The 576,716-nt window shown below is 37.2% G+C and overlaps 2 protein-coding genes and 3 long non-coding RNA genes across 17 annotated transcripts; 2 read left to right on the top strand and 3 right to left on the bottom strand.

Annotated features, from left to right (window-relative positions):
* Positions 1-15,033: 15,033 nt before the first annotated feature.
* Positions 15,034-301,073, top strand: MECOM (MDS1 and EVI1 complex locus). Of its 11 annotated transcripts, none has more exons than XM_082393888.1 (16): positions 15,034-15,743; positions 241,280-241,414; positions 253,283-253,385; positions 257,011-257,227; positions 262,401-262,548; positions 263,855-264,011; positions 268,352-269,708; positions 272,109-272,196; positions 277,782-277,808; positions 283,898-284,064; positions 285,144-285,221; positions 288,699-288,868; positions 290,801-290,945; positions 294,347-294,583; positions 295,422-295,605; positions 299,510-301,073. In XM_082393888.1, the coding sequence occupies exons 1-16, from the start codon at positions 15,453-15,455 to the stop codon at positions 299,642-299,644; spliced, it is 3,639 nt and encodes a 1,212-aa protein (XP_082250014.1). In that variant the 5' UTR covers positions 15,034-15,452; the 3' UTR covers positions 299,645-301,073. The 11 variants fall into 11 exon arrangements, with proteins under 11 accessions (XP_082250014.1, XP_082250010.1, XP_082250009.1 ...); XM_082393884.1 differs by having other exon boundaries at positions 15,406-15,743; positions 269,324-269,708; XM_082393883.1 differs by having other exon boundaries at positions 15,406-15,743; positions 263,858-264,011.
* LOC309629819 lies at positions 127,991-133,986 on the bottom strand. 2 transcript variants are annotated; one of them, XR_014245239.1, is made up of 3 exons: positions 133,846-133,986; positions 131,561-131,645; positions 127,991-129,358 (listed from the first exon to the last, which is right to left on the bottom strand). It is a non-coding gene; the product is annotated as an uncharacterized lncRNA (long non-coding RNA). The 2 variants fall into 2 exon arrangements; XR_014245240.1 differs by having other exon boundaries at positions 127,991-131,645.
* Positions 196,006-237,443, bottom strand: LOC309629797. Its single transcript, XR_014245219.1, has 3 exons — positions 237,370-237,443; positions 233,180-233,246; positions 196,006-221,665 (listed from the first exon to the last, which is right to left on the bottom strand). It is a non-coding gene; the product is annotated as an uncharacterized lncRNA (long non-coding RNA).
* Positions 301,074-443,061: 141,988 nt separating the features above from the next.
* Positions 443,062-459,380, top strand: LOC309629814. Its single transcript, XR_014245234.1, has 3 exons — positions 443,062-448,116; positions 448,477-458,665; positions 458,999-459,380. It is a non-coding gene; the product is annotated as an uncharacterized lncRNA (long non-coding RNA).
* On the bottom strand, positions 456,458-536,595 carry LOC309629771 (uncharacterized protein). 2 transcript variants are annotated; one of them, XM_082394286.1, is made up of 7 exons: positions 534,868-536,595; positions 527,225-531,121; positions 472,223-478,125; positions 463,574-463,702; positions 460,072-460,112; positions 459,678-459,806; positions 456,458-456,539 (listed from the first exon to the last, which is right to left on the bottom strand). In XM_082394286.1, the coding sequence occupies exons 3-5, from the start codon at positions 472,425-472,427 to the stop codon at positions 460,081-460,083; spliced, it is 366 nt and encodes a 121-aa protein (XP_082250412.1). In that variant the 5' UTR covers positions 472,428-478,125; positions 527,225-531,121; positions 534,868-536,595; the 3' UTR covers positions 456,458-456,539; positions 459,678-459,806; positions 460,072-460,080. The 2 variants fall into 2 exon arrangements, with proteins under 2 accessions (XP_082250412.1, XP_082250411.1); XM_082394285.1 differs by having other exon boundaries at positions 459,678-460,112.
* Between the last annotated feature and the right edge of the window lie 40,121 nt (positions 536,596-576,716).

A 576,716-nucleotide genomic window follows, 5' to 3' on the forward strand; every position in this document is an offset into this window, starting at 1 on the left:
GCATTCACAGTTTCCTCTAAAGTATACAAAAGATGCTCAAATGAATTATTTCTTCTGATTTTTACTGTAATTTTGTGTCACAAGTATTTTAAAAACCAGTGTTGTCTAATAGAAATATAAATGAGAACCACATATTAATTAAAAAATATCTGGTAGCTCCATTAAAACAGGTAAAAAGAAACAGGGAGACTTAATCTTACTAGTATATCTTACTTAACCTATTGTATCCCAAATTGTATCATTTCAGTATGTAATCAATATACAAAAACCATCAACTAGATATTTTACAATTTTTGTACCAAGTTTTAAAAACCTGGTGTATAATTTTAACTTACAGCTCCTATTGATTTGGAGTAGCCACATTTCAAATGCTCAGTTGCCACATGTGTCTAGTGGCTACCATATTGAGCAAATGTCAGATACGGATAAATAAACTGAGGTTCAACTAGATTGAGAGACTTTCCCAAGGCCACATAACTAGTTAGGTGGACTTGAATCCCATGTGGTCTTCTGGTTTAAACAGGAATTGGCTTGGGGCTGTGGTTTACAGTTTATCTGAATTTACTTGTGATATTGTGGGTTGAGGCTATATACTAGGAAGCTGGAGATGTTATGAAGAATGATTCTATCATATGAACAAGGCTTCTTTATTGCTAGATCTAGAAATGCCATAAAGTTTGTACTTTAAAAAATAAGCTCCAAGTGAAATTTGGATGCACAGTCTGGTTTGGGATAGCTGCCCTTGTCTCTGAACTCCTTGAAGGCTCATTTCTGTATTTATCTATTCCTATATTTATTCATTCTTTTAAGTATTTATTGACCATTTACCATAGTGCCATAGTGTCTGGTGCTGCAGACGCATCGGTGAACAAAGCAGACAGGGTCCCTACCCTCGTGAAGCTTACATTCTACAACCTACAAACTACAGCTGGTTCATAGCAGGTGTTGCAATAAACGCTGGAGAATCAAATTTAGTTGGCAATATTTGATATTGGTTTACCAATCTTCCTTCCAGGAGGACTCAGTAAAAATCTTGAGGAAAGGATAAATATATGGTTTACCCATATAGGGATTTTTTGTTTGTCTATTTTTACTCTTCTTCTAACAAATGTATTTGAAGAGGCTGCAATGTGAGGACACGGTACAAATGCTGAATTGATTCCATTTGGTTAAATTCATCTATTAGGATTTTGAGCATTTGGAGTGTGTGTGTGTGTGTGTGTGTGTGTGTGTATGTGTATGTGTGTGTGTGTGTGTACAGAAGCATGTGTAGATTCAGCATGCATTTTCCCTTCCTTCAGTGGGACGCTTTTACTGTATCCTTAAACAGACTGCAGGCACAATTTGTGTGATGCCTTTTGCACATATCTGTTAGACTTTCTCAAATTAGACAAAGAAAAAGATACCACTCACTACTTCTAGCACAACTGGTTTGCTTTGTCTGACATTTTTGAGTCATCAACTACACATTAAATTATTATCATGACCTAGAAACTTTGGTGGGGGGATTTCTACAGTAAATTAGGCACCATGCTCCCTGCTCTCATCACCTTATAGTACGGAAGAATTTTGGTGGAGGTGTGCTTTCATAAACTTTCCTACTTGGGCTCATTTGAATTTGGGGTGGGCAAATTGCCTGATCCTTTTATGACTCACCACATATTTACACAAGTTTTTTGTTTGTTTGTTTTTTGTATGTGTTTTGACTTGATGTAAATAATGCTGTTTTGGAAAGAATTTATAATGCACCCCTTTTCCACCTAGAAGAAAGAAAGTCTGCTCAGCTGGTTTTTCTTTAGCCAGGTATTTTCGTTTGACCCTTTTAAGCTGGCTAAACTTTGAAGGAAAATGCAGATATACCCTACTGTTCGAAATGGTGTAGAGATTTAGGAGGGTTAATTTAAAAATTCATAAATCCTTTGCACTATTCAAATTAATGACCTGTAACCTTTTTTTGCCAGGTGACTTCTTTTGACTTAACTATGTCCAAATAAATGTGTTTATTTAGGAAAGCTCAATGCTACCAAAAACTGACATGCTAAGCATCTCCTATGGTTCATAATATGTATGAGAGATGTGGACCACCCTCTGTTTTCTCATTATGCCAAATAATGGAAAGTGGAAATCACTCTAATCCTTTCTTCTGTGTCTGCTGTACCTCTGCGAATATGATAAACTCAATCCAATTAAAAGTCATTACCTCTCCAAGGCTCAACCACAGTCTATAACCTTTTGTTTCACAATTCTCTCAATTATCTGTCTTTATCACAGGTAGAATTTTTAGCCATCTTCCACTTCAGTTTTCTCTTAAAAAAGAGGAAATCACTTTTAGTGTTTATTATTTTAGTTCTTGTTTTCTATACCATTCACTTGACTCTATTCATTGCAGCTTTGTATTATACAAGTTAATTCTTCCTGGGCATTTGTCTTATCTCCCTGACTAGATTATAAGTTCTTTGAAATCAGCAATTTCACTTTATTCTTTTTTTGTGACCCTCCCCCCCCCCCCCATGGTGCTTTGCATATAAAAGTCTTGTTGACTAAATAATTAATGGTCTGTGGCATGTGTTGGATCATAGTTGCTAAGATTTAATAGTGGTGATGAGTATTAAAAAGTTGAGTGAAGTAGATAGAGTAATACAACAGGGAGACCAACAAAAACAACAGAAATAAAAACAGCACGAGGCTTGTTAAGTTATTGCATAATTATTTCGTATGCTTTAGGAATCTCTCCTGCCCCCAGAGGATTTTCTTAACGTTATATACTTTCGATAGAATTATAATATTTCCAATTTTTCCTCTCAAGCAGTCATAGTTTATATACGTTTACATGGACTGATGAACAATATATTTGAATCAACAAGCATCTTACATGTTTAGATGAGTACACTGATAATTTTCTAGCTTCTTTAGCTCTGAGATTCTACAATGCTATGAAAAATGGATATTTCAATCAATTATTTCATCAGTTAAGCAACATGATGCCAAAAGATTTTAACTTAACTATATTTAACAGCTCAACTATTAACTTAGCTATACTTAACAGCTATAACCTATTTAAAAAGCAGTTTGTTAGAGAAGATTTATTGGAATGAATCCATAAAATGATCAGCAAAAGCATAAAACAAAATCACTGAGATTTTGCTTATTCTGGAGAATAATACCTGGATCGAAGTAAGAGTCATTTTAGATAATGTTGATATAAGTAGGCAACACAATATTTTATGTATATACTACGAAATATGAAGTTACAAATACTAGGTTTTGGGTATTCCTCTTTCGCAAAGCACCTTGATGAATAGATTCTTTTTTGAGATTTTTTTCCACCACATAAATACAGCTCTCAAATTTATTTTGCTACTTTTGCTTTTAGTTAAGTTTCTTTGACCATCATAGGCATATGTGGATATTATTTGGGAAAGGACCATCATCTATTGAGTAGTGTGGGACACCAGAAAATAGCAGTGCTGCCGTTTTCTCTGACAACTGTTGCTTTAAATTGGAGACTCCAGGGTGATCTGGCTGGTCTTCCCTCTGAATACAGCACTGTTCTGAGGTCAAGCAGAACTACCTCTGGTCTGTTTAGCACAACTTTCCATTCAAACTGGAAGGTAAATGCTGTGGTTGGGCCATTTATAGGCTGGTGGGAGTTTCACTGGCATCCCAGCAGTCCCACCTGGTTCACAGGAGAACTTTTAGTCTTTTTTGCAGTGAAGTAGACCACGCAGAAATACATTTTTACTAGTTATGTGACAGGGAAACCATCCACTTCTCCATGTAGTTTTCTTCTTGGCTTATTTTGTAATAGAAATGTGGGCAATGCTGTTTTAGAACCTGTTCGTTTCATCATTTTTAGTTATTTAGAAGCCATGAGAGTAAATCATCCCCCTTTTTTTTAAGTTGATGCAACTAAAGAAATTTTTAAAAAATTTTTATTTACTTATTTATTTTTGGGCTGCATTGGGTCTCAGTTGCAGCACACGGAATCTTCGTTGAGGCATGCGGGATTTCTGGTTGTGGTGTGCGGGCTTCTCTCTAGTTGTGACGTGTGGATTTTCTCTCTCGAGTTGTGGCGCCCGGGCTCCAGGGCACGTGGGCTCTGTAGTTTGCGGCACACGGGCTCCCTAGTTGAGGCGCGCGAGTTTAGTTGCCCCACGGCATGTGGGATCTTAGTTCCCCAACCAGGGATCAAACCCGCGTCCCTTGTATTGGAAGGCGGATTCTTTACCACTGTACCACTGGGGAAGTCCCAATCATCCCTTATTTGATCCTTATGTTACTGTGAAGAACGTGGTGATTCTAAGAAATAAATGTGAATGACAACTGCATTTCCACCAAGAATTGAAAGAAGAGATTTATTCTTGTTTTTTTTCCATTTTTTATTGAGGTAAAATTGACATATAACATTATATTAGTTTCAGGTGTACTAATTTGATATTTGTATATATTGCAAAGTAATTGCTACAGTAAGTCTAGTTAACATTGTCACCATACATAATTACAAATTCTTTTTGTAATGAGAACTTTTAAGATCTACTCTCTTAGCAACTTTCAAATATGCAATACAGTATTATTCACTATAGTCACCATGCTGTACATTACGTCACCATGACTTATTTATTTTTTAACTGGAAGTTTGCACCTTTTGACCCCCTTTACCCATTTCACCTAATTCTGTAGATTGGCATGCCCAATTGCAGTTACTTATGTTCAACTCTTAACAGCCATCACTCTTCCTAACCTCATTTTAGATCTTATTTTATTGCATAGTCATATACCTGTTACCATCTCTGTCTTCGCTACTCAACTCTAAGTTTCTTGAGGGCAGAAGGTTGATTTTATTCAACTCTATACCTAGCCATAGCAACTTTCACAGGTCCAGGCACAGCATGGTACCAAATCAATGTTTTGGGGTGGGTAAATGACTAAGTCTGAGAAGTAGCATCTTGGGCAAAGAGTATCATCCCAACACTTCAATCATCTCATTCCTCTCCTAATGCTAGAAAAGAATTGAAATCTGGGCACTTTTGTAGTCTATCTACCCACAAAATTTCAACTGGAATGTGTGATTGAAGCAGTCACACAAAACTGGTGAAGTCTGGGACATCTGTTTAATACTTACCTTTGATAGTATGGAGCCCACCAAAGATTTTGACAGCCAAATGTATATTTATTCCACAGAGGAAACATTATCAACCAGTGCAAAAGTTTACTGGCACTAGCTGGTGATATAATGGGTAGTTTAAATCCTGCTAACTGCAAATAATTTTTCAACAGTGTTTATGATTGTGGTAGAGTTTAGTGAGGCAAAAGTACAGATAACATAAATATTTCGACAAAAGCCGATTGTACTGGAGCCATGAGTAAATTAGACCCAGTTTGTAAATAAATTTAGTTTTTGCCAGCAAACATTTATAATCCTCTCTTGCTGCAAACGATAGTAATTTATATAGAAGAGGTCCTGAATGCCTTTCTTTAAAAGTCAGTTCTCATTAGGAGGCAGTGCCTGGTGCCCATCAAGTGTCTTAGACTGTGTGACTCAATTAGACTTGAAGGATACTGTACAGACCACCTAATGCTACTAGTTATTGTACATGTTGATAATGACAATTTCCAGAGACCATACATAGTTTGGTAGTCTATGAAGTTGTCATATTATATCATTCCCTTAAATACCTAGCTTGTGTTACCACTTAGCAATGTTGAAATTACCCCTTCTCAAATCATAAGTGCTATTTAGTGTATGTGTACACATATACATGCTACATCTGTTCATATTCTTCCTGAAAACATTTTTTATCAAAGTGTATAATGTTTTCTCAAATTATAAAAAACCCTTTCTTTATGTTTTTCAGTGACACTCCATCCATCCCCATGGTTTTGAATGATTTTACGTTTAATATGATGTAACATTGGGAAACTCCATATGGGGGCCTTTAGAGTTTGAAATAGGGGCAGAAAATTGCACTCCTTGGAACCATCTAAATTTATTTTACACGGAAGATACTGTATTTGCAATGGGGCGAGAGTCCAAGCTGAAATCAGCCAAATCAAGGAATTTCCCCACAGAATCACTTTAAGATCATAAGTTGTTGTTCTTGTTACCAAGCCTTGTGAGAACAAGGACCATTGTTCATTTTCAAATAAAACCTAATTTTGAGACTAACACAATTTCATTCTTTCGGGCACTCTCTGCTCCTTATCAAACTCAGAGTGTGGTTAGGTTAGCGTTCTATGGCTTGTTCACATTCCTTTTTATCGACAAGCCATTGCTACAACTCCCTCTTCTGCCAGACATGCATAATTATTTTCTTTTCTTTATGTAGGACTCCTGGCTATAAGAAAGCTCTTCTGTTTTGTAGCAACAGGGAAGGGTCTGCATCAAGTTAGCTGTGACAATGAACTTGAACTTATATTTACACTGTTTATTCAGTTCTCCTGCACACCTATCTTTGTTTATTATATGGTAGGAAGTGGAGGGCAATCTCATTTACTTTTTGATCTTCATCTTTGAGGGTTGTTCTGAATATTTTTACCTAGTTTACGTTAGAATTCAGTCTCCTTGTTACAAAATACACTCCCTGCTCCTTCCTTTAACTTGTAGCTCCTGAGTTTTGGTCTCTCCTTTGGAGGCAGGAAGGATCTCTGCCAAAAGCCACCAAGCCACACTTAGGTAATTATAATAAACAAGTTGGGGCTCTCATTTCACATGCAGAGCTGGATGAAGCAGCTCTGTGGTCAAAGGGATCCCAGTGGCTCCTCTGTTAGCAATGGCACATTAATGCACCCTCATGCTCTCCTCCCCACCTTTAAACACTTTTTTTTTTTAAAGGAAGCAAATCAGGTCACTCTGTAGCATGTGAAGGGCTGCAGCTTTCTTCTGAAACCACCATCAACAACATAAACAAATTAGAGGTAGTAAACCACACATTCTGCCCACACGTAAACCACAGTCCTCACCAGAGGGCAGTCTACTTAATGTGAGAATAACAGCCCAGTTTTATAAGCCTCTACTGGGAATAAATTCCAGTTTCACTGGTTAGAACAAAGTTGGGCAGCCAGAGTACAGTCTCTCCTAGGTTACATGTTGGGAGAGACCAAACCAATTCTCAAAGTGTCTTTCCAGGAAATATATTTTATAAGCTTCTGGTACACCAAACTTTGACCATCCTTTGGTTTTCATTATGTAGAACTGAGATTGCTTGAGTGGAATGGACCTGGGGCTGAACTTGTCCAATGTGCTTATTTTATGGATAAGGAAACAGGGACCCCAAAAAGCTATGAGTCTCAAGCTCTGACTCTCAAGGTTACCCCGGGCAGTGGAGACTTATTGCAGAATCCGGACCTCCACGTCAGGGCTTGTGCCACTCCTGCTTTTCCTGAGTGCAAACGGCATAGTTTACAATCCCCCAACTTGACCCATATGGGAGTTATAAAATATTCCCTATACCTTCCTGATGCTGATATGCTTCCTTTCCTGACAATGGTTAGTCCTCAACTAATGTGTCCAGCCCTAAACTAATGTGTTCCGTCATCAGTAAATTCCTGCCTGTGATAGTCTTTTCTTAAATACCTGTTTAAACAGTAATTTAGATAAGAGTGTCCCATTTGTGTGCAACAGGAAATGCCTGCCTTCTTTTAGATACGCTGGCAAATAATTACTGTAGATATGGCTTGAATACTGAAAGGCTGTACTCTGGTCATTTCAGACTGCCTGAGAGTAACCACCCAGTCTGCTGCAACATAATTTCAGGGCATTTCTATTTTACTCTAAATGAATCTGAAGGAAAATCACTTTGGGGATATAAAAAGCTTATGAGAAAAGCCATCAGGTCAAAGGTTGCCAAAAGTCTCTTAAAAATTTGTCTTGCTAAAAGAGAGTGGAGGCACATAGTTATAATGTAAAAGAAACAGTATGTGATATGTGATAAGTCTGTTCTTACCTGGTCATTCCAGTGGGTATTGGTGATCGGGTCTCCCTTAACGACAGAATAAGCCAAACATTAACCAGGTCATGTTTTTCCTTGGAGTAGCGCTCACGGAGCTTTAATGTCTTTATTTTAGCTGTTTTAGATTCTGTAAGTAGATACCAAAGGGCTTTACTGGTACCTCAACTATGAATTTTCTGGCAATTTCTTTCCATAACCAGTTTTAAAAAGCTTAATTCCATCTCTGATGAGGAACTTTTGGAAGTGGCCAAACCCATTTCGTAAGAGCTTAGAAGCTACCAGTTTAATTCACAAACCATACTTCTTTAGTGAAATGTCTGTGAAATTCCTAGGAGAGTGGAGAAACTCTTAACTAAATTTAAAACCCCAGGACAAGCAAGGGATATGCCACAATCCCAAGAGAAACATAAATGTTTGTTCACTGATTTGGTCCTTTACTTTCAACTCTTGTGGTATTTTTTGCCATCTTCCTTGCTTGCCTCCCAACACTCTTTCATAATTTTAGGGTCTTTTTGACAGCCCATAAACAGAATATTTTTAGGAAACCCTGGGGGAAAAAGTTCCATAAGGAAGAAATGAAATACTCTGGTACAAGGAAGTAGCAAATACTAGAGGTGCAAGGAAGCTTAGAAGGTCACTGAAAAAATTCCATGTGCCAAACCATGTTGATACGTTATTTCACAAAAATAATGGCCTCCTGAGACATGGATTCTACAGGTGCAATCCAGTGTCAGCAGATTCCATGAGGTCTACTTTCTTCTCACCCCTCTCTGCTGGAGGCAGCTCAGTCTGAAGACCATGTCCATCAGCAGCTTCCATTCTATCAGATGCCTCTATTCTCTCAGCTTGTGCCTCTGGACCCTTTCTACGGTCCTTCAAAGCTAGTTTAAGTCAGTTTTCTGGAAATTCGTTTTTCTTACTTTTACTAGTTTCCTTTCTTCCTTTCGTTGGGATCTTAAATTTCATTATCTGGGGCCATTCTCACACACTATTCTGCTGGCCAGTTCAGAGCCTCCTTCTTTGCCCTGTTTGTGCATCGGGCATGACTTGGGCTCCACCCTTTCCCCAAGCCCAGCGCGCGTTGATTGGTTGCGTTGCTGGCGCAGAAGAGCTGGCTCCTCTGCTCTCTCGGCAGCAGGCCTCGGTCAACGCTCTGGAATTCTCCTAACAAGGGAAGAAGAGCATGTCCGGTTTGAATTTTGGAAGGAAACTGATGTCTTCCCCCTCCCCGCCCCGCCCCGCCCCGCCCCGCCGCGCCCTGCCCTACCGTTAGCAGGCACCAGCTCTTGGATTCGCGTTCATGCGCTCACGTCCTACCAGGAGGTCCCCGGTGGGGCTTGAGGTTTGGCAGCGCCTGCTCTGCTCTAGGAGCTGGGCACGCATCCGCAGCTCTCAGCCACGTGTAATCCTTCCTGTCTGCTCTCAAGTTGGGCACAAAGTCCTGGCGCTCGGGCCCACCCTCTTCTTTAGTAGCAATTAACCTTTACTACAGAGCTTCCTTTGAAGTTTGCTCATGTTTTTATTACAAAACTGCAATGAGGAACATAATGGGGGGAAATGTCTAAATTTCTGAGTTACCTAATCTGTTCAATTCCCTTGCTGGTCTCCTCCTGGCAGTTGTTTCATGTAGTTTTGATCTCAACCAGTCTGCCTGAGATTTCAAACCATGTTTCTGTCTCAGCCTATTTTTAAGATTAGTGAGCACACAAGCACACTACAAATGCACATGGATGTGTCTATTATATGCGTATGTGTGTACAGCTGAGTATATAGAACAGATTTCTTGTTTAATGTCTAAGGAAATTTGTCTTAGAGTCAAACTACATATATATGCTTTTCATGTTAATATTAAACTCTATTCAGTTGCTAAATATTTTCTATCATGTGAAGAAGAGTAGAGAGGAAAATTATTTATGTTAGTATCACTAATGATAATGCTGAGTGATAAGTATTATATGACGGGTACGGAATGCTATTAATGGTGAAACTCAGGATTTTGAATGGCATCTGCCCAGAAGATTTGCAGTTAAACTAGGCAGAGGGGCCAAGTTAAACAAATGGTGAGTTATGTAAAACCCACAAAAAGAGAAGGCATTTTAGGCCAGCCTTGCAAATAAGAACCAAAGAATTATGAGTGAAATGGCATTTTTTTTCCTAGCCTGCCGTTCACAGGAGCTCAAATAAATGAAATCATTTTTCTCTGCTTTTCACTCAGCAGTAAATCATTGGTAATCCAAGGTTGGTAGAAAAGCAACTATGAAGCTCAAAGAAAATACAAGAGAATCTTTTTTTTTTCCTTAGGATGGGTAAGGACTTTCTAAGAAAAATGTAAAAATCACAAAGGAAAAATAGACTTCATTCCATACAAGTTAAAAATTTTGTACAACAAAAACCCCATTAAAAAAAAACAAATGATAAATGATCTACTGGGGATAGTAGCAAAAACTATATCAAAGGGCTCATTTCTTTATGATTAATAAGACAGACCAATAAAAGCCCAATTAAAGCTGCATAGAAACAATGAATAACTTGCAAAAGGAGAAATAGGAATAACAAAAATATTTAGTCTTAGTAATCATTGAGATGTGAATTAAAGCAACAATAGATATACAGTCTTTTCCATTGTATTAATAAAACTTAAAAACAAGACATAATAATAAATGCCAGTATGGTTGCTAGAAGTATAAATCTGTATATACCTCTGATAAGCAATCTGTCAATACTCACTAAGCTTTCTTACAGGAATCTAACCTAGGGAAATTAAAATAGATGAAAATAAATATTTATGTGAAAGAACGTTCATTTCAGTGGTATTTATGGTATCAGAAAATTAGAAGCAACATAAATAAATACTATGCAAATAGTTCACTTATTATGGATTTATATTATGGAATATTATGCAGCAATTAAATATAATTTAATATTTTTAAAACCATAAGGAAGAGTTCATATATCAAGTGAAAAGGTGAAAAAATAAACTATTCACATGGTAGGGCCACAATTTTGAGAAAACAAACTTTAAAACATATCTTTAAAGAAAGAAAGCAAGTTGCCTAAGAGTTAAACGGAGTGGATTTAAACACTTGGGTTCTAGTCTCAGCTGACTTTGTATATACCAATTAGCGTCCTTGAGTATCAGGTTACACATTTGCAAAATGGAAGGTTATTCTTCTCACCATAGGTTTCTCATTGGATTGTGAGAAAACATAGATACATCTGTAGAAGTTATTATTATCAGTATTATTTCTGCAATTTCCTCTTTGCAGATTCTGATATGTTTTCAAAATGCATCTCTTCAAGTGGAAACCTTATGGTAGTTATTCAGAGTCATAGAAATAAATATAATCTAATACAAGTGTGGCCACTTTCTTGGCTTCCAGGGATATCAGAACACCTAAAAGTTGAATTGAAGAGTTTGATTTCCAAGAGCATTTCCCAAGTCATTTGCCTCAAACTGAACAATAAGCTTGTCCTTCTGTCCTCATTCAGTTAATGACACACCTAAAGGATGCAAGAAGCAATTCCAGTAGCAGGTGGTTCAGATCCAAGAAGTTACAAGGGTTATTTATCTTTATGGGAGCACTGATGTATATAGCACTTCTTACCTGCTACTTACCTGTTGTAAATGTGCCCAATCTGTCAATATGGTATCTGAGCAATGCTTTAATTAACTGTAGTTATAGCTCAGGGAAAAGATCTACCAATTTTTCCTCAATAACAGAGATTTAATGGAGATACGATAATTGAGGTAGTTTGTCATTTAGATGAAATGTTTTAGCAGCTTTTTGGATAGTTCTTGAGTAATGTACATGGAGACAGTAGTTTACTTTGGTTTATGCAAATATTCAATGCAGTATGATAAACTGCATTTGCTGTTGAAAATTTCATAATGCTAGATTACATTGAAATATTGTTGCATGTTTTGATACGTAAAACTCAGCAGTTTTATATTTCCATTTTTTGTTACCACAGCCCTTTTTATATTTAATTCAGATGATACTAGATTAACAGTGGCTTGAAAACAAATTGCCTGAGTTTGCGTATACATTTAACGCCTGCATGTGGATGAATAGGACCGTAAGTCTTTCTCCTGGATTTGCTTGACCTATATAAGTTGTTCTTTAGGTTTAATTGGATTTTTTTTGCTATTGTAAGCAGAATCGCATTCAGGTTTTAAATTCAAATTCTTCTGTGCAGCAGCCTGGGCACACGTGTATTTTGTCACGACAGGAATTAAAATCCAAACTCACTAGTTTAGAAATTATGCATTGGGAAAGTTTGTGGGTAACTCAAAGGCATGGGGTCAGCTATGTCAGGGGGAGGGCCCAGATGGCTTTGTCTCTATCCTTTTTTAAGATTTGAGATCACTCTGATGGAACTGACAGTATGACTAATTTAACCCTTTGAGGCAATAGGGGAGATTTTACTGACCTTTAATGGATAATTACTGGAGGAAATAGTTCTATTCATTTGGAAGCATTTTTGTTTCCTGCTGCTTAAATGGATAAGTCTATAGATTACACAATGTCTTCCAATTTTTAGCACTTCTCAAAAAAACCAAAATCTTCACATTGAGTGATAAATCCCTTTAAGAATCTGTAAAGTAACTCTGCATTTGCAGTAGTTAAATGTTACAACTCTAGAGAGGTTTTTTATATGTTTTTAGCTATATCAAGAGTGCCAGTGAGCTTTTGGCTCTTAGGTTGAAATGAAAAGTCTCCCTGAAGAATAAAATTAGACAGACTTTATCAAAGGTGTTTGGACCCTGAAGTATATTTCTCTGATAGTATTTCTTTGGGGCATTATTGAAATAGTTTCTTTTGACGTTGGGCTTGGAAAAAAGTTTGTAATCTATAGTGTTCCATTTCTATGAGTTTAAAGATGCTTTTCAGGATCAAAATAATTTCCTATATTTGGTAGAAAAATATTGGTTTGGTTTAGTAGTTCAATAAAATTATATGTTAGGTTAATTATCTATGTAACAAGTATTTTTTGAGCACCTTTATGAGGATCACTTGGAGAATTCCTAAGAAGTGTGAGTTTTGAGTTTTCCCTTTAAGGGTCTATTTCCTAGTTTGGAATAAAAGAATTATTCATATTAAACTCTAGGTAGCAATAGGCAGAATTATTTGATCATCAGATTGAGGGAGGAAATTATGTGAGAATTCAAAGAAGGGAGATACTTATGCTAAATGGGATGGCAAGGAGATAAGTTGGGAGTTGACATAGAGAATGACTAAAAGTTGGATGGGCAAAGGGACTGAGATAGGGTAGCCTGGCAGGAAGAACCACTGAGCTCAGAAGTCAGGGATAAGCTTATTCTGGCCTGGGGGCTCCTACTGAGGAGTGTTGAGATTAAGAGAGAAAGAAGATTGCTTTCAAAATGAAAGAGATTCTATTCCAAGCCTAAGAACTCTAGGTTTTACTTGTGGACATTAGGAATTATTAAAGGCTATTGCACAGGAAAGTTGATATGCCAGGAAAATAAATTCAGCAGCATTGTACAGGCTCAGTGTTGAGGGATACCGGAAAGAGGTTTGCGGTCTGAAGATCCAGTTAGAGGACTGTTAGAAAATTCAGGAATGAAAACATGGATTGAAAGAATGGGATGAAGGTACAAATCTTGCAAGAAGAATGGACAGCATTTAATGACTGAATAGACTGAGGATGAAGGAGAGAAAATATCTATGTTATTTTAGAACCTTGAACATGGATAATTGGGGGAAATATTATTTTTAATGGAAATGGGGAAGTGGGCAGGAGACTCGATTTGAGAGTAGATGATAATGTGCAAGCTTTTGTATATGCTGAACTTGAATGTTAATGAGCTTGTTATGTTGAGATCAAATGTCTCATAGGAATAAGTTTGGGTCCTGATTTGGTTCTGTGCTTGGTTTAAATGGCATTATCTCATTGTTTGAATCAAGAACCAAGCACCTCATTAGAAAGATACTTTTGCATGTACAATCACTTTGCACTTCACAAAACTTTAAGAGAAGTCAGTACTTGATGGACAATTGTTAATAGGTTTTATAGTTAATTAATTTTCATAGAGAATCAGAGAAGGAATTGGGGATAGAACTCAAGTTTTCTACCCTCTAGCTCAATAAACTACCTTGGAAGATTTTAATAATTCATAGAACTGTAGGGTTGGTAGGATCTTAAGGGTCATCTAGTTCATCAACCTAACGCTACAGTTTCTCCATATCATCATTAATTCATGGCTATCTAGGCTATATTAGAGCCCCTGTGCTGGGGAACTTAAGGTAATCCATTTACCTTTGGATGGGTCTGATTGAAATCTGTCTTCTTGTAATTTTAGCCCATTTTTCTTGGTTCCCCCCCCTTGAAGGTCTACAAATTGAACAAATTAGGTATGGCTCTCAGTCCATAATCCTAGTGGAAACATGTTTATTTGCTTTAAGATAACTGAAATCTCCTTCAACTGGTGGGAAATTCAAGCTCAGTCATTATTCTTTATGCTTCCTCCCACCCCCAAGTTGCATAAAGATCTTAAGGCTGATACAGTGTGATCATTTACTACAGGTGTGGTGCTGTGCTGCTCTGGGGATTCCTTAGAACTCCAGTGTTGAGTGTCCAGACTCCTAGTTACTCTACCCTGCTCTTCCCTCGAAGATGGTCTTGCCACCTCCCCCAGGGCACTGCTCTGTGCAGAGGCCCTCTGATCTCTACCACTTCGCAGCCTGGAGGAAATTCACTCTCCTTTTGGTGCATCCCAAGACACTGTCTTCTCTTTTTTTCCTCTGGAAAACTCACCTAATTTCTTCAATGATTTTAGCTTTTACAAATGTCCAGAGGAATTACTAGCATCAAGTAACTTTAACTCTCTGTGCTGTGTAAGTTACTGAGGCAAGGAAATACCAAGGGCTTGACGATATGTTTGAAATGAGAAAGGAAAAGTAAAGAACAAACATAAATTAATATTCCAATAAATAATCCTGCCATATAAATTTAAGCCTTGTTGCACATGGAAGCCTTTGGAATCTTTCATGACTCTCCTACAATTTAGTCCAAGATATCATTGCATGATATAACTTTCCAAGACATTGTGTAACGCTATTAGCTCCCAATTTGGGATGGTTTGCAGGATTGTAGGTACACATATGTTTACTTCTTATCTCTACTTTATTCATAATAATATTTAAATTGCTGATTGTTTCCCAACTGGATAATAGGTTGAGCTGGTCCATGAGAGAACTGGCAGTTAAAGATTAGCTCATTTGATTTATGGATTCAACACAGATAAACCAAAGAGGCAATAACCCCTCCCCCCTCCTTCATCTGTGAATAACAGATTTTAATGCAGGCATATTTTAACACTGGTCTTTCCTATTTTGTCTTTAAAAAGCAACAGCTTTATAAGGTGAAGATTGAGATGTGGAATTCTGTCTCTTCTATATTAGTAGGAATTTATGAACTTTTTATTTACTCACAGGTAATGAGTGTGTGTATGGCAGCTACCCTGAAATTCCTTTGGAGGAAATGCCAGATGCAGATGGAGTGGCCAGCACTCTCTCCGTCAATATTCAAGAGCCATGCTCTCCAGCTACATCCAGCGAAGCATTCACTCCGAAGGAGGGCTCTCCTTACAAAGCCCCCATCTACATCCCTGATGATATCCCCATTCCTGCTGAGTTTGAACTTCGAGAGTCAAATATGCCTGGAGCAGGCCTTGGAATATGGACCAAAAGGAAAATTGAAGCAGGTGAAAAGTTTGGGCCTTATGTAGGAGAACAGAGGTCAAACCTGAAAGACCCCAGTTATGGATGGGAGGTAAGAATATATTTTGAGTTAACACATTTATATATATTAAGATGGTAAAGAAGAGATTACTTTTTTAAATGTCCATAAAATAAGCAAATTCCATTTGTTGCAAAATGTCCTCAAATAGATTTTTAAGGATGAACCTCCCTTACAGTTTCACTGCTTGATAGAGACAAAGTATTGCTTAAAGATATGGCATGATAGAAAGGAACTCAACTGGTTCCTTGAATGATCAAAGGATAGTATCTTGAAAACATACTAAAGGATAGAAAAATAGTTTTTTAATTAGCATTTGGAAACATTGAATGTGGCCGTCCCTACGGTATGTGGCATAAGCAAACAGAAGTCGTCATATGACATGTTCATTGTATTTTATCTTTTCTTTTTTGGGAAGGGGGCTTGGAAGATTGGAGGAAACATTTGTCTTCTCCATTTTGTGGCTTTGAGTTAATTTGGTTTTACTTTCATTCTACGTGTTTATTTTGCTCTGTGTTCTAATATATTTTACCCCTCTTATGATAACCCTGCTTTGATTCTACATGCTTCCAGAATGTGTGTACTGTGCTGAATCCTGTGATGATTATATTCAAATTGATTTAATGAGTAATTCATGTATAAAAATGGCAGCAAAAAACAATATGAAAATCAGTTGCTAGTTTCAGTCATTCTTTTTATAGAACCCATCTGTAAATATGTAAGAGTGGGAAGTTATGGTCTGATTACAAAATCTAAATAAATTTTGTTTCAATAAGGACAGGTAACTATGTCATTCTTTTGAGTTTATAATTTTTGTACAAATTCAGTATATATATATATATATATTTCCCATTTATTTTTATACCTTAAAAACTTTTGTGGTTAAATCACAGCATCATAGTTCCTGGAATATCTGACCTATATCTGAAAAACTTGTAGGAAATTTCTACATGGGCAAGAAAGTGTTTTTTGGAGATGTGATTGACCTTTGGTTTCACAGTATTTCAGTTAGATGGAAATTGGATAGATTTATTTTGGTATGTTCTCTTAATATTTATGATCATTAATAGAATATCTGGTTAGCTTTTTAAATAGAAATAAATATGCAGTGCCTTCAGGACTTAATTTCAATTTTTTGTCCCTTTGCTTTATATGTGTCCCCTTATGAAATCTGCTCAAAATGGCATAATAAAAACAATTCTTGTTCAAATTCTGAAATGCTAAAAGTTAAGATCTGGATTTCACATAATTACAAATGAGAAATCCTTCCTTAGTTTTGTTCTTAGCCACAGCTCTGGTAAAGTTGTGGTTTAGCTACATTGCCTCTAGACATGTACATTGATAAGAGATTGTTAACAAATCACTGTAGCATTAACTGATATGTGAGTTGAATACGTTTTAAACCAAATGCGTACAAACTTTACGTCATTATTGTTCACCTTAAAATAATGGCTATAAACATTCTACTAATAAGTAACTCATTAAACTTTTATTACAAAATCTCTAGAGTTAAACAACAAGTGCAGTACTGTTCGAGATTATCCAGAAGGCTTGGAATAAACCAAGACTTAATAATGAAATCATTTTGCAATTCCAGGGTTGGTAAATGCAAGTCTGTGCCTTATTAAACAGTATACCTGTGGATTCGGGGATGAACCTGGGGATAGTTCTATATTTAGAGGAAATTTAAAAATAATTAACTTTTTTCTCCTTGGAGTAAAATGTCTTCAATATATACATGGGCAAATACTTACCTTGAGGAATGTAAAGTAATTCTTTTCATTATGTCAAAACTGAGTTGTTTTATTGCTTGGAATTCAAGATAACTTTACAAATAGTTCATGACTCTTTGGCTAAAGATCACCCATTTCCTCTCTCTCCTTCAAGAATTCAGTTGATGGTCAATTCGGTGGTTTTCTTCGCCATTTTAATGGTCTCTCGCTTTTGAGAGTGTAGACTATCTGCTCTAGATGTATTGTGAACAAAACCAGAGAAAGAGCTTTTTTTGGGGTGTGATTTTGGCAAACTTGTTATCCACGGAGGAACAGTTGAGTTCTTGACTTTAGTATTTTGTTTTCTAAAAAAAATCTTACCATGGTTAATACCTAATCCAATCATGATCAACAAAGGCACTTGCACAACGGCATCTGACCTACTCGCGTGTGCTCTTTTAAATTGTTCTCGTGTCATATTTGCCCTCAACTGTAGCTGATTTCCCTCCTGTTTGGTTGGACAAATAGTTGTGATTAACTAGTGTGGCTTCTTTTTTGATACTCCTTCATTTTAAAAAATGATGAATTGAAGGAGAAAATAACCTCTTAGGCCAAAGAAAATAAACATGAACAGAGGAAACCCAGATTCAGCAGTTACTGAGTACCTACTATGCATCAGATTCTGTACTAAATGTTTCCTTGAGAGAAACCCAGCCTATCATAACTGAAGAAGTCATTCCTATCTCTAGTACTATGCTTGCTCTCTTCTCCCTACAAAGTTCCCCTCCTTGCGCATTTCCTGTTTAGTAAATTGCATTACCATCTGTTCAGTTGCTCAAGCCAAAAAAATGGATCATCTTTGACTGTACTCTCTCCCACACCAACCATGTCTGATTTATAGTTCCTATATTCTATCAAGCCTCCATTCTTGGCACATACTGGTCTCCCTACCTGGGAATCTCCTTTTCCTTCGCATCTTTAGCAAGTTTCTATTCATTCCTCAAGTTCTCTTCTTCCATGACATCATCCCTGACCTTTCTAGTCACTATTTAGTACTGCTTACATTTTGTCTCACCATAGCATCAGGTAAAGCCATACTAAAAAACTTAAAGCATTGTGCAGCATCCAGACTGTTTGCCTAGTTTCCCTAATAGAGCAACATTTCCGTGAGAGCTGGCATAGTTGTATCCACTAAGTGCAATGTCTTGATTGTGTCCTATCTGTGCTGCCTGTGGTGTTGTCTAATGCTAAGTATATTACCTGAAATAATCATACTGGATTAGTCGGCTCAGGCTGCTATAACAATATGCTACAGACTGGGGGGCTTAAACAACAGGAAATTTATTTTCCCACAATTCTGGAGGCTAGAAGTGTGAACTAAAAGTATCAGCTGATTCTTTTCCTGGTTTGCAGATGTTGCCTTCTTGCTGTGTCTTCACATGGCTATTCCTAGGTGCATGCACATACACACACACCTACACAGAGAGAGAGAGAGAGAGAGAGAGAAGGCAGTGGTGGTGAGCACACTCTGGTGTCCTTTCTTCTTATAAGAACACTAATCCTATTGGATCAGAACCCCACCCTTATGACCTCTTTGAACCTTAATTACCTCCTAAAGGCCCTATCTCCAAATTTAGTCACACTGGGGTCTAGGGTTCCAACATAAGGATTTGGGGGTGGCTTAAACATTCAGTCTATAACACAGACATTTAACAAATAATTGTTCAATAACAGAATGAGTGAAAGAATAAAAGAATAAATGAAAGAAAGAATGAATGGATATAGGATTATGTTACTCTGAAAGAGATGACAAGAAGTGAGGACTTAGGTAGGCCCATGAAAAAGCTAGAATCTGGATTTTAGACATGTGGAATGAAGTCTTAACTCTGCCACTACTGTGTGATTCTAGGGAAACTACTCCAAATCAATTGATTCTTGCATTTTTATTTGACTAATGGGCTAATAATAACTGCCACACATCATTAGCTGTTATGTAATTAAAATTAAGTAAAGAGATATGGTAGTTTCTTCAAAGAAAGTTTTTAAAAGAGAAAGCTCAAAGATAGTATTGCAGTTAGGGCCCACCTTTCTGAACCCCATTTAAATAATTTTTTAAGTTAATTATATTTCCCCAAAGGGGTACTTCTGGGGAATCATTTAAGTTTGTATTTTTGAGAACTAGGATATTTTTGAAAAAATGTTTTATAGACCAAAATATACAGTTAGGTAAACTTAAGCCATAAGCATAAAAAACATCATTTGTGTGATTTCTCCAAACCAGTATTGACTTAATAAAGAAAAACTTTAAAAATATTATTAGAGTTTGGTAGTGATTTCTACCTTGCAAAGCATATGACTTGTCTCTAACAAAGAGATTTTCAAAGACTAGGGAGTGCTTGATTGTCTCTAGGACCTAAAAGTAATTAGTGATAGAACACTTTTTCTTATGTTTAGAACTTTAGAGTTACTGATTAGTGAAGAATAATTTTAAAAATTCTCTTGGTTCAAGTTGAGGTTTTCTTGTATGTTTCCTTCTAAGATGACCATTATCTGATAACATAAGAATTGCTTGGCAGAACAGAAGGGAGCAGGCTTCTGGAGGGAGACTTCCGAGGCTCAAATCCTCTTTAGGGTTCGTGTACTAGTTGAATGATTTGGGAAAAGTTACTAAATTCGCTGTCCCTCAGTTTATTTGCATGTTACATGGTGATAATAATTGTACCTACCCAATTAGAATTGTTGTGAAGATAAAATGTGACATCGTGTGTTAAAAGCCTACCAAAGAGCATTCCATCTGGTAGAAGTGCTTAATAAAGGTGAAGAGCAACAAAAGCTTGACTAAAACACAGATCTAGCCCAGGGTCATTAGATAGGGCAAAAGCCAATTATATGTTATTTACTGATTTTTCTGTAAACTATTGCTCTTTCTCCCACTTCTTGTTTTCTAGAAGTTCAGTTACCTCCAGGATGATCTAATTATGTGACTCTGAGTTTATTGAAAAGGAGGCACTGATTGCTTCCTAATTAAGAATTAAAACAAGGATTCAGGAGAGATGAATAAATTTCTTTTTAAGCCAAAGAGTAATTTGGGTGGCACATTTTTTAATAGTCTGAAAATGGGTCATTGGAAAAAGAGAGTGAAGTTTTGTTTCTTTGGAACATTGCCATTTAGCACATTTTCTTTGCCTATATTTGTTGTCATTGGCCATCATAAAACTCTGCGAGTAGATGTAAGTCAGTGCACCTGTTAGGTGCCAAATCTTCTGTTCTGTCTCACCCAGAATTGCTCCAGATTACTTTGATCAGTTAAAATACCAGATATGAACTCAGCTTTTCTTTTTCTCCCCTCAAGCATACACATATTCAGACTTAGAAAAATAATGACATGAGTGGACAGTAAATTTCTCTTATGTTGGGTTAAATAGATGGGAAGGAATAGTGGAAAGAGATTTTACAGGAGTCAGACATTCATTAAATAATTTTGATGCAGTGCTTTGACAATACATTATATTCTAGCAACATAGTCCTGAAATGTGATATTACAATGAATGTGTGCCTCGTTATATCATTTTAAAAGAAATAGTTCTCACATTTGTAAGTTTGATTTTCAGTCCTGTGGTAATGCCTTACCCATTGAAACGTGAAATCTATGTGTTAACTGAAACATGAGCATACATTAAAACAACAACAACAACAACAACAACATCAAACTTTCAAGATACCTAACAACTGAGTTCAGAGTCAGGAGGTTGACAATCAAATAATGTATGTTTGGTAACAAAGAAAAATGGGGTAATTTTAGAGATATGTACCAGGTATCTTTGAATGGCAATATTTCTCACTTATTTCTCTCTAGGTCTCCTTGGGTCCAAAATGAATCTTCTCTGGTTTGGCATTGATTTCAGAGAAAATGTTTATTCATTAATGAGAAAGTATGTTCACATAACAAGTTGTATATCCTTAGAGGTAGATAACTAAGAAGTGAAGACCTTTGTCTTAATAATTCTGAAATGAATTGATTCCAAGAGAATTATTATGCCACCAAATATCCAAAAGGGTGTCTTTAATAGGTAGTTAGGAAAGAAAAATGTAATCTAATAATAAATGTATAGTACCATAAAACCTTGTATTACAAAGTATTTATTAAGTGTTTGCAATATTATTTAAAAGGTGGCAAATATAGTTTGGATATTAAATTTTACTATGTGGGGAATTAAGACTCCACGCTTCCACTGCAGGGGATGTGGGTTCGATCCCTGCCTGGGAAACTGAGATCCCACATGCCTCGTGGCCAAAAAAAAACAAAACATAAAATAGAAGCAATATTGTAACAAATTCAATAAAGACTTTAAAAATGGTCCACATCCAAGGGAACTTACCTTAACATAATAAAGGCCATATGTGACAAACCCACAGCCAACATCGTTCTCAATGGTGAAAAACTGAAATCATTTCCTCTAAGATCAGGAACAAGACAAGGTTGTTCACTCTCACCACTATTATTCAACATAGTTTTGGAAGTTTTAGCCACAGCAATCAGAGAAGAAAAAGAAATAAAAGGTATCCAAATCGGAAAAGAAGAAGTAAAACTGTCACTGTTTGCAGATGACATGATACTATACATAGAGAATCCTAAAGATGCTACCAGAAAACAACTAGAGCTAATCAGTGAATTTGCTAAAGTAGCAGGATACAAAATTAATGCACAGAAATCTCTTGCATTCCTATACACTAATGATGAAAAATCTGAAAGAGAAATTAAGGAAATACTCCCATTTACCATTGCAACAAAAAGAATAAAATACCTAGGAATAAACTTACCTAGGAGACAAAAGATCTGTATGCAGAAAACTATAAGACACTGATGAAAGAAATTAAAGATGATACAAACAGATGGAGAAATATACCATGTTCTTGGATTGGAAGAATCAACATTGTGAAAATGACTATACCACCCAAAGCAATCTACAGATTCAATGCAATCCCTATCAAACTACCAAGGGCATTTTTCACAGAACTAGAACAAAATATTTCACAATTTGTATGGAAACACAAAAGACCCCAAATAGCCAAAGCAATCTTGAGAAAGAAAAATGGAGCTGGAGGAATCAGGCTCCTGGACGTCAGACTATACTACAAAGCTACAGTACTCAAAGCAGTATGGTACTGACAGAAAAACAGAAATATAGATCAATGGAACAGGATAGAAAGTCCAGAGATAAACCTATGCACATATGGTCACCTTATTTTTGATAAAGGAGGCAAGAGTATACAATGGAGAAAAGAGAGCCTCTTCAGTAAGTGGTGCTGGGAAAACTGGACAGCTACATGTAAAATAATGAAATTAGAACACTCCCTAACACCATACACAAAAATAAACTCAAAATGGATTAAAGACCTAAATGTAAGGCCAGACACTATCAAACTCTTAGAGAAAAACATAGGCACAACACTCTATGACAAAAATCACAGCAAGATCCTTTTTGATCCACCTCCTAGAGAAATGGAAATAAAACCAAAAATCAACAAATGGGACCTAATGAAACATAAAATCTTTTGCACAGCAAAGGAAACCATAAACAGGATGAAAAGACAACCCTCAGAATGGGAAAAAATATTTGCAAATGAAGCAACTGACAAAGGATTAATCTCCAAAATATATAAGCAGCTCATGAAGCTCAATATCAAAAAAGCAAACAACCCAATCCAAAAATGGGCAGAAGACCTAAATAGACCCTTCTCCAAAGAAGATATACAGATTGCCAACAAACACATGAAAGGATGCTCAACATCACTAATCATTAGAGAAAGGCAAACCAAAACTACAGTGAGGTTTCACCTCACACCTGTCAGAATGGCCATCATCAAAATATCTACAAACAATAAATGCTGGAGAGAGGGTATGGAGAAAAGGGAGCCCTCTTGCACTGTTGGTGGGAATGTAAATTGATGCAGTCACTATCGAAAACAGTATGGAGGTTCCTTAAAAAACTAAAAATAGAACTACCATATGACCCAGCAATCCCACTACTGGGCATATACCCTGAGAAATCCATAATTCAAAAAGAGTCATGTACCACAATGTTCATTGCAGCACTCTTTACAATAGCCAGGACATGGAAGCAACCTAAGTGTCCATCGACAGATGAATGGATAAAGAAAGATGTGGCACATATATACAATGGAATATTACTCAGCCATAAAAAGAAATGAAATTGAGTTATTTGTAGTGAGGTGGATGGACCTAGAGTCTGTCATACAGAGTGAAGTAAGTCAGAAAGAGAAAAACAAATACCATATGCTAACACATATATGTGGAATATATTAAAAAAAAATGGTTCTCAAAAACCTAGGGGCAGGACAGGAATAAAGACACAGCTGTAGAGAATGGACTTGAGGACACGGGGAGGGAGAAGGGTAAGCTGGGATGAAGTGAGAGAGTGGCATGGACGTATATACACTACCAAATGTAAAATAGATAGCTAGTGGGAAGCAGTCACATAGCACAGGGAGATCAGCTCTGTGCTTTGTGACCACCTAGAGGTGTGGGATAGGGAGGCTGGGAGGGAGACGCAAGAGGGCGGAGATATGGGGATATATGTATATGTATAGCTGATTCACTTTGTTATAAAGCAGAAACTAACACACCATTGCAAAGCAGTTATGCTCCAATAAAGATGTTAAAAAAAAAAATGGTCCACATCCTAAATAAATAAATAAATAAATAATAAAAGTGAGAAAATGCTAAGAGAAAAAGTGAGGCTTAGTTAATAGGACCTTGAATATGATTGTCACTGAGGCCCAAGAAGACATTATGGATTCTCTTAGAATATAATGAAATAAAGAAAAGAATGTGCAATTAATTTTATTCATCGTGTCCTTCCAGAATACATAGCAGAAACCATATCTCAGGTTGTTAAAAGAGAATAACAGTTTACTCTCCTGAGGCACCATGAACTACCCCTAGTTTTGACCTGGGCTCAAGAGGGATCTCTTTTTTTGTGTGTGTGAAAATGTCAGAATCCCATTACCCCCACCCACATATGCTCTGCCATCTTATACTTTCTTTCATGAAAGGTATTGATGAAGTTCAGCATGTCTACTCATCTTATGGCTGCTTTGACACCTCTAGTATTTCTGAAGTGTAGCTGAAGATGTATGCAAGTCTGATATGAAACATTTTTAAAAGTTCTCCAAATATCAAGAGTTTTTTGTTTTACTCTGCCTTTCTTGGTGATCAATTAGAATTTGCATGTGACTCACTCATTTTTCAAAAGCATTGTGGGCGATTTTCTTTCAGTTGGAAGTGTATCCCACAAAATGGACCAAAATGAGTTTCTTCCTTATTTATTCACCCACACATCTGCATGATTATTGCTTCCCTCTTTAGTTGCTAAATCAGTAGTAAAACTCATGGGTTTAAAACATGAAATGTTCAGGAAAGATCCTCTTTCAAGAGATTTGACAGTTGACTGTAGGATTTGATCAATCCAGGGGCAGAGATTCTTTATAATGCCTTGTTATTCTAGAACACTTAAAAGTTGGGACCACTGCATCAGGATATTCTGTTCTCTAAGCTTTTTCCTTGAGGATAAGTTAGGAAGCAGTGGGAAGTAGTAAGGAGTAGCTGATTCAAATCTATCTTAGAAAGACAAAGAGTTGGTTCAGTTTCTTTGCTCCCTAGTTTGTCTAGTGTAGCAATATGGAGAGAATTTGTTCAAGTAATGTTAAGGAGGTAGTATGGAGAATTGGGGACACAGAGGATTTGTACATTGTTTCATTTGAGCAATAAATAAAAATTTTATTAATGTAACTGTTTTACATCAATAGAATCATACAATAATTTTGATGTACTTCTTTTTTACATAATTCTGTCCAGAAATTTAAAAATGAATTAGCATTGCATCTAATTACTGAAAATTTAGTAAAGAAATACTATCCTCATTTTTGCTTTGGTACATCTTTTGGCCTTTTATGATATAGCTGAAGCTAAAGTTAAGTCAAATATTGTATGCTTTTTAAGAATATTTTCTACATGATAATTAGTAGGATTGTCAAGCTAAAAAATTCACAAAGAGCAAGACGTGGCCTGCTATCATTATGACAAAGAATGATATAAAAGGACTTCGTGTGTGTTTCGAGCAAATAGATACCAACAGCTACCTGTTAGGTTGTCATTTCTTTCAAGTCAATATTTGGTATAACAAGATTTTAGTATGGCAAAGATTTTTGACAGCACTTTTGTTATAAAGGAACTTTTGCTTGTACTGATAGAAGATGAACAAACATTACAGAGAAATAGCTCGTTTCACTGAGCAGCTCCACACCATCGTGTGGAAAAATGTGACCGAAGGAGAAAGTCTCAGAGAAATATTCATGGCCAGGAACAAGACACGCAGGTTCAAGAACAATTAAAAGTTTATTCTAGGATAGTTGGTCATGCCATCTGCTCCCAATCTCTACTACTTCCAGATCCAAACCCTGTCACACTATTAAACATTATCCCATCAGTTTTCAGACCAGACTTTTATTCCACCAGTTAAATGCTGCTCGAGACACAGAAAATAAGTTATATTTCTCCAGCTAATCCTAGGAAGTCAGTTGTAGAATGTCATCTGATACAAAAACAATGTCTCCAGAACTCAAAGTGTACAACCTTACACACACACACACAAATACATGTGTTTTCTTAAGTTTTTTAAAATGTATCATTTTGGAATCTTCATTTTGGATTTGGATTTCAGATCTGAGTGTTGTTTTGGATGTTTGGCCCCAAGGCTTTCTCTATGAAACCCATATAAAGTTGGGTGCCTTATGGTTCTGCCTTGGCAGTCACTGTTAAAAAAAGGCACTGTAACCCCGTCCCTCCTCTCCCCCAAAACAACAAAAAACGAAACAAATCGTTTTCAGAAACACCAAATTTATAAAGATTTAATTTAATTTAATTTAAATTTATAAAATTTATAAACATCAAATTTATAAACATCAAATTTATAAATGGATGTTATATAAACACCCATTTATAAAGTCCTTTCTCCCTATATATCCCTGTCATTCACTCTCTTACTCTTTCAATATCTCACATATCCAGCAGGTGCTGCTCTCAAAGACTCTCCCCTCTTAAACACCATCCCCATAATCCAGGCCTCTCTCCCTGCCCCCTCTCTCTTTATATATATATATATATATATATATATATATATATATATATATTTATTTATTTATTTATTTATATATATTATATATATATATATATTTTAATTGTGTAGATGAACTTACTCAATATGGACTTCTTCCATTCTAGTTTTACCTAGTAAAAGTTACCTGGCACCTGGATGTGGCTAATGAACAAGGACCCAGACACTGATCCAGGAAAAAAGACTCCTTCCTCCCTGTGGGCAGGATGGGAAGAGGGTAATGATTACAGATACCCCTACTCTGAAATCTCTCTTATTCCTGCCGCACACACACCTAGAGTTTTGGTCATGCATAGGCAATACACGTATATTTTCTGTGGCTATGATTATACTTTCTATGACTTGCATTACCTGTGACTACTGGCCAGTCAGCTCACGTCCCAGATCCATGAGAGGTGGGCACTTGTGCCTCCTTCCAATGGGCTGCCAGTGGTATTTTCCTCTGACACTGCAGCTGACCGCCCAGGCTTCCCAGGTGTGTGTGGCATGGCACAGAAACCTCAATTGCTTGACAGCCACAGGTGTGGATGATTTGTTTTTTCTGTTTTTCATTTGTTTAGATTCTTGTGGTAGGAATTCAGCAGGTGTGTGACGGCAGCATAGAATCTCCACCATGGCACAGAGGCCAGCTGCCCTGAAAAAAAGATGTTCTTGTTGGTCTCGCAACACTGCCAGCTTGAATCCCTGTTTTCCGGAAACCTCACCCAAGGGCAAGACTCTGCCTAACCAGTGAGTTAGGATAAGTTCATCTCAATAGATGAGCAAGAAGAGCCTCCTTATATGAACCTAATCTACAAGTAGCAGCAGGTTACCTGGCTCTGCCCTCCTGGATTTTTTTTCTTCTTTTTTCTTTCTAACTTGAGCTGGTATCATTCCAATTACAGGGATATAGGAAACCCTGGACTTGGTTTCCAAAGAGATATAAACCATGCTAGGATGCTGTTGTTGACATATAAGTTTCTGCTCCTTTGATTGAGACTAAACATAGGAGCACAGATTGAGAGTGGTTCTGTGCGGAGTTTTCCACATTCCTGCCATCTCCTCAGGAAGTTACTAATCCTGGGACCCAATCGGTTCAGTATAGGGCAAGGTAACCTTGGAGATTTTTCCAGACCATGTCTAGCTTTAGTGAAGGGGTGGGGGAGGCTAGCTACTGTAATACTGAGGGAACCAGATAGAGAAGGAGGTAACCAAGAGCCATTGCTGTCAGTCTGTCAGCGTGTGGGGCTGAGCCATCCAACCTTTTCCTCTCCTCGCCCTCATTAACCTCTCAAACATTTGTCCTATGGCTTCTCTTGGCTAGGTCATGATATCCAAAGAAATGGATACATACGCAGTAGGTTACTCAGTTTCCCTTTGTCACAGACCCTTCCCCAGTTTTTCTCTTAGAATCAAGCTTGGAGTTTATTTGATGTTGTTTTTACTTGTGTACACATAGTATAGGTGAGGGTTTCAGGGGCAGGGGAAGCTACACAGTGATTTGCCTTCTGGGCCCTATATACCTCTCTGAATATAGACATTGGTCATCTCTTCCCTTTAGGTGGCACAAATGCAACACAATGCAGTGATGAAACATGTCAGATGAGCATATATCTCGAAGGGCAGCAGATGGATCTGTAAATCAGCTTGGGGAAAAGGGGTGTCGTGTGTGAGTGTTAGATAGTCAGTAGACGAGGCTTTCATCCTGCATCTTGACCATTGACAATGCAGATATTTATGTTAACATATATTTGATGTATCTGCAGTCACTGAAGAGAACTGGTTGTTATAATCCAGAGAAGTAAACATTAAACATCATATGAAACATTGAAATCAGTTTTGCAGCTGTTATCCTTTTGTAGTGGCATTTCATATGTTCGTCTTTAGCTATTGCTAATATTTTAATCTCTTAAAGAGATAATTATTTAATCTCTTGAGAATCTAGTTCTTCTGTAATAACAATTAAGTGAGATTAAAACCCTTACACTGAACTCCAGGATTGAGAGTGGTCAGTCCTATGTCCAGCATTTGGTTAGAACTTACTTTATATCCAAGTCAATGCCCCCTTAAGAGATGAGGAGGGATTAAAAATATCTCTGTTGCCCAATAGATGATACTCCAAAGAAAAAAAATCATCATTGTGCTTAATAAGAGAACTGACAAGCAATCATAATTCTTTCCGTTAAGTAAATATGTTAGAAAAATTTATTATGAAATGACACATTATGCAAGCCAGGAATCAAACATGACATCCTTGCATTAAATACGGTAGATGCCATTAAGGAAAACAGTCAATATGTCACCAAGCCACGGCCTGTAAAAATTAAATTGATTTGGTAAATGTAAGTAAGATAGATCTGTTTGCTTTCATCATCAATTTTGAGTGGGTGAACAGGTGATGTCACCAACCTGGGAGCGATAAAGATGCAGGACCATCTGGAAAGGCAAGTGATGAATGGGCAACTGCTTTTGGATAGTGACAGTGCTGTGGTACTTTGTCACTTGGGATGCAGTACTTAATAACTTTTCAATACCATCATAATAAATTTCACTGCCTTATTAATATAGAAATGGTGAGTTATTACCATGATGGTGAGTGTAAATAACTGGAGATGCAGCCGTCAAAAGCTGATTGTTTGGACATGTTTCTCTAAGCAACACAGTTGACTCATGATAATCAACCTATGTCTATACCAGTAGAGTTTATTGCACTTGTCAAAGGAAAAAGTAGTATTATTCAAAATTGTATGAAGTCGTAATAAACAAGTTTAATATATTATCAGACTTTTCCTGTAAGTTTCCAAACACAAAGCAGTAAATCATTTTTAATAATGTCCTTTCATGTAAAAAAGTGTTCTTATACAGTAATAATGTCCTTTCTTAACTATTAACAAAACAGTTGACTTCTTTGTATGTGCTTTAAAGGGTATTTTTTTTGTGTGCTTTTCAATCATTTTCTTTTGCAAATAAAGAGCAAAAGCAGGAACCTTAGAACGCTTCATTAACAAGCTCGAAAGTTGCTGAGTACAGGCCATGTCACACGTTTCCATTTTAATCGAACAGATGTACTTAAGAGTAAACCACAACAAATGAAGCACAGACAAAATTATAAACATGTGTCACTAAGAAGTAGACAGGAAAGAGCCTCTGATGAGCATCTGTGTGTATTTTATGAAGCCAAGGACTGCCACTTCATAAGTTTGTCACTGATGTCTCCAGTTTAATGAGGAGAAACAAAATATGTAGATAGGTGTAAGTTGAAGATGAATTACTAGATCAATCACTTAGCACCATTCAGGGTGTCTGCCATTGTGTGGTGGGAAAATAATTAGATCTGGGATGCTGTTCTTATTTATATACCAGGTGTTCAATCTGGGATGGAATATAGAAAACTTCCTCTTTCATGTCACTCACTGTGGTCTTTATATTGTTTCTCGGGCAGGCTGACTTTTAATTCTGACACTGTCTTTTGGACTGCAGTCTGCCAGCCTCTTAAATGAAATGCCTCTCCACCATTTCTATGACTGCTGAAAAGAGAGCCAGCAGTCTATTAACAGGCAATAAAGTTCAGGAAGCCCAGGACTCATTTCTTGGGTCAGAGGTGAAAATTGCATACGAAATGAAACAAAGGTGGGCCTTGATCGCTCAAGAAGCAGCACCAGAAAGAACACACGTGCAGTTCACCAGAAGTCTCCCACTTAAAGGGAAAGGAATAATCGTAATAATGTTGGCCGATGGAGTTAAGTACTCAGTTGAGAGAAATTGTATCAATCTGACAAATATAGCCTTCACAGGAGATAAAGTCTCTAATGACCTTAAATGCATATATTTATCATTTAATTCAACGAGCCAATTCCCTTGGGCTTTTGACCAATGACATTTCCCCTAAAGTTTAGAAATTTTTTACTAGCCCAGAGAATAATGGCCATTTGTCAGAATGTTCCAAAGCTCAACGCAGTTGGAAGCAAAGAACAGGAGAGGAGGGGGGAAAAGGCTAATCGAGTCTTTCCACCTCAGAGAATATTCATACCAAGTTTTATTGATGCAGAGTCTGCAGTATTTTGTGGGTGAACAGTAGGTGGCAGACATTGTAGTGAATAAATGGGGAAATTTTAATCTAAGCAATTTTCATCTGATTTCATTAACTTCCAAATATGTCACCTGTAAGTACAGCACATTACTTTGCAAAAAAAATAGGAACACTAGATAGTTACGAAATGTGCTAGTTGAATGTGGAAAAATCAAAAGGATTCTGCAGAAATAGAAGCAGAAGGTCTAATGTTTCATCAGGTAAAGTGTGTGTGAAACAGGAAAGCCCAAGGAATAAAGGGACCCTTGTGCATGGTGGGCTTTTCCTCACTGTTATTCTTGGTCTCAACTTGATGAAGTGTATTAGTGATATGCACGAAGCACTGCAGCTCCTGTATCTCCCTTTGTGAGAGTGTCCTTGCCTTTGTTCGTGCTGTCAGTCAGTTGTTCTTTCTCTTGGGCAGCCACGTTGGTAACAGCAGGATCTACTTGCAAATAGATTTCTGTAAAACCATATTATTCTTCAGTCCTGACTCTTTCTCCCCGCCCCCCTTCCCTCAACAATCTGGCCATTCTTGTGGCGTAGCTCCCTGGCTTGCTTCTTTGTCATCCATCTAGTGGTTTGTGTTTCTGCCCTTGAGGGATAGTGGAAGGAACACTGGCCTAGGTGCCAGGAACCTTGAGTTCGTGCCCCATCTCAGACTTGGGACCTTGGAAAAGTCACCTGAGTTTCTCCTCTGAGGTCTGACTGAAGTCTAGTCTAGCTCTGACTTTGAGTTTTTGAATGCTGTCTTTCTTGTACACCCGTTCCTTACTTCTTTTTATCCTCGTGGACGTGCTCTATGTTGTCATGCTTTTAGAGGTTTTACTTCTATTGGGACCTATGCACCCTGGGAAGGATACAACTTAAGTTAAATTAAGTAGAAAACTAGTATAACTGAACTAGTTTTGAACTAGTATAATTGTGTTTTGTAAACCTGAAATCAAAGCACATTTGATATGTGTGTCTCTTTTTGGAATTTATATTTTAGTAAGGAAGGCAGCTTAAGACCAAAGCCTTGTTTTGAAAGGAAAGTAAGTTGGTTAGAGAGAAGATTCTATTCCTAGCCATCTTTGAAAAGATACAGGCATAAATTTCATTCTGTCCCTGGGGCATGACTTAGTCCAACCTCAACTGTATACTAAGGCAATGTTAAAAAATACCATTTGGTCCTCTCAAATGTAACACAGGTGTCATGGGCTTGTCTCTGAAAAGAAAAAAAAGAGGCAGTGTAACATAGAGACTGCTGAGGGCACTGAGTCTAAAGACAAATGAACTTGGTTCAAATTCTCCACCACTTACTAGCTTTGTGACCTTGAACAAGTACTAACCCACTTTTTGTCTCAGTTTCCTCATCTGTAAAACGGTAGTAGCAATAGGATCTGCCCGGCAGGATTTTTGTGAAGATTACATTGCAGAGTATTGTAAAGGCTTAGAGTATGCCGCAGCAGCCTTACATGCTGTAGCAAGCACTTCAAAGCAAACCGATTTTAACAGTCATCATCACCATCATCATTCCGAAGTTGGGGATGCTCCTTGTATCCTTTCTTTTGTGAGAGAAGGATTGGGGAATTCAGTCTTTGGAGTTGGAGCTCCTGAGGTTGGCAGAGCCATCCCATCACAGAAAGGTGTCTCCTTTCTGAGTAGCCTGGGCAAGTGACCTTCCTAGACCCGACATATTCGGAACATTGATGGAGGTTTGAGAGGTTCTTCACTAAAGACTTGAGTGAGCATTTCTAAACAGTGCAGAGGAGGGGGTTTGACTATTTGTCTGATGAACTTATGCTCTCGTAGCATGGTAGGGTGGGGTTGAGAGCGGTAAGAGCTCACCTTTTAAGCCCCCCTCAACCATAACTCTCTCGATGTATTCTTCCTTCGAAGGGCCCTCTCTCCTCTTTACTCTTCCTAATCTTCCTTGGCCCTCGACACTCCCATGTCTTGCCAACTCTACCCCCTCAGGTTTCAGTGAGATAGTAATGGAGCAGATTTTCTCTTGCAGGAAGTTTGACCTCATCTATGGATTTGGGGGATGTAGGTGTGCTTTTATTCCTGTTCATGCTCTTCTTCAATGAGGACTGTGGTGGTGTCCTTTTTGAATAACCTAAGAACAAACACACCTCATGACAGCAAGTATCTTGCTAAGGTTGCAATGTCTAATCTTAAGTGAGAAAAGCATACCCTGCCTATTCACAAAACTTTGACCTTGTCCCATGGAAATAACAACCCTGGCCATCTTGTGAATTTGCTTTCTTCCTGGGCCCTACTCCATCAGTGGAATTCCCTGTTAAGTGAGAATGGCTCTGAATCACTGAGAATAATGTCATAACTAAATATATTATGTTTAAGTGTATGGAAGTATTTCTGATGAGTGGAAATACATATCCTAATCTTTTTGTATATTGTCATTTATTTATTCTTAAATTTTACCTGGTGGGTCAGTGGGATCTTGAGACTTTCTGGGCAGAACTTTGGAGATCAGACTCTGCAGAACACCCAGTATAACTTCTCACATGTAAAATTTCCTGTTCACAAATACCTCTGAGTATTCTGAATGCAGGAAGCATCAGAAGCTTGGGGTTTTTTTCTCATAAAGAAATAACCAAAATATGTGCTACTGGAATCTGAGGGTAGGCTCTTCGACTCATGGGCTATTAGATGGGGGTACCTGAATTATTTGGTTGAGGATCTATGGCTGAAATAAACAACAGCCCGAAGTTGAGTTTGCCTGACCATGGCTAGAAGCTTCCTGAAGGAAGGCTTGTAGGGTGGACCAGTGGTAGGGGCCTCTGCTTCCCTGGGCCACAGCTATCTTCTCCCTTCAGTTCTCTTGACTATTATAACCTAATGTTAATGTCTTTTAACTTCCACAGCATGGACTAAATTGTCACCAAACTGCCATATACTAATGATTCTTTACTTACACAAATTCTGCTGTATCCTAAGATCTCTTTTCATGCGAAGGGCTCCATTGAGAACAATCTGGATTTAGTAATGTACTTAATTAGAAGGTTTAGTAAGAAGTTAGGACTTGGTTTTCTTTTTTTAACTTGGGAAAGGCAGTAATCTTGAGAAAACCAAATGTGAATATGATTTTAACAAGAGAATTTCCACTTTCCTTGTACCTTCCAAAGCATGGAAATTCTCCTTTGAAGATGTTAATTCTATAAGAGTATTGTCAGCAATATAAAGGTTGAAGAATAGTTGAGTTTGCCTATAGATGAGCCAGGCTAAAAAATATGGAAAGTAGTACTCGATGAAATCATGAATTGATATGATTTGAATTACAGAGCTCCATATGGACCCCTGACCATTGATTTGTCCAGAACATTATGAAAGGTATTATAGTGAGGAGGTATATAATGTCACTTGGTGAACTTGACTCAAAAAGTGTTCATTTGAAGTTTGATTCCTTACCCAACCACCGTAACTGATTGATAGAGACATGGATCTCCAATTGGCTCTAGTTTCTGCTCTGCGAATCTTCCATGAACCTCACTGAGAGTCTAAGATGCAGTTGTAAAGTATGACTGAAGAGTTTGAATGTCTATGTATAGTCCAGCTAAGCACCTCAGAGCACTGATCCCCAATCGCATTCGTCCAAGAAGTGTTGAGAAGGGATAAAAAGTCATTTTGCCTTATGTTTCCATGGGATAGGATGAAAGGTGCTGTAACCAGGTAAGGTAGTGTTTAAAATATTAGGACTTTTAAGTCAAGAAAGTCAGAATTATGATGTGATGTGATATGGACATAGATAAACATGACCTTCTTTTGCTACTGAATTCTGGTAGACTAGATTTAGTGTGGGTGGGATGGAGCTGGAGGAGTAATTAATTCTACAAGAGCAAAAAAGATTAAAAAGAAGCACTAATTGCCACAATAGGATGTTAGAATTCATTACCCAACATGGAAGAGATTGAGAATATAGCATAAACCAGGTGGTATTTCCATCTCAGCTGCCCCTCTCCGAGGCTCTGTCAGCTGTGAATTTATCCGTCGTCATTTGAAAGCCATTGTTGTTTTCAGCCTCTTTATAACTTTTAGAAGTTTACCCCAGTCTCATGGAAAACTTTATCTGTGTTTACTCTCTCACACATTAAATAGTTTCTATTCATTTTAGTCTAGAACTCAAATACTTCCTCCCTGTGAGACCCGTGAGTTCAGGAGTTTAGGAAGGGCAGAAAGCCTGCCTTTGGACAGTTATCTTTTTGTCTTCTTGGCCCAAGGCTCGAAATCCTTCTGCTGTTTTGGTCTTCTGTTCAGTATAAAGAAAAGGTGATTTTCTGTGGCTCTAGCCAAAGCATACCCATCTTGAAGTAATAATATGGTGTATAAAACAGGGCCACTCATAGGCAGATTACAAAAAGGTCGGAAGAAAATTATGTAGTAATGAAAACTGGTCCATCTAACTTTTTAAAAATGAGTGACCCTGTATTTTCAGGAAGATTGAAAACATCTATTTAATACAAGTCCTTTGGTCATTGAGATGTGTCAGAAATCTTTCCCTTTATTCTGAAGTGCTGTTGTGTTAGCGTCGAAATGTAAAAATAATAAACAGCTGACATTTTAGGCACAGACTAAACATCAAGCAAATGACATTACATTGAAGCTCTTGAGAGAGTGACAAGACAAGATGCCAAAGGAAGTGAGAAATGGTCACAAAATCTTCTATTTACAGCAGAGGAATTGTCAGTGTGAGCATTGTTTACCTTGTTCTTCCATTGGGGGGGGTTTACTTCAATGGAAAATTTTTTTTCAGTTTGAATTTACATAAAGCATTATGAGGGGCAGAAGATAATACATGGTTCCAAAATTCATCCTGATTTTTGCTCATTACTAATTAGTTGATGTATTAACTCCGCAAGCATGCCCTGGGTGTCTACCTCATGTCCTCGCCCCAGCAGTGGAAGACGGCAGTGACTCAGGCCAGCTTTCTTACCCTTCCCCTCTTCCCTTTCCTTGTCTTTCTTCCTCTTTCCCTCTTTATTTTCTCTTGTTTTCTTTTTGTTTATTTTTTATTTTCTTGCCCTTAGCCAAATGTCAATCCCACTCCCTTCACCTAATAGGTTTGGTTAAATTAATTGGTTATCCAACTAATATGTGTCACTTTTCATCAGAGCAAATATGCACAGGATTTGACCATCTGGGGGGCAGTTAGTCATTTTGAGGATGCAGGTGGGAAACACACCTGTAGTTAGTCACTTACAGGGGCATTTGTCTATACTGAAATTATTTGCAGGTGTTAAACATGTGCTTATGAAAAAGGGAAATAGGTATTTGGGGTCCAGAAGAAAATTTGCCTCTTAATTTAATATTATTTTCTCTCCTCCCTGTCTCTTGGTTACTTAGAGAACAAATGCATATACTTTTAACTTATTGTCTTGAATGACTGCAAAAAAGGAGATAGAAATGCAGCTTTGGCTGTTTTATGTGGTTCATAAAAACATTCTGGCTCCAAGGATCCATTTATATTTAGGCTTTACAGAAACAATGCTATAAAGTTTTCTAGTTTTGATGGCAAAGCTACTCATTAAAATCTGTGATATGTAGCATTCTAATGAATTTTAGCCACATTTTTAAGGCTATTGTTAGGTAGCTGTTAGCTTTCCCAGTGTTCCTAATAAAGAACAAAATTATCTGAACTATTTGATGATTACTAGTGAGTATTGGTAAACTTTTTCATGAAAGCATATTAACCACATGTCATGTACCATGGCATAAAAAATAGAAACAGTGAGAAATTCAACAACCGGGATCCCAATGCTCTGTTGACATCAAATTTGGCAGATTTTTAAAATTCTGTGATCATGTCTCTCCTTCTGTGACACTACTCTTGTTCATTCTTCAAAAACATTTGCCTTAGCATGGGGAATTATAGATAATTTGATGCAACAGGTTTAAGTTACCATTTTCATAGTGAAAAGAATAGCTTAGCATGATCCCGATTTTCCTTGGTTTCCTCCCATTCTTGAAAGAAGCAGAGGTATTCACGTTTCTTTGTCTAACAGTTTTATAATGTCTTAAGAGATTAACAGTGAGCATGAATGAGGGCCTACGGATTAGACAACAAAAAGCCTGGGACGTCCACTACCTTACTTGCAAATTTTACATTTTCCAGCATTGCTAAGCGAGTATAGAAAACTAAGGAAAGATAATAAGTACCAGAGTCTCAAAAGTGTTTAGTGATTCAAAAAATTCAGATGACATGTCAGAACTGACAGACTCATGGAACCGTCTGTGGCAGGACCCACTTTTTTGTCTTATGTTAAGCTCTCATACTGAGTGAATGCAGATGTTATCACGGTACCCCAGACAGACAGTCAGTGAAATGTGACAAGCTGTCAGCAAAGTTACACTACGTTGATTTTGTTAAAATATCCACAAGCTTTATAGTTTCTCTTTATATAAAAAACCCCTTACCTCATTTAGTCAAGAGAATGGAAGCTGTTGGGGAGATCACTTGTGCTTTCATCATCCTTACACTACCTTGGGTTTTTCCTCCAGGGAAATTTCACTTAGCAAATTAAGTACTAATGCACCCCAAATATCGAATCCCAAAGTATCTCAGAGTAATTTTTTCTCTTTCAACTGGTTCTGTAATTTTTTGTTCAATTTACATTGCTCCTCAACACTTTGGCAAAGGATGTTTCACCATCAGAAAGATTGAATTTTCTTCATTTAAATTAGGAGCCAAGATGAGAGGCTAAAAATCTGAAGGACCACTTTAACCAGAAAGCCGTTCTTAACAGGAGTTTAGGCATAGAAAATGAAAATGTGAGCTTAACCAAAATCTAAGATGTTTGCTTCCACTCTTTTTATTTTTAAACACTGAAAATTAACACCGGCAAGAGAAAAATCTCCATTGAAAACAAGCATTCGAGTCATTCAGGAAAAACAATTCTGCTTTTCATATATGATTTAGACATTTAGATTTTTTTTATAAGTTTGGAAAATAAAAAAACAGTAAAGAGGTATTCTAGAACATTTTCAGTGCTGTGACATATTTATATCTAAAGATAAGTCTTGCTTATTAAGTGATCATTTTGACATCAATTTCAGATTCAATTTAACTCAAGAATTTAGAAGTCAGAACAAGCAAAAGAATAATTAATTGAGCAAAATTAAATAAAGACCATACATTTGGAAACTGAAGTCTTAACTATATTACTTTTAGTGATATTAATGATATCTTTTAAACTGAGGAAGACATCAGTATTGACATTTGAGTTTAACACGGTGGAGTTTATTTGTAGCCTCTGGGTGCAATAATGGGTTGCCTTTTACCCCATGTGGAAGGGCATCTGTTGCATGTAATTTATTTGACTTCAAATTGCAAATTATTTGGTAGAAGATTACTTTGCAGTCCTAGTTTCCACAAATTAACCTCTGTTTATACGTTCACTTTTGGAAATTAAAGGCGAAAGGAAAACACGACCCACGCTTGTTTTGTTCAATTTACATTGTCACCGAGGACATTAACATACAATGAGAAACCATTCTGTGATTTTGAAAAATGAAAAGTCAAGGCATTTTGAAGGTAACATCTAGCTCAGTGTTTCTGTAAAACTCAGAACTAAATAATCAAATGAAATTATGCATATGGAGGAAATGATTTAGAATATGTTGCGCTGCTAATCGCACTCATGCTGAAGTTTTAAATTTCATCTGTCTACTCAGATCTATTGTGAGCCATTAAGTGGCTTCCTTTTTTCCCGACAAATTGAATGCTGCAACTGCAAGGAGCTCTTTTGTTCTTTTAATTCAGTCAGCATGGAAATGATTTTCTCATTTCAGGCCCTTTTCTGTCCTCTCTTCATTGTGTCAATAAAATAGAGTTGTGCAGAGCTGCTCTAATCAGCTTAGAGTGCTAATTCATTGCTCCGGGATGCTATCTGTGTTTGGCTACAGGTGGGCACTCTAAGGGGTCAGTCTCCAGGGGAGTGTAATTGTGTGTCTCCTGGGGCTTGTTTGCAGAATGACCTAAAGCTGAAGCCCCAGGTCGGGAAGGGGAGAAAAAGACCGAACAAACATATGCCCACGCAAACATATCAGCTGTATTTTCATGGCGACCATTCACTTGGCCTGACATTCTGAGATTCTAGCAACATTCCTGGCATTCTACCTCTTCTCAGTCTTCTAGGATTTAGCCATAAAACTTGAATTCTTTTAAATTTTGCACACATTTCCTAAGGGTACAGCTATATAGTATTTCCAAGATACAAGTTAAAGTCTAGGCCAGGATTTAACACGTGGATAATATGACCACACTAAACTACAAAAAGAGAAACAGAAACCGCCAATTTTTGGAAAATATATTCTTTTGTGTCTTGTGAAGGTAGCTTAATCCAAAAATATGGAAATATTATGAATTAGTAAGTTAAGCTTTATGGGCAGTGAGGAATTTCTGGCAGCTTTAGAGGCGAAATAATGATCAGTTGTTTGGAATAAGGGGGGAAATTGCTAGGCATGAGGTTTCTGAGAGTTAATGTGTCCTTGGGCAGTCTGGGGGGATAGCAAATTTTTCTGGGGTTATTGTCAGTGAGTGTCAAAAACATGTTGTGAATATGATCTTATTTACTAGGTTTGATATTTTTGGTATTAGGATTAAAAATGACATAACATCTTCTTCTAATTTTTTCTTAACACTATTTTGATTATTTAAGAAAAAACCTCTCATACATTGGGATTAATTCCATTCTCAATGGAAAATCTTCAGGACTTCATTACTCAGGTCATTATATAATAACCTTAAGTAGGTTTACAAAGTAGAAAAGAAAGAAATGATAAAAGATTTCGGCTATGTGAAATCTACCAGTTAGCTGTAGAAAACTGAACAAATATTCTCTCGTTTGCTTAAAAAACTTAATCCTTGTCCCATATATTAGAAAAAATGTATCCTCCTTATTAATAGAAGAATTAGGGTCAAATGCTGTATCATTTGAATATTTTGAGAAAAAATTTTATAGTCATATTATAATAAATTCTAACTAGCTTTACTAATATGTCCAGTTACAGAATTTATGTTGTTATATATGAAGTTTTGTGTCAGGACAGTAATTGGTTTGTAGAAATACAAGTCTTTAAGATACATATACAAGAAGGAAATAAGGTTATCTTTCACGTGTTTAGAAGACATTATTAGGTTTTAATTCTTTAATTCTTTCCTTCTCCAACTAATATTTCAGCTATATAACCTAGCTGGTTTGAATGATTTTGTAATACTGCTGCTTCCTAGATAAGATTCTGAATTTCACTTAGTTATTTACATTTATTTATTTAGGATTAATTTAGAGTAACATCAGGAGATGAAGCTGAAAATGAAATATATGGCAACTTATAAAACTGATCTTTCTTTTTTTCCATTTAGAAATGTTTTTATGTAGAGCTCCATGTTAGTCAGAATTCAAATTCTTTAGTCTTCACTAGAGTAAATTTTCCATTTAAATGATTAACTATTAATGATTTTTCTGATATAAACAATTATATTTTCAGGCAGAAATTGTTATTTTCTGAAATTGATGAGGTAGTTTATTAACTTAATTTTGTCTTTTAAAAGTGCTTTTGTTCTTACTTTCTGTTTTATTTTCCTAGAAATTTTTTTTCAGATAACTGAATTTGAGGTCATTTTAGCAATGGCTATCTCTTATAAATAGCCAAATCCTTTGTACATGCTATAGCCTTATGTAGTATGAATCATTCAATGAGGGAGAAAATGAGCAATGTTTCAACAACTTGTTTTGGTAATTTTTATCTTTATAAGAATAAATTTTGACTTCTTGGAAAAATTTAAAATCAACTTCCCTTTTGCCAGGAGAGTCTAAATCATGTTAGCACAGTTTTGGTCCAGATAGCAAAGCTCTAACCCTCATTCAGTTCAAACGCCCACCAAAGAAAGCAGAAAGCAATGAGACATATGCTTGAAAGGGACTTTTTTTTTTTTCCTTAAAGAAATTGCATTCTCTCCTCAAGTCAGCTATTTCACTAATTCTCTTCTGCATTGAGTAGATTTGTCATAAGATAAATGTTGATGAAATGATTTGTGCTGATGCCCTGTGGCAGAATGTACTGTAGGGCTCAAATTCCTATTGGATAAAATGAAGTTGGCTTGTCTTTGCTATTTATGCTATTTATTTCGATGGTCAGTTCCAAGGTTTATAATGATGTTGATGATCTTTTCATTCCTTGAATGAGTAGGACTTGAAATTAGACATTAAAAGTTTCAGTTGAGTAGTGGAATAACATTGTTGGATTGGTTTTTCTTCTACCACCAATTTTTAAGGCCATAGGATGCTTTGGGGAAAAAATACAAGGAATATTTTCATGTATATGCTTTGAGTTAAGTAGAAAATTCTACAGTTAAACTATCACTGTCAGAGTCAAGGAGATAATTTCATAGTAAAGTTAGCTGATTACCTAAATAGTTGCTTTAATATGTGACCCCTATTTTGTTGCAGACATCTAGCCCACATGTATCATTCCTGGTGTAAAAAATTCTTTGTATAATTTTGCCAAAAATACCCAGCTTCAAGGAATTATTAACTTAACCTTCTGAGATATAGCTATCTCTTTAAATCCTGTCTGGAAATCTGGTAGAACTCAATTATTTGCCACCGTACAGGACAATCTACTTGTTTTAAATATAAGTAATTATGACTATGTAAAATGAAATATAGAATAAATGTAAAATTTATCAGATTTGAATGATTCTCCTCTTCCTATTTTAGTTTAAAAAATAAAATGAAAACAACACTTACTTTTGCTTAGTTCTGTGGTTGGAAAAGTATACTCTTTGGAAAACCTTGGCCTCCAGAAAACAGTTTCTAGAATAAATGCTTAGCATTCCTTAATAAGAGATCATCAATGCAATTTTCTGTGATTCAGAGATGAATGGGATCTGTCCGTTATCAATTCCTCAATCAGGGAAAAAAGGAAATTAAGTTCCTAATTAGGTGAATTTGGACTAAAGAGGTGGAGCATTGAAGGGATGAGGAAAATTGAGAGGTAGTTGATGCCATTTCAGACTAATGATAGGAGAGGAAATGAAGAAGGGGGCGGGCTGGAGTTGAGCCTGAAAGGTCAGTGACCTTATTAGGACAAGAGTAGCAGTAGATCTTCAAAAGCTTTTACCTGTGATAGTTGACAAGGTGTCAGGTTCTGGGGATGGACAAAGATGCAAATAGTTGAAAAAGAGGATGGTAAAAGTAAGATTGCATATTTTTATAAGGAAAACATTTAATCTTGGAGAGAGAAAATGACATTTATCAGCTTTGTAACTATAATTTCTTGCTAATTTTTCTGTGTGCTACGGATTATTCCTTTCACATAATAACTGGATTTACTTTAGTGTAGGATAGATAATGCTTCTTTTAAGGGCTAGGTTTCACTGTTAATATAACGAGCATTTATTCTGTATCTGTACCTACTAGAAAGATACACAATTTTATAAATATACTATGGCCCAGATTTATTGTTTTTAACACAAAATGACCGCTACTTACCAAAATGTCGATCATACAGATGTGCGTACATTTTTATGTGGATAAAACTTGAGTTTTTCCTTAATAATCTAAATTATCTAGGTATTTACCATTGTAAAAATTTGGTCTTTAGCCACAGTGCTTCAGAAGTTTTCAAATAAAGGGATTTTCAAGATAAAGTGGAAACATCTATCTAAAGAAACAAAAGATAATTTATAATCATTAAGTTAGCTGATCTTTCGTTAATGTATTTATAATTTTTTACTAATGTTGTAGAGGGAAAAATTAGCAAAGAATTCAAGTATTTGGGAATGTCAATCAGATTAGTTAGGTGAGAAAATTAAGTTATGAGTTTAGGGCAATTTGACTATTTAAGTTATATATGTTGATGACTAGTACTATAATCTTAAGAAACATGCTTTTTAACATTTGATGTTCTTTATCGAGTAGCATGGGTGCTTCTAGTATGGCTTTGACCTGTACATTTTTATCCAGAGAACAAGTGATTGCTCTTTTATTATTACAAACACCCAATATATGAAATATTTCAGATTCTTTCCATTTTAACCCTATATCTGTCATAAACAGAATCACAGGACTCTTATTTACATTATTGTCCAATAGAAATATACCATGAGCCTTATATGTAATTTAAAATGTTCTCATAGTTGCATTTATAAAAAGTAAAAAAGAACCAGGTCTAATTCAGTTTAATAATATGGTTTATTCAACCAATAAACCTAAAATATTATCATTTCAAAACGTAAAATAATGTAAGAATCATTACTGAGATATTTTACCGTTTCGACACTAAAGTCTTTGAAATCTTGGTGTGTATATTTACAACACACCTTAATTTGGACTAGCCACATTTCAAGTGCTTAGTAGTCATGTGTGGCTAGCAGCTACTCTATTCAACACAGTCTTAGAATTTCTTGAGGGCTTGCTCTTTCATGATGAGTTTCGGGTCAATGTTAGTTATCACAGAGCGTGAGCACTGAAAGCCACCGTGAAGGCCACCCAGCCCAGCCCACTCATCTTATAAATGAGGACACTGAGGGTCAGGAAGGGTCAACTACTTGCCCAAGGTCACCTGACTACTTTGGGGAGTAGGGCTTAGACCAGATTCCCAGTCTCCTCTTGAATTTTATTTTGAATTCTATGAAAACATGCTGCTTTTGCTGACTATTTATGCGAAGGCGCCAAAATATGGTGAAGCATTAGGAGAACAATTAAACAAAAAAGTCAACTAACCAACCAACCAAACAAACAAAACTAGCCGGCAGTAGCTAAGAAGATAGTCTTGAAACGTTGCATGTTGAAGGAGTACTACTCAGGTAAAGGATTATTTATTAAGATTTCTTGCATATCACTTTATTAGAATCTATCATATTTTTATAAATAAATATTCATATTGTAAGTAAATACATTAATTTTAGCCATTATAGATCATTTATTTTGATAGTCTCTCAATCCTAAAAAAAGGAAATAAAGCCAGGTCTTTCTTTTCATTTTACACTGAGTTACTAGCATTTTTGCTTTGCTGCGATTGAAGCCACGATAGGAAAGTGACTGAGGCCCGGCTTCTTATTCATTGGCCCACGGACACAAAAGAGAGAACTTGATTGTTCATATTTCTGCATTTTTCTTTCCTTAGACAATATCTGAAATTAAGCCCCACCTGACAGGGTCAATAAAATGCTACTGATTACAATTTATCTGGAAAGCATAAACGGGAAAGATACAGGTCTTCTTATACAGAATTGGCAGCTGACACTTATTGAACCTGAGCTAACATTTCCAAATGAAATGAGGTGGGGCGGTTTGAGTCATATGATAACAATGTTGTCATCCTGGGGAACAGTCTCGGTATGAATCAGCACAGTGTGAAAATTAAACATGCCAACACCAGGCGGATGTCAGGGAGCCTCTCCCTCAGTTACAGGCGTGCGTATCTGCATCCATAGGAGGGCTCCCCGCTAAAGCGTGAAGTGGCCAGAAGTTCCCCAAGAAAGAGAAGGGCTGCTGTCACCGACTAGATGGGGTTTGTAATAGTATCGTCCTGTTTTCACTCTCCACAGTAGAAAATTTCTACTAGGCTAACAAGGCGGAGGGTAATGAGAAACATGCCAAGTTTTTTAAAAAAAGAGCAAGAGTGAGGAGTCTAACCTACGAACAGGAAACAAATGTGATCAATTACTCCAAGTGTGGCGCTCACAGATACCTTATCTTAGGGCTCCTTAAAATAAAAGCCTGATTGTTACCAAATGCGCCTAAGAAGTGAGGGAGAAAAACACATTCATGGGGGAGAGCAGGAAGGGGGCCGGGGGGAGGGGGAGTGGGGGGGGAACATGACTTTATATTGATGTAAAAAATGCAATTCTACTGTTTCTCAGTCTCCTGAAGTCTTTAGAGAAGTGGTTAACAGCCACTCACAGCCTTAACCGAGCAAGCAGTAAAACAGGTCAATGTTTGAAAAATAAAAATACTCTGAATATGACACAGAAGGGAGGGCAGGTAGACTTAAACAGCAGTCTATAGCGGGTAATGGCTCAGTCCATTGGAAATGTTTGTTCTGTTCTACATAATTATTTGACTAAAATCTTTTAAAGAAGAAATGTTATTTTTGTAATGATTGCAAAGAAAAGGTCTGAGCCGTAAATATGGAGAAGGTGTTAAAATTTGAATTGAAATATTCATTTTTAATTTTTGGAGGTCTGCAAGGGAGTCTACATATAAAATGTTTACTTATTCTATGAAATAAATAATAGCAATTACATTCATAGTTGGTAACATTCACCTTAAAAGGACTGCTTTGTTCTCTTAGTCCCCAAAGAAGAAGACAGAATCTAATGAAAAGATGTGAATCTATTCTACTCATCCTCAGATATAGAAGGAAAGATTGTGGTTAAGGCTAGGAGTAAGAACCTCAGGGCTGGTGGATCTTGGCTACGTAGTCCTCAAATTTCCCATAAGTGCAGTAGAATTAACACTATCCCTTTCTTGGAGATCTTGGGTCAGTAGGTGTTACAGGATTACGTTATGAAGTGTGACTATAAAGTAGTGAGACTGTTTTTCACACTCCACACCCAGAAACAGACTCTTTTTACTTCAGTGGATAAAACATCGTAATTTTTCTAGGAGCATTCACCTCATCTGGTCCTTATGCACATGTGTGTGCACATAGACAGACCTGCAGTATTCTCATCTTTCTTTGTTCTCACGTTACCTTTCATGGCTTTCCCAGGGAACTCTGGCAAAACATACGAATTAGAATTATTTCTGTTGGTAGAAATGTTTTTTTGAAGCTCAATGTCTTGCCGGGAAGATGCCCTGTAGATAAGCAAAGAGAAATAGTCGTCCATTTTTAGAGGACTTTGTTAGAATGGTCTTGCCATCCTGTCCTTCCCATATTTTTCCAATTAAATTCTAGCCCGTTGGAATCAAATGTCTTCATGTGATGGCAGACTGCTCCAGTAGGCTATTTTGCACATATTCTGTAGCATGCTTAGCAATTGGGCCTGTCAGTCAGTCAACACGTATTTATTGGGCATTTATGTGGCGAACCAGACAAATCCATTCCCTGAGCTCTTGCTCGTCTGTTTTCAGGGCCCTGTCATCCACACAGAATTTCTAATTGAAATTTTCTTTTCCAAAGTACACTCATCTACATTTGAATTACAAGAAGGAAGGTGGGACTGTAGGAAGAATAGAATCCTTTTATTATGGGCAACCTCATCCCATTTAAGGGTAGATAACTTACCTTGTGGATATCTTTCAATTAATTTGACCCCTTCCTTACTTTTGTCTTTTATTTATAGTTAGTATGATTATGAAAGAAACACATGCACGTAGTAAAATTCAAGCAGTGTGTAAAGTACGCCTTGTTTCTCCTCAGTTTCAGCAATTTCTTGCATATCGTTCTAAAAAGTTTACATGAAAACCTATGTCTATATACACACACATACACACACACACACACACACACACATACATACACACACATGCATTGTATGTTTGTGGACAGAAATCTTTTTTGTGTGCAATGTGTACCTATACATTCATTTATCTGTTTTATTTTTGTAGTAATATTTTGGAGATCTTTATGTCTATGTAGCTATCTATATAAGTATATAGATATCTACTTAATTCTTTAAAATATTTATTTAATTAACTGAACACACCCATCTCCCATCATCCCACCTCCTTCCCAGAGGCACACCAATGCTTTTCTTGTGTATCTTTCTGGGTGTATGATAGCATATAGAAGCAAATGCATATTCTTTGTTTTTCTCTTCTACACAAGTATTGTATGCTAAATACACCATTCTGCAGTTTGCTTTTTTCTCACTCTACTATTTATCTTGCAGATCCTCCCATATCAACATATAAAGAACCTGTTCATTCTTTTTTATTCGTTGTATAGTATTCTATTGAATGTGTGTACCATAATTTAGTATTATTATCATTTGCTATTTCAAATAATGCTAAATGAATAACTTTGTACATGGAGCATTTGGGAGCTTCGGAAGAATATCTATGGAGTAAATTTCTAGAAGTAAACAAGATGAGTCGAAGGGTATGTGCTTTTATAATTATTTCAGGTTTTGCAAATTTTCCAGAGCTGTACTAACCAACCTTCCCAACAACAGTGTATGAAAGTGCCTATTTGCCCACTCTTACATACCAACATGGTGTATAACCAAACTCTTTGACCTTTTCCAATCATAGATAAGAGATGATATTTCAGTGTATTTTTAATGTACATTTCTCTTATTCTGAGAGTGAGGTTAAGCATTTTTTTCCATGTAGTTAAGGGCCATTTGCATTATTTTATTCCTTAAACTGTCATTTAAGTGAACATTTTTTTTCTGTGCTTGTTAAGATACAATGACTTCTTCATGGTCACATATCTAATGAGTGGCAGAGATAGGAGTAGGAGTCAGATCCTCTGGTTATTCATTTGATAATTTAATTAATTTAAGATATTTCCCACTATTGTACCCAGGGTAATATTTCCTATTGAATCCTCCTAAACTCGGGTTATTGAGATGATCATATGGAATAAGTTAGAATGTGAAAGCGTTTGCAAAACTAGAGCTCTCCAAAACGCAAGATAATGGCTCATTTGATTTTACAAAAAAATTACAGCATTTATCACTCCTGAAAATATGCAGTCAATAATGAAAATAGAAGAGGAGTGGTCTGACCCGGCTGCAGGCTGAGAGAGGTAAGGCAATTAGGTTGTTATGAGGCCTTCTGGACAAGCAGAGTCCTGATTTTACTAGCCTCGTGCTGACATGTACGCCTGTTTTTTTTTTTTCCTCCCCTAAAGAATGGAAAACATTGTACCTTCACAGAGTGATGGCAGTCTTGCTTCGCTTAAAACTTCATCCCCCTCCACATGAGCAATTTGCCTTGCTTTTTCAAATGAGGGGTACAGGCAGATCATATCAGAAGTTAGATATTTAGGTTGACTAACATTTCTTCATCTGTGTGTTATGGTTTATTAGGGAAAAATTCAGCACTTGGGCAATTGGTTTTCATTGTTTCCCCCCATGTTGGCTCTAGATAGACCTGGGGTAACATGTGTTTATATGTTTCCTTAGTTACTGTATCGTGTGATGTTATTACCGAAATTCACTTCAAGGCATTTCCTTGTATTTATGTTTCATATTGGCTGGGCACACTGTTTATTAATTTTGCATGCATGTAGCTTAAAGACATTAGCCAGGACGCAGTAATGGATGTCCTAACATCCATGTGCAAAAGTGGAATTCAGGAGATTAACTTGCATTTGACCTACTTCAGCTCTCCTGGTAATGAGGGGTGCAGGGGCACAGAATTAATCTCTCTCAATTTGTGGCTCTCAGGGGGGCTGCTAAGTTTAGAGTGCTTGAATTTTAAAAGTCTCCAGTTGTGCCGAGGAGTTTTTGTTACCCAGTAGAACTCTGTTCACTGTTGTGATTGAAGTGCTGGTTTTGTCTATGGCAATATTTCTGACAAATATTATGAAGATACAGAAAGTGAGTGAATTGAAGAGTTTGGTTCAGAAAGTAAAATGGGAAAAACTTGGGTCAAACCTGTTGTGCTATGATGCTTTTTTTCTTCCTAACCTTTAAACTCTCAGTTGGGTCAAAAATGCAAAAGGCTTTCAAACTACTTTACAAATACATCAGAAGCTATCTTTTATCGTCTATTTGTTATGCAGTACTAATGTACTGCTGCTGGGAAGGTATAAGTTAAGCTGATTTAAGTTGGATAGATTCGCTTTTAAAGGCTTTGAAATGACAGTGCAATTATTGCCATGATGCAGGTCCCTTACAACTGGATTAATGCATTGAATGAACAATTTGACCACATAATTTATTTCTGTGGCGTTAACATTAACTGTTAAATGCATTTATTCCCTAACAGCCTTATTAATACTGTGATAACATCAGCAGTAGTCACAGGGATAAACTCTAGACGAACCCCTCAATCTGATTTCAGTTCCAAATTCTCACCTCATTCCTGCCAAGTTTTATTGTGTAGCACGTCACCAGCACAGACTGTGATATGAGTTTCCCCTCTCTTGCTCTTCTTCCATCCATCCTTTAATACAGGTGAAGGGGCCAAAAGTTGATAGGAAGAAGGTCCACCAGAAATCAAAAACTGGGTGCCCCCAAATCTTCATAATTGCTCCTCAAATTTCAGAAAGTGCCATTGGCCATTCACTCATGCAATGGTTTTTGTCTTTGAGAGACATCATTCTGGCTAAACTCATCGATTATGCTGAGTGGACCTGTGGAGTCAGTAGTTTCAAACGATAGATAATGATCCTATAACTTTAGGTCTCCTGAAAGAGTCCTTTGACAGAACATCCTGATTAACCCTTTGTTTTACTGATGAGGAAAGTGGGCCCAGGGAGGCTCAAGGTCATTGGCTAGCTGGTGGCAAAACAAAGTCTAGAATTCAGGCTTCTTTACTCTCAGGGTTTTCCCTGGAACTCTTCACTGCAGAATGTGTAAGATCACCCCATTTACACCTCCCAGTATTTGTCTAACTTGGGCACTTCATACTTTTTTGTCAGAAATATGAGAAACACTCAGAGGTTGATGTAGCTTTCTTCAAAACATAGAGAAGTTTTACGTTTAGCTCTGTGTTTATCTGGGAAACATTCTGAAAGATTAAATGCCTGGAAAAACATCTTGCTATATTACAACTTCTAGGACATTAAGTCTAAAGTGATAGTTTTTCACAAAAACACACATATGTAATCAACATGCTATAGACACACACATTCACACACACACAGAGTATAGTATTCCAAATTATACAGCTTTAAAAGTAAATAGTTACAAGGCTACCAAAACGTAAAATTTTGCTTTTATGCATTACAAAGATCAATCCTTTGATTTTTTTCATGCCAAGGGGGAAATACTAATATTTATAACATTTACCCAAATGTAATGAGACTTTATATTAGTTTCAAAGTTTCCAAGAAATTGCCAATTTTATGTCTTCAAGTTAGAAAAGTTAGGTTATTTTGCACTAGAAAAGCAACACTTTGAGCCTCTCATTCAGTAATTTTAAAGCAAAGGTTTTAAGCAGTAAATCTGAATGTTAATAATGTTTAATAATTTCAAGGATGGTACTGCAAAGTGCTTGACTAATTTAAGTATGTTCAGACCGGAGTATTTTATCTCTTTAACATATGTCAAGTTGGTCCCTTAAAAAGATTTATTGAAATTAATATGTTCTAAAGAGTTGAGTGCCAAGCAGCGTATATTTTTACATATGGAAAAGTAAGTTTGAAATTGTGCAGTACGTAAAAGATTTTGAAAACAGTTACAGAGATTTATTTAGGCACTGATTTAAATTTAAATGAACGGCAGTACTAAGATTTAATTTTCTGTTTGTTTAGCTATTAAAGAAGATATTTAACAAAAGGTTTTGTAGAATTCAGCTCTTAGACTTTTTTTTTTGTAATACCTTTCCCTTTTAATTCTGGTGAGCCAGGAAGAATTCACAGCTCCGAGGACAGAGCCAAGTGTAGAGTTAACATGCAGTGGCCTTCCTCCTTGGACCCTAAGATGCTAGAGCTGCTTGCTGCACTTTTCAAGCAGCTGCCAACATTGTCAGCACTGATCTGTCAGTAAGAATTTCTCCTGGCAAAACTCTGAAGCTACTTTCTGATGTCTTCAACAAACTAATTGTTGTCTCCTGCCTCTGCGAGCCCTCTGAAGTCCCAACGAGTTAGTGTCTTCTCAAGAGATGAGAAAAAGGACTCACAAAATCAATTTATCAGGCTATTACGCATTGTCATCAGCCAAAACAAAAACCTGCTAAAGACAGGAGAAAAAGTAGAAGAAATGGGTCTCTGAGAAAAGGTTACAGAACATCCATCTTCTCTCCTCTTCTGATTGTTCCCTTTCTTTGCCTGTTTTCATACCCGTTTCCCTCTGCCAGAAGACACTTTATGACAAGCATTGTTACCTCTTTAGAACGGAGGGGAACCTCTTCTTTAGGACACGATCTTTGAAAGTTGTGACTGACAGTGGGAAAGGGTCCAATTGCCACTGAGGACACCAGGCAATAAATCATCCTCCCCTGGCATCAGCTGGCTGGACGAATCCCCACTTCCTGAGTAACTACCAGGGCCTAGATGTGACAAAACAGCTATTGTCAGCTCCTAGCGGCCACATTCCCACTTTCTATTGAGAATTTCAGTTTACTGAAGACTTTCAGCAGTGCAAAGCATATTGGGAAGGAATATTTAAATAACTACCATTAGAAAGGGAAATATTCTAGCGTTAAAGAATTATCACAATATTCATGTAAGGACAACAATTATTGGAGGGGAACCCTCTGTTTTCATTTTATATATCATGAAGCAGTTGCTTTATCACCATTAAAATATATATATTTCCATTTAAAAAATATATATGTTTAAACATATAGAGTAGTCCTCAAAATAACTTTATAAGAGCAATATGCAATTGACCTGGTGAAAATTCTGTAAGTGATATGGAAAGATGGATTTCTTATAGTAATAATTTCATAATTTTATAGAGTTAGAGCATTTTTCAATAGGTGGTTACTTTTCTCTGCAGTGATTAAGTTTAGATGTACTCTTACTGTTAATATGTTTGCAAAATGTTGTAAGGAGCGAACTGATTTCCGGTTATTTTTTTATACAGATTAAAAACTACGGAAAATGTCAAATATAGCAGTTATTTTATGTGTAATTAAAAATCATACAAAATAATCCAAAATTTAGTAGGAAAGAAAATTTTGCCATAACAGATGTTTAAATATTATCCATATTTCGTTAGAAGCTTGGCTAACTGATGAATCATAAGATATGATAGGATAAATATTGAACTATGAAATTTTTAAATAGTCTCATAACTATTGAGTTTGCTTTTAAATTTTTCTCGGAAAAACACATAAAGAGTATAGCTGTAGGGTATTCACCACATGCTGTTTTGCATGGTGAAAACCTTTCCCCTTGTTTTTTGAGAACTTATATTTTTAGCACAATTTTCTCAGAGAAAGAATGACTTAAAGTAGAGGAGATTTGAATAATGACCTGGTCAAATCCTAATAAAAGTGAAAATTCAGAAGAAACATCCTTTATTTACAAAATGATAAAAAAAACTGAAAAAGTGAAAATATGGTCTATCACTCTGATCTAGTTCATAAACATATTTGATAACTTACTATGTCTATCTAATGTTCAGAATGATTCAAGTATTTGTTATTATATTGACAAAACATCTGGCTAATTGATGGATTTTTTGGTTTCACCTGCCTGTTTCATGTAGACACAGCTCATATCTATTTCTCTCTGCAAAGATGTATTCTTGCCCAAGTTATCTGTCAGTCTCTTTTATGATCATGAAGAATACCTTGCACGAGAGTTGATGGATTTCCTTTTACCTCCTAAATCATCTCTAGCTGTCACATTCAAGTTGAAACACTTTCATTATTATAAAATAGACACAGTGCAGATGATACGCTTCTTCACAACTTAGTAACAAAAGGCTGACACTATTTTTAAAACATTTTAATTGTGTAGAAAGCTGCATCCGGTTTTTTTTTTTTTTTTCCTTTCTCGTGTTGTAACAACCAATGATTAACTGCTATCTGTTAATACTTTTTGCTTGACAATGATAATACTGAAAGCATTCTGGCACTGAGAATTCATAGTCAAATGGTGACACCAACCAGACGAGATGATGGTGTACCCCGCTCCATGACAGTTCTATCTCAGTTCATCATCTTCGCTAAAAAATAATCCTATCTAACTTGAAATCCACAGCAGCTATAAGTAGAAAATAAATCCAAACCACAGCTCAGACTTGTAACCTAACAGCTATCATAAATAATCAGAGCCTATTTGAAGGTGGAAGATGGGACATTAGAAGCTATTTACACCACTAGAGTGATGCCATCGATCAGTAGCGGCAACCCGTAGATAAGGCTCCTATGATGTCATGGTTATTTATGATGGGCGTTGACAGTAAAACTACTATGGAATTTTCACCTCAGACAGCTTCATTCATTTTTGTTTGTGATGCATTCTGTTGTTAAAGAAGCAATCAATAGCAAAATCCTGGTGATAAAAGTATTACTTGTTAAATATGTGAAAAATGTTGCATGTATATAGGAATGTGGGACAAAAGATGAAGAATTTTAAAATTCACTTGCGGTGTTTACCGTTTCCCAGCTACAAATACACAGTAGATTCATGTCACTTGTCTTGGGCTTAAAAGTGTGGCCTGCTTGTTCTGACGCTTCCATCTTACTCTCTTGTTGGAAAGCACGGGTAAAATGCTATGTGATCCCGCGTCCCACACCAAATATCTGACTTACACTGAAAAACATAACATTTAGTTAGAGAAATTGCTTGTGATAAAACATGCCTATTACTTTCTACAGAACCACTCTGTATGAGAGACATTGGAAATTTTAGTTTAATTTTTTAATGTAATTTTTACTCCTTTTGTATTTTTTTCCCTTCTGCAGTTCATCTTCTGCTACTCAAAATATTCACTAGACCAGTGCTTCACATACCTTAATGTACATACAAATCACCTGGGGAGCTTGTTAAAATGCAGTTTCTGATTCAGTAGGTCTGGGATGGGGTCTGAAGTCCAGGATTTCTAATAAGCTCCCAGGTGATGTGATGATGCTGGTCCAGGAATCACACTTTCAGCGGCAAGAAATTAGGTAAGGTGGTTGTTTCCGTACCTTTCAGGCTCCCCTCCAGATTACTTGCCTCTATTTTATTTTATTTTATTTTTTTAACATCTTTATTGGAGGATAATTGCTTTACAATGGTGTGTTAGTTTCTGCTTTATAACAAAGTGAATCAGCTATACATATACATATATCCCCATATGTCTTCCCTCTTGCGTCTCCCTCCCTCCCATCCTCCCTAGCCCACCCCTCTAGGTGGTCACAAAGCACCGAGCTGATCTCCCTGTGCTATGCGGCTGCTTCCCACTAGCTATCTATTTTACATTTGGTAGTGTATATATGTCCATGCCACTCCCTCACTTCGTCACAGCTTACCCTTCCCCCTCCCCGTGTCCTCAAGTCCATTCTCTAGTAGGTCTGCATCTTTATTCCCATCTTGCCCCTAGGTTCTTCATGACCTTTTTTTTTTTTTTTTTTAGATTCCATATATATGTGTTAGCATATGGTATTTGTTTTTCTCTTTCTGACTTACTTCACTCTGTATGACAGACTCTAGGTCCATCCACGTCACTACAAATAATTCAATTTCGTCTCTCTTTATGGCTGAGTAATATTCCATTGTATATATGTGCCACATCTTCTTTATCCATTCATCTGTCGATGGACACTTAGGTTGCTTCCATGTCCTGGCTATTGTGAATAGAGCTGCAATGAACATTGTGGTACATGACTCTTTTTGAATTATGGTTTTCTCAGGGTATATGCCCAGTAGTGGGACTGCTGGGTCGTATGGTAGTTCTTTTTTTAGTTTTTTAAGGGACCTCCATACTGTTCTCCATAGTTTGCCTCTATTTTAAATAGGTATTTCCCCCATTAGTGTAGAGCAGTGGTTCTCAAACTTAAGCTGTATAGAGTCTCACTGAGAACTTGCTTAAACATAGATGGCTGTGCCCCACTTCGAAGGTTTCTGATTTAGTAGGTCTGGGATGGGCCCAAAAATTTGCATTGCTAAAAAGTTCCAAGTGACCACCTTTTGAAAACTTTTGGTGTGAACCCCTAATTTAGCACTGGATTCGCATGACACTTGGAGCCCATATATAGTGCTGCCAAGGTGGTAGGCCCTAACACAAATAATTAAATAAGGGAGAGAAATGAACATTTGTTGAATGCCTACTATGCTTTAGATAGTTTATGGAGCTCACAACCTTCATTGTCTCATTTATCTCACCTAATCACCCTAATTTATTTGATATTGGAGCTACTCTATTTATATAATACAATATTTTCTGGGAATCATATTGAATGCAGGGCCTAAATTGTTGTGATTGCCATAAAAACAGAGCTCTCGTACCAATTTCTTCCTACGTGATTCCAAACTTCTACTCTGAGAATGTGAAAATATAGCTTTCTCTCAACACCTGTTTTCCTGTTGCCCTCACCCTGATCTGCTACTACACTATGGAAAATGATCAAAAAAGCATCAGTCCCACCTTCTAGGTGTTTGCAATCTAGTGAGAGAGGCAGGGATTCTACAAAGGTAGTAGGTGGTGTAATGGCAGAAGGAAATGCTGTGTGTGGACACACAGCCCCATAAAGAGGACTGACATCCATCTCACACTCTCCCTTTCCTCTCCTTTTCTTGAAGCTCCCTTCTTCCCAACAGACACACACACACACACACACACACACACACACACACACACACACACACACACCCCTAAACATAGACACACTTCCCAAATATCCATAATAATTCAGGAAAAAAAGTGCTATCTCTGAAAAAGGATTTTTTTGCTGTAAAATTACTCCACTTGTCTCATAGCCCAATTTACACTTCAATTCAGTAGTTCTCTATGAAGTGCCTGCCATCCCAGGCACTTGGGGCCCAGTGGGTGTGGATCAAAACAGCCCAGCTCTCTGGAGTTGACAGTCTAGGGCGAGGAGACCTACAAGCCAACAGGCAGTTATGGCACCGGGTGATAATTATTACACTGCGTGAGGAGGAGGGGCTGTGGGATGGAGCTTCCTTTCTTAGGCATCTGGGGAACTTCTTGGAGGAAATGAAATTTCAGCTGGTGCCTGAAGACTGAGTAGAAGTTGAAGGGGTTGGGGGCGGGGTGGTAGGAAGTGGGAAGGGCAGTTGGAACAGCTTGTTGACGAGCCCTGGATGAGGAGAGAATATGCGGCACCTTGAAGATGCTCAGGTTGAGCCCTGGATGAGGAGAGAATATGCGGCACCTTGAAGATGCTCAGGTTGTTCCGTGTGGCCGAGCACTGACACCCTCTGATGCCACTGCTTCCAAATAAACTCTCTGTTTTAAACATAGGCATTTTGCGAATATACAGCTTCTGTGAATTCTCTTGCATTCTTAACAAAGGGAATGGGTTTCTGAAAACCTGTCTTCCTTTGGTAAACAGTATTGAAAATAGTCACAAAGGACAGATAGGCTGTCATGCAGGGTTGGCCGCTGATATCATCTTTATTTTCCTGTAATGGCTGAGTAGAGGTCCTATTAAGCATTAGTCACCATGTGAAAAATACACTTGGACACACAGCTACATCTTTTCACATCCATTCTTGTAGAAAGCTGGAGGTCAAGCAAGGGGCAGGGTCCTGTTTTAACAATGCTCTCTTATAAGGATTCTCTTCCAAGAGCACATCACGGGCACCTTCTGAGTACATAGTTTTGACTAGGACTTCAGAGTGGGGGGCATTTAGAAGACAGGGATTTTGTCCACAGAGAGTGTGCATTCCTAGTTACAAGACAAGGCACACACAGATATAGCAACAAGAAATCATTCCAGGCAACCATGACCCCCTTAGGGATTTATATCAGCACCATCAATTTTTTTTTCTTGTGATAGTGACATTTTGAGCTAAAAAGATGGAGGTTAATATTAATACCAGTGAATGTGTTCTTGAAACTAGCAAAAGGATACATGTGTGTGTGGAATAGATAAATAAATGGAAATCCCCTCCAAGCTTAAGCTTTTGAGCCATCGGTCTGAGAGGTATAATTCTGTTGTGAATCACAAAGAGGCATTAGAAGTACCAGTAGAGAAATGTCCTTCAATAGCAAGGAAATCGAAGTTATTTTTCTTACTGAATTTCCTTCTTGCTTAAGAAAAATTTATATATTGTATCAGAGATTAGACATGAACAGTGGTGGAATTTTGTATCTCCCCCTATGCTACCCTTAGGCATATAATTTAATTTATAGGCTAAAATAATTCCTAATTAAACAATGGTTCTACATGTGTATTTTTTCCCTATAGATGATAAATCTTGTACATGGAAGCAATCATATGTGAAGACAAAATCACCTCCTCTTTCACTAAAATTTACAAATAAGGCTCAACTACTTTGTTCTCTTTGGGATAGTCATTCTAGTCATTTTCAGAGTATCTCGCATTGAACTTCTCTAGGTAAAACTATCTAAAGTTACTGAGTTTTTTTTTTTTTTTAATCAAATTTTACTCTGTTGTACTGTATGTCAAACCTTTTACAGGTTCCTGATTTCAAAATAATAGTGGTATCTCTTAAATAGAATATTGCGTCCCTTTTTAGTCTTTTTTATTAAATTCGTTTATTCTAGAGGTCATGCTTAATCATTTTCAAGAGCATTGTCAAGCTTGCAACAATAAATATTGGAGTTAATTTAAATGAGTCAAAGTTCATTCTCATTTAGCAGCCATCTATTTAAGTAAATCACCTGCCCAGACATTCTCTTCTGTGTAGCAATAAAAGGAAATGGCTAGAAACCTATCACAAAACTTTTAGGGAAGAAATACAGTGTTTTAATGGAGAATCTTTTAAAAGCATAAGATAAATGGTCAGCAACTGATGCGTATTAAACATATATTTTACTTTAAACACTGATAAGTGAGTTATATTGAGCTTCTCCAGACCTAACCTTACCCTCAGTATAAACCTACACCCTCAGTGTAATTTTTTACATTTTCATTGAATTGCCTTAAGATATTAGATATTTTCTCTCTAGGTTGTGAGGTAGTTCTTTGTGGTGAGCTTTTATTTGATGAGAGAGAAATGTTGTATTTATTAATATTTCTCACTTTTTATAGGAGGCTCTGCTTCTATGACTTCATATGGTCCCCCTGAAAGCTCCCTAGATTGTACTCAGGAAATGTTATTACAAGTCTTTCTGTCATATTTTTTGAAAAGATGGCTTCCTGTGACTTACACCGAACAGTATGTGATTTCATTGGAATTTTAACATCTCTGTGAAAAGGGTAAAGAGGGTTACAATTACTATTTTATATAAAATGATTATTAGAAACAGTAATGCGCAAGACAAATTCAGGAGAGCCATTTTGAATTCTAACAAGACTAACTGCTAAAAAATAGAAAATTCTCTGAAACTTATTTTGCATAAATTCTGCCAGTGCCTTATTTCTCTAAATATTATTAAGTAATAAATAATATATAAGGACACCAAAATTAAATTTCTCCTGTTATAAAAGGATTGAAGTCATATGAAATCATAGTTTAATAGAAATAGATTATTTTTTAAAATAAATTCATTATACATATGTATATAATACACGATATTACCCTAGTGAATCAAATGCCAGCATGAATTATCAGTAAAACTGATTATTAAACCCCTCTTCTTCAAGTCATTTCACATTACTTTGGATTAAAACAAAGAAACATAAATAATGAAAATGGATCCTAATACAGCATAATAAAAATTAAGGTACTTCAAAAATTTCCAGTTACATCAGCTGTGAGGTTCTGAAGTTATCTTCTGTTACTGGATGAATTCAAGTACTTCTACTGAACATTTACTCATAGCATATTCAAATGTCTCCTCCGCTTTCACTGGAACAGACTTTTCCCATTTTATAAAAATATCTTCCCCAAGCTTCAAGCCCATGCTGAGCTCACCTCCGTTTTTGGCATGCTGAAGGAGCAGTGAGGGCCAACAAGAGGGGACAAAGTTGTATTCTATTTCAGAAAAAGGACTGAGGAAGATTACCATGAGGAAAAGTAGCAGGGGGAATACAGAAAATGCCATCTTTCCCAATTCAAAGTGAAGTTTAGTCTACACCTTCCCAAATGCTGGGCTCTTGGCAAATAATTCTGAGCTTCTTACTAGTACAATTTCTTTGGTGCCTGTTTTCTCTCGTTTGTTCTCATGGCTTGTCTGATATGTTTGAGAGGTCCTGTCCCGTGGCCAATTTCAGCCTCCTTGTTCAATCCAGTGGTAGGCAGAATTCAACCTCAAAATAGATTTGGTTAGTTATGTAACTAAATTCCAAAGGTAGACCCCGATGATGGCTTCACCAGCCTTAGTTGAAGAGCTGCATATTCTTCATTAGTTGGCTCATTTTGTCCTCAAAATCCACCTTCAGAGGGTCACTGGTTCCAAGGGATACTTAATCATTATTTATTTTCCCATCATTTCCTTCCATTGACACCCCACCCATTTAATTAAACAAACAATTTTTGAAAGTCATAGATGAGTTGGAAATGTTTGATTCTCTTCCCAGTGTATTTGTACAGAATCAGCATCCTTCCTGGCCTCAACCCTTTCTCTCTTGCAATGAATGGCTTCTTCCTTGTCATCAACCAGTGTTCTCCATCTGTGGTTCCTGGCTGCACATTGGAATCACCTGGGAAGTTTAAAGAGCTTCTGATCCCCAAGGTCCACTCTGATCAATCAAATCAGAATCTTTGGGGGTGTGGGTTGGGGTCCAGGCATCAGTACTTTTTAAAGCTTCCTAGATGTCTCCAACTTTGAGAACTACTTTTATAGATGAAATGACCAAATTGTGTCAATTGTTTTATCTTATTTTGCTTATTGGTTAATTTTAACCCAATTAGTTCATCAACAAAGATAGAATTCTTAATAGTATTACCTCTTTATGTATAATTTCCCTTTGAGCAGCAGAACTGATTCCAGAGCAATGATATATTGGTGTCTCAAGGAGGAAAATCCAAAAGAGAACTAAAAATAGTTATGCAAATTGACTGGGTAAATTAGGATTAAATAAAACCAATACACTACATCTTTATATATTTAATCCTATGAGAAAGCAGGAAAGAGACAGCAAAAATTTGCACATTCCTTTCTAGGAAGTTTTTTTTATTAAAGAAGGTGTTATTAAAAAAGAAAACCACTCAGAAGTGAGGTTTAGAGAGTATAAAAGAGTAAATTAAATTGCTACTGACTGGGTTTGCTTTTAGGCTTTAAAAACAAAAAAGAAAACAAGGAAGAAAGGAATGAGGGAAGGAAGGAAGGAAGGAAGGGAGGGAGGGAAAAAACAGAGAAAAGAAAAGCCGTGGGAAACCACAGTCATTATGTAGAACTTCTTTTTCCCAAACAGTACAAGTAAAAATGGTTTGTTTGTTTATTTGTTTGTTTTATTTTGACTTTGTGTTTTTTTTTTAACTGCAACAATTATTTCTAACATACATTATAATACCAAACAAGATAAACGAAGTAAATTTTTGTAGCTATCTGTAGTATGGGAAAATAACGTTCTTTAACTTTTATTTATTAGGTGAATTACTTTTCATTGTTTGGGGGTAGTGGGGCTGGTACTAGATCTCTTTATCTAGGGGAATCCAACCTTTAAAATAAGAAGAGATCAAGTTGGGGGAGGGATTTCAGCCAAGCAACTGATCAAATGAAAGTTCCCCTTTCTCCCTAAGGTCTATTGTGGGTAATTACTATGTCGCGGTCCCGTTATTTATCCTATACTTTATTTAATTCCTAAAATATAAGGGCTGCTTTACTTGTTGGCTTGGCATATCCCAGCTGTTTGCAGCTTTGACAGGTGCAGTTGATGTGGTTGATGGATTACCTCTTTGTGTCTCTTGTCCCTCCTTCCCCTCCCCATCCTGCCTAACTTTCTTCAGGCTTTCTTCTTTTCTGCTTCGACCAAGCCTGATGAACAGTCGATGTTAGATTTGTGCTTCATAAACATGTATAATTTGTGAACAGGCCCTTATGTTCTTCCGAATGTTTTTGGTGGTCAGGCATAAAGAAAGAGAATATTGTAAATTTAAATTTCATAAAATAGAATGCTATGCTTTGGTTAGAACATTAGATTTTTTTCCAGAATGCTTTTTCTTTGTTAAGAAAAGTTTTTCTTTTCCCTTAATGCCAACTTTTTTTTCTCCTCTCGTTGTTTGAATTTCAATGGCATTTCTTACTAAATTTATCCTCTGTGATTGCATGCATGGGTTACCATAGATTTGGTTAATTTGCTTTGCCAGTGAAATGAACTCACCAGTAGGTACTGAATCTGAATTACTTAAGACGATTTAAATACAATATAGGTAACCAAAAATATATCAATTAATAAGCATTGTTTCCTGTGTGTATGTGTCATTTCACAAATGTATGGGTATCTACTCAAAATTTTTTTAGCATTTTTGGATATGAATGAAAATTCACATAAAATGTTTCTTCTGATAACAGATACACAAAATGTGTATGTGTATATATCAGAATGTAGTAAAGTTGATTGTGTTGTGCCCTGATATTGCATAAGCATGTACCAAGACAGTCTTATACTTGTTAGAGCCCTTCTTCTTGCCTGCTCATTAATCACTGAGCACTAATAACACATTTTTTGTCATGGTACAACAAAAATTCTGGCTCTGACTCTTGTTCTGGCTCATTTACATTGGGCTGCCTGTCAGTTCAAAGCTTCAGGGAATTAATATTGTGAGATTAAAAAGTGAAGTCCCTTAAACATCCCATCTTATAAACTTGTGGTTACTTTTTTCAGAGAGGAAAAAAAAATTAAGTCTTTGAAGGGCAAGGGGCATAAAAGTTTCTTGACCAAGATTTCCTTTTTCCTTCTTCCTCTCCTTTCCCTGATTAATAGAAGCCTCAGACCCTTCATAACAATGTCATAGATTCTACTAAAATGTTACTTTCTAAGGAGTTGCCCTTAGATATGTGATCTAAACTGTGATGAGCTGCCTGATTATTATTATTTGGATGCCATTTCCCTGTAGTTCACCTTTAATATGCACTTTTCGTCCATTTGAGGATAAGAGTCCATAGAAACACCTCAATCATCCATTGATTTTTTTTAATAAAAAGAAACATTTCCCACAACCATCTGGTTTCTATGTAAATGCACGCAGTGGCTCTGGAGCCATCCAAATCCCAGTACGCATCGCACTTCCTCACTGAGTCTTTTTTGGTGAATCAGAAGAAGAATCAAAAGCCTCTTTGAGGATTACAGAAAAGGAATTCCACATGTGTTAGTGTGTGCATGTATAGGCAATTTATTTTAGAGAAAAGCTTCACTAAAATCAAATGAATATAATCTAAACATGCTTTTAAAAGATTAAAATGAAAAAAGATGAATCTGGCAAGCCCTTTGAATTTTTTATAGTAGGGTCAATTTATGTGGTCCATCCTATGTATTTTGAGATCAGTCTTAAGTGGGACTTAAGATAAATGATGTTTTTAAGGTCTCTATCATCTTCCAGTGTGTTATGACACTTGTAAAACTATAAGAAACACTTGCAGTGAACTACCCCTGCCTTCTATTATCATTTACTCTAAGTTATTTTTGTAGATATATTCTGTCTTCAAGGTTTTATTACATAAATCCTTTTATCACCTTTTCATGGGGATGATAGTTAATACTTTTATGGCTGTGTATATTTTACAAGTATTTTTATATACAATGTTAGATTCCATATTCAAAGCCACTCTCTTAGGTAGGTATGATGTCTGTTCTCAATTTTTAGATGAGGAAACCAAGGTTCAGAGAGGTCCCAAACCACACGGTTAGTTCATAGTTCAATTTGGGAACTTGAAGTCACAGGTGTGTTTAGATGGCCTTCCCTCTTTATTAGTCATGCGGCCAATGACAATTTGCTTACTCTTTGTAAGCCTTATTTGTCTCATTGCAAATGGGATTAATATCTTTATCTTGATGGTAAATGTAATGTGTGTGTGTGTGTGTGTATACACATATACATCATACATATATGATTGTATAATTATAATTCCTGGAACATAATAAACATGAAAAATGATAAGAATGGTTGGGTAGTAATTATTTTCTTTAATAGTACTGTTAGAGGCAGAAGTAGTAATATTTGCGATGACATCATAACCAACATCATTATCTAAAATTTACCTACACTTCAGCTGTAAATATATGGGTACTTGAGTACTACCATTGGCTATATTACTTATATATGTAGGCATAGATATATGTACTAATATAAATTTAGGGTCTATGCATGTAAGTAAAAGGATGAGATGAAATTTTATTATCCAAGTTTAGTAAAATGTTATCTACAATGGAAGATATTACTTAAATGGAAATGTCACTTATTTTGGTATTAGGAAATTTCTTTTCTGTGGATTTCATTTATTTTAGTAGTTTGAAAAAAATCAAAATCAAGGATTTTTTTTTTCTTGAGGTTTTATAGAAATAAGAAAGACAATTCATCTTTCCTTAACCATTTCAGACGTCAATGTGTACCTTCATGGAATCAGTCATAGGAATCAATTATCATCGGTTTGTTAGGATCATTATTTACTTTAGTCTTTTAGACAGAATTATGAAAATATTTAATGATTTTTTCTTCTAGGAGTTCTGCTGTGGAAGTGCTCACCTTCTATTTTTTTTTAATTGGTCACAGACTTGTGCTAGGTGTGATTCTGTTGTTTTCAAGTACTAGTTAAGTGATCTTCAAGCAGATTTTTTCCTCTGCTTGCAATGCCTTTCACTGTTCTTTGTTCAGCTGATTTCTAATCATCCTTAAATGTTCCACCTACCCATCCCCTCTTTTAGAAGACTTCCAAAATAGATTTAGATATTGCTTTTTCTGGCACGCATAAAACTTTGTGAATACTTTCTATCCTGGCCTTGTCATACTGTCCGGTAATTTTTTGCTTGTTCATCTGCATCTCTGATTCTTGTGGGTACATACATTTTCTTACTGAGCTTTACATTTTTCATTGTCTGGCATGTAGAAGGTATACAAAATGATCATGGAGTGAGTTAGTAGTAATTGCACTTTAACAGTTTCCCCTGTATTCAAAGTTTTACAGAATTCTAATTCAAAATTTTCAGTTCAATTTTCTCTTTAAAATATTGCAGTAGAGCACCTCTTAGTCACCTATTTATTTACAAAAGAATATTAGGGCAAGGCAGGGCAGGCTACAAAATCCAGCTTCACTATGGACAAGAACTGTCTTGTTAGGCCAAATATAAACTGGAGAGAGAAAAGTTGGATGGCTTAATTAAATGGAATTCCAAGAGCTCCCTAGATTTAAGGTATCCTCTGAGTTCTCTAGAAAGGGATACATAAATGGTGCACTCCTGCCCATAGCCAAACAGGTGTTTGTCCATACTTGCCACATGGTTTTGAAAGTAAAAATATTCCAGGTTATTTTGAGATATTACCTTGAGTTAACTGACACTGTATAAGTTTGGAATTGCATTTGAACATGTTAGAAGGGTTCCCCCATACTCCCTCCACACGCATAGTATGAAGTCTGCAGGGTGGATAGAAAGTATTCAAACATAAGTACTGTCATATTTTACATATTGAAACCTGTGATTATTTATTCTGGAATATCCTAAAGGAACAAGTTTTTTGTTCTGTTTTGTTTTTGTTTTTTTAAAAATAAAATTGGAGATAAACGGCATCAGAGGCAAACCATAACAGATGCATGTGCAAAAATTGATGTATATGCTGTGTTAAAACCTTGTTCATTGCAATTTTGTACACTGCATTGAGCTATGCATTGCTAATTGAGCGTATCATAATGAAATAGAACATACCATGTGTTGCAACATATCATTAATAAACCATTTATTAGTCATATTTGCTTACATTCATAGTCTTTATGGCTACCCAATGGAGGTAGGTGGTCCTGGGCTGGTGCAGTGATCCCATGAAGTCATCAATGACTCAGGTTCTTTCAATCTTTCTGCCTTATCCTTGGTTGGTGACCATCCACAAAAGTTTTCTTGGAGACACAATATGGCTACTAGAGCTACAGCTATCACATCTAGGTTACAGATAGGAACAAAAAAGTAGGACAGGGCAAACTGCCCACACAACCATTTTTGGAAGCTCCACACAACCATTTCTGCTTATATGCATTAACCAGATTTTAATTTCACATGGTCATCATAATCTCAGAAACGTCATTTTTTAGTTGGGTACATTGCAGCTCTCCTTAAGGCAAGAGGGGTAAAAAGGATATTAGTTAGGAAACTAGAAGTGTATGTGAAAAGACATTGAGGAAGATTAAAATGAGTTCACTTGTAGAATGACTCATTCCTTCAGACTGTGTTAAATTCAAGTCTCTACCAGAACCCTACCAGAGTTCTTCCTAAGAGGATGGATAAAACACTGAGAGAAACAGACAGTTTTCCTAGCTCTCTGGTAATGAATGTAATGTATAAGCAAGCATGGAAGAAAGTAAGAAATGGAAAGATTTTCTTTGTATCCTGAAGTTCTCTAAGACAGAAAATCACTCAGTGAATGCTAGGATTGTAAGCGAGTTCATCCATTGGACTGTCAACTGCTTGAAAGTCATTATTGAGTCTTTCTTCTTTGTCGCCATGTCTTCAGATTCCAGCGAAGAACTTGGCACTTGGCACACCACTGGTGCTTGTTGATATTTTGGGATGAGGGCAAGGATGGAAACCTCGGTCTAAGGTGGTTTTGAATTTATCAGCCTAAGTGATTCTTTCATTAGGTAGTTCCCTCTCATGGTTATTTTCTGAAGGGCAGCATTCATTATTTGTAACCAGATCTGTATCTAAAGTCCATAGAATGCCCCACTGAAACTTCTATCAAAGGTCGCAAACATGAAGTCATAGAAATATTTTGTTTTGTATCAATAGTATTGAGTTCATAGTCAATGTTCAATAATTGGGACATCTTACATAAAGAGTCTAGATTCTGGCTAGACTTGAAGCATTGAAACATGCTGACCACACTGGCACACACTGTGGCCAGGCAACAGTCAGACTCTCACTTTCCCACAGTTCCCATGAAGCCAGTATCAGTCACTGCCCTAACCTGCCTGGGCCCTTAGGACATCTGTTTTTTGGCCCCTGCTCTAAGCTCCAGATACTACCTATATATGTAGGTAGATGCTTTGTTTACTAGTTAGGGTTTAACTTTTACACCTAGTTTTTATTCCGTATGATTCTCCTTCTTTTCAATTACAACACAGAAGTATTATAGGTAAATTCTAATCTTACTCTAACTCAGCAACTGAATGTAACATATGGTATAATTTCTGGACTGCCTGCCTGACTGACTTAAGTACTTTTGGAATCATTAGAAAGTAATGTCGTTTTTCCACAAAATCGTTTCTAATAAGGTGCATCTCTAATTTAAAAAAAACTGTTTAGGTTTCTCAAGTAAAATTCAAAGTTTCTGTGTTATACCCATGTGTATACTCAACAGTATGTTTCCATATTAATATCAAATAACATTTCCTCACCTGGGACTGGGTCGAGTCACCAGAAGGGAATTCTGTGTAAACCTTGAGAGGTTAGCTAAGGAACTAACAATATCCACTGGCAGCTTCAGTTTCAACAGTAAGGGATCTTATTCTAAAGTCAGACACTCGGATGTAAATGACCTCAAGTTCAGTATTTTATATTAACAGGGGTAAATAGTGTACTCCATAAAATATTTTAAAAACTCGGGTGATTATGGCTCTGGGCAGGATGTACAACTGTCTTCTACCCGATGGGTGGAAAACAGGAGACTGACCCTGTTTTCTGCTACATTGAACTTGGAAGCCAGGCCTCCTCATCTCAGCATTTTCATTTAGCAAGTATCTCCTTACAGAAGCCACATCTGCTTTTCCTACCACATTGAATTCCTGTTGCATTCAGCTCTCTAATAATTTTCATTCCAACATACTCTCATAGCCATTGGTTAAATGCCTATCAAATTTAAGTATATTTTAACAAACTAATAACTTCCTTTTCTCTAATAGAATGTTTTAAAACACTTATATGGTGCTGAATAATTTAGTTCAGTTATATGATGACAAGACTAAACAAACTTTCTCTAGAGTTCTGAATTTTTCATTTCGTTACTCTGCTCTGAGCAAGCAAATAGAGATGAGCTATGAAATCTTAGGACTTTGCCTTGAAACACGATCTAGTGGACTTATAAAATTTGAGATGTTGACAAAATGTGCAGTCAATACTCAAATAAATGCAGTTACTTCATTTTATGTCAACAGAGAAGGTGAAAAGTGCAACTTAACTGGCTTGGTAAGATTGGAAGGAGGGGCTGGGAACGCACAAGAGACAACAAAGAGATAGTTGGTAAGATTTAGTGGCTTGCTTCAGCAGGGGTGGTGAGAAGGCAGTGTGACAAAGTTCAGTCGGGTCAAACAAAGTGCAGACACTTCCTCATAGACACTGAAAGGAGGGTTGTAGCATGGACGTAAAATGTTCAAGTGTTGTAGTCTAGAGACAGCGAATATGATAGTTGATATGCTGTTTCTGTCTAATCCTGCCGTTCCTTTTGATCCAGGAAGTAGAGAAATCACCTTATCTTTCATGTACCAGGATGATATAATTAAAATAGGACATGTTTTTGAAGTGAGGTATTTAAGGGCTTCAAAGAAGGTGTAGAGTGTTAGAGGATCAGCACACGTCCACTTCTCAAAGGCAGTTATGAGGACACATTTATTTAGCAAAGACATCCTTTTGAAAGAAGGACTGCCTCAGTAATGACAAAGTGTGTCTGTAATGTCAATTGTATTATATGCATTGCCTAAGATGTATGCAGTTCACTCCCTGACCTAGATCTTGGCAAAAATACGGGTCAATGTTTGGATGCTATTTTTTTCCTTCTACGAGAAGATATCATCCAACTGGCAAAATCCCCCCACAATTTTCATTATGTTCCCAAATCAAGCTATATCAGCACATTACCATAAATGCAAACAACTAAATAATTTTTCTTTTGCAAGGTAGACCATTTGTTTCAGATGAGCTGATGTTTATGCTTTTGCATATGTGGCTCTTTGGCATGCTTTTTGTTTCTGACCCTATAGTTGACCTTGGAAGTGGCTTGCTTTGACCATGATGGATGTTCCCAAAGATTTATTTTTGTCATCTAAGAGTTGAATCTTAGGCTATTGGAGGCATAAAAACTGCTTATTGAAAGTAGGCTTGGCAAAGCTTTGCTTTGAAATAATCTTCCAGAAGCTCATCTAATTTTGCTAATTAGCAGGAGATAAAATATACCCACATTGTCCTTTACAATGACTTGAACCCACTGCCCTTCCTTGATGATAATAGTATTAAATACATGTGTACTTACTGCATTGAATATTAATTAGCATGAACTGAAAAGAGAAGATTTTGTTGTTACACACCAATAACACTTCCATGAAATTAATGTTTGATTTCACATAAATACTTTAATACCCCTTTTGACTGGTAGAAATAACAAAGGTAACATGATTTTAATTTGCTGATCTACAAAAAAAAAGTTGAAATAAACTCCAATTATTGAAGCCTGATTTTAATAAATAATTCAAGAACGAAAGAACCATCATTTCTGTGGGAAGCAAAAGGAGACCATTCAACTGGTAGTGACCTTGTCACTGAAAATTAAGCTCTTTCTCCAAATCTAAAAATCAAAGCTTAAAAGGCCACTCTCTCCATAATATTTCATTAACTTTTTGAAATGAAATACGTATTGATTAGATTTTCTTTCAGATAATAAATTCTACATGTCTACTCTGTCACTTCAATTACAGTATTTACTCGTACACAAGGAAAATGTTTTTACATCTGAAATTAATATACTTTTTCCAAAACAACACACTGTAAAGGTTCAGGTGGTATAATGTGTTCTTTCTCTGAACAGAATATTGCCCCACCTACTCGAGAGCATCTGTTCTTCCTCTTCCAGTGTTTCGCCTGTGCTCTTTTCTGCTTCAAGTGCTCTGTCTCCCCTCCTCTCCATAGATCCTCTACAAAATCTTTTTCACCCTTCAAAGCCTAGTTCAAGTGTTATGTCTACCGTGACCTTCCTCATGCTTTGTCTCCAAAATGGAATGACCCCACCTCCCCCAGGCTCCTGCAGCACCGTTAGCACACGCTGGTGCCCTGGCCCCTTATTGTGCCGTGTTGCCCTGGTCCTTTGCTGGCGTCTAAGCCCCTTATGGCTCGTCCCCTTTCTATTTTCACCTCTAGTGTCTAGTCCATGGCAGACCCACGGGGTTGTTGAATTGAATTTAGTGGCACACATTTCGGAAGCTACAGTGTTTGTTTTGACCCTTTGGTTTCTATTTCTGCTTTGTAGAAATCCATGCAAGTTCAGGGGTCTTTATCTTTTAATAGTTTACATGAAGTGTCTCACATCTGGCAACTATCACCCCCAGACCCAATCATAAATAACATTCAAAGTAGTTATTTTACTTCCCTTATTAAAGGGAAGCTGAAAGGAGCAGCAGACTTCGTCGCCCAACTTCTAGAAAGGAAATACAGGCTGCTCGGACGTCAGAAGCTTGTATATATTAGTTGATACAGTGAGTTCAGTGTTCTTGAAGGATCAAAAACCAAGTTAGTATTGAACACAATCTTCCATCTGCTCCAATAGCGACTCAGTTCCGATTCAAGGTTTTGTTGGTGTTAAGTGCTTTAAAGCAGAAGGTCTTGGGGCTTTACCTGCCCAATTTATCCTAAATTATCCAGCAGTGCTAAATTTACCCTTTTAAAGAGGATGAATTGAATTATTAAATGCACATTAAAAAGTGATGGCGAGGGGTAGATTTTATTTTTGAGTCATATGTGATGGCCCTTATTCCGTATTTCTAAATCCCCTTGTGGAGAGCAGAGTTTAGAAACATTCACTTGGAATTTGGCTAGCAGACCAGTAACCCCCTGGCCCAAAGACCATTGCACCCAGATTCCAGTGGTTGCTGGAAAGACAGTCCAAGGGTTTCTTCTACAAGTGAAACAAACTGGACCCTTAGTGGTGCTCCTCTTTCGTGACTGGCCTGCTGCCACACTGTCACCTTGGGGTGCTTCTGTTCACCTCCTGCCCCGGCTCAGTGAAGATTTTCACTATTCATATAGGAATTCTCCAAACCGTGCTAGGTTAGATGCCACGCTCTTGTATCGGTCCTTCTGGATTAAGCGCTCTGCTGCCTGGAAATACAAGCAGTGTGTAGTGTTCAGGGCTGTCCCTGTAGGAGCCACGATGCGCTAGGCGACTTCGATCTGTACCACGTGCGGATTGATTTTACTGGGACGACGGGGTTGGCAGGGAAGGGAGGGGAGTGGTGGAGAAGGGGCTGTGGAAATACCCTCCGTAAAAAGTCCCCACAGTTGAATCCTTCAGTTGTTCAAACAAGTTTCTTCCTGACAGACTGCATTAATGGTGCCCATTGTCTTTACCCTCCTCCTGCACCGGTAGCAGGAGAGTTTTTGTTCTGAGTTTCTATCATGCTCAGCAGTAAGAGAGAAGCAGAGTGAAGTGGAAGACATTGCACCAGGGAAGAAGAATCAGAAGATCTGCATTGAGTCCCTTTTCTTCTGCTCATTAGCTGTGACTTTGGCACTTTGCCTAAACTCTCAGAAGGTTAGTTTTCTCATTTGTCAAATAATAATTAAATCTACCTCCTACCCAGGGGGTTCCTTTAATGATGCTTAGAGAGATGTTGTTTATAAAATGCTTTAAAAACTGCAAAGTAGTTTCTTTTGGCAAAACAAATATTACATGTCTACAGCAGAACATGTGCTTGAAATTCTGTAGCCAGTAAGATGATTTTCATAAAGGAGAAACGTGTATCCCCTTTCTCACACTTCGATTATCCCTCTCCTTCTGACTACTTCTGGGCTGGATTGCTGTGGACAGAGTATCTGTGTCCACACCGGAGCGTGCATGGTTTCCTTGTCTGTAAATTGGGCACAACAATACCCACCTCCCAGGGTTATTGTCAGGATGAAGCAAAACAATTTCAGTACGCACAGAACATGGTGAGAGTTCACTGAATGTTTCCACACTTTTCCCCTCTTCACTCCCAGGCCCCTACTCTAGTGAAATAAAATCCTCCTTGTATAACTCAGGAAGCCCCAGGAACACATTCCTGCAAGCCATGAAGGAAAGAAATACTTCCCTGTGTCCTTATGGGGAGGGCAGGGCTTTGGCTAGGCTGATGTCATAGCTGTGCTTCTGGCTGCTTTTTGGTCAAAAGACATTTCAGTGTGCTGAAAAATAGCCAAGGAGGGCTTTTTCCTGTGCATGGGAAAGAAGACATTTTTTGTCCATCCTCCAAGTCCTCCCTGCACAGATTACTGTCAAGACCAAGCACTTTATTTATAAAAATGCCAACATACTCATTATTTGGCGAATAACCATGCTGCTGTCAGTGAAGAAACAGCACATAGAGTATAAAAACAATCTCCATTTTTATCATGCCTGTCACAGCTGGGAGGCCAAGGAACAAGGATGCATTGTTTGAAGGAAGGGCTGCGGAGGCAATGCTCAGGTCCTTCGGTGGCCTGGGCAGTGGGAACTGTGGTCATATTTGGTAAACAGTTACATGTTCTTTTACCGAAAGATATCAGTCTTGCCATACATTAATTTCTGGGCTCAGTGTTGAGATCCTGACATATTGTTGCTTTTAGATAAGCTTTCCCTGGTCTGTCTGTCTGTCATTCCTCTAATTCATGGGTCCTTCAAATGTCTATGCGCTACCATGATACAGAAACATAGATCCATTGGCTATGTGACAAAAGGCAATCCATCATTCACTGGTGAATTTCTAATGACTTCATATTTCATTGCTAAATAGAACTCCCAAATAAAGTCTCTAGAAGGGAAACACACACAATACTGGGGGAAGAAAGAGGAAAGAGGTGATGACCCTTTACTGAGCATTGGTTTCTGAAGTCCTCAAACCAGTTATTTCTGAGGTCAAGATGATCTCAAGGATAGTAGCTCTTCCTGTCTTGGTTATGAATGCATATGTGTGAATGCATATGATGACTCTGCAAGTCCTGAGACTGATAGATTGTACCCAGAGTATTATATGTTTTCCCTGAAGAATCATTTCTTTTTTCTTAAAACATGCTCCATCATTGTACGAGCTTATTGATAAATGAATCTGGTATCGTCTACCTGTAGTAGCCTTTCATTGGCATTTGCCATTTCTAAGAGTTTTTTTTTTTCTGGGATGGTGAAACATTCTTCTAGAAAGTATTAACCATATGATATTTCACTTCTCAAAGAGGGAACTTTAGTAAGTTGTTCAGTTGATTCCACCCTGGTCAGTTGTGGTCAGGCTTGGGAGAAACTTTCAAGTGGTTTTTTGTTGTTGTTGTTGTTGTTTTTGTTTTAATTAATTAATTTATTTATTTATTTATTTTTGGCTGTGCTGGGTCTTCATTGCTGCGTGTGGGCTTTCCCTAGTTGTGGCGAGCAGGGGCTGCTCTTTGCTGAGGTGCGCAGGCTTCTCATTGCAGTGGCTTCTTTTTCTTACCGAGCATGGGCTCTAGGAGCGTGGGCTTCAGTAGTTGTGGCACGCGGGCTCAGTAGTTGTGGCACACGGACTTAGTTGCTCCGCGGCATGTGGGATCTTCCCGGACCAGGGCTCGAACCCGTGTCCCCTGCATTGGCAGGTGGATGCTTAACCACTGTGCCACCAGGGAAGTCCTTTCAAGTGTTTTTAATGAAGAAGCTCCTTTTACCTAGAGCTTGTTAAGAGATTAGTGTAGTGAGCTGCCAGGGGAACACATGGATGTGGGAAATAAAGCAGTGTACAAAAGACAAAGGCCTAGATCCTCCTTGTGAATATAAGATAAGATTGGGTGTTAGCTTTACATCTAATCTCTTCTCTTGTCAGGTATTATCTTTATACCTCTACTGGCAAGTTTCATCACATCTTAGTTGAGAGTCAGAAGAAAAATATTTGGGTCCAGATAACATAGTGGGGTTAGGCATACTCTCAGCACTACCTACGAGGAAGCACCAATAGACCCAGCTAATCCTCCTGTAAAGTCAAAGTGTCATATCACTCCAGAAAGTCAAGTGTCTTCTTAGAGCTCAGAAATAAATGATTGTGCTGACAGGGGGTACCACATGTGGAGAGATAAAGATTTTTTTGTAAGATCATGTAAACAAATTTGAAGCTATTTGGAGAAACTGGCCCTCAAAAATCCTGGCTTGGGAAACAGCCTTGGAAATTGGAAAAAATCTTCAGTGACTGCTTGTTTTCTTCCAATAGAGATCCAGTTACATTATTTTGGTATTGAATTAAGATAGCAACCGTTGGGAGTGTATTTCCTCTTTCCTTCCAGTTATATCTCTTCTGCTGTCTCCTCCTCTAGCCCCACCCTTCATGTTCTAATAGCACGCAGCTGCTCATTGCATCTGGCCACAAGTGGTCCCCAAGCCTTCCCTTGCCCACCTTCTACGAATCCACATAGTGACGCATTCCAGCAACCTGAAGAATCACTGCCCTACTCAGGAGGCTTTGCTTAGCTGTCTTCTCTTCTGTGACACATGTTCTGATTGGACCAGTTAAACCAGATTTCAGCTCTTCTTTTGTATTCTAACAGCTCTCTCTCTACCCTATTTAGCATTTCAAAGTTTACTCTTAATTTAGCAGTTTATTTTACTGCTTTAAGCTTTACTTTTTGAGCGTAGAACCCACAAACTGTACATCCCCCCTCCCCCCCCAGTAGCTCAGGGATAAAGGGGCTCAGCAAATGTCTGCACATGTCAGCAGTGTCTGCAGATTTCTCATCAAATTACTTGTCAGGTTGTTTATAAAATTAGTATAAATATTTGAATATATATGTTTATATTCTATATTCTATTTATATATATGATTATATAATCTTATAGTACCTATATAATTTACGTTTATATTACATATATACATATATATTTCATATTACATATATGATTTCTGAGTTCAATTTCTCATTAAATTACTTATCAGGTTGTTTATAAAATTTGTAAAAATATTTAAATATATATTTATATCCTCTATATAGGATATGTACATAAATATATATTACAGAGAGAAATATGTGGCACAGAGAGGCTAAAATAATTTATCAGAAAAGACCCACATTTGTAAGGGTCGTAGTGAGGGGATTTGACCATGGGTCTGTGTTTCAAAGCTGGCATGATTCCTGTTAACCAGTACAGCCATGCCAAGGTAGGAAGGCAGTCAGTCTAATGCAATTCCACAGACATTTGCTGAGCCCCTATATCCCTGAACCATTGTGGGGAGTACAGTCCATGGGTTCTAATATATATATATACACACACATATATATGTGTGTGTGTATGGTGATAATATACATACACACATATATACATACATATATGTACACACACATATATATACATACATACCTATAGAACCTGGAAAGTATGTTCACTAAAGTGCAGCTATTTCCCTGTCACTCAGTCAGAATTTCTGAACCAGTTTTAGCCTACGTCTTCCTGTGATAACAAAACAAAAGCAAATACTAAAGAAAACAACCTCCTTCAATGTTCAAAATTTCAAAATAAATATGTGGCCAATTCAAAAAGAAAGAAAATACACTGAATAATATCAACTATGCTTTTCAAACTACAACTCCCCCCAAGAGAAATTCTAGGACGTTTTCTGAAAATTGAATGTCACAGGTTCTTCTCCTCATGGCCAATCCCATGCCCTTCCTCCGCTTCTCTTACACATGATAATCCATGCACTTAACTGTAAATTCTCTGAGAACAGGGGTGCAGCTGGTGTTCGATCTGTGTCTGGCACATGGGAAAGGGTTAATTTTTTCCTTCTTTTACCCCTACCAACTATGCCTCTACTCAGCTCCTTCTCTCTCCTTCTCTCCTCCCTACTCAGGGATCTTGCTCCTTCGGTCTTCTTTCCCTCTGTATATCTTCAACATCTCCCTTTATCTTTAGGGTCACCAGACTCTAGTTGGCCTGGGACAGCTCCAGTTTACTCCTATTGTCCAAACATAATTATTAATAGCATCTACTCTCAGTCTCAAAAATGTCTGGTTTGGCTGATAAATTATCTGGTCCTCCTATTTATATCTGACCTTGACCTTCAGACATGCAAATGCTCAAACTCTCCCATCCTAAAGATACCAGACACACACATTCCAAATCCAATGCCCAATCCCGTATTTCTCTTTTTCCTTCACAGCCACACTTCTGGAAAGTATTGTTCAGATCCATTTTCTCAATTTCCTTCCCTACCATAGTCCTCTAGACAATCATTCTTGTCTCCCACTCTTCTGAAACTGCTCTGGTGGAGTGATCTACTACTTGCTAAATCCTTTGGACATGTGAAGGGTTCTGGTTAGGTGATTACAAGCTCCTTCTCCTGTCCTAATCAGATGTTATACTTTTAAATATTTCCTGAGTGTTATCTTGTTAAGCAAGGTAGTTAATTTGTTGAGGTTCATTCTATCATCCACGTGCCCATTGACGTGTTACCTCTTTTAATCCTCACAACAGTCCTATGAGATAGATATCATTTCCCCACCTCTCACATAGGGCAGGTGAATAACTTTCCTACTTTCTCACAGCTAGTAAATGATGCAGCTGAGATTCTAATTTCCAAAATGGATTCTGTTATTTTTCCATGACACTATTCTACCTTCCTTCTTCTCAACCAAGTGCTAATATCTGTTTTCATATGACTAATTCATTGTAACCACTCGACCGGTGAGCTGATATTTTAACAATATGCAGATTCTGAAAAATTAGACCCGCCAAGGGTTAGGCATTGTCTTGTAGAATATACCTGGGAGTGGTGACAGTTATGGATATTTAAACCAGGGATAGGGGAAGCGGCTGTTGCTGCATAAGTGGTGAGTTTCTGGATTTTAGTAAAATAAACCAGGATTTTGTTTCTTGAAGTAATTATACTCTAGAGAGAGCAAAGAAAGATGGAGACAATTATGAATGACCTTGCATCTCTGAGCTGTTGAGAACTTCTGGATCAGTGGCTGTTGTTTTCATAGCCTTTTCAAGTGAAACCTTTCACTGAAGTCTCAAGCCACAGAACACCAGTTGACAAAAAGAATTCTTTTTTCCAGGATATTAACCTTAATTTGAGTGTCATATGATGATTGTTATATTAACAAAAAAAAATCTCCAAACACATTTTCTAATGCTGTTTAACCTTTCTGAAAACTTTAAGTTTTGAAATTTTTAGGATCACTCAGTTTTTTTTAGGTACTGTCTTTTGAGTGTTATCATTCCAGTGAGTTGTTTAAACTTTAAAGCAAGAATTGGCAGCATTATTTATAAAGCAAATAAAGGTTTTCTAATAGCTTAAGTCAGTAATAGTGTTGATATCACTCAAACCCTCATCCCTGGGCCTTGTTGCTCTAAGGACCGTCGTAAGTGGAGAGAACTATTTAATAAACCCTTTGTAGGTCCTGACACTGGGAAAAAGTTAACTCCATTTCTGTATCTCTGGAATCATGCTCTTTTGGATCTAATTTATTAAATATTGTGACTGCCAGTGTCAGGACAGTTCTAAGATAGACAGATATAAGTGAGGAATGAGAGGCAGGACTTTTTTTTGAGGCGGGGGGTCTACTGAAACACGTAATAATGAAGACTTGATTAAAATTATATTTCTTGTAAGTGGAAAACATTTGACATACTGTATGTGAATGCATGTGAAGCCTCCTGTCTCTGTGACATTTATGCCCTGTGTCTCATTCTGCAGATCTATAGGCATAAAGTAAAATCATCAAACTTTGTTGATGTGACTATGTCAGCCACAAATGCATTTTGCTCATGGAATCAAAAGATTTTTAGTTCTTTGAGGCATCCCAAGAAACTTAAAAAAATTTGTATAGTGAGACTGTTTAGTATCTGGGTGCTTTTGGCAGGCAGTTTGTACATATTGTCTTCCTGTTTAGGGCCACTGCCTTTTTGCAAGATGTGTGGGGTGGGTTAGCTCTTCTGTGTTGTTTTTGAGCTGTGTATTTACTTAGCAACTTCATTCTCAAAGTAGTTGTTGAAAGAACAGAAGTTTGTAAATTATACAACATTAAACAGTGGATACCATCCATGGCTTTTAGCCCAGACCCTGTCAAATAGTTTTCTATTTCCTGGTCAGACCTTAAAAATTACTGTGAATTACAGAGGCATTAGCATTTCCCAATTTAAGTGTACTGTTTCTTAATTAATTCCTAAAACTCTCTTTATGAAACACAAGCTCTTGTTGAATATGTTGGGAAAATAATTATTGACCAAAGAACAAACGGCTTTAGTCTTAAACATTTAGGTTCATGTTTGACCTTACCTGTGTTAGGCAGTTTATGATGTTATGGGGCTATGTCTAATGCTGACATATGTCTCTGCGAGGAACTACAAATTAATTTTAATCTTGTGCTCATTATCATCGATTGTTAATAGCTGCCTGGAGTACTGTGTTGTGAAGGATTCTGAGGCTCAATTCAGGCTCATTGAGAATGTGTAGGGATCAGATAACAATGATTACTATTGATGCTGGAGAGACACATGGTAGTGTATGGCTGTGAATTTGTTATTCCTGACATGTACACACCCAGAAAATTTTGTCCAAAGACCCTAAGATGCAAAGATACAAGGCTCTTAGCTTTTTGATAAGTTTTCTTCCAACCATCAATAAGATGGCTGATTTCTTCTCTTTCCCATCCTCTTTCAGACAGAGGCAGAACATCTCCAGAAAGGGTTTCTGTCTGTGTACTTTGGTTCCCAACTTGTGAGCGCAACTGTATTTTAAAAGGAATAAACAGTGTATATCCAAATGAAGTGTCAAAAGAGCAGAACAGGACAGTGTGAGTCTTGGATGAGTGTCTGGGTCCCATCTGCTTCACATTCAGGTCCTTTGGGTCAGGGAGCCCAGGGCTGTTCCTGGCGGCTCCTCATGTCTCCCTTCTTAGTTTTCCTTTGGACTTGGCCTGGGAAGGATGAGAGATGTGAGAAAACCTTGTCAGCTGGCTCAGAATCTACCCTGGTCTGCATATTCTGATGGCAAAAACAGCATGGCAAAGAGGAGATGAGACACGGTGGGTAAGAGCTTGGGTGGGTCTGGGTTTGAAGTTCAGTAATCCCACTCACTGTGTGTTTTGGTAAGTAACTCAGTGCTTCAGTTTCCCCTTTTGTAAAATGAGGATAATAGTAGTGAGGAATTGTAGGCATGACAACTGTAGAAAGCTCTGCACTGTGTTTTTCACATAGGACGTACTCAGTAAATGGCCTGTTGTTACCATTAATAAATATTCATCAATATTTAAAGGATAAAGGATTACTATAAGTATTCCAGAATTTTACAGCTTCTTTCCAGAATTTCTGAACCCCTTCAGGGCTTTTTAAGTAATTTCTTTAATATCCCTGCCTTATGATCTTCTCTGCCTTTTTTTCACTCTGCTTCTGCCACTGAAGCTTTTTTCTTTCGCCCCATTTCCTCTTCCCTATTTCCTGCTCTGCCTCTGTTTCATTCCTTTCTTTTCCTTTTCCTTTCCTTTTCTTCCATCTCTCTCCCCCCAGCACCATTTTCTTCTTGGACGTCTTTTATTGTTCTTTCTCCATCCTCTTCTTATTTCTTTTTCTCACACTTCCTATCAAAATGTAGTTATGAGAATTATTAAAAGAATGAAAAATGAATATAAAAAGAAATTGAAAAGCAGTAAATTTAACTTATGAAATAGTAATTTTAATTACATTGATTGTGTTATATTAGAGCAGAGCATGGACGGAGGCATAACCTATGAACTATGCATGTAATATAAACTCTCTTTTCTCTTAACACATTCTACCTCTAGAGATAGACGATTATGGATAAACTCATGACTGACAGTCCATTCATTCATTCATCTATAAACAAGTGTTAAGTATGTGCCAATTGCTGTGCAGGAATTTGTGGAGAAGATACTTACTGTGCAATGTGGTCATTTCATGCTTGGCCTGCTTTAGGAGGTGATTAATAAAATAATTGTGGAATGAATGACCAGAGAAGAAAAGTGACCCTGTGGGGTTCACCAGGTGAAGAGGACAGGAAGGGGGAAGCTGGGGATATTCTAGAAAACTATAGCTAATTGTGTATGGCAGATCACAAGGAATAAAAAGAAGTAAGATGAGACTTGGTCATAAAGAACCTTATATTCTGAATTAGTTATGTTAGGTTAGGATGCAGTGGCAGATAGATCCCAAAAGCCTGTGGCTTAGTAAAATGGAAGTTTATTTCTTGATCAGTGACTGTCCTGGTTGGCTGTTCTGGCTCAGTAGTGTTAACTGGTTTGTTCCATCATTTATGAACACCCTTTTGCATAAACCCTCAACTCCCTTACTTCTCACCTGGCCAGTCCCCAACCCTAGTTAAATCCAATTCTCTGCCTACTCTACCTCTATACCATTCCTAAAAAAACTACTGTATAGTCCATTCAGGCTGCTATAACAAAATATCATAGACTGGGCAACTTATAAACAACAGAAATTTATTCCTCAAAGTTCTGGAGGCTGGAAAGTCAAAGGTCCAGGCACTGGCAGGTTTGGTGTCTGGTGAGGACCTGCTTCCTGGTTCACAGAAGTCTATCTTTCTGCTGAGCCCTCACATGGAGGAAGGGTGGGGGAAGCCCTCTGGGGACTCTTTTATAACGGCATTAAATCCATTCATGAGGGCTCCATGCTCATGACCTAATTGATAACTTCTCACAGGCCCTGCCTCCAAATACATTGCATTGGGGATTAGGTTTCAACATATGCATCTGGGGAGAAAACAAACATTCAGTCTACAGCAACTATTTCACGCCTCCTTCTGTTCCCCGTAATCCCCCAACCTCTTCTCTTTTTCACTATCAGCTAATAACCCTATTTGTTATTTCTTTTTTTAAAATTTTATTTTGCCATATTACATACAGTAAGATATATATTTTTTAATGCTTTTCTTATCTTTTTTAAAAAATTTATTTATTTTATCTATTTTTTTTATTTATTTTTATTTTTATTTTTTAAACATCTTTATTGAAGTATAATTGCTTCACAATGGTGTGTTAGTTTCTGCTTTATAACAAAGTGAATCAGCTACACATATACACACGTTCCCATATCTCCTCCCTCCCGCATCTCCCTCCCTCCCACCCCTCTAGGTGGTCACAAAGCACCGAGCTGATCTCCCTGTGCTATGCGGCTGCTTCCCACTAGCTATCTATTTTACATTTGGTAGTGTATATATGTCCATGCCACTCTCTCACCCTGTCACATCTCACCCCTCCTCCTCCCCATATCCTCAAGTCCATTCTTTAGTAGGTTTGTGTCTTTATTCCCATCTTGCCACTAGGTTCTTCATTTATTTTGGTTGCTTTGGGTCTTCGTTGTTGTGCGCAGGCTTTCTCTAGTTGCGGTGAGCAGGGGCCACCTCTTTGTTGCGGTGTGTGGGCTTCTCATTGCTGTGGCTTCTCTTGTTGCGGAGCCCGGGCTCTAGGCGCGTGGGCTTCAGTAGTTGTGGCACATGGGCTCAGTAGTTGTGGAGCATGGGCTTAGTTGCTCCACGGAACGTGGGATCCTCCCGGACCAGGGCTCGAACCCGCGTCCCCTGCACTGGCAGGTGGATTCTTAACCACTGCGCCACCAGGGAAGTCCCATATTTGTTATTTCATTGAGAAACTAGAGTAGGATGAGAATGTTCACTAAATTGAGGAAGCCTCCTGCATCTGTCCCGCTCATTCTGCCTTCTCTTCTGTCACCCTGCTTCTGATGTCCTTCAGTCTAAGGTGAACTACTTCCCTTGTACAGAAGATCCATCCTCTTTCACCCACCTATAGACATACTCCAGCAATTCTTCCCTTTATCTGTAGCATCACCAGATTTTCTCTCCAGCTTGATCATTTCCATCAATGTCTAAACACAGTGTAAGTCTTCCATCTTTGGAAACAAACCTCTCGTGCCTCCACCTACACTCTAGTTATTGCATTCTTTCTCTGCTCCTTCTTGGAGCATAACACTATAATCTACAGTTTCTCTTTCTCTCTCATTCTTATCTCATGTTACCAAAGAGATTCTTTTGTTAAGGCCATCAGTGACTCTCATGTTGGTCAAATTCTCAGGCCTCATTTTAGTCAATTTTAGTCATTTTAGACTTTGACTCAGTTAATCATTTCCTCCTTGTTGAAAAACTCTAGGCACTTGAATTCCTGCAAACTATTCAATCCTGCTTCTCTTCTTACTTCACCGGTTGATCCTAAATTTCTTTTGCTGGTTCCTTGTCCTCTTTCTACCCTTTAAATATTGGAGCACCCACAGGCTCAGTGCTTAGATCTCTTCTCATCTTTGTCCATAGTCCTTCTCTCAGACACTGATCTTCCATTCTCACAGCCTTAAATACCATCCCTACACAGATGACTCCCGAGTTTATATCTCTATCCTACACCTCTTTCTTTAGCTCCAGCTTTGGAGATCCAACTTCCAATGGACATCTTCATGTGAATGTCTAATAAACATCTCACTATCAACATGTTAAAAGCTGAACTCTTGGTTTTTTCCTCCCTCCCTAAATCTGCTGCTTTTACACTCTTCCCCATTCTATCAGGTGTTCTGGTCAAAAAAACCTGGAATCATCCTTGCCTCTTTTCATTCTCTTACACCTGCATCCAATTAATCACTAAATCACATCAGTTCATTTATTCAAAGTATGTCTAGAATCCATTTGCTTCTCGCCACGTCTACCACCCTGCTCCAAATCATTACCATTTCTGGCCTGATGAAGGTAAGAGCTACCTAATTGGTCTCCTTGCTTCCACCTCTGTGGTTTATAATCTGTTTTCCACGTTGCAGCCAATGTGACTGATTAAAAACCTAAGTCAGTTCACTCCTCTGCTCAAAACTCTCCAATGGCTTCTCAATTCACTCAGAGCAAAATGCAAAGTCCCTGCTATACTCACAAGCCCCTAAAGGCCCCACATGGTGTGGTCCAAATCTTCTCTGACCTCATCTCTTTCCACCACTTCCTCTGTCTAATCAGCCACAGTGGCTACCTTGCTGCTCAAATATTCAAGTACTTCCAACCTCTAGGCCTTTGAGTTTATTTATCTTTTTAAAGTGAACATTTCATCTTAAACTGTGGAATCAACTTTCGTTGAATCACAGGTTTTTGTTTTTGTTTTTCCTTTGTTTTTGGCCACATGTAGAACTCATGAAGAAGTCACAAGTTTGCCTTTCAGTAAAATATTTCTTAGAGGATGTCGCTCTCCTTATCTGTCCAGTTCCCACTTTCAATTTGGGGAAATATAATTTATGAAAAACAAAAGTACAAAAAAAAAGTAAAATGTAAAAGAAACACTTTTTCCTCTAAGGCTTTTGACTTGATCAAAAAGACCAGGAACCAGATGAAGCCGTTTCCTGTATTATGTAAACTGTGTCTCAAGAAGAAATATGTTTGTGCTGTACAGGAAAGCATGGCATTGTCTCCATGCCATTTGACATTTCTTGCACTGTGGAGCAGTTGATATGTGCACTACATGCTAATCATTTGGGGAAGTGTTTTCGATTTTGCTTAGATAGGTATAGTATTCAAATTTTAAAAGTTACTCAAAATTGGGATATTTTCAGCTATTTGTTTATTTTGAGAGAAAGCTCCATTTAAAGAAAGTCTAACTGTGGTTGGATATTTTGAACTGTCCATGGTCTTTGTATAACCTTACAAAGCTTTTCTTTTATTGTATCACCTGGCAAACTTTATTATTCATTTTCCTAACAAATATTTTCCTTTCCTAAGGCAAAGCTGGAAATTTGCTTGTACTAACTGACATAGCTAGGTGTACTTACTATCCAATGCACAAAGCTCTCTAATGTGCTAGGTATACCTCACTTCTGTGACGCTGTGATTTCCTTATTTTAGAGTCATTGAGAAGAATAACTTTAGAACATGTTGTGACTGCCATTGCTACAGCATGTGACAAACAGTAGCATGGTTGGCAAGAAATGTAATATTTGTTTTTGCATAGCTTTCATTTTTGGATATTCCTATATCTTTTCAATCAGCTATCTCCCTTTATAATTTAATTTATCATTCAGTTGGTAATTTTGTTGTGTCTGCTACATGCTGGGCCCTGGGATAGAGGCTGTGGGTCATATAAAGAAGCATAGGCTCAGATCCTACCTTCAAGCAGCCTAACAAGCTTTGAGAAAAAGAATGTAGCTATGTCTGTTAGAAGAAAAGGAAGATTACCTTAAGATTAGAAAAGGAAACAAGTCATCTTGTGTGTGTATGTGCGCGCATGCATGCATGACAAGCAACCAATGCTAAGGAGATTGTAGATCTGTCAGTCATTAACTGGTTATGGTAAAGGCATTGAAACAAAGGCATAAGAACTCAGTAATTTTTAATGCATGTTTCCAAACAACAATGACAACAGACACACCCCCCCAAAACAAAGTAAACAACAAAAATCCTTGTTAAGAAATTCTCTAGAAAGTCGTTAAATGACATCACAATGGCTTTCCAGAATTAATGGGATGTTCCAAAATGTCTGTGGTAATTTTAAGGATTAATCTGTTTGACGGCACAATTTCTTGTACAACTATTAGGTTGAGTTACATGAAATTGCCATTTTGTGAGCCGTAAAGTCCTGAGTATCAGCAATCTCATATGCTCAACCTGATATAAGTGAATTGACAGTAGGGACTGGTGTGTTCCTTCGTACAGGTCCTGCTTAGCACATGGCTCAGCATGTGCTCAGCCAGTGTTTATGGAATGAATGTTGACTGCATGCTAATATATGACATGTGCAAAAAAATTATGAAAATTTCTCTAATAGAGATAAAAATGTCTTTAATCTCATAAAGATATGATGTCATTGAGAAATTAATTGCAAAATTGCCCAGCTGAATCTTGTGAGAGTTTTGGTTATTTTTAGGAGCTACAGAAAATTACAGAGTACTAGAGGTATTATTAAATTTTTAATAAATGTTAAAAGGGAAAAAGGTTGAGGCCCCCAGCTGTCCTTTGTTTAGAATGGCCTCTTGTCCTGACCCTGATATATACTGTTCTGGAGTGTTTGGTTTTGCCATAGGGTGATCATAATGGTTGCTTCTATAGTTCTTCATAGAATTACATAGTATGACAAGGTTGCAAATGTCATCAAGCTCACATCCTCACTTTGCAAGTGAGGAAGCTGAGACTCCAGGTGGCTAAATGACTTGGCCTCAGTAGAAGTCATGTGCTAGCACACTGGGAAGCAAGACTCAAGTTCTGGATCTCAGCTTGGTGCTTTATCCTTTACGTCATGATGCTCCAACAAAAATTCAAGGTGGCAACTCTAAATTGTGGTATCAGTGGTTACTTGTGCCTAGGACAAGATTAGAGGCAGATATCGAAACAAGTCCAATTCTAGTATTTGTAATAAAAAGTCATTAGAATCTTAATAGCAAAGGGAAGATCTATTTCTTTTTCAGTCTGTATCTTACAGCTTTCTCTTTGCCTGTATGTGTAATTATCATTAATTTCCAGATGAAATTAATTCTTGGAAGATAGGGTTGGAAAAGAAATGTATGATGATATCAGTAGTTTATGCCTCATTATTAATATTATTTAATATATTTTGAATGTTTTATCAAATTCTCTGATATTTTGGGGAGGGTTAAAATATATATGCAAACATATTTTTATGTTGAATTACAAGATTACTTGAACATTTCTGTAATTTAAACTTGCATGTGTCATCCAAGCCATTTAGTACTTCATCAAAAGAATGTGCTGCTGCCTTGTTTAACGTACTGTTAGGCGGAATTCCTTTTATATTATTATTATTTTTTTTAGGTCTTGCATGTTTGTAGAGTACAGTTTCAGGGGAATTCCTTTGGTAGTCTTCATTGAGCGTCAGCAAAAAATATTATTCTTGGCTTCTGTCCTGATTAACCCAGACGTTTTAATGTGTGTTATGATGGGTTATTTGATGGATAGTCACCTGTACCCTGTGATCAACTAAAACTTGGCCACTTGAGTTAAACCTTAGTGGCTGAATGTCATAATTTCCCATCTTTTGTTTGATTAATACTTCCTTTTGAGATCTGAAAGGGAAATGTCTGGAGTGTCCTTCGATGTGCAACCACACTCAGGATGAGAAGGAAGACGTGTCTTTTATGGGGAGAGAATTCTTGATCATAACAAGCTCATTCAGGACAAAGCATTAGACACCTCCCTTTTTAAAAAGGAAATAAGAGATAAACACTTCACTCGCCCTCAGGAGTGTTTTTTCCTAAAATTTTATTGACTTAATGTCTTTATTTAGATTAAAAAGGAATAGCATGTGCAAAAGTATAAGAAAATTCTTAAGCAACAGATGACAAAGGACTTTATTTACAATGCATGAAATTATATGCAGTAGCTTTAGACTTATAAATATGTTATTGTAAGATGTCATGTGAAAATATGTAATTCTTATTTGCCCTTTAGTTTTGAAGGGTGGCTAGAATATTTGTTATGCCTGGAGCAGCCTTTGTGTATAAAACCATGACAGTCTTCAACACAAAGAATTTTTTTTCAAAGAACGCTACCTCCTCATTTTTTTGGAGAGGCGAAGGATTCCTTTTATATCTCAATTTGTGTAATGTGGTTCACTGCATCTGTCAATTTAAATATTCAGGAAATGTCTAGTTAAAGTCTCAATATTTACAGACAGAAACTATTAATTCATTCACTTTATTTAATGTTCATCTCACCCCTAAGACTGAGCCTCTCTTCCAAGTGACTAGGTTACCAGCTGCAGGGGGTAAAATAAATAGACCCAGCACTTGCTGTCCTGGAGGTTAACATCTAGGGAAAGGGGTAGTGGGACGTGAGTAAATGAACTGACATATTATTACAAATTGTGATCAGTTTGCTAAATAAGCAACAGAGGAGGATCTACCTTGCCCAGAGATGGCATTTGAGGAGAGACAGGGAGAACATACTAGAAGAGAAGGAAGAGTGGTCTAGCTAAGGTGAATAGTGTGGGCAAATACCTGAGACAGGAAAGGATTTGGTTAATTCATGAAATTAAAGAAGGTCGGGGAGTAGAGCATAGAGGGGGAGGAGGAGCTTGGAAGGAGATGAGAGTGAAGTAGGAGGGTCTGATCCAGCTGGGCTCAGTAGCCAGGGCATAATGTTTGCATCTTATTAAAACTGCAGTGGAGCATAAGAACCTAGGAGCAGTGTTAATCTGGGGGTGGGGGGAGGGGGGCGAGGGGCTAGGCGGATGGGAAACAAGAATGACAGGGGGCCTTTATGCTATTTATCTTTTTCTACTCTTTATTTATTTAGAAATGTTTGAATGTGTACCTATTAATAGTTAAACATGTAAAACATTCCAATGGGAAGCCTTTTACAGTTTTAAGGAAGGATGTAGCTTAACATGATTCTGCTTTTAAAAGATTGTTTTGGCATCTGTGTGGAGAATAGATTGAATGAGGCAAGACTGAGAGTGAAAGATTACAGCATATTGTAGGGAAGTGATGATGTGGCTGGGAATAGAGCGATGGCTGTGGATTGGAGGGGAGAAGAGGGAGCTATGATCTATCTGTGAGGGAGAAAAAAAATGCTAAGAATTATGGATAAGATGTTAAGGGTAGAGGAAGGGGAGGGAAACTAAGGTATTGTTTCTCCAATGGACCCACGTCCCATGATAGTGAATATTGGGAGAGAAACCAGTTTGGGGATAAATCAGAAATTTTGTCTTATACATGGTAGCTGGGTATGGCTGTGAATACTTAAAGAGACGCTGTCAAGTGGGCAGCTGGATATATGAGTCAGCACCTAAGGAAGAAGTCTGAAATGGAGATAGGAGTTTGGGAGTCTCAACTCACACATGATATTTATAACTTCCACAGTATATGGGACCTGCTAGAGGGTGAGGAGGAGAAAGTGGCAAAGGACTGAGCCCTTGGTCTTGCCCATGTTTGAGGTTGAAATAGAAGGAGGAATCCTTAAGGAAGATGGGGGTGCGTAACTGGAACAGCAGGAGGAAAAGCACGGTGGTGAGATATCACAGAAACTAAGAGTGTTTCAAGAAGGGCAAATATCCAGAAGACTCTAGTTCTCATCTGGATTCTGCCACATCTTGTGTCTATTTTGGATATAATCTAATTTCTTGGAATTTTTCATTTTTCATCTGTGAGACTCGTCTTGTCTGTCACACAGGCTTGAGATGGTCAATGTTGAGAACATCAGCTGAATTAACATGTTTTAGATATTAATCTATATGTATGGTACATATTAATCTATAAAAAAATCTATTATACTTATTATGTAATATTCTACGATAATTATATGAAAGCACACAATAGCCTGGATTTCTTTATTATCTGGACAACGCTTCACTTAAAACACTTGGTAACCTAATTCTCATTTAAATTTCTTTTATGCCACTAATGCACAAGTGTTTTAAGTAATATTGAATTAATATATTTACTTGAAAGGAATGGAGGGGTAGTAATTTAACTAGATATATTTATAAAAGAAGAACCTTTAACCAAAATGGAGTATATTATTTGAAATCAAAATACATTATCTTATTTATCTTTGTGTTCAAGTAATATGTGTCTAGGTAGAGAAACATCTCTAGCAACTGTGGTTTTTATAGGGTTAAAATGCTGAGTTGAAGTAAGTCATTGGGAAGGAAAAAAAAATAAAAACAACCTTTACACACTTTGTTAAAACAAGAACAAAGAGCCCATGGAAAGCACCAGGTGTGACATGGAAAAGATAAGGAACAAACTCTTCTGTGTACATATCACTCTAAGATTATTTAATGACTGGAAAGATGACCTCCACGGAAAGGTGTGGCATGAAAGTGAGCATGAAACAGAACACTAATCATATATTTCAGCAACTCTGATTTCCAGGGGGCTGGGCCTTGGCGCTGACAGTCAACATGTCCATTGTAAGACAAGTTTATTTCTTGCATAAGTTTACCATTACCCTGGAAGCCCTGCTTACTGGCAAGGCCCCCTCGGCCGGCTGCCCTCCATGTTTTTTCTTTCTTTCTCCTCTTCGCCTCCCCTCCCGGGTAACTCAGTTATCTGGCCTCAGGCTTCTGAAATTCTTTGGGCTTTCTTGTATTGTGATTTTTTTCCATCCCTCAAATTAGGTAATCATTTAGTAGTCCTTGCCTTGTAATTGAGATGCAAGTTGTAATTCCCCTTGGCTCTCGAGATGACTTGTTGCACCCACCTTTTCCACCTCCTTATATCATGAGATTAAAGCACGAAGTGAGCTCAAGTAATGTAATAAAATCTGGAGTTAATTAACTGCACTGAAGATGATTATATTATGAATTAAGTAGCTCCTTCTTAGAACGCATGGTAACTACCACAATAAATAAACCTATAAAAATGCAGTTTTCAGGGAGTTTAATTTTCAAAAGAGCCTTCTCTAATTCTATTAATATTTATTGGGTCCTATAGGTACGGATTGTATCTAACCTCATTCATTCTGATTAGAAATGTCTTTCCTTTCCCAGTAATGTAAATTTACTGGTGACAGAATTAACAATCTTAAGGTCCCCCCCGCCATAGGATCTCATTGTAATAATTATTTATTGAGCAACAATTATGTACCAGGAACCCTAGTACCGTGCCTGACGCATAGGAGGGACTTGGTACAAGGTTCAGGAGAAAATTTGGCTGAGAAGAGAGAAAACGACTTATAAAAACGAACTCTAAGGTGACATTTTAAGAGCCCCAATAAAGTGCAAAGAGATATAGGAGCGGGAAAAGGGGCCACCAGAATTTGTTTGTAATCTACCACATAACTAAGGACCTTCCTAATTATTTTAAATTTTACATTATGGTAACAAATGCTTTCAGGGTTATCTGAATTTTAGAGGATTAAGTAGGGTGATAAGAAATATTCTATACAGTGTTGTTTTAGGTAGCCTGCCACTTTATCTTCTGTGTGGCTCAGTAACACTTATGCTTAAAATATAAGAAAAGTAGTTTTGACTTCTGAGTAGCCCAGCAGCTCTCACCACCATTAATTCACATTAGATCATTTATATTCAATTTACGTTTTCATACATTTCATTATTTGTCCGTCGGCTCCAACCAGAAGAATAAGGTTGAAGGAACAGGAGCTAAGGATACATAACTTTTTCAAGATGTGTTGACTTGGTTGTCTTATTCTTATGGGAACAAAAGATAAAATAAGTCAACACTAAAATTAATATTTTTCTATGAAAACCCCAACTGAACAGGTGATGCATAGAGACACATGGAAACAGCTTAACAGAGAAAGTTATTTTAAAAGATCAAGGCTGTCACTAAGTACACAACTGGACTGACCATTACAAATACTTGCTGAGCCAAATATTAGACTGATTATTTGATTCATTGGGAGGGGAGGACTGGAAAATTCCTCCAAAACCTATCTCTCTTGCATGAATGGTGATGAAATTACTTCCATTGAACAAACATGAAAGTAGCTTCATTGCTTTGTAGTCGCTTGGGCTTAACATTCATATTTTCTGAAAGCAGCTACATTTCTTACACCCCTTCCCAGGAATCCTAGTGAAGGAATCCTGCCTCTCTAGATAGGCAGCAATGTCTGATCTCATGGTATAGACACGGAGATCCTTTTCTTCCTGGGAAGAGAGTGTTCATTTGGCATTTGGTCAGTATAGCAAAGAAGAGAGAGAAGAAAAAACCCCAAACCAAACCAAACCAAACCAATAAACAAAATCATTTAGTGGATTGAGGACAGTGAAATAAAACAGTGTGAGAGAGAAGCATAAAGCTTCCAATTCACTGGATTTTAGATACTGGAAACAGAACATGACTCTTTGATTACTGAGAAAAATAAGGGGTCAGACAGTCGAGACTGCAGACTCAGAGCCTGTGGGCTCCTTCTGGCAGGTAAAGGGTTCAGAGGAGAAAAAAACAAATTGAGTTTGAACGTCTTAAGAGGGCCATATGTTTTTAGTTTCACACAGACCTCACCAGTCCCTATTATCTTACACTTGACTCTTCACAATTTTTATGCTACCTGCCCTGCACTGAGGTCCCAGAGTTTGCAACACTTGATACGTGTCTCCCACCTCTAGTATTTTATGGCTCTCTAGGCCAGGCACAGAGATAGCATGTACTAAATGTATGTTGAACAGCTGAGTGAACGGTAGTAGAGATACAGACATATCCGTTTTAAGTTGGTTCAGCTACACATTCCATGAGTGAAACTTTCTGAAAACCCTATCAATGTGTGTCATTCTATGAAGACGAGTGAATGGCAAGGAACTTTCCTGTTCTGTGGGAAGGGGGAGTGTTAAATTTTTGATGACACTACAGATTATTGGCTTGGAATTTGTTGAGTATATGGAAAATCATTTCTTTTTTCCAGTCTTTTGACTGGAAGTCCTAAGACCTCTCTTACCAATACTTGTAATTATCCTGTTCTCCATGTGTTCTATTTAACCTTTTCCTCCCCACCATCCTCATCCTCATCAGGACAAGTTGTTCATCAAGCTGATTGGTGATATGAATAAATCAAACAGTGTTGTTTTTCATGTGACTTTTTAAGGTGATCATTGTCTTAAAAAGGAAGGCTATGTATAAGAGGATTTGTGCCACTTCTCTTCAAATAAGAAGTATTAAAGTTGGGAAAATAATCCGAAAGAGCCCCCCACCTCATTGTGCTCAGGTTTTGGCTTTGTTTAAAATTAAAAACAAAACAAAACAAAACAAAAAAAGCTTTTAGACCAATTCAGTAGAATCTTGGTTGATTCTACAATATTATACTTTAAAATTTCATATTCTTTCACTGCTTTCCATTTGTTCAAAAACATGTTTATTTATTCTTTCAATAAATATTTACCAAATACCAATAATATGCTAATCATATGAATTTGCCAGATTTCTTTTTCCTTTCTTTTAACAAAAATGACAAAAGAAAACATTCACAAACAGGATAGGGCACGTGAAACAAACTCCACCGGTTTCATACAGTAGCCACCGGGGTATTTCTGGTCCCTGTGCTTTGCGTTGAACGAGAAGGGCATGCGGTGTGTGAGGACGTGACCTTGGAGCACTGATTGTCTGCTATTATCTAACTTATGCTACCTTTCAAACAGGGCTTGGTGCATGGATTTCTTTCTTCCTTTTCTCTCACCTGCTTTGAAGTCACAGATACAGATTCTATGTGTTCAAGTTCAGCAAGTATTACTGGAGTGCCTAGTCCCCGCCCAGCCCTGAGCTTGTTTAAAAAGACAAAGTAGTGTAACTCTCTCCATATTCCACATCCTAAAGAGAACATTTTACAGCCTTCCCTGACGTTTAGACAGGCATGTATACACTAAAAACCCTTGTCTCACATCTCCTAGAATAACCACATTCTTCTAAACATCATCTGGGTATTTAAACAAGCTGCACTGATGTTGGTTCCAAACCCCCTCTCCTTTGTGTTGCTCCCATCAGATTGATTTATACTCGGAGGAAACTGACATAAAAGGGTCCTGTGTTTGGGGTTTATAAATTTCATTGGATAGTTAGGCTATAAATGAAGGATTAGTTCATAAGTTTCACCTTGGTACTATTCTGAATAATATAAATCCTATACACATACTTTATTTGATCAACAGGGGTGAAAACTGTCATCAAAATTAGCGTATCTTTTGAATAGCAGAAGCATCTTACCTCTTGGTAATTATGTTACATTGATTTTCCTAGAGTAATGGGGAAGAATTTAATTTTGTTTAAAATATGAATAATGTTCACACCTGCAAGCCATTATTCTGCCTCCTTAAATTTCAGGGTCTCATTCACATCATCTTACATTTCATTGCTTTGTTTGTGGATGGTGCTGAAAAAGTAAAATCATAAGACGTGCCACTATTGTTGATTCTAAGTGAAAAGCCATAGGCTATCAACACTGCTAGTGCTTATTTTCTGTATTGTGATAGAAAAAATAAAAGACATATTTTCTCCCAGCTTTCCCTAGGGTGGATTGGGTGACATCTTACTTCATGTGATACGAATCATACATTTTTCTTCTATGCAGAAATCTGTATTCCTGTAATCACTTTGTCAGCTTTAAGAGGGAAAGGAAAATGTTTTGATTGGAGGAAAAAAAAATTCTGTTCAGGTTGGACGTAATCTAGTCAGACACTCACCTTGTGCAGCTGTTTCAGTTTCAAAGAATAATCACAACATTGTAGAATGATGATGAGATGTGTTATTACCTAACAGAATCACAGTGATGTTTAATTAATTCCATATTAGCCAACATGACAACATGTTAAACAGCAAGAGGTATGGTCAAGGTTGGAATACTGAACCCACAGAACAGTTCAAGAAACGGAGTTTAGAAAGACTGCTTCAGGTTAATTCATTAACTAGTAGCAGCACGCGAAGCAGAAGTAAAATTCATGAGTTAGTTTGGGCCATGTATTGAGCGAGGGCTTGTCAAATCATAATATAACCCAACAAGGTGTTGGAGTGGCTATAAAAGCTAATAGAACCCCAGACTCCCGTATAGATGTACAGTGACCTGATTTAATAGGGGTAATGGTTAGCTGTGTGTACTCTCCTCTGGTTAGACTCTATTTGGGTTATTGTCTTTATTCGGGGGGGGGTAGTTTGTTTTAAAAGAGATATTCATGGACTGGAGAGCTTCTAAAGAAAGGGCATAAGATAGCAAGAAGTGAGGCTATTTAGAGAAGAGGAGGCTTGGAAGGAACATGGCACTCACTTCAAATATTTAAAGGGCTGTCATGATGTAGGTAGCACGGTTAGACTTATTCATTATTGCACAAGCCGGTATAGAATTAATTAAAACTGTGAATCTGAGATTTTAAGGAGGCATAGAGAACTTTGACAGAACTATTTTGACTGAACCGAGCTAACTCAAAAAGTTGTGAGATAGCATAACCATAGGTATTTAAATAGATGCTGCAAGGTCATTTGTTTTACAAATAATTTTTCTATTTGAATGACTTATAAGAGAGGATATCATCTAAGAGCTCCTTGTTCTAAGATTCTAAGACCTCTTCTAACTTAGCATGAGCATTTTGATGATTCGATATAAATTATAATTCCTTCTCTTATTATGAGAGTAGAAACGCAATGTTCGGTGGCTTGCCTTTTCTTTATTAACAGAGTCAAATCTGTAGGTACGACAGTGGCCTGGACTTCTCTTGAACAAAGGTTGTGGCTCCTTGACAATAGACTGAGGGCCAAGTGATAATGATCTTATGGGGACATAAATCTGAAACACTCCATGAAAATGTTGAAAAATATTGTCAGAGTGCATTCAGTTAAGGCTCCCATCTTAAGCAGAGCACAAACAATGAATCCCTTAATCTTTGCAAGGCGTTTGTGAAAGACGCAGGGCTCTGTTGGGCATGCGGGGGGAGGGGGTGGAGTGGAAAGGAAGGTGAAATGAAGTGGAAGGAATCAAGAATCAACAGGTATGTGACATTCAAAATACACATCCATATTCATATTGATAGCTTTCTCTAGCCCATATTTTAGGAAAAAATTATGTGATTTATTTTATTTTTGCGTATGATTTTTTTGGGGGGGGCGGATAGAGAGTGGGAGACGAAATATATTAGCATCAGGACTCAAGGTGCATTACCCAGAAAAAATGTGTAGCTACACTAATGAATACACAAGTTGAATGAAAATATGGGAATCAAAATTCCCAGAGTGGCTAAACCGTATGCTGGTGTATTTGGAATGGGGCCATTGATTCAGCAAGTGTTGCAGAAAAAATAAGCCTCTGTGGATCATATTCTGATTCATGAGGACTTTGAGATGAGCTCTGGTCTGATTGGAATGAACTTTACTTTGAAAGACCTTAAATGATTTGCCCAAGGTCATGCTGCTAGTAAATGGCACAGTGGTCACTCAGACCCAAATCCAGTGACCTGATCCTATTCTCCACACCTAATCCTCCATTTAATTTCATCTCAAGAACATTTTGATCCTGGTGGAATCAGACGAGGAAGAGAAAGCAACCACAGCTTTCTCTGGGTGGGGAGAGAAATCAGGAGAAGCCCCAGTGTGGGTGTGTGCTGCGTGGAGAGCCATGGCCCCATCTCTTTGCCTCAATTTGGGTGCAGGTTTATAGTCTCTCTTCACACTGGGAGAGCTGCTTTTTGAACCATTACCCATGTGTCTGCAATAAACGGGTCCCTTGAGTGCGATGTCTTGGGTCCTAATCTTTGAGTAATGATTATAGGTGGGAAGTGTCTTTGAGGCAATTCCTATTGAGAACTGAGAGTCCTAGAAAGGCTCTATTTATTAAAAATCAGCCAACAGCAATTTTCCCTTCAACTGTCTTCTTTGAGTCTTTGCTTCTTAAATATTCATGAAACCTGCCGTGATTTCAGATTAATCTCCACAAGATGAGTCATTCCCGGAATCTTACATCTATGGTGGTATTTGGATTTGTTTCTAAGTTTCCCCTGTAATAGTTTAAAATCCCTTTGCAAAGCTTGTATTGCTTTCATTTACTGAAAATGAACAATGCTGAGCTGGGCCCAGAGGACATTAAAACCCCATTATAGTTCACTTCCTGAAACCATGGATTTGGTTATCCTACAGGTAAAATCACTTCCCCGTGTGTACAGGGAAGTGTAGTGTTTCCTTCTCAGCACAGCTGCAATGTCTCTAATATAGTGCCTTTACCAAGTGTTTGTTGACCGAACAAATAAATTCAGATGATTCCATGCCCCAAGCCTTCTTGTTTTGATTGAATTTGGTTCTTAGAAGAGAGATAGAAGCTATGTGAAATATTCTGTACTACATATCTTTAAATCATTACAGTACCCTAGGATCAAAGTCAATCTTTGATTTTAGTTAAATACTAACGTCATTAAATACTAAAATAATAGTTAAGAGACATATAAAAAGAGAAACATTTTATATTTGTTTTCATACTGGTAACATTTAAAGAGAAGTATTTTGATATCTATTTCCATCCCATTTATTCTGTAAAGTAGATGGCATATAAATACAGATCTAACGAGGTTAATCCACTCCTTAAATAAAAGATGTTTTTATAACACAGATTTTTCCAAGAAGGAAATTGGTTCTTCTCCCACCCTCTAAATTGCTCTTAATTAAAAAGAAAAGTGTTTGTTCAGTTTTATTTCTCTCAATGCTGGATGACAGTATGGCTGTGGATGAGGTATAATCAGTTTTTATGGGTGATGTTCCCACAAAAGGAGTGGTTTAGAAGTGAACGAGTCACCCTATGGTATTCAAAGTTCTCACTTTGTCATACTGGACACTTATCTTACTCTGTTTCTGTTTGTGGTTTCAAATCATAAGGAACTTACGTAAATTTGTTTCAGGTATTTGAGGTGATAATGAGCCTTTCAGATTTTTCCTTGAGACTCTCCTGAGGATTTGTGCATTTGCCGCGAGAAAGAATTCCGATGGCAACCCAGCAGCCTTGTAGCTATCCGACTTTGTTTTTCTGAGGTATTCCTTCCTCTTAAGCTAGTCAGTGAAGCTTGCCATAAAAATTAACACAGATGTCAAAAGCTGATTTTTTTTAAAGTATGAGTATCAACGGCGTTTGAGTCATAAAAGAGACACCTCAAGTTGAACTTGGGGTAAGTTCTCAACCCATCTTAGTGCTATTGCTTCCGTTTAAAAAAAAAAAAAAATCAGTTGCAACAAACCAAGGCAAAACAACTTTAGATGTTCAATAGGAGTTTTAATTGCAAAGATTTCCTCTGACGTGAGTGTTAATGACTGTCAAAGCAATAGCATAAAAAGACATTACTAGTTTAATGATTGATAGACTAAGAAAAACACAAGGTCTTTTGTCAGATAAATGACTACTGTTAGGTGTTCCTTTACCTTAGGAATATCAAAAGTGATCTCAGGATAGGTAATAATGGCCCAGGAGCAAGGCAGCAAGTCATTATGTAGCCTGTTATAAAATAACCAAAGCAGGAAGGCTAATTACTTGTTTTCTCACTTGGCAACTTCGACATTATTTCAAGTTTTTGGATTTGTTTGGATTCTCTGTCGAAACTTTGTATTTCTGAAGACTTTAAATAAACATATAAAATTTTATGTGATTGGCTTTGTACATCTACAGTCTATGTGTATCACCAAAGAAAATTTAAATATTGCCCCAAATGTTGGAAGAGCACAGCTGGTAGTGTTTGGTTTTATACAGATGATTCTGTGACACAAATCCATGAGACGAAATGACAGCAGGAACATCCAACAATCACAAAGTAATGGTTATCAATGAGTTTTCTTTTAAGCAATAGTTTAAACCCCTGGGGTGGCCAGTATTTGCTATGACATGTTCTTAGCATGCTGAAGAACTTAATGGTGACACATAACTCTACACAATTCAAATCAACTTTTGCTCCATGTATTGTTAAATATGAGAAACTTTGTAGGTTAGTTCTCATGTTTATTTCAAGAAAATACCCTAAATTTCAAACGTGCCAAGTTGATTCTTGTTACTTCCTTTTCCTCACTCCTCTATTAATCTCATTTCATTACTTGTTTGTAAATCAAGTCATTTTTTATTCCTGTAGTTGCCTCCAGGAAAAGCTGGTAAATAATACTAGAATGAGTGTCAGGGAAACTAGGTGTGGATTTCAATGGCAAACTCTGCCGATTTGCCTAATTGCTGTTTGCTCAGAATATCATGTGCCTACTGATGGTCTAGGAAGAACTTGTAAGATGTAATCTTGCTGGCAAATCCACATCTGATACAAAGTAATCTTGGCATCCTAAGGAGCAAGTTTACTGCAGCTATTGAGGGGCCGTGAGACTTCTTTCTTCTGTGTCCTCCAGGCTGCCACCAAAAATATTTCTTTGGCATTGTTACCCTCACTCCCACTCACTCTGTACTCCCCAGATCTGGGAGTGTTGTAGGATGTCCCTGGTCTGTCCTGTTGATTCTCTCATGTCCTGCCTGCCAACTTAACCTAAGATCATTGCTATGAGCAAGGGGACAATAACTTCCGGGTCATATAGCCAGAGGAGAAGGGCAAGGGGCATCACGTCATGCTGGGGGAGGGGTCTCTGTGGGTCTGGACAGAGAAGCAACTGAGAATGGCAGGGCTCGGGTTTCATTTCCTTCTTCGCTCTCCAGGTGCTTCACTTACTGGAACTGATTCCTGAGGGCTAAAGGTATTTTACCTGAACAAAGTATTGTCAAATCAGGCCATGGCAAGGTTAGTGTGGTTACACAAGACAAAACCAATATAATATATTACTATTACGTGAGAGCCGAAAGGCCTGTAAAGGAAAAAAACCTCACTTTCTTCCTCCACTCCTCCATGAATGTGCTTGTTAGTCCTTGTTTTCTATTCTCTTTGTGCAGTCATTTATAAAGGTCCGTGAGAAGGTGTCTTTGGTTTTTGCTTTGTTTTGTTTTGGTGGAGGTGGAGAGTAGCCTAGAGGGAACATCCCAGATAGAATTTATCCAGGAACTGAGTATTTATATTGACTCCAAGAATAAGAAGAAATGAGACTTTTCCCCAGCTTTTTGAAGATGAATAATACTGATGTTCACACATTAAAACAGAGAGAATTCTGTTAGTTTATTTACCTTACTGCAATGTTGGTTTTAAGGCACAATGAAAACATTTTCTATAAGTAGTATAAGATCCAGACAACAGAGTAATTCTTTTATGGTATCTTAACTTTCAAGTACTATCACATTGCATTTTGAAAGTGATGCTGTACTTTTTAATGTATTTTTTCATAATTATACTTAATCCACTGACATATTTCTGACAGCTCTTTATAATTTTAGGATAGTAGATTCAACTTAATCCTTTCGCTAAAAATTTAAGTATGTTGAAATTTGGGTATGCTGCCACCAGGTGGTGGCAAATCCTTCGAGTCATGTGTTATTGTAATTTAAAAGTTTTTTTAAAAAAACTCTTTTAAATAAAGCAGTAAAGATATTTCTTTAAACAATATCTTACTCAGAAGCTTATCTGTAAAATAGACAAAGTCAGCTAAGTTACTACGGTGAGAATGGGGTAGGAGTTTCAAAACCCAATGTCTGTGTCCACCTCTTTTCTCTGATGATCTCAGAGGAACCACAGGAACACAGTTTGAAACTTAACCAATTTCAATTATAATGTGCACTTTTTTTACCTGGCATTAAGATATGAAGCATTTTTAAATTAAAAAGATAACTATTTAAGCTGTTAAAATATAATCTTCTAGAGCAAGAAGGAGGGTCTAGGAAAGCACTTTTTAAAGTTGGGGGGGGGGAGAGGAAATATCCTTCCTTAGGAACCAATATATTAAGGTGAGAGGAAGAGACATGAGCAAGAGCACAAATGAAAGGCCAGACTACTGACAGCCCTGTGCAGACAGACCAAGCTCTATCTGGGCAGAGTTAGGACATATAGGAGATTCTGGAATGAAGGAGAGGTCCAGGAGGGTGTGATTCTTCTGAGAGTCAATGATTGGTTGAACTTCTTCACATTTTTAGATTCATTAATGTCCAGTTAGTTAATTTGTCCCAGAGCTGGAGCCTGGGATCCCAAGTGGGAGGTCACCACCTTCCAGACTGTCAAGCCCTGGGCAGTCTTCTTTCTGTTTTTCTACTACCTTCTGTCCCAGGTCACTAGAGAAGACGGCCAGAGAGCAAACTACATGTCCACCTGCATACCCACTCTGTGCGATGGGTCTCCCCAGGCTACTGCTGCTGCCTGCGTTGGGCCATGTGTTGACTATCATTTTTGCTTTGTCAGGGACCACACATCAGCTCCCTCCTAAATGATCAATATCTTAGTTAAAAGCGATGTTTTTTTCTTTGTATATCTTTGCCTGGGAAACACATGCCTGTAGAAATGGCAGACTCTCCCAGAAACTACTTTTTTCTAAAAGCATTGTTTTCTCTCAAAATATCTTTAAATACAGAACCTAATACAACCTTTGAACAGAGACGTAGATAAGGCAAGTATAGTAATATAACTATCCTACTATACAGGAAACCGAGATTGTGGGACGGTTGAATGGGAAAAAAAAAATCACCAACCAAACAAACGAAAACCCCAAGAAACAGTTAATGATAAACCAGTAAAACAACCAGGGTGTCTTACTAGGGCTGTTCTAAGTTACATAGTTGCTCTAAGACATATATATTCAGAGAGAAAGAGAGAGAGAGAGAGAGAGAGACTGAGGAGAGATTGACTGGTAGTTCATAAGAGTGTCAATTCACTGATTCAGTGAATATAAACTGAGTACCTACTATGTTCCATGCACTGTTGCGCAGTCTAGACAAACTCCATGCCCTCCTGGAGTGTTTTAATGGGAGAGAAGACAGTGAACACAAAAATGGGTCAGTATATAATGCTTGGTAAGGAAAACTGCTATAAAGAGAAATGAAGATGAGCAAGGGGACAGAGGGTAAAGGGGGAAGGGTAGCATGCAGAGGGATTGGTCCTTAAGAGAAGGAACAAGAATAGTCCCTCTGAGAGGGGACATTTGAGCAGAGACCTGAACGCAATGACAGAGTGAGCCATGTGATAACTGTTGGAAAAGGCTTCCAGGCTAAGGGAAGAACAGCAAGGGCAAAGAGCCTTGGAAGGAGCAAGCTTGCTGTTCAAAGAACCAGTGACTAACCACTCCAGGCCGGAGAGAATGAATGAGGGAAAAGTGGTGAGGTGGGAGGTAGGGCCTCACAGGCCATGGTGAAGGGTCTGCATGGAGCGTGATGTGAGGACAGGGCAAGACCTTGACTGCTGTGTGGAAACAGACTGTGGGGAAACATGGAAGCACAAGGGTGAGTTAGGAGCCTCTTCTGGGATCCCAGGAGAGTGTTGATGGTGGCCTGGATTGGCAAGCACTGCTCAGGCCAGGCAGCTCTTTCTCTCTGAATCTCTGCACGCTCTGTTGATCTATTCCAGCTAACTTCTCCTGGGACAGGTATTCACAAGACAAGTAGTAGCCATCTGTTTGATAGTCATGGAGGTTCCTGCTGTGGGTTATAACAGGGGTCCCCAACCCCCGGGCCAAGGACCAATACTGGTCCGCGGCCTGTTAGGAGCCGTGCTGCACAGCAGGAGGTGAATGGCCGGCGAGTGAGCGAAGCTTCATCTGCTGCCCCCCATCGCTCCCCATGGCTTGCATTACCACCTGAACCATTCTCCCCCCCCTTGCTCCCATCCGTGGAAAAATTGTCTTGCAGGAAACCGGTCCCTGGTGCCAAAAAGGTTGGGGACCGCTGGGTTATAAAATGGCCTGCAACTGAGGTCTTGGCCAAGTCACTTCGCCTCACTGAGTTTAGGTGGTCCACATAGCATCTTTCTCAGGTCTGACATCCTCTGAGTCCTAATTTTTGTGATTGAACCTTAATGAGCTCCACCACCCATGATGACCACAAGGGTAATGGAAGTCATTAGAATGCCCCACATGCCTCTGAATTGAATATAATTTGATCCAGATCTTTTCCACTCCTTGGGAACCTGCAAACATTCTGTGATGCCCAAATTCAGATCTTCAATCTCCTATCAGACTGATCTGAGGAACTCTGATGACAAGAGTTGTCACTGGGTAGAGGAGGCCCCACCAGAAATCCCCTCCCCTACTGTCATACAGCCTGTGGCCCTTGTGAGCTTTTTCAGGGCCCTCCTTAATGTTCATTTGAATCTGACCTTGAGGGTCTGGGAGGTACACTGGGACTTGCTTGCATCTTTTAGGATTAGCACAGAGATCACAGTGAAATTCTGTCATCATCTTCCGCAAACAAAAAGTAAGGGGACATAAAAAAATGTTAGTCATGAGTTTCGGGAAGGGAGACTGCAGCAGCATTTCATTCTTCCACATTAAATAGATGCTTCTTCATCCTCTATCAGTTCAATCTCTTTAAAATGTAAAGTTCTGAATCATTTCTAAGCACTTGTGGTCTAGTATCAGGGTCATGTTTCATGCCCCATACACAAAAGTTAGGCAGTAAATTAAAAAATATAAAGCTGTTGACCTAAATATCAGCTCTTGAGTTTTGCCTGAAGTACACGGCTCCCTCTGGCATTAGTCACATGATCCAAATCTGATTCGGATCCCTGATCTTCAAAGCGACAATCTAATTTGGACAGAGACTCTAATACCTGATGTGAAACATGCAGAATGGTCATCGCCACCCAAAACAAAGCAAACCAAACTTTTCTTGGGTCTGCGTGTATGCACTGCTTAAAAAAGCCTTTCAGAAAAGTTTGTACATTTGAGGCTTGAAATAGAGCCTACTTTCAATAAATAGGTGCTCCGATGAGGACTGTGGGCTCATTAACTTACCTTTTCGTTTTGGAGATCTTGTCTTAGGTTACAAGGGAACAGATTTCCCTGGTTTTAATGTGTTCCATACCAGACATTTGCCTACTTCTCCTAAATATAAACTGGTCTCCCCTGTCACTGATGCAGAGGATTGAGCATTTCTAAAGCAGGCTGAGGTAGTCAAGGAGAAATTTGAGAATTTCCTGAGGAAATTCTTTTATAGTAGGTAATGTTATAATTAGTCATAATATATGACTAATTCTCCCAGGAACTCAGTTATTCCTTGATAGTGAGTTGGAGGTTGAGAGTTATAGAGAAAGCCCTGGGGAGTTGGGCTTATTCAAGTGGGGGAAATGAAGGATAAAGAGTGATTGATTGACTATTTGCAGATAATGGATTTTTCCCATAAAGAGGTGATGTTGGACTACTGTTCAGAGAAGCTTGAGTAATACGAAATGAGCTTCAACTGAAGGATGCAGGATTTAGGTAAAGTACACAGAAGGATTTCCTTTTAATAAGTGGAATTCAGCATAGATGGATTCCTAGACCACAGAGGTGGTGGTGATAGTAGGAAGGTGGCTCGTAACTGTTGAAAACATGAGAAAACCACCCAAAGTAAATGAAAGTATGGAGTGTAAGCCATGATTTTGTTTGTTCTGCTACATTCTACAAATTGAAAATTTTTCATCAGGACAGAACTTAAAACCACCACCATACCCAAGTACAGTCCATGCCCCATTGAAAGGGACTCAAAATATAGAGTGAAAACTGATGCCGCTCAGCCAGAAACTAAAAAAAATGGTTTTTTACCATTATCAAAGGATGGTTTATAGTATTTATGAATCTAGAAATATTGCTTTATTTCACTTTCATGGCATAATCTATTCAAAATTAAAATATGTCATCAGCATCATTAAAGTTTGTTGTGTCACCCAACAGATTTCAAGAGCATATGTCTTCATTTCATCCACAGTATCTGAGACATATCACTTTCAAAATTTGCATATGTGACTGTCACTAGGAGGTTCATCTCAGGTCCAAGTACCCAATCATATAAATTCAGAACTATTTATTTTTTAATGTGTCCTATGGGTGTGTATTCATGGACTCCACAAAGTAATTTTTTGCTATATACTTTTAAAGGTTATTTTATATATTTATTTATTTTTGGCCGCGTTGGGTCTTTGTTGCTGCGCGTGGGCTTTTTCTAGTTGCGGGGAGCGGGGGCTTCTCTTCGTTGCGGTGTGCGGGCTTCTCATTGTGGTGGCTTCTCTTGTTGCAGAGCACGGGCCCTAGGCGTGCGGGCTTCAGTAGTTGTGGCTCGCGGGCTCTAGAGCACAGGCTCAGTAGTTGTGGCACAGAAGCTTAGTTGCTTCGCGGCATGTGGGATCTTCCCAGGCCAGGGCTTGAACCCGTGTCCCCTGCATTGGCAGGCAGATTCTTAACCACCGTGCCACCAGGGAAGCCCTTAAAGGTTATTTTAAAATTATAGTGCAATCCATCAAACATTTGCAACTGTCAGATTATATCCAAAGGGAAAGCTAATAAATCTAGTTTAAATGTTGTTGCCTCTTCTTAAAAATAATTTCAGTATGTGACATCTATAGCCATCCAAATCAACTTTTGATTTCAGTTTTTTTCCAGCTAATGAATTTTCCCCAAAATTATCTTGAGCATGTTCCTTATAATATAAAGAGACTTTGTTAACATTTGATTATAGCATGTTTTCTCTTTTCTAAAGGAAAACTTGGGGGGTGGGTGGGAAAAACCTTTCATCAGGTCATATTAAGGCATCTGTGCTCTCCCGACACTATTTTCTATGGTGGTATCAGGGTTGATATGCTTAAAATGAATGATGTTGGCTTGTTAAGATGTAGTCTAAGCACAGAACCTTTCATTAGAGGGCAAAGCTACAGCAATCCAAAATAGTTACAGCTCCCAGAGTCTTCCCTAGAGGGGAATCATGTCCTAGAGCAGGGTTTCCAACCCTGGGCCAAGGGCCGGTAGCGGACTGTGGCCTGGTAGGAACCGGGCCGCACAGCAGGAGGTGAGCAGCGACGGCGAGGAGCGATGCTTCATCTGCCCTCCCCATCGCTCCCCATCGCTCACATTACCTCCTGAGTCACCCCCCTCCCGGTCCATGGAAAAATTGTCTTCCACGAAACTGGTCCCTGGTGCCAAAAAGTTGGGGACCGCTGTCCTAGAGAATGGCTCACAAAGTTACTTTTAAATTATATGTCAATCTGATGATTCAAATAGATTTTAACCTCACTCAGAGGCAGGGTTTATTTTCAGGTTTCCGGATACGAGGCACAAAGAAATGACTACCTGAATAATAGTTGCTACCTAACATTGGATGAAAAGTTGGAATTCCTGTTTTCATTTACTAAGCGAAATCCTCCCCTGTCTCTCTCCAAGCACTACAAAATTCATCGGGAATTAATTTTTTTCCCTCTAAGTGGTGATCATTTGATTTTAGTCAAATTCCAACTGGCCAATGTAAATGCCTAGAGAGAGATGAGGGTTGCATAGCCTGTCAGGAGTAACTCAAGTGGCTGTTTGTTCAAAGTATGTGCTGAAGCAGAAACAACCCTTTTTGTTTTGAAAGTATGTTAATGTGATAATGAAATGCACAAAGCAAAGAGGTTCATCCATATAAATGGGTCATTTAAATAATGAGCAAGGAGGAAGGATGTGGGTTGGTGTCAGTACTGATTAATTAGGACATAAAAATAAATAACCATCCCCACATTGGCTGCCTCCCTTGAAACTTACTCTATTAGTGGGCAATGAAGTTAATGCAATTGACAATATAATTACAGGTTAGTTAACAGAACAATCCATGAAGAGGCTCTTGCTTCTTCTACAGCTTTAATTAGCTAGATAGCATCTCTGTTAATTTTCTCATCTCTATCTTGCTAATCTGATCCTGGTAGAGAAATCTAGTGTTTTCAATTAATGCCTCAGATTGTATTAGATATTAGATACAGATAGATAATATTGTCCTAGGTATTCAATTCAAGCAACTTTTATTAAAATGTCTTTTATGTGACATTCTCTGTGCAGGCACATGGTAGTGAGTTTATACACTTCAGAAAAATGCAACAATGTTGACCAGTGACTTTCTTCTACTATTACCCTTTTCTCTGGAATCTTTGCACCTTTCATAGGTATATTGTCAGATTTATTTCCTCACCAAAGAGGTGAACCTTGAGGCAACTTTATTCAGTCTATTTTACACAATCATAATTGAGGATAATGTAAGGTAGTTGAAAGTTAATAATCAACTCAGCTTCAAATACTCAAAGAACACATAACCTGAGATCTGTTTGCATCGCTAGAGGTCACTGAGACTACTGGAAGGGTACTTGGAACACACACACATACACACACACACACACACCCCATACTACAGAAAACAACAACAAAACCTCACATAAAACCACTTGAGATGCCTCCCTATCCCCATAGTATACCAACAAAGGTGAATGTGAGTTGGTTAATATCTTCTTGCTATTGTTAAATGATGAATCTGAGGCTGGTTTTTACACAGGACGAGTCAGCTGTAAGTTGGTGGATATTTTCAAAGAACTAATTTCATTGTGATAGAGAGAACCTTTTCAATGTTACTTTCAAAAGCCTATTTCACCCCACCAGTGTAGACATAACTTTCTTATATTGTGAAATGAAAGAAGAAAATCAAAATTGAATTGTGTTTTTGAGAATAAACAAGAAAAATGCTCTTCATTGTTGCAGCAATGATTGTCTTCAGATCCCTTCTCTAAGATTTATACTTTTATTTATTTATTTATTTTCCCTTGCATAATTCCCCAGGTTTTCAGTTCAAAGTAAATTTTCAGGATTTTCTTTACCAAAACTGGCCCCTTTCCTCCTTCCCTCTCCTTCTCCCTCCCCCCGTCCTCTCGCACAGTGTAAAACATGGATAAAGCAGAACATTCTGTTTTTTTCACAATGGTTCATTTGTATTCTCTGAACCCAAGACTAAGGCAGGTTCTGGTGTCTAACTGTTTTATATCACCATTGAGGTAGCAGTGACATGCTGGCTGCTGATGAATAAATATATTTATCTGGCTTCTAAACCTGCATACACTGTTGAATAATGAGCAGATGTTAACAATTACTTTAAATGTCCTGGATATTTTGTAAAACTTTTATCAAACTTAGAGTGGTTTATTGATTTTGTCAGAACCATGCCTTGGGCACAAAACATATTGTCATTTGGGATTCAACATGGGCAAAATGGATGTCCATTAACATTTTAAACTCAGACACTATGGTCTTGCTTCTGGAATCTTCTGAACAATAGGTCTCTCTAATACGTCCTTACTCTTCCTGCATAAAACAAAGTACATCCACTGGCAAATTTTCTATAGCCTCACCTTTTAGGATATGGCACAAAAAAATTAGGGCTGAGAGGTAATGAATATGAAATTTGAACACCAGCCCCATGCATTTCACGTAAACATTACAACCCAGCTCGGTGAAAACGACCCATGTTTGTTTTTAAAATAAATGAACAAAAATCTATATTCCCATGTCTCTGGAGTTATGTTTTGCTTTTTTGTTCCTTTTTGTAACATCTAACCACTTGAGTGGAATGATACAGAAAGTCACTTTGGATTCAAATATAAAATAAGGCCATCCATCATGTTAACAATTTAATTACCTGAGTATATATTTTTCTAGCAAAAAACCCCATTATTTGTTGTGTATCTTATTACTGAGCCATTGCCCCGGGACAGCTTGGCTGTCATGGAGCAGGCCTCGTGGTAAGAAATGGCGAGATAGGGAGCAGATAAGCCGAGCTGTCCTCTGCTGCCCTGCCAGGCCCGCTCGCAGCCCGTGTTTGCTTGAGGCCTCACCTGTGAGAGTCCCTGTAAGCTTTGCTGCGACGGTGAAATGGTGACTTGTAAAGGCAGCCACGCGTGACAGAGAGACTAAGGGGTGAATGAAATAGAAATGTGATATTTTCTATCTTCCGAGGGCCCAGGAAATAGGACCCCTGCTGCTGAGCTGGGGCTTGGCATTCGCTATCACACTGAGCGCAAGGGCAGTGGTCAGATTGACTGTTCGGGACTCGAGAAAGAGGCCAAGCACACAAGGCCCGAGGTTGCTCTGATTGTTTAAGCATCTGCCTTCCCAGTGATTGCAGATTAAGGAATAACTTCATCACTGAGGAAATGAGGAGATTAGACTGAGGGAAGTAAAGCGGAAAAGGACAGCTTCTGGGCCTTCTCAGGGCACCCCCCGGCCCTCACCAGGTGGTGGGCACGTCTGTGATGCCAGCCTGTTGTTGGCTCTTTTCTTAATCCCATGCCCTGTTACAAATAAGCTGATAACTTGGTAATGTGGCAACAATCCTATCTGCTTAGGGGTTTGATGGGCATAAGGTGGCAAGGACATTTTTTTCCTGCTTTTACAGGTTTATGCAACGTGGTGGTTGGCAGTTTGACTTTGGTCTGCTCCCTTACAGCAAGCATTGTCAACTGAGGAAGACAGAAAACAAAGACCAGACTTCAGCCAACCTGCTGTACACGCTGCCTGATTCCTGGCTGGATAATGTTACAAGAGAGGAAGCTGTTATCCTTATTAAGGCTCTGAATTGAGGATAATTCTTGCATTTCAGAGCAGAGGCCTGGTAAATGATAGAGACAGTAAGGCTTGGTGGAAAACTCTGGGTATGAATTTTCCAGGTAGCAGGGGGCAAGCTGCCTAGTAGAAAACCGTTGCTTCTGAACCTTGACCAGGTGGCCCTATTGGGTCTCTCTCTCTCTCCCTCTCTCTTTTAATTTCAGGACACATAATTCTAGAAATAAGCTCACTCCTGTTCTTGCCTGAAGAAGAGCCGCTGATCATTTTATGGTTAAACAAATGCATGGAAGTTTCTTCCAAGCAGATTTCAGTGGAGATGATTCAGCCAACGATGACAAGGAGAGGGTCGTTTGTCTTATGAGTTCCTTGATAACTTTACAAATGCGTCTGATTTTCACAGCCAACGCATGTTTTCATAAATGGAAACAAATAAAACAGTAGGCAAGGGCTTTCTCAAAAGGCTTGCCAAGTACATTAAACACACAAAAGTACATTCACGGTGAAAGTTGGTTGAAAACAGCTGTTTTAAAGGATTTTGGGTGGATGCAGTTAACAGCGTCATCATTATAAGGCCTGAAGCGAACGTGTTACTGATTATACCCCATTAAGAAGTTGGAATGTGTTCCCACAGCACATGCTGTTTGAAAATAACAACCAACTCCAAAACACTCAGCTAAGACTTTCTTAGGGGTTGTGCAGCCTATCTGTAAAGATAAAACTCTCAGGAAAATGAAAGTACATCTTATCTTAACCAATCAGAATATTTTTAACAGTATCGTCTGAGTGGAGTTTTCCTTAACGTCTCTCACCTTTTCCCCAAACCTTCTCTGCCTTCGCCAGTCGTACACTCTGCTGAAGTTGTGCAAGAAACCAGATATGAGGAAGTTTAGGGCTTCACTTGGCTATAGCATGCAAATCTAGCTGGCCAGTTTGTTTGGCTGTAAAACGTGATGCAGTTCTAGGTCAGCCCCTCATGGAATGTGTTTGCCCTGGGAGGAGAGAGCGCCCTTCAGGGTGGGTGGGAAAGCTGTGGTGGGGTCTGTGGGATATGGAAAATTTAATAAGGACCATGGGATTACTGCTCCGAGAAGTAATATTCATGTGTTGAAAAGGCACTGTCAGAACGCCACGGAAGCAGGGCTGCCGCGTGTCTGCAGCTCGGCTGTTATTGTTCGGCCTGTGTCTGCACTGCCCATTCACCGTGGCACTGAAGGGGTTCCACAGCCACTTTTTATAATGGCCCCGAAGCCTCCCCAGGGCCCTTGGGGTTAGTTGGGAAGGAATTTAAGTCCCATACTCGGTAAGGAAAGAAAAAAAGGGCTTTTTCACCTTTCCACACATCTGAAAGAAGGGTCAGATTTCTCCTAGTTGATGAAAGAGTCACTGCTGGGGACTAACCTCCTTTCCCCACCCCCGCGGGGGCCGCTCTGGGGGTCGTGTTAGGAAGGGCAGCCTCTCCTCTCCTGCTTCCTGAGCAGGGAGGGGGAAGCACCCCGATGTCCAGGGAAGTAGGGGCGTCCTACAAGCACGTGAAACAGACAATTGCAGCCATGCTAACATAAAAATATGATTATGTAATAAGAATTTTCTTATTATTTCACTTGTGTGAAGCATGAGTCCCATCAATGGGACTTAATAAGCTCTATAAACTTTGTGAGCCCCTGTGTCCTTATTTTTAGAAAGAGAAAACTAAGACCTACCATATATAATTTTTGTGAGCAGCACATACTAAGCATATATACAGATATGTATAGGTACAGATTTGTATATACATATATGTGTACAAGCACGTATATGTATATATGTGTGTGTGTTTTGTGTGCACATATACTTTGTAAAAATGGATGTCAGCAGTTTTCCTACAAGAATCCCTTGGGGATTTGGGGACCGTTTGAGATTTCAGATTGTGAGAGAGGTCTAATTGTTTGCTCACGAGGAGGAGAAGGGTTCCTGGGGAAATCCTCCCCCAGCCAACTGGGAACTTTGGAGACCCTGAGGGTTAAGCTGAGGCAAAAACAGATTTTTTAAGCTAGAGCACATCCCTGCTCAGAGTGAGCAGTGATCCTAATCTAAACACCTAGGATTCCCCAGGCTGCTCGAATGTGACCTAGGGATTCCTGAAAGGCTATTACACACCAGATCGTAATATCTGCAAGCATAGGGGTATCACAGTGCAGTTCCCTGTGTGGTAACTTCGGATTCTTTTTCCTTGATGGGACAGTCCTCAGAGGGCGGAAGGCTCTGTTCCAGCAGAGTCTTGATGGGGGCGTTCTGAACTCAACGGAGAAATCTGGTGGCAGAACCTGGCAAATGGTCTGTGCACCTGAAGGAACTGTTTCTGATGGGGACACACTTTACAAAGCGCCTTTTGTCCAGGCCGACAGTGAGTGGGGGGGGGGGGGGGAAGCGGGTGGAAATGGTGATAAGTTTATTATACCAAAACTTTGATGTAACAGATAAATATATTATTGATAACACTGCAACCATGACTCTTAGGAAATGTTTGTGATAACATGACACAAATATTAGTATTACCAACTATCAGTAGAAGTCGTTCGACACAAAGAAAATACAGTTGATTTTGAATAAAGGGAATGGCTATTGGTGTAAGCTATGGGGCCGTGTAACTGTGTAACTATGTCTCTCGCCATTTCCCTTTTCAGTGAATTATGGGCAAGGTAAATAATTTTAAGGAATCTACATGGAAATGCATTTCAAAAACCATTTGTTTTTTTTATACTAAAATTAATTTCTTGTGCATTAAAAAAGAGAAGAGGGACTTCCCTGGTGGCGCAGTGGTTAAGAATCCGCCTGCCAATGCAGGGGACACAGGTTCGAGCCCTGGTCCGGGAAGATCCCACATGCCGCGGAGCAACTAGGCCCGTGAGCCACAACTGCTGAGCCTGCGCACCTAGGGCCTTGCAGCAACAAGAGAAGCCACGGCAATGAGACACCCACGTGCCGCAACAGGAGAAAGGCGGCGCGCAGCAACGAAGACACAACGCAGCCATAAATAAATAAATAAATAAATAAATAAATATTTTAAAAAAGAGAAGGAACCCAGGAAATTGTACCCAGACATTTTGGAGGTGAGATTTATGATTAGATATTTCAGCTTGCCAAATGGAAGTGAGCTGGAGATGGGTTCTTTTACACAGGAACTGTATTCTGTTTTATTATTATTACTATTATTTTAATAATCAAGGTAATTTATTATTTTTTTCCTTACAAGCAAGCTATTTTTTCTCTTATTGTACAAATAATTCTTTTACATAATACATATACTCATTGTCTCCCCTCACCCCTCATTATTCCCTTTTCCCCTCAATTCTACAATCATTTACTGAACATCTACTGTGCCCTAGGTGCAATTTAAGTTACTAGACATGCAAAGAGAAAGTAGATTGAGTTTCTGATTCTGAGCAACTCGTATAATTTCTTTCGTTCAAATTCTGGAGGTGATGGATGTAATCGTCTCCTCTGGAAAACATTGTCCCCACGGAAAAAATTCTCTCTTAGAAATTACTCTAAAAGAGGGATCTCCCAACTGGGTGTTCATATGCCAGGGGCTATAAAAGATGATCTCTTAAAATCATCTTAATAAAAATATTAAGACCTGTTTTTACTTTACTGTCATACTTTAGATTTGGATTTATCAATATTATATTACTATTTATATATTAGTACTTTAGCCTAGGGAATAATATAAAAATAAATATATACACATATTGGGGATGCATGCTGAACAAATTTTATTCACAGGGAGTGTGATGATATACATTTGAGGACTACTTTCTAGGTTATATTCCTCATGAAGGCAGAGAGTCTCCCCATCTTTTTTGGCCCTTTACTGTGAGTGACAGTGTCTGGCACATTTGGACACAATAAATATTCAGCAAAAGAGTAAATAAATGAATGAGTAAACCAACAAATGGTTTATGTCCCTTTCCTTCAGAGTTGCTAAATAAAAGCTGCTTACTCTAATAAACGATTAACATGTGGCATATGCTTTTTAAAAGACTCATATGGAAATACTATCTTTTCCATATATTTGAGTCTAATTGTGGGTCTATACAGCACCATATTAGAGGGGAAATCTTCTGGAGGGAATAAAGACTTGTTCTCCCTCAAATCACACCTTATGGGCTACTGTGCATGCTGTTTACTTGCTTGGTCTTGAAAATAGCCTATCATGGAGCTAACACTTGAAGGAACTCAAAGAAGGTCATCTGGTTGACCATCAGTTCCTTTCTAGGCAGGACGATACGGACAAATAGGTTTGCACTCTAAACAATCTTTACATCCTCCCCCAGGAACCTATTTAAGTACTGGAATTTGGGTGTACTTTTAAATATAATGATTATTTGACCAGGAAAAAATATGGTAAAGGTAAGCTCCTTAGGCTTGTTGAATGAGCATCGCTTAATAGGGTCATCCTTTTCCTCTTCTTTGTTTCAGTAGAGGGGACGAAGTAGGCTTCGTGACTTCATGGAAAGCTTGGAAGTATGGCAATGTAGTACAAAGGAAATAATACACAAAAAATCCAGAACAACCCTGCTGGTTAACACTCTGATGTTTTCTCTGCAAATTTGTCCCTTTTACCATTTTTACATTTAGGGTTCAAAGAATTCTTTTTACAAACAAATAGAGCATATGATTTTGTTATGAGACAAGATGATCACAATGATAAAATGACCTTACATCTACCTGGTATGTGCTTCAGAGCTCATGAAGCATTTTTACACTGGTTCTCACATCTAACTCTTACAGCCAATCACTACGTGTTTCCTAATTTTATGGAGGAAAAAGTGGAAATTCCAAGAAGTAAGTGACAGAAGGCAGGCCCCCCTCCCCACTCTTTCTAAGCCCAGGGATATTTCCTTTACATCAGTACTTCTGACTGTAATGTGAATGTGTTTCCCTCAGGCCTTGTTAAAATGCAGATTCTGACTTGGCAGTTCTGGGGTGAGACTGAGATTCTGCATTTCTAACAGGTTTCCACTTGATGCTGATGCTTTTATCCATAGTTCATACTTTGAGTAGCAAGATTCTGCGTCATAACTGGTTCCTATGTGATGTGGTTAAAGACAGGCTTGCTGAGGAGCTCGGTGTATAGTGTGTTTAGGATAATGAGAGCAAAAGTTTCGAAAATGGTTATCACTGCTTTTCAGCTGAGCCATCCCAACAATCCCAGACTTTGGTTAACATCTGTTCCCTTCCCCGCAGCTTCCTCCACTGCCTTCAGTTTTTTCTGTCTAAAATGCAGTCTCATCATGCCATTCCTAGCTGTAAAGGCCCACACTGGTGCTCCATTTCCAATAGGCTGAATTGCATCTTTTGAACACTGCATGTGAGGGCCTTAAGTCTGCCCCTTTACCCTTTCACCTTGCTACAAGCCTACACCATGGCCACACCCCTCCCCATCCACATCTGCTTTATTCCATCCACCCCAAATACAACATGCTTGCTCTTTTCCTTTCATGGAATTTCATTTCTAAATCGGTTCTAGTTCTTCACACAATTATTTGTTTATAAACTTCTCTCATTAGGCTGAGAAAAGTTATAAACAACTATGTTTATAAACTTCTTACAAGGAATTTGTGGGGTATTAACTTGTGTGTTTGTGTGTATGTGTGTGTGTCTGATACTTGGCGTTCTTTACATAAGGAACATACAATAAATATTCGTGGAATGGATACACTAGATGCCTGATACAACCACAATCATGTTGGATTAATATGTGAGACTGGCGAATTGTTCTAAAACTTGAAAGAAAATGAATTGATTAGGTTCAGAGAGTTGTCTGGATTTTACAACAAATTGCTCAAGATAATCATTTTATGGTTAAGGAAATGCATGAAAACCACAGACATATCAGAGCAGTTTATTTAGCTGGTCTTGACCAATGAATAACATGTTTAGAGTAAGAGAGAAATATGGCTCTAGCTTTAGATTGTGCCTCATCTCATGGCATGTTCCAGAGACTTTTCTCCCCCGTCCTGCCAACTTTATTTCACTCAGAAGAGTTATAGTTTGGGCGACTTATGACCAATAATGATAGCTGGCCCATTTGTCTTTCTCCCCTCTGCCTCTCTGTCCTGTAATTTCTATCTGTGGGACAACTGTTCATTTCAAAGAGATCTCTGTGGAAGAACTTTAAAGGGTGGTGCTTTTAAAAATCTTGACCCTTTCATAACAACAATAAAACACTAGCCTTTGGTTTTGCAAGCAAAATAGCAGAGCATTTGTCTTTGGGGAAGCAATACAAATGTCAATAATCAAAGGGGTAAGCTTGTTTTGTTAGAACAGCAGTACTGGTTAAGAAAAGAAACAAAACAACTAGTCACCAGGTGACCTTATTGTTAATTAAAATGTAGATTAATATTGAATAGGATTTATAAGATGTACTTAAATAAGTAGATATTAACTAGATAGCATTATCTTTGACTTTGGTATCATGAAACAAAACTATATGTGCATACAGTTATATTTTCACACCCACAGGCACGTATACATGTACATATACAAACATGTAAAATATCTTTAATTTCCTGGAATGAATTCTCAAGCATTTCTATTGCTGGGAATCCCCAAGGCTCCCTTTTTCTTCTTTTTCTCTCTTTTCTGCTCCCCCAAATCTCCCTTTTTGTGCTTCTACCACTATCACCCACTTACCCACTCTTCTCTCCCCTCATATGTATCACATATTTCCCACTCAACAACTATTTAACAGGCAACTTGCTCTGGTCTTCATATGCGCAGTAGGAGGAGGGAAGGGAGAGTGGTATTGGAAAAATTTACCTTGTAAATTCCAATGTTTCAGCCAGGCAACAAGACCCTGATTCTAAGTACAAGGCAAAGGCATGACTCAAACCACAAGAAAGATTGGGATTTGTGGTCAGGCCCTAGCCTGACTCTAGGTTGCTGAGGTCTTGGTATTACGGTGGTAGATGAGGTATAGGGAAGCAGAGCCCCTGACCGATTTGGAGGAAATGCTTAGAAATTCAAAGTAAAGACCAAGTTAGAAACACACGTGGGTGAACTAAACCAACCCTGAACGGATCACTCAATTTAATTTTTATCTAAAGTTCTGTCAAATAGTGAGGGTAGAGGGAGGGAGATGCGGGAGGGAGGAGATATGGGAACGTGTGTATATGTGTAGCTGATTCACTTTGTTATGAAGCAGAAACTAACACACCACTGTGAAGCAATTATACTTCAATAAAGATGTTTAAAAAAAAAAAAATAGTGAGGGTAAAGACTGTTCTACTTTTTCATTGAGAACCAACTCAGGTAAGTACACCTGAGCCTCCCAGGACAGGGGATCAGTGACCCTCTACTGGGAGGATTTGGGATTGGCCAGTAGTGCAACATAATTCATGGTTGGAACGTCCGTGTTTTCAAAGTGCTGAGTGTTTTCTAAGTGTCTTGACATCTCTGGAAAGACTCGAGAGTGAGTCAATCACTCATCAGAGCCCTTACTGCTTCCTTTGGACCGCTCTGGCTGAGACTGCTCTAATGCAGCTCCCTTTGACCACCCGGCTTCCCCCTTTTCTTATTTTGTTGTCTGTCATCCTAACATTTTGGTTATCAAAGAATTAGGGAATTAATATGAATAATCTCGCAGTTGTATGGATGAACCTAATGAAACTTTACATCCAACCTTTGGAAACAACCTCCATAGAGTAATGTTTCTGAGATTATACAAACGCTTTTATTTTCTGTGTTGACTTTTATGTTACCACTCTCAAAATAAATTTGGAAGCCCGCTAAGTATTTACTGCATTAATTTGGCACACTGTGGTTTAAAATTTACCTTCAAGCACTAGAAATAAATTGGTTCTCAGTTGTAGGCATTTAGGATTGGATCTGGATTTGCAGAACTGAACTTGTCTAAAATGTAGACTGACCAAATGACCAGAGATTTTGGCAAAGTCAAGAGTTGCCTTGGAGTGAGCACAAAACTCTGATGGCAGCCTTGGGAATGTCAGGAGGCTTAAGGCTAATACAGCCCTTTAAAGAGAGAGCAAGAAATAATGGAACATTTGCTTACATATTTGTACAGAGCCTGGTGGAAAATATAAATATAATGTACAAATGAGATCCCCAGACATCATATTTGTAAAAATGTGCCATCATTCATTCAACAAATGCTTCTTGAGAGTTTGCTTTGTTCCAGGAACTGTGGTTGGTGCTGTGTTTATAAGTGTAGCATCTACGATGCTTCTTCACTAAAAGAATCTTGAGTTTGTCCACTCAGAAATACTTTGAACCAGGAGAATAATTAAGATTTCTTCAGGGTTAGGAAAGGAAACTCCGAGACTGCCATGATTAATGGAATGGATCTGAGTTTTGCTGGAGCAGATTGCATAGGAGCACCTCTTTGGGAGAAACCCTGGTTGAAAGTCAAGAAGAACGGATTGTGGTGTGAGTTCCCTTGTTACTGTCTTATTTAGTAGTTGGAGCAGAGTTCACGTCTGGAACCCCTCTGAGAATTAGCCATTGTGGAGAACAGAGAACCAAGAGAAAAAAGAAGTGATATATATTGAAAGGCTTAATCTGAGCTCTTGCCTGTCTTTAAAGGAAGCTTCATTTGTAAAGGACATGCATGATCCTGAAGAAAGGACCCCCATTAGGCACTGCAGAATTAATGATAGACTTTATGTCCAAAGCCTCTGGTACAGGGGGGTTAAGGGACTTGCTCTGTGCCCAACTGGGAGGCATGACGGAGCGGGACTAAAATTCACCTCTTGGATCCTTTGCTCAGTAGAGCACAATTCCTTTCTTTTATTATAAATTAAGATTTATCTGACAAGATCCTTCCACATGGGAAACAGAAGAATTAGAACCTGGCAGAGCAGGGTTCACGCTCACTCGATTTTGTTGGCTTCTTCTCTCTTATTCACTTCTTTGTTTTGGGGGAGGGGTTATGTTTGAATTCTCTGAGTGCTTATAGAGTCAAGGACAAAATGAACTATCCTTGAAAGCTACTAAGGGTGAGGACCAGAGAAACACCATTGAGGCAGATCAAACACACATATCCACATCCTCTCCTACTCTATTGTGTTTGAAAAGTATCCTCATGACGTAAAAGAGCAGAGGAAGCCTCAGGCAGTGAAAGGAATCTCGAAACTCCTAGAAAATATGTGGTGTTTGTGTTTGTGTGTGTGTGTATATTTACCATAAATTGGCTCATACTGTATCTTTATGCAGTGTTTGTTTATCACTCTCTGGCTCTCTCTCTCTCATATATATATATATACCCCTCGCATGTATTGGTAATAGCAAAAATTTTATGTATTGTGCTCATTCTGTGTCATGTACTTTCTAAGCACTTTAGATACTACAAATTATTTAATATTGACTTACCACAACTTTTAAATTATAATTAGTTTGTTTATTCCCTGATTGTTGGATATTTAGGGTGCTTCCAATTTCTTTGTTGTTGCAATGAAAAATGCTGCATCAAATCTCCTTATCTTATACATGCCTTCCAGGATATGTGTGAGCAGTTGTGAAAGAATAAGAAAGATCTTGGGCACATCATTGCTGATAACAGTGGTTGCCTCTGAGGAGGGAGAGAGGACGTGAATGTAGTTGTGGGTAGAGGGGCTTTAGCTTTATATATAATGCTGTACAAGGTTTTCCAAGGAAAATGCATTTCATACATTGCTTGTGCAATTAAAATTAATTTTTAGAAATTAATTCTTGGCTAGAAGTTCTTAGGCATATATCATAATGAATCTGATCTTTTTCTCTCGCTTTTAAGATACCACCTGCCATAAAATCCTGGATGTGGAGCCATGGCGGACAAATGCAATGTGAAATGCTACAGTGCTTTGTAAGATGCTGTATGCATGCATTCAAGTGACTCTTATTCTAACATACCTGGATTTCAGTCAGTGAAAATAACAGAGAATCCACAAGAAGTAAATACTCCAGGGAGTATTCCCTAGTTTTGAAAAAGATGTCATCTAGATTGAAAAAAGAAGGAATTTGAGTTGTATTAGTAAAGAATCAATTCAATATGACAACATATAATTTTGAAATTTTGTAATCACTGAAATTTTATTTTATTACAACTGTACTAATTAGGATTAGGTATACTTTAAAATATTTTCACTACAAACCAGTTTAATCTGTAGCTCACACTGGATATGTAGTTTCTGGAGCCTTAGATCTGTACAGCTGTTTTAACCATGTGACCATCCACACGTGCAAGCATGTGGGCACACACATTATCAAATGGGAGCAGTAAAAAAGAAAAAAAGGAAAAGAGTGAAATCAAATAGTGTATTTTAAATTGGTATTTGTGTTTCATTGGAAAACTAAGATATTTACCAGGATATCAATGTTCCAACACAGAGAATGACCTTGGGACGTTATCAAGCCCTCCTGCTCACAAGATACGGAATACTTTAAATATTCCAGGCATGAGATTTTCCAAAAACAGACCCAGTGACAATACCTGGATAACCATTTCAATCTTGAGCAGATTTCGATAATGAAGACTGCTTTGAACATTTCACCCCATGAAGAAAGAAAATGCCTACTTTCTCTATTCTGTTTAAGAATGACACTTTCTATAGCAATCTGTTTTGAGGTCAGATCAAAGGGTGCCAGGTAGTTTTGACTTCTTGTTTTATTTAAAGTCCTTGCCTTAATGTCACTATTCTGGGCCATCCACACCATTTTGGCAGGTCGTAGGATGAACATTTCTCTGTTCAAGGTCATGCTTTGGATACCCCAGAGGATACTGGCACATGCACACGCGCACACACACTCACACACACACAAACTTACATCTGTACCTTTCCAGTATAAAGGAAGGACTTCATTGTGAACTCTCCCTGAAACTTGGCTACTTAGCCCAAGTATTGCCCTGCCTGTTTTCTAACTTTTTTTTCCTAGATAAAGATTGAGCCAAAGCAAGAATAAAAGTTTGTTTATGGTTTCAATATGCTACTTCCTACTGTGCACTTTGTGTAGTCATGGCTTTTTATTTCAGCTTATATTGTATATCAATGCTCACTTCAAAGTCCATTATGAGCTCTGGAATCTGACCTGTCCAATAGAACTTTCTGCAGTGATGAAAATGTTCTATAATCTGTGCCGTCCAATATGGTAGCCGCTAGTCTTATGTAGGTATTGAGCACTTGAATGTGTCTAGTGCAGATGAGAAACTAAAATTATTCGTTACTGAAGTATAGTTGATTTACAATATTGTGTTAGTAGTAAGTTTTAAATTGTACTCATTTTAATAATTTTCAGTATAAATAGTCACATAAGGTAAGTGACTACCGTATTTGACAGTATAGCCATAGATCATTTTGTCACATTCATATAGATCTAGAGAAACATCAACATTTATATTGTAGCCTTTTCATGTGAAAAAGCTACTCCTTTGGCTCTGTTTAACATTATTTAATTTGCCTCTAGGATTTGGATTCTAATCTTGTCCTCCAGGGTTTATCTTGCTCTAACCTTTTGATTTTTCTCTGCTCAATCCCCATACTACCCTCAGCTAGTAGCTGTTTTTTTGAAAACTTACATTTGGAAAAGGATGTAATGCTATGAAATAGGATAATATGCTTAGTTCATGAAGTATATAAGTTTACAGAATGGCTTTCTTAGATTTCTAGTTCTTATGATCAAATTTACTTGAATTTAAACAAATAATGTTTCTCGAACATGTATCTTTCCTTTCTTGAAAATCAGACAGATTTTAAAATGAGCACTAATCCTCACCCAGCATTAAGGAACTTTGGAGAGGTGTGACTCATTCCTTCCTGCCCGTCCAGATTTAGAATGGGCTGACTTTAGTAGCCTCCACACAGCCATGACTTAGCACATCAGGGACAAAGCTCATCTTCCTCCCAGGGTTTCCAAGAACTAAACTGTCAGTAAGTAGGAACTTCCTGCTGCCCTTGCAGGGCTTAGGATGAGCAGTAATTCTCCAGAAGTGGGTAGAATGTTGAAGCAGTAAACATGCAGATTGCATGCTGTCCCCACCCTGTACTTCACACATGCCGCCTGAGACAATAGTCCTATAGAGAAACTGCAGGCTTCCCAAGTACTACTCACAAGCTTCTTCTCTTTACTTAGAGACCAACCAGGATGCACAAAAGACATAACTGATACCGCCTAGATAATTATTGACTAGTTTTAGTATTAATGATGGGGGCTGCATTCATTTTCTCTTCCTGGTTGTGTTTCATCGATGTAGTTTGCTTATTTCTATGTAGAAGCATGATGGTTTTCACTCCTTGCGATGAGAGCTTCAGCGACCCAGACAAAGGTAATTTGCTCGAGTGCCCCTACCTCATACAGGGCTTTAACATTTTGAAACATTCCCTTTCAAATTCATCTTTGTGATTTTTGAATGTGCAGGTGGGGTCAGATGGACAAAATCGTATAGTATATTTTGTATACCTTTGCTTTTTGACAGATGCTGTGAATTGTGAAGATGCCTTATTTGTGACAAAGGGGTGCTATGGAGATGCGTCTTTATAAATACCTAAATGTTCACATAAAACAGCACGTGGGCAGCTGAAAAACAACTAACTCCACCTTGTTTGTGTGGAAGCAATTTTCCTCTTCTGTAGCTGTCTACCTCTTTTCATCTGCCTGTGTCTTGGGGAGATAGATGCTTCCAGCAGAAGTTAATGGGGTAAGATATCGCTCTTCGTCCAGCTTGCTCCCCTCTGCCCCATCTCGTGCTCTTCCCCATCCTCTCTGCCTCCCCTCCTCCCTGCCTTCAGCAGATGTGAGGGAGGTAGAGTTGACCTCCGGCACGCGGTGCCCACACCATGACCCTTTTCTCTCTGTTGGAAAAGTGTGAGGCGTGGGATGTGGGGAATTACATTGCCAGACAAAGAGGAGATGCTCAAAAGTGTATGTTGAAGTCAATGTGCGGCCACTGACTTTCAAAGGTCATGGAGGGCTAACCAGGTGTGTAAATGATTTGTGTTCCCTTTGTTAGCACTCTTACTGTGAAGTCGCCATCCACCTCCAGCTTGGGAGATGGTCTCCTTCGTGTCCACATATAATTTAAAAATTATACCAGGACCTTATCAGAATATATCTTAGGGATTATCTTGATACATAATATTTTATCCTCATTTACTGTTATGTTTCTTTAATCATAAAGTATGATATTTTCTTTCTCTATAACCAGGTTCCTTCTGTCCCTATTTCTCTCACCACAAAATATTTTGGGGCAGTGGAGAGAAAGCTAGACTGCGTTTCTGTCACTAACTAGTTGGGCGGTGCTTTGAAAGGGCTGTGCTAAGTAATCACTATGGTTTCTTTACCTCCAAGACTCTGCAGTTCTATTCCTTCCAGAGCCTAAGAGGCACCCCGATTCCCATCTCAGCCACTTCTTCTCTGTCTCTCATGAATCATGTGAGACCCCCAGCAGTCCCTGGGTCCTACTGTGGGAGCTAATGCACTTTCATAAGCCTCAGTAGGGACTCTCTTTGCATTTAGCAATGTGAATTCATACCGCCAAAGGGTTAATCTTCCGAGACTAAATGCAGATTGGGTAGAATAAGAGAAGATCAATGGTTGTACCTGGCCATGAGTGGGGTGTTCAATCATGCAGGTTTCTAGCCAGATTTTTAGAAATCTGCATCACAGAAGTCACCTGGGTGTCACACCCTGAGGAACTCTGGGTTAATGTGTGGTGAACAGAAATATCAAGTTTATGCCCATAGGGTAGTGTTCATTGGCATGAGCTTAAGCACAGAAAAAAATGGCCTTGATAGTGTTAATTTTTTTATGGGCAGTTGCACCTTGGCTGGTCTTGGAATGTTATCAGCACTGTTGCAGAACTAAAAATGTTACCCTGAGATGTTTTAAAAGGGCACTAAATATCTGGTTTTAAAACACAGACGTTAAAAGCAGTATAAACTTGGAAAGCCTTTTTTGGTTGTTGTTGTTTTAATTTTGGAGTGTTAAAGCTGCCTTTTCCTTCCCTTTCTCAATAAGCAGTTGTTTGGCTCGGTAAGCTAAATGATTCTTTGATGATATGACATTGAGATGCTTCTGCTTTGACAAAAATATGTCTGGTGATGAGACCCTGCCCCCTTACCAGGACACTTTGGCTTCACAGGCCGTGCTCAGAGCTGGGGCTGCACACTCCCTGTGTGCTGTGCCAAGGACAGTCCTTTGATGTAGAGGGAGTGGCTCTCAAGGAGGATGGGCATCATTTCAGACCGCGACCGCTTGAGTTCAGCGCATGCTCAGAAAGCAAACTGCCATACCAGGGGCACCTGTCCCTGGGGATAGCTGTCCTCTGGGATTGACTCTCACTGGAGAAATGAGACTAGTCCCTACTACTGTCCGCAGAGAGAGGGGTCTCAGGACAGGGACGGTGGTACCTCACACGTAAATGAGGCCAAGGAAGCCTCCACTTCTTGTCCTCACTTTTAAAACATAAAAGCGGTATTATAAAAAAATTGAAAAATTGAAAACGACTTCACTCTCTTATGTTTGGCTTGACTCCGCCTGATTAACTTTCTTACCGTTTCAACTATTTCTTGCTTAATATTTTATCTTAAATATGGGCCTATGTTTTCCCATTAACTTTATAATTATTATTGCAATTATAGGTGTTAGTCTATCTGTGTACAATAGTTTAGTTACTTTCACCCCTATTATTAGTCTCTTGCATGATTTATAATTTTATACCACGAAATGTAACACTACAAGTAAACTAACAAATGTAACTTTTACCTGTCATTGATATGCATTTAGGACAATTTCCAACAATAGAATTATAAAGACAAAAAGTATAAACATCAATTGTTTTGTACATACTATACGTATTTTATGTATCTGTATCTATTTCTTTCCCTGCTTTTTTACAGGGTTCTAACAGTTTTCAAAGCCTCTAGCATACGAGTGTACTTACTTGCACTGAATTTAATATTTAAAGTATATTTTAATATATAAAATTTAAAATTATAATTAGATATACAAATTGTATAAATTGTATATATATACATATCTATATATATATATACAGATATAATATGGAATACTAAAATTTCTTTGTTATGAACTTCAATTATCTTGAAGATGAGTAATTTGTTCATGTACTTAGGATTTGTTTTTCTCTTATTTGAATATCTATTCCTGTTCTCTCTCTATTCTAGTTTTTATAAATTTGACTTAGCAAGTTAGCTAGATGCCAACCCTTTGGTATAATCCATCTTTTAAAACTTTATCATTTATTATCTGGATTCTGATGCTAGACGCTAGGCTAGTACATTGTTCCTTTCTGATTGGGGGTCAGTGAGTTTGTAAATATTTTGTATTATCCATTTTTATTGTGTGTGCTTGAACGTACACTGTGAAATAATTCCTTTTTAAATGACCATTAGGAAAATGCCCACAACACCTATGCTTTGGGCCAAGTGAGTGTGAATAAAAATTAGATAAATATTTTGAAAATTTAAATATATAAAAATTTATATATATGATATATATATATAAATTATACATATATACATATGAATATGAAGGCAAGATTTAGACAACACTATTTCTGAGTCCACTTAATGGCAAGCTGTGCCATAATGAAGCCTACTCTCTTTTTAAAGTCCAAGTAAAACTGAAGACACCAAAGGTTTAACGTAACTAAAAAGAGCACCGAAGAACTAGCATAATTAGCTTTAGGTGTCAGAGAAGTCTTACACAAGTTGAGGAGCTACTCAAGGCGTACTTGAACGCCAGAGGTAAATGATACCTTCATTTTCCTGGCATCAAGTGAGGCTGGGGTTAGAAGCCCTGTTACAGAGAGCGGGACCAGCACTTTTACTAGGCAGAGTGCCGAAAGGTTAGGAAACCTGTTCTCATTTGGCAGGAGATTACCTGGAATCCAGTTGTGTTTTCTGCCATGGTTAACCTGTAAAGCATGGTGATAGTTTTCATTTTTCAGTCACACCATGAGTGTGTTTTGAGTTCATCATAACTAAGCTTAATGCATTCGAACTAGAGCATTTTGTCCACGCCATATTCCAAATTTGTTAGCAAGGAGATTTTTTAATAGGTGACTTCTATCACAACGAATCAATCAGCTGATATTTTTTCTTTTTCAAGCTGGATGCAAAGATGTAAGATAGAGAAATCAGAAATCTTTTTCAGAGAGTTAGAAACTTGGCCCTGGGATGCCAACCCTCATTTAATCATTAACTTAACCTGCTACCTAAGGTAGATACAACATTCAACAAACTCTCCACGCCTAAGCATATTAATCTTGGAAAACGAGGGCAACCACATAATGGCAGCCTGACCACCAAGGAGCAGCATTAGAACATGCAAGTAAGCGCATGGAAAATGGGCTTTGGTGTACTGAGAGTAACCCCACTCACAGTATTATGATATAGTAATTTTATATATTATATATCTACATTACAGTAATGTATATAGTAATAATGCAAAGTATTATTCCAAAACTGAATATGAGGTGCTTATTCCCTTTATTCCTTAAAGAACTCCTTGACAATTCAGCACCTTGGTCTAACAATTCCAGACTTGACTTGCTGCTGTTTACTAATTAAATCCACTCAGTAATTAGAAAGAACTCGTGTGTCTCCCCTGTCCCCATCCCCCTCCCTGCCTGAACTTCTTAAACAAGCATTGGGTGTGTGGTAAATGGTGCGTTTTAATAAATGTTTTGTAAAGGCCAATTATTCAGTCAATATTGAATCCTGTGATAGGAAATACAGCTGCGTAGCTACAGGGAAGATGTCTACATACTGTTGGCATCTGTTTGCTAGGTAATGTTCTTAAACGGCCTGGCCTTCCTCCAAACTTTGATTATTCATAAATCTGTTGAGTGTGGTAAATTGCACTATTAGCGTTTAATCTTTTATTGAAGCAAACTCAGGAGACTGAAATCTATTTGCTTTAGCAAGCTTGTTCACTGATAAATATATGATTTAAAATTTTCCTTTTGTGAATTCCTCAGTGCAAGAAAAACACAGCTGGGCACGGCACAAATCATATTTATCTTTTCATTAACTAAAGTACAAGAAGATAGTATCATTGGAGGCTTATAAGGAGGGATTGCTAAAGAACAGTCCTCCTCCTGTTTGCACACCCACTTGAGAAAAGCTTTCCAAACAAGTATTTGAGATACTTGTGAGAAAAGCTGGTTGAATCGTCAAAAGAAGACCAAGGGAATGCATATAAGGTAGTTGGATTTCAGATAACATTTTTCCCCTGAGTGTTCAGATTGGTTAAATATTAGAGGAAGGGAGATAATGACACTGTTTGCCGCCATAAACTTAGACATATATCTTTTTTCACAAGGTTGGTATGAAAGGCATATCAAAGATTTTCCATCCCAGATGCTTTAGTTTCAGTGTGGTAAAGGGCACTGTAGGTAGAGAAAGATTGCTTGGCTCTGCCAGACGGGGACATAGAAACTTTATATAGACTTAATAATGGATATGATTTTTTGCTTCTTGTGAAGAAAACAATAAACTAATTGGCTGTCATTGTGGGATTTTTAAATACACATATTTAAAATTTTTCAGCATTATTCCCTCTGCTAGCAGGAAGGTTATGAAAAATTCTGTGAGATTTTTGAGGGTGCTTATTTGCAATGTGCACTAAACCAGGCCATTAGGGGAAATCTTCCTGAATGGAATAAGTGACTTCTGGCTTACATGTGTTAACAATAAATTCTTCAGTTGGGAGAGTAAGATGAAATTACAGGAGTCTTCCCCAATTTTCCCTGCATCTCTGGATCACGAGGAATGACATTGTGTTTCTCTAGTACCTCCAACCCGTGGCAAAATGGCATATACACAGTAGGTGGCTAATAACTACAGATTGTGTACTCTTGCAGAAATGTTGGACTCTGCAAAAATGGACTGTGCTATAGATATGTTCTTCCGTCACCTTCCTGCCACACCCCAGGAGCACTCAAGAAGAAGTAGGGGGACTAAAGAAGGGAGGCTCCTTTCCAGCCAAGGGCAGCAGAGCTCCAACCACCTTGAGCTCCACCCTGACCCAGGGCTCCCCCCAGATAGGCTAATGCTCCATCGTAAGAGTGGAACAGCCTGGGCCGGGGTTAATCTCTTCCCTACTGCCCACCCTCCAAGGCTCATAAGTCCCTTTCCTAAATAGAGCTAAAAGAAGGCAAAGGCAACTCCATCTTGCCTCAGTTTACCTATCCTAGTCAGAGTCTCCGAGAGGCCAAAATATTTTCTGTTAGTGATGGCATTTATTAAAACATTAGCTTACTTTAATTAAAACTTGTTTAAACTGTCATCTGCTGGTCTGTGGATTCTAGGGTTTGTAAACTACTTGTCCTTCTTATTCTTCTTTTATTTTAAAATTCACCAACCCAATATTAAGTTTTTTCTTTTTCACATGAATGTTTAAGGATGGTATTGGAAAAGTAAAGATGGGTAGTTAAAAATCACAACTAGTAAAATGAAAGGTGTTTTCTTAATATCATTCAGCCCAACTCAATATAAAGAGAAGAGAACTGAGGTCATGAGATGTAAAGAGAGTTTTTCAAAGGCCACATGGTTCATGGAAGGGCAAGGACTAGAAACCAGGCCTCGAGCCAATACTTTGTCAACTTCCTTGTTTTTATCTGTATGAGTAACAGAAACTCCAAAATAGTGGCTTAAAATTTAAAAGAAGTATGAAGGCTGGCGGCCAGTCATGGGTACGGCAGTTCTATGTTGTCATTAGGAATCCCGATCCTTATAGCTTCCTGCTGTACTGTTATTAGGTGTGACTGCCACCCGCGCGTTCTCAAGATGGTTGCAAAGTGCCGGCCATCTTGTGCACATTCTAAGCAAGAAAAATGTTAAGAACAACAAGGAAGAATGGTGCATGCCAGTAAGTCAGTTCCCCTTGAAGGTCATTTCTGGAAGCCCCTACCCAGTGATAACTGTATATCTAATTGACCAGAACCAGTGCAGCTGCAAGGCAAGCTGGGAAATGTAGTCCTTCCTTCCTTCCTCCCTCCTTCTCTCCCTCCCTCCTCCTTTCCTGCCTGCCTCTCTCTCTCTCCCCCACCTTCTTTCATGCCTTAAATAATATTGGATCTATTATTAGTAAGGTCAAAAAGAAGAATTGATATTGGGCAGGCAACTTTTTGTCTCTACACCCCTATGTTTCGTATTAAGCAATTACTTTAGGGTCTGGAAGCATAATATTTTACAATATTTTTTCTTTAATGGTATTTCTTCAAATTGCCAGTATGAAAACACCAAGTATAATATGGGATCAGATATCGCTTTATGTGAATGAAACAATGGGAGGATAACTTAGGAACTATCATGTCTGAATTGTGTGTTGTCTTTCCCTGTTCAGTGAGACGTTGTTTCCATTGTTTCCATTGGCTTGAAAGTGAGCCTGGCAATGAATACCACGCTGACCTCACTGAGGCATGCTTCGTAGATAACTAATGAAGACCATTTAAATATTTAGAAGTAAATAGCAAATAGTTTGCTTACTTCACCCTACATATTTTATGGGTACATAATTTTCAAATGCCTGAAATTGCAACTCATATTAAGTAATTTAGGTTCATGACTAACAATGACAGAATCTCTCAGGCCCTACTGAGAGGAAGTAAACTTACTAATGCATAACTTTACCAGCAGATGCATTTGTGGGCAACACTGCGGAGAATTTATTTGCCAGTATCTTCATTGGTCATGAGATTTATGGTGCTGTCTGGCTATGAACTTGTCTCTAACTAAGGTTAGTTTCCTCTGTTAATTCCTTTTATTTATGTTGATTTTAATCTAAGATAATCATTTCGAGTAAGAAATAAAGTGAAAACCCTCCTGAATGTCAGACTGGCAGCTGTGTTCCTCGTAACTAGCACACTCTATGTATAGTGTTTGTTCTTGGCAGGATACAGATTAGAGACTTCTGGAGACATCAAGGAGGTTTCGAGAAGCAATAATGCTGGGAGGCTCCCACACCCGGAAATCCATTAATGTCACTGTGTCCTCTTAGTGGAGAATGGCTTTACAGCCTGGCGCTCCTGACTCCTTAGCCACTGACTACCCCAGTGCCATAGTGAAGAGGAAGAATTGGAATGTGATATGTCACGTGGTGTGCATGGGAAAATGTAGTCAACAATGGGGTTGAACCCAGCCTCTTCCATTAGACCTTTCGTAAAGTATTTGACTCCATATGCATTAACTTACCACTTTGTTCTCCTTCTGGTGTTCTCTGATGTCACACACCCCTTCACTCCAATCTCTAACCTGAAAAGAACCTAACAGCAAGGCTTGTGAGCCTGAATCTTCCAATGATTATCGCTGTGTCAAATTCCAAACTCACCATTTTGAAAATTGGACCTTTACAACGACAAGTTAGAGACAGTAATATTAGAATCTATAAAACATCAGAGCGCCTCTTAAGTGTACTTTGCCAGATAATTGTTGCACATTTTTGCTATCGAGCAGGAATATTGTGAATATATTGATTTTCAAATGACAGAGTGTCTTTGGAGCCCATCTCTGTCTGCACGCACGGCACGTCCGGCTGCCTGTCTGGATTCCATCATGCCAGCTGCCATATCTTATCAGTGCAGAGCCCTATGAAGAGGATCCTATATATTAGCCACAACATGACCTGTGTGACCAGGATCAGCCCCGCCAATTACCCCACTGATGGTGCAGTGATTTAGAATGAACAGCTCAAGGATGCCATTATTTACCATATATCATAGCCCAGGATAAGGTTGACAAAAATCTTTCCCCAAAGATTGGGGTTTTATATATCAAGAATATTGGCAGCTGAGCTTTCTCTAACTTCTTTCTGTTTTGCTGCCGCTTAAGCAGATCCTAATTGGTAGAGATCCTGACAGGTCCAGCTCCTGACTAACATAACTACTCAGAGCAACAGTTAGTCCTGAGCATGTCCCCAGCCAGGCTCCTGGCAGGAGTCCATGGGTATAATCTCCTTCCTTTGGCAGCTGCCTGAGCGACAGTCTATGGAAAGGATGAGAGTGGGTCTCTGTTTAGCACTTTAGGTTTAAATACTTGTTCTTTACGTAGAAAGCTTCAAAAACTTGTGAAAAATAAATAAATTAAGCCAGTATAGTATGTGCTGATGTGGACATTGTATTTGAAGCAGAGATGCATCTCGTAGTGGAAGGGAATGAGATGCTACAGGAGAAATGGCCCCTAATTATCTGTGTGTCTTAGGTAAGTTACTTAACGTCTTTGGATCTGCTTCCTTATCTACTTAGCAAGCGTTTGGATTAGATGGCTTCTAAGACCCCTTCCCTTCTAACATTCTGTGGTTCCATTTGGAGTAGATAGTTTCAGAAATGCAATCATATTTGTACCTGACACTTCGCTGTTTTAAAATTTATTGGTTTTTAAAAATTTATTGCACCATTATTTCCACAAAGTACCTGAGGCAGCTTGCAAGAAAAATACAGGTACCAAAAAACAAAAAACAAAAAAACAAAACCCAAGACTATTATCATAAGAGAAATACTGAAGAGTAAAAGAAGAAGGGGGAAGGCAGCATATTTAATAACCAATTCTGGAAAGAACTATAAGAAAGTACTGACTCTTTATCTCTGAGCTTCCCAGCAACCAAAGCAAAAATTTATGGAAGAGAAAATGGCACATGGTGGTGTTTATTTTCCCATGTTGCATGTTAGATTCAAAATTTCCCCAGGGATTTAGAAGTTAAGTATATCATGACATTGGGAAAAATCTACTTAGATTTCAGGTTTTAATTCTAGGGCTATCAATCCTGCACTTGGAATACCTAACATCTGAATCTATCCTGCATGGAAGTGTTCATATTCCTTTCAATCTGTTAATTAATACCATAGTTTATTTTCCTATCTCTACATTTACTTTAACTAGCGTCCTGGGCCAGAGTTGTTTTTTTCCACATGGAATAAAAAATAGTTTTTGTTTGTTATCTTTCTATCAACGTAGTATGAAATTTAACATATTAAAAAGAAGCAAAAATAATTTTACTTAATAATAAATCTTTCATTAAGAGTGTAGGATTTATACTCATGTTCCCCTATTTCCCCGATTCCTTTATGCTAAATCAGGGAAAGGGACATTATTAAGCAAGCAACGGGTCCTTGTTTTTAGCTATTATAAGCAACCTTTTTTTTTTTTTTGGCTGGTTATGTTTTTTTAAATTTTTTTTATTTATTTATTTTTTCTTTTCCATAGTAATTTATTTGTTCCCTTTAAAGTACATTTATTTTTTTTAAACATCTTTATTGGCGTATAGTTGCTTTACAATGGTGTGTTAGTTTCTGCTGTATAACAAAGTGAATCAGCTATACGTATACATATATCCCCATATCTCTTCCCTCTTGCGTCTCCCTCCCACCCTCCCTATCCCACCCCTCTAGGTGGTCACAAAGCACCGAGCTGATCTCCCTGGTATGCGGCTGAGCTATTATAAGCAATCTTTACTAATCTTTGATAGTCTAACTTCCATTTACTTTAAGAAAGCAAACATAATTTTCTTTCCTATTTCAGCGGTGAAATTAATTGGAATCTAGAATTAACTTTCTCCTTTCTTTCAGCCATCCTATTTATGAGTAAAAGAATGTTTAAAAGTAGACTCTGTGTGTGTGTATGTGTTTGTGTGTGTGTGTGAAGTGCTCTGTATATGATCGAAAGAGAGATTTACACAAGGAGCACCTGCTCCTTCCATTTTCAGTGACAGGACTTAAATACCTTTTATCTTGAAGAAAAAGTAACAAATAGCTAATGTATACTCAGCTCATTGTTAAAGGGTGATTTATGAGTTTTCCTGTTTGGGATCAAGAGAAAAGACAGGAGAAAGTGTTTGGGAAAGAGGCAGCCGAACTGGGGCAAGGAGTGCCCATCCCCAGCCCTGCTCCAGCCACTGCAGAGGTGGTAGGTAGCAGCCTGGTGCATCTTTAACATCACTCCTTGTCTCCTATGTAGGAGATGTGCCTCTTTGGGCAAAAACAAAACAAGTTCATTCTTTCTGTCACTGTATTAGTCACAGTCATTAATGTCAGTTGCCTCAACAGACAAATCCCCCAATCTCATGGCTTAGCACAGCAACAGTAGATCTCTCGCTCCATCAGTGTTCAGTGCTGGTTGGTGGAGGTTTCTCCAGAAATGAGCTTGAGGACTCAGGTTTCTTTGTGATGCTACCATTGCAACACAAGGCTTGATAATTACCCTGGGAGAGGAAGAGAGCAATGGAGAAGAATCACCAACTCTAAAGTGCCTAGACTCAAGTGACTCATCACCTTTGTTTACCTCCCATTTGTCATACTCAGTCACATGGCTCTAGCTCAGTGTAAGAGAAGCTGGGAAACGAGGGGATTAAATAAGGAATTGATGTGATATGGGAACTGGAGACATCATTTCCTTGATATCTGAGAAACATGTTGTGTAACCTAAAATTGATTTCCATAATGAGTCAGAGAAGGTTTCCTGGAGGAAGCAGTTGAGCTGAGCTTTTCCATTTGAGTAGGAGTTTGGTCAAGAAGGGCACTTTAGGCACAAAGGCCTATTCTCCTGTTGTGATAGTCAAATACCAAAGTATGTGCCAGTATGCTGTGAAATAAAGGCATATTGTTATCAATAATGTGCTTTTGGTCAGCAGCAGTCTTCGGCCAGGAGTGGCAAAGACTTATTATTTTTAAAATTTAGGATGTTGCTATTAGAAGTTACAGTGGAAGCTCCTATAGAGCAGCATGTCTTTCTTCTGATCTCTCCACCAACTTTTCCAAGCACCTGGATCAGGGCCTGGTCCAATCTAGACATTCCATAATTATTTGATGAGCAAATAATGGAACTTGCAAAGGACTCAGCCCAGTGTGTCTATTTCCTTTTTCCTGGAAAAAAAGGAGAAGCTGACTGTGGCTGATCTACACAGAACTTTGAATGACTTACATCAATAATTTGACACACTGCACAATTAGTCAATATACATAGTGCTCTTTATGCATGTAAAATCTGATATTGAATAAAAGCCAAAGAAATATAGTTTAGATCTTTTAGTAAAATAAATTTTTTGTCTTCTAGAATATCACTTTGGCTCTTATAACAATGTAAAATTATATTAATTTAACTTTTATTTAGGATCTACTATTTCAGACAGAGGCTGTTAATGTTTACACTGTTTATAAAGAAACAACTTGACAGGAAAATTTATTATGCAAGTAGGATTCCAAAGAGAATGAACAAACTACTTAGGGAAAAAGTAGTCTATGATCATGGAATGTTTTTCATTGTTTCTTTCTCATATCCTTGGAATCATTAGAACCAACAGCTAGTCTATACACTGAATTCTGACACACATTAAGGGCCATCTTTTCATTAATGATTTGTTGAACATCTGTCCTAAGTATGACTAAGTAGTTTAAAATATTCAGTGACAAAATGCATTAACAAGTGACAACCAAACCTGTTTCTCCGCCTGCAAGGAAATTTAAGAATAACTATTTATCCTGTCTTGTTTCTCTCAGAAACTCCTGTATTGACCAACAAATAGAAAAATCTAGATTTTGTTTCAACATATATTATCATCCTTGACAAGTGTAGAAACTGAAAAGGAGGGAAAAATAAAGCTCAGTGTATAGCTATTTTAGCAGACTTTGATCATGTTGGAATATGGGCAGTGAATAAAGACTGATAAACTCATAGAGTTCTTTGCCATGAAGGCTACTTTAGCGTGAAGCCAAAAAAATGAGAGGGGTAGGCTGACTTTTCACAGATTTAACCAAGAACAATGACACCATTTGCAACCACAGTACAGAGCCAAAAAAAATCATTGCCAGCATGCCAATGTATACTCCCTAGAGAAAAACTGGAAAATGAGAAACGCCTGTCAGAGATTAAGTTCTATTTCTAATGGGAGCTCAGAGCAGACTGATGTCTTTTTAATGAAAATGAACATATCACAACAGATGAGTTTTATTTGTTAGTTTCAATGTGAGCTCTTTAGAACTCTGGTCACTGGATATATGCTTTTTAAAAGGCAAATTTCACAATGTGATAAGCTTAGCCAATTTTGGAACCAATGTAAATGAAACATTTAGTGGACCAAATGTCAGGGAATCCAGCATTATCAAAAAATAAAGGAACACAAAGCTATTAATACCAACTGATAAAAAATTAGAGATTAATGACCATTTTCTCCATTTTATACATGCTTTCATCATAATAGGTAACATGTAAATAGTTACTTTGTGTCAGTCACTATTCTAAGCACTTTATAAGCATTAACTCATTAAACTCTCCTAAGAACCCATTTTACAGGGGACAACACTGAGGCGCAAATAGATTAAATAACTTGATCAAGGTCACACAACTAGTGAGCTGTGAAGTTGAGATTTGAATCCACATAATCAGGCTCCCGAGACGGGGCACTTACCTCAGTACACTCCTCTGCTTTTAGTGAATATATTCTTCGTTGAATGCTTTTGGTCAATATTCCCTGGACTCAAGTAGGCCTTACACTGAAAAATAGAAGACATTTTGAGGAAAAGAAGAGAAAGCATGATCACAACAGAACCAAAAAACCTAATCATAATATTAAATGCCGTTCTCAGGACTGATCTTTAAGCCAGACATATTGGATAACATAAGTTTTCAGTCACTACCTTAAGATATGTGGGGAAAAAAAATTGAACCATGGAGAGTTGCAAAGTGGTAGCTATTAGGGCAGCCCAAATTGTTTCTCCAAGAGAAAGTAGCCAGCAGTTAAGAAAACAAAAACAAAAAATGTGTAGGACAATTTGCCCTATTGTCTTGGCTTCTGTTTTGGCTCCCTTGACCTGGTAAATATGACACAACTCATTAGGACAGACCTTGATAGAGGAAGTGTCGGCCATAGTAGCTCAATATGTCAACTTGAAGAATTTTATTCATTAATGGTAAAGTAGACAGTGACTGAGATTTGGGATTCCAAACCCCAGATACCACATTGTCAGTGTCCAGTGTGTGGCCTCAGTCTTATCTATAAAATAGGAATGCTAAAATGGTCGCTTTATTGGTTTTTTTTTAAGTGTTAAATGAGATTAAACGTGGGTACATTATGAAGGCACTTTTTAACTGAAAACAGGTAATAGTTGATATTATTAATCTTAAATACCTCCATGTGACTTGATAGGTTTTAGAATTCTTTAGGGCAGTGGAGGTGCTTAAATTCTTTGTGTAAAATTTTCATTTTGTGACTTTGAATGACATAGTCGTATTGATCACTCCCCATTCACAGAAAACTGGTATGGGTATACTCAGAGTTGCTAGACAAAATCCCTGAAGAAGTATCATCTAAAAGGTGAGCTAGTACAACCTAACCAAAACAACAACAACAAAAGAAAAAAAAAAAAAAACCCCAAAAGCAATAACTACAGCAACAAACTCAGAAGCACAAAGGTCGGAGAAAGGAGCCAAGAAGGATTTGGTGAAGGGGTTGGAGCAGGAGAGGTTAATCCTTGGTTTAATATGGCAATCAACTCAGCAGAATTCAGGAGAACAGCAATGGAGATAGCAATGGATTTATCTTTTTTTAAATGAGCAACTGGAAATAATCTATGACTTAGGCAAGTTGCCTTACTTCCCTGGGCTTCAATTTCAAAGCTATGAGAAAAAGATGATTGTGAGTAAATAAACTCTAAAGTACCTCCTACCACTACACTCTGGTTTTTACGATCGTTCTATGATTCTACCTCAATGTATTTGTCATGAATTTCTAAAATCTGCTTTTTCTTTTAATGCATTCATTACCTCTGTTTGCACATGGTAGTTGCCTTCTTGTGAAATAAGATATCAAGATAGGCATGTATCAAAATACAATATATATTTGACATCTCTAAAGAAAGTAGAAGCAATTAACCACATAATTCAGGCAGCTGTTCCACAGTTCACTGGTCTTACTTGATGGTGGAGAAGAAGCCAAAATATTATGTGATAGAAGGAAAAAAGGGAAGGAAGAAGAGAATAAACCAAGGTCTTTCTTTAGAGAAGTAATCATTTTCACCCTCCTTGGCTGAGTTGCCATGGTCCCCAAATCGGAAGAATTAGTATCGAAAAATTGCGCAAAAATTGGTCTACACGAAGTTTGGGGATTTTCTTCAATGAGGCCCTGAATAAAAACCTTAAGATTACATAGCTGACTAGCCTCAGTCTAACACTGCATAGAATAAACTGTTACTCCAACACAAATACAGAATGGTAACAGGAGATTGATCAACTTTGGTAGAAAATTTCAGCTTTGATGCCAGAAATTCAAAATTATCCTGGCAGAGGAGAAGGATACACTTAATGTTTTCTGGAGGAAGCATGCAAATTACCTCATTCTTAAACATTCCCTGGAGGCCATTATTATTTTTTTATCCCATTCCCAAGCATTACTCACAAAGTGGTGGAAAGGGATGACCAATTTCTTAAAATGCTCTTGACAGTGTTTGGTGTTTATAATGTATATTGTAGCCTTAGCTGGAGGCCAGGTACATTTACACCAGGCTATTTATACTTCTCTAGCTTTGTTCTGCTCTGTCCTTTCCTTTCCTTTCCTTTCCTTTCCTTTCCCTTTTTCCTTCCTCCCTCCCTCCCTCCCTCTTTCTTTCTTTCTTTCTCTCTTTCTTTCATCATGGATATCGTTTTAATTCAGTTTTTTAAAACCAGCTCTAACATCTTATGAGTCACTCGTCTTACATCCATTATCACTGTGCTGGCCGTCTCCCTGGAAGGTTGCCATGAAGCAGTCTCTGCCCAGCTCCAGCTCTTCCTGCCCTAGGACTTATTTCAGGAGAATCAGCATCTTGGCATCTTGGAAGTTAGATGGCTGTAAGCCTGCTCTGATGGGACTGGGACCCTTGGAAATTACAGCTCCGTTTCCACATCTGTAAGATCCTGGAAATGAGGGTATGAGAAGGTAAGAGCAGGGAGCCTCGACGCTCTCTTCCATCTTTCCTGTCCTGTGGTTCAGAGCTTACCTTTCTGAATTTCCTTCTGCTGCTGCCTGAGCATATCTGCTGGATCCAGCTTAAAACACTTTGATATCAACATCCAACAACTCCCCGAGTGGAAACATGTCTCCTCTTAGACTAGTTCCATCTTCTGCCAACTTGAAATCTGTGCTATTGAATCCATTTATTTTCCTCTTACATTCTCTCAGTAAATGGCATGTCCTGCATAGCACTTGATTCCTTAAAATCACTGTTAGAAATATTTGATCAAAGAGTAAAATCATATGTTGGTGCTGGAATGTGTATGCCACTGAATTACTTTTATATCAGGATAACTTATATATAACCTGGAATTTTAAGTTCAGTAGAACAGGCAATGCATTTGTTTGGAGGGCAGGACCATTAAAGTCAACTATTTTTTTTCTTGTTTGAATTGGATAAGATTGTACTATGTCCTTTACGTCACAGTAGCACCCTAGTGGTTATCATATTGCATTAGTTACATGAGTTTTCAGGGAACATTATACAGTATATACTGCCTCCAGTAAATACACCAGTCATGCTTATGGTTACATAGTCAGCGCCAGGAAATTTAGGATGACATTCCCTGCAGGTTAGTAATTCTACCCATTATTTATATTGGTTTGATTTGAAACTAGATGAGGCTAAGTATTTTTGAAGAGTTTTCTGACAGAATTCTAGAAAAACTAGAGAATGAATATTTAAAATGGGTTAAATATCTTTGGGTTTTCTTTTTGTTTGAGATCACCTAAATTTTGTCATAAAGTCAAATTATTGAGAAAGTCAGGAGAGGACTTACGTGGAACATAAGGTACAAACACATCTCATCCGTAAATTGAAGCCACTCATAAATAACAGTCTGATTTGGGTGTGCACTTACAGCCTGCTCCAGGGAAACAAAATTATCCCAATTCTTAAAAAATGGAGAAAAAAATTAGTAATGAGGCTGTGACAGAGGAGTTGAAGCAGATGTGGAAATTGTGGGACATCATCTTGGCAGTTGAAGTAAGCTTACCAGCTGGATGTCTTCTGAAAGTGGGAATTTATCACGTTTAAGCCACAATACAGAAGTCAGGGCTTGAAAATGGTTGTCATAACAACACAAGATTTTGATGCAAACACTAGACAATTGTAATGAATTTGACCAATAAAGTCTGTGCCGCCATAGCAAATTAGGACTAGATTATTTTGAGCTTCTAAACTAACATCTTACTTCCAAGGAGATCAAACTATTTCACATCTTCTAGCCTATTTACCTCAAGAGGAAATAGAAAAATAAAGAGGCTGATCATCGAGGCTTCCCCTGAGCTACACCATTTTGTTTTGTTTAATCATCTACAACTACCTACGTCCCCCGTGAGAGGGTGCCTATACCTAGTGTCCAAAAGAGGCAATACAAGCACAGAGAAAAACCAGATTCTGCAAGTTTGTTTGTTTGTTTTGGCAGTTTAGGTATGGTATCTGACTAGGAAAGATTGCATGGGCTTCTAATGTATAAAAGGGATACTACTTAGTTCACAAGATTGGTGTGTTAAGTGAGATGTTGTGTTGGTTTTGTGTCCTGGGCACTTGGTGGATATCAGCCTTCCTTTCTCTTCCAACTTAAGCTGTTTGCTTCTCTGTCAGTTATGAAAACCATTGCAAGCAATGTGAAGAATTAGTAGCTGTGTGACCATGGGCAAGTTATCTAAACATGAAGGAGATGGATTATCAGGGAAGTCAAATAAGTTTCAACTCTCATGCATCCTTTGCTTTGGTAGATCTCTGATCCTTTGGACAGTTTCAGAATCTGTGATCTGGCGCCATGTTCTGCTAACAGCAAAGCTAGCCACGGCATTGTGAGGAGAGAAGGACACTCGTGGGTCCTGGTTTTGCCATTGCTGGACTAGGTGAAGTTTAAGACTACACCTAGAGCTATCATTCTGCTCTCCTGTTTGCATCATTTATCAGCCTTCTCTGTCCACTTACAACTTTTTTCATTGCCCTAGAACATTCTAAGTCTTCTGGAATGTTTTCCAAAAGTTTTTCTTTTTTTCTTTCCTCATTTTCCTTATGATACTCAATAGATATCTCAATAGATATCTTTTTCCTTTTTCATACCTTATGTGAGGGTTTATCTGAAAGTAATATTACCATGTTTGTCAAGAACATGAAGATTTGGGAAAGTAGCATTCAGTGTGATTTCTCAATATTAAAAATAAAATGAAATGCGCAAAAATCATTTTGTTTCTGAGGTAATGTGCTATTAAAGTGGTGAAGTCACTCTTAGAATGTAAACTTCAAGAGGGCAAGAACTTTGGTCATGAAGAGTGTCCGAAACAAAGTAGGTGTTTACCAGCATTTGGTGAATGAACAAATGAGTATCTGCTGAATTTGGGTTAGGAGAGACTCTTGGAACATCTCTTGGCTTGAGAATCTCAGACAGTGACCTCACCACTCTAACAGCACATCGTCTCAGAAACAAAAAAGAAACCAAGTTGAATAATACTTTCCTGAGTTTTCGTGTTCTTGACAAACATGGTAATATTACTTTCAGACAAACTCTCATATAAGGTATGAAAAAGGAAAAAAGATATCTATTGAGATATCTATTGAGTGTCATAAGGAAAATGAGAATAGTGATTTTGGGCTAGAGTAAAAGCTGAAAGTTGGTTCCTAGGTTTAGAGGCCGAGTCCTCTGATGATGGGCTCCGGGGATTGCCTTCCTGGAAAGGTATTTGGGATACGCTAGATGACTCATCACACCCATAGACCTCAGCCTTTCTTTTGCTTCCCAATGACAGCTTCTGGTTGATTTCAGATGTTCACTCCAAGATTTTCACTTTCTCCTCCCTGAAACTTAGTGCTAAAACATAGTTGTAACTTAATGGCCATGGGAACTCAGAAGAGAGAATTTGAATTGATAAAAAAATGGCATCACACAATAGTTATGAGGAATAACTTATATATATGATTTTGACAAGAAATTATTAAATATATTATAGGAATTACAGTGTCATTATTCTTTGGATCATCGCAATATAACTCATCACTTATGCTATCGGATTCAATTCAACTTAATCTGATAAGAATGTATTGGGTGCCTGCCATGAGCCTAGCTGTGTAAAATATGGCTGGGCTACAAAGTATAAAATGTAATGAGGGTAGGCTGTCTGATTGCTTCTTCGTTAGGGTTGCTTCTCTAAGTACATTTCTATTGAATTTATATGTTGGCATTAAGTTGTATTAAGCCATTCTAAAAATTATCACTGCTTTTTTTTTCTGGGAAAAATGTTCTGCAAATATATAAATTCAAAAAATAATATGAAGTATACACTGATGTATTCCATAAGCAATAAAGTTTCTGAATAAATATATAATACATAAATCTATGTCTTTCTATCATGAAAATATATAACTTTAAGGTCCTGATAATTAATTTATTTCTTACTGGTGTATATTCCAAACAATTTTTAGAAAATGAAATATAATAGCTAAAGAAAGAAAGAAACAGCAGTTGATCATTTTACAAATGGATGATGAGAATTCCTTTTGTGAAATGCTGAAGAGATGTTTCTTGCCCCTCTCATTGGTCAGCTTTGGTAAAGTTCGTTTTTTAAAATTCAAATTCTGTCAGTCATTGTCTAGGTTCAGACAGATTCACAAAGGAATATTTTTTTAAAAATTGTGGGCACTTTTGTGAAGTTGAAGTTTCCAACCAAATTCAAGCCTTTTGGCATTGGATTAACATATTGTGTTCATGTTCACATTCATTTATACTTGGCAGATTGCGACTTCCTGTTTTGAGGGGGGGAAATGCTAAAAACCTTTAGTTTAAAAAAAAGCTGAAAAACTTCTAGTTTTAAAAAAGACTCACAAGGCTTTTGAATGTCAAATGGCTCTTACAGAAAAATATTTGATGAGTTAAGTGTAAAAAAATAAGAAACATATGGATTAAATTTCACTGAAAATGCACATGGGCTTAAAAATTAAGGGAGAGAGTACTTGGCAAAATGTGGTTTTGGTTTTGCCAAATCCAGAGTTTGAAAATAGATTAAGACATTGAACAAACCCAAACCATACCTGGCTTTAGCCATCTGCTAGCCTGCCATCTACAAAAGCCTTCTGAGGAGGCCAGGCCTTTATAAAACTGTTGGTGACACCTGAATTTGCCATGTGGTGTTGTTTAGTGCCTCTGTAGGCCAGCTACCTGGAATGTGTAAATTCACAGCCTCAAATGTTGTTAACAGATTTGTTGTGACGATACTTCTAAGTGTAAACTGTTAATAAGGAAGGAATTAGTCTGAGACATGACTATTATTAATTCAATGGATGTTATATTTAAATATACAAATTAAGTATTTATAAAACTATACATTATAGTTGTAAATGTTAAACTTGTTTTATATCAAATTTAAATATTTGAATGTTACTATATTTAAATATTTTACTAAATTGTAGTACAGATTTATTAATAGTAATATGCCCTTGGGCATATCCCATAAATCTCCACTTTCTGATCTACTGAAACACCTTTTCTGTTCTCTTCTGATGCCTAGCATTTAGGGCATTTATCATGGTAATCTCCACGTATGTCTTCCCTCCCCTCTCAAACTTAAAATTGATTTTGTGAAGAATTTTTGTCTGATTTGTATTCTTATGTGTCAAAGATATCTAGACTAGTATATCTATCTAAATGAATAACTAGATGAAGTTTATTGCATGTAAGGATAAATATCTTACAAAATATTTTGATACAATCTTAAAAATGAACTAGTATACTATCCTGTCCAGAGCTATCTCTTCTAAGTTTCTTATAAATTTATAAATAGTGTAATTTTATATTTGATTAGAACTGATCTACACCCACTTCTGAGCAAGAACACGTTTATAATAAATTCCAACATCAAAATCTCAATTAAATAAATATATATCAAAGACTATACAACAGGTATGCTATACATGATATACATGGTTCGGATTGTCTTTTTTCCTCTGCTTCTTCAAAGACAGTGTAGCGATAAATTCGTATGCTAAGTAATTAGAACTCCCCTGAAACACACACATGCTCCCACAGTCAACAAGGCTTTTAATAAATTAGTACCACTTCACTTTGCAAGCAGTAGTATGATGTGCCTACATTTTAATTGCACACATATTCAAAAGTTCCACATCTCTCTGTAGTGCTGACCACATTTCATGCCGGAGACACTTGGCCAAGACTCGATTCATATGTCCTACAGGGTTACATATGATGTGGCTCCTCTCCCACTGGGTTACACAGGATATGAGCTGGATCCTGGCGGCTTCTGAAGCAAGAATGAGAGAAGCTCTTGTGAAGTGAATTTAAAGAGAGAGAAAAAACCTTTCTCTGGCATTGAAGTCACTGGAAGTTTGGCATGTCTAACTGGGAGTAGACCTTGGCTCACAGAACTGAGAGATAGCTAAACAAAGATTTGTTCGATTTGATAAACTCCCTGGCTGAGACTGCCTTGCCAACTTTCTTTCTAAAGCAACTTTTCACAGCTGAATTATAAAACCTTGAAAATCAAGGGTTTGTAATGGAAATGCTGACAGATGCAACTAATGTGAAGTTGTACCAACCAAGCATTGCTATCATATTTTATAACTGTCTGAGAAGCTTTTATAAAGGAATGGTACATTTGCTTCATGGGATCCATTTCCTTTGCTAAAAACTACCAAATGGCCTCATGGTAGACTCCGTCACACTTAGAACTGTCTTGATACTGTTTTTTAATAAAGAGAAATGTTGAAACTACCAACTTCCTGCGAGGCTTGAAAGCAACTGTTGCCTCACCCTATATTCTGGTTTCAAATTGATAAAGAAAACTCTGACCCTGCCATTGGTGCCTCAGTGTTCATTATTTATGTGTCCTTGGAAAACTGTTCAACTTTTTAGCAATTTTACGAAGAAAGATGTTCATAGAGATGAACCTTCTTGTAACTTTTGACCAAATAGAAAAATTTACTGTAATATCAAACTGTCCATTGTGCACCAGTAAGTGAAAGAAAATTTCAATGCAAAGTGTTACCATCATCTTAAAAGTGGTATAATTTTTGTAGAGGTACGAAAGTACTAAGTTCCATTACACATCTTTTTGAATTCTTATTGTTTTTTGTCGATTCTTAAATTTTATCTACGGCCAAATATATTTTTAATTAATTAATTAATTAATTCAATTATTTAATCAATTATTTATTTAGTTTTGGCTGCGTTGGGTCTTCGTTGCTGTGCGCAAGCTTTCCCTAGTTGCGGCGAGCGGGGGGCTACTCTTTGCTACGGTGCGCGGGCTTTTCTTTGTGGTGGCTTCTCTTGTTGCGGAGCCTGGGATCTAGGCGTGAGAGCTTCAGTAGTTGTGGCACATGGACTCAGTAGTTGTGGCGCACGGGCTTAGTTGCTCCGTGGCATGTGGGATCTTCCCGGACCAGGGCTCGAACCCGTGTCCCCTGCATTGGCAGGCGGATTCTTAACCACTGCACCACCAGGGAAGTCCCAAGGCCAAATATCGACCATATTTTATGTATGCTCAAATTAGATTTCATAAAAAATTATTGGTTAAAGACCACAGTCTTTGGGAAATAATTACTCACAGAAATAACAAGCTACAGTGTTACTTATCCCTCTACAATAGCTGTGAGTTGACACTTGGATTTCTGAGAAAATCAAGAAGGTTTAAATATAGTTTAAGTTCTAGAAAAATCCGATGGATATCATTTACTGTAATATTCATGAAGGAGAAATGATTGCTCTGGAGGCAAAAGAAGGGCTGGTTGGTCAAACATTTACCTTTTGTTCTTTCATTTTTGCATAAAGGCCTTCACTTGGTTTGTGGGTTCCTCAGCAGAAAGGAGAAGTTACAGTTAACAAATTAATGAAAACCAAGTGATGCCTTTGAAGAATTCTTAAGTGAACCTTAACCAATGCCTTGGGCTACATGTTCAATGTGAACAAAAAAATTAAGGTGAACTGGCCACTGCTACTAAGAGTCAATTGACAGAATGCATGGGTCATTAATTTTGTGTCCTTTGTTTTGTCAGTGTGTTTTCGTGAGGCCTGGTAAAGAAAGTAAAACCACTGAAGCTGAAAATTGTCTGCTCTGTAGCTCATTTCCCCTCCCAGCATGCACTGACCCAAGGGAGTGGGCTTCAGGTCACCCGCCCCCATTTCCCTTCAAAACATTCCTGGCTCTTGCAAGTTTGATAACAGATCCAATGGGTTGGTGGAGTGGTTAATTCTTTGCAAGTTTGTGCTTAATCGTATGCAGAATGTAAGTACCAATAAAAATAAGATGTCCGCTCACACTGTTTTATTGTATTTTTAAAACAAATTTTGAAGGAGGCTCTGTAACCTCAGTTCCAGTCAATTATAGAAGGGGAGAGACTGAAACTTAAATTGGTTGGTTCACCTTAATTCCCTGTTGTGTCATTACACTGTGTGTAATCCCTGAGGGCCACCTTCTGGCTTTTTGTGCTATGAATGAGTGATAGAAAATGCCCATAATACGGGCGGTGGTATCCTAGGACTCTGTTTGGCTTTAAACTATGTTTAAAGTCATTGTACCCAAAATGTTATTACTTATCAACAATTCCATAATTCCATATCAATGCAATCCAGACTTTCACATTTTATTACCACATAACTTTATTTAAAAATAGATTCTTAAGGATCAAAGTTTTTAAAAGCTCGTTGCCATATCAGGCCAGATTTTCAAATCTCAGCAACACTTTTACAGTCCTTAAAGTAGAAAGGATACAGATTGGCTTGAATTAGAGTGAACATACCTCTGCCTCAGGCAAGGAGCCAGGGAAGATTTGCAGATCTTAAGCAAGGAATATTTGTAGGTTTTTTTGATTGAATTGTGCATAGTAGTCCAGAGATCATAGAACTGTGTGTTGTTCTGTCTTTTTCTTTGGATATTTATGTCCGTGTGCTTTGCTTATCAGTGGTGCTAGTAGGTGGCACTACATATCAGGTGTAGGGTTTTGAAACAGTCAGAAAAGGTTCTGTTATGGGAGTTTCTCTTCCATTTTTTTTTTTTTTTTTTAAACCAGTTTTTTGTTTTAGTTATTTATTTATTTATTTATTTATTTATTTATGGCTGCGTTGGGTCTTCGTTTCTGTGCGAGGGCTTTCTCTTGTTGCGGCAAGTGGGGGCCACTCTTCATCGCGGTGCGCGGGCCTCTCACCATCGTGGCCTCTCTTGTTGCGGAGCACAGGCTCCAGACGCGCAGGCTCAGTAGTTGTGGCTCACGGGCCCAGCCTCTCCGCGGCATGTGGGATCCTCCCAGACCAGGGCTCGAACCCATGTCCCCTGCATTGGCAGGCAGACTCTCAACCACTGAGCCACCAGGGAAGCCCCACTTCCATTTTTTATAAGCACTCATTATTCATTTATTTGACTTGGTAATCATTTTGGTATTTGTTCATTCATTCACTCATTCATTCAGCAATTATGCCAGGTACATAGGTAGATGTTAGGTAGACAAGGATAAATTAGATAGTCTCTAGTTTAAGAAATCTCAGTTTTGTGGGCTTTCAGACATGTAAATAAATATGATACATTGTAGAATATGTTGGGCGATAGAACTTTTGTGAGAGAGGGGGATCCTGGAACCCTACCCATGGATGAGTCAATGAGTAGGAAGATGAATGGAGTTGAATTAGTTTTCTAAGGTTACCATCACAAAATACCACAGACTGCAAGGCCTTTCTCCTCGGCTTGTGGGTGGCCACCTCTCTGTGTACTCACATGACCTTTCCTCTGTGTGTGTGTATCTCTGGTCCCTCTTTGTGCATCCAAATTTTCTCTTCTCCTGAGGACACCAGTCAGATTGGTTTAGGGCCCACCTTAATGACTCATTTTAGCTTAACCACTTTTATAGACCCTATCTCCAAATACAGCCACATTCTGAGGTATTGGGTTGGGGTTAGGGCTTCAATATATGAATTTTGGGAGGATGTAATTCAGCCCATAATGGTACTGAAGGAAGAGATGAATGGAGAGATGTCAAATAAATATGAGACAAAAGGGTATTCCCTGAACAATGCTTAGGAATGCATTCTTGAACATGTTTTACCACGTGTAGAAACGACTCTAAGACCAAGAATTCATGCAATGCAAACTGAGAGGTAGATTTAGCAGTTTTCTATTTTATTTGATAATTGCACATCTACTATATGCAAATCACTGAGCTAGGCTTTGCTGCAGGAGAACACAAGGAAGTAACCAAAGCAAATCATTTGGGGGTTGCCAATCTGTAGAATTTTAACATCTTCATCAGAGGGTCTCAATTCTAGCTACACATTATATTTACCCTCATAGATTTGGATTAGTTGGTTTGGGGTAGTTTTCACAAATAATTTTAACATGATTCCAATGATGTTAAATGGTTTAAAATTTGTTAAAAATTCTGAAAGCAAACTTAATAAAAATAATAATAGCTAATATATTATTTTTATGCTGTGTCAGATACTATCCTAAGCTCTTACACGTATTATCTTAATAATCTTCATAATGATTCTATGATGTAGGTATCATTATAATAATTCTCATTTTAAAGGCGAGGAAATTGAGCAGCTCAGTAGAGCAACTGGTGACAATCACCTAGCTAGTATCATATTGATTCAAGCTTTGGTTTAATTTTACTCCATCACATTTTTAACAGAGCAATTTAGAGAAAAATATATTTTGTGTAGTCAGCCTTGGTGTCCCAAAATTCAGTTTATATATATGCCAGTAAGGTTTTTCTTTTTTTAAATTTCTCAGTGTCAAAAGTACTATAGCATATCCATCACATTTTAGTCCACATTTTGGGGGTTGTGAGCTAAGCACATAGTAAGTGTTTAATAAATGTGTATTGTCTAAATTGCTAATAAATTTTAGAAATTCTTTTAAGAATTTACAATGTCACAATGTAACATTGTTACATTGTAACAATGAGTCTTGTACATTTCATTATATGCTGTTACATTGTTATAGTAAAGTCCTTTGTTAATCCTGGAGTACAAAAATTAGGCAGTTAGCTTTTCTTCCACACAAGGATCTTTTTAAATGCTAGACAATTGCCAGAGAAATGGGTGTATGTTACCTAATATTATTCATAGGATCTGGAGCTACTGCACTCATAAACAAAGAACTGGCCCTATGTCTTTCATATGACGAGAGAGCTTACTGCAAAGAACAACAGCAATAGGAAGCAGACACATAGGAGGAGAGGTAAACACATGAAAAGGGTATATGCACTGTTTTAGTTAATAGGTGGAAGGATTTACTTACGTTTTATAGTATATGATAGCATTTAACATATTTCTAAGAGTGGTAGGCTTGTGTGCTGTGTCCTGGTAAAGGGATGCTGTAACAGCTGTGCCTTGGGATGTACCTGTCCGTGGAGCCTCTTGCCTTCCACATCAGGCATCATCTGCCAGATAAAGGGCTTGGGAATGTTGTGTAAACATAGTCTGAGCCTGAGACTGCCAGCCTCTCTTTTGCACCATTTTGTATTTGTGTAGCTTACAATGTGTTTTTCTAGGGGATGAAATAACTTGTTCAATGGCCTTTATTATTTATCAAAGCAAAAAACTGTTTTGTTCATCTGATAATGCTTTTAGAGAAAGAGTAGTTGTAATTTTTTTTTTCAGTTAGGCTCAAAACTTTCCCCTACAATATGGATTATTTTTGGAAAATATTTTAATTGTATGGTTGCTTATTATCAATAAATCAGGCTCGGGGTCAGTATCTAAGAATGTTCCATTAACTCCAAAGAGAAACGTTCACTTTTATTTGGGGAAAAAGTCTTGGCAGACAAGTGGGGAACTACCAGATGGCGAAAGCTGTGCCTCATGGATTATAAGTTTTTCCCTCTCTTCTTATTGATGTCTTAAGCTGAACACGTTCCATCTGTCCACTCTCCATAATGAATAGCGACTTTTTTATTGTAAAGGTAACAAATTCCATATAGGATAAATTAATTCAAGCATATAATGAAATGTACAAGACTCAATGCTCTGTACTGTGTAGATTTTGAGGATTATGTGGGGAGGTGTGGAAATCCAATACAATTTCTAGAGCAAAGCATATTTCTACTTGGGGAAGGCATTTAAAAAATTCTCTTCCTAGACCTCAATTTTGTTCTCCTCTGAGGGATTAAAAATCTGAGTGATCGGTTGTAGGTAATGTTTGAATCTGATTTATCTTTTAAAGTATTAGTTTTATGAAAATGATCATTTAAAACTAATTAATTTCCTATCTCCCACAGTAAGTTATTTTCCTGTCACACAAGTAAATAACTGAAGAGCTCTAAGCCACCTTTCTTCCGTGTTGACTACTGTCTAAATCCAGCTTGTCATATGTAATACATAGATAAGTTTTAAAATTTCTTTATTCATAGCTTTGGTCTTTTTGAGGCTAACTCCTCTGGTTTGAATTTTTTCTTCTATCTTGTGGCAAGGATGGTGGTTTTTCTATATCTAAACACCAGTATTCTGTTGCTTTTTACATATTTCATTATTGATGCTATTATTATTGATAACACCTACACTTTAAAATAATAACGACAGATATTATTTAAGTTTTGCATATTTTAAATAATTTTGGCAGGACTGAAACTTTCTTCTGTCTCTTGTTAAATGGGTGCCCCAAACACTTCCAATGGAAAACCAATAAAAGAGTCATACCATTCTTTTATTGTTTAAGCAGGATTAAAATTTAAGCAGCTGTTTGGCCTGGTTACTACATGTATTTTTAAAGCCTTGTGTTTTTTTTGGGGGGGGGATGGTGGGCGTTGTATATGTCAACTATTTGTGGCAATATGCTTTGAAATGCTGACTCCTTAAATAGCTCAAGACCCTTGGTTTTAATTTCTGTTGTGACAATCTTTCCTTTCTGTGAATATTTTTTTGGTCCCCCTTAAATCTGGAATTGGAAGTTACTCTTTTTTTTTTGCTTACAGATAATTGAAACCGACCAAACTTGTTAAAGTCAAAACCAACAACGCCAGGCTTTATTACACGCTCCCATGTTTGGTCACAGACTCTGGTAGATTCTGCACATGGCACAATTTATGCAGCGGCATGTCAGAAACTTAATGCTGTGATTTTCCTCTTCCTAATGGAGAATTAAGAGTCTAAAGGGCCTGAGCTGTTCACATGGACTGAATCCCCACGGCTTGGGTGCAGAGGTCTCGCAAAAATGTAGTAAGTGAGAAGGAGAACAAAGATTCTTAGTTGGAGGGGAAAAAAATGGGATCGCCTGTGGCTGAGAAGCTGAGGGGGGACAGGTAGCCACAGTGGGGTGCAGGATAATGAGGCACATGGCAAATGTGATGCACAGATGTGAAGCCGACTGTAGCTCCGGCTCCCAAAGTTGTGCATGCCACAGCACCATGCCTGGGGGCTATGTCTACCCCAGAACATTTGGAGCAGTAAACGACAGCAGCATTAGGTTCAAATTAATCTATTACTCCAGAGCTGTGAAATGTTGGTTGCTTGTTTCAGAATTACATTGCCTGTGGGTGAAATGTTTTAGGTAGATTTTAATGCAAGCTCATGGCTTGCTGAGGAGATTAAGAGGAGAAAGGGAAATTAGAACAGTTAGGAGAGTTGCAGAGGGGCACATTTCTGGTTAAAGTATATGAAAAAGTATCACATATTTCACGGGGCAGGTCTGGTCTCCTGTTGGCCACCTGCTGGGACTGAAATATCCCACATCGTAATGAAGGCAGGTTTGCAGAAGTCTTGTAAATACTTGAGCCCTGCAATTGAAGAAGGCAGACAAAGGCGGCTTTAGGGTCTCCTGGAGACTTTTGAGGGTTAGACCTGTCAGGCGGGTGCTCCAAATGAATTTGGTAATTTATTATTCTGCACTTGTTAAGTGGAACATGTAAAATTTTGCATTTTGGTTTTTACCTTGTGAGTTTAAGTAAACTCCCCAGTATCGGGTAGCCTCATGACTCTTCAGAGTATGTTACAGACTCATCTTGTCCCCCTCCCTCTGCCCTGGTTCCTTCACTGATATTGGCAGGTCCCTTTTCCCAAACCTGTGTGGGACTCCAACCCTATATTCTTCCAAAGTGGAAAAACTAAACCTTGAATTAACCTGGAATTTTTTCTGTCAATTAAATAGAGTTTATTCAATCAGAATGGGGGGGAAAAAAAACTGTTTGGAAGTATCTATAAAGAATTTTGTTTTTTACAATATTGTAGTTTTTCTTATAAAAACACTTAATTGAAATGCCTAAGAGCTGCCCAGCACAAAAGTCAATAAAACCCTAGAATAGAGTTTATAGGGGTTGTCTATGTACATAATTAAATCCTTCAGGCACTTTAAAACTTTGCAAAATAAATGGTTATGCAAGAATAGCCTGCTGAGAGAAGAAATGCTTGTATCAGCTTTAACCAGCTGCCCTGTGTTCCATGTTCCTGGGTTGGAATGAGAAAGCTATTAGAACACTGGAAGACTGCAAGCCACATACAAATCATCTTTGTTACTGACACTTGGGGGAGTACTTTATAGTGGCTGTCAAGACCAATACAAAACATGGTCTGTGCCTGAAAAAGTCAAGTGCCATTATTTAAGAAGAAGATGTTAGTAATCCGAATAACTGAACAACATCCAGGATCTTCATTGAGTTGAGCTGCTAGAGAAGCAGATTGATTACTAGGTCTGACTTAAGTAAATGAACATGGAGGCTTGCATTCTAGATTTGATGGAATAACAAAGGTTAATTACTTGCAATGATCTATGCTGGAAAAGGAGTAAAAGGGGGAGAACTGTATTGAGATTTAATTTCCCTGTTCTTTGGGGAATACTATTGAGGGGATGGGATTATTATGGGGGGGCAAAGGAAGGAGTGCTAAGAAAAAAAAAAAGAAAAAAAAGAAAGCAGTCTAATGAATGTAACCAATAGAAAAATTGTAGGTTTGTTTCTCTCCCTGGCCCTCAAAAGTTATGATAAATGATAGCACAAGGAAAAGATAACCTACCATGAGAGTAGGATCACCAAGGCCAAATACTAAAACTCCCAGCTGACTGGCCCATACACTGCAGCCTCTGTTCGTGTTTATTTTTTCTGCTCACTCTTGGTTTCGTCAATCAGTATGATAGACGATAAGTCCTGACTAGAGCAGCCCGCGTCCTGCTCTCTCACGGTGGGTAGCATGTTGTGGTTGGCGCCAAGCAGTCGGGGGATCGCCCGCGTCAGGAGCACCAGGGGATGCGGTTCCGAGCAGTCTTCCAGCAGCCGGCTCCTTGGAGAATAGCAAGCAGGGGCGTTATCAGCCGGGACTGGAGTTGCCAAGAAACTGACCACACATTAGTAGCTTTGTTTGGGTAGAGTCTAAAGGGGCTGTAGCTCACCGACTTGAGACACTTTCTGTTAAATCATCCCTGGCTTTAAGTGTTAAAAGAAAGCTTGTTCAAAAAGAAACTCATGGGCTGATTTGCCGCAGGCAGTCCTATGACAAGGATCCTGAGTTAGGGATTTGTGGAATTACTGTGCTGTGAGGTGCAGACGGACATCAATTTAAAAAGAAAACTAGGAAGAAGACTCCTTCCTTGGGTCTGCCATTCACTTCTAAGGAAACTATCTCCTAATGTGCAAAACGATGTTAAAATGCCTTTAAAGGAAATCTGTGCACACAATGGGGAGCTTTAGCTAGCTGGTGACATACGAAACACTGCTCCGTTAGCCAGCGGCTCATCAGATAAATGGAATTTCCTGAATGCTATTCACAGATCACTAATGTTGTTTATCTACTCTCTCAGCACTAATACATTTTTACATTTCATTCTAGAGGAAGAGTTTCACTTTATTTCACTCATCGGAAACTTTTAGAAAAATTTTAGTGTCCCTAATTTTGTTTAAAAAATTCATTTTGTAGAAGCTCGAGACTGTGAAAAAATCAAGAATGTCCTGACTTGATTCACTGAAGTAGCCAAAGTGAAATTCTTTTGATATCTTGTGATGCAACATTGGTCAAACATTTCCTGTTCAACATTTTTTTCCTAGGTATTAGTGGTTCTTTTCTCAAGAACAAATGTTTCGGAAATCTGGTGCTCTCTATTTTTGTAGGAAACTTCAAATAAGTGATCAGCCCACCTTCCCCCAAAAGTAATGTTTCTTGATAGAAAAAGCAAGGGAAAGTTGACAGTTCTCTTTGTGTAGATAATTTTTCTCCTTTTTAGAAATAACGCGAATGCGTTAAGGAATGTCTCACCTTCCCTTAAGGTATATTCTGTAAACAAAATGAATACTTTCTGATTATAACTTTTTATACCTGGTGTTATTACTTATAACTGCTGATGTATGTTAAGGTGAAACTTAACACTGGAATATTAGTTTTATTTCAGTTAATTATGTTACTAAAGGCTCATGAACCCAAAGATTTAGGGTTGGTCTGTTTCTAGTTATCCTGCCAAGTTTTTTACTTGATGGAGGGGGTCTGTTTCATTCTACTTGGCCTCTCCACCTTTGTAACCCCTGGTTTCCTCTTTTCCTGAATCACAAGTTTACGTTCTCCCCTTCTGTGAGAAGATTGAACGCTTATTCGACTCCAAAATGACTATGGTCACAAAATATCAACAATGATTTTAATAGATCTTTGCCTATCAAAATATTGTTGCTGAATAATAGGGTAAAGGTAGTTGTGGCTGCTGATAGCAAGGAATCTGACTATTAATAAAAAGCAGACAAGGATCTTGAAACAGTACTTCCACTGTTACAATTTAGACACTTTATATTACTTTATTTAGTGCCACACCTGCAGCTGCTCACATTGCTGGTGGCTGAAATAATCCAGGTCCACGCTGAGAGAGTATTACAATTTCATTGTGCTGTTTGTGCTTACTGTTTAAGCCTTTCTCACAGGAGAAAGCATTAGCTAAGTGTACAGTAGATAGTAAAAAGGGAGATTTGGGCTCATCTGTTCCCCTTAAATCTAATAAAGTCTCCCTTTGTAATTAGTATTTGACTTCTTCTCTACCACTGGCTGGCACCTGGAGGTGGGTGGTGGCACAAACTGGCATTTCTTGAAGTTTTATCAAATGTCCCCACATTTCATGGTTTTATGGATTATGCCCTCTTCTGAGCCTTGGAAACAGTACACAGTTCCTAAGATCCACTTCTGCAAATGCTGTAATAGATGTTTGCGATCTCAACCGGAGAAAGAGGGTGCCTCATTTTAAGGCAATAGTAACGAGCGATTCTTCATCTTTAATTGATAGCTTAACTTAGGTTTCAGATGGGTCCCTTTTAGTGATGCACCAGTTTACTTTCGACCAAAAATGCTGATAACCATGGGTCCAAGGGCATAGTCTATAAAAAGTTCAAGTTAAGCAAATTTCTACTTTAGGCAAAAAGATCTAGTGGAGGGTTTGGGGGCGTGCTGTAGGCTAAAACCAAGCCAGGGGTAATTTCTTCCTCATCTATGTTGGGACAGCTCAGAGTTCAGGGGGATTCATACCCTTTTGACTTTAATTGCTCTGGGCCCACTGAGGCAAAGAAATGGTGCTCTATTTGTTTTGGGGTCAAAGAGGCAATCACAAAGGCCTTCAGAATATTTTCAAACATTTGGGGGAGATAAACAGTTTTCAGGCATTTTATAACCATAAAACTAGTTTCTAGATAGTTGTCTAATTTCCTAAACTATGCTTGCTGAAGTTTATTTGGTTATTGAAACATTAAGCTTAACCAGTCATGTTCTTTTTACTTTATGAAAATGTAGACAGGAAATTATCAGCAAATTGCTCGTTTAGAATTAAAGACAGGAAATGAACTTCAGCAGTTGAATTCTTGTAGTAAAAAGCTTCTACCTAAAGCAGAAGTAAAGCCAGCAAACCTTGCTTTTGTTTTTAAGTCTGGGCTTTGTTATATCAACACAATAGATTTAGATTCTCTGTCCTTTTTCTCCTCAAAATTTCCACGTTGCTTTTTATAGTATCCACAACTGTTTCTGTTACTCATTTCTCTGTAATTTTTAAAATGTAAGTGGTGTTCTATTCTTTACTTATTTAGGAAAATACCATTTCTTAGATTACATTAATACATTAAAGTAGGCTATGACTCAGAAATAGTAGCCTTGTTAATTTATTTATTAGGGCGTCAAAAAACTTGAATATCTCCTTAAGTCCCCATATTAGTTCTTTTATCTGAAATTCCAGAACTTCTTATTTGAAATCTTGATTATATTTTAATATATATTCCTAAATAGTTAATAGTTTTCCCTTCAGGTTAACTTTTGGAGCTATTCTTTTTGACAGTTATTACTTAGATTTTATTCTTTATATATTATATTGTTAGTATGACCAATATATCAGTGGCATCTACAAAATTATTCCTGTACTTAATTTTCTTTTATATTTTTGTTTTGCCATTTTTATTTCTCTATATATTTCAAATACTCTAATATTCCTTAAAGTTCCCCTTATTGGTATTACATTATTTAAATAAACCACAGACATCATTCTCCTCCAACAAAATTATTTGTACCATGTCTGACTATTTTGATTACCTTTAAGGAAAAATGAACTCCTTTGGATTAAACAAGAAGGAACCTCAAACTTTAGCCAAACTTTGAACCATTTATTCAACTTAGCTTGAGGAAGTTAGAAAATTCTGGTTTTGTGATTAGTTTAAATTTCACTTTAACAGCAATTCACATTTCTTACACTTCTTTCAGTATTTTGTAACCCATAAAAGGTGAGGATTCCTCTACATTCCAAAAATATATGTTATTAATCTGGTATTATAGATTCTTATTACATACCTGTTACGCTGAAGATGTAATATATTCAAATAAGATTTAAATAAGCATAAGACATTCTTGGTATTTATTTGGTGTTAAAATTTTAAGGGCTCAATTATATTAAATTTTAGCATTCATCAGTTTATAATCTTTTGTTAAATGACTAAATGCTGGATGTAAATAGTCATAGTTGTTATTCTATCACCATTTTGAAAGTGAAAACTCACTTTTTTCTTTCTTAATATTCAAACTGAAATTTCCTTAATTGGAAAGGAAGATCTTATTTAAGAGGAAGTTGACTTTCAATCAGATTTGGTTTTTTGATCAGTTTTATGTCTTTTGCAAACTTTTAAAACAAAGTCCAGGTGATATTCTAGCGAACCTTTGGAAGAGATTGCCTTCAAATTGTTTTATTTAATAATTATTTTGTCCAATAATTATTTTGTCCAGTCCAGTTTTTTTGTTTGTTCGTTTATTTTGTGGTTTCTGTCTGAGCTTTCCACAGTAATCTGAAGTGCATTGTAAGTTTTAGCTGGAACATTCTTAAGTATAAATTTTTTGTGGTCGTTTCAGGTGGCAAAACATTAAACTTGGTATTCTCTAATGTTTCATAACTCTTTTCATATCACTGTGAATCTAAACTAGTTTTCTAATATATGAATCCAGAAATCTAGTGAAAGGAACATGACTCTTCTAATTAGCAAGATGTGTGACTTAAATCTTAAATCTGTACTAGACCTGGCATTTGAGAATAGTAATCAACATTGATTAATTTTAGAGATTTTTGAGGGGGGTCTTTGTTTTTGTAGGAGAAAAATATCTTAATGGTAAGAGTAATAAAAGTAAAATAAGATGCCAATATTGAAAACCTCAGGATACATTTTAAAGGGTATTGGACTTTTGAAAAATGGGTGAATTGTAATTAAAACTTTAAAATTAGCCAGGAAGATTTACTTTAGACTTTTGCTCTGGTGTGCAATTATGTGAAGTGATGTTTGGAGGGGACACTTGCATTTACGGTAGACATTCTTTTGTTTATTCAACGAATATTCAACAACTAGAAAATGCCAGATGGTCTTTTTGGTGATGGAGACTCAGCAGTTCCCACAACAGACAAATTTCTTGCCTTCGTGAAGCTTGCACTCGAGGGGGGAGGGACAGATAGCACATCAGTAAAGATTATTTCAGATGTTAATTAGTGCTACAAAGACAATAAAACAGTGCTATAGAGAGTGAGTGATTAAGGGTGATCAGATAGCACTTAAATTATACCCAATTTTATATTGAATACTGTAGTGAGTTACACAATCTTTATCTAGGTAAAATATTTTGGTCCCTCTTACACAATAATTCTGACTCCCATGTTTGAGTAATAAGATGATAAAATTCAGTATTACTTACATTAAAGGTGTTTCATTTTTAACTGGAGTAATTTAGTTTGTTATTATTATTTTTTTTTTAATGTGATCAGACCAGAGAAATATTCTCATGGAAGCGAATTCTGCATCTTTTGCTTATAGCTTAACTGTTATGAACTATTTTATAATAATTTGATGTATTATGGTCATTTCTTTAAAAAGTTATTTTTTACCATTTACATATCATCTTAATGGGTATCCAGTTATTTTCAGACATCTTGAAGTGTTTGGTTCTATGTTTCATCTACTCAGACTTAATTCAGGAGGAGCTTCATCCAGATGTTTTGTTTATTTTTTCCCCAATTACATGTATGAGATTTCAGAATTTATGAGATCACAGGTCAAGTGAAAGGTCACAGTGGAGAGGTCAAGTGAGAAGCTAGAATTTGCAAAACCAAAGAAATGACAGGACAGTGCCAAATGAAAGGTCGAAAGTCAAGTGACAGACTCAGCGTAGATGAAAGCGAGTGGTATGTTTGTTGAACGTCTGAGCACGGTGAAGTGTCTCAATATTCATGCACACAAAGTCAAAGGTTCTTAACCTCGGAATTCACAATTAATGATCACGTGCCACTTGTTATTGTACAAGTATATGCTACTTATTCACAGAGAAAAGCACCGTTACATAAATTAAAAAAGTGTTTTTGTTCACTGATTATCATCCATCAGGGTTGCCCTTTTCCTATGATAGCTCTTTGAGATACACAGGGCACCCAATCTGGGAAATTCTGAATAGCATTTTGTTTTTTGTCAGTGTAGGAAATATGCACATAGCAGATCATCTGAGATGTGAAAAAGCTTACTTAAAATCAGTCTGGTAGTGGATTTCTTCTCTTATAGACTTCCGATTGATACCTCCATGTGGTTTTACTTCTCCACTTTATTCATTTATTTCTCCGTTTACTCGCTTATTTAACAAATATTCATTGAAGTCCAAGTCATCATGGTTACTTATACTGCAAAACTCTAAGAGAAAGTTTATTTGTGAAAAAAAGTTTCTGCTTGAAATATTATGGCTGGGCCAGCATTTCCAAGCTTTATGTACTTGCTCAAAATTTCTTGATAGTACTTATTTTTTAAGCCAAATGGTTTGATGCTAGGGCTTATTAGAGAGAGATAGTAAATTTTTTGTTATTTGGGGGAACTAAGAATGAAGATATAAAAGATCTCTGTTTTACATGACTACGACATATTATTATTAATTAAATCATTTGTTCTTTCTATAAACAAAATTAATATTTTCCTCTGTCTGCCCTGGTTACAGAAACATAGCAATCTGTAGTTCTAATTTAGATATGTTGTCATTTATCCGTAGAACCTATCACTTTATTTTTGAGGAATAGTAAACACTATTAATATACTTGAGAGTTGTGTGTGTATTTGTGTGTGTGTGTGTGCGCGTGCGTGCATTTGTCATTAACAATAAATGGGTCTTTGGGATTTAGGGGAATTTTGTCAGTGATTTGTTTTATGGGTCATACAAAGTGACCATTCTTCAAAAGCTAAGTATTTTTATTTCTGTATTCTAGAAATAAAAAGCAACATTTTAAGACAAACTCAAAAAATAAATTAATGTGTTAGGGATCTCTAGCTCTAAAAGAGAAATTCACCATAAGAGAATTTGGTTTTATATAGAGCCCTGTATTTTTTGCTGATAGAGCACATTAGGCTGGTAGCTTATTTACAGGTAAAAATCTCATTGATGATCATAGAAGTTAGTGGAAAATGAATAGGAGTTTAGTCTCTACCAAACTATAAAATCAGGCTTTAAATCATAGAATAAGTACTATCATTGTCCAAAAGCAGTGTTTATTTTTCCTAAGTTTTGCCTTTCATATCACTCTCATAAATTTTTTTTAATATGTACTTTGAAAAGTTAAGGGCAAGCCCTGAAGGGTGAAATATTGCAAACCAATTAAAAACAATTGAAGTGAGATTCTAAAATACAGGAGTTTTCCAACTCATGAACAATATTTAGAGAGCTGGTTAATTTTAATTCCTCTGGGAACCATAAGTCTGGGCATTAATAGGCTTAGAGTGATAAAAAACGGCCATATACTATGCACATATAGATGGTATTGTCAAAAAAGAAGCAATTAGTGGCAAAGAAAGCATAAGTATGTACACATATGGTGAGCAGGTTGAAATGTGAAATACGGCCAAGAATAAGAGCCAATGACAAAAAAGAAGTGGAAGTTGGGCTACTGTTTTAACTTACTTAACACAATGGCAAATAAATGATTTGCACACAAACAGATCAACTTAGTGATTGCAAATAACTAAAGGATTTTTAATGTTTCTTAGAATTTTCTTTAACCAACATAGAATCTAACAGTAGATGGATTCTTTCATTTCCTTCTCTTCCATTTTTCTTTTTTGCTTTTCTTTCTTTCTTTTACTTTTCTTTTCTTTCCCTTTTCTCCTTGTTTTCCTCCTAAATTGCTTTTATATCTCTTATCTCTAGCCTTCCTTCTTTCTCTTCCCATCATTTTCTCAATGACATAATTGACTAAATTGATAGTTTAATTCAATTTGCTTAACTTAAAGATACTGAATACTCTTGATGGAATCTAAAACGCTGATTTTTCCCAACCAAAAGAAGACAGCAGAGAAAGGGGCCAGATGACCCTTGACATCATTCCCAGTGTTTATTGTTTGAATGGCACAGAGTACCTCTTTGGGGGATGGTGAACGCACAGCTTCATAAGCCCCTTATTTTAGGGCCTGTGTGTCCACCCCAAAAATCTGTCTCATCTTCTTCTTTGTAAAAAATTATACCACAAACACGTTTCTGTACGAAGTTGACCCAAAGGGACACTTTTACATTTCAGTTTTTAAAAGTTATACAGCTGTCACTATAAAGTGTAACAGGCAGTTTGTAACCTTATCTACTATGTTATAGATTTTGTGATACTTTCAAGAGAAAGAAGTGGATGTGAAATGGAAATACATTTAAAAATCTGATAACCAGCAACACATATTTTACTCCTCCAAAGTCAGGAAACAGGGGGGACATGCACAGGTTCATTTCCAGCATGAAAATCGTATTACTGTGACTAATTTAGGTGCAGAATGTGCTTTACAGTGGAAGGTCCTGTAGTATGGAATAAATAGTAATAATTTTTAGTATTATTCTCCATCTTAACCCTGTTTATTTTGGCTATGATTCTCTTGGGGAATGTCATCTTTCCCAAAACGCAATTGACAAAAGTTGATTTCACTGGCAGAGAAATAAAAAAAAAAACAGTCGAGGGAGGTTTAGAGAGCACTGCAATTAATTCTGTGTGTATGGAACTGCTTATCTGCCCACAACCGGGTCTGAGGAAACTCTGCTTAGTATTTATTAGGAGTTGAATTTATATGAGAAAAAAACAGATGCTCAACTTTGCTACCTTTCCTTTTAAAGTTTAATGTGCTGTAAAATAAAAGGATCTGTACAATTAAGAAGAAGGTGCTTTACCCTTTAACACGTGCCAAATGCCTCTCAACTCCCTTTTCTTGCAGATGCTCTCCTGTTTCTACAAAACACCCAATAATAAGTCCATCTCCAGATGAGATTCGCAATTCCATATGACCCAGGTTGCCAGAATTTAGGCGAAATGACCTGAAGAGTTATCAAATGTGATAGCCGGAATCATTTTCTGTATTCTCTGGTGTTGGTCCAGGATTGTGCACTATGCTGGGGGCCCAGGTACTATAAAGAGAACCCTTCAAAGGCAGCTCCAGGGTGCCCCACAATAACTGAAATGTAGGAGAATCAGTATCAGACGTCAGTATCTTTCGTTTGGCTTTGGAAACAGGAAATGAGTTGGCATTTCTAATCTTAACTGGGAGACAGGCCCTGACTCCACAATTACAGAGCATAATTACTCCAAGTTCAGTCTACGAAGAACCCCCAACTGCTTGTTGAGGACCTGCCAGGAAACTGACCTGGGTGAATGGTCTGGAAGAGAACATGAGGTGACAAGAGGCTGAGATGCCATTTTCAAGTAAATCTACATGAAAGGGCTGCTTAGAAAGGTAGAGGTTGTTAAAACCAGCTTGGCACAGGGGCATGCTAGAGTTTATGCTGAGAAAAACTGGCAACATGCAGTGTTTGGGGCCTGAATCAAATATTCATTGAAGCTTTGAATAGTGTGGTTAATAGAAATCTTTTCAAGAATTTGATTTTTATAAATTCTCATTTTGAAAACACACCACAAACATCGTTGAGAACGATGTATATATGTATGTATGTTTTTCAAATAGTTACTGGATTTCCATGTAAAATGGGGCCATAGTCCCCTATACTCCCTCTGTGACTCACTTCCTCCTGTAAACGTATTACTCTCTACCAAGGTGCCTGATGTTACTCTCTCCAGATTCACAGCTCACTGTGTAATTCTTATGCCAATTTCAGTGCTTACGTTCTCTGAAGATTCCTGCCCCGTTTTTTTTTTTTTTTTTTAAAATCAACCTTTCAGCTATTAAATTGGCTCCTAACAAAAGCTTTTGTTGTGGTTTGCTTCTATCATGCTTGAAAGGACAGCAAATAATAGGTTACAGCAGTGCAGCTGGAAAATTTCAAAAAAACATGATTCTTGTGTCCAAGTTGTTTTTCACTTTGTTGTAGAATGGCCTCAAAACGGCAGTTTGGGGTATGGTCTTTTAGAAAGCCCACCAGAATTTAGAATAACTCAAAAAGGTGAATTCAAGAGAAAAATGAGAAATTCACAGAACCCCTGGAACTGAATTCCTTCTCACATGACCAGAGAAGAGGAAAAGCTTTAAATCTCTTCTGGGGTCTAGCTACACTGGCCCGTCATTTTGACCTGTATGCATTGGGTTGGGGGCAATGTCATCTCCAAGTACAAGGGTACCATGCAAGGTGGGCTTCGGCTCCTCAGAACTTGTGCCAGAATGGCTTTAAAGTGGCATCATCTGGTGTCAAATTTTGAATGCTGAAAAGATAGGACTAACCACTTAGAATGAAAAAGACCCCTATTACTGAACTTTGTGAATTTGTGACAAACTAGACCAAATCTATAGGAGAAACTTACATTTGCATGTCATTTCATTAAGCAAACAATAAAAAATATAGTGAGTACTTGCTATAAGGAATAATATCCAAATTCTTCCCCAGCCATGAGGCCATAGGTTATTTGTCTTTTTACCTCTTGATCTCCCTTTACTCACTTTGTGTACTCCAACCACACTGGCTTCCTTTCTGCTTCTTAAAGATTTCTCTTTCTGGGGCACCTCTTCCAGCTTCAGGTCTTGGCTCAAATATCACTTCCTTGGTAGAGACTTCTCTGACCACAGCTGTCTAAAGTTTCCTACTCTGTTTCTCCTAATCACATCATCCTGTTTGCTTTGTTTTCTGCATGGCAATCACCATGGGCCACAAGTATCTTGCTAGTTTATTTATGTATTTCCTTGTTATGGTGTGTTCCTCATGCCTGCCCAGAATATAAGCTCCTGAAAGGCAGGGTACTCGAGTGTCTTGTTTACTTCCTCATCCCCAATACTTAGCCCAGCTCCTGGTGCAAGTAGGTGCTCAATAAATGTTTTTTGAATAAATGAGTGGATGAATGAAAAAGTGAATAAATGAAAGAACGAACAAAATACATACATTAGTGCATGAACTGTGTTTCTTTTGAGAAGCTTTCAATCTGATTCAATAGACACAACAAAAGGAAAATAGGAGACTATAATTGAGAGAAATCTGAGAGATCAAGACTATAGATATAATAACACCCAGAACTGTGAGAGACATCATTGCGACCAAGAATATTTGGGGACTCCTTTAGAAAGGGCATACTTCTTATGATGGAATGAAGGATAAGGGAAGAAAAGGTATTTAAAGAAAAATGTCTGTGAATGGTGGTAAGATAAAAGTTCCAAAGGCAAGTTAAAATAAGTTATATTATTTATGCTGCTGTGTTAATACTAAGAACAAATTTATGCTCATGGTGGGAGAAGTCACTGAATATCTTATGGGGAGGGGGGTCAGTGAGAAGTAGTTCTGTATGTGGCAGCAACTGTCCTTGTCTACTGGGAAAGTGAGCCAATGATTGGCCATCACAATGACCAAGGAGGAAATAAAAGTAGGCCTAGGGTAAAAGTTTGACTATGGACCCTAAAAGGTGGAAGCCCCACTTTCTCTTTTCAGCAAAACCCTGGAGGCCAAGCCAATCAGCCCCAGTACTGTGAGTTCCTTCAGAGCAGGATTTAACCATTCTAGAAAAGAGTTCAATGTGTGATTTGGGTTTCTGAGGAGAAACCTTAATTTAGAGCCTGATAGATATTCATTAAACATCTTTTTAATGATTGAATAAAAAATGAGGAATTAAGTAGTAATGAATTGGTATCTTGAAAATCCATCCAAACTTCCTTTAGGAAGACTGGTCTATTTATAACATCCCTCATGAAGACCACCTTTGACCTAGTTTTCTAAAGAAAAGCAAATTGTCCTCTGTGTAAGGTACGATCACTGCATCATCATATCATTAAGGAGGCAAAATGCTTCCTATCCCATTTCTCAAGAAAGGAAAAACTGGTATACTTGATAAAGGGAGCCTGCAAGGCAGAATTTTTTTCTTTATTTTCGGCACTAACAGAGAACATTCAGAGAAAGGCCAAGATGGCAGATTGAAGTAACAAAGGTCTGGCTTAGGGGGAAGTGAGGTGAGTATGTGAGTTAGTGGCTTCTGAGAAGAGGTAGCTGCCTCAAGACATCCCAGAAATTTTCTGTAAGATGAGAGGTAAATTCAAAGAGAACATTTGTGTATTCAAGTATAACCTATAAAGAGCCCCCTGAAGTAATTCTTCCTTGACAGAAAATGCTGTGGAGTGGAAGAAGACAACTCAAAAATGTAATTAAATTGAGCTCTTTGGAAGTTTTTAATCTTCTTTTACTTGGACTTTTCTTTGTTCAGGTGTGTTGTATTTAATCGATTCCATGCTTCAAAAATATATTTTTTTAAATTTTATTTATTTATTTATTTATTATTATTATTATTTTTTGGCTGTGTTGGGTCTTCGTTTCTGTGCGAGGGCTTTCTCTAGTTGTGGCAAGCGGGGGCCACTCTTCATCGCGGTGCGCGGGCCTCTCACCATCGCGGCCTCTCTCGTTGTGGAGCACAGGCTCCAGACGCGCAGGCTCAGTAGTTGTGGCTCACGGGCCCAGTTGCTCCGCGGCATGTGGGATCTTCCCAGACCAGGGCTCGAACCCGTGTTCCCTGCATTGGCAGGCAGACTCTCAACCACTGCGCCACCAGGGAAGCCCCACAAATATTTTTTGACCCACGTTAGATTATGACATGAAAAGAATTCATAGCTGAAGGAATAGAAAATCAATACAATTAATTAGAAAATAGTCTCATATTTGTATGATTTAAAGCACAACAGTGCCTGATTGTAGAGGCTTCTGAGATACATAGAACCTCATCCTCATGGATCTTGTCAACAGGGCGTGATCAGAGTAGCTGCCTCAGCCAAGCTGCTCAGAGGCCCAGCTTTTAATAATGACCTGCACGAGGGGACCAGAGGCTGTAGAGAGTGGCAGAAATAGAATCCACATCCAGGCCCTCATCAGCTCAGTGGGCCACGTTCACCTCGAAGGACTGTCACCTGACTCCTTATCTGGTGACCACCACTGACCTGGGATAGTATCCTCAGCCTCTCTGTGTATCCAGGATGAAGACTCTCCTGCCTCTGGAAACTGAAGGCCAAGCAGGTGGCGCCATGGCCAACTGGAGAACGTGATCTCTGGGCCTTCGGTTTCATTGTGTGGGGTTAGGATGCTATTGTGGCTTCTTTGGTGTCTGCTGACTGCCTTTTCACTGGCCTGTCTGGGTGGCCACCAGCCATCTCACAGACAGGGATGGTACTTTCCAGCTAAGCACGTCATATTTTCAGGTGGCATAAGGAAGCTCTTCAGCTCCTGTGTAAGGGGTTGGTAAGGTTGGTAGTTTCTTTCACAAGCAGAGCAGATTTTTTATGGAATCCCTCTGGAAGATTGTACTCTAAGTAAACGGACCATTAACCAGAAAGCCAGAACCAGAGTTTTCAAGCCCGTGCTGTTAACGCTCACGTACATGTGAGTGTGAAAAGCTTCGACTGTATAATCAGCATGTATTTTATCAAATGATTTTGTGTTTTATTTTAAAAACATTGAATAGCATCTTCACTGTGTCTGATGTTGTCATACCCAGTGAGCCAAAATATTAGTGCATGGTGTGAGCTCCGAGAGCGCCCCAGTTTGGGATTTAAAAAGTACATTTGAGTTAAAAGCATAAAAAAACCTTAAACTTTTAAAACTGCAGACTATTGTATCCTTCTAACTCCAGAACAGCTCTGTCTAATGCTGTCCAACTTGGCAATAAAAACAAAATGAAGAAAGCCGAAACACTTTTAGACTCACACCAAGTATGCAGTATTTCAGCCTGACAGGATTATTCCTTGCCTGAAGTGACTTATGTTGGAAAGGGAAGTTTGCATGGAAATGCCTTTGAGGTTAATTGTCATGTCATTAGTGTGATGCTATAATCACATTTCTGAATTTCCTTCATAAATTTCTTTTCTATTTTTATCCTGTTTTTATTTTTAATATACTGCTTTCTTGAAAAAGTCTACTGTAGTCTTGCAAAAATACACCCCTGTTTTTTTTTTTTAAGCCTCTTGAAAAACTGGTCTCTGCATAAATTATAGTTTATAAGAGCACAGTAATCTGTCCTCTTCTACTTTTCAGTTCCTTTTTATTCCTTGATTATAACATCCACACACATAATGAGTGATTTTAAATGATCCAATTTAAGTGGTAACAGGTATTGCACTGAGGCTAGGAAAAATAAGTCATGTGCTAGTATTTCCATTATGACTTTCAGCTAGAGTATCATCCGAAATATGGCTTAACCACCATAGATAATTCTTTTTAAGAAAATCATCTGTTGAGCCAAATCTGTGGTAGATTTGCGGCACAGACTACAGTAGAGGAGGAACTCCGTTGAAACCACAGAAATTGCTCAGGAACGCTGCGAGATTGTTCTCATCAGACCGCTTCAATCTCCTTGGGCTGTTGTCAGTTCTCTCTGTGGTGACGGAAACACCGGGGGACTCGCCACTGGGTTCCCTGGAGTTCCCAGCATTGTCTGTTCCCTTGACCTTTGAAAGCATTTGTCTCAATTGTTCTTGAGCTCTGGGAGAAAGAATCTCAGATGAGAAAACAATTGTTCCCACCGGGAACACTGCTCCAAACCCACCCTTTGTTTTGGGCTCACTTTCACAGTGACAAAGTCCCTCTGGCCTCATGCATACTGATTCCCACTTCTGGAGACATATCTCGAAATAATGTGCCTCATCATGAAATATTGTCATGTTTCTAATCTTGTTTCCTTTTCAAAACAGGCCATTTTATTCCAGAGTTTGCACAGTTCTACATCTGTATCAATGACTTTTTGCGCGGAGGTCTCCCCTCCCAATGCATTTCCTGAGCAAAATGCTGGATCCAGCCTGCCAGTCAGGAATGGCCAAACTGGCTCAGCCTGCTGAGAGCAGATCTTTAAAGTTCTCATCTCTCAGGTGTGTTACTTTATGGTCCTCGTTGGAGTCAAAGCCTGTTCATGACATCCCTGTCCCCATAGCCAGAAAACCAATCACACTGACTGATTACTGTCAGCTCCTGTGGTCTGATACAGAGAAAGGAAAACCTGTACAGAATTTTTCAGTTAGAAGCATTTACCCAATAGGACATTTGGCAAATACGTTCCTGGCAGGGGAAAGATAGGATATTATACCCAAATCACATCAGATAGGAGACAAAATTTTAAAAATAAGAATTGTGAAGTTCAGAATTCATATATATGTGCTCTCTCTTTCTCCCCCTTTCTCTCGTATATCTTAAAATCAAAATATTACAGAGAAATTACCTTTTGCTTTTTTCGGATTTTAAGCACTTAAAAATTTTTTTGTTCAATAAAAACTCTCTAGTCCTTTTCCCATTTGTAAATATGAGTACTCTGTACAACATTAGTACTCTGTACAATCTTAACCTACTTACTAATCCATCATCACGGGCTGCTTTATAAAATAAAATAGTGAGTTTGACTAAATAGCCCAGATACTCTTTTTCAAAGAAGGAAGATTCAGTGCTCAGTCAGTGACTTGCCTAAGGCCACGCAGTGAAGACAATGAAGACTGATGAGGTTAAGCCCCTCTTACAAGGGTCTGAGAGTTGGGGAAGGGAGCCTTTTTATCGTCTATGAACATCTTTTCTCAAATCAAAAGATGTCAAAGACTCTCCTGTCCCGTGCCACGGATACAGCAAAACAAAACTTTTCTTTGGAAAATGGGGGAAATAGAAGTACTTTTAGTGCAGTTCTGAGATACAGCACAAGTCAGTTAAGTTCCTTGCAGTCAATAAGAGCTTTATGTAAAATCTCTGTATGTGAATGACCCTGGATAACTAGCTGACTTCCCTTTCCATTACTGATCATTGCATATAATCTCTTGAATAAAAAGAATACATTCACATTGTATGTAGATATCTAAAGGGGAAAAATGTAGTTTCAACCCTCTGTTAGAGTGTTAGTTTTATGACCTTGGGCAAGTTACCTAAATTCTCTATTACTTCATTTCCTCATGTATAAAACGGGGGGAATAACTGCACCTCCTTGGCCCATAGTAGATGCTTGATAAAATATTAGCTCCAGGCACAGAACCAGTATGAAGAATTTACGGAAAGGTTTAGGAAATAAAATCTATGTAACTCATGAGGTTTAAATAGATAAAACGCTTTCTGCGTACTTCTCACAAATTGCTTTATGCATCTTCATAATAGAGTCAGAAAAAGAGCTGCCCTTCGAAGCTCCGGGCCCCGTGGAAAACCACATTCTGCTTCTGTCCCTTAGTCTTTTTTACCCAGGTAAAATTAGGTCGAATGATTCCCTTAATGGGTTCATGGTTACCCATAATGTCCATTTCATCCTCCTTGCACTTGGATTAAAAAAGAAGTGTAGAGTGTGGGTGGGGAGAACACAGCTTGAAGAGAACAAGGAGATAATTGGCCACCAAGGGCAGCGTGTAATGGAATGGATGAAAAGAGGCAGTGGAAGCTTACCTGCTGAAATCAGGAGCCCTTTGCCAATTTCCCTTCTTCTATGTCACAAGAACTTTTTGGAACCATTACTGTTGTATGTTACTTATTTCCCTTACCAGTCTGTGGGCTTGCAAGAAAAGATCTTAGGATAAGCCAGCTAATATTTCATCTCCATCTGCAAGACAAGATGATGGAATGGGGTGCCGTTGGGTATGGGTCCTTTTTTTGTTTGGTATTGCACATTTGGGAGAAGATAGAGCTAAGACCACTAACCCTTCATAAGGCAGAGATGTTTCTCTCCTACGTGCTTCAAAAACACAAGCAACCCTTCTTACTCTTATTGACCCACTTCAGCCTGCTCTGTCCCCATTGGTTTTCTAGATGGTAAGTCCAGGCATGCACCTCTAAGCAGCTGAGACAGCAGAATCCTCACCTAACGTTAGTTCTTAACATACAGGTTATGGGATATTGAAAGTGAAATCCAAATATCTCTCCACTTAGGATACATTTTGAATTTTTCCCATAGTTTATATATTTTAATATTATATAGTTGTGTGGCTTTCATGCTAAAATTCACCTATTGATACCGAATGATACTATTTCTCTATAAAATTCATTTTAGAGCCCTCCCAATCAACACTTTCATTAGGATTGTCAATATCATCTGTCTTGATTTACCTGAATACTGTGTTCATTTAAGTTAAACAAATATTTAAGTATGTGAAAATCTGAGCAATGCATTTAACAGACTTTGTGAACTTTTTTTTTTTTTTTTAATAAAACTTGGTTTTGGAAAATACACACATACATTTTGCCAAGACTTGCCCCTTAATGTTTAATCTTGTGGCTTTCAGGGGAAATCTAATTTGTATCCTTCGTTTATGCTCAACTCAACAGATTGTTGCAGTGTTAGCCAAGTGCTGGATGGCCTTACGGCCGGTGGGGCTTTTCAGGTTTCTTGATTCTCTGTGGTCCCTGTTGCTTTGCTTCTTGATCCCTGATGGATCACAAATACTGTACATTTTATACTCAGTCTCTCTATTTAAAAATTAAGTCACACTGTAAACAATGGGCTATCTCAGTATTTACAAGGGCTGGGAAATTATTTGTCGCCCTTCTTCCGATCCGCAGTGGCCTCACTCTATTTTTACTCTGAGGTTTGTTGAGACAGGTCTAAATATGATGACTGAGGCATAGGGTTTTCCACTGAAGTGACTGACTCAGGATAGAATTGTGTGTTTCTGGGTATGGATGGCAGCGACCTGTTAAATGTCTTGGGGCTGGGTTTTGAGAACACATGACGTCATGGTGTCTCCCTTAAGCCATTCAAACACAGAAACCACTCACTTGGGTGCGCATTGCTGGATGACCACCGAACCTCCACCTGACTCCTTGCCGTTGCTTTGAATTTCTGTCCACCTGACTCCTATTCACACGCTCCATCACGGCTGGGTCTTTGTTTTTCCACAGACACTCCATGGCTGGTCTCGAACATAAGTTTAGGTAGCAGTAGTGTTGGTGATGAGAGGTGTAGGGGAAGGAAGACTTGAAATGGGTCCTGCACAAGCTGACATTCTCCATATGCTCTTAGATTATTCTCCCCCTAACCTCTAAGCTACTTTCTACCGTGCTTCTTAGTACAGCTGCCCCACCACATCCTAGATGAAAAACCAGAGTCGGTGTGTATAATTTGTTTTTTTTCCTCTGAAATACAGTCTTTTTATGTTTTGGAGCAAAGACTGGGTATTCTTGGCACTTAAGCGGTCTTTGTCTTTTTCTACAAGGTATGCATGTTTTTAAAAAAGAAAAACTGGGAAGAACTCTAGGACACAGTAGTCAAATAGAGCATTCCAGGGGCTCAAAAGAAAATTCTAGAGTCACTGTTTTTCTTTTTCTTGAGAAAAGCTTCTGAGTTTTAAACCTGTCAGGAGTTCTAGGTCTTCCTCAGCGCTTTCCCTCCCATGCTCAGAACTTCCCTTTCCCCACCTTCCCTTCATTACTGCTGCTTTGCTTCTCTTGGTTGGGCCCCTATCCTGCTGGAGGCCTACCTGAGGTCCTCGGAGTCACTACTAGTGGGTTGGAACTTGAAGGATGATGGAGGGGCTGCAGAGTCTTAAACAAAGGAGATACAGTTTCTGATATCCAGAGTAAAGCATGAATAATTTTTCCCATGTATGTATTGTTGAATCAAATGATTGCTACTACTAGTAATAGGGTACTTGTTCTGTCATGGTACAACCATATTTCTTTTCTTTTTTTTTTTTTTTTTAACATTTTTACTGGAGTATAATTGCTTTACAATGGTGTGTTAGTTTCTGCTTTATAGCAAAGTGAATCAGTTATACATGTACATATATCCCCATATCTCTTCCCTCTTGTGTCTCCCTCCCTCCCACCCTCCCTATCCCACCCTTCTACCTGGTCACAAAGCACCGAGCTGATCTCCCTGTGCTATGCGGCTGCTTCCCACTAGCCATCTATTTTACATGTGGTACTGTATATATGTCCATAGATACACTACCACTCTCTCACTTTGTCCCAGCTTACCCTTCCCCCTCCCCATGTCCTCAAGTCCATTCTCTAGTAGGTCTGAGTCTTTATTCCTGTCTTGCCCCTAGGTTCTTCATGACCATTTTTTTTTTTTTTTTTAGATTCCATATATATGTCTTAGCATACAGTATTTGTTTTTCTCTTTCTGACTTACTTCACTCTGTATGACAGACTCTAGGTCCATCCACCTCCCTACAAATAACTCAATTTCGTTTCTTTTTATGGCTGAGTAATAGTCCATTGTGTATATGCACCACATCTTCTTTATCCATTCATCTGTCGATGGACACTTAGGTTGCTTCCATGTCCTGGCTATTGTAAATAGAGCTGCAATGAATATTGTGGTACATGACTCTTTTTGAATTATGGTTTCCTCAGGGTATATGCCCAGTAGTGGGATTGCTGGGTCATATGGTAGTTCTACTTTTAGTTTTTTAAGGAACCTCCATACTGTTCTCCATAGTGGCTGTATCAGTTTACATTCCCACCAACAGTGTATGAGTGTTCCCTTTTCTCCACACCCTCTCCAGCATTTATTGTTTGTAGATTTTTTGATGATGGCCATTCTGACTGGTGTGAGATGATATCTCATTGTAGTTTTGATTTGCATTTCTCTAATGATTAATGATGTTGAGCATTCTCTCATGTGTTTGTTGTCAATCTGTATATCTTCTTTGGAGAAATGTCTATTTAGGTCTTCTGCCCATTTTTGGATTGGGTTGTTTGTTTTTTTGATATTGACCTGCATGAGCTGCTTGTAAATTTTGAAGATTAATCTTTTGTCAGTTGCTTCATTTGCAAATATTTTCGCCCATTCTGAGGGTTGTCTTTTCGTCTTGTTTATGGTTTCCTTTGCTGTGCAAAAGCTTTTAAGTTTCATGAGGTCCCATTTGTTTATTTTTGTTTTTATTGCCATTTCTCTAGGAGGTGGGTCAAAAAGGATCTTGCTGTGATTTATGTCATAGAGTGTTGTGCCTATGTTGTCCTCTAAGAGTTTGATAGTGTCTGGCCTTACATGTAGGTCTTTAATCCATTTTGAGTTTATTTTTGTGTATGGTGTTAGGGAGTGTTCTAATTTCATTCTTTTACATGTAGCTGTCAAGTTTTCCCAGCACCACTTATCAAAGAGGCTATCTTTTCTCCATTGTATATTCTTGCCTCCTTTATCAATGATAAGGTGACCATATGTGTGTGGGTTTATCTCTGGGCTTTCTATCCTGTTCCATTGATCTATATTCCTGTTTTTGCACCAGTACCATACTGTCTTGATTACTGTAGCTTTGTAGTATAGTCTGAAGTCTGGGAGCCTGATTCCTCCAGCTCTGTTTTTCTTTCTCAAGATTGCTTTGGCTATTCAGGGTCTTTTGTGTTTCCATACAAATTGTGAAATTTTTTGTACTAGTTCTGTGAAAAATGCCTTTGGTAGTTTGATAGGGATTGCATTGAATCTGTAGATTGCTTTGGGTGGTATAGTCCTTCTCACAATGTTGATTCTTCCAATCCAAGAACATGGTATATCTCTCCATCTATTTGTATCATCTTTAATTTCTTTCATCAGTGTCTTATAATTTTCTGCATACAGGTCTTTTGTCTCCTTAGGTAGGTTTATTCCTAGGTATTTTATTCTTTTTGTTGCAATGGTAAATGGGAGTGTTTTCTTAATTTCACTTTCAGATTTTTCGTCATTAGTGTATAGGAATGCAAGAGATTTCTGTGCATTAATTTTGTATCCTGCTACTTTACCAAATCCATTGATTAGCTCTAGTAGTTTTCTGGTAGCATCTTTAGGATTCTCTATGTATAGTATCATGTCATTTGCAAACAGTGACTGCTTTACTTCTTCTTTTCTGATTTGGATTCCTTTTATTTCTTTTTTTCTCTGATTGCTGTGGCTAAAACTTCCAAAACTATGTTGACTAATAGTGGTGAGTGTGGGCAACCTTGTCTTGTTCCCGATCTTAGTGGAAATAGTTTCAGTTTTTCACCATTGAGGACGATGTTGGCTGTGGGTTTGTCATATATGGCCTTTATTATGTTGAGGTAAGTTCCCTCTATGCCTACTTTCTGTAGAGTTTTTATCATAAATGGGTGTTGAATTTTGTCGAAAACTTTCTCTGCATCTACTGAGATGATTATTTGGTTTTTCTCTTTCAATTTGTTAATATGGTGTATCACATTGATTGATTTGCCTATATTGAAGAATCCTTGCATTCCTGGGATAAACCCCACTTGATCATGGTGTATGATCCTTTTAATGTGCTGTTGGATTCTGTTTGCTAGTATTTTGTTGAGGATTTTTGCATCTATGTTCATCAGTGATATTGGTCTGTAGTTTTCTTTTTTTGTGACATCTTTGTCTGGTTTTGGTATCAGAGTGATGGTGGCCTCGTAGAATGATTTTGGGAGTGTTCTTCCCTCTGCTATATTTTGGAAGAGTTTGAGAAGGATAGGTGTTATCTCTTCTCTAAATGTTTGATAGAATTTGCCTATATAGGCATCTGGTCCTGGGCTTTTGTTTGTTGGAAGATTTTTAATCACAGTCTCAGTTTCAGTGCTTGTGATTGGTCTGTTCATATTTTCTATTTCTTCCTGGTTCAGTCTTGGAAGGTTGTGCATTTCTAAGAATTTGTCCATTTCTTCCAGGCTGTCCGTTTTATTGGCATATAGTTGCTTGTAATAATCTCTCATGATCTTTTGTATTTCTGCAGTGTCAGTTGTTACTTCCCCTTTTTCATTTCTAATTCTATTGATTTGAGTCTTCTCCCTTTTTTTCTTCATGAGTCTGGCTAATGGTTTATCAATTTTGTTTATCTTCTCAAAGAACCAGCTTTTAGTTTTATTGATCTTTGCTATCGTTTCCTTCATTTCTTCTTCATTTATTTCTGATCTGATCTACAACCATATTTCATTGTAACATCAACTATAACTGTGATGTACCATGTGTCACATGGGAAGGGAAAGGTATCACATTTTTTATGGGAAAATGAGTTCTAATTTCCAAGCAAGAAATATATAGTTGGACTTATACAATCTACTACAATTTTTAATTGGGGGCTGCTTTATTCCCAAATCTCATATTAAAAATTGAGGACTTTGGACATGAGATTTGCCAATATAGAAGCACGGATCCTTATAGCCATTCTTATACCACACAATCAGTGGTTACCATATCCAGTCCCATCACTTCATAGATGGAGAAACTGAGGCCCAGAATGGTGAAGTCATGTCTTCTCTGAGTCCTTAGTATTCCCAGCCTTTGCATTTTCTTTAAAAAAAAAAAGAAATGTAAAAAAACCTAATTGTTCTATGGAAGAAGGCACTATTCATTCTTAATGGAATTTCTTTTTATTCAATTTTGCGGTGTCCACAATGAGATTATAAAAACAATAATTTGATTTAGAAATCTTTCCAGCTTCAGCAAGGTTACTTTGTGGAGTTGTAGATAAATGACCAGAAGAAAACTTCACAAAATTAGCATTTACACTTAATCTGGCAACGAGCTATAATTTGATTGGTAAAAAATTCATTTGGTGTACCTCTGGCCCTTTGCTGCTGGATAATGAAAATTTATATCTGTGTTTCAGACATCTGGGGAGGGCCTGACAGCTTTGGGGCCGAGTGAAAGATGATGTCACGCTGACCCCTGTCAACATTTCCTCACAGACTGGTTACCCAAAACCCAACAGCAGTCACACTTTTTTTTCCCCTGCCAGAGCAGACTCTCATTTTATTTTGGAAGGTTAATGACACTGTAAATCTAATAGGCCATTTTCGTGCCATCATGTGGATATTAAAAAATCATGTGACCAGTCAGGGCACCATATGTGGGGTTCGCTGTTGTCTAATGGCAAGAATAAGAGGCTGTAACAAGGCGCTGAGGGCAGCCAATGTTTGGAATTAATTTCAAAACCATAGGTACCTTTAAATTAATTTGGAATCTCTGCTAATGATTACTGCTTGCCATTTCAATTAAGTTTGCTTTAATAAGCTAGCTAATATTGGACCCCGGAAAATTGTTTGTTACTTTTAAACTTATCAGCAACTCATATTCTAGGAGCAGCACTGACCAAGAGAACATGCTGTGATGATAAAAATATTCTCTCTCTATGCTGTCCAGTGTGGTAGTCTCTGGCCACATGTGGCTACTGAGCATTTGAAATATTTCTTGTGGTCTGAGGAAATGAATTTTTAAATTAAATAATGTAAATTTGAATAATGACATGTGGCTAGTGGTTACCATTTTGGATAGGGCATCTATGGAGCAATTGTAAGATGAGACCAGGAGTATCAGAAAACAACAACAGAAATACCATTTCACTCAGGTGTTTAGTCTGCCTCTCACTGGTGCCAAACTACTTGGTGGCACAGATGAAGTCTGGTTTACCTGTGTACAGAGTCAAAATATGTAGAACAAAGGAATGGATAAATGAATGAATGCAATGAATACATGGATAATGACAAAATGAAAGCAAGAAATGTAAGTGATTATTCCTGTTTTACATCTCTCGCTGCCCTTTCTCTGAGTGACAAGTTAGGCAAATATCATAAAATTTAAAAACCCGATAAATTCTTAATGATCACTTAGCCCAACCCATTCAAAACCAGACCAACTGACTTCCAGAAGCTGCCTGCTGACCCTCCCTGAAACGTCTCTTTCAGACCCTGAAAAGCCCACGGGCCCAAGATGGCCATAGGCAATGAATGGACAGTTTCCGGGCACATACTTCAGCTCCTTGCACGGGAAGAAGTTGAGGAGGGAGGAAGCAATTCTCTTTGGATAGTGGGGTCTTTTGATTGTGTGGTCAGACAGAAGTATGTAAAGAGACGTGAATAATTTGTGAATTTACTCCAAAATGTCATTTACTGAAGTATTTTTATTGTTTTTAATTTATGTTAATTCTTATTCTTCGGCCTTGCCGTGCGGCACGTGGGATCTTAGTTCCACCACCAGGGATCGAACCCCCTCCCCTTGCAGTGGAAGCTCAGGGTCTTAACCACTGGACCGCCAGGGAAGTCCCTGAAGTATTTTTAAATACTCATTCATGATTTGTATCTAATGCTACCCTCATAAAATTATGATGAGGAAGATGGCTATAGTGATGATGATAATAATAATAGTAGCACTATTGGTTAACCTATAGTTACTGCATACTGTTTCAGAAATGGTGCTAAATTCTATGCAAGGATCATCTTTTTATCCTTTTAATACTGTGAGATAGTTCTGGTATATCCCCCATTTGAATGATTAGGAAAAAGAGAGGGTGTAAATAGCTTGCTCAAGGTTATGCAACCAGAAAAAGACAGAAATGGCTTTTGAATCCAAGCAGCCTGAAACCAGTACCTACACCATTGAACATTATTCTATACTGCGTCTTTCCCTAACCTCGCTCTTTGGTTTCATTGATTTGTTCATTCATTCAGCAAATATTTTTTTGAGCCTCATCTTTGGGCCAGGCACTGTTCTAGTCTCAGGAAATACACTAGTTGACAAAACAGACAAATATTCCTGCCCTCTTGGACTTTTCCTTCTACTGATAAGAACAGTCAATAAATAAAGAAAAATATGTAGTTTATTATATAGAAATAAGTGTTAAGAAGGAAAAAGAAAACAAGTAAGAGGAATATAAAGTGTCAGCAGGTGGGGGGACAGGTAGAAACTCTTCTCACAGTTAGGTCTCACTGAGAAAAGAAGTAAGTTTTATTTTCTAATTATACATTAAGCCTCCTAATTTTTTGCCACAAAGTTAGCTATAAGTGTGCCTTATAATCTAGGAATGATCTTAAGATTTTTACGAAGACCTGATATAGAGTGATATTCAGTAGAAGCAGAACAATTGAAAACTCAGTACCTCTGCCCTTAAAAGTATTTGCAAGTGACTCCTTTGATTCTGTGACCCTTCAGTGTTTGCTTTCATAGCAAGTGAGGATAATGTGCTAAATTTTACAGTTGCTGCCAAAAAGGGCCACAGCAGTGACGCTGGGAGGTGCAGTGTGCTACGGATGTGGCAGGTACAACACACTCAGGAGCTTACCCGTAGTTCAGGATATTGGAGAAAATCACACACACACACACACACACACACACACACACACACACACACGTGCAGCTACACAAGTGGGGCTGGGTGAGTGGGAGGAATGGAATAATTAGGAAGAGAGTTGTTCACTGCTGAATTTGCAAGCCCACCCAAACCCATTGTCATGATGACTTTAAATTCAATAAGGTACAACACTCTCTGTCAAAATAAAATTGTAAAATTAATTAAAGAGAGAACATTTAAATCCCCAGAATGAATGTAGGCAAGAAGTAGCAGGCTTTTTGCAAACCTAGTACAGGATGATTAAGAAATAAAAGTTAACAGTGATACAGATCTCATTTGGTAGTATTCAAACACAGGATAGAAACTTTTACTAACCTGACGCAATATTCCACAGCTTTTGAAGTCAATGTGTGTGGCCACAGGTTGTGGGCTTTATCAGAGACACTGCCTCCCCCTGCCCCCACCCCACCCCCCACCGGGTGCATAGCACTTGGGACATTAAAATATTCATTCCAAGCAAAAGGTAAGTGTCCTTTTGTGATCCCTGGCATCACTTCCTGTTTTTCCTTATAAACTTCCCACCCAAGTGTGGCGTTATTGGGATCACTGCCTAAAGTAACTTTCCATCACATGGGCAAGTCCCTAAGGTTTTTAGTGCCTGCATACACCTGATTTTAGAGCCCTCCATTAAGATTTAAAAGATTCTACTACAAATTAAGTAGCAGCCCTGCTTTTCTGATGACTCTGCTGAAAGTTTTATTTTCTTATATTAAAATATTTTGTCAGAATGTCGCAAACTGTCACACAACTTTGAGTAAATGAATCGTTTTTTCTGTAACTTTTCAGAATTCATGGATTTTTGAACCTTTATTTTAAAAGCACAAAGTTAGACTCCTCTTTCCTTCAATATAAACATGTAATTTCTAGATCCCCAGCCCTCAAGCTATATTATGAAAGTTTTAGCCTGGCATGATTTAAGTGGTCAAATTATTGCTGTCACAGGCATTAGCTTCACTCTACAGTTATTAAAAAATATTTAATCAGAAACACTGAGAATTTAGGATGTATAATGAGATTGTTGTCAGTGCCTTGGCCAGGCTGTAAATACCTATTATGTTCGTGGGTGAGTGAGATAAACTACTCTATGTTGGTATTTTTATCACTTTTAAATTACAGACACGATATTTATTTTGTCAAGTATTTCATGTGAATAGTTTGTTAATTGTGGACAGTTTACCAAAATACTAAAGAATTTGCTACTTTGTCTCTCTGAACTTGAGCAGTATGAAGTGCAATGTTCTAGCTTAGTACAAACCCCAAATGGAACCCTGTATCTGAACCTCTCCTCTTTTTGTTTTATGCCTTCTTGAATCCACGGAAGTATTTTATCAAAAATCAAAGGAAGTATAGCAGTGTGTACATGTCAATCCCAAACTCCCTAACTATCCTTTCTCCCAGTAACCATAAGTTCAGTTCTCTAAGTCTGTGAGTCTGTTTCTGTTTTGTAAATAAGTGCATTTGTATCATATCTTTTTAGATTCTGCATATAAGTGATATCAACGATATTTCTCTTTCTCTGTCGGACTTACTTCACTCAGTGTGACAATCTCTAGGTCCATCCACGTTGCTGCAAATGGCAGGATTTCGTTCTTTGAGTAATATTCCGTTGCATGTATGTACCACTTTGCTTTGCTGTACACCTAAAACTATCACAATGTTGTTAATCGACTATACTCCAATATAAAATACAAATTTTTTTAAAACTCAAAGGAAGATGCCAGGAAAATGAATCCAAGTCTAGCTGTAGTTCACTTGCACAGGCAAGAGATAAGAAATTTGATCTGTGGGGGTCAAACAGAAGTGAGGAGAGAGCCACGTGGTCAGTGCTTACTCTGGCATCCTAATCCACATCATTTTGTCACCAGTTCATCCTCTAAGTCTGTGGTGTCCATTATCTGCATAGTGGATAATCTGCCCTCCTGTTACCTGGCTGTGCAAGGAAGCCAAGGTCAACCCATGGGGTAGGGGTGTCAATTGTTCTACATGGTACCATTCCTGTTTGTGTGGCTATTAGTGGCTAAACCCTGTGGTGGATTCTTATGACTTTTAAATTATGGAGCAGTATATTTTTTTCTGTTTTAAGTGGTCTATGTAAATAGTGGATAAGGAGAGGGCTTAATGTGCATTTTTGTTTAGAGAGAAGTTTGCTTAAATAAGTAGTGCATTCGTTTCTCCTCATTTTAGAAATAGCAAAAAAGATGAATGCAGGAAGCTGGGGGAAAACCACACCATCTCATGACCTGGTGGTCAGTGATGAGATGTCATTTAAGAGATTTGGGAACGTTTCAACTATTACTTTTAAGATACACCTACACCTAAGCACTGCTAGAAGCAACACAATTGATTTCTATATTTAGGGTCAGTAGGATACAAAGAGATGATTTTTATTTTCCAAAGAAATTCATCTATGTCTTCCATACCCATAAGTTCTGAATAAGTAAAAGAGGATTGCTGTGAATCTGGTTAAAACAGTAAATTCTTTGGAGAAAAAATAGTTTTAATGGTGGTCATTTTGACATCAAACAATGGCAACCAAATGCTATTTTCGCCATCCTCCCATTAGAAAGGAGAGATCTGGAACTTAGGGATCGGTGATAGCAGCCAGCAAACTTTCTTATTGTGCAACAAACAAGAGGTGGAAACACTGCTGAGCTGACTCCACTCAGAGGTCCAGAAAAATTAAGGTTGACACTAAAATAACTTTGGCTTACACACGACTCACAGCAAATGCTAAATAATGCAAAAATATGTCTTTTAGGTCTAAAATTTTCTGGGTTGTGAGAAAACACGGAGCATAAATCATATCAAACTATTCCTGGCATTAGGCCTTCAGGATGCATTTGTTTGAAATCAAGGGCCAAATTGTCTGGAAGAGTGAAAACTGCTAGATGCCAGCGGAGGCGGGATGCCAGCCTTGGAACTGACACATCATTTCTGGAGCGATCCATATGCCCGACCCTAGTTTGCCTTCGAAGTGGTTCCCTTGAATTGATTTTGTAAATTAACAATATTAGGCCTTCTGTGGGATGGAAAGTGCATTAGTCACATGGCTCTTACTGTACCCAGCAAGGAAATCTATCGTTCTTTTGTAATAAAATGGTCCTGGGGGGCGGGGGCGGCGGGGGAGGGTGATTTTGCCACATCAGGTGAAAGGAATTACGTTCAGTTTTCAGGCAGGTTTAATGAGGAATTTTAATAATGAGAGTAAAAATCAACAAGCATAACTTCACTAAACGACTCTTAAAGGGAAAGTGAAGGGGCTCCTGTTTTTACAAGTGTATGTAAACCTCGTTGAATGGTGCCAAGCATCAATTGTTCCGAGTGAGTAAGGACATAGGACACGGCAAAAACTCACAGCAATTTATTACCAAAATTTATTTCTTTCTTTTAATGTTTTAAAAGAAATGGAGGATTTCAGAAAAGGAGAATTTCCACGGATTCATGTTTAAATTTACCATAAGTGATTAATCTCTGTGTTCTATCTTTTCTCCAAGGTCGGTTTTACACACCATGTAAAATTGCTTCTTTAGAAGAAAATCTGCTTTTTTCAAAAAAGGAAAGGGAGGGGAGAGACAATGAGTCTTCTGGAAAGTACTTCATAAGACTTCTTCTGATTGGTTTTTTGTTCTTTATTTAGGGAAGAGTTTAATCCAAAGAATATTGTGTAGAGAATAATTACATAGCATGGAACTTAATATAAACTTCAACAAACATGGCTACTTTCAGTGAATGATACTGGCTTTTTAAAAATTGCCCTTCTATTTTCAAATTTCTGTAAGAGAAGCCTGGGCATTTGGTTTTCTGAATCTTCTGAGTTTAGCAGAGGGAATTCTACTTGGATTTTAAAAACATATAATATATATAAATAATATAACACTATATAATATATATTTTATATATTAGAGATATTTTTGCTTGTAAACTTTCAGACTTATTTATTTAGGTGGTAGAAAATTATAAAATAACAATCATTATGTTGGCACCTCTAATGAAGGAAAATATACTTATTAATGAATCCAGGTATATATAGATATTTTTCAGAATCATCCACTACAACATTTCTTAAAACTCATTTTGAATTACTTATCTTGTAGGATTTATTAGTATTAGGTTACTCAATGACTTAAAGGCTAAAGAGAGTTAAAAACAAACAACAAACAAAAACCCTTTTCCTCATTGAAATGTGACCAAGAACTTGTGAGAGCTATACCCGAAAAAAGATTTAAGAATTTGTTTTTCATCAAAACGTAGTTTCCTAGCGTTAGTTTTCTTTTTTTTTTTTTAAGTTAGTAATAAATGTAGTGCTCCTGAGCGCCATTCTTCCTGTTTGCAAACGTCAATGTGTCCCTTCAAATGTGTCTTTTCCATTATTTAATATTAAAGGCCTAATTACATGATTAAGTTAAATTGGACAAATATATGCTGGGCATCCCCTGTGTGTTTAGCTTTTGGCGGCTGGCACTGCAAGCTGAGTGAGACCTGCTTAATCCCACTGACACCCATACACGTTACTCTTCTTAAATGTTGGCTTTTACAAAGCCACAAAAGGGAACAAATATAGCTGTTGCCTGCCTTCAACCAAAATGCTCTAGCAATTGAAAGATGGGGGCAGTGTAGACACTCAAAAATGCTTTGGGATCTTTAGATGAATGGTATCATACAGATGTGTGGTAATGCTAATTCTTTGCTCTCAATCACTGGTTTTCAAGGACACTAAAATCCATGTAGCCTCTAAAAAAGATAAATAAGGGCAAGTCACTTTTCTTCCTCAAGTCACAGATTAAAGAAATTATTTCAGATAATATATGGCCCTTCAGCCATGAGAGCAGGAAGTGTTTACTGCTGAAGTCGGGGTCCCAGTTGGTAAAATAAACGGAAACTTCTGGTTCAGGTTTAGGACCCTCTTTCAAATAAAAACTTCATTTTCTCTGGGTAAAGAAATTGATTTAATTGTATATTATTGGCAAAATATTAATAAAGCCGGGCAGTTTTTAAAGAGTACAAAATATAACTATGCTCTTTTTTTTTTTTTTTGCATTAAGAGCCAGCTAAGTTTGTTTAAAAAGAAGAACCTAAAACCATCAAAAGAGCCTGTGGCATTTCCTTCTCTGGCGATCTTTAAAACTGGTTCAGGCTCCTCAGTTTGTAGTTAATCAAGTGTGTCCTTATTTGAAAATGGACCCCCATCTCACTCTCTCAGTAAGGTGAAAGTTGAGATGTAGAGTAAAAATGGAGCAAAAAGATGATTATTTCAAATGGAATAAACATTTTTTAAAAAGGGAAAGTAAAGGAAATTTTCAAAATGCCAAAACAGGATGAAATTAACTAAGCTCGCATATATTCCTTTCTAAATTTTTTTGCTTCTTTTTTGTTTTTTGATCTTCCAAAATACTTTTAAATTTGAAATTTAACCTAACTCTACTTTTCACAGGCGTATTTCTCATTTTTTTTTTATTACTATAAAGACCCATTACTTTAACAGCTATATTTTGAGCACTTACAATGTGCCTAAAAGCTACAGGTCAAGCATAAAGCAGATAGATATTATCTCTGGCCTCATGGAGCTTCCATTCCTGCTGTGAAAATTGATATTCTATTAGTAAATAAATAAGCAAATTCCAAACAATAAAAAATACAAAGAAAGCAACAAAGTGAGGTAATGTGACAGTGCCTAAGGTTAAGCTTTGTGATGGGGGGTGGCTACCTTAAAGGAGGAGGTGAGGGAAGGTTCCCTGAGAAATGGGTTGAGTGAGGGCTGAATGATAGAAGGATCTGCTGATGTGAAAATCAGGCAGGAGAGCATGTCAGGCAAAGGCAACAGCAGGTGCAAAGGCCCTGAGGCAAGAAGGAGGTTGCCATATTTGGGGAACATCAGAAAAGCCAGAAGCATAGTAAACAAGGGGAGAGTGGAATAATAGAGGCTAGTTGGGGGCCAGAACTGTACACAAAGTGGAGGTAGCTGATTACTTTGGTTGCCTGTGTTGTTAGGTCTTCACACTGTTTTAGAAGACAGTGTAAATGGTCACTTGTTAAGTTTGGTCCCCTTACAAGCAGTTAAGCACATGTGTTTCACCCCGTCCCTTTTATTCATTAACATTACAGTTAACTACAAGCCCTGTTCTGCAAGCAGGGGAGTATGGTAGGGCTGTATAGGTCATGGTGTAAGTCTGAACTTTATTCTAGATGCAATAGAAAACCATTAGAGCATTTTAACAGGGGGGATGGCATGACCTGATTTATGTTGTCTAAAGATCACTCTGGTTGCTGTGAGGAGAACCAATTGTAGGGATAATAGAGGAGCGACTGCTGCATTGAATGGTGATAACTTTGAGGAGGTGGAAGAGAGAGAGAGAGAGACATGCAGACAGTTTCTAGATATATTTGAAAGAGAGAACTCCCCAAAAGCTTTTCTGACGGATTGGAGGTAGATAGAGAGAAAAAAGAGAAATTGAGTCTAACTCCTATATGATTGGCTTGAGGAAATGGATGAGCTATTTTTGGGGTAGAGATGAGTGAGACAAGAGAGGCTTAGTGAGGAGTGGATGGGGAGGGAGGTACTTCAAGAGTTCCGAATATAGGAAACGAAATTTGAGATATCTATGAAACATTTAGATGGAGATGCAAGTAGGCAACTGGATAGAAAGGTCTGGAACTCAAAAGTGAGGTCAGGACTAATGATATAAATTTGAGAATTGTGAGCATAGATGGTCTTTAAAGTCCTGGAACTGGATGAACCATCTTCAGAAGAGAGTGCAGAGAAGGAAGAGGGCTTAAATCTAAACTCACAGGTACTGTAACATCTAAAGAAGGAATCAGTAAAGGAGACAAAGTCAAGGCGCTCCGTGATATAGAAGAACCAGGAGTGCTGTGTCACGCGAGTCTGTGAGAGGGCATATTTTAAGAAAGAGGTGGTGGTCAGTGGTGCCGCTCTGGAAAACGAGATTGGAGAAGAGATCTTCGGTTGGTTAATTTCACAGGAAGACAGAAAGCGTGAAAGAGACTCCTACCTTCCCTGCCAGACAAAGACAGTAGAAGACAGGCCAACAATTGGGATGGTTGATATGTAGCATCGTGTTTTTGTTTGCGTGTTCATTTATTTTTTTTGTTTCTGTTTTTTGCTAACTTGTCTGATCATTGAGATAGTGTCTCAAGCCTCAAGGGTCAGTATTTGGCCCTTGGAGGTAGAAAAGTGTATCTTAAAATAGAGAGATCTCATACATTGCTGGTGGGAATGTAAAATAGTGCCTCCACTTGGAGAAACAGTTCAGAAGTTTCTTCCTCTGTAGTCCAGCAATTCAGTCTTAGTTGTTTACCCAAGAAAAACGAAAACTTGGGTGCACAAAAAGACAGGCAACACACATTCACTGTACTGTTAATCATAATATCACAGAGCTGGAAACTACCCAAATATCCACTAATAGTTGAATTAATAAACAAATTTGGTGTATCCTGCACTGGAATACTACTCAGCGATAAATAGGAATGAACTATTGATATATGCCATGCAGTGAATGAATCTCGCAGACCTTGTGTTGGGCAAAAGAAGCTGGACACTGAAGAATATATACTCTCTGATTACATTTATATAAAATTCTAGAACAGGGAAACTAGTCTATACTGATTAGTAGAGAAAAACTAATCTATACCGATCAATAATTGCCTGGGGAGGGTCATGGAGAAGGGGAAATTGACCACAAAGGGGCATGAGGGAGATGGAACTGTTTTATGTCTCAATTGTGATGGTGGTTACGTGGCTATATACATTTGTCAAAAGTCATCGACTTACTTAAAATGAATGAATTATATCTCAATAAAATCGATTGCTTGATTGAGAGAGAGAGAGACTGAGAGCACTGTCTCTTCTGATTTGTTAGCCCTAAGTCATTTTCTTATCCCATTGGTAACATATTCTCCTTGATTACTTCAAGAACTCTCTTTTCTACTGCTTAATATCTGTCAACGTGTCACTCAGTTACTGATATCTATTGTATATTGATATCTATTGTGTATTTCCATACAATCCTTAACAGTAATGCCTCCGTGCCTTGAGAAATATGCTTCTTCACCTTTACATGGCTATTTTGATCCTTACTTTAACATATAAAGTGATTTAAATAAAATATATCTAAATATGTTCTAAGTGCTAGCACCATTAGTTTGCGATATCTATAGCAATGTTATTGACTTGACAAATTCCACTCTTTTTTTACTAACTGACATCTTCAATCAAAAACAGAGGCTGTTATGAGCTTTTTTGAATAGATAGGAAACTGGAGGGAGGGCATTTTATACAAGAAGCATCACACATTTCAATAAAAGTACCCAACGCTTTAGCTTAAAAAAATTATAGTGTATATATATTATATATATATATATATATATATATATATATATAATCTCTAGCAGAGTGCATTATAATAGAAAGATGAAGGGCTTTGGAATACATCTGAACTTGAATCTCAGATTTGCTACCAGCCAGCCATGTGAGTGTGGGCAAGTTCCTTACTCTCGCCAAGTTTTAATTTCCTTATCTGTAAAGAGGTAAAGTAATAATTAGTTTTCTATCTTGTTGTAAGGTTTAAAGATAACACATGTAAACTTTCCAGCACAGTTTCTGACTTGTTATAGGGGTTCAAATATGAGAGTTGAAATTCTATATGTAACTCCTGTTATCATGCACATTGTCAACATGGTGCGAGGTGGGGAGGTGAGGGAACTGAGAAGAACTGCTTCTGAATTTTTAAAGGACTGCAGAAATTGCTTAAAATATCTCTGAGTTCTAAACTATAAGCTTTTCAATGTGAGGCCACATTTGATGAATCTTAACAGAAGACATGAGCAATTAAGCATTAATTACCTAAATCTTTTGTGAAGTTCATAATTTTTTAGCTTTGGAAATAGAGTATCAAGAAAAATCATCAATATCATCTACACTAGGAAGCATTCTTTTATTCTTAGAAACAGATAGAACTTCATCTGCATATAACACACACACACACAAATATACGTTATGTATATACATGTAGGGAGTTTTTTGTTTGCTTAAGAAAATTATGTCTTTAGCCCTTGTGCAACCAGGATTCTGAAAGCTAATAAACGTCCCTGTTACCTCGTAAAATTTTGTATAGTCTTTCTGTTAACATAATACCCATATTTTTACAAAGAGCTTCCTACGTGAGTAATTGCTGCTCTTCGGATTTTACCAGATATTAATTATAGTTTATTCTCTGCTTAAGCTCAACTCTTACTGTAAATGTGACTTCCGTCTTCTGTGTATCCAGATGGGATATTCTGAGATAGTCTCTTCTTCCTGAGGATATGGAACTCCTTTCCAGGAAACATTGAGAACTATTCTTAACCTGGAACTCCTATACATCTTGTGTCATCCTTCAGAGATACTGCACCTCTCCTTGCTGCCTGACCTGTCATTTATGTGCTCACTGTTTATTTCCCAGCTATTTTAGGAAGACCTTTCATCCTCAATGATGAAAGCACATAACCATGAAGTGAGTAGCTATGGATAATCTTTTAACAACTCCTTCGTTTAGGAAAGAGGTCACTATGTTTCAAGATCTTTTTGTTCTTTGCCTTCTATCATCATTTTGTTTATCGAGACACAGTTTAAAACTGCTTTTCAAGCCATTTTCTATTACACATCATTTTCCTACCCCAAAATATGTTTAATATTTCCATTTGAATATAATAAAATAGTCAACTACCTTCTGGACCAGTGTTTGTTAACCCTGGCTGTTCACTAGAATCATCTAGGGAATTGTTTTGCAAATACTGTGCCTGGATCTCCCACCTAGAAATTCCAACTTAATAAATCTGTTGTGGGACTCAGGCTTCATAATTTTAAGCACTCTGCAGGTGATTTTTGAGTGAAGCCAAGGTTTGAGAAACAGTGTTCGAGATGCAAAAAGGTTTTGCAAGCATTAAAACACTACACCCTTTGGAATTATAGAGGTTTTCTCGTTCCTCCGAAGAGTCGCCGAAGTATTCAGCTAAGCGTTCTATAAATGGGGTGGCAATGGGGTAAAGGAAGCCATAGTTGCTGAAGACCCTGAGTTTTTTGAGTTTTGCATTTATTTTTCTCTGGGCTCATCTTTCGCTCAGCAGGGAATTGACCAAGGAAGGGAACTATGTTGGGGGATAATGTACTGGTAGTGCAGAGAGGGAAATGCGTTAAGATTTGACCTTACTTACATCCCAACCCTGCCACAAACAAGCTTGGATTCCTGGGCAAGATAATCTCCAGACAGGATTCACAAACATGATGCATCAGGGGCCGGGAAGATAACATGAATGTGTGAAACAGGAAGAGTGGACCCTGGCACAGCAGAGGACTCACTCCCATTCTACAGGGAATTACCGATACTCATCTCCGGCCAATCATTTCTATGGGAGAATGCAAGTTAGGTGTGTTCAAATCTTTCCAGTTTTTAAGAGAAATAGAAATTCTCCTTTTGGGGTGAAATTTCCCAATTACTTATTGACATCATTAGATGCCAACCTTTTTATGCGCCTTACTTATATTATGGGGCTTAATTTGGACCCCAGGCCACAAGTTTGCAATGTCTTGGTTAGATGATTTGTAAAATTCTTTCAATTTTAACATTCTAAGATTCTAAGAGATCTAATTAAGACAAAACCAGAAAATACTCCCTTAAGATGGAAAGTTCCTATTTGCATTTGTGCTTCTGTTAGTTTTCCTCTTCTTGAATCTTCCCATTTCCCCCTTATTCCACGGGTCCTGGCAGTTCACTCTTTCTATTCTGACCTATCCTAGAGTTGACATCTCAAGAATTTATACAACTATTGCTAACACACTCTCTTTACGTTATATAGAGGATCCTGGTGTTATGTCAGAGGAAAAGCTTGTCTTAACTTTTCAGAAGGGAATGGAATGTACAGTACGGTGTGGCCTATAAATCATTTTCAAATTAGTATTCTGTACATCTGGAGAAGAGTACATTTCTACTCATGCATAAATTGCCTATGAACACATTTCAAAAACCTACGCTTAATCTCAGCAATGAACATTTCAAAAAGTAAATTAATATCTTCAAGGGGAAGAAATACAGTATATTAAACAGGAACCCACTAGAAACTCGATAGTTAAGAGTCTGTCAGCATTTCCATTATAAGCCCTGTTTTTGAGGGGTTTATAACTCACTTATAAAAATTCATCCTAGGCTGGGACTTGGCATGTAAGGTCTCAGCCCGGCAGCTTGACGTGATATTAGGTCTGAAGGAACTCAGATTCTTGTCAACGGGATACTATTTTAAAGCTCCACGATGAGGTCTAAATAAAGAGAGGGAGTTGATTTAAACCCGCAGAATCCAGGAACTGCAGAGTAAAACTAAAATAACCACTCTAAGATCAGCAGGTTGTGGCTGGTTTCACAGAGCCCCTCACCGTGGTCTCCTCTGAACTGGACGTCTTGTACTGTGTAGGGCGGAGTGGCTTCATTTTCTTGTTTGGGTCACACTCAATGTAACTGTAATTCTCCTTTTAGTAGCTTAATATATTGTCTGTTGAGGTTACAGGTTTAGATGCACGTTTATAAATAAGGCTAATTAACATTGAACGTGTAACTCTTTTTCTTTTCTTTCCATTTGAAAAAAGGTATTCCTAGGAAGTAGGGATGGAGTATAAAAATGTCTTAAGCCACTGTAAATTTCTTGTGTAGATAGCTCTGTGATACGTTGCAGTGTTTAAATTAGCACAATATGTATTCATTTAAATATTGATCTTTAAGGAAGTAATGTAATAAATCTGAATACTCTTTTGCATTACTGTTTACATTAGGTCCACTGTAGATTAAGAGAGACAGTTGCCTTGTAAATTTGCTTGAAGAGTAAGCAGGGACATATAAATAATTCTGTTTCTAATTATACAAAACAATGATGATAAGCTGTTGGGAGCTGGGAAGATTGTGCAGAGCTTGGCTGAATCACAGACCCAGGCCAGGCCTGTGAGTAACTGATGTGCAGCTGGCAATTGGGACTATTGTTTAGATCAGGAAACCGATAAAAAAGTGGCACAGAACAAAATTCTATAAATGTAGCTCCATCAAGATGTAGTTCCTTTCCAGCTGTAAAGTTTCTAAAGAGTCACCAAAACTATTTAAAAACATAAAAACACAATTGTTTGGCTTGGTAATGGTAGCAATTTGTCTGTAACAATGTTAGGTATGTTGTGGTAACCTTCATGGGGAAAAGCCCTATGGATGGACTTGGTTGTGGTTTGGGGTTTCCACCTTCTCGCAGCAGTGGTTCTTGGGCTGTGGCATGAACTGGCCTTTGAACAATTTGATAGCTCAACCAAATTTCAGCTAGGAATGTTAAAACATAATAGCTGGAGATTAGGAATAAATTTACACCTAGGCCATATAATTCCAAGGCCAAGATCAACCCATTCCCCTTAATGTTCCCATCATCTATTCAGGAGTGTAAACATTCACATGGAAGTGAGGTTGGTTGAAATGTTTAGCTTATATTGGAAAACATATCTGCTAAGCAGCTGAGAAATGCGTTCATTTCAGTCTTTCCATTTGACAAGGCTCATTCTCCCAAGGAAAATACTAAGAATGCAATGACAGCAACTGAAGCCGTTCCATTTCCTCTTCTGACTTTAATCTCTCCCTAGGAAAAATATTTCTAGAAATGCTATAATGTGTGCGTATTGACACTCTTACTTAGATTTTTAAATAGTTTTGACCTTCTATTTATTCCCTATGTCCAGCAAAGTTCTTTTAATGGTTTTTTTTTAAACAGTGTTTATTATTATTCATGATTAATAATGATTATTATAATCAGACAGTGCTTTTCAGTATTATAAGGTGTGTTCATGTGCATTATTGTATCATTACATCCTGGTCATCATTATAAGAACTTCAAGAAATGAGTTGGATCAAGGTTGTTATTTTTTTATCCCAATTTTTAAAAAGAAGTTCATTGAGGTTAAGTGATTTGTCCATGTTTATACATCTAGTAAGTGTCAAGCCTAGACTCCAATCCAGCTATTTGAACTCTAAGCGCCATGTTCTTTCCACTGTGGTTTTAAAATGACCTGTTTTTTAAAAGAGCTGCAGTTAGCACAGGGGGTCCCGTGGAAGATGAGTGTAGATCGATTGCCATAATGCACATCAAGGATTCTTGCCATTCATCTCTGTGCTGCTTCCTGTCGAGGTCAAGTGGGTGGTGTGAACCACAGACAGTTCTGAAATTTGTTGTCAAAGGCTCCAACAAAGTTCGTGGATTCATCTTGACCATGTTTACCTTCAACACAATATGAAAATGCCTAGTAATATAGTGAAAAGGTGGGAAACAAGAGGAGGTTGGTGAGAAAGGCTGGATGATGGCTATGGTTAGTTCAGGGCTCTTTTTGGTTTGCTATTTTAGAATGTCATTTGGTTGTTCCTTGCAGTCCCTTGTATAATACATTTCAAGAATATATGCCTAATAAATCCATCTGTTTGCCTGGCAGAGCTAATTTTGATTCTCAGAATGTCAGACTTAATTGTTAACTCTAAACTTTTACTGGTGGCAAGGTATTTTACCAGATGCTCTTAGTATTGAAAGAGCTTTGGGGAGTGAGGATTAGGGGGGATTTTTTGAGATGCATGGAAACTGAAGCGGTCCATTGAGCACTATCTCCCCAGACATCAATACATTCTTACACCATGGCTGGCTAGGGAGGACTGTACCATAGAAATGATAACCCTGTTAAAAGTGTAAAGGCCTCTCTATCCATTATCTTGGGGAATCAAGAGTATTATGTAACTGCATTGGAATAAAACTTTGGATGCTGGAATCTTGATATAAAAAAGCTTCAAACTTTAGCAAGTAATATGGAGTTTAGTCTATTTTGTTTCAAGCCTTTCATTTAGTAAAGATTTTCTGGCCAGCTCTAGGAAGGAAAACATTCTATAGTAAAATAAAACACTAATGACTCAAGAATACTATTTGACACCTAATTTGATGATTGCCACCCAAAATTACTTTCACCAGTTATAAATCAATTACGGGGCATAGTTATAATTACATTAATAACACTGGTTTGCTTTTCCAAATCCAAATATTATACGATGAGGAAATGTTCTGACTCTAAATGGTTTTAATTAAAAAACCAATCTTTTTTTTTTTTTTTTAAGGTGGTAAGGAAGTATATTTTTTCTCTTCACTTTTGTTTTTTGTGCCCATGGTTTTCAAGAAAATGGAAAGTAATGATTAGAGTAAATTACAGGAGTCAGGCAGTGGGGTAATTAACAGGTAATTATCAATAAACAATTTAACCACAAAAGCTTGGATCCCACCTACCACTTGTCAACAATAAAAGCTTAGTAACTCGGCATGCCATTGGAAACAGTGTCTACAGGGAGCCCCAGAAAGGGCTGCTAATATAAATAAACAATTCTTTCTTGGGAGCATACACAAAGACCAGGCTGTGAGTGACCACATGGAAGAAGGAAAGAAAAATCCAGTAGACAGGAAAAATATTAGGAAACCAAACATTTGGTTTCAGATTTAGGAGAAAAATATGAATGTGCTTGGTACTGAAGCCAGAAAAATTATCTATGAATGTCTTTCTCATCCCATACATAAATTTTATATTTCTTTAAGCATGGTTAGATGTGTAAGATTATTGAGCCAACCTGGCATTTTGACATACAGAAAAAATGGACCTTATCCAGGTTTAAATATAGTCAGCATGCTTTATAGATTGAATGATTGGTGAGTAATCCGCCATAAAGTATATTTATTATAGAAATCTACAACAAGGTTTTGAAAGCACCTTTAAACTTTATACAAACCTTGATTTGAAAACTCTTTTTAAAATGGGCTGGGTCTCTAGTAGTACAGCTTGAGAGGATGAAGTTTTCTAATCAGCTAATGAGAAAGGAACCAATTAATTCAGACAAAAAGACCTGACCCTACATAAAATGGATAATAATATAACCCTCTATTTCCGTTTCATTTTGGTTCTGTTAATGTGGTATTGGGATATGGTTTGAAAATAGCTAAATCAGGGATTGAATTTTACTTTAGAAGAGATTTTCTCTTTCTGAATTTTATTTTGTCTACACACACACACACACACACACACTTCTTGTGTGTCTAAAATGACATTTGAATATGTCATAATCAAACACACTTGTTAAATATTATCAGCACCTGGTGGCGTGCTAGGCATAATGCAAAATGTATTAAGTATATATATTCTCTGTCATCTAAGGTGTGAGAGATAAAACTGTCATAGAATACATTTGAAAGATGTACATGCAACTGAATAAACTTTGAGCAGATGTACATATTCAATAAAGATTTCATTATCTACAGGCCAAGGGGTAAATGTACATTGTGGAGTGATGAGAGTGAGACAGCTTGGGGGAGCTGCAAGGTTTGATAAGGGAATGTTGAGGAGAAATCACCATCTGACCATAGATTAGTCAGGAAAGTTTTGGGGGGAAGAAGGTAGATTCCATGTACCATTTGAATGATGGTCTGCAACAACCCTGGCACACCAGGGATAGGGAGACCATTCCTGGAGAGGGAGGGCGAAGCTGGGATGAAACTCTGGTCTCAACAAAAGGCGCAAGCCTAGGCAGGTGGTGCTAAGTGATCTGGGGTAGACCTGACTTTAAAGCAACATTTTTAATGTTTAGTGTGATATTTTAAGTCTTGCAAGACCTAATTGCCAAAATACCTGACTCTACTGTGCACTACGTACGTTTTGCCTGAACTTCACCTAAGATCGTTTTCATTTCTCTCTTGCTTGGCATTATGTCTGTCTAAATTTTTTCCTCCAGATTGCCCACATCCAGTTGCATTCATTAGAACTTCGCTAAATGCCAAGTTTCCCATGGTTTTCTTAATTCTCTTTTGAATTTTTTTTTTTTTGAGACAAACCTAGATCTTGTTAAAAAACCCTCCCACTGTGTCTTCTGTTACTAAAAAGTAATTAAATAAAAAGTGAGGTTTGGATCCTTCTATCATTTAATTTGAAATTACATATGAATATAGAGAGGAAAAGTGACTTTGAAAGATCAATTCTCAAATTTTGATTTAAGAACTGTGTTATTAGCTGAAATAATATGAACTGAGTCCATTCTTTTGACCTTTGCAAAGTCTAACCTAGTCAATTATTGCAGCCGAGCAGGGAACCGAAGAACGGCTTTGAATTGGTCAGACCCAAACTGATTTAAGTTTGCATGTGGTTAAATAGACATTAGTTAAAAATAATTAATGCTGTCTTTGACCTTTGAAATGAGGAAGGACATTCATGGTCCTCCCCCGACTCCCACCCCATACATGTGAATCTCCTTAACTCATTTCATTGCTTAAAACAGAGAACATTTTAGTATGCCTTGATATTAAATATCTTAAATAACACAAGCAAAGTTGTATTCTTCCCAAATGGATGCTGTCAACAACTTTCCCTTGGATATTTAGAGCCTACATTTTTCACGGCTCACCAAGCTGACTTTTAAAGACATGAGTATATTGAGAGTATGTTTTATGAAATGACCACTAATCAAATTTCTTTAGCACAGTTTGGCAAGATTCCCCCTTGGGGTGTTATAAGAAGGTCATTCCTCGTTCCCCTTCCGGTTTTTGTTAAGACCCAGAAATGGATGCAGTTATGTTGTTGTATATGTCAAATATATAGTGTTTAGGGAGGAATTTCTCAAGTGCATCACAATGCTAGCTACCAGAAAGAAGAGTGAGGTGTTCTTTTTTCCCCTTTCCTCCCATCATTTTTCCTTCTTCACCAGTCCCCACTGCAATGTGAACGAGGGGGCCCCCATCATCAGGAATCCACTCAGCTATTGCTGGGGTGGAGACAGAAGGGAAAGAATAGAAGTATCCCCAAAGCAGGCTCTAAACAAACAGTAACCTATAATGTAGTCTTCATTTCATTCTCCACTGTTTCTAAAATTAATTTCTAGTTCAGGTTTATCTGGGTTTTTTTTTTTTTTAATCTATGCACTCAAATTTCCCAAATATCACAGTGTTAAATCAACAAATGAAAGACCAATACAGGTGACACAGGAGACACGCAAGATGTAGGCACATAGGAGGCCATCAGTAAATAAGTAGTGAACAAATGAATAAATGAACTTCACCTGGGCCTTTATACATACCACCCCTGGTTCCCTCTTCTTTATCTTTATCTTTATCCCTCTTCTTTATTTGTCCATTGGGTTTCCATTTAATTATTACTTCACAGGAAAAACTCTCCTGACTGCTCTTCACAGACTAAATTATGTTCCAGTTATTTGTTACCATAACACACTAAAGTTCTACCATATCTTTTATCAAATATTATTGGGATTTAGTGTTCAGTGCCTACCTCCCCTCTGCTGCCCAGGCCTGTTATGTGTGGTGTTCTGTCCCCACTTCCCAGCATGGTAATTGGCAAAAAGGCTCTTGAACCCAGACAGGGCAGAAGGAAGAGTGGCCAGGAAGTAGGTTTCTACTGGAAGGAGCAAAAAAGAAATGAACAGTGGTTAGGTCTGCAAAGGAAATGAGTCGATGGTAAGGGAAGAAAGTAGATAAAGAGAGGCTGGGAATGGAACGAGGGGAAGAGAAATAAAGACTTTGTGATGGGACCTTCGTGCCTAAGCCATGGATGAAGTTATGGCACCAAAATAGATGGAGGAAGTAAACCATAAGACAAGTAAAGAATAACTTACAGCAATAGTAACCAGAATTTATAATATTAAACAACATATTATAACAAGGAGGATTTCATCCACCTATTTTTATTTCAGACCTCCCCCCTGCCCTCCCCACTGCCCAGGAAAGGAGAAAGCAATGGGAAGTGACAGTTTGATATAATGATTTGATTTAAGATATGTATTTTCCCCCAAAGTAAAACCCTATTTTGTAATAAATAAATATAAAATATTTAAACCTTTTTAATAAAGAAGGCGTCTGTTGCTATGAATTGGTCCCACCAACTTGACATCCTCTTTTATTGTCATAAGAGTCATAATTAGTTTACATATTTATAAATCAATTTTTCAGCATTCACACATATATAGTTTTAAAATTTAATGTTGGTGAATAAAATCTATGTTTTAGGATTTCCATGAAAACATGCTCTTTATATCATTTTGCACAAAGGGGACATGATTTGGTATTTGTTTTAACAAATCTGTCATTCGCAGAGATGAGCTTTACCACAGACTTTTTACTCTGCCTCCAATTAGAAAACTATAGCTCGTAAGAAGTGTCTTAGAAAGATCAATGATAAATCAAATGCATGTCATCATATTACATTGTTACCTCTCCTGGGGTGTGAGGGGCAAAATGTTATGTCTGCTATGGCACAGTGCCAGACCAGGGGTTTTAAAAAGGGACAGTCATTTTCAGAACATTTTAGCCCTTAGTCTTTATTGAGCTCATCACTTCAGAAACCTCAGTTTTCTTCTTAGTTTGCACACATACAGTGACCTTGCACACCTCATTGCTCTGCAAGTCCATTTGCCTTTCTGTAGGCAATTCTCAGGAGCCGCCTATATGATTAGAGAATTTTATGATGCAAATACCAGTTTCTCGGGACTCTACTGTGGCTCATCTGGCTTTAAAAGCACACAGTCTGTGATGGTCACTGACATTCTGATTGGGATCGCCTGTACTCACAGAAACACGGCTACAGGCCAAAGCTGCTAGGAAATCTGTCTTGAAACCTGGGAAGACTCGGGACGAGCAGACATCATCCGAAGTGGCCTGGGACATACTGACAACTCTGTCCATTTATTATATTATAGGTCACATATTGCACTTTATTTGTATTTAAAGTGTGAACACTCCCCATTTTTGTTTTTGCCCTTATTACTGCTGAAGCATGATCCTTGTTATCAAAACTTCCCAAGAAGTAATTCCAAAATGAGAAAATGGTTCATAAGTGTACTAAGCAAAAATCAAAACGAGACCATGTTCATATTAAAGCTTTATGAAAATTTGAGGCATTCTTAAGAGTGAGGGGGGTGTGTGTGCGTGTGTGTTTATGTACTGGGTTGGCTAAAACGTTTGTTCGGTTAATGAATACGTTGTTCAATAAAGTTCTTGGTGAAAATGAAAAATGTGCCTTTTATTTTTACTTAAAACCGAAAGAACTTTTTGGCCAACCCAGTATTTGTCACTAAACCAATTTGTGTCGCTAACAACTCTATTTTTCACATTAAGGCTCTATTATTGTTGCTGTTTTTAAATTTTTCTTTCCTCTTACTTAAAAATATCTTAGGACATATGATACCTGAGAATTGGGAAGGAAACAACTTATGAGCATCAAGTGAGATATAGTTATAAAACGCCATCTCATGTAGGTCAGTCATATTTAAAATTATGTTTCCTTTAGCGAAGAATGTACCCACTGATAAGCTATCTCAGATAATCAATGGGCATAACTTCCTCTGAGCTCTACTCATGCTGAATCCCTATAGTTAATTAGTAGTAATAGGAAAGAAGGAACTTGAAATACTCTCTTCTATTTGATAACTATAGAATCCTGACTAAGTACAAGGTTTAGCCAGAGAGCATATTGGTTTCAGCAGACTATGGTAAAGTTAATTAAGGATGATTAATGGAGCATTTTCCTTCCAATGATATCTGTGACAGAACAAAGCTGTCTGAGGCTTGTCAAGCAGAATTTGAGTTGAATGAGTATTTATGTGATCAAATCTGAAGGCTGCCTCTTGACAGAGCGAGGATTCATCAATCAATTGCTCTGGCTCGCAGTGGTGGGAAATTGGTCTATTCCAGTAGGTTCTGCTCCCATCCCCCGTTTTTTTCATTCAATCATCCCTCGGGCTACAATGCATCTTTAGCTTTTACCTCTGACCACCTTAAGGGCTATCAGAAAAAAGTAACGGCAAGAGGGAAAACATCTATTATGATGGTTATTTCTCAGCTGAACTCATGCAATTGATTTCTTTTAAGCAGAGGGTTACAAAGTGACACAGGGCTGTGCAAGGAATTAATTGGCATTAATAAAAGTTATTTTACAGCCTGATGAGAAATGATTGTGGGCGTAGTCAAAAACTATCTATCACTTAGCTGTACCCTTTTTGTGCTTGTACCTTTTTTTCCTTATAAAATTGTAAGCCATTTCTTATGCTTCTGTAAAGCCAGTTAATTCTAAGAATAAAGAACAAACACAGCTAATACTTCAGGTTTTTGCTTTTAGCTGTATTCTACAATCTACAGTGGTCAGATTTGGATTCTACATGTGATGGCCACTCGCCCTGCAAGGAAAGGCACAGCTGGCCAGATCTACCTGGACAGAGGGCTCATTTTCACTCAGGATATGCAGATTCTTGTCTAGTTACAATGGAACAGTGACAGTGCAGAGATATGAACAGGGATTAATTGAAACAGCAATATTTATTTTGCAAGGTTTATTTATGCAAGTGATTTCCCATGCATTATCTGATTTGATGCTCACAAAAAATTTATGCAAGCAGGGGAGCTGTAAGGATTCCTATTAAATAGATGTGGAAATTGAGGTTGAAAGAGCTTTCAGAGCCTGCTAGAATAACAGCTGTAGGTGCCTGAGATGGGACATGGGTTCAGTTTTGGGCACTCTCACCATATCCTTCTCTTTTGTGTACTATGGTCTTTTGGGGTCGTGGCTAATTGCCTATTTGCTCTCTTAAATGGCACAGTATTTGCACTCAGAATCTAAGTGTAATCATGTGAGTTTGTAATGGTAAAAGCCATTTGAGCAAGTTCAGTCTGATATTATGTTAGCTGATGCTATATTTAATTCTGAGGTTGAATGATTGAAGCTGGGAGGAGACTATTCCTGGTTCAGATAAGCCTAGGACTTCTGGTGCTTTCAGGAGTAACACCCAAACTGCATATAGTCTCTTCATAGTGTCAGCACGAAATATACACACAAATGCAGCTTCCCAGAAGAGCAATTCCTGAGGCATGTTGTTCAGAAGAAAAAAATATATGCATACATGTCCATATTATTGTTGTTGTTATTTATTGAGATGTTTATAAAGAAGCATTTTTGAGGATTTGGTTTTTATATAGCAGACAAGATACTTTTTGTTATTTATCAGAAACTATTACTTGTTTCCCAGATTATGCTTACTCATCTTGAAATGTACATTGATTTTAAAATCTATAGTCTCACCACAATGTGAGTAAACATATAATAAAATTCACATTTGGTTTTACGTGAAAGTGTTGTAATCATTTACTAATACCATGTTAGTATTTGGGGGGGAAAGTTTTGTTAACTTTGTTATGTATTTTCAGAGCACAAAGTGAAAAAATAAAAGGAGAAAAATTTAATAAAATGAAACCATTGGATTAGATCAATTTCAAATACAAGTTATAAATAAGCACAAATGCTGTTTAGTTTTTGGTACCTAAACAAATACCAATGAGTTTAGATTTGTAACATCTTTTTGAAATCAGTGATTAACATTCCAAAAATTCAGGATAGGCCTTAGCTTTTCCACCCTGTAATCTTTACAAATTACGTTAAATATTTATTATTTAGTATTTTTCTTCAGACGTTTTTCTGTGAAAATATTGAAGTCTTGCTTTCGTTTGTTTTCCTTTTTCACATATTTTTGTGTAATAATATGGAAGACCTCTTTTGTGTTTCTAAACATTTTTAGACTAATAATTCTTCCTTCTGTAAATGTTTTAGGATATGAAAACTTATTTATGTTAGCTTTAGAGGAAAAATCCAAAGAGCAGAGAGGGTTGATCCAAAGACTGCAGCACAAAGAACTGACCTCCTCAGTCCTTAGTTTATCCTCTCTGCCCATTTGATGACATCATCAATACCAGGGATGTCCAGCAAATGCAGAAAAGAGAACTATTTATTCCCTTGCTATGAGCACTATATTTCTAAGAATACTCTTGGACTGTAGTAGCTTTTTGGGTAATTGTATCACAGTCTGAGCTATAGAACTTGCAGTGAAAAAAAATCCCTATGTCTGTGTCACGTGAACTATGATTGTCAGGTCTTTCTCCATTCAGTATTTAGAAAATTAATGTTTTAGATGTAAGTGCAGGACATTCATGTCTGTTAAGTTTTAAAAGTTAATTTAAACATATAGCTCTGACTTAATATCTAGGTTCTGTATTTCATTGTCTTTCTACTTTTACCCAGGCCTACTCCCTTTCTCAGGTTTCCGTCACTTGGATATCATCCCCTCCTCACTTCATCCAAGTCACTGATAAAATGACTGAATGGAATAGGGCAATTTCCAGGTTGCTGTTGAGCCATTGATTGTCCCTGTTTGCATATCCTTGAGCTCCAATATCCAACAGACTCCAATGATAAAAATGAATAAACAAGATATCACTTTCATATCTTGAATGAATGCCTATGTCATTTTCCAAATTAGAGTAACAGTATAGGTGGTAGTAATTCAGGGTGGATTTTGCAGCAGGTTTGGTGATATGCACTGCAGTTGGAAAATTGATATTCACACTATCTGTGATAGTACGAAAGCACTCCCAAATAGGGTAGACAATTTGGTTATTCAATGAACATCATTAATGTGGTGAGCTGGACCAGTTTGAGTTCTCTTGATTAATCCTACATGATCCAAAGTAATTATGGCAAGATACCGGTTTGGCAGTTGACAATTTAAAAATGAAAAGGAATGTCAATGCATACTTTTTTGCATATTCTTTTACAACAGTGTCCACATTCTTTTTATAACATTTTCAACTGGGTTAATTACAGGATAATAGAACAGAGAAAATTGGTCATAATTTTCATCACATGGAAGGCACAGGAGTATAGGTAAAAAAATTCTGATGAAAAATTATTTGAAATTTTGGAAAATACTAAGAAAATTTTCTCAGAGAAGAAAAATTATATATTATATATGAATATATAGAGAAATATATAAATGGGAATATATATAGTATGTTCCTTTAAAATATTGGTAGTTAAATCTGAATAGTGTCATGTCTGATATATTCTGCATCACTACCTTGAATTAGTAAACATATTTTATAAGATTATAACCAAGAGGTATGGGCCCTGTCGCTCCAATTCAATATTTCTAGAAAAAATCTTGAACCAAAAATAAACAAACATTAAAACATGGGTTCTCGGTGAAAAAAATTGAGACTTCATTCCAGGCCTACAATGATTCCTTGGCTGTGATCTCAAAATTTATGCCCAGAGTTTTGCGTTTTTAGGTTGACTTAGTGGCTGAACAGTCTAGTAGGTAAAACGTTTTACTCTAAGGCCAGACAGAACCAGCAAAGATGACAGCTATTTGATGCCACTGAAATGGCACTTACGGACTTATTCTATCCACCCTAGTCTTTAACCCCAACCCCCAATGCACATGCATTTTTTCCCCAATTTTTCCAAGCAATCCAATGTATTTACAGCGTAAAAAATTCCACCAAATCAGGTTTTGACAATTATGCTCCTATTTTTCCTTTTTTGGTGATGTGACAAGGACATTTTTTTCTCTCTCTTCTTCCCCTCTCTTCCCCCTTTCACTGACTGTCTCCCCACTTTCTCCCACCACCCCAAACAAAAGCACCCCAACATATTATTCATCTTCTCATCTCCAGCCTCTAAGACAGACCACTGCCCTCCTCCATTTTATCCGGTCAATCCCACTTTCCTTTAGCTTTTAACTTAAATCTGCCTTCATCTGGGAAATCTTACATATGCCCTCCTGGCCCTTTGCCTGCCATCCCACCCCTGGTGCAGGCAGGCGCTCTTCTTATCTGCTCCCTTCGACCTGAGAGTGCCTCCTTATGTGTCTGTATCTGCCAGCTTACTGGGTGCTCCACGAAGCCTCGGCCTATGGCTGCCTTGTGCACGGTCACATAGCCTAGCATGTAATAGGAGCTCAATAGGTAATAAGGAACGAGAGAAAGCAAGGAAAGAGGGGAGAGAGGAACAAATGCCATTTTATGGAAAAGTATTTTAAGAACTCTCTCAAATGCAACTTCAGTTGGAGCACAGCTACCTACTAGGAATCTGCCATAGAGGTGGGTGAGGAGTTAGCACTCCAGATGGGAACAGGCCCTCCTATTTAGAGGCTGAAACAGTGCACCAAATCACAGATTTATTTGTAAAATCATCCACTTTCACACATGCTGAAAGTCTGAGAGTAGATTTGGCTCCCTAGTAAGGTAGATTCATATTGATACACAACATAATTGGCTTCAGGCCCCTCTTCCCAACTACCAGGCTGGTCATTTGTACAGGCTTTGGCCCCATACCCCTTTATCACTGGCTCTTCTTTCTAAATTTGCTGAGGTACCATGGTTAAGAGAACTGGCACTTGTTTAGGAATCAAAAACCTCTGCTCAAATCTTGGCTCCAGCATGTATGAACATGTGACCTTGGACAAGTCACTTCTCTGAACTGTATTTTCCTCATCTGTATAATTGCTGGCCCATGTTCAGGTTTTTGAGATGACCAGACTCACTTGAAAACAGTTGCAAACTCTAAGCACTATCAAGGTCACAAATTGATGCAAATTGACAACAGGGTCATGGACCCCATGTTGTCCATCAAGAGAGATACTGAGTTTCCTCCATCATGAGAAATAGATCCTAGTTTAGGAGGCTTTACTTAATTCTGGAATTATAGGTGGTGGGGTATCTTTATAAAGAGATATTCATAAGCGCCCTCTCCTGTTTTGAGTACCTCTGGAAAAGGCCTCTTACTTTATTGTTTGCTACTCTAAAAATTTACCCAGATTTTTAAAATACCTTGCATCCTGAATGTTTAGATTTAGATTATATTTATATTATGGTTGAGCACCATTCTTTCCTTGCCTAGATATGTGAACGCTATTTTTGTGTGCGAGTAAGCTTAAAAATTGACTGTCTAAATATTTAACCAGAGTTATTTTAAAAGAATTTCATTATTTATCTTCTTTATGATTTATATTATCACATTCTGTGTCTGTCGTTATGGTTTCTCATAAGCAGCCCATCTGCTACGACAGCCAAATTGGAACATTCATATAAGATGAGTTCAGATATCATAAACATGACAAGAGATGGATTACATTTAGTCTTTCTCCATGTTTAACCAATTTAATTTGTTTCCTATGCAGAAGAGGCTCTAAATTTACTTAATATATGTTAGCACTTAGGAACATAGTTAGAGACAAGGCGAAGGTCTTAACCTATTCGTAAATAAATGAGAAGATTCCTGTCGGAGTGAAAGAGAGAGAGAGAATTTATGTCAAACAATCAGGAATTTAATACATAGTGGTCTTTTAGGATGTCCAGTTTGTGTACATACTCTTAAGGCGTGATTACGAATAACTTCACTTCCTATAAACAATGTGACTGGAGAAATTACTCACAGATACAACAAAAAGGGGAAGAAAGGTAAGACGTTTTAACTAAAGCCAATAAGTGAATTACTTTCCCTGAAAAGGTTAAAAATGGCAGATTTATTTTTCGTTGCCATAATATTTGTCTTTGTTGGGCCAGCTATCTGAGGTATTCTCCAGAAGATTCAGGGTTCACTGAGACATCACCACGTGACCCCAAGTTCAAAGTTACAGCACAGTCCCGAAGGATTTTTCCCTTCTGCAGTTTGGGGACTCAAGGAGCCCTAACTGAAGGTTAAGTCTGTTGGCTGAATGAAAGTATTGATAGCGCTGTAGGCAAAGCTTTCAGCGATTATACTGGATTTCCCTCTGCCCTTGGTAAATGTCAAATAGAGGACTTTTTAGCGCAAGCAAAAAAGTCATTCATTTGTCACTCTTTAGGTAAAGGACTTATGTCACATTATTAGTGAAAATGTGATTAACTGTTAAAGCAACATAGGCCTTAATGATATCTATAAAGCCATTTCTCTCAAAGTTATGGATTCATGGCTCTGCAGTACTAAATATATGTTGTTCTAGGATCATGCAAGTCATGAATACTAAAAATAAAAATAAACATATTTCTTTGATGATGATTTATTACCAAACAATTTGGAGCTAATACATTCACATTACAGGATGCAAATACAAATGTGACACAACTGAGTGGGCCTTTAAGATGAAGTGTCATTACTTTAGGAAATATGGGCAGTGCCTCAACTTCATCACAGCCTTTGCAACATAATGTTCTGAGAATCTGTGACTGATGTTTCCACTTGCAGCAGTTTGGTTCTTAAATTCCATGCTTAATAAGAGAATGGTTTCATTCAGCCTTGTTGATGACCTAAAAACCCACATGTGGGGATATTATGTGCCATTGAGAATTAGAATTTGAAGCTGGTAAATGGGATTGGGTGGCTCCTTTTGGGTAAGACTCTGAGTTCACAATGTTTGCACAAAGCAGAGCTATGCAGCGGCAGACTCAGCAACAATGGTACCGTAAACCTCTATCCATAAGAGCAGGCACCCATATTCCCTCTACAGGTGTCAGAAATACTCCTGTACTGGCGTCAGCATCTTGGTTATACATGGCGGTGATTTTTCCATATCAGGATAAAGCTGTCCAGTTACTCCCAAATTACTCAGCAAGGTAAAAAGCTATACAGAAGATGAGCATGTGTATGGCCAGTTGACTTTTTCTTCTTTAAGTCTCCACCTCTTGTCTTTCGAGGTCCACAATTTCCTATTTATCTCTTCATTTCTCTCATTCTTTCTTCTGTTTATTTTCTTCATTCCCTCTCCTTTTCTTTCTTTTATTTTTCTCTCCCCTTTCCTTTCTCCATTTCGTCCTGTTTCTTGCTTTCCACATCAGGGTGGGAAAGAAGCTGACGTTAAGTATATTGATAGTTAAATTCTTGGCACTGTCAAGAACTTGCTTAAAGGAAAGAGGTTTTCTGGTATCAAAAGAGAATCACGTTCCTTAAAACTGCATATGTGACTCTCTTCCAATTCCTATTTTGGTATTGCTAACTTTATTACTAGAATTTACATGGATCCGTTATTTTCTCAGCATTTTTCCAATGGGTACAATATGAATAATAAGAGAGTTAAAACAGTATTTGTGCAAAGGCCTTTAAAAAAATAACTTAGCAAGTGGGAAGGAGGACAAAAGGAAGCAAATGATGGAGTGAAGTACACATTCTGTGAGCACTGCAGATGGCTATACAGGTTAGACTGCCCCAGCGTGCGTCTAATTTATGGAGCTGATAACCCAAGTTAACAGAGACCCTGGCACTATTATGGAGGTAATATTTTCTCAAGGATGTACAGTCTTAAACAACTTCCTCCTGTATTAGGTTCATACATGCTTTTCTTTAACATAAAGCAGGTATGTCTGTTCTCTTGTTCCATTTCATTTTCTTGGAAAAATAAATTTATTGCAGGCCAGCTGAATGGAAATTCTGCTTACTGTTTACGACTGAAGTTGCTCTCCCCCTCTGCTGTATTACCCAGGGAATTAGTTCAATATAGAGTCTTATTCCACACCCATTTCTTTATTTTTCCTCTCTCCATCCTTCTTTTCAGGGTTCTGTTTCCAAACCTATATTGCCGCAGAGCAGCTGGTAGCATTTAGCAACCACCTGCACAAGTAGTTCTGTTTCCAGTGGAAGAAAATTTAGCTTACATAAGGCAAAAAACTGTAAGGTGTCGGCTTTTCCATTTTTATTTGTATTTGTGTACATTTTCTTACTCATTGATGAATGTTCTGCTAAGTGAAACTTAACTCCTTGGTAGAGCATGAGAAACAGTATGGTGTAGCAGTCATTTGTTTCAGTGAGGTTTGGCTAAATTGAAACTCTGTCAGTAAGGCGAGAGGTTGATCATAGCCAGGAAGAGACTGAAAATCTGTAACTTCTTGGAAGGGTGAGAAGGCACCCACTTGAATTGGAAACCTCTACCGCAATTTTCCAGGCAGTAGTCCCTGTTGAAGACTATGACAAGCATCACGAGGTGTGCTGGGTTCCCATGAAAGGCATGTACACTCAGACTTTCAGTAGCTAACAGTAAATAAATTACCTTCCTATTGCTTGGGAATAAGTTTAAATTTCTAAGTTTTTATTAAATTGTTTACATAACTATACACTGAATATTGATTGTAACTACACTAGCCGTGACTAATGTATCAAGTAGTGACTTTTCTTAAATCAAGGTAGCTATTCTGTAAATGAAACTCCAACCTAAAAGCTGGCCATCTACAAATAATATCTGATGACTAACTTATGTAAAGCCAACGGCAGCTCATAAGTCATTTTTGCTGTTTACCCCTCTCATTTAATCCTCTGTCGCCATTTTTTTTTCTAGGTAGAGGAACTGAATTGGAGGAAAGCTATGTCATTTGGTCAAGGTCACTTAGGTGTAAGTGTAAACTCATCCAGACTTCTAGCATAGTCATCTTTTAAGGAGAAAAGTTCAGTAGATAATTGTTTTATTAAGGCTTAAAAGTTTTGGGGAGCCACAGAATATAGTTATGGAGTTATTTTATCCAGAAATATGAATCATGCATAAATGCTGGATTTCTTTTTGAATCTCATTGTAAGATGGAAAGGATCCTAGAAGAAATTTAATATGATATCATGGCTTTATAGATTAACAAACCAAAATGTAAGACCAAGGTAACCCTCTAGTTAACGACAGTGCTGAAACTAGAAGCAAATTAAATTCACTCTTTCTTCTTCCTTCCTTCCTTTCTTCTTTCCTCTTTTCCTCTTCCTTTATTCATTCCTCTCTCCCTTCATTCTTCTTTTCTCCTCCTTCCTCAAATATTTGAGCCCATAATCTGAGCCAGTTACTACGCATCTAAGCTAGTTATTAGAGATAATACATAACTAAGCCACACTCCTTCCCTGACCTCAGGAGGTCTGGTCCCTCTGGAGCAATACAGCCAGCTGAGCTGGTACCATGCTGTCATAGCAAAGGTATAAGATATTAGGTATGGGCAATGGTTGGAAGGGACATGCAACCAAGTCTAGAGAGAGTCAGAGAAGGTTTCCTAGAGAGAGTATATCTAAACCAACACTCGAAGGATGATTGACTTTGTTCCAACGAAGGGGAGTCAGATAGTAGTGGAAAAGAATGTTCAGGTATCAGCCCAGGGGCAAGAGAAAGCATGGTGGAGTCCATGAACTAATAAAAGTTCCGTGTGAGTGTTGGAGGGCAGAGAGAGTAGTGAGGGGAGAGACTGAGTTGAATTCCCTTGAAAGATAAAGTGAATTCAACAGGCATTAGATGCTTGTAAGATACCATTAGGAGCTATGAAGTTTACAAGATACTGCTCTTTAATTATAATAGAATAATCTAGAGTAGTGAGTGATAGAATGATAAGTCCCCAAACAAAGGACACAGTTTATGAACTTCCCTTGGGGTTCAGAGGAGAAAGTGGTCATGGTGGACTATGGTAAACAAGGAAGGCTTTAAGAAAGATTTTGAAAGATAAGTAGCATATCTATAGATTATTATCTTCTTGCATTCCTTTTCTCCATGAACAAATAGTCTTTACCATTCTGTCTTCATTTCCATTCTGTCTTCATCTTATGGCAACCCCTATTTTGCCTGTAAAACTTGAAAAGGTCAGTAGTGGTCCCAACAGCCAAATCCATGGTGTTTGTCAGTCCTTGGTCCACTATAATATTCTTTCTCAGGACAATTCTCTCTTTCTTGGGACCTATTCCACCTCTGGCTTCTGGACCACCACTTACTTCCGGGTTCCCTTCTAATTCTGTCTCCTTCTCTGAGTTCTCCTTATCTTCTCCTTCACAGACTTCAAATGGTCCCCAGGGTCCAGACCTCAGCCCTCCTTTCTTCCTGTAGTCTTTGATTTCCCTGGATGATATTCACCTAAAGATGCCATCTACTTATCCATCAAGGGCTCCTAAACTTTTATCTTAGGCTCCACACCTACAATTTCAACCTCTTGCTGAAGACCTCTACCTGAGTGTCTTGCTCCACTTCTGATGAAGTGAAATCCATCCTCCCTCCCCTTATTCCCATTGCAGTCAGTGGTTTCATCATCTGTCTTGTTTTTCAAGCTAGAACTTGGAAGTCTGCCTTGGCTTCTTGCGTTTCATTTTCTCTTCACCCGTGTTCAGTGATTTGCTACATTTAGTATTCTACACCCCAGAGATAGTTCCTGATTCTGCCTGATCCCTCAAATCACACTGAATTCTGAGCTTCACCACCTATTGCTAAGACTGGTCTCCCTTCCATTCAAGACCATCCTTTCTAAACATCAAACATCAAAACCAAGATAGTTTTTTATTTGCTTAAGGGACTTCTATAAGATTTTGCTTGGGAACAAAAAGTGTTCTGTGGCTAAAAACTTTCAAAAATTAGGAAGCCAGACTCTGTAGCCTGATAGACACGGTCCTTGGCGATTTCGTTCCAAACGCTCTCGCCTCGCTCTGGCCCCCACCCTAATCTTCATCCACTCGGAGTTCTCCTGACAGCCCTGTGCTCCACCACCACTGCATGTCTTTGTTTATGCTGATCTTCCCCCTTGGAAGTCTCCCGTGTTTGCTCTCCATTTTCTCCACCATCTCTACGTGGCAAATTCCTGATGATTCAACTCCAATCTTGCTCTCACAGCTCTCCCTGAGAGAGGAACCCACAGAAAGGCGTTCTTCATAAATCTCTTCTACAATCCCTAACACGTCAGTTGCCTCCCCCTCCAGATTGCTTTCCCCATGGCAGAGAGTGAGCCTTGCTTCTATTTGCACCCCAGCTGATAGCCCAGCATCTGTGATACAGGAAGTGCTGCTCAGTTCGTGTGAACTCTGGCTGCTCTGCTGCTCTTGCTACAATGGCAAAGCCAGAGGACATTTGTGGGCAAAAGAGTGAAATATCAAGAATGGTATTTTAGGTATTTAAGATGATTGATCTTAAAAACAAGTGCAGAACAGGTAAAAAGGGGGAAAGTCAGAGTGATGGGGTCTCACAGAGATTCTCAGAATAATACGGTATGAGTTAGATTAAAATCTGCTATAGATTCATTGCTGAATGGATGGCATGAGAGGATAAATCTCAGAGGATAAAGGTGGAAGACCAAAGTATATCATTTTCTTTGGCAATCCCAACTACGGCAATGAGTGCTTCTGTCCATTCCCTCGCACTGTGTATTCACTCCATAGATAAACTATTTGGTTCTATCAGCCCTCTCCATGCCCATCACATCTCTGGAGTGGCAGTAGCAAACAGCAACAATGTGCCTTTGTTACTACGTGTCAAACACTGTGCTGTACACATCACTCACATTACCTCATGAGAGAGAGTGAGATAAGTACTACTGTTACCGTCACTTTATTTTTTTCTATTTTTTAAAAAAATTATTTATTTGTTTTTATTGAAGTATAGTTGATTTAGAATGTGTTCATTTCAGGTGTGCAGCAAAGTGATTCTGTTATACATACATATATTTTTTCAGATTCTTTTCCCTTATAGGTTATTACAAAATATTGAGTATATAGTTCCATGTGCTATATAGTAGGTATTTGTTGATTATCTATTTTATATATAGTAGTGTGTATATGTTAATCCCAAACTCCTAATTTATCCCTCCCCCCTGTTTTCCCCTTGGTAACCATAAGTTTGTTTTCTACGTCTGTGGGTCTGTTTCTGTTTTGTATATAAGTTCATTTGTATCATTTTTTAGATTTCACATATAAGCGATATCATATGATATTTGCCTTTCTCCGTCTGGCTTACTTCACTTAGTATGATCATCTCTAGGTCCATCCATGTTGCTGCAAATGGCATTATTTCATTCTTTTTTATGGCTGAGTAGTATTCCATTTTATATGTATACCACATCTTCTTTACCCATTCATCTGTCGATGGACACTTAGGTTACTTCTATGTCTTGGCTATTGTAAATAGTGCTGCAGTAAACATTGGGGTGCATGTATCTTTTCGAATTATGGTTTTCTCTGGTTATATGTCCAGGAATGGGATTACAGGATCACATGGTAGCTCTATTTTTAGTTTTTTAAGGAACCTCCATACTGTTCTCCATAGTGCTTGTACCAATTTATATTCCCACCAACAGTGTAGGGGGGTTCCTTTTTCTCCCCCGCTCCCCCCAGCATTTATTATTTTTAGACTTTTTGATGATGGCCATTCTGTTACCTTCACTTTAGAAATGAGGGGAGTGAGACTCAGAGACATTAATTAGCTCAAACAAAGCCTCTTAGCCGGGAAGTTGTGGACCCAGGGTAAGAACTCAAGTCTATCTGACTCCAGATCTGACCTCTATTCCACTCGCTGCTCAATCTCAACAAGCTCCGTTTAGCCAAATATTTTTTGGATCAAATATCGGAATACTCACAGGTGTTTGGGTAATATTTCCTTTATAAATGCAAATCAGGGAAGTTAGTGTTCCAGAGAAACGAGCTCTCTAGATATCTGGAGCTCACATCCTTGAGCTCCGTGGCTTCTATATTGTTACCACAAAGGATGAAAAGTTTTCTAAAATCATTAGTCCAGGAAACCAGAGAGCCAATCTTGTTGGATTCGTTTCCTAAATCAAAGTAAATTGGCAATAAATGACTCTCTTTTAAGAAAAGTGTATAAGCTTTGGCACGTGGGCTTAACCTCTGTGCCGCCCAAATTAAGGGCAATTTTCCTACACTTTCCAACATAGCTGATGTTGTTTGATAGCATCCTGGCAGATGTAGACTCACAGCTTGCTTCACTGCTTTAAACAAGTTGAATCTCTTAAACTTTTCAAAGTGTGGTCCATGGACCCCATGCATCAGAAATAAGGATACTGTTTTAAAATGCAGATTTCTGGACTCAAACTCAGGTCTACTGATTTAGAACCTTTGGGGGTGAGGCCCAAGAATCTGCTTATCTTTTTGAAATAACAGTCACAGGGAACAGGAGTGTTGATGGTCCTTCAAATCAAGTGAGACTAAAAGTGCTAAGCATGGTTGTTAAAGTACGCAGACATTTAATAATAGCTGTTAGCCTTGGCAGCTCTATTTTATATTACACTCTGCCAAATGCCTTTCAGCTAGTGACCTTCTGTGGTAATTAATCGCAAGCATATCAGCTCTGTAAATGTTTAGACTCAGTTCAAGCAGCTCTAGCACCTGCCTAAGTGATCCCTCTTCCTACCCTTCTTTATGTTGTTGTTTAGTTTTGATCTTCATTTCTCATCTCCAAATACATATAAGTCATTTTCTAAGAGGCTCCTCTGAGCAGGAGCTCTACATTTATCTCATTTAATTCTTATAAGATCCTGCTGAGGAGACATTATCAGTCCCATTGCACAGATGGGAAAGCTGAGACTTTGCTCAAGGTCACATAAACAGGGAGTTGGGACTAAAGTTTAAACCCAGATCACCTGACTCCAAAATCATGTGACTCCATAAACCTTTCCCCAGTATTCCGGGTTGCTTCATCTCAGTTGGCTTCTTTCCTGGTAGGTGCAGATGCAGCTTCAGTAAAAGCATCCTGTCCAGGACCTCTGGGTACCACTGTCATCAAGACTGTTTCTGTGACACATATGTCTGTGGTACTTTTCAGATCCTCACCTTACAAAGTTATATCCTAGGGAAGAGCAAGTAAATGGTATCACTTAAGCTTGGAGGCATAATTAAAATCTGGAATTATTTTTAGTAGAAGTTTTGTGTGTATATTTCTTTTTCCCAGTTTCACTAACCTAATGTGTGTGTAGTTAAGAGATGACCTTTTCCCCTGACACCACTGCTGAGTTTTTAGTCAGCACTGACTAATGGGATCTTCCGCCAAGATAGAAATGCTCTATATCTGCATCATTCAGTACTTTTGGCACTGGCCACATGTAGCTATTGAACTATATGGCTAGAGTGACTGAGGAACTGGGTTTAACATTTTTAATTTAATTAATTTATGTTTAAATTTAAATAGCCACCTGTGGCTAGCAGCCACTGTATTGGATAGCATAGGCCTAGGTAGGTCTACAGGAAGACGATGATGTCCAGTTGCTAAGGATTCAGATCTAAAGCCAAACCGGCTCATTAGCCTGTGTGACTTTGTGCAAGTTATTTGATATCTCTGTTTTTCATTGCTTTGAATATAAAATGACAATAATCATAGTATGTACCTCACAGGTTAGTTGTGAGGATTACATGAGCAGTTTTATGTAAAGATAAGTACAATGCCCAGCACATAGTAAAGGCTCGTCAATCTCAGCAGCTGTTATTTTACTATTACTATTATTAACTCAACTTCCTAAATAATTTCAAGTTGCTTGCCTTTTTTGTGATGTGAAATCTACTTAGAAGTGCTGACAACATGGGAACGGCTTCATAAATATGCATTGAATCACATTTTTTTAAAATTTTATTTTTCTTTTATTTTTTAAATTAATTAATTAATTTATTTATGGCTGTGTTGGGTCTTCGTTTCTGTGCGAGGGCTTTCTCTAGTTGCGGCGAGCGGGGGCCACTCTTCATCGCGGTGTGCGGGCCTCCCACTATCGCGGCCTCTCTTGTTGCGGAGCACAGGCTCCGGACGCGCAGGCTCAGTAATTGTGGCTCACGGGCCTTGTTGCTCCGCGGCATGTGGGATCTTCCCAGACCAGGGCTCGAACCCGTGTCCCCTGCATTGGCAGGCAGATTCTCAACCACTGCGCCACCAGGGAAGCCCTGAATCACATTTTTGAAATCTCTCAGATTTAGGACTTTTGACGCAGAGAATCTCAGAAAACGCCTTCCCTTCTTCAGATATGCAGTTAAAAAGTGCAAGTCTGTTTGTTGGTCAAGGCGGATGAGAAGAAAAAGAAGTGAAGAGACTCTAATTCTTACTAAGAAAAAATAAAATTCACTCATCTCTTGTCCCATGCGACTCAAATACCCATGATCTTAAAAAGTTCAGGTTTGGCATGTGTGAGAATGTGATCAAGGGAAAGTCTATTTTAATAGGACACGTGATAAGTAGCAGGAAACCATTTCTCATCAGGCATATTATAGATTGATCTTCGTGATTTTTATTAGCCAGTCAGTATACAAGGACCTTGTGCATCAAAATAACCGTACGCACCTAAAGACACTTGTGCACCACATATAGTGTGTGTGTGTATATATCTGTTTGTGTGTCTGTGTACAAATATTAATATTGACATTAAAATTAGATAGTAAAACCTTTTGATTTAGTGCCAACTAAGTCTGGCCACAATAAATTGAACCTTAGCGCTACCTTGGCATGCCTTCACTCTATAAGACCTTGTAAATGGCGAAACAAATATTTTCTAAATGGAAATTCTATTAGACCTGAGGTTTAGAGTACTGTTGATAGGAAAGAGAGGTAAATAATTGCCTTTTTCTTTTGTGACCATATTGTAAATGCCAGACAATGGAAAAAGTAGTAAAATTAAAAAGGAATTCCTAAAGTAAAACAACACACTGGCTCGTAAAGTGTCTTTCTTCTTCATCTGCGATCGACGTTGACTACATTCCCAACAACTCAGTTTCATAGGGAACCACTCAGGCTGCTGAGCTCAGGCTGGGCTGCAGGCCTAGGGCAGAGGTGGCATTGGCGGGGGCGGGGAGGTGCTTGGGAGTCACCATGCTGCCAGTGAGAGCTCATGCCTGCTTGGCTGACAGCTTCAAAAGAGAGACCAACCACAGCACTGAAGGAAATAGAATATGTCCTCTTAACAAGTTGAATTTGAAGAACTTTTTCAGGAAACGGGAGCTGAGCTCCTTCTGAAGGGTTTTGCTGATCACGGTTGCCAGCCTACACCTTTAATAGCTGGTAAAAGGTGCCCAGCATAGATATTTTTCAGTTTCCTATGAAGCAATTCTCTCCCTTTAAAACCTTTCAGTGGCATGCTATAGTGATGGCCCTATTGGTACAGCCTGATTTAACTGTTGACTTTGTGTCGATTTTATTATTCAAGTAGGCCCCGCCTATTGTTTCAGAGGTCAACGAGCTTTTTCATTGCATTTCATCTGAACTGTAGCCTCTGGTCAACCACACTCTTTCTTCTTAGGCAAACATTCTGCAGCAGCTGGGTTGGAAACTATCATTCCACACATCACAGCAAATCTCAGACAACTTGAGTTTAATTATTCCCTGTTGACTGGCTTTGCCATTACTAAAATCTCTTTTAACACACTGACATTGAGAGTGGAAGTGTAGGGTTTCTGAGCTCTCAGCACAATAGCTTTTGCATTAATATCTCATGGTTTATTTCATATAGCAAAGGCCTGTTTACGGTGTCTAAAATTTGTTTAAACATAAATGGCAGAGAAAGGCAGGGCTGACACAATGTAGCTATCTATAGTGAAGAGAAAGTCTGTGAATTGGCTTAGATACTTTTTAAAACGTACATTCCTTTTATAAAAAATTTTTTTTTTGCCTTTCGAGTGCATGTCAAAGAGATTTTAATCACCCTTTTGTTTTTGTTCATTTTTAAGAAACATTTACTTTTTATTACTCTGCTAAATAAATAATGTAGGTATAGTCTATCCCGAACTGAACTTTTCATGGTTTAACACACTGTGATTTCGTGATTAATAGTGCCTAATCTGAATGCCCCATGAAAACTTTGTGCAGTCAGAGGTGTTCAGTGTTACTAAAGGTTAGCAACCTCACAAAAGGGACAGTTTAGTGATAGTTTCTAAGGAGCTTTATGGTCTCAAGAGTTATAAGAAAAACAATAAAACTTTGGCATTGGATAGCTAGCATAACATATCCTAGGATTTATTACTACGTAGAAATTAAGTAATACAGAGAGAAAGAACTGAACAATTTATGTTTTAAAAATTCATTTTGAAATATTAAACATGGGAGAACCTAGCACGTGGGCACTATTGTTCCAAAGATAGTGTGTGTTTAGTGAACTTGATCTTAGCTGCCAAACACTCCCTGATTCCACTAAATACATGGCCAGAACCTTCTGCTTCTTTCCTGGCCATACACTCTTTCCCCCACCCGAGCTCCACGCTTCTAGCTTCTGCTTGTAGAACCCACTGAAATGTGGTAGGATTGATTCTGAGGAACCAAGATCCTTCTTGATGGTGACATCTTAACTCTGCTCTATTTGCGGGTTAGGGCACATCATCAATTTCACAAATAATATTAAATCTGATTATGTCTCTCTTCTGTCAAAACCCTCCTCTATTGCATTCATAATAAAGTTCAAAATTCATATCATCACTTATGAGACCCTCCATCATTTGGCTCCATCATTTGACTCTCCATCAAACTCCTCAGCTTATCACCTCTCTCCAGTCTTCAGCCACTGTTCCTCTCTCAGTTCCTTTAACGGCCCACAGTCTCTTAAACATTTTGCACATATATTCGTTCATTCATCCATTCATTCATTTCTTCAATATTTATAGAGCACTGACTGTGCCAGGCACCATGCTGATTTTTAAGGGCCATGTCAAAGGGTAAATAGACATGGTGTGTACCCTCTTGAAGTTTACGAACTAGTCAGGAAGCCAAAAACAGAATAAATAACTACAAGAGCTGTCCTCTCAGACAGTTTTTCTTTTGCACATGGCTATCTCATTCTTATATTTCATGTCTCATTTAAACATCCTTTCCTAGGGAAGGCTTCCCTGATCCTTCCTCTAGGTTAGAGCCTACTGATATATGCTAAAGAAATAAAACAGAATCAAATTAATAGAAACTAGATTTGCAGGCTTTATAAAAGCCCAATTTGACTCTGTGGTTCTGGGCTCCCCTTTAGTCTTCACTGGTCATCTTTATTCACTTGGTGGTGTTTAGCTCCTGTGGTGTAAGGGTGTGCCTAGATGTTTGGGTGAGGGGCTGGCATACAAGATAGAGAGGAATGTCTGAAAAAGCTAGAGGGAATCATTTGTTGAGTACCTGTCCATCACAAATATTTTACCCCTATTAAAGTAGAACTGACCCTTAAACAACATGGGTTTGAACTGCATGGGTCCACTTATATGTGGATATTTTTCAATAAATATGTACTTTAGTATTACATGATCCAGATCCGCAGATGGTTGAATTGCAGATGTGCAACAGCAGATAGGGAGGGCTGACTACGAAATGATATGCGGATTTTTGACTGGGCAGAGGGTGGGTCCCCCTAACACCCCCATGTTGTTCAAGGGTCAACTATATTTGATCCTTATGCAAACATTGTGAAATGAGTATAGGAAAAGGGAAGAACATAGAACTACAGCCTCAAACTCTAGAGACAGACCATTTAAATGTGCCACTGGGACCTCTCTGTTTCCTCAACTATAAACTGGAAATAATAATATCTGTTTCTTAGGATCGTTGGGAGAATTTTAATTATATAAGATAATATTCACAAAGCCATCAGAATACGCCTGGCCCATTTTAAGTTCTGGCTCTTATTGTTATTCCCATGTTATAGATGAGGAGAAAGGGTTGGAAGCGTCGGGTAACTTTTGGAGATCATAAAGCTAGAAATAGAAGGCAACAGAGGCAGGGTTGAGACACAAGTCTGCCCAGTTTCAGACTCTAGTATTTACTCTCTACACCGGAGCAGATAAACATCCACCCAGTGAATGAAGTTCACAGAAAGGCAATCAGTAGTTACCAGAAGAGAAAGACTCTGCTTTTAAAAGCCTGAGTTTTAAGAAGTTGTCTTCATGTCTGGTTTCTGTGAATAAAATTGTGCTTGATTTCCTAAGTAATGGGCAGCAGTGGTCATGTGAGTAATACGCCAGATGGTTGCTTAAATCCCTGGGAAGCAGCATATTCTTCTGTTTAATTTAAAAATACTATGTGTCAGGTTGAGAAGGGAAGATAAGAAAGGAATGACCTTGTCTGTGTGCTGATAAATTGCTTTCTCCAAATATACCTTCAGGTGGACAGCACTCTACAGAATCTCAGATCTGGTGCCTTTCCTTAGAAGGTACAAGGAGTCATGGTTTAAAAAAAAAAAAATCTCTGCATTAACCTGATATGGATAAAATGTCTTTTAAAAATTGTCCATAATTGATGTGACTGATAATTTAGGTGTAAAATTATTGAGTGTAGATTTTTCTTTATATAAAGATGTTTTTACACAAGATTTTTTTTTTGCATATGTCCTTTACAGTTATTATTTTTTTCTACCTATTTTTTGTAGCAGTCCAGAGTATTAAAAAGAAAACCTCTATAATTTTGATGCCATGCGTCCATTCTTGTCCCTTGCATTAGTAACGTATAACAGTGCTGGAAGAAAATGATTACTGGTAGGACCATTACTAATTTGTTCAAAATTTAGTCCCATTTTAATTGAACAACTAATATGAGCCAAGGACAAAGGTATCAGACATTTTCTCTGGTCTTGGAAATCTTAGAGTTTACTGGTAAATATACATAAATAGATATTAAGAAAATAGATTTACGGCTGTGAGGCTGTGGAAACACAGCAAAATGCCCACCGTTGGGATTTTGGGAATTTGTCACACATTTCTGGAGATGAAGTCTTTAAAATGATGAACATGAGTTAGGCAGGTAAATAGAGGGTAGAAAGGGTGTGCTGAGAAAGTGGAACCTGCCCAGGCAAAGGCCCAGAACCCGAATGTGAGCACTTAAAGACTGGTTTGTACTTATAGACTGCAAAGCATGAGGTAGGGAGTAAGAGGACGTGAGTTTGACACAATTGGTGGGGGCCACATGGAGTATTCTGTGTGTCATGTTAAGTTCCTTGGTCTTCAGACAGTCATGTATGACAGTCACTGAAGGATTTTAACCATTGAATTAACATGGTTTGATTTGAACACAAGCTAAATCACTGGCTGCATTTGGCAGAATGGGTCTACCATAAGCAAGCCTGGATGAGAGGAGTTGAGTGTGATAATTAAAATAGAGAGAGAAGACAAGCAATGGTGAGAAGCACCTGATATGAGAAATATTTAAGAAATACAATTGATGAGGCTTGGGGACTGACTGGGTTGGGGATGTGAGAGAAGTCTAAGATAGTGCAGGTCAGAGAAAGAAAGTGAACACAGAATGTCTTCAGAGTTGGCCACGCTGAATTTAAGACGCCTCCAGGACAACTGGATATACCAGTCTGGAGTTCTGAGTGGAGCTTGTGGTTAGAGCCATCAGGGAGTTACCAGCCTAGGGAGGGAGGGAGGATTAAAGCTTTGAGAACGGTTGGAAGAGTACCTAGGGGGCATATTAAAGGGTTAATGGGCTGAAGACAAAACCCTGGGAGAAACCCAGCATTTACTCAGCAGGGGGAGAAAACGACCCTGGTGGAGGATCCTGAGAAAAAATCCAGAGTAGAAGGTGAGCCCGGAGAGAGTGAGTCATGAATGCCAAAGAAGTAGACCATTTCAAGGAGGAAGCAGCTATTAGTGTCAAATGTTTTCTCTCACTTTCACCTATATTTTACGTTTGTTCCTATGCTAAATTTTTTATTGCATTTGCTAATGATGAAAATAGGTATGGTACAAATAGGGCCAAAGTGTAAAAATATGTCCTCTCCTTAGGATAAGCTAGGGAAAGACAACATTTTCATATAAATAAAACAATTATAGTAACAATCCTTTAATTGATAATTATATAGAGTTTATAAAGTGCCCTGATATCCAATGCCATTTTATTTTCACATGAGTCTAATAAGACAAGCATTGAGACCTCAGATTTCTCCCTTTTTTCCAATCATAGAAACTGATGCACTGTGAAGTTAAGGGATTTGTCACAGCTAGCTGCACGTGAGTTGTAGAGCTTGGACAATACAGTGTAATGTCTTCAGCCTCCTGACCCACTAGGTCTTCATGAAAGCATGGTAGGAATCCAAACATGACAAAATAGTCTATATTCCTTTAGCCCATGGACACAAAATATTCATATCCATTCTTCAGGTTTATTACTTTCCTCCTAATCATGAGCATTCAAAATCTTCAATTTCATAAAATTGCAATCATTAAAATATCAATTACCTTTCTTACATAATCTCTTTTCTGTTCTATTTTCCACATCCTTAGAAAAAAATTTGCAGTCACAATTTGTTTCTTTTGAGATTAAGTTTATTTGGGGAATAATGTCTAGATGCTTAGGCCTTTAATTATATTATCTACAAGGTTATCTGCAGATAACAGATAGTGAATAAAGTAAAAACCCATAATATGGTGGAAAGAAAGAAAATAAATTGATATTTGTCAGCATTTTGTAGAATATTGGGAAACATTATACTGAATAAAATAGATAGTAGTCTGTATAAGACAACTCAAAAAATTAAATCCATGTCTTTGGAGGTGGCATGATTACATTACTTGGTACAAGGTATCTGTCATCTTAGTTCTTAAACATGAGTAGCATTTCTGAGTTAGGTAAAATCATGGACAGATATTAAAAAAAATTTTTTTTTTGCATATATTCCTCTTAGTAAAAATTTATAACATCCTGGACAAAAGGAGAGTTCCTCTGGTTTCTCATTCCTCAATTCTTTCTTTGTCAGTGTTGCCTGTTAGATTTCATATGAGTTTCCTGTCTTACATTGCACTCTGGATGGAGCCCATTGAATGTTGGTTTAATTTCCTATTGCTCACTCTGAAGTGACCTGGTGTTCCTTTAGCATTAATGTTTTTTCTCTTGGGAACTTTCTATTTTGCTGGAATCAGTTTTCTGGCTTCCCTTGAGAAAACTAAGAGCCAATAGTTCTTCCTTGCCCCACCCCTTCATCTATATCTGAATAGTTTTCTCTAGTACTTCTTCCAGGCAAGTTTCCCTGTTTCTCTTAATGGACTTTTCCATCTTACAATAGTTGAGGAATAACTTCTTATCCTTGTTATTATGTATTTTCATTTCCTTCCTCTGCCCCAGAGTAACATGAAGTGCTTGACAAATGAGTATCAAATTATTTATTCACTTATTAAACAATCACTTATTTCATTTATAATTATTTTTATTTTCTTTTGAATCAATTTTCTAAATACATTTTTAAGATTATTTTTACACTTCTCTTTTTAAAGGACTAAAATGGCCATGCTATAAATGTTAAAGAGCTTAATAACTGTGTTCTAACATAGTATTTCAAACTTTTATTCCCTCAGAAATGTATTGGGTACCTACTATGTACAAACCACAGAACTAGGCATTAAAAGAGATATAAAAATTACAAGAGCCATGTCTCCAAGAAGAATAAAGTCTAACTGGGAATTCAGGGTGAATGAAAATCTAACAATCTACCTTGAATTATTATTGATTATTAATAGATTTCTTCATGAAAACCAAAGTAATTTATTCTTATAACATAGAAAACTACAATAACATTTTACTTGCAATATTTTCTTCCTCCAGGTCTTCACTATTGCTTCTCCTTTGCTAGATAAATAAATAAATAAAGGATTTTCTGGTAGAAAATTGGCATCTTTAAAATTAAATTATGCATGTCTATACTTAGAGAAGAGATACATTCTTAAAATAATGCAAGGAATTTGTAAGCATACAGTGATATAAAAATAAAAAGAAATTCTAGGAGCACATTTTGAAAATTTCCTATTAATTTAACAACATGGAAAGCAGAATATCCAGTTTGGAGTTTTATTGTATGCATATGGAAGACTGGTCTATAATTTACGAATGAAAAACATTGCCCACTGGATTTAGAATTTGTAGTCTCAGAATGGAAAATCAAAAAACCTACAGTGTTGGCCATTTCTTGGTGGAAAAGAACATTATGGGCAGAATCTCAAAAGCTCCAATAAGTTTTTTTAAAATAGGTTAATATAGTTTGATTTTCCTATTAAACTGCCGAGTTCAACAGTGCATCCTTCTTCAATAATAGGAGAGGGAAAAGACTCCCCAACTGCTACTTTTATTTGAGGGGACACTGAGTTCTCCCAATCCTAGGTAAAGTCTTGGGGGAATTCCCTTTGGAGCTTTGTGCAATGTTTCCAGAATTAGAGAGGCTGGCTTATAATATAATGCAGAGTAGAGAAATCACCACAGCATTAGCCACTTGGTGCAGAATGGAAAAAAAAAAAAATTGGCCAAGTTCACATTTTTGGTACTCACAAAAGTGTGTATACCTTTGAATTGTGTCTTCATTTGGCTTGGACTAATTAAGTGCCATGGAAACACTATAATCTGAGAGTTACTTCTGAGAGAACAGGGAGGCTTGGTGTGGACTTTTAAGGTCTGAGTTGGAACAGACAATCTTAATGATTAATTTTAATGATATCGCTAAATCAACAGAGGTTAAAATAGAATGATTTGATCAAAAGAGGGTTTGCAGCATTAGGCATGTATATGAAATAGCTTTTGTGACAGTCTAGGGATTTGATTTCCAGTACGAACTACATAAATGGCTAAATATAATTTTCCTAAAATATTACTTCATTGGGCCAGTAGTAAGATATCATCTTGGCTTTTGTATTTTGGCTGGCTGACATTTTCTTCTTTCCCATGAAAAAAATAAATAAAAGTAGAACTGCCCTCATAGAGAATTGAACAGAACAGAGTATCATGCTGCCCCTCTCTGTTTATTAAGATAAACTTCTGATAAGACGGTTAAGCAGGAAGTTGGAATAGTACAGGGAAACCAAAGGCTACTTCTTGCTCTCACTGTCTGGGACATATTATTTTAGAGTTTGGACTTCTTCTATGTTGAAGGTTTCTTTTTCTCTTTTTTTTTAAAGTACAAGATGTACCAAGGTTTGAATGATACTTTAGGTTTCTTTTCAGTGGGTATTGAATAAGTGTGAAAAATGTCAATATTTTTATTTGTATTAACACTCTGAGGTCAGAGCAAACATTTAGTAATGTGAGCGAAAATATGCCACTTGGGTTCTGGAATGTTTTCAAAGGACATAGCAGAACACCCTTGGAAGTATAATTACCATCATTTCCATGGATAAATAATTTTTATAACATATTGATTATTTCTGTCCACATTATGAGATTAATTAACTTATTTTTGATAACTCCAGACGTTGGGTTTCTTATCGTAGTTCCTTCTACTTAGTATTTCTGAATTAGGGAAAGATTTCACTTATGACCCAGATAAGATATTAAGTATTATATTTCTGCTAGAGATCATGTGTAATTTTTTTCCTACATTAAATAGTAAAACAGAAAACAAATTCCCCTTGATAGTTATTGGTCTCAGCTAAAGCACATTGTTAAATTTAATTGAGTCTATGCTTATGGAGTGAACTTAAGCTAGATAAAGGGGAAATATTACCTATAACCTTTTAAAGAGTAGAAACCAAAACCTGAGCATGCATAATTTTCACTGTTATTCCTCACATGGCAATTTTTCTATTAGTAATATGTCTAAATTTAATGTGGATAAATTTTATCTCTAATCTGTTCTGAATCATAAATACTTTGCTTTTACTATCTCCTTTGAATTTTTATATATGTTAAAGAAGGTAACTCTTTGTATGGAAATTTGAATTTTTTCCTAGTATTCCAACTCTTCTATGTGACTTGCCACTTATCTGGTTTTAGTCAGAAGAGCCTCCTCAGTGAAAACCATGTACTAGTTCATTATTTTTAGCTCAGTCTGACTATAAGGTTTAAGCACCAAGGATCTCACAAAGCGGACTAATAAAGTCTCCAAGACAGTTTTGATATGGAGGAAGAAAAAAAAAAAGATGAGACGTAGGGTCAGCACAGAACCTTTAAGTCAATATAGAAATGAATTTAGAACCTTTTTGGTTTGCCCATAAGTAATTACAATGCAATTCATGTTAACAAATCTGACCTAGCAGGATTTTAATCTAGAAACTGGCAACATTTACCAATTTCACAGCTACAATTCTTTAACCTAATATATCTCAGTCAAACCAAAATAAAACAGTACCATGATTTAATAAAGAACAAAGTAGCTTAATTTGAAGCAGCATGAAAGAAAAAAAAACAGATAGTACTCTAAGATGGGAAATTAGCAGCATTAGTTCTGGAATCTGAGGCATTTTCAACAACAACTCATTATGAAAAGTCTAAAACTGATTTTTAAAATTCTTCTAAAAGTGATCAAATTATTTAACCACAGAATTGCAATTGTTTTGAAAATAACTTTTTTCCCTACCAATGTTTTCACATGAGAAGCTGCTATTCTCTTTCATTTCTCAGCAATTTTTAAAATTTCATTTATTTCACTTATTTCATTTTACGGAGAATATTTGAAAGACATATTCTCTTAGGGGATCAGAGGCAGTAGCTCGGGGGATAATAACACTGTTGACTGAAGTATGAACCTGGAAGGACAAGTACTCAAAAGCCATTTAAATGTGTGCATTCTGGTGTGTTTTTATGTTAAAAACAACTTTGAAGCTGTGGGGTATGTGTGTTTGTGTGTGTGTTACACACAGAATCAATTTTCCTATATGAGGGTTACATGTCTATTCATAGATGTATAGGTCATTATATGTATTAAGTGAATTTTCAATTATCCAAGAACAAGTTAACTTTTTTGGGAGTAGAGTTTGGAGTGTACAGATCAACCATGGTGAAAAGCAATCATAGAGGATTTGTGAAAGCAATTTAAATGACTGTGGATCATCTACCTATTAAGAATTGTTTATTATTTTGAACTTCACAGTAGGTAATAAATACCACAGCATCTTTTCTTTTACCATGTGGAACTTTTGAGTTTCCCGGCCAATCAGATGTGTCATTTAACGGATTCATGTTGTCTTCCCCCACTCTCTGCCCAACTTTAGAACTTTGCAGTGGCCCTTAGTAAAGGCTAGAAGGTCCCATAGCTTGCAATAGGATGGGAGGAGGTAGTTGAGGAGGGAAGGCACAGGGAATGAAAGATACATTTCCATTCAATTCAACCCCTAAATTCGAGACAAATAGATACGGGAAAAAGTGACATTTTCTAGGAAACAGAAATAAATAACATTATAAAAATAGACAATGACATTTTTGCTAGTTCTTGCCAAGCAGTTTACATAATTTATGTATATTTATGAGCATAGTTTATTTACATGGTTTGTATATTTAGTGTAGGCAAACGTTTGAACTATTGTTTTTACTCTTTTGGTTGTAAAACAGTAAACCTGCTGTTAAATGTAAGATGCACTTTAACTCAGTACATTTGCATTAAATAACTATTCTACAATTTGGGGGCTTTTTTTTTTTTTTTTTACAATGATTACTTTTGTTGTCACATGGAATTGACATGTGTGATTGCCATTCACACTGTCTTCATTAACTTACTTATTACAGTCACATAAATAAGTACTGACGCATAGATACACTTATGTACATCTACGCGTACTTATGTGCTTATATAAGTACTTATGTACTTACCTGGGAAGGGGTTTGAAGATAATTGTGAAATAATTAGTTCTGAGAAAAACTCCATTTGGGCATATGTTTGGAGTGATGTTGAGAGAGTGATAAAAAATTAAGGCAGTTCCGCTAATGTGTACTGTAATGTTCATTAGCACTTTTGAGAAAGCTACAAGGGGTCCTGAAAATAAATGGAATCCCCCCTCCCTATCACACAGTTATTATTATTATTCCAATATACACTCACCTGCTGTTTTCTACAGCTGCCACACAATACATTTTAAAAATTAGCATTTTTGTGAAGGAAAATTTTATGTTTTGTTCAAGGGAAAGTTCTTTCAGCAATCACTGCTGCAAGCATGACCTATAAGAAAGCCGTAATAATAATGGAAAGCTATTTAGATGAACAGGCAGTAATAACAAGAAGAAAAAGAGGAACCTCTCGGTGCAGGGAGGGAGATGGGACCCTTCAATGAGAGTGGAATTCATGCTACACGTCGTATGGCCCAGCTGTTTGGGAACATTAAAAATCCCTTCACTTAAGCTGTTGAAAGCTGCAAAAAAGACCAAATGTTTTCCATCTCAAAACACATTTTACTTAGCTGTGTTTTGAAAGCTGTTATCTAAACATTAAAAAAAAAAAAAAAAACCCAGCATATTTTAACATGATTTCTTCCTTGGGTGCAAATCAGCAGTTATAATTTAATTTAGGAAAGAGTGAAAAAGGTAGAAGGGAAAGGCACATTTGTTCTCCTACCTTCTTGTTTATCTTTCCTTAAAGTACTCGAAGGACATAAAACTGGGAAATAAAAAAGTCACTAGCATACAGTTTTGTTAACTTATCTTGTGAACATTAAACATTATGCCTCAAATTTCTTATGGTACATAAAGTGTTTCGCCTTGCGAGATTGTGTATACAGCACTTCAAAAAAGCCAGGAGGACAGCTCACTAAATGTAATGGATGTGTAACAGCAGATCTTTAGATCTCTTGTATTTAGCATGACAACTCTGGGTTCTTTAGGTGCTTTAAACATGATATCTAAAACCATGTATTTTTTTTCCCTAGTGATGAAAAACATAGACTAATTACAAACTTCTCTTACACTATAGATGGCTTGAATGTCTGGTGCAATTGCAACATTTTGATTATACTCTATCTCCTATGGTTGCTGAAATTAATCAGTTTCACAACTTCATTTTCTTAATACATTTTCATGTTAATTCTCACTAGAATGAATACCCGCTGAGCATAGTCACAGTGGAAATATGTTGTCTGATGATACAATGAACAATTTATTTCTATTAACAGTTTTAAGATATGAAGACTTAGAAGCTTTCCTATTACATGCATCCTGATGTGTCTTCACCAAAATCTTCAAGAACTCTCATTAAGCAGTTTCAAAAGATATCTTGAAACAGAGGAACTGATTCCCACTTTAAGACTTACTTTTATAAACCTATTTATTTCCTATCAAAACTTATGTTGGCTGTTATGTTGACAAAACTTTTGTCAGGAAACTTTACTAGGAACGTGGCTTAGACAAGGAATATGACACGGGGTCGGTGCCTTGCACCCAGGATGCAGACCACAAGTGGTTTTTGATGATAAAAGCACAAGGAAGTTTCAAACAGTGTAAATAATCAGATAAGGAAGCAGATAGCAAGGGCAGGCATGCTAGATTTAAGAGGAAACCACTAAAAACCCCAAATGACCTTCTTTGGGCTATGAGACATAATTATGGTTTAATGACATAATGTTAAAAATCAAATTTCATTGTTTTTATTAGCATCCCTATTATGACATATTTATAGTTGTGGACAGAAAAATAAGAAATCGTTTTATCTTCTTTTATTTTTACCTTTATGTTTTTACACAAATCTAAGTGAAGAATGTAAGATGAGGATGAAAGATACATTTTCTAGGGCCACTTTTTGAGAACCTTAGTAGATGAGAATTTTACTTCTAAGTGCCCCTCTTCTTTACTTCGAGTACTGAATTCCTTTTTCATGTGTATTTTCCTAACAGACGACAATGAAAATACATTAATCAATGACAGGGTAATTGAAAAAATGTATGATGCCACAAACCAAGCATCGGTTACATTTATTCTTACTCTTATTATGATTTAGGTTTGGGAAAATCAAGTTCCTTCTCTGGCCTCTGTTTTCACATCCACAAAATGACTGTGTTATTACAAATATGCAGTATAGGTGCACTTGTGTCCCAGGAGTCTATATTGGTCTTGAAAATATCCCTAGTGAATACTTCCTTTATGTATCTGATATTTATTATTAAACTGAGGTTAGTCTTCCTTAGGGTCCCTGTCAGTCAGTGGTTGGCTCAGAGTGACACTCATTGCCAACTCCCAATATCAGAAAGATGACATCTTTGGCAAGTTAGCAGGGCAATCTTTTAGGTCTTTATGTCTGAGGTATTGTAGCTTTGGGTAAAGATCACAGCAAAATATACAGTCAGATTAATTAGAATTTGAATCCCATCTTTAATACTTGCCAGCTGTGTGACTTTGGGCAAGGTATTTACTCCATCTTACTGACTTCGTAAATTTTGTCATCTGCAAAACAAGAATAATAATCACTTATGGTGGTTAGTGAGTTGTTAAAGGAAATGATGCATAATAAGCCCCTGACATAGAGTAGACACTTATATTTTACCATCTTGCCATCATCTCTTGTTTCTATTACTTCAGTAGCTTGCTAATTGGTCACCAGTATCCACTTGCTCCACCCCAATACATTTGCCACATTGTGGCCATTATGGTTTTTAAAGATGAGAATTTGGCAAAGACCATGTCTGGTTTCTTTTCAGAATGAATGAATATATGAGTGAAATTACCAAGGCTGACTAATGTTAGAAATAAACTATTTAAATACACAGTTTTTTAAAAAAGCTAATGGATATATTTTGCCTACATTTCCAATCAACATCAAATAATTTACAAAAAAGTGATTACCACACAGAAAACAGCAGTGTGTTGTATATATTTAGGCATAGTGCTTATGATTTAAAGTGTTTTGTGATTTTTGTTATTGTTTTTATTGTTATTGCTATTGAAAATGATTTGACTAGGTCTTCGGCTGTTAAACAAAATAGGAAGACACATTATCTGAAACAAAGTGTTTCTAGTGTATCTACAAAGCATTACCTAGAGGTGTACCTTCAGTATGTTAACAGTTATTCTTAAATTTAAAACAGAATTACTCCAAAAATTTCTTGACCTTACTTACTGCTTTTAGATTTTATCAGAACAATTATTTTTCACTGTTTCTTTCATTTATGCTGGCAGATTCACCCAGCGTAAATCCATTTATGTATTAGAATCCATCAGGAAAATTGATCTCTTTGTTTAAAACACACACAGGAATATACATATCCCTAATCTACTACAGTCTATACTTTAAAAACATATGGGAATGATTTGGGAATCATAAGGAACAATAGGATGCTGAGTTTTATCAAAGAAATTGAACAAACATTGAAAATACCTTTAACCTAACTCTAGCACATCGAAAGCTCCCCAGGAATATTCTTGTCCACTTCTGCCCAGTCTTTGAATGAGTGAAAGTCTCACCCTTCCATAAAGCTTCACCTACCACACCAGCATCTCTTTCCTGCCTGAATCTCCGTAGCACTTATCATTCGAGCCACATAATTTAGTGCTTAACGACTTACAGTCTTGTACTATTTGTTGTTCTTTCAAGTGGCTTAGTCTTGCCTCTCTAAATAGATTGCCTGGGCCTTAACAGTAGGGACAGTGGTTTATATTAATGTTTCATTCCTTTCGTCTTCTAAACCTTATCCGGCAGCATCTTTAGTAGGTCATTTTCAACCTGTGCAACAAGAGCCAAGGAATTGAAGAGAGTGGTGTGGGATTGGGAAGAAATCTCAGAGTTATTCTGAAACCCAAGAGTCCTTGTAAAACTGTCTGTGTGTGCATGTATGTACATGTGGCTGTATGTACACAAAAACAAATTAGAAAAAGAATTTTAAATTAGATATTATAGACTTTTTAACTTGTAGTGTGTTTGTGATATATTGTCACATGCAAAAAAAGGAAGTCATAGAATAATACGTAAAGTATAACTTTATTTTGGTGAATTTTTAAAAATTTGGTGTGAGCAAAGAATACAACAAGAAAAAACCCACACGGGACTGAATATCAATTACCTCAGAATGGTGAAACACCACTGTGTTGTGTTGTTTAGTTGGTAAAACTGTACGAATTGCTTTTATAATTTGAAAGACTTCCAAGAAAATGCTTAAAAATGAAAACTTCAAAGGAAATACCAAAGTGAAGTGAAGTGATAAATAAAATTACCAGGTTCTCTAAGAGGAAAGAAAATTAAATTTAAATTCAGCCTCTTTGCCTGGATAGATGGAGAAGCACTGGTACAGCAGAAAAGAACAGTAGCTAAGAAGTTCTATCTTCCAGCCGCAGGTCGACCACTTACCAGCACGAGGACCTTAGGCAAGTTCTCTAATGTCTGCATCTTTTTTCTCACTTTTATTGTGATAATTTTACTTGTCATACCGTCTCATAGATTTGCATCATTTGTGACTTTTAATTAACTAATCTAGGTGAAAGCCCCTTGCAAAGGATGATGTGTTATCTCTACCATGCTCTGTCACATCTGATATGGTTTAGTTGTTAGTTTTGAAAACCTGGCAATCTCTCTGGGAACCTGTGGGAATAGCAGCCCACAGCTACTTTATCAGAAGTGGTTGCAACTCCCAGGAGAGCTCCTGCTACCACAGAAGAGGAGCAAGTTTCTAGTCCATGGCAGTGATGGGAAGGGAGAGAAACATTGATTGCTAATATTATTTTTCATTGCTGCCTTTGGCAGTGATACTGTTGTATTACCTTTTTCCTAGGTTTGGGCTAATGTTGAGGGAACTCCTGATAACCAGTTTATCAGAGCCCTTTTACATTCAAAGATCAACATCTTAGTCATTTTATACACAATAACGAAAAATCCGTCTGAATCGGCAAAGCAACTTAGCCCTCATTTGGTACATGCTGCCAAACCAGTTGAAAGTTCACGATCCACTAAATGAGGACTCTGGAAATAGGGAAACAAATCTTTCTGAAATCTGTTGTCATAATATCACCACTCTGAAACTTATGATCGCTGCTTTTTCTGCTTTCAATCCAAGATAGCCTAAATTCCAACAGGCTTTAGAAAGCTTTCCATAATTTGGCCTTATCAAGTCTTATTCACTAATGCTTCTCAACTTCATGGCTCTTGGGATATCCTAACGAGTTTATTGAGCAACAGTTCATGAGAGGAACCAGAGGCGAGTATTTGTTAGATGAGGGTGTGAAACCACCTCTTTCTAGCTGCAGGAGGGAAAGGGCAGGCTGAGGCTAAGTGCGGGCTGGGAAGGTCGGGGTGCCCCATCATGGGCCAGAAGTCTCTGACAGTCAGAGGACACCAGGTGACTGAATTCTCCATAGGCATCAAAGATCTTTGGCTGGTGTTTTTGGTATCTATTGCTGCATAACAATTTACCCCAAAACTTAGTTGCTGAAAACAATAATAAACATGTATTGTCCTCAGATTCTATGGTTTAGAATTCAGGAGCTGCTTAGCTAGCTGGGTTGTTCTGGCCCAGGGTCTCATCAGGTTGCAGTTAAGATAGCAGCTACAGTCATCTAAAGATCTGACTGGCTCTGGAAGATCCAACCCCACTCACCACCCACTCACATTTCTGCCCCAGCCAACAGAAGAAATATACACACCCCAAACTGAACAACCTCTGCTGAGATCCTCTAGATTCACATGAACATCTTACTCTGTGTGTGTCCTCTTTCCTTTTCCTTGAATGTTTCACCTCCCATTTCCCCCATTTTATTCACATTTTGAAGAATTGTGTCTTTTAATAGCCTACTTTAAATATGGACTGAAACATACTGAATTTCTGTTCAAGGTCTATTTTGAAAACATGAATCACTTCAATAGAATCATGAAGATTCCAATTTCTCTTCATGTGTTTTCTTTTACCTATCTCCGAAAATATTCCTTTCTTAGGAAATATTTCTCCCCGCTCCCAAGATTGGGATTCCTAGCTTAGTTGTTAGATGCCATAATGAATTTGCATTCCTGTCACTTATTTTGGTTCTTTTTCTCTGCTTCTATATGTTTCCATTTTGTTTCTCAAAGAACAAACTGCTGCTTGTGTGACAGCAGATAAATTAGGATAAAAAAAATGCTTATTCCTCTTCTGATGTAGAGATGTCTATGGAAAAAAAAAAACCATAAAGGGCATTTATACAGAAGCTAACAGCTATTTTACAGAGTTAGAACTCCATTTAATAATAGTTAATGTTTATTAGGTGCTTATGTTCTAGGCACTGAGCTAAGTGCTGTGCATGGATTATCATGTTTAATCCTCTGTAAGATACTATCATTATCCTCATTTACAGACGAGGAAACTGAGGTGATAAGTAACCTGGCACATGTCACTCGCCTAGCAGTAGTGAAGCTCTGATTTAAATCCAGGCTGTCCTACTCTCGTGTCTGTACTTTTAATCACTATACTATTTCCCCTCCTTTTGAATGTCTACTATGTAGCAGGCATTATACTAAGTGCCATATATATATATATATATATATATATATATATATATATATATATACACACACACACAGACATATGTACAATCTCCATTGTTTAATCCTAATAACCTCCTACGATATAGATGCCATTACCACAATTTTAAAGATATTGAAAGAGAAATTCGGGAAGTTGAAGCAGCTCAGTATCACATAACTAGCCACAGATTCTATCCAGGGCTCCAACATCAGAGGGCTACAACTTAGCAGGAAACCGGGGAGAAACTGATTGCTCATGAGCCCAAGTGATTTTAGATTTGCAGAGAGGAAACCTGTGGTCTACTGAGCCCTGGGAAGACGATCTTCTTACTTCATTACGGCAGCTAACCACATTCAGCCCATCGCCTTCCCAGCTAAAGGCCACAAGAGGTGGCACATTTGTGAAAACAGGTGACAGCATGGCCACCACATCCTAGGTGTGAATGATTTGACAGCTGGGTCATGTGAGTCACGAGCCACTGGGATCACCTGGACCATATTAAACAAAATCATTGGGAACAGGGAATAATTAGAGAGGAAACGTTGGTTTGCCATCCACAGGTTCTTTGACTGGAAGATACTTTAATTTATTTACCTTAATTATTTATCTCATCACTGCTATGGAATACTTTTCAAAGTCTAAACCAAATTCAGCAAATTTGCATTTTACTGAGGGCTTAGATTCTGCAGTGAACCAGTAATTGAAAATCAAGTGTAATCAAAATTTCCCTTGCTCAGCCCTTAAACCATCCAGTATGGACATAGATCACCTTGGCTTTGGTTGAGCATTGGAGAAAGTGGTGTATTTGCATTCAGGTGCTGCATGGTGTGAAAAATACATATCTCTAAACCTAAGAGTCACACTCAATGCAACAAGATACTCAATACAAAACGCATTTAAACACTGATTCCTACTGAGGGAACAGATGATTCTTTCTCCATCTGATGCTCTTTTCTGGATAAAGGATCATTCATTCTCATTCTCGTTCTTGTTCTCTCTCTCTCTCTCTCTCTTCTCCATCTCCATCTCCCTCTTTCTATCTGTTCACAATAGTCGAACATTAGTAACTTGAATGTATATATATGTTATGTTACAGCACCACTGGGCTTTCCAAGATTGAAATGTAGCAAAATATATTTTATAAAGACTTTTAATGACTTTCTTGAAATATTTCAGCATTGGTTACCAAAGAGATATGTATAGGAAATGATAAACATTTATTATGATAATTTCTGCAGAGACAACAAAAACCACAGAATCAATACAAATGAACATGCTAAAGGACTTAGTGAATCATTTAAATTTGATTCATCCAACTTCTTTTTTTTTTGAGGACATATGAACTTTGCTAGCTCTTGGAAGAGTGGTAGGGAAGAATATAAAACTGTATTAGATACAACGTAATATTACACAAAAGCATGAGTTTAAAATTTAAAATCTATAGCCATTTCGATCTTACCATCCTAGGCTTATAATTTTGACTTTCTCCATCTCATGACTGGGTTCCATGGTTTATTTGTAAATTGATAGTCCAGATCACATGGGGAGAGAAATTATGTGTGAATCAAAGTGTGTTTCTTCTTTTCTTTTTAAGTATTTATGTCCCTTCTGGCATTCTCCTTTCTAGTTGTAGGCACTGCATTAGCAAGCCTAGATTTGTTTTCCAGTCAAGAACTACATACCAAAACACAAATACTTTGAGAATCTGCATCTTGGAAATTGACCGGTACTTAATTCTGGAGTTTATAGACAGGCTATATTAGGATTTTATTTGAAGTTGAAGGAGTGACTCAACAAAATTAACAGAAATATATTTTTAAAGCCACACCTGAAATCATGTCCATGTTTTCATAATGATACTGAGATTTTATTGGGTACTTTAACCACTACTGGAATATTCTGACATTTTACTATTTGATATGTATCAAAAGATATGACACACATGAAATGGATTATAAGCCTCACACTTTTCTGGCTCTACAGAGTTTTTTATTTTTAAAGTATCTAGTTATAGTCATTGACATAATAAAATGGAATTTTAGGATTTCCAATATAGGGAAGAGTGATATCTCACTACATCACTGGTCAGAACTTAGCATATTGATTGTTTTTTGATAATTCTGCAACTGGGACATCATAACTAGCACCCACCATCAGAATGTTGAAATAGGGCAGTAATTCTGGGCCAGGACTGCCTCACCATCCCTCCCCCTTTGTTTAGCACAGGCTTCTTTAGTTAGCAATGAGCACTTTCAATAGATCACAAATTAATCACAGCCATTAGTGCATTTTACAGAGGAGATTGTGTGGTTGCTCCTGCGAAATGTTCTGTTCCGCAGGATGATGAGTTAATTCATCTGGAACAACGTTAGTTCATCAAGGTTTGTGGTTTATATAAAGATCAAATTCCTGTAATTTTGTATGCCATCTGATTTAGTGTCCACTTAGTTTAGCAGTTAGACAGCCATTGGCAGGCACAACACAGGAATCCAATATCAAAAACTGGAGAAAAGGCCAGTTTAATTCTTAAATGTTTAATTCAGGCTTTGGTAGACTAAGATTAAATGACTGCTTTTCTTTCTCCTGGGGAAATATATATCTAGATAATGCCAAATCTTATTAAGGAGAGCCTAAATAATATAAAACATTGTGTGTAAATATGCCCATGGTAAAATCTGTGCTTTAGAAGGGCTTATAATGGAAGAGGATAGGAAGGTGTGGGTTGATGTTGAAAGGAAATTATACACATTTCTTTGGAAGGTTCTCATACCAGATACTCAAGTAAAATGACAACAGTTCACAGGCAAAGGATCAGTTGGAGAGAGTTTACTGATAACCTCCTTTCTTTGTGAGTTTGATAGACCTTCCAAATGCTTTCAAGCTGAATGAAAAATTGAGGCTTGATTTTGTCTCTTTTTATCCATCACTATTTTTTAGTAACATTTTTGGTCAAGAGTGAAAACAGTCAATTAATAGAAAAATATTTAGGGAATACTTCGCAATTTTTACTAGTATCAGCTTTGCTGAAACAGATGCAACATAATAAAAAGCTTTACTTCCAAAATTGTTCCCCTTAGGTGTTCAGTGGAAGGGGAAAGGGGCTTTCATACATGTTTAACTATCTTTATTGATGCTCTATTAAACAAGCCAAAATAGGTTTCTTCACCGAAGGACTTCTTAGACTTCTAGAGTCTTAGAGCATTTACCACATTGATGTTTATTGTGAAGGTCCAAGATGGAGCTATCTTTACCTCATTTGACCACGGAACACGTTTTCAGAGAATACCTGGTAACAAGTCACTGATGAGAAAATGCTGGTGTAAAGTGCATTTCTTGCCATCAAACAACTTATAGGTAGATCAGCAGATGACAGAAATATCCCAAATGACCCTAAATATGATGACTGACAAGTGAATGTTTTTAATAATGAGCACTGTAAGAATTTCAAGGAAAGGAGCCTGGAGGGCTGTGTATGAGCTTGATAAATAGAACTCTGACTTCTCCTCCTTGAGCTTCTGTTTCATCTCCTGAATGCTCTGAGTATCAGAGATAAGGAAAGCAAAGGGCCTGCGTGAACATAGTTAAAGGGCCAAGAGCTTCTACTCATCTCCCTAGTTAACCAGAACTTAAGATTTGTTTAGAGGGAAGAATCAGACCATGGGCCTGGAAAGATAAATTTGACCTCCACTTATAGAGAAGATTGCATTTTGAATTAGGAGCTTTATTTTCTAGCAAATTAGGAACAATTAGGGTTTTTATTAGTGTGTTTTTTCTTTTTTAGCTTTTGTTTTCAAGTAAAGCAAAACATTGTCATAACTTTGTTACTCAGGAAGACTAATTTTTCGTGTAAAGACGCCACAGAATTCAGGCCTAAAATGACAAGGGCCTGCATCAGGCCAGTGCTAGTGGGAAGGTGAGGGCCCTAAAGAAACAACGTAATAGCCAATGACTGCTCACTGGGGATAAAGAAAAGGGAGGCATCCCAGATATTGTCCAGGGTTGGTACCCAGGTAAAGGGCCAACTCAGATAGTTGGTATAGAAACACAAGTATGGGTGCATTGGGGGAGCAATAAAGTGCTACTCCTGGGAAGCAGCAGTGGTAGAAATTTCTATCTCTAGATTCCCTAAAAGAGAATTACCAGTGCATCAATTGATTCCCATGGGGGAACAGTGGTAAATAGTCCAGTTTCCTTAGATATTAAATATAACAATTCCTGATACAGTTGGCCATAATTAATTGATTCTTGCAGTGCAGTTCAAAGGTAGTTTAGCCTATTCTGAAAAGATGCTATTCAAGATGTGAATATGAATCAAACTTGATTCCATCCTTAAGAATTTTACAGCAACCCTTTAAGGAGGACCACTGACAATTTTAATAATGCATACTGAAGAGCATTACAGATACAACTGTAACGTAAGGTAGAACTGACTATCAACCAGGAGATGATTTGGGATAAAAGGTGAAAAGGTCAAACCTGGTAGTTAGGGAATCAGTGGTCATAGAAAAAGAGGTGGCTTTGAAGGATAGATAAGATTTCATCCAAGATAATGAAGGCAAAATAAATTATAGGCTGAGGAACAATAATGATTAAAATTATAATTATATTAGCAATACCAATAATAATAATAGCTATTTTTTCATTGACCATATGCTAGGTGTCATGCATGATTCTAAGTAATTTACATACATTACCTCATTTCATTTTCAATAAATACAATGAGTTTATACTGAATTGTTAGGAAACTGGAACCCATTGAAGAATTTTGACCAGGGGAGTGAGTAACAGCTGATGCTTGGGAAGATTAACAGTGTTGAGCATAAACTAGTGGGTGGGTGAGTGGTGGTCAGAATAGGAAGTCATTGCGATAATTCAGACTAGAGGTAAAGCATCCAAGCTAAGTATCCAAACTACATAGGACTGAAAATCAAGGAAGGACCCAATACGTTTTTTTCAACAAACCCCTACTGAATACCTATTCTATGTCTGACGTTATGTTAGGATCTGGGCAATAGAGGCAAATGAGAGAAACCCAATTCCTACACTACTGGCACTTAAAGTTCACCAGAGGACGTTGCAGAGAATACATTTCTGGACCTTGATAACGAATATTGACCGAAAACTAGTCTGGATGTGTGTGTGTGTGTGTGTGTGTGTGTGTGTACATGGCCTCCTACCCCAGTTTTTAGGGCTCTTGGATCTCAGTGGTATTTCACCTCTGTCTCAGAATTCTCCTGCTTACTGATTGGCAGAGAACACAGTGGGTGGGACAGAGCAAACTCAGCTGCAAGCCAGGCAAAGACGGACATCTTCAGGGATAGCACAGCTTGAGAGAAAAAAAACATTTTTCTTAAAATTCTTCTCTTCCATAGGTCAGGGTAAGGATGAGGGCAACTGACACTGGAATGGAAGAAAGAGGATAGAAAAATACTTATACTTTGCTGTTCCCTAAAGTACAAACCAGACTATCTTCCTCATTGTGTGTGTATGTAAGTCTAGTCTAACCCATTACACAAACACAAAAACTCTGAAACTTAGTGTTTTGACCTGTTCCCACGAACTCAGAGCAGTTCACACTCATATTACCCAATTTATTTTCCCAACACTCCTATTAGGCTGATATTGTGAAACTTTCATAGAAAGCGACACAAAGGTTAAGTGACTTACCCAAAGGCAAACAGGTAGGAGAAGAGATGGGAGCAGAGAAAGGTCTTCCAACTCACTTCTTCCACAAGATTATAAGTCTAAAAGCATTCTGAAATGGTGTTCCTAAAGCCTCAGGAAAGAAGCTGACTGTGGATTTATTACATAATGTGCTAAATGCTGTCTTGAAAAATTGACTTAATTTAAATTGATAAAATAATAAAAAAATTAATTCCTAGCAGTTGAGGTTAATTCCTAAAGCCTTAATTTAGGACCTTAATTCTTTGATCTAAAGTTAGGAAGAATGAGAGATTTGGCTTTTTGGGACAACTTATAATCAAGATCCAAGTTATCTTTTATAAAATAAAGATTATAGTAATTTTTGTTCAGTGATCTGAAAATGCTTATTGTCTGAACAACCAGGTTGATGTGTTATGTGTTTTTTTATGAATATTTATCTCAGTTTTGTGGATATTTATTTCCTCATCATTTTTTTCTTGAATGTATCTTTTAAGGCATATGCATCATTGTATTAAACATCTATACTTTCGAGGGATAAGAAAAAGAAAAATAATGATATTTTGACCCTTTTTCTCTACCAAATTTTACTACAACATATTTTATTAAAGTTTTTATTTTATCACAGTGTATTCATTTAAACTTGGTATAAATTTTTTGTTGTTGTTGTGCTTTAGCCACAAAATAACCACTCAGCATAATGGCTTAGGACTGAAATACATCAAAATAGCCCAACAAAAAATATTTTAAATATGGCAGCCTTAATTGGAGTTTTGGAAATAAATCTTTGAGTATAATAATTTATTCACTAGGGCTGTTGTCTCAGCAAAGTATTTCATCTTAGTTTCCAAAGAGCTGCTATATTACTAAATATATTTAAAGTCGAAGCAAAAAAAAAACAACAACAAAAGGATCACGTTTATTCTGGGCAAATATACTATAAAATACTCATCTGTTAAGAGAGTCATCCGCATTTTTTAAAAAAGATCAGATAGGTGATTATGTTTGTGTAGTTAATTAATAAAAAGGGAAGTAGGTAATGATTCACTAGGGAAACTTTTCTATCACAGTATCTGTTAGGAGGGATCCCATGCTGGAGGGACAATAATGGGGTGCTAATTCTGAACGCACACAGGGCTGTCCTACAAAGACATCGAGATTTGTAGGAAATCAACCCTCCAGCAGTCCTGGCAAGCCAGACTGACCCCAGCAAATGAAAATAATCAAAAGTAATTAGAAGCGTGCTGGACTACTCCTCGGAGAGCCGGGCGGGAGAGTAAACATGCCTGAATCCTCGAGCCACTGGGAAGGCCCATGTCTGAGCTGTTAGGTGCCCTGACCTTGTCCACATAAAGATGTGATTTATGAAGTGCAGGGCACAGCAGCAGGGCTTCTGTCTTCTCCTGGAGAACCAAATTACTGAGGTGGAGATTAACATGCTTTCAGTCGGGCCCATTTCCAGACCAAGGGAAATTTTTTATTTACATTTTTTTTTACCTTTAATTTCCTCTTTTCTTTCTTTTTTTTTTTTTTTAACAGTTCCCCCACCCCCATAGAGTTAAAAAAAAAAAAAAAAAAGACAAAGTCCATCAAAAGAGACCAGAAATATCTCTCCTGAGCAGTGGTAATAATATATGTTGGTGACCGGACATCCAGAGCGCTTTTTATTTGTAAACTCTTATTGTGCGTGACCGTTTTTTTTGCTGGGTCTACCTACCCAACATGACAGGATTCGTCTTTAAGTTTAGGGAGCCAAGCTTGTGGAAGACTCCCCTGACTAAAACATATAAATTAAAATTAAACAAAATATTACCTTTGATTCCATGGCTTCCCAATCTAGTTTATCTTGCCTAAACGTGATTCTTCATTCCAAGGCTTACCTATTAAGTAAAAAGATTTGAGAGAAGAAATTGTAGGTGGTCAAGAATTTGGAGGGAAGGAAAGAGGAGAGACAAATTGGAGTTTCTGTATTGGGAGAAATATTTATATGCGAATCAGTGGGAAATCTCTTGAGTCCTAAAGACGTACTTATATTTTTTTCTTAGCTTTGTATCAGTTAAGTTAGGTAAGATTTTACAAAATCCGATTCTGATGTGGAAAAGGAGGCATTGATTTTCTTTTTAAACACACATCAATATCCATACATGAAGCTAATTTAATTAGCAAGCAGTTATTGTTCAGCCAAATGTCAATTTCTCAGATTATTTCATGCTTCTTGACGTGAGCTGTATGCAACAGGATTTAACAGGATCTCCATGAATGAAACTGAACTTGAGAAATATAAAAATGCACTTGTATGTTCTTGAAAAACTACAAAAAACAAAACAAACAAACGAACAAAAAAAACCCACCAAAAAACCAAAAAAAAAAAACCAAAACAAACACAGCGTTAAAACAAAAATGTCAGGCTTGGAGCTCAGTGTATATTTAGCGTCCTCAAGAAACCCAAATCTACAGAATTAAGGGAACTCTATTTAGGCTGAGGTTATAAAGTGCCTTCCTCTATAAACTAAAAACATAATGTCAGGGTGAATGGGAACATACTTTATTAACTTTATGGTATTGAAAACTGCCAGCAAGTTGTCTTGTTTTTAAATATTGTCCTCTGTAGAGTGTTACAGGGTTGTTTGTCCACAGGAAGCCTATTAAAAGTGGACAGTGCAGTCATTTCATCTGGCTTTGGCTGGACTGCTTTTCTTTCCTTTAATGATGTGCTGGAATGTACCATGCCCATAGGGTCTCCATTAGCAGAACTTTTACTTCTGGGACAACCATGAAGTTTAAGGCTTAAAAGAAGCATCAGCTTACAGTCTTGTGGGAATCACTTGAATACTGGAGTACTAACTTCTTACTGCTTTAACTAGTATATTGACTTATTTTAAATAAACAGTTACACAATGAAGGCAAAGCCAGTGGCCTTATTGGAAATCTTTGAGCCTTTTAAAGATTCTGCAATCCACGCAGATGGGGGAGGAAGGAAGGGGCCTGAGGAGGGTTTATGCCCTTTTCAGACCAGGAAGAAAACACATTAACCTCTCCCACCCCAGCCCTGCCATCAGCCAAAGGGGGATCTTTACAGCTCCCAGAAAATCTATCAAGTCACACTCAAACCTCATATTTTCCAATGCCTTTTTCCTGGTAAACAACAATTAACAGAACAGGGCAGAAAAAACGATCATTCCTTCCGGAAAAATGTTTTTAAAGTATGATTCTTTTTAAAAAACATCGCCACCAAATCACTCTATGTTCTGCTTTTAAACTGTACATTTGTTTTTGTATGTTCTCCTATTCCGTTCCCTTAATACTTAGATCATCTGTGCTGATACATGTTTGCAAATTAAAGCTGGTTTGAGATTATAGTAAAACCATTATTTTTAATAGCCCATTTCAAGGGCAGCGCTAAACACTGCAGAACACGCATGTTACTGATTACTGCTGAGCAGACAGCAGCTTTTGCAGACTAATTTGTAACTGGGAACTACTGTAAACAGATTTCACCAGAAATCCCAAGGAATAAAGGGAATTGGTGGTGGTATTTGTCTCCTTGTATTTGTTTATTGTTTTAGAAACCTCCTGATGTTGAGCCAGTTAACCGGGGAGCAAAGCAAGCCCCCATGCAAGAACCTTTTCCTCCAGCCCTCCGGCTCCTCTTCCGTGTCACTTTTGATCAGGGGAGGCAGGTCAGGGTCTTGTCCTAAAGGGTTATTATTGAAATAGCCAGAGGCTCCTTTCTTGAGAATCAAGGCCCTTCTAGCTACTCTGGGATTTCAGGACCCCATTTTTAAACTTCAGGTTGTGTCGTCAGGAAAAAGCGAGGTGATTGCCTTTCCGTGAAGTTATCAAGAGGGGAGGGGCGGGGGTGGGGGAACGAGAGGGAGAGGAGAGAGAGAGAGAAGAAATACTGAGATCTGATGTTTGCCGAGGTCCTTTAGTCTTTCTCACAAGTTATTCAGTGGAGAACCAGACTGAGGAGGATGATATTAATAAAATAATAATGATAAGGCTAAATAATCCCCTATCTCTCTAGATGAATCTTCCAAGGACTTAGGAAGAAAGTGTTAACTCTTTTGGCTCTATCTGAGGAAGAGAATTTCATGCGTAGCAATAGCCTTAGCTCAGGTCCGTGTCTGCGGGTCTGGACTGCAGGGTGCACCCATCCGGGCTTGAGGCTCCGGAAGGCGCAGGATCGCGCGGGAGGCGGAGGGCAGAGCTCGGCTGCCGGCACCCGGCGGGCGGCAACGGGTTCACCTGGGTGGCTGGAGCCGCCAGCGCCGCTACTTAATTCGGGGCGCAACGCCATCTACCGGCCTCCTGACGCACCTGCAAGTGCCCAGACCTTGAAAGTCGCCCCGCCTCCCCCACCCGAACCCAATATAAGGGAAAAAACTCCGAGGCCCTTTCCACGAATCCTAATTTAGCCAGGACCTGCCACTGATTCCATACGAACTTTTGTTTATCCACCGACGTTTCCTCCTTTTCAGAGCAGCTTTGTAAAGGGCAAGGAGGTGGGGGCCAGAGACTAGGGCGGGGGATTGGGGCGTTGAGCTCTCAGACCCCCTGATCAGGCCGCACTGTCTGAAGCAATCGGTTCCCCAGATTACTTGTATTTAACACACAATGCATCATAAAACAAATCCCTCATCCTGACAGGAAGAAAATAGAACAGCTCATAGCTCGAGCCGGTCTAATTTATGGCTAAATTAAAAAAAAAAAAAAAGTGTCGGGGGAGCTCCTACAATGGGCAAGTTGAGGAAGGGCAGGAAATCAATGGCAGCAGCAAGTCCGGAGTTCTTAAAGGTTCTCAAGCGCCGAACTCTATGGGAATATCTGACCGGGTTTTAGGTTATTTACAAAGGATTTTTCCTGTCCTACCTACCATTGCTGTGCGATTTTCCAGCAAACAATGGCCATTATCTGAAATAACAGTTCAATGTCACAGATAACAGGCCACCAAAACGAATTAGTCACCACCTCTTGTCATTTTCTCCCCCCCCATCCCTCCCTTTTGTTACTATTTTTGTTTTTAAATCAGCATTTTGGGGAAATACAGATCTACTAGATTTACACGTCTATTTGCACTTGGAGAAAACAAAAAGGGACTTGTACCGTCTCCGTTTGCAGATGAAGTTTAACATAAACGCGCTTTCCATCCCGTCTCTCTCTACCCCTCCCCCTCAAGTGTCCCTTGACTCGCTTACTTTGCTTAACTTTCCATTGTTGAGCTGAGAAGTTGGATTTTGTCCATTTGTTTTTATGAATGGAGTTTTGTGATAAAAAAGCGTTTATTTCCATTTAACCGATGGATTTTACTAAAATTTCCAAGCTTGACTGGAGTAAATCCGTAGACACTTTTATTTTGCCACGCATTCCCTATATTCTTTCTTCCAATGTTGTTTCTGGAATGTGTTGATAAAAGCTGACCATATATATTAGAAAATTATTAATCACCATATAGTACTGATTCCCCCAAAACAACACTTATGATGTTAAAAGTTAAAAAATAATCTGAGTTATCAATTCCACTTTGGGGCATTCATGATGTTTTAGTTAATGTATCAGAGAATATAGCAAAAACTCACCAGACAATCGTCAACCTCTCTAAGCTCCTAATACGCTATTTGGGCAGGTTATATGCAAATAATGTTTCAGATTTTTTAATTCCTTCTTCTAAGAAAAATATGATTTAAAAAGTAGCATGCTCTTCTGCTGACCTAACTATGATAATGGAGGGAAAAATCAGAGTACGAATTTCAATAAAAATAATAAATACTTAACAGAAAACTGGAAATCTCCTTTTCAACTTTTTAGGCTACTGTTTTCGGAGAATTTCTAAAGTAATTATGGTTAGCGTGAGCCAGCGTCTCTTCACCCTAAACCTCCACCTCACCCCCTCCAGCGCCTCACCCCCAGCCTCGTGCACACACCCTCACACCCCGAAAGCCCTTCTCCACCCCATTACTCCCATCCCCCAACACACACACACACATACACACACACACTTACACTTGTGCTTTCAGGACACCGAAACAGAGGATATTTCCCTGGGGAAAGAAATCCTGCCTGGCGAGATCTCCCCATTGGTTGTTTACCCAGAGAAATCTACATGTTTAAGGGGGATGGTGCATCCGTAATCAGTCTGTCCCTATAGGACTGAGTCTTGGCGACCTTTTTGTGACCTCTCTCGCCAGAGGAGGCTGCTGTCACTTTAAAAATTTACTGAAAGAGGAGCCTGTCTGGCTTCCGATCACTCTGGGCGGCGGGAGATAGCTCCCTTTCTCCCTCGCCCCGGGTTCTTTCTGGATGGCCGAGCAGATCCTCTTTAAAGAGACAGTTCATGAAATAGAAACCCGGCGGCTGAGCTAGGAGTTGCGAAAGGGGACGATCCCGTGAGGGTCTAGGACCGGGGAAGGCGCAGCGGAGGATCAGAAAGGGGGCTAGAGCTCCCCTCGCCTCCCCAGGCCCCCCACCTTTTCAAACTCTCCTCCTCCTGCCTGTATCTCCCCCCCCCACCCCCCCACCCCCACCTCGGAACTGGGAGAGAGAAGTGGAAGAAGTTTTAGTGGGTTTCAGATAACTTTCATTACACATCGGGCTGATAAGAGCAAGAGAAAGTGAGAAAAGAGGGAGGTGATGTGAACCAGAAGGAATAGCTCGGAACTCATTTAGGAAGGGGGAAAAAAGCCAAAACACACCAAACTCGGGTCACCCAGACGAGAGGAGACTTCATTTCTGGTCTTAAAAATACACTGTTGGCGGACAATAAATCTGAAACGCGTGGTCCTGGCGAGCAGATCCTAGAGACGGACAAAGTTATCAGAGACCATTCGGAAATCGAGACGCGAGGCTTTTTTTTTTTTTTTTTTTTTTTTTAAACATCTCGAAATGTGGCTCGGGATCGTATGAAAGGATTTTCGTGCAGGAAACCTGGGGGCTGCTGATTATTTTATTTTGTTTGTTTTAATTCTTCTGTGATTGCCTTTTATTGCTGAGTTGAGGCCATAGAAATCTTAAGGTAAGACAACTCACTCTAAAAAAAGAAGTCCTGGCGATGTGCATAGTTTGTTTCTTGGGACAGTTTCCTGCCTTGGCACCCCTTCTCCGGGGCGCCCCCCGCCCCCCCAGCCTTCTTTTCCTACTTGCCCGCAGTCTCGCGGAGCCCTGTGCTTATCTACGTTGCCGGGACTGGCGATTTCCTTGTTCCTCCTGTGCAACGGTGCGGTCTGGACGCGTCTCCGGGGTGGGTCGTCCGGCCTTCGGTGGGTCTCTCTGCCGGCTGTCGGCCTCCTTTCCTTGCGCTCTTCTCCTCCTTCCCCTCCCTCCGTGGGTCTGTCCGTCGGTATCAGGGACTCAGAAGGTGGGGCTGCCAAAATCTGAATTCCTGGCACCGGCCACGCGACTTTGGAGCCGCTTTCGGCCGAGTTCCACCTTGCCAAGTAACAGCTTTGCTGTCCAACATCGTGTGCTGCTTCGCGAGAAAGTCACATTCGGACCCTTTGGCTAGATTGTGGGGATTTTTTTTTTTTCCTTTCGCTGTTGGATTTTTGAAAGGGCCTTTCTCTAAAGTCCACCTAAAGGGAATTTTTTTTTTAAGCTATCTTTGGAACTTGACAGCTTTTAAAAACACAGGAGTGTGTTCGATGAAATGACGGAAGATGTGCTGTTACTTTATTTTATTCGAGATTTCCGAGACGATTAAGACATTTGGGAGACAAATGCAGTTGTATTAACAAATCAGAAGCGAATAATTCACCCGGGGGGGGGGAAGGTTTCTGGAGAAAGTTAAGCTTTTGTCTTGGCGCAAGAATACGGAGAGTAAGAAAGTTAATACGTTGGTGAAATATTTGAATAATCATATTACATGTATGTAAAAAGACATTCTTTGGAAATGAACCTGTTTTTAAATTAATTTCACTGTTGACAGTGGCAATGGCAATAATGTTAACACGGAGTAAAATTACACCTAGAATTTTTATGTGCAGTATATGCAGTACTTACCCTGCCCTTGCAAAAAGGGAATGCTAGAAAGCTAAGGGGATAAATGATTTTTGACTTTTTGAAATTAACAAGTTTCCCACGTCTTTCTGCAAATATGAAATGGAATTGGTGTTGCATTTCACTGCCTTCACCCTGTTTCCTTCATTAAATATTTCTCTAGTGTGTCAGTAGAACTACCTTTTTTGGGGGGGAGGGGGGCTAGTCAAGAAAACAAACAACAAATATTAACCAGAAATCAAATAAACCAAAAAACAAAGCAACAATCCCAACCTTTTACTGTTTTAAAGTGTGTATTGCTGTTATTGTTTATGCACCTTCCAGACATGTGAGGAGGGGGGATATCTCAAGTTGCCATCTAAGCTGCTCAGCATTGAAAGTTGAAGAAAACAACTTAAAGTTTGTAATTTTATAAATGAGGAATTGTTGAAATCTGTTCTTCTCACTAGAGAGGGTATTTAATATAGACTTTCTGTTGTTGGTGGTGCGAAGAGGCCTCCTTGAAAAAGACTTGATTTGTGTGTGTGTGTGTGTGTGTGTGTGTGTGTGGCAATTATTATTCCTATCTTATGTTTCAATTTTTCTTTTAAAAATTGTGGGACTACTTATTGCCCTTTAATTGCCTGATGGCCAAAGGCTTATTCATAATGCCTCTTGACTAGAGCCCTCTGAGTACTGGGCTTCTTCTTGAAGTTTGTGGTGAGTTAATGACTTGAATCTGCAACTGGGTGATTACCTGAATTCTGTGCAAAATTACTTTGGTCTATGCACCCGAGTGTTTAGTTTTAACTTTTATAGGTATAGATACAGCAGAGTTCTGGGGGGGCGGGGAGGAGGTTATTTAATTCATCAATTAATGTTCTAGACTAGATTGTTTAGTCTTTGATAGGAAACTTCCTCAAGTTTGCGCTAACTGATTGACATTAACATTACCAGACTTTCTAGTTATTTACCATCAGGTCAACAACTCTGCAGCTTTTAATATTGATGTTTAAAACATTATTGCTACTATTGAATCCGAATAGCCTCGTTTAAGTAGACAAGACCTTAAAAATGGACACTTCCCATCTTAATTTTTGTTTAATAGGTATCCTGAGTAGTGATTAATATTTAGCATAGGCCAAACATAAAATCTCATGAAAAATAACAACACTAACATACACAACCATATATAATGATGACAATTTATGTCAATATTCTTACATATTTTTTACTTGTTCACAAGCCAGTTTTGGTATTTTACTTACGAAACATAAAGTTGAAATATGCATTGGCATGTGTTACCTAACACTTTAGGTTGACATATTTTGCACAACTGTTTACCAATTATTTATTTTCATTTGTTTTTCTTTAGTTTGGTCGGAAGCATCAGTGAGACAAATCTTATTATCTTCTTCAATTACGGGTGTGATTTGTTTCATGGTAGTGCAATGCAAACTGAAAAGGAATTTGACAATATTTAGATTAAAGTTTTTAAATTGCATTAATTTAAAGTGCAAAATATGTGAAAGTATACACTTACAAGGGAAGAATATCTGAACCTAAAATATTGACTTGTATCGTTTAGAAATATTATGTTAATATATGCTGTTCAATATTATTTTTCGTAAAAATCACATTGGATAAAATTAAGGCAATAGCACTCATTCATTCATAACAAGGAATCGAGCATTCTTAAAACCAATTAATCAGTTTTTGTAATAATTTACAATTGCTTTGTTCCTTTAAAGGCAGTACATTGGCACTTCTAAGATAACTTATTATTATTCCTTCTTTATTAATATGCATGCTGTCTGACTTTTTTTCTCTTAAGGATTCAAAGGAGGAAACATACATTTGAATAAAATATTTTCAAGCAATTAACCATTCTAATGAATGAACTGATAATGGAAATTGATTGTTCTCGTCTTCTTCCTTCTAGATCTTAGATGAGTTTTGCAATGTGAAGTTCTGCATAGATGCTAGTCAACCAGATGTAGGAAGCTGGCTCAAGTACATCAGGTTCGCTGGCTGTTATGATCAGCACAACCTCGTTGCATGCCAGATAAATGATCAGGTATGTTGTAAAGATTTTCTTGTCTTTCTTGGAGAGCACTAAAAGTATCAGTGAAGCCTGAAGAATAAAAATAACAGTGAGCTTCAGTAGACCCTTGTGGCCTGTTTGTCGATATGGTGAAAGGTAATGCCCAAATATAAGATGCAGAATAAAGTCATTTTCAGTACTTCTTTTTTGGGTAGTTTTTTGCTAGTAAATTTTGTGCTAGTAAACTTCATAAATGCTCCAGTTCTCTGGGAATGACTGAATGATTTAAAAACTGAATACTACTTATTAGTAGCTATTCTTTACCTTTTTTTTCCTTTGCCATCATAATAAGGAGACATTCATAGAAAGTACTGAACTAATCAAGAACATTGAATTTATGCAGAAATTGGAAGTGATACACTTGAAATATTATATAGATTTTATTTTAAATAATAGGTAGAGATATATGTATGATCTACGTGTGAACTTGTCTGATTATGCATTTGATTTGCCTAATTATAAATGAGAAACACTTTTAGATTAATCAAATAACATTTTTTGTTGTTGTTTATGTGAAATGTTTAAAAGTATCACTGCTGGAAATTGCCTTATGGAGGCTCATGCAGTGAGATTAACTTTAATAACAATAACTATGAAACAAGATCATGAAAATATCATGAAACATATTTTGCACTCAATAAAGTGAGGTTATGAATCTTGTAACTTAGTATGACAATACTTAAAGCAACAAGAACTTCAACCTGCTAATTTTTGTTTTATAAACATCGTTGAGTTAGAATATAGTTATATTATCATCGTTTATTTCTTTTAAACCGATGGTTATGTAAATCTAATATGTTTCAAAGACCATATTAAAATGGTTGCTTGGCAAATCTACTATGAAAATCACCACCAAGAAAAAGAAAAGTTTAAATTAGATGTTTCCATTTGAAAGCTGGTAAGTAATGCTAGCGTCATATTGTCTAAGACTCTGTTTCAATCATTGTTATGAGATTATTCTTTGGCGTTTTACCAGCTACTAGATAATTTTTACTGACTAAACTGTGTAAGAGGTAGTAAATTATAAAATTAGGTTTAAATGGGAATCATTTAAAAATCTTCAACATATATCAAAAATAATAAACCAGTCAATTGGTTTCTTCCCTTTGCTGTAAGAAAACAAGAGACATTATTGACAAAGGAAAACATTATTAAATTAGCTATTGATCGTAAGCAGAAAATATCCCAAGTCCGTCACATGAGTTACTGTCACCATCAACAACAAACATTTCTGAGCACTGACTATATGTAGGTGTGGGAATTACATAGGTGTTGTAAATGAGTGAATTGTGTGTGTGATGCCTCCTAAAAAAGGAACTGGAAGACCTCAAAAGGCAGCTGTAAGATGAAATAATGTACTTATATCATAATAATTATTTGCTAACCATATTTACTGACAACAGGAGCTATTTCCTTAGACAGATAAAACCGTTGTAGGATCAGTGAAAAGATGGTTGAAGAATGAGACTTGTGGCCAATACATTTTTTCATTTAATAGTTATGGGTCTAATATTTTTTAATAAATATACTCTTGTCCTTGGGAATTGTGATCTCATTTAAAAAGGAAACTATTTTGCTGTTCTTAAGTATGAATTAGATCGCTTATTAGAGTAGGCATTTATAATTTTCACATGGTTACTTTTGAGGTACACATTGTAAAATGCATTGCTTTCGAAAGAAAATATGATGGTTTTGTATCTTAATGAAGAGCACGTTTACATATTTTAACTGAAGAATCAGGGAAAATAGTTAATCAGGAAAACCATAAAAGGCTAATATTAGACATACACTATTATTTCTGTAAGTTCTCATTTTAAACTTATGTATTATGCTGGCAGAAATCTAAGATGGTAAGAGAGTGCCTATCAAATAACATAGTTGTGAAACTGACATTCTATGGCCAAGTAAGTTCACCCGTAAACAACGAGAGGAAAGTCAGAGGTAAAAGTCAGATTTGTGTGATAGACATATATGCATACAATCACACTTAACCCAGTTGACAAGACAAACGAGAGCAGACATCAAAATAGTGTATGCATCTTTTCTAAAAGCCAATTAAGACTAGCAATTCCAGGAAGCTTTGAAATGTGAATGTTGGACTAGGTGCCATGATAAAAGAGCTGACTAGAGAGATTCTCTAGGTCTATTTTTTCACTCTGTTTTCCGTGAGGAATAGGAGCTGCCAAATGGTGAATAAGCACAACTCATCTCATAATGAACGCTCCCACTGTGTGAGATATTATTTAATATCCAGATATAAAGAGACACCCTGGATCAGGAGTAATTATTAAACATTAACAACATCAACTCACCTGCACACACAAAAGCAAATTAAGCACGCGACAAAAAACTGTAAAAAGTGTTCCTCTTTGTTCTGATTCTTAGATAGAGCTCAAGTTTATAAAATGAATTTTAAATAAGTCCTGGGCTTTAAAAATGAAGAATTTCAGGGGAATCTTTCAACTGCAAGCTAGTCATTGTAATAATTAGGGCATCCAACAAAGAAGGGAAAAGATGACCTAAAACGAAAAGGAGGGTATAAATTATAGTTTACTTTTTCAAAGATATGTATTTTTAAAAATTCTAATATTCAAGATCAAGTTTAGTCAATTTGGATCAGTTTTATAATGATGTGAAGGAGTTCTATAAAAGAGAATTAATGTGTCTGCTAAAGGTGATAATACAGTTTGATAATAGTGGGACAGTCAAAACACGTTGTCTTGGATAAAACTTATATTTGATTTGTTTGGGGTGATGAGGTACTTAGAAACAGCCTAGGTTTTGATTTTCAGGTAAAGTTGATAAAGCGTGCAATCTGTTTTGTATCATAAAGACAAAGGTTATTCCATGAACATTTTCCTAATACCTCTCTACAAGCATTTTATTTGAGGGGATTTTTCAGAGTTTAAATCTTCCAATAGATTTCTGCAAGTTATTTTATTGCAGATTTCTTTTTTTCAGGCCAGAGTGAGCTTTGTGGCAGCTTTTTTCTTGACAATGCTGCCTAGAAGACTCGAGTTTATTGTTTTTAGATGTCTTTTTCATTTCATGTTTTCAAAATTATTGCAGTGATGTTTTTGGAGATAGAAATTCTGAAAACACTGGCATACTTGCTAAACCATAATTTCTAAGCAGCCGCAGCTTCTGACTGATATCCTTATTCCCCCCTGAAAATATTGTATTAACTACAGTAATTTATCTTTGTAAAAGAAGGCCGCACCAAAGACACTAGTAAATTAAGTCACACTCCAGTCATAAAATAGTAGATCCACTAAAAACACCCAAGGCTCTTTATCCTTGAAGTCCTAATTATTTTTTCCCTTATTGCTTAAAGTTTTTGTATAGTGTTACATAGCTATACTGCTGTGGCACAGCCTTTAGCTGGAAATTTTTACTGAGACAGACAATGCTTCAATATCTTTGCATTTTAATGGTCTGAATTATCCCTGGTTGAGGATCCAGAACTGGCACTGGGAGGTAGATCAGGGCAGGAGCAAAAGCAGAGAATTGGATAATGAAAGTTCTTTCCAGAATAGGTCCTCAAGAGGACCAAATATGTAGAGGCAGCATGAAAATGGTTTATTAATTATTCAGAGGTTTCATTACATCTGGAAGCACCCATGTGTTTAATGTCAAGTAGGCCAAACACCTAGATGATTTACTGAGTGTTTTTTTTTAAATCTGGATATTTTGATGTCCCTTTCTTTGTTGTCTTGTAGATATCTTACTTTTACATCCATTTTGATGGGTCGATGGAGCATGTTGCATTAGATTTGTTCTCACCCTGCTCCTGCCTTTCCCTCCATCCTTTGCTGAGTTTCCTCAGACCTCCACATTGCTATACCCTTCACCTAGATCAAAGGCAAGTGGGCCCACAGACCCCCTAGGTACCTCAAATCAGGCCAGTGCTTATCTAGGATATGTTCACAAGTTTAGTGTACTTATGAAATAGCTCTCTGGACACAAGTTTTCCTCTAATACTTCTTCATGGTGAAACCATTTTGGTTGTAATCAGACAGGTCACTATGGCCCAATTCGTGTAAGTGAACTTTTTCGACTTACACAAGCCCTACCTTTCCACTCATGATAATGAGAAAGATCTGGGCATGTGATTTGGGGTAACATTTTATAGGTGTGCATCACAGAAAGGAACGCAATTTCATTCAAGCTCTTGGCCTGCCCTAACATGGTCTACAAGTGGAATAAAGTTCTCAGAAACCCAAGACGTTATTAATCTTGTCATTTACACAAGGTGATAAGTCCTTTCATTTTTAAACAGGCCCTTGACAGCTGGTATTTAGTAAGTAGACTAAGAGAAGTCTGCTGTTCCCTCTGAAGAAAACAAAATGTGTCTATAAGAGATTATCTAATACCTGATGTATATTTTGAAGAAATAAGATCTAGAAGAAGGAGTGCCCTTCAGAGAATACAAGTCAGAATTCACGTAGGGGATTCTGCCAGCTCCCTTGTCGTTGAGGAACAGCTGCAAGATTCTACAGTGTTTTCAGTTGGATCAGGCATTGTTCTCGTTTGTGCTTTACCTTATAAAGTTTTAACTGCTTCCAGGACCATCATGGCTGAACTGGCACACCCACTTTCCCTCTCCCTGGGTCCACGTCAGCAGCGCTATCAGGCTGCTGTGACACTATAACAGTATTATTATTGCAGGCTTATTATGGACTCAGTTATCAAGTTATTTTCTTTGGCTTTTTACTGAAAAAAAAATGTATGCCTACATCATTCAATTAATGCAATTTGTGCAAAAAAGCAAAATGTAGTATCTTAGCCTTTCTCTACTTTTTAAACATGTTTGCGTCAACTGTCAGGTAATTTGTTAATTTGCTCTTCCTTTACAAGGATTTCTGTCCACATTTTCTATGACCTCTTTTGATGTTAAAATTATTATTGGCTTTGGCCATTTTCTTTGCTTTGCTTTTAAGTCAAGTTCCACTTTTATACCAAAGTTATGCTCTGCTGTTTTAAGATGAATGCCAGCTGGCAATACCCAGAGACTGGCTTTGTGAACGGTGCCTAAGCTGACTTTGGGGGGATGCTGTCTGGCTGATAAGTTACTTCCTTCACCCGAAGATGAAGCTGTCTCAGACATAGTCTGTCATTTGATATTTACATGATAAAACAAATAGCATCCCCTCCCCACAAAAAAGTTTCCCTCATGTAATTATGCCCAGCACACAACCCTGCCATAGCACTACACAGACTAGGAATTTTTACCAAGATCCACAAACCACATAAATTGAAAAAAGATGATCTGCACATTCTAAGTAATTAATATTTGCATGTACACAACACTTTTCATTCAGGAAGATCTAAAAGCATCACAACCATACCAGACTCCAGCTATTTCTGGAATGGTACCAAGAAGATAGTTGTCAGAATTCATTACAAGCCAGTCATCAAGGAGGAAAACATGTTGGTCAAGAACACAAGAAACACCTCCAGCCTAGTAAAAAACCCAAAGAGGATCTTTAGCTTCCTCACTTTCCAAGCATTCTGAAACTGTTCAGAATGATCAATTTTCATAGAGTCAGACAAAATGGCCACATTAAAGACAGGTGGCTAATGAATATTTCTTGTGGGGTCTGTAGAGAGATCCTTAGAGGTTATTTAACAGGACAACTTGCAAGGCTTCCAGGCTGGGTACACTGTAGGCTCCAGGTATAATAATGTGTATCTTTATCAGTTGCCCTGTTCTTGCAAACTGGAGTCAACAGTCAGTCCTTTCTGTTTTGTTTCATCCAATAAATTACACTTGGCTTTCTCTTCATGTTCTTAATGAAGAGATAAAGATGTGTGGGGCAGAACTTCTCCTTCATTAATATTTTTGTTCTGAAAATAGCCAGTGGATACATATAATTTTGTTTTGGAAGCAGATACAGCAAGACAGTACCTGACATTTCTCAGTTAATATCTTATAGTGTTTAGACTGTTACCTTAAAGACAAATTCGGGATACTATGTCTTTGGAGGAACTAAGGAAACTAAGGATGGTTTGCTTTAGCAAAGTTTGGCCACGATAATGCTCCCATTCTGTTGGACAAATATCTTTACATTCTGTCATCAATCTCTGTCTGCTGAAGACACTTTTAGCTATCTCTTACTAATCAGGATTAGAATGTGTAATACGGTCCTTCTTTCAGAGGTTAAAAACTTGTCACCCCTGCCCTCCTGAGTAGGGGTTTCCCATGTTGCTATGGAAGGATCAGGGGTCCAGAGCAAGTCTCCTAAAGCCAGCACATATGCACACGTTGTCTCTGTGGACTTGATGTTACCTCTGCAGCACCAAGACTGGCAGATGTGCTCATATCAAATATTGACTTTGTTCAGACATGCAAATGGTCACTTATCTCCCCTTCTATCCACACTCTAAACATTAAAGCTCCACTCAGCTTTTCCTCGTCTTCGGACTGGTAAATTGAATGAAGCTATAGAAAATAAAGCATTCAGGCTGATTGTTCGGAGGTGGGAGGGAAGAAATCAACTGTCTACTTCAAAGTGAAAAGACGGCAATAGTCTGAAAAAGTTGTCTCTCGGTACAGATTTTGCAGGGAGTACATTTCTCTATTATTTCAATTATTACAACTTCCTGAATAGGTTGAAGGTCACTCATAATTCACACTTCTGCCATTTTCAGACATGCCAAATGCAGTCTATTAAGCATAAATAAAACTTCCAGTGCTTGACCAGGAAAAATAAATGAGAATTCATAACAATGAGTCCTTATTCATCTTTTTAAAAGTAAATGATGTTTTCTTTCTTTCTTGTTTTCTCTGTGTGCACTGAATTTTTCTTCTGTCTCAGTAATACAAGCATAATACTTTGAATCGATCCAAGCATAGCAAACTAGACAGCAAGTCTGATCTGACAGATTCTAGATTTTTCTATTTTATAGGATAATAAACAAGAACCCACATTATTGCCATTTATAAATACAAATGGTAGCATCATCAATTTGATGGAGGAATAGGTTGAACACAGGCTGTGACAGTACAAAACAGAATTAATCTGAAAGTCTTTTATAGCCTATTGCCTTTGCTATCAGAATGCTTAAAACTGTCCATACTCTCTTTTAGTGGCTGTCCTCTTGGGCTTAAATAACAAAAGAAAATGAATATTTAATAAAATGTGATTAATTTCAGTTCCAACTATATATAATAAATAGTTATCTATAACATATATTACATATAATATGCAATTTATAAAATATATAATTGTATATAACTTATATGATATATAATAGAATTAATCATATGCCATTAAATATTAATTTATATTAATATGTAAAATATGAGATTACTAATATCTTGTGCAGATTTTAAAATGTCCCTAAAATGTATACTTTGCCACATTTATAAATCACATATAAAATATATAATATATCCAAGCACATATATACTAATATATAACGTTGTATGAAAATATACATTTTGGCAGTCTAAAATTTGCTAAATCAAATCCACATCACCACTGCCTTTTACCTTTAGCTTAGCCTTATGAATATTAATTGAACAGATATCCTTTTGACATTTGGAACCATTTCAAGGTTTGATTAAAATAAATTAAGAATAATAATTATTTTTTAGAGTAATTCCTATATACATGCATAATATTATATTTATGCCTTAAATTGTGAATTTCACCAGTAGTAAAAGTGAACAATTTGAGGGATTTCTAGTTTTATCTTCAAATATCTGAATGCTTTAGAATTTTTTAAAAAATATTAAGAAATTTCACTAGTGTGATATTTTGGCAAATTTTAAAATAAAAGAATATAGAAAGATCTATTAAACCATTTACTATAATATTTATTCTTATAAATTAAAGTATTCAGGGATTTACATATAATATCCATACTTACAAGGACAGAGATAAAGCTTTCTGGGAAAATTAAAAAGAGTCCAGCAAGATATTGGAAAAATTAAATTTTTTTCTATGATAAAATGAAAAGACCACCTCCACTTTCAAAAGTTTCCGATATATGGAGAGTTAGGTCATGTTCATAACATGTTGTGTTTCTGGAATTTGGTATTAGCTACCAAATAGAAAACTCTAAAGGAGTTAACACAGTTTTAAAATATTTATCATGACTTTTAAAAAACGGAATTCTCATATAATCCTATTTTCTTATACTAAAAGGCCCCATATCCTCTAATTTTTCACCTTATATTGGGAGAGATTGTGTTCTCCCTTCTAGTAGAGCATTCTGAGAGACACACAGCAAAATAATAAATCAACAGCCCTTTTGTATCCATTCCAACTTTTTCTAAGTGTTTGAGATTTTGAGCCCCTCTTTAAATACTTGAGTTGAATTCATCACAAAATCCCAGATCCAGGACATTTTTATTTTGGTTCCAGATAACTTTTGCCATAAAACTCCCTGATGGAAGAGACCTGTTAACTCTTTTACGGAATTTAACAGAGGAATTGATTCCCTTCCATTTTTATCTAACACAAAACCCAGAGAGGTTATATTAGTCATGTCTCTGCTTTGGGTACGTAACTCAGATGACATGTAATTCATAGGACTGCAATATATAGCCGAAATTTTGAGAATACACTGATTTTAAAGATGTTATGATTACATTTTTATAAGCATGGTCAAGCATACTTAATTGACAAACCTGTGGGAGAAGCTACATAAATCACTTCCATTCTTTATTATATTTTTATTTGCTGAAAGACCTATTTTCTAACATAAAAGCATAGATGCGATAACTTTTTTTTCTGAAAGGCTTGATTCCTCCAACATTACATTCCATCTTTCCCCCGCATGATTGTTTTGAGGCAACAAATTGTCATTATGTTTTCATTTAAACTACTTCTCTCACTTCTCAAACGCCTGCTGGTGTATTGTTATTGCTAGAACATAAACCAACTTTGTATGTAGACATCTCTGGATTCAAGCATTCAAATTACACTTTGGGACCATTGTAATTATAAGAGCAAAGACATAATTTTGCTTAAGTCTCTGTAAAATCCAAAGAGTTGAGATATAATGAAATGGCAAGTGGTAACAACACCTTGAAAAAAGCACTGCATTTCTAAGGGCGGTAGATGGGGCTTCAAGGCACATTCTTACTGCGATATGAGGAAGCACGCCCAGAATCTGCCCTCATTACTTCGGGCTCTTGCCAGTTCTTTTCAAACCTCAGTTTCATGAGCACCATAAAAATTCACTTAAAATCGAAAAGAACACCCTGAAGTTAAAACCCACTCTGCTTTGCCTTGCCTTTCGTGGCCTGGAATGTCACCTTTTACCTCCAGTAAATAAAGCCAACATCAACGCTCTTCCGTGTCTTATTTTTTATGCACTCAGTATTCTTCACGTGACAATCTGGACACTTAAAGGGAAATTACAGTAGTGATCTATGTCCCGGCAAAGAGAATTATCTTTCTAATGTGTAGTTACAGTGTATCCATCACTTTCTTTTGTTTCTTGGACTGTTCACACTGGATTGAGTAAATCTAAAATGGAACTAAAAGAGACATGATTAATAGTGGACTCCATTATTCAAAAGAAATAATGATATCGTAATACTTTCTTCCAATGATCTGGCATGTGTGTCTCTGCAGCATTCCCCAACAGAGACAATTGTACTGTTTTACGGTCTTTCGGGATATTGTCTCTTTAACCTCACTGTTTCCGAGAAGCCACTGAAAAGTTCGAATATGTCACAATTCAAATATCAACATGTTGTTGGAAAGGAAGCTAATAAGTTAAACCTTTGAGAGATGCCAAAAGAAGAGGTGATTCAAACTGTTGAGAGAAGTCTATTGTTTTCTAAGGGGAAATAGAACTCTAGAATGAAACAGGGCACTAATAAGCATTTAACTGGAAAGTTTAGGGGGAAAAAAGCAAATGCACAGTTTTGTTTTTGTTTTTTTTTTAATCTGGTAACTTTTTGAGCAGAATTATTCCTCTCAGTGTACTGCCGGAGAAGGGAAAATGTGAACGTTAGGGTTAATAAGATACAAACTGTAAATTCTCTGGTTTTTATAGAATCAGCACATAACAAGGAGTAATTTTCCTAAGATAGTCTGGATTTTATCTAAGGATAGAGATAAAGAATCTTAGGTTGTATTATATTAGGGCAACATTTTATGTTTGGCATTATTTTCTATAAAGCAACTTCATGTGGTTAAATTACTGTTGCATGAAAAAACTGATTTTATTTTGACAGGAAAGAAACTAAGCAGAAAATACTCCTCATTGAGTTATTTTTTGAATTTAGCACAGTTTTGTGCTCTGGTCTTTTTAAAGAAAAATAAACAATTGGAGTTCAGAGCCACCTACTGGAGTGAAGAGGCACGTACTTATGTTTAACGTCCTCTGCTTTTCAAGAGATAAACAGATAAATATAATTAAAGTTATGCACATTTCTGTTGATCTTATAAAACGGTAAATGACTCAACTTTTCTCAGTTTGAAATAAGTGGTCCTGCAAGAAACCACAGGTAGAGCAATGTCTGCTCAAAATAGATCCTTCCCATTTCTTGGTAGGGTGTGCCAATTTGTGTTATGTGATTTTTCTCCCCATTGCATCGAGACTGAGCAGGACTGAACCCCTAGTTTTGTTGTTGTCATTGTTGCTTTTGGTGGTATTTGTGTGTGTGTGTGTGTGTGTGAGTGTGTGTGAATGTAATTGTTCTCATTTTCACCAGTTAACTGTATAACTTTATTCTTTCTTTCATAACCTCTATCCGGTTACGGAATCGTTGTTTAATAAATAATCCTAGAATAGATTTAAAAACTAAGAACATATTATGTGAAAAAGAAAAGGCACCTTAAATATTTTCATGATTAAATCTTTTTTATATTGAGATATAATTGACATATAACATTATATTAGTTTCAGGTGTACAACATAATGATTCGATGTTTGTGTATGTTACAAATCAGAATTAAATGCTTTTATAAATGAAGAAACCCGGAATCCTGGACAAGTAGATTGGGCAATGACCTACCTAGGGTAACCACGCTGGTCAGGGGAGAGGTAGGCAGCTCTTGGAAATTATAGGTCAGGGTTTTTTCCACACTTGCCCCACTGCTTTTTAGTCAGTTATTAATGGATTTCTTAAATCCTTCCTCTCATCAGCATTTTGCTAGAAAGTAAGAGGAATAAGCACCACCCCCAAACCCTGGTAAAGGAATCAATTGAAGGCATAATGCCTGCTTTCAAAGAGTGGGATCAGGGTCTGGGTCATGAAGGCAGGTCCTGGACCTGTGAGTGGCACTTTTGATTGGTAAAAGAGGGGTTAAGTTTTTAAAAAACAAAATGCTCTCCTTTGACTATGTTCTCTACAGATCTTGTTGCCATGATTCTCTATGTTGTGTCCCTCCAGCCTATTACCTTAAAAGCTCCTTGTTGAGAAGGTGCTACTTTTGAGAACGTGCTCGAGGGGAGTGATTGTGCCCCTGCCCGCCTTCGCTAGGCCACTCCTGGATAACGCAAGACACATTCAACTCTCTGAGTATGTGTGCGGCTCCCTAGAGTAAGGAATTCAGAGAAGGGATTGTTCTTTGTTAAGCATTACACAGGGTGTATGTGACACGGCAAGCCTCGCATTAAGAAAAGTTGATTTGTGAAGTGGGAGCTGGAAAAGATTTATGAATTGGCAGGAGAGTCACAGCTTTCCATTTGTCATCAGAGGACTAGTTCTCAGTGTATAAAACAGGAAAGCTAGTTCTTTTGATGAAAATAAAAAGGAATATTTTTGTTAAGGTATGGGAAAATGTACAGTTACCTTCGTGTAGATCTTGCCCTTTCTTAATAGTCACTTCTCTGTCTCTCCCCCCTCCCCCACCCCTTCATTGTCTCTTGAAGATATTTTATAGAGTAGTTGCAGACATCGCACCAGGAGAGGAGCTCTTGCTGCTCATGAAGAGTGAAGACTATCCCCATGACACTATGGCACCGGATATCCACGGTTAGTACCACTCCCGCCACCATCCGCGCCACCCTCATTTGGAGATTGTGATGGAGCATATGCCGAAGGGTCCATCACACTTGGTACTTGTTAGTTTCCCTGGGTAGTCAATGTCAGTTTTAAGAAATTCCTTCTCATAGCGTCGCTGTTTTCTTGGTATGACATCTGGCTAATATTACGGTGAAGCTAAAGTAAGCAGAGGTCTTCTCTGAAATGGAGGTCAGGGGAATTTTGAATATTTGGACTGAGACACCACATAGGTAAACCTTTTGTCAATGCCTTAGACTATAGTGAGAGTCCTTTCACTGTACAAAAGTCATTTCAGGGAGCTTGGTCTTGGGCTTTTGTATATCTAGCAGTTGTTTCTCCCATCTAATGTTCTGTTACTGGGAAAAGTATTTCTACTTGAGTAAAATCCTAGCCAGCATGACCATATGGGAGAGGGCTGGAGGGATGAGGATTGGGAGAAAAGTACAGATGAGGAAATTTTAGAGCCAGAGGAATTTGTATTTGTCAGAGACCTAGTCTAAATTAATGAAGGGGGGATCAAAAAGAATTATAATTACTAGTGATGTATATTCAGGTAAGAGTAAAAGGAAATTTTATTTGTGTTGATTTGTATTGTTGGGATGAGCGTTTAAGACTGTTTTCTTTCTTTTTCCTGTTTCCCTCCCCTCATATAATGTGATTTGATTTAGCATAATCTAGTGGTGTCTCTAGAGTGTTTTTATAGTTGGAAGGACCACTGGGAAGGGTTACCAGTGAGAGGTGAGGATGGCTCCACTTCCCATGTCTCTGGCATTCCAAACAGGCGAACCTCAGCCTCTGCATCTGCAGCTCCTGCAAAGAAAGCTACCACTATTGGCTGGCTCTTTACTTGAACATTTTTCTCCTTTGGCTGAGCTGCATTCTGCCTCTTTGTAGATTATACCAGTTGTATTTTGAGGAGGCTTTTGGAACTTGTTTTCTTCTTGGAAACTGTGACAAGTCAATGGCCTCAGAAACCCAGACTTGTCAACTAGCCTGGTAGAATTTGAGCCTGAATGGGGAGCCTGACCCAGTGGGAAAGGGCTCTTTGACAGTAGGGAGTGCTCAGATGATAAAAAAAAAAAAAAAAAAAAATTAATTTGGGCTGTCTCTGGTATAAGGCATCTTTCATCAGTGAATGTTTGCTCTAAAAAGGTTTTCAAACAATTATTTTTTTAAAATATACATGGTTAGCGTACTATTCTGAAAAGCCTAAATAGAGGTGACTATCTTTCTTTTAGGGCTACCATTCCTAAATTACCTGCCTTTACAACACTCTGGAACCCATCGGTTGCTTTTCATTTTCAATGTGTCATACCCATATCCATACATATACCCGATATGTTAAATATAATGTTTATAATGTTTACATGGTGATTTGTATTTCATACTTCTAGGATTTAATGTTTCTTAGAAAAGAGAAAATAAAACACATGCATTGTACACCTACCGTATGCTAGATATTTTATGCTCTCCATTTAGTGTCTCATTTAGTCTTTTAGACATAGATCAAACCTGTAAGAAAGGAATTATTTCCATTATACAGATAGGAAAACGAGGCCATATAAGGCTGAGTAAATTGGCCAAGACCACATGGCTAGAAAGTGGTAGAGGCAGCATTCAAACGAAGGTCTTGCTGTCTCTAAAGCCTATGCCTTTTCATAGGCCTGGAGGTTGTTTGTGTTCAGACTGCTGGCTGAGATCCTAAATTTAGCTCTTAAACATATGAATAGCGTCACAAACTATAGGAAACGTTTCCATTACCTAGTTTATGTTATTGAGAAACCTGTCTTACAGCTGAGGTGATTTATTTTAAAATAGCTCCCTCTTCTTTAACCAAGTCCAAAGGTGACAAACCCTACTGAATCTACATACTAATTTCTTTACCTTTCTGGCCCCTGTGTTATTGGTTTAGTTTAAACTAAACCAGTATCGTATACTGCAGCAGCGACCCGTTTGACCTCTCTGCTTGGCTTCTCAAGCTGCAATGGGGCATTCCAACTTTCAGTGGCTTTCTGTACCCTTCTTAGCATGGACCTAAAAAGCCCCTAGTGACCTGCTACCCTCTCTAACTTCATTTCCCACTCCTCTCCTACATGCACCCTATAAACCTGTCACACTTTACTACGGCTTTGCCTTTCCACGAGCCTGCCCTGCTCTTTCTTGCCTTCGTCATTGGTCCATGGTATTCCCACCACCTGAAATGTCTTCCTTCATCCTGCTTCACCTGGCTGATTCTTCCTCATTACAAAATCTTCGCTGAACCTCTCTCCCTCAGGAGAGATGGATTTGGCATATTCCTCTGGGCTCCTAACTTAGGCCTGTGCATGCATCTGTCATAAGATGTATCATACTAGTTGTTCACATGTGTATCCCCTTGGGTTTCTTATGTATTCATTCCCTAGCAAAATGCCTCACATTCAGGAGGTGACTAAAACATTCCCTCAAAAACATTCGGTCAATGAATAACTGGATATAGGTCCTGGCTGCAGGTCTGTAACACAGGGGTGATGTATCGTGTTGTTGTCCTCTGTGTCTTTCAGCATTGTGAGCTGTTTGCAGGACTTCTGTGATGATATCTGTGTGATCAGTGCATAGTATGGCCTCATGAGTTGGCTGAAAGCTATTCCAACAAAAAGAATAGAAACAATGGCGTCACTACCTGACACTCCATAGCCTTGTTATCTCTGGTCCCCACTATTACCATTTATTTACCTTAGTGATTTAAAGTGCAAATGCATGATATGCTGGCTATTTAACAAAGCCATGCCAATTAGCACTGGCCCTGAGGGAACATAAATGAGCCTAGAAAAGTGCTAAAATCAAGCTGTGTCACATTATAAGTAATGACGAATGTTAAAGCATTTCCAAGTTTATTGATATTAGCCAGGCTTAAGTACGGCTCAGATAGGGACTCTGTCCCATGTCCCGTCCAGGTAACATGGCACAGCGAGAAGGGTGTGGAACGGAGATGTGTTCAAAGTCTGACATAACCACTTAGCTCTATGATCCCTGACTGGTTACTGAACTTCTCTGAGCATCAATACCCTCATCTGAAAATTGGGATACAAATCTGACATATAATTCCTCACGGTCAGGTTTTAGGAATATCAATAATCCATGTACAGGGTTGAGGACATAACGATGCTCAGTAAACGGTCATTATGACTTTTAATATCCTGTGAATATTAAACCTTGGAAAGGTTTCGTCATAAAGTTTTATCTGATAAGAAAGCTATATACGGGAGCCACAGCAATCACTTCTGTTATTGTTGTAGGCTTTGTCCTGGCTTCTTTACATTTATTATTTCTTTTTTCTCTTTTCTTTTTTTTTTACCACACTGCACGGTATTCGGGATCTTAGTTCCCCGACTAGGGATCAAACCCGTGCCCCCTGCAGTCGAAGTGCAGAGTCTTAACCACTGGACCGCCAGGGAAGTCCCTACATTTACTATTTCTAATCCGTGTTAAAATAGAAGTGGTGGAAAGGACAACCAAATAGTTTCTATTATGTCTTCCATAATTCGATAAGAACTGCCAGTGTGTGGTGGCACTCCCTGATCACCTAGTTCTGATAACACCTGAATTATTTTCACAGAAGAACGGCAGTACCGCTGTGAGGATTGTGACCAGCTCTTCGAGTCCAAGGCTGAACTAGCGGATCACCAGAAGTTCCCATGCAGTACACCCCACTCGGCATTCTCCATGGTAGAGGAGGCCTTTCAACAAAAACTCGACAGTGAAAATGATCTCCGAGAGATACATGCAATTCAGGAGTGTAAGGAATGTGACCAAGTGTTTCCCGATTTGCAAAGGTTAGACATGGCATGTTGCACTACAAAAACGTGTTTATTTACTCTACAGCAAAATGTTTATGCTGAATTTTCAGAATTGATGCAAATGGGAAATTTGGAAGAGCAAGGAGCTGGACAAATGTGTTAGTCACACGTTCGGAAATCATTTTCCCCTGGAACTTCTCACCTGTCAAATATTTTCAGTGAAGTTAGAATTAGTTATTTTGATGCCAGATAGAAAATAATACTTTTATTATTTAAGGAGGGTTATTGGCAATTAAAAGTTTAACATTATAGGAAAACGTAACTTAGCGGAGGTATCAAGAGTAGACGAGGCAACGATGATGTTAATTAATCTAATTATACACCAAACAGAAAAGCGACCCTCTAGAAACATTTAGACGATAAAAAAGAGACTGTGCTGGTACTTACTTAATGAAAGATTAAGTAGTCTTTTGATAGATCAGTGTAATCTGTGGGTTTAATTTCAGCTATTTATCTAAACTGCACACATATAAAAGAATAAGAGAAGCATGTTCAGTGAAGAAAATATTGAATTTTCAAAAAGGGAAAAAGTAAACATGATCTAAATGAAATAATTCTATAATACTTATTTTTAACAAAACGAAAATCATATTTCAGTGATAATATTAACTTTTCATAGCCCTTTGAATTTAATTCAAGAACATTTTTAAAATTTCTGTTAAAGAAAACAACAACCCTGGAACCTATGTTTTGAAAACTGTAGTGATAATTATGCTACAAAATGGTCTTTCAGATCAGAAAGGTGTTTAACCAGCTAATAAGTTTTTTGTTTGTTTGTTTGTTTCTACCTAATGGTTTTTGCCTTGGTCCACAAACAATTTTAATAATTGTATTCATTACTTTGCTTTTAAATCTGGAACCTATACTCAGAATTTCAACTGAACATAAAAACACTGTGTTTAAATGGGTATGGGAGTATATCAGCCGGCCTTAGTCAAGGATGTGAATTACTCACAGTTTGTCTTGGACACCTCACCTCTTTTAATTTACCTTTTTGTTTCCTTTCTTTCCTTAGTGCCTCCTCTTCCTCTTTCTCCTTTCACCTCTGTTGATTGCCCCGCATCTCTCTTCTCGTAGGAAAGGGTTTCATATGGTAGTCATTCCATTTTAATGCATAGATGACCAGAAAGGCATCAAGTATAACCCATTCCTTGAGGAGACTGAGTCAAAAGAATGAATCTGTTTAGCTTTGAAAATTCAGGCTTAATCTAGCTATTAGAGAGAAAACATTTTGGGGGCTAAGAGGGTTTTCCCAGTACCCTTTAAACTCATCTTTACTACTTAATATAAACCCACATAGAGAATAAATCTGTTATGTATGTTTGGTAAAACATGGATTTGTAATCAAAAACCATCACAGTATGTCTCCTAAATACATTGTGTCCAAATTAAAAACCAAAATGAAAATACTTTCCTTACCTGCTACTAAATAAATACCAGCAGGTAAGAAAAGTACTTATACTGTAAAGCCATATCTCTGATGCCAAAGAGTAAGTATATTTCCTTCTATTTTGTTATCAAAAATAATGGACAGCATTATAAAACAAAAATTGACAGACTGAACTCTAAAATGTTGTGTATAACAATACTTCTTAGGTGGAGAAAACTTCTTACTGTGACTAGGTATAAGATTAAGCCTGAGTCAATGCTACTTAATGCCAAAACCAACTGTCAATTTAGCTCCTTCAGTCAAACATTCAGTAGAAAAAAATAAGGAAACCTAATTATCTGGCATTGGATGAACCCTCAAAACTCACTTTTCAGTAGCTCAGCCAGATGGATATAACATGTCACTATGCGACCTGATATCAGTCATCCAGGTGATATTTTGGGTTATATAATTTAGCCAGTGCAGAACCTATGTGCCCTGAATATTTTCCACTTTATTGAAACCGATATTGTTTTATACGTTAAACAAATTCCTTTGTTAAAAAAGGAACAAAGAATTCCTTTCTTGACATGATATATTATTCTGTTCTGTATCTTTTGTGTAAAATATTAAGAAAAGAATACCATCCTCCAAAAAAAAAGGGGGCGAGAAACAAAGGTTGATATGCAAAAGATGTAAAGAACCCAGAAGGCTATAAATTGGGATAAAATTCTATGAAAAGTGAAGTTTCATTAATGACTGACTGGATACTTCTGTGTTTATGAAAGCAATGAACATTTGCTTTTGCAAGAACCACTTGCCTTTTTATTGTCTATCACTGATTAGCTGACAGCTGATCATTCCATGGAACAATATGGGTTTTATGCTGGATTAGAAGAAGCAAAAAAAAAAGAAAATTTCCCTACTTTGCTATCTTTTTCCCCCTTTTGTGATATGTACTATACTCTTAAAACAATATCACACCCTTGGAGTTAGGAGGCAAGAAAAAGTCTCAATGTATAGGACAATCTTTTACCACTAGGTTTCAGAGTTTATGATTTGAGATGCATATTGGAATATAATATATGCCATAAAATGGCATGCCTTGATAGTTTGCTAAAGACAGTAGTACGAATAGCAATCTGTACAACGATTTTGGAAGATGTCCCTGACTCAGTTCAATGTTAACTGCCATTGTTGATATCTTTCTCTTAACTCTCTGATTAACATTTCAACTTGTGTAACAAACAGAGGATTACATATTGTAGATAAAGATAGGGCCGTTCTTGTGACTCCACACACCTGTACTCTCCTGGTACCTTTTGTTCACAGAGATATCGCCACTAGTGCTCAAATAGAATAGCATTACCAAGTCGACTGACTCATAGGGCAGGAAAAATAAGTTCATGTGCCAATAAGAATAGAAGTGGAAGGAGGAAACTGAGGAGGAGAAAAATATGGAAAGGTGTTTCTAATTTATCAAGATATGAGAAAGGGCATATCATTTTTTCACACACACTCCCACGCACATGGTGTGTACAAACACTGGATAACATATTCTAGGCACACAGAGGTCTTACTTGATTCTCAAACTTAGGGTGTTCATTTCACAGAAAAATAAAATATAGGGAAGAAACAGTGCTCGCATGCTTGGTAGTTAGTTGTTTTTTTTTTTTTTTAATACCTTTTTATTATGGAAGATTTCAAATACACACAAAACTAGAGAGGGCGGTGTAACAGCACCCACACACTCAGGTTCAGTAATGATCACACGAGGCCTATCTTGTCTCAGCTATACTCATTTTGGATTATTTGAAACAAATCCTGGACATTATGTCATTTTATTCATAAATAGCTCAGTATGTGTCTGTAGGAAGTAAGGACTGTAAAACGTAAGTTCATTTTAAAAATAATGGTTCCTTAATACTATCAAATATTCGGTCAGTGTTCAAATTCCCCCCAGTCATTTCATTATTTTTAGAGTTTTCTGGTTTGAATTAAGATCAAAATAAGGTCCATCATGGCAATTGGTTGATGTCCTTCTTATATTTCTTAATTTATAGGTTCCCCCAGTCAAAGCCAGTAAGTCTCTCTCCCTCTTTCTCATTACAGTTTATATACAGAAGATACTGAGTGTTTTTTCCTGTAGCATTTCCTCCAGTCTGTATTCTGCTGATTATATCCCCTTGGTATTGTTTAACGTCTTTCTCCATCTCCTCTGTTTCCTGTATACTCATAGTTACATCCCAAGCTGTGATCAGATTTAGGCTCAGTATTTTAGGAAGAATACCTCATTGATGGTATCATTTGTTTCCATCAGGAGGCATATAATGGATTGCCTAGATTCATTAATTCTTTAGGGGCTGCAAAATGAATGTATTCTAATTCCCCCGTTCTTTCATTATTTATTATCTGGATTAATTCTATGCAGAGAAACTTCCCCTCATTGTTTATTTGCTCACCCTGAAGTACAGTTCGTATAGGAAAGGCAGGATATGTGCATGAGTTTTTCCCTTTATTTACTAGTTTCCAGAATAATGATTTGGCTTCTCAGCATCTTCCTGGGGTAACTGGCGAGGTTCCGTTTGTTTCTGAGTATCATTATCGTTAAAAGATGAGATTATTACTCTTACTGACGCTTACATTTCCCCATCTTTAGTCAGTGGGTGTCTCTTCAGGTTGGCACCCTAATTTTTTTGACACGATCTATAACTCTCTTGCTTTTTGCCGTAACAAGACGTTCAAGGCCCATCTTGTGTATTTCATGCTTCACATTTGAAACAGGCTATTTCTCTGAGGAGCTCTGGTTACTTTATTTGGGAGTAGTATCCTAATGTGTTATGTGTGTGTGTTTAATTAACAAAAATGTTGCAAACATCTTCTGAATATCACAGTAATCCATTATCTATAATATTTACTTTTCATTATATTCATGCAGATTTCATATTCAAATTTTAGAGAGGGAAGGAAACATTTGAGAAGGTAAAATAGTCTAAGCTTTAAAACATAGAGAAGCTATGCTTGTGAGAAAATTCTAACCCTGTTTTTCTTTTGAGGGGCTTTACTAGTGCATCCACTTATGATACACTTTTCTTTCCTCCCTAATTCATAGGTTGTATATATATAATCTTAGGTTATAGTATATATACATATATATATTTTTCTAGATAATGTTTCTATCTATATCTACTTCTATGTCTATATGCATACATGTTCATTCATCGGTCCATCTGTCTGACCATCCATTATATTGGTTGTATTGGGAAGTTGCTTGTTGAATAGTTAGCTTACAGCTCACTTTCCCATATGGTGATTTGAGTAGGAATAAAAGTGCTTTTTTGAATGTAAGGGTTATACACGTTAGAATAGCTTCCTGCATGTTCTTAAGCACTTTCTTAAGGTTTTCTATTTGAGTGTTTGTGTTTGAATTAAGTGGGTAACAGCAATACATGTTGCGGCTAGAACTGTGTAATGAATCCAGAACTGGACAAATCGCTAGTTGTTTATCATTCCCCTAAATTGGCACCTAAACTCTGCTAGCTGAATCAGATTTATTTCCTAACAACAGGGGTACTTCTCTGTATGGCTGAGAGACACAGTCTAGGGAATATAAAATGTACTTTTGTCTGTTGCAAGCCTGTTTCCTCTCTTTCTTCTCCGGCTCAACTCCTTTCCCTCTTCTTTCTTTAATTGCCAGTTGGATTAGTAATAAAATGACGTTCTGTTTATGAATGTGTTCTTGGTCACCATGTCCTATTAAATCAATTGTTCTCTTAACAGCCTGGAGAAACACATGTTGTCACATACTGAAGAGAGGGAATACAAGTGTGATCAGTGTCCCAAGGCATTTAACTGGAAGTCCAATTTAATCCGCCACCAGATGTCACATGACAGTGGAAAGCACTATGAATGTGAGAACTGTGCCAAGGTACAGTGAATTTGTAGACTACTTGGCCCCTCTGTGTCATCCTGCTCTCTCTTAATCCATCATTTGCCACGGTATATAAAAACAAGCCTTGAGAGGGGAAACTATAAATATCCTGAGAAAAGTAGACGGAGTGTTGTGTGCTACAAGGCATTAGTACAGTGTATAGAAACACTTAGTGGGTATCCTTTTATTTTTGTAAGGGAGGAAGCAAGGCTTGATGGTGAGTTCCAGAACTAAGTGTCAGACATCCTTGGTAAATTCCTGGTTCCGCTACTGGCTTTCCAGCGTGGGGTTGTTTTATAGCCTTATGGAGAATGAAAATTGTATCTAATGCACATTACTAATTTCTTTTAAGATCAGTTTCTGAGGAAATCCCATAACGTTTCTGAATGCCTATTCAGAAAGAATGGGAGACTCCTACATTTGCAGATTTTTCCACCGAAGTCCCCACCATAAATTATGACCCGGTTCTAATTAAAAGTGTAGTGCCTTAGTGGCCAGGGCTGAACAACGTAAGAATGAAATGAAAGCCCTTCACCTTGACCGTAACTCTGAACTACGGGAACGGCAATTCACATCATTGAATTTTCATGTTTCTCAATTAACTAAAAGATGTCCTGGTGTCATGAAAATTGATTTCTCTTTCCAAAAACTTTTCATAACATTTGAATATCTTTTCTCATGCCAGTGGAAATTGGGACATTTGACCTTATCTTTAGAGATGTTTTGCTCCCTGATGTGTGGGTAGCTTTTTCTTTTTCCTATTTCTTTTTTTGTTTGTTTGTTGTTCGTTTGGTTGGGTTTCTTAGTACCATGTCCGAAGGAATGATTTTAGCTTAATGGTAACTTAATGAAACACTGTGTTAGAATTTATGCCCTAGGGGAACTCCTTGAATAGATTTGGGATACTTTAGTCAAAATACCCCCAATTTTGTACGTAGTGTGTCTTTGTTTAAAGGGTGTAAATAGCACACCATTTTTTAATAATGTCATGGCCTGCATTTTATTATCCAACTCCATTCACTCTAAATAGGATCAAAAAACCCTTGAATATGCTCTAATAATGCCATTAATTATTTTGTTCAACTGATACCAACGGGTACTTTGTGCTAAGTGTACAAAACTGAATAATTTGTAAGTCCTGACCCTAGAGAGGCTGACACTTTGGAAATACGACTTTCTTTCGGTCTTTGGGTAAACAAATAAAAACAAAACACATACACAAAATTCCTTCTTGAGTTATTCCTGGTCTTCTTTCTTGTGTCCTAGAATTAAGTTTCTTGATTAATCAGTACTCATTTCCTAGCAGGTTTTCACGGACCCTAGCAACCTTCAGCGGCACATCCGCTCTCAGCATGTTGGTGCCCGGGCCCACGCGTGCCCGGAGTGTGGCAAAACGTTTGCCACTTCGTCGGGCCTCAAACAACACAAGCACATCCACAGCAGTGTGAAGCCCTTTATCTGTAAGTTTTTCACACTCCAGCCCTCCTTCCTGCATCTGTCTCTTATCCAAAAGGCACTATGATCAGGAGGGTGGGCCACGCATGGCCATGAGGGGGGCCTCTGAATTAGCGATTCATGGTCTCATCCAGTTGGGCGATTTTCTATTACAAGAAAATCTTTTATAACCAGATCTATGGTGTTTTGTCTGTGATGCCTGGGGTGTTTTCTTTTAGATGGAATCAATAACAGGTAGAGAAGTCGTTAAGTAATGTAAAGGAAGCCTCCCCAGGTTGTGGGATTTAATAGAGACAACGAGATTTGTCTCATCCTGAAAATGTGTGTGGCTTTGTAAAACAGCAAATCGCAGATACCACTAAACAAGGTGAAGTGAGAAAAACCTGTTCTGGATCAGAAAGAGCTAGAAGAACCCTACCTGGCAAGGAGGCTTATTAGGACTCTGTGTGTGTATGTGTGTGTGTGTGTGTGTGTGTGTGTGTGTGTGTGTGTGTGTGTGTGTGTGTGGGGGTGGGATAAAATGCCCTTTAATCTACCCTTTGTTGCCGATCACAGGTTGCAGATCGGTAGTTCTCAGTTACTTGAAAAGCAGAACATTTTCACTTTGATGCTGGACAGGCTGCTTCTATAACCCACTGCACTGAAGCAGATTTACGGGCAGTGTATTTCCAGGGGACATCCAATCTGACCACCTACTTAGAATATCCTTGTACAGAGCGCTTTAGTACAAGTACAGCTTAGCCCTCATTTGCTTCTCTTGTCCACCCACCCTTCTTCTCTGTATTGTGCTGAAATGTTTCATATGGAAAATCAGTTGTTCTCAGTCCATCTGGGCAACGACTCTGGACTTCTTTTCATCTATTGCTCGGCTGGGCATATAAACATAGTGACTCACTGAGCTGTGTTACAAAATTTAAGACAGATTTTGGATCCAGATAAGCACAGAACTGGATGAAACATACTCAGGAGTTGGCAAAACCTCTGACTTGGGAACCCTTGCAAAACAGTTTCTCTGACAAATATTCGATGGTTTGTAGTAGGTATATGAGACACTACTACAGGACCCGATGGAAAAAAACCTTATTTTCAGTGCCAACATGGAGATGCCAGAGACTAACGCTCCTCCTTTTCGCCTTTACAGAGCCCTCTTTTGTGTTTCCAAGCACCAAGAGAGCTTTTCTTTCGCTTTCCAGCTTACCCTAGCATCCTGTTTTGCTCATATGTTCTTCTGTTCCCTGGTGGAGTAAAGAGGACTAACAGAGAAACAAAAGGGTGCTCTCTAGTCTCCCTTGAGGAAGCTCTGTTGAAAGTCATGGGAAATAAAGTATACAATGGAAATTTTAGACTTCTTGTCTCAAAAAGACATTCCTGACTCTAGGTCGTAGTGCCCTAAATTGTACTTGCAAGTGCTACAGACATCCATAGTTCATTTATTTCTGATTTTTCAGAAATAAATTTTGATAAATTTCTCACGTTTTGGTGGAAAATAGGGAGAAATTGACCACAGTGAATTACGATCACCCATTTAATGCTTTCTTTATTATTTAAAGTAAAAGTCAGAAAATAGACATTCCTATCATCTAAAATTCTGGGATCTGGAATTTTAATTGTGTTGAAATCAAGTGTTTTGCTTTAAAGCACTATAGGGTGTCCCTTTCCAATCAGATTGTGCAGACTATTTCCCATGAATGTATTTTCAGTAATTATTGGTAAATTTAAATAGCAGATGGCATTCTTCAAATATAAAATCTGACAGAGGACCATGGGGTAATTGTGAATAATAGCCGTGTAATTTCAGAACAAAAGAGGAGTTGGTGTGGAGACTTTGGAGTGGAGGAGGTTCACCTAGAGTTGATATCTGTTTCTCACCAGAAGGCCACACACCACGATTTACCCCCCCTGGTGTGTTTATGGCAACTGTCTCTTATTACAGTGTGCCACCAAGCTTGAGCCCAGAGTCATCAGTGCTAAGGCAATTACTCACTGCCTTTACAGAAACCTCCAGCCTTCCCAAATAGAAACCACATGCTCTAATAGGCTGAATATATTCAAAATACCTCTTAATTTGTTTAATAAGTAGAAAAATGCAATGTTAACTGCTGCCTAATTCCTTATTACTGAGAAGATTACAGTAGAGTATAGACTGCAGCATCAATTGAGCCACTTACCTGGAGGTCTGGTGGTTTGTGGTGAGCCAGGCCAGATCTTCAAGTGAGAAAAACAAAGCCTCTGCCTAAGGAGACATCCCGGATTCTGTGTTCTTGAGACCTGATACAAACACCATTCGCTGGTGTAACAGAGCCTACAACCAGGAAAGTCAGATGCACCTCTGTTACTCTTGATTTTCTTAAATCTATCCAGCTATTAGAAAGAAGTGTAGAGAGCAACATTTCTTTGGTACAACATTGCTAACCTTTCAAAAACTTATACCTTGTTTGAATAACCATCGAGATCTTTTCTCAACGCCTTTTAATGCCCAGAGGAGAGGTGTCACTTTCTTAATGAGTGCACATTTATAACTCCATCAATATTTTATTTACTATTTCTTGTTATTGCTCATAGCTGAATTAGTATAACTAGCGAAAGTCTCATGTTTCTACCCTCTACTTCATATGGTTTTAATTAGTGTATCAAAGAATTTAAACAGTATGTGTATTTATTGTATATGGTTAACTAGTATATATTTTTAAAGCAGACTCTGGTCAATATTCCAGTAGAATAACTTGAAAAGAAATCACTCACATCTTCTCTTCCCATTAAAATGCATGTTATAGTCTCTACAATGTCATAAATCATTCCACAGTTGAAAGCTCCTTTAATATTACTAAGCACATTGATATGTGTAGCAATGCATTTTAATTGTTAGTAGTAAAGGAAATAGACATAGAATCACTTGGTACTTCCTGTTTGGTTGTGTGTGGGGTAATCCAAGTTCTGGATGAGTTTTGTATGACTGAAGGTCTATAAAATCTTCTTTGAATTTTCTTTTTAAATTGTTATTGTTTTGACTTAGGAGCTTAAAGGCAGTTGTCACATGAAAGAAATAAATGTTGCATTTTGTCTTCAATTTAATTTCTTATACAAATTGGTTTCAACAATTACCAACAAGGCATATCATGTTTCTGCATGTATTAAACGTGCACGGAAGCATGAAAGTAAGCTCACACATAAAGGGGACTCATCTTTATTAAAGTAACGTAAAAGGTGTGATGCTTGGGAAATGGAAACTATAATCCTGCCAGGCCGTGAATTGAGTAAGATTCCTACCTAGCAAAGGAATTATTAAGGGTTACGGAGTTCCATCTTAAAATGTACTTAGATCTATTCACACATATATGAGGAAGAAGATGTTTTACTTTTCTGGCAAATTCTCGGGGACGAGAGTTATTTCCCAGCTGCACCCACTGCTGTGTTCTTACTGGATTATGGCATTCAGCGCACTCTCCCCTGCTTACTGTAGTTGGCTGTACCACATAGAAGTCAAGCCCGGAGATAACCCGTGAAGATATGACAACAAGTGGACATGTTTCCCAAGGACGGGGTTTCATAAATGCAGGAAGGTTAGCACAACCACTGGTGTGAGGGGAAGTCAGAGGACGTGATCATAGTTCATGGGAACCAGCAATGCAGGATGGGCTACATTCAATTTAGTTTCCTTTGCAGGCTTAAAATAGCGCCATTGTAAATTATGTCAGTCTTTCTCAAATCATGAAAATGATTGTTAAAAATGTCTCAGAATACACAATGTGCATTGTTGTGTGGCTTTGATGTGTGAATGATGAGAGCATATGATATAATACAAATTAAATAATGGTAGAGCAGTCACAGGCTTTTTCCCCAAGGGGAGAGGGAATAAAGGTGAAGTTTCTGGTCGAGCGAAAGGCTGTTTTATTTTGTGTTGATGCCTACAATATAGAATTCTTTAAATGGTCTAAAATTGTAAAGGGGTTCCTGTTCTGTTTAATGTTTAGTACATCTTAAGAATTTAATCGTAAGGATTCTCTTAGTGTAGTAATTGGGTGGGAAATCAATGCATGCTGGAATTTGACTTTTTAATAAATATTTAAATACACAAATATGATACAAAATATTATGCAATGGGGATGAAAGAATATTTATATATATATGAAATATTTGTGCTGTCTCAAGACATTTGTCAGGTTGGATGCCTTGCTTTGGAATCTCGTGAAACGGGGTTTTCTGTGTTTGGAGCACCCACTTTGGTGCCTCCAACGTCTTTTCCTGGCTTCCTAATTGAAATTTGGGGTAAACCAATTGTGATACTTGCTAAATTCAGAAGCAATTGCCATAAAGCCTGAGATTCTTTTTTGTTGTTTGCACACAGGTGAGGTCTGCCATAAATCCTATACTCAGTTTTCAAACCTTTGTCGTCATAAGCGCATGCATGCTGATTGCAGAACCCAAATCAAGTGCAAAGACTGTGGACAAATGTTCAGCACTACGTCTTCCTTAAATAAACACAGGAGGTTTTGTGAGGGCAAGAACCATTTTGCGGCAGGTGGATTTTTTGGCCAAGGCATTTCACTTCCTGGAACCCCAGCTATGGATAAAACGTCCATGGTTAATATGAGTCATGCCAACCCGGGCCTTGCTGACTATTTTGGCGCCAATAGGCATCCTGCTGGTCTTACCTTTCCAACAGCTCCTGGATTTTCTTTTAGCTTCCCTGGTCTGTTTCCTTCCGGCTTGTACCACAGGCCTCCTTTGATACCTGCTAGCTCTCCTGTTAAAGGACTGTCAAGTACTGAACAGACAAACAAAAGTCAAAGTCCCCTCATGACACATCCTCAGATACTGCCAGCTACACAGGATATTTTGAAGGCACTATCTAAACACCCACCTGTAGGGGAAAATAAGCCAGTGGAGCTCCAGCCCGAGAGGTCCTCTGAAGAGAGGCCCCTTGAGAAAATCAGTGACCAGTCAGAGAGTAGTGACCTTGATGATGTCAGTACGCCAAGTGGCAGTGACCTGGAAACCACCTCGGGCTCTGATCTGGAAAGTGACATTGAAAGTGATAAAGAGAAATTTAAAGAAAATGGTAAAATGTTCAAAGACAAAGTAAGCCCTCTTCCGAATCTGGCTTCAATCCATAATAAGAAAGAATACAGCAATCATTCCATTTTCTCACCATCTTTAGAGGAGCAGACTGCGGTATCAGGAGCTGTGAATGATTCTATAAAGGCAATTGCTTCTATTGCTGAGAAATACTTTGGTTCAGCAGGACTGGTGGGGCTGCAAGACAAAAAAGTTGGAGCTTTACCTTACCCTTCCATGTTTCCCCTCCCGTTTTTTCCAGCATTCTCTCAATCAATGTACCCATTTCCTGATAGAGACTTGAGATCGTTACCTTTGAAAATGGAACCCCAGTCACCAAGTGAAGTAAAGAAACTGCAGAAGGGCAGCTCTGAGTCTCCCTTTGATCTCACCACTAAACGCAAGGACGAGAAGCCCTTGACCCCAGTACCCGCCAAGCCTCCAGTGACGCCGGCCACAAGCCAAGACCAGCCGCTGGATCTAAGTATGGGCAGTAGGAGTAGAGCCAGTGGGACCAAGCTGACAGAGCCTCGTAAAAACCACGTGTTTGGGGAAAAGAAAGGAGGCAACGGTGAACCAAGACCAGCATCTGATGGTTCCTTACAGCATGCTAGACCCACTCCTTTCTTCATGGACCCTATTTACAGGTAAGGGTGGATGGGAGACCGCTAAACGTGGACAGAAGAATGAAAGGTAGTTTTCACACTATCAAGTTACAGCTTTTAACAAACCTTTTTTATTATTCTTATAAAGCAGAAAGTAAAGTTGTTTGATCTGGTGAGTTCATTTTTTATTCGGAAAGTCAACTCATTAGGTTTGGACTTATTTTTGGATGTCTCCGAATTTGGGGTTTTGGAATAGGCCCACAGAGTTCTTTCCCTTGACAATAAATTTATTTTTAAACACATTTTTTTAAGTGGAAAATATGGGAAAGCCATATTTAAAGCAAGTTGTCAAGTGACGGAAGAATGAGGCTCCTGAAGGATTAATGCAAATATGTGCGGGTACTTAAATGGGTCAGGTTATTTGGAATGAGATGGGACATAGCAAGAGTTTACTCTTTGTTAACCTACCAACACATCCTTAATAAGTACTGGTCCTATTCTGTTTCTAAATAAATCTCTTAGGAGCCCCATGTAACTGAAATATTAATCACAAAAATGCTTTGTATATAATGTGAGTGGTCGGCTTCAAAAACACATCTCTGTTTAATGCCTTCATTATCCAGTTTCCTCTGATGCATCCAAAGTTTTTTGGGGGAGAATATATGCTAATAAAAAGCCTCTTAGACAGTACTCTGTAACACTCGACCATTCAGAAAGATTTAGCTTTTAAAAACTAGTCTTCTTCAAACTGTATGAATAACAATAATTAATTTGTGATGTATTTTAAATATTACCACAAATTTTCACATTTACTTTCTCGTTCAAATCGTGAACATTGTCAAGAGTTAATGGAAAATGTGGATAATTTTTTATTGGACTTATTTAAGCTGGGAGAATTTGATATTTTTGCCTGATTCTTTTTTTTATCAAGAGACAGTTTTGTTCAATTCCTTCATTCAACAATATTTTTTTTTGAGTGCCTATGACTTAATAGGTACCACAGCTGCAAACTCTTTTCCCTTCAAACTCTTTTTCTACCTTTATTTTAATGCACTGAAGTGCATTAACCAAGAAACATTGCCAGTATGTTACTTGAACATGACAAGGGGCATAGAAAAGGACAGTACAAAAATGTCTCAGAGCCATCATTACCATGCTTGGGCACTGTTTTTTTTTTTAAACAATTATTATATTTTCATTTCTGTGGCAGCGAAAGAAAAAGAAGGAAAAACAAATCTTCCATATTTTGTGTGTAGCTTGTATGTTACACATGGCCAGTAAGGTTGTATTTCCAACTCAGCGATATGTCTCAGCCCTTTGTGAAGATAAGTTCTCACACTCTCTTTCTTAGACCCTCCCAATGGCAATGGGCTTCCAGTTCCTTAATACACCCATTCCACTCTTCTCCATCACCTCCTAACCTCCCTTCATCTAACTCTAATCTCAATCTTCTCTCTGGTAGGTCAGTGTCAATTGAGGCTTTAGACATGCCATTTTACCAAACTCATGAAAGACCTAAACTTACCAGTTTTAGTGTAAGACCTGGGTTGAAATCTCAGCTTTCCCATGTCTTAAACTTTTTTTAATCCATAAAATGGGTATAAGAGCACCTACTTCAATAAGTGAAATAGAATGTAAAACATAGCATATGTACAATTTCAAGAAGTGGGAGCTGTTTTTATTCGTTTTGATTCTATTTTAAAATATGCTTATTTAACGGTTTTTAAAAGGAAATCACCAACAGTTGGTGAAGGAAATTAATTCAGTCCACGATGTCATTTCCTATATGCTTAATAGAAAATAGAATGACAAACATTTCTAAAGCAGAAGGGCTATATTGATAAGTTTGATAATGTCTCTCCCTGTCTTCAAAAAGCTCCTCATCCTCTCCCTACCACCCCCCTTTCACCTACTCTGTTTATCAGCAGCAGTATCCACAAGAAGATGCCTGTGCCTGAGAGCAGCTAGCAGGGTGTGTAGTATGCTTAGAAACTCTCTTGCTGACATTCACAAATGTAGAAGAAATATGATGACGATTTGAGGAAGCACCTTCTTGACAGAAAATGACTTTAATTTTTAAAATGAGCCCTGTTCTTATGCTTTTGAAATCACCAAGACTTTTTGTCTACATTTAAAATGGAAAGGTACAAATTTGTGACCAAAGCCTCTGATTTTATGACTTCATTTTTAAAATTTCCTCATTATTATTATTACTAGTCATTCAGTAGGATTTTTCCATTATAAAAAGGACCTTCTTTCTCTGAGCGTCTAGAAATGCCAGGAGTATTCTTCAAGAACTGAACAGATGTCTTTATATTTTTATTAGTGTGCTCCCCAGTAACCTACCATTTGCTTTATTGTTAGCTGTTTAAATGTCAGCGAGTATGCAGGGATTGATATATGAGACTGATTCATCTCCAAAATCTAATTTTAACCTTTCAGAGTAGAGAAAAGAAAACTAACTGACCCACTTGAAGCTTTAAAAGAGAAATACTTGAGACCTTCTCCAGGATTCTTATTTCACCCGCAAGTAAGTATTTTGAATTTGAGACTTCAAGCTTGTAAACTAACTTGTTGATCCTGAAAAGCAGGTGCAGTGAAATGAAAGAAATCTTGAGAACACTAGGATTTCCTATGACGCTGGTGTGGAAGAACACAGGAAATTCTAGCAGAATTAAAACCCAAACTCTTTAAAGAAAAAGTAGTTAATTTATGTGAAAAAACAACATGGTTTTGCTGTTAAATTATTCTCTATTAACTACTTACTGAGCCAAAGAGTACTTTAGAGTGAGCAGAATTCAGTTAAGAAATTAAATATTGAAGTTGCCTTTCATGTTTAAAAATTTGTGATAGTAAGAAATGGATCGTAGTGTGACTTGTCCCAAACTCATGAAGGTCGTTCATGTTCTTTCAGTGCTCAGATAAAAACAGGAAATGAGTCTACCTGACAAGTTGTTACCATAGAGGGTGAAGGAATTTATCTAGAGACCACTGGGCATTCCAGCAAAATTCTGTAATTGCACAAGAATTCACCACAATACACAGAGCTATTTGCTGGATGGAGTTGTGTCCATTTATCAAAATATGTACACTTTCTCATTGCAAGGAAAATACAAAGCAGCGTTATCTAACTGGTTCATCTTTATGTCCCTAAATACTTGGTCATTTTTTAAAAAGCTGACTTACGTATCAATAAAAATGTGGGGAATTGTATTGAAAGAAGAAATATATAAACATCTTGAGTCTGGTTTCTTAATGATATTTTATTTTTTGTTTACTTATTATTAAGGATATAAGCTTTGGTCTCTATAGATAGTAAGCAAAATTTTTATGAAAATGCTTGAAAACAGAGTTAACTATTTGTTCTGTTTCAATATATTCAAACCAAAAATTACGCTCCTCTAATAAAATTGGTGGAATTCTGTGCAAGCTGTCTGATAGAACATTATGAGCTAATTAAATTAAATCATGGAATATGACTTTTCCCCCCACCGTTCACCCCCCCTGCCACCACCTCTTCTTTCTTCATTTTTTAAAGTACTTTCCTAAATTCTGGACAACAAAGTATGAGAGCTGAAATACCATATTCTGGGTTAGCTGGAGAAATCTATCATTGCTCAAAAATTCTCTCTATTTTAAACTGAAAGAATATATGATTTAGTATTAAAGGGGTTAGAAATATTCCAGTTAGTATTCATTTTGTGTAGGAGGACTAAGGAATGATATAATTTATTAAATTATTTTATGGAAAAGAAGCAAGTTTTAAAATAGTAAATGCTTATCGGGTACTTATTTTCCATATTTAGGTTGACCTAAATTGCACTTGCCAGCCTCATGGGCTAATAAAACTGAACATAATGTGCGTTCTGTGTTAGATATTACACAAAAGTATGTCTCTCTTGAAAACTTCCTAACTAAATGCTTATAAGGATATTATAGTTATCTACATTTAATCACAATAAATCAAGTGGTTTTCATATTCTAATTATCTTTAAAATCTAGTAGTTAATCATTTCAAAATTAAGTGCTATGGGTACATGGTATAAGGGAGGGGAAAAAAAAAGCCACTGGGATTCAGTGTCTTTGAGTGACTCAGTCTACTGGCTCTTAGTTTCCTTACCTGTCAGATGAGGGAGTTGTGTGTAAGGTCCCTATCTTCTCTGAAATTCAGATTTCTAGCCAGCTAAGGTAAATTTACTGGTTCAGAAGATGGGCAGTTTTGTCTATTAATATCTTTACATGTGCATGCAGCTGTTGTAAATATAGTATATACATGTATGGAGGTTCCTTAAAAAACTAAAAATAGAACTACCATACGACCCAGCAATCCTACTACTGGGCATATACCCTGAGAAAACCATAATTCAAAAAGAGTCATGTAGCACAATGTTCATTGCAGCTCTATTTACAATAGCCAGGACATGGAAGCAACCTAAGTGTCCATCGACAGATGAATGGATAAAGAAGATGTGGCACATATATACAATGGAATATTACTCAGCCATAAAAAGAAACGAAAGTGAGTTATTTGTAGTGAGGTGGATGGCCCTAGAGACTGTCATACAGAGTGAAGTAAGTCAGAAAGAGAAAAACAAATACCGTATGCTAACACATATATATATATATAGAATAAAAAAAATATGGTTCTGAAGAACATAGGGGCAGGACAGGAATAAAGATGCAGACATAGAAATTAGACGTGAGGACAAAGGGAGGGGGAAGGGTAAGCTGGGACGAAGAGAGAGAGTGGCATGGACATATATACACTGCCAAATGTAAAATAGATAGCTAGTGGGAAGCAGCCACATAGCACAGGGAGATCAGCTCGGTGCTTTGTGACCACCTAGAGGGGTGGGATAGGAGGGTGGGAGGGAGACGCAAGAGACAGGGGATATAGGGATATATGTTTATGTATAGCTGATTCACTTTGTTATACAGCAGAAACTAACACACCATTGTAAAGAATTATACTCCAATAAAGATGTTAAAAATACGAATAAAAAAATATAGTATATACATGTTTTTAATCAAATAATATTAATATAAGAATATCTGCTATGTTTTAAGATTCCCAAAGTTAATGAAGGACCACAAGAGATGAGGCGCATGTACAGTGTTTGGAGTACAGCAATCACCCACTCAGACCGTTGAAAATATGCCTGTGGGAGTCACAGTGGCAGAGAGTTTTCTTCCCACACCAGAATGTCGCGTCTTGGTATAGGGGGCTGTGCGCTGCTGCGTGTTGCTATAAGAACAGGACCTAACAGTGATGCTCAGATATTTAACACATCATATGTAACGAATACCGATCAATCAGAATGGACTCCTGCCATTCTGGAGCCGGGTCCTGGAAGCCCTTGCTGCACCAACTGTTCATGCTTTAGTTGCTGGCTGGTGGGCTGAAGGGTCTTTTGGGAGGAGACCAGGGCTGCAGGAGGACATTCAGGGTAGTTTGGGCAGAGGCTATTTACCAACGACTATAGAAATATTTCACTATTTTGATAACCATGGTGGCTATTTTCGTGTGTAAGGGCTGTATATCAGTGGGATACAGGTGGCATAAAAAGCGTAGCCTGAAAGAAGCTCGGGTCACTCAGTTTTCACCAACCGTTCAGACCAGTCTGTTCTTTCAGAAAATCTGCCTCAAATGTTCTGAAATTTCAGCAGAATGTTTTTGTTCTTTCTAGTCCTCTATCAGTTCTGTCCTAGCCTCAAGATCTACTTTCCTACAAACAAACAAATGAAAACAAAGAGAAACTGCCCAGGATTTGGGGCCAGAAATAACTGCTTTAGAACTGGCTTTCCTACTTATTCACAAAAATGCTTCGGTTTTGAGCAATGTAATTCATCTCCGAGCCTTCTCTATCAGTGTAATGGGAACACCCCTCCAGCCTTACTAGGGGAGCTGCAAGGATTAGTGATCACGTACATAATGCCTTTAGCATTGTGCTTGGCATATGGAAGGACCTAGATGAGGAAAAGCTCTTATTATTATTGGTTGCAGAAGTATTCCATTTTGAATATAAAGGGGTGTCAGTAAAATACCCTCCTGCCATCCCCTGAACCCAGTCTCTTTGGTGGGGCTATACCAAGTATCTAGAAGTCCTTGGAAAGATGCTTACTGTGTTCTTGGTGCTGCCTTGTTGGGCAGCAATCAGGGTGGCACAGAGCAAGAAACCAAAATGGAAGGACTTGCCTCTGCTCCCAGGGCTTGCCATGATTTTGTAGCTAGATAAGTGCTTGGTTAAGACCATTCGCTGCTTCATTTTTCATTTAAAGTATATCGGAGCAAATCACATGGTCCCTCTGGGCCTTCTGTATCTTCATCTTCAGAATGAGAATAATACCTACCCTATCTACTTCTCAGTGTTATTATAATAATAAAGAGGAGACCACATGTTCTTGATGCTTCAGGGAAAACCTATAAATAGATATGTAAATGCTTGGCAGTGGTATTCTCTGGGCAAGCCTGATTTTACAATTTTTTGTATGTCTTCGTATTCTGCCCTCCTCCTTCCCCAGTGCACAGTGCCTAATCAATGAAAGTCGAACACCTCAGTGGATATTTATTAAATGTTATTGAACGATTATTAGGCCATCTTACTGCCTTTTGGAATAATGTATATTTTTCAAATCCTTGTCAAAAATACCCCAAACATATAGGAACACATACATCAAAATCAAAAGGTAAATGCTGGTTTTATCATTCTTAGGATCTAAATTCCTCTCAGTTCAGTTCTTAAAGAAGTATGTTTGCTCTGTCGGGCCACTGGAGGACTATTTAGCGTTCTATTTTTCTCTTATAGATAAGTTAGTTTAATATAAGGGTGAAATAAACACTATAGAGGTTCTTCCTGAAAATGTGGTTGAAAATTACTTGTGGAGTCTCAGATTATAATTTTGAAAAGAAGATGGCAGCCACAGGAGGTGAGAGGGAGGAAATGATATTGCCATGTGATCTTTGGAATGTCCATTTCATTGGGTACTTTGCATTTTGGGTACTTTGCATTCACTTTGATAGCTCATTTGAATTGCCATAGATATCACTTGGCAATTATACTATTATAAAACTGGCTATTATTCCTTTGTTTGATTTTCCTATACTTTAAATATTATTTTTGGTTATTTATATATTTCATTTTCAGATGTTTGGCTTTGTGTTGAACTGCAACAGAGACTCTATTTTACTTCCATTTCTGTCCTTTATGCATTCGTTTTTTGAATTTTCTTCCTTTAAAATGTCTACTTGCTACTGTTTCCCAAGTTATCATTTATATATGGGTGTGAAAATCACTTAAGTCTTTTGCCTTTCATCTTCTTTCTTGCTTTCAACAAGTGTTTCTTGTGTTAGATTTCTTCTGTGATAAACCTTTCATCATTAAAAACTGTGCATCTTCCTTATTAAAGATACCATAATCTAAGAAAGCAAGATATATCCCCTTTAAGCAACCAAAATGATATTTTTAAAGATGTAACATCTGTGTTTTCTGAGAGAGCTTCTAACTCACTGAAGTTTTCTCCATTGATTCTTGTCATAAATTGTCATAAATAACTCAACATTTGTAGTTCTTTTCATTAATATCCTCCGGTGTTTGGGCTACTGATGGCCTCAGTCCCATCCTAGTAGAAGTCAAGCAGTTTATTTCCAAGGACATTACCTTTTTGTTACTCAGTGATTCACATTTGAGTAAATATCTTATTTTCTTTGTTACTAACATTGTAAAAATGCAAGAGACTGTATCTCTTTTGCAGGAAATTGCTTAATTTTTAGTTATTAAAGTAAAATTTAGGAATCTTGTTTTTCAGTGAGTAGAAACTAAAAAGGAAGTATCTACTTTGCTATTTAAGATTTGATAGTAAGTAGTGTTTAGCTTTCTTGGAAAAAAGCACATTCTGGTTTATAACCATGATTCTAAAATTTAATTTAGGTAAATAGAGGAAACTGAGCAGTGTTATAAAATTATTAATTTTCATTTCCAAAGCTTTTACTCAAGATATAGTTACATGATAAGCAAAAATTACGTAGTATAAATGTTAATTTCTCAAAGGATAGATTGCAATAAAGATACTGATACAGAAGTAATTTTTTGTTTTTTGTTTCAATTTTGCTCCCAGTTCCAACTGCCTGATCAGAGAACCTGGGTAAGTTTCCTACTTATATTTTTGACTAAAATAATGTAGAATTAAAAGGAAAACAACTTATAAATTGCCATACAGACAAAGAATTCTGAGCCCTTTCCATAAAATGATATGGCTTTAGCAGATAGATTTCCAGCTTTGTCAAGCTGCAGAATGCTTTCAGTTATAATTGGGCATTTAGTGTGCTATAAATTGTTTACAGAAAGAAGTTTATTCTCTAAATCTGACCCATTCCATGTAATTATACCTTGATGTAGAACTCTTTCTGGGCACTTGGGAGCATGTTGTTAAAAGGGACTTCGAGATGGGTCACTAAGTGGAAACAACCATTATTTGGGGGAGCCTGACCAGCATGTTAAAGATGCTTATGATAACGCCTTCAAAAGGATAAAACCTGAACTTATGTGTAGACACAAGATGACATTGGAATTCACATTCATATAACCCGGGGCAGAACTTGGTTCTGACTATGTGGAGTCATAAGACTAAATGTTTAAAAATCTTTATCTAACTAGTGAATGTATCCTTTAGCATTGGGTCCATTTCCTCAAGTTTCTTTTTTTTTTTTAAAGTTTTTAAAATTTTTATTGGAGTATAGTTGATTTACAATGTTGTGTTAGTTTCAAGTGTACAGCAAAGTGAATCAGTTATACATATACATATATCCATGCTTTTTAAAGATTCTTTTCCCATATAGGCCATTACAGAATATTGAGTAGAGTTCCCTGTGCTATACAGTAGGTTCTTATTAGTTATCTATTTTATATATAGTACTGTGTATATGTCAGTCCCAATCTCCCAATTTATCCCTCCCCCTCAACCTTCAATTAACGTTTCCAGATACAGTCAGTTGTAAGGTTGACATCAGTAGGGGAAAACTTTATTTTTTATTCAAGATACAAAGAATACTATTTATTTAGTTTTCACTACCAAATAAACCTTGAGTCAATGGAAGTATATGTAAATAACATATATTACAAAATCTCCTCTAAGTGTATGTGCTTTTACTCCTTCATTCTCCTCTTCAGTCAAAATTATACTGATTCTGAAGTATGGGTAGAATCTCGGAATGTAGTTAAATTTTCCTTTACATAAATTATTTTAAGTTAGAGCACTTTGGCAGTTACCTATTTCCTCTATCTGATGTTAGTTTTCCTTTACCAGAAGTTCTTCTATTTTGTTTCTTCTGTGGAATATGTGATGAATTGTGATTTTTCTCATCCTATCAACTTTTAAGGATTAAGTTCATTTATTTCAAAAGTATAAGAGTAGAGAGACAGAAACTTCCTTATTAGGCAAAGTTGTGCAGTAGACAGCGTTGTTGTTTCATTATCCTGGCTTATATTTTCAGTGTTTCTTGTCTGCCTCTCCTGGCAAAGGTCTGTCCAGAATATCGTATGTCATTGTCCTCATTATTTCTAATGTAGAGTATTACTTGCTAGTAGCTTTGCTGTTAGGTGCTTCAAGCATAAGGTGCTGTCTCCCACACAAATGGCCAGTGCTTCTACCAACTTACAAAGCCAGTTCAGATTTTAAGTTAGACACCCTTTCCTGACAGTGCAATGGTATAGCAACTGCCATTGCAATGCTTTGGAAACACTCCCATTCTTTGAATCATAGGTTTTTCAAAGCAATAATTTATATTTGTACTATAAAATATAGATATTAGTGGAAAGTAGTAAAATATTAAAGTTTATAATTTTTAGTGGTTACAAAACCCTATAATTTTATAATCATGACTGCAGAATGTGATATATGGAATGAGACAACCATAAAATATGAATATGTATTTCTCCCCCAAATGGCCATGATTTTAAGATTTCTCTAGATTATCAAGTGAATAAATATAGAAAACTACCAAATCTACAAACTTTCCCATCATAAGTTATTTATGAAAAGTTAGTTATTTTATGATAAAGCCATGTGTAATCTAATTTGTGAAACATTAGGTCACATAATTCATGGTGCCATTGGACATATCACTTTGTATAATCAGATTGTCACTTTAATAGTTTTAATGAGAAACTTCTTTATGTCATCAATTATTGGCTGCCAGATAAAAAATGTTAAGCTAAGTGCTTCAGACCCAGTTGATGATATCTTGCCTGCTGAAATGTTTTTACAAATACTAACTTTATTTGACGAGAGAGATAGCTACATTTTTTGGTAGGAGCTAGGGAATTGTGTCTAAATATTAGTTTGCGTCAGTATAAAGTTAATAGCCCCTTGGGGAGTGGAAGGGGGTGAAATGACTTCCTTTTCCAGACATCTGGCTGCAGATACCATCAACAACTATAATATATGTAAATAAAAATTACTGTTCCATAGGAAAAAAACTGTCATTTAGTGATCGGAGATTAGCCTATGACATTAATAGGACAGAGGGCAATACGTTTTTAAAATATATGATGTGACTTTTTCCTCCTTTTTTCCCCCATTCTCAGCAAATGTCCTCTTCATTGTAGTACACATTGTTCCCCCTTCATTGGTTTCTTCACAGTTGAAAAGTATATCTAGCTAGATTCTGTTTCATTTATCCCAATTCATCTTGATTTTTAAAATACCAAGTCAGACTTTAAAATGAATGTCAAAACTTACCACTTCTACAAAATGCATGTTATTCCAAGAGGAGTATCACATGAGTCAGCCCAGATAGCTAGAGAAAGTTGAGGTTTGGACCCATACATTAGATAAAACTCATCTTAATCCGACACCTTAATCCAAGATACGGACCAGGGCTGATTGTTGGTCACAGAATGCCTAAACTACCCCAACTAGCAGACGTCTAAGTCACTTTTTATAAAAATTAATTTTTATTGGAGTCTAGTTGATTTATAATGCTGTATTAGTTTCAGGTGTACAGCAAAGTGAATCAGTTATACATATACATATATCCACTCTTTTTCAGATTCTTTTCCCATATAGGTCATTACAGAGTATTGAGTAGAGTTCCCTGTGCTATACAGTAGGTTCTTATTAATCTATTTTATACATAGTAGTGTCTATATGTCAATCTAAGTCACTTCTATCTGTCCTAATGGAGAAACTTACTCTTTTCAGCTGATGTCAAGTGCTATGAGAGCAAATCTTTGGAAGATGAGAGGAAGGATTCAGTGATGGCTTTTATGTTGTTCTGGTGGTTGCTAGCTGGAAAGAAAGTGGAGAGGGGGTGTGTGTCTGCATGTGTGGTGTTAATAGCTACCCTCAGCTCACTTCCCACCTTTCTTCTCTCCCTCTTCCCCACTCTGACTTAATCCTCTTTTCATTTGACACCCCAAGCCAAAGGTGGGGGGTGGTTTATAAGAGAGGCGCTTGGGTAACCCCTATTCTTTTTCTTATTATCTTTAAGAATGTTGTTATTAAGTCATCAAGTCCATACTATATTTTGTTATTTCTTAATGCTTTTCCCAAATTGAAACAGTTTGAGGTAAAGTAATCACAGTGATCTTCCTTTAAAAGGAGCTATTAGCAGCTACTAAAGCAAGACACATTTCTCAACAGCCAATTGCTCTTAAATAACTTGAAGGACTTGTAGTTTATATATGCTGGAGATGAAAGCCGAGAATAATGATAGTCATGAGTAAGCTATTTTCCATATAAAAGGAAAGTGTTTCTACAAGATGTATTGCCCCAGGAATCTGAGTGTGTCGGCAGGGCGGACACTCAAATGATTTAAAACCACTAGATAATGAAACTTTACTCAAATATTAAATGTACATAAATAAAACATTTATAATCATCACCCATGCACTTACTATTTTTCCCAAAAAATATATGCGATCATGCCCCTTACCCCTGCTTGTTACTGCTAATCAGCTTGAAGGCCAGAGGTCATTTTTCACTCAGACAATTTATTCCATGGAGGGTGGAATATCAAAATGATTTTCTGCAAGGAACAATTAGAAGGAATAAATGCAAATAAAATAGTATCATAAAATATTTCTGGATTGATTTTTAATAAATAAAATCCAAAGTAATATGAAAAATGCTAATGCTCTGGTTAGAGGGGGGTAATGACCATATTCAGCGGGGACAGAGTTTCCTCCAACCTCTATGAGCAGCAACATCATTTTATATCTCTGCCCTGTGATCAGTATGTGTCAAAATCCTTCATAGTGACAAATGTGCTGTCCGCTTGCATCTGTGGAGAATGTTTTAGCAGCTGAGTGATTATGAATCAAACCCCTGAGCTTATAGCCCCTGCCGCCTCCCAGTGCGTTCACATTTGTCGTCTGACAAGTAAATGTATCTTGACTTTCCTCTGAGATTTTTTTTGCACCGTGTTTGATGAAAGACATTTGGCAAATTGGCAGTGGTACCCTGTACATTGCAATTTGTAGCTAGCATTAGGAGTCCGGGCATGAAATGAGAGGGCAGGCTCCAGGATAAAGGGAAAAGAAAGAAAGCTAACTACAACATGAATAGTCATTTGAAGAATCAAGCATACAATATTCCCTTTGTAAGAAGAGAATCATGTTTAAGCCATTCGGTTAAGATTTTGCTCCAGTTTAAGAAGTCAGTGGTATTCTGTCCAGCTGTGTGTCCGCGGAGTATACATTTTGTTAATTTTCTTTTTGAGTATGAAATGTTGCCTTTTATTTTTAACCTGAGCTCATAATAAATTAGACCTCCAACTCTGTCTTACCATCTTATCAGCAAAAGAATCTTTTTCTTGGGCTGATCAGTTGCTTGAATGTATAGTTGTTAACATTTTTAATCCTTGCATGGAGTCTTCTGGTCTACCGCCCCAGCCTTCTGAGAAACATACAAAGTGTGTACACAATGCAAACACCTTTTAAACAGCTTTGTGAGTTCTCCAGTGGCATAGTGCCCTGAGAACCAAATAAACAATGGGTGAGTTGATTTTACAAGATGGCCTGAGAGTTTGCTTTTTCTTCTTAAAAATTCAGTAGTAAGCAGCTTCCAAATAAAATGTGAGCATGGGAGAAACAACATTTTGGGAGGGTTGAAGGAAAGGTGAGAGAGTCTGTCTAACTATAGACAGTGAGGATCAAGCTGCCTTTGAAAGTAAATGCCACCCTCTGTTTATGACTCTGTCGAATGTGTGTGCAGGTAGACAAAAACTTGAAGATTATAAGCAAAATAAATTAGGTTATTTGAGGGGAAGAACCAGGCAGCATAGTTTTTCTTCAAGAATACTGCTCTAAGAGTTTGGTTATACTTACAATGCCCATGCCAGGTTATGTGAAGTTATGATAATATATCATGAACTGTCATTTCAACTTAATCTTTGTCCAGGACAAATGAATATTTCACCAAAATTCTTTATACATAATCCCACTTAAAAATCTAGTATATCCAGATATTAATTTAACATAAAGCACTGCTTACACATTTAATTTTTTCTTTCTGCATTACATACCTCTGGCTAAAGCTATAACTTTGGCACACCTGATGTTTTTCATGCTGTGAGTTCTTTTCATGGGACTCCCTACCTCCTATGGTTTTTATTACCTAGACAAGGCATACAGGATCTCTTGCTATAATTTCCAGTTTACTATTTTTTTACTGATTATTCGGAAATCTCACAGACCGAGAAGATGGTGGACTTGTGTCCCAAAGAACCATCTTGCCAGAGTTAGACTCAAGCGTCTTTTCTACTAAAAAGGGAGGGAGTAAAGTCAAACATTTCCTGGTTCCAGTCAGCCTCTGGAGGGGATGTGTTAATTTCTTCCTTCCTGCAGTCATTCACAGGTGGGTGGGCCTGGTGAATGTTGATAGCATGATACTAATGCTGTCTCTTAATTTAATAAAAAATCTAACGGTTTTATTCTCTCTCATGTATTTCATTGCTCAATTGTATATCAAATTATTACAAAATGGTCTAACTAAGGGCTTATGGTAAAGTTCACTTGGCACTTTGTAAGCTTGATTCTACCTTTGTTATCTTTAAAATCAATGAATTCTCTCATTTGTTTAATATTGGGACACTACAATCTCTTTCTACAGCCCCTTGCATTCAGCAGATTTGATGCTTCCCTCTTATTAATCAGTTCTTGGTTTGCTAGAGATGATTACAGAAAGAAGGATGTCTGCCCCATCCTTCATGGTCTTGTGCTTTTGCTTTTCAGATGTCAGCTATTGAAAACATGGCGGAGAAGCTGGAGAGCTTCAGTGCCCTGAAACCTGAGGCCAGTGAACTTCTACAGTCGGTTCCCTCCATGTTCAACTTCAGAGCTCCTCCCAACGCCCTGCCAGAGAACCTCCTGCGGAAAGGAAAGGAACGCTATACCTGCAGGTAACTGCAAAGTTAATCATGGCCTGCTTTCCAAAAATCTCCCCTCTGATTTCAAAAGGGCCTGCTGTTTGTTTTGGAAATTATTCTTGATTGGATGATTAATAGCAACCATGATAGATCTCAAGCACTTCAAAGTACTCTTTATTTAGTGAGATGTAAAAATAGTGGTTTAAAAAATTATTATTAAATGAAAATTTTAACACAGGCCATTTGGTTGTGATAAATGAGGTTGGAAATGATCCAAATGCTATCTACTTGTTTCACTTTGATATTTATGAATTTTCTTTCACAGTTAATTATTTTCATCCAAAGGTATAATACTACTGTCCTCAAGCATATATTTATTAATCGTCATGGCATTGAAGAATAAGGCTATTAATGAAGGACAAATAAGGTCGATAAGTGAAGAAAACTAGTTAATAAGTTTCTTGTTACTCATCAGTAGTACAGTAAAGCTCTTTTCTGGTTCCTGTTTTCTTTTTTAATAAATCATACTTACAATTTCTGAATTGTCTTCAGAAATTTGTGGCATCTGACTCAGGCATATCAATTTATCTGCTGTTTGGAAAATGTGTCACTTTCTTTCCAGAAAAGCTTTTATAGGAACATACCTTGATGGATGAGGTCTTAGAATCTTGTCTGATCTGATACCACTCAATGTACAGAGAGCTGTCACTGTGCCTAACATGTAAAATGAGTTGAAACATTTGAAATCTGTTTACATCAACCCAGAATCACAGGCTCTTGTCATTTTTTTATCCCCTTGTCTGGTTCAGTTTTGTGAGTGTAAAGATACAGAGTTAATAAAAGAGGAGCATGGGGGTCATCAAAACTCAAGTCTGTTTTCATAAACTGCTTGCTTATGCATGAGCAAATTCAACCGGATCTCATAATGCAGTCTTTATTTGTAGAGTTATTTATATCTGTAGAATGGCTTGGTTGCAAATTTTAAATACCAAAGACATGTGAGTTCCATGCAAGATTAATTAATTCAGGAATAAGCATCTGGCTTCTATGCAGCTTGAGTGAAATACAGTCAATTGTGCTGACTTTCTCTTATAAACATCTTTTCATAATAGATACTGTGGCAAGATTTTTCCAAGATCTGCGAACCTAACACGGCACTTGAGAACCCACACAGGAGAGCAGCCTTACAGGTTTGACAATGATTTTTACTAAATATCTTGATAAATATTGTAATAAAGTGGGCTCATTGCCACAATTTTAAAAGAGGCTATTTTTGTAAATGTCTGAATGTATGTCTGTTCAATTTTGAGTCAAAGAAGAATTAACTAATGGCTGGGGTTAGAATTTAGAAAAGTCCTAATTTCTTGAATCGTCTTCTTATATCTCAGTTTAAAAGTTCTAGCAGTGTCTAGTATAGAATAAGCGTTTAAGAACAGTTAGCCATTTTTAAAATTAAGTGCTGTCTCTCCTCAGTGATTCATGCCATTTTAATGGGCAATAATCATAATCTTGCAGCCTCCCTCTTCCAAGCCTTAAATCTCTGCTAGGAATTAACAACCCGGATATATCTTTGTTTTCCCAGTACAGCTAAGTCAATGTCTACAGGTCCCATTAGGAGGTTTAAAGGATAAATTTTAAACCTTGAGAGGAGGAAGAAAAGGGAGGTAGGGGTAGAACAGATAAAATAGAATATATTATAGGAAGGGAGCAATTCTGTCAACAATTTCTCAAGTGCTTCTTAGCTTATTCTCTTAAGTGTCAAATCAGCCATATGACACATGGCACCTGTGTTTAATTTTAATATTATTGTTTACTAACAAATGAAACTAACCGCCATTCTCCATTCCAGTTTTAAAATATCACCTACATTGTTGAATGTGTAATGCCTTGCACACAGTATTAGGTACTCATGAATATTTCTTCAAAGAATGAATGTTATTTATCTTAAGTAATATCGTAATTTCATTCTGCTTTGAAATTCTTATGCATTGCATATGTGTAAAATTATTTTTGTCTGAATGCTTTTGTCATTAAAATAAATAAATTCTCAGCTTTCAAAGACTTTTTTACATACGAGGATAAGAAAATGGGCAGACCAATGTTCATCTGAGGATTGTTCAAATTTTAGGAGAAATTTTAGGAGAAAACTGGAGGGACTTAAACTCAGAAAACAATAAAGTATTTTCTTAAATTCTTTGCTTTCCTACATGTTTTGTAAATCACTAATCATAAGTAATATTTATAAGTGACTTTATATGTGATAGAATGTGCTTGATATAGTAGGTCTCAGAGAGATATAAAAATGGGAAGTGTTAGATAATTTCCCTTTTTTGAGAAAATGTCATATCCAAGGAATTCTGCTTAAGTGGAGGAAAGATTTCCACACTTACATTTTGTTATGGCCAAGGGTCTGGTATGCAACTATGACACCATGCTCATTTTACTCTTTTTTTGTACCTGAATTCAGTGGTTTCATTCTACCCTGTAAATGGTGCTATTATTGTACGTATATTTTTAAAAACACAAACCAGAATTTTTCATAGCTGAAGACCTTAAACAGTTATTTGTCCAGCTCTTCTGTTTTACCAGTGAAAAAAATTAGATCCACAGATGCTAATTGCCTTCTGTAAAGTCTGGTATTAATAGACCCAAAATTAAAACCCAGGTCTGGAACTCTCAAGTCAGCGTTTTTAGTCTCATACCATGATCTGAAAGGCTCCCTTGACCCCTGTGTTTACATCCAGTAACCAGGAAGGCTTAATCGTGTATGCTCATGAGTGTGTTATGTACTCCTCTTTAGAATTTCTGAAACTTAGGCTCTGAATTGAGCTGTTTCTTGACCACCAACTAATTTACTGGAATAGAATGGAATGATTATTATTTAGGAGCACTCAGACATTTGGCCAAGATATTAGCAGAGGAAAGATACAAAGTAACAGATGGTTTTTGGTTAAAACTTCCTTATTGACTGATTATACTAGAGTGGATGCTATTTATGGGATTTACAGCCTCTGTCCCTATAAGCAGACAGTTGGAAGCATGTCAAAGACAAAATCTCTCTTCCTCATGATTTGTGCAGAAAATATTTTGAGTGAAAATTTTTCTAAAAAGTTTGATGGGAGTGTAAGTTTTCTCTATCAGTGTTTCCTAGGTTATTCTGCTTAGGACAACACAACTGTGCTAACTGTACCATGGTTCTCATTGCAGTGGGCCTTGGAAGTTCAAAGAAAGCCAAGAGTCCATATATATATTTTTTCAAAAGCAGAAGCTTAAATATTACAACTACTATCAATGTGGGATTTTACCCATTTTAAAATTAATATTATTAATTTAAATTTGAGGAACCTCATGATGCCAGAATGGTTTTTTAGGAGGGAAATTAAATCAGCCCTTGAGTTGGTTTACTGATACTATGACAAAGTAACTAGTTTAACAGGTTTATTTCCCCGCTGAACTAACTAGACATCTGGCATCATGTAGAGACAGCCATAAAGCCCAAACACTTTGAATGGAGTGGGGTAGTTTCTGATGTCGAGTCCCTCGAACTGCTGAGTCTGCATTCAGAAGTGGGAGAAGGGCCCTTCACACACGGAAGAATGAGTTTCGGATTTTTTGGCTGCTAAGTTAGAAATTTTCACTTGAAAGTCATCTAGAGAAAGTTGATTTTTCCTTTTACGCAACACGCGTACAAAAAAATCATATAAACAGACAATGCACTCTTTAAAATGCCAGAGGAGAAAATCTTGTCAGTTATCACTTTTCTTCCTCACCATAAGAGCTGGTGGGAAGGGGAGAGGGTGGGAGGTTACATTTTTATTTTGTGACTGAAGGAGAACTTCAGTAATTTATGATTTTTTATCATAAATATCATGGAAGGCAGAAACCAATTAGCCAGGCAATAATATGTGCTTTCCTGAAAAAACTGGCCTGGTTCAGAACTACCACAGACTCTAGGAAAAATAAAAGTGGAAAACTGGGGGGAATCCAGAGAGAGGGGGTTAGCAAAGACCTTGTGTTTTTATCTGAAAAGGAGAATTTAGTGGTACTCTTTCTTTTGTGACGGTTTAAACGTTAACACAATAAAGGCTTTGGGGGCTCCTAATAACTATAGATTATGAAAATCAGCCTCTTTGGTATCAGAGTAAACTATTACATTGCCCCAGTTTTAAGAGTTTGGAATCTTTATTGTTATTTTGGAGAAGATAACAGCATTTCTCCTTCAGGATTAGCAATTGAGAAAGTGAATTTACTAAGAAATTACTTAATCAGGCTCAGAAGTTTTGAATTAAAAAATGACCTTTTTACTTTATTTGAAGAATATGTGAATCTGTTTCATGTTTGTTTACAGAAGATTTAATTGTATTGTCCTAAGCAGAAGATAAAACAAAACTACTATTTCTTAATATTTTTAATTTCGTGAGCTTTACTTGAAATATTAGAACTGATTACCTTCATAAACTTGTGATTTTATTATGGTTTTTTACGAAGTCATGAAAATCTTTAACGCAATCAAAGTCTATTTATTGGAATTGAAATTTTGGCTGTGTGGATAGTAATCTTCTCTACAGTGCTGTTTTATGGGTGATAATTTTGGAGATCTGGTTTGCTTGTCTTGAGAAATATCTTTTGATTTGCTTGCGAATATTTGTTCTGTGTTTGTTCTTCAGATGCAAGTACTGTGACAGGTCATTCAGCATATCTTCTAACCTGCAGCGGCATGTTCGCAACATCCACAATAAGGAGAAGCCCTTTAAGTGTCACTTATGTGATAGGTGTTTTGGTCAACAAACCAACTTAGACAGACACCTAAAGAAGCACGAGAATGGGAACATGTCTGGTAGGTCATCAATTGTGTTTTGAGGAGGAGACGGTAGCTTATTTTTCTTATTTTAAAAGACAGCTGTGATCATTCTTTCGTTCCACTTTGACACGAGAATCAGATCCTGTTGTGCAAATTTGCAGCACGTTTCCCTTGAGATTTTTGAATGAAGTGAATGATGTGACCGTTGAATAATATACAACTCAGAGCTTTATTTGGATGATTTTATTTTCTCCTGGATTCATCTCAGTGGGCAATCTCAAGCAAAGAGAACCATGACCCGAACTCACCGGAGACTGATGAACCAAGATTTCCTAAATTGCAGAGAACAATCTTTCCATCTATTGGCACAGAATGTGGCCCCCAGCCTGGCAGGATGACCACGGTGGAGCCCCAGAATACCACGCTCTGAGTATTAACCTAGAAACCATGGCTGCTTTTGCAGAAGGCCTGCAGTTCAGAGGACCTCTCCAGGGGACCTTGCTTAGAGATGAGTGATAGAAGACTGTCAACATGATCAGAGTAGCCCGTAGCAAATGATAGTGCTGTGTGGTTTTGGTCACAAATTCCAATGTAGAATTAAGTTAAAAGTGGCAAAAAACGAGCCTTCCCTTAACCCAGATGTACCAGCACATAGTTAGCAGAAGACATGGTAGGTTTTCTTGCCTTTGGCTTCTAATACTTAGATAATAAACCATTAACGAATGTTTAGCAGCTGGCATATGTGTGTGAAACCAACTTATGTAGTCATAATTTGTTTCTAGAGAATTAAGGAAATGACTTAGAAGTGAGGAGAGGGGCTGTGCATGCAGCTCCTGAAAAGGATTTTAAGAACAGAGAAAAGTTGGGTTTATACAAAGTAGTAATCTTTACTGAAGGAAATTTTTTTTATTATTAATCCGTCCTCTATTGTACAGGAACATTGTTTATGATTTTGAATGAACTATATACTGTTCATTTCCCTTAAAGCCAAAAATCTAATGGTCATGGTTTAAAAATATCGGATTTTAGAGGCGGAAGTCTAATCCAATACACAAAAGTGGCTACACTTTCTTACAGTATACCACTATAATTTGTCTAGTCAAAATTATTTCAGAAAATAAATAAGTTAAAGATATAATGTGTCAAATTTGAATACTTGTTTTTTGGTCCAGGTTATAACTTCGTTAAGCTGAGGGGTGTTCTAACCTCTTGTTTTTGTCATCTAGACTATTGTGATGAACTATTAAACTGTAGATATTTTGTGGGCACGTTAAACAGCATGAAGCAAATGTTAGTATAAAGTTTGACCACATGTTATAAAGTGTTTATAATTTGTAAATTTATGGAAACTTTAGAACAATCTGTGATACAGGTATTTTGATTCTAATTTTATAGGTAAGGAGGCTGACAATAATTCTGTAATCCACAGACTCAATATTGTCCTCTTAATACTATACCACAACTGTCTCTCGACTGGTGTGTTCTGAGTCTACCCACGGCTTAATCCACCAAATCAAAATGCAGTATTTCCAGCACGTGTTCAGTCTTTATTTGATAACATACTTTAGCACAGGGGCAATAGATACATATTGACTGCAGCCAGGTATACAGTTTCTTCTGAAGAATGTATGTAAGACCTCTCTATAATTTGCCTCACCCCATATTCTCATTCTACAAATTAAAATGTTCCCATGTCACAGTGGGAAAAGGAGGAAGCTAGTGGGAGAAACGGCATCTTTGGGTGACTGTATCTCACTATTTCAATGGTTCAAAATAGTCCCCATTACTCATTGGCATGGGCACTGTGGTAAAATTGGGAAGACCTTGACCTCCTAAAGTTGTCATTATTAATATTCGAGAAAGCCTGTTTTAGGAAACAACACTGATCAAATGAAGAAGGTATGGGATTCAAAATAAGTTGCCCTATAGATAATAGTCTTTTTCACAAAAGGCTTTCTCTCCCCTCAGGTACGGCCACATCGTCGCCTCATTCTGAACTGGAAAGTACAGGTGCGATTCTCGATGACAAGGAAGATGCTTACTTCACAGAAATTCGAAATTTCATCGGGAATAGCAACCATAGCAGCCAGTCTCCCAGGAACACAGAAGAGAGGTAAAGCATGTTTTTTCCTCTTTAAAGTCGATGGTTTCACAAATGAACGTTTTCAAATACATTTGCAGTGCTCACTCTTGTGACACTACTTTACTCCTGCCACCAATGGCTCGTATTTATTTAGTGCAGATTAAATACCAAATGGTCTTCTAAGCACTTTATATTATTAGTTAACTTAATTACCCTAATAACCCTATGAGATGGCGACTATTGTTATACAATTTTATCAGTGAAGGAATGGAGACATCGAAGGTTAAATAACTTGCCCAAGGTCACGTAAGTAATAAATGGGATTCAACCGGGATCTGTGGTTCCAGAGCCCAGGCTTTTACCACCGTTCTGTTCTGCCTCTCTTGATAGCTGATTAGAATATTTGATCAAAACTTTCCAACTAGAAGGGAAAGCCACCACAGGGGTTCAGTTGAATCACTGACTAACAGTGTTTACTATTATAGATCATATGATATATAATGTATACAGAGAGTATATGACTATATATATTATATGACTGTATATATATCTGTATGTATATCTATCTGTATATATTTATACATACCTGTAGATAATTACATATAAAATACTTATTGAATGTCATCCAAATATCTTTTTAGAAACCGTTTGTGACTTCGGAATAAGATTCTATCCCTTCCTTATATGCTCTCAGGTGCATCCTCATTTAATTCTGGCATGTTTGTTTCAGTGGGTGTAATCATCCTTGTTTTCAATGACCTGGTGCACTGGCTCGCTCTTGTCATTATCAACATCAAGCACATATGGCTTAATTCATATAGAAAAACTTTTAATGCTGCTGATAATGATAATGAATACTTATCTAGTATTTTACATTTTATGTGATGTAAATGAAACATTATTTTACCCAAACTACTGGGTTTAATTTTTCTTATCTATAAGTTACCATTAAGTATCTGACATTGAGAACTATGTTGTTCTGAATATAACTATCCAATGGCCTGTTAAATTAGGATGCTGCAATGTACATTTTAATGTAACCGGAAATTAATGAAAGTTCCATGACTTTTTATCATGCAAGTGTTATTGTTAGTGTTCTCTATTTTTGATGCTATTAAAAGTCAAAGTTAATTGTTTTAGGTACTTTTTCCATTAAGGCAAGTATCAAATAAACATTATTTTCCAAGATAACATAAAAATATATGACCACTCTGTTCTTCAACTTGTATAAAATTGTTTCTAAGGGAACAAGGAGAGAAGATCTGCTATTGCATGACTCTTCCCAGCCTCTCAGAAGTCTGATAAAACTATAACTTTGTGCAGTTGGATGTCTTTCCCTCTGCTCGCCCATGTGTGTGTGTGTGTGTGTGTGTGTGTGTGTGTGTGTGTGTGTGTGTATGTGAGAGAGCAAGCGAGAGAGAGAGAGAGAGAGAGAGAGAGAGAGGTGAGGCAGATATCAGAAGTACAAAGTACTAAGGACAAGTAAGAAAGACAGTCATGATCTTTTGATAATTTTGACATTTTGTTAATGATAGTTACATGATACAAATAAGAAATAGCGAACAAAAAGCACCATTTGTGTTCTGAGACTCCTATTCAGATTTCGAGCCCTTAGCCGGAGATTTGTGAACCATAAAGCTGCAACATCTGGCTTCAACATGTCTAAACAGCGTAGAAGTAAGAAGACTGAGTCATCCAACTTTTCTCCCCTCAACTCCTATCAGACTACTTTTGATGAATAATTTAACCCCCATAAATTGCCACATTTGAAAGCATAATTAACAAATAGGTTTTCTTAATCACGTTGGCTTTGTTACTTTTGGTTTTCATCCATGCACTCTTTTGTTCTTTTACTTTTTCTTTCATTTCTTTAAAACAACAATTTCGATCCATTCAAGCTAGCAAGTTGGCAGTGTAACTGGAAACTAATAATTTATGTCTGTGAAAAACATGTTTTCATCATTCTTTGATAAAAGAGGTTAAGAGACGGATTGTATAAAAAAACTTAATGATGATATGACTTTTTCTGGTCAAATGAATTTTTACTGTGTGCATCTGTCACATCCCCAATTGTTTTATTTATGTATTTTTTTGCCCTGAGAAATCTAAGTATTAAATTATACTCATTTTTTTTAATGTGGGAAAGTGATGGGGATCTATCGCTGATACCTGATTTTCCATAATCTGAAAAATAGTTACATTAAATGTGAAAATTGTACATGACTATAACAATAATTTAGCAGTCTCAGCAAGTTTTCTGAATTAGTAAATAGGTAAAGGAGCAAGACAAAATTGAAAGATTCTGAATGACCCAGGAATCAGGACACCTGGATGCCTAGGATGATTTAATTTCTAACAAGCTTTCTGTACTTGGTCAAGTGCCTTAACTTCTCTGATCATACATCTTTAAAAGGAGGAAGTTAGGAGGAGAGATTCAAAACATTTATAATTGTTTTATAACAGTTTCAACTTTAAAATCTTACAATGAAACTTAAATTCAAGTTACACATATTTTAATGTTTACTTTAAAGCCTGAAAAGCTTATCCTGGTTTCATAAATGCCCTCAAACGTTTTAAACGGGGACTTCTATGTTATTAAGCTTTTTTTATAATTAAACTTTTGAATCACATATTGTAATCCTTGCCACCACAGACTAAAATGTTACAGATGGCTTTTTAAATATAATAGTCTTCTTTTGCATCATTATGTTATACACACTTGCTAAGTAAGCTTCAAAAGATATTTGTACAATTACATTTTTATATCATTTCCCACTCCAGTGTTATCCTGGGAAACAAGGAATTTTTTTACATTCAGATCATCCAGGATAATTTGAACAAAGTACGAATAAATGAGCACTCAAACACTTTCAAGTCTCAGTAGAGTGTTTAAGTGCCATATACCCACCAATGTCACCTAGAAATAGCAAATACTGGTTAGTCCTTGGCAGCCACTTTAACATTTTCTTTGAACTCTTAGATTCACTTGAAGCATGTGTATTGAAGCTTTGGCAATGTTGCTCAGGGGTATGAGTTTTCCAGAAATCTATTCTTTTAAATGGTGCATACTTATATGGTAATTAGGTAACTTTACTTAGAGAAAACCTTTGTGTGCTTTTTATATCATATATAACAATGTCATTTATCAAGCAAAGGCCTGATAAGAAATAGGAGACTGAGATTGTTTTCCCAGTTCGACCAGAGGCTCTATTTATAATCTGAATAATCACACAATTTTTTTTTTCTTCATTTTCTCATCTGTGAGGTTACATTGTTTTCCCATGGTTGCCATAAAGCATAAACAATAAAAAATTTGCTCTAGAAATGTTGAAAATTAAATTGTTGCTTGGAAGACGTGATCATAGAGCTAACTGCACGTTTAAAAATGATACCAGTAATTGAACCTCTTTCTTTTTTTATGCTTTTGAAAGAATGAATGGCAGTCACTTTAAAGATGAAAAGGCTTTGGTGACCAGTCAAAATTCAGACTTACTGGATGATGAAGAGGTGGAAGACGAGGTGTTGTTAGATGAGGAGGACGAAGACAACGATATTACTGGGAAAACAGGAAAGGAACCAGGGACAAGTAATTTACATGAAGGAAACCATGAGGATGACTATGAAGACACCAGCACCCTGGAGATGAGTTGCAAGACGTCCCCAATGAGGTGAGAAGCAAGAGTAGATCCATGTAGGGTTACAATTCCTGCTGCTCTGTTCTTCCATTAGTGCACTATTCCAGGTGATAAGCAATTTGCGAGCAATAAATTATAAAAACTACACTTGAATTAGCAAGGCATACACAGTGGATTAATTTCTAAAGATGGAAACAAAGTGGCCATCAACATAATCCGCAAGCATAAAAATACATCAGTATTTGTGGAACTCTGATTAACCTGAGGAAGGAAGGGTAAATGAAAGCTACACAAGTACACAATCACTTATTTAGACTCTACCTATTTCTACTCAAAGAAAAATAGAGATTTCAACATAATCTAATTTATTCAATTTATCTGGTGTGTTATTATTCAAATATTATTGAGATAGATTTCACTTTACTTGATATATTTGGAACCTATATAGATGATAGATATTTAAATGGAAAAAATTAGCCCAATAGTTAAATTGATGGGAATTTTATTATATTTTCATATGGATAATTGGTGCCAAACGAGTATAATCGTAACTGGCTTTATTTTAAATGGAAATTATAAACATATGAATTCTGTCTCCACGGCATTGCTGACTTCCCATGTCATTGACTTTAATTCTTTATCTCAAATATACTCTTGCTTTAGTCATGAAAAATCTTAAAAGAAATATATTTATAAGATAGAATATTTGTAAGCTTTTTAAAGAACCCAAGAATTGATGCAGGCTACTTTCTACTGCAAATATAATATGACGTTTGACAAGTGTATAGACTCAAATGAAAAGTGATTTGGTTGGATATCAAACTGAAAAAGAAAAAAAAACCCTATGTGCTTTCCCATTGGTTCATTTTAGGTATAAAGAGGAAGAATATAAAACTGGACTTTCTGCTCTAGATCATATAAGGCACTTCACAGATAGCCTCAAAATGAGGAAAATGGAAGATAATCAATATACTGAAGCTGAGGTGTCTTCTTTCAGTGCTTCCCATGTGCCAGAGGAACTTAAACAGCCGTTACACAGAAAGTCCAAATCACAGGTACATACTTTCCTGCAGTATAGCATCCTGATGACATTGTGCCTTTGACACCAAAGGCAGATACTCTTTGCAATGTTCTAGAATCTGAGCAGGCTCAGATGCTTTACTCAAAACGTTCAAATCTTTGTCTATGACCGAATCCAAAATAGTCAACCCCTACGGCAATTAATATGACTGGATTCTGCACAGAAATTTCTGTGTCAAAGCCTGACCTCCAATAATCTTCTCTTTCCTTTGCAATTACCTTACCTATGTATAGATGGTCCATAATGTTTGCTTGCACCTATTTGTATATTACTTCAGAATTATTTTCTAATGCTTCGTGTCTATAAGTTTTGTCAACCTAATTGCATTTTGAGATTTTTGGAAAGTGAATTCTGTCCTCTATTTTTGTTTCTTACTGTACATAATTAATAAACAAGTCATCTAATGATAGAATTTAGGAGTAAACAGAGGGTCAGAGATGAAATGAATTGCCAAAAGTCTGTAGCAACTTAATGGCAAACCTGGAAATAAACCCTATCGATTTTTATTGAATGAATGAATGAATGAATGAGTGGTACCCAAGTTCACTGAGGTCTATAGCAATCTATCAGCACTATGGTAACCAAAATAAATCCATTTAAGGATCTATAAATACCACTGAACAGAGCTTCGGTTCTTTTTTCACAAAAAAGGGAAGTCAGTCCTTTCTACTTGACATCTGCACTCTACCAGGTTGTTTATTCAGGACCATTTTAAAGAAAGAAAAAAGAAACTTTCTGTTGTTATATCTGTTGGTCACTTTGGTCTAATTGTTTGATCCAGAGTTCATTTTAGAGGTGGCCTGACATATCAAACCATGTGACCATATTAACTCCTACATTTGGAAATTTCTTATTTGGATGAGATGTTTTGCACTGGTCTTAACAGCAAATGTGGTCATATCACAACTAAAGTGGGGAAAACATTATTCCAATGGGATAATACAAATTTGAAAATATCAGTAAAGTCAATAAAAAGTCTTAAGATATCACATATGGTAATAGGCAACATAAATATTCTTTCTGAATTGAAGTGAAAGCACCCACCCTCAACTCTGGAGCTGCCTAGCTCCATAAACTTGAGAACATCACTTCACAACTATGGGTACCATTTCCTCATTGTAAAGTGGAGTGAGTGGAGAAGATGTCTAATATCCCTTCCTGCTCTATCATTGAATGAGGATAAAAATGAATTTTTCATTTTCTAACATTAAAAGTAAACCAGCCAGAGTAGACATCTCATTTTCACGTGGAGACAGCCGTAAGAAGTGGCCAGTATATTTTTTTGACTCTTGATTTCCCATTCTTCCTTGCTAGTGGATCAGAGAAAGTGGGGGAGCCAGCTTTTCTTTCTTTTTCTAAAATTTCTTTTAATTATTCCACCCCAAATTATGACATTATAAGGCACAATACCTGAAAATTCCTGAAACTGTCACAGTGATAGAAAGCAAAGGGTCCTGGGAACTTAAAGATAATGGAAATGATGTATTTCAGTACCAGCATTTTGATATATAAAGTCCTGGCCCAGCTGGGCTAACAATTACCTTCACAAGAAGTACTTGCATTTTGCAATTTTAGCTCATATTTTTATTGTTACTTGATAATGTCATATATATATCAATCTGAAGATGGTCATGCCTTTTTGCAAACTGACTTTGTTTCATGAGACTTTATTCATTCATTCAGTTGTCATTAACTGTCAGTTATGTGCTCGGCACTGATCCTTGTGCATGAAAATGTTTATTTCCTTTGATTACCAAAAGGCAGACATTCCATATTTATCATTTTCTAGAATCTGAATAGATTCAGATGCTTTACTCAAAACTCATATATTTACTCTGTGATTTTTATAGTGATTGAATCCAAAATAGTTGACCAATACAACAGTGGCTGCCTTCTGTATGGAGTTTTCCCTGAAAAACCCTATCCTACAAAAATTAGTTTCATGATAACAGGTACTGTTTACATGAGGGACACTAAGCTAAGCACTTTATGTAAGTTAGTGCTTGTGGTTCCTCCACAACCATTGGAGGTAAGTTTTTGTTATTATTATCCACATCTCATATGAGGGAAGTAACCTTGAAAGATTAAGCAACTTGCCCAAGGTCACGCAGCTAGCTGAATAGAGGCAGGTTAAAAGCCAGGATTAAAACTCAGGATTTTGGGTCTTCCCTGGTGGCGCACTGGTTAAGAATCCTCCTGCCAATGTAGAGGACACGGGTTCAAGCCCTGGTCTGGGAAGATCCCACATGCCTCAGAGCAACTAAGCCCGCCAGCCACAGCTACTGAAGCCCACGTGCCTAGAGCCCGTGCTCCGCAACAAGAGAAGCCGCCACAATGAGAAGCCCAGGCACCGCAACGAAGAGTAGACCCCACTTGCCACAACTGGAGAAAGCCCGTGCACCGCAATGAAGACCCAACGCAGGCAAAAATAAATTAAAAAAAAAAAAAAAACCTCAGGATTTCAAAATTTTTCTTGTAATCCCTTTTATTTTTCCACATATCAGAATGAGTTAAAAAAAAAAAGAAAGAATGAGTTTTGTTAAAACCATTTCAGAATAGTGTTCATCTTGATCTCTAAATGTGGGTATGTAATTGGAATAAAGTTCAATGCTCACTTCACCCACACTTTAAACCCTACAAAGGACAAAGACTCTATGTTATTTATCCTTGATTCCCTGGGACATAGCACAGTGCCTGGCATAGAGTAGATGCTTAAGAAATATTTGTAACATGTCTGCTGGGATTTTGTAGAGGTCCAGAAGGCAAATAGCATACATAAAAGTCAAATGTGTACATTGAGAGCAATCACCCAGCAAATCAAAATCAGTCTGCGAGAGCAGATTTTCTAACTGAATGTCATGATTACGGAAGAAACCACAGACCGGCCACATGTCTCAGCACGACTCCCAGAGATGAAATTCTGCTTAACAACAGAGGCATTTTGTCTTTGTTTACCAACGGTGGAATGTCTTTGGCAGGACTTTAATGATTCCTCTTCAGCAGCATTTTGACAAGCAAGTTTAGCAGTGGATGAGACCAACAAATCAACAGTGAAAAGTTCACTCCTAAGTCAAGACCAAACATTTCATTTGAATATTTTACTTGGCAGCAAATGGGGAGATTCTCTGAACAGTTATTTAGACTTTGACTTTGAGCACCCCTGTGCACCTTATGCTGGCAGATACTAGAGCACAGGGGTTAGAACTTTCTTGGGTCTTGTGTTTTGTTTTATTTTTTGGTAGAACCGACTTGATTTACCTCAACTTTCAAGGTCTTTGAGTGTCAGCATTGAATACTTCAAGTGTGGAGGGGAAATGGACAAAGCATTCAAAGCTGGGCAGAAATAAGTTTTACTTATGCCTCCTCCCCTCTAGGTGAGTGACTCTGGGCGAGTCATTTCACCTTCAGTGCTCTCAATTATCCAGTGCAGGAGTCCGTGGGACTGTTTCCTCTCGACCACAGTGCTGTCAAGGCAGGCCTGTCTCTTATTTGTATTTGCAGTTTCAGTTGTAAGCATTCAGTAATATTGTGGGTGAGTTGAACATGTGCATAGACAGTGGATGGATGGTTATTATAGTTAAGGTCGGGGAGGGGTATGACTTCTGTTTTTTAATGGGGGCACTGTTGTCATTCTAGGTTGGGTCATTAATTTTTTGTTCTGCAGACTGTGTCACTTTTGTGGCCCCGAGGCAATGAAGGCCAGCCGTAACTCCATGTCGTTATAACACAAGAAAATGTCCCGCACTCTTCCAAACACACCCATGAGGGATGATCTTTCTCAGGGTCCCTTCTCTTTGTAACATTCACCAAAGATATCCTTCGAATGGAAAGTGATGTTTTTCAAATGCCATTTACCAAGTCTCTCCTTTTTACCTCAGGCATATGCTATGATGTTGTCATTGTCCGACAAGGAGTCCCTCCATTCTTCATCCCACAATTCTTCCAACGTGTGGCACAGTATGGCCAGGGCTGCGGCGGAATCCAGTGCTATCCAGTCCATAAGCCACGTATGACATTCCCAAGGTCGACCAGAATGGGACCAAGTCCAACGGTAGCATGGCTCTTTCACATAGGACTATTTAAAAGACTGCTGAGCAGAATGCCTTATAAACCTGAAGGGTCACTCATGTAAAGTCTGGGGACCTTAAACTGAATGATTAAAAAAAAAAAAAAAAAGAAAGAAAGAAAGAAAGAAAAAGAAACTATTTATTCTCGATATTTTGTTTTGCACAGCAAAGGCAGCTGCTGACTTCTGGAGGATCAATGCGACTTAAAATGATTCAATAAAAATGAAAAACTTGCTGGGCAGAAAGCGTCTTCCCGTTCACCTTGCCCCTGGGAGTGGGTGGGTGAGAGGAGCAGTTAAGATGGCAGCATTGATATGAATGAACACTCCATAGAAACTGAATTCCTTTTTGTACAAGATCACCTGACACATGATTGGGAACAGTTGCTTTTAATTACAGATTTAATTTTCTTGCTTTGTTAAAGTTTTATGTAATTTAACCCTTCGAAGACAGAAGTAGTTGGATGAAATGCACACTTGATTATTATAGAAACTGATAACAGGGAGTATTTTTTTCCCATTAACTTTTGCCTTCTTTAAGTACATTGTTTAAAACGAGGGAACAAGGGTATGTGTATATTGTAAACTATGGATGTTCAATGCTCAAAGAGGTTAAGTCAGTGAAGTAACCTGTTCATCACCAGTACCGCTGTACCACTACGCTAATAGAAGGTTTGCCAAATCCTTGTAATAACATCTTAATTTTAGACAATCATGTCACTGTTTTTTAATGTTTAATTTTTTGTGTGTGTTGCGTGTATCATGTATTTATTTGTTGGCAAACTATTGTTTGTTGATTAAAATAGCACTGTTCCAGTCAGCCACTACTTTCTGACGTCCGAGGCACACCCCTTTTTGAATTTCAAGGACCAAGGTGACTCGACCTGTGTATGGGAGTGCCAAATGGTGTTTGGCTTTTCTTAACATTCCTTTTTTTGTTGTTGTTTTGTTTTCCTTCTTAATGAGCTAAATACGAATAGATGCAACTTAGTTTTTGTAATACTGAAATTGATTGAATTGTATAAACGATTATAATTTCTTTCATGAAAGCATGATTCTTCTGATTAAAAACTGTACCCCATATTTTACGCTGGTTGTCTGCAAGCTTGTGCGTTGTTATGTTCATGTTAATCCTATTTGTAAAATGAAGTGTTCCAGACCTTATGTTAAAAGAGAGACGTAAATAACAGACTGTATTCAGTTATTTTGCCCTTTATCGAGGAACCAGATTTGTTTTCTTTTTGTTTGTAATCTCATTTTGAAATAATCGGCAAGTTGAGGTACTTTCTTCCAATGCTTTGTACAATATAAACTGTTATGCCTTTCAGTGCATTACTATGGGAGGAGCAACTAAAAAATAAAGACTTACAAAAATGGTTATTTTTCCCACAGTGTGGTATTTTCCCTTCTCATGCAATTTTGGTTTCCCTTTGGGATCCAATGATTTAAAGATATGCTGTCTGGGACTTTGATGCCCTAATAGATACATGGAATGTAGAGCATGTGTGTATAGTTTTGAGATGACATGAAGGATAGCCCTTGGCCCAGAGGGACTAGGACTATCTCCCACTCATTGCTCTGGACTTTCTCCATGTGGTACAAAGTCAGGGCTCAGGTGCAACACTACATGGTCCTTGGGATCACCCCATGTCTGCAGTACCCGTTTTAGTTAGGACAGAGCAACCTACAGTTTTTCTTCTCGATTTTACCTAGTGCCTGCCAAAAGGCATTGTGTTTCTTATTTTTGTTTTTAATTACCCAAATACTGTTAATTGATTCCCAAAGTGGTGGGGACCCTTTAACTTTTCTATGATCATTTTAAGTCTTTGTCCACATGCAAAATATCATATTTTCATGGTTAGAATCAGAGGGTAGATTTGATTTCGAGTTTTCTTTCTCTACCAAAAAAACCCACAAAAACTGCATATTGCTACAAATTCTTCAAAATAATCATTTAGCAGTTGCTCCGTATTCCATCAGGTTTGATGTACTATGATGTCTTTAACCATTCAGATTTTGTTGAAAATTTATGTTTTCTGCTTTTCACTAGTGTAAGCTATGGTATTTTAATTTTTATGCACATAATTGCTTCTGTGTGTTCATATATGTACACACAGAGTTGGAATGTGAGGAGTGGTATTTCCATACAATAAATTCTCTGGTGGGAGAGCCATTATGAATATTTTTTGCACCTTAAATATAATGCCAACTGTTTTAGAATATGGTTATTTCAACTTGGCCAGCTGTAGAGGTTTTAACAAGGTCTGCATATTAAATAAGTATGACACGTGGAAGTAGATCCAGACTAATTTCTCCGTTTGTTTATTTATTCATTCTTAGCCAAAATGCCAGATACAGGGAAACCTCCTCACATCCTTTCTAAATGTCAATAGTATAAGAATTAAATATGTGGGGTATAAATATTGATTTTTTAAATAGAAAGTGTGCACAGGAAGTGCTGAGAAAATATACTAAAGCTATAAATCTGGTGTATACAGACGAGAAGAAGAATCTAGTGTTTGAGATATAAGAACAACACATTCGAGAAAGTGGAGACTGGGAACGTGTTGTGCATTTTCCTTTGTTTTAAAGAAAATACCTATAAATTCTGAAGCCATTCTAATACTCCCGTCGCTACTGAATTCTTGTTAGACTCTGAGCATGACATTTCAGTAGTTTGCTAATGCTTAGTGCCTCCAAATTCCAAAGAGGCTTTCAAGCCTTACATTTCTGCTTTCTTTTACATTCATCTCTCCAGCAGTCCACCGCACAGCCCTGTGGGGAGGCCGTGAGATGCGGTAGAGACAATATTGGATTTGGAAGCTAAAGGCCTGGGTTTGAATTGTGGCTCCATTACTTTAGCGGCTTTGAGGTCTCGGGCAAGTCACATACCTTTCAGAATCTCATCTGTGAAACCAGGGTAATAATACCTGCTTCTCCTGCTACTGCACTGGGTTTCTGTGGATGTTGAAAATCAAAATACATTTTTAGAAATATTTGGCAAAAGTTCTACACATGCAGGCGCTTCATAATTTTTATGGTGATAAGAGAATAGAATGTGTGTGTGTGTATACACACGTACACAAACACTGTGCTAAGAAGAAATTTTTAGAATATAACAGAAATCTGTTCTAGAGTGTATAAAAGTGGATATGGACCTTTTTTTGGAAAAGATGTTAGAGATGTTTCTTTTTAAATTTTTTTTATTGAAGTATAGTTGATTTACACTGTGTTAATTTCAGGTGTTCAGCAAAGAGATTCAGTTATACATATGTGTGTGTGTGTATATATATATACATATATATTCTTTTTCAGATTCTTTTCCCTTATAGGTTATTACAAAATACTGAGTATAGTTCTCTGTGCTATACTAGGTCCTTGTTTGTTATCTACTTTATATATAGCAGTGTGTATCTGTTAACCCCAAACTCCTAATTATGTTTCTTGAACAAATATGTAACTTTGAAAAATAAAGAAAACTCAGCCCTTTGAAAACATGAGCCATCCAGTCTGATTGTTGAGAGCTCTCCAAAAATCCAAGGACAGTTAAGAAAACATATTCAAAGAATAAGCACACTCACACTTTTATTTTCAGATAATGACCATCAACCAGTCTTTTTTTTCTGCACAGAATAAATAAAATGAGTTATTCATTTTTTAAACTGCCTGTTACGCCAATGTCATGCTGGGAATGTGTATATCCATGAGCTCCATTAATCATCACAGTAAGCCTGCATGCAGGAAGTATTATTCCTGTTTCACAGATGAGGAAACTGGAGCTCAGAGAGTTTAAGAACCTACTTCAAAGTCACCCTGCTTGGATCTGGCTGGCTGAGAATCCAGGAGTGCCTGCCTCCTTAGCCCACACTTAGGCAAGCGTCTCAGAACTCCTGGTTCAGGCGCAGCTAAAGAACTCCAAAAAGGACTGTTCCAAACCAAGGCTATGTGCCCACAGAGAGTAAGGCTGTTGGACATGCAAATGTGCCCCGGAGACATTTAGGCGTCTGAGTCTTGGCTGTGAAGGGTTTGAAAGGTGGGCACCAAGCACTGGTTCCCGGGCTTTTTCTATTCAGGTTATCTCAAGTCAGAACCAATGACACCAGTGCTTTTAAAAGATCCTAAATGCTTCCTTAATAAGAGAAGGGCCTGAGTCATCTTGTTTACAAATTTTTAGCAGGTATCTTGAGTTTCCTCCTAATCCTTTTTGAAAAAGAACTTTTGAAATTAGTAACATGGCATGAGTTAAACCCTTTTTAGATGGTTAGCAGACTCATGAGAGAAATCAAATGTGAAAGCAAGTATAGTTAAAATGTGTACGCATTTCATTTTCCCCAGGTTCAAAGAATTCTTAATGGAAAGATTGTGGAGAGAAGTGGGAAGAGTAAAATGAAAAGAGCTAGTAGACTGGGTCCAAGAGCCCCAAAGAGAGTTTAGAGAGCCAGCCAGCTCTTCCCCCAAGAGACCTAGGTTAGAATTTAATTGTTCATTATATTCTGCATAACTCATTTCTGAATACAAGAGACTGTCCTTGGTGCAACATGTAGAAAGTGTTTAAAATATTTAGAAGAAGGATGTAGGGTGGCAACTATAAAAAAAAAAAATCCAGACATTAACAAGTGCTGGCAAGAGTGTAAAGAAATTGGAACTTTTGTGTACTGTTGGTGGGAAAGTAAAATGGTGCAGCCACTATGGAAAACAGTATGGCAGTTCCTGAAAATATTAAAAGTAGAATTATCATATGATCTAGCAATTCCACTTCTGGGTATACATCCAAGAGGAATTGAAAGCAGGATCTCAAAGAGATTTTGTACACTCATGTTCATAGCAACATTATTCTCAATAGCCAAGAAGTAAAAGCAACTCAAGTTTCCATCAATGAATGAATTAGATAAACAAAATGTGTAATATACAAACAATGGAGTATTATTCAGTCTTAAAAAGGAAGAAAATTCTGACATATGCTACAACATCGATAACCTTTGAGGACGTTATGCTAAGTGAAATAAACTAGCCACGAAAAGACAAATACTGTGATTCCACTCATCTGAGGCCCCTGGAGTAGTCAGATTCATAGAGCTAAAAGTAGGATGGTGGTTGCCAGTGTCTGGTGGCAGGAAGGAATAGGGAGCTGTTGTTTAATGGGTATAGAATTTCAGTTTTGCAAGATGAAAAGAGTTCTGGAGATTGGTTGCACAATAATGTGAATGCACTTACCACTACTGAATTGTACACTTAATATGGTTAAGATGATAAATTTTATGTTACGTATATTTTTACTCCAATTAAAAGGAAAAGAAATAATACAGTCTCTCTCTCTGTGGTTCTTTAAGGTGAAAGAACATAATTCTATTCAACTCAAACAGAAGCAAACTAAGAGAGCTCTTAATTGATGCATATAAGAGAGCTCATAACAATTGAAGGGAAAGCCAGGGACCCAGGCCTACAGCATAACCCAGAACCAGTGGGTAGGCAAAGCTGGAACCCACCTCTTAGGCTGTTATCATCAAGATGAATCAACTACCATTATGTTTAGCTTTTTTTTTGTCAGTCTGGGTCTAGATTAAAATTCTAGAGATAGAGCATGAAAATGGCTCTATTTAAAATCCTACTTGATCAAGAGAACCATTAAACTCATCTAAAGGTACGGGGCAGGAAAGGCCAGTCCCCATATAGCCAAAATGAGAGAATCCTCCCAAATAAGTGGGAATAAATTATGGATGTCAAAAGCAACAAATATCCACACCAGCTGATTGATAGGAAAACAAACAAATATGTGAGGGCCAATATTTTCATGGCAGGACACAGGGTTTGGTAATGTCAAGGGTAATCAGAGGCATAACATGATAGCACATGCAAAACTAGAACTGTTCCAGAAAACATAGACCTTAACCATCCTCCAAGGAATAATTGCTTCAATGAATTCTTGAAGTAAGGATTGTTGTTATATTTTTTTAAAGTGCTTCAACTATGACTCCTACTAATGACTGTACCAAGACTGGCAATAAAACTGTAGCCAAGTAGCCATGTACTGAGTAGTAGTAGTACTGAGAATTAAAGCGAATTGATTCATAAAAGTATTTTACAAACTTCTTTGGGGCACATGCAGTAATCATGGTGAGTAAGAAACTAAAGCATTTGTCTCAATAAAAAACATTCAGTAAGCCAGTGTCTGGAAAGGAAACCAGAAGCCACTCTAAATATTTTAAGCAGAGAGGGACTGAATGCAAAGGGTTGCATACAAAAGCATTGGAAGGGCTTTGACATACATACACTACTATGTATAAAAGAGATAACTAATGAGAATCTACTGTATAGCACAGGGAACGCTACTTAATGCTTTGTGGTGACCTAAATGGGAAGGCAATCCAAAAAAGAGGGGATATATGTATACGTATAGCTGATTCAATTTGCTGTACAGAAGAAACTAACACAACATTGAAAGCTTTGGAAGGGCTGAAAGAGCAAAAGGAAGAAAAGGATGTAAATCAGACTAGGAAGTGGCCTGTGACCCTCACCATGGAGTTGCAGAGCCAGGGCTGCTGCTGCTGGAATCTCCCTTCCTGCTGCCTTCTAACCTCCCACCAACGCCTTCCATTGCACGTCACTGGAAACCAGCTGGCAAGGGAGTCTGAGGAGTGAGGTTTTCAAGCATCCAGGCTCCTGTGATAAAGATGAATGCTAGGAAAGGTGCTGAGTGCCAACAGACCGTATCTGGCATGGGACCACTGAAACTAGATATACATACTAGTTTAATAGGAAAATCCTCCAATAACTTCCCACCGTTTTTAGAAAGGATATCAACACATCATGGCCTGCAGGGCCCTCCATGACCCAGTTTTTGCCTACCTCTCAAGTCTGTTCCCACTTGCTTGTCTCACATGTGTTCTTTACTTTCAGTCACCAAGTTCAACTCCACTTCCACGGACTTTGCACATTGTACGCTGTGAACTTGGAATGATTCCCCTCGTCTCTTTCTCAGTTCAGAACCCCTCTCCCCCAGCTTCTCCCTGTTGCCATGTTCTTGGTTGGCTAAATTAACTTACTCTTCAGATTTTAACTTATCTCTTACTTCCTCAGAGAAACTTTCCCTGATAACTCCTCACTCTTCTCCACCTGTTAATGTAAATTAAGTAGTCCTGTTGTAGCCTCTCATCAAAGCATTTACCACGTGTTCAGTGCGCCCATTACAATTTGTCATTGTATATATATTTGTAGGTGATTTAAGATCTTTACTCCTAAATTCTTAAGCTCCATGAGCGCACTAACTATGTGTACTTTGATCAATGTTTTGTCCCCAGTGACTAGGACAGAGTACGGCACCCTGTGGTTATTCTGTAAATTTCATTAAATCAATGGATGGACTCCAAACCATTCTCAGTGGTTACCTCCAGGAGTGGAGTGGAGAGAGTAACTTTTTACAGTGTACACTTTTATTTTAATGCTTTCAACGAGAATGAATTACTCTTGTGTTAAAAAAACAACATGTATTTCTTTTTATGAGCATACCTCATGAGCATGAGACTCTCAATTCCAAGAATTCATCCTAAGATATTAATTAGCATTACACACTAATATTTGCATCCATGGATGTTCACTAAACATTAATAACAATAAAAAATTTTATCAGCATAGAAGTCAAACAAAAGAGACTTGGTGAAATAAACTGTGCTATGTCTGCATGACCATGGTTAAGTACTTGGACAGATAATCTCAACGTATTATTAACCGAACAATCATGTTACAAATGACTGGAGGTTATATACTGTAACATTTTGCTGGTTAGTAGGATTTTGCGTGAATTTCACTTGTTTTCCTCTTTTTGCTTACCTACATTTTTACTTTATCTAAAAATAAATATGCATTAATTTTTAAATAAGAAAAACATTATAAAAACAAACAAAAATTTTCTTCCAAATTATTAAACAGGACAAAAGAGAACAAAAAAGAGGTTTTGTCTGAGGAAGTGATGTATATGCTTCAGATCATCAACTATGGGTGTTGGATGAGGCCAAACTGCTCATTCTGTAAGTGACAACAGTGAGCTCTAGAAAGAACAGTGATGGTTTTGTCCAAGGTCCAAGGTCACAGAGCTGATGTGGAGTCCAAACTCAAGTTTCTGCTTTCTGGACCACTTCCCTGTGAACCATTCTGAGGGTGAGGAGTGGGGTATGAGTGGAGTGGGGTGCAATTCTAGTGTTCCATGAGAAAGCTGGGGTCAAGGGTTTCTATAGTGAGTTCAGGGGTTAGAGTACCTCTGAATGTGCCTAAATCAACACCAACGACGTAAGTGCTAGACCGTGTTTTTATGTTCAACATAAAGAAAGGGAAACATGTCTTTAATGCAACACACTTATTGTACATATTATAAGAATAGAGTTTCGGTAGCCGCTTCTCACACGTAGATTCGTGTCGATTTCATTTCAGTTTCAAGTTCTGACTGCTCATCAGAAATGGGGCCCATTTGACTAACTAGCTGAATGGTATCGAGCTCATATAATCAAGAAAGAAGTGGTCAAAGGCATCTTGTTTAAAAACCCTGTCCCAATTTGACATCTCAGAAGGCAAAGCTGACTTTTAATACTTCCTCTGCATTATTTCTCTGCAAGATAAAATTTTGGCTTTTTCCAATCATCTCTTTTAGGCAGCAGCATCTCTAAAACAGGATAAATAAATCAGGAGAACAAAGAATCAGAGAGTCCCCCAAAGAAGCAGAGTTAACAAAGATAGCAGGAGGCCAGTTAGTGTCATGACCTTGTCAAAAAAGATCTCCTCACCACCAGCATTGAAGTCATCCTGGTCTGTGGCAGTCACATTCTCCTCACTTAAAATAATAATGGATTATTCTAGGAGGGGTGACATATTAAGTGATTTCAGTCAGCATTATTTTGAATTAGTGAATCCGATCGGCCTTTTCTCTGTGGTAGCAAGGAGAGGCCATATTTTTTGAAGAGGTCAGAGTAGGGTGAAGATGGACAGTAAGGAGACAGATTTGAAGTACTCTCTGAATGGGCAAGACTGGGGCTTATGAAGCAGAAGATGGTAGCTGCAATCCAGATCTGGTTCTGTTGACCTGGGATGGGAAAATGTGTTGTAACAAGGAGAAATGAGTGTAGATTTTTTTGTTTTGCTTTGCTTTGCTTTGTTTTTGTCAAGGACCAATTCTTTCATCAAAATTCATTTGCTAAAGACAAAAGTAAGGATTAAGGTCTTCAACTGACAGATTTAAAAAATAACAGAAGGATAAATTGGAAATCTCAGTGAAGAATTTTTGATAAGCAAATCTATGTGACAGTATAAATAGGGAGATTCATTTAGCTCTGTGGCTTTGTAAACCTCTTGAGCAAAATATAGGGGCTAAAAGATAAAGATTTAAATTGTTTAGCTCTGAATTTCTTTAATATGGTCTTTACTAATTTAGTGTCTACTGTTATTTAAACTAGTAAATAGGTGACTTTTTTTACTGTTCTTTCATTACTTAAAATCAATAATTTCCTCTCCAAATTCTTCCAATAAGTCCAAAAAATTTTTAAGTTGACTAAAAAGCAGTTGCCCTTCATTTTTTTTCTTAAAATGCCATCCAAAGATATATAAAGAATAATTAGAGAAAGTAGAATTTCTCTCTTTCATATGTTCACATTTGGAAGAGATTTAGGATTATCACATAGGCTTGATTGTCTGCCACAGTTCTCGGAAAAGCAACAGCAATATGGGGAGGGCATGGTGGTGGAGTCAGAGACCTGGAATTCTATCATTTTTGTCACAAACTAGCTGTGTGACCTCATGCAAGAACAGCTATTCCCAATTTTAACAATTTAACTATCACCACAATTTTTGCTATATCTGTATACCACTTGAGTCATTGCTTAGTTTAACTTTCTTTTTCTTGATTTATTTTTTATACATTGATAATTTTACCTTAAAAGAACATATACATAGAAACCTACTTTTCATAAATATCACTTAGTAATAAAAATAAATACAATGAAAAACTACAGCAATATTACTAGATTCTAGGGAGATGCTTGTAGTCAATGTTACTACTCTCTGGGTGTATTGAAAAGCACATGTTCCGGTTAGGGAGGTCAATGTGACTAGTTCTGTCTAAAAGACTGTAAGGGTTAGTGACACGTAGCACTCTTAGGCCAAATAATTTAATTGACACTATACAGTTCTCTTCATTCCCTTCCTCTGATGTGACAAGGAAGAAAGCTGCAGGTCCCAGATGATGCAGCTATAAGATGGTACCCTCAGCCCTGTTATCTGAGTGGTGACGGCATAGACTTGCTTTCACCCTGAACACCAACCCATTGAGATATGAATGGTGAATAAGAAATATACTTTTGTTCAGTTCAGGCACTGAGACCTTGAGTGTGTTTTCACCCACAGCAAAACCTGACCTATACTGATTAGTACAACACTGTTACCCACTTAAGACTGTGATCTCTTTGTCTATTTGTGCTTTATTGGAAAAAGGGGGATATTAGGAAGTGTTAGAATGATGTTAGAGAAATCTTAGTTCTAATTTGAGACTTTCTTCTTGATTATGATGAAAAAGTGAAGAATCACTAAAAGAGAACAATTTCTTAAAATATGCTGGAAAAAATATGAAAATTCTTTGATCCTTTGTTCCTTTCTCAAAAAAATGATAGAAAATACTTGGCTCTATGATGGTGAGAGAAAAACATGTGAAGATGGCAATTGTTCAGCATACAATCAAAACATTTTAGTGGGTCTTATTTTAGAGCTGTATGATATTATGCAATGTAGCACAAGCGTATTTTGAAGGGCAAATATTCCTTTAACAATACACAAAACAAAATGGTACTTGGCTGAGGCAAGTCTATCTTGGTAGGGTGACATCCCCATAGAGACCTCATGTTGGAAAGAGGTCCTCCATGAATAATCTGGGTGAACTGTGTAGAAGGGAGAGGGAGAAGTGTGTTAATATCCTCAGACACCCTGAGATATGTGGTGAAAGAATGGAATAGGGGAGATCAGATAACCCAGGGAACCAGCAGCAGAGGAGGTGAAAAAGTGTCTCATTTGGGTCAGGTTGTAGAGGGAGAGCCAATAAGGACTTACTGATGGTTTGGCTTGTGGGATATTCAAATAGTACCTAAACAATAATTATTATTTATTGAATCCTTAGTATGTATCTAGCACTGAAGATAATGTTTTTACTTCTTTTGTTACAACGATCCTACCAATGAGTTAATGTTATTATTCCCATTTCATCATCTGGAAAACTGAAGCTAAAGCAGTTAAGAAACTTACCCAGGATTGCACAGCAGCTTAATAAAAGATCTGGGAACACACCCAGCTGTATCTGTCTCCAAAGGCTATGAACTCAATCACTCTTTTATCCTGGTGGCAAGGGATGCTATTTTGCCTTCCCATTGATTAACCAGCAATTACATTTTTTTACAAGCATTTTATCCTTCTCCTTGTCTTTTGAACATTTGGAATCTGATCATGAAGACAACCTAAGATATATCCATGTGCTTAGAATTTTGCCTGTGTAAACAGAACAGTTTGCAGAGGAATGCAAGGGTTGAGGGTTGCATGAACAGTCCAGCTATGCAGAGTAGGATGGATGCCACTTAGCTTTGACCAATTATTCACATATGTCTTGAGCATGAAAACTATTTGTTGGTTTCCTACAATTATCCATGGAACAGTGTAAGGTTCTGGGTCACTTCACGGTAGGTGGTTGCTTTCCAAATAAAGTCATTTCTGTATGTACACGAGTTGAGTTTGTGTGAGCGTGAGGGGGCAGAGAGGGAATTCAGAGGGGCAAGTGAAAAGATGGATGGATTAGAAGTTGACTAGTGGGATATGGCACCAGCAAGTTGGCTTTAAAGAGAATCCCAGTAAAATACGTCATAGCAAGAGAAAGCACAGTGGAAAAAGTTCATGGTTGGAACCAGACACACTGGGATAAGGATTACAGCTTTGTTATTAATGCAGGACCATGGGGGAATAGTAATAACTATCACATAGTGGGAAAAAAGGTTGCAAATATTGTTACACACGAAGCTTTTGGTGCAAAATTCATGTGTTATTATAATCCTTTCTGGTTTTTTCTTTTTAATTTTTATTGTTATTTTATTCATCTTTTTGCATAGGCAATATCTGCTCTTGGTAAAAATTTAAAAATTATAAAAGGGAGCAAAGTAAAAAATAAATTTTCTTTCTTCGCTTATACCCCAGCAACCTGGTTCCGCTTCACAAATGCAAATCCTGTTGTACGATTCTTGTATATCTCTCCAGAAGACATGCATATTAGTCCTTTTATTTCATAGATGGTCGAACACTATATGGATTTTTTTAACTTAATTTTTCTTAAAAATCATTGTATCTAAATTCAAATAAAGTTATCTTCTTCTTTTTCTCATTCTCCCCTCCTGCCTTCTCTTCTCCTTTTTCAAGTACATAATATTCCACTGTACCATAATTTGACTACCTAATCACCTATCAATGACCATTTAGGGGTGTTTCCAATATTTTACTACTGGAAACTACTTTAATGAATATCCTCGTAAGGAGTCATAGAAATGCAAGGTCAAAAAGTGTGGGCATTAAACTAATCTCTAAAGAGTTGTCATCATCATTGTGTGAGAGTGTTTGTTTCTGCATATCAAAGTAACAAATAATCTGATAGCTTTGTCAATCTAAAGTGATAAAACATAGTGTATTTCTTTACTATGAGTGAGGTTGTGTGAATCTTTCCATATGTTTAAAGACCATTAGTTTTTTCATATTTTATGTAAGTTATCTGTTTAGTTATCTGTTCCTAACCTTTGCCTGTATTTCTCTAGATTTATTGGTTTTGTATTCCAAGGAGCTCTCTATTTAAGTAAACAGCCTTTCATTTGTGATATTAATTATAATTTTTAACTTATCTTTTGCAAAGATTATTTTTGCAGTGGAATTCATCAACCTTTTCTTTCTTTTCTGGTTTGCTTTTATGTAGAGAGAAGCTTCCCACTCTGATTATTTTTAAATTATATTTTGTTTCGCCTAAAGTTTGTTTTGTTGTATGATATAAGGTAGAGATTATATTTAGTTTCCTAAACATCATTTAATAATAATTGATCTTTTTACAGCTGATTTGAAATGTCACCTTTTCACATACTAGATTTCTATATGAATTTTCCTTTATTTTGGGAGATCAGTCTACCTACTGAGTGGCCAATAACACAGTTTTAATCAATATAGCTTTTTAGAAGGTTTTATGGTAGGGTCAAAGCTGTCTGTACAACCATGTAGGTTGCACATAACTCCTTTTCAGGACCATTTTTTACATAAATTATAGGGTTAATGATGCCCACCACCTTACCCCATGCCAGAATTGTTCAGTGCACAGCCTACACAGCTAATGGGTCAATCCCATGCAATCGTTTAACTTTTTCAGAATTTGCTAACCATTACTGGTTTTTTGTGTTTTTTTTAAGGAATTTTAGAATTAACTTATTAGTTTTAAAAAGTCCTATTGACTTGTTGTTTTTCAACTGGGACTCATTCAGTTCACAAATTGATTCAGGGAGAATTGACACTTACCTCACACCATACCAAAAAATGAAATTATTTCCAGCAGAATTGTATGTCTAAAAGTAAAAGCTAAACAACAAAAATTAGACATGACATACAGTAAGGCTATCTTCATGAATTTAACGTAAAACATCTTTCTTAAACGGGATGCAAAAATTCTAACCAAAAGTATAATTGGTTAGAACATTTTGTCTTCCAAATATATGATGAATTCATACTAATCAATACACAATGAACTCCTCCTAATCAATACAAAAAGATAGATAATCTCAATAGAAAAATAGGCAAGAGACTTAGGTACTTCACAAAAGATGGTATCTAAATATTCAACTTCATCAAAAAGCAAGGAGTACCAATTAAAGAAAGCCTTAATGAGATACCCGTTCCCACACTTTAGACTTATTAAGAAGACTGACAATACCAAGTGTTGGTAAGACATACAGCAATGGTAACTCTCACACATTGCTAGTTGGAGCATAAATTGGTACAACTACTTTGGAAAATTGTTTAAACATCACCTATGAAAAGTGAACATATGCTATGCCACAGGATCCAGCTACTGAACAGAAATATGTACGCATCTGCACCATAATTCATGTACAAATGTGTTCACAGAAGCATCATTCGTAGTAACCCCAAACTAAATTATTCAAGTATTGATCAGAAGTAGAATAAATATACCAATGACTCTGTTATTTGTATACAGGAAAATACTACATAGCATTAAAAATGAAAGAGTTCAGCTACATGAAACAACATGGATGAATTTCACTAAACATAATTTTAAGCAAAAGAAGCTTCTTTTCCTTCAAGAGGCAAAAGAATACATACTGTGTTATTTAATTTATATAAAGTTAAAAAGACTAGGTAGTACTATTCTATGAATTAAGTAGTCAAGATAGTGAATCACTATAGGAGGAAAGGGTGAAATGTGGTGAGCGTAAAAAGGAACTTTAGGATACTAATATGTTCTATTTCTTAACCTGGGTGATGGTTACATGGAAGTGTTCACTTTATGATAATTCATTGAGGTAGGACTTATGATTTGTCCCCTTTTATAATTGTGCATTAAAATACATATATATGTATACCTATGTATACATATAGATATAGGCTTTTACCTTAATCAGCTTATTATTTAATTATTATCAAGTTTAAAAATCAAATTATTACATACCTTATAATAAATATTTTTAAAAATCCTTTGGCCTCATGTCTGATTCCCTTTTCCTGCTTTCACATGCACATAATTTCAAGCCTTTTAGGTATTTAAATACTCATCTATAAATAACATTCTTATATTGCAATAAGTATTTATTATATTCTATGCTAATATATAATATGCTTATATTTATATATTTATTATATTTATATGTGATAAATTATAGTTATCCATTGGTTTCAGTTTTAGATACTATCCTCAGATTCCTGCTATAGAAAATAAGAATTTAACTGTCTTACATAATCCATCCATACTCCTTCCTCCTAGCTCCCCAGCATGGTTATATACCAATTACTAAATAGCTCAAAAACATTGTGTTTAAAAATTATGATAATGAATATATTTTATATTGAGTATATAAATATTATTCATAGCTGACCCATGCATGACATTTTATTTTGTATTAACTCATTTTCCTGGAAGTAAGACTTGCCCTAAAATCTCTAAATTATATCTAAACTTTTGAAATCTGATAGTTCTTACCATTGAAACTTCTAATTTAATATATTCATTTTACACATTTGCTCTAATTTATTTTCCATAATTTATTAAACTCTGAATCCTTCAACTATTGTCTGTATGTTGAAGACTTGTCAAATGGTTCTATTTGTGCCAACTCATCAGTGTCCTCTGCAAGACTTCCCTCCAGGATGTTTCCTCTGTGTTCTGGTTCAGAGCATCACCTAATAGAAACACCTGCCTCCACCTGATCTGCCACATGGGATCTTTCACCAAGGCCCATCCGTTCCTCTTCACTAAGTTCTCTTGTATCTGTTCCATGCCGTCTTGCTCCTTTTTTTCTCGTTTGCTCTGCATTATTTTAGCCCTCTTCATCTCTTGTCTCTTGCCTGGCTGATCGAGTAGACTTCTGACCGATTTCCCTGGTTCTAGTCTGTTCATACTCCCATCAGCCCTTCATACCATCAGCAACTTTATTTTTCAAATCACTAGCTTGATAATATATTTTAAAGATATTTATAATGCCGTGCTAAAAAAAAAAAAAAACAGATAACACGGAAAAATTCTTATAATACCATGATAAAGTAAAATGACAAAAACAGAACTGTGTATGATGTAATTAAAATTTTGTAAAAGTTAGCATATACATTGGAAGAAAATACATCATAATGTTAACTTGTATGTGGAGCATGGAAGGATCTTTGAGTCTCCCTGCCCTGCACTGAGGAAAAAATTTGGAAATTTTGCTGACTACCATGAAACCATCTGTGGGTATACACGCAGAATTCTTCCCAAGGAAGTCTCGGGATGCTTCACGGATACCAGTAGCATGAAGCATACATGGTATGTATTGTAGTTTAGTGAGGCAGGCAATGGAGGGAAGCACATTCTGGATAAAAGAAACAGCAGTATAAGAGCCCAGAGCCACAAGAAAGAATGCTGGGATCAAGGAATTGCAGAGGACTGTTTGGATAGAGATGCATATGGGGAGGGAGTAGCAGATGAAGCTAGAGAATCCAGATGACTAAAAATCCCTAAAGCTACATGATGACTATGGATTTACACTACAGGTGACCATGAGGAGCCACTGACGAGTTTAGCCAGAATGTGATCAAATTTATAACATAGAAAGCTCACCTTAGGAGAAAAGACTGCAAAGGGCAAGACGGGAAACTGAGAGAATAACTGGTTCAATTGTTCTCAAATTTTAGCAACTGTTATCCATAGTAAAATCATAATTTTTAATTTGCAATCTAAGGGTAGTATTGTAATTTATAATAAGAAATATATGTTTGGTCTTCATCTCCAATTCTGGCACAGAGCTTTAAAAACTCTTGGAATTTCCTAAGTGATGAGAGCCAATAAATGTATGTTGTTATGTTCATGAGGTGACTGAGTTTGGACCGCACCTGAGGATGGAGGCTGGTTGCTAGTGGAGCCAACCATGTGATTAAAGGGTTGGAAATTTTATTCCCACCCCTGTCTTCTGGGGATGGGAGAAGGGCTGGAGTTTGAAGCAATCAGCAGTGGCCAATGATTTAATCAATCATGCCTAAAGAAAGAAGCCTCCCTAAATACGCCAAAGGACAGCGTTTGGAAAGCTTCCGAGCTGGTGAACACAGCACGTGGGGATTTGAGAGGAGTGGCAAGCTCAAAGAGGACATGGGAGCTCTGTGCCCTTTCACCATCCTTTACCTTATGCATCTCTTCCATCTGGCTGTTCCTGAGTTCTAGCCTTTTGTAATAAAACAGTGATCTAGTAAACAAAATGTTCCTCTGAGTTCTGCGAGAAGCTCTAGCAAATTAATGGAACGTGAGGAGGGGCAGTTAGAATCTCTGATGTGTAGTCAGTTGGTCAGAAGCGCAGGAAACAACCTGAAGTGGGGGTAGGGAGCACTCCTTTTGGACTGAACTTTTAACCTGTGGAAACTGATGCTAAATCTGGGTCAGAATTAAGCTGAACTGTAGGACACCCAGCTGGTGTTGGATTGGTGTTGGTCGCTTGGATGTGTAGGAAAACCTCCCCCCACCCCCAAACACACACCCTGGAATTGCTGTCAGAATCCATACTAAGTAATACATACAATACATACATCTATACTTATGAATGCGTATATGCATAAATATAAATGAATCAAAAGTTTCAATAAACAGCCCTTGCCTTTAACTCATGCACTTCACTCTGATATTTTTTCTTCTCTTCTCTTCTCTTCTCTTCTATTTATTCCATTTTTTAAAAAGTGCTGGGGCTTCCCTGGTGGCGCAGTGGTTGAGAATCTGCCTGCCAATGCAGGGGACACGGGTTCGAGCCCTGGTCTGGGAAGATCCCACATGCCGCAGAGCAACTAGGCCCGTGAGCCACAACTACTGAGCCTGCGCGTCTGGAGCCTGTGCTCCGCAGCAAGAGAGGCCGCGATAGTGAGAGGCCCGCGCACCGCGATGAAGAGTGGCCCCCGCTTGCCGCAACTAGAGAAAGCCCTCGCACAGAAACGAAGACCCAACACAGCCATAAATAAATAAATATTAAAAAAAAAAAAAAAGTGCTGGTCATGATCCATTGCAAGGATTTCATAACCACTAATGGATCTCATCCTATAACATGATAAAGACTGAATTTGGGAGGTGTTATAATAATCTATGGGAGAAATTGTGGATGTGTATTAAAAACTAAACATGTCTTAAGAACTGTCTGGAAGGATGAAGGGGAGGAACTGGAAGTCAGTTGGGGTTTAAGAAGTAGTGTCAACAGCAGCTGGTGAAGGACTAGATATGAGATAGAAGGAAAATCATACTCAAGAATAAGTTCCAGATTTTTGTTTGGGGAACTAGGGAGAAGGTAGGGCCATTTGTAGAAGTGAAGAATGTAATAGGAGGAACATGTGTGAAGGCGGGGTGGTGCAGAGTGAATAACTAGTTTAATTTTGGCCATTTTGAGCCTGCAGTGCATGTGGACATTAAGATGGTATTGCCCAATGAAAAGAATTGTCTGGATATAGGAAAATGGGTCTTGGCTGAGATCAGTTGAGGTAAATTATAGATTTGGTAGTAAAAATCTATAAACGATAGGAGAGAATGTAGAATGAGAAGGAAATAAGAACAGAATTCTGGGAAATATTACTATTTAGATGATTGATGATGGACTAAGCACCCATGAAAGACCAATATGAAAGGGCAGAGAGGAAGGAGGAGAACTGGGAGACAACTGTGGTATTCTAAGGGAGGGCAGTCTGGAGGAGCGATTGGCCAATAGTGTCAAATGGAAAGAACCGGAAAAGGACCATTGATGACTTTAACAATAAGTGTTTCTAGAGAATGGTAAATACCGGAAGCCAGCTTACAGTAGCTTGAGGCAGGACACCCTTTATATTAACAGGGTCCAAGCAAGAGTATCAATGGAGGCAAACATACTGTATGTCTAATATCTAACTGTGAACCAAGAGAACAAAACTGTTAAAGATGTTCTACCGTTCTAACTTGACAAATATACCTGTATAACCATCTGGAAGACCAGCCTTGACTTTTGAGCTCTTTGATTCCTCAGGGTTCTGCTCTGGCTTGTGGTAGCTTGGAGAGGTCAACCTCAGCCTGCAAGAGCCCTTTTTTGCTCCCACCCCATAACCTCCATACAGTGAGGAATCCTGCATACATAACATAAGTGCAGCCCCAGCCTGTAAGTCCAAATTCCATCCATACCTCTTTCCCTGCCACCATCCCCCTTATGGCTACCCGTTGGTCCTTGGGGTGTGCCCAGCAACCGGGGTGGTCTGCCCTTTAGAGAGCTGACTGGAGAAGCACTTCCCAAAATAATGGGTGAGCAAAAGCATATTTACATGCTTGGGGGAAGAAACTAACCTTGGGGGAATAGTTGAGAGCTTGAAGAGACTGAGTGACTGACAGATCAAGTCTCTGTAGGAGATAATAGGGGTCAGGATGTAGCACAGAGCAGGGACCAAAGGAGGGCCTTGGCCTCCACAGGAAGAGAGAGGAATTATGGATCCAGGGTAATTTGTAGGTGGAGAGGGAGTTTGAGAGTGCTCATGCTTTATGCTTTCATTTTCTCTGCAAACTGGGAAGCCGTCTCTGTGGAGAAAAGGTAGTTGAGGTTGAGAGGGCGCTGAAGAGAGAAACCTTGACGAATACGGTTGCTTTTCTTAGAAAAATCTCCATTGCAGTAGCAGGGAGAGGTGCTTAGAGAGGAGTGAAAGACCACCAAGTGGCCATCAAGACCAAGCTAAGTTTGGAGAAAAAAAAAAAATTCCAGGTTGCTACAAACTGCCTGACTATAGGATTTGGATTTTTCTTGGCTCTAAAGGAACAGGAGACATAATGTTCACTACAAGGTAAATGCAGGACCTTGCTCAGAGGTGGTTTGGTGAACATTTAATGGGTTATTACATGATTATTTCTGAGATTTTTCCTTAATATCAGGTCACAGAAAATGGAAACGGAAAGGATCTCCTTCCTCTCCCCAAAGCAAAACTGCTTACTATAAGGGACTCATTTCCAAAGTCCAGCATAAGGAAGAGGTCTCCACTTCCCTTAGGAATTATTTCATAGCTTAACAGTTATTGTAGCCAGGAAGCTGATTTTTTTCTCCTCTTGATATTTAGTCCAAATTATATTCTTCTTGATTTCAACCTATTATTGTTAGTCATTTCCTCATGGTTAACTTAGGAATCTCTATCCCTTCCTGGTATTTGCACCTTCCAAATATTATGTCAACTTATCACCTGACCTGGCGATAACTGTTTAAAAATATTCATTTTTGGTTTATATATATAGGATGATGGTTTTCCATCCTATAAACACACTATACGTGGATGTCTAGGGACTTGAGAAAATACACTTTTGTGTGAGTGAAAATATGTAGGCCATATATACCTGATACATGTAATTACAATCTTCATAATCATTCATTTTAGATTTTCCAACTTGCACATGTGGAAATGTTCAATTTGTAATGTGATTATAACACAAAAACAAAGCATGTTTGATACCTGTGGCTTGGTCGTTTCATGGTAAGTGCAGAAAATTCAAAAAACCGTGTTACATTTCATACTCCTGGCCAAGTCAAACTCTGAAAGTAGCTCTATAATTCTTGGGGAATCTCTTTAAGCAGACTTGTGTCAAGGCCAATTAGAATCCAAACAGCCTTTTTCTAATTGGGGTGAGGTATGCAGCTGAATAATTCTGTCATTAAGCAAACCCCTTATAAAGGTTACAACTCCAAGGCAAACCTCAGCCCCAGGGCTGAATAAACACAGGAGGGTGGGAGTGCAGCATTCCACAACTGGCATTTTCGCCCCAGAAGCCCTGGAGAGGGGCGTCTGGGATTTCTTTTTATGCTGTTGCCATCCACTTCTCCCTCCACCCCTGTCTTTTCTCATACTGGGCAAAGATATAACAGAATTAAGGGGGCAAATGTAAATTTTCCATTAGCTTTCGCCTTGTCAAGAAGCCATATTGCTTTTTCTTTGGGGAGATGAGAGCATCATTTGAGGATTTTACAGAAGTGTTTCAATTTTGGAGTAAGCCCATGTCTGCTGTGGAATTCTTGCCTTATCCCAACTTGAACTCTTCTTTTTCGGATTTATTTCCTCCTATATCTCCTCCTGTCCCCAACCACCAGCCACCATTCACTACTACCTTTAATGAAATACTCTGTACAATTCATCTATATCTATCTGCCTATCTATCTATCTATCTATCTATCTAATTCATCATCTACCTTTCTATATCTTTGTTCATGCGATTGCCTCTGACAACAATAATCAGCCATTCATAAAACTGTGCATAGGCTTGAGAAGTTTGCTGACCTGGTTCAGACCCTGACTCCACCAGTTATAGATGGTGTGATATTGGCTGAGGTATTTAACTTCTCTAAATCTCACTTTCCTCAACTGTAATGGGATATAAACCTTACGGATTTTGGGGTGTGAGGGAAATTAAATTAACATATACTAAGTGCCTAATAATAATAATTAATACCTCATCCTGTGGTGTAGGTTGGGATATTGAGAAAGACTTTGGAATGGAGATTTGTGTGCAGGAAATTTATTAGGGAATGTATTTGGAATCAATACCATTGGGAGTGAAGGAGGTAGGACTGGAGAGGGGAGAGAGAAGTGGAACTGTGATGCAATTACAATGAAGATCTCAGCCCACTTTGTGGAGTGCTTTGGAGCTGAGATGGCCTTTAGAGTTGTCCCAAATTGTGTCAAGGGGCTGGTCCTATATATCCAGCATCAACAAGTCATTGGAGGAGGGCTGGTTCCAGGAAGGGAACATGGTCTTGGATAAGGTGACTCCTCTCATCTGAGGGCAATTTTCAATAGCTGACAGGCTGAATGACTAATATTGACGTGGGAAAGAAAATATGCATAGCACATGCCAGCATCCATAGAGACCATTCTTGGCATAGCTCAGATCCACTTTCTGGGAGATGATCCTGATGGACATATTTTCATGGAGAAACTTAAAAGAAAAATGTTAGCAAGATGGACTGCAGCTGCTACTGCTATAGCTGGTATTGAGGTTGCAAAAGATATTCATTATCTCCCACCTCTATCACTCATTTTAAAATTCCCTTGGTTAGTCCATATGCTGGTCTAGGTGACTTACCTTGTGAGGATGACCCAGACTCTCATCTCTCAGCGGTCTGATCACATGGTCAACATGACTTTCTCTACCTGTGCTACTTCATTTCTCCATTTACCATCAAAATTGGTGAACAAGTGTCAAGAGACACCCAGGTAGCTCACATGAGTACCAAACATATTCTTCCCTGCCTCCTGTGTGTGATGGCAACTCTCCCTGCCCTGCTGATCAGGATGAATTATCCCTACTAGCATAGTCATCTCTTTCCTTGCTGCTGGTCTCTTGACATGATAAGCCCAAAGTCAGTAGGCAGCAGCTGTGGCTTAAAGTTTAATATAACATTTCCTGGTGAAAGCACTTCCCTCTGGGAATCAGGGCCTCTAAACCTGCATGTATGGAAAGTACAAATTCCCCAAGTCAATGAGAATCATGGTAGTGGGACCACTCTTATTTCTACTCCTTGGATCTTGGACTCAGGTATTCTATGCATTGAATGTATCATTTCCAAGCTGGTCCCTCAACTACACTCTTCCATCATCCTATCAGGCCAGCTAGGTGGTGTGTCATGAGACATGCCCAGTGGATCCCATTGTCTTGTGCCCAGTGCTGCACTTCTTTTGCTGTAGAGGATCCCTTGGTCTTATGCAGTGTTGTGTAGGATCCTGTGCTAGTAGTGAAACTCTGCACACTCTCAGCTAATGGTGCTAGTTGAGGGCCTCAAGCAAAAAAGGCAAATCTATACTTAGAATATATGTTGAATATAGGTAGAAGTGGTCAAATACTATCATCAACTCCTCCAAAATTGTTCTCCTTGAAATATGGTATCATATAGAGCAGAGGTCCCCAACCTTTTTGGCACCAGGGACCAGTTTCGTGGAAGACGAAATAAATAAATAAATTCTATGGACTGGGGGTGGGGGATGGTTCAGGTGGTAATGCTGAGCGATGGGGAGCGATGGGGAGAAGTTTTGCTCACTCGCCCACCACTCACCTCCTGCTGTGCGGCCTGGCTCCTAACAGGCCGTGGACCAGTAAGTGTCCGTGGCCCGGGGGTTGGGGACCCCTGATATAGAGGACTCAATATTATTCTCCAATGATGACTGTTTGGACATTTGGCAGCAGGTGTAGCTAGATCAGCTTCAGTGAGGGAGAGCTTGTGCTTTTGGTCCTGTGCAGAATCTCCATTCCTCCCATTCTTGCATGTACTGTGCAAGAATGGAGGCTGCCAGTGACAAGAAGGGTGATGTCAACTAACTGAGTCATTTTTTCTATTTTGTTGTTTAAGGCCTCTTCTCTGGCAGCTGCTGTCTTGTGAGACATTATGTGATACAAAGATCTTCATACTTCATGACCACTCACATTAATCTATCCATATTCCTTTTTCCTAAACTTCCCTGGACCTCACCTGCCAATCTTTCTCCATCAGGGTCCAGAATAACCAGTCAAATTAGTTACAAGGCTGTATACATTCTAACCTGAACTACTTATTTTTTTATACAAAGTGGGTGACCTGGTGAACAGGATAACTGAGTTTACGCCCAGTTCTCATTAAGAGAATTTCCTATCACCACTGCTTTTCAGTACTACCTATTAGTGAGGCAGTAGAACAGTTGTCATGTATTTTTGGCCTGCATAAACCGAGTTAACCTATCCATGAATCCACCTGATGGGAAGTTCTGATGTGTCCCAGATCACTGCATCTCAAAGATCTTCACTGACTGGCCAATCTCCTAATTTTCATTGGGTTAATTTCTAACCTGGAATGCGTGTGTCTTATCAAGATCTCCAATATACTTGCCACTTCTTGATCATTCTGTCTAATTAACATGACATCATCAATAAGTTTTACCAATGTGATTTTCTGCAGAATATCTATATGGTGAAGGTTTTTGGATGATCCTCTGACAGGGGGTAAGAGTTAACCCCGAGGACAAAATAACACATATACACTGTTGTCTGTCTCAAGTGAATATGAACTGTTCCTGATCTTCCATTCTGATATAATTAGAAAAGAATGCACTTCACCAGATCAGTGGCCATATTCAATGTACCTGAGGCTTTATTAATCTGCTTTAGCAAAGATACCATATCAGGCATAGCAGCTACAAGTAAGGCTACTACTTGGTTGAGTTTTTAATTGTCCATCATCATCCTCCAGGATCCATGCTTTGCCCAGTTTCTAGACCTGAGCTTCCAGCATTCACTTGCAAAAGGTCAAAAGAAAGCATTTCAATAACTATTAGATGCCCTCTCACCTGCCTCACCAAACTTGGTGCTCATTATAATAATTGTTCCCAACTTGCTTATGTTATTATTTTGGTTTCTATCACTGACACTGTTATCAGGAAGCACAGTGCCAAGGTCACTACCAATGAACATTTTAACAATTGCACCAGGACTACAAGTCAAGTATCACTGGTGCTCTCTTTATCATCCTTGATGGGGTTTTCAATGCTGACTGGTGATCTAGCACCAAGATTCTATTTGTGATCCTGAGTAGATGATAGATAGATAGATAGATGATAGATAGATAGATAGATAGGTAGATGATGGATAGATAGTGTCACCTCTCCCTCTCCCTCTCCTCTCCCTCTCTCTCTTTCTCCAGAATCTGACTACTTTCACCACCTCCTATTACTCTTCTCCAAGCCACCACTATATCCTGTCATGGTCCATAGTGCCCTCATTATCTGGACCCCAGCTCCCTCTCCACACTCCCCTCTGGACAGGCTTCTCCCGGCTCACTCCTCTCTAGCACAAATGTCACCTTAACAGACAAGTCATATCTTCCCATCTTATCCTAAAGACCACTTCCCAGTATTCTCTATCTCCTTACATTGTTACATTTTCTTTCATAGCACTGTCACTATCTGACACTATACTAGACACAAAATTATTTGCTCTATGTTTATCTTCCACACTAGATTGTACTCTGTGTAAGGGCAGAATTTGTTTTATTCCATTCTTTATCCTCAGTGTCTAAAACTGTACCTGATATACAGTAGGCATCAATACATATTTGTCGGACTTCCCTGGTGGCACAGTGGTTAAGAATCTGCCTGCCAATGCAGGGCACATGGGTCTGAGCCCTGGTCTGGGAAGATCCCACGTGTCACAGAGCAACTAAGCCCGTGCGCAAAAACTACTGACCCTGTGCTCTGGAGCCCACGAGCCACAACTACTGAGTCCACATACCACAACTACTGAAGCCCACGTGCCTAGAGCCCGTGCTTCGCAACAAGAGAAACCACCGCAATGAGAAGCCCGCGCACCACAACGAAGAGTAGCCCCTGCTTGCCGCAACTAGAGAAAGCCCTCGCACAGCAGCAAAGACGCAATGCAACTAAAAATAAATAAATTTATTAAAAAAATACATATTTGTCAAATGAATGAATGAATGAATTATTGACTTCTTAGTGTTATCAGATATTGCACTGATGATCTCTGTTGGACACATTTGTGGGTTCTGAGTAAACCAATGACAGAAGCCACAGACCTCTATTAAATTCAGAATTGTCTTCTCTGAATTAAATTTGGCTTGGATTTTAAGACGAAAGGCAACATTCTGTTTTCTAAGTGCCCCAATTTCCTTTTGCATTGACATCCATTTTGGAGCACCTATTGTACTGTGAACTCTGCTCTTACAGAGTCTATTGTTTGTCTTGCAACCAACATAGAATCCCTTGGAATTAAAACAAAAGGGATTAAAAGAGATATCGTATCAACTCTTTTTCCAAGGTTTCTTTTCAACTCTTGGCATCTAGATTCTCACGTATCCCCATGACCAATCTGATCTGGAGACTGTTAGGCATCTTGTTCTCGCCATAATCTCTCTGCTACCCAGCTGGGTGTTAGAGGAAATGAAGAGGGGCAGCGTCACTAAAATTAACTTATTCTTTGTAAACCTTTGGATAGAATTATTTAGTGTGTGATGCATGAGGATCTTAGCATTTTTGTTGCTTTGAAATGTTTGTTATCCAAATTCAAATAATATTTACATAATTTATTTAGACATAAATCTCTGAATTGGCAAATCTACAAAGAAGTTACATCTACCTGTGTTTCAACATTTATTTAAAGTCTTTTCCTTGTGTCTCTATGCAATAACTAGAAGATTCCCTAGGAGATTAATGGATAGGAGAGAAAACATTAATGTTTCATAGGTCAACTTTAGAAATATTTAAGTTTTAAAATTTTGATCAAGTCTGGGTGAACACCTCATTGTTTTCATATTTTTCCTATTTTTGTATATTTGATTAACAATGCTATTCTACCAGAATATAAACTCCCGGAGGGCAAGAATTATTTTCTATTTTTTTCACCCTGTATCTAAAATATCTAGAATAGTTCCTGGCATATATTAGGTACTTGATATACAAATTTCCTGAAAGAATTAAAATCTGTTATTTTTCCTGCTTGTTTGACATGTCTTTATACCAATGTTTAGTTATACCAAACGTAACCTACATAAAATTTTTATTGCTTTTCATCCTTGGAGAAATAACCTAGCACTTTTTAAAGTATACTTTTGATTTTAGGAGTTTTCATAAAGGGTCTTGCTTTCTCTAATTACGTTTTGGGTTTTTAAGACATGTGAAGTTTTCATTCTCTGAAAATGTAAGGAAATTAGAATTTCACATCTTCAGAATGCCTGGTATTAGATCTAAATCTTTCCAACAATTCATTTTCTCCACAATATATACTGAGTTATATTTTATGTCAAGCACTGTCCTCATTTGACATTAGCAGGTGTCCTCATTGATTTTATACTCTGGTGGGAAAGACAGACATTGAACTAATGAATTCAACTGAGCTGAAAGTTGCAAGAGTGGTAACTGTGTGCCATGGGAGCAAACATTCACGGGGGTGACCTCCCTGAAAACATAATACTTAATTTAAAATGTAAAGGCTAAGTTGAAGTTATCTAGCCTAAGGGTGGTAGAACAAAAGTGTTCCTGGTACAGGAAGTAGCAAGTACGTAGGTCCTGAGGGGATAGAAAACTTGGTAAATTTCCATTTTTGAAGGTAAACTCTATGGTTGGAGCACTGAGAGCAAGGAGCAAAGTGGTATATGATGAGGCCGGAGAGGTTGCCAAGACCCAGACTGTGTGGATAAGTCTTGATAAGTCTTGTTTTAAACATGGTGACATGATCAGAACTGGTTGGAAAAATTGCTCTAGCTGCAATGTGGAAAATGGGGTTAGAATGACCTTGGAATGAAATTTAGGAGACATTTGAAATATTTCAGGTGAGAGACAATGGTGACTTGGACTAAGGTGACATTAAGCATTAAGTTGTCACCAGCTACTCCAACCTCAGCTTATATTCTTTCCAATGGGTCAGCTGATATTTCTGTCTCAAAATGAATTGTAAAACCTACATTTTGAGAGAGGGAAGGGGAGTCCTGAGCCAGAATCCAAGCAGCACTTCATGGAAGTTGGGTGGGGACTAAACTTCTAAGTCAATGAGAACACTGGGTGGATTGGGTGCATTTGAAAGAGGGATCAACATAAGTAAGGGCAATAAATGAGAGGTGGAAAGATTTAAAAAACAATTCATTTCTAGGTAGCAGTTCTCTGCTAACAAGGCACTCTCCAAGATTACTTTGAGATGGCTGCCTTCCTAAGAACCTGGGGAGAGGAAAGTGTATACAATTTCTGTACTCACGGTCATAGGGGATTGCCCATAACCAATGAGAATGATAAAAACGTAACAAAAATCTTTACAATGCCCGTGACTGGATGTAGATCTATTAGTCTCTACAGCCAGGCCTCACGAACTGGTATACCACCCTCAATGTATTAGACTAGGTGATACGTTAATATCTGACCTCACAGATCCTTATAGAGGAAGGTGAGTGATCGATTGTTAAATTTCATTTTCTTTGTGTGTGTGTGGGAAACAGGCAAGTATGAGAAGACTTTTTCCACAGTTACAGACGACTCCAGGGGCACAGCCAGGAACAGACACCTGTTTTTCATACATTTCCAGCCCTGCCGAGCCCTGCCAAGTGGAAACGGAGCTGGTGTGTGCTGGAGATCTGTCCGTGCTCACAAAGTGAGCATGAACCACACTTTCTGCAGCGAGGCACTATCATCCGCGTCTGACAAGGTTGCCTGTGTGGGTAGAAGGGCTGCTAGACTGTGGCTGAAGTGAAAGAAGACATAGGGTTTCTCACTATCCTTCTGGGTATGCTTAGGGAGAGAAGTGCTTTGTCAAAACAAGAGATGAAAGTAAGACTTCTTATACCTTCTCATGTCTGTCTTGGAGACACTCCGTAGCTGAAGGTTTCGTTTAGTTTTCATAAGGTTACAATGCTTAATCTCAGTAGGGTTATCAGTTCTGTCATGTATTATAAACCCTCCAATCAAGGCAGTGGGAAACAGTGTTTCTATTTAATACCCGGAGAAATGGTGGAAGTCAGCGATTGATACCAACACAATGATGGGAAAAAGTGTCCAGAGGTGCTACTCACATAATCTCATTTTACAACATCTTGAAAATTCAATAGAAAGGACTTCACTAACAATACCATTACACACCACTGATTATTGTTCTCAAATGTTCCTAAAGCTCTAAAAGCATAACCTAACAATAAAAATGCGCTATAAATACATCCCAACAATGTACTTAACTCTATTTTTTCTTTTAAAAACAAAAGCACACAGTGTTAGTCACAAGTCATATAATTTCACTTAAGTAATTTCTTAACTAAAATTACATTATCATTTCTTAAACGTTATATAAATATAAACAACTGAGCTATTCCTTGACCCTGGAAAGTATTTCCAAATAATTAGGAAAGGTGGGGAATAGTGCACCTTGGGTTAACTACCTACTTAATATGTGATCTTTTTTGCAAGATACATCTTGTTTATCATGAGCTCTATGTTATTTGAAAAGGCATTTGGGGGAAAAAAAATTTCGTTGCAAAAAAACCCATAAGAATATAAGTTTTCAAATTTCCTGCTATAAATGTGTCAGTGATTCTTGGTTTTATCTTTTGCCGTTAAGACTTTTTGAATAAGTATATTTTTCAAATGGGTTAAAATTGTAGGAAGTTACTGCTATATCCTGTCTAAAAAACAAACAAACAGCTGAGAGCCATACATGCAAAGTACACTCCAGTTCTTAAAAAAAAGATTTCAAACTAGTTTAGAAAAATATATTTTGTGCTTCCCGTTTGTGCTCACACCATGGAACGAGGAGAGAGTACATACCAGTCTACATTATTGAGAGAAAAACGTCAATATTATTTCCCTAAGAATATTATATTATTTCATTCTGTAATGGAAAGAACTAAGAAATAAATATTTTTTTACAAATAAATATTTTTGACTTAATAACTTATTAAAATATATAACAATGTTAATTTTTTAGTTTAACAAATTTCAATTTAAATTATTTTAATACTATTGACAATACCGAACACTAAAAACTATTCTTAAGACGATTTTCAAAACCATTGGAGAAGTCTGTGTCCTCTAAAAAAATTCATATTTATATCAACACTCATTTTCAAAGTGTCTTATGGAACTTCTTAAAACTAGTTGACTTAAAAATGTAATGCAAATTAAAATTTAATGGTAATTTTTAAATGAAATCTACATATATTATTTTTAATAATGTCCTGAAATATTTTATATTATTACATTGTATTAATTTCTGCTGTCGAAGAATCTGGTGTATTATTAAAATATGTATCTAGAATATCTTTTTCATAGTTTGACTATCAAGACAAATTTCCAAAACCTGTTTTCTACTAAGGATCTGCAATATTACCACCTTAAAATTCTTTTGAAAATGATTACTTTAGGCTATATTCTTAGATGGTAATTTTATGTATTCAGTCAGATTTGTTTACAGTTTTTATAAACAACATTTACTGGAGAATGCAAGAAGCACCAGAAGAGAAAGTTTTCACTCCCTCAAACATAGTAAAATGATCAAACGTTTGGAATAGAAGCAAATTGTAAAAACGTGTCTTAAGTGAGCAGTTTTGCCCTAAGGAACCAAGCCGTTGTGTTTGATGATTCTTCCGTAAACCTGAGTTTATTTTTAAAAATTGATCCTTTTAATGTAAGAAAGTTGATGGAGAAAGAATTCCACTTACGAGTTTTTCCACTAGACACTACAAAACACCATCATAGCACCTTGCATTTTTGGCCTCTGCAGTTGAACCCCACAGTCGAATGTTGCCAGATCTTATTTTGAAAAACGGTTTTGTGTCTAAAGGATGCAAATCATTTGGATGAAAATTCAGGTCAAATAGAAAAACCTGCTTGGTCCTAGGTGCTCCATTTGAGTTGAGCAGTGAGAAGGCCAAAACTTCAATGGAACATAAAGAAAAGAGAGGGGAAAAGGGAAAAGGTAAGAGTAAAAAGAGAAAGCAAAGAAAGCTAGGTTTGATTTGGAAAGACAGATTCCACTACAGACTTTAGTACCGTTCCACCCAAATGATGTTGCCTTCCCCCCAGTTACAAGGATGGCTGGTCTGCAACGTACCCTGTATGTGATCGCCCTGTTGCAAGTATCTGACAGTTAGTTGAGTAAATTTTTAAATTTTTCCTTTAGATAGCAAGTGTTTATGCCTTTTTCTTTGCTGAAGAAATTGAGACTGCCACATATCAATAAAGAATACTCTTCTGAACTAGGTGTTTGGATATTTTTTAAAAGGATACTAGAATAAAACTTTTATTAACTTGAAAAATACGGGCAGGAAAACTTTTTAGAGAGCTCAGTCATCCTTGCTGGCTCATAATTTGATAAAAGCTGGAGACTTTTCTGTTTCCAGATACAATTCTCATAATGCAAAATTATTCTTTACTGTTTTCCATTATATTTGCAGATTCTGTGCCTACCTAAACTGTCATTTTACATTGGTTTATATTAAAACTCTAATGAACGATGTATTCACTTTGCTGAACAACAAAGTCAATCCGGAAAGTAAAAGCACTTACAGAGAACTCTTTTTACATAAATAGGGGGCTCGTGTGGAATTCAGTCTTATATGTGCTTTATCTTTCTAAGGACAACAGTTCAAAACCAGTGTTAAAATCGGCAGGAAAGTTACAAACTAAGAAATTCTAAATATTTTATGGATGTGCACGGAAATAATGTTTTAAAACTGGAGTCAGAAGCAGCTGCTGGAGGAAAAATGTTTTTTTTGAGTCACAGTCAACAACAGTCATATTATGTCAGGTTAGCTCACACCATTGTGTGCATTTACAATGCAACGTTTGTATGCTTCCATTGGTTTGGGAAAGAAAATTTAGAAGACTTAAAACACACAAACAGCAAATATAAAGAATCCTTTCTAGTTCTCGCAGACAGTATGACTCAGTAGTAAGAAACACCGTTCTGCTTGCAGAATCTACACTAAAACATGATTCTATACTTTTAAAAGTAAATCCAAACCCTGAGTCTTAAGCCAGAGAGTCCCCCATTCATAAAATAAGTACAAAAAATAAGACAAGTTATAGTTTTCTGTTTTTTCCCTTTGTTTATTTCACAAATGCCCCTTACTACTTACATAGATTTAGGATAAAGTTCACTGGAGATCCTTAACAAATGAATGACCACTCATTATTCAGGTAGGTCATTCACAATTCTAAAATTGAACAATGGCATAGAAGCAAATTATTTATTTTTCGTAATCTCTGGGTTAGACGTGTGAATGTAGTAATTGAAAAAGGAAAGTAATCAAAACTGAAGATAAATATTCAGGTAAAATAGGATATTCTTCAAGATCTCATCTGGAAAAGAGATAACTGATAATTATTTAAGTGGGACCATTCCTCTTCAATTCATTTAAATTGGTTTTTACTTCAGCACCCTTTTCATGGTAAGAACTGTTGTTCTAGCTCCCTGGACTGACATAAAGATAATACTTATTAATATATTTGTTGGATTTGGGTATTAGATGAGTCTAAACTACCCTAAAGTCTCAAATAAAATAATGAACCATATTATTCATGCTTTAAGAAGTAACTCAGTAATATCACAACCAATACAGTCTAGAAATTAACTTTTATATTAATATTTTAAAGTTATTTATACTAAGTATTTTCTTCGAGTGATGGTGATGGTGACCCAGTAATTAATTGGGAAAAAAAACATATTGTTCATCTTTAACATTCAGGAGAGAACTAGCTTCTTATTTCATATAACTCAATGAAAATTTCCAAATTTGTAAGTCAGTCTCTCTTCCTACCAGAGTGTATGTTTGACCTTATTAAGCCATGAGGCTTTAAACTGTATATTTTGAGTGTTTTTAAAGATACTGAACAGACTAAAATAATTTATATTGTTGAATGCTAAATGAAATGATTATCTTTTAAGTATTAATTATCCCTAACCAAGGTTTAGATTTCTTAATTCACATCATTAGTTAACACTCAGATACTGGCTTTATTTTATCCTGGATCTATGGTCAAGCAGTGTCGGAGTCTGAAGTGACTCTTTAAATGCACGCCTGAAGCTGCAATTTTCTTTCTTTTCCTTTTAATTATTAAAAGTGTTGTTTCCTGCTTTTACTTGTTATTAGTTCTGATACCCAAAAGGAATCTCTGTGCAGTGGGTTCAGATCAAAGCCAAACATTTCATCTGGTCTGTGACTTCCCTTAATCAGCTGTCCCGTAAGATTACAATTGAAAACAACGCCAGCCCCCATTGCCCCCTGCAAGTTGTAGTTCACATTAAAGCCGTAATATACCACATAACTTGGCAGTAGAAACATGGTGAGTTGGGAGGATATGGAATTTGATGCTGACTTCACCGAGGCTCTGCATTTCCATTTTGACCATCTTGTTATTGACTTGGCATCCATCAGCCTGTTTGGATAATCGAACACGAAACAAATGCGCTACCTTTACATCTCTCTCTCTCTCTCTCTCTTTTTTTTTTTAAAACCATGTCCAGGCTGTCTGAAGTCCTGGAGATTTGCCCTCAGGTCTTTCTTTGGCGGTTTATTAAGAAAGTGTTTCTCGTATGTTTACTCTATGAGAAAACTCACTTCCATTTGCACATAGCTCCGGAAGAGCAAGGAGGTTTCATCTCCTTAAGTAGCTTTCATGTCTCTGCAGCAGTTCTGTGGTGAGGTCTCAGGCAGGCTCAGGGAGAAAGTATGCCATGATCAAAGTGGAGATGTCAACCCTTGGTTGCAAAAGTGAAAAGTCTGCCATCCAGATACATGTGCAAAGATCACAAATGACCAGCCATGCATTGCCAAAAATCAGAAAAAGATTTTGAGTTATTTATATGCTAACTTCAACTTGTCTTTGGCTTGGTCTGAGAAAAAGAAATATGTAAAAATAGACAATGTAAAAATACATGTATAAATTTTAAAAATGAATGTTGATTTTTCTATTAGCACTTTTTAAAAAATTCATTGACGCCTGGTGATGACTTTAGCTTGGACTCAGCTCTGCAGTGAGCATGTTCTGTGTTTGGGGGACCCTATAGACAGAAGAGTGAGGGTGAGGTGGCATCCCCCCAAAAAAAATGGTTAGTCAAACATTTGGCTTCAAAGAGAATCATCTAGGGCTTCCCTGGTGGCGCAGTGGTTGAGAATCTGCCTGCCAATGCAGGGGACACGGGTTCGAGCCCTCGTCTGGGAGGATCCCACATGCCGCGGAGCAACTGGGCCCGTGAGCCACAATTACTGAGCCTGCGCGTCTGGAGCTTGTGCTCCGCAACAAGAGAGGCCGCGATAGTGAGAGGCCCGCGCACCGCGATGAAGAGTGGTCCCCGCTTGCCACAACTAGAGAAAGCCCTTGCACAGAAACGAAGACCCAACACAGCCAAAAATAAATAAATAAATTAATTAATTAAAAAGACTTTCCTCTTTAAAAAAAAAAAAAGAATCATCTAGTGGTCTAACACAAATGTGAAAGCATTTCAAGGAAACATCAAAATATTCTAAAATTATGATTAGGTACTTTATTCTGTGAGATTGAAGACTTTTTAATTTTAATTTTCATTCTGGTTAGGGTTCAAATGGGGTAACCATCAGTTGTCTCAGTCTGAGAAGTAGACTTACCTACTTTTCTCTCTTAAGGTAAGAAATAATTCAAATACTCTGATTATATTTAATGCTTAGAAAGCTTTCCATTCCAGATCTGATTGGTCTTAAACTGTTGTATTTCTTTTTCCTTGGAGGCATAGCTAATGAATAGTTATTACAGGTTTTTTAAATTATTATTTCTATTTTCTAGTTGTGTTCACGAAGCAAAGAAGAGAAAGGCCCTCCTTTCCCATTAAGGAAGATGTAAATATTGAAGTATGTTTTTATTAAGTCTCTCACAAGTATACGGTCACTATTTCTCATAAATAGCATATGCACAGATACAACAGCCCACAAATGTGTCTGATGATTGGGCCATCAATTTCACTCTTATCAACTAAAGTAGTTTGACTTTATTATTTACATGATTCTTAAAATATGCAGGCCACTGACCACACAAATAAACATGTGCTTTTGGATCAGTAGAAAGCCTGGTGTTTATGAACGGGGTTCTTTGTATTTTTAACAATACCTGGCACATTTAAGCACAACTCTTTACTGAAACATGGAGCCTGGATGATTGTGTGCTTCGTGATCTATGCTGGGCAGGGGCCCCAACCTCTGCTCTTTAGGCAGACAGAAGTACAAAAATCTGTTATTGCAGTTTGACATTTTCTTTTCATGGTTAGGTCAGTTGGTAAATCTCCACTTTGCAGTTCTTAGAAGCCCAAATTTCCTGTTGCAAAGCAATGTGGTTCTGATTACAGCCTTATTGAAGTCCAGACATAGTACCTATGTTCTGCTAGCAGTTCTACTTCTCATTTTCCATGTTAACACCAGCAACTTATTGACCTTACCTTCCTCTTCTTTGCCTGCAATGGTTGGGGAGACTGAGAATCCAAGGGGTCGTGGTGAAGGAGGTGAACACAGAATAAGTATTATCTACATTATCAGTTCTGGTAAAAATGCTTTTACGTTGGAGAAGAGAATCATAATGAATCGAACTCAAAGAGAAAGTGATTGTCTAGTGCAGAGCTGTAGTGAATCGCTTTTGTGCTTTAATTCTGTCACCACCAAGTTCATTTGGTGAGACAATTGTCATTATCTTTCAAAGGAACATTGCCAAAGACTTCTAGATGTACCATAAAAAGCCCCAGTCCTACCCAATATTAACATGGTGAATCTGGTCCATGGCACCATCTCTGCTCACCTGAATTACACAGCTTCTTATATAAATTAATATAAGCTTCTTCATAAGCTTATATAGACCTGAATGCTCACTGATAAAGCTTCCTAACTTGTCTCCTTCCTTTCATTCTTACTCTCTTACAATCCATTCCTCACAGAGGAGACTGAATTTTCTTTAAAAAATGAATGTAAATAAGATCTTTTCTTTCTCCTGCTAGAATCCTTCCTCCAATGACTTTTCATTGCACGCTGATCAACATCCAAACTCCTTTTTGTGACATCAAAAACCTGCCAGAATCTAGGCTGTACCATTTCCCTGACCTCAGTTCCTATCACTTCTCTTTGCACACTATATTTCATGCACAATGACTTTCTTCCTGGCTCTGCCTTGAAGACTATCTACTGGATGTTTCTTCTTTTTGAAAGACACTTTTTCTCCCTCATCACAGTTCTGACTTCTCAGCCATCGTTTAGGTCTCAGCTGACTCATCATGTCACCAATGCTAACAGTTCTTTCCAGGGCCACCTTATCTAAAGAATCCTCTGAGGGTTTCTCCTCCAACTACTTTATTTTATTTCCTTCACAGCACTCATTACTCTCTAGTATTACCTAGTTACTTCACTGGCTTAATTGTTTATTTTTTGTCTCCCTATACAGGAATGTGTGCTTCCTGAGGAAGAGGACTTTATCTTATTTTTGGTGGGCCATTGCCTGGCCTGGTAGAGCCACTCAATACATTTTTTGTTGGATGGATGGATGAATGACCAAATCATTGAACTTATTTAAGCCCACTGGCCAGAAAAAGCCCAGGACTGGTCTACTACTACTACTGGTCTACTGATCTACTACAGCTAACTCAGGGCCCATTCACTTTCATCCCCTAGTTTCTATAGTTACCTTAATTCTTGCCAGAGCCCTACATTCATTTAGTTTCTATTAGTGCCTAAAGAGAGAACCCAGCACAAGCTAGGTACCTCATGAATGTTAGTGGAATTGGAATCTGACATTTTATTTTAATTAAGTTGAGCAACCTCATTCTTGCCATATAACGTATTAGCTCTACTAAAAAAGCCAAGTTTCCAAAAAATTAGCAATCACACTCCCCCTGTTTTAATGTCAGCAAGGTACCGTGCCATGATTTCCGAAATGTAGAGGCTAAGCAAGCTGAGAGATAAAGAGAATAGCTGGAGTTTTTATGGGAACATTTTTCAAAGAGGTTTTACATATTACTGTATCTGCTCACATAGAATTCCTTTAAGGAAGTATTCTTACATCCCCTTTGCCAGACAAGATTACTGTCAGGTGACTCACCCAAGCCTGGTGAGTTGGTAGGAAAGGAAGTACCGTGTTTCTAATCTCCTGCCCCACTCAGAGCCCTTCCCTTCATCTCCTATATCTCTGCCTTCCTGCCCATTTGCTGTTTGAATGTCTTTGCTCTGTTTGGTTCCCTTTAGATTTTTTTAAAGTTCAAACTTATTTTCTTGTTTTCAGCATATTGTTTAAAAGCATGCATGAACAAAAGACCTGGGAGTGGGAAGAGAGTGGCCTTCAGGGAATAGGAAAGAAAGGGGATGGGGAGAGACTGTTAAGAATCAGGAGATCCTCTGAAGTTCAAGAAACCTCTTTACCAAAGAGGACAAAGGTCAGGGTATGGTGAAGTAATTCCTTTTCAAAGGTAGCCAGAAGAGAGACTGGAAATGACTAGTGCGTTTACTCATCACTGATGGCAATGTTCTCTGCATTGTGCGGCCCAGACTTTAACGTCCTGCTTCAAAGCCATTCTGTGAGCCATACAGTTGAGGATATTAAAAAGCGCTGGCTGTTAAACACAATTTGATTGGCAGCTAAAGATATTTTCAGATGTGATGGAGGAAACAGAGGCACTTATTTTCTGATTTCACATCTCCATGACACATTCTTTAAATTTTTCTAAGGAGGATAAAATCCATTTTTAAGAGGGCTGGAGTTGTAACTGACCCACGAGTGTGGCAACAACACCTGTTCTGATTTTGTAGATGGGGAACCATAGAGTACAACAAGTGGGCAATTACCTCAGGGTGATTCAGGCCATTGATAGAGGGCGGGGAAGGGGGCTCCCGACTGGCCCACTGGGCTGCTTTGCCTTGCACCCGCCCTTACAGCCCAACTCTAAATTTCCACGAGCATAGGCAGGAAGACAATTACAAAATTTTGAAACTCTGTTCATAGGAGGCATCTCATAGACCTTTTTTGGGGGCATCTGGAAGGGTTCAGGGATAGGAGGAAAATGGGCTTCAAATGGCTGAGGAAATGCTATGAGGAAAAAAGTGTGCAGCTGGGGAAAAAAAGGCCTCTTCCATGTTAAACAAAAGAAAAATGCAAAGCTATGGGAGCCGAAAAAGTGTGGAGGTTACCCCAGTTCTTCCACTGTACCATTCAGCCAGTCACAGGCGAGGTACTGAACCTGTTCACCATCCCAAATTGAGGCTAATACTTACCTTGCAGCTTGTCTTGAGGTCTAAACTGGTACTAGATTCACAGGAGATAGTCAGTAGTTGATAGTTTCAGAAATCATAAGATAATTTGAACTGTGTTAAAAATGAAGGATTGCTAGTAGTTTATAAGAGGAAAACCTCGGATTCCTTTTCCAAATCTGCAGCAATTGAAAGTTACCCTTATATAGGAGATCTTCAGCCACACAGAAGCCGAACTCAGTAAAAGCCCTTTCAAAAGATATTTCATTATTTTACTTGTAGGTTGAACATGGGCCTGAAAATCAATGAGAATATGACCATTTAGAACATCTGGAAAAAAATGAAATCGGTTGGATATCAGGTCACTGGATTGTTCCTGGGTAAAAGGGGTGAGGAAGATTTTTTTTTTTTCCTCTTAAAAAGCAATGTTATTTACCTTATGAAGTAAATCAACCATTTGAATGTTTGTTTTTAATTTTCATCTAGTTATATTAGCAGCATATAGACACAAGCTGCATATAACCTGGTAACTTGTTGCTATGTAGTTTTCTTTCATATAACTGTACTAAAAATATAGATAACCACAGATCAGATTTATTAATCTGTGTTTTCATAGAAAACTTCATAGATGAAGATTAAACTTCAAACTTCTTATAAATTCACCAACTTATAAGTTTTTCTAAGCATGTTTTCAAGTGTAGAAGAGCTTTTTGTGTGTTTATGAATTTTATAAGTAACTTGTATAATTGATTAAAAACAAACATATGAACACAAATGCAGACTATACAAGAAGTTCTGTAGAAGAAAGAAAAAAATCATCTGAGTCCATTACCTACAGATAATTATTATTTGGTATATATCATCCAGACATTTTTCTATGTAGTTAGTCACAGTTTCTTCCTATGTGAAATCATACTGTGCTCTTTTCAATCTCATTTTAACTTAAAATATACCAATGGCTTTCAATACCAATAAATGTATATTTGTAGTATTTTTAATGATTTGCATAATGGTCCATTTGTATGGCTATGTCTTAATTTATTTAACCAATTCTCCTTTTGAGACAATTTAAGTTTTTATTTTCCTAATTATTTTTACTATTAAAACCTATGCTTGTATTTGCCTGATTGTTTCTATAGGATTAATTCCTAACAGTGAAATTGCTAGGTGAAAGAAAATTCACACTTTTAACTTTTTGATACATATTTCCAAACTGCCCTCAGGAAAATTGTTCCACCAAATGCCTCAGTGCTTATGAGTGGCTGTTCTCTCTTGTTAACATTGGACATTATAATTCTTTTAAACCTGTGCTTATATAGTAATATAAAAGTACCCCATTTTAATTTGCATTCCTCTGTTTACTGTTAAGCATGAATAATTTTTCCCTATGTTTATTGACTAGCTGAGAGTCTACATTTGTGAATTGCTTGTTCCTGACCTTTGTCTAGTCTTCTACTGGCCATTAATCTTTTTCTGAGACTGATTCTTAACAACGTCTCGTATATTGGAGCTATTGCTGGTCATTTTGCAGATTTATAATTTTTTAATTTAGAATTCATGGCATCCAAAATTCCAAGTAAAAAGTGACAAAGTTTGTATGGGCAGCAAAGTGCAGGGCACATATAGAAAAAGGGACGGGCCTTGGGGAAAGATCCAAGGTCTCCCTTGATATTATTTAAAATAGTAGCTAAATTACAACATGAGGGAATAGGGTTATGCATAAAAATATATTTCCTCATAGTTAACATTTTAAAGTGTTGGCTATGTTCTAGAACAGGATGCTGGGATCTTCTTCTGAGGGACTTTGTAAATGAGTTGCATTACCTTTCTGTCAGGCTTGAATAATCCAAAGGGGTGGGCCAGATGACTGCTCAAGAGGTCCCTTTGCCCAGAATAATTATTTTCTTTTATTTGCACACTTGAACTTGAGGTTTTTAAAAGCCTTAGCTCAAGATTCTTTTCAGTAAATTTCAGCTAATGCTATCTATATTGCCCTTCCTAAAGGGCTTTAAAACATTAAGAAATTCTAAACTATATTTCTAAACTTAAGGACAAATAGAAATAGGTCTGTCTTTCAATTCTTCCTCATAGCAGAACACATACATATAAAGTGTGACTATGAGTCATCTTCCTAAGCTTTAATTTCTTACTGCTCTCTTGTGGCCATTCAAATGAACTGTCCAGATACTTTTTTTTTCTTTTTTTTTTTTTTAACAGATCTTATTAATAGGAAAATTTTTTTCAAGCAGAGTCATCAAATTTTGTTTGTGTAGTAAATTTAGTGTCTCTGACATTTGAACATCAAGGCCACAAAATAATTCTTTATTTTTTTTAATGAAGTACTTACTGCAGTGGGGTTGAAGAAGAGGAAAGGCTTGTTTCTCATTGATTTTTTAGTAAAACCAACCACTTTGTTATTCATCTATGAAGTCATCAAAAGGCTGAAGTTTGAAATAGTTCTGACCATTCTGAAGGTAAAATAATGCAATTCCCAGCTTGTTCCTTTATTGGGGTTTTGGGAATATCAGTAGGGTCTAAGTTTAGTCATCATAATATAAAAGTTTCTTTTTATGGAAAAAAAAATTCAAAGACTGGCTATGTATTATAGCATAAATAAGGTAAAGCTAAGAAATAAAATCATTCTGTTACATTTTGGCCATGTAATACTGCCCATGAGTAGACAGGACCCAGGAATTGCAGTCTCAGCAGTCTTAAGAAGTCAGAATAAATTGAATTGCTTTACTCTCCCAAGTCTGATTGTCAGTCATGCAAATTATGATGCTAACAAACTTCTAATTCATTTGACTTCAATTCCTACGACCACATCTATTCAAACATGGCAGGTTTTAAGTACAGTTAGTAGCTACTCTGCCATAATTAGCATATATATATATTTTATTCATGGGGCTAATTCTTCTGTAAAATGAGGTCCATGCACTCCAGGCATTAAGCTATAGAGAGAGAACTGAGCTCAGATTGTCCAGGGTTAAGTTACTGTAAATCTGTATTGGAGCAACATTTCTATGGAGTCCTGGGGATACAATAGTAACCACCATCCCCCAAGGCACAGCCTCATAGAGTTTACAGTCTAATCTATGAGACAGACATAAACCGTGACGAAATGAAACTGTGAAGGAATGTGGAACTACAACCACATTCTAGGAAGAAAAGAATAAATAAAGATATTTATTTATTAATAAATAAATAAATAAAGATAAATACTAGGATAAATACTAGGAAGAAAAGAAATGTGAGTAATCTATCTGATCAGGAAGGTTAGATGAGGCTTTCCTGATGATGTAATGATACAGCCAAGATGTCAAGATGAATAGGAACGGAGGAGTCATAGAGGAGAGAGAAAGCAGAAGGACCAGGGTGTGCAAAGGCCCTGCAGTGAGAGGGAGCAAGGAACTTTCAATGAAATGAAAGAAGGGTCAGTGACTTGGTAGTAGGGAAGCAAGAGGAAGTGTGAGAAGATTTAAAGCTGTTGAGATATGGTTTTGTGGCTCAGTGAAGGAGTTAGTCTTTATTATAAAAGTATAAGAAAGACATCAAGATGCTCTAAGCAGATAATGACAGTATCTCCTTGTGTTTGAAAAGACCATTCTGCTTGATGTGTGGGATCAGAGTGATGAGAAGATGACACTTTGAGAGCTATTGCACTATTCCAGGTGAAAGATAACTGTAGCATTGATGGGGTGTGAGGAATATCTGAATAAAAGTACATGGGAGGTATAATCTTCAAGACTTAGTGATGATTTGGATGCTAGAGGTGAGGGTGACAGAAGTATTCTGGATGATTCCTTGGTTTCTAGCTTCAATAACACAGTGACTGCTGTTGTATTTACTAAGAGAAATGCCAGAAGGTGACAAATTTGGGGGAGAAAGATTGTTTTTAAGTTGTATGTGAGATACACAAGTAGAGCTATTAAAAACGAAGGTGGCTACGTCCACCAAGAATTCAGGGGAAGGGTCTGTCATGAAAATATATATTTGCATGAACCTGTATTCTAATGTGTGACTTGTATGAATTGCTGAGGGATAGAAAAATGATACAAATAATCTACCTTGTAAATAAAACAGGAAGAACTTAAACACAGAAAAAAGAGAGAGAAAGAGTGTCTGCAAAGAAGAGTGAGAAAAATTATTGGAGCAGATAGGGTAGATTCATGAGAACATGGTGCCACAGAGATCAGTGGAAGACTGTGATTACAGAAGAAAAAAATGGTTGCTGTGCTGAGCAGCTTAGATAATAATAAATAGTAACAGCCAACACCTGGAGCATTTATGACTATGTGTCAGATATTTTTTCAGGGTTTTACCTATATTACTTCCTTGAATTCTTCCACCTGTACTATGATACAGTTACTGTCATCACCCCATTTTGTGGGTGAAGAAAGTGAAACATGGAGAGGTTAAGTACTTTTTTGAGATCACAAAACCAGTAAACAGAGGAGTTAGGATTCAAAACAAGGCAGTCTGACTGCAGAGTTCTGTGTTTTGTTTACCACTACGTAGTTCTGCCTCTTGACAAGTCAAAGATAGAGAAAAAAATGTGTTTGACTTCAGTGACATGAAGGTCTATCATGACCTTACCACAGACTGTTTGAATGGAAGGACAGGGCCAGGCTAACAACCACACTGAGGTGAATTGTAGAGTTGAGAGGGGAGGGGGAGGGAAGAAGTGGATGCTGCATTTAGACACAGCTAGAAGAGCAGCTGTTCAGAATCATGGCTCTGAGAAATGTAGTTTCGTGTGTGTGTGTGTGTGTGTGTGTGTATGTATTTCATTTATTTTTTAATTTGTTCTTATTTTTTATTTTATTTTATATTTTAAAAAAGTTTTTTGGAGTATAGTCGATTAACAATGTTGTGTTAGTTTCAGCTGTACAGCAAAGTGAATATATGTATATATATATATATATATATATATATATATATATATGGGTATACATATATACATAAAAAGAATATACATATATATGTATATACATGTATATCCATTCTTTTTCCACATAGTTTATTACAGAATACTGAGTATAGTTCCCTGTGCTATACAGTAGATCCTTGTTAGTTATCTATTTTATATACAGTAGTGTGTATATGCTAATCCCAATCTCCTAATTTATCACTTCCCCCCACGTTTCCCCTTTGGTAACTGTAAGTTTGATTTCGAGATCGAGAAATATAGTTTGAAGCAGTCCCAAGATAGAGACATGCAAATAGGACTTTTTGAGGCCAGGTAACTATGGAAGATTCCAAAGATTCATATCACCTCTAGCTGGATATGAGGGAGGAGTTCTGAAATGCATCAGGCTCTTAGTTCTGTTTTAAAGTCAGACAAAAATCATTGGGTTACCTCTGATATTAAATTCCTGAGGTTAAAAACTATTTTATTCATCTGATTATCACTCCTATTCTCAAACTCAAACCCTTATTCCAGTGCTTTACATTTAGCAGGGAGCAATGGGGTTCTGGGGAAAGTCACTCTGGGGTTAGAGGACTTGAGTGCTTACCCTGCTCTCTATGGGCAGTGACTTTAGACAAATCCAAATCTCCTGGTTCTTCAGCTGTAAAAGGGGAAAAAACAGCCCCTTCCCAGTATTGCTGGTAGGGTTAAGAATCAAAATACTTTGTTAGCTACACAATTCTATACAAACATTGGGTGCTAATATAGTAAACTTATTGGAAGAGAGAAAGAAGGAGAGAAGGAGTGAATGACCCTGGTCTGAGAGTTTCATTAGGTGAAAAGAAATATAAATCTATTAAAAATGTGGGCACATAGTAGATGTTCAATAACTATTTTTTGGTGGATTAATTGATTTCTTTTTCCATTTGAGAAGGGCTAGAAACAACAGCATGCATCCAGTGGGGTCAGGCAAAGATCACCCTGACCTTGGCCTGAGCACCATTCACATGAGCACATTGGCCAACAGAGGGGGAGTTTCATGTCAGCGGTAGTGATAGAACAGGCATTTCACATAAATATTTGATGGTTGATTGATTGAACTGGGCATATCATCAACACTGCAGTGCAAAACATTTCGACAAGTGATCTTGGGAGATTTGCAAGGAACAGGCTTGCCAGCACTTGGGCAGGCAGACACTTCCTGAATAGTCACACTGCAATGCCCCTGATGAATTGCCCACCAGTGCCAATTAGATATAGTTGCAGTTAAACCTTCAGCATGGTAGAAAATGATCTTTAGGACAGCTTCGGATTCACTGGAGAGTAGCCAGTTCTACAGTGCTATAGTTTCACCCATAATTTGAGCAAGGAGAGGTGGCGGCAGATGAAGGACAGCTGATTGATGTCTGCATGGACTATAGATTCTTCCTCCAGAGCAAGTCTGAGAATGTTTAAATTTTTAGAAAGAGAGAGACTCCTAGCTCTTTCAGATGTTACACAATGTCCTCTGAAATTTTTTCTTCAGGTTTTTAAAAATATCACTTTTTTAAGGTACTGACTTTTCAAATGAATAAAAAAAAAAAACACACAAGAGCAACAAAAACAATGAACAAAGCAAATGAACAAAAGAGAAGAATAATGAAATTAAGAACGAGTACCTGTCTATATTTGGGTCTGCAGGACCTGAGAGAGTTAATGTGAAACATGAAAAACTAACAGGAATTTTCTTCATCGCACCTCTGGAGGAGATTCCATGGACCCTTCATCTTAGAACATACCCAGCTTTCCCTGACCATATTCCAGATGTCTCCAAGTGCAAAACTACAGGGGTGCCTAGTAGGAGCAGGCACTAGAACAGGTCAAGGTGAAACGTAGATTTTCTATGCAGTTGCTGATAGGAGTAGCCCAGAGGAAGGCTGTCTCTTTTTACTTTCTCTTAGATGTGCATATGCTGTGTGGGCAGGGGCCCTTGAGATAGTTGCTTTTTGGAGCCTGGTGTCTTACTCCATGCAAATTCCAATTTACAATGAGACTATTTGGACATAAATTGTCCACTAAATTAATTTAAGCCTGGAGCAGGGAGACCTTCAAGTAGGCATAGGAGTAAGATGCAGAGATTACCTTCCTTCCCACAAACACATCAGGAATACATCTACATGTGAAAAACTCCTACAGAACACCTACTGAACGCTGGCAGAAGACCACAGACTTCCAAAAAGGCAAGAAACTCCCCACATACCTGGGTAGGGCAAAAGAAAAAACAGAGACAAAAGAATAGGGATGGGACCTATGCTTCTGGGAGGGAGCCGTGAAGGAGGAAAAGTTTCCACACACTAGGAAGTCCCTTCACTGGCAGGGACAGGGGGTGGGTGGGGGGGAAGCTTCGGAGCCGCGGAGGAGAGCATAGCAACAGGGGTGCAGAAGGCAAAGTGGAGAGATTCCTGCACAAAGGATCAGTGCCAACCAGCACTCACCAGCCTGAGAGGCTCGTCTGCTCACCTACCGGGGTGGGTGGGTGCTGGGAGCTGAGGCTTGGGCTTCGGAGTTCAGATCCAAGGGAGAGGACTGGGGTTGGCTGCATGAAGACAGCCTGAAGGGGGCTAGTGCGCTACAGCTAGCCAGGAGGGAGTCCGGGAAAAACTCTGGACCCGCCAGAGAGGCAAGAGACCATTGCCTCAGGGTGCATGAGGAGAGGGGCTTCCTGTTCCATGTACCCACAGATGACAGAGCACCGTCTAAGTGAGCTCCAGAGATGGATGCAAGCTATGGCTATTTTCTCCGACACAGAGGTGTGCATGGACCACTACCACTGCCACTGCTGCCACCAAGGATCCTGTGTGCAAGTGCAGGTCACTACCCATACCCTCCCGGGAGCCTGTGCAGCCCGCCACTGCCAGGGTCCCGTGATCCAGGGCCAACTTTCCCAGGAGAACACACAGCGCTCCTCAGGCTGTTGCAGCGTCACGCCGACCTCTGCTGCTGCAGGCACGTCCTGCTTTCCAATTGTGACTACCGTACCCATACCCCTCCCTCTGCCCAGCCTGAGTGAGCAAGAGAGCCCTAATCAGCCACTGCTTTAACCCCCTCCTGTCTGGGCAGGGAACAGACGCCTGAGTGCAGCCTACACACAGAGGCGGGCCAAAACCAAAGCTGAACCCCAGGAGCTGTGTGAACAAAGAAGAGAAAAGGAAATTTCTCCATGCAGCCTCAGGAGCAAAGGACTAAATCCCCACAACTGGCTTGTTAAACCCTGCATCTGTGGAATACCTGAATAGACAATAAGTGTTCCCAAAATTGAGGCGGTGAACTTTGGGGGCAACTGTGGACTTAGGGTTTGCTTTCTGCATTTGATTTCATTTTGGTTTTATGTTTATCTTAGTTTAGTTTTTAGTGATTGCTTTCATTTGTGGGTTTGTTTATTGGTTTGGTTGCTCTCTTCCCTTTTTTTTTTTCTCTTTTTGTGAGGGTGTGTGTGTATGTTTCTTTGTGTGATTTTGTCTGTTTAGTTTTGCTTTTACCATTTGTCTTGGGGTTCTGTCTGTTCATTTTTTTCTTTTGTTTTTTTTTTTCTTCCTTTTCTTACGAGGCTTGCAGCTGGTAGGATCTTGGTGTTCTGGCTGGGTGTCGGGCCTGAGCCTCTGAGATGGGAGAGCCGAGTTCAGGACATTGGATCACCAGAGACCTCCTGGCCCCATGTAATATTAATCAGCGAGAGCTCTCCCAGAGATCTCTGTCTCAACACTAAGACCCAGCTCCACCCAATGGCCAGCAAGCTCCAGTGCTGGACGCCCCATTCTAAACAACTAGCAAGATAGGAACACAAACCCACCCATTAGCAGAGAGGCTGGCTAAAGTCATACTAAGTTCACAGACACCCCAAAATCCACAACTGGATGCAGCCCTGCCCACCAGAGGGACAAGATCCAGCTCCACCCACCAGGACACAGGCACCAATCCCCCCTCACTAGGAAGCATACACAAGCCACTGAACCAACCTCACCCACTAGGGGCAGACACCAGAAATAAGAGGAACTACGAACCTGCAGCCTGTGAAAGGGAGACCCCAAACACAGTAAGTCAAACAAAATGAGAAGACAGAGAAATATGCAGGAGATGAAGGAGCAAGGTAAAAACTCACCAGACCAGACAAATGAACAGGAAATAGGCAGCCTACCTGAAAAAGACTTCAGAGTAATGATAGTAAAGATGACCCAAAATCTCGGAAATAGAATGGAGAAAGTACAAGAAATGTTTAACAAGGACCTAGAAGAACTAAACAGCAAAGAAACAATGATGAACAACACAATAAATGAAATTTAAAATACTCTAGAAAGAATCACTAGCAGAATAACTAGTGGCAGAAGAACAGATAAGTGACCTGGAAGATAGAATAGTGGAAATAAATGATGCAGAGCAGAATAAAGAAAAAAGGATAAAAAGAATTGAGGACAGGCTCAGAGACCTCTGGGACAACATTAAACACACCAACATTTGAATTATAGGGGTCTCAGAAAAAGAAGAGTAAAAGAAAGGGTCTGAGAAAATATTTGAAGAGATTATAGTCAAAAACTTCCCTAACATGGGAAAGGAAATAGTCAATCAAGTCTAGGAAGCACAGAGAGTCCCATACAGGACAAACCCAAGGAGAAACACACCAAGACACATATTAATCAAACTATCAAAAATTAAATACAAAGAAAAAATATGAAAAACAGCAAATAACATACAAGGGAATCCCCATAAGGTTAACAGCTGATCTTTCAGCAGAAACTCTGCAGGACATATTTAAAGTGATGGAAGGGAAAAACTTAAAACCAAGATTACTTTACGCAGCAAGGATCTCACTCAGATTCAATGGAGAAATTAAAACCTTTACAGAGAGGCAAAAGTTAAGAGAATTCAGTACCACCAAACCAGCTTTACAACAAATGCTAAAGGAACTTCTCTAGGAAGGAAACAGAAGAGAAGGAAAAGACCTACAAAAGCAAAACCAAAACAATTAAGAAAATGGCAATAGAAACATACATATCAATAATTACCTTAAATGTAAGTGGATTAAATGCTCCAACCAAAAGACACAGACTGGCTGAATGGATACAAAAACAAGACCTGTATATATGCTGTCTACAAGAGACCCACTTCAGACCTAGGGACACATACTGACTGAAAGTGAGGAGATGGAAAACGATTTTCCATTCAAATGGAAATCAAAAGAAAGCTGGAGTAGCAATTCTCATATCAGACAAAACAGACTTTAAAATAAAAACTATTACAAGAGACAAAGAAGGACACTACATAATGTTCAAGGGATCAATCCAAGAAGAAGATATAACAATTCTAAATATTTATGCGTACAACATAGGAGCACCTCCATACATAAGGCAAATGCTAACAGCCATAAAAGGGGAAATCGACAGTAACACAATAATAGTAGGGGACTTTAACACCCCACTTTCACCGATGGACAGATCATCCAAAATGAAAATAAATAAGGAAACACAAGCTTTAAATGACACATTAGACCAGATGGACTTAATTGATATTTATAGGACATTCCATCCAAAAACAACAGAATACACTTTCTTCTCAAGTGCACATGGAACATTCTCCAGGATAGATCATATCTCAGGTCACAAATCAAGCCTTGGTAAATTTAAGAAAATTGAAATTGTATCAAGTATCTTTTCCGACCACAATGCTATAAGAGTAAATGTCAATTAAAGGAAAAAACTGTAAAAAATACAATCACATGGAGGCTAAACAATATGCTACTAAATAACCAAGAGATCACTGAAGAAATCAAAGAGGAAATCAAAAAATACCTAGAAATAAATGACAATGAAAACACGATGGCCCAAAACCTATGGGATGCAGCAAAAGCAGTTCTAAGAGGGAAGTTTATAGCAATACAACCCTACCTCAAGAAACAAGAAAAATCTCAGATAAACAACCTAACCTTACACCTAAAGCAGTTTGAGAAAGAAGAACAAAACCCCCCCAAATTTAGCAGAAGGAAAGAAATCATAAAGATCAGATCAGAAATAAATGAAAAAGAAATGAAGGAAACAGTAGCAAAGATCAAGAAAACTAAAAGCTGGTTCTTTGAGAAGATAAACAAAATTGATAAACCATTAGCCAGACTCATCAAGAAAAAAAGGGAGAAGACTCACATCAACAGAATTAGAAATGAAAGAGGAGAAGTAACAACTGACACTGCAGAAATACAAAGGATCATGAGAGACTACTACAAGCAACTATATGCCAATAAAATGGACAACCTGGAAGAAATGGACAGATCCTTAGAAAGGTACAAGCTTCTAAGATGGAACCAGGAAGAAATAGAAAATATGAACAGACCAATCACAAGCCCTGAAATTGAAACTGTGATTAAAAATCTTCCAACAATAGCTGATTCACTTTGTTATAAAGCAGAAACTAACACACCATAGTAAAGCAATTATACGCCAATAAAGATGTTAAAAAAAAAAATCTTCCAACAAACAAAAGCCCAGGACCAGATTGCTTCATAGGTGAATTCTATCAAATATTTAGAGAAGAGCTAACACCTATCCTCCTCAAACTCTTCCAAAACAGCAGAGGGAAGAACACTCCCAAACTCATTCTATGAGGCCACCATCACCCTGATACCAAAACCAGACAAAGATGTCACACAAAAAGAAAGAATCCAACAGCACATTAAAAGAATCATACACCATGATCAAGTGGAGTTTATCCCAGGAATGCAAGGATTCTTCAATATATGCAAATCAATCAATGTGATACACCATATTAACAAATTGAAAGATAAAAACCAGATGATAATCTCAATAGATGCAGAAAAAGCTTTTGACAAAATTCAACACCCATTTATGATAAAAACTCTCCAGAAAGTAGGCATAGAAGGAACCTACCTCAACACAATAAAGGCCATATATGGCAAAGCCACCACCAACATCATTCTCAAGCGTGAAAAACTGAAAGCATTTCCTCTAGATCAGGAATATGACAAGGGTGCCCAATCTCACCACTATTATTCAACAAAGTATTGGAAGTTTTAGCCATGTCAATCAGAGAAGAAAAAGAAATAAAAGGAACCCAAATTGGAAAAGAAGAAATAAAACAGTCACTGTTTGCAGATGACATGATACTATACATAGAAAATCCTAAAGATGCTACCAGAAAACTACTAGAGCTAATCAATGAATTTGGTAAAGTAGCAGGATACAAAATTAATGCAAAGAAATCTCTTGCATTCCTATACACTAACAATGAAAAATCTGAAAGAGAAATTAAGGAAACACTCCCATTTACCATTGCAACAAAAGAAAAAAATACCTAGGAATAAACCTACCTAAGGAGACAAAAGACCTGTAGGCAGAAAGCTATAAGACACTGATGAAAGAAATCAAAGATGATAAAAATAGATGGAGAGATATACCATGTTCTTGGATTGGAAGAATCAACATTGTGAAAATGACTCTACTACCCAAAGCAATCTACAGATTCAATGCAATCCCTATCAAACTACCAATGGCATTTTTCACAGAACTAAAACAAAAAATATTACAATTGGTATCGAAACACAAAAGACCCTGAATAGCCAAAGCAATCTTGAGAAAGAAAGAAACGGAGCTGGAGGAATCAGGCTCCCAGACTTCAGACTATACTACAAAACTACAGTACTCAAGACAGTATGGTACTGGCACAAAAACAGAAATACAGATCAATGAAACAGCATAGAAAGCCCAGAGTAAACCCACGCACGTATAGTCACCTTATCTTTGATAAAGGAGGCAAGGATATGCAATGGAGTAAAGACAGCCTCTTCAATAAGTGGTGCTGGGGATACTGGAGAGCTACATGTAAAAGAATGAAATTAGAAGAATTCCTAATACCATACACAAAAACAAAGTCAAAATAGATTAAAGACCTAAATGTAAGGCCAGACACTATAAAATTCTTAGAGGATAACATAGGCAGAACACTCTATGACATAAATCACAGCAAGATCCTTTTTGACCCACCTCCTAGAGAAATGGAAATAAAAACATAAATAAACGAATGGGACGTAAGGAAAGTTAAAACCTTTTGCACAGCAAAGGAAACCATGCACAAGACGAAAGGACAACCCTCAGAATGGGAGAAAATATTTGCAAACGAAGCAACTGATAAAGGATTAATCTCCAAAATATACAAGCAGCTCATGAAGCTCAATATCAAAAAAACAACCCCATCCAAAAATGGGCAGAAGACCTTAATAGACATTTCTCCAAGGAAATACACAGATTGCCAACAAATGCATGAAAGAATGCTCAACATCTCTAATCATTAGAGAAATGCAAATCAAAACTACAATGAGGTATCACCTCACACCAGTCAGAATGGCCATCACCAAAAAATCTACAAACAATAAATGCTGGAGAGGGTGGGAGAAAAGGGAACCCTCTTGCACTTTTGGTGGGAATGTAAATTGATACAGCCATTATGGAGAACAGTATGGAGGTTCCTTAAAAATCTAAAAATAGAGCTACCATATGACCCAGCAATCCCACTCCTGGGCATATACCCTGAGAAAATCGTAATTCAAAAAGAGACATGTACCACAATGTTCATTGCAGGTCTATTTACAATAGCCAGGGCACGGAAGCACCCTAAGTGTCCATCAACAGAAGAATGGATAAAGAAGATGTGGCACATATACACAATGGAATATTACTCAGCCATAAAATCAACGAAATAAAGTTATTTGTAGTGAGGTGGATGGACCTGAAGTCTGTCATACAGAGTGAAGTAAGTCAGAAAGAGAAAAACAAATACCATATGCTAACACATATATATGGAATCTCAAAGAAAAAAAAGTTCTGATGAACCTAGGGGCAGCACAGGAATAAACACGCAGATGTAGAGAATGGGCTTGAGGATGCAGGGAGGGGGAAGGGTAAGCTGGGACGAAGTGAGAGAGTAGCATTGACATATATACACTACCAAATGTAAAATAGATAGCAAGTGGGAAGCAGCTGCATAACACAGGGAGATCAGCTTGTGCTTTGTGACCATCCAGAGGGGTGGGAGAGGGAGGGGGTATGGGGATATATGTATTCATATAGCTGATTCACTTTGTTATACAGCAGAAACTAATGCAACACTGTAAAACAATTATGCTCCAATAAAGATGTAAAAAAAAAAAAAAGAAAGAAAAACATAATTAAGCCTGGAGGTCTGAAATTAAAAGCTGGATGCTGCAATATAGCACCAGTTGAATGTAGGACTAAATGTTATATTTGAAATATAACAGTGTGATTTGTTTTAGCAATAACATTTTAAAAGACTAGTATGTTATTAGTATATGCACTCAGGCCCCTAAATACCCTTGCAAAAAAATTCATGATTATACCCGGTTACCTGCATGATGACAGCATCCACATTCCTTCTTGTAGGTAACAGACACTTACCTGGATTTTATACATCTGTTGGAACCCAATGGTGAAATTGCTGCTTCTCCCTAGTTGGGGGAGTTTAACGCAGATGCTTCGGACACACAGGCTTTCAGAAGGTGACTCCATCCTCCTCTTTTAGCTGCACCACCTTGCCTTGCTCAGTCCTAAGACTTTTCCTTAGCCTACAGAGTTTTCCTTTTACCCTCTTCTAATGTGGCAGTGTTAACTGTAGCTTGCTCTAGTTTGACTCATACCTGACAGTTCCGTATTTTCTGTATAAAATTTGCATTAACTTATATGGAAGAGAAAACTGCACTTCCATTTTTAAAACCAGACAACTAGGTGATTTATCACATGCATATCCAGCTATCATGGTCATTTTCGGCATAGTTGGTAACATTTCTTTCCCACTCCAGAAAATATCAGAATGAAAAATGGTAAGAATGATGTTATAACAGAGATGACAGTGAATCCGCTTTAATGTAAAAAGAAGACAAATAATAAGCCTTGGTGTTTTGGTATTAGTAATCACCAGTGACACATTTCACAGTTGGTTGCCACCATAGTTGAGTACTGTCTCCTAGGACAAGTGCCCCAAAGAGATGTTTGACTCAGAATGAAGAGTCAGACCAGCTAATGGGTTAATGTCTCTGTGCCTACCACCTCCTCATAACTCTTACCTCGTAAGCCTCAAAGACCTGGACTGAGGGGCTAAGGCAAGAGCTCTGTGCATGTAGACTGTATGAGAAGCCTCAGGCAAGGGAAGGAGACCAAAGTCAGGCAGACTCTGACATTTCCATGACTGTCCTGACAGCATTTATTCTAGTTCATTACTCTCTAAGTGTTATTAGATTATTTTTCTAAATAAAAGTGTACTTCAGTAAACAACATTAATCTCTTCATTATAATTATAATTGTGTCAAGAACTCTTAATTTCCACTAAATACTTTTGTAGTACTTTTATTCTCATTTCAAACTATTCATATATCCAAGTATTAAATGAATATTTAATAAATATTTATTGAGCATTTACTACATTCTAAACTCTATGCAATCTCTGCAGATGCAACAGTAAACAGAATAATTTCTGTCATCACAGAGTTTACATTCTTAATGGGGAAATACATAATCAAAAGCAATTATAACACAGTTTTATGTGTTATAGAGGGTAAGCACGTGGTACTGTTGGGGCAAATAATAAAAGGCACCTAATCCCATCTGCAAGTAAGAGTCCCCTGACCTCCTGGAAGACATGATAACTCAGCTGTTGTCTGAGGGATGACTAGGAGTTAGTCAGGCTAAAGGATCAGTGTTAAGGAAGTGAGTTCCAGTCAAATGGAATGCCATGTGCAAAGGCCTCAAGACAAGGGAGAGATGGTGCATGCAAGGAACCACAAGACGTTATCTATGTCTGGAGTCAAAAGTTCAGGATGAGAAGGGGCAAGATTAAGTAGAAATCAGAAAATATAATACCTCTAAGCCATGTTAAGAATTTGGACTTTATTGTAAGGGCAATAGGAAGCCATTGAAAAGTTACATATGTGGTAAGATTAGATTTATATTTTAGGAAGATCACTTGGATATTACTGTAGAGGATACAGGAATCCCTTGCTACCCACATTATCATTAGTGCAGCTTATATTGTCTCAATTCAGGGGTAAGGAGACTCAGATAAATTTTTATATAAATCTCCCACTCTCCAAACCTTTGCTAATCACTATGCCAAATAAATTGAGAACTTAATGTCCTTCTCTGTCTGAATTCCTGTTGTGCAAACTGAGGAATCAAATAGATTCAGAAAATGAAGAACATTTGTAAATTTAAGTGGGGTAATAATGGAGGGTAGAGCCTAATCAAGGTAGTAAATTGGCAGTGGCCTGAGAATTAGAGAGGTATTTAGAATAGAGCATCAATAGGCCATTGTGATAGATTCTATATAGAGGGGAGTTCAAGCATGATGAAGGCAGAGAATGAAGAATGATGTGAAATTATCTGTTTGGGAGAAGTCTATGGTGTTTCTACTGCTGTGATAGGAAACAAAGGAAGAGGACTCATTTTTGGTGAAGGGAGTATGGAGATCACGGGATATAAAAAACTATAGATTCTATTTGGGACACACTGAATTTAAGGTGTCAGTGGGAGACAAGTGAAACGGTCCAGTAAGCAGTTAGATGTTTGAGTCTAAAAGTAAGGAAAGGGATCGGGGCTGAAGATACAGAATTTCTAGCTATTGGCTTATTGGTGTAGCAGAGACTACTAGGTGTCCACTAAAATCCATCTGCCTCTTCTCTCTAAGGATGTGCCCAACCAAAGTCCACATTTTCCAGCTCTCACTGTGGAGTCATGTGGTCATTTGTCCACATTCTCACCAGTGCAATATGAATAGACGTGATGTATGTAACTCCCATGTCGTTGGTTTAAAGAGTAGTCCTTACCCCTGAACTTCCTCTTTTCTTTTTGCCTCCCTCAGGTCCCTGAACTTAACAGAAAGCCAGCTTCAAACAGCAGACAATGATGATGCAGATGATTCAGGGATGCAGAGCAAAAAGGCAAAAGAAGCTGGGTTGCTGAGTGACAGCGTGGAGCAAGGCTGGACCATGTGCAACTTGGCTCTTAGGCGAGAAAGAGAGAAACCTCATTATTTAGACCACTCTTCTTTTCATTGTAGCTTAGTCTCCACCCTAAAGAACAGAAATGGTAATCCTATAGGAGTATATTAGATACACCAGGGAAAAGTATGTAGAGTGAGAAAAGAAAAACCCTATGATAGGACCTTGCAAAACAACATTGAAAAAGTAGGCGGACAAGAATCCTGAAAAAGGAGGTGAAAGGTGTAACCTGAAATATAGGAGGAAATCAAGGGGTGTGTCTCTTCATGTAAGCTTAGGGAAGATTGTTTCAGGAAGAAGAGAGTGGTCACTAGTGTCAAATGATGCTAATAGATCAACAAAATAAGAACCAGGGGACGGGTCAAGGAGGCCATTGGTGACCTCCATAAGAACAGGTTGGGAGTGGTGGTGTGAAGAGATCCAGAGAGGTAAGAAAATGGAATTTACACAGACAGCATTTTAAAGAAATTTGGTGTGGCAGAAAGGAGAGAGATGGAGACAGAATTATGGATGGGAATAGGATCAGCAACTAATAGCTAACGTTTTCTGAGTGCTTATGAGGGGCCAGGCCATATTTCAAACACTTTAAGTATGTTTTCCCATTCAATCCTTACAACAGCCCTATTAAGTTGGTTCTACTATGTACATTTTATGGAAAACCAAGGCACAAAGATTTCAAATAAGTTTTGGGGGCATCCTTAATCAGCTTGTGCTATAGCAGCTGGTCAGACAGCTTAGGGAAGTTATGTATGCTTGTTCTTTCTATATGAATAACATATAGCATGGAATATGCTATATGGAAGCATACTGGAAGCTTCCTTCTTTAACTACTTTTGCTGAATATAAGCTGAAAGTTAAAGTGAGCCCCAACACAATGTTTAACACCAAGGCAAAGCAAATCAGTTGCTCCACCCCAAGCAAGGCCCAGAACCTTTTCTATTTGCCTCAGTCTCTGAGCCCTGATTAGTTAGGGAAGGATGCTTCCAGATGTTCTGCACTGATAATAATCACCATCATCTGTTAGTCACAACATGAATTATAGATTTGATTTGTGGGTCCATTTGGAAATGCTTGCCCTGGATGCCAACATTATTAACCTTGCTGTTTATTTGAAATAAGTACCTGGGGATCTAGAAATACAGCCAGGAAAACATAGAAGAAAGGATTTCTGGGGAGGGGTGAGGGCCCCATTGCTGTGGTGGTGACTGTGAATTTATTGTGGTATTTATCTGCACAGTTCCATGATTTCCTCCAAGTTGTATTCAGCCACTGAGATGAATATGATGAGAGGGAGGTGGTTAGAACCCTCTAGTCTTGGACTTCTGCCAGTAGGTGATGGAAGAATAATGAGCAAAGTGGTAAGGATATTAAAAACAGAGATGTCAAAATGATGAACTGTGAGACTTAAGCTGTGTAGAAAAGGAAGATATGGTAGAGTTGATCAAGAGACTGAAGCAAGGTCAATGATTTTGCAAATAGGTCCATGAGAGCAGGCATCTTTGACTTCCTGGTTCACTCCAAGATATCCAGTGTCTAGAACAATATAAGGTACCAAGTGGGCTCTCAGTACTATTTGTTAAGTGGCATAAAATTGAGATGAAAGACTAAAGTATTGGAAATAATTAAGCAAGAGTCAAAGAATAAGAGTTTCGGGTCAAATCCCTATAGAGTATGAATTTGCAATTTAAGAGCTAGACCAGTTTCAGGTAAAGATTAAGGTCCCAGATTTACAACTTGGTGGTGGGTGCCTGAAGGGCACTGTGCAGGAAAGTAAGTCACTGGAGATGAGGTCAACATTCTGAGAGCTAAGGGTTTGTTTGAGTTGAACATGCATTTTTCCAGGCGCTCAGAATTATAACAGAACCTGTGGAAGGGAGGAGAATTATAAATCCAGGTGCCAAGGCAATCAGTAAGTGAAAGGGTATGATTGGATCTGAAGACAACACACTGAAGGACAGAGGATGGTATAAAAGTCAAAGACAAAAATTCCAGCTAGCATCACTCAATAATAATAATGCTTAATGCGTTCCATTCAACTGGCTAAAGTAGCTGACAATGGATACTTTATAGACCGATTTACCTGTTTTCATGGTCTAAAATGAAATATTGATTGCCTGTCTGGAAAATTATTCCATTCTGTGCCATATGACATGAACCTTCCTTCTTTTTTTCCATATGCCAAAATTGGATGAATCTATAAAGGCAAATTTATTTGACAGTAATGATCAATGAATCAAAAAAATTCAAGCCAGTTTCTGAAAACGTATATTGTCTAGTCTTTGAGTTTCTGATATTTGTCTAATAATGTGTTTGCAAATTCTTATTACTATTCTTTCTAGGTAATAATTTTCTATTTATTTTTTATTTTCTTTGCAATGGTATGCATAATTTGGAGCTGTATATGTCAGATATCTTTAGTAGGCCGAAGTCTTTCACTTTTTTATTGTTGTATGTTGTTTACTTGTTGATGAAATTTGAAATTAACATTCTCCAAATTTGTCAATACAAATATTTCCTTTTTAAATGACCAGTTTTTATTGTGATGATATTGTGTATAGTGCTACTTATTTTGTTAAATGTCTTGCAACTGAAATTTATCTCAGCTTTTTTATGATGTCTAGAAACAAATAAAGGTCATAGGTTCCTTCGTTTGTACAGCTGGAAGAGAAAATGGAAAACTGAGGCAATCATATCAATAATTTAAGTATATAAATGACTTGGCTATTTCTTTCAAAAGTGTTTCTTCATCTGTGTTACCTGGATATTTGTTTAATTCTCCTCACTCCCGTCTTTCCGTAGTGAGACAGTGTCTGAATCAGAAACCAAAGAAGTTTCTAACGCTTTGGTTAAAGAATGGGTTAAAATGTTCTGATGTCTGTGCTGTAATGTGTAGAACCTGTCACAGCCAAAAAAGTATTAACAAAGGATCCTTTACCTTGACTCTCATTAGCTAAAATTTAAGGAACAGAATCCCACCAGTGAGTAGACCATTTCAGAAAGAGTGTTTTCATGCTGAACTCTTGATTCCTTTGTCTTTGTAAAGCTGAAAGTCACCAGACACTGATAGCTTGTTCCACTATTCTCTAGTATTCTTTTCTTTTCATTACTTCAACTATGCTAGTCAAATGAGTTTCCATGGCCCCGTCCTCAAAAGTTGTACAGGGCATGATGGCTTGTTTTGCTTGGCAAAATTCTCTAGAACGTGATTCATTGTCTGCAGGTGATTCATGGTTAGGAAATTAATTCTGAACCTGCCAGTGATTGAGGTTGATTAAAGTCCAGAAGTCCCTGCCGTCTATTCACTAGCACTCTTTGTCAACTGGAATATTTCTATAATAAAAAAAGAGCCGAAAGTAGATGTGCTTGATGCGTGGAATTTACATGCATGTTTGCATCTTTTGAAAGAGCTACTCAAGACTACACAATTTTAACACTTGGCATGAAAATCACTCTAAAAGTGTCTGACTGAATGAATCACATTTTACAAATAAATATCTGTCAAATGGTGCAATTACTTCAGATCCAGTCATTAAGCAATAAAATAAAGCAGTAAATAGGATACATCTGCTGCAAAGTGCTATAGAAATGTGAGTTTCCTTCTCAAGTTACTTGTCTTTTAATATTTTGGCCTTATTGGTGGAATGATTCACTAGAAACATCAACCATTCAACCTAATCATGGTACCAAAAAAGGAGGGGAAAAAGGCTTCCTATACCAGTCAATAGGACAAGAAAGAAAAAAAAAAAAGCCCCTTACCCAAGAAAAGAAAGCATAAAGCAGGGATGGGGCATAAAGCATTGCTTTTATGTGCCACTAAAAGGAATGCTTTGAGATGAAGGATCATGCATCCTTTGAAAAGCAATAACAGCATCTCAAGGTGTTATCTAGTTTCCTACCATTAAAAAGCACCTAGTTGTGCCCATGCACATAAAAGTAAATTTAAGGAGATAATTACCTTTGTAAACCAACCGAAATTCTTTAAGTGTTTGGTTTTTCTTAAATAAAGTAAATAAACATGGATGATATTATCTTCACAATTCTCTATCACTTTGTCAGTTGTTACAAAGTTTATATTGATAGGGAGGCCAGGCAACACATTAGGTAATTATGATCTCTTGACATATGGATAGACATCATAAAATATTAAGTTTTCTTTCTCCAGTTGTCCTCCTTTCTATATGAGGAGTTATAAAAAGGACCATAAGAAATAGGAAACCTGTGAACATTCAGTTTGGTAAAATATTTAAAATAAGTTTTTGTTGGGATTTGATTATGAAAAGTACATTTTTTTGTTGTTGAAACTTTAGAAAAAATAAGCAGAAGGAATTAAAAATCACATAATCCTTTCATTCAGGTAACTAATGTGGGTGCCTAGGTGTCTTGTGATTTTTCTACATTTTTCACTGTATATTCTTAAGCCTGGACCAAAAGAGGCTTCCTTTGTTTCTGTTTTCTCCCTTGTGCCTCTGTCACTATGATAAAAACAGTATGCTCAGACTATCACACTGTTCTGAGGCGGATGAGAAACATGTGGAGCAGAACTGTTCCAGTCAATCCACATGCCAATAGTGATGCACAAATGCATGAGTGATAATAAGCAATTGTGGTTTGGGTGATTTGTTATGCAGCAATAGCTAACAGATGCAATGTGCATATAAATATCTGTGTATGAGTATATACATATATGTGAATATATGTATATATACATATATATTTAATAAAATCAAATGCATAATGTCCTTTAGCCTGTTTTTTCAGATAATGTATGTTAATTGAATTAATATAGAATAACTACACTATCTCAAGTATAAATAAATAATTATTTCCATTTCTGCCTTACTGCTAGAGTGTGAGGTCTTTGAAAGCAGACACCACTGGATGTCAGTGCCCAGCCAGGATCTGTCTAACAGTAAGAACTAAACAAGTATATACAGACTAAGTTAAAATCTTCAGACACTGTTTTAATGGTTGCATTTTTTTCCATTGTATATATGCATGCACTGTGATATTTCTAACCAGTCCCTTATTTTTATTTTTGTTGAAATTCTTTTCTGTGCACATTTATAATTATTTCCTTGGGAAAAATCTTAGAAGTAGAATTTGGGGGCCAAAGTATATGGAAAGGATAGCTATTTAAATAAAATCCTTTTTTTCAGCATCTTTGCAATCACAATTTGGCAAAGGGTTTTGTTTTGTTTCTTTTTCTTCTATCTTACTTGATTCATAATGTGGCCTTTCTAGATTAAGGTGAGAAAAAAAGTGGTCTCAGATTGTTCCTCATGCAAGGGAAGGTTAAAAGTGGGTATATTTTCCCCCTTTAAAAGGATAACCTGTAACCTCACCCTATTCTATCATTTTCTCTTTGCTGCCTTTTAGGCTTTCTTTCATGTCCGGTCAATAAAAGTCTATTGAGGTTCTATGTGTGGGGTTCATCTCTCATCAATCTCTTCTCTAAAGGCACTGCCCCTCCTCCTCCATTTCACACCCAAGGGAATGTATACATGGAGTAGCAGAGTGCAGCGACTACTAAAAGTAGGTTGAAAATCCCAAAGATAGGACTTATCAAAGAGAGGAGAGTGGCAATCTTACCTGCTTTGGGCACACTCCTTTTGTCTAGCTTGAGGAGACTTTTCATTGCCTTTCTGTTTGGACAGGTTTTAGAGCAAAGACCTGGACGTTGACCAGAGGGGCAGAGACCTTATTAGCAACCATAAGTGAGGGTGGGCACGCTACTGCAGAGAAACTTACACCCACACCATTATACTGAGCGGTAGCCTTTCAAACGAGCCCTAATTACGTCTGAACCTCTTCCTTCCTCATCTCTAGGGGTCATTCTACAAGCAGACTTCATGGTGAACAAAGACACTTGCTTTCTCATGGTACCTGTTCAAAGTATAATAGACTTGTCAATCCATGTTAATGTTATTCCCACATTCTGCTAAGCACTATATTTATTACAAAACATAAAAGATGATAGGCTGACAGTTTTGTTTTTGTTTTTAGTACAGACACTAGATTTTACTATGCCCAGTCTATTTTAATTGATGTGTATTTCTATAGCTAAAGAAACTTCCATTCGTTTTTTCTAAACTACACTAATTTCTATTTTAATGCTGTTATTATGTTCGCTTCAGGGCTGTAGCTAAGGAAATATGATCAGAGAATTTAATTCTACCTTGAAACAGGTATACGGTTAGTAAATGTCAGAAAAAGAAGAGGAGGTAGGTTTCTTTTAGTTTCAAATAACTGTAATTTTGGTCCACTCCTGATAGCAGAATTGTCTTGGACTAATTTGGATTTAACCCCTTTTAACTGAGTTGAAACATTTTCTCCAGGGTCAGAATTTGATTCCGTGCTTAAAATAAAAGCCGAAAGGATTTTGAACTCTGCCCCACGCCCCATAAACACCCACGAAGGCCATGGCTTGTCACTCTTGTATGAAGTTGTGCTTGTAAGCAGCCTGTTTCAAACCAAAATTACAGTTGGAAGTACCATATTTCAGTAAAGATTTTCCCATTTATCCACAAACTCCAATTTAATAAAAAAGAAAAAAGCCACTGGATTTTGAAACAAATTAGAAGGGGAAAATGAAAAGTAATACTCTATTTATGTTGGAAAGATTGGAGACATGATTCAGAGCCTACCCTGGTCCCCTCCTCCACAAAAAAGACCAGATTTATACATATATTCAAAATGATATGAATAATTGGACAATTATTCAGATATTTTGCCTGAAATATTCAGACATACTACATAAAAGTGTTTTGGTACTTTTGGGTTTGAATTATTGAGGTAATTGGACCAATCCACTATTTCACTTTGCCTCTGTAAGTATAGCAGTACCTTAACTACAGTCTAATTTCCAGGGTTTCTATTCCTCCACAGACACTTTAAAAATACTGGATTTCAAATTAGGAGACCTGAGCTTGATTCTCTTTCACTCTTCTTAGCCATGTGATATTGGACAAGCCACTCTCCTTCGGGGGTGTCTGTTTCTTGATCTAGAACAAGACTGTGATGTGTACCCTACACATTTCATGAAGTTGAGAAAGGTTAAATAACATGACAGGAGGAGCTACCATTTACTGGTCATACACTATTTCATTTAATTTTCACAATAATTGCAACTGTGTAGAAGAATTGATGTTCAGAGAAATTGAGAACGTTGCTAAAGACAAATAGCTAGAATTGCCCAGAGTCCAGACTCAAACCCTTGACTTGGATTCTAATGTACATGTTATATGGCCTCTCTAATGAGACAAACTCCTGCACATGCATAAAGGATTATTTTTCATATGATTCTAGTAAATGCAGTGAACCAGGCAACCTACAATGAGTTGAACACACTGCCATGTTGGGTGGGTATTTAAAATTTATGGATTTTTCACCTTTGTTTTCAGCAAGGATTCTAGGACACTTGAACAAATGACTTTTCACGGTGTCACTGTTGGGGCTGTAGCCATATGTTCATGAAGGACATGTGAAACCTGTTAGCTTTGGCACCATCAGCAATAATAACTTTGCCGTTTCCCCCAGCTTGGGAATCAATCCCTGGGGTTGGATTTGCTAACAGCAGCATGAGGTACCTTATCTAATCAGAGCTAGACCTAGCCATATTTCAGTGCATTTGACAAGGAATGATGTTAATGGTCTTAGTTGAAAATAAGATATGCATTTGACATTTGAATATCACACAGCAATATGATTGTCAACTAAATTGCCAATAATAGGTTTAGTAAAAGCCTAGTTTAAAATAGGGTAATGGTTTTACTCTAGAGCTTTTTTCCCCTGCTCACCATGTTACTTACCCACACACATGTATATATGTGTTGACACACTTATATACTCACTTATCTGTGAAATAATAACGATACGCCTGTGAAAACAAGCAGGTTGTGTCAGTTTTAAATATGGAGAAGTCACTATTTTTCCACACTCAAGATTTTCCCACATACTGTTGAATAAATAAGAAATCTTCCTGTTTGGATTCCAGTGGTGAGAATTTCCCCATATGTTCACCATCTCTTTACCCTTTAGATATTTTTGAAGGTAACAAAATAGTACATTCCATCCTCAGTAAATTTCCACCAAACTTTCTTATCACAGGTGAGGATTTTAAGTTAATTAACCAGAATCCTACACAAAATGTATGCCGAGTAGGCTAATTACCATTTGCATTGCTTAAAATGAAGGAGTATTTGCAATGAATAAAGGGCATATTTGACCTTTCTACAAATAATAGATAAGGTATAATATATAGCATAACTCCATGAAACGTAGAAATGCTACATATAGGCTAATTTTGCATTAAACTATTGCTAGAAAAACTGCAAACGGTGGTCAGTCTTTGACAGATCTAAAAATACAACCATGTGGATCAAATTTTCCTCTCTGTAGATTTTCTTTCATTTGTAAAAATCTTGCTGTTTCTGCAGAGGAACTGATTAGACTGTCCACTTCAGTGCTGAGCAATGTATTTCTGAAAATGAGCTTCAGCCTACAACAATGCAGTCTATTTGCTGTGTGTTTTTTTTAATCTGTCCAAGACCAGCTTTTAGGCCTTACATTGCAGATTTGACAATTTGCCTTCGGCATAAACTCTCTCTTAGTGGCAGCTCCTTGAATTTTCACATAAATGGTTTTCCAGTTGAGAACTGTATCTGTATAGCCATATCATTGGAATATACACTTTTAAGCCTCCTCTAATGATTAATGTACATTTCCATGTATTGCTCTCACCGAGTTTTGCCTGCGACCTCAGGATAGGAGAATAATATTATCCATGTTCACTTCAACTTATAAACGAATGCTTCAGAGCAATTGAGCTGGAAGAGGAAAAGGTCCTTGGAATATTTTACAAAAATGTCATTCTATCAAGGACTCCATTTTTCTCTAGGACTTCAATCACATCTCAAAGGACTTTGTTTTCTAGGCCACCTGATTGGTTTAGCAACTTAATGCTCTGTTATTGCTAAGACACCATTGGCAAAAGGCTTTGATTATTTGTTTTGTCCCATATCATTAAACAATGAAATGCCCCAAATAAATACATTTTGTAGATAACTGAACCTTATTCCATTAAGTACCCAACGTTTTATGTTTAAAATTTGTTCATAGTTTGGTAGAATTTTCCCTAAAAATTTTTAATTCACCTGAGGGCCAAATTTAATAGATGCTAATTGTGGTGTCTCCCCGGCTTACAATTAGCTTGCCTATAGGACCAATGGCCCTAATATTGAGGTTGGTCCCTCAGGGACCTTTTTGATTTATGTGAACTCTTTCTCATGGACAAAGCTGATTGACTCATTGTTAGATACCTGATCTAAACGAAGTAATAGGGTCTCTATCCATGATTTTCAAATAAAACTAAGCTATATTCCCTGGAATGTACATGATGAGAGCTCCAAGAGGTAATGCTAAGGTACTCCTGGTGGCCGTCATCCACAGCATGGAGGAATCCAGTCTGCAGTGGAAGAAGATGACAACGGGAGAGGCCAAGGTGAATAGAAAGACAAAAGATGAAAGAGGGGCTCCTGGGGAAGACTGATTGCTTTGTTCACTTATCTCTGAAGCTTAGTTGTACCTTCCTGAAGTTAGAAAAGTAGTCTTCTCATAAGTTTCCCTTATTATGTAAGCTGGTTCCCTTTGAATTTCTGGCACTTGAAACCAAACGATCCTGATAACATCATCACATGTTTGTATTGTCTACAGCTGATTCAGGCAAACTTCTGAACTCCATCACAAAACAGATTAGGTGATTTTTATGCAAACCTCAGTCAATGTAATTTTATGAAGCAATGGAACATTTCACAGAAAATTTTTTTCTTAAAAATGGCAATGGCACTGATCTTCCTAGACATAGCATACTGAACGCACCCTTATATTTTCTTGATAATGTGGAGCATGTATATGAAAATAAATTAATTGTTGCACTCATAATTCAGTAACACATTCAAGAGCTTTTTGAAATAGGAGAGGCTGTTGGTACCCACACTAAATGGCCCCAGACAGCTGTGGTTTGTAAGATATTGGGTCTGATTTCTAAGAAATCTCTCATTCCTTCACTGACTTCTTGTTGGCTCTCATCTCCTGCCACTAGAAAGAAGTGGTTTGAGAAATAACATGACCATTAGAAGTAGAGAAATATGGGTTGGTCAGAATGTGTACTCTTTTGCTTACTAGCTGTTTGACCTTGGGTAGGTTATTTCAATGCTTGACCTTATCTCTCTTATTACAAAGTTGGCTTAATAGTAGATTTTTTCTGCTATTAAGAAAGAATAAATTAAATAATACATGTAAAAAGCATATTAGGAGTTCAATAAAAGTTACATCATTTCTGGTAACGACGTCCCCCCAATTTACTACTCCTAAATTGTCCTGGGCTAGGAAAACAAATCTGAAGATATGAAATCTGAAGTTTTGATGGTGATTAGAGGTGACTCATTTAAAAAACCACTTTAAAGATCATTTATTTAAAAGCTCACTTAATTAAAAACCACTTGACCATATTAAGTGTTCTATACAAAGTCCCCATCATATGCTTAGACAAATGCTTCCCCACCCTCCCCTGAAGGATGCCTGTTTGTTCATTCCACCCTTGGGCGGCTATGGTTATTAGAAAGTTCTAGTTACATTGAGCTCATTGCACCCTGGAATTGGTTCCACCTATCATTGCCATGTAGGTGGAAGTGTGCATGTTTCTGATTAATGACTGCTCAGATATTTGAAGGATACTGTCTTGTCCCCGAAACTTGTTTCATCCATGTTAAAAATGGCTACCCATATTACTTCATCTTCTTTAATCACCTTCTCAATATTACCCAATTTATCATTTTGAACTATTGTGTAGAGGTGTTATCTGAGTCATTTGGATTAGAATCAGATTTCTCTCAGAGCAGCCCCAGATTTCAAACAGAGAGATGTTTGTATACTGAATTAGATTATCATTAGTGAACCTAAACTACAGCCTAGTGTCCTTCCCAAGAATCAGTTAGGAAAACTCGTTCACTATCAATCAAAGCTAAATCTGATCTCTTTACTTTACCATAGATATGTATCTATGCACAATTATAAAATTCTTTCTCTTATCCATTTTTGAAAGTAGATATTTGCATTTTTCTGTGATTTTCCAAGATTACCACGTGGTTCTGTCATCTCAGTTGTAAGTGATTTTAGGACATTGAGCTGGCCTTATTTAGAACATGTAGAATACTAGGTATTCTTATAATCATGATTGTCATTTTGATCTAACTCTAATCAATTCAATTCTTGTTCTATATATTTCAGTCTGGAAAAATTTTACCTTCAGAGAATTACTTTCTCCACGTCATTAACAAAAATTGCTTCAAGTAGAGATCCAATATTTTCTTGATGGCTTTTCTCTCTATATCAATGAAAACTGAAAAACTCTATTTGATATCTTTTCTGTGTGTGTGTGTGTGTGTGTGTGTGTGTGTGTGTGTGTGTGTTAAGGGGTTAAGGGTCAAGTTATTTAGAACTTTAACCCAAATGAACAGTATGAGAGTTTAAGCCAGCTGAAAAGGTTTAAGGGCAACATAAGAGAGCACCCTCAAGTTTAATAATTTGCAAGAAGGGTCTCAGAACTCACTGAAAGTGATTATCTTCATGCTCACAATTTATTACATGGAAAGGATACAGATTTAAAACCAACCAAGGGAAGAAGGGCATAAGTCAGAGTCCAGGAAAAGTATCAAATGTGGAGCTCCCATTGTCTTCTTCTTGTGGAGTCATAGATGTGTTACTTTCCTGGCATTGATGTCTGACAGTTCACATGGAATGATAACATGTGAAGTATTGCCAACCAGGGAAGCTCATTAGATGCCAAAGCTGCTGGTGTCTTGTTCTTAGACTTTCCAGACTCAAGAACTGTGAGAAATAAATGTTTATCCAGTGTATAAGCATCTAGTGTATACCATCTGTTATATCAGCTCAAGCTGACTAACAGATTTATCATTTTTCTCCACAAAATATGACACATAATAAGTGTTCTATAAACATTTTTGGAGTAAGTAAATTAATGTATTACAAAGCTTCTTTTTTTTACTAGGCTCTTACTACTTTCTTATGTTTAACTTTCCTCGAGTGCTCCTATCATTTTTCATGTGTCCTCAGAAACTCTGAACTTATTTTACGTAAAACCAGATTTCTATCTTCTCTTGTGAAATCAGGAGCCCAAGCAGAGTCCTCAATAACAACAGTTGTTGAAGCTCATGAGTGTCCATTCCCTTCAGACTGAACAACACCTCCAAGTTCATCACATTGTATTTTCTGCTATCTAGTCCCTTTGTGGTAGCCATCTCTTCATGATAAGAATGGATTAGTGACCCCCTTATATGAAAATAATTCTGACCTATTTTGAGGTTTCAAAGATAGTCTCACTGGGGCAATTACCAATAATAGTCCATTTAGAATAATAAAATGACAAAAGAAAATACATTTTATAAAAGACATAAAATTACACCTAAGAATAAACTCAATTAAATTGAGAGTATCTATACATATAAAATTTTATTGAGAAACATATAATTAGGTTTGATTATATAGAGATGTATGTCATGTTCCTGAATGCAAGTATTATAAAGCTGTAAGTTTCCCCAAATAAATGTACAAATTTAAAGCAATTACAATAAAATGGATTCTAAAGCCTCTGTGGAATAATAAATAAGTGAAAATAAGCAAACAAAAAAGGCAATGAAAGAATAAATATGAGGAGAGCTTTCAAAATTATATATCATGTTATCAAAAGTATAATAATGACTCTGGTGTGATACTAGTGTAAGGATAGATGAATTAATGGAAGGGAATAGAAAACTGATAAAGTGACCCAAGACACATTCATCACTTTACTCAACCAAATTGTTGCTATTTCGAGAATATCTTGTGACGAAAATTTGAAATTCATGCCATATTTGAACACAAACGTTACTTTGCATATGTAAGTCAAGTAAGAGTGATGAATAAATAGCCCTAGATAACGAGAAAAAAAAATGTGTTTTCTAATATAATAAAGAATCCATTTTCATTAGTGAGAAAGAATGGCTTAATTAATGGGAAGAAGGATGGCATAATTTGTTGAATTAATTAGAAATTTTTACCTCATAATATTTTTAAAAACTGCAGATGGATTAAAATGTTAAAGAGGATGTAGTTTTAAATTCATAAAATAATAATGTACAGATGAAGATAAATCTGATTCTTGGTAGATACCCAAAGTAAATAATCAAAACTATAAATGTTAATATATTCAAGTACCTAAAAATAAAAACCTGTTTGCATAAAATATCATAAATAAAGTAATGGCAAACTAGTAAAAATTTTAAAATGAAGTAAAAATAGAGAACTGTTCCTATTTATGAAGATATTTATAAATTAATAAGGTACATTAAAAAGAGGAAAATTGGGCTTCCCTGGTGGCGCAGTGGTTGAGAGTCTGCCTGCCAATGCAGGGGACACGGGTTCGAGCCCTGGTCTGGGAAGATCCCACATGCCGCGGAGCGGCTGGGCCCGTGAGCCACAATTGTTGAGCCTGCGCATCTGGAGCCTGTGCTCCGCAACAAGAGAGGCCGTGATAGTGAGAGGCCCACGCATCGCGATGAACAGTGGCCCCCACTCGCCACAACTGGGGAAAACCGTCGCACAGAAATGAAGACCCAACACAGCCAAAAATAAATAAATAAATTAAAAAAAAAAAAAAAAAGAGGAAAATTGATAAAAGAAAATAACTGGCTACTCACCATACAAGTTATGAACAATACAAGAAAGTGTCTACATCACACAAAAAAAATCAAAGCAATGATTTTTCACATGTAACACTGGCAAAGGTGAAAAAAATGATCATATTCAGTTTTGGCAAGGGTGGTGGGAAATGAGGACAATTATAAATTAATTTTAGGAATGTAAGATAACAGCTTTTTAGAGAGCAATATGAGTATGATATAACAAAAGCCTTAAAAATATTCACACATTTGAGCCAGCAAGTTCACTTGTAGGAATGTACTCTAAGAAAACAATTTGGTATATTAAAAAAGATTTATGCTCATTTTGTTCTTTGTAACATTGTTTACGCTGCCATAAAAATATTCAGCAATAGAAGTATGGTTAAATAGATTATGATCAGTGAATGAATTCAACATAACCATGAGAAATTGAATTGAAAGAGTATAACCAAAGTTTTATAAATATATATAATTACACATTTATAAAAATAGAAGAGTTACTAGAAGAAAATACACAAAATATTAACAGCAATATGTAGAATTTATTTTTCTACTTTACCATATTTTTCAAATTTTAAATTTCCTTTTTATTTTACATTTTTAATTATAAAATGATACATAAATATATTCTTACACAAAAAAACAGAAACAAAGTATAACAATGAAATGAAATTACCCTATAGCCTCAGTTATTCCATTTGTTTCTCCAGAAGAAACCATTATTCCTGTGTGAGTATGTCTGCGGGCTTTTAAAATATTAGATATGTATTATTTTTGTGATCAGAGGTAAAGGCTATTTTAATGAGTGTTGATACAGACAGAAGAGAGTAATCTTTCTCTTATACCCATAGGTCTAAATATTAAAGGCAATAACTATGACAAACCATATAATAATATAGGGAAACCGTATAATGGACTGATACCATCTAATGATATTAGAGAAGACATCTTGCGTTATACTCAGATAAATCACTAGCCTTGGTGATTAGAAAAACCTTCTAGCAAAGGTAGAGAATACAAACATTTCCAACAATGACAGTACGTTTTATCAGGAAGAAGATGTATTCCCAATCTTTGGGCTTTTGCCTTCAACACAACAAACTTTTTACATAAATTAGTGTTCATTTTTTCCCCAGTTTTATTGAGATATAATTGACATACAGCACTGTATAAGTTTAAGGTGTACAGCATAATGGTTTGATTTACATACATCATGAAGTGATTATCACAATAAGTTTAGTGATCATCTCATATTGACAGAAAACTAAACAGGAAAAATTTTTTTCCTTGTGATGAGAGAACTCTTAGGGTTTCCTCTCTGAACAACTTTCATATGTAACACACAGCAGTGTTCATTATATTTATCATGTGGTACGTTACATCCCTAGTGCTTATTTACCTTATAACTGGAAGTTTGTACCTTTTGACAACCTCCATCCAGTTCGCTTCAACCCAACTTCCACCTCTGCTAACCATAAATCTGATCTCTTTTTCTGTGAGTTCATGTGTTTGTTTTTGAAGTATAATTGACCTACAGCACTGTGTTAGTTTCTGTTACACAACACAGTGATCAGATATTTCTATACACTTCAAAATGATCACCACAAAAGTCTAGTTACAATATGTTATCATACAAAGATAGTATATAGTTACTGACTATATTCCCCACACTGTACATTTCATACCCATGACTCATTTATTTTGGAACTGCAAGTTTGTACCTCTTAATCTCCCTCCTCCCAGCCCCCTCCCCTCTGGCAACCACCTGTTTGTTCTCTGTACCTATAACTCTGTTTCTGTTTTGTTATGTTGGTTCATTGGTTTTGTTTTTTAGGTCCACATATAAGTGAAATCATACAGTATTTGTCTTTCTCTGTCCGACTTATTTCACTCAGAATAATACGCTCTAGGTCCATTCATGTTGTAGCAAATGGCAAGATTTCATTCTTTTTTATGGCTCAGTAATTTTCCAATGTGTGTGTGTGTGTGTATACCACATACATTTATTTTCCTTGAGATTCTTTATACTTCTTATATTGGTAGGCAGATTATTTAGATCACATTTTTTAAAATAGCATTATTTCTTCAAATATTTTTTCTATTCCTTTCTCTCACCTCTCTTGAAATCTAATTACACATGTATTAGACTGCTTGTTTTTGTCTTATAGGTCACTGATCTTTTCTTCTGTGCTGCATTTTGGGTAATTTCATTTAACATGCCTTAATAGTTTCTACTACTTCAATAATTTATTTCAAGAGTCTATTACTGTATTTTTTCTGCAGTGACTAATATAATGCCAATTTCACCTAAATTATTTTCCATTTAATTTTTCTTTTTCATCTTTAGAAGTGGTCTTTTTCATATCTTTTTCTTTTCATCACGCTTATGTTTTTGTCTACCTCCATACACATATGGAACATATATGTATAACTATTTCAATGTGCTTTTCTGGTAATTCCCTTATCTCTGTCATTTCTAGGACTTTTTTTTTTAATTGATTTTCTCCTGGTTAGAAATGATATTTTCCTGCTCATTTGCATGTCTGGTAATTTTTTTTTTTAATGGATGCTGGACATTGTAAATTGTCTATTGTTCTTGGACCATATTGTATTCCTTTAAATAGGGTTGAATTTTGTTTTGGTGTGCAGCTAGGTTACTTAAAATCGATTAGATCATGTTGAGACTTGCTTTTCAACTTTTCTAGAATGGAAGAAGAGGATCCTTTGGTCTAGGGCTAATTCAGTCCACCACCAGTGCATAACCCTATCGAGGATTCTACCCTATTATTGTAATCTAATGTCTTCCCACTCTGGCTAGTGGGAACTCAGGCTACTCTCAGATTGATGTGAGCATCAGGAATTGTTCTACCTACTGCTTTCTGGTGGCTTTTTCTCTGAACTTGGATCATTTTCTCTCAACTGGCACTGATTAGTACTCAGCCAGAAACAGAAGGTTTCCTCTGCAGATCTTTGGAGCTTTGTCTCTGTGCAGGGAGTAGTCTTTCACTGAAATACCCTCCTTTCTGGCCTCCCTGAACTGTTTTCTCAACTCAGAAAGGCTGTAAGGCACTTTTGTATTTTTCTTCCCTGATTCGCAGCCCAGAAAGAGCCTCCAGGCATTAGGCTTGAATGACTGTATGCTTCACCTTATTTGTTTCTCTTCTCTCAGAGATTATAGCTCTCTGGTTGTGCTGCCTGAAAATTGTTGAAACTTTCTATATCTATCTATCTATCTATCTATCTATCTATCTATCTCTATATATATATGCAGTTGACCCTTGAACAACATGGGCTTCAACTGCGGGAGTCCACTTATACATGGATTTTTTTCAATAAATACTACAGTACTGCACAGCCCGTGGATGGTTGAATCTGCAGATACATATGAAATCACGGATACAGAGGGCTGACTGTAAAGTTACACGTGGATTTTCGACTGGGCAGGGAGTTGAGACCACTAACCCCCAGGTTGTTCAAAGGTCAACTGTGTATATTCTCCCCACACCCAGGTTTTCCAGTTGTATAACATGAGAAGGTAAATCTGGGTCTGTTGCTTCATATAAGACTTATAAGACTAAGTCAATGTACATTTATTTTTATGATGGAAAATTAAGCTTTTGAAAACAGGTATTCATCTACTAAATGAATTAAGCTAGGCAAGTTACTTAACTGATCAAAGCCTTAATTTTTTTGCACATAAAGTATTAATGCTTCCCTACTTGATGATTGGATTGTAATTAGGATCCAATGTGAGAGAAGAAATTCTTTGTAAAGTGCAAAGCTGTATGCAAATAACAAAGTTGAGAATCGTGGTTGGGATGGGGTGATGGAAATGTTGATGATTGTTTCATTTGCATAACTATTCAAAGACTAAGACTATGTTTTACTGACAAAAAATCCTGTGGATAATAATAATAACACATACTCTGGGTCTTGTAGTGAGCAAACAGCATCCTTATCCAAACTGGTTTTGAACAAAGAGAGAGTGTATTTACTCTTTAACGTAGAAGGCCAAGTAGTGGGTCAGGCCCAGCCAAATCCAGCATTTCAGTGTTGTCAGTTTTCTCCCTCTCTCTTGCCTCTCCTCTGCTTCCTTCTCAGACTTTCTCCAGGTGGCAGCAAGATGGTTGTTGGCAACTCCATCTCATATTCCAACAGCTTGGCAAAATGAGTAGGCAGAATGAATCTTTCAACAATTGTTCTAGCAGAAAATTTCTGAGTCTTATTTGGGTGATTTTCCCTTTTTCTGAACCAATCACTGTGACCAGGAGAAAGTGATATTCTAAGTGACCAGGTCTCTGAAATCAGGGACATTTCATTAGATACTTAGGATTCAAAACTCAACAGAATGTGATCTTTGATCTTTCAAATTTAGTATTTGCAGGGTACAATGAGTCACAAAGGAGGGTATGGTCAGTTCTACTCAATTAGTGAACAGGGAGAAGGCCACAATATGTTTTCTATGTTTTGGTACTTTCTTTAGCATCCTTGTTTGCTGTTGTAATACCCTGTGCCACTTTGCTATGTGGATAAATAGGAAAACAGGCAACAGGAAACAAGCAAGCAAGCTTTGACCAAAGAATCTACATAGCAACAGAAAAATGCTAAATCATGACACTACGTAAATTACATGAATACAAGGGAAAAACAATATTAGCATTGACCCACCTCTGTCTTCTCGCCTCTTCATATATAATAGACTTACGTAATTTTTTAATACTATCCGACATTGTTGTTATTTTTGTTTGTGCCCTATCACCCATACTAGACAGTTAACTACATGAAGGCATAAAAATACTTTTTTACCTTTGCATCCTCACAAGTCCCAGGACAACACTTTATCCATATTAGGATCTCAATGAGTTATTTGTTGAATGAATGAATGAATAGCTAATTATTTATGGTGTGTGAGGTATTAGTCTAATTGCTTTACATATATTTATTCATGATATCCTCCCAGCAATCCTATGAGATAGATTCTACTTATTCCTTATTTTACAACTGAGGAAATTAATGCACAGAAACATTTTCACTTGTCCAAGAGTTTGTAAGTAAAAACTAGGTTTCAAACCCAGGCAACCTGATTCCAGACTGCTCTATCTGCTGCCTTAAAAAAAAAAAAAAAAAAAAAAAAACAAAGTTATTGAAATACTTTACTAAAGAATAGAAGACAAAAAAGAAAAATGAATGTTGTACATGTTAATAGTCAACAGCCATTGGCCATCTATGATGGAAACAGAAAGCATATACTTAGCTTAGAAACTGTCAAAGCACAAGGGTGTTATCCATTAATTGGATGAGTCGAATGATGATGCAAGGAAAATCTTCAGCGGTGAGCTAAGGTGATCACCTGAGTGGTTGTTAGTACTGTATGAAGGCTGAGAAATGATTCTCTCTTTCTTCTTAGGTAGCCATGTAGAAATAAACAAAATTAAGTAACAGGTTGCTTCAACTCTTGGTGATGCAAAGGAACCACATTCTGAATGCAGTAGATAACAAATTACTAGATTCATACAATAAAGCTTAATAAACCTCATCTATTGTAGAGGAAATCCAAGGTTTTAACAATAGCAGCAGTAGCTGGTAAGTACAGGACCACCACTAGAGCAACCTACGACTCTTGCTTGCAACTACCTCTGGAGTTATTATTGTTTGTCCCTTTGATCTGTGATTATTGCTTTTATCTTAACTCCTGTGTTTGAATAAGTTGGGTGAAATCTAGTCAATAATCATGGAAGACTTCAGGAAAAAGCAAATGCCATCCTTATTCATGGAAAATGGGTGAAAGAGTCTGGCTACCTGTGACAATATCTTGAGAAATGGAAAGAACATATTACGTGGAAATAATTTACTACGGGCCACAAAGTCTTTGATTCAATAATGACTACAATCACAGTATAAATTCATGAACCATAAATTGCAAAGCTACCTAATTAAAACCTTTAATGAAAAAGCTGCTGACACAAGATTTTAGAAAATCTGAAGCACTGGATTAAGTATGAGCTTTTTTGGGGGGGAAAAGAGACAGTATTAGAGAAAAAAACTACATGCCTGTTGGCATAAAATTTAAGTTATATCTATAGTTAATCCTTTTATAGTCATCATAAAAGAATCTCAGCCTATTTTGAGTGAAAAAGCGAAGAGTTTTCTTATGATACTAAAGGTTTACTTTAATAGTTATCTTCCAACAACGAGTGACTGGAATCATTGAGACATTAATTAGAATGTCATTCAATTTGTTGTAGAGAATTGTGTTTGTTCTCTCAGCATCATAAACACTTTGTTCTTCGAGGTTAATTTTGCTTACCAATCTTGTGACGCATAAGTGATGGTCACACTGTTCCTAATGACAAATCAGAAGGTAAAAGTTGAACATTTTCTTATTGAGTCAGGAACATGTTTTGAAAGCATTTCTCTTCATGTGAGGGAATGCACGACTAACAATTAAAATAAGTGACTAATAGATTCATTTAAAAACACAATGCAAAATCTTATTTTTCTGTACCTAGAAGTCTTCAGCATGTCGCTTCTCACGTATCATTAGTTACTCACACACGCAGACTCCACACAATTTTATTAGTACAAGGTAAAAAATTGTTATGTTTTATCAAGCTGCTGTACTCTGGTTTGTGAAATCTTGGATAAATGAGATGGCTTTCACCTTTCAGAGTTGTGTTACATGCTACTGATCCTGTAAGAGCTACATTCAGGGACCTTATCATCTATTTCAGAAAACAATATCCACCCATGAGCGATAGATAACGATGTAAAACTGTGAGTAGTTAATCCCAAATTCTGTGCTGGAGATTTAAGTGCTACAGGGTACAGTCCAATAAACCAGTAGGCTCAGTGCAATCTAGGGTCTCCATGTCTCTGAAACTCCAGTCCAGGATTTTCGATAAAGACCCTAAATACAAATAACTAGTCATGTGTATTTGGCACTTAGATTCACAAACAAACAAAAGAACTTTGAAAATTGCATGTTTAACCAGAGTTAATATAAAATAGCAAAGATTAGATTAAAATCTAAAAAGTCAGAGAGATTCTGTCAACTCATTCTAAAGACCCTCATTGTGTAACAAGATTGTGAATTTTATAAAATAAATATTATAAAATATAAATATAAAATAAAATATTTGATGTTCTAGATTCCTGATAATTTTGATACTATATCAATCTATGTCTGTGATGTCATTTTTTTTTTTTAAGAAAAATAGGAAATTTTCATACTTCCATCAGGGAAAAATCCTTTAGCTTAGAGAGTCCAACACTTCAGACTGTCAATCAACGGTGTCAGAAGCTATGGGAAATCAATAATAAATAAAACCTATAGTCCTTGCTCTCAAAAGTTTATAACCTAATGAGGGAGAAAATAATGCGGCATTTAAACTCACAGAAAAGTAGTGAAAAAGTAAATCACGTCTTCTTGTGAAAATGTTTACTAATTCCAATGTGGTTTTAAAAATCTAAAGTAATTCTTCAATGACTTGTTTTACTTGCCTAATTTTAGACATGGACTACACCAGGATATTCTTGAGCCTGGGGAGTATTTTATTTGATAGTTATTTTCTAATATTTATTTCCTCTCTTGAGTCTAAGAATCCCACACCTAGGAGTTAGGGCAATCTTAGAAAGTTTTCTATTGAGATTTCAGGGGAAATTCTTTTGAATACTTTACATATACTTGGCTCTCAAGATCCTGTTCACTTAACCCTGTTTCTATTCTAAGTGAAGGTCAAATTATAGTTTGAACTTTTCATTAGGGTTTGCCCTGTCTTTGACATTTTCTTTAAATGTGAAGTGGTCTTAAAAGACCTACAAAGAATATCTATCTTACACCATGCCACGGTCCCCCTAGACGTTTGAGTTGGCTTACAAATCAGGAAAGGAGAAAAAGGAAAATAAGAGGAGCAAGCAAGCATGAATAGGGTAAGTGCTTCGAAAAGGGTGAAAAAGTCTGTGTTTTTGTTTCTGTTTTACTTTGTTTTTCCAACGAGAGAAAGAGAAGAAAAATCATTTGCTCTTCTGCCCAGATCACATTAAGTCGTGAGCTTGCGGTGGAGGAGGTGAAAATAAAATAAAGAACTCCTGGGTCTCCATCTTGTGCTCTAACCGCTAGACTGCCACTTCCTGCTTAGTTTTCAGAAATACATTTTATCGATCCTAAACTTGTTTGATATATAAAATGAGTTTAATAAACTTGAGTCGTATAAAAATAAAATATGATTTATCAGTCAAAAGAATTTCCTGGGTAAGGGCCACTGCCTTACCTTAGGAACATACCCCAAACCACATGGTTTCTCTAACGGTGCCTTTTAAAAATTCCTGACCTCCCACCACTTCTGCTGTCACAGATTTTCCCTGTTGTAGCAGTACTCTCGCATCCCATCAAACTGCTTTCAGTGGCATTATTTATTTGGGTAAAAACAACAGGAGTATCAATGAGGGACTCATCAATTACAACTCAGACAGAAAAATGACTAGAATTATCTGGTTCTGGAGTTACTTTCTTTTTCACTTCATAAAATACCCCCAACATTCACCACATGTCAACTTCCTGACTGCATTTCAACCTGACCATTGTGTTTGTCAGTTTGAGTAACTTTTACAGCCTTGTCTCTGTTTGTCTGAAGCTGCTGGTGGTGCCTTGGGTTTCACCCCTTGGTCTTCGAGCCTCAGCATGAGAAGCAGGGCTTCACCGCAAGTTCCTCCCACTCTCCCTGACTGCCATGTAGCTCTGTGCCCTTAAGGCAGAGCCCTGGGAGAGGAATGGCCCTGAGGGAGAGGAGCTGGGGCCCAAGGGCTAAGTGGTAGGTTTGGGATGAGCTGGAAACGTGCTTCTAAACTGGTCTGAGCACCTTAATCGGGGGAACCCGACCAAAGCAAACAACAGCACTGGTCTGAAAGTGACCTCAGGAATCTGAGCAGTTACTTAGTGTCTCTGACCCTCAATTCTCTCCTCTCATTTAAAACAACGATAATAACACAGAAAAGATGATGTTCACCCCATGTACCTCACTGATATAGTATGGTGATCAAATTTCATCATGGATGGCAAAATCTTTTTAAACTCGTAAGCACTTCACAAATTATCACCTTTCATTAACATAGATTCCCTGAACACTGTTAAGCAGTTTGTCCCAGCACCGTGGCTGTGGAGTTAGCTGCCTTGAGTCCAGTTACATGGCCCCCTTCCTCCCCGACCCTACCTTACACCAGCCCCTGCAAAGGTAGCTGGTACCTGATATCTATGGATAACCAAGATATGAAGGCTGTTGTCTACTGCTCCACACCACATGTCCTGATTAAAACAAAAACTCACGTGTTAACATTTCCCTCTTTCTTTATTCTTTAATCTGTGAATGTTTTTGTGATAGGTTGGATGCTGGTGGTGTAGAAAGAGCTATCCCAAGGTATTTCTCTTGCAGGAAAAGATTTAAGACATCTGTGGATGACGCGCTAAGGTAGTCACTGGCAATCTCTCTTCCATTTCCGGGTTGGCTCATTGTTTACCTAATTGCCAGTAATAATATTTCATTGTGTAAAGCATGTTGGCACCAGGGGCCGAGGTTCCAGTTTATTGATGGCTCAGAGTTTATGAATGGATGCCCTCAGCAGGTTGCTGCCCTGATGAATGGCAATTACTGTGACTCTCACAGAGGCAATTGTAGCCAGAGCATTTACTCCTTTCAAGTAGTTGCCCCTGAGAAGCTGAACAGGTAATTGTAACATCTGAAAACCATGCTTTTGGCTTAGAACCAGAGTATTAATTTCCATAACAGAGGTGTTTTGGAATGACCCAAAGGAGTTGTTAAAGAATGGTCTCCAGAGTGTTTGATTTTAAGATGAATTGGAGAAACCTTAGCAAGAACCCCACCCCCTGACCCATGAAAATTAAAATGTTGTAAAGACACCCAAGTAACAGTTAGGGGTGCCCATCTTTTCGAAGCTGTAATACCCTATGGTGATTGGTTGATTTTAGACTTTATACCTAAATTACTCCTCCTTAAAATGCTTTAAGCACTCTGCTTCAGCCGGGCTAATCTTCCCATTAACCCCCAAAATGTTATGTGTTCACTCTAGTCACTGAATATTTATTCAGACCATTCTTTAATACCATTCAATAAATGTATGCAATGAAAAAATGACAAAAAGAGTAAAATTATTTGAAGTACAATTTAATTTTGCTCTATGTTTTAGGTGAATTTAGTTAGTTACTAACAGTCCTTCAACACAGAAAGTGCTAAAATCTTGGAGCCATGCATGTGTATTCTACAGAAGCAAAAGAAGTTAGACCTTCTACTCTATTTATTTTGGTGCCATGAGAGAAATGGTAAATAGGCACATGGTATAGCTTCTTTGCTTAAACGTAACTTTGAGGAAAATATTGCACAAAATTGGAAAGAAATATAACGAGAATAATCCATGATGGCTTTTGGGGGAGAAAAAGTAAAGAGTAACAAAAAGGACTATAAGTACAGAGGCACACCTACAACTTTGAGGTCTTTTGTGTGGAAGGGAGAGTCAGCAATATTTGAGGGATGACACTGAGGAAAGGAAGGAAATTATAAAAAAGAAGAAAAAACCTTTCAAAATATATAAAGATGTAGAAAGATCATAAACTAGCTTTGAATTCTGGAATACTTGATGTTTAAACACTTCTCAGATTGTTGTCCAGTGTGTTGAAGAGAGAACAGCCAGGTGTGCTCTCCTTAAAGGCGATATGAGTATCATCATTCATAGTGCCAGGGGGTCAAAAAGTGTGTTACTATCATCATATTCCAGACTGGTTAGTAATGCCAAGAGGAATGATTAGAAGACTTCAGACTGAATTACCTGTCAGTTCAGAAACACTCGACGGTTAGAATAAAAAATATAAAAAAGTGATTATGAAAGTAAATGTGGGATAAAATTATGAACATGGGTAAAATTAAATAGGAAGTAATTCTATAAACACAAATGCTCACATTCACAGTTAGAAGGACCTAAATATACTCAAATAAAGTTATAGTTATCCATGCAACCCTAGACATAAACTAAGGAACTTGATTTACCTTAAGGCTTCAAGACTCAAGTGTTTTCTTCTTATATATAATCATGACCTTGTTCTGCTAATTAGATGATTGGAACTGAGATTTTTAAGGCTCATAGAACTAGACATGAATTTTAGTTAGCATGTGTTCCAGACGCCTGCCTTAAGGCAGATAAATATCTGAACCAAGGATAACAAATAGGTTTTAACTTAGAAGTTGATTCCAATCCATTTGTAGTTGACTGGCTAGAGCAGTGCATTGAGGTGGATTCTGAGTGCAAGTCCAAGGAAGGAGTACTGAGTCTGATGGGCAAAGTAGGGCCTAATTTGCTCAGGCTCAGGAATAAGAACTCAGACACATATAAGGGTAGATGCTGGCCTGAATGTCATGCATTAGTTCTTCTTAGTCTAAACCATTTAGGTATGAAGAAGATAGCATACAATACAGATACTCAGTCAATAGGTATTCTGGGGTATAATCATATGGTGTAGATGTATTTAACTGGCATTTTCTTTGACCCAAATTGTCTTCTATATCCTGAGGAAATCTAAAAGGTTTCATGCCACAAGCTCCTTGCCCTTCATTCTTTTAAGATTTAGGAGTTTTAGAAAAAATGGGGTGTGCAGAAGCAAGAGACATGTTCTTTTTTTTTTTTAATTCATTTTATTCAAGTATAGTTGATTTACAATGTTGTGTTAATTTCTGCTGTATAGCAAAGTGATTCAGTTATATATACACATTCTTTTTATATTCTTTTCTATTATGGTTTGTCACGGGATATTGAATACAGTTCCCTGTGCTATACAGTAGGACCTTGTTGTTTATCCATTCCACATATAATAGTTTACATCTGCTAACCCCAAACTCCCAATCCACCACTCCTTTACCCTCCCTCCCCCTTGGCAACCACAAGTCTGTTCTCTAAGAGAGACATGTTCTTTAAGTGAATGATGTGTCATGTCATTGGCTATTCTTTACCCCCATGCTCTTGTTATTCAGATGGCTGCATAGTCTAAGGCCTCTGCCTGGTTCATTATTTTTTCCTTAACTAATTCAACAAGTGCTCAGTTAAGCCATGCAACTATAAATGGTAATAGTCAATTATCTTAACTGCAAACTATTTATACCTAATACCAAACTATTTATACCTAATACCAAACTATTTATACCTAATGAACCAACAAGAATTATTCATATTAAAGATGAGTCGATTTCATTTTGTGGTATGCTTTATATGATCACAACAATGAACTCTGTTGGTTCTAACTCCTTTTTCACAGAGGCTCACCTCTTTGGCGTGGTCTTCTGCCACCATTTAAAGCAATTAGAGGACATTGAACTCTCCCACAGATTCTCTTGACCTTGAACTATTCTCGCTCTCTTCCAATGGCCTCTTCACTCCTTCTGTGTGTCTTTTCTTTGCTCCTTCCCTTCCACCTCCATCCTAATGTATTTGTTTATAAATTCAGCAAACATTCATTGATAATTACCTTTAACCAGCTGACTAATATGTGCCAGACACTGCAGTAGGCACTTTTGTGTACTTTTTCTTGCTTCTTCAGAGCAGTCAAAAGAGCTTAACATTACTATCCCCATTGTATGGTTGAGTAAATTGAGGATCAGAGATGTCAAGTAACTTGTTCAACACCTCACAGCTAGGAACCCAGATTGGGATTAGAGTTTAGCAGTCCTCTTTCCGGTGATCCTCTTTGACTTGCAAATCACTGCTTAATATTGTGACGTCTAACATGACACACAAAACATTGTCCAAACTTTTATGGAACTTAAAAATTAGAAATATACCAAACTCATTATCTACCTATTTTATGCCCTATATCTACCAAATCATGTGGTTTCATTCTGTCCCCTAACACCACCACCAATAGCCTGGTCCTGCCCTTGTGACCTCACAGTTGGGACCAAATCCTTTTCACTAACACCCTAGACTGGGTTGTATTCTTTCTTGTATGTAATCTGCATGCAGATCTTTTTTTCTGCTCAAAGACCTGGAGTGCTACTTCACCTGGTTTATCGAGTATCATTTAAGTGGGGATAAAGGCAAATATGTAATTTACAGTTTATTCCACATATGTTGATTAGTTTCTATCATAGCCATTCATTCAACAAGTTATCCTGTGTAGCCCTTATTAGGCTCTGTTTAAAGAAGAATCACTCTGGGTCAAGATGCTTTTGGAAAAAAGTGAGAGCCTAAGGCCCAGATGCCAAGATCTATGATACAAAGTAAAAAATAGTCCTGCAGTAAGAAAGGTGCAGACTAAGAGTTCATGAAAGAAAACAGCTGGGTCAGTTAGGAATCATGATGGAAGAGGCAGCATCTGAAGTAGACCTTGAAGGAATACTTTTTGGGCATGTGGAAATGAGAGGAGGGGCTGAGAGCACGTTGTAAAGACATGGCCTGTGGAACTGTGTGCAGTGCAGGGTTGCCATGGAGACGAGTGTGCCTGGCGCTGCTGGAGCGAGGAGCACCGTCTGCCCTGGGACGTGACGGGGGGCGGTCAGTGCTGCTCCTTGGCTTTGGAACACTCTTTACCTCCTGAATTCTGCTTGTTCAGTTTCTGGGATTCCCTCAGAATGAAAGTTTTTTCTCATTTTTTTTAAAACCACACCTGAGGCCTTTTCCACACTCTCAGAAGTTTGATTCTATTTGGTCTGGTCAAGTTTGCTATCATTTCTGTGTGCTGATTGTCTTCCCAATTGGATTACAGTCTCTTCATGGCCAAGGATGCAGTTTTTTATTCCAATCTCACATAAACAGAGGCTTGAGCTGGGCACAAAGCAGGCATTCAATAAACACCAGATGATTTACTGGGTTACGAATGAATGAAACTGTCCACAGAAAGTGTGGTTTAAAACTGTTAAATGAATATTTCAGATGTATCCCAAATTGTTAGCTATGGAAAAAAACTAACCATCAATTTAAGAAAGACACAACCAAAAAATTATTGGTACACCCTATTTCTGTTAAAGATATTTCTTCAATCAAAAACACTCATGTTGGATAAGTATTGTGGTATGTATCTAGCTTTGAAGATCTATTGTAGGAAAATAGGAAAGAAAAAAAAAACACCTTAGTCATTTCAGTTTTAAAGCAACTTTCTCAAACTTCTGTTGAAATGATTCATACCTCATTACCTACTAAGACTGGGTCATATGCTTTTTGACCAGAATTATTTTCACAAATATGAAGAAATGTATTTCATGTTTCCCCATTGAAATTCAACCTCACTTAACAATGCAGAATTATCACCAGATTAAAATTCAGAATCTAAAACTGCTGGGTAATTTATACAAAATCTGTCATTGATATCTGCCTATGGAATCACTTTGGCAGAATTAAACTCAGCCAGTTAAAAGAATAACTTATGGGAGAACTGTCAGAAAAGATGAGAACCCAAATTACATACATGCACCATGAACATATAGTGTGTAAGCTGACGCTGGAACTGGTAAGTTTCATGAGTCTATTATCTAAGAAAATTAAATGAAGAACATTGCATTCTTTCTCTGCCTTATACTTGGGCTGACATTGATTGTTGCTGCCTCTTTACTAAGAATGTGTGCCATTCCCCCAGAGAATGATTACCTCTTCCTTCCCATCCTAGCAATCTGCTAAATCTCTTCTCATGTGAGAGAAACTTTCACAAGCTACATATTTCGTTTTTGGTATTTCCTATTGTTATTTATAGTTTCACGCATATTTTCTGTCTTCCCATTTCAACTGTGACTTCTACAGCAAAAGCTGTCATTTTTCTTTGTCTTTCCATTCACTCCGTCCCAGTGTTTTGAACAAGGTTTATGAGTTTTTGAAGAAAACCAGTAGAGGATGAGATATAGCAACTCAACTCATCTTTTAAAATGTATCTCTAATGAAAGTGACACTGCTTTTTTTTTTTTAACTACCAACTTAGTCAAATATCTCAAACCATCACCTATCTAGAAATGTGACCCAGGATAAGATTAAAGTATGGTATAATGGCACAAATTCGAGATTGTACTAGGAGTGCCTGCTACAGAACATACACTGTTTAGCTGATCATACACATCTAACTGTTGGATGTGGGTCTGGATCAAAAATGTTCAGTGAGTTATGATTTTTCTGTCATTGAATAATATTGCCTTTGGTTGAATGTCGGGTTTCAACTCCTGAGAACTTTACGTGTATGCTCTCAATTTTTGGTGGAGTGCTGTTCCCAAAGCATCACCACATGGATCAAATTTGAGTTCTTCCCAAGACACTTACCTTTAGCCAAAGCAATCTCGCTGAACCATTGATTGAGGTTCCTGGCACTATTCTTGTACACTTTCCCTTTGACTTTGCAATTTCGCAGCAACTGCCTTTGCCCTCAAACACTTTGTTCTAGAAGACGCATATTAGTGGGAATATATTTTTTTCTCACACAATCTGGTTGCAAAATTTAGTCAAAATTAATTAAATATACAAAAGAATTGCAGGTAATCAAAGGTGCTTTAAAATATGCTTCAACATTATGTAGATTTGCAGTTATTCACATTACCACAATAAATATCTCCTAACACACAATAAAATAAAATGTTTCAAGATGATAATAAGCATATGTACGTACAATTCAACTTTCACATCACAAATTTAGTGCCAGATAAATCATGTCTTTGTGAGAAATACTTTTTAGACATTCTAATAAAAGTATATTTTACATATAAAAGTTATGAACATGGCTCTATGTGGTAATGGGGGGAGAATTCATTAAGGAAACGACACAAGTGCTGGATGTTAAAGAATAAGTAGGATTTTTCCAGGGGGAGAGGAACAGTTTAGGCATAGAGATCTGCATGAGCAAAATGAACATTCAGAGAGAAAATTCAAAAGTCAAAGGATTCTATTAATTACATCGTATCAATATGGACAAAGAGCTGAGAAAAAGTAACGATGAATAAAAGGTGGTCCCCACTGTTGTCATCTAGCAGAAAAAACAATTTAAATAACTCATTTATTAAAAATATAAACGGGATGAGTGAGCACTCATCTAGCAAAGGTAAATATTATTGCAGGGCTGAGGAGAAGGGAGGGCAATTGATATAAAAATCTTCTCAGATAAAATGGAGTTTGAACTAGCCCCTGAAAGATGAGGAAGAATGTGAGAGGTGGATCCAGGAGGAAAGGGCATTTCTGGGAGGGGAGTGAGCATGAGAGTGAATAGAAGCGGGCAAAGAAAGTTTGTAGACCTGTGCAGATGTCGTTGTGACAGGAAAGTGGGGCTCTTTGGTTGCTAGGTGGGGTAGGAGGGCGTAATAACAGTAAAAGCTGAGATGGTCATTTGGAGTTGAGTGACAGAATTGTTTGAATCATGGGTCGAGGACTTTCAACAGTGAGGGGTGTCATGATTTGGTGTGTGTCCTGAGTTCATTGGAGAAGCCACACTTAGAGGTTTTGGGGAGTGATCCATAAAGAATGGTCAATTGGGACTGTGTTTAATGTAAGAAGACCAGGCTGAAGATGGAACTTGGGAAAGTCTTTCTTTCATACACAGAGAGGGAAGAAATAGAGAAACCGGAAAAGATTCAGAAAGAGACTGCAGGGAGATGGGAAGAATACCTTTTGCATCAAATGTTCATTTTTCTCTGAAAACACATTCAGACACATCACCAGTGAATTTGTGGCACCTTGGCCTGTTGGACCTCAGCAAAGACCTGGCATGTATACCAAGCAACTCTTTGAAGGGTTGGGATAATGTAGTACTCTCAACTCCCTGCTTTTATTCTCTCCTTCACCATGTCGGCGAACCTCTGTGTTGTCACTGTCTAAAACATCTCCATATGTGATTTTGTAACTAAAACCACAAGGGCTAATTCTGTACTACAGCTCTTAAAGGATTTCCTAATACCCTGTAGTTGTCAAAATGAGGGGCAGAAAATGACTAGAATGGTATTCTGAATAGTCCTAAGAGAGATTATTTTAGACCCATACAGAGTATTAATCTAAAACCTATTCTTTAGGATAGTTTAATATCAAGTTAATAATTAGTTTAGCACACTATCATGCAAAGTCTTTTCTAGACATGTGCCTATTTATTAGCATAAAATTGCTCATAATATCTTTTTATGTTTCTTTTTAATTGTAAATTGTAGGCTTTACCATTTTAATTTCTGATATTGGTAATTAATGCCTCCCTCTCTCTCTCTCTCTCTCCCTCTCTCCCTCTCAGTGTTGCTTTACTGTTAATCCTAATAGTATTTAAAAAATAATTAAAATTTGCTTTTATTGAATTTCTCCATTGCATGTTTGTTTTCTATTTCATTAATTCCTGCTGTCACATTATGATTTCTTTTCTACTTTAGAGAGTTAATTTTTCAACATTTCTTTTTTCTAATATACACATTTGAGGGTATATATTTCTTTCTAAGCATAACTTTAGCTGATGTATTTCACAAGTATTGATAGTTATATGTTTATTAACATTCAGTTAATTTTTTTTCTAATTTTCATTATGATTTCTTTGACCACAGTTTATGTAGAAGTGTGTTACTAATTTTCAAATATTTGGGGACTTGAAAATGTTTTTAATGATTGATTTGTAGCTTCATACTACTGTGATCAGATAACATATTTTAAATAATTTCAGTCTTTCAAATTGGCTAATATTGGTTTTATGGTTCAGCATATGTCCAATTTTGGTCAATGCTTCAAGGGCATTTGTAAAGAATATACATTCTGCTGGTGTTAAGTGTGTAGTTTTATAGACGTCATTTAAGTTAAATTTGTTAATCATGTCAATTTTTCTGTATCCTTACTGATGTTTATTTGTTTTTATCAGTTTCTGAGTGAAGTATATGAAAGTGATTGTATATTTTTTAATATTTCCTTCTGGTTCTATCAATTTTGCTTTAACTAAGTAGAGAGAAATTTAGAATTTGGAACATTAAGAAATTCTTATTTTAGATCTAGTAATGATTCCTATTTTAAAGTCTACTTGGTTTGATATTAGTATAGCTATACCAGATTTCCTTGGTTTATGGTTTGTAAGATATAATTTTCCCATCATTTAACTTTTAAACATTTTTATATTTAAAGAGTAAATATCATTATGATTTTGTTGTTGCTTTTCTTAGAAATACAACTTGGTAATATTTGTATTTTATTAGAGCATTTACTCCACTGAACTTTAAAGTTATTTCTTATATATTAGGTTTTAAATCTACCATCTAAGTATTGTTTTCTATTTGTTTCAACATCTCTACATTCCTTTTCCATTTTTTCTTGCCTTAATTTCTCTTTTATTAGCTTGTTAATTATGGATTTTCTATTCTTTTCTGTTCTTTTGTTGGTTACCTTAGATATTAAAAATTATTCTTGATTTTTATAATTTAATATTAATTAGTTTTCACATTTCCTAAACAATGCAAGGACCTTAGAATACTTTTACTTTATTTATCACCCTCATGCCTTTTATGTATTCTTAGTGTTGCCACAGATTTTAATTCTACATATGTTTTCAATTCGATAAGGCATTATCTTTATTGTTTTAATCAGTCAATATTTATTTAGATTTATCCTCATATTTACTCTTTCCGTGGCACATTCATTATTCCTTCCCACATTTCCATGCTTTCCTCTGGGATCATTTTCCTTCTGCCAAAGGAACTCCCTCTAATATTTCCATCCGTGTGTATCTGTTGATGATACATTATCTTAGGTTTCGGTTGTCATAAAATGCCATTATTTTGCATCTTTGACAATGTTTTTACAAGTTATAGAATTCTCAGTTGTCAGTTATTATTTTTAGCACTTTTAAAAGGTCATTACTTTGGTTTCTGACCTTCATCATTGGTTGTCAGTCTTATTGCTAGTTTGTAGGAAATAGGTCTATTTTCTTTAGACTATTAAGATATTCTCTTACAGGGAGATCAGCTCGGTGCTTTGTGACCACCTAGAGGGGTGGGATAGGGAGGGTGGGAGGGAGACGTAAAAGGGAGGGGATATGGGGATACATGTATACATACAGCTGATTCACTTTGTTATAAAGCAGAAACTAACATACTATTTACAATTATACTCCAATAAAGATGTTAAAAAAAAAAAAAGGTATTCTCTTTAGTTTGGTTTGAAGTTTCACTGTGAATGGCCTAAGTGGTGTTTTCTCTGTATTATTCCATCTGGAGTTCACAATACTTTTAACTCTGTCTAATGACATTTTTGTTCAGATTTAGAAAATTCTTTTTTCTTTCTTTCTAGAACTTCCCCAGCCCCCCACCCCTGGCCCCATATTTTATATGTTATTTTTTGGTTTTGGGGTTTTTTTTCCCATCCTTTTTTCTCTCCATGCATCAGTCTAGATTTTTTTTTTTTTTTCTGATCTGTCTTCCAGTTCAATAATCCCCTCCTCAGCTATGTCTAGGTTGATAGTAACCTCATCTATTGTGTTTCTAATTACAAATATTGTATTTTTCATTTCTACAATTTATATTTTATTTTTTTATTTCAATTCTATGCTGAAATCCTCTTATTATTTATCTTCTTAAATATATTAATTATGGTTATTTTATGAGTCTGTGCCTGATACTACTGGATCTGGATTTCTCTGGAGTTTTTTCCTCTTTCTTGTCTTTTGTTTGTTTTAGGTTGTTAATTTTGTAGGCAGTCAAGGTAGGGCCAGATAATTTTAAACTATCAAATGAACTTTAGTTTTTGCTAAGTTCAGTCTAACTCCAATTTACCCCTACACCAAAAGTGTGGCCCTTTGGGGTGTCCCAGCTGAAAGCCTGGGGTCTTTTGGAGAACTCCTTGTTGGTGAGGCCTAAACTTCAATTTTTGCTACCCAGCTCTTCCAGAAGATCTGTTCACCCTCTCAGCCTCTTAGCTTCTGCTTGTGCATCAGTATATAGTGGGGAAAAAATTGTACAGGACATTGGGCTCTGCTTTCTACCTCTCTATATTTCTTTTATCTTGGAAATTTTGACTTTTGCTATCCTCACTGCCTTAAAAGCTCCCAATTCCTAAGGATAAAAATTGTCTATCTATCTATTCAGAGAGAAAGAGAGATAAAGAGATGTAATTATGTGTATACGTGTGTCTGTGTGTTGTCCATTTTTTCTTGTTTTTGGTGGGAGAGTTCATCTGCAGTAAGCTAGTTCACCATTACCAGAAGATGAAAATGCTTGATATTAACTCTTAAACACTCACTGTTTGTTTGTTGAAAAAAATTCTCTAAAAATAGTTTGCAAAAAATCCTGATGTGTAATCCTGAACTTGAAAATGTGTTCATAGAATTAGTTGCTAAAAACAGAAATCAGGAAAGAAAAGCAAAGGGGTGAGGGAGAAGAGAGAGAGTTTTGCCAGAGAAATTGGAGGCAGAGAAAGAGAAAAAGGAAAAAAAAGAGGCGATACCAAGGCAGAGGTGGAAAAACAGATCATTATGGATCTCGTGATAGGTTTCATCCTGTGGCTGCATTCTGTTTTTCTGACTTTTTTATGTCATGTATCTTTCTCGTGTCTGTCCCTTCTTGACGCCTCAATTAACCGGTCTGGGAAGTTCATGGCCAACCCAGTCACTGGATGTAACCCACTGTCCTTTATTCAGACTCTTTGTTGGACTGTAGATCTAAGGCATACACTGCCAGCACTTCTTGTATGTACTCCAGCTGGGAATGGGACTGACTGAGCTCTCCTTTTTTTCCCTCCTCCACCTCTGACCCTCTTTCAGGCCTTTCTTGGTGTTCCTGGCCATCTGCCTGACATCCAGAGTTGCCTGCATTCTGACAAGACAGAGTGGCTCACCTAGCTTCGGAATAACATCAGAGGTGCCAACAGAAAGTAGACCAGATACACCATCCAAAATACCCCTCCATCATTATTCCAAACCCTGGACTAAGCCAAGAGTTGTTCCAAAAATACATCACTATATTTTGGCCTGAGTGTCACTTCCCCACTTGGCATGCTAGGGCTAGAGAAATTGGAACAGAGATTTCTTGTTAGCCTCTCTCATATTTTCTCCTTTGGGATATACATCTTTTACTTGTTCTATCTCTAATATGACACAGTTGCCCCAGGTTTTACAATTGTATATAGCATATCAGAAAGAAGTGAAAGCTTTACATTTTGTCTCCCATCTTCTCCAAAAGAATTTCAGCCAAATTGTCCTCTTCACATAAACAAATACGTTTGAGTGGATAAATGATCAACTAAGTGGATATCTGTTGTATATTTGTACGTTCGTATTGTGGTTCACAGAATTCCCCAACAGAATTCCCCAACTACATGTGTTTTCTCTTTTTCTTGGCTGAGTGCAATTGTACCCATCTTTTGGGGTCCTCTCAAATCTTGAAGCCTCCACTCACCAACCTAGTCGTCTTGATGTCTTTTGTAGATTTAATAATTAAAGCAGTTACTTTTTTTCTTTTCCACTCACGATTAATCAAGGACTTACTTTATGGGTACCAAAACCATCTGATGTAAAGATACTTTGCCTCCAGAAATGGATGGAAAGCTCCTTTGGAACAGGAAAAAGTCCTCTCCATAATACCTATGCTGACCCCACATTTATAATTTACAAAGGATTGTCATCTATTTAATATTTCCTTCCTTAATCCTCACAGACCAGAGTAGAGCCAGGTAGTGACCTTATTTCAATTTTTGAAATGATGAAACTGAAATACAGAGAGAATAAGTGATTTCTTCAAGGTTGTATCCTTGCTAAATGAAGAATCCAGGATTGAATTAAACATTGTTATTCCAAATCTGTAACCCTTCTACTGTAGCATACTGTTTTCCACTTTTACAAATTCCTTTCAGCCTCCAACAAAGTCTTTCATAAGTTATAAAGGCTCAACAAAGAATGAATAGATAAATGAATAGATATATACTTTTTTCAACTCACTATGTATATATCTATTTAGACATAATATTTGTTTCAAGTAAAAGAAGAATTCCACTAAGAGAATAGAATACATGTATAAAGATATGAGCATTAAATGCAAAAGATGGATTATTTCTAAGTTACGGATCAGGCTGTCCCCAGACTTGGGTAAACGGGCTCATTTACAAACAAGCCACCTTCTGATCTTGTGCCTTAATTTACTCTTATCTTATACCTTCCACTAATAGGCCCTGCCTTGCGCACGGGCATATGTGTAGACATCCAGAAAATATGTGGATAACACAGTCAAACTGATAGAATCATCATCTTTCCTGACCCAGCTCTCTTGGAGATGCTGTGAGGCATTTTGAGTAAGTTCATATTGCAGGAAAAAAAAAAAGTTGTTTTTGCAGGCTGAGACCAGATCTTCCAGGAACTGGAGAAACCAGTTCCTGGAAGGTTTTGAAAATGTTAGACTATCTGTACATTGCCTTTCTGACATGTCAGTAGAGATTGCAATGTATTATCACCACCACTAATTTACTTTTCTGACTGAGAAAAAAAGTGTACTTAAAAAAAAAGAGAAAAGAGAGAGAAATCGTAATGATAGGTTCTTGAACGTTATCAGCGTTACAATATATTAGCTTTTGTGCTAGAACAGCCTGTTTGGTGCCAGGAACGATTCGAAAGCTTTATAATACAAAACGGTGAGGTTTTTAACACAATGTAGTCTAGACAGAAATTGTGTGAGAATACAGTCAAATCATTACTGTGAAGTTAAAAAACAAAATAAAATAAAGGATGCAAGATTACTTTTAATTATTTCTTGGTGCTGGATCCTGCCCCCCTAAACTAAGCTGCTTTTAACTGTTATTTCTTCTCTCCCAGAAGATTTTTTTTCAAGTAACTACCCTGGCCACAGGCAGTGATTAAAATACTAGGGTTGAGGCTGCCGTTTTACTTGTGTCCAAATCCAGATTGGCCATCAATTCTTCAGCTCAGCTCTGCATTACCAGTTCTTCAATATACCTGTGTTGGGGAATTCAGGGCCACAGTCCTGCCCAGACCAGAGCCATTGTTTCCTAAGTTGGCAGGCCAGAGTGCTGCTGCAGGTCAGGACGGTGTCCTAGCAACCAAGTGACTCACCTCTTAAATTATCTCATTATTCTCTTACCCTAAACTGGGAGAAAGCTCATAATTTCCTTCCAATATATTTTCCTGCCACAGTTTGGTTTCTCTTTTAATTATATGCAGGGAAAGAGGTTTTCATTGCGGTCGTGGCTTTCTTTTCTTACCATTCCGAGTCTCCTAAATTAGAATACATTCTTCATGAATATATACGTATATATACACACGCACACACACACACACACATATAAATTAAAACTTCATCTGTTGCTTCCTTTAATCTCTGTATTTTAAAAATATACCTTTTTTTCTGTTAGTTTAGGACCAGTTCCAACTTCCAGTCCCCAATTTAGATTACATGCTCTGAAACTAACTCCAAACATTTACTGAGTTTGAAGGTCACAGTGCTATTGATTGATTTCTAGTTATAATGTATGTTGTCCTAACATGAGTTGTGCTTTTTTTCTATAACTTTGGGCTAAATCCAAAAATGCAAGGATCAAAGCATCTGGACTTGTTGCTTTCATGTTTGGCATACAAAGGGGCTGGCAGTCACCAATGTGGTCTTGGCTGGGCCCTACTTGTTTTCATTCTCTGATGTGAAACAGTTGGGAATCGCAGACCCTCCAACAGCTAGAATGGACTCAATAAAAATTGGCTTAATAATCTGCCAAGCATTTGGAAGTGCCAGTCTCCACAGTTTTTCAGCAGTTATTGGCCATGACATGGTTCTTTCTTTTTTTTTTTAAGGAAAGAATTTGCTGTGAAATTAGTTTTGAGATCAACATTTGCAACAGGTAAACTATTCATCTTAGTAAACTCACTTTATCATCTTTGATCTTATTTAATTCATTATTTTACATATTTCATTTTTCTTACATGATGGTTCCTCTTAGCCACTTTTTTCTTTCTCATGAAAATCAAATGTGAGCTATAACAAATAATGAAGAGGGCTTAAATATTTGATAATTTGATCCAAAGTTCACTAATTTTAAAAAGTTATCTAGTCATCTTAAAGTTTTCACTTACTTAGATGTAAAGCATTCCATATTAAATAACTGAAATTTGATTCCAGTAAAAAATATTGAAAATATTTATAAAGCTCTATCATATATGTGATAATCATAATCACTTTGATTGAGGTGAAGAATTTTCCAAACAGATATCTTTAAACTAAACTCCAGGGAAATGTTCTTTATATTGAATTTTATTGCTGCAAATACTATTTAAGAAGGTGGAATTGTTACCTAAGGCTTGTAAATATTTTCATTATCTAGAAATTCCATTGGCTCTCAATATAGTTTTTAAGTATATCACCATTTTTACCTTTCTCCACTACCTTGTTTTCCACCAAAAAATAGTTGTAGCTAACATACATTTTCTATGGATTCTTAAGCTCTTCCAAGAGAAGGCTGTAATGGGGTAAATTTAATAGCATTGGGGATGGGGTAGGGAGCCAAGTTGGGAGAGTCTGTTAATATTTTTGTAGTTAAAATAGAGCCCTAATTTGAATTTGAACTTCTACTCTAGCCTTTGTAATTGGAGAAAAGGAAGCAATAATAAGCTTAAACACTGGAGAGGAAGAAAATTACCACTATTTGCAAATGATACATTATTTACCTAGAAAATTCAAGAAAATCAATTAAAGAGCTTCACAAGCAAGAAATGCATTTGATAAGTTTGTTGGGGAAATGTTAAAATTCTGAAATCATGTATAAAACAATGGCAAGTTAAGAGATAAAATAGACACCGCCTTTTACAATAATAATAGCAACAAAAAGTGAAAAATAGAAGAATAAATTAACAGAAAATGCATAAGATCTGTAAGATGAAAATCATAAGATGCTACTGAGGAAATAAAATAAGATTAAAATAAATGAAAATGTGAAAATAAATAAATAATGTTTTTGGATATGAAGACACAACATCTCAGAGATTTTTCCTTAATTAATCTATATATTTAATGTTCAATTTATAAGAACCTTTTTCAGAAGCAGACATACTGTTTTTAAAGTTCATGTGGAAAACTAAACAAGCAAGAAGAGCAAGAACAATGCTGAAAAATGAAAATAATGAGGGACCAAGCCCAATGTAGAACCATCTTATAATGCTACAATAATTAAAACAGTGTGATGCTGGCACAGGACCAGACAGATTGATTAATGGAATAGATCAAAATGGCCATAAATAGACTCAGATATGGATAGGCATCTAGTATATGATAAAAGTGGCATTACAAATTAGTAAGGGGAAAGGGTTTATTCAATAACTATGTTGGAACAACTGAGTAAACATCTGGAAGAAACTGATATTGAATCCCTACCTCACATGCTACATCAAAATGAATTCCAAAAAGGATTGAATATTCAAATCCACAGGAGAATGTTTTTATAATGAGTGGAGAAGGCTTTTTTGATTGCATAAATTGAATTCAACTGCATGAATAAATTCAACTAAATGTAAAAGAATCTTCATGGATTAAAAAAACATAAAACAATAAATACAAATTAAAAGCTAGAAGTGTATAAATTATATAAGAATAAAGCAATCATTTTCCTAATATTTGAAAATTTCCTTTGAATAGTTAGGTAAAAATGAACACAAGGAAATTTGAATGAGGAATGTCAAAGTCCGTGGAAAAAGGAAAATAAATGGCCATATAACAAATAAAAAAGATTTTCATCCTTATTTATAATGACAGAAATTTAAATTAAAACTGCATATGGATCTGCCTTTTGCTTTTCAGTTTGGAACACAAAATCTAAAATTTTATGTTTTATTAATAAGAATGTGGAGAAACCTGCTTTTTCATAAATTGATGTCAATAAACTGCAACAGGGTTTCCCTGGTGGCGCAGTGGTTGAGAGTCTGCCTGCCAATGCAGGGGACACGGGTTCGAGCCCTGGTCTGGGAGGATCCCACGTGCCGCGGAGCATCTGGGCCCGTGAGCCACAATTGCTGAGCCTGTGCGTCTGGAGCCTGTGGTCCGCAACAGGAGAGGCCGCGATAGTGAGAGGCCCGCGCACCGTGATGAAGAGTGGCCCCCACTTGCCGCAACTGGAGAAGGCCCTCGCACAGAAACGAAGACCCAACACAGCCAAAAATAAAAATAAATAAATAAATAAATAAGCAAATATGGTTAAGAAAAATATTAATAAAATAAAATAAAATAAAATAAACTGCAACGATTTCTATAAGCAATTTGGTGGCACCTAAAGTTTCTAAATGTGTGTGCCCTTTGACCAAGCAACTCTGCTTCTAGGAATTTATTGCACAAATATGCATGCTCATGCACAGAATGACATGAATTGAACCTGGATATTTATTGCAGAATTGTCTTTAACGGGAGCATTAAAACAATCTAAATGGAATTTAATGGGTGATGAGAAATAAATTATACTACATCCACAAAGTAGAATATTACACTGTTGTTAAAAAGGTGAAGCATAAATTAGGAATTTTATTTTTCTAATAAAGAAAAGCAGTCTGGTGCTACCACAGTGTTACCATTATACCAGCAAAGATCCAGGCTGCTTCTTTCTTTCTCTCACTAATTCTCACCATGTGGCTTACCATCTACTTATTACAGGATGGTTGTTCCCTTTCCAACATCTTCTTACTGATATTTCAGGCAGAGAGAAGTGACACCGTACATTCTGCAGCCTTCCAAAGAACATTCCCCAAAGCCCCAACTATCAATTTCTGTTTTCCTCTCATTAGCCAGAACTGTATTGAATAACTGTTCAAATGGCAAAGTATCTTAGAAATATTGTATTTTAGCAAATATTGTATAAACTGAGGATTATAAGTAAGAGTAAAGATATCCTCTTTACTGCATAATCTTTTCTAACTTGAATTTTATACCTAGTGCATACATTGTTTATTACAAAAATATTAATTAAAAATTATACCTCCTTTTAAAATGCTTTGTAGTGAAATTCTTCAAAATTTCTGATTCACATAATTTTCTTAATCAAATGCTCTAATATTAAAAGAGTAATTTCTACCATACAATTTGCACCATTTAAAAAATTCATTAACCGTTTCCTGGAGAAGTTTGTGGGCTAAACTTCAGTTTTGTCACTTACGGGTAGTATGGCTTAGAGCAAGTTACTTGTAATTTCTTTAAGCTTCCTTTTCTGGTGTACAACATGGGGATAAGGTTATTGTTGGAGCATTAAACTAGATAATGTATGTAATGCATTTAACATAGTACCAGGCACAGAGTAGATGTTTCATAAATGGCACCTACTATTTCTATTACCATTAAAATAATTACTATTCCTGAGAACATTCATATGGGACTCTGCACATTCTCTCTAAATGGGATAATAATATAAAGATTGGCCCATTTAGAAATAATACAGTAACAGGAGATCTGTAATAAGGAACAATAGCCTATATTATGTCTTAACCACAGTCTGAGAGCATCTTAGTTTCTACAAGCTTCATATCATGTGATATGAGCAGTTAAGCCACTAGCCTCAATTCTGTAAGACAGATATGTATTCTCTAGGTTAAATACTATTAATGTTAGGTCTGGACACTGCAAGTGAACAGTCTTGAATACATTTCTGCCAAATTTAAAGGCAATTGAAACTTCTGACTCAACTATAAATTTGTAACCCTCTAACTAATTCATTGGCAATTCGTTGCAAAAACTGACTTCTCAAAAAGTCAAAATGAGTCAAAATATAGAAAGGTGGTAGTTAATATAAGTGAGAGACATATTTGAAAAGTGAACCTAAGTCAGGACAACATGCTTGCACTTCGATATTCATGGTATGCCCAAATTCTAAATAGCACTATTGGTATACGTCCCACAGCTCAAATGCAATATATTATAACAGAAAAAACCCTAAATGTCTCCTTTGGATTGTTAATGATTTTATAGATTAAAGCCATTTGGTAAGCAGTTGGCTTTCTTTCGTGATCTACTTCCCACAAAGAAACAAAGATTCTTCTATCACCTGAAAAGACATTTTTGCCTGTAGGGGTGAAAGAAGAAAATCATCTGGATAAGTAGATTCTGTCTGGTCTGTGAAGCTCAAACACTTTTCATCACATCAGCTACCCATCAGATTTGTTCCTCAGGAGAAAAAGAGACAAAATATTCCATGTCCTGGTTCTCAAGGACTGCCTACAAATAGCTTTTTAAGTTAATCTTTGAAAGCAGAGCTCTCATCTACTGCTATAGCATAACTAGTGCAACATTTAACACAGTTGACTATTTCAAGGTCTTGCTGTTTTCCTTTTTTAATTAAACATGTATTGAACTTGAAGAGTGTCTAATATTGATTTAATACTATGTGTATATGAAGTTTCAGAAATCTTTGTAAATCAACAATATATTCAAAATTCCCACTTTTTTGGAAACTGGATATAATATTTTCAATATACAGGCAAGGTAACAAATAGATTTGCTTTACCCCAAGGCTCTTGAAATTCTAGAGTAACAACCTTAAAAAGTAACCAAGTTTTAGTTGTTTAGAAAGGTTGTCTTTAACTCTTGGCCAAAATATGCAAGTCTTGCAGTTTTCCAAACCATTAACTGTATCAGTAACACAGATATACAGGGCAGAATGTTGAAACCAAAAGGAGCTGAATATGTTTCTTTGTGCTCCCTTATCCTGTGTCCTTCACCAGCACGACAGTGTCTCATACGTTTCAGTCTTTAAGATGTTCACTGAGCTTCCCCCTTCCTTCATTCCAAAGCTGCTGGGGAGGGTTCTGAAGAGGGAAGGGGCTACAAGAACTCTGTGACACCAGGCCATAAGAAGGAAGCAGCTAAAAATTATTGAAAGCCTTCTATATTTGCATACTAACACTGCTGTTTCTAGAGTAAACATTTTGACATTTATTTTAGATTTTTTTTAGGTAAAAATTTTAGGAAGCATGTCTTTCATCGTTTCTTCAAAGCACCAGCAAACTTTCAGGTTTTTGTAATTTGCACATATAATCTTTAAAATTATGAGAGGCACCTCTATGAGGGAGCATATGTGAGAAATAGGGAGGGGGCTGGGAGCGAGAAGGAAAGAAAACAATGTTAGGTTATACAACTCTTGTATTCTTAAAGACAGCTTGGAGACATGGAAACCATATGTGAACTTTTAGCTAATAAAATAAAATGCCAAAATGTGGTGGCTAAAGCTATTGCACCCAAATGTAATTGGACATATGCTCATTTACTTGCTTATAATCAAAACATTAAAAAAGAACTGTTTTGAACTCAAGCTAGGTGTCAGTGTTGGACTAACTTAATTCATATAATTATCTCACATGGGAAGAATGCATTTGTGCCATGGTGTTATTAGTGTTATTATTACATTAAGAAAGGTAAACAAAGAATAAGCTGGAGTAGATAATGCTTAAGCAAAACCAAAAAGTTCCTACTGCCCATGCTGAAGAAAGGAAAAGAACATATTAATTTTACACTAAGCTGAAGCTATTTTCCAATGAACGTGCTAGTTGGCTAGTGTGCTTGCTGTAGACTGATCATGTTCTTGCAAATGAATGTCAGTCTATTTAGGTAATCAATGCAAATTTCATTTCTTCATTCAAAAATAACAGCTTTTACAAGTCCAGTGAAATCGTCAGTATGTCAGACTTGGTTGCTAAGCTCAGTTTATGTACCACATGGATTTAGATTTCTCATGTGAATTCATTCAAGAATATCAAAATGGTATTGGGCTTCCCCTACCCAAAGGCCCTTTTTAATTCACTGATCTGTTCTATTTATCTTTATTTACTTATTTGTTGGCTGGTTGGTTTATTAAAATCTTAGAATGAAGCACAGTTATTAAAAAATAAGATCCTGAAACAGGTCATATACACAGACATTAGTTAAGGATTAAATGTAGAAGAAAGAGCAAAACTAAATCAGAATTTTAAAGAATTTAAGCAATTATGAGGGATAAGAAATTTGACTTAATTGACATGAAGAATAAAGAACAATTGGCGTGTTTTTATTATCTCAGAAAACATTTGAGTAGGAACTTTCCAGGAGGCCAGATGACAGAATTAAGTGGGAAAAGTTAAAAATCAAGTTCTCTTCCTCAAAACAAGGTAGCATGAGATACTAAACAAGCACATACGAAACGTGTAGAGAACATTCGTAAAGCAACTTTTCAACCCATGTAGGAACATGATACAAACTGAGTAACAATGACAGGACGTGACACCAGACAATGCTCATGTGCTGTCATTACCTCATGTGTTACGTATCTAAATATATGCTTAGCAAAGAATTCACAAGCCATGTATCTGTATATAATCAATAATTTACTGAAAACTTATTTCATACTTAGGATACAAAGAATTATCATAGGGTGAAGTTTGTCAGCAAAAATATTTTTAGATAACATAAATTTGAAGGTAGATTCATGAGGGACCATCAGTGGGGAGGATACATACAGGACGTGTGGCTGTAGAAGCAGAGTCCCGATGGCTGGTAGACAAGGTAAGAACTGGAAAGAAGGACATCGGTGGGGCTGGAGAAAAATGTTCATGTTAGCAGATAATGTGGAAAACTGAGGAACACTTAAAGGTGCCCAAAAGAAAAAAAAAATACATTGACTTGAATGGAAATCTGAAAATAAGGCTGGTTGATTCCATACTTGAAATTCTGCAAATTTAAAGATTTAATAAGTTTTTTTTTTTTTTTTTTATGTTCGGGGGTATGAAGAATAAGCTGGATGGGGCTTCTGGAAGGCATGTAGAGGGCCTTGTGGTTAATTCTGTGGTTTTCTATTCAAGAGGGACTAGAGCAGGGCCTTTCCATAAAGCATTAAGGCATAGTGTTGATGTGTGTCAACAGTAAGTGAAGAAGGGACTCTGCCTCCTAGTGTGTAGTCACTGTAGAATGGTGTCTTCACGGCGTCTAGAGCACAGAAACTCAACTGGTGAAAGGGTAATCAGTGGATTGACTGAAAAAATATGAACCCAAAAAATTAGGGAAAAGAATCGTAAGATCATATCAATTAATAGAAAGCTAAAGATGACAGAGTAAAAATGAAGAATCGACTCATTTAATTTTCCCTTTCCATGGGAAAAAAATCATGTCCTTAGAAACAGAAGAGAAAGAGATTCCCTATCCAATGCAGAAACCAATTCTAGAGCATCTCTGTCACCTCTGAGTTTACACTCAGTGATAAGGGGGGAGTAGAACTTCCTAAATCAGTTACCAGCGTAGCTGCCAACTCTAAAGCTCCAGCAGCAAATTCTCAGAGCTTATTAAAAAAATTTTAAGCACAGTTTACTGATTCTTCTTTTAAGTTCCAAAAACAAATCTTGAATACAGATGACGTATGTTGAAATATAAAAATAATATGTAAGTATATATTGGAGTATCCCATTTATTAAATACTAATTATATGCCAGGGTATATGTCAAGTGACTTAATTATACCACAATGGTTAAAAATATAGGCTTTGGAGTCCAACTGTCTAGGTTAAAATTCTAACTTTGTCATTATGGACTTTGTTACCTTTAGCTAGGTGTTCTTTATCTTAGTTTTCTTACAATCCAAAGAGTAATATTTGCTTTATACCTCATAGGATTATTGTGAAAATTAAATAGAATAATATAAGCAAAGTGCTTAGAATAGTGACCAGCATATAAGAAGTATGCAATACATGTTAATCATCACAATGCTACAAAGGATGTAAAAATTGAAGCTTATGGATTTTAAGAACTTTGTCTAAGTTCATCCATCTAGTTAGCTGAAGGCTGGGATTGTAACCCAGGTATGTCTTGCTAGTCTGTCTTCATAGTGCTTCATTACTCGATACTCACAACTTCGCCCTCTGCCTTACCATTCAATGAAATGGCCCGCCAGGTCTCCGCACACAGCAATGGGTCAGCTTCACAGAGCTCCATTTCCCTCCTGCACAAAGACTGTCAAACGTTCCTTACTCTCCCCTGACCTCTGCAGAATTCAGTGAACCTAATCTACAGATCCAAAAACTTAACTCATTAAAAAAAGAAAAAGAGTTCTAATGTCTCCAGAAGAACCAGAATGGCTCTTCACTTTGTTTGTTTGCTTAGGATCATGTAACCATCCAAGGAAAACGTTTAAGATTTTGGAGAGCGGTTGATTTTCAGTGTTGAAAAAAATGACATGATAACTGGACAGAGTTGGCTCCAGAGGGGGCAACAGCATATAAAATCATGAGACACTTCAACCATCCTGTTAAAGTTAGAAAAATCCATTACCAAGTTGTAGAAGGAAAACAACTTGCGGAAATATCATCGAGGGCCGACCGTTTCCAATCACTGGTACTCCATTCATTATATGCTTGAGTGGTTCCAGCAACAACAGAAGACCGTGCACTGTTACAATGCCAAGGACAAGAAAGGCAACTCAGCCTGTCGGTCTGACTTCCCCTCACAGCACTCCGAACATTTCAGGCTTCGCTTCCCTTGCCCAGATGGGTTAGTCACTGGGGAAGCGAAGCCCCGGCCAAGGACTCCCTTTCTCAGAGAAGACTCACTGCTCTCACGGACCACGGTTGCTCCCACAGTCCTGGGCTTAGCACACACCGACTCTATTTGGAAGGGACAGGAATGGCTTTTCATTCATCTTCATTCTAGCTTCCCTTAGCTCCTTATTAACTCCACTCCTTACTCTGTAATAACCTATGTGGGAAAAGAATCTTAAAAAGAATGGATATATGTATATGTATAACTGATTCACTTTGCTGTACTCCTGAAACTAACACAACATTGTCAATCACCTCTACTCCAATAAAAAATTTAAAAAAGAGCTTCCAATAAGTTCAACATTATCTTTGCACTGTGTCTCTAATTCTCATACTATGCTGCAAAACTGTGTCATTGTCTAGACAAGGAAACTGATGCTCACCGTATTAAGTTTAAAAGAACATGTACTAGCAAGTGATAGAAATGGTGCTTGGACCCACGTCTGCTGAGTGCCAAGATCCATGACTTTTCGTACAGCAGAGCTGAGAGTGGTTTGGAAGGATGAAAAATCCAGGCAACAGTATAGAACCTATAGTAGAGTGTAGGGAAAATGACAAGTTTTGTTTGAGCAAATCCAAAAATTTGGTGCCTCAAAAGAAATGGAAAACTTCTCTGAAGAGAGCATCTGGGTAAGACAGGGGGAGAAAAGATTGTGTAGTAAATATTTTCTCATAAAAGAATGGGTGGGTCAAGGAAAGATAGAATTCTAGCTTGCCTGGAGGTCCCACCTATTAGCTTTAAGCAGACATATTGTCAGTGGCCAAAATGAATAAAATATGCAGCCACACTGAAGCATTCTTTTTAAATTCCCATTTGACATGCTTATTCATTTGTATTCTATTCAAATCTTTACTGAAATAGTTAAATTCTTGCTGAGCTTAAGCACACACATCCCAAACCTGCTCTGTAAATTTAGTTAGCAATATGTTTATGAGTTAAATCTTTCTCATGAGATCTTAAACTTGGCGAAGAATCTAAATATTAAGTCTAGATAGTGTACTGATGTGAAGACCCTGCTATTAAGACTATATTTAGACTAGATGTTAAAGCCACAATTATCCAAAAATAAAAGTTGCTCAGTCTTGAGATGGCATTATTTGATTCACCTGTCTGGTAATAATTGCTTAAATATGATGGAGACCCTTATGAAAAGAATTAGCAACTGGGGTTTATCACTCAGAGAAGTCTTGAAAGCTCTCCCACTACACTATAGTCCAGACCTTCTGTTAGAAACCTATGTTCCTATCACAGGTTCTGGATTAAACTGTGGTTAACCTATCCCGTAGCCTCTGTGTTTTCTAAAAAATTTGTACTTAGAATAATAAAATTGGCTTCATTGATTCACTCTCCATTTTCCATTCTCTTTAGGGTTTTGTTCTAGTATCTCCAGCTCAAGAAAGAATAAATTTATTCAGGGCTTGAGTTAGGGAACAGCTGGTATTGAAAATGTTTCTCTTCTTTAAGCCCTCTCCCTTCCTTATCCAAACAGAGAAAAGACAGATCTGTTTTCTCCTACTCAAAAAGAGTGGAGTGAAATCCAAATCCTCCAAAAAAGAGACAGAATGCTGTTCTACCTCACTATTCACTCCTACTTCAAACTGTAACTTTTGGACTCACATCATTTTTAGAATGTTAAACCATTTTTCAGAGGCAGTAGTCTCCCAAGAGGTAGATCAGGATTAGTTCCAGTTGAAGCAACATTTAAACACACAAATTTTTGAAAAACAAAGCAAAACAAACAGGCTGGACATCCTTTTTCTCTTCCTTTTTAGACAAGGGAGATGTAACATTGAAAACAACCCAGTTTAACAGCATCTCAAACTGTACTCCCTCGACCCTCCTATCCTCAAAAGAGGAGTTTGGGGAGACGTGAGGTGTTGAGAAGTTGCCAGTTAAGAAGTCCGTTTGGAAGCCACTTTAAACCGAAGTTGTGTAATCAGAACTGTTGGTCTTAAGTATGTGTTTGAGTAATGTATTAAATGACATTAACATGGACAGTAAAACTCTCGCATTATTTTTTTCCCTGGGGGCTTATAATGCAAAATTTCATTGACTAGAGCCAGTTTGGTAAATGGGGCAGAAAATGCCTGTAGAACTGATGTAATGTTACGAAGAAAGTGGAGCATAAGATGGCATATAACCCCTTAATGGCATTGTTTCCTAGATTCTCCATGTGCAGCAAAGTGGAGATTGTTGCTGCTTTTAAGGGAACGGCTGATTACAATGAAAGCACCAGCGTGTACGTTTCCTGGCACACGTATGACTATGGGGCACCAATTAGAATTCATTTCATCAGGCTTTAATTTCATGTTCAGCCCATTAAAAGTTCCATATCTCTTAAATATGCTGCCAGCAACCTGTTATCTGGTATAATGAAAAGCGGTGTAACCACTCACCAAATAAAACCCCATATAAAAACCTAAACCTCAGTTTCACTTTTCAGGCACTAGTTTCATTGCTTCTTCCACCCACTCTTTCTCTCTGCCAGAGCCTCTAATGAGCAGCAACTCAGGCCAAACCCTGCCAAGTGTGAGCAGGTGGGGTTGATGGGATGTGAAATGTAGTTTGCCTATAACCAGACTACCATTCGCAGGCAGGACCACATGGGCATTAGGGAGAGAGAGAGAAAATTTAAGCAGGATGTTTACAAATAAGACTGAAGAGAAATCATCCTGTTTAATAACACTGCATTATTCATTTGAATAACAATCACTATATTTAAATTAATATCTAAAGAAATATTTCCAGAAAGACTTTCTTTGTACTTTGTTAAATGTAAAATAAGTAGATGTCTAGAGGGAGGAGGACATTTCTTTCTCTCTTCACAAAGCCCAGAAAAGCAGAAGCTGTTTGGATGATATGACCATTCACTCATGCATTTACTTTAAAAAAACAAACAAACAAACAAGAAATTCCAAAATAATTAATTTTAGTTACTTCTCAGACAAATCAGTGGATACAACCGTGGGGTTTATGAACCAAAAACAAGATTACTGTTACTTTGATTTGATTTGATTTGATTATCTAGTAAATTTTTTAACACAAAGATCTTATATTTTCATGGCTAATACTCTGTTTGGTTTAAATTATGCTTTATGTATGTTATGAAAACGAAGAAATATGCTGAAGAAACTCAAGGGTGAATGCGAGAATCAAAACAGATGACGTGACTCAGAAGGCATTTTGAAAGTGGTGAAACATTTCACAGACTTACAAGCTTATTATTATCTTTTGAGGTAAAATGGTGTAAGGGAGAGAGTAGAAAAAAGTGAAAAGTCAAGTATAATCTATGCAACTAGCCAGTGTGTGGCCCCGTGTAGGGCATCTACCTTCTTAAAAACTTAGTTTCTGTTTATTTAAATAGTCCCTCTAGTAACTGCCTTATCCACCTGCCACCCAAGCTTACTGTGAGAGTCAAAAATATTTAAAAACACTTTTTTGAACTGCAAAGCACAATAAATAATTTTGAAATTTATAAAATGTGTTCTTCTTGATTATAGTCACTCTCTGGGAGAACTAAAACCACAGCTACATTTCAGGAATAGGGAAATTTCAGAAGGCTATTTCATACAAATGCAGGAATTCAAGTGCTTCAGAAATTTCATTTATAAGTGGGATTAGTATAAATAAAAACTTCTGTTTAATTAGATGTCTTTGAACTAGAAGTACAAACACAAATACAATTTATAGATTTCTTAATTGACTTGTTATATTGATAATAAATTATTTTTAAATTTGCATTTTCCTTTTATTACAGAATGATGTACAATGTAATAACAAATGTGTTATAAATCATAAGAACACACATACCCAACAACCATGAGCCTAAGAACTAGGACATAAGCAAGAATGTGTATATTACACAGTCCTGCTAGGAAACATATGAGATACAAGGGTCTAACTGAAAAGAATTAATACTGGGGACTTCCCTGGTGGCACAGTGGTTAAGAATCCGCCTGCTAATGCAGGGGACATGGGTTCGATCCCTGGTCTGGGAAGATCCCACATGCCACAGAGCAACTAGGCCCGTGCGCTACAACTAACGAGCCTGTGCTCTAGAGCCCACGAGCCACAACTACTGAGCCCACGTGCTGCAACTACTGAAGCCCACTCGCCTAGAAGCCTGTGCTCCACAACAAGAGAAGCCACCGCAATGAGAAGCCCGCGCACCACAGCGAAGAGTAGCCCCTGTTCACTGCAACTAGAGAAAGCCTGCGTGCAGCAACAAAGACCCAATGCAACAAACAAACAAATAAAAGAATTAATACTGCACCAGCAATGACTGAGTTTCCATATCTTCTCCAATTATTGTGTTGTCAAATTCTTAGTTTCTGCCAATTGAGGGGGTAAAGTGATAGCCATTTCATTGCATCTTAATTTTTATTTCCCTTATTACGAATGAGATTGAACTTCTTTCCATAATTTTGCTTGGTGAAATGTTTCTTCTTTTGTGAAACTCTTGTTCATGTCTTTTGCCCAATTCTCTATAGAGTAATTGTATTATTGACTTATGAGTTTTAAAAATATATTTGAGACAATCATCTTTTGGTGGTTATATATATTGCAAATATCTTCCCAGAGCTTGTGACTTTATTTTCATTTTCTTTTAAGACACAGAAGTTGCTAACTTACTGTAATCATAGTCATCAATCTTTTGTGGTTAATGCTTTTGTAAGAAAGTCTTCTTTACCCTAATTTCAGAGGGATCTCTCTTACATTTTCTTCAAAAAAATTTTAGTTTTATGTTCATAGAGACATCTTTAAACCATTAGCAACTATTTTTAACATGGTGAGAGGAAGGAACCAATTTAATTTTTAAATATGAATTTACTTTTTTAAGCTACTTTTACTGAATAGTCTTTCATTTCCCCAGTGATATGAGGTGCCACCCCTGTATTAATCAAGGTTTCTTCTATGCCTGAACCTGTATTCTGTCCTATGGGTCAGTCTTTCTATCCATGTGCCAATACCACAATTACTTATTTACTATGGCTTTAATCTTAATTCTTAATATCTGGTAGGACAAATCACCCCTCTTTATTATTCTCCCTTAATGAATGTCTTAACCAATCTTGGCTCTTTTCTCCTCTATGTAAATATTAGAATCTGACTTTAAAATCCTACATATAACTCTTGTTAGAATTTTAATTAGAATAGTATTAAAGCTATAGATCAATTTGGGGACATATGATATCTCTACAACAGTGACAATATCTACATAGAAAACATCTCTTCATTGATTTAGGTCTTGGTTAAATTATTTGGATAAAGTTTTAAAATATTATTAAGTCCTGCACGTCTTTTGCTCGATTTCCCCCAATAAATTACATGTTTTATTGTTATTACAAATGACTTTTATAAAAATATGCATTTTCTATTCTTTGTTTCTATTCCATAATGATGTAAGCGATTATTGTATTTTAATTTAATATTCTGTTAACTTGCTCTATATACTTATATTATCCTCAACAACTCAGATTCTTTCGGTGTCATTAATTCCTTTTTGATGTCTTTAACTTCTTTTTATTTTCTTCCTGAGTACCAACTAGGATGGTTGAGGCTTGCCTTTATAGCCTAATATAAATGCAATCAATTTTGTAAATACTATAAATGTGCTTGAGAAGAATGTATATGCTATAATTTAGGATATAGTATAATGCATATTTCTACTACATTAAGCTTACTAAAACTTTTCCATGTCTATATTAATTTTTTTCTGCTTTGACCTAGTAATGATTAAAAGTATCTTGAAATTCCCATTATGAAAATGGATTTATCAATTTTACCTGAATGCCTATTCATTTTTTTCTTTATATATTTCGAGGTAATTTTATTAGGTTCAGCCAAGTGGTATCTTTCTATATGAACTGAACGTTTAGTATTAGGTAATGATCCTCTCTATACCTAGTAGAGCTATAAAAAAAACTTTGAATGCATTTACTTTGAAAAACCATTTAAATCATTTTTAAGTGTACAATTCAGTGGGATTAGTACATTCCCAATATTTTGTTACCATCACAACCACCCATTTCCAGAATTTTTTCATCAATCCAAACAGAAACTGTGTACCCATCAGATAATAACTCCCGATTCCCTCATATGCCCAGCCCCTGATAACCGCTATTCTACTCTGTTTCTATGAGTGTGTCTACTCTATGATTTTACCTATTCTTCATACAAGTAGAATCATACAATACTTGCTCTTCTTGTCTGGCTTACTTCATTTAGTGTAATGTTTTTAAGGTTCATCCATCTTGTAGCATGTAACCTAATATAACTTTTTGTCTTAAAGTCTATTTTTACTGATATTATATTACTTGCCAGAATTCTTTTAGCTAGTGTTTGCCTGGTATGTCATTTCAAATCTTTTACTATCAGCCTTTTCTATCTTTGTGCATCAGGTGTTTCTCTTATAATCTATTGGTACATATAGCTTTATTTCCTTAATTCATTCTGAAAAATCTTTTACCTGAGAAATCAAAATTATGATTATTGACATTATTGGTTGATATATTTATTTTTATATCCAGATTGTATATTATTTTTCTCCTTTCTTAAAATCTTTTAAAAAATTGATTGAGGTTGAGATTTCTGTTATTGCTTTTATTTTCCTTTATTATGTTTTTTTTTTTTCTGCACTGCATTGGCCTTTGTAACCCTTATTTTATCATATTGAACTTAACAAAATCTAAAGCTGAACAATGAATTAATCCCTACTTTTCAACCAGAAATGTCTCAAAAAATGTTTCTAGTAGTCCATATTGTTTCTTTAGAGACCTTTGTCTAAGTCTCTAATATAAACCAATAACACACGTTATATAAATTTTTTTGGAGAATAAATGAGGAGTGTTATGGACTGAATGTTTGTGTCTCCCCTCTCCCCCGATTCATATGCTGAAATCCTAAGCCCCAGTGTGATGGCAATAGGAAGTGGGGCTTTTGGCAAGTATCAGTAATTAGGTAGTGAAAGTGGGGCCCTCATGAATGGGACTAAAGGACCTTTTTAAAGGACCTTAGAGAGCTCTCTTGCCCTCTTCTGCCATGTGAGGACATAGCAAGAAGATGGCCATCTATGAATCAGGAAGTGGGCCCTCATCAGGTACCAAATCTGCCGGCACACTGATCTTGGACTTCTCACTCTCCACTCTGCAAAATAAATGTTTATTGCTTAAACCACCCAGTCTATGGTAGTTTATTAAGCAACCTGAACAGACTAAGCCAAGAAGAAAAAACATTGTGAGCTGGAGACCATAGCATATAATAGCATGAATTTGGATTTTTAAAAATATGGGCTCAAGTTCTGGCTCCACACTTATTTGACCTTGAGCAAGTTTTTTACAGCCTCTAGGCCTAAGTTATTTCTGTAAGTAAGATGGGTACAGTAATATCTACCATGAAGCGTTAATTTATTTATTTACTCATTTATTTATTGAAAAATCTATGTTTGAACTAATATATATGACTCTTCTGTACCAAATGCCGGATGTGTAGTGATAAACAGAATGTCTTTACTTCCTGCCCTCATAAAATTTACAGTCTTGCATACAGAATTTTCTTAAAAAAATCATACAAATAACTGAGACAAATTCTCAGAAGAAAGAAATTGATATGCTTTAAGAGGCTGTTTTAATGTTGTGTATGAAATGTATGAAATATAGTAAGCACTCAATAAATGATGGTAGTATTACTATGAATAATAATTTTCCATAACTTTAGAGTGACTATTTATCATAAATAAATAATAAGTGAACGGTATGTTATATAATGAAATACTCAGTTATGTGTTATAGGCATTACATTTTTCTTACTGATGTCAAAAAAGTTGAAATTTGAATAATCATCTATGTGATTTTCAAAAGTAGAACTCAATGCATCAAAAAATTGGTTAAATATACTTTTACCAATATCTTTTTATCATTTTCATCAACTATGTAGAATTCCATTTATATGACAATCATCCTGCCTCTTCCAAAAGAGCAGTTCAGTATCTAAACTCGGGCTTCCCTGGTGGCACAGTGGTTAAGAATCCGCCTGCCAATGCAGGGAACACGGGTTCAAGCCCTGGTCCGCGAAGATCCCACATGCCGCGGAGCAACTAAGCCCGTGCGCTACAACTACTGAGCCTGCGCTCTAGAGCCCGTGAGCCACAACTACTGAAGCCCGCTCGCCTAGAGCCTATGCTCCGCAGCAAGAGAAGCCACCACAATGAGAAGCCCACACACAGCAACAAAGACCCAGTGCAGCCAAAAATAAATAAAATAAATTTAAAAATATATATATATCTAAACTCTATTCACAAATTTTCATAATTTATTATGCTTTTTTTTAATTGAGCATCATCATTTCCTCATTCTCTCATTCAGTAAATGGACATTATTTAGCATTTACTATGGACCACATGTGCATTATACGAGGAGTCATGTCATGACATTTTGCAGTGGAATTTGAGAATTGGGCAATTAGGAGGTGGGGGTAGCCCAGAAAAAAAGGAATGTGAGATGTTTGATGCAATTTATCAGATTATGAGTCATGCCACTTTTTATTTTTATAAAAACAGAATAGAAATCGATTAATTCATTTATTCACCACACAATTATCAAGTGTCTACTATGTGTTAGGCATTGCCCAAGGTTCTGGGAATGCAACAATTAAGATTCTCTCCCTGCTCTGAAACTGTTAACAGTTAATTGGGAATTATGGATGGGTATAATCCAGTGTGATATTTGGGAGGTGAATATAATAGAGTATGATGTTTAGAATACTTTATTATAAGGATTCTAAAATGATTCTTAGACCAGGAGAGGCAAATCTTATCAGATTCCACACTCTTTATTCCAACTGTTTTTGTCTGCTCTAAAAACCAGTTACTCTAAAATGGTCTCTTAAAAAAATATCAAGATGAAACTATTGAAACCATGTCACAGAAACCCATTTTTGCAAAAGATTTGAGAAATAATCATTATGCTTATAATCTGAGGAGAGAAACAAAGGATATTTTGGAAATTGATATTTCTTGGTACATTCAGTATTTATATCCAACTCAACAAATGTGATCTTAAACTTATCTATGGTTTCAGTTCACCTATTTTTAAAGAAAGCAGTAAATCAGCAATTTTGTAGACAAAGGGAAAGAATTCTCTGTGGAAAGCAAATAAAAATTAGAACTTTAAAGTATTAGGCACTAAATCTAGTTCAGCCATGGCTTTATTTTTCAGGAATTAAAATTTGCTAGAATATTTGACATTCAGCATTTATCAAATTCATCCATAAAATGACAATGATTGGCTGATCAAATAGTAATCGGATGAGCCCAATAGTACAAATAATTACTGAGAAGATTGAATAGGCTAACCCCAAAAGGTTGACATTTGTCAGCTCATAATTATTTCTTGAGTTTTCTGCTCTGCATATGTGACAGAAGTTTTTGCTACACTGGATTTCCTTTGGGTGTTTCATATATAAACGGTGGTTCTTTGTGGAATCAGAAAAGATTGACATAATTGGAGCAAAATTTTTTAAACTGGGAAGAAATGGTAGGATCGATGATACAATGACTATAAAATATTTTCACCTTTTAATTTCTGTCTTCATTGAATCTGCCTATACTTTCATCTTGTTTATTCTATTTTTCACTAAAAATGGGGGATTTTATGGAGTCATGGAGAGCTAAACCTTTTATAGAAGTTTTATTTTTGAAGTACTTATTAGGTGAAGTACTTATTATAGATGGAATTAGTGGCTATGTAGATATAATACTTTTACTTCTTACCAAAGTAAGGTACATCAGGAAAAAAGTCTACAAATAGAATCTCTTTTATTTATTTATTTATTTAGAATATCTTTTATCACTTTTCCTCAAATGTTATTTGAAAGCTCCAGTATAGTCAGAGTCTAGATAAAAGGGAGTGATGAAATATAGCTCAAATCGTGCTCCAAATAATTTTCTTGTAATGCTAGGCACACCCTTTATCATACCAAAACAACAATAATAACAACAAAATAACTTTTAATTAAAATGTTCAGAGCTGTACCGGAAGATGTGTAAAGATTACAGATTCCTGAGGCTGGGGTGAGGGGAATATAGATCTGAACTTATGGGACTTTTTAGTGGATGAATTAATATTTGGAATAATCTTTTACCTTAGAGTGAAAGATGTGCAGAGACTTGCTATTTGTTCATCAAACTGTTTACCTTTCCTCCTTGGGCAGAGATAGACTACATTTCCTAGCCACCCTGACAATGTAATGCACATAGAACTCACGTAAGCCATTTTCAGAAATGGCTTATTAAATCTGACAAAGGAGCCACTATTCTCTCTCTGCATCATCTCTGCCTATCTGTAGGCTAAATCTGAAAGACCCTAAGCACTCAGAGAAGGGCAGAGCCACAAGGGAATAGGAATTTCTCCTTGGAAGAAAGCTAGCAGGAAGAGCCACTCAACTCAGAACTCTACAGTAGACTATTGTATTCCTGAGAATAAACTTTTATTATATATTAAGTCACTAAAATTTGGAGTTCTCAGTTAGCTTATCATGGCTAATTCAGAAAGATTCCAAGAATGAGGAGAAGTACAGAGGTTACCATCAACAACCTAGAATCTGCACTATTTGTGGGCACATGAAGCATGAGCTGGAGGGATATCAAAATGTGTACCTGCCCTTGCTAATAATGTCAGAATTCCATTACTAGAGTGGAAATTCCTCTAGGATTCTTTTTTAAAATGCAAATATTCCAGGAGAGGAAATGTACTTTCATGAGGCCATTTTCCTACATAACATGAGAAATGGGAGTAACATGAGAGAAAAGAAGAATGCTAAAGAAGCAGGAAAACAGTAGGAAAAGCTAGGTAATAGCAAACACAAACGTCACTTATTCTGTTTAGGGGCATGATGTCAAAGGTAATGGAAAACATATGATCTCTCTTGTAATCTTTGGTTCTGTGAATAGTGGAAGATGGACTTAAGGTGATGCCATCATTTCTTTTTTTTTTTATAGCTACTTTTTATTTTTTTTAAGAGGCTTTTTCTTTATTTTTTTGGTTGCATAGGGTCTTAGTTGAGGCATACTGGATCTTTCGTTGTGGCGTGGGCTCTTTGTTGTGGTGCGCTGGCTTCTCTCTAGTTGTGGCGTGCGGGCTCCAGAGCACGTGGGCTCTGTATTTTGTGGCACATGGGCTCTCTCATTGAGGCATGCAAGCTCAGTAGTTGTGGCGTGCAGGATTAGTTGCCCCGTGGCATGTGGGATCTTAGTTCCCCAACCAGGGATTGAACCTGTGTCCCCTGCATTGGATTCTTTACCACTGGACCACCAGGGAAGTCCCAATGCCATCATTTCTAACAAAGTGGATTATGCCACTTAGTTACTCAAAATCTTTTGTACCTCCCTTGTGGTATTTTTCACTTTCTGACGTCAGTCAGGTATTGTGTAGGGATCTTAAGATATAAAAATGAAAAAACAGACACAGTCTCTACCTTCATGGAGCTTGCAGTCTGGTCATGGAGAAAGACATGACACATATAATAAGATAGGTATATAAACACATAATTGTAGCTGCATAATTTAGCATAAAGTGATCTGAGTGCTATACTGGAGGTAGCTGAGTCACATGGGATGGAAAGAGAAAACCTCTGGATAAAGAAAATTTCACTCTGAAAGGATAGTGAGTTAGGTAGGAGGGGAGAGAAAGAGAGAAGACTCTAGGTGAGTGAAGAAAGGAGATGGAAACCATCCAAATAGAGGAGCCAGCATATGTACAAGTATGCAAAAACTCTGAGATGGGAAGGAACATGCTATACCCAAGGGACAGAGAAGGCCAAAGGTAGTATAGAGTGAATTAGGAAGGGAAGAACAAGACATGAAGATAGAAAGGAGATGGATCACACAGAGCATTGTGGGCCATTTCAAGAATTTTGAGTTTTATCCTAAGAGAAATGGGAGATCATTGAAGACTTTTAAGGAGGGGAGTTGTGTGAACTGTTGTGCTTTTAAAAGATCCCTTGTGCACCATGGAGAATGCATTTGAGGGGAAAGAGTGGGTTCAGGAAGATCTGTTTGGAGGTTACATCTGAAGTCCAGGCAAGAGATGATGGTGGTTTGTACCAGGGTGGTAGCCAGGAAGACAGAGAAGTTTGAAAAGTCAAGATACATTTAGGGGGTGAAATCAATAGGGATGATTGAATGTGAACATTAAAGAAGGAGTAGACAAGGCTGACTGCCAGGATTCAGACTTGAGCCACTGGTGGTTATTTTTTCTGTATTTCATATACTTCTCCTGCTTCCAGTGAGCTTCAAGACAAGAATAATTTGTTTTGGTCAACTTTTTAGCACCCAATCTAGTAAGGCAAATGCAATAGATGTTTAGGATGTTGAAAAAATAAATGAGTGAATGTATATATGCATAAATAAATGAATGCATGGCATCTTGAATACTAAATTAGTTCATAATCTACTCAACTGAAGTTTCTAAGGCTGGTTACAATCTTTGAGATATTAATTTATATCTTTTATCTATGCATTATTCTCCTTTTCCCCCTCCTCATTCAAGGCTCTGGATTACATTACTCAATAGACATTTGTATAGGTAAGCTTACTGAGGAAACTCTAAATCTAAACACAAAGGCACTGAGGCTACTGAGACTCACAAAATCTGAAGGGGCCATATAGGTGGGGACTGCGGACTTCTTAACTACAATCTGTGAATTACTGTCTCTATGACCACACTTCCCAACCAACATCTTAGCAACGTTGACATCGCTCTAGGGATAGAAGAACTGCTCAAAATCCCGTGGGTAAATTACCATTTCACCTGGTGTAAGGGAATAAGTTATTTAACTTATTATACATTTGGATTTGTTGCTTAATTTTCATACCTATAATATATACTTTGTGACTGAGACTGTGATGGTTAATTTTATGTGTCAACTTGGATAGGATATGGTGCCCAGTTACGTGGTCAAATATTATTTTTGATGTTTCTGTGAGGGTGTTTTTCGATGAAATTAAAATTTAAACCAGTGAAGGGACTTCCCTGGTGGCGCAGTGGTTAAGAATTCACCTGCCAACACAGGGGACATGGGTTTTATCCCTGGTCTGGGAGGATCTCACATGCTGCTGAGCAACTAAGCCCATGCACCGCAACTACTGAGCCTGTGCTCCAGAGCCCTCGCTCTAGAGGCCGCGAGCCACAACTACTGAGCCCATGTGCTGCAACTACTGAAGCCTGCACACCTAGAGCCCATGCTCCACAGAAGGAGAAGACACCGCAAATGAGAAACCCGCTCACTGCAACGAAGAGTAACCCCCACTCGCCACAACAAGAGAAAGCATGTGTGCAGTAATGAAGACCCAATGCAGCCAAAAAAATTAAAATAAATTAATTAATTAATTTAAAAAAATTTAAATCAGTGGAAACTGAGTAAAGCAGATTGCCCTCCATAATGTGGATAGGCTATATTCATTTGAAGACTTGAATAGAACAAAAAAAACTGGCTTGCAGCAGATGGTCCCAGAACTTAACTACAACACTGGCTCCTTTCTAGGGTTCCAGCCTGATGGACTTTGGCCTTCATCTGTAGTATTGGTTCTTTTCTGCATCTCCAACCTGCTGGCCCTGCCATGCAGATTTTGCTCTTGCTATCCTCCATAAGGATGTGAGCCAATTTCTTAAAGTAAAATTTTTAATATTTCTTTATCTATATATCCTATTGGTTCTGTTTCTCTGAGAACTCTGTCTAGTGCAGAAACTAATACTCATTAATGCTTTTGAAGAAGTCTTTATGTTGTCTCAGGTATCCAGCTTTACTTAAAAATATTATTACTAATTAGCCACAATCTAGCTACTACCTTTATAGATTTATTTAGACTAATGGTTCTGTGTCCACAATGAAATTAAACTAGAAATGAATAACAGAAAAATATATGAATAAACTCCAAATATTTTTAAAATAAACAACCACTTCTACACATCTCATGAGTCAAAACAAGCCATAGTTGAAAGTAGAAAGTATTTTGAACCTATTAAAAATGAAAATAAAATACATTAAAATTTGTGGGATGCAGCTTAAGCTGCTATTAGAGGAAAAACTATAGTTTAAAAGCTACTATAAAGGGAAGAAAAAGTTTCAAAATCAATTATCTGAGCATCTACTTTGAAAATATAATAAAAAGGAGAAAATTAAATTCAAAGTAAATAGAAGAAAGAAAATAATATAGATAAGAGCAAGAAAAATTAAATAGAAAACAAACAATATATAATAGCAATTAAGTAACAATCTGGGTTTTAAAAATCTTGATAAATGCTTTAAAGAATTGATAAATCTTTAACTAGAATGATCAAAGAAAAAAAAACTAAAAATAGAATTACCAAATGACCCAGCCAATCCACTACTGGGCATATACCCAGAGAAAACCATAATTCAAAAAGACACATGCACCCCAATGTTCATTGCAGCACTATTTACAATAGCCAGGTCATGGAAGCAACCTAAATGCCCATCGACAGATGAACGGATAAAGATGAGGTGGTATATATATACAATGGAATATTACTCAGCCATAAAAAGGAACGAAATTGGGTCATTTGTAGAGACGTGGATGGACCTAGAGACTGTCATACAGAGTGAAGTAAGTCAGAAAGGGAAAAATAAATATCGTATATTAACGCATATAGGTGGAATCTAGAACAATGGTACAGATGAACTGGCTTGCAAGGCATAAATAAAGACACAGTTGTAGAGAACAAATGTATGGACACCAAGGAGGGAAAGGTGGGGTGACATGAATTGGGAGATTGGGATTAACATATATACACCAATATGTGTAAGATGGATAACTAATGAGAACCTGCTGTATAGCACAAGTCACTCTACTTCATTTCGCTGTACAGTAGAAACTAACACAACATTGTAAAACAACTACACCTCAATTAAAGAAAAAAGAAAGAAAAGAACACCCAAATTACTAACATAAGGACCAAAACAGGTGACATCATTACAGATACTAAAAGGATAATAAGGGAATATTATGAACAACTTTGGGGTAATAAATTTGACAACTTCAATGAAATGGACAAATCCTTTTAAGCCACATATTACCAAAACTGACTCAAAAAGAAATGAAAAATCTGAATAGTTCTATATCTATGAAAATCATATTTGTAATTAAAAATCCCCCCCAAATTACAGACTCAGATAGTAAATTTATTTATTTATTAACTAGTAAATTTATGCCCAAGAGAAGACTTTTCAAGAGAACTGCAGACCAGTAACCCTCATAAACATCAACACAAAAATGTTTAACAACATTTTAGCAAATCAAATTTAATAATTAAAAAATGGTTAACATGTCATATTAGGGTTTATTCCAGTAAAGCAAGTTTGGTTTACCACTTGAAAAGCAATCAATGCAATTCACTATATCAACAGAATAAAACAGAAAAACCATATGATCTTCAAAATAGATGCAGAAAAGCATTTGACAAAATTCCATAGCCACTCATGATTAAAAAACACCCAAATTAGGAATAGATAGGAACTTTCTCAACCTGATAAAGGGCATCTAAGAAAAATCTACACCTATCACCAACTAAATGAAATCCAGAAACAATACTTGAACAAAATGAGAAGTTTGAGAAAAATATAGGGACTAAAAAAATAATGAAACAAATTCTGGAGCTGAAGAACACAATGATTGAAATAAAAAAAGTCAATAGAGAGTTTCAACAGCAGAATCAATCAAGCAGAGAATAAATGAGCTCAAAGACAGATCATTTGAAATTACTTAGTTGATAAGATAAACAAATTGACAAACTCTTAGCTAATTAATTAAAAAAGAGAGAAGACATGTAAATAAAATTATCAATGAAAAAGGAGACATTTCAACTGATACTACAGAAACAAAGAATCATAAGAGAATACTGAGTACCATTTTGTGGCAATAAATTGAATAACCTAGAATAAATGGATAAATTCCTAGAAATTTACAATCTACCAAGATTGAATCATGAGGAAATAGAAAATCAGAAGAGACCAGTAACGAGTAAGGAGATTGAATCAGTAATCAAAAAATTTCCAACAAACAAAAGTGCAAGACCTAATGGCTTTACTGCTGAATTCTACCAAACATTTAAGGAAGAATTACTCCTAATCCTTCTTAGACTCTTTCAACAAATTAAAGAGTAAAGAACGCTTCCAAACTCATTTTAGAGGCCAACATTACTCTGATACCAAAGCCAGACAAGAAAAGAAAATTACAGTCCAATATCCCTGATGAACACAGAAGCAAAAATCCTCAACAAAATACTAGCAAACCAAATTTGACAGCACATTAAAAGGATAACACACTATGATCAAATTGTATTTATCCCTGGGACGCAAGGATGACTTAACATATGCAAATCAATTAAATGATATACCACATTAACAGAATGAAGGACAAAAATTACATGATCACCTCAACAGATGCAGAAAAAACATTTGACAAAATTCAAAATCCTTTCATGATAAAAACTCTCAACAGATGAGGTACAGAAGGAATGTACCTCACTATAGTAAAGGCCATATATGCCAGCCCCACAGCTAACATCACTGTCATTGGTGAAAAGCTGAAAGGTGCTCCTTTAAGATCAGGAACAAGACAAGGATGCTTACTCTTGCTACTCTATTCAACATAGTACTGAAAGTCCTAGCCTGAGCAATTGGACAAGAAAAAGAAATAAAAGTCATCCAAAGTGGAAGGGAGGAATTAAAATTCTCTGTTTGTAGATGTCATAATCTTATATATAGAAAATCTTAAAGACTCCACCAAACATCTGATAGAACTAATAAACAAATTCAGTAAAGTTATAGGATACAAAATCCGCATAAAAGTCAGTTGTGTCTCTATACACTAACAACAAACCATCTGAAAAAGAAAGGAAGACAATAACGCCATTTACAATAGGATTAAAAGAATAAAATAATTATGGATAAATTTAAGCAAGATGGTAAAATATCTGTACTCTTAAAACGACAAGACATGGATGAACGAAATTGGAGAATACACAAATAAATAGAAAGGTACCCTGTGTTCATGGATTGGAAGAATTATTATTGCTAAACTGTGCATACTACCTAAAGCCACCTACCAATGTAATCTCTACCAAAATTTCAATGGCACTTTTCACAGAAATAGAAAAAAAATCCTAAAATTTGTATGAAACTACAACAGACCCTGAATAGCCAAAGCAATTTTTACCAAAAAGAGTAAAGCTAGAGGCATCACACTTCCTGATTTTAAATTATATAACAAAGCTAAAGTAATAAAAAATATGGTATCCACATATAAACAGATACATAGACCAATGGAACAGAATAGAAAACCCAGTAATAAACTCATGCATATACATCAATTAATCTTCAACAAGGACACCAGGGATACAAAGTGGGGAAAGGATAGTCTCTTTAATGAATGGTGTTGGGAAAACTCAATATCCACATGCAAAAGAATGAAATTGAACACATGTCATACACCATATATAAAAATGAACTCAAAATGGATTATAGATGTAAATTTAAGACCTGATACCATAACACTCCTAGACGAAAACATTGGGGAAACAACTCTTTCACACGAATCTTGGCAAAGATTTTTTTGGAACATGATACCAAAATTAAGGGCAACAAAAGCAAAAATACACAAGTGGGACTAAGCAAACTAAAAAACTTGTGGGTAGAAAATGAAACAACAAAATAAAATGGCAACCTATGAAATGGCCAAAAAAATTGCAAACAATATATCTGATAAGGGGTTAACTTCCAAAATATATAAGGAACGCATACAACTCTGTGGCTGAAAAAAAAAAAAAAGCCAAACTATTTAATTCAAAAGTGGACAGAGGAACTGCATAGATATTTTTCCAAAGAAGATGTACAAATGGCCAACAGGTACATAAAAGATGCTCAACATCACTAACCATCAGGAAAATGCAAATCAAAACCACAATGAAATATCACCTGTTAGGATGGCAATTACTAAAAAACAAAAGACAAGGGCTGGACAATATCTGGAGAAAAGAGAATCCTGGTACACTGTTGGTGGGAATTTAAATTGGTACACCCATTATGGAACAGAGTTTTGAGAAGAAATTAAAAACAGAATGACCATGTGATTTGGCAATCCATCTGAGTATTTATCCAAGGAATTGAAATCATTATCTAGAAAACATACCTTTACTCCCATGTTCATTGCAGCATTATTCACGATAGCCAAGTTATGAAAACAACCTAAATGTCCATTGATGGATGAATGGATAAAAATGTGTAATATATGTAGAATGGAGTATTATTCAGTCTTTAAAAAGGAGGAAATTCTGCCATTTGCAACAATATGGATGAACCTGGAGGACATTATGCTAAGTGAAGTAAGCCAGACACAGAACGACAAATACTGTATAATTTCATTTTTGTATAGAATGTAAAATAGTCAAACTCATAGCAGCAGGGAGTAGAATTGTGGTTGCCAGGGGCTGTAGGGTTGTCGGAGGGTGGGGTGATTGTCAAAGGGTACAAAGTTTCAGTTATATAAGATAGATAAGTTCTGGAGATTTATTATATATTGCCCAAAGCTACTGTATTGTATACTTGTCTCAATCTGTTCATGCTGCTATAACAAAATACCACAGACTGAGTAACTTATAGCAATAAAAATTTATTTCTCTCAGTTCTGGATGTTTTGGGAAGTCCAAGATCAAGTCGTCAGCATGGTTGCATTCTTTTGAGGGCCCTCTTCCTGGTTCATAACCAGTGCCTTTTTGCTGGGTCCTCAGATAGTCCGAGTGGCTAAGGAGCTCAGTGGGGCTTCTTTTATAAGAGCACTAATCCCATTAACGAGGGCTACACCCTCATGACCTAAGCACCTCCCAAAGGCCCCACCTTCTAATACCATCCCATTGGGCATTAGGATTTTAACATGAACTTTGGGGAGACATAAACATTAAGACCATAGCAATACTTAAATTGTCTAAGAAGATGGATTTTATGTTGTGTTCTTAGCACACCATACAAAATAATGATAATAACACAGGGGCAAGAAGAAACTTTAGGAGTGATGAATATGTCTTTGGCCTTGATGGTGGTGATGGTTTTTTGTTTTTTTAAGAGATTATTATTTTTAATTTTATTTATTTTTTGGCTGCATTGGGTCTTTGCTGCACGTGGGCTTTCTCTAGTTGTGGTGAGCACGGGCTGCTTGCTCTTCGTTGCAGTGCACGGGCTTCTCATCGCAGTGGCTTCTCTTGTTGCAGAGTGTGGGCTCTAGGTGGGCGGGCTTCGGTAGTTGCAGCACGCGGGCTCAGTAGTTGTGGTGCACGGCCTTAGTTGCTCCGTGGAACATGGGATCTTCCCGGACCAGGGATCGAACCCGTGTCCCCTGCATTGGCAGGCGGATTCTTAACCACTGTGCCACCAGGGAAGTCCCATGGTGATGGTTTATACTCATTCCTAAATTCAGCGAGTTATATGCATTAAATATATTCAACTTTTTACATGTCAACTATACCTCAATAAAGTGTTTAAACATACACACACATACACACACACACACACACACTAGAAATTTTTTTCACCACTTTCTCAGACTTACTGCTCTGTTAATGACACAGTCATCTTTACTTACTAAATATGCCTTGGTTTCTGATCTAAATTTTCACACCTGAATTAACCACATTAAAAAAATCATTTCATATTAAAGTAAAGGGAATGGCAAAAGCACTTTATGGAGAATGTCCTGCCTTCTTTGAAGCTGTGCTCTTTGCATCGGTTGTGAGAAGACGAGATGATATTCTTCCTCCACCAGAATAGAGGCAGAGGTGGGCTTGATGAAGCAAACCCGTAAACAATTGCTTGTGGATCTGGAATCCAATCCAGGAAGGAAAAAGAAGTTCTCATTTGAATGGATTAAATTAAAACTAAACAGGTTAGATTAAAATAACAACTATAGACAGTTGTTTTGAAAAGATTCATAGTGACCGAAAGTACTAGTCTTTACCCACCTTGGGATCTGTCTTCCCTCTCACGTTAGTCTGTTGACATGTGAAGGGAAGACGGTAGATACAATCAACATGAGAAGTAGCATTTACAACATATCAGTCTTCTGTCTATTCTTATATTATGATTATATGCACTTGCACTGCATTCTTTTGAGTGCGGAGCGTAATACAGAACAAAAATCTCCACTTACCCAGGAATCGTATACCAATTGACTCATCCTCCAAACTGGTTCTTGTGGCCTTGTTTTTGGCCTCTCGATATGTGAGTGGCATTGCCAGACTCTTGTCTTGGTTAGTAAAATGCACTATCTGCTCTTATTTCTCCCATAGTCATATTTATAAGAATCCTGGGAAAAAGAAAATGCATATTCATCAAGAGAAAGTCAGCAATGCCACTTCTGATGTTACAGTCCGTGTGTTAGCCTGCAGACTGGAAGTATGGGGGGACTCCAGGGCCCAGTGACTATGCCAGTAGTTTGTGAATTAGGCAGACTTAGGTTAGCACTCTGATCTTCTGAAGTCTGCTCCTTCATATTTCGAATGAGGGTTCTAACATCTTCCTTACAGTATTTCGTGAGGATTCAAAGAGATAAAGAATGTAAAGCACTGACTGCAATTCCTGGTACTCTGTTCAATATACAGTAGCTTTGATTATCATTATGGGTTGATTAGGAATGAGGACTATTGACCTCTAACGCATGGATCACTCCAGCAATGGACAATTCTTAACATTTGTGCCTATTTCCTTCTTTCTAAATTGGGGAATAGTACCTTTCCTATCTATTTGATGAGATAATTAAAAGGATCCAATGTAAAGGAACTCTGACGATTGCAACGGGCTGATCAAATATGTGCCCAATTACTTTGTGTTTGTGGTAGGACAAAAAGTGAGAGTCAGGAAAAAGGGAAATTTTAAAACAACCTTGTTTTTTAATTGGGTAAAAGAACACTTTGGAGAAGAGAAATTTATAATTACATAATTAGTTGAAAAGTTGGGTGGGATCAAGAAGATGAGAAACATGCTTCTAGTAAAATCAGAATTGGAAATCATGGATTATCATGAAAGTGTAAACAAACGAGGAGAATATTGGATTCCAGGAAATTATTGCTTAAGACTGCTAAGAAGTGAAACTCAGCTTGGTTCTTTTTTTGGCCTACTCGAATACACACACACACACACACACACACACACACACACACACACACTTGATTCCATGTGATTAAGCAGCTTCGTTTCTGTCATTTTCAACATGCCACTGCTTCCCAGAACTTGGGGAGGTTTTGTGGAATAGGGATCCCTGGGTCTCAAGCGTCCCTCCTTGCATAACTCTGGTTTTTGAAGAGGTGCACCAGAGGCAAAGTGCATACTGTGTCATTTCCAGGATTTATGGGGAACCAAATGCTTGAGTCCGAAGTCGCCAAGTACACGTTTCATTTTTATTTAAAAGACAGTTAATGTCTAAAATTGAAAAGAACACAAGTGATTATTAATAAAATAGGTAACAGGAACTAACAATTGAGAAGCAGAGCTCTTTTACATGCAGTAGCTGATGCTAATTTGCAATTAGGTAGCTAAAGCAGCCTCCTAAAAAAATGAGAATCGGGTTTCAGAATGATGGTATTCTGTGACTGAGTGTTGGATCTTCTTTGATGATGAAGAGGAAAATGGGGCATTTTGATATGTTGCTGGAAAGATCATTTTCTCTAGCTGTACTGTAAAGCTCTGTTCATTCCCCTGACTTCAATGCCACAATAACTTGGCAAGAAGCTACAATGGCTTACAAATGGATGCTTATAGAGGCATTTAAATTGTCCAGACTTAGTTGCAGCCTGGAGAAAATGAAGGGGCGCATGGTTACTGTAAATGTGGACCTTTCCATTGAATGGTGATATATAAGACTGATGACTAATAAACATACCCTACATGGGAAACATTTGAGTGATGACATCTTTTTTCTTTCACACTTTTGACTAGCCACAGTTGCTGGGATTTTACTTAAAGAATATATGGGAAACAGACTAAGCCTCCAAGACAGATCACCCTGGCAGCTGTAGAAAGAGAAGGCTATACTTTCCCATGTATGTTATCTGCTTTTTTTCTATCATTTCAACATCTGCCAGTGAGATCAGCATGGTCCCTTGCATGCTGCACATTGAATGCCCGAGTTTGGTGGAGAATTGTGGCTTCTTGCCTTAAGAGACAAAAGAGACAGGCTATTAGGCTGTGGCCTTTGAGGCCCCTGCCACCAGCCCTATCCATGCTGCTTAGCTTTTTGGACAAATGTATTCACAAAGGTTCCTTGTAATCTTGGGCAAAATTCATTGTTCAGCCATCTTTTTCCCTGTGTCTTCAACAAGGAAGATGCTTGTACTTCCTTGATCCTCATGAGATTAATCACAGTCAAGTGACAGAATGATCGTAATTTTGCAAAACATAAAGCAAAATGTAAAATATCATATTATTGGCTAAAAACAATTTGAAACAAAGTAAGATGTTTATTATACCTTCTCCATGTGATTTATTATGTCCAGTTACCTATTTTTTGTCTGCAGATATACATTTCTGGGTGCAAAATGAGCCTGGTTTGCCGTTAGACTCTATCATATCACTGAGCATGTTCCTATTCTTTTCATCTACTCGTTTTCTCCTGTGTTACTGAGATTTTCCGAGATTACTTAGTACATGTAGACCTGCTTCATTCTTTTCTTTATTAACATATAATTATAAGAACCCTTGTAGTGCACAGGGAACTCTACTCGATACTCTGTAATGGCCTATAGGGGAAAAGAATCTAAAAAAAAAAAGTGGATATATGTATATGTATAACTGATTCACTTTGCTGTACACCTGAAACTAACACAACATTGTAAATCAACTATACTCCAATAAAAATTTTTAAAAGATATAATTGACTTATAACATTGTATTAGTTTTAGGTGTACAACGTAATGATTTGATATTTGTATATATTGTGAAATGATTAACATAATGTCTAGTTAACGTCCATCACCTCACATAGTTAGAAATTTATTTTATTTTATTTATTTTATTTTTTATTTTTTTAATTTTTTCTTATGATGAGAAATTTTAAGATCTACTGTCTTAGCAACTTTCAAATATACAATATAGTGTTGTTAACTAGTCATCATGCTGTACATTATATCCTTAGAACTTATTAATGTTACAGTTAGAAATTTGTACCTTTTGACCACCTACATCCATTTCCCCCACTTATTACCACTGCCTCTGGCAACTACCAATCTGTTCTCTGTTTCTATGAGTTTGGTTTTTATTTAAGATTACATATTTAAGTGTGATCATACTGTATTTGTTTTTCTCTGTCTGACTTATTTCACTTAGCATAATACCATCCCAGTCCATCCACGTTGTTGAAAAATGCCAGTATTTCCTTTTTATGGCTGAATAATATTCCATTGTGTGTTTGGAATTATTGCTTCCTTTTTTTTATCCATTGATCCATCAGTGGACGCTTAGGTGGTTTCCATGTCTTGGCTATTATAAATAATGCTGCGATGAACATGAGGGTACAGATATCTCTTCAAGATAGTGATTTTGTTTCCTTCACATATATTCAGAAGTAGAACAGCTGAATCATATGGTAGTCTTATTTAAGTTTTTGAGGAACCTTCATACTATTTTCCATAGTGGCTGCACCAATTTATATTCCCACCAACAGTGCATAAGTGTTACCTTTTCTCTCCATTCTTTCTGACACTTATCTCTTATCTTTTTGATGATAGCCATCCTAATAAATGTGAGGTGATATCTTATTTTGGTTTTGATTTGCATTTTCCAGATGATCAGTGCTTTTGAGCCTGTTTTATGTACCTGTCAGCCATTTGTATGTTTTCTTTGGAAAAATATCTATTCAGTTCCTCTACCCACTTTTTAATTGAATTTTTTTCTTTTTTGTTTTTTTGCCACAGAGTTGTATGAGTTCCTAATATATTTTGGATATTAACCCCTTATCAGATAAATTATTTTCAAATATTTTCTTCCATTCCCTAGGTTCCCTTTTCATCTTGCTGATGGTCTATTTTGCTATGCAATAGTTTTTTAGTTTGATGTAGTCCAACATCTTTATTTTTGCTTTTTTTGACTTTGCTTTTGGTGCCAAATACAAAAAAATCTTTCTCTTCTAGAAATTTTTTTATGTTTTCAGGTCTTTTGTTCTAGTCTTTAATCCACTTTGAGTTGATTTTTGTTTATGGGGTAGGATAGGGGTCCAGTGTCATTCTTTTGCATGTGGCTAACCAGTTTTCCCAATACCATTTATTGAAGAAACTGTTCTTTCCTTTTTGTATGTTCTTGGCTCCTTTGATGTAAATTCATTGACCACAGATATGCAGGTTTGCTTCTAGGCTCTCGATTCTGTCCTATTGGTCTGTATGTCTATTTTTATGCCAATAACATACTGTTTGATTACTATAGCTTTGTAATATGTTTGAAATCAGTAAGTGTGGTGTCTCCAGCTTTGTTTTTCTTTCTCAAGATTGCTCTAGCTGTTTTGTGGTTCCATACACATTTTAGAATTGTTTGTTCTATTTCTGTGAAAAGTACCACTGGAATTTTAGTAGGGATTGAATTGAATCTGTGTATTATTTTGGGTGTATGGACATTTTAACAATATTAGTTCTTCCAATACACGAGCACATATTTCCATTTATTTCCATTTATTTGTGTTTTCTTTAATTTCTTTTATCAATGTCTTGTAGTTTTCAGTGTACATATCTTCTTACCTCCTTAGTTAAATTTATTCCTAGGTATTTTATACTCTTTGATGCAATTGTAAATGGATTATTTTCTTAATTTCTATTTCTGATAGTTCATTTTTAAGATATAGAGCCACAACTTATTTTTTATATATTGATTTTGTATCTTGCAACATTACTGAATTTATTTATTAGTTCTAACAGATTTTGGTGGTCATTTTTCTATTAAAAATTAATTAACTTGCATAATCCTATTTCTCTTCTTGAACCCAAGTTAGATGAATTTAATCATACAGGCAAATTGCTCCAGTTTTCTGGATTCTTTCCAATCTTACTTTTATGCGATTAAAATTAGTTTCTTTAGAATGAAAAAGAGCGTATATCTGCATAAGGATCTGGTCAATTTATTGGGTTGGCCAAAAAGTTCATTTGGTTAATGAATACGTTGTTCAATAAAGTTCTTGGTGAAAATGAAAAACGTGTCCTTTTACTTAAAACCGAAAGAACTTTTTGGCCAACCCAATAAAACCACATTACTTTTAGTGGAAGGAAGGGGAATATGTCCTTGCTTAGATATACAGTCCTGTTATATCAACATGAATACAAACTGTGCTTAGATGTCTAGAGTATCTCAAACTCTATGAGCCTTCTTACTTGACTTTTTATTATGTACCACTCAAAGCACTTCCCAGGGTCCAGCCTCCTGAGAATTGAATAGAAGAAGATGTTGCGGTCGACATGGCTTAACATGACTACAAGGTCAACTCGACCATTTTCAGCACTAAGTGCTAATCCTGTGGTCAGCTCAAAGAATAGTGCTGTCCCCTCGGTCCTTCCTTTTATCACATCTGTTGCTAAGACAAACGTGCATTTAGAATCAAGATTGCAGGCCTAAGATGATGTGGAAAAAGAAATTATAAAATTATAAAGTTAAAAGCTCTTGCTCCCTACTCTCCACTCCCCACCCCCATCCTGCCCAACTAAATAAACATTAAAATACTATCTAGACATACTTCATTGTAAGCCTTGGGAAGGTATGTTTCTATTGGCAACCAAACTCCTAAACATCACTGCACACCAACTAGGAAAGAATCAGGATTGACGAAAACACAAAGGTAAGATTTGTTCTAGATGATTTATTCTTCTGTAATTTCTTTCAAGAACCCCCCCTACCCCCAACACACACACACCCCTTTTTCTCTTAAATAAATAATAAGCTTTGGAAGTCCTTTAACCTTTTTTTCTTATAGACATCATTCTAAAGGAAAATAGAGCCCCGTGTATTTTGGAAGTTTATATAAGTTCCAAAAAAGGAGTCACTCTGGTGCAGTTTCAACCCTCACTACAGCAGGTTTCTTTATGGTGAATATGACAAAGGGCAGGCTGTGTTGCAAAAATGCCAGCCATCTCTGTGTTCGCAAACCTTCTATCACTCTTCTTGATTTGACATGAAATATTAAACACCAGTTACCAGCAAAAAGTTATTGAATACAGATGTCCACTATCACTTTCAAATTGCTAAAGTCATTTTAGGTTTATATATTTTCTTTGCTTAAGCATTCGCATGCAACGCAAATGTTCTGTGACAGTAATGATTTCACAATATACCCTTTCAATTAGGAAAGCACATCGTATATGTGTTTTCATTTTTAAAATGCCCATTTTTTCATTTAAAAGTCTGTGTCCCTCACTAAAAATGGGACCTTGGATTGAAAAATAAATAAAAAGAAAGAGCTCCACCTACTGATTCATTTTTTAAAAGTTTTTTTCTGCTCTCGTTTTGAATTGAAAATGTTCTTTGGCATGACAGGGATCTGGTAAGCAGGCAGCTCAAACTGTTTGGTTTAAAAAAAAAAAAAAAAAAGGATACAAGAGTTGCCCCCATAGAAAGAAGCAGATTAGAATGGAGCTCTGTCTCTGTAACTAAAAAAGTTCTCCCCACTCCTGCCTTTGCTGTGCCCCTCAGAAGCCCTAATTAATAAGTCTGCTTCAGGGTTAGTGCTCCCCAGGGATATGGCTTAACTGTAGCATTCACTTTTGCTGGATTTAACAGAATCCCCAGGAGTCACACATTTTGCTCCATTAAAATAATCGTATTCATGTCACTGGCTGCCTCTTCTTTCTGAAGGACTTGGTGGGCCCTCGTGGAAAGGATTTACAGGGCCATTCCTCCCACCGGTGAAACTGGAATTGTTCAGTACCTACCATACTAGTCCCCTGCCCCCACCACTGCCCAGATTCCAGTGATTTCATGGGGAGAGTGAAGAAAAACATCCACTGGGAACCTGGGGGTATTTTAAGGAGGCCAAGAGTAATTACTTGAGGAGGAACTGCTGTGCCAGCCTCCTGGCAGCAAGGGTTGAGAGCAGCAGCTGGAATGACGGCTCTCTGTGACTTCTGCCAGCTCTCACCCTGTTACCTCTGTGGCTGAGAAGCTTCCAGAACCATTTCTGATTCCTTCCTTGGAGCTTCTTTGGAGAGGGGCGTGTTCCCATGAATCTCCCATTGTGTGCCAAGCCAGGCAGCTTCCTTGGGATACAGAAAGATGTGACTTATTGGGGGGAATTTCCTGGCTGCTTTGAAGGGCCACAGTGTTCTGGATCTTAGGTACCCAGTGCTTCCAGCTTGGACCCTGCTTCCTGTATTACAGAATTTCTCTTAAGATAAACAAACACCAGACTGTATTCATCTCATACATTTGAGCAGTGGGTATAGAAAATATTACCAGTGGGCGACAAGATGATATCTGGAAACATACAATGGAGTAATTGATTAAAGTCTCCTACCTTTGAATCTGTCTGCTCAGTCATGCATTCCTAGAGACATGATTAACTAACCATAAGACCATAAGAACCATAAAGAATTCAGAGTCTAAATAGAAAATGTCTATTCTTCCCCAAATGAATCACACATCACCTATCACTGCAGAGTTGCCAAACTCTATGGTTTTCTTGTCAAACATAAATTCAATAGCTGACTACAGTCAGGGACAGAAATTTCTTATAAATCAAATAACTACATACATTAGAGGGAGATGCAGGGGACCCACTGCCACATTTCAGGCGATCAAAAATATGTGTAATGAGCATCTACCAAGTTCAAGGTGTTGTGCTTGGCGCTGTGTGGGTATTTAATGAAATATGACCTGGCCCTAACCCTCAAGCAAGGAAGTACCTACTTCACACTGCTGCTGTGAGGATTTTATGCAACTACCAAGCACAGTGCCTGACACATAGTCAGTGATAGGTAAAGGCCACTATTATCATTACTAGTAAGGTAATATAATATTTAGTTAATATTTAACACATAAATGGAAGAGATGTCACATGATGGATGGGTTAGCAAATGGTTGACCCAGACACTAATTGTTCTGAGATCAGAAGAAAGGGGAACTCCTGGAGTCTGAAGTAGGTGAGATAGTTTTATGCAGATGATTTCAGCCCGAATTACAACTTACCGTTTTTGGAAGCTCATTAACATTTAAGCACCAGGTTGACTAACAATTTCATCTCTTTTTAACTTTCACAATCAAATGATGTAGATATACTCACCCTCATTTTACAGATGACAAAATGAGGTTCAGACAGGCTAAGTAAGATACTGTGTGTCACAAAGGCCTGACACCAATGCTCACAGTTTTTCCACCTAATCGAACGGTCTCCATCACAGAATTACAGACTATTAGAGCTGGAAGGAAATGCAGAGAGCATGTAGTCCTAATTGCTCACTTGACAGGTAAAGAAGCAGGGGTCCAGAGAAGAAAAGTAATTTGCACAAGTTCACATACCTAACTAGTGACATAACTGAAATTAGAAACCAAGCCTCTGATTTTAAATTGGTACTATTTCCAATATTTTTCCCAAGTATTTTCCAATATTTATCCTAAGTCTAAGCACTTTCTAAATACGAATCTAAATACAAACATAAAGGATTATGCTAAGAGAAGTCTTTGTGCTCCAAGTCAATCTTACATAAACTCTCTTCTCTGCTGAGAATGTATTTAATGATTTTCCTGTTAGTGGGAAGTCATTCTCCACCTCACATCCCACACAACTCCATTCCTTATACACACACACACACACACACACACACACACACACACACACACACACACTGAAAATACATACACTGTCTTTTTATTCAGAAGGTAAAATGCAAGCCAAATTTACATCACAGTATTTGGGACTTCTATTTAAGCCCAGGTTTAACTGAACTATTACCTCCCCAAATTTATCTTTTAGTAGGATTTAGAGCTAATTTGTTTCTTGGGAATTGTGTAATTTAGGAAAAATATAGCAAATATCTACTAATAGTAGATGCTATGGTCTGAAAATCTGTTCCCCACCAATTCATATATTAAAATCCAAATGCCCAGTATTAGAAGGTGGGACTTTGGTAGATAACTAGGTCATGAGGGTGGAGCCCCCATGAATGGGAGTAGTGCCTTATAAAAGAGGCCCCACAGAGCTCCGTAGCCCCTTCCACCATGTGAGGACACAGAGAAAAGGCACTGGTTATGAACAAGGAAGAGGGTCCTCATCAGAAGGCTATCAAGCTGGTTCCTTGATCTTGGACTTCAGGTCTCCAAAACTGTGAAAAATAAATTTCTGTTGTTATCTACCACCCAGTCTGTAGTGTTTTGTTATAGCATCCTGTATGGACTAAGAGAGTAGATATTAATAATCGATTACAAAATACTTTCTTTTTCGGCTCATTAGTGGGTCCAAGATCAATCAGAGTACCTACCAATCAGACTGTCAAGTGAGAAAACTTTTGCTCTCCCTGATCACAGGCTCTTCTTCTTGGTCTGATATGATCACGCTGCTCTGTGTCCCTCTTTTGTTTTCTTTTATGGTGCTCTACCAATTTCTAGAGCTGACCCAAGCATAAAAATCAAAAGAAACATACAATACATCATTGCAGTAGGCAGGCTTTTTTAACAAGCCTGTTAATAATTATAACAAAAATATTATTATTTTTTGAATTGTAACAGAAAAATAATTTTGGAAGTGAAACAAAAATTTGTAGTTGAGCTTTTAGTTTCCTAATTCAATCATTTTTTCTTTTCTGAAAGTGCAATTATTATTTATCACAAAGCAAATACCCATGTAACTATCATCATGACCATGAAATAAAATATTGTCAGTGCCCAGCAGGCCCCTTTGTGCCTCCTCTCTCTCACTCTCTCCCCCTCAAAATTACCAGTACTTTGAATGTTAGGCTAATGATTTCCTTGCTTTTCTTAATACCATCAAAGCGCGTATTGTTAAACACTCCAGTTTTTCCTGTTTTTAACTTTGAGTCATACATACATACTGTATATAAGTTTGTTTATTTATTTATTTATTCCTGGCCTCTTTCGCTCACAATTACATCCATCCATTCATGACGATGCCACAAGTTATTTAACCGTACTTTTAAAGGACATTTTTCCAATTTTGACTATGGTAAATGATGCTGCTATGAACATTTTTGTGCATGTCTCCTGGTATGCACGTTTTGCATTATCTTGGGTGCATATTAAAGAGTAAAATTAGGGGGTCATAAAATATGGGCACCTTTAGTAGACACATTTTTCCAAAGTAGTTGTAGTACTATATCACCCAGTACTAGTGTGTGAGAATTCCTGTTGGCCCTAACATTTATTATCATCAGTATTTTTAAAGTTAGTCATTCTTTAGGTGATCTTAATTTGCATTTTCCTGATTACTAGTGAGTTTGAATATCTTTTCATATATTCTGTATGTTTACTGGATATTTGCTGCCACAGTGTTTGAGTGTGTAGTGCCTTTTCAGTTCTCTTGTCCTTTTTTTCTATTGGGTTGTCTGCTTCTTTCTTACTCCTAGGTGAGAGTTCTTTACATAATCTGGAAAAAAGCTCTTTATCGGCAATACGTGTTGAAAGCATGTTTCTCCTCTTGGTGATTTGTTTTTAACGGTCTTAATGGTATATTTTGATGAACAGAAATATTCAGTTTTAGTATATATCCTCAATATTTCCTTATGGTTAGTGCTTTGTTTCCCATTTAATAAGTTTTCACTTATAATAAGATTATGAATATATTCTCCAAATTGTCTTCTAGAGGCTTTATTGTTTACCTTTCATATTTAAGTCTACAGTACATATGGAATTGATGTTTTTGTATGATACGAAATAAGGTCAAATTTCTTTTAATTTTTCTATTCATAGTCAAGTTTCCCAGTATCTTTTATTGAAAAGACCATATTTCCCCACTATCTACAATACATATGGAATTGATGTTTTTGTATGATACGAAATAAGGTCAAATTTCTTTTAATTTTTCTATTCATAGTCAAGTTTCCCAGTATCTTTTATTGACAAGACCATATTTCCCCACTATTACGGTACCACTGTAGTTGTAAATCACATGTCCATATACGCATCTGTCTGTTAATGGGAATCTTGATTCTATTCATTATATCTTTATAAGCCAATACCATGTTCTTTTAATTACTGTAGCTTTTTAAGTTTGACATACAGTAGAGCAATGCCAACCATTAATGGTTATTTATAAGGCAGATCAATCTGCAGAAAATACACAAGAGGAACATCAGAGGAAGAATGAAAATTAAGGGATGCTGAAACATCCAGGGCTCAGTCCTTGGACCACTTCTCTTTCCTTCCTACACTCATTGCCTAGGTCACCTCATCCAGTCTCAAGGTTTGAAATACCATCTATATGCTAATGGCTCAAAACTCTATGCCTCCCACCTGGACTTTTCCCCTAAATCTTGGACTCAACTCTCCAAGAGCTTACTTGACATTTCCACTTGAAAATCTAATAGGTATCTCAAACTTAACTGACCTCCTGATGTCTGTCTTTCCCTAATAAAGTTCTAGCTCTTTCTGTAATCCTTCCTATCTCAAAGAGTAATATAATTCTTTCATAAATCATGCTGTTTTTTTCCTCTTCTCTTTCTCACTCTCCACATCCATTGCATCAGCAAATTCTCTTTGTTCTGCATGAAATTACATCAAACATTAACAACTTCTTCCCACTCTACTCGACATCCTGAACACCATCTTCTCTTGCTTGGATTAATGCAATAGCTCCTAACTAGTCTCCCTTTTTCTGCCCCTAGTTCTCCATAATTTATTCTCTACACAGAAAACATAATTATTTTCCTATCATTCCTCTTTTCAAAATCAGTTCAATGGATTTCCACATCACTCAGAGTAAAAACCAAAATAGTATGTTGAACAACCTCCTAAATGATCTGGTTCCCTGATAGCTCTTTGATGTCATCTCAATATTCTTCCCTTCATTCTCTCTGTTTCAACTACCTTGTCCTCGAACATGCCAGGCATGCCTCTTCCTTAGTGCTTTCACATTAGCTATTCCCTCTGCCCAGGACGTTATTGTTTGTCTCCCTGCAGATATATACATGTCTAAATTTCCATTTCTTTTAGTTCTTTATTCTATGGTTACCTTCTCAATGAGACCATTCCTGCACACCTTATCTAGAATTTCCAAGTCTAACATTTCACATTGCCTTTCCATGCTTTATTTTTCTCCTTAACAATTATTACTATCTAACATACTGTCTAAAGTACATATTTTACTTATTTATATTGTTTATTTTGTGGCTCTTTGAAGTGATGTGATTTGAAGCTCAAATTGATACATTAGTCTTAAAAGAAGTAATAGCAGTGTATCCACTGTAACAGGTCCGAAGGGAGACAGGATAAATAACCACATAAGTGGGGTTATAAGTCTGGTCGATTAAGGAGTCTATAATTTACTCCTGACTACCAACAGATCATCTTCAAAAGGTTTGGCTGGGCTGAGCAGATTTCTTGGAACTATGTCTTGAAAAATTCTTTAAGATTGATCAGTTTCTGTGCTTTATAATCATATTTGAACACTTTGACTATTGAACATGGTTGGAAGCTGGGAAGATGGAGAGGTGGAGTGGGGACAAGAAGAGAGAAGTATGCACATCCAAGTCCGATGTACATATATTCATTTGAGCTTAAAAATTCTTATCAATTTAAGAAGTAGCTAAAAGTTACATTTCTAGATTTAGCTATGATTGTATCAACTCAAATGTAGTAAAGCCTGAATCTGATTGGCCCTATAAAAGGGTCAGTAGTTAGTTAACACCAGGATCACTTTCAGTAAGTAGCAGATACAGGCTTAGAAGAAAATTTTAGTACCATCCTTACCCTACCCCTCTCATATGGTCATCCAATGAGTGAGGTGACTTCCTAGATGAACAGACACTTAGAATTCAAAGACTGTGTTCATTATGGGTTGAAACATATTCCTCCAAGAGATACTGAAATCATAACCTCTAGTACCTGTGAATGTGACTTTATTTGAGAATAGGGTCTTTGGAGATGATTAAGTTAAGATGAGGTCATTAAGGAAGACCCTAATCCAATATGACTAGTACCCTTATAAAACAAAAATTTGGACAGAAGCAGACATGCACACAGGGATAATGCCATGTGGAGATGATCAAGGTGAGGCATCTACAAGCTAAGGAATGCCAAAGATGGCCAGCAAATCATCAGAAGCCAGGCAAGAGGTATGGAACAGATTTTTCTTCACAGCCCTCAGAAAGAACCAGCCCTGTTGAACATTTTGATCTCAGATTTCTATATACCAGAACTATAAGACAATTTTGTTGTTTAAGCCACACAGTGTGTGGTACTTTGTTATAGCAACCCTAGGAAGCTAATACAGTCCATATTCTTTTTAGAACAACTATAGTAAATAGAATTCAAATTATGACCATAAGAATTTTAATCTAGTAAAATTTCCAAGGTTTCAAGAGTCATTTAAAAAAATTAACTTTCTAATGTAGAACAATTTTAGATTTAAGGAAAAATTACAAAGTACTACAGAGAATTCCTCCATACAGTTTCCTCTATTGACATTTACATTAGTAGGGTACACTTGTTACCACTAATGAACTGATACTGATACATTATTATTAACTAAAGCACACACTTTACTCAGATTTCCTAGCTTTTAACCTCATGTTCTATCCCATCCAAGATATCATGCTACATTGTCATGTTTCCTTATGCTCCTCTTGGTTGTGACAATTTCTGACTTTCCTTGTTTTTGATAACCTTGATCACTTTGAGGAGTACTGGTCAGCTATTTTGTGGGATTTGACTGATGTTTCTCTCATAATTAGGCTGTGATGTTGCATTTTAGGGGGAAGACCACAGAAGTAAGGTATCGTTTTCTTCACATCATATCAAGGGTACAGACTACCAACATGACTTATCCCTGTTGATGTTCACCTACATGAGGAAGTGTTTGTCAGATTTCTCTGCTGTTAAGTTATTCCTGGCCCCTGCCTTTCATACTATATTCTTTGGAAAGAAGTCACTATGCACAGCCCATACTTAAGTAATGGGAAGTTATGCCCCACCTCCTTTGGGGTAGAGTGTGTCTATGGACATTTTTTGAAATTCTTCTGCACAGGAGATTTGCCTCTTCTCTTCAGACTGGAATAACTATTTCAATACTCTGAAAATAGAGAGACTCTACAAAGAGGATAATTAAAAAATTTTACTATATAATTTCTATTTAAAACAACACAGTATTAGTATTTGATGTACAAAAGCAAATATTCTGGTCCAGATAATTAGAAATAATAATATATATTTTTAAAAGGCTTCCTTTGATCATGGAGTCTCAATTTCTCTTTACTAGAGCATGTATTCTCAGTTACCAAGAGTGTGAAAATTGGTTCCTAATTACAAAGAAAATTTACTAGCAGAACACAAGATGTTTTAACCTCTTTTATCATCACACGGAGGGTTTTGTACCTTTGTGCATGACCCAATACTGTCCTTTCTTCATGTTTATCTTCCTCCTGAGGTAGAATAGAGAATAGAGTGAGAGGGAAATAACTTTGAGTTTCCCCCAAGATGGCAAACTGTGTCACTAACCATGGGCGTGACTCAATTCAGATGTACTAGATTTTGCCTTCCAAAGTATGATATACTCTTTATATAAAATTAGTAATGTGGTATTATAGAAAAGTTCATGCTTCAAAAACTCTAGGTATATGTAATGCCTCGATTTTATTCTTTCAACAAACATTCATGGAGGTCCAGCCATGTGCAAAGCACTACGTTTGGTTCTGAGGAAACAGCACTGAGAAAGCATAGATAAGGTCCCTGTTTTGATATAGTTTTAAACTTGGTGGGGAAGACAGGTACTGAGTGAGTATTAAAAGTGTGCTAAGTTACATGAAGAACTTTAGGGTACTATGAGGGTGTAAAATGTGATCAGGTAATGGGGTGGTGTGTTGGTTAATTTAGCACAGCAAAACAGAAGGTTTCTTTGAGAAAGTTATGTTAAAGCTAAATTCTGCAGGATGCGTAGGAGTCATGTTGGGGAGGGTTATCATATTGACTAATATGGTCCTGTTTTGAGTGAAAGTTAAGTTTCTCCTTGCTTTACAAGGCAGAAAGAAACTTTAGAGAAGATCTCAAATCTCAAAAGTCTAACAGTAGAGTTTATAATATTTTTGAAAAGCCAGTTGAAAACTCCTAACCCTGGAAATTTATTATAAATAGTTAGAGACAACTCATACTGGTATCCTTTCTTTGAAAATCCCCATGGAAATAGCAACACAACAATACTTCCATAAATGATATAGTGGTTTACAATAGCCAACTTCTCATGCAAATGATAGTACAGTATGGTTTTCAGGATGTTTGCTACAAAGGGAGAAAAAAATAACCGAGGAAGCAATTTCCCTAAATGTGGTGACAGCCTAGTCATTAAAGATCATTCTACTTCATTGTTATGAATATGTGAATCATTCCAGTGGTTACTGGGAATATTTTTTTTACCATTTACAATAAAACATCTGCTACAACTAGATGAATGATTAGCTGCAAAGTATATAGCAATTTTGTTTTTTAAGGATTACTTTCCAAAGTCCCCCCATTTCACTCTTCACTTCATTCAGGTGCATGTATAATGACATAGGTGGTCATTTCTAGAATTTTCCAAGTTGGTAGGAGCAAATTCTTGAAGAGGTTCATAAGATAAAGTTTTTGTTTCTCTCAGAATTTCAGCATTTCTTTGAGATTACTCCATCCGATTTTCAAAGAATTCTATCCCCCCTCTCTGGCACTCCCAGGACATATCTTCAAGGTTAATGTTTAAGTGTTAATTAAGCCTAGCCATCCCTTAAGAGATAAGTAAGTAAACAGGCTAGTCATGATAACAAGGTTTCTAAGACTGGACAAACAGGAATGTTAATGCATCTTTCATAATGGAAACAATACTTTTATAATCTTAGACTTAAAGTAACTATGGTTACAAAGCCTTGTGCTGCTTTACCTTCACTTGATTCCTTTCACTGGGGATCCACCTCTGTCATCAGGAGAGAGTCTCCTCGGCTAATGGCCCTCAGTGTGTCATCATGAGAATACAAAGATTAAATACCTTATGAATAGAGAGTGTAAATTTCTTTATCTGCTTCAGAAGTGTCTTTTCAATAAGGAAGACTTGGTCAACAAAGGAGAGAGAAGTGTTCTCAGTTTCAACCAACTTTCTAAACAAAAAAACACTGGCTTTCTATTGTACCTGAAGTGTTTTGTTATCAATGATTACCTGCCAAGTGCTTCAAGTCTTTATAGCCATAGTCTTGATGTTGACAAAGTGCTTCAAAAAGAATTTCTGCAGATACTTAGGGTGAAGGGGTCAAGAAGAAGATATTATCAAGATAGAATTTAGAATGCTAGATTTAGGATGAATTACTGCAGACATCTTCTCAAAGAGTGTTAAGGAGATAGGAAATTGTTCAAACATAACATTAGAAAAAAAGCAGGGTTCGAAATTGTGTATATAATCCATTCTATAAAAATGATATAAAGTATGTAAAGATGAAAAGAAGCACATGAAAATGTAAACAGTGGTTATCTTGGGGTGAGAATATGGGTGATTTGACACAATGAATATTATTACTTAAGTATTCAGAAAAAACTGTTTTATATAATAATTTATTTTAAACAGCAGCTATAGGTTCGGTAATTATGAAAAGGACTCACTGTTAATCTGGGGCACTTTCAGAGGATGTCAGCAAAGGATATCAGGAGCGGTTATAGCACTGATGCTTTTTCACCTGGAGAAAAAAAGAGTAATGAAACATAAAAGCTAGCTTCAACTCTTCGAAAGACTGTCAAGTAGAGTAATAACAAGACTTATTTTCCAAAGACTGGAAGTTCTATGGAGTTTAGCACCTGTCTTAATTTTAAAAAGACATTTCTAGTAACAAGGGAACAGATTGATATTCAAGAATTACTGAAGGCATTCAAGAAAAGGTTGGTTGGGTATCAGACATATGGCTATAAAAATGATTGCTTCACTGACTGAGTGAGAACTAAGACTATGGGGTTTTTAAGGTCTTTTCAACCCTTGGATTCTATTATTTTAAACACTGCTAACATATCTGCCCAACACTCTAGAGGTCAGAAGTCTTGGTTTTCCTTTTCCTCACTTTTCTTTCCCACACCCTGCTCCCACTTCCCTCCCACATTGACAGGAGATGCTGACTTCTTGTGCTGGGAGTCACAGGGGCAAATTGCCCTTGAGAACAATGCTAAAAGAGCAGTAAATTCCTCATGATAAAGCCTCCAATTTAAAGAATAGAAGTGACAGAATATAGTGACTTGTCTAATTTACCATAATGTGTTTTGTATTATAATGGCAGGGCGGGGTTCACTTGGCTTGGGGTTTGTAGGGGCTTAAGACAAATCAGAAAGAATAAGATGGGCTCAGGTTTCTATCACTCATCTGACCACACATTTAGACATGACGCATGCTATCCATCCCTTTCGCTATGCCATCAATTTCCGCACCATCTTACTCAAAAATGGCACAAGACGTTCTCTGATTCACCTTCCCAGACATCTCAGCCCCCTAGCTGAGGAGGCCCGTTGTGTGATCTCCAATGAGTGTGACATCCTCCTCACCTCTTGTCAGCCCCAGATAGGAAGCAAATATTCTTGTAACACCATTCTTTTAGGAACCAGCCAAATAGTATTAGAAACATTGTTACAAATACCAATAACCATTCATCTTCCAGTAAAAATAACAGAATATATATATTTAAAATTCTGGGCAATTTTGATATTTATGCTTATTCTACTCAAAGACTTAAGTCCTAGAGCGATGATTCAGATGATTTTCTTATACTACTTAGTCCAAATTCCACTTGTATTTATTGAGTATCTCTGTGTTCCAGGCACTGTGCTCTCTGTTTTCATTTAGACATCTCATTAACTTTGAGTGAAGAAATTTGTCCCTCTCTGTCCAGGTGAGTAAAATGTAGTTTAACAGATAATATTTTGCTTTGATCACCCAGCTGCCCAGAGGTAGAGCTGGGAAACAACCTAAGTTTTCCTGACCCTAAGAGGCACGGAATTTTGTAAATGCCTTCATAGGTAATTACATAAACAACCTGTAAGGCTTCATGATGATAACATGAACACACCCACATCAGCCTGTAAAACAGATGGGACCTGAGTTGAGTTATTCCCTTCTTGAGACAGGCATGTTAAACTACAGTCCAAGATACTCATTTGGGACAGGACAAATGAAGGATTCAAAGTCCTGTTTCTGCAGAGTTCTTCTCCCTGCTGTGAAGTATTAAGGAAAACAATGCATCTCAATAGTGACAAACCCCAAATACCTCTGATTGCTTACAATGTCTTGCTTTACACAATGTACATTGTAATTAATTTTTACCAATATAGAGAATCTTATTTTTTTAAATTTATTTTATTGAAGTATAGTGGATTTACAACGTTGTGTTAATTTCTACTGTACAGCAAAGTCATTCAGATATATATATATATCCTTTTTCATATTCTCTTCCATTATGCTTTATCACAGGATACTGAATATAGTTCCCTGTGCTATACAGTGGGACCTTGTTGTTAAAGAATCTTTCGTTAATCATTAAAATCAACTGAATGAGTTATATTTCAAATGAGTCTATTAGTAGAAAAAAAGCACTCATTAAAATAGAAGTCTGAAAATGGAGACAGACAACGTTGGCCAAGAAAGAAGAAAGAACAGGTGTTTGATCTTATCCCACACTCCTTCAGAGTGGAATATGGAAGAGCTCTTGTTTTTGTGGACATGTGCTAAAGAAAACAGAAAAATCCAGCCAAGTTCTGCAGTGAGTTTCATGAATATATGGAGAAATGTTTACTTGTCTTGAATTGAGGATGGAATTCTAGTCCCCTTAGACAATGAGCCAGATTTTAGAGCTCATTTGTACTGTCTAATCATTCTCTCTTCTGGGAACATTCTAATTTAGCTAAAACCAGGATTTGGATTTGGCCTAGCTATAAATTAAAAGAATACTACATGGCTATGCAGCTCTGCTCAAGAGTTTATTTGCTGTTACATTAAAAAATAACTCAAGTTACTCTCGATGGATTCATTAAAAACCTTATTTCTCCACTTTATAGCTATTTTGTCTGGCAGATGGGATCTGGTTTTTTCCTTATGCTGCATTTTTCGAACTAAGTATATATGGTGAGATAACAGTACACTCTCCCGCCAACAAAAAAGCCACATGAATATTTCAATAAAATTGCATTATTTGGCATCTACTGTCCACATATGTTCATTTGGCTATTGCTTGTCCAAGCCAATTATAGCCACAAGGGGAATGAGTGTTTGAAATTTAAACAAGGAGCTCTAAGTTTTCTAAGAGAGGAGGCCTCCTGACAGGTAGATCAGTCTCTAATTCATTTTTAATGAAGTTGACAATTCCATAAATCATTGTTTCCGTCCCTTTATCTGCCAGCTTCTGTGCTGCAGAAGCCTGAAAAGAAAACTTCTTTATACTTTTTTGGGGGGGGGCGGTTAGGATGAGGTTCGACTCTTTGAATGAGCTTTTAAGGATAAATAACCTCACCATGCAGAGAATAAAGAGTATTTCAAGCAGAGAGAATGGCAGGAAGGTGTGATGGGTTCAAGAGTAGAGCAAGGATGTAGAAACATAAGTCGGAGGGGATGGTAGAGATGCTGGATTTGTTGGTACACTCAAAGAGCCATCATCAAAAGTTTTAAAATAAAGAATGTTAAGTTCCATCTCTATGAATCCTGAGAAATGGAGTATTACATTCCCACAAATATGAAGAGAAAACCTGATTCCTCTTTCCAGTAAAGAATGTCTGTAAGGTCTGAAGTTAAGTGGACAGATAAATAGGGGCAAGAGATATTTGGAAATATTGTTGTCAGTTAAAAACCAAAATATGTAATACCTAAGTTAAATCACCCCAGGGATTTTTTTTTTTTTTTCATTCTGATTTTTAAAAATCTGGTTTGGAATTGGGAGAGAACAAGGTACAGATAGAATTAGTGAGAATTTCTTTGTCAAAAGTTAAGGTCACTCAGAGATACCATTTGCTTAATCATTGCTTGTACACATATCAAAAAAAAAAAATCACACACACACACCACACATTTTTTTATGTGCCAAAAATGGTAGTGGTTGAAAATGTGATTAAATCTACATGTGTTGATCAGAATCTGGAGTATAAGCCCACTCTCGTTTAGCTTTGCCAAAATTTTATTACTTTCTCAAATTCTCAGCTATAGCTCTTCATCCTATATGGTAGTGCTTTAGAACTGCACGCATAATATAGACAAGAACTTGGCCTCCAGAATCAAGCAAACCTGAGCTCTGTCTACTTGTGAGCCCTATGACCTCAGCAAGTGATTAGACTCCTTTAGGTCTTAACTTTCTCAACTGTTAAAAAGAAAAATCAGATGCAAACTCGTATCTACCAAATAATTATTGTGAAGATTAAGTAAATGTTTGAAAAATGCTTACTGTGGTGTCTGGTGTATATTAAGAACTTGATAAATGTCATTAGCCAATTATATAATTATTATTATTACCCAAAGATAAACATACATAATCAGCTTGAGAAGAAACATCTGTAGAAACCACTTTATCTGTACACGGAGCCAGCTGATTCACCGCATTTTGCTTGATTAAATAATAATGAAAAGGGTAATAATAACATACATATAATACTTTAGTGTTTAAGGATATTCCCTCATGGACAAATAATTTGGCACCAACTCTGTGAGTTAGAAAAGATAAGATATTCTTACTGTTTACAAAGAAGAAAAAAATGAAATCAGGGTATAACATACAAGAGAAAAAAAATCTATAAAAGCCAGAATAGAACAAGGAGATTAAGGGGAGAGGAAAACCTCTTAAAGAGATTAATGTGTCACAACAACCCTTTCAAATAACCAGAGTGGAAAAAGCACCGTGTCAGTCAGTTAATTGACATTGTCAAATCGACTCATGGGGATCTAACAAATGTCAGACTTATTTAACATTTTTTTAATTGCTAGCTATTGATTGACATATTTATTTTTTATTTATTTTTATCTTTGTATTTAGGTAGGTATTTTCTTATTTATTTAACATTTTTATTGGAATTCGTTCCAAAATTAATATTTCAGTTATGTTTATGACTCTTAACACATACATTATTGCAGAGAAAAATGTATCATCAAAACATTTGTTCAAAATAAGCACCATTTTTAAAATACGCATTTGTTTAAAAAAGTACATTATTGAGTAAATTTTTATGTTCTCTATTTTCCAAAATTATATATTCACAGACTGAAATGTAGTCACCGTTTTTACCTACTATTTAAATTATTAATCAACAAACCATAATATAGACTTTGGAGCAATAGTTCTCAAACTATACAATGGTGGGCTGAAAAATTGGAAAATGGTTCCATTGCTTAGTTGAATATGGCCAATCTTTCTTCCAGTTCACATTTGATTAGATTTTTTTTAACAGTTTGACCAATAAGTTTTCCTTTAAAAAACTGATGCCTGATAATTGTTGAGTCTGACAAAGTGAATGTCCAAGTATCATAAAATGTGTATTTTATGAATACGTATAGAAAGGTGACTGTGCCTAACTGGACAGTTAATAAATGTGGTCATATATATTCATGTCTAAGATTTTTGCACCATGTACCTATAATAGAGTTATAGTTTCTCTAAGAAGCACTGATTCCAACTCATTAATATGATCAAATATCCTAATAATTCATATTCTACCTTGATCACCATGATATTCAGATGCTTCCTCATCAAATTCGGTAACCATTGCTTTAGAAGTATACACATATTCAGATTACTCATTTTTATTTAATTATTTTAAATTACCTTGAATATATCTTTGCCAAGTAAGTAAAATATAAGGCAGTACACTTGGTTAGTTAAAATTATGTGGAATAGATTCATTGTTATCACTGTGGTTTCCATTTCAAGTGCTCTCACACTAATGGAAAAAAAAGTTAATGCAACTTTTCCTTATGGCTACAGGTGGAGGTATTACTAATAATGTTTCTCAGAGGTTTCTTTGGCACTTACATAATAAACTTAAAGAATTACATATTTATTTTTATTTTTGTATTTATGTAGGTATTTATTTATTTATTTATTTAACATCTTTATTGGAGTATAATTGCTAAGAATTACATGTTTAAACTTAAATGTTTGTGTGGATTGAATCTAGGAATTGTGCTTATCATTCATTATAGAAATTGATAGCTGTGGTTAATTAAGATATTGTTATATGTAGGCTAAACTGTCTTTTAAACATATAAAATATAAGGTTTGAATAATATATGCCAAAGACAATATAAAAATGTTTAAAATTCACAGGGCAGTGAAATCATTACAGGACTATGAACCTCTCCTTGGCTTCAATTCCTTATATCTGCATGAAACTACTGCTCCCAGATATAGCATCAATATCTAATAAATGGTGACACTGAAAGTTGGGAAGGTCTATGACACCAAAGCTAGAATTCAAAGGAATTTCTGTAAAGCAAAGTTCTCTGACTCTCCAAAGCCAGAAGAATCTTTCATATGTCTTGGAAAAGGCAAAAGATGAAAGACATAAGATGGGAGATAAGAGGTGAAAAAGTTTTGGTCCTGTGATTCTCGGTTTCCTTGCCTAAAAAAAAGACTAGGGGAGCTTTAAGGTCTTTTCCAATTCTGAGCTTCTATGATTCCAAGTATACAAAATTCTCTATTCCAGAAGTGTTGCACCCTTGTTTTGCTTGGTTATCTAACACACCATATAGCTAGGTTATGGTATCTCATATTACAAACGGAAGATGTATTTTAGCCTGAACTGATATGAATTGTGATTCATATGGGATTGCAATTTATTAGTTTTTAAATTTAAATAAGTATATACATAAAGTCACATAGAACTGGAGGTGTTTGTTTACAAGTGAGGAAGATGATTTTTCTGAATACTACAGCCTATACATTTATTTGTAATAATTTGGAATTTTTAATGGAGTTTTAACAGAAAGTGTCTAAAATATATAATCCAGATGGAAATTCTCCACAACTTTTCACCACCATGAGCATAAATAGGTCTGTGTGTGTGTGTGTGTGTGTGTGTGTGTGTGTGTATAGAATTGGGGTTAATTTATGTTAAACTTTTAATAAATGATATGATGATCATTAGTGAAGAATAATAGATCATAATAACTCTAGTATCACTAGAGTCCACATACTTCAATTATGATATGACAACAACTTATGTAACCATTTGGCAATTCTCAAAAAGAAATTATGTTCATTCCAGTGTGCTATTAAACATTCTTGCTTTGGAATTTTTAACACATTTATAATAATCCTCATGGGTTGTTCAAAATATGGTATATAAAACTACTATAAAATGCCCAGATGTTAGCAAAACCTTAGCCTTTTATTTTCTAACATATATTTCTGTATAACTTTTATAATATTTCATTTAAAAAGAATACAATTTATTTCACATCTTCCTAATTGTCCTTAATGTTTAAAAAAGCATTTACTCAATTTCTCATATTAATTTGACAAACAAGAAAAGCAGAACTCTTTAAAAGAGTTTCATCAATATCTTACTTGCATTTCAAAGCTCCATTTTGAGAAATACTTACTGGCTCATAGCAGATCTGTGGGAAACTATAAACTAATATAGGCCTTGCTTAGAATCCTCTCAAGCAGTTACTAGAAACACCATAAAATTGTTTGATCAGGATATCCAGACCAAGCATGATTTTGAGGACTCATTCAACTATACATTTATTCTCATTTTTCACAAATGGTGCTTCTTTGGACACTTGTTTTTCAAAACGCTCCTAAAAAAAGGAACTACGTAAAAGAAAAAAAAAAAAGGAACTACCTAGTTAAAAAATTTGGAATTCTTTGCATACTGTGTCTTCCTATTTGAAATTCACAAATCCATATTAGAGCTCCAAACAAGTATTTCAGTGAAGTATACTATTTAATCTATGTTTAACCCAGAGTTTTCTAGTCGTTGGTGTTGTTTTGACTATAAGACTCAAGCAATTCTCCTCTCCTTCCCCCCTTTTCTCTTTATTAAATACGATTACTTTTTAATTCCACGGAACACTCATTGCTTGAGGCCTCAAGGCCTTGAGAGCCTCTGTACCATTTCCTTGATACTGTGATTGCCTCAAGGCCAGAGTGGCCTCCGGGGAGCAGATATTTAGGAAAAGGGTACAAATTTGGGAAATTCATGAGGGCTGTTCAAAACAGAATTACAAATTCAATTAATATTTCATAGAGCACAATGAATTTGCTGATTGTCTGATGTTTTTTCAATATGTTTAGAAACGAAAAAATGGATGCGCTACAACTGTGATACGCTTAGCAAACAATGACTGTTTTTCTAATTGCACGATCTTTCAGAAAAGTGTAACTGTTTAAAGGTGAAAAATGTCTTTGTTTCAGAAATGCCTAGCAAATAAGAAGAAACTTATAGAAAGCATAATTTCAAATAATCAAAATATTCACAAAATATGAAAAAATTCACAAGTGCAGGCAGTATACAATTAAGTTATTCAAGTAGACCAACAGTTTGTGCTGAGGACTCTACATACTACGCAACTGGCATCAAGAAGTTCTTCCTATAAAAAAAGAAATAATGCTTGGTGGTTGTGGAACAACAATGTGAATGTTCTTAATACCACTGAATTAGACACTTAAAATTGTTAAGGTGGTAAATTTTACGTTATGTGTATTTTACCAATTTTTTTAAAAAAGAAATTATCTAATCTTGTTTTCCGATATCATTAAAATAGCAAGTATTTTTTAAGGTTTGAGAGAACTACTTGCTTTGTTATGAAACCAGATTCTTAAAAATGTCTAAAAACTTTCCTCTCTCACTGGGAAACACTCATCTTGACCGACAGAGAATGCAGTAGTGGATGCTGAAAGAACATGACATTTTTCAGAATAAGAGAAATATTTCCTTTTTTTTCTCTACTTCCACTACCTAAATCTCCATGCCGTTAGAGCTACAATAACAAATTTGAAAGTGGACTTCCTTTTTACATTACAAAAAATAATATAGTTTTCTAGAAATGTAAAATGGTATTTCACGAGTTTTTAAAAAATATTTCATTTCCTGTAGTGGCATTAAGAGTAAAACCTGGTGTGTGGATTTTTTAAGGTTAGGTAGAATACATTTGATTTATCAAAGTGTGTATTAATATAGGAGAATTAACACATTTGTGAGAAATAGACTTAGGAAAGGATTAATGAACTCTAAAAGGATTGATGAACTATAAAACTCACTGCAAAGATAAGAATGTTTAATAACATTGTTCTCCTTGGCTAACATCGTATACTAGACTGTAAGTTTATGAGGGCAGGGAACACATCCATCTTGCTCACCACTATTTTTTCATGCCTCCAATAGTATCTAGTGTTGTAGACAATAAATATTTCTGAGTGAATTAGTAAATTCAGAAGAGAGTTAAAAAATACAGAAAATTGCTTTTTAGGTAATATTTAAAAAGTGACACTAGCGAAGGCCATTTTTCAATCAATAAATGATTTGAAATATTACCAGTGGACTATTTATATATCTAATCAGTTACCAGTTCCATTATTCATCAAATACATGCTAAACACTAGCTACCAAATTCATCCAAATCTTACATATGGAATTTTATTCACAAACCAATGCTCTACATTTCAAGAGACTAATATTGTCAACACTTAAGCACTTAATATCCAATTCTTCACATGAATCTTTTTGTCTGATGGATTATTGTTGAATTTTTCTCATGAAGTCTGAGCAATAAAATTATATTTCATAGATTATTCTTACATTCTTTCCAAGGAGAGGCATTATGAAATTTTCTATATATTTTTAAGATATCCAGTGGAAGAATATTAATTAAAATGTTAATATTTGTCATTTGAATTAATATTCTTCAAAATTTGAGCTATTTGCACATAAACATTAAAATGAGGAGTGATTAAATGGTGTTTCCTATAATCCTGACAAAAGATTTAGAGACGAAAGAGCATGTCAGTATTTGTAAGAATATAGAAAAGAGATATCTACTGCCTTTAAATATATTTCCTAGGCCTTAATTATTGGTTTTTGTGTTTTTTGATTTAGAAAAACTAAAATATAAGCAGAAAAAGTAGAACTAGTTTCCACATGATTAGCAAAAAGAGTCAAAACTTTGGAATTGCTTTGAAATCTACTTTAAAAGCTCAGCTACTTTGATTTTTTTTTCTGTTATAGAACCATGAAAAGTTATTTCAACTGAATTGCATACATAACTCCTAGAGTGTAGACAGTTGCTATTATTTGTTCACTTCATCAAAATGCTTTTTTAAATTATTGCTACATTTGTATTACCAGGTCCTGGAGAAACCAAGGTGAAAGAGGCCCAGGAGAAGCCGAACCCTCTTTGCTATTTCTAACAAAGGAAATGCCATTCTTGTCACTAACTCTTCGAATGATTTCCAAGTTCTCTAAAAATAATTTAACCTGTGTCAAATAGCTGTCTCATCTGGAAAACTACATAAATGAACGTAGAAGTTAGAAAGAGTAAGGGGAAAGTTAGGTGTTAAACTGAGATGGTATATCCCAGGCTTTTTAGATGGAGACTCCAAATTAGCCAGCGCACTTCTATACATCTGCTCACTTTTCTTTAAACTTGAGCTATATTATCGCAGAAAAGCATAGTAATCCCCACTCTGATGTTGTATTTCAAACGAGAGAGACTGAAACATCACAGCATAGGCACCTTTGAAAAGGGGTATTATGGGTGGATGAATTTCTTTTGGGGTCAGCATGTCTACGTTTAAGGGGCAGATTATATAGGTAAGGAAAGTAGAAGGAATAATATAAAGTATTTCTACCCAATGACAGTGATTCTCATTTGATGTTGGACTTTAAAGAGGACATGAATGGACTTGAGGTCATGGGGAGGGGGAAGGGTAAACTGGGACGAAGTGAGAGAGCGGCATGGACATATATACACTACCACATGTAAAACAGATAGCTAGTGGGAAGCAGCCGCATAGCACAGGGAGATCAGCTGGGTGCTTTGTGACCACCTAGAGGGGTGGGATAGGGAGTGTGGGAGGGAGACACAAGAAGGAGGGGATATGGGGATATATGTATACATATAACTGATTCACTTTGTTATACAGCAGAAACTAACACAACATTGTAAAGCAATTATACTCCAGTAAAGATTTTAAAAAAATAAATAAAGAGGACATGCCTATTAAATCATGCTTCATTTTAAACAACAGTTGAATTTTTTAAAATTTTGTGCAAATTATTTCTTGGTAGCCAAATTACACTTTACTGTACCTGAATAGCTGTTGACATGTAGAAAGCTCAGGTAAATCCTTATAGAAGTAAAACGTATGCTATATTTATTTATTCAGAAATGCGGGTCATTGTATACTATTTTCTTAATTTAAAGCATTTTAACATGCCAGTTATTTAAAAAATGAATTTTAAAATTCTGTTATATGATTTTGCAAGGAAATTCTATTTTATACTTTTCCATCTGTTAAATTATTTAAGATTAACATTTATTATATGCTGGTCCATGAATGAAATGTCATTGCCTACAATGATTTTTAAAGGTTCAGGAAGTCTTTATTTTTACCTCCTTTTTTTTTTTTTTTAATTAATTAATTAATTAATTTTTTATTTTATGGCTGTGTTGGGTCTTCGTTTCTGTGCGAGGGCTTTCTCTAGTTGTGGCAAGCGGGGGCCACTCTTCCTCACGGTGCGCGGGCCTCTCACTATCGTGGCCTCTCTTGTTGTGGAGCACAGGCTCCAGATGCGCAGGCTCAGTAGTTGTGGCTCACGGGCCCAGTTGCTCCGTGGCATGTGGGACCCTCCCAGACCAGGGCTCGAACCCGTGTCCCCTGCATTGGCAGGCAGATTCTCAGCCACTGCGCCACCAGGGAAGCCCTACAATGATTATTAGACATCTACACTACTTTGAGTGTCCTCAAAGAGAAGAACTGGAATATTTTTAGAACAGATGACTTACCACATGACTATTAACTTTTGTAGAGTCCTACTTAAGATTCTTCAAGGTGACTAAAAGTAAAATGGAAACCTTCTGGATTTTAAATATTTTTCTGTTTTCTTTTTTGATATGAAAGGGAAACCTATACCAATTTTGTAAAGAAAAGGGGCTTCAGTAACTTGCATTGGTTCCTGTTGACTGGTATAACAATGAAAGTGAAATTCACTTTGTGTAAAGGGTCACGTGATTGTGCAAATACAGGTTTATGCTATGACTTTGCTTTCCCACTCTCATAGTTAGTTTTAGAGCTTGGGGTGGAAAAGAGGATGAAGGGAGATAATATATGGATCATCTGCCATTTGCCAAGAATCATGCTTAACAGTTTACATGTGGCTTCTCATTTATAAAGAGTTAAGCAGTATATAAGAAAAAATTCAACCTAAAGAAATCTCTTACTTTTTTTTCCTGCCGAATTCTTGTCTGTCTTACTAGGTGATAACAACATCTCTAGTAAGGAAGAGAAACCTGGTGTCTTGCTTTTCTTCCCTGTTTGCAGTCATTGTTTTTTTTTAAGTCTTGAAATGAAGGGAGTCCAGTGGTGGATGGCAGCCCAAGAAAGAATGCTGCTTTTATATATCTTATTCTCTTTGCAGGTCAGATGAGGATAGCTGAGAGAAGCTTGAAAAGTAAAAGGTAGGGAAAATGAGCAAATATTGAGAATAAAGCATAGTTTTCCATTCATTGGATAAAAATAGTTAAAATGAATTTAAATATAAACAAAAAACTTTAATTTCAAATACTGTAGATAGAGAATAGAAAAGGATAAGCTGATTGCAGCTTTTTTAAGACCAAAGCAAATTTATAAGTAATCTCTTAGGAAGTTATCTAATCAAGTCCTTCATATTATTTAATAACATTAAATTTGACACGGCTGTCTATTATAGGTATGCTATATCTCTGTTAAATGTGCGGAGATATAGGAAGATAAATGTTAAATAAAGCTCAGAAACTCTACTGAATTGATAACACCAAGTATTTTTCATAAATCCTTTAGTCAAGTCTATCTTAAATAGATTTTGATTTAAAAACTACTCTAGACAGTATATAAGTCAAATATCTAGTCATATAATTTCAGTATTCTCTATGTTTATCCCAATAAAGCATGGATAAACATGAGTAACAACATTTCTAATCACGAAAATTTTTGTTCTCTAAAGTGAATTAACCAGTCGTCTGAAATTTTAAACATGTATAAACCAGTTGAGAGCAAAAATACAATCATATTTATTGCTGTGTCTTTCTGGGGCTCATCACAGGGCTTATGCTTACAAATGCTGTAGAGTTGACCTAAACGATGAACAATTTGGGTCAAGATTACAGTGTAGATTAAAATTCTCCTTCCAGGCAGGCCCTACTCCATGGGAAATTTGTGTCCCTCAGAGCAGGCTAAGCACTTGCCTTGATCACTTCTACTCACTTTTTCTTCCTGTCTGCTGACCAGTGATGGCGAGAACACCACTAAACATTTTGATGATTCATTGTAAGTCTGCACCTCATACTTTTACCCTGATATTTATGTGGCTAAAGTCTTAATAGCCTCCCACACCAAAAGTCATGTTTGAAATACAATGCATTAACAATCTGAAGCTGACTTAGCTGTGAAGCAGGATACCGAGGACACATAGATGAAATTCTAGACATTTCTAAAGAGGACCCAGCTTACTTAATGGCCACTGAGGTCTTCAGTAAATAGGTGTGAATATTTCAGTGCAGTCCAACCTGAACTGAAAAGCAGTTCTTACTTCCAAATTTAAATACCTCCTGTGCATATAAAAAGTTTCATTTATTAGTCCAAAATGTTACTACGATTTGGGATCTTGAAAAAACATTTTCATTTTCTTGGGCATGTTCTGCAGCAAAAGGAAGTTGGGAAGGGTAGGCTAGAGAATGGAACTTATGCTTGGAGGCCATAAAGTTGAGATGTCCTGTTTTTCACCTCACAACAGGCAAGGCTGGGCTGAAGATGGTTGAGTAAGTACATTTCTCTGCCAAAGTTAAGATGATGAACCATGGGTGAACCTCAGCAAAATTCTATTCATCCACTGAGAATCTGTTAGTGTTTGGCTATTGAGGATTGTCCAAACCATATTCCTCTCAGGTTGGACCCATTCTCTTGGGGGTGGGGGGGGGCAAGTGCAGCTCCCATTGAGAGGGTCACAGTGAGCTGTGTGGACACACTGGCACTTCAGAGAGCAGTTGGGTCCATACTGGCCTGACCTGCATTCCGTGAGGGAAAAATAAAAATAAAGCCAATTCAAATATGCTTTTCTATCATACAGTCTTTTTACTACTATGTCTTGGAATGCAATAAGATAATGATAGGCTTGTAAAGAATTCTGGTTAACCATTGGTATCTTTTTCCCATGCTAGAATGTTATATAAGAAAAGTAAGGACTTTAATGGAAAACAGGAGGAGGCTGGGGAGTGTCAAGGAAGCTAGTGACAAAATCGAAAAGACGAGAAGACAGGACAGCAACTTATATGTTTAAAGTGCCTTCTCAGAATTAGATTATTCAATAGCAGTGCATTGTGAGGGAAACACGGAAAATGGATTAGTTGTCCTGAGACCAGAAAAAGGCAAAACTCACCCTGAATACACAATATATGAAGTTTGTCTTTATGTTGAAAACACAATTATTTATGCTTATGTTGCTGAAAAGGAAATGACTGTAAATTCAACTCTTTCATCTCTTAAAATATGTCAAAAGGGCCATAGATCCCCTGTGTAAAATAATACTATATGTACTAAAGGGTTATAACTATCTTTAAGTTGAATTGCATTGTGATTGCAACCAGTACAGAAATGAAGAAAAGGAATTAAGTGTTAGCTTTATCAAAATAATGAAACGTGGACTAAAAGGGGCCCCCTCAAACATCACACCCCTGCCTGTGCATTTGGTCTTAGTCTGATATCCAGCAGGGAATTAGCAGAGAATTAACAGGTTCTGTTTCTGAAGGATTGTGAGGTTGGGAAGAAAGCCAAGCCCAGCCCATGGAAACAGAAAATGGTTTCACATTTCCTCGGCAGTCAGGCAAGACTGGGAAATAACTCAATTTACCAATGTTTAAGGACCAGAGAAACTTAACTTTGCAATAATAACAGTCAGGTAGCCCTATGCCATTTTTCAAAATGGGTTCCTAATACATTATCTTAATTGGTTCTAACAAACACCTTTGAGGTAGGAGAGGCAGTGAGGTAAGCTCTCTCATTCTAGAAAGAGATGAACTGAGGTTTGGAATGTCTTAAGGGACCTTCTCAAACGTTAGATCCCTGGTAAATGACAGAGCTGGATTTCTAAATTCTCATCTAGTGCTCATTCCTCATTTTGCACTATGATGTGGAAAGACACAAGGTATCAAGCATATGTAGAAGAAAGCCCAAATCAGGAAGTGGAAAGTGGAAAATGTAGAGATATTGATATAAATATAAAGATACAGATACTAGAGCAAATTCTGAGTCTGAGCAAATTTTGTTAAACATTTCTTCATTGCCTCAAAATTCTCTTTGCTGGATTGGAGAGTCACCCTGAATATTCCACGAGCAGTGGATGTTTATTTGATATTATTTTTCTTTCTCAGATAATGAAGGTAGGTTACAGTATGGTCTAGCTCTCATCTTAATTAACTAGTTATATTTTAAATGTGAGATAAATGGAAAATATATCAATTTTGCAATCAATTTTTTTTACAGAGTTTCAGTGTGAGCAAACAGTAATTCAATCCCTTCCTAAATCAAGGAACTACAGGTAGGTAAAAGGAACTTCGGAGGCGACACAAATACTGCTCTGAAATGAATCTTCTCTTTAAATCATCAAACTTTATGAAAGTAAAAAAAAAAAAAAACTATGTGTCATTTCAAATTTAACCTAACATAACCACCTGTGTCCAGTGTGTGGGAGAATTACTTAGTTTGGTGGTAAGACCTAGTTTTCTTGTTTGAAAAAGAGTTATGAGTCAGGATCTCTACTGAGCAGTTCAGAATCTGATTTTAATTTACAAAAATACCGCATTTTCATGTTAATAACGATGTGTATTTAAGACATCTGTTTGAATGTCGGCAAATGTTAATTTACCAAGGGGGTGGGGAAGTAATCCAATAAAAAGCTGCTACATTCTTTTATGAATTAATATTATGGCGGTTTAATAGGTTCTTTACCAGAGTTCAAATTAAAATGAGGTCTTTTATCTTTATAGTGCCTGCATAGACACAGCTGTTCACAGTTAATATCGCAGATGAACTGTGCTTAATTGAAAATAAAAATGCAAATAAAAGAGCCTGCAGTATGTCTGTGTAGGCCATGGGTACCCCAAAGAGCTCACGACAAGAGAGGCCTTGAGGTGCCCACCTAGAATGGACAAGTTAATACATAGCGTCCACTGTCACATGGCAATTTACTTGTGGATGAAAGAGACTATGTGATAGCGAATTTAGTCCACAGAAATTCCATAGAGTGAGGCTTTAATTTTTGGCCTGTCTATAAGCTCTCCTGGTTTAGTGGCTAGTTTTAAGTCATTGCTAACTGTTGTCCGATAGAACCTTCTGCAATGACGAAAATGTTCTATACTGAGCTATCCAATACTGTAGCCCCTAGCCGTGTGTGGCCACTGAGCACTTGAAATGTCATGTGAGACTAAGGAGGTGAATTTTAAATTAAACTAAATTTCAATTAAGTAGCACGTGTGGTTAATGGACAATGCAGATTGACAACCGAAAAGTCCTATCCCTTTCTTTTCCTTGAGAGGCGGTACAGTGGGGATGTTAAAAGTCTAGCTCTGGGTCCAGATTGCTTGTTCCAAATCCCCAAGCTCCCACTTACTAGCTGTGTAACCTTGGGAAAGTTACTTAACCTCTTTTGTGCTTCAGCTCCCAGCTTCCTCATCTATAAAATGGGTATGGTGATAATAGTAAAGGCGCCTAGTATAAGTGAAAATGCCTGGCATATAGTACGCATTCAATACACATTAGTGGTTTTCTTTAGGATTTAGATGCAAGCACCAATGCTATAAGCACTGCCTTTAGTGAGTGTTTCATTGGTGACATGTTACCGTGGCTTCACCAAGATGTCATGTGGATGTTTATTCTGACAGATTTAGTTTAGATTTCACAAAGTTCAGATACTTCTGTCTACTGTGACTCCATGAAGAACATGGAGAAGGGAAGCAAGAATTCCCTCAACAAAAATTTGCTGAAAGCTATCATGTGCTAGACTTGGTTCTAAACGTTTTTGATAAAAGACAAGTAAACATGGATGTGACTCTCAGGAAACTTGTAGTGCAGTGAAACACAAGAATTAGAGATTTTAATGAAGCAGCTGTGCAGAAAAGAAATGTCAATATCAATAAGCTTCTGAGTTGGAAGATCCTAAAGGATTCCGAGTCACTACTCATAACCCCTTGGCCTTATCCTATAAGTCTACACAAAAGGGAAGAAGGAGGGGTAGGAAGTAATACAAGACTCTTAATGAGTCTCTGGAGGTTCCTTGTTCTGGACTAGATACAGATATTTACATATATACATAGATACAATATTGTCTACTAATAGCATCACCCAAGGTCTGAAGTCAGACTGCCTGGGTTCAAATCTTGGCTCTGCCACTTTCTTCCTTTCTGAGCCTCAGCTTCCTCATCTGTCAAATGGGATAAGAAGAGCAACAATCTCATAGGGTTGCGGTAAGGATGAAATGAATACAAGCAAAGTGTTTAGAATGGTGCCTGGCATTCAAAGAAAGCAGTTTTTATTGCTGTTTCTCAGAAGCAAGGTGGGGTAGGAGAGATGGTGCCAGGTGACCAGCACTCTCCTGTGGCCTGGAAGGTTACTGAGGCTTTCTCGGCATTATTGAAATCCCAGGTTACATAATCATAGATTAGTGCTGGAAATGATCTTAGAAATACATAGCCTCAACCCTCCTTTTTGGCAGATGAGGAAGGTAAATTCTGAGGTTAAATGCTCTACTTTGGGTCATATCAGTGGCAGAGTCAGTCTTTCAGGGCTATTATGAATTTAATATAAAACCTTTTCATCTAGTAAGCATCCGTTAAGTTTAATAGCAAGTGATAAGTCAATGATTCATTCAATCTACTTTCTCTTTTTTTAAAGATAGTCCCTGAGGAATTAGAATTTTACACTCAAGCCTATTCTTCCTGTGAGTGAAAAGAAAAAGTATCAATTTCAATTCCCAAAGAATAGCTGAGAACTTGGTTCCTAAGAATACCACCTGGACCTTACCTTAATTGCCTTAATTCTAGTTATTTCTCTGAATCACTTTTGTGATCACAGTGTTTAACTGCACACTTTGAGGTACTTACAAGGTACTCTCTGTCAGCTGTGCTGCTGATTTTGGGTGCCTACAACGTAACAACTACATACCCTAAGGCAAGGTGACAAGCAGTGGTGGGGCGATATTCTTTAACTGAATAATGTTTTTAGTATGAAAATGTCTATATATTTCCAAGATATATACGTGTGTATATATTTCTAAATATATATTTAGGAGTCAGAGAGACATCCTAAAGTGCTTTGGTTCATACCAGCATCACATAGGGCTCCTGTTCTTCCAGGTGGGCAGAGGCATTTCCCAGTTACTGGGTGGCAGGAGCTTTCTCTTTCACAATCACAAAGTTGATGGCAATTGTCTCCAAATATTCCAGGTGAACACTCTACCCAGGAAAGAGAAACGCTGAAAAATTAACTCCTTGAGCTGTCAGTGATGCGCCTAAATTGAGATTAAAGATACAATTTCCACAAGAGCAAAGTGGGATGATAAAGTGAGATTGATTGGTCAGAAGAAGAGAGGAAATTTTCGGAATTCTCAGAAAGAAGCTTCATTTTATACACGGTATCACACTCGGGCCTTAAAGTTGAGTTACTTCAACATTGGTTTGTACCAGTTAGAATGTATGCAAGCTTTTTGAAGACAGGAATTTAAGGAATGAGACTGAGTCGCCCAGCCAAGTGTATTGCTTTAAATAGTTTTCCTTAAAATGTTATTTATTTACTGTCTATTTCTCCAGAAGATGGTAAGCTTCACTATGTTCCCGGAATTTAACACAGAACAGGCACATAATAGATGCACATTGTATCGAATCACTAAATAATAAATGAATAAGTGAATAAAGGATGGACAAGAGTCACTACATGTAAAGTTCTAGTGACATATGAGGACACCATATGGGACTAATTTATAGTTCCTTTTTAGGGTAAGAACTTTGATTCAAAGTCAAATTACCGCTATCATTATATTATCATTATCGTTATTGGGGTTGTAACAATATATACACAAGAGCAAACATAATATAGACTAAAATGAGACTTGGAGTTCTTTACGGAGAACGATGTGGTTTGGCATTGTTTTGAATGGACCAGGGTTTCATAATATTTTATTTCAAACTGAGTAGCCCAAATTCTCACCTCTATATCTTCATCCACATTCATGGCTGCCGTTACTTCTACTGATAAATGCCTAATTCACATCTTTAAATATTTTTCATAAAGCCCTTGAATCTGTTTCAGTACCACTGAATCCAATGCATGTCATTCTTTAAAAAAGCATTGAATGAAATATTTCTCATTTAGAGTAGAATCTTTGTCCACTGAAGACTAACTGCTTTCGTAGTGTTTTGACATATTAAATAGTTTCATTTAGGGCAAAATAAAAATTTTGACCAATCAGCTACAAAATCAGGACTCATTATACTGTCTGTAGAGTGAATTCCTGTCACTCTAATGTCCAAATCTCAGGTGATTATTCCATGGTTCAGATTCGGGTTTACACGTTTGCCCTCAGATGGAAAGACCTCACAGTCACACAGAATTCCCACATTCAACGCTTAAAAACACCCTGGCTATACCTTTTTCACATTGGCTGCCGTGGAAACCTGCTGGGCAAATGCATTGTCCACCTGCTGCATCACAGTTGGCTCTGTTTTTGCAGTCACAGATGTGAGCACAATTCAAACCATAAAATCCAGGAAGGCATGCTAGAAAATGAAAATGTCAAAATGCTATTTTGGACTTAAGAATAAATAAGGAGAAAATTAAAGGATATGCTCTAGGTCATCTCTTCATCAGGACCAAAGAAGGAGAGAAGAGCACAGAATTGAAAAGCAAGACAAAATTACATGGAGAAGCATATTGACAATACATTTGTCATGCAGATATGTGAATATATCAGTGCCATTCTCTACAACTAGTCTAGAAAAGTCCATAAGAAAATTTAAAATATCTTCAAGTAGATAAAATTTATTTGCTAGAATGTGTTATAATCTGACAAAGACTTCATCAAAACCCTCTAATAACCTAAACACCTAAAATAGCAATGTTTTCTAACTTCAGATCCAGGCTAAATTTAGTGTGAATTTAAAATTCTTTAAATAAATAAGAGAGTATCTGTGGAAGGTGATTCACGCAGATCTTGATATTTAAAGTCCTGGAATGGATGACAGAAGTGGGTGTGAGGGAGACAAGCAAGGAAAAGGAGAGAAAAAGGAAATAGAAGACAGAGAATATGATGCATATGTAGTAGGTTAACATCTTATGAAGAAGTTATGTTGTAAAGTCAGTGAAATTTAATCTTTGAAAGATTTCCTTAGATAGACTATAGAGAATGATATAGAACTGTTTCTTAGTAAGTCCGATATAACGTGTTTTTCCTCCATGGTTGGAGAAGATCAGTATTTTTGTGTCTGAACATCAGAAGTAATTGGTTTAGATTTAGAGCCTATGTCATCCAAGCAAATGCATTTCTTGGAATGCTAAAATTGTCCTCTGCCCAGGGAGATCCTCACCCTGAGGGATGTACGTGAGAGCTAAGTTTGACTGCAGACAAAGGATTCCCATTCCCTACCTTGAGTTTTTGCTAGGGCTGTGGTCACCACTCACCATTGGGAACAGAAAGGGCATGCAATTTCCTCACCCTTCAATTATCCACTCTCTCTTTCTCTCTCTTGCTCTCCCTCTCACTCCTGCTCTCTCCTCTTTCTTTCTCTCTCTGTGTCTCCTGATCCCCCTGCCCAGGCACCTAGAGTTGGATTTGCCTAGGCTTCATGTGTGTGACACTTCTTTAGCATGAAGGGAGCTACTCAGGACAGATTTAACATTAGGAAAAACTCACATTCAGAGAGCAGAAAAAGGAGGTAAAACCGAAAGAGATGAGGATGAAGAATATATATCAAATATCTAATTTGATATATATTATTTTATATAATATAGTCTTCCATTTTCTAATCTCATTTTAACTCAAAAAAATGAGTAATAAAGGAAGATTCAGTGCAGGGTTTCTTCTGTTCATTCTTATATAATCGTCGTTGACAATACATAAAAAAAATCAAATCTCCTTTATCTCCCCTATTTTAATTATATATAGAAACGAGCTCATAAAGTTTGGCTTGCTCAAATTTTCCATTTGTCTAAATAATACTATCATTCTTCCAGGTCCCCTGGCTTAGAACTTTAGAGTTATCTTGGATTCCTACATCTTCCTCATTTACATGTCCAAATCGATTGCCAAATACAGTCAATTGTTCTTCCAAGATATTTTTCTGTTCATTCATTTACATTTTGATCCCAGAATAGATTTTTGAAATCCTAGACTATCACTACAGCTTCCTACATGGACACAACAAATGGTTCCTTTTCCTAACAGTTAATAATGTATCCACTTTACAGATTTCTTTCACCAAAGTGATGTCCTTTGCTCAAAATTTTACTTGCTACCCTACTGCATGTAGGATGAAATTTATGGGGCTTGAATATATATTTTTCCATCTTTTGTATCTCTAATTCCAATTTTGAAAACAAAATGAACAAAAACTACAAGATGTTTGCTTCCGTACTCCCTAACCCAAGAAACATCAGAGTGGTTGGCAAGAATTCTAAACCTGGAAAGGATTAGTAGGATTTGTTTCTGTGAAATATGTTTTCTAGAGCCTAAAGACAGGTTGAAACAAGTGGAAACAATTTAAAATATTGTTAATATCACTACAGAGGCTTTATAAATTCTTTACTTCTAAATAATTGATGTTCATCACGCTTTTACGACATGCCTCAGTGCGAAATGCTTACATGTATCTTCTTATTTATTCCTCATGATAACCTTTTAAGGCAGGTGTTATTATTATTATTATTTTTTTTTTTAAGAAATTCACGTTCTTTTTATTTATTTATTTATTTATGACTGTGTTGAGTCTTCGTTTCTGTGCGAGGGCTTTCTCTAGTTGCGGCGAGCAGGGGCCACTCTTCATCGCGGTGCGCGGGCCTCTCACTATCGCGGCCTCTCTTGTTGCGGAGCACAGGCTCCAGACGCGCAGGCTCAGTAATTATGGCTCACGGGCCCAGTTGCTTGGCGGCATGTGCGATCTTCCCAGACCAGGGCTCGAACCCGTGTCCCCTGCATTGGCAGGCAGACTCTCAACCACTGCGCCACCAGGGAAGCCCGCAGGTGTTATTATTATCCCCATTCTATAGATGAGGAAACTGAAACTTACAGAAGTTTTGTTTATACATATTTTATATGGCAGAGCCAGGCTGTATACAACTAATTCCGGAGATTAAACTCTCATATCTTAATTTCTGTGTGCTGTCCATCAGGGCTCTCTGATGTCAAAGACAAATTATTGCATAATTCTTCTTTTTCCCAATTTAGTTGAAAACACTGAGTCCAAATGAAGAAGTGATATAAATAAATATATTCAAAGGAAACTTGAAGGCAGATCTTTTAGAGTTACGCCTACGTTAACATGAAACAAATAAGCAGCTTCTTTGTCTATATTCTGTCTAAAGGCAGCCAGGGGAAGGAGAATGATTTCATTCAAAAAGACCAACAGCTGACTCCACTGAGTGTGTCAGCCCGTGTCTACTCTAGATAATCATAGAACCATAGAAATTTTTTTGAACAACTATTCCAAAAAGAATAAAGAAGTCCAATTACTTCATCATGCCAGTTGTCAACACCCACAACTTAAATTAGAGCTATAAAATACATTGCAAGAATATACATTAAACTATTGTTTATCTAATTTGATATAATGTGAACGTATTACTTCCATGATTTAAAAAATAGTTTTTAAAGCTTAAAATATATCAACACCATAATATGCCCACTCATTTTCTTGGTTTACCATGTTCGCAGTCTCTTCCATAATAACCTGGGAGGCACTTGCAGCTTCCAGAAAACCTGTTGCAAATTTCACTGTTCTGACACTTGCAATTAAAATGGCAGCCCAGACCATAATAACCAGGAAAACATTCTGAAAAAGAAACCACTCAAGCAATAATTCTAGTTAAGACAATTGCATTTGTAATGAGTTCGATGACAGAAATAAACAGTAGAATTAATAAAAAAATCAAGGCAGACAAATCATTAGCCAGTGTAATCAAGAAAAAAGAGAAAAAGCACAAATACACACAATTTTTTAAAAATGTCAAATGATCATCAAAAGGAGTAAGTCTGAAAAGTATATGAATAAATATAAAAACCTAAATGAAATGGAAAAGTTATAGAAGACAACTTACCAAATTGGCCTAATTTGAGGCAGAAAACCTAGACAGGCTAACTGTAATAGAAAAACAATAGAGAAAATAGTAAAATAGCTCCAATTAAAAAAAATTCCACCCATCCTAGGCTTCACGGGTAAATCCTACAACCTTTTACAATTCAGATCATCACCTTATTACTTATACTATTCCAGAGCATTGAAAAGGAAGGAAAATTTCAAATACGTTTTTTTATGTTAGTATAACATCAATTCCAAAACCTGAAAAAAATGCATAAAAAACTACAGCTCAATTTTACTTATGAATATCAATGCCAAATTTATAAAAAAAGTACACAGAAGCCAACAAAATATTGTAAAGTAATATATCACAACTAAATAGTATTTATTCCAAGAATGAAAGGTCATGTAATATTATAAAAATTTCATTGATAAATCCATCATATTTATCAACCTAAAGAGAAAAATCATATTATTAATCTCATAAAGGCAGAAGAAACATTTGAACAATAATTAAAAATTAGTAAAAATACTGAATAAATTAAAATTTAATAGCTATATCATAATATGAATATGAAAATCAAGTGTTTTACTTATTGCGGAACACACAGCTTGAACAAATGGAAGGATAAACAATGTTTATTCTTGAATGAGATGAGTTAATATCAGAAATATGCTAATTCTCCTTAAAAGAGTAGACACAGAGGACAACAAACCAGTGGGAAGAAACCTGAATTTTTTTTTTTTTTTTTGCATCTAGACGATTTGACTATAAATTTCCTTTGGAAGGACAAACAAGAATAGCACCAGGAAATCCCCAAAAAAGAAGAGCAATGAAGGGCAGCTTGCCCTGCCAGTACCAAATACATATGATAAAGACTTCATAATAAAAATATTATTGCATTTTCACATAAATAGACAGATCAATAGAACAGAGCATCCAGAACTATACCTAACTTCATATAAATGTTTAGTATTTGATGAAGCCTGCATCTTTAATCAGTGGGGAAGACAGACTTGTAAAACCTGGATTATGACAACTGAAAAGCCACATAAGGGGGAAATGGATCTATTCCTCACACCATACACCAGGAAAAATATTTTACATTGATCAGAGAATTGAATGTGAAAAATGGTGTCATATAAGTATTAAAAGAAAACCTGGTTGAATTCCTCTAAAACCTGAGAATGGGGACTCCATGCCTAATTATGACTCAAAATTTTAAAAAACAGAGGAAAGACATATTTTATAAAAACAAAAAAAAGTCTTTTCAATCATGCAGAACCTATAATCCAAAGGTGCTCTTAATGAAGCACATCTCCTAGGATTCACACCCTTGCGTCATCAATTCCCTTGTGGAATCTGGGCTAAACCCATAACTGGCTGTATCCAAGAGTATGCGGTGGAAATGATGTTATATCATTTCCAAGCCTTAGGAAGACCTGACAACTTGTGCTTTAAGAAGTCAGCTGTCGGGCTTCCCTGGTGGCACAGTGGTAAGAATCCTCCTGCCAATGCAGGGGACACGGGTTCGAGCCCTGGTCCAGGAAGATCCCACGTGCCACGGAGCAACTAAGCCCGTGCACCACAACTACTGAGCCTGCTCTCTAGAGCTCACGAGCCACAACTACTGAGCCCATGTGCCACAACTACTGAAGCCCGCACGCCTAGAGCCCGTGCTCTGCAACAAGAGAAGCCACTGCAGTGAGAAGCCTGTGCAGTGCAAGGAAGAGTAGCCCCCGCTCGCTGCAACTAGAGAAAGCCTGCACACAGCAATGAAAACCCAACACAGCCAAAAAAAAAAAAAAAAAAAAGTCAGCTGTCATGTTAGAAACCCAATTATCCTGTTGGAAAAAAAAAAGCCATGCAGGGATGGTAGTGGTCAAGATGGTGGAATAAAAAAGACCCCGAGCTCACCTCCTCCCATGGGCACACAAAAAGTACAACTATTTACAGTACAAATAGACAATTTATAGAAAAACGTCCTTACCCATTAAAGAGGATGCTAAACTTTATTCATAATAATAAAAATGAAAGTTAAAACTCCACTAATATAACATTTCTCACCAAAATTTTGATAATATACTCTTTTGATTCCCTTGTGAGGAAACAGGCATTCTATATGTTGTTTATGAGGATGCAATATGGTACAATTCCACATGAAAGAAAATCTGTCAGTATGTTGCAAAACTATATTTGTACTTACCCCATGACTCAGTAACTCTTGTATGTGTTTGAAATGTTCCATAATAAAGAGTTTAAATGATAGAATCAAAAGTTAAAATATCCCACAACCCAAAATGCTAGAATTATCCAACTCTGAATTAGAAACAAAAACAACATGAACACATCTATTCTAAACACACTGCTATTCCTCTGATTTAGGAGTCCCAAATATCACAAAATTGATAGGAGCTGTTTCCCATGAATTAGGGAGGATGTCCATGTTTTTAAAAATTCTGTGAAAAATGGTCTTGAATGTTGGATTTAGAAGGGCTGTCATTTCCAAGTGTCATCATACTCACTTTCAGATGGGAAACTCAGGGAGAGGTTGCGAACCTCTCCAAGGCACAGAGCATGGTCAGCAGAGCAGAGATTAGCCTATGGGCTATCCACCCCCGGTGCAAGGTGCTTTCGCCTGTGCCATGCTGCCGAGTTTCATGACGGTCAAATTAGCGGCAAAGGATGGCGGGTACTCACACTCACTGTGAAAGTATGTTAGGGCCACAGGTCTGAAGAGCCATAGCCCCCACAGTTGGAACCATCTAGGTAAAAGTTCCCTGTGGATTATGTTTTACTCAGGGCACCCCAAATTTAGGCCCCAAGCACAGTGTTCTCACCCATGCTCTGCCTCACTGCTCCTTCTCAATATTCTGCAAAAACACAACACTATCTCCTACAATAGTGTGCCCTAACTATGGTGCATGCTTTTCAGTGTTGTACAAAATTATCAACTGTGGTTCCAAAAGAAAACATTAAAACAACTATTGATCTTTATCCATTCATTATCAATTTAAACCTTTATAATGTACATATTAGTGGAGAAGCACATGAATGTCACTTCTAAATAAAAGTACATTTATGGTGGTGCGTGATTAAATTTCTCCCGATGAGGTGCAGTTTGGAGACCTCTGCTCCCAGAATCCTCCACTTCTCTCCTTGCAGCTGAGTCCACTCCTGATGTGAACTGGCTCTGCCCAGGGCCCTGCATCCTCCATCCCATCCGCCTCCAGAAGTGGCTGGAGGGGGAGTGGGATTTAGGTCTCAAAGGAGCTCTTTCCCATTAATACTATTTCAATTACTTAAGAGTTTTAAGAGTTTTCATGTGGTATTCCAGTAACAAGGTAACAAAATCAATCAGTATTAACATTATTTTTATTGGAAATGCAATCATAATTATAAACAACTTGCATAAACTTATTGGAAAAGAGCCCCTTCACAGGTTTCTACTATACTTTATCAACCAATGGCAGTATGCTGTAGATTTTTATTGAATGAAAGAAGGTAGTAATCAACTTACCTTTTTCACAATAATTTCCTGTCCAGCCAGGGGGACAGGTACAGCTTCCATCCACAGGATTGCAAAGGCCACCATTTTTACAGGTACATTTTAGCTCACAATTTGGGCCATACCTTGTTGGGGGACATCCTGTAGTAAAAATAAAAAAATCAAACAATAAACATGTCACACAGCAAACATTTTTCTCTGCTTCAGTAAGTAATCTTCAGGAAGAAATCTATATAGCAAAACCATTTTTTTAAATGCTCAAATTAAAACAAACAACTACTCAGATGTATCCTTAGGGTAGTAAGCACATCACTGTCATTCCTTCATGTTTTCATTCACTCCATAAATACTTATTGAGCTCATAACTATGTGCCTGGTATACTTCAGGAACTGGAGATGCCCTATGGACAAACAGAGATCAATCTTAGAGTAGTGATGGGAGATTTTATGTATTTAATCTCATAATTGATAAAGAAGACGGACCAGTCATTTGTTCCCTAATGTCTCTGTGCTGAAATCTGAAAAGCACTTCAGCACAAAGTGGTGGGTGACACAAGCAAAAATGCACTGGCAAGAGGAGTTAAGCTACACAAGAGTGAAGCTGACCAGACATAAGGGAAATTGAGCCTTCATTGTCAGGGGGAAAATAATTGAATGACGGGAAGTGCCACCAGTGGGAGAGGAACCATTACTCACATTTATTTGGTTTTGCCAAGAAGAATATGAGCCCAATACAGCCAGCTAATATGATTTTTTTCAGGAAAACTAAAAATCCATACTTTATATGAAATCATCCAATATTTGAAAGTTGGCAACTAATTAAAATTGTTTTATAGCATTGTGGAAGCCAAAACTATGTCAGCCAATTCAAACACATTTGTGGCTAGATTTGGCCAAAATCCTGCCATTTATATCCTCTAGTTTATAGTAGTTTTACATAATGATATTTTCCACATGAATTATCTCATTTAATGCTTACACATATTTCTCTGATGTGGGTAACAGTATTCTTATTTTATACTTGAGAAAACTGAAGCTGAGAAACTTAACTCTTGCTCAAGCTTAAGCAGCCAGTAAAGATAAGAACCAAGATTCAAACCTAGAACTTCTGGCTTCTCTTTCTATTTTAGATGGTGGGAGAAACGGTAGAGAAAAAAAAAAATTTAACTTGCCCTAAAGCTTTTAGTTAATATACAACAGAGCACATACTTGAATTCAATTCGTATGACACTTCCTTCCTTGCCTTTATTTAACTGAATAGGTGTGCTTAACTTTAGTCTCAAATGAAAGAAGCATTTCAGTTTTGTTTATTTAAAATAACAGGTATAGGGCTTCCCTGGTGGCGCAGTGGTTGAGAATCTGCCTGCCAATGCAGGGGTTCGAGCCCTGGTCTGGGAAGATCCCACATGCCGCGGAGCAACTGGGCCCGTGAGCCACAACTACTGAGCCTGCGCGTCTGGAGCCTGTGCTCCGCAACAAGAGAGGCCGCGATAGTGAGAGGCCCGCGCATCGCGATGAAGAGGGGCCCCCGCTTGCCACAACTAGAGAAAGCCCTCGCACAGAAACCAAGACCCAACACAGCCATAAATAAATAAATAAATACTTAAAAACAAACAAACAAAAAAAAAAACAGGTATAGTTGTGCAATTAATGGTTGAATTGTCATCGTATGTGTTTTTGGTTTTTGCCTTTAAGACACTTAAGCAAAATCAATGATACCGAGTCTTATACTATAAAAATAAACTTTCATCTGTGTCCCTTTCACCCTTCCAAAACAACCTCATCAACCAGGAGGCCCATTCATCTTCCAACCTGAATGTTGAAATGTACTGATGAAACTGGTGAATCTGTGAAAATATAGGACTCCAAGATAAGACACTGGATAAAAAACATAATTGGAAAAGTGAACAGTACTTAGAAATCTTTCTTTCCACAGGTCTAAGTCCTAGAACAATATTCACACAGAACTGTGTAAATAACTTTATTGTTTTCTAAAAGTTATTGTAATTACACGATAAATATTTCAAACAGTATATAAAGGTATATTAAGGAAAAAAGTCTTCCATCCCTGTGCTCTAGTTTTCCAGTCTCCCTTCTAAAAAAGCTGTTACCAGCTTTTTTCTGTATCATAGGTCAATACGTCTCACTTCTTTCAAAGAGACTTGCCCTGACCACTTGATTTAAAATTTCAACACACCTAGTACTCTCAAGCCTTACTACATCATGCTTTTTTTCTCTAACCATAGAAAAAGAAAAACTCCTGTTTTTTACTCCCTGTTAACAATTCACTTATTAATTATAAAAGTTAACATTGATATTGATGCCATGCATACTGCTTTATTTTTATTCACATGTGCTTGGTGTGTCTGTACCCATTTATATACCTTCATTTATTCTAGAGTCTTGTTTTCCAAGCTAAGGTGGGTATTGCTTTTCTCTTGCTGTTTTCAAGATTTTTTCTTTTTCAGTTTTCAGAAGTTTGACATTGATATGTCTTTTGTGGATTTCTTTCAGTTTATCCTGTTCGGCCTTCACACAGATTTTTCATGCTGTAGGTTTACATTTTTTGTCATGTTTAGGTCATCTTTAGCCATTATTCCTTTGACTCCTTTTTCAGCCCTGCCCTCTTTCTCCTCTCCTCTGACTCTGATGACATAAACGTTTGAGCTTTTTTTTAGTTCCACAGATCCCCAAAGCTCGGTTGTTGCTGTTGTTGTTGTTATTATTATTATTAAGTTGTTTTCATTTCCCTCTCTGCTGTTTAAATTGGGTAATTTATATTGTTTTATCTTTGAGTTCGCTAATGTGTTCCTCAGTCCCCTCCTCTCCAAACACTGAGATTTTTAAAATTTTGGTTTTTGTATTTTCCAGTTCTAAAATTTCCATTTGGTCCTTCTTTATGTCTCTTATTTGTTGAACCTTTCTATTTTTTTAAAAAGAATTTGTCTTGGGCATGTCCATAGTTGCTCACTGAATCATTTTTATGATGGCTTCTTTAAAATTCTTATCAAATAATTTTGACATCAGCGTCATCTGAGTGTTGGTGTCTGTTGATTATTTTTTCTTATTCAAGTTGAAATTTTCCTGGTTGTTGGTATAATGAATAATTTTTGAATGAACCTGGACATTTTGAATATTATGAGACTCTGGATCTCATTTAAATATTCTGTTTTAGCAAGTCCCCTACGATACTTGACTGGCAAGGAAAGAGGTTCATCAGTTAGAGGTTGAAGTCCAAGTTCCTCATACAGCCTCCAAGGGGGAGCAAGGATAAATGTGCCTCATTCCTGTTGGGCCAGGGCAAGAGTTCAGGCTCCCCACTAGGCTGACACCTACCTGACAGAGGGGTAGAAATGCCTCCTTATGGCTCCCTACTCAACCTCCACCGACACTGTGTGGGGTGGCCTCGTTGCTGCTTATGAAAGCCTTGACTGTCCACTAGACCTCCTCTGATTCCACCCTAGCACAGAGGGGTGTGGTCTCCTCACCATCTGGTGGGAGTGGACATTCATGCTTTCCACATGGTTTCCACTGTCACTGCCAGGGTGGCGGGTCCATTGCTATCTGGCAGGGATGAAAGTCCCAGCCCCACTAGTACTTCTCTCATCGCATCCCAGTGCAGGGTGAGGGGTGCCTCGTACACCCCAGTGAAGTTGGAAGGCTAGACTCCTCACTTGGCCTTTGCTAATGGGGCTGTGGTTGAGGAAACAGTTTTATTCTGTTTGATGGGAATACACTCGTTACTGTCTAAGAGTTTTCTGTCTTGCTTGGCTGTCCTTTCCTGATCTTTTGACTAGAGAAACAAGCTTATCTTGGACCTTTCTTTGTCTGCACCCATTGGCCCTCCTGGGTTGCAGGCTCTCCAGCTCCCAGTCCAGGGTACATGAGACAGAAGAGAAAACCCAGGGAACTTACCATCATGTTGACCCTAGGTCCCCATAGTTGTGGCAAGCCTGCCATCTTCTCTCCACACTTCAGAGAGTCTTATGTTTTCTACATAGTGTCTAGAATTTTTACTGGGTTTAGAGGGAGGAATAGGAAAAAGTGTGTGTACTCCAGTTTTTCTAAGTGAAAACCGTATAAACATAATTTTATATAATCTAGAGGATCTTCTTTAGACAGTGCATATAATATAAAATATAATGAATTTCTTCATTTGGTATATATTGACTCACCAGTATGAGTGGTGATGGAATTGATATGATTCTGCTTTCTCCGAATTTTTCTCATTTCTCTTTTCACCTGATTTTACTTGGCTGTATTTTTAGTCTTAAATTCTCAATTACAGCATTCTAAACTCCAGCATTTATCTTTATACACTTAAACATATTTATTGAGATGTCATATTTGAACAATATGTTTTGACACAGATTTGTCCCTCCCATCCCACAAACTTTAATGAAGAAATAAGATCAAGATACTTATACTCCTCCAGCCTCTCTTCCCTTTCAGCTTATGCTCGTTATGTTAAAATCTAAACATTTTTATCATGTAAAATATCTATGTATTTATCATATACCGTGTCACCATAATTTCCACATTTGTTTTAAACTTAGCCTTAATTAAAATAGACTTAACACCCACTAAACGTTTTTTTAACCAGAGATTTTCCACGTATTACTTGGTTGCTCAAATTTATCTTCTAGAAGTTTCTTCAAAATATTTTATGGCTACTATATTCCCAGCAACTGTTGATTATTAAAAATTGTTGTTTATTTTCCATCATATGTTATTCTTGAATAACAGTTTAACTATGTATAAAATACTTGAGTCATATTTTTTCCCTAGAACTTCATAGGCTTTGATAGCCATATGCTAGCAATAAATATTGATGTGAAGTATCAGGCCAGACTGATTTTCCCCATCTCTTCATATGAGATCTCATGTTTTTTCTTATATCGCCAATAGAGTTTCCCCTCGCTTAAGATCAATCCTAACTAGTATTTCTAGGGATAGAATGTATTCATTCAATCTGTAGCAGCAGATCTTTCATTTCAGAGGAAAAACATCTTGATTATACATGAATATTTTCTTTTCCATTTTTATATTTGTCTATTTTTTCCATTTCATTGTTTTCACTTTCCTCAAGTATATTCTCCATGTACGTGGTTGTCGCATCAGCAGGTTCTATTCTCCCAATACCTGCGTTCAGTGTGGTCTACATTTATATGATGTGAGGTTTAATTTTCATTTCCACTTCTTTCTGAGCTCTGCCAGCTTACTTTTTCATTTCCCTTTGTTGTCTTTTCATCTATTCCATGAACCCTTGTATCTCTGCATTGCCCTCACAATTTATAGGGAACATTTTTTCATTATGTCCGTCGAATGCTTGCAAGAAATTCTGGTTAATATTTTCATGGGCTCCATAACAAAACTCTTCTGCTCTGTGTTCATCTGCTATTTGTTTCCCTATTCCTTTTCTCCTTTCTCCTTCTTACAGAATTTGTACTAAAAAAGCTTTGAATGGTTTCAGATTTTGTTTCCAAGACGAGGGAAGGTTTTTATATGCACCAGTTTGTTTTAATGTATCAGATTGGTTTCTTGTGCACCTGTAATTTTTAGGGGGGTAGTATCAATTCGGGGCTAGAAAAATGATTTTAGCTATTAGGATACCTCCTTGGCCCAGAGTAAGACCCCATATGACACAAAGTCATGGGATATGTGTATATGCGTGGGTGGGCTCAGCCTCCCTTTAGCTTGCAAGGCTGCTTTTAGTTCATAGATTCCCCTCTGTTCTAGAGAAGACTTGAAAAGATGATATGTCTGTGCACTTCTTGGTTTTATCCCATTTCCCTGCCACTTTGTGATGTCAGGTGGGGTTCAAGAAAGCTCCTGCAGCCTGCCCACATACCCAACTCTTGTATTTCAACAAAGGGTCATTAGGTTCGCTCCTCTGCGTATGCCATGGAGAAACAGCTGCTCTGCTGACCCCACTCAAGAGCTGTAGGGGCCCAACATCCTCTGTGCACGTCTTTTCATTGAACTTGACAGTTCTTCAGTTATCATGATTGTTATTATGATAATAATAAATAATACTATTTAGTTCAAGAAAGTTTTGCAGTTTTAAACCAAGATCATGGTTGTTTATTTTTTCTCCTGTCTCTCATTTTTCTTACAGCTTTCAATGGGCTGAATATTGATGAGGACATAAAACTCTTCAGTTGGTATGATTAGATACCTCCAACACACAATTCGAGGTAGTTTTACAAAAGTTAGCCAGTTACTTAAAAATTTGCTCCTGGTCAAGACTATGTGTAAATTATTCTTTGTTTTTGTTTACTCCCCAGTAGACTATTTCCTTTATAACTCTACAGGAGTGTGTACTTTCATGTTATTAAAGCCACATTTAAGAAGAAAGTGTTATAAACAATGCCCACTTAATTATATGCCCTGGCACCTGCCTTCAGAGTTTAGCTTAATTAGTGCCTGGACGAACAAGGTGACCCTGAAGGCATTGTTACCGTGCTGACACCTGGCTCCCGTTTGGCCAGGTGGACACTGGCACCCTCCAGTCACTGGGTCACACTGTCCTGAGCCACAGGAACGCCGCTGGACATAGTCCTGCCCATAGTGATCTTCAGGACAAGCTGCAGGAAGGAGCAAAACAAAGCAGAGCAAAAGGAAACCAGATTTTCCTTTTTAAAACGTTTCGCCAGTCAAGATTTTTAAAAACGTGTAAATACATGACCTTTTCTTTTAGTCAAATAGGTTTCCCTGATTTGCCTTAAGTTTTCAGTTTAAAAGTTTACTCCAAAAAACCGAAGTAAAAAAGGACCTGTTCAAATTCTTGCTTACTTAGTGCAATTTTAGTTGATATCAGGAATTCCATCCAAATATATAGTGTCAGACATTTATGTATGTATATGACATAAATGACACTTACAGACTCAGTCTTGCTTTACCGCATGGTTGTCTTTGCCTGTGTGTGTGTGTGTATGTGATAATCTTGAGTATGTTTCCTCTTAAAGTCCACTCCGAAATTTTAGCTTACACTTCTATGCATTGATATAGGATCCATTATGTTCATATCTCTAAATATTTATTTATGTATTTATTAATTTATTTGTAAATTTACTGTGCATTTATTAAAAACAACAAATCTGTTAAATTACTTTTAATAGATTATATCTATTTAATTAATATTATGAATATAAATTAAAAATTAATTTATTCATAAATTAACACATTTATTAATTTGCTTGCTTGTTTTGCTGCAATCTCACTCCACAGTTTCATTGAGATGCTTATCAAAATACAGATAAAACAGAGATAAAATAAATGTCTGTGAGAATCAAGTGAAGGGAAAATATAGTAACAGTGTATACATAAACGAATATCATAATTCTTTGAACTTGTAAGAGGTGGACTGCAAATATGGCTCTGACTTCCCTAGCCGTCAAAGCAAAGAAGGGAAATTATGGCTTTCTGAAGACAAAACTACTCCCAATATTCAGGGAAACCGTAACTTTTGAAGATGCTCTGGCCTAAGGAAATTAAGAAATTTCTCCAACGATTTTCTTTGAAGAATAAACACAAAGGAGCCAGTTAGAACCTTCTTTGGGAGATGCTTATGGGTTGGCTTTCACTCAGAGATAACTTGGCCCTTGAGGCCTCAGAGGCAGTATCCGTTAGGTTTCAATTTTCTGCTACTTGGAGCCAGGACTTTATCTTATTCATCTTTTATCCGCAGAACAGCAGGGTACTGAAGCAGAGTAATTAAAATTACCCTCCTACAAAGAAGACAGAGTAACTACCTGCCTAAGGAAGATAAGCATTCTGGATAGCTTTAGCACATAACAATTTAGTGCTCTGCCTGATCTCAAACTTCATTATCATTCTTCCAAATAAAGGAATCTCAAGTTTACAATCACAGCCCTTCTATCTTTAAGATCTTCACTCTTTTGTGAAGTGCAAGATACAGAACAGTGCACAAAAACTTCGATGCGCAGATCAATGAAGGATCACAAGGCAAACATCCTCATCAACAGCACTAGGTCAAAGAACACAGCATTGCCAGGACCACCTCCCCACCACGCCCTCTCCTACTCATTGCCTCCTCCTCATCATCTTACAAACTGTCTAAATAGTTAGAAAATGGCAGATCTGATGAAAGCAGAATGTATTTGCTAAGGATATCCCCATAGTATCTAAGCCAGTGCATTTGTAAGGAATCTTTCATTTACATCTGGTCCCTTGATGTCAATAGTTGTTTGTATGATTGGTCGTTAAGGTCTTCAGATTTTCAGGAAATGGTTAATTTTTGGTAACTAGGGGAACTATTTAATTTTGAACTGAGGAAATTGCTGAGGATAAATGAAATTGTGGAACTTTGGACAATGAGTTTGACATTTTGTATGCAGGAATCTCCAGTCTGCTCTGATCTTGCCAAACAGATTTTCTTATCCTGACTTGAGTCCAGCACTTCTGGGGGCAAGAGAGGATGTGACCAAAGGTCTCTCTTTGGCTGCCTTCACTGACTTCAGCTCTCAATCAAATGCCTGCTGTTAAGTACTCCTCAACCTAGAATACAGGTCAGTTGCCGATTGCTGTTACTGCAATAAATCATTATGTAAAATAAATGCAACCACATTTACTCTCTAAGTGCTGTTCTTTAAAACTCTGCTTCAGCATATCTGCTTCATAGTATGTAGAGTGACTTACTTTGACTGCAGTCAGCTCTGATGAAGCCAGGAGGGCAATCACAGGTGCCAATCATGGTGTCACAGCTGCCACCGTTCAGGCACTTACACCTCCTTTGGCGATAAGGACCGTAAGTGCCTCTTGGGCAACCTGTTGAAGGAGAACAAAACTGTATGTGGTACTGTAACTTGAAGCTATCAGTGTTTAACTTCATTCCCATAGTCATGTGGTTAACTCAACAGTCCAATTACTTTGGTATTTTTAATTACATTTAAGCTACTGATTCAAGTCATGGACATATCTGAGGATATGAGTTGATATAGATACAAACCTTAGAAATATGGAAGGGGACATAAAATTCCTGATGCTGTTCATTAATAAGATATAAGAAACTTAACTTTGAGCTTCCTTGAAAATCTACCCACTTTTAGAGAATGCTCAGAATAAAAGACAATTCACTGAACAAGATTATTTCATTCCAGCCTAGAAAAAATCATTATTTCAATTAATGTTTAAGTATTATAATTTGTCTTATCTGGAATGATCTGGGTTTAATACAAATAAGAATTCAAAATGGCACCAAGCATGGAGGAAGCATCTTTATTTTCTGTTAGTTTCTCAATTTTCTACTCTCATATCCATGGATGCATGGCCAACCATTCTGATACCTGTGTAAGAGATAGATAAATGGCCAGACTTCAAGATAAAAGGAGATTGAACAGGACAAAGAGTGACCTGAAGGCCACATTATCTGTGCAATGATTGAAAGGTTGGGGGTGTTTAGCCAGGAGAAAGTAGACCTCAGAAGATAGAACTGTCTTCACACATGAAAAGGAAGTCTCATGGAAAAGGAGGCAGGCAGATTTTATCTCAATAAGGAAATACTTTCTGAAAGAGCTGTCCAGGATTGGAATAAGCTTTTTCCAGGAGGTAATGAGTTACCCATCTTTGTAGGAGTTCCAGCAGAAATAGGATAGGTAACTAGCAGAGAAAATGCAGCAGGGATTCAAGCACTTGATTAACTTTGAAGCACTTCCAAATACGATATTCTCCTGCTCTGTGAAATGTCTGGTACTTTAAAGTCTTAAAATCATAGAAGTTTGAGTTTCAAGAGACCTCAAGTCCATCTGATTCAACTCTTATTTTAAGATGAGGAAGTTGAGTCCTAGAGTATAGTTACTTGAAATTTTTACTGCACAAAATTCTGTCATCTGTTAAAGATAACTTTCTTTTTTCCTGTCATATATTTAAAATATAAAGCTGTAGGAAATTTTGAATGGACTATAATTTGAACCCTATATCTTCCACTTGCTAGTGTTGTTAAGTCAGTCCTTCTTTTGAATTCCTGGTTCTTCATTCCCAAAGGGGATGATAACAGAATCACAGGCTTATTGTGTGAACAAGTAGAGCATCTAGCATATTGCCAAATTCAGATAGCTCCCAAGTCAATGGTAGCCATCATTTTCATTCATGGTGGCAGGATCATTGGTGGGCACATGGCAAAACGCTTTCCCTACCTGCTTGACCTGAGTCCAAAGGCTTCATATTTGCTTTAGGTCCTTCCTCTTGCAAAATCTTTTCACTTGGAAGCTCAGCTCTAACAATGACTAAATTAGAGACTGGATGACACTTGCTTCCTTCCCTTTTATCCTGTATTTCTATATAAGAATCAGATGGTAAAGAACACTTTGGAGTACTGCACAAGTAGCAGGTTTTAGAGGTAGAAGCCAAAGAATGGTTTTTATTGAGATCCAGATCGTTTATAATCCCTATCTACATCCTGTCCTAAAACCCATGGTCTCACCTTGAGTCTCAAAGAATGGCTTCTTCTTCCCTCCCTTCTCTTTCAGTTTTAAAATAAAACCCTTCATGATGGGGATGGAAAGCAAAACACCTAGAATCATTCCTACCAAAGGTTACTTCTCTGTTGCAGCTGCCGTATTTCTTTATTCCTTTCTATGAAAAATGATGGATGCACTTCACATTCTCTTCTGTTGTTCCCTCCTTCCAAGGGATGTCAGTTCTCATAGCTAATGGATGCTTCTTTGGTAAACGGCATTCTTTGGTCTTCCTAGAGAAGTTATTTTTCTCCCTCACAAAAATTCAATAGAGTATACCTAAAAACAGAACTAGTGGTTTAAAAAGAGTCTCTAGCTCCTCTTCTCTCTTTTTTTAAAAAAAAGTATTTATTTATTTTTGGCTGCGTTGGGTCTTCATCGATGCGCGCGGGCTTTCTCTAGTTGCCGCGAGCGGGGGCTACTCTTCGTTGCGGTGCGCGGGCTTTTCACTGCAGTGGCTGCTCATTGCGGAGCAGGGGCTCTAGGCACGTGGGCTTCCGTAGCTGTGGTGCACGGGCTTAGCTGCTCTGTGGCATGTGGGATCTTCCCAGATCAGGGATCAAACCCGTGTTCCCTGCATTGGCAGGTGGATTCTTAACCACTGCGCCACGAGAGAAGTCCCTCCTCTTCTTCTCTTATTCACCAAGATATAAAATGCTTTCATGTCTATCAAGGTCAATCTTTCAGAATGTAATTTTTTAAATAATTTTTATCATTACTATGTGTGATGCTTAAAAGAATGTTTGGTTGCTTGATATTAGAGAAAAAAAAAAAACACAAAGCAAGCTAAAGGTATGCAATTGGAAACAATGAAGTCTTGGGTGCACTGCTGGCATGTTGCTTCCAAAAAGGAGGTTAAATGAATCAGAATGGATTGGCATAGAAAATTCTGTAGTCACATGACAAGGAAGTGAAAAGTGACATGGATTTTTGTGCAAATAGGGAAAAGGGAAACACCCGATAAAGTGAAATTTACATATTTATTAATAAGGGAAATGTTAAATTGTGGATATAATAATGCGTATAAAAGAATCAGCATTTCAGTTAAAAGGAAAAAAGAGTTTATATGCCATTATTTGATGAATTTATATAACTGATATGTGTAAAGATCTATATTTTGAGATCACTTTCATTTGAGTTGAAGTTACTTGGAAAACAATTTCTCTCTGACATATACTCATTTTCGAACTATCTGAACGGTGGTTTTGCATTTGAAAACAATCATCCCTTGCAGTTCCTTTTTCGTATATACAAAAAAAAAAATAAACCTTCAACTTAATTATCCTTTTGAAATCGGAATACTGAACTTGATGAAATTAACCTACTAATGAGCATAACATCTGTTGAAAGACAGTATATGCACTAACCTCTTAGTCCCGCAACTCATTAAATTTATATCAAGAGTATGATACGTGTTTACAAAAGTGCCCATAACTTTTTTCCCCAAGAATAAGTTATTTTACTGACAGTTCCACTTTCTCATATAATTCTGTAGTTATATGAAAGTTTGACTTCTGGAATCATGCATACATTTCTTGCTCAGGTGTTCACTAAATTTAACAAGGAAACATACACCCAGGACATAATGATTTCATTTGGCTTGTTTGTGTGTTTGGTCTCCCCTCCCTCATTTCCTAAAGTTCCATTTTGATCATTACTTGGCCTTTGCTCTATTCATTACAATTCGCTCTCCCAGGAAATTTTGTTTCTCTGGCAAAGGGATATTTGGTTATTTTCCATTAGAAGATGACTATTTTTCCCCATCCTTGTACCATCCCCTCTACATGAAAGAGATTAACTAGGAAGAAGCTTGGAAATGAATTCACAGTTCTGATTTGTTTAAATGTTGAAGGCTACTGTATACCAGGATGATGTGAGTGACATTTGGTAGCTTTATTAGAAACTTAGAACAGGCAAGGTTGTGACTGTATCTTGAGACACTTAGCTCCAAAGCAAATGAAAAGCATGAATCTGTTTTTTCAGTCTGTTTTCCTAGTAGTGTTTGACCAGGTTGCTCACACACACACCAGCCATTGCTGCACAGTTTTATTTTACTCTTAAAAACAGATACGAAGATGTGGTCTGTTTGAATTTTTATTGCTATGAGCAAGAGCATTAAAGCCAAGCTTCCACTAATGCCTTGACAGCTTCCTCCTGGCACAGGTGAGCTTCCTGTGGTCCATGTTTCTCAAAGCATCCTCAACCAATGTAAGGGTGTTCTTATGAATACTGTCAACAGAAATGCCCATGGTTTTAGAGGACTCCAATGCCTTCAGTTCTCTCAAAGAGACTTCTAATAAATAGTATTGCAGTTTGGAGAAACAAAAGATTACCAGGGCCTGTAGTCACTCTATACAATTTCTCATTGGTCATAAAATACATAGATGATAGCATGATGAGTTTGCATCTACCGAGCAGTTTGTTTTTCCCTGCATGCTATCCACAGACTGGGACTGACCTGCCCAGTGTGAATTATGAACAAGTGGTGAGATTCCTGCTGCAAGTTTTTCTGCTTCCTCTGGCCTCTGCCGAGAGAAAATGTTGATTCTCCACTCCGAACCTGAGAACATGAAAGCCCAGTTGTTTTTGGCTGCTGGAGCTTTTGCTTTTGAGCCAGCTACACCTTTCATGGATATTTTCTTGAACCCTTTTTCATCGTCCTGTAATTAGAGTGGATGTTCCCAAGGAACCTTTGCAGCAACTTTCAACCACGTGTTGCCTGGAACTAAGCCCACCTGACTAGTCAGGGAGTGGTTCCCTGCCTCAGCCTGGCTTTTACAAGGCGAAGCTCCCTTCCTTCAACCCAAGGGAGCTGGCCTTCTGAAATGGAAGGACTCTCAGCTTTATGTAACTTAATTTTATTTTATTCAGATGAAATATCCTTGATATCAAGAAGAAATTCTTCCTGAGAAATGTGACAGCTTGCAATGTGAGGCAATAACTCCTTTCTTCCACTGCAAAAGTGCTTGAAATTTGCCATGACCGAAAAAAATAATTGAAATTTTACTAATTATATATTTTAGTTCTTCATTTTAAGTTTGAAGAATGCAATCATTATGGGTCCTATGGGTGTATGAAACCATTTTCATACATGCTGAATTGTGTTTTTAGCTAGTAACGTTTAAAATTAGGACAAATGTGAGAAGTGACATTCAAAATATATATTCTATGGCTTGTAGAAAATGAAAACCAATAGCTTGACCATGAGTCTATGTTTTATGGGCGGTGTTTTTTAGGAAATATCCCCAACTCATCCATATACTTGCAGAATTAGGAAAGGAAAGTCGAAAAAAAATCTCTTATAGGAACGACTAGGGAGAAAGAGTGGCAAGAGCCAAGTTGGGGGAGAAAATGAAACTGAGGCCAAATCACTTTATCCTTAAACCTATAAAAAGTACATTATAAATAATTACGAGCTTAAAAATTAAGTAGCTGACTGAACATTTTAACATGCTCTTTGGGACTTTTTATCATGTGTTCTCCTATAACCATTTCGATGTTAAAATGTCCTAACAAATCAATATAAGGTGTCTGGTCTACGGACTATTCTTTTTTATTACACAACAGGGAGCCAACTGGCATTTTGTCATTTAAGCAAGTCATTGTTTTCATTCCAGAATAACAATTTGTTTAATTTGATTGTTCCTAAGCAGATCCTGGAACTAACTTACTTTTATGAATCACCTTAAATATGTTGCCATTTACTGTATATTGATTTATACTCATTGGTTCATATGTTCTTCTTTATTTCTTATCTTTTTCTTGGGGATATTTTGAATAGAAAAGGCAAAGAGGAGAATGAGTTACACAGGAAAGTATGTTTTCAACCAGTCCAATAAAAATTCCCAGGGGATTTGCAATGAATTAGAAGCTTGAATTAACATTTGCCCTTTAGCATTCTGAGTGATGACCACCCCCATCGGTGTCTCTTCAATCAATTACAGCTAAAGCACAGAACACACTTACGGAGATGATAGCGGTTTCCATGGTAGCCAGGCAGACAGGTACATCTCCCCGTGATGGGGTGACACTCCTCATTCTCAGCTGAACACTGACACACCTGTTTACAGTCCTTCCCGTTTGTTCCTGGTGGACAAACGAAGGGAAAGAGGAAATGTAAACCCAATGAATTAAATTTGTCTGTGTAAATATAGCTCTAAAAGTGAAAGCAGGGAAAAATTTATTAAATAAGACCATTGCCTACAGAAGTGTGCTGCACTTTGGGATTTAGGTTTCATTAAATTTACTTGGGGATTACTTCACTCTTTGATTTTGTTTTGTTCAGTCAATTTGTGACCAACTGTCAAGGGCCAGCTGCAATTTTCTTGTCACTGAAGAAAATCATAGGGTGATGGCAGGTAAAATCAACTAAAATAATAGTATAATTCATGAGGGACCACATATCTGGATAAAGATTTTTTTTTTTTTTTTTTTTTTTGGTGCAGCCGGTTTAAATTCTCAAGGTTGTTTCTCTCTCTGCATTAGTATGTACTGTATTTGTGTCACTTGTCAGCTACTCTGCTGGTTATGCTGTTTTCTTTCTACAGGCCAAGCAGTGAAAGCTTTCTCTCCAACTTCTAAATAATATCATGCCATTTTGCTAGGAAAAGAGAAAGGCTTTCTGGGTATTTTTCAGCTTACAAAACAGAGTCAAGTAGACATTTTGAGTTTCATGATTGTATTTGATGAACATTCAAACAAATTCAGTAAAAAAAAAAGTCAGACAATTTAGGTTGTTGCAGACCTAAATTTGAATAATAATTTCTGGGTCAACCTTTTAATTTATCACCTTGGGGGTTTGTCATCGTGAAAGAGCAAACCTTTTAAAAAGCCCTCACACTGGAGAAGTTATTAACTGTCTTATTCACTGCCTCCCTGTGTTTTGTTGGCTGCTCTGTGTTCCTGTGGTGTTACTCGTTTTTTTAGCATCCACTATCCTTAAAAACATTTCATCTTCCAGTTTGCTTTAAGTAGAAATGACAGCAGTAATAGAAATGCTACCTTTAAGGGCCATTGATTGCTTGCTTAGTATTTAAAAACAAAGACTAATGAAACACGGGGTGATTAATCAAAAAATGCATTTTTTTTTCTCCCTTTCTTGAGTGGGATATGTACAAATAAGGGAGTATTAGGTAGAATCTGACTCGGCATCTGAACAGCTGTTTATGTAGTCTGCTGTTGGTCTAGACATTCTTTTATCTAAGAATCACTGATTGTTCAAATATATCAGTAAAGCACTTATCCTGAACTTGCCAGGTATGCCAAAGAGCACATCTGGGTTTACTGCCTGAAAAGTTTATTAACTTTGTTTGTTAATAAGTGACTAAGCAATAAGAACTGCTTATGGCATTTCAGAGGTGACTGGGAGTGGATGTTTGTGATATTCTTACTTCCTTCACATCGTGGTCAGTAAACGCCTAACAGCATCACCTACAGTTCACTGTGACGTGATGAAAGGTGATCCCTAATGGAAGGCTCACAAACAATCAGAAAAAATCAAAATGTTTCATTAAAGCCTTCTGATAACTTTAGAAACCAAGAGCTGTGGTTATTACAAATTCTTCCCATCACTGGGAAGACCTGTTTTTGCCATGGGGTTACCTGAGTATAAATCTTGATATGGCCACAGCAAACATGGCCACAAAACCCTGTGCTCTGAGGAGAATAATAACATTAGAGGAGTCAAAGTGGCCATGCTGAACACAATAGGGTTTGTATAATAAGTTCCAGTATCCCCATCCATTGATATTTAGCCATTTCCCATCTTGAGTTATGGGGCCCACTGGCATAGGGCTTTGAGGGAAGCGGTATTCTGACTGGTCTGCTTTGAGAGAGAGGGGGCCATCCTGAATACCATGCAAGATCCACTGAAGGTTGTGTGGTCTAGAGGAAATGGTGGGAACTTTGGGTCGGGGGGCTCGGCACGGCTATGGACCTTATCTCTGGCTTTAAACAGTTATTTAAGCTCTAAGACCTTCAATTTCCTCTTCTGTAAAATGGGATTAATAAAATCTATCTCACAGATTGTTATCAGGAGTAACCTAGTAGACATAGTAACGTAAGGGAATCTCATAATACTTCAGTAAAATGTGTTTCCTTTCCATTGAAACCCTTGCATTTAAAATCAGGATCAGGGCTTCCCTGGTGGCGCAGTGGTTGAGAATCTGCCTGCCAATGCAGGGGACACGGGTTTGAGCCCTGGTCTGGGAAGATCCCACATGCCGCGGAGCGACTAGGCCCGCGAGCCACAACTACTGAGCCTGCGCGTCTGGAGCCTGTGCTCCGCAACAAGAGAGGCCGCGGCAGTGAGAGGCCCGCGCACCGCGATGAAGAGTGGGCCCCGCTCGCCGCAACTAGAGAAAGCCCTCGCACAGAAACGAAGACCCAGCACAGCCAAAAAAATAAAAATAAAAATAAATAAATTAAAATCAGGATCAACTATTCAACAAAGATGCTATACCTGGGCAAAAACCATAGACACATTCAGAATAATATGGGGAAAATATATAATATGTAAAGACCAATGCTTTTCTAAAAAAACATTGAAATCACCTGGCTTGATGTTTCTGAAACACATGTAAATAAAATTTAACCACTTTTTCATTAATCGTTCCGTGTTTTGAGGCTTCACAAAAATGTTCGCAAATGTTAATCACTTCTCCATCCCAAGAAGAGCTCAGACAAATCCATAGTTTTGATTCCTGAACTCCAGTGGAATCAAAATTGCAGAAGACATAAATAATTACTCAGGAAGATTGATCTTTTGAAGTTCTCAAAGTCTGTTCTTAAATGGATGTTTAAGTGTCTTTGCAGGAATTTACAATTTATATTGAAAAGCAATAAAGTGCAAATGGAAATAAAAGTAAGTAAAAGCATTCTGGATGTTATTAAAGAGAATTCTTGAGAAATACTCTAGCATTTCTTAGATTATATATGCATCATGAAAAACATCCATCAACTGTCATCTGGCTAAATAATCATGACTTTGACTAAGACTTCAGAGCAAATCAAAGTTAATGCAAAGCCTGCTTCATGTCCTCTGAAAGAGGAGGTGGTGTGTTGGTTTGTTGCCTCATGATCCCAGATGGACTGCATTATGGGGCATGCTTTCAATCTATCTTACAAAATATGCAGAATTCTAGAATGTTCTCATTCAGCCAAAAAATATTTCCTGGATACCTACTATGTGATAGGTTCACAACAGTGAGCAAAATCAAGCATGGTGCTTGTACCCATCAAGCTTGCAATAGTAGAAAGATGAACACAACAAAATTATCATTCAAATAAGTGCCTAATTTAAAAATGTTATAAGGGGTTAGTGTGTATGAGAGAGAATAACATCAGGGACCCTAATTTAGATTGGCAGGCAGGGGATGGGGTGTGTTTAGTTCCAAATGTTCTCTTTGAGGAGATCACCGTTTAACAGATCTGAAACACTAGAGAGAGTATAAGGAGTGGGAAGGGGAAGGGGAAGGAAAAAAGAGTAGGGAGGACAAAAAATTTCCAGAGGGAAAGACCCAGGTACATACGAGTCACCGATACAATTCCCAAACAGTGTGCTGGCAATGGTATGTACGTATGTATGTTAGACAAGGTAAGGCTTACATTATTATAAATGTTTCTGTATTCGTTTCCTAAGCTGTAACAAACTGTCACAAATTTAGTGGCTTTAAAAAACATATATTTATTACCTCACAGTTCTGCAGGTTAGAAGTCTAAAATCAGGTGTTGGCAGGGCTGTGTTCTTTCAGGACACTTGAGGAGAGTATCCATTTCTTTGTCTCTTCTAGCTCCTAGGACCCACCTATATTCCTTGGCTTGTGGCCACTTTCTCAATCTTCTAAGCCAGCAGTTTAGCTGCTTCTTTCTACTCTGACTGTTTTCCTCTTAAAAGAACCTTTTTGATTACATTAGGCCTACCAGGTAATCCAAAAAAATCTCTCCATCTCAAAATCCTTAACTTCTGCAAAGTCCCATTTGCCATGTAAGATTACCTATTAACAGACTGCAGAAATTAGAACATCTTTGAGGGTCTATTATTCAGCTTATCACAATCTCTCTATTTCTAAATATTTTAAGTAGCTTCTGACTTACCCTTAGAGACCATGTTATTAAATAGAGCTAAGTTATTAAAAATAGCTTGATGCACAAGTCTTTATAGAAATAAATACAAATATAAATATTTTTAAAACCATGTAATATAAAAAATATATGGGCTGTCCAGTTTTCCCAGCACCACTTATTGAAGAGGCTGTCTTTTCTCCACTGTATATTCTTGCCTCCTTTATCAAAGATAAGGTGACCATATGTGTGTGGGCTTATCTCTGAGCTTTCTATCCTGTTCCATTGATCTATATTTCTGTTTTTGTGCCAGTACCATACTGTCTTGATTACTGTACCTGTGTAGTATAGTCTGAAGTCTGGGAGCCTGATTCCTCCAGCTCCATTTTTCTTTCTCAAGATTGCTTTGGCTATTCGGGGTCCTTTGTGTTTCCATACAAATTGTGAAATTTTTTGTTCTAGTTCTGTGAAAAATGCCATTGGTAGTTTGATAGGGATTGCACTGAATCAGCCTCATAGCACAGGGAGATCAGCTCAGTGCTTTGTGACCATCTAGAGGGGTGGGATTGGGAGGATGGGAGGGAGACGCAAGAGGGAGGAGATATGGGGATATATGTATATGTATAGCTGATTCACTTTGTTATAAAGCAGAAACTAACACACCATTGTAAAGCAATTATACTCCAATAAAAATGTTTAAAAAAAATAAATTAGCATCAAAAAAACATATATATATGGGCACTTCCCTGGTGGCACAGTGGTTAAGAATCCACCTGCCAATTCAGGGGACATGGGTTCGAGCCCTGGTCCAGGAAGATCCCACATCCACAGAGCAACTAAGCCCGTGCACCACAACTGCTGAGCCTGTGCTCTAGAGCCTGCTAGCCACAACTACTGAGCCCACATGCCACAACTACTGAAGCCCGCGCACCTAGAGCCCGTGCTCTGCAACAAGAGAAGCCACCGCAGTGAGAAGCCTGCGCACCGCAACGAAGAGTAGCCCCCGCTCAATGCAACTAGAGAAAGCCCGCGTGCAGCAACAAAGACTCAATGCAGCCAAAAATAAATAAATAAATAAATAAACAAATAAACCTATATGTCATACAATAACCTTAAAAAATAAAAAAATATGGAAAAGCTATCATCAATTATTAATTAATTTTTTTTTCCCCTTAACGGAACCAAAGGACAGGTTTTAATAACTGTCACTTTGAGAATGACTTGGGACTCTTGAGGGAAGGTCAGAACCCAGCAAGAACCTGGGAAGCAGCTTGAGTGCCCAGATACACCTACAGTAAGACTCAGGAGGAAGAGACTTCTCAAGGGCTAAACCTGACAGAAGACTAAATGCAGATTGCAGTGGAAGTTTCTATATCATGAACTGCTTGTTCTTCTTAGTGCTCAATGTAATAACATTATTTTTTCTGTTTGAAGGAAACAACTTTAAGGGCTCCCCCTGACTATAGGACAGTGTTTGTTTTTATGTATAAGGTCTCCTTTAAGCAGATGTTACTGTGCACATAGCAAGATAAGCAAACATTAAGCCATTTGCCCAAATGGCAAGGCTACTAAGGAAAAATCAGGAACAAAACCAAGGTAGCCTTAGGATGAGCTCTGAGCTTTTTTCCAGTCTCTCGGGGATTCTTCTTAGGAGGTGAGAGGGTGCTAATTTTACATAACATTGAAGAGATTACAAAGTTGGACAAGAGGCCAAGTTGTGGTTTGACTTAGTAGGTAGAGAAATCAGCCTGGAGAGTTTTATGTTGACATTTTCTTGTTCACCTTGTTTACTAGTTAGCCACCAAGACCCCTGGAAGAACTGGTCAAACCAGTTTGAAGTAATATAGTTGATGCCTCTTTCTAGTTGAAATCATTCTGGGCAACCATGGGACCACAAAGCCTCTGAGGGTGGCTTCTCTGTAGATTTAAGTTGCTTCTCCATATTAAAGTTAGGTTTCACCCTTTGAATTAACCAGTGAATGTACTCCAAAATAAGATTGAACTGACAGTTCCTATTTTTTGATTTAGGTAGAACTTACATCACTTTGACCATGAAGATATGACTTGAATAGAGATAAATACCCAAAAGATTTTGGAAGGGGAAATATTGTGTTTTTGATTTGTTTGCTTCTCGGGCATTTGAATGATTTTTATTAAAAACTGAGGAGTCAGCTTTGCTGAATTCAAGATGAGACAAATCAGTTAGAGAGACAAGTTGGTTAACTCCGAAAACCTCATAAACACTGCCTCTCACCTCGTTTTACTATAGGGTAAACTTTCTAATAGTACTTTTTGCTTCTAAGAAATAACAGTTATCTTCTTCAAAGTGACTTGTGAGAGGTCATTCATATCTTTACTTTTCCCACTAAAATTTAAAGATAGATGAGATCTCAACTAGAGAATGTAATGAATTTGTCTTTGTTTAATTGTCTTGTCTACTGTCTTATGTAATTATTTTACCTGAGCGATATATCTGGCTGGCAAACATTTTCTGAGATGGCACACAGAATTCAAACCATACACATAAGAAAATGCAATGAATTGACTTTTTTGTTTGGAAATTCATGACTGTGTTAGCATTTGACACGGCATAGAGTAACTTCTCATGGGAAGACCCTGTCCGGCCTAGTAAGAAGATACGTTGTGCAGTCCCAAGGTCACTGTGATGGTTAGAAACTCCAAGGTCTTCTACATCAGCACAGAGTCCCTGACAGCTAAATAAGCATAAGCAGAAAAGTGTTTTAGACTGTCAAAACAAGTACCCACCATCTCACCAGTTTCTTTCTTTTTTTTTTTTCAAAGCCTATAGCTTTCATGATGGGCAGAGAGGTGTATTGAAATTTCATCTAATACTTTGCTTCTCACAAATTGGGATTGACCTTAGGTGTTTTGTGACAGCATATTTTGCTCAAGTCTTTATCAAAGGCCCGGTGATAGATCCGCTGTCATCCACCCGTTTCTCAGAATGTCTTTGTATTAAACTAATGGTCCAGCAGAGCAGCCAGCCTGACAGGCAGGTTATTTATTTGCAATCTGGTAAAAGAACTGACAACTTCATTGTTTTAATTGTTCATTTTTCATGGGTTGATGCATTAGCTCACTCGGATCTTTGTGCCTCAGTCAGAGAATAAATATATGGGAGTCAGGGCATCAGAATGACTGGGTCCATCTTAAAGTTCAAGAAGCTGCAGAGAGCCGTGGTGCCGGCTGTGATTACAAGCATTTGGGGATTTTTTTTTTTGTCTTATCTCTGTTCTGCATCTCTTTCCTCTCTTTCAGGAAGACCTATGATGTCAGCTACTGATCTGATTGTTTTTTGAAACAATGTTCCTGGTTCTCACAGCCTATTAAGGAGAAAGACTGGAGTGGGCCTAGAGTCTCCGTGTCTCAGTCAGGGTGGGGACCTGCCAGACAGAGGCCCAGAGACCTCAGATGTCAAGATACCATCGAGAGCAGATATAGTTCAGTCAAAGCCTCTCAGAATCACCAGCAAGTTATTTTGCTAAATACACATGGCCTGGCCTTAGCTTGGGAGATTTAAGTGACTCTTTGGTAGGGACTGAATACATATATTTTTAAAATCCTATGATAAACTCCTGGTTGAGAGCCACTGACCTAGAGTATAGACCAACACCCTCAATTTACAGATAAGATATCCAATAGATTGGATCACTTGCCCAAGATCATAGCTAATTAGTAGCAGAGCTAAAACTAGAACTCAGGGGTCCTGACCCTTTGATCAATGACCTTTTCATTCTCCACATCAGACACCATTCTCTAGGAGCTACTGATATACTTTGAGGAGGTTCTCCCAAGACCTTCTGCACATGCTTAGGTGTCGGGCACAATATGGAGGTGACCACGTGCACTCAAGACTCATCTCAAATGCTGGCCCTCAGAGAGTAGAAGACATCCCCACAGTCCAGTTATAAACATGAAAGGGGCTCCTGCTAAGCAATTGGTACCCAACTCAATATTATTACTTTGCTGTTTTTCCTTCATATTAAAATTGAGAGCACCTCTAGGGAAGAGGCAATGTTTTATTATTTTTAATATGCCTGACACCTCCCATAGAACCTAGAATGCAGAAGTTGCTCAATAAATACTTGGTGAAGAAAAGAAAACAAGAAGGAAGGAATGCTTCTCTACTTCAATACGCATAACAACTGTGTGCAAGGCTGATCCTATACAAAAACAGAACACTGGCTCCTTGCATGGCAGGCTTATACATTCATTTGCTTATTAAACATTTATTCAACATTTACATTATTCACAAGGTCCTGTGCTTGGCACTGATGATATAAAATAAATAAGGCTAGTATTGTTTCTGAGAATCCAAGAGACTTATTCAGGAAGATGTGAAAAATTGATACAGAACATTCTGACAAGAGCTGCGAATACAGACACATAAAAACCGCTAAGGAATCTAAAAGAAAAGAATAGTTAACCCTATCAGGAGGGAATCAGGGTGTCTTCAGAAAGGTAGCATTAGAACTGGGTCTAGAAGAGTAGAAATTCATCAGTCAGAAGGAAGAGAATGAATGAGTAAAGTCTTTTATTGAAAGTGAGAGACACATTTTCTTCATGGCTAGAGGACAGCGTTTAGGAACAAGAATGATGTTGAAGAGTTGTGCTGGTCCTTAAAAGTGAACCATTTTTAATATCACACTGAAGCTTTAATCTGGTGCTTGCAGGTTGCCATAAAAACATCATGGTCAGACTGACGACAGTGTGCACATTGGATTGGAGGTTGGGAGCCCAGTTGGGGGCCATTGCAGGCATCTTAGTGAGAGACAAGAACCTGAACTGGAGATCTGGAAAAGGATGGAGATAAAAGGTTGTACCAAGAGATTTTCCTTGAGGTGGAATGGATAGGACCAGATGACAGATTGTATAAGTGATCAGAGGGAATACTCTCTTGGTCCCTAAATATGTCTTTCATTGTTTGTCGTTGTTTGTTGGCTTGTTTTTGCCATATGGCATCTCTCTTCCAAAATGGCCTAATATGCTCATATTCCAGTGGCAAATGGGCTAGAAAATATTAAGATATTGACTGCAGAAGGCCATAGCAACTAAGCAAATCTGAATCAGCATGCAGCCATTCTTATGTTTTTGATAACAGGCCTTTTCAGTTTACCTTGGCAATTAAAGCACTGGTTGGAGAGGGCAGGCGGACAGGGCAGGGGCTACAGAGTGTGGCTAATCCAGCAGCTCAGGATTGGAAAACAGTATGTGGATCAGAAAAGGGAAATGAGCCTAAGACAATGGGGCTGGGATAGGTCCCGAAAGCAAGTTCCTCCTGGCTCATTTCGTTTAGGCTTGTTTTCTGAATATATGCTCACATACAGCACAATCCTTAAGGAAATGTTCGGAGTGTTTCAGTGTTGAAGTCAAGTGGCAATGTTCCTTTTTGCAATGGATACCTTAGGTGCCAGGGTCAGCATGGTATCTCACTAGGGCATTCATGATGGCTGCTGCCCCTTTTGTGGAACCTGGTGGTTGCCAACCTCCAGATGTGTGGACAGTACTAATAACTATCTAGTAACAACACTTCCTCTTCATCAGTGTTCCAGATAAAAGCCAAACAATACGTAACAATTCTAGAACTTTAACATTTCAGTTTAAAACTGATGGATTATATTAATACCCCCAGAAGAAATATATCCATTCTGAAAACCAAGGGTTAATTTATTCATGCCTCTTTTTCAATCTTCTTTTATGTTTTATTCAGCTACTAAAAGGTGAAAATAAGTAGCATGGTTAAAACTGTGGTTAGGAGACTTTTGACCTCCAGCAGATGTTCAGAATGTAAGAATTCAAGCAGAGAGAGGACAAAAGTTTGCAGAAATAAGAGACGGTAAGAATGATCAGAGAGCAAGTTATGGGAAACGAATGACTTGGAGAACTGAGGAAAGGCTCATGATTAAAGAGCTGACATTTTCTGAGTACCTACTGTGTGCCAGATCTGTCCTAAGCCCTATCCTTGTATTATCTCATTTGATAACCGAAACAACCCTGTAAGGGAATGTCTGTTATTATTTTCATTTTACAGAAGAAACTAAGGAAACTAATTTGAAGTCGTTTGTCCAGAGCTTGCACAGCCTGAGTCAGCATTCGTGATTCAGTATCATTTTCTTAAACATGACTTTATACTTCTTCCCAGGAGTAACTACGCTAACTGGGAGATAAGAACTTACCCTACTGGTTTATGGGCCCTTAAGAAAGGACCTGAGATCCATGTTCTCACCTCATTTCACAGAACCAGGATAGTACAGAGAGAGGAGACCGGGACAGGGCATTGGGAGTTATTAATTCTTACCCATGTTACTCCGGGAAAGTCACCTCTCTGAGGGCCATATTGGTTTCTGTTATTTCCATAGCTCTATTTAGTTTTACATTTCAAATATTTTTTAATATGAAAATGATCAGTAAAACACTTACAATGATGGAAATCTGGTACATTCTAATTTAGTATGAGTTTACAATAAGTTGGCTATGCTATATTCAAAACCATAGAAACTGATAAGTAAGATTAGATCCCATAATTTTCTGCTTCTCTATGAAACAATTAGATATTAAGCTTGAGATGCTATGTCACCAATCACTGCTTTCCACAAGATCCATAGAATTTGAAGGATAGGGGTAGTACCTAGAAAGAAGGACACCCATGTCCAATCCACTGAGTTAGAGGATGGCACCAATCATACCAGAGGCAAGAATTCTACTTTGAAATGCTAAGGGAAACTTTCAGTATTATCTACTTAGAACTCACAGATTGGATGATGAGCAATATGCTGATTAGACAAAGAGGGCAGACAAGGTATAGGAGGCGCTTATATATACTAGGCAAGAAACCCTGGAATCCCAAATCCCCAAGTGTTTCCGCTTCTGCTCAAGTGTGTTAATACTCCCCTCAGTGCATACCCAAGATAAGTTTATAGAATCCAGGAACAGCATAATTAATAGTAATTCTTTTCTTTTTTCAGATTTGCTACCAGAAGAGAGGCAACTGCTCTTTGACTATTATCCTAGAGTGTTAATTTGTGGCATCCATGTAAAGTGAATCCTTAATGAAAATGTTCTTCAGGTCGGTATTAAGGTCAATGAAAGTGAACAAATGATAGTCACATATACTAATGAAACTTCTATATTAGTGATCAGCTCAAACCCTCACCTGGCAAACAGATGTCTTTCTGGAATATTATTCCCCCTTTATCACTATAGAAAAATAAAGCATCAGGAAGAGAAACACAAGAGAAGCAGTTAATGTTATTTTGCATAATGCAATAAAATCAAATAACTCTAATAGAGTAAGTAGATTCTCATCAGTTCAAATCATAAAAATCATTGCTTTTAGGCCATGGCTTGTGAAAACAGATGCCTTTTCTTCATGCCGGTATGTTAAAGACAGATATAAATATTCACTCATAAACAACCACTAAGGCTTCATTCATTCAATTAGCAAATATTAATTCAATGCTTACTATGTAGTAGGCACTGCATTTGTTTAGGAAAAACTCAAAATCGACTAGATCTCAAAGTTTTCTTTATTTCAAAGTCACCAGTTTGTGTGAATTCCTTAAGACTAAGAACAAGATAATTGAAAGAAATTGGCCCTTAACTTTTATAAACTGTTCGTCTCGGCTTCAGCTACTTTACCTGCCAACTCTCCAAAACAAACTCCAATTCAATTAGTAATAAAATATTGCAACTCTCCATGAAGCTCTTTCCCTTTCAAATGGCAGTTTACTTGGTCCAAAGTCAGGGACTGAAATGAACTACTTCATGTTATCACTCTTTCCTTACATATTGTCCTGAATAGGTCACAGTCTTTCTTAATAATTTGAAAGCATTTTTATTTGTGCCCTGGGAATGACTAGAAGAGCTTTTAATATTATTAAGTCTAGATCAAATCAATCCAGTCGAAATAGGGCATGGGACTAATGCTTCTTTAACCACTCCTCCTTCTTACCAATTATTCACGACTATATTGGTGGCCTTGTTAGGGAATCCTTGACATGTATGAGCAGAGGTTCCAGATGCAGGCCACTTTCATACATTTTGCTGACAACCTTTGAACCAATCTGCCAAGTCAAAGCTTACCATAGTCTTAAAATCCAAATGATGATTCATTGTTTGCTCGCAGAGAGACAGATTACCATTGTTAACTTGACCTTAGCCTCTAACTCCAAGTCAAAAATGCTGGAAGACATGGGCATCTTAACTAGAGCAAGACATAGATCAAATTACCTTCAACAAAGAAATGAATGGTTGGCATCTCATGAACTGTAAAGTGCAGTGGGTTTTCCATGGAAGATGAAGTTGAGACTGATGACAAAAGATTCCATTACTTAATTGAGTTTAATAAAATATGGAGGACCAAACTTTGCCATGATTTCAAATAGTTTGATGAATAAGTAGGGTCATTCTGAGAGCTTGCTAACTGCACAGTTCTTGGGACTGAAGTTTTTCTAAGAGCATGAGTGAGACAAGAGAGGAACTATCCAGAGACATGGATAATGTTGTCTTAATTTCCTTGCGACAACCAAATCAGATTAGATTATATTGTTTTAATTGGCTTACTTGCAGGATTTAGAGCAAAGATAAGGGTAGAGGAGAGGGAATGAAAAGGCTGCTATGGGGAGACAAGGGAAAATATTTGTTCCAGAGAAGACAATTTTGGTAAGTGAAGGAAGTGTAGTGAGGTTACGGGAGAGCTAAGGCCAGGCCAAACATGATCATCAGGTGAGAATTTTACGAGCGTGTTAAATCTCATCATGTCATGAGTTAAACTGCAATTTTATGAAACGTTGGTTGAACTGAATTGAGGCAGTGTGGATCCACAATTGAGGAAAAGAAAGGCTTGGAAGTTTAAATAATAACAGATCATTATTGTTTTTGGTATATGACACCAGCTCTTCTTTTTCCAGTGAGTTTTAACTAGGTAAAAACTAAAATGTGTATATGATTTTTAAAAATACTTATAAAATCCAGTCTTCAAGTTTAGCTTAAAACCAAAATAAATGAAGATTAAATGTTGGGAAATGTCTAATATTGATATAATGTTGATCTTAATATTTTAGAAGGGTATAGTTCTTATTTACTTTCTGCTTCAGATCTGGGAGGAGAGAGAACTCTCTCTACCAGTCCAGAAATGTATGACAATTCAGTATTAATTAGTCTTGATATCTCCATAAAAGTACTGATTTTTCCAAACAAAATCTTTTTGAAAATTAGTCTAGAAAAATGCACTTTTCCACACAAACAGCAAATAAGCGCTTCAGAGGTTCGTCCCAAAATGCTCTGTAATTCAGCGGTTCCACCAATAGATGATCTATCCCAGAAACACTAGAGACATTTCTCCTTTTAATAGTTTGCCAACGTGTAAGCTCTTGTGACATCTGAAGGTTTTAAACACTGGCACAAGCTAGTTACTTAGAAACACATGAGCATTTCTTTGGGTCTCTGGAGAATGCAACTTAATAGAAAGTGACATCCACGTGCACCTGAGGATGCTTACAGTGTGTGCGTGCACCTAAGGATACCAGCAAGACACATGCACACCTTAAGTTAAGTAGCCTTAAATTAAGGATACTGATGCATTCATGTATCTCTTACTGTGTGACCTCATCAACCTGCTGTCAAAAGTGCTGGTTGAAACATGAAAAGTTCAATTATTCACCCAGTTATTTTGCCTACACTAACTGGTCTGGGTTTTTTTCCTTTTGAATTAATTGAGCTGATCAGCTGTGTTCATATTTTGGAGTTGAGCTTGTATCATCTGCAAGGGTTGGAAATATACAGCATCTTTCCCAAAATTGCAATTTAAGGATCATGTTTTTAAAGTAGTTGCAAGTCAACACTAGAATAGAGTATATGAAACACACCATATTTAGATGTATGTTCATTAACCAGAATTTTATTCATTTTAAACTATAGGAATCTATTGGACAAAAAAAGGTGCATGTGTGTACAGGGCATGGGGTAGAGCTGCTCAGTCCACCTCCATTGTCACCTCTGGCTCCAAACCAGCCAGGGAGAGGGAAGGATATCCCAGAGATGGACTGCACAGTGTGACACACCTGGTGACAATTCAACGTCCAAAAGTCCATCTGGACAGCTGAAAATGGAAAATAAATCAACTTTTTTCTCCCTTCCTTCCTTCCTCCCTTCCTCCCTCCCTCCCTTCTTCTTTCCCTTCCTTTCCCTCCCCTCCCCTCCCCTCCCCTCCTCTACCCTCGCCTACCCTCCTCTCCTCTCCTCTCCCTTCCTTTGTAAAATACAGTTCCTGTTTCTGTGTACTGCTCCAGTGTCTGTCAAATGAACCAACTCTGTTTCTAGGCTTCTGGACATAAACTTTTCAACCACTGGAAAACTTTTTAATATTTTTAAAATAGCTTCCCAATCATATTGAAAAGCATTTGACCCTCTGTCAAATTATTCATCACCTCTCTAACACAGCGCATGGAGAATTGTATGCATAGTATCTGTTATACAGAATATACAACAATTTGAAAATATTCAGTCCAAAGGTTATTTTACACAGCTGATAAGAAATTACTGCATAGCTGGAGCTTTATAATCTAAAATCACATTTTCAACACAGAAAATTACAGTACAAGGCAGAAATCAATTCAAGTTTATCTACACAAATCTCTTTCTGGTTTGTATAAATAAATTTTTATTAAATTATTATTTTTTACAATAACATTCACCCTCAGGAATTCACCCCATATACATAACTCATTTCTCACAAACAAAAACCATATCCACATATGTAACTAACTCATTTTTCCTTATTCTTATGTATTTTCCTTTTCTAGCAAAGCCGTATTTCTCAAGTTCATAAATTGGCAGCCAATAATTACACTTCTGCCTCAAGTTATCTCCTTTATTTCAAATATATTAGTTAATTACTAAAAATGGAACTTATATAGAACAACCTAAAAATTTAGAGACCTCAAAATAAGAAATTATTGAGATAACTTAAGTCACACTGATTCTTATCTGGTTGGAGAAGGGGGCAGGAAGGAGGGGGCTATTTCCTCAATTAGCATCAGCCAGTGTCCAACAAAATTCCCATACCCAGGGAGGTTGGCACGTGGTTTAAAACCTTCTATTATAAAGCTTGAAGTATGGGTGATCAAAACCAAACACACACACACCCCCGACACACACACATACATACTAGAGCAAACTATTAGATTGAAAGAAATAATGATACCCCAGTACATCTAGTGGTTCTTTACCATTCTATTTTTCTACAGCTGGAATTTCGCATTTACATAGACTCAGATGCTCCATATCAATAGGCACAGAAACCTCCTAGGACACATTCTGTGCTTGAAAATACATCTCCTGCTCTCTATTCCTAATTATCCCCTTAGGGAAAGCTCTCCTTTGACTCTCTGAATGTTCATTTATATGTACACTCCACACCCTGGAAGACATAGTCAACTAACATTGAAGTTCAGATATCTCCCTTCTGCTATAGATTACTGGGATAAAGCTAAACACAGCTAGGTGGAGGGTGGAAGGAGGAAAGGGGTGAAATGTGGGATATGGCGGGGATGGGGAGTGGGGAGGGAAAGGGACAAGCCTTGACTGCTTTGCAATTTTCCAAGGTGGGCTTGTCCCTTGATGGGATATTTTTGGGTCAGGTAAGATATATATGGCTATCATGAAAGGTATTGGGTTTCTGTCAGAGGAAAATGAACAAAAATGGTACAACAAACTAGCCAAGCTGTGTTGTAATTATTTTTAACCTGCTACTTGGGTGTATGTTTAACCTAGTAACAAAAATATTTGTTAGGAAAAAAATACTTGACATTTAAATTCTGGGCATTTTGTTCTTTGCTAAAAACGAAGAGGAAAGGGTGGGTGCTGTAGTTTAGAATGGAGAGAAAAGAATGGGCAAATTGTGATAGGCAGTCTCTAAGGAGAAAGGGAGAAACAGGCTTAGAAGGTGAAGTAAGATTCACTTTTAGATTCAAGATTCATTCCTGAAGTTCTTATGCTGGAGGTCATAATAGTGATGATTAAAAAGATTCATTCTCACCTGGATGTTAAAAATAATAATACCCACCCACCTTCCTTTACAGATTTTTTATAATAATTTTTGTCAAATGATATAAAAGTCTTGTGGAAAATTTTAAATATTTAGACCTAGGACTGGTTTTATTAACACTAGTTTATGGAAGTCAGGTCAGTTTGCCCAATGATGTTTTCTTCTGGAACCATTAACAACTGGTCATCCTATGTTCATCTTCTGATAAAAACATGTAAAGCAAATTTTCACAACTTTTTTTCAATTTTAAATTTAATTTATTCATTGAAGTTAGTTATCATGGACCTAGACCAAGATATTATTTTTCCTTTAATAGACTGGCAAAGATTATAAGGTTTGACATATGCAGTGTTTGCCAGGGTCAGGGCTAAAAGGCACTTTCACACATAGTGTGAGTTTAAATCACAAAATCACAGGTTTTTTTTTTCTGGAGATAGACACTCTTTGCAATATTTATTAAAGTTTTAAATAAATAAGTCGTACTATTATGTAGCTAGGAAATTTAACTCACAGAGAAACTCTCACATCCATGCAAAGAAATAAATGAAAGAATGTTTACCACAGCATTTTTTTAATACCAAAATACTGAAAACAATCTGAATGTCCCTCTATAGGGGATTTATTAAACAAATCTTTTTAGGGGCCTACGATAGAATATTCTGGAACCATATGGAAGAAAAGGTAGATCTGTGTGAACTGACAGGAAAAGATGCCTACAATATACAGCTTAGTAAATAAAACAGATAAGCAAGACATAAAATTAATGTTTAGTGCAATCACATTCACGTTAAAAAGAAAACTGGTGGGGCTTGGAGGCGGAAATTGTAAACTGGCTGGGAAGCTTTTTACTCTACACAATTCTGCACCGTTATTTTTTAAAAATATTTTTACCTATCGTATATTTATATATGTTTTTATGTTATTATTTTATATATAAAAACAACGAGCTTGAGGGGAAAAAAATAACATAATAATATTTACCTTTTTTTTTTTTTTTTTTGAGCCCTGACCCAGACGCACAAGGAAGGAGGGAGCTGTGGCCCTCTAGTGGAGAATTCTAGCAATGCACTTCTCTTCACTTAATCCCACATTGTAAAGAAACCTCAACAGCTGAATTTATTTATGGGTAGACACAACTAGAATTTTATATCAGGTAATATCAAAAATATACAAAATTCAATGCCCTTGAATTTAATTCTTGCTTAAAAAGTCTTGGCAACATCCTAATAAAATGTGAATTGATGATCCGTTTTCAACGTGCCACACAGCAGTACCTACGTACTCAGTTGCATTTCATGGGAAACGTCTGAGCCCTTCTGTTTACTATGAGGGCATATGTGCTAGCATAGATACTTCAGTCACAGGAACGGCTGACTTCTAATAATTACAAAAAGCTTATTGCTAATTAAAAACCAGTCGTTGCTTATGCCAGTCTGTAAACTAGGATCTATGTAGGCAGCTGTCACCTCAAAACTGAATCACTGTATGTGAATAATGAAGGTGCTTATTTTCCCGGGCTAATCTAAAACATTTCTAACAAGAGAAACTATTTCAAAAATATGTATGGCTACGTCAACCGCCGAATTCCCTCGGTCCAGTTGAAGGCGTGCAGAGTTTCCTGTCAACTTGTGCTCTGAAGCAGAACAGTCTCCAACCCGACCACTGGGCTTGCTCCGTATTAAGTATTGGCTACCTTGGAAATGTACCGTCTCTCAGTGTAAAACTCCCCAAAGGGCAATTCAAATCACATTTAGAATTTCCTATTTACATTGCAACGGCCATGGCAGATGTTTGAATGTCACAGTACAAATCGGTTACCAAATGCTCAGTGTGTTCAGTGGATTCAGTTTCAGAATTCACTTCACATGAGCATGTTTTCATCAAGTGAAAGGGGGAGGGAGTGTCGCAGGATAAGTTCAGGTTATGAACTCTGGCCTTAACTCTTTATCATTTTGAACAAGTAAACTGGTGTTTTTGCCATTGCAAAGAAAGTCTTTATCAGACTACTTCGCATAGGAACCTTGCCTTTTAAATGCTTATGCAGAAATGTTATCAAGCAAAAACAGGCCACTAATATTTCCAGTTAAATTTCCCATGCGAGAAAGGGAAATCTGGTTAGAACAGACTAGCAAACAGAGGTAACGTTCCTGAAGAGGCAATTTTTTTTCTAGACAAGTAATAAATGTTGCTAATTGTTTTTCTTTCTCAAGCTGTGGCTATCCTGAGAGAAAATGTATTGGGAGATCATCTTGATCTTCTGATTTTGTGTTTTAATATATGAATTTATAGGGGTAGATTTTCCAACATAGAAAATCTGATATAATTTTCAACAAACTTTGTTTTGTGTGCTTTGTTTTGCTTTTTCGTGTTATAAAGAATGATCTGCAAGAAGAAAATGTTATTCCAACTGGACACAGTCACACACATGCATACTATCTTAATCTCCAGATTCCAAGTCCACCCAACTGAGGTGAACTTGAAAGAACTCTTCCAGACAAAGATGGAAGGTAAACCTGGCAGTGAGCAGTACTGCTTCTTGTCACTATTTAATGACTGGGTAGTTGACTTCACATCCATCCAACGTTCCCTATTTCAGTCATGATCCTTTATTTGCAGTAAATGATGATATGCCTAGCAATTTACTACAATCTAACATTGAAATTATTTATTCTGACCGGTCTCTTCGGAAGTTTGTTTAAAAATAAAATGTACCTAAAGACAATATGTATTACCATAGACTTCTAGGCTCAGAATAAAAAACAACAACTCTTATTTGGCCTTTGCATGGTTATGGAAAAAATAACATAAGCATCCTTGGCTAAGGCTGCCTTTGAACAATCCTGAATTGGAGACATAAGTGGCTGCCTTCATTTGCAAATGGATACAACCCATTTGGGGCTGGGACTATCTGTGTTCTGTCACACGAAGCACAAAAATTCATAAATATATTTGAGGAGAAAAGACCTGTCAGCTTATGGAGTATTCTCACTCAGGTAGAAGAAAATAAGACATTGTTTGTTGTTCACAATCCACTGGGGCAGAAACTATTTTTCTTTCAAAAATTTAAATCTGTTAGGATACTTTGAACTAGTCACTTAGGCTGGGTTTTGATAATACCTTATATCAGATTAGCATATTAGATTGAAACTTCTACTTTCCCAAAGAACTAGGATAAATCTTTTTGGAGATCTAAAATTCATTCCCCAAATTTGTTTCATTGTGAATATCAAAACAAACAGAAAAGAGACAACTAGCTCTTGTTATATACCAGCTTCAAAGAAGACAAATACTTCAGAAATTATATACATTAAAATCATTATTTTTTAAAAAAGTCTTAATGTAGCCTTATGCATTATTCAGTGCCACCTTGTTTTAATACCCATTGCCATCTAGTTAAGAGAAATCCTATAACTGCCCTGCCACACACAGCAGACCTCATAGTGTAATAAGACAATACGGGACTTGGGGTGGGACAGATTTGGCTTCTAGTCTAGCTCTGCAAAGGTGACAGTGAATGTGACAATACGCTGTCCTGCCAGATATTAGAGATAATGCTTAACAACAGCTGGTCCAGGGCCTGGCATAGGGTTGACAACAATAGTAAATTTACCCCTGAGTGACAAATGCGTAAGCTATAAGGAACCTAGGTCAAAGGCAACAGGCCAGAGCTGCCAGAACGAAAAGTGTAAAGTCACAGTTAGAACTCAGCCGCTGCATATCCAAGTCCTAAACCTTAGTTGTTCATCCAAGCACAAGGAGTAATCCATTTCAACCTTTCCCAGTCTTAGTTGATCTTTAATCAAATTGTTCCCATAGGAAGAAAAGATTTAGCCAAGTTCCTTATTATGTAGAAACTATAGCATGTAAGCATTTGAAAGTTTAATGTGAGCGCTCCTTTTATAACAAGGCAGGTCATGTCATTCCTCTGTGCAAAGCCTTTCAGTGGATCCCCCATTTTATTCAACTAAAAGCCAATGTCTTACAATGATCCACAAGGCCCTATATAACAATCCTTTCCCTCTACTTTTCTGATTTCATCTCTACAGTGTTTTTCCATTTGTCTCTCCATTCCTGACATACTTGCTTCTTAACTGTTCCTTAACTTTCTCAATGGACTCAAATCTTGTCTTCTCCCCGAGGTCTCCCTTGATCACTCTTTACTACTCTAAACTGTTTTGCCTACGCTGCATTCCGAAGCCCTTTTACTTGACCTGTTTTACTTTGACTTCTTCCAGGAGCACTTATCGTCTTATCCTGAAACAAAATGCACTTGTTTTTACTTTTATTGTTTATTATCTGTTTTCTCCTTGCTAGGATGTAAGCTCTAAGAGGGCAGTGTTTTTTGTTTTGTTCACGGGTATATCCCAGGAGCCTAGATCAGTGCTTGGCCCACAGAAACGTGGACATAGGACATTAAGCAACAATTCACAGAAGAGTACCCTTGAAGAGACAATGCATCAAAAGATGCCAACCCTCACCAGTAATTAGAGAAATGCAAATAAAAATATTTCCTTTAAAAGTCTGACACAAGTTAGACAACAAAATAGCACAATTGCACCTCTCACATAACTGGTAGCCCTGCCCTGGAGAGCAGTTTGGCATTATTAAACAAAGTTGCAGATAGAATATCCTGTGACCCAGCAAATCCACACTTAGTACAAACCCTAAAGAACGCCCTCCACGTGTGCACACAAGGAGACACCCACAGAGGCATTCTTGAAACACTTGGTAATGGCAAAGAATCCAAGACAACCTATATGTCTCCTTTAGGAGAATGGAGAACAAAGTTGTAGAATGTTCAAATAACAGTAGCCTTTTAAGCACTCAGAAGAAAGGAACCCAGTCAACGTACATCAATACAAACTAACTTCCAAAAGAATGTTAAGTGAAAAAACAAATGGCAGATTGAGAAGCACAGTATGATGTTCTTTGTTAACCAAAGAATTAAAAGCTTACAGAATAATATTATATGTGGTTAACAATATATTATTAACTCCTTAACTCTGTATAAGACTCCCCACTTTATAAGCCCTTTCCATACATCCCACCACACTCTCTCCTTCACCCGTTTTTCTGACTCTGCTCCAAGTTTGGATGAAGTTCAGTGATTCTGCTCCAGGTACACAGAATAGCAACTTGTGCCTCTGAACTGTTTCCATGTTGGTTTTACATAAACCAGCTTGTTTTAGTTGACTGCAGGGAGGGCTGCCCTAAATCTCCAAAATTGCACACGATGTTTGCATTAAATAATCTAGGTCATTAGAGTTCAGCCATGACTTTTCTAAAAGGCTGTTTTCATAGACTTTATCTTGTTCCATGTGACGTATCTCCAGCAATAGACCATTTTAGTTGTTATTTGCAGATATAGCTCTCAATTTTGAAGGAAATAGAACTGTACTGTGGTTCCCAAATGTTAGATTATCAGAAAGAGACCAAAATTTTTAGATATGATCTAAATACGTGAAGCTTTACGTATATAAACAGTTAGCTCATACACTTTCTAGAATACCAACAAATTCATTTGTTATTTGAAATAAGGAAAAACAACATATCAGTTTCTAAATGCTCAATAAATACTTTTGTTTTTCCTTTTGAAACATTCCAATTTTTCATTAAATGCTTTACTTCAGATGGAAATGATCAAGAAGCTTCCTGGCTCCCAGCATAAATTCTTCTCCTTTTAAATGTGAACATGTCTCTTTTATAGTAAATATGGACAGAAGGAAATTAGGTTGGTCTTAGACGAAATTGTTAAGAAGCAAGGATTTGTCTGTATCCTTCAACTGCATCCAAAAGGCCTCCATCACTGTAACTTCTGGTAACGATGATTCTCATCTGACTTTCTCTCAGTTGTTAGCCCTCTTGGTTTCAGGAGTCATTAACTTGAGCCCATGAGTTAATCTCAGGGGTTTCATAATCTCTCTGGAATTGTTAGTAAAAATGAATGTGCCTATATATTTTTCTGGAGAGAATTTCCATAGCTTTTGACAGATTCTCTTAAGATGTTGAACAATCAAAATAGTTTAAAAATAATGTTTTAAGAATTGGACATTGCTTCTAGCAGTAGTTTTCACAGAGTGCAAGAGATTTCTTTGCTCAGTCTTCAAGAGTTTCTGATTCACTCGATCTGTGATAAGAGCCAGGAATTTGCATAATTAGAAAGTAGCTCAACAGATCATGATGCAAGTGGATCTTGACAAAGAAATGAAACTAAACTACAGAATAAAATTTAGATTCTTTAGTGTTGTCTTCATGGTCTCTGTGCCTAACCAATTTTTCTAGTCTTACCTTATTTCTTCCACTACTCACAATGCCCTACAAACATATTGGGTGGGCCAAAAAGTTCGTTCGGGTTTTTCCCTACCATCTCAAACCAGAATGAACTTTTTGGCCAACCCAATACTAATCATTCTTCCACTCATTTACTCCTGCATGCAAAGAATAACTATTGGATTCATTATAGGGACCCTGTGCTATGCTTCAAAGATCCAGTGGTTGACAAACACTCTAGTCACAAGAAATGACCAGCATTTCTTCACATTGTATCTCCTCCTCCTTCACCAGGTAAGTGCCTATTAATCTTGTGAAACCCCGTTCAAATATTAACTACCTGTGCAACCATTATAGATCCTTTGGGGCAGATTTTTGTTTGTTTGTTTATTTGTTTTCTCAGTGAATTACAAGCATTTTTTAGACCTTAAGTATACCGTTGTGCAATTATTTGTTTTTCTTCCTGGTTTCTGTGCTTCTCCTGGCCAGGAACCAGGTAGAAGTCTTTAACATATCCACACGGCTCCATCCAGTTCCAATGACAAATTCCCAATAATATTTGCTGAGTGGATGAGGAAAACATCATGTTTTCATCCCTCCCGAGAATATGTACATTTTAGTGAGATACTCTTGAAACCCAAAAATCCATGAGAAGAAGTAAATGATTCCCATGGCCCGAATCCTAGGCACAATGGTCCACTACAAGGCAAGAGACCTCAGTGAGGGAATCTTCATTAAATCTGGCAATACATCTAAAGAACTAGCTCCCCAAGAGAGTCTGTTGTTATACAGAAGGGTAGGAGTATATCAGGCATTGGCCTCCAGTGACTAGAATGATCTTCAGCTCAGAGTGAATATTATAACCTACCCTAGAACTAGTTCTCCTATCAGACAATCTCAAAGATACTGTCAGAAGTGGAGCCACTGGAATTTTACTAGATTTGGAAAGAAACTAAAAAGTAAAAGCAGAGTCTATCTAAAGTTGGTTTTACCTTAAAGTCTTTCAGAAAGTCTACAAGTTGCAGTGAAATAAGTAAGGCAGCATGCTCTGAATCTTGGATGCAGTGACCACAGTGAGGGTCAGACCAGGAGAGAGTATGCCTGGTAAAGAAAATTCACTTGATAATACCTGAACCAATACTTAAACTTCTATTTGTTCAGGAGCCATTTATTAAGTACTCCTTTCAGAGCCAGGGATAACATATGTGTGTATATATACATATATAATTAAAACATGATTTTTGTCTCCAGATGAGCGCCTAAATTTATTCATGAGCTTTATATATTTGAAGTACTTTATATGTCCTAAAAATAAGTCACACTACAAGTAATTTGTATATCCTCATTACCTTTATTCTAGGTATGCTGTGAAATTTATAAAATTTTAAAATGTTGTCAAAGCATACTTTGCATTAGTAGAATTATCATTTATTTTCCTCTCAAAGCATGTATTTTTTGAATTCAGGGCTCTTTCAGATTATTGACCTTTATTCAGTTTGAAGCTGCTTCATTGCTGAATAGAGTATTTCCCTCACGTGTTGAGACACTGGATTATCATGCTTTGTATATATGTATTTACACGTACAGAGAAGAAAACACACGGACACATATCACTTAAGTGTAAGATATGAATGTGGTCATAAACCTGTGTTGAGGTTGACATCTACAGTTTTCCTTACCTGTGCATCCCAGAGATCATAATCTGGGAGGTCAGTAGACTGAATCATAAAGGTAAATATGTTTTCACTTTTTTAAATTAGACATGCACTTAAAATAGAACTCACACTTAAAATTAGAATATTTCACATAAAAATTCTTATTTTTGGTTCTTCTTGAAATGGTCAGAAGTCTTAGCAGCCCAGAGCCAACCTTCCTGCATGGCCACAGCCAGTGGAGTTGGGAAGTCGCTGTGACAGGGCAGGAAATCCTCATACCATCGCAATATTCCTTAGCATTTCTTAGAGACTGGGGTCCTTTCCCATTTTTAGCTTCCCTTATTAAAACTGTGTTTTTAATGTCTGAAAAAGTGGACTTATATGTACAATATCCACTCAGACGACCACTCCAGTATCTCCAATAATCCCCAAAGCCTGAGAGATTTGTTCCTGATTAACCCTAGCATCTTCTTCAGTTAAAGAGAGGTTGACATACCAGCTGATGAGAATGAAGACCTCACAGAGATCCTCTGCATCTTCCTTCCCAGGGTGGCTTTGGGGTGCTGGGTGAACATATTCATGGGAAGTCCTAGGGCCCTTCTCTTCCATCTTCTTTCGGAATTTTTCGGGGGCCAGGAGCAGGTGCTGCTAAATTTAGCTCTATCTAGGGAAATACGTGTTAATCCACCACAGGACAGGTACAGTTGTCTATAGCAGTGGTTCTCAAACTTTAGCAAGCATCAGAATCACCTAGAAGGCTTGTTAAAAACAGATTTCTGAGCCCCACCTCTGTGGTTTCTGATTCAGTACAGGATGGAGCCGAAGAATTTGAATTTCCACCCAGTTCTCCAGGGAAGCTGCTGCTGCAGTTTTGAGGACCTCAGTTTGAGATCCACTTGCCTATAGATAACTATAGGGAATTTTTCAGTTTTCTTCTGGACATAGTAAATGCCACATTTATGCAGAAAAGGTCAATAAAGGCGGCATATCTTTACAAACATCTTGATGCATTCACTGGGCAGAAGCTGAAGCCCTGGCAAATTTTGCAGGATTATTAGAATCTTACCTATACTGCCACCTCTATGTTGCCCTCTCCCTGTCCTACTACCTGTGGTCATCCATGGACTATATGTGGTATTGTGACAGAGGACAAACAAACAAGTAAAACAGAGACAATACTTGGATAATGTCCCTTTTGTAAGAGACCATTTCTTTTGATGTTTTTTCCGAATTGAAAGGGATCTTTGAAACCACACGATGGCAGTATAATCACATGAGTGATGGTCTCAAGGTGCCTGAATTGGGTTTTTGAACCCAAGTCTACATTAAGAAATAATTCTGAAAGCTAAACATCTGTGATTTTGGCTTAATGATTATTGGCCCGTAAAGTGTCAATGACAAGTTGTAGTCGGATACCTCTACAAAATACCTCAGTCAGAGCTTTCAATATTTTTACAATGCCTCAGACAGAATACATTCCCCCCCACCCCACCCCCCACCCCTGTTTCGGAGTGTGAAAACAGCTTCACAAGAACAAGCAACAGATCATTTCATGCATGAGCTATGTAACAAACTCAATCCAAAATAACTCCTGCTTCAGTTTAGCAAATTACTGTGTGATAGCAAATTCACTCTAGACTTTAATCATTTTTGAAAAGTGAATTTATTTTTTTCTCTAGCATTGTTTAATTTCAGATATTTGCATGCTCATAATTTCTTACAAGCAAGTAAAATTGAACTTTTTCTAGATTTGTTTACTAAAGTGTCTACTCAGAGTTTTGCTTTCCATGGTGAGGTTTTAAGATGGCATTAAGTCTTTGGTGCATTGTAATTTGGCTGGTTGGCTATTAATCTGTACTTTATAATCTATATAACCCAATATAAGGTGTACAGAATTCTTAAAACAGGGTCCTGTTGAAGTGAAAGACATAATCCGCTATTTCACTCCCTGTCCTATAACAAAATATTCTGTACTGTCAGTAGAAATGGTAGGGGGAGGAGGAAAGGCTGACTTAATATTAAATATAAAAATGCTCCCTTATTTGCATCTTGATATGGTGCTCCAGTCACCTTAGCAATGAAAAAGTTTAAATAACACCATTGCAAATGTCAATAGATATGGGTGTCAACAGAAGGGAACAAAGACCCTACAAACTTCCCAAGCAACACAGGGTTCAGTTCCAGTTTTGTGACAAAAGTCCGTCTTTGCCAAAGATGATGGAACCTAAAAAAAAATCAGCAACCAGACTGACGTGGGAAAGAAGGAAACATTACCTTTTCCACAAACTGTCCTTATCCATCCTCCTGAACACGTGCAAACTTCTCCCACCACCACAGACACCCTGATTCTGGTTTTGGCTGCTGCCCTTACATTTTGGATTAAAGGTTCCCTCAGGGCATTCTGAAAGAGATAAAATACTCGCTGGGAAATACACTGTGCAAGAGATTTCCCCAAATGCAGGGAGCTGAAGGGGAAGGTGTATTAATCTAGAAAAAGACAAAACACAAGGTCTAAAATCATCTTCCCAAATGCAGACTACAGAAGTCATTAAAATATTACTTTGAAGATGTAGCTATTGCTCTGATGTGGGTACCACGTGCTGCACTTTATTGCCACGTGTACTGGGTGGAATGGGAGTTCAGAGGGCCCACCAGCGCTGCAGTGCTTCACAGTACAGCAACAGCATCTACAGTCTCAGACGTTACAACTCCCTGAGGCCTCATTGCAACCGATGGGCTGCACATACTGTTCGGAATTTCTTATTTGCCCCACATCATCTGGGTTTTTAACCTGCTCTCCTAGTTGAGCTAGTCCATATTCAGCTAGCTTGTTTCATATAGGTTTCCAATTTTTATTCTCTTCCAGAATCTCAAGATCAAGATCATCCACTTAAATTAGGATGGATATTAAGATTTGGAAAATTACACTCTGCAAAACAATTGGTCTCATGCATACATTCAGCCATACACAGAGCCAAGTTTGTATGAGGTGGATATTATTATCTGCACTCTGGATATAAAGAAACTGAGGCTTAAGAAAAGTAACTCATCCATGGATTACACAGTCACTAAGAGGCAGTGCTGGGATTCCTATGCAGGTTGGTTTGATAACTGTAAAGCCTGTGTCCTTAATCATTAACAGGGGTAGAAAGACATCAGTCATTACACTTCCTACTTGCAAAACTGTTATTCCTTCTCCCCTCCTTACTCTTCCATTACGATGACTAAAGAGGAAAAAGTGATCTATTATTTGGTTTAAGCATATATTCTAGGCAGTTTATAAAAAGCAGATTCTTTCTCCATGTAAATGCTACTTATTTTTAATACTGACATATATGTTAACTTTTAAAGAACATTCCATGTAATATTTATATGCATAATATGTATTGGCAATACGATATTGGACAGTTATAATTTTATCAAAGTGCAATTACTAGGAGTACTATATGAGCTATCATTCTTTTTGACAATTCAATCAGGCTTCAAAATTTCAAAAGAAGTTTAACTTGCCTCATTGATTGTCTTATTCATTATTTATACCCTATTTCAAAAAAATGGACTTAAAGTAACTTGCACAAAAAGGAAGGACCCATAAAATAGAATCATTAAAGCAAGGATGAAAGAACAAGAACCATGCAATAAAAGGGACAAAAACCTTAGATTAAAGAAAATTACTGTAATCAGATATACTTTATCTAGGAGTTTCTAGCTAACTAAAGCAAAAACAAATGAACAAATAAAAATATAGTTCTCTGATTAAAAAATACTACTTTTTTTTAAGAAAAGACACATATCTTTGTAATATTAAACTTAAAATGTTTTGGCTTGGGTGTGTGGTGTGAGGTAGGAGTGAAGATTCTTTTTTTTTTTTTTTTTTAATTCCTGTATGAATACTGAAGGAACCCAATGTTATTTATTGAAAAGGCCAGTATATGCCCACTGCACTGTAGGGTGATTTTTGTCATAAATCAATTGATTCTGTATGAGAGGTTCATTTTTCTGAACTTTTATTGTGTTCCATTGATCTATTCATCTATATCTGTAGCAGTACTACATTATCTTAATTACTATAGCTTTATCTAGTAACGCAAGTTCTCTAGCTCTGCTCTTATTCTTCAAGATTGTCTTGGTTCTTCTTAGATCTTTACTTTTCCAAATACATTTTAGAACCAGCTTCCCAATTCCAAAAATAACTGAAGGAATTTTGATTCTGACTGAGTTAACACTATCAATCACTCTGGGTTGAATCTTCCAGTCCATGGCCATGGTATATGCCTCCATTACTAAGCTCCTTTAAAATTTCTCTCAATAATATTTTGTCGTTTTAAGTTAGAGGTATTATATAGCCTGCATATAATTTATTTTTTATATTTGATATTCTCTAATGAAATTATAAATTGAATCTTTTAAAATATTCATTTTTTATCTGCTTCTTGGATACAGAAATACAATTAGTCTGTTCATTGATATAGTATCCAGGTGACCTTGCTAAAGTTACTTATTAGTTCTAACAGTATGCAGTTTCTTTGAGGTTTCTTAGACACATAATCATGTCATCCAGGAATAATGGCGGTTTTAAGTTTTTCTTTCCAGTAAGTCTTTTTCTAGACCTATTACACTGAATGAGACCTCAAGTGCAATATTTTTAAAAAGTGGTGACAGTAGCATTCTTATCTTGTATTTCTAATCTTTAAGAGGATAGTTTTAGTATTTTACCACAAAGTATGTTTGCTGTATTTATTTGTATAGATTTAAAAAAACTCAGACTTAGGAAGTTCTTTTTCTCATTTGCTAAGAATATGTGTGTGAATATATCTATGTGTATGGGTATGTGTTTCATTATAATGAGTGTTGAATTTTTCACATACTTTGCTGCATCTATTAACATATATAATTGTGTCCTATTTTTTCCCTAATACTATGGTGCACTGCACAGATTGATTTTCAATTGTAAAACTACCTTTGAATACCTGTTACAAACCCCCTTGGGCAAGGTGTATTATTCTTTATATATTGCTAGATGGATTGTAGATTTAAATTTGAAAGATAAGACAACAAAGCTTTTCGGAAACAAATAAGCAAATATATACACAAGCTTGAGTAGCCAAAGAATTAGTAAACAAGTCTCAAAAAGTTAAACACAAAGAAAAAAGAAAAAGTGATGAAAAATTCAACCATATTAAAATTAAGAACCTCTGCTCATTAAAGGATATTAGTATTAACAGAGTGCAACTGTATGCCACCACAATGTGGAAGAAGGTATTTGTAATACATATAGATTATGAGAGTCTATAGAAGATATAGAAAGAACTTCTACAGACCAATACTAAAATGCAGGCAACCCACTTAAAATTCAGCCATAATAGAGAAAAGGGTTTCACAAAAGAGAAAACCCCAATCACAATAAACATATGAAAAAGGAATAAATATCATTAATTATTAGGGGAGTGCAAATTAAAATCACAATGAGATACCATTAAACACACCCCTAGAATGGCTAAAGTGAAAAATACACACAATATCAAGTGTTATCAAGGATGAAGCAACTAGAGTATTGCTTATAAAAGTATAAAACTTTATAAGCACTTTGGAAACTCTTTGTTGGTATCTGTCTGATGCAGGAATTCTACTACTAGGTATATACCTAAGAGAAATGCATAATATACTGACAAAATATATGTAAAGGAATGTTCAAAGTAGTACTATTTAGCCAACAGTGGAAAACTACTCCAATAACCACTGTGGTAGCCAGCCTCTGAGATGGTCTGCAATGTCCCTACCTCCTCCTGGTATTCACATTTTTCTGTAGTCCCCTCTCACACTGAAACAGTTAGTCTGTGTGACCAATTGAGTATGGCAGAAGTGATGGCTTGTCACTTCTGAGATTCAGTTATCAAAGACTACAGCTTCTCTCCTGGACTTTCCCCTCCCCTCCCCCCTCTTCTCCTTTCTTTCTTTTCTCTCCCCCCCCCCCCCCCTCTCATCACTCTCTTGGGGAAGCTAGCCACCATATCAGGCGAAACTCTATGAAGAGACTTATATGATGAGAAACTGAAGCCTTTTGCCAATGGACACATAAGTGAACTTGGAAGCAGTTTGCCTTAGTCAATTCTTCAAAGACTGAACCTGGCTGCCAGCTTAAGCACAATCTCCTAAGACGCTCTGAGTCAGCGTCCCCCAGTGGCATCACTCCCAGGTTCCTGATCCTCAGAAACAGTGTAAGATAATCTTTGATCTTTTAAGGGGCAAGTTGGCTGCAAATTAGGGGTAATCTGTATGCAGAAATAGATAACTAATACATCCATCATCAGAATAAAATTGAAAATTATGGAATACTCATAAAATTAAATACTAAACAGCAATAAGAATGAGCAAACTACAACTATATCCAACATTACAGATGAATCTCACAAATATGTTTAGTAAAAGAAACCAGATGGGCAGAAGACCTAAATAGACATTTCTCCAAAGAAGAGATAGAAATTGCCAACAAACACATGAAAGAATGCTCAACATCATTAATCATTAGAGAAATGCAAATCAAAACTACAATGAGATATCATCTCACACCAGTCAGAATGGCCATCATCAAAAAAATCTACAAACAATAAATGCTGGAGAGGGTGTGGAGAAAAGGGAACCCTCTTGCACTGTTGGTGGGAATGTAAGTTGATACAGCCACTATGGAGAACAGTATGGAGGTTCCTTAAAAAACTAAAAATAGAACTACCATACGACTCAGCAATCCCACTACTGGGCATATACCCTGAGAAAACCATAATTCAAAAAGAGTCATGTACCAAAATGTTCACTGCAGCTCTATTTACAATAGCCAGGACATGGAAGCAACCTAAGTGTCCATCGACAGATGAATGGATAAAGAAGATGTGGCACATATAAACAATGGAATATTACTCAGCCATAAAAAGAAACAGAATTGAGTTATTTGTAGTGAGGTGGATGGACCTAGAGTCTGTCATACAGAGTGAAGTAAGTCAGAAAGAGAAAAACAAATACTGTATGCTAACACATATATATGGAATCTAAGAAAAAAAAAGAGTACATATATCATGATTTCATTTGCATAAAGATCAAAAGCCAGCTGGCAAAATGAATCTATAGTGATAGAAGTCAGGATAGTTACTCTTTCATGAGGCATAAGGGGGCTTCTAGGAATATTGACAATGTTTTATCCCATAATCTGAGTATTGGTGACATGGATGTGTTCATTTTGAAAAATCTATTATCCTGAAAGCTTATGATTCATTCACTTTTCTATATGTATGTTATAATTACACAGTTTAGTTAGGTTAGAGGAGGGAGGATGTGTCATGTGAATTTCTGGATGAGGATCTTTGAACAACATAATGAACTACTGTTCCATGATAGTTTCTTAAAAGTACAGAATCACTTTACATGCTGTCATTTCTTATACTGATTCTCAGTAAAAATCAAGCACAAAAGAGTGAATCATTGTACCATGAAGAAATTCTCTAGGGAATTAAATTATTAAGTCCGAGTATATAGTTTTCTAGTAATTAAATTTAATTCTGGGATAAGCTTAGCAGTGTTTCTCAAGCTTTAATATGCATAAGAAATATCTAGGGCAATCCCTATCACCACTATTATTCAACATAGTTTTGGAAGTTTTAGCCACAGCAATCAGAGAAGAAAAACAAATAAAAGGAATCCAAATCAGAAAAGAAGAAGTAAAGCTGTCACTGTTTGCAGATGACATGATACTATACATAGAGAATCCTAAAGATGCTACCAGAAAACTACTAGAGCTAATCAATGAATTTGCTAAAGTAGCAGGATACAAAATTAATGCACAGAAATCTCTTGCATTCCTATACACTAATGATGAAAAATCTGAAAGTGAAATTAAGTAAACACTCCCATTTACCATTGCAACAAAAAGAATAAAATATCTAGGAATAAACCTACCTAAGGAGACAAAAGACCTGTATGCAGAAAAGTATAAGACACTGATGAAAGAAATTAAAGATGATACAAATAGATGGAGAGATATACCATGTTCTTGGATTGGAAGAATCAACATTGTGAAAATGAATACCACCCAAAGCAATCTACAGATTCAATACAATCCCTATCAAACTACCACTGGCATTTTTCACAGAACTAGAACAAAAAATTTCACAATTTGTATGGAAACACAAAAGACCCCGAATAGCCAAAGCAATGTTGAGAAAGAAAAACGGAGCTGGAGGAATCAGGCTCCCAGACTTCAGACTATACTACAAAGCTACAGTAATCAAGACAGTACAGTACTGGCACAAAAACAGAAATATAGATCAAGGGAACAGGATAGAAAACCCAGAGATAAACCCACACACATATGGTCACCTTATCATTGATAAAGGAGGCAAGAATATACAATGGAGAAAAGACAGCCTCTTTGATAAGTGGTGCCGGGAAAACTTGACAGCTACATTTAAAAGAATGAAATTAGAACACTGCCTAACACCATACACAAAAATAAACTCAAAATGGATTGGAGACCTAAATGTAAGGCCAGACACTATAAAACTCTTAGAGGAAAACATAGGCAGAACACTCTATGACATAAATCACAGCAAGATCCTTTTTGACCCACCTCCTAGAGAAATGGAAATAAAAACAAAAATAAACAAATGGGAGCTCATGAAACTTAAAAGCTTTTGCACAGCAAAGGAAACCATAAACAAGACGAAAAGACAACCCTCAGAATGGGAGAAAATATTTGCAAATGAATCAACTGACAAAGGATTAATCTCCAAAATTTACAAGCAGCTCGTGCAGCTCAATATCAAAAAAACAAACAACCCAATCCAAAAATGGGCAGAAGACCTAAATAGACATTTCTCCAAAGAAGAGATACAGATTGCCAACAAACACATGAAAGAATGCTCAACATCATTAATCATTAGAGAAATGCAAATCAAAACTACAATGAGATATCATCTCACACCAGTCAGAATGGCCATCATCAAAAAATCTACAAACAATAAATGCTGGAGAGGGTGTGGAGAAAAGGGAACCCTCTTGCACTGTTGGTGGGAATGTAAGTTGATACAGCCACTATGGAGAACAGTATGGAGGTTCCTTAAAAAACTAAAAATAGAACTACCATACGACCCAGCAATCCCACTACTGGGCATATACCCTGAGAAAACCATAATTCAAAAAGAGTCATGTACCAAAATGTTCATTGCAGCTCTATTTACTATAGCCAGGACGTGGAAGCAAGCTAAGTGTCCATCAACAGAGGAATGGATAAAGAAGATGTGGCACATATATACAATGGAATATTACTCAGCCATAAAAAGGAATGAAACTGAGTTATTTGTAGTGAGGTGGATGGACCTAGAGACTGTCATACAGAGTGAAGTACGTCAGAAAGAGAAAAACAAATACCATATGTTAACACATATATATGGAATCTAAAAAAAAAAAAGAAAAAGAAAATGGTCAGAAGAAACTAGGGGCAAGACGGGAATAAAGATGCAGACCTACTAGAGAATGGACTTGAGGATGTGGGGAGGGGGAAGGGTAAGCTGGGACAAAGTGAGAGAGTGGCATGGACATATATACACTACGAAACGTAAAATAGATCGCTAGTGGGAAGCAGCCGCATAGCACAGGGAGATCATCTCGGTGCTTTGTGACCACCTAGAGGGGTGGGATAGGGAGGGTGGGAGGTAGGGAGAAGCAAGAGGGAAGAGATATGGGGACATATGTATATGTATAACTGATTCACTTTCTTATAAAGCAGAAACTGACACACCATTGTAAAGCAATTATACTCCAATAAAGATGTTAAAAAAAAAAAAAAAAGAAATATCTAGGGCATTGACTTAAAAATGGAGATACACCATCTCTATTCCCAGAGAGTGTGATTCAGCAGGACTAACGAAGAGCCATTAATTTGTATTTTTAACAGATATTCCAGTGAAACACTTCGTAAAATGCGAAATAAAATTGTACAGGTGTTTTTTGCACACCTTGATACATACTCGCATTTCTGAATTCTAAATAGAAACCATAGTTTTAACTGCACACGCATGGTTTTTGATACTTTTGTCTAACTTCCCTCAAAATGAGGGTAGACAAAAAATAAAGCTTGAATATAGAAGCTTGTATTTTAAATGTCTTTGGAGAATAAAAATGATATGAACCAAAAAAAATCACGTATACTTTACTGATTCTGTTACACACAGAAAGGGGACATCTATAAAATATATGCACCAGATGTACAATGAAATGTCATTCTCATACAACCCCCTACAGACACACACACACACACACACACACTTAAATTGCAGTCCAACTTTGAATCCTCAGATAAAACACACCACAAAAAAAGTTAAAAAAACAAAACAATTTTCAGTAAGATCACAGTATTTTCTTAGAAGTTTGTCTCTTCCTACTTGTGTCCCTCACTACAGTTCATAAATCTGCACTTGGCTGTGGATGTGACTGTAGCATGGAGAACATGTGATTCTGACTTGGAGGGAAGAATAAGCAAAAGCTCTCAGAGGACAAATATCCAAATAACCTGTTTTCATGCAAATACACTCATAACAAACAAAGCAAGGCAAAAGTAATCCTGAAGTTATAAGATATGTAGGCAGAATTATTTATAAACTGTATTATTCTGAAACTGCCCAAGAGGCATCAGAAAGTCTTTAAAGGTCCCTTATGATCACTGTTATAAGTGCTGCTGGAAACAGCATATAGCAGTAATAAACCACAGGTGGCTACAGAAGCAGGCATATCATTTATTTTACCAAATGGGGTTTATTTTTCCTCTGTAGTCTCCTCTTAATAATACGAGCCCCAAAGTGAGGTCTGTGTCTAGATTTATGAAATAAGTGAAAATGGGGAGGTCCCAGGTCCTCGTGCACACCAGCGACTCCGTAATCAAGCAACAGCTTGCTGGGTGGGGCGATGTGCCTGCCTCTGTGTTCTGTACATTAGCTAGGCCTGTTAGTGCTCGTTAAATTCTTAGTGGGGCTGATGACACCACAGCTGAAAGAAGGTTATAAATGCAGCTTTCCCAGGTGCAAAATGATGCGCCAGATTTTAAGCCCCCTATTGCTGAGCCCTATGGATTTTTTGGTTAGAACTATCACGTGAAGGAATGTATAAACATGCTTATTAACATCTTCACTCTCTATAGAGTAACTATTTGGCCCCAGTGAAGCAGGTAACATCTCCCCTTCTGGGCAGTGAACTTTAGGGTAATCAGAAGTCAAGGTGGTGCCTCAAAGGGCAAAAGAATAACAAGGACGCTGGCATGCTGGCAGAAGTGGAATAGGAAATGTGTGTGTGTGTATGTATACGTGTATATAAAAGCACATATATGTACACACACATATATAGACACATATATAGACACATATACATATATATACATAGATATATGAAAGAAAAAAGAAACACTTTCAGAACAAACAAAATCAAAACTCCATTAAATAGAGAAATTATATCTGTGTTAAACCAAATGTTGTATAACTGTATTAACCAGCGCAAAACAACAATATAGAGCTATCTAGTTATTTTTCTCAAATGCTAACTTCATCGAGGGCTAGAGATAATTCAAAACCTCACACCTCAATTTTGACCTATGGAGATTATCATGAGTAAAAGAGTTGGTGAGATGCAGTATATGAGGGGCTCTCAATACTGCCCCCTCATAATCTGAGAAAGCAATTATGGTCAACTGATTGTAAAAACGTCCCCAGTTCTCCTCCCAGCCCTGAACTCCTGCCCTTTGCAATGTGACTTTCAGCTCCTCCCTTCCAGTGGTGGAGCTGACTTCCCCATCCCTTGGATCTTGGCTGGCCTTGTGACTTGCTTTGGCCACCTGACTGCAGCAGAAGTGATGGTGCACCAGTTCTGAGATTAGACCTAAGAAGCCACCTTGGACCAGCCAGACGTGGCTGACCTGCCAGCTGCCCACGGACACGTGAGAGAGTCCAGCTGAATCTGGCCTAGACAGCACGACTGCCCAGTCTATCCGTGGGCTCTTGAGAAATAATAAATATTGTTTTGTGTCATTAAATTTTAAGGCGATGTGTTATACAGCAGTAGCTGTATAATCTTGCCCGACATTATAGTGAAGAAATTCCCTCTCTAAAGAAGTTTTTTACACTCCTTTTCTGATTCTAGATTATAGCCACTATTATCATTTTTGCTATCTCATGTGAGGTACAGTTCAAAGTACCTCACACAATTACTACAATTAATGGCTTTAAAAATCCAGATTTCTGATAAAGTGCTTTACCTAACTGGGAGGTCTGCTTCTAACCACAGAGACACTAGTCTCTTGTCATTGACCCTCTGCGTTAGAAAAGGTAGTTCAAAGGAGTCGCAGCCAGTACAGGAAGGCGGTGGGGAGATGAAAAGTGATCCAGGCATGGGGTGACTGGGGACCCAGATGAAAAGTGAGTTCCATCATGAATAGGCAAACTCTCTAGTAACCTTTTCATCCTCAATTGGCACTTTGAACTGAAATCAACCTCAAAAGCTCAAGATGAAATGTATTCCGAAAATGACTAGTATCTTTAAATCATCACGGACAGGTACCAACTGGGACATTGGTCCCAGGGTGTGCTCCTCCGTAATTGAGCAAAGACAAACATCCTAATATTCTTCTTCCTAAAAACCAAACTCTAATTGCTGAGCAGACTGTCCCCAGGCAAAGACATCTGAAAATAACCCAGTATCCAATCTACTACATATTTGAATTCAAATGATAAAAGAAACCGTATAATTTTAAACATGGGCTCTCTAAAAACACTGGTGATCACAACATATTGAAAAATCTACAACTTGGAAGGGACTGTAAAGTATCATCAAGACAAAAAAAAATAAATAAACATTTCTATTTCCTTGACTCTTGCAGATTTCCTGCTTTGGCCCAGGGGTAGCTGCCACATGAAACCCTCTTCATGAAGACAGAAGCTACAGTGGGAGAGGTCACAGTTATTACTACTTTTAACCACCATCACATGTGTTTCATGGCCCAGTCTGCAAATACCAGCATCACTAGTTGCAAAGAAACACAACATTTAAATGAGAGTGAATTTCACACTTGAGGCAACAGGCAGCTTTACATTTGGATATGACATTCAGAGCTGTGTAAAAATACTACTTTGCATACAGATTATTGAATGCTTTGCCTTGGAAACCAATTCGTGTTCTGCATGCCAGGACCAAGGGAAAACTGGTGGTGCTGACTGGCAGAGTCTTTCGTTTAAGTTACAGAAGTCCAAGAAGGAATATAATTCCCCCAAAGCATATTTTATAAAGAAAGGAAACCAGGAGGGTTTGAGGATGGACTTACAAGCATCTACAATGAGAGAAATACACCCTTTGAAAATCAGAGAAACTATCATTTTCCCCGAATTGGTAGTGAAACTGAGTACAGAAATTTGCATAATCATGCTAAATAACATAGCACAGCTCACCAGATTATCTTTTTGTAAAATTTAAAGTTCTTGGAAAACAATATCTGGATACTTAAAAAATTAACTGTCATAATAAGAGTTACTAATTATTGAGGATCTACATGTGAGGACCGTGTAGCTGATTTTTTATAATAACCCTGGTCCTCACAGGATCCCTCATCAAAGGTATTATTGTTATTCTAATATAAAAAATGGGGAAAATGAAAAGAAAATGATATATAATTCACCAGAAGTCACCTTCTAAATACATTAATGATTTAAATAAATAGTTTTGATTAGAACAATTTTAATGCTTTTTTTTTTTTTTTTGCTGCCTTTCACATTTGTCATTTTTTGCTGGCTCTATGAAAACAGCAAAGTCGGAACAATTCAGACTCCTCTAAGACCTTTCTTCTCTTCCCCATCTCCCTTTTCGATTACCTTGTATCTCAAAATTCCTCTATTCTCCATTTAGATATCTATTTTTCATTGGTCACCTTATTCCCAAACTCTTTCTCCACTAAATTCTATGGTTTCACTCCATGAAAACAAGATGCAGATTTTAGACCGTGAGGAAGACTTCATCATAACTGTCATATCTCTGACTGGTCCTCCAGTTAGCAAACTTAGTTACAAAAGGTTCCAGAGGTAACCTGTCTTCCTTAGAGGATATTCCTCTGTACCAAATTTCTTGACTAGTATGCATATGGCCATAATTTTCTCATTTAATTGTTGTCAAACACGCTTGAGTTAAAGTCTATGTGTATGTGTTTTAATAAATAAGAACTTTAGGTTGGTGAAGAAGGCAGAGAGTTTTATACTGTGTCCTTTTCAGAGCAGATGCATTTTATTTCAGATAACTAAAAACCACTCAAACTCTTTGACCTCAAAGTTGACATGTAATTAATCTTTAATGAGTTATTAATATTCTTTGCAAAGTTTTAAAAGGCCTTGCTAGGGACTAATAAAATTATTAAAATTTGAAAAATTAGCCCTGAACAGATGAGTAGGATATTTTACTATCTTGTCAGGTGGATAATGTACTTGAATACTAAGTGTGTGGAATGTGCCACTTTACACAGGCTGGCTTTTGCAAACATTTGCACGGCACTCTTAAAACTATTTGTCATCTAGTCTTTTCATATATTTTCAACCAGAATTGTCTTACTTTTCATTTTCAAAAAACTAAAATAGAAGAGAAAAAAGAATATAAGATCCAAGACAGTGCACTATTAAGACTTCATATTAGATACCATAAAGAACATATAATTCAAGATTGAAAGCAATAATAATTTAAAACACTAAATATAACTGGAATGGGTATTTTTACCATTTCAACAGTAGTGTAATATTAAGGTAGACACCATTGTTTCCCCTTAGATAAATTTCCAATTTTGAACAAGATAATAGAGGTGAAAAATGCTTTGTAAAGCATAAAGTTAAACAATTTTTATCATGATTTGATTATTAAAGTACATCAGACTGCTGGATCACATAGTTTAAGTTATAGACATTCTCTGCAGAAATGCACACTTCTATGTATACTATATATGGGTATGGCTGGCACTATCATTTTGTGGTTTCTTAAATTTAAATGAAAATTTAGCAACATACAGTTGAAGTATACAATGGCAGTATTTCAGATTCTATAATATAATAAAATATAGTTCCCTAGTAATAGCTAACACACATTATCCTTGTGGGAATACATAGGCAATTTCAGTGATATTACAGAATTTCTTCCTCAAGATTTGCAAAGTTTCAGACTGAGCTTGCAAAACAGATGAATTATGTGGAGACTCACAAAGGTAGGCATCCAGGAAGCTGAGCTCTTTGCTACTATGCTAAAGTGAGACACATTAAGTGGTCTGCAGGCTTCCTTCCCTTTCTTCTCTACATTCAGACAATTGATTAATGATGGCACAAGAACACAGTTAGTGAGATCGACAGTATCTTAAAATAGCAGAAGGATTTTTTTCTAGTTTCTTGGGCCTGTCATTTTTATTCTAGAATAAAAGCAAACTCAGATATCTCAGCCTGAGCATTACTATTGTCTCTGAAGCCAAAAGGCAGTTATTTATTCCAACTTGGAAATAACTATTATGATCCAGCAGGCATTTAAAATTGAGGCACTTCAAACTGCTTGAAAATTAATACACATATTACATTTGATTTTTCCCTCCATATTCTATCTCCTTTGGGGCTCAGGAGATGGAAATTATTCATAATGTAGTAACAGACACTTGACTTCAATGTGTTCCTAGAAAATAGACTATGTTAGAAAGTTACAATATAATTATATATTGCTGTGCTATCAGTTTGTAAGACACTCCCTAATTTTAGAGATGTTAAAGTGTCAAAAAAATTGAGTCTCAGGATACATGATATAAATATTGTGTACGCGAGAGAGGGAGCAAGAGGGAGATGAAGTTAAAACTTGACAATAGAAAAATTCAATGAGTTTAAAAAGTTACATATTTCTCCAAGTACCCATCAGCACAGATATTTAAATATATTCTTTGCAAGTTTCACATGAGAGCAAATTTCCAGGTATTTGATTTCATTTCAACATTAATAACTCTCAGGGATTCTGAATCCTTTCTATCATGACTACATTGGACCTGACCTTCAAGTGTGAGAAGGATCGAGAATGAATAAGATTCATCAACAGGAAAATGATGTATGTTGATGACTGGGAGGGATTATGCATCTTGAAGAGGCAAGAAAATTTTAAACATTCTGTTGACAGAGAACAAAATGGACTAAATATTTATTTCCTTCATTGTTGAGCTTTCTGGGAAGGTAGTCCCCCTTAATTTCCTCATTTACCATTCATTTTTAATCCAAATTGTATTTCACGTTTTTTTTTTTTTTTCCAAAAACTACCAAGTCCTAAATCACAAATCCTGTGCTTGTCCCCTATTTTTTTATTTTCCTTTTTAAACAGCATATGAGACAATGATTATCCTTTTCTTCCTGAGAGTCATCTTTCTCTGGAATTATATCTCTGAGTTCTCCTATTTCCTCTCCACCTTTTTCCATCTTTTAAAAGCAGGAGTCACAAACGCAGGTCCCCGAGACCCAGGCAGGCAACCCCCAGGAGAAAGCAGGTGGAGTTCCTGCGGGTGACTCCCCGTGGGGTGGTGGGATTAGGACCAATGGGAGAGTGCCTGCACCCCGCCCCCCATAAAGAGGTATGAGCTAATTAAACGGAGCCATTTGTTCCCACACAGGAAGACGGGTCCAGAGTTCCTACATCTTCTGATTTTTAAAATATTGAATCACATACTTTAAAAGGAATTTGCCTGCCATTCAGAGTACATCTGCAAGTCAAATTCAGCTCTAAGCCTGCCAGTTTGTAACATCTGCTCTAAGTAAATCTTGTTCACTGGTTTCTCTTTCTCTAGATCCCCCTAAATGTAAGGAATTTAGCGAGTTTCTGCTCACAGTTTTCCTGGCTTTCCCCTTTAGCATCTTCTCCTCAGTTATCTCATCCAATCCATCTCTATGTTGATGGTTCTCACCTCTACACTACTAGCTCTGATCTTTCCTTTGAGTTCTTAGGATCTGACTTTCCAACAAAGTATTGTTCACATACATCCCGCTCAGCATGTCTCAAACTATATATATCAAATAATTGTTAAACTTCAGTCATCTTTCATTTTCCATACCTATTCACTAAAACCTGTGACTTGAGTTCCAATCCTAACATCCTCTCTTACTAACCATGTGGCCTTAGGCAAATGACTTTGCTTCTCTGTGCCTCACTCTCCCTACCTGGAAAAAAAGAATAATAATAGTCCCTATCCCACAAGGTTATCATGAGGATTAAAAAAATATTGACTAGATAGCAGGATACAAAGTGGAATGTTTTTGTTGTTGTTGTCTCAGATTTGCAGAAAAACCTCAAGTCACTGTGTGCTAGACAATTTATTCAGGTCTTCCTGAGGAAGTGCTAATCTAGTTTTGTGATTTGTACATGTTCAGTCACTTTGAGGGTATATAACAAGTGCTACAGACTAATTTTCAAAGATTGGTAGAGATTTTCTTTAAGGAGAGAAGGTTTTAGCTTATAATTTACTGAGTGTAACTATGTGCTAAATGCCCTTCCAAAGGTATAATATGTATTAACCTATTTAATCCTCATAAGAATCTAGTAAGCTGGGTCCCTCATTAGTCACATTTTACAGATGAGGAAACTAAGGCAAAATAAGTTCATACCTATTGCAAGTGGAGAAAGATAGAAGGACAGGACTTACAAGATCTTTGCTTGGGAAGGAAACAATGATATCTGGACACAGTCATATCAAAAAACAAATTAGAACATAAAGTGTTCTGTATGTCATACTGACCCTTATATTTAAGTACTAAGGAATTACAGTACTAGAATGAATACATGTCCAACAAGTAAAACTAAATATTCAGCCATTGTAGATAAAAATTCCAAAACACAGTGGACCATGAAACAAACTAATAATGCACGAAGGGTCTGTGTATATATATATGAAAGGTGTGTGTACTGGAATGCATAACTTCTGGATGACTCACTGTGTAGAAATAAGAATTTATTTTGTGCTCTGCCAGACATTCAATTTAGGGCTCTGGAAGAAAGCAGCAAGAGTAATCATGGATTACGGTAGGCAGCTAGCCAGCTATATTTACCAACACACAAAGAGAATGTTAAACATGGTTAAGTTTGGGCAGCCCTATAAAAACAAAAAGCACTGAGACCACTCAGCAAGTGCATAATGTAAAGAAAAATTCTTTGGGTCATTATTTATGTTAGATGATGAACAGGACTTATAATCAGCTTCTGATTTACAGCATCTGTCAGCAGGCACCATCTGACAGGCAGGTACACTGGCTGGTATCACGGTCCCACTGAGAACTATCATTACTGATGTGGGGCAGCAGGCAGCTTAAGCTGTGGAAATAGGTTGGACAAGCTGCATACAGACAAACAAAAAGCAGCCTCCCTCCATCGCTAAATTGAGCATAGGCTGTTATGGCTCTTTACATTTCAACAATGCTCTTGGCTATGTCAGTCGCTCTTTTTGCAACCTACAAATGCAAGGCCAAAAACAGAACAACCTTAATGAAACTTCCTGACTCCTTAGGTTTTTCTATGGAATCTAATTCTTCTCTATTTTCTTTACATTTTTACGAGCAGGCAGCTACACTACTTAATATTGATAACTACAGTCTCACTTTATAGATATCTAGTGTTTGTATGAACTTCACTGATTATCTAGTCCTCAGTTACTAATTATATGAGCCCTGACAAGTTAATTAGTTCTGCCAGGAGTCAGCTTCCTCATTCATAAAATGGGAATAGTAAGAGTACCAAACACAATTAGTTGTCCTGAGGGTTAGGTGAGGGAATTGATGAAAAACATGTAGCACAGTGAACACAGAATGGGCACTCAATTAACAAGAGCTTTGAGAATTTATTATCATTATACAGCATATACCTATAATTATCATCTTGTGTTACTTACTATACATTGGATTATATATTATTACATAGATATTACCTATTACATATTATCTAGTTAAATCCTTTCCGTTTTTTTACAAAAACTGAAAGCCAGAGACATTTATTCACTATTTTAATGTGGCTCTGTTATATTCAGAAGAAAGGATTGAATATATTGGAGGTGAGTACAGAAAGAAATAAATCCAGGCTCTTGAGAAGCTAAAGAACCATAAAAAACTTCATTGGTGCTTGATGTTAGTCATCAAAACCTTTGAAAAAGCTTCTTCTGAAAAGTGCTTTCAGAAACTGAGCATCAACAAAGCTGTGGTGCTGGGCTATAGCAAAAAACCTCCTTTCTTCTCCTTGTGCCACTGCTGCCATCTTAAAAGTCCTAGCAATTTAACCTGGTTTAGTGTAGACTACTGAATATTTTTCAGTACCATAAACTCTGTTTCTCATGTCTGTTTTTGACTTGGTGGATTATTTCTATGAAACTTTAATCTCAAACTGCTCTACTAAGTTGTCAAGAATGTTCGTTAATTGAATCTAGCAAATTTTTAATGAGCATCCCTTGTAAATCAAGAGCTGGGGAATACAAAAATGAATGATAGTTTTAATCATGCGTAAACAGACCATTATAATACACTACGACGGGCAATACTACAGAAGGAAAGGATTTAGTGTTTTTGTTTGTTTGTTTACATATACTGAAAAATAAAAATCCCTGAAGAATTTTAACAGGCAACAAAAATGAAGGAAGAAAAAATTGATTTAAGGGAAGAGGAATGAACAATAGCACCATGTTTCAAAAGCACATGGTGCTTGGGAGAATGATGAAGGTATGTGGGGTACAGGTGAAAGTAGTCAAAATTATGATAAACTTAAATTTTGGAATTTTGTAAGGCATCAGTAATTTGTTGAGGGTTATAAAGTAATAACAGGATGAACTTTTTTAAAAAAGATCTAACTGGGCCATTATGGAAGTTGATAAGAATAGGGGAAAGAACAGCTCCTGGACCCACCACTCCTCCATGTAAAGCCGTTGACTCCCTTCCGTTCCTGCAGAAGATGGGGAGATGAATGAATTGGTAATGACATAACCATCAGTCCTTAACCACATCCCTATTTTAAAACTGAATTTGCACAATAGCTTTTTGAAAGGCCTGTCACTGCTTTAGTGTCGCCTCTTGTCGCACTTCTCTGTGGGAGCTGACATTTTGCTGATGCTTCATCAGGCTGGACCGCCTGCTGAGAACCAGATTGGTAAAGGATATGCATCTCACTGTTGGGAAGCATGGGAGATGTATTATTTAAATACAATTTATTTTACAGCAACTTTAAAAATCAAATTGAGGTTTGCTTCAGAGAGGTTCGAAGCATATTATTGCACCTCACCTCTCTGTGCGTGGTGATGCTTAACACTCAAAATTGTTCTACTAATAGTTTTTTGTTTGTTTTATCTTATTTTACATTACAAGTACTCTTTTTTTTTTTCTGCCTTAGATAATTGCCTTTTTCTCTTTTTATAACAGTATGTCATAAAGGAAATTCTAGCCCTGGTTTAGGGTAGGTGTGTTACAGGAAGTTGGAAAACAGCATAGTGGTTGTTTGAGGGCTCATTTGGTTCCTTGAGATCTGAGTCAATACTCCAGCTACATGAACCTTAGAGAAAAAGGCTGAAGGGGGGGGGGTGTGTCTACACATATAGCAACGCAACTTTTTTGTGTTTATTTATTTATTTATTTATAAATATTTTAATTTTTTGATTGATTGGCTGCATGAGGTCTTAGTTGTGGCATGTGGGACCTTTCATTGTGGCATGCGGGCTCCTCGTTGCAGTGCGTGGGCTTCTCTAGTTGTGGTGCAAGGGCTCCAGAGCCCGCGGGCTCCACAGCTGGGGCGCGCCGGCTCTCCAGTTGCGGTGCCGGGCTTAATTGCCCCGTGGCGTGTGGGATCCCAGCTCCACCACCAAGGGTCGAACTGGCGTCCCCTGCATTGCAAGACTGATTCCTAACCACTGGACCACCAGGGAAGTCCCTAGTTTTTGACTCTTGAATCAGTTAAGCTGAGCAATTGATTTTTCTTTCAAAAATAAAATAGACTAGCCTGAGAGTGAAATTTTTCTTGGTTGATTTGTTGGTTAATTTAATTCAACCCAAAAGGTCAAATTAGTCACCTGTTTAGAAACAGGAAAGTAAAATCAACACCTGCAAAGTTATCAGCTCTTAATATCAAAAGAGAAAGTAAGTGTTAAGAAATCATCCAGATTCCTAAGAGTGTTCAGAATACAATTATTTGCCAGCCAGTGGTACACTGGAGCTGTTACTACCAGCTTGGAAAGTCAATGGTTAAACTGCAACCTGTTAAATTTTCAGGAATTTTGTGAGCTAGTTGACACCACATTGGTTGTTTGAAATTTCCCCTGTGGGAGTATTACAGGGGAAATCGTCAAATTATACAAACCAGGGCTTTTATTTCAGAGAATAATTTGTTAAACATTTACCAGCTTTTATCTACAGAAGGTTCACACTTGTGTTCATTAGGGTTTTCATGACGTTTGATGGTGTTTGACCATCATCACCTCATGATGATTCATCATTTCATGATGTTTGATCATATAATGTTTAAAGCAAAGTTGTATTTGGAATTGGTATCTCCCTTCCAACGTCTTCTCCCCTATTCTGTCTAATTTTCTCTCCTTCAATAGTGAAGGGGCCTATTTTGTAAACACTCATAAAAACATGGCAGAATTCAGGGAAGTAATAACAATGACTGAGGGATAGAAAATAGGATTTCTGGAAAAAAGGGAAATGAAGTGTCCAGAGGAAACATTACTATGTTCTTTCATTTATCACTTTTTTTTAAAGCATTTTAGTAGTGCTGCCAAGCTCTACTCAATATCCACCTCATCTGAAACAGGAGAAAACAGTCTTAAATTAAAAGAGCAACAAGATCAATTAGACTGAAGAAAAAACATCTTCACTATATGGGAACAGTTAAGATCACCAGACAATACTTTAAGAACAGACAACTATCTTACTTAGATATTTAGTAAATGATTGGTCTGAAGATGATGTATTTTCTCCCTTGTAAAGGGGAAAAATAGTAAAGTAGTACATATGGGAATGACAGAAATGTCAAAAGGAGAAAAATATTCACTAATAGTCCCGCTGTCTAGATATGGGCACTGTTAACAACTGCTGTCCTTTCTACTACAATTTTCCACATACATACATGCATACAGGTTTTTACAAATTTGGAGCATTCTCTATATACAACTTTTAATGTCAATTTAATGTCAATTCTCCTGACATTACACATTCTTCCGAAACATGAATCTTAATGGCCTCAGAATAGTCCACTGATGTGTTATACGATTTGTTTACTCTTTCTCCTTCTGGTGGATATTTAGGTTATTTTTATTTTGTACTTTGACTATTATAAATAATTCTGGGATAAAGAAAAAGTTGGGATCACTTCTGAGATTATTTGGTAAAAGGCCTGATATACGAGGCTAAACTTTCTCAGAGACGATACATTCTCATCAAGGGTATGAGTGTCCATACAGCCACAGCTGCCCCCAACCCCAATACTGCCTAGGAAGCAGAAAGAAAAAAATACAATCTACCATAATCCAGAGAGTTTTCACACAGTGAAATAAAACCCTTTTTAAAAAAGAATTATTTTGCCCAAGTATTTGTATTTATAACTTCCAAAAGTTGGAATTTATATAAAGCCAATACCTTTAGAAATAGCTTTTTCGTCTCTCCTGCCTCTAAAACATATTACTTTGTATAGCCTATAAGTATTTTTAAGTTCATTATGCAGAATAACTAAGTTTTAAAATTCTGTAAGCACCATTTACAGGGTACTTAGAAAAATGTTGTATACTTTTCTTCAAACATAAGTCCCTTTTTTTTTTTTAATTTTTTTTTTTAATTTATGTATGTATTTATTTATTTTTTTGGCTGTGTTGGGTCTTCGTTTCTGTGCGAGGGTTTTCTCTAGTTGCGGCGAGCGGGGGCCACTCTTCATCGCGGTGCGCGGGCCTCTCACTATCGCGGCCTCTCCTGTTGCGGAGCACAGGCTCCAGACGCGCAGGCTCAGTAGTTGTGGCTCACGGGCCCAGTTGCTCCGTGGCATGTGGGATCTTCCCAGACCAGGGCTCGAACCCGTGTCCCCTGCATTGGCAGGCGGATTCTCAACCACTGCGCCACCAGGGAAGCCCATAAGTCCCTTTTTAAATGGCACACACATTCCTTGTGGAGTATACATGAAGCATTTTTAATGAGTCCTATCCTTTGGTTCCACTTATTTTCCTAAATAGCCTATTATGATGATTATATAATTTGTGTGTGTACCTTTGTTTGTGAAATCAGATGATAGCATATAACACTAAAGTTGAACGGTACTAGAAGTTGGGGAATATTTTTGCCTATCCAATTCAATACGTTATCTCATGTATCAGATTGACAATAAAATTAGAATTGTCACCCAAAATCACTCAGGATTATCATGATATATTCTCCTGGGTTTTGAAATCTTAGAATGGAAGAGAGTTGTAACATAACTATTAAAATTAATATTTTAAAGAATGAGCAGTTTATCTCTCAACTTGTTTCTAAATAGTCTATTTATATCACCTGACAAGTGGAACAGATATATCACTATCTGCTTAATAATTATTCCATTAAAATTGAGTTAGACAAGAGAAAATGTCACTTCATTGTGGAAATAGCAAGTAACTACTTTTTGAATATGTAAATTCTTACCTTTAAGCTTTTTTTTTAAAGCAAACAAGTAGGTTAGGGATAGCCAATTGCTGCACCAGCAAACTTTTATACTGTTGAAAGGCCTGTCAACAGTGCCAGAATGACAGTCCTAAAGTATAAACTGATCTAGTTATATCCAGAAAAATCATCAGGCAACAACCTTGTCCTATCACTCTTGCTTGAGCATTATCCTTAGGAGCAGTAATGCATTTTCCCAAATGATCAGATGATTAGCTAAGTGCTAAATACTATCCTGGTGTTACTTTTTATATTTATGTTTAAGTTTCTGATTTTATTTGCTTGTTGGTTTATAGAAAGTTCTAAGCACTGGAAGCTAATTCAGATCACTGTTCCCACCTCATAACATCATAGACAATCCAAACAATAGACTTTCGCTAACCTTTATCAGACACATTTGACATAGTAATGTAAAAATACCATCATTACCATCCAGCCCACAACTGTCCTCAAGCTCTCAGGTTACCCTGTTTCAACATGGATGGAGTAGAGAATGCAATACAGTCAGGGTTAACAGAGGTTATATAAGAATCACAAGCAGAAAAAGAGATAGCAAGGAAGTAGTTCTACTGGCTCTTTGAAGCAGATTGAGTTTAACTAATCACTTTTTATCAGTCTATAATCTGCTCTCTCTCTGACAAGAATGATAAATACAGTCTAGCAGATTCTTAAAGTGCCTTTCAGTATAACTTTTTTTTTTTCAGTATAACTTTAAATAGTATGTTATGATAGATTGGTTCCAAAGATGGCTGCAACAATATCTCCCAGCTTGCAGGTCTTTTGCAACGAGATTTTGCTACTCCTCTTATCAGGAGGTAGAATCTCTTTTTCCTCCCCTTGAATCTGTTATGTCCTTATGATTTAACCAATAGCGTGTGGCAGAAGTAACTATGTGTGGCTTCTGAAGGTAGGCTTTTTGATGCATTGTACCTTCTGCTTTCCCACTTTTGGGATGCTCTTTCTTGGATTGCTGTCTTGAGACTGCCATGCAATGAGGAAGCCCAAGCTAACCTTGTGGAAGTGCTATGTATAGGAAAGGCCAGATTCCCCTGATTAAGAAGCTTAGTCAAGCCCAGTTCCCAGCTAATCTACTTGCTAGAAGCAGCCACTAGTGATTCCAGGTGAGACCAGAAGGAGAACTATCTTATCAATCCACAGAATCAAAAAAGTAATAAATTGTTGTTGGCAGGATTTGTTACCAAGTATTGGGATGTTTGTTATACAATAGGTAATTTAAACATATACTCTTTTATCATAGCCCATAGAGCAGTTTTTAAAAAGCATTTATAAAGCTAACAATTTTAATAACTTTGTTGGTCATCTTGTCTAGGTTAATGACTTTCGTATGGTACAGGCTTTTCCCGTGTAACCAGGAAGACACTCACAGTTTCCAGTTTTTTTGTTGCACTGACCTCCATTCTCACAGGGTCCACAGGAGAACGGACGATCTGGTCCCCAGAAGCCATTAGGGCAGGTTTATAAAATGAGAGAGAAAGAAAGGAGCTAAGACTTGTAATAAATCTCAAGGTGGTCCCAGATTTCTGCTGTTGCCTAAGTGAGTTGGAAAAGTGTGTGTGTGCGTGTGTGTGCAGGTGAGTGTGTATGAGTTGCAAAGAAAGAAACAGGGTAGCCTCTAAGGATTTATAGCAGTTCCAAAAATATTCCCTGGAGAAATCAACATGATGCCATATCTTGTCACTTTGGAAACACAGATACAGAGGTTGGCTTTTTGCTGAAAATGTGGTTTTGCAGATGTAACAGTGGAAGCAATTTTGATACATATCTTTGGAGGCAGTTGGACACAAAATCTGAAATGAGATGTAATTTGTAAAGGAAGCTTGGGAGGTGTAGTGCTTGGGAAGCTGTCCCCGAATGTTTACCTGAATCCTGTTCTCCCAGTCTTTGCTTATTTCGTAAGCCAGAATAATCACCCAGGAGGTTTGTAATTTGTGTGTTTTATAAGAGCGGGCAATGTATAAGGTGGAGAAAGAGGAACCTGTGCTGCTTCGTTGGATGCCCTTAGAACTAGAAAAGGATGGCTGATGTTACAGGGACCGCTGAGGTTTCAGCCTCTGTTGAAACCACTGGAATTAGAAACCTGGAGGAAAGCATGCTTTCAACACAGGGAAAACAGTGAAACTTTCCTAAACACGTGACAATTACAGAAAGTTACATCAAACCAAATTGGGCTGTTAAGTATCTTCTTGTCCTAAGCAGAATCTCTGAAAACAGAATTATTAAATTTTCTGGGATGTTCATACAATTCCTGGCTACTATCTGTTGATCACTTCCTCTGTGCCAAGCACTTTACATAAATTAGCTCACATTTCCATAAAAATCACTATATGACATAAGCAACTTTATCTCCATTTATATAAGAAACTGAGGCTTGGAGGAGCTAAGTGACTATTCTGGGTCACGCAGCTAATAAGTAGCAAAGTCAGTATTTGAATCCAGATCTGGCTTGTGAAACTGTTGCTCTCAGCCACTACACGCAACTTATGTTACGATACTAAGTACTCAGCACCTCTCAAGTCAATTAACCTGCTCTTAGAGACCCACCGTGTTCAAAATTTCAAGGCCATCGGTGTGGAACTACTGTAACAAAAATCTGTCCTTTTTATGGTGACACAAAGGTTGATCAGGCCTCCTTAGATGGACTCAAGAGGCTTGCTGGGCCAGAGTCCTCTACATTCAGGTCTGCCTGCAGCTGGGGTCCAAAATACCCCAGGCAACAAACTAATCAAAACAAGGCAAAGACACCATTTTGTTTTGTTTTTTTTCTCTCTCTCTTTTTTGCTATTTCACAGATTAGTATAGAAACCAGCTCTTCTGCTCTTAAAAGTCATCACCGATGGGCTAAATAAGGCCTGGTGCTGATTGTGGAGAGTACTGTTCATTAGTGCCATTGAAACAATTTGCAGTCTTTTTAATTAACTATTCATCTGCAATCTAGACACAGGTCTGGAGTCAAGATTTTTAAAGATATGTCTGGCTCTAGGAGCACTTGGGCTAGTTCACTCTTTTAAAAAAGAGAAAGAAGAACAACAGGCCTGATTTTCATCATGCAACGACACTTAGAAAGCTTTTTTTCCCTTGATTTCAGCTGCCAATCATGGCGATCCCGTTCACCCGCTCCAGTCTGAGTCATAATTTCATTTTGTGGTTAGACAAAAATATCAGAATTGGACAAAGTTATCTGACTGAAAAATAATATGTTTTCCTGAGATGATGGTGACCTCTCTATTTTGCTGATTTACATATACTTTCAACTCATTTTCCTTCACAGTGGGAATCTCAGAAGCATTTTCCAATATAGTATATTCAGCAGTTGCTTTGAGAAAATGTTATCAGAATAAATTAAATTTACCCAGGTGTGTGTATATGGTATTGTTTCCCATGTGTTGACTTCTAGGGCACGACTTCTCTAGGGGGCGAATGAATAAGGGGCTGACTCTAGGTTTAAAAACCAGTTGAAGCAGAAGGAGGCTTAGATATTGGAATGGGACCCACGCTCATACCATATTAAACGCATTCGTGTAATGTCAGCCTTCTGTTTCCCCAACTTCTCTTCCCCATTGCCTAGAAAGTCACAATCCAGCTACAATAAATAGCCCTAATCTCTACAAAATCTTGATGAACAATGCTGTTCACATACTCTAGTTCCATAGCCAGTTCCACAGCCACAGGCAACCTGGAAGACCCTTACTCCCTTTCAGTCAGCTTGAACAAGCCCTGCAGACCCTTTGAAGATGACAATGCAAGGAGGAACATGTAATACACGAGAGCCAAGGACAACCTCCCACCCCAGTCCCTGCCTTTGTAAGTGGACCCAACAGTATGACAGCTTCCTTACAAACCTATTATCTCCCCCTGATTTTATTTATCTATTTATTTATTTATTGGCTGTTCCACACGGCATGTGGGATCTTAGTTCCCTAACTTGGGATTGAACCCGCACCCCCTGCAGTGGAAGCGTGGAGTCCTAACCGCTGTACTGCCAGGGAAGTCCCTCTCTCCTGATTTTAAACAAGATTGCTTTGGATCACTTCAAAGGCAAAAAGTTCACTTGCCATTAGTTATGATAATTATATTTGTTATATGTTCAGTTTTGCTGTGTATTGAAGAGAAAAAAAAAATGCTGTGATAATTTCCCCTAAATAATACAGTAACATGTGCTCAATTCAGAATGTATAATATGAGAAAAATGAATAAAGAATAAAAATTGATGATTCACATTTATATATTCATTTAATAAAATACTTATTGAGTAACTTCTAGATGTCCTGATTGTTCTAGGAGTTTGGGGATACTTTGGTGAAAAAAATGAATAGCTATCCTCCCCTTGTTGGAGTTTAGCTTCTAGCAGGAAGGGCAGGCAATAAATATTAGGCATAATAATAATAATTAGAGTATATGGTAAGCACTTTGGAAAAATGCAAAAGTTCAAGGAGACTTGGCAAGTTGCAATTTTAAGTAGGTTGGTACTGACAAGATTCAGTGAAAAGGTAAAATACAAGTTTTTGAGAAAATGAGAGAGCCATGTAGATGCATTGGGAGAAGCATTCCATGAGTCCATAAACCAGAGAGAGCCATTACTAACATCTTGGAATACCTTTTTCCAAATTTTATATGCACCTACACACACATATATATCTATACATGTTACTTATCATTGGAATTACGCTGCACATAAATTTTTATCAATTTATAAAGAAATTGTTTAGAAATTTGAGAAAGGACCACACTGATAGCCATATTTAAATTTTCCAAAGATTTTTCTATGGTTTCTCTTGTATTTGTTTGAATAGTCTGTCTTTAGATATAAAGAAATGATTCTTTAACTCTGGAAGCTAGCAGCCCTTACTTGATTAGCTCAGCTCAAGGAAGTGATTGGCTAGCTCTCATCTCCTTAGGATAAGATTCTCTGCAATGTGATCTTTCTTCCCTTGCTCAAGCCAGTAAGGGGACAGCTAACATCAGAGGCTAAGAAAACAAGGTTACATGACTTTATTGCCCCATGTCTCAGTTTCCTCACCTGCAAATAGAGGATTAATAAAGTTTACTGCTCTCCTGAGGACTCTGGTGGATTAACTAATTAATGATGGTATGGTGCTAAACAAAAGCTGAGCATTGTTATTAGAGAAGAAAGAAAATTTATAGTCAGACAGTACCTTTCTGTCATCTGTTGCCTTGGTAACCAGATCTGCAGGTGCAACTGCCGTTTTTGGCGCTACATCCCAGGGTGTCCTCCTCCACACACTGACATTCTGAAGTGCAGCCAGCTCCATGGGCTCCCTTGGGACGGTCTGCAAGCAGATTGAGGCAACCCGGTCACCTGAAAACCATGCTTTGTTTCTTTCGCATTGTTAGTGCACAGGCATGTAGTTCTGTGGGGCCCGATTATGGGGAAAACAAGGGGATCATCCTGACTGCCAAAAAATTAGGGAAACAAATGTCTTTCAAATCAGGCAATTCATTTGCTTTTTGGCAACTGGATGTGAACAGTGAAGGCTGAACTACTTAAAAGGCTTTAGTGCTTCCGGGAGAGAAATCGCTTCTCAATGCGCTCCATTGGTGCCTGTATTTAATATTCTCCAAGGACTGCTAAGGCCTGCCAGGCCCCATATTCATCCTGCCGCAGCACGGCGATGATGGACAAGCATTGATGGGAAAGCTTGCCATTGTTTTCATTCCCTTTCATTATACGGTAATCCGAAATAATTTTACATCGTGTAGATGACACAAAACTTTCATCCTGACGGCAGCATTATCTTGGCCATGTCTTTGGCAAATGGTGCTCGCCTTTCCTTCATTATTTTCCCCATGACTTTGAGTTTTAGGGATGCTAGTCGGCACAGGAATTCTAATTTGAGAAAGTCCCACCTTTGCATTCAGGAAAACATACCGCACCTTAGTTCTCTCTTCGAGGAGTTATAGTAATTCAATTCCCTTTCCAAAATATAACTCTAACAATTTTTTCTCCCCCATTACAAGTGTCTACAGGACTCAAATAAAAGATCCTTCAAGTGCCCTCCAGGATCAAAATAATTATATTATATACCTATATAGGCTTTGCTGTGGACAGGTGCTTGGAGAGAACAAAAATAAACCACTTGACTTTCTGATGGATGGAAATTATTAGCATCTGCTAATATTTGCTATTATTAGCAGAGCTAATTTGAAGTGGTGGTTACAATGCCACCATGGAGGGTGGTCTTTGTCTCAATTGCCAGGGACAGAGTTACCCCTTAAAGCAGAACAGAATTATTAACAGGGCTCCTTTTCACTGTTAATAGTATCCTATTTGGATGATAAATTATATGATACCTCTGTCACCCTTTCTGCATCTTCTTAGTGTTGAGTCCTTCCCCAGACCCACCAAGCCCCCAGCGTCTCTCAGAGCTGTTGTCTTCCTTGACGTGGACCTCGTGCTCATTCTAGAGCACTCACCTCCTTAGATTGGCTTCCATGCCCTACTTACTCTTCCTGGTTCAGCTTGTAGAACAGTGGTTCAGGGGACAACTCAGACACCACGGAATACTTAAATGCGACAATTGGGTACATTAAGAACATAGAACTGGAGAGATATACTTACAAAAAAAGAAAAAGTGGAAGAAGTAACTTTTTTAGCAATCTAGTGTCTTCTCAGGATTTGCTATGCATTGAAATGTATCCTCCAAAATGCATATGTGGAAGTACTTACCTCCAGTACCTCAGAATGTGACCTCATTTGGAAATTGTGTCTTTGCTGATATAATTACTTAAGATGTGGTCATACTGAAGTGGGATGGGCTTATAATCCAATATGACTGGTGTCCTTATAAATAGGAGAAATTTGGACACAGAGGCACTCACACAGGGAGAATGCCATGAGGATGTTGGAGTTCTGCTGTCACAAGCCAAAGAACTATAGGAAGCTAGGGAAGAGGCCTGGAACCGACCCTTCCCTAGCACCTGCAGGGGGAGCATGATCTGCCAACACCTTGATCCCAGACTACCAGCCTCCAGAACTGCGAGGCAATGCATTTCTGTTGTTTAAGGCACTCAATTTGTGGTACTTTATTGCGACAGCCCTAGAAAACTAATATAGGGTTGCAAAATTCAAGCTTCTTAGGGCCAGGCAAGTGGCATTAATAAATGAAGCCTCAAGTCTGAACAATAAGAGTCCTGAAGAACTGGAATGTGTATGATTTTCTAAAGAGGGTCACATTCCAAATGCTAACCAACATTGCCACCACCACCATCTGCTTTTTAAATTTTTGAGCAGATAAATTATGACTTAAATGTTTTTGCCAAAACATCTGGTATTAGCTTATAAAATATTCAAAAGTTATTACTAAAAAATGGGGAGTGTCTTGTTACCCTAGAAGAACAATAACAGAAGTGATGCTATCTTTGTTTCTAGGTGAGTTTTCTTCCCTTGGCATGTTCCAGGAAGTATCTGATGCTCTGGAACATACTATTGGCCTCTCCATTTTCTCATTTACCCATGTCTTCTCCCCTTCTCTTCCCTTTTGCTTGTCCAAGCCTTTCCTCATGACTCAGGCTCAGTTTTCTATGATGCCTTCACTGGCTCTGTTATTGGAGAATTCACAATTTACTCTCTGTTTTTAAGGAGCATGCCTTTTCTTAAGTAGATAAGGTCCATGGACATTCAACTAAAAATACAATATAAGACTCTAGAAGGTCTCTGTTATTAAAAAAGGGTCATGGTATTACTGAGGTTCACTCAGGAAGGATTTTCAGAGGCAGGCATATGGAATAGGTGGTGGAGCGAGGTACAGACTGTTTCAGGCCCACAGGTACTTGCACACAGCTTCAAGATGGGATGGTCGGTAGGCGTCCAGAGCTGTCCCACTGGGAGACAACTTAAAAGTTACCGATGAGCTGAAACATTTATTGGTGATTGTGTTTTCTCACATCTTTTGCAGAATGTGATTGCTGGCCAAAATGCAAAGTGAATAATACGTTTTAGACATTTTAGGGAATGATATTGTTTTGCACTAGAACCCAGAAATAAAAGACACTTGTACTGGGCCTTCGATATTCAACTTTCATAAAGTGTGGAATGTCCACTTAAATGAACTATTAACAATCCTCTCTCAATAATCAAGGTAAACCTAACTAGGGAAAAAATGGAAAGACTCCAGAAATATTTTTCTTTCATTCATCAAAATATAGATTCTATAACGTAAGGAGGCTAAATAAAGATTAGAGCATAAATCGTCATATATATATATGATACGACCATATAAAATATGTTATACTTTTTACTCTCTTCTTTTGTCTAATATGAACAAAGAAGAACAGAGATGTGTTGCTTACCACCCAGTTCTACAACAGTTAAGTCCTAACCCACTGCAGAATAGTGTACCCTGAGGGGAGTCCAGGATGAAAAACAGGAAGAGGCACTCTGTGCTTTGGATAAACAGGCACTTAGATGGTTAGATGCATATCTCAGGAAAAATTTCAATGAACCCAGATTCTTTTACCAACATGTATATATATATATATATATATATATATATATATATATATATATATATACACACATATATATATATATATATATATATTTAGTAGAAAGAGTGTTCATTTTTTTAAATTACCTTAAAATGTCATTTACAGAGGTGCGGATTTACATAACTTGGCAATAACATTTTTAAAATGTATGGGCTATTTCATATTACTGCACTTCCTCTTTAATAATATATAAGGCATTTCATTTTACATAAGTAAAGGATAATGTATAATATCATACAACAGGTGTGGTGCCAGTTAAGTCAACCCTAAAATTAAATGAGATGTGTATGGGAGGATAGAAATATATATAAATAAACTGGCTTCTCCCCTACCTCTTTGGAGCAGTTTCCTCAGAGCAAACTGAGCGGCTGTCTCCTAGGCTCTAGTCTTCAGCAAGACCCTGAATAAAACTTAAGCTTGCAGCTCTTATGTTGGCTGTCTTCCTTTAAGTTGACACTGAAGTATTTTTAGTATTTTTCTAAGCTTCCTTGCTTACACACAGAGAGAAAATTCCATGCTTGTGACTTACTCAGATGACAAAACCTCCCATAGCGCCCTGGCTCACACATACAGGCGCCATACACCCTGTGGCAATGGCCACTGTTGGCACAGTTACATTTCCTTTTGCAACTCTTCCCAAAGAATCCTTTTGGGCATCCTAAAGGGTAGAAAGCCAAAGAAGTGAATATTAACCCACATGCAAACCTCACTAGAGCTGTTGTTACATAAGATAAGGAGCTTGCAAAAGGTAAGACATTTCCAATCTGATTGGACCAAGGCTAGAGAGCTCTTTTAAAAACCACCCCTGTGATTTTATGTCCTCTGCCAAAAATTCTGCAATGACTTGCCATTGCTGTCAGGTTAAAAACTCCAAACATAACAAGACTGATGAGCCCCTGCACTGGCTGACCTCATGTTGCACTAATATCTCCCTGACTTTTGCTCCACCAGCTGACCTTCCTTAGGTGCCTCTAATGTACCTCACTCTTTCCCATTTCACAGCTGGGCAACACGTGGCTCACTCTCTCATCCCCTGTCTCATGTCTCCTCCTTTTGCAGGCTTCTGCTTAAGGGTCACTTCTCTAGAAGTCGTTCCCAGGCTCACACAGTCTGTATGGTTCTCATGGTCTGACCTCCAAGCACACATTAATATTTAATTTGAAATACCTACCAACATTTGTAACCGATGTCTGCTTTGAACAAGACTGTAAGTTCCATGAAGAAGGACCAGGAGCTTTTTTATTTTTGTTTTGTTACCATATCATAAAACCTGGCACAGTGCCTTGCAAGCACTTAATATATATATTTTGAATAAATGAATAAATAGCGTTCGGAGGATAAACAACTAGAGGTGCCTTCCTGCACCTCTCTGAGAGCAAACTAAACTTGGTTTCCATCTCCCCAGTTTCACGACCTGTGAGAATCTAATAAACTCCGATGATTTCTGGCAATCCCTGAAGACTTATATCTTCATTGACTCTCTGCCTTCAACTCCTGGGACTGTACAAGCAGTTTCTTTTTTGTGTTTTATCAACCCATGTAGAAAATGTGGTCTCTTGACTGGTTTCCATGAAAAATCCACACACAGCAATCATTGGATTGGTATTTTGTGAGCTTTTCAACCATCATTTCTCCTCTCTTTTCCTCTCTCTCTCCTCTCCTTTTCTTCTCTGATTTTTATCTCACTTCCTCCCTGATATGCCCAAAGAGCTTCATTTTCTTCATTCTTTTATTATGCAGAGCAAATCAATTCACTCAGGCCGTATGTGTAAACCTCTGCACACAAACTCAACATTTTGCTCAGCAAATGAGAAAGGCTGTCTCTGTATCTGGATTCATCCTGCTTAGATCACAGTTGGTGATTTAAGTATCAGTTATTTTTTTCTGTTACACATTCATCAGTCAAAGCAATTGTGCTCTTGTATATATAGACACAGCCCTTTACTTATTCAGAAAAACCACCTTGAAGAAGAGCTACAATCCTGCAGCCTGTGGAACAAAACCCACATTCACAGAAAGATAGACAAGATGAAAAGGCAGAGGGCTATGTACCAGATGAAGGAAAAAGATAAAACCCCAGAAAAACAACTAAATGAAGTGGAGATAGGCAACCTTCCAGAAAAAGAATTCAGAATAATGATAGTGAAGATGATCCAGGACCTCGCAAAAAGAATGGAGGCAAAGATCGAGAAAATACAAGAAATGTTTAACAAAGACCTAGAAGAATTAAAGAACAAACACTTAGATGAATTAAAGAACAAACAAACAGAGATGAACAGTACAATAACTGAAATGAAAAATACACTAGAAGGAATCAATAGCAGAATAACTGAGGCAGAAGAATGGATAAGTGACCTGGAAGACAGAATGTTGGAATTTACTGGTGAGGAACAGAATAAAGAGAAAAGAACAAAAAGAAATGAAGACAGCCTAAGAGACCTCAGGAACAACATTAAACACGAAAACATTCACATTATAGGGGTCCCAGAAGGAGAAGAGAGAGAGAAAGGACCTGAGAAAATATTTGAAGAACTTACAGTCAAAAACTTCCCTAACATGGGGATGGAAATAGCCACCCAAGTCTAGGAAGCGCAGAGAGTCTCATACAGGATAAACCCAAGGAGAAACATGCCGAGACACACAGTAATCTAACTGGCAAAAATTAAAGACAAAGAAAAATTATTGAAAGCAGCAAGGGAAAAATGACAAATAACATACAAGGGAACTCCCATAAGGTTAACAGCTGATTTCTCAGCAGAAATGCTACAAGCCAGAAGGGAGTGGCATGATATGCTTAAAGTGATGAAAGGGAAGAACCTACAACCAAGATTACTCTATCCAGCAAGGATCTCATTCAGATTCGATGGAGAAATCAAAAGCTTTACAGACAAGCAAAAGCTAGGAGAATTCAGCACCACCAAACCAGCTCTACAACAAATGCTAAAGGAACTTCTCTAAGTGAGAAACACAAGAGAAGAAAAGGACCTACAAAAACAAACCCTCCAAAATTAAGAAAATGGTCATAGGAACACACATATTGATAATTACCTTAAACGTGAATGGATTAAATGCTCCAACCAAAAGACACAGGCTTGCTGAATGGATACAAAAACAAGACCCATATATATGCTGTCTACAGGAGAGCCACTTCAGACCTAGGGACACATACAGACTGAAAGTGAGGGGATGGAAAAAGATATTCCATGCAAATGGAAATCAAAAGAAACCTGGAGTAGCAATACTCATATCAGATAAAATAGACTTTAAAATAAAGAATGTTACAAGAGACAAGGAAGGACACTACATAATGATCAGGGGATCAATCCAAGAAGAAGATATAACAATTATAAATATATATGCACCCAACATAGGAGCACCTCAATATATAAGGCAACTGCTAACAGCTATAAAAGAGGAAATTGACAGTAACACAATAATAGTGGGGGACTTTAACACCTCACTTACACCAATGGACAGATCATCCAAACAGAAAATTAATAAGGTAACACAAGCTTTAAATGACACAATAGACCAGGTAGATTTAATTGATATTTATAGGACATTCCATCCAAAAACAGCAGATTACACTTTCTTCTCAAGTGCACACAGAACATTCTCCAGGATAGATCACATCTTGGGTAACAAACCAAGTCTCAGTAAATTTAAGAAAATTGAAATCATATCAAGCATCTTTTCTGATGACAACAATATGAGATTAAAAATCAATTACAGGGAAAAAAGCATAAAAAACACAAACACATGGAGGCTAAACAATACGTTACTAAATAACAAAGAGATCACTGAAGAAATCAAAGAGGAAATCAAAAAATACGTAGAAACTAATGACAATGAAAACACGATGACCCAAAACCTATGGGATGCAGCAAAAGTAGTTCTAAGAGGGAATTTTATAGCAATACAAGCCTACCTCAAGAAACAAGAAAAATCTCAAATAAACAATCTAACCTTACACCTAAAGGAACTAGAGAAAGAAGAACAAACAAAACTCAAAGTTAGCAGAAGGAAAGAAATCATAAAGATCAGAGCAGAAATAAATGAAATAGAAACAAAGAAAACAATAGCAAAGATCAATAAAACTAAAAGCTGGTTCTTTGAGAAGATAAACAAAATTGATAACCCATTAGGCAGACTCATCAAGAAAAAGAGGGAGAGGACTCAAATCAATAAAATTAGAGATGAAAAAGAAGTTACAACAGACACCACAGAAATACAAAGCATCCTAACAGACTACTACAAGCAACTCTATGCCAATAAAATGGACAACCTGGAAGAAATGGACAAATTTTTAGAAAGGTATAACCTTCCAAGACTGAACCAGGAAGAAATAAAAAATATGAACAGACCAATCACAAGTAATGAAATTGAAACTGTGATTAAAAATCTTCCAACAAACAAAAGTCCAGGACCAGATGGCTTCACAGCTGAATTCTATCAAACATTTAGAGAGGAGCTAACACCCATCCTTCTCAAACTCTTCCAAAAAATTGCAGAGGAAGGAACACTCCCAAACTCATTCTATGAGGCCACCATCACCCTGATACCAAAACCAGACAAAGATACTACAAAAAAAGAGAATTACAGACCAATATCACTGATGAATATAGATGCAAAAATCCTCAACAAAATACTAGCAAACAGAATCCAACAACACATTAAAAGGATCATACACCATGATCAAGTGGGGTTTATCCCAGGAATGCAAGGATTCTTCAATATATGCAAATCAATCAATGTGATACACCATATTAACAAATTGAAGAATAAAAACCATATTAAAAAGAAAAAAGAAAAGACCACCTTGAAAAGTAGAGATGCAGCTTTTATTTTGTTTATTTCCTATTAGAAACATCAAGAACTTAAAGAGCTGTCTCATGTGACCAGCCATTCCTACCGTCTTCACAGGTTTTCCCATGAACCCCTGAGGGGCACTGGTACTGCCAGCTCAGAGGATCACAGGTGCCTCCGTTCTGACAATCACAGATGCCGTCATACTCTTTCCCACTGGTCTCTAGGGAACGAGCTATGAAGAAAATGGAGAAGGGGGACACACAGTGTAATATACTCATTGTGATACAAATGGTTAGAGAATAAAAGCTTGTCTTTCTATTAGAATGGATTCTCAGTAATTAAAATCTCTGTAACTTGCAGACCCAGGAAGAGTCTCTGGCCTGTTCCTAGTTTGAATGGCGTCATCATTGCTGGAAGAATTACTGATACAGCTAGTTAAAATGATGTTGACTGAAGAACTGCTAACAAGGTTTACATGCAAAATTTACCTTGTTCCTTAAACTCTAACCTTCACATTTTCAGAACTACTTAAACATTTTTGCTCTATATATGTTACTAACCTTAGTGAGAAACAAACTGCATCTTCTATTTTGAAAAATGGGAAGAAAATGTAGGAAAAAAAGCCATGGATTTTTAACCGGAAATGAAGGCAACTAAGACTGTCTTGATGGTTCCAAGGTATTCTGCACAAAGACTGACAAAGTCAAGCAAACAACTGTTTTCTTTGGTTTGTTGTTTTGCGGGGGAAGTGCTTATTATTCCATTAAAAATAAATAAAGTGGGGGAAATGTCTATGACTTTAAGCTTAACTTGAGTAAATAGAGCTGTTGAGATAAGTTCAGTACCTATTTAAATTGACATTTTATCATAATTGGCTAAATATTGTAAAACTACATTTATATCACCTCCTCCATCTACCCACCCACACCATTCCAGATGTTGCTAATATGGAAACTTGGCTTCTTATTCGCTTTTTTCTTTGCTTTCAAGCCCGAGGTTACTATGAAAAGGAAAGGGGAAAACAAAAGGAGTAAGAGAGAAAGAAACTGGCCACAAATACTGGTTGAGACCTGCATTGTTAATTTACATGTAGTAAGTCTTTGAATTCTTACAGCAACTATAGATGGCACATTTTTAAAAATATATATACCTGGAAAATGAAGCTAGGCAAGTTTAAATAGCTTGAACAGTATGTGGATTATAGCAAGGCATCAATATTGGCATACCAACACTATCATCTGGTAGTCCCCCACTAAAAGAATATGATATCATGGTGCACACGGATTTGCTAAATACTTCATTAACATCAAACAGAGCAATTATCCTGGAGAAGAAAATTTTAAAACAAACATGCGCCAAACCATAGCTGGATGATTTGGAAGAAGTCATGAATCTTCCCTTCCATATAATATACAGTCCATTCATTTGTCATATGAAAATACTCCTATCTTCTCTTTCCACTGGATAGAGTCTCACAATAACAAATGAGACAGTCAATATGAAATCTCTTCAAAAGAAATGGAGTTCTAAAATGTGCTGTTAAAATTAATATGTGGTAATTTTTTAATTGTTTCACTGTAACTACTTGGAGAAATTCCTAAAACATCGAAGTATATGTTTTCATTATAGACCAATAAAGATATTGGGCTAGAAGATCTACTCCATGGGAAAACCAACTTTCCAGATCCCTGCAGAATTTTTTTTTTTTAAATGTCTCTTGCTGCATTTGAAGAGCTGGTACTCTTAGAAATACTAGTGATGAATGATTGGTCACTTCCATTTATTACAGTTTATAGGGATTTTTAAGAAAGTGTTCTTGCTCTCCCTTTTTGTTAAAGAATTACTGAGCACTTTTTTTTTTCCAACCTGGATTGTTCTGTTTTAATTTTTGTAGAAGAAAAATGAAAGAAAGACAGGAAATGCAAAGAAGACATAAGTTTCTGCTTTCAGGGACAGACTGCCCTTTTCTGGACCATGTGAACACTTAGAGAATCTCAAGGTTTTCCAAAGCCAAAGAAGGGGTCATGTTATCTTCATTTTATCAGGAAGTTCATTTTCAACATTTCTATATTAATTTTGTGTCAGATGTTTTATTCTGATGCATTTGCAATATATTTTTAGTTTCATCTCTCATGCTGACATGTTAGGGATCAAGGGTTTGGAAGATGCATATTTACCCAAAAAATTTACAATATAGGGAAAACACTTACTTCCTAATAGTCATGCAATAAGATTTATTTGATCCCAGTTGTATACAGTTGACTATGTCAAGCAGCAGGTCCATATAGCTGGGAGTCTCAATACAAAGTTTTATCCATTCATGCACAGGTGCTTCCAACTTGGAGAAATGTGAAAAGGATCCGGCCAATAAGCTTCCAGGCTAGTAAGGAAATGGAACAGGAGCATAGCTAACTCTAATTCAATGGAGAAAGGGAGAGAAAGAGAGAGAGAGAAGTAGAGAGAGAGGCTTTAAATCCACCAAAAATATAAATAGCTGTGATTAGACTGGGGCCATCAAATAAAGTGTCGTGCAATAAATGGCAATAGACAAAGATGGCAGTTTAGCAAAAGGCACAAAGCTGGAAAGTGCAAAGCATTAAGTAGTGAGTGGTTTAGCTTGCTGGAAATGATAAGCTGGTCAAAGAGTTGTGGATAGAAAGAGAAAAGGATTTATGAGGGCCTGATATTAGATGGTTGCCAGTAACTAGATTAGAAGCGTAAAGCTTTATGTATCAGGAAATGGGACACTCCTGAAGCTTTCTAAGCAGCAGGGAGACATGATCAGAGTGATGCTTCAGGAAGAGCCTCCACACTCTAACTAGTAATTCTGGGGGAACCACTTCGCTATGTTATAATTCAAGTTTTGCATCCATCTCATAATAGAAACAATATTTGTGCTCTTTCTTCCCACACGCAGGGGCTTCAAAAGAAAATCTGCTCATATCATCTTCCAAGTGATTCACAAAGACCAAGAAAACTCTTTTATTAAAAAATTTATGAGGGAAATTTAAAAAGAGAAAAAGGAAATAAAAATAGTCCATATATTCTGTTTTTATTACTTGGCAGTTTTAGTATCTGCAAATATACCTCCATTTAAAATATAAAGGAAAAAATTTATTAGAGGTATTATTTTTCAAATCATTGACATTTTCTCATGAGAGACTTATATAAAAAACTTACAAGTGTCACTGGCTGTATTTACATATTGTTTAAAAGAAAAAGAAGAGAAAACACAAACAAAAAAGAGGCAGCAAACAGTCAAGCAGTTCCATTAACTACACTTCGTAACTCAAATCCTTTCATTTTTTTTTTCTTCATTGGGAGTAGCTTGCCAGGGCCTAATGATTTATTTAAATGGAGGGATTTTTATAGGCCTAGAATATGAGGATCCTTTATAAACTTTTACGTTCCATGGATAAACAAGAGACAGCACATCAAGTTTCCCAGGGAACACAAAATCTCCCATTTTAATCACATGTTCAGTTTGAAACCTCAGTGCTTCACAGACATTCTTTGTGCACAACAAATAAATTGGTTTCTCACCCACATCAATTGTTAACCTTGTTAAAACATTTTGGGGAGAACATATGTAAAGAGCTCATGACCAACAGTTTACCAGCAGTAAAGGAAAATTCATCACTCTCTTACCAGGGCTCCAAGGAATCACTTACTTTCGTTACAAAGAATGTCTCCCCAGCCAGCTGGGAAGAAGCATGCACTCTTTCCTTCCTGGCACCAGCCTCCATTCATGCAGTCCTCACAGCTCAACGTGCAATCGTGTCCGAAGGTATGATCTAAACAGACCGGAATGCAATACCATCTTAGTGGACCCATACTGTCTACGTCACTGAAAATAAAGATGAAACCCTTCATGTCCCAAAAAGCAAATAAACATGATCCTTGAGCACATTTCATAAAGAGTCCCAGAAAAAGACAATGGCAAAGAGATACCTTTTAAAATAGAGCTTGGAAGTAGTCCCTAAAGAATATTTAGGATATTTAAGAAAGTAAAAAATGAAAAGAAATTACCATTAATTTCTGAACACAAAAATAATCAATGGCCCTGGCACTTTAGTGTTTTTCCTTCCAGGCTGTTTTATGCAAAGTTTTGTTTTGTTTTTTTCCCAAGTCTTTTTACTGAGATTTAATATACATGCAGAGAAGTGCACAAAACTCAAGTGTACACTTCATACTTTTTTCTCCCACAGTGTAAACAACCCCATGTAAATGCCTCCCAGATGAAGATATAGATTATTACCAGCACCCCAAAAACTGAAAGGTGACTTGATGATTCTTAATCATTAGCCTTACCAATTAAGCTCTATTCTGATTTATATCACCATGGATTATTTTCCCTTATTTTTGAACTTTATATAAATGGAATTGTAAAGTATGTACTCTTTGGTATCAAGCTTCTTTCATTCTATATAATGTTTATGAGACTCATCCATATTGTGTGTTCACTAGTTTATTTTTTATGGCTATATAGTATTCTATTGTATAAATGTACCATAATGTGTTTATCCATTCTATTCTTGAGGGAAATTATCTTAATCTGAATAAGGATGGAGAGACTTTATCTCAGTTGTTTTTTTAAGGCTCACTCCATTTTAAGATTTGCCCCTGTTTCTAGATGGGGTCTTTCAGATGTCCCAGTTGAAAGCCTGTCATGTTTAGCAAGGCTTCTCCACCTTGGCAGATTCTCAACTCCAACTTCTACCTCTCCAGCACCATGCATGATACTGCTGTAACTGTGCTTAGCTCCTTAACTCTCTTTGCAGCTGTCGGTAGACTTCCTGTCTTCTCTGTCTGCATAGCCCATACATTAGCAAATGGCTCAAGGAGAAAAGTAGCACAGATTGTCCATCTCACTTGTCTGAGCTTCTCTTCTCTCTAGATCTTGGCCACTCAAGTTCTGACTGTCTTGGTAGCCCTGAACTATTTCTATTCTGACTTTGAGTAGCCAAAGTATCAGGAGTCTAATTCAGTAACATTAAAGCATTTCTATCGTTATGCAGATGCATTTATTGATATTATTATCATTGACCATAGTGTATAAACACATCTGCTATTTTACTGAATGTCTTCTAAAGAAATCATTAAGCTTTGATGCTCTTAAAATACAAGGAATAGAGGGAGAACAAAAAGAGCAGCTCTGTCTTACAAAGAAAAGAAAAAGAAGCAGCAGACTGGCTGCAAACTGTTACTTTTGAAAGAGGTTATGCTAATTTATTCTGATCAGAAGTGATTTGATGCTTGAGTTCCGTTGCATGGATATATAAGAAAAACTGCTCACATTTGTAAAGATATTTTTTCTTGGTCCACTTGAGCATATTGAACCATTGATTTCCTGCATTTTAAAATTTAGAAAGGGTCTAGATTTTAAGGCTATTTAAGGTAAATTTTAACTATACAAAAATGACTTCTAGTAGAGTTTAAACTGTTAGAACTAAAAGGTCCCAATCCTTTTCTCCATTACGCTAATTCAAAGCTTTTTTTTTTTTTTTTTAAACTCATTTTAATTATTTATTTATTTATTTTTGCTGTGTTGGGTCTTCGTTTCTGTGCGAGGGCCTTCTCTAGTTGTGGCGAGCGGGGGCCACTCTTCATCGCGGTGCGCGGGCCTCTCACTGTCGTGGCCTCTCTTGTTGTGGAGCACAGGCTCCAGACGCACAGGCTCAGTAGTTGTGGCTCACGGGCCTAATTGCTCCGTGGCATGTGGGATCTTCCCAGACCAGGGCTCGAACCCGTGTCCCCTGCATTGGCAGGCAGACTCTCAACCACTGCGCCACCAGGGAAGCCCTCAAAGCTATTTTTCAGCTCCATTTCACTGTATCACATTTTCAATAGCGCCCACCCCCCTGCACCCCCTCGTCCACACATACCTACATAGCAACCTTTTTTTGTGCTAAAGGGAAGAAAGACAAAAGATGATGAATTTCATAGGGAGCTTTGAAGAAGTAATTTTGGTCCCATTTTTCTTGCTAATATCACGTTAAAACACTTGATGGCATTAAACATTGATAATGAAATTGTCTATGAAAGATTTATGTGAATTATCTAAAAATAGAGAAAAGAGGTGATTTTAATGAGATACATGCTTTTACGCACCAACTCTGTGCAAAGCAGTCAGTTCTCCTCGAATACCTTTCCCCTCTTCCTCCTCATCTTCTTCATCTTCGTGGGTGAGAGGCAGAGAGGTGGCCACATAATGAAGCAGTTGAGGTGGGCTCTTGAATAGAAGACCTGGAAACTTCACAATGTCTAATTCCTCTTCTTCTTCCTTTAACTCATCATCAACTAAAGCTCAGACCGCACAGGGAAAGACCTGGATTCCACATGCTGGTTAAAAGAAGGAAAAACTGAGCAAGGGTTGATGGGAAAAATGAGAGAGTCTGAACTATACAGTCAAGGCAGGGGGCAGCTGAAAGGTAAAACTCTTTGAGAAAGCCATTTCAAACTGCCTATTGTAAATGAAGGTGAGAAGCAGCAAGCACAGAGTTGAAACTGCCGCAGAAAGAACAAAAGGAAAAGAAAGATCTCAGTCTGTGAAGAGAGAAAGGGGAGGACAGGTTGAGTTAAAGAATATATGGTCTCCGTGCTCCCAAAGAACAAGACAAGGGTTGAAGTCGGTTAGAAGAGATTCGATAAAACTCTCCACAGCAACTTACAGATGCAAGGTTTTCCATCACTTCCAATTCTGCAGCCTTCCTCACAAGTATACTCATAGGTTCCCACAGAGTTGACACATAGTTGGTCACAGACGATACTGACATCCAGACAGTCATCCACATCTGGGAAAATTTAAACAGTGTCTGCTCTTAGGCATTGAGAGATAAAATAGACATTATGAACTCACGGGCATATTTGTCACCTTTATTAACCAATAACAATGTATTGCTATATAAAAAGCATAGCCCCAAATTCTTCCTCAAATATATCCTGCCAATTATTTTTCCTTCACTCATTTCCAAGTTTACCATAGCTTACCTACATAGACAAGGTCTTTCTGAGAGCTTGTTCATGAGATTTGAGGAAGAATTTAAAACTTACATGGTCTTAGGCTGTGTACCATTTTGCAGAACGTTCATTCATTCTTGAATTATTCAATATCTATGGTGAAGCCTTTATTCCATGCATAATTCTGTACACAGTTTGTGGAGAATTTTAGAGATGGAAGAATCCTAGGCCTTAATCTCATATGACTTACTGGTGTTATGTCCACATCTGAGCCCAGACTTTGATCAATGTGTTCAGTATACTAAAAGTTCATTTATGAAGCTGAGTTTCTAGGCCTGGCCTCAGATTGTGGATACCTTTTCCATTTGGATGTGTGTACCCAAGTATGTACATTCACGCCATACAATCATCTCTTGGCTCACTCTGCTTAAGAACAGATGGCACATGAAATTCAATTTTTTTGGCCCTGTTAATTGGATGGGAGGTGTAAGTGGTAATATGCTCTACTGTGTTTAGAATATATAGATATCGTAGTTGTATGTTCTTTGCTGTTATCTATACTGCAAGGCTGGGGAGTTTGGCATCTATATGAAGAAACACAACTATTATCCTCAACAGAATACAAGAATTTATTTCTTTAACCCAAGAAACACTATTTTCTCTGAGGCACTTCTTTTTAAAGTCTTCTTATATAATTTGACTATTATTGAAATAGATAACACTCTTCTAATCTTTTATTTCAAGAAAAGTAAGGTTCAAAATAATGGTAATAATAATCACAAATGAAAATTTAAAGATTATATATTTAAGGTAAACTCGTTAAAGTAATTTACAGCAATGACTGACATGAGCCCTTCTTAATGGTATAAAAAAGTGAATTAACTCTACTCACTGAATTCAAACTCTCCTATCATATAAAAATATACCTATCAGCTAGAAGTCATCTGAAAGGTAAGTGAATCAATTTCAACAAATAAGTTAGAAAACTATAAAATGACTCATCTTAAAACTTGCATTAGCTAGATTAATATCAGATATATAAAGGATTCTGATACAGATTTGGACTGTGGCTCATGAACCCGCAATCCTTTTGCTATTGCCCTTAAATTAGAAGGACACTCAGTAATCACCTCTGATTCCAGTCAAGCTTGCCACGAGCAATTCCTGTGGCAGTGTGCTATGGCTTGCTGGAATCTCTCACTTGCCTATATATATTAAATTAGGTAAAGGGGATTATGGGTCGATGACTATTATTATAATAATAATAGCTACTTTTAGTTGAGTGATTTCTCGATGTCAATCACAGTAGTAGGCACTTTACATTTATTACTTCTCTTAATTTCCCCAGTAATTCCATTATTGTCTTCACTTTACTGATGAGGATTTGAGGCTCAGAGCACGGTCACCCAAGTTCATATAATAGAACGTGGTCGAGCCACAGAGAGATCCAAGTCTCTTTAGTGTCAAAGCCTTCCCTTTCCCACCCTAACCCTCTATCTCAGATATTCCCCCTCCATTGATTGCCCCATCACATCAGGGATTTCACATTAGAGCTCAGGAATTCACCATCACATCCACAAGCATCAGAACTGATCCTAAAGCCTTCCTGACAACTGCATTCACAGCCTCCTAAATAGTTGATGCAGAGCTGGGCCCAGCAGGCTTCTCCACTCTCACATTCATCAAGGTCTAAAGGGGGAAAGGACATTTCTGTTACTTAAGGGCAGGAATTTAACTGACCTGTGAAGGTGCCGATAAGCCTCACTTCGAAATTAAAACTGTTTTACTAATCATTTCCTATTTCTCAGGTTACAGAGTACAGACACTGAAGAGACTATAACACAAAACAAATGAGGCCGCATTTGGGTTTACGTTTCTGACATGCTTCTATGCCTGGTATTTATTTGAAAAGCATGTAAGTCATCTCCAAATGCATTTATAAGCACAGGGTAAGAGATCTCTGCTATTTTTCCAGTTTAAATAGCAATCTAACTGAACAGAGAACTTGAAGAACGACAACAAAAAAACAGCTTGAGAAGAATAGCCCAAAAATTCCATTTAGTGGACATTTAATAGCTGCAAAGAGGAGGCAGTCTTAGGCCCCTATGTGATTGTTCTTCTGGAACTTCAGATGAAAGAACGTTCCCAAGCAAAAAGAAGTCACGTGACTGGGAAGAGCCGTGGATAAAGGCAATTTAGAGAGAGGGCAGACAATCATTTTAAATATTATGTGTTAAATTACAGAATATTTCAGGGCATTTGCTTGAACTTTTCGATGATGCTTTGACTGGGATGAGTTTTTATTATAATTGGTGACACTATTACCCTGGAATGTCCTATCAGATAAACAGCTTTCTAAATGATGATCTTTAAGTCTCCTTCAGCACTGTTACTCTAGAATTCTACAGTCTGGCGTGTGTCTTCCTTTATTTGCCTTGCAGAAAATAAAAATGCACCAGAAGATGTCAAATTGAAACCTTTCAGCCAAAGGCTAATCGATTTGTCCTGAGTTTTGAGGGGATCATTTATAATATAATTGGCTAAAGGGTAGCAACAGACTCTTTACCCACTGCTTTCACCAGGCTAGACACCTGGGAATTGTGTGGTCAGGGTTTTTGGCTATAGGTCCTTAGTTCAATTCTACCCCCTTTGTTGAACTGTTAAGTTGGGTGGCCTGTCAGTGCTGAGTTTACAAAATCCCATTGCTCCATAACTACATGAGCGGCCCCAGATATAAAAGGTCAGTGTCTCAATTAACCTTGGAAAGGGTACCAATGTAAGAAAATGCAGACAAGAGAAAGGAAGGAAAGAAAATGCAGTCAATCAGCTAAGGTTAAGGGTCACCATAAAATATCCAAATGAAGGTCATTTGGACACAAAATATTCTTTCTCCTGCAAAATGTCACAAGCAGTGCTACTCACAAAACTCTAGATGATATTTTTTTCCTTTCTTATATTAAAACTTCATTTATCCTTTGTATTACGTAGCATGAATATAGAGGACAAAAAAAAAACTTTAAAAAATTCAGTTTCATTTTATCTAAAACATTATCTTTTATGTTTTTTGGATTTTCTTATTTCAAGATTTTTTAAAAAGTCTTCTCAGATATCACCAGAGCCTCTAAACATATACGTCTCCTGATTCCCTGTTCTCAACCAGTAAGGAGCACAGTTGCATCACATAACTGGAAAAATGAATCCCTCGATCTATCATTTTATGACCCATTTTGGATTCTTCTTCTATTATCATTCCTCTGGGGTTATTTCCTGTCTCATGTACAGAACTCACCTGAAACCCCATTCTTCCTTTCTTAAAATGCCCTGTCCCTTCAACCCTTATATCACCTGTTTTCCTAAATTTCTTGATTCCTTTTCAGATCTTATTTGGTAATATCTTTGCTTGCTTATTTTTTATTTTTAATTTTTCTTCCTCTCTGATGATCATATTTTTCCTATTTACATTGGCCAATACACCAAATATTGCAGCATCACAGAGAAATTCACCTGTACTTAAAAATTTAGCCCTAATCAAAACTACAGCATTAATTGCAGTCAGGTGAAACAATTAAACATTTCAACTATGACTTCAGAAAAGCATCAAAAGTAAACCTTGAAAAAACTTGACCTTCTGTATCTGCCCCCCACACATAGTCATTGAATAAAGCTCCAAAGATTAGAATAAAATTATTTTTCTGATAGCTACCAATTGTTAAATTTAGTGAACTTACTGCTGGTCAGACACTTGTATTTTGTATAGTTGTCTTTCAAATTGTGTTAACACATCTCTAGGTTTTAGCCCTAATAAATTTTTGCATTTGGGCAAGACTGACCATTTGCAGACTAGAACACATTTATATGTAAAAGGAAAGTTGTGTAAAAGGAAAGTTATGTAAAAGGAAAGTTGATCCTAAAATACACTAAAAAGAAAATTGTTTAATTTCCCTCATGCATGAATGTTTTACAAAGCATCCATGGCCTTAATCTGTTTTCAGGCAAATAAGCAGAGTATGTATATGCACACTCCAAACAAATCATTGCCTTTACTCTAGTGAATATTTGGTCTTTAGGAATGAGTGTTATTTATTGTTGGAAAATGAAATAAACTTGAGCCGTAAACAAAACAATGTTGTCATGTTGACTGCTGAAATGTCATAAATATGCAATTTTCTACATTTTGACCCTGGCAGATGCTATTTTTTCTGGCTGTAAATAAGAACTTTACTGAATTGTACTTTTCAAAGAATAAGGAAAGATACCAAATTATAAGTTGCAAACAAAAGGTTTAGCAAAATTCCAGTTTCCCTTACCCAACAGTCAAAAAAAGAAGGTAGGAAGGAAAGAAGGAAGGGAGGGAGGGAGCGAGGGAGCAAAGAAGAAAGGAAGCCCTTTATTTTTTCCAGAGATACAAATGTTAGCAAGGTAGAAAATTATAAGCATAATTTTCATTACAAAAAAGAAGCAAGGCAAGCAACTGGTTTCATTAAGTTAATCATCATAGACACTGAGAAAAATGCAGAAGGTGATGTTCGATCAAAAAATAACAAGCAATGACATTGTTTTGGTTAAATAATTTATGAAACCAGAATACTTCAAAATCCCTTGAAGTTCACTCTGTCACATTAGTACCAAACTAAAAAATCCCAATGACTTAGGCTTTTGAAATTCACCTCTCCTCTTTTGGTACTTCAATTTGCCTCAAACCATACTGTAGCATGAAAAGGTCAAAGACTTTTTTTAGTACTCACATCATAATTTTTAAGAAAGGTGATATAAAGTATCACAAAAGAAAACAAGCAAATATGGTGTCATAATTCTCGAATGATGGCAAATTGTTTCAGGGGCTTGTAGGTGCTCTCAGACCCAGAGCACATAGTAATTTAGTTTGATGTTCACCCTCCCTATTTTTAGTAGATATTCCTTTTTCTCAGAAGTTCTAGATTAAACATTTCATTATGAAGCAAGGCTGGGGTGGAATTTATTCTTCTCATTGTCTTAAATGATATAAGTTCTAATAATACATTGAAAAAGTTATCCATTAAAAATAGTTTTGAGCTGGGATTTCCAAAGAATAACATCTTTTAAAGTTTTCTTTTGGAATGTAGCTACCTGCCATGTCAAAGGTGAACATGCATCCAAATTATCACCAAGTTGAAAACCAATGAACATGATTGCTTCTGCTTGTGGTGGAGAGAATTAGCAAGCATGGTGGCATTTTTGTTTGAATTATAAATTACATTAAATGGTTAGATAGGCCTTAGAATATTTTCCAGAAATAAAACCGTTAAGTCCATATATATTGCTAATAAGTTTTAAATCTCCTTTAACTTCAAAGTAAATATCTAAACACAATGATGTCTTCTGTCAATTAGCATTTCTTTTACATTTATCCAGTAGCCAAAGACACTGTTCATTTTACTTCTTGCAGTTTGAGAGATGTGGCTACACTAGAGCACTAAGTATTAGAGAAGAAAGGACTAAATGAATCCAGGGCAACTTCTGAAGGAAGATGGCATTTACCATACATTACCTATGCATGTTTTCTCATCTGAATCAAGCCAGTGTCCATGGTTACAGGAGCAACAGGGCCCACCAACTGCATGTTCACAGTGACAGGAACAACCACCATTATTCTTTTCACAGCTATTGACAATTTCCAATTCAATCCCTTTCCAAAACAAGCAAAAGAGAATTATTAGCATAATAACAGAGAAATCTGAATACATGGCAACAATGGGTACACTCTCTCTGTTGGGAGATGACAAACTTTATTGGAAATCTGTCAACACTCTAAGCATATAAAAGTAAAAGTCTGAGGACTATTAAGCATTGTAAATATCTATACCATATCAAAATGCTAATAAACCTATAAATAATGTCAAATTGACAGAGTGTGGCAGAAAGGTAATGAGTCCACCAGTGGTTATTAAACGTATCTTAAAGGACACTTACGTCTGGGAACTTTCAGTATTTTCAGAATGTAAAAAATACGTGTATTGAATCAATGATCAGAAAGCAAATACAGCTGACATATCTGTTCTCAAACTAATGGTATGTTAATATCTGCTCTTTTTTTAGGCTGTGAGTACATGAAAATACTGTTAAAAATGGCTTTGGAACAAAACTATGAACAAAAAACCAATGAATTAGCTGATTATATGTAACTGGTATCATGCTCGTATGCTAATCAGCTTTGATGTATACAAGAGTCACTTATTACATAACCATTCTCTTCCTTTGAGCCCTAATTTGCTGATCGTGGTACATGCCGCTACTTTGGGGCACTTTGGGAGGCATCCAGCTCAGTGTACAGATGCCAATTTTCCTGAGCACACAGGTATTATAACCAATCATTTTCTAAGTGAGAAAATGAAAAATAAAAGAATGCTTTGCATCATTGTTAAAAATATGGAATTAGATACTCTGCTATTTTCACCATTGGCCTCTACTGTTCTTCATTTGTGTTGCTTGGACACACCTCTAAATGAGAGCGACGACATTGGTTCATTTCCTTCCATCCTTAACTCCTGAATCCTTTGAAAGAAGAAAGATGGGAAAGAACAGGACAAGGACACTTAGGATTGTGGTATTCCTTGAGAGCCTATATCACCATTCAAACTGCCAAGGTATCTGCTATGTTCCTGTATGGTTACATGTACAGAAATCATGCTCCCTGGTCCCAGCTTCCAGTCTACGCTAGGCAGCAGCCATGTGTCCCAGGGCACCCAGGGCACGTCCCTGTCATTGTGCTCATTCCCCTGTGCCTTCATCATCTTGTATTACCCAGCTCCTAACAGATGTTCAAAAATTGGTTTTGAGAGTAGAGAATGGACTTGAGGACACGGGGAGGGGGAAGGGTAAACTGGGACGAAGTGAGAGAGTGGCATGGATATATATACACTACCAAATGTAAAATAGCTAGCTAGTGGGAAGCAGCCACACAGCACAGGGAGATCAGCTCGGTGCTTTGTGACCACCTAGAGGGGGTGGGATAGGGAGGGTGGGAGGGAGACGCGAGAAGGAGGGGATATGGGGATATATGTATATGTATAGCTGATTCACTTTGTTATACAGCAGAAACTAACACACCATTGTAAAGCAATTGTACTCCAATAAAGATGTTAATAAAAAAAAATAGGTTTTGAATGATTGAATAAACAAAAAAAAGATTATGCTAATCAATTTATTGTTGAAAATAAGAATGCCTTTGGGTTTAGAAACAGCTAGTTTAGGACTGAGCAAAATAAGAGAGCTAAAGGAAAGGCTGAAATAATTAAGGGAACTGATATTTTTCACAATATGTTAGCATATACTCTGTAGGGAGACATATTTCAAATTTTGGCTCCTATTCTTGTTTCCCTGTGATCAATGCAGCTGTAAGACTGCCGGAGGTACTTTACATATAAATGACATTACTGTAACCTCATAAAGAGCTAAACTATACGGGACTCAGACATGCGCATACGCATCTAGAACTGGCCACTAGAAGTAAGCTGAGAGTCTGCGTTCTTGATACAGATGAAACTGTTTAACTATCATACCTAAAAATATGCTTTAAAAAAACTTTAAAACCTGATCCCTGTGGTTTCTCATAGATAGCAAAAAATCATTATTTACTCAGCATATTAAATATGCATTAAATACATATGGAACTTAGGTTCACTATATACTGCTTGGTAGTTTGGGAACAGTTTTATTTAACCATGCTAGATCTGGAATTTTCTAATTTCTAATCACAAGATAGTGATAGTGCATTCATAGCACACTTTGAGGATTCGATGTTTATGCTATACAGTATTTTGAGAGCCTCTGAGAAGAAATGATATAAATACAAAATATTGTTGTCCTAGGAAAAAGTTAAAACAATATTTGCCTAAAATATACTGTTACATGAAGAACACGTAATTCATTGTTTTTTTCTTTTTTTAAATTTATTTATTTATTTATTTTTGGCTGTGTTGGGTCTTTGTTGCTGCGCGCGGGCTTTCTCTAGTTGCAGCGAGCCGGGACTGCTCTTTGCTGCAGTGCACGGGCCTTCTCAACGCGGTGATTTCTCTTGTTGTGGAGCATGGGCTCCAGGCATGTGGGCTTCAGTAGTTGTGGCACGCGGGCTCACTAGTTGTGGCATGCGGGCTCACTAGTTGTGGCACGCAGGCTCACTGTTTGTGGCTTGCGGGCTCTAGAACGCAGGCTCAGCAGTTGTGGCACACTGGCTCAGTTGCTCTGCGGCATGTGGGATCTTCCTGGACCAGGTCTCGAACCCATGTCCCCTGCATTGGCAGGCAGATTCCTAACCACTGAGCCACCAGGGAAGTCCCTCATTGTTAAACATTACCATGTTCTGAAAACATTTACCCCACCTACAAGTTTTAAAACACTCAAAATACCAGTTTCCACCAAGAAAGTTTTGTATGTCAGTAAATATTGAGGTCTGGTGAGAGCTACACAAAGAACTCAGCCAAGTATTCACATGAGGGAAATAAATGTAAAAATACACCTCTACCAAATGTATTCAACTCTAGGGCAAATTGCTTTCCCAAGTAACTTTCACAGAAAGCCTATACCTCATGACTCATTAGCAATAAAGGCCCCCTCTTTCATGATAGCTGAGAACTCACCAGTCAGAATGCAAGGGATTCTATTTCAGGCATCCGTAAAATGTACTCATCTCCTAAACCTCTGGCCACATTAAAAAGCCAAAATATTAATAAGAAAGAAAAACCCATCCACATTTCTCTCTGCCTGAAAGGACTCCTCAGGGCACTGAGAGAAAGACTCACTTCAAAAGAAGTTATATCCTAATTAGTAGTTAATTCTTCTCTCCCATGTTATTTAGTTTGCTCTTTAAAAGACAAATATCACTGCAGCAAAACTGCCCTGTCTTTAAGCAGTAGAAATATATCAACAGACCTTAAGGCTACACTGGCAACCCAGGCACTAAAGAATTAGAGTTTTATGCAGAGGAGGAGAAGGAAAAATTTAGTGACCTTAAGAATGTCTCTTCGGGGCTTCCCTGGTGGCGTAGTGGTTGAGAATCTGCCTGCCAATGCAGGGGACACAGGTTCGAGCCCTGGTCTGGGAGGATCCCACATGCGGCGGAGCACCTAGGCCCGTGAGCCACAACTACTGAGCCTGCGCGTCTGGAGCCTGTGCTCCGCGACAAGAGAGGCCGCGATAGTGAGAGGCCCGCGCACCGCAATGAAGAGTGGCCCCCACTTGCCGCAACTGGAGAAAGCCCTCGCACAGAAACGAAGACCCAACACAGCCATAAATAAATAAATAAATAAATAAATAATTTAAAAAAAAAAAGAATGTCCCTTCATGAGAGAGCTTAGGTAAAAACACTACATAATTTATTGTTTATCATTATCCTTATTCTTCTTCCTTAATTAAAACTGATCAAGAGACATATGATGTATACAAACACATAACAAAGTTAAAAGCATAGTATATTTGGAGCCTAAAGACCCTAGTTCAAGTCCCAGTTCTGTCACTTACTCATTTGCATAATTGCATTTTTGACTTCCGCCCGGAAAGGATGGTTTACTAAGATGTGGAGAGCTGGGAAGGGCATCTTTGGAACTGAGATCGGAAATCAGACATGGTCTTACAATCTAGAGCCGCTCGTTGTGTTGCTGGTTCCTTCACCCCTGCTAGTTCCTTTTCCCTGAGTTTTACACTGGAATTATTAGTGTTCAATAAATATTGCACAGCAGAGGTGGTGAAGGAAGACAGACTCTTCACAAAGGAGAGCCATGGGTCCAAGAGAGCCCGAGTCAGAAGACCTGAGACTTAGTCCTTGTGGTCTACACTGTGGATCATGATGCCGACCATTGTCTGTTGACTCTGGGCCCCTGTTTTGTCAAATTAGAATGAGGGGGTTGGCCTTCGAAGCTCTCACTCCCATCCTACCCCAGTGGAAAACATTCTCAGGAGCTTCCACTTTGGCAAGACATTCAGTGTAGTTCTTTTGTTTATTACTCTTGCTTAATACTTGTAAAATGCCACACATTTCCTGGGCTGCGATTATTGCCACTTACTGTAACACTGTTTTCCATCAGCTCCCAGCTCAAAACCAGGGTGGCAGGCACAAGTGAAAGATTCCACTGTGTTCACACAGCGATGGCTGCAGGGACCAAGCCCTTCAGCACCCTCGTTTACATCCGCAGAAAGAGATACACAGGAGCTGTGTCTTCAGAGCTGGAATTAAGGTTTATTTGTAAACTATAGAAATGAACTAAAGCATCCCCTGCCTCTCAACCCCCAACATCAAACATAACAGTAAAATACCACATAGGCTCCATATTTGCAAATAAACCAACTGCGAATGACATGAACTCTACTGTAGGTCTTATGTTCTCAAACACTTCTTTCTACCTATTAGAACCTACTAGTATCTATTAATTTGAAGAAAGAGAAAACAAACAAAAAATAGACCTTTTCTATCCTCTAATAATACAGGCAGAAGTCATTGTAATTTGTCTTCATGAATATATATCAAATTCTTAACCAAAAATGGTATCTCTCTGATTTAAGACAGTACAAGTGGCCATACACAAGGCAGATTTGGAGTCTTCATATGTAGCAATCCATGGTGTGTATTGTACATATGATTGCCACAGGGCAATGCCATTTAAACACTGGTGCCCTCTCTCTCTCCTGACACTGACGGCCAAGTCTATTCAGTATAACATCATTTTGTGGCCCATGTAGTTTCTGCAGCTCCCCCCACCCTTTAAACGGATAGGTCTCACCATTATTTTCCCAAATAGCAGCTCCTCCTTGTACAGTCCTGCATGTCACCCCCCACCAGGACTCTTAAGAGAAATATTCATTTTTCTAAGGTATTTATAAAACCCTACATAGGCAGTAACTTTGGGGACAGACTTTTTAGGAATAATGTACCAGATATTATTAAAATAAAAATTTGAAAAAGATATTGTATAGATAAGTATGGATATATGTATATATCTATATATGTATACATCTGTCAATTTTCCACAAATTTTAATAAGATCCTATTCTGTGCCAGAAACTCAGCAAGGTAGGTGCTATGCACACAGAGGACCAAAGCAGAAATGTTCTCTGTCAGAAAAGTACGTTAACATAATCCACAGAAAATTTTATCTTGGTTTTGGCTTAAAGAAAAAAAAAACTAACTTCACACTAATTTTTATGTCTAATTCTTTTTCAATTTCTTAAAGTGTTTATCAGTCCCATAAGTCAGGAAACATTTTGTATTTTCTTAATTAATGCAAATAAACTGCTTCTCATTTCATGGAAATGCTGTGATAAAAATGAAGGATTCTGTGATTTCTCAGAAGTTATTAAAACAAAGACAGTCCCACAGGAATGACTTCATTTATCAGTTCTGGTCACGAAGTAATTTATCACTTTCATCTTTGAATTGAAGTATGTCTGTTTTGCTATTTCTAGGAAACAGAAATATGCAACCTTGTAGTTATAGAGTTTCTATCTTTTTGGTTTTAATTATTCCTAACTTCTGAGAGCACTCATTTGCACATACTTGCTTTTCAAAGGTTATCCCCACCTTCTGTAGCCTATAATCAAAAACTCCCTGTGAGGTTATGGAAGGTTTTGAAATATTAATTCTGGAATTCATTTCAGAATGAAAAACAGAAAACAAAAAGAATTAATTCTGAAACTACACCACATCATTTTTTGTAACTAAAAATTTCACTGAGTTTTTACAGTTTCATAAAAATACCTTTCAGAGTGATCAAATAAGAATGTTCTTTTTTAAGCATAAATGAAAACACCTTTCTCCTAGCTGTTCTGACTATTCAAAACTGAATTACCACAGAATTTCAAACAATTACCCAATTAATCTATCAGCTTCAACTTCCAACCTGCACAGGCCTTTTTGTATGCAGACAGCTGGTACCCTGGGTGACAGGCACTCCTGGCCACGCCATGCTCACTCTGACAGATGTGAGCACATCCATTTCCACCCATGCAGGGGTCCATCGCTAAAAGCAATTAAGCAGTGATAGTTTTCAATTCATTAACTTTAGAAAGATGTACAGAGCAGAAGTGTGGAGGAAGGTAAAAGAGAACTGGGACAGGAGGATTTCTTACATAAAGATGGTAAGGGCTCTGGAAAGGCTTTCCCACTTTCAGATGACGCTAATCCAACAAAATGTTTCCCATTTTGTGATCTGAACTCCAAAATCTGAACAAATCCAAACATGGATCAAGGTCAAAGAACTGGCTAATTTTACTCTTCTCAAAAGTCCATCTGCTGTGCTCTTGTACCCAAAGTTAAATAGAGTCAGCAGGAACTCCTCCACACACCTTTGCAGTTTTTCTCCTTCTCTCCCCACCTTTTCTACTCCTTTGAGCAGCAATTATCCTCAGATAAACCTTTCAACTCCTCTAGATCGCCTCTGCCTTTGGATAAGCAACCACGGTGCCAAGAAAAGGCCAACTGGAGCAACATGGGAGAGTCTTAGCTACAGCTGCCATGGAGATGAAATAAAGAAGTTCAGATCCCACTGGAATTAGTGAGTGACCTCCTTCTGACTTCCTTTTCCCCTCACTTGCTCTTGTCTTAGTCTTAGTCATATTCTCTGGAAGTCCAAAGTAATGTGAAGCCACATGTCCTATAAGGAGTACCTCCACACAGAGCTTATTTGTTGAATTGATGAGCTAAGTGATCCTGGTCTGACTCTGTAAATCAGCCTTGGCTACATTACAAGCTGCTAGGGTGGGGATTCCTACTCCTGTATGCTCCCCATTTCCTTTTTTAAAATAATGCACAGAATAGAAAAAGCAGAACAATGAATAAAGCTACCTTGCTCCCACATTCACCCAGTTTCAATGTAACCACTACCACAAAATGTAAGCTGGTGGTACATTAATGCTTACATGCTTTTATTAATTTCTTGTAAATCCTTCCAGACTTTATGAAAATATAAGTGATACAAATATCTATCTCTCTATCTATCTATCTATCACAGATACAATATACATTGTTCTCCTTCTTGCTTTTATGTAGGGAGAGAGTGAATTGAATTTGTAGATCAATTTGGGGCAGTATTGCCATTTGAACAATATTAAGTTTTCTGATCCATGAATGCGAGATGTCTTTCCATTTATTTTAGTATCTAACTTACTTCAACAATGTTTTACAGTTTTCATTATCTAATTTTGGCACTTCTTTCGTTAAATTTGTTCCTATGTATTTTATTTGATGTTATAATAACTAAAATCGTTTCTTAACTTTACTTCCAGATTTTTCATTGCTAGTGTATAGAAATCCAATTGATTTTTATAGTTTGATCTTTAATCCTACAACTTAGTTGGATTTCCTTATTAATTCTAATAGTTTTTTTAGGTGGATTCCTTAAAATTTTCTGTTACAAGATTCTGTCATCTGTGAACAGAGATATCTTACTTCTTCCTTTCTAGTCTGGATGTCTTCTATTTTCTTGCCTTTTTGCTCTGGCTAGAACTTGCAGTACAATGTTGAATGGAAGTGGCATGAATAGATATCCTTGCCTCATTCCTGATTATAGAGGGAAAGCTTTTAGCACTTCACTACTTAGTGTAAAGTTACTGTGTGTTTCTCATAGGTTCCATTTATTAGGTTGAGGAAGTTCTCTTCTATTTCTAGTTTGTTGAGTTCTTTTATCACGGAAGGGAGTTGGATTTTGTCAAGTTATTTTTCTTGCATCTATTGAGATGATCAGGTGGGTTTTGATATGGTATATTACATTAATTGATTTTCAGATATTGAACACATCTTGATTTCCTGAGATAAATCCTACATGATCATAGTGTATAATCACTTTTATAAATTGTTGGATTTGGTTTACTAATATTTTGCTGAGAATTTTTACATCTACATGCATAAGAGATATTGGTCTGTAGTTTTCTTTTTTGTGAAATCCTTGTCTGATTTTGGTATCAGGGTAATACTGGCCCCATGGAATGATCTGGGAATTGTTCTCTCCTCTTCTATACTTTGGGATAATTTGTGAAGAATCTGTATTAATTTTTCTTTAAATGTTTGGTATGATTTACCACTGAAACCATCTCAGTTTAAACTTTTCTTTTGGGAAGTTTTAAAATTACTAATTCTATCCCTCTCTGTCTCTCTTTTTTTTTTTTCCCCTCCAGGAGGATGTGTGTAGGTCACACACAAATACTACACTATTTTATTTACTTTTTTTTTTTTACCTTTTTTTACAATTTAAATATAGTTAAGGAACAGTATTATGTCAGTTTCAGGTGTATACCATAGTGATTCGACATTTAAATACATTATGAAATGATCACCATGATAAGTCTAGCTTTACTTATTAAATGTCTAACCAGATTTTCTATTTCTTTAGAAGTCAGTTTCAGTAGTTGTTGTCATTCTAGGAATGTGTTCATTTCATCTAAGTTATCTGATCTGTTGTGACACAGTTGTTCATAGTATATCCTATTTTCTTTTTAAATTTCCTTACGGTCAGTAGTGATGCCCCTCTTTCATTAATAATTTTAGTTATTTGAGTCATCTTTCTTTTTTCCTTTGTCAGTCTAGCTAAATGTTTGTCGATTTTATTGACATTTTCAAAGAACCAACTTTTGGTTTTAATTAATTTTCTCTCCTCTTTTTCTATTCTCTATTTCATCAATTTCTATACAAATCTTTATTATTGCTTTCCTTCTTTTCTTACCTTTTCTCATCCTTTTTCTCCTTGTGTTGCTTCTGCCCAGTATCAACTCTCTAAGAAACTCTTACATTCGAGTCTGCAGATTCAATCTGCCCTACAATTTCACAAAAGTAAAATTTGCTGGACCTTTTTGGTTTTGCTTGTTTTCTTCATTTTTTTCTGTATGCCTTGTCACAGGTTAGGAAAAAGATGTTGACCTACACAGCCATGTTTATACCAGAAACTTACTTTCTTTACTCCATAACCTCTACCACCAGCTCTTAAGACCAGTGGTCCCCAACCTTTTTGGCACCAGGGACTGGTACCGTGGAAGACAATTTTTCCACGGAAGTTGGGGGGAGATGGTTCAGGCGGTAAGGCGAGCGATGGGGAGCGATGGGGGGCAGCAGATGAAGCTTCACTCGCTCGCCTGCCACTCACCTCCTGCTGTGCAGCCCGGTTCCTAATGGGCTGCGGACCAGTACCGATCTGCAGCCTGGGGGTTGGGGACCCCTGCTTAAGACAATGGGAGAGGTAACTTTTCTTAACTCTGAAAAGTGAAAGTCAATTCCACCAGATGCAAGATTATAAGCAGATTGCAATTATCTTTGATATAGTCTTCTCATTGACGACTACCTCTGGGAACTTCTCTAAATTTACTTAAATCTCTTATTGCCCTTAATGCCTTCTTGATGCCCAAGGTCTCCAGCTATGAGGGTTACCGGTCCAGAAAATGGCTGCATATAACCTCCCTACAGCAAGCCATTGTACTGTCAAAACTCCCTTCTGTTTTTGAGACTGAGTTTAACTGTGAACCTTAGGATTGGGCTCTAGAATAAAACATATGGATTGGACTCTAGAAAAACCATAAAATAAATCTCCTACAATGAAGCATTTGATTGTAAATTTGCAGCTTTTATTCTCAGCTGCAGAACATAGGAGGGCATTTGAAAGTAGAATGTGGGCCACAAGTATTATTTTCAGTCAAGAAAGGCTGAAAAGACATTAGAATGTTTATCTTGTGTTTAGAGATAAAGGACAGTGCCCTTTACATAGTAGCACTTAAATGGGGCTTGTGATCCTCCAAGAGTAACCGTAACTGGGTTTACCTTCTACAATAAACAACGGATATTGGTCAACAGACAGCACAGGAGGTAGAACACTGAGCGAAGAGAAACAAAAAGCTCAATTATTGCTGAGTTCTGCTGGAGGCAACTTCTGGATTACAGCACATGAAAGAGAAACCAAAGGAGAGCTCAATGATCTTCCTAAACTGGAGAGACAGATTCCACATCATGATTGTTAAGGCAAGTAGAATTTGTGGAGTGCTGGAAAGGGGGCGGGAGAGTGTTATGTGGAGAAAAAAAAACCCTCCAAAATCTATATAATGATCCTCTTGAACCTTTGACTAAATATAATTCAATATATACATAGGGTAAATCTCCATGAATCAGACAAAGAACAACACACTGGAAAGAAGAATGAGGGTAACTGTTAGCCAAACAATTCCCAGAGCACACACAGAGCCAGGAATCAGTTTACAGCAGCCAAAGTGGAGAAATGTTGTTGACTACACAGGGCATTCAGTAGAGATTCCAGAAGGGCCATGGCTAAGTAGTATGGCTAATTGAACCCCAGAGTAAAGTTTACTCAGGATTCGCCCTAACAACTCTTAAAAACAGTGCTTGACAGGATTAAACTAATCTGCACATGAGTTAACTTGGCATCCAGAAAAAAATGTATGATACTTTTTAAAGGAGTACAACAAAAGCTAGCACTCAACCATGTAAAATTCATAATGTCCCATACCACATGAAAAATTAATAAACATCTGTAAAGAGTAAGAAAATGTGACCCATAATCCAGAAAATACTCATTCAGTAAAAACAGACTTAGAAATATTAGCGATGATTAAATCAGCAGATAAGGATATTAAAGTAGCGCTATAAAAAAATCAAATATGCCGAAAGAAAAAAATGCATTTAATAAGGAGGAAAATAGAAGATATTAAAAAACTACAAAAGGGAACTTTTGGAGAAGAAGAATATCAGAACTGAAATAAAAATTTCACTAAATGGGACTAACAGCAGATTAGATAATTAGAAAATTATGGAACTTGAAAAAACTTAGAAATATAAATTATCCAAAATGAAGCAAGGAAAGGAAAAATAAAAAAGGCCTACACAATTTAAATAAGAAAGTATGGGTGACCAGTAGGGCAATATTAAGCAGACAATATCAAGTAATTTGAATTTTAGAAGGAGATTCTCTAGTCAAAGTACCAGGAAAGAGGCAACCTAGCAAGACAGCAAACTTCTACAAAATAACCACCCTGCTGTAGCCAAACACCATAAAAATAATGTGGCCCCAACCATGACACCAGAGGTTGAGTGGCAAGACTATACTATCCCCTTCAGCAGGCTGTAATGAGGTGTTTCTCCCCCTCCCTTGGGGTGGTATCAGAGGAAGCTTTTGGAGAGTCAAAACTTTCACCACCACTCTGATAATGAGCCCACTCCACCGTGGTATCCATGAAAGCCATATGGGAACAGTAAATAGGCACATCTACACTTCCTAGCCAAGTGGCATCAGTGGCGGCCCAGGGCAGAGCTAGAATTCCAATCTCTGCACAGAAGTAATGAGTCATACTCTCCTCAGGAGTTCACAGAAGCCAGATAGGAAACTTGGACTTCTACCTCGATCAGGCAATAACAGGTGGCATTCTCCCCTTATCTTTCCTAGAGTTGTGTCAAAGAAAACCAACTAAGATAGAAGATTTAAATGAGATATAAAGTCTCATAACATAATACACAAAATGTCCAGGTTTCAATAGAAAATCACTAATAACATCAAGAATCAGGAAAATCTCAAAATGATTTTAAAAGTCAACCAATAAATGCCAATATCAAAATGTTAGAAATGTTAGAATTACCTGACAAAGATTTTAAAGCCACTATTATAAAAATGCTTCAATGAGCAATGACAAACATGCTTAAAACAAATGAAATAGAGTCTCAGCAAAGAAATAGAAGATATGAAGGACCAAATGGAAATTTCAGAACTGAAGAACACAATAACTGAAATAAAATATCAATGGATGTGCTAAATAGCAGAATGGAGGGGACAGAGGGAAGAATCAGCAGATGGAAGATAGAATGATAGAAATTACCCAACTGAACAACAGAGAGAAAACAGACTGAAAAAGAAAAGAAAAAAAATGGAGCCTCAGAGACCTATGGAACTATGACAAAGCTATAGCATTGTGTCAATTAAGTCGTAGGGGACAGAAGAGAGAAAGTGGGGCTGAAAATATGTTCAAAGAAATGAGGCAAAAAATGTATCAAATTTGACAAAGGACATAAATCTACAGATCCAAAAAGTTGAGTGAAGCCCAAGCAAATTAACCCTCCCAAAACCGACCCTAAGGTACACCATAGTCAAACTTCTGACAATTAAAGTCAAAGGAAAAATCCTTAAAGCAACAAGAAAGAAAAGATACCTTATCTATCAGAGAAAAATGTGAAATAACAAAAGATTTCTCATCAGGAATCATGGAAACCAGAAGGAAGTGACAACATTTTTTAACTGATGAAAGAAAACACAACCCAGGATCCTATATCCAGCAAAATTACCCTGCAGGAATGAAGGAGAAACCAAGACCTTCCCACATGATGGAAAGCTAAGAGAATTTATCTCCAGCAGACTACTCTGAAATAATGTCATTTTTCTAAATAAAAGGGAAATTATTTAAAAAAAAAGGAATAGTGGAACATCAGGAAGAAAGAAAGAACAAGAGCATCAGAAAGAAAGAAAGGGCAAGAATAAGAAATATTCTCATTTATAATTCCTTTTCTTAATTTTATTATTCTTATTAATATTTATATATATATTATTTATATATAAATACAAAAAACTTTTCTTCCCCTCTTGAATCTTCTAAATTATACTCAATAACTGAGCAAAACCTATAACATTGTCTGATGTGGTTATAAATGTACATAGAGGAAATAGTTAAATAATTATATATGAATGGAGAAGAGTAAAGAGAAAGTAGTTAAGGCTTCTACACTTCACTTGAATTGGTAAAATGATTCTACCAGTAGATAAGTCAGTTATACACAATATAATACCTGAAACAACCATTAAAAAGCTAGGTACAGAGATACACTCAAAACTGTTATGAATAAAATGAAATGGAATTCTAAAAAATGTTATAGTAATGCATAGGAAGATAAGAAAAAGATACACAAAAATTAAAAAAACAGAAACAATAAGCAGAAAAAAGAAATGGCAGACAAGCTGTGACATATCAATAATAACATCCATGTAAATGGCTTACTATGCCAATTAAAAGGCCCATATTTGAAGAGTGACTTAGAAAACATGACTCAACTATATACTGTCTACATGAAACTCACTCCTAATATAATGATATAGGCAGGTCAAAAGTAAAAGGATGGAAAAAATACATATCGTGCAAACATTAATCAAAAGAAAGCAGGAATGGTTATATTAATATCAGGTAAAGTAGATCTCAGTGCAAAGAAAATTACCAGAGACAGAAAGAGACATTATATAATAATAAAAGGGTCAAGGCACCAAGAATATATAACAATCCGAAATGTATATGCACCAAAACAAAAGAACTGCAAAATATGCAAAGCAAAAGCTGATAGAAATGAAGGAGAAATAGACAAATTCACAATTTTGGTTGTAGACATCAACACCACTCTTTCACCCATTAATAATAGAACAACTAGACAGAAAACCATCCAGAACATAGAACTCAAAACCACCATCAATCCATAAGATCCAGTTGATACTTATAAAATACTCTACTCAACAACAGCAGAACATACATTCTTGTCAAGTGCCCACAGAACACTAAACAGAACACATCTTCTATGTAATCCCTAAGCCAAAGAGAAAATCTCTAGAGAAAATAAAAATCATCAAGCTGAATAAAAATAAAAATTCAACATCAAAAATTTGAGGACACAGTTAATGCAGTGCTAAGAGTGAGAGTGAGAGGGAGAGGGAGAGAGATTTGCAGTACTAAATATATTGGAAAAGGTCTCAAATCAATAATCTAACCTCCCACCTTAAGAACTTAAAATAAGAAGAGCAAAAGAAACCCAAATCAAGTAGAGTGAAGAAATAGTAAAAATGAAAGCAGAAAGCAATAAAATTAAAAACAGAAAAAATAGATAATATTATTGAAGCAAAGAGCTGGTTCTTTTTTTTTTTTTAACATCTTTATTGGAGTATAATTGCTTTACAATGGTGTGTCAGTTTCTGCTTTATAACAAAGTGAATCAGCTATACATATACATATGTTCCCATATCTCTTCCCTCTTGCATCTCCCTCCCTCCCACCCTCCCTATCCCACGCCTCTAGGTGGTCACAAAGCACTGAGCTGATCTCCCTGTGCTATGCGGCTGCTTCCCACTAGCTAGCTATTTTACATTGGTAGTGTATATATGTCCATGCCACTCTCTCACTTCGTCCCAGTTTACCCTTCCAACTCCCTGTGTTCTCAAGTCCATTCTCTATGTCTAAGAGCTGGTTCTTAGATCAATAAAATTGGCAATAGCGACTGACAAAGAAAATAAAAGAAAAGATACAAATTACCAATATCAGGCATGAAACAGGACATCACTATAGACCCTGATGACATCAAAAGTATAATAAGGCACTACTGCAAACAACTCTGCCAAATTTGGCAACTTGGATGAAATGGGCTAATTCCTTAAAAGAAATACAAACAGCCACAACTCATTCATATGAAATAGAGAATGTGTATAGACCTATAACTCTGAAAAAATTAATTCATCATTTAAACACTCCCCAAAGAGAAATCTCCAGGCCCAGATAGTTTCACTGAATAATTATACCAAATGTTTAAAGAAGAATTAACATCAATTCTACAATTTCTTCCAGAAAATAGAAAAGGAAATACTTTACAATTTATTTATTTTATGAAGCTTGTATTATTCTAACACCAAATCCCAGCAAAGACAGTACCTAAAAAAGAAAAAAAGAGAAGAAAGAGAATACTATAGACCAGTATCACTCATCAATAAAAATGCAAAAATCCTTCACAAAATTTTAGCAAATAGAATCCAGCAATATATACACAAATTATGCAACATGACCAAGTAGGTTTATTGCAGCATGCAAGGCTGGTTCAATATTCAAAATCAATCAATGTACTCTTCATATTTACAGAACAAAGAAGAAAATTCACATGATACTATCAATCAATGTCAAAAAACATTTGACATAATTCAACGTATTCAACGTAAAAGAAAATGGGAGCACTGAGAACTTCCTCAACTTGATAAAGAGCGTATACAAGAAACCTACAACTAACATTATACTTAATAATAAAAAACCAAATTATTTCCCCCTAGGATTAGGAACAGCACAAGAATGTTCATTCTCATTGCTCTATGCAACATAGTGCTAAAAATTCTAGCTGGTACAATCAGGCAAGAAGAGGAAATAAAAGGATCATTGATCAGATAGGAAGAAATAAAACTATTCCTATTTGCATATGACATGATTGTCTGAAAATCCTAAGGAATCTACAAACTCCTAGAACTAAAATGTGAGTTCAGCAAGTCAGCAGGATACAAGATAAACATATAAAAAGAAATTGCATTTATATAAACTATTAATGAACACATGGACAGTGAAATTAAAAAGACAAAACATCTGCAATTACTCATTTACAGGACACATTTTATATATTTGAAAAGATTACATACAATTCTTTGAAGGCAGGGACCTGACTCATATAACTTGATATCCCCATATGTCTAGAATCTACATAGAAGGTGTTTTATAAACTGTGGTTTGTTGGAAAGAGGATGCAGCTATCAGAAATCTTGTTTCAGGTATTGGTCTGTTAGAAGCTGGGAAATTGAATGACACAATAGATACACAGTGGTAGACTCTAGATGCATACGAGGGAATAGGACCATGTCCTTGCCCTCCTGAACCATTCATTCTGCTGAGTGAGGTAGACAGTATATAAGTAAATCAATAAGAAAAATCATCACAGATTATTCTGAGTGCTGTGAAGGAAATAAACAGGATGATGTGAGAGACAGTAGCTGAAGAGGAGAGCCTGACGGGAAAAGAGAATTTGGGGTAGAGGTCTTAAGACATTGAGGTAGAAAAGGCATAGCATACTCAAGAACAAAAGGAAACCTCTGGATGCACATGTAAGACACTGTGGTCCATAGTAAAGATTTTGGAATTAATTTAAGTTCAGTAGTAAGCCATTGAAGATTTTAAATGGAGAAGTGGTAGGGTCAAAAGTAAAATTCCCATGTCTCCCAAATCTTGGTTCAATAATCCTTTATCTTTATTAAAGATGGTTAAAATATGTGTATTTTTTAAGAAAATGCTTTATTACAAAATGGTAGCCCTGAAGCCACATAGGATAAAATCTTTATCCTATGTTATGTGCATGTTATGACTTTGCAATCTTAAAAATCTCTCTGTATCTTGCATTCTTATGCACAGTTAAGGCATTTCAAATTCAAAAGAAATTGCTGTTTCTTTTTTACTTCTGTGTAACTTGAAGAAGACAAATAAAAAGGTAATTTGGATGTATGAGTTTGCATGGATTTCACTAAATATGTTAGCTTAAGAGCAGTTTAAAATAATACATTGCAATTTATCTTGAACAGCTCAAACTCTGGCTGAAAATCATTTTAACGGCTTGATTATTAGTCACAATTATGGAAAATGTTTAAGTAAAAAGAATTATTATTTTATTGTATATATTCCCAGTACAACTTAAAACCTCATTTAGGTTTTTAACAAATATGAGATTAAAATATGATTTAAAAATTGGTTATGATTATAATATTTATTTCAAATGAGTATTTGTCATATACTTCTACTTTCCAAAGAATGTATTGGATAAACAGCCAGAGAGATATTCTTGACTTATTTGTAAAATTAAACACATACAGCTATCTTGCAAACTGAGCCAATTTACACCTCTGAATTTTAAGGAAAAACTTCTTATAGAATCTGTACACATGTACACTGAGGCAGCTAAATGTTATTTAATTATAATCAGTGACACAAATTTCAAGCTCAACACCAGAATTTTTCCTCTCTTAAAGATGCTCTATTACACTTCCTCAAGTTTTCCAGTCACCAGTCTTCTGACAGTTAAAGACGGAAGAATTAAAGATGCCATGGAAAAGATCTGGCTACTTCTGCTCTTAGTATTAAGACCTCCCAAGACTCTCAGGTAACACTTTCTCAAGAGCACATGTTGGTAACCTCCATGTATATCCCCATAGGCCCCAGAGCATTTGCTAAAAGTATTCACTAGTCAGAGCCCCTTGATTTCCTCTCTCTATAGAGTCTCACTTTTTGAGTTTCAAAGATGCCTGAAAGCCAGTGATTCTATTCATAAGGTTAAGATATCCATGTTTAACAAAATACCCATGTGGCTAAACAATGCACCTCTTCATACATGAGGGTTTATCTGCATTTTACCAGGGAATATGTTCTGGTCCACGAAATACATTCCTAATGAAAATTACTTGGAAATATGGCAATAAAATCCCAACAGCTTCCTTAATTGTTGATATTTTAAATATATGGGTCTCTATATGTGCAGCAATTCTAGGTAGAGGACTTCTGTGACCTTGGCATTGTTCTCTGGACCAATTCTTACTCTTCTTTCAAAGTTTAACTTAGATATCATCTCTTAAAAGCTTTTTCTGAAGCCCTTTAGGCTGGTTTACATGCTATGTACTGGGGTTCCTGTAATATATTATGTACAACTTTACTACTGTGTACTCTTCATGCATTTGTCTCCCCCACCAGACCATGAGCTTCTTGAGGGCAGGGACCTTTGATTTTTGTATCACAGAACTCTTCACTTCCAACTCCAGCGCCTGGTATATAACAGGAAGTTGGAAATGTCCCTTGCAGGAAGGAAATGAATGACAAAGCAACATGTGAGAGAATGGTGAAGAAGATAAGCAGATTTTCTATCGGGTGAAATACCAAATGACTATCCCAAGCCTGAAAGAAAGAAATCCTCAAAGCAAAAATGAGATAAAACAATCATTCATTCCATGCTCTTGAAAAAGAGGCAGAAAACCCCCCAAACCTTTAGATTTTCTTTTTAAGTTTTGCTCATTACTAATATTATTCATTTCCTACCCTCACTAGATCTGTTAAAGTCCCTCAGAGAGTCAAGATTTATTTCTAGCACAGCATTATGGATCCCTTTCATCTAGTCCTAGATAAAATGCAAGAAACCTATTTAGTTCATGGAGAGAAGTACGGCTGCCGTCGGAGCTTCTACATGCTTAATGAACTGCCTGGTCACTTGAAAGGCTAATCCCATCCAACTAGAGTCAGGGCCATTATGAGGCTTACAAGGGTGCTCAGACATGAAATGCTGGCTAAGAATCTAACTGAGCTTCATAATAGACAGCATCCTGGTGTATAGGACAGGGAGAGTGTATTCATCAAAGTACAGTATAAGACTTTGTATTGACTGAATGGAGAAACTAGCCACATCTTCCTATGCTGCTATAGTTTAGTCTAGCTGTCAGCTTGGCAGTTCCTGGGTTGCAAATTGTGGACACTATTGCTTAACATGCGTGTCTGCTTCACATCGCAGCAGTGGCAGTTCACCATCGATGATCATGTTTCCTAACTGCAGTCCAGCCCAGCTGAAGAGCCAATTTCTAACACAACAGCTCCAACAAGAGGTCTGGTAGTCAAATGCCACCTTCTCTGAGGCACTTTGGAGACTATCTGCTTTATGCACCATTGATAGATGCAACGAGAAAACCAATGGACAGAAAACAAACACTTTTTAAAGTTACGTATTTTATATTATTAAAAATTCTATTCTTCCTCAGAATTGCTATAATAATTACTGTCTAGAATATTCACATTGATATTTAACAGGTTAAACTTTCAAAATGGCATAGAGAAAAGATAAAAAAGACATGAATTTGTAACCTGACTGCCAAGGTCACTAGCTCTGTGACCTTGGGACAGTCTTTTGACTTCTAGGAGCTTTTAGCCCCTTAACTGTTAAACAAGCATAATAACAACTACTTCATGGTATTGTTGCAAATATTAAGTGAAATAATGTATGTAAATCAACTAATACAGTATCTGGAATATTGTTCAAATGTTAGGCATTATAAGTGTAAATATAAAAGAGAGGAATTGAAATGGACAAAAGACTAATAAGCTAACATCAGAAAGAGAGTTTTGGAATTTAATACATTTAAAGTAAAACAACTGTGAGTGATATGAAATCCAGAGTGTACTCAGGTTTGTGAATAGCTAAACCTGACTGGAGTTGAGGAAATAAAAAATCCTTATGTAGGGAGTTAAAAGAATCAAGGCAAATACTAAAATCAGCAAAGATGTACTGAATTCTTACTAAGTGTAAGATCCTAGGAGAGAAAGATAAATAAGAAGTGACACTATGCGGGGAGATGAACAAGTATGTACAAATGGGAAAAGATGTAGAAAGAGAAGATCAAGTATTAGAAAAAGAACCAGACCAGGTAAGAATACGGTCTCAAAATCTAAGGGAAGAGACTTTCAAGAAGGAAGTCAAGTGCAAGCTGGGTCAAAACTGCTGAGGGCTGAGAGTCAAAAGAAAGGGCTAGCATGTTATGAGTGCTTTCCTGGTGCTAAGTACAGTTTCAGGCACTTCTCACATATTTGTTCAATACATCATTCAAGTAAGATAAGGAAAAGTATTTATTGAATGGTAGTAGGGAACAAGGAGATGAACTGAAGAGATAATAGCTCTGAGCTACATTTGGAAATCTTTAACAAATAATAATACTTTTTATAATTCAGACTAATAATTATTAAAATTATGGATAATATGTGCTTAATATGTTCCAGTAACTCTTATAAGTGCTTTATGTGCATTCATTCATTTAATCTTCATAAGAACTCAATGAAGTAGGTACAATTTAAATATCCATTTTATAGATAAAGAAACTGAGGCAGAAACTGTATTCAAGATTCCAAAGCTAAAAAGTGACAGAACTGGGATTTGTGGAAAAGAGAGGGCTTCAAACTCAGGAGGCTGGATTCAGAAACTTGTTTAACTCCTACACTATACTAGAGGAGAAGAGGTCTGGGCTCTCTCGTGATAGCTATAGAGATGGGATACTTACAAAGATAGGTTATAAAGGGTGGTGCACCCAGAAGATAAGTGATGAGAAGACAGAATTAAAGTTGGACAACAATGATAAATACAGAAGACAGAACAGCCAGTGGGGGAATGGGGCTTTTGATCCTGGGAGATGGGAGAAATGGCGTCAAAGAAAAATTTGAGAGTGTACAGAAATTGATTCCTAAAACACAGTAATCAAGGATTGGCAACCAGCAAAGTGAGGCTCCTGGAAGGTTGCACTGGATAAAGTATATGTGGTATGAGAACAAGATTTGGTGTCATCGATAACTGAATACCAGTCCTGACTCTATCAAGAAACAGCTATGTAACCCTGTAGCTGAAAATGTACTCCTTAAAAAAAAAAAAAAAATGTACTCCTCTCTGCTTTAGGGTTCTAACAATAATTTTTGTAAGGCAACTTACTAAGCTCTTAACATGCATTACTTATTTAACCTTCATTCACAATTTTATGGCATATGTATGATTATTATGCCCAAATCACAGATGAGGAAATACTAATGAGTTTAAATTAACAGTGCATCTTCACAGTGAATGAGGGAGCTGGGATTCCAACCCAGATCTATCTGATCCCATAGTCGTTTATACCACTAGGTCATACTGCTTCTTTAATAACAAGATGTTACCAGTGAGAAAAAAATAGGTTTGAGAAATTTGAATCTAATCCACAATGCGTAAGTATAGGAATGCAGGAAGTTGAGAGCTATGGCAGCAGTGGCAATTGGGGATCAGTTATTTGAAACTGAGTATGTGTGTAGCACCAACCCCAAAGACCGAGCTGGAGTGCTGGCTAGGGAAAACATCCCCAGAGTTGTGAGCAATTTTTTTAATGGGGGCACTTGTTGGGTGGGTGATTGAGGTAAGACATGTGCAGGAGTGATTGAAGAGAATTCAATAATAAAGGATCATTTCAAAAGTGAGAAGAACAATGAAAATGGATCTTCATTGCTTAGCTTTTCCTAAAGCTGGAAATTATTTCACAAGAGTTTTCCTCTTAATGATGCAGGAGGAATGTTGGAATACTGATTTACAAATTGGGATACTACATTTTTCAAGGAAAGTCAAATGTTCAAGTATATTTACAGATACCAGACCTTTCATTTTAATTTTTGGTTCGGAAAATGTTAAAATACAAAAATTTCAAATCATTTCCAAAGTGTTACTATAGCTTAATAACTGTCATCAATAATTTCCATGTATAAAGGCATTTCTAGACATACCAATATTGAAAACAGACACACTTGAAACTTCTATGAAAGCAATGGTAGATATAATTCCTTGATGTATTTGCAAAAGGTACAATAGGTCAACGAAAACCGTTTAACCTCAATGCTCCAATAATCATTTATTCAGCTTCTAGATGATCTCTGTAATTCAAAGGATTCAGGCAAACATTCCCTTAGGTCAAATATCACTAAAATAGGAAACACAGGACACTTTGCAGATCTGGACTAATCAGTCATCAACCCTTACTGAAAGCCTATTATATATGCAAGGCACCTGAGTCTTAAAGATTCTGTCAAATGTGAATTTATACAAATCATCTTTTAGACTTCCAAAATATTTCGTAAGGTCAGAACAGAATTATTAGGCTTGTTTCCCACAAGATACACAGTGGTGATGTGATTTTCTAGAAATCAAAACAGGATTTGAATTTAGTGTTCTGTTGCTTCCAGTTTTCAGTCTATGTGTGTAAGGCTGAGGTGCCCTAAGATTTAAGTTTGCATAAAAATTTGATGTCATGAATTGTGCAAATAACCTCTGAACCCTAACAATTTTAACCACTGGAATTTATCTTAAGGAAATTATCATATTGGGAGCAAAGATTTATCTATAAGAATATTTACTGCAATTTTCTTTAAAATAATTAAAATGTGCAAATCTAATTATCCTACATCAGGATATTGGACTGCAGTTATAAAAAACAATGGTATGTTATGCATAGTACAGTCAGCTGGAAAAATTTTGGGTTCCAGAGTTCCAGTTCCTGGGTTCAAATCCTGTTTCTGTCACTTTCACGCTACGAAATCTTGGGCCAATTACCCAACTTCTACTGTGCTTTATTTCCTCTTTTGTACAGTGGGGATGGTAACAGTGCCTACTTCATACAGTTGCTGTGAATTTAAATGAGACAATGCATATAAATGAACTTTTCAGTGGTGTCTCACCCAAAGGTAATTCTAAGTAAATATAAGCTATTATTATAGTACAGTCATCAAACATCATATGGAAAAATTAAATTTTAGTTAAATTTTTGTAATTAAATTTATTACACTAAATAATGTTTTAAAATATTTTAATAAGGCAAATTGTATAATGGAAGGTACAGTATAATGTTATGTCATTTACTTATACAAATAAAATACTTGAGAATATATACACCAATACATAAAAATTGTTACTTCTCTATCATGGAATGGGCAGTTTCTACTATTTTTCTTTTGTGTTATTTTATTATCCATTTTTTTTAGATTTCCTTTAACTAATTTGTATTGCTTTTATAATAGAAAGTGTAAAGCAATAAAAATAAAATAAATTGCATGACATATACTGATCCATGACAAAGTTAAGAGGACCTCAGTAGAAGTTGCTGGTTTTAGTATGTCAGTAGTTCTTGAGGCAAGAGATGCTAATGACACCAAAAAGACCACAGGGAGAGGAGAGGTGTGGAGGAGGACTCAGTGTTTTCAATATAAATTAATAGAATTTGAGGTTGATGACAGTAGGACCAAAAAGTCAATGTCTGCTGAAAACACAAAAGGTGCAATTTCAACATCAAGATCACTACCACTGAAGTAGAAAATAATTGTTTCTAATGATCTGGAAATAGAGTGATTTTACCTTGAGTTAAATATGTAAGGCCCTGATTAAATTCAGGCCCTCTTTATGCTTTCTTTGGGATTATTTTTATTTTCAGTTCAGTTTTAGGTGACATTTCAAGGTCTGAGCAAATCCACCCCCATGGTAAACGGCAGTGGGATACAAGAGTGGAAGGATCTTCAATCATTCCAAATGGTGGCTCTACACCTTTAGTGTTGGTTTCCCTTATGCACTTTTAACCTTGATTTTTTTCGGTACTCCTTTTGTGATGCCAAATTATTTGGTAAAAATCACTGCTGGTATCTAAGATGTCATAACATATATATGTATATGTATGTGTATATATATATATATATATATATATATGCACACACATATATATACACACACACATATATATATATACATATATATACGTATATACATGTCACATTCCTGTTGCTTTCTCTTTACTGCCTTGGACAGTGACACGTTGTCAGCAAAATCACAGCCCTGTGTCTGTGAGCACTGCAAATGTCCTTCCGACTGCCACATGATTATTTGTGGGTTCTGGATAAAAATATAGGTGAACCATGAATCACCCCATAGGTCTTTACATTTTTTAAAGTCAACTCCTTTGGCACAGTTGCATGATTTTGAGCTTTTGTTAAAAGTGGTGCAAATCAATGTGATTAAATCAATGAAATTCCAACCACGTGACTTCATAACTGGAAACATAAGTGAATATGATTTAAGTAATTCCAATAGCTTTTCATAGAAAAAATATGTGTGACAGCAAAGTCCCAAACATTAACTTGAAATAAAGTAATTAAACTATACTGAGACAGTCTAAGTCAGTGGTTGGAAAAGGGCCCCACTTCCCTGTCCTGTGTTATTCAGTATTCCACGAGCTACCTCGAGGAAAAGAGGTGCTACTACCAAACTTCAGTTTACAGCTGAACTAGCCTTTCAATCAAATTTATAATCACCTTCCTAGGGGCAGAAAAATCACTCTCATGCAAACTGCCAAACAGAAAGGAAGTGATCCATCAATGTTTGTTGAACAAATAAAGTCTTCCCATTTTTGTTGGATTAGGATTAGATGACTGTAGGCAGAGAATCTGCTTATGTCAACAAAGAACTTAATTATGCAGAGTATTTGCTAATGTCAGTAGTTGCTGGAAGGCAGATTTTTGGGGGACTACTGGAATTTCCTACTAAGTGTACCAGGATACTAGAAGAAAATGCCTCTGTTTCCTGATTTTATCCCAAGTATAACTAAACCACGGTCTTGGGAAGTTTGTCTCCACTATATAATATATCAAGTTTTAGTTCACCCACATATTTCTAAAAGTAAGAAACCTTAATATGTTCATTTTCTTATTCCCACTTCTATCCAAAATTGCCAGTTGTTACTTATTTATGGCAGGCAAACTGTTGATTTTATAGGTGTTGGAACATTAGCCACCATAAGACTATGAACTTGCACTTGTAAATTCACACCCACCTCTGTTGATACCCCGCAAAATGGCCTCTGTTGCTTTCCTTTGGTTACCCAGAATGACTGTAGCAGAATAACTCACAACTCAAAATGTATATAGTTGCTCAGATAAAATATGCATAATTTCAATTACAAAGATCACTTTTTGTCAGTGGTGTTAAAATAGGTAGGGTATTTTTTCTTTCAGTGTATAAAGGGGGTCTCTGCCTTACCCTACCCGCTGTGCAGTGCTGTAAACTTGATCCCAATTGCCCTCTAGTCTTTTGTTTAGGAGAGTAATTCTAGGGTTCATGAAAAGCTGTCATTCTTTTGCATAACTTCAAGTGGTCTGAGAAAGATCTCTAATTAAGGAACCCCTAGGAAGTGTAGACCGAAGGGAGCTCATATCTCTGACAGTGAGAAGGCTTGGGGACAGAGGAGCAGTGATACA

Source organism: Balaenoptera borealis (genome assembly GCF_965194805.1).
Source record: "Balaenoptera borealis genome assembly, chromosome: 5".
In the NCBI taxonomy this organism is placed as follows: domain Eukaryota; kingdom Metazoa; phylum Chordata; class Mammalia; order Artiodactyla; family Balaenopteridae; genus Balaenoptera; species Balaenoptera borealis.

Bases quoted from the DNA above. Each gene is read 5' to 3' on its own strand.
- MECOM (XM_082393888.1), top strand. From the start codon at position 15,453: ATGCCAGATGCAGATGGAGTGGCCAGCACTCTCTCCGTCAATATTCAA. The intron at 272,197-277,781 runs GTAAGTATTTTG...TTTTGCTCCCAG, and splicing joins GATTCTTATTTCACCCGCAA to TTCCAACTGCCTGATCAGAG. The intron at 295,606-299,509 runs GTACATACTTTC...TTTTTACCTCAG, and splicing joins ACAGAAAGTCCAAATCACAG to GCATATGCTATGATGTTGTC.
- LOC309629771 (XM_082394286.1), bottom strand. From the start codon at position 472,427: ATGACTATGGGAATGAAGTTAAACACTGATAGCTTCAAGTTACAGTAC. The intron at 463,703-472,222 runs GTAAGTCACTCT...TTTTTACTACAG, and splicing joins CAGAGCTGACTGCAGTCAAA to GATGTCCCCCAACAAGGTAT. The intron at 460,113-463,573 runs GTAAGTTGATTA...TTTCTATTACAG, and splicing joins AGGAAATTATTGTGAAAAAG to TTAGCCTGTCTAGGTTTTCT.